The following is a 576,716-nucleotide window of genomic DNA, read 5'->3' as shown; positions in this document are numbered from 1 at the left end:
TATAAGTTTATAGATTTAAACATATTTGTGTTTCAGTTGATTGTAATTGTTATCATTACTGATGTTCTAACTGACCCACCTTTAGCCAAAGGGAGCTTATCCAGGTTGGATTCTAAATCCTCTTGACATGACCTTTGTGGCCTTTGATAACTTTCTACTTTCTAGTATGACAAGGATCCTCATCTTGTACATTTTCTGCCCTTTACCTGGAATCAGCGACTTGTCCAGGGAACCCTGATTCTTTTTAGTGGGAAATACACATAGGGATCACAGTCTTGGTGGTAGGGATGTTCTTTGCTACTGAGTTGGTGATTATTTCCAGACCTTGTTAGTGACAAGAGCTAGAAAGTGTTTTTTATAATAAATTCATCATGAGTTTATAATGACACTTTGAAGTTAAAATTTAAATACTTAACTGGTTTCAAAATCAAAACTAAAAAAATATATATATTAAAGGAAATAAAGCCAGTATATAACTATATTCCTTATAATCATTATTTAACCTTAATTTTACAGATAAATAGATATTGTCCAAAGTCTGATGTCTTTTCATATAAGTGACTTGGCCTTTTTGCTTGGATGCCCAGATAGCTTTTTCATTCTCTTTTTCTGCCTGTCTGTCTGGCTGACTTTCTGATATGTCTTGATGTTGGCCATTCTAGGCCAATCTTCAAAGACATATGGTAGCTCTTTAAGATATGGTTTCAAGTCATCTTATATTTCAGAAAACTTTTCTTGAATTAGTTTTAGTGTTAGTTTTAGTTTTTGGAGACTCTTATCATATGTATGTTAGCTTTTTTTTAACCATAGCCCAAATCCACCCATTTCTTTCAACTCCTATTGATCTCTCTCATCATATCTTTTAGGTTTAAAGAATTTCTTCTTTTCCATCTATTTCTCTTAAGACATTATCTGTTATGTTCACTAGCTCTTATGTTCTTTCTAGTTTATTCTTCATTTTAGATATGATTTAAAGAAATTTAAAAAATTCTTTTGTGAATTATGTCACCTCTTCGCAACAGTATTTTCCTTAATATCTTCATTGCTGAGTTTTTTTTTTTTTCTAATTTGGATTTATATTGTTCTTTCATAGTGTCTGACATAGCTTGTGCTAAAATATGAGGTTACAGTTTTATCTGTAAGGCTTGTCTTTCTGATATGTTTGCATTGCTTATTAAGGTATTATCCTGTCCTTTTCTTCCTTTTGCTTATGGTAACTTTCTATGGCGTTTGACTGATTCTTTTCTGTTCCTCATTTATTATATAAATTATTTTAAGATTCACAGCTCTGGAAATCTTGTCTTCTTAAAAAATGGTGAGAAAAATTGCCTCATGTTTTCCAAGATCTGCTTTCACTGCTTTCCTTCCCAGCTTTTTATAGACCTTCACCTTCTTTTGTTTTGAATATCCTTGCCCGGCTCAGTTTGGATTTTACTTCCAGCTATTTCTCTTCAGTGTAAGGCTTCGTCTTGGAATGGAGCTTTGATTTACTAGTTTTAAGGTCGAAATGGTCCCAACACCATCAGACCTTTGGCGACATGGGACATAGTCCTTTGCACACACTGTGAATTGGATCCTGCAGATCACCTTCTGTTTTCTGCTGCTGTTCTCAGGTTGCCACCTGTGTACCTTTACAGTGAGTGTTTCCTGGCTTTGGGGGTCTGTGAGAAGCCTGGTCATGTTTACACTGCTCCCTCCTGCACAGATGCATTTGTAGTCTCTCAGCTGTCAGTATTTTGTCCCTATCACTTGAATTTGGGGGATTCATAGGTTAACTTATCACCCAGCTTTGTGCATCTTTGGTTTTGCTCTGTTTTCATGGTGGTTTTGAGAGATCAAAAAACCCCAAAAAAACAAACCAACTCCCATTATCATATCTTCCATCCAGATCTGGGCTTTATTGATCAATTTTTTTCTATATCATAACGTTTTATTTTTAATAATTCATTCACACATGATTAATAACTTGTCTGGTGTAGATTCCTGGGTTCTAAGTTATTTTTCCTAAGAGTTTGAAGATATTGTTCCCTTGTTTTCTTACATTGCTGGTGAGAAGACATTGTTAATCTGATTTAAAAATTTTTTATCTTTCTTAAAGTATTTAAGGTTTTCTGTTCATTTGTAATAACCTGAAATTCAATAATGATATGTCTAGGGTATGTGCATGTGTGTGTGTTCTTAAATTCTACTCAAGCCTAGAGGAACTACTTTAATCTGAGGATTTTTTCCTTCAGTTCTGGGAAAAATTTTTCCATTATTTCTTAGAATTTTAATCCTCCATTCTTTCTATTCCTCCCTTTCAAAAATCCTATGAAATAGGTTGCAGAACTTCTGGACCCTATTTTCCATGTCCCTTGCCTCATACTTTATAATTTTAATCTTTTAATCCTTTTATTTGGCATTCTGAAATAACTTGCTGGCCTTGTCTTCCAACTCAATTATTTTTCTCTTTAACTGATCATTTAACTATTTAGCCTAATTGAGTTTTCTTTTCATGATAAATTTTAAATTTAACTCTACTTGATTTTTAAATAAATATTCTGACAGATACTAGGCTCTTTAGTATACTTGTTCTAAAGAACTGTTTGCCTTACAAAATGTTTTCTTAGGCGTACTTTTTCATCTTCTTGAAATCGATATCTTCTGTAATGGAGCTGGTTTTTATAAACTGTTCGGTGATTCTTGCTACTTGCTCATCTTTTAGTTGGAGATTCCCTGTCAGACGCTTGCTTCATCTGTTTCACACACTGCTGGGTAGGCAGGGCAGTCTGTTTGACTGAGGCTTGCTGAAACACCTTCAGAAAGAGGGAGAAAATATGCCTTGCTGGGTGTCTTGATGGCTAGTCTCCTGGATAGGAGTGATCTGTTTCTTCCAGATGTCACCACCATTGAGGACACTGTCTCTCCAACTTTAGCTCCTGGATCACAGGCAAAGGACTTACTATTCACAGCACAGTAAGCAGCATGGGCTTTCTGTGCTCCTCAGTTCTCCATTCTCCTCAAGTCCCACAGGGGAGACCTGGATTGGCCCACGTGGATGCTGTACACAGTGAGTTCGTATCACAGCTGAGCAAGGCTGAACTTAGGGAACTCAAATTTTGATAATGAGCAGCAAGCAAACCTACTTGACCTTTGCTCTGGAGAGAGATATTATTTTTATTTTATTGGACAGTAAGCAAACCTGCTCTCTGCGCCCAAGAAATACCATCTCTGTCTTCCAAGGCTCGTTGCTATACACCCATCCTTGAAAAGATAGTCTGGAACAAGAGCTGTCAGAGCCTCTATTTGCAAGACATGCGAAAACATGAGACCCATGAAGACCTATCTCCCAATATCACCTTATTAACCATATCATTAATAGTAATAGATTTTGAGTCTTAGCTTTTCTATAGTCCTAGCTGCAAATACTGATTCTTTCCTCTAGCTTTACTATATTTATAGGACTTTTTTTCTCTCATCTTATTAGCTGGACCCCTAAACAATGTTAAATAATAATATCGCTTAATGGGTATCCCTGTTCTGATTTCTGATATCACAGCAATGTATTTCTTTTAATACATTTGCTATTAGTTTCTGGAAAATATTCCTTATTGTGTTTAGAAACTATTCTTTGACTTTTATTTTACTTTTTTTTTTTTATTAAGAAGGGGCTGTTGAGTTTTATCTAACACATTCTTCATGAGGTTATAATCACATGAGTTTTTCTTTTTAAGTTTTAAATGCAATAAACAACATCAAATGCCGATGTTGAATCATCTGGAATAAATCCTTTTTAGTTATAGTATATTATTACTATGTAATTCTGGATTTAATTTTTTAATACTTTATTTTAAATTTGTATCTATATTCATAATTGAAATTTTCTATAATTTTCTTTTGGAGGTTTGCTATCAGGATGAATTAGAAAGCTTACTGTATTTTCTTACCATATTTGAAATAGTTCAAATAATGTAGCTGAAATAGTTCAAATAACAAAAGGCTTTGTTCCAATTGAATTTGTATAACTCACCAATAAAACCATTTGGTAAAGCCCTCTTTACTCCTTTCAAAACTTAGTTTTCACTTTTTCATTTGTATTTTTATCTTCTGATAACTATTATTATTATTTTTAATAAATTTATTTATTTATTTATTTTTGGCTGCGTTGGGTCTTCGTTGCTGCGCGCGGGCTTTCTCTAGTTGCGGTGAGTGGGGACTACTCTTGGTTGCGGTGCGCGGGCGTCTCATTGTAGTGGCTTCTCTTGTTGCGGAGCACAGGCTCTACGCATGTAGACTTCAGTAGTTGTGGCACATGGGCTCAGTAGTTGTGGCTCGTGGGCTCTAGAACACAGGCTCAGTAGTTGTGGCGCACGGGCTTAGTTGCTCTGTGGCATGTGGGATCTTCCCGGACCAGGGCTTGAACCTGTGTCCCCTGCATTGGCAGGCGGACTCCTAACCACTGCACCACCGGGAAGTCCACACAACTAAGTATTATATTAACATATTTTAAGAGTCAAATAATGTTTAAAGCCCAATAAGCAAAAACAACAATACTTTCCCACATTTCTTTAACCATGTTCCCCAAGGCAACTTTCAAGTTTTACTTTCAAGTTTTCAAGTTTTCAAGTTTTCAAGTTTTTACTTTCAAGTTTTCTGTTTTTATCTTAATATTTCAAAATAGTGTGTTTAAACTGCCACTTTTTCTCATTTATTTAATTACTACCAATTGATTGTCCATAATCAATGGGTAGATGCGGATTTAATTACACTTACCCTCATTTTCTCATTGCTTACTATACCAGTGTATTGATAGTTATCTTTTTTCATTTAAATCAATGTTTAATATTTATATTATGACTATTTAATATTTTTCACTCTTGATCCAGGTTGTATACTATATTTTTCCTTTCTTCTTTCCTAGTTCTTTTTGTAAGGAGGAAAGAGGAATATTATTGCCTCATTAAAACTTTTTTTTTTTTTTTGCTTAGTTACCTAGTGCCAATTATTCTCCAATACTCCATGATCAACAAATCAGGAAAATTCTCTCTTCCATATCCTTTCTCTGGCTACTTCTCCTAGCCTCCCATTCCAATCAGCACAACAGCATATCCCAGACCTGTGACACAACTATCATTCTGATACTTCATTTTTCTATCATTTGGGGAAACTCCTTAACTTTCTCCTATGTTGATATTGTTTCTTGGATCTTGAGTCTTTCTCTTTTTTGATTAATTACTAAATTTTTGTGAAGCATGTCCTCTGGAATTTTCCTAAGTGAAAGTACATGGGAAGTATCAATAATATTTGAGGATTTCCATGTTTTATATTAATCGATAGTTTTGATGGGTATAGAATTCTAAATTGAAAATTTCTTTCTCTCAGGATTTTGAATACACTAGTCTACCTTCTAGTTTTCAGTGATATGTTAAAGTTTAATGCCATTCTTATTTTTTGTTCAATTTTAAAAAACAAGTTTGTTCGTTTTTTTAAAAAACAAGTTTATGGAGGTATGTACTATATGAAGTACACTCATCTTAAATATAGAACTTGATGGAGTTTTAATATGGAAAGAGCCATCTTTTGAGATCAAGGTTACAGAGAACACTTCCAGCCACCCCAGAAGGCTCCCTGTGTCCTTCACAGTAAATCATTCTTGACTCCTGAACCTAAATGCTGTTGTGACTTTGCCTGTTCTTAAACATCACATAAATGGAATCATATAGCACATAATCTTCTGTGTTTGGCTTATTGTGCACAACATTATGTTTCTGATATCCATCTATGCTGTGACATGTAGCAGTAGCTCAATTTTTTATTTGCTGAATTTAGTGCTATTGCTGGTGGACATCATGGAAATCTGGATTATTCCACTTTTTTACTTTTATGAATAAAGATGCTATGAAGATTCTCGTGCAGACTTTTAAAGTTCTTGGTTCTTTGTGTATCTTTTGTTTCTCTCTAGAAACTGAAAGAAAATATTCTGAAAGCGTTATAAAATTTTATTATGTACCTTTAGTGTGGGCTTCTTTTTTCTTTATATTGGGAAGTTATTTCAATTGTACAGGAAAATTTCTTGTATTTTCTTTAACAATTTCTTCCCCTGCATTTTTCTCTATTTATTTCTAGAATTTCCACCAATCATATTTTGGACTCCTTGGTGTGATCATCTAATTTTCACTTTTTCTATCTTATTGTCTACATATGTCTTTTTGTTTTCCTTTGTGGCAGATTTCCAAGACTTTTCCCTACTATTGAAAATTTATTTTCAGTATATTTTCAGTCTCTACGTGCTCTTTCTTTTTGTCTTATTCCATTTCTTAGAGCAGTGTGGGAGATAAGGATTAAGTTCTACTGTCTCATATTCAGAATTTCACTTAGTCCTTCTATTTTGCTCTCCATTCCTCAATACTGTTCTTTGCCATGCCTGGTATACAGGAGTCTGTTTCCCTCTGATTTTGTTTAATTGAATTTTAATTTCCTCTGTTCCCTTGTGCATATGGGGAAAAGGGGCTGTCCCTGAATGTGCAGGATGAGGGGTTACTTAGGGGTCTAACGACCCGTATACATACTTTTAACTAGTACCCCAGTTTTAACAGAGAGGCATCATCTTTACCCTGCACATTTTCTGGTTCTTCCATACCCTGAGCTTTTCAGGTTCCTGTTGGGTATATTGGCACACTTCTCATTGATATTCTATTCTGTAAGCTCTTAGGTTATAGATTCCTAGATTTTACTAAGTCATCTACTTTTTGTCTTCCAAATGATAGTTTTATTTACTGTTGTGTCTTTTCTTCTCTTGGTTCTTATAGTTTTACAGGGTTTTATGCCTTTAACTGTCATTTTATTGAGTTTCTATGAGGGAGAAGAGATGAAAGTATGTGGTCCCAGACATATTTCAAAATATGTGTGTGTTTCTCTAGCCTATGATCAATTGCTTTGATAGCATCAGTTTTTCTATTTTCAAATTTATTTTTGTGAATTTATACATTGTATTATTTTGTGGTTTCTTGTAATCTTTTTGGTTGGTGGTTATATATGAGCAAGATTTTACATTCAGAGTAAAGGGATTAATTGTGAGAACCTGGACAAGGAAATAATGATCTCTAATAACCAGCATGCACTTACTAAATACAACTTCTATCTAACAAAGTTAATTTTATTCTTTTGACAGGTTTATACCTATGTCAAAATTTTCTTTTTCTGATAAAATTGTACTGCTCCTTTTATTAAAAATGTTGAAACTAAAAATTGGGAACTCAGTTTTAACTTTGAATTCTATGCATTTAGCACAAAAATTATTTCGAATCAGATGAACAGATTAGTTCTTATTATTGTGAAAAGAAGAGAGCATTCTTGAATATGGGACATTTATACCTCATCAACACAAATAGTTCAGGACCCATTTATATAAGAGATTTTGCAATAAATATATTCCTACAAAGTTGAGTTTTGTCATAATCAATTTGATAATTAGAGAAAAATCTCAGTGTAAGACAGTAGGGTTGGCATTCATTAAAACAGCTCATAGTAATAGGTCTTCTTAAGAATTCACACAAAGGCTGAGAGTTTTTCTTTTTGTATTCTTTCCACATAAGTATCCTTTTACTGTTCAAGAATTACAGTTGAGTCTCCAGAGATTTCAAAGAAAATGTTGAAAAACTATTCTGAATGAGTAGTGGACCAAATACCTAAGTGAACTTCTGCAGACCATATCAAATTTGAACATCATGGAATTTCCTGATGTGCAGAGGAGCTGGATAGTGTTTTATAACTATAACAAACTTCCCTTTTAGTTCTGTAGTGTTTTTCTGTTTTAACTGATATTAAATAAACTTTAGAATTATCTTTGTCCAACATTTATTTCACAACCGAATCAATGTTAGTAAAATGTTTCAAAGAGACTAGGTTATATGTGTCTTTTTAAATTCCTTTTTTTTCCTAAGATAAAAAAATGTATAATTCTCTTATAAAACAATTTGGGAGAAAACTCTAGTTACACTGGGTTTATGAGGCTTTAAAAAAATTGATTGATTAGCTGTTTTAATAACTCATAACTTTTCACATAGATAGACCTGGGTTATATTTTTAGGACCTGGAATTAGTTACTCTAAATCTAAACCTTGGGTTCTCATCTGAAAAACTGGAAGGTATGAGGTTGAAATGAAATACTGTAAGCAGATTATTTAGCTCAGTATTTAGAACCCAGTGATGTTATTATTTTTCTAATTATTATAACTTTCTAAGACCTAATAAAACTTAGAAGTATGCATTGCTTATAGGATGGGAACAACACTCTGCTCCTAATAAAGAAAATGAGAAATAATACTTAGAGGTATAGAATGATTAACTCAGAATACTTTGGGTTAAGACAACTTTCATGGCATTATACAGATTTTATTAGCTACCAATATACAGTATATTATAAAGTTGCCAATGTAAAATGATTTTTATACCATTCATTATTTACTTTTCAGGAACATTAAAAATCATACATAAGTATCTTACAGTTTTATTATCTAATGGATATTTAAATAGATTAACAAATTATGGCCTGATAGATAACATGGGGGAATTGCTAGAAAAAAATTGTTTTATGAGTCATAAAATTTTCAGTCTAGAATATATTAAGCAAGTTTATTTTCACTCGTTCTTATACATTTCTTTCATCAAGTTACTGACAAGTCACTCTCTTTCGGTTATGTTGCCTTTGGCTGCAAATAATAGGAAACCTGAGTAAAAATGAAAAACAGAAAGAAATTCTTTTCTCACATAAGAAATCCTGATGGTAGGGTGGTTCCAGGGTCAGTGAATTTTTCCTTAGATCTGTCAACGTCCAAGCGATGTTTAGACAAGAAGGGGTGAGTCCTGTGTTAAGCGTTTCTTTATTAACCATTTGTTCAGGAGCCATGGTTCTGGCACATGCTCATGCCTATGTCTAAACTAGTCAGGAAGAAAAAAATATAATTACAGCAATGGGCTTAGACTCATCATTTCCTGTGTCAGTCTTGGGAGTGGCCCATGAAATGCAGGGCTACCAGATGCATGAACAGAATGGGGCTCCGTTGGGAAGAGAAGGGAATACCTTGGATTCTGCCATAGAATCATATAAATACTTAGTAGTGAACTTGGGTGTCTGGTTCTTAAATTGTTTCCAGTTCCTGGTCCCTCTATTTCTTAAGGTGCCCAGACTCCCTTCCCTCATATCCTTGACTTATCCTCCTCCTCCTCTCTCCACTCCTTCTCCACCATCCCCTCCCAGAAGCATAAGTAATCTCTGTTTTCATGTAAAGCAGTCTACCCATAATGCCTTGTTGCCTTGGTATTTTCCAATAGGTTCTCACTTTCTCCTTTTAGAAATTCATCAAGATGTTCTCCCAAACAAAAACAGAATGTTTCCTAGAAGTATACTCAGTATGAGCTGGTATAGTAATTCACTTTTCTCATTCTTTTTTTTTTAATTCTATTTTTTCTTCCAGCTTTATTAAGATGTAATTGACATACAACACTGTATAAGTTTAAGGTGTACAGCATAATGATTTGACTTACACACGTCATGAAATGATGACCACAATAAGTTTAGTGAGCATCCATCATCTCATATAGATACAAAATTAAAGAAATAGAAAAAAATTTTTTCTCATTCTTTACACAGTGGGTTAACATAAAAACAGAATGAGAAACTGCATTAGAAAAATTTGTTAGAAATCTTTATAATTGTATTATTCAGCATTCTCCATAGAAATAGAACCATATACTGCATGTATAAGGAATTGGCTCACATGATTATGGAGGCTGGCAAGTTCCAAGATCTACAGGGTGAGTTGGCCCATTGGGAACCCAGGGGAGCTGATGATGTAAGGTCCAGTCTGAGTCTAAAGCCCTGAGAACCAGGAGAGCTGATGATGTAGTTCTGGTCCCAAGGCCAGCAGCCTTGAGACACAGGAAGAGCTCGTGTTTCACTTCCAGTCTGATTCTAAAGCCCTGAGAACCAGGAGAGCTGATGATGTAGTTCTGGTCCCAAGGCCAGCAGCCTTGAGACACAGGAAGAGCTCGTGTTTCACTTCCAGTCTGAAGGCAAGAAAAATCGGATGTCCCAGTTTGAAGGCTGTCAGGAATGTCAGGAAGAATTCTTTTACTGGGGTGGGGGGGGTCAACATTTTTGTTCAATTCAGCTCTTTAACTAATTAAATGAGGCTGACCCACATTAGGGAGGGCAATGTGCTTTACTCTGTCTACTGATTTAAAGTGGAATATTATTTTATTTTATTTTTTTGGCTGCGCCACGCCATGTGGGATATTAGTTCCCCAACCAGGGATCAAACCCACGCCCCCTGCATTGGAAGCGCAGAGGCTTAATCACTGGACTGCCAGGGAAGTCCTGCTGATTTAAATGTTAATCTCACATAATAATGTTTGACCAAATATCTGTGTACTCCATGGCCCAGTCAAGTTGACACATAATAATAGCCATCACAATAACCTATTGGTTGTAAGAATTCAGAGAACTGAAAGAAAAAGTGAAGGAATATTCTAATCTTCTTACCTTGAATGTTACTGTCTGAGGAGCAGTTATTCCTTGAGTCATGGTTAGGGTTTCTGGGGGTATGGGAAGCCAGCCTACCAGACTCTACTTTTCCTTCAGTTTTCGTCTCCCAGGAATGCCTTCCCTGAGTTTCTGGATTAAGTCAATCTCCTAATTATTCTAACAGCATCACATACATATCCTTTATTATATACCTCACAGATATAGGCTTTTATCTATTTTTAATCAAATAATCACAAAGAAATGATGAAAAGGATCGCGCCCGGTATGTTTAACATTGTAACTTCAATGCTTGGAATATCTGGTGCATGGTAAACACTGCATAGGTATCTGCTAAATAAATAAATGAATAAAGCAAGGAGTTGTCTGAAGTTGCTGAGCTTGAAAAAGTCATGTCTATTTGGGAAAACAGTGGTGAGCAAAGCCAGCATCTACTGGTTGGAGAAAAAAGTCATCCATGGGAACTACTAGATTAAATAGAAGTATTAGCAAGGCAGAAGTTAAATGAGGTATGTTGCTTTCGTATCAAATTTGAGGGTTGGTAGAATATTTAGATGCAGATGGGTGTGCAGCCAGCAGTTAGTAATGAAGAAATTGAGTAATGAAGGCACAGAATGGATTTGGGGAAGCTTGTGGTCATCTAGAAGAGACTAGAAGATGATCTGTATAGGACCTAGGAAGAAATGTCTATATTCAGAGAATGAGGAGATGAAGTGATATCAGTGGAAGAGGGTGAGAAAGTATAATCAGAGACCTATTGAGAGAACCAGGAATTTTAAAACCAGGAAAGGAAAGAGGAAGAAGGTACAAATGAAGTGGAGTAGAGCTACAGCATACAATCCTGGAAAAAAGTCAAGGAGAGGGTGTATTGAGAAAAGGCTGTTGGGATGGCAACTGTCTTTGTGGTCCCTGAGAGCAGAGTGGTAGTAAAGGTTGGACTGCAAAGGGTTAAGGAGGAGTTAGGTGAGGTGCAAGTGAAAATTGCAAGTGTGACCATTTCATTTGCAAATGATGGTAATAAACAGGAAGTGAGAGACTGAAAGCCAAGGGAATCTCCTTGAAGAGGGAAGAAATATGTATGTATGTATTTTTTGGCTGTGCGACACAGCCTGCAGGATCTTAGTTCCCCAACCAGGGATTGAACGCATGCCCTTGGCAGTGAAAGTGTGGAGTCCTAACCACTGGACCACCAGGGAATTCTCTGGAAGAAATTTTTAGAATAGAAAAGATGAACATGACAGTCCACAGAACAGGAGGGGGCAGGACATAGAGAGAAACTAAAGATAGTTCTTATAAATAAAACCAGTTTGATGTATTCAGAATTTTGCTTTTTCAGTCCCTATTTGTGTCTTATGGAAAATGAGAATACCTGAACAAGTCTCACTTTTATCTCTGCTGTCTTCGTTGTAACAAGTCAACCCATGTTGGTTCAGCTTGTAAAATGGTTTTCCCTCTTGCCCGAAATCAATGACCTTGAGATAAAATTTCAGTTGATATTTCCTTTCGCCTCATGTTGTTTTTTTGTAGTAGGGTTATCCTGGGTTCATTCTCAAACTAATTTCTTGTTCCACAAATTCTAGGAACTAAGAAGTATCATAGAAAGGATGGCAAAATAAGTTACTGTGCTCAGAAAGGGAGATTTCTCAGAGTTCTCGCCACTTCCCATGTTCCCTCTCATTCCACTGGGGTCCAGCTCTAAGGCTGGTGGTGTCCCTCCATCACGTTGTCCTTTCCACTCTTCTAACCCAATTCAGAGTGACCGTCGTGTTAACCAACCCAGATCTTTGATCAAGAGAGACTAATTAGTCATCGCCTTGATGTATTAATAGTTAATTTACTCTTAAGAAATTTGTGGAACAAAGAGATAATTTTGGAACTTGTGCCTTTATAACCTCAAGGTCTAAATTTAGCAAGTTCTAATCTGTGTGGGTTCTCCGACCTCCTTTCTAGAAATAAGTAAGGTGATTGTTTTTCTCCTTTTCTTTCTTCACCATGTTTCTCATTGTAAATAAAACTCTTTTTGCCTTTCTTCCCGAACCATTGATTCCAGTCCTTCGCAAAATTTAAACTTGAAACCATCCTTGGGGTATTCAGTGAATGGCCTTTGAAGTAGTTTGGTAATTCTGAGTTTTGTGGGAGTAGATTTTATTCAAATAAAAATGGTTTGCTGTTCTTTTACTGTGCTTCTGAAAAAGTTATTAGACTTAAAATGCAATGGATCCATGCAAATAGCCTGCCTAAGGCCTGAATTTTCTTCACTTGGTCTTTTCTAAAGTGAATTTTCAGAATAAGTTGTGTGTTAGCCTCTTCTTTGGTGTGCCGGTAGGTAAAGCAGTTATCTGAGCTCTTCCGATTTTTGTTATATGTTAAGATAAAGACAAAATAAAGCTTTTTGGGGAGTATTAAATGTTTCAAATATGAACATTTAAACAATGAACTACCTCAAAACTAAATAGATTGCAAGGAAATCAGTCTCCTGGAGAAAAAAGTTGGCTCTAAAGTTATTGGTGGGAGCAAGAGAGATGAAGTGAACAAACATATGTGCCTTATGCTCCAGAAACTTTCTTTTTCGTCTTACAATGTGTGTAGGATATGACACATGGCATGGATACAAGAGTGTTCAATGCCATTTAGAACTGTGGTCTCCTTGATTTTGAGCGATTATGTTGGTCATATTTTACCCATTCTAATACTTATGACTTGAAGTGATTTTATTAAAACTGTATTACTTTGTTATTATTTGTATATAGAAATTGCTAGTTGTCTGACTTTTTCTGTAACAGATATAAAAGGCAATCCTAATTATTGTTATAAAAATATTTCCTGAACTACTTCTCAAAGCCTTATTCATAATTCTTTGATATTGGAGCGACTGATAAATGCCAGACCCATATCATACCTAAAGGCTTATAGGATTATGTATATATGGATAGTGAAGAGAAATCTATGGTTATGTATTAACATGCAGAATAAAATATAGCCGAATAGTGACTTTGCTGGGAAAGCAGCTAATTTAACATAATGAGATTTTCTCTAGTTTAACAATAACCAGGGTAGAATATGATAGGTTTAATTTCTGGCATCTCACATTCTGCAGATTTGAAGAATTAGGTGTAAGTGAGAATGTGAAGTTAGCAATTTGTATTAGTGCTATGGGGGGAATTGTGTCTCCCAGAAAAGAAAGGTTAGAGCCCTAAGCCCCAGGACCTCAGAATGGAACCTTATTTGGAGATAGTCTTAACAGAGGTAATCAAGTTAAAATGAGATCATGAGGATGGGCCCTAATCCAATATGATTAGTGTCCTTATAAAAGGAGAAACTTTGGATACAAACACACAATCTTCACGTGGCATTATGAAACTAGGAGTTCATGTGACGATCAGAAGCCAAAGCCAAGGAACTTCCAGAAGTTCGGAGACATGCCTGGAGCAGACCCTTCCGTAGGTTCTTCAGAGGGAGCATGGCCCTGCTGGCAACTTGAGCTCAGACTTCTAGCCTCCAGAACTGTAAGAAAATAGACTTGTTGTTAAGCCACTCAGTTGTGGGACTTTGTTGCAGCAGTCCTAGCTATCTCATACAATTAGGGTGGGTAATGTCAGATGATATAATAGACAAGCCTCCAAATCTCAGTGCACAGACACCGTGAAAAGTTGTTTTTTGCTCATGCAGATGCTAATGACTTTGACTGAAGGGCAGCCTACCACACATTCAGAGGCCCCGGTTCTTCCTATGTTACGGCCTCACCAGTCCCAGAGCCTTGAGTCTTTTGCTGGGTCCTCTGTATCCACACAGCTGTGGTGGGGATGGAGGGGTCTAGAAGGGAGGAAAGTTATCTTTGATCAAGGACAGAAGAACAGGATCCTATGAGTTTCCCTAGGAGCTCAGAAATGTATTGGTAATTCAATATCATTATCATCAAATAATGTTGACATATTTTAAAGCACTATATACCAGATACTTCTAAAGTGCTTTACATGTAACAGCGTATTTGTCTTATTTAGTTGTAAATAGTTGGTACTGTTATTAACCTCATTTGCAATGAAAACCAAGGATCAGAGAGCTCACCCGGGTATACATGGCGGAGCCATGATTCAGACCCTGTCAGTCTGACTGCAGAATCTGTTTTTACTCCTACACCATGGTGGCTCCACAACATACACAAATACCCTTATGAGTATTTAAAGGGCCCACGGTCATGCCTGCCTGTGGTCATCATTCAAACTAAACTGAATGAATTCAACCTTGGCAGTAACAGCCTGAATACAGCCTCATGGGGAAGGTGACACTTAAAGACCCTCAGGAGAGAAGGCAGGGGCACAAGAAAGGACCTTTGTTCATAGCCACTCTTTGTCTCAAAATACGTTAAAGAAATTGGTCTTTAGAGTTTTTACCTTTTCTTTTACACTCCTCCTTTTCTCTCCTTGTCATTTCCAATTTTTTATTAAAGTGTCCAAAGCTCTTCTTCTCCTGCCCTTTACCACCTGAAAGAGTAAAAATATCGACAGTGCTGTTTTGTGAAACTCATACCTACCAGTCTATTAACCCCTTCGAGTAATTGCGCTTCTAGGATTTTTGCTATTTAGAATTCGATTTGGCTGCAAATAAGAGTAATCCCCCGAATAAGCTCCTATCTTATTTAAGTTTCTTTGATTTCTCTTTTGCTATAAAGACTAGATGTAGGCACATAGGTCCGCTTCGAAGCCTCCACTCCATGAAAGCCTCAGGCACCCCGGTTCCTTTTCTCTCCTTCTTCTGCTGTGTGTGGCCATTTCCAAGGGCACGTCCTGTGTCCTGTGCAAGACAGCTGCTCCATCTCCAGCTGTTACATATGCATTCCAGCCAGCAGGAAAGAGGAAAGGGAAGGAGAAGTACAAACCTCTCTTTTAGGAGCTTCTTGTAGTTACCCACTTCACGTGTGTCCCATTGTCCAGAACTTCGTCAAATGGCCACACCTAAAGGGAGGCTCCCAGCTAAAAACCAGGGATTCCATTATGGCAGAATAATGAAGAAAATCAAATCGATATTGGGGGATAAATAACTGTCTCTGCCACATGCATTAAAATTCTAACTGTGGAATAAAAACTTATTGTTCTGCTAAAGAAATTCCAGGCATCACTTTGGAAGAATGCATTTTCTGTAAGTTGCCTTATTCTTGGTTCTGAATCATTGCTACACTTAAAGCTGGACCTTAGGATTCATCTTCTCAGGCTGTTTAGGGCTGGGGTTTAGGTTCAGTTAATAGGACCAATTGTTTTTTCTTTCCTTCTCTTTACTTTCACATATTCTTACATCAGTGCAAAGATTCTCAGGTTTGGAGGTTGTAAGGGCCTTTCCTATTTGGCTTCTCCGCGCCTGTGCCACCACCTCAGGCTTGCATAAACTCACCTCCCCTCACTGCCCGGGGTGTCTGGTGCTTGGACTTCATTTCCTCCATTCCTGTAATGCAGTGTTTACTCAAATTACAAAGTCAGATTAAAACATCTAAGCCATACCTGGGAGGTCCATGGTGGCTATTAGAGGTAGGAAAGCAGCTCACAGCCTTAGATCCACAATGATATATTCTACGTCATGCTTGCTGTCACAATATCTTTACACTTTTTTCTGTTCTCTTCATTAACAAGATTTATATATCACCCTAAGTGTGAGTAATATGCACTAAGGACTTAATTAGCATATCAATATAAGGTAATTTGTTTGTCTGACCAGTGAATACTAAATCTTAACTGATATGGAAATGAGAAAATGTTTTTTCTGCCTTTTCCAGAAGAATACAAATTAAAATAAATTTCAAGTTGCATGATCCTTGGCCACTGTTTTCTCGGGAGACCCATTATCTTTATTAATACGAGTTATAACATTTGCATAAATGTATTCTGTTTATACAAACAATTCTGTATATCTGTGAAGCAAAAAGAAAAAGAAAATTTTTAATTCTTTAAAAAAACCCAAAGCGAGCCGGAATTCAACATTGAAAATTTTACTTTATTATAGGGTTTTGATACATTTAATTGTCTGGTTGTGAGTATAAAATAGGTCATTTATTAGAGCCGAAGTACTGCCCACAAAATGTGAAGGGGGAGGAGAATGTTTTCAGTTTAATAAAGTTAACATCTGGACACTAAATAGAAGTGCAGTTTCTATCAGGGATTTTTTTTTTTTCCTGCAGGAAAATGATGCCAAGTTCTTTAGCTTTGCTACACTCACATTGAAGATTCTAATTGCAAAATGAGTCATGGTTGCAGTGATCCTGTTGGAGATATAAACTGAATGGACCTTCTGAGTAAAAGCTGAGCCAAGACAGTAAACCACTGATGTGAATGTTTTAGCCATGTGGCTTTATTTTGTTTGCATAACTGAGCAAAATTAGAATATTTCCCTTTTATGATGATTTGTTTTGGTTATTTTAATCAGACTCTTTAATATATATTTTTGTTATCTAGGTTATGCTTGATTCTTTTTCGTTAAGGACAAGGTAGAGTACAGGTGTTTTCCAACTTGAGTGGAGGGTAATTTACATGCAATGAACTACATACATTTTAATTGTGTGAGTTCCAGTTGCTCCCTCTGCCTGCCTTCACTCTGTGTTGTCAGCCTTTTAGTTTTATGTGGTATCATATTTTGATTTGAATCTATATTTCCCAGCTGACTAATAATGTTGAATATCTTTTCATGTGTTTCTTGGCTATTCCTATATTGCCTTTGGGGACGTGTCTTTTTCAAAGCTTTTGCTCATTTTTTTAAACTGGGTTGTTTTATTATTGAATGTAAGTGTTCTTTATATATAGTGTTCTAAATACATGTCCTTTGATCTACATGTTTTCTAAATATTTTCTCCAAGACTGTGGCTTGCCTGTTTGTTCAATAGTGTCATTTATTCAAAGATCAAAAGCTTTTAATTTTGATGAGGTCAAATTTTTCAAAAATCTTTTATGTACTGTGGGTTTCGTGACCTAAGAAATTTTTACCTATCCCAAGGTCACAAAGATCTTCTCCCATGTTTATTGTAGAAGTTTCATACTATTAGGTTTTACATTTAGGTCTGTGATCTATGTTGAATTGATTTTTATGCATTGTGGGAAGTAAAGTTCAATGTTAATTTTAAAGATATGGATTATCCAATCGTTCAAGTACCATTTAATGAAAAGACTCTCCTTTCTCCATTGAATTACCTTGGCACCTTTACCAAAAATAATTGACTATATGTGTGGATATACTTTTGCATTCTTTATTGCATTTTATTATCTGTTTATATGTTCTTACTAATTCTAAGCTGTCTTGGTTATTGTAACGTTGTAAAAAGCTTTTTTATCATAGTAAGTCCTCCAACATTGTTCTTCCTTTAAATAATTTCCTGGGCTATTCTAAGTTCTTTTATTTTCATATGTATTTTTAAAATTAGCTTGACAATTTCTACAAAAATAAAGCATTAATTGAAATTGTGTTCAATTCATAAATCAGTTTTGTTATAACCAACATCTTAGTGACATTGGGTTTTCTAATCCATGAACATGTTCTGTTTATTCACTTAGGTCTACAAGTGATTTGTAGATTCATTGGGATTTTTGTATATAGGAACAGTTTTATTTTTCCCTTTCTGATTGGTATGCCTTGTATTTCTGTTTCTTGCCTTACCGCAATGGCTAAGACTTCAATTATAATGTTAACTAGAAGTGGTGAATATGAGCATTCTTGCCTTAATGATTTTAGGGAGATTTTTTTGGCCCTTAATTATGATATTAACTATGTATGCTTTTTTTAATGTCAGATTGATGAATACCTTCCTATTTCCAGTTTGCTAAAAATTTTAATGTGAATATGTGTTGAATTCTATCAGCTGCTTTTTCTGCATCTACTGGAATTATATGAAGTTTCCCTTTTGTTATTTTAATAGAGTAAATTACATATTTTTAATGTTCAACCAGCCTTGAATCTCTGTGATAAAGCGTACTTAGTAATAATGTATTATATATTTTTAAATATATTGTTGGATTCTGTTTGCTAATGTTTTGCAAAGGATTTTTACACCTATGTTCTATAAAATTTGGGGTTTATAGCCCCGGAAAGTGAGTTTGTCAGTATTTCTTCCTTTTGTTTTTTAAAATGTATAAGGTGGGTATTATTTTTTTCCTGAATGTTTAATAGAGTTCACCAATAAAACTATTTTAGGTGTTTTGTCATTGTTGAAATTTTTTTTATAACAAATTCAATTTCTTAATTGATATAGGTATATTCAATTTCTCTGTTTTGTTTTTTGTCATTCTTAGAATGGTATTTTTCAAGGTATTTGTCCTTTTTACCTAAATTGTCAAATTTATTGACATTAAAAAATTCCCTTTTTAGTATTTGTAAGATCTGAATTGATAATCCCTTTTTTTATTTCTGATATTAGTAATTAGATTTTCTCTTTTTGAACTGTGTTTTCATATCTAAAATGTATCTCTTATAGGAAGTGTTTTATGGTGGTTTTGCTTTTTAATCCACTGTGACAACCTCTGACTTGTAATGAAAGTGTTTATATCATTACCATTTAATGTAATTTTTTATATGCTTGGATTTTGTCATCCATTTAATTTTTTTCTTCTTGTTTCCTTTGCTTTTATTGTTTTTATGTTCCCCCTTTCCTTTCCTAAATTTTTAAAGTTATTAGAATATTTTTTAGCATTCTATTTTAATTTATATATTGCTATACCTCATTGCCATTCTATCTATATCTTATTGCAGATTTTTAAATGGTTGCTTGGCAGACAACAATGTGTATCCTTAATCTTTCTCAGATTACTTAAAATTAGTTTGTATCATTTAATGTAGCATTAGAAAACTTGCAATCATATCGATCTCTTTAATACTTGTACAATGACAATGTATATAAATATAAAATATTACAACTGCAAACATTGAAAACATCACAAAACAATGTTTTAGTTTTTATTTTAAACAGTCATAGGTATTTTATGGAAATTGAGAAAAAATAGATATTTACCATTTCCAGTGCTTTTCAGTTTTTCCTGAAGATCCAAATTTTTCTCTGGAAACATTTCTTTTAGCCTAAAGAAATGTATTAAGCATTTCTTATAGTGAAGGTTTGCTGGTGACATATTTTGTTGGCTTTTCTTTATCTTAAAATTTCTTTGTTTCACCTTCATTTCTAAAGATATTTTTCACTTGGCATAGAATTTTGCATTGACAACTTTTTTTTTTTTTAATTTCAGTACTTTAAATATATTATTCCACTGTCTCTAGTTTCCCTGGTTTCTACTGAGAAATTTCTGATTATTCGCACTGTGATTCCACTGTATGTACTGCATCTTTTCTTCTTCTTCTGACTACTTTCAAGTTTTTCTCCTTACCTTTGGTGTTTTGCAGTTTGAACTTTAATATGAATAGGCATTTTTTCTTTGAATTTTCCTTTTTGGGGAATTTTCTGACCTTCTGGAATATATAAATTTAAAACATTCATATAACCTGGGAAGTGTTTGGCCACATTAAATTTAAACACTTTTTCCTGCCTTGTTTTCTCTTTCTTCTTTTCTCCTGAAATGGAACTGGTATGTAGAGCTACCCTCCCCTGCTGTTCGTGGTGGGTGGAATAGGCCAATGAAGCAAATTTCTTTTGTTGCATAATTTGGCCTAGGGTGGGTTTTGTCAGAGGGTATTATTTCATTCTGCATTGGTCAGATCTTTACATTTTCCATGTAGAAGTTCTGGAAATAAAGGAAAATTTTAAGAGAATTTAAGATAACAAGTGACAACTGAAAAAGGAAGAAAAAGAAGGTGCTGCTTATAAGTTAGAAGCAGTGGGCTATTTAGCCTGGACGGGGAATAGTCCCTGGGGAAATGAAACAATACTGGCTGACCCAGAGGATGGGCTCCAGGTGTGTTCTCAGGCTACTCTGAAGATGGCAACTAAATGGTGTATTGGAAGGATATTTTTCATGCTACGTACATTCATCTCTGGATTAGATCATGAAAAGACCTTGTAAACAACAACAAACATTTTTTTTACTAAGATTTGAAAAATAGGGTAGTTTTCCTTGGGTTTAGAATAGTTTATATGTGGTCCCTACAGAGGATGTAGGTGCTGACTCAGTCTCTCAAGGTCCCTTTCAACCCACCATTCTATAATTCTATAATTAATCACTGAATGAGAGGATCATTTAATTAGTGTTACAGTTAAATCTGCGCTAGGAACACTTATATCCCTGGCATTCCTGAAAAAGCCCATAGATGTGGTTTTCTTGAAAAGACCCTTTTGGGAAGTAGTTAGAGGTAGTGTTGCTGAGTTATCAAAGAATCTTCTGCCTTTTGGCATCATTGATGGGCCATTTTGTTTATCATAGGACAATGCTTGATAGAAAATTAGTAATCATATACCATAGCATGGCAAGAGATCAACTGCTTTGCTTTTGGCAAGAGCTAATGATTCCTTTTTTGCAAGACCAGCATAATGCATGACTTTGCCTTTCATTTTTCACAAAATGAAAACATTTGCATACATTTCTGCAAGAGTCAGTCATAGTATTAAAGAAAAACTAAGAATCATCTAAAACAATAGCTTAGCATAAATAAAAAAGATTGGATATAACACAGCACCACAAAAAAATACTAGACCTGCCTCATTGCACTGCATTTCTGCAGAGCATAACACTTTCATCAGAAAACAAAACAGTGGAAATAATAACTGGATACTATAAATTAAAACTGGTGCAATTACAAGGAGGCATCCCACAAATAATTCTTTGTACAGTGTGTTCCAGTTGTATTAAAAGATCTCTTTTTTGTTTTGCAAAACAAATTTTACTCTCCAGATTAAAGAAAATATTTTTGATGTGCATGATTATAATGGGCTGTTGAATTAAGATTCTAAGTCTTCTGCAAAATAGAGAACCTGAATATTCCTAATATGACACAATCTAATACAATAAAGCTGAATTTCTCTTATCGTATAAAGCTCTCTTTCTCTACATTGAAATGATTTCCCAGAGATGCACTTAAACCCAGACTCATTATAACATTCATATTATTCCTATTATTGTGGTTAGAAAGCATAGTTGTACTTCATGAAAGGGAAGGATGTAATAGCCATTGTTAAAAAGAAGTCAGAGGGGTGTGAAACAGCTGTTTTAGCTCTCCAAAGAAGAAAGTATAAGTTCATTTAATCTAAATACATTTGTATGCCTTTTGGCCGATACTTTTAACCCATGGTGATTTATTCTAATTTTCATGGATGACTAATATGGCACACCTTCTTCCAGTGATGAAAACTGACCTTTTCTGAAGTTTTCTGCTGAATTATTCATCCACAGGGGAATTTGCTTAAGGAGTGTTAGAAACTCTCTCTTGGGGAACAGAACCAAACTTTTACAATCAGTTAAAAAAAAGAGTAAATAAGCATATTGACATTTCATATTATCAATTTCTGCTTTCCAATATAAATTTTCTATTGACTCTGTTGGAATGTGAATGCAAAAAAAATATTTCCCTTCTACTGACAAAGAAATTATTTGGCGTGTGTGATGGGCAATTCAATGATGACTTCAGTTTTTCATCTATAAGTTGGAGTGTTGACTCGTTTGGGCCAGCATTGCTATACGATCTTTAAAACAGATGATTATGTGGTACTGGGCCAGTAGCACTGCCACACACATATTTCTGGATCATCAGCTTCCATTGTGGCAGCTTCCCTTTCAGTCACCCTTTATTGGCTTAATAAAATTGTTAGGATTGCCATTGACTCAAAAAGAGAAACCAGGAAGAAAATAAAGAATAAAGAATAGTTTCAGCATGGATCTTTATTTTTTGCTAAATATTCCTCTCACACCTAGCCTTCACCATAGACTTCTGCATGGTGGATAATTTGCCTGGTTCTAGTTTATATTCGAAAGAACTAGTTAAAATAATTCCAATTTTTGTTCTATATTTGGAACAGTGGGAACTTAGTTACTTGGAAACCCAACATAAATTTCTGTGACCCATGGTGACTTTTTTTTTTTTAATAGAAAAAAAGGTAAGAAAAGCAAATAAAAGTATTTGTAAAATCATTGTATACGGTATATTATGGGGAAAGTAAATATTTAGGCTGATTTTGTCTACTTAGCTTTTTCACAAATTTGGTTATGATGTAGCAGATCTGGACATCTATTGTTTCACCTTCCAGGTGACTTTCACGCCTACCTCGTCAGGTCCCGGCATACAGCTGATAGTTGGAATGTGATGTCACACCTGGAAGAAGGTAAGGTGTCTACACTTTCACTGCCTGTAACTCCAGAGTCAGCCTAAGAGGGGAATACATGGACGATGAACCTTGGGAGAAATAAAATTTGCTCGTCTTTGGAAAATGTTGGGAACCTTGTCTTAAATTTTCTACATGGAGCTATAATAAGATGACGACCTTGAGATACTGTAAGATAGCTATTACATTTTTGCACTTCACAAGGGAATGTCCTTTTTCAAAGTAGAATATAAAGACTTTCAGAGGTTGTATTAGTCTGAATTTCATCAAACGCAGATCCTGAAAGAAAGCTTCGGGGGTAAATACTTTGGAAGGTGATCCCAAAGGTGCTGTTTTGTGGTAGAGAAGTAAGGCAGGGATGGAATGGGGCCAATCAAATATATTGTAAAGAGCACATCATGGCCATGGGCAATGGGGGCTTAAGTGCAATGGGGACCCTTATAAAAACTGTGGAACACACCTCAGAATTCCCCTGTGGTAGGATAAGGAACCTGGAAGGCTTACCCACCAATTCCTGTCTCTCTTTGTTTGAGGGTTACTTCTGTGGTGCTAACGTCTTATTTCTGGCCTCCCCCAGGTGTGAGCCAAGTGCATTCCTGTCACCAGCAAAATCATTCTGGGAAGTAGATGCATGGGGCCACGGTGTATAAAAGAGCTGTGTGCAGGTTAGCACTGGCTTGGAGTAAAGGGATGTGGGTAGGGCACCAACAGGTGTGTATTGCTATCTATTAAGGAGAGAGAATACCTATGAATTCATAATCCTATACATCCATTGTATAGATTAGGGCTCAATCAGGAAGACAGAACCACTATGCATTATATGGAACATGGCACTGCTGATGTGAGGACAAACGGGAACCTGTCATCACTTGCGATCTCTGCAGCAAAGGTGGCTCACAGAGGAAGCTGGTGCTCTTTGCCTAAGAGCAGCACACAAGTCTGGCTCCAGACCAGAGACGCTAAAGGAGGAGGTGAAGCGGCAGTTCAGGTTGCTGTGGGCACAACTGCTGGATCCCACCAATGATGTGGCCAGAAGATCAGCAACCGTGTGCACACAGTGCAACCGTGCCCGGTGCCCTGTATCAACCTGAAGAAGAGAGTGACTACTGCTTGTCTTCTGACTTCCAAATCTCACAAAAATCTCTCTTCTTACCCCAAACAATAAAGAGAAGAGATTTCTTAGCATTCCACCAAGTTCACAGGCTGCAAAGCCACCACATCCATGTTCTATTGGTTAAATTCTATTTTCTGGGAAGGCCAAGGGAAATGTACACATACATTCATAACATCTAGGGGACAAAGAAACTTGACAGTTCCTGATTTTTTCTTAGCTCTAAAATGTTAAAGCTTTTAGAAGCTTAGAGATACTTGACTAAAATAATCCTCTGAATTAATCTTTATTTTAACAAAGAGAGTTCTTTAATTTCTCATGGTGTTGAATAATCAAGGTTTTATTTGATTATGTGTAGTGTGTGTGAAGGGCAAGGGGATGTCTATTTGTGTGATTCATCAAGGCATGAACTTCACATTTCCTTTGAATTCCACCCCCCACCCAACACACCCTCAAAAAATCAGGTGCTCTCATTGTGTGAGCTTGAACTAGTCACCACAGAAAGTAAGTGGAAGCGTTTCATGAACCATGTTGGACCTTTTAGGGTAGGTACTTGTTTATTTTCTAATTCTTTAGTAGAACTGTACTTTTAATGATTTTTATAGGTTTAACATGACTTTAAGTGATGGTCTAAAGATGTTCTTGATTAAAAAACCTTTTTTTTGGAATTTACCATCAGGATGTCAATGGACCCAGAGCAAATGCATGGTTTTCTTCTAACTCAGGCTGGAAAAACACTGTGGAATTCTTGTGCCCACAAGAAATCTATAGATGAGGCATAGTTGTTTTGGATTCTTTAATATTAGATTTACAGAGGACCTGGGGGAGTACTGAAAGCAGCTGAAGGTAAGATGTAAGTCACAGTGTAAAGGTGATGATACAGTGGTGACAGAGGACAGAGGGAAAGCTCAGGATAAAAATAGTGGTATATCGGAACTGGCTTGAACTTGCTTATATGAGCTGATCGTGGGCAACGTTTCCCAAATCTCAGTTTAGCGATGCCACATTGGTAACTTGGAAACGTCCACGGTGAAAGTATCTGTACTACAGAATTTGGAAGACCCTGCAAACCAGGGCTTCCTCCACCTTTCGCCCCTACCAGCCTGAGAGCTGATTGTTCAACTTTTACCAGCACATGACTGGGTAAGTATGAAGTCACCTAGTTGCTGTTCTTCTTTCATATTTTGGACAGACCTTTCTATGCCCAGGGTACTGAATGGGGGTTGATGAATGTGTGATTTGGTCTATGATTTTATTTAACTGTTTGTAACTCTCACCCTGAGATTTGAATTCAGGCAGTCTGCAGACCTTTGTTTTGCACTACTATTCATTCCATATTTCCTGCACACCCACCATGTGCCAGGTGCAGTGCTTGGTGCCAGGGATACCATAGTGATGACCGACATGGCTCTTGTCTTCATAGGGTTTACGTCTCCAGAGGTTCTCAGCCTTGCCACTCTTGACATTTTAGACTGGATGATTCTCTGTTGTGGGATGTTAAGCAGTGTCCTGGCCTCTATCCACTAGATGTCAGTAGCAACTCCCCCCAGCTGTGAAAATCAAAAATGTCTCCATGTTGCCAGATGTCCCCTTTGGCACAAAATTGCCCTGGTTGAGAACCCCTACGATAAACAACTATAATGCAAGAGAAGCTAGTTCTGAGAGACGCTGGCACTTGAACAGATGTTTACAGTTGTCATCTCTGTTTTACAGGTGGACAAACTGAGGCACTCAGAGTAAGAAGTCACTTGGGTAAAACACCTTTTTAAGTAGTCAGAGTAGGATTATAACTCTTGTCTTCTTGATTTTACAAATAATTCTGAAATTGGACAAACAGGAAAAAACTGGTGAGGTAGCTAGAAATGATACAAACTTAGAAAAAATTGTTAATGGCCAAGAATAGCAACACTGGTCATAGATTTTAGGAAAGGAATTTTAAATATTTATTAAAAATATGAGTATTCATATTATGGTCAGAGACCATATGTAAGTAAATAAAGCGCAGTTTTTCTATAAATAAAATTCTAAAAATGTAATTGCATAGGTGAAATTGAAAAGTGAGGGGGGAATTGTTGAAACCTCATGTGACTGTGTGACTCCTTAGGGGCTTCCAGATGAGCTCATGTTGGATGAGGACATGCCCAAGACACGACGGGAGTTGATCCTGAATCATGATGAATGACGCGCATTTATAAAAAGGATTTCTAGAGGTGATGCTCAATAATTGGTGTATTCCACGGACTATTGTTTTGCTTTTACCTCATGCTAAAATAAATTTTGTATTAGTGTTTTGTACACATTTTTAAAAGAACATGTTACCTTTTGTCATAGACCCTTCGAAGTATTAGAATTAAAATTAAATTAAAATTAAACATTTTTTTAATTAAAAAAAAATTTTTTTTTTCCGTCGCGCCACATGGCTTGCGGATCTTAGTTCCCCGACCAGGGATCGAACCTGTACTCCCTGAGGTGGAAGTACGGAGTCCTAACCACTTGTCGACTTAAAAAAAATGCACAATGTGAGGGTTGCGAGTTAAGTTTTATTTGGGGCAAAATGAGGACTGCAGCCCAGGAGACAGCGTTTCAGACAGCTCTGAGGAATTGTTCGAAAGAGGTGGGGGGAAGGTCAGTATATATGTGATTTTGGTGAAGGGGGAGTGCATGCAATCGAGCACATATTTTTTTGCAGAAGGTTTCTGCTAGTCACGAGGAGCAGTCATCACCATGAAGGATTTTAGTGCTTTTCCAGATAAGAGGAGATACAACCATTTGGCTCATAAAATCGGCTCCTGAAAATATCTAACTATCTGAAGACCTGTTCTGCCAGTTCCTCCCAGAGCACAGAGTGTCTCATTTCTGCTCTCCACCCTGAACTCCTTTCAGAGGGTGTTGAAAATCAGCAGCTGCAGCAACACATGATTTAATCCTTGTAGAGGTAGATGGCACGTGCCAGTGACAAGTGCCAATTTGTAGTTGACACACTGGACCGCCAGGGAATAAACTGAGGCTTGCAAAAAAAAAAAAATGCCAAAGACAGCAAAAAGACTCTTTAAAGCTATGTTTGGAGTAAGAGAGAAACAGAGAGGCCCTCTGCCTGGAGCAAATGGTATGATGCTACAGATGACAGAGGGAAAGCACAGCCTTGCAGCTTTATTTCTGCTCAGCCTGTTCTATCAAGGAAAATCGTGTTCCCATGGGGAAGATATTTGAGAACAAATATTTTGAAAGAAATCAAAGCCTGAGAAATTGAAGAAGTCATAAAACGCCTGTTTTAAATGTATTAAAATTCAGTTTCATCTTTGTTCATTCATTCATCAAATGTTAACTAACATTCGTCCACTGGGCTGAGCAAGGGAGAAATGGTCATTCTCAGTTCCTGAATGTTAGTGGAAGTAAGCAAATGAAATTCACTGGGATACCTTGTACATCTGGTGTTCCATGTACCATGTTAGGGCACGTATAGAATTCAATGGGGGCCAAACCTGGTGTGAAGAAGGGAGGATGTTAGGTCATGGTCTTCTCAGAGTCCTCCCCACCCCCCCCGCCCCCGCAAATGAGAAGGATTTAACAAGGTGGAAAAGTGAAGGGTAGGGATGGAAAAGGATGCTGCTGATATGGATAATGTATGCTCATGGGCCAAAAATTATATTATGGGCTCCTGAGGGAACCTGCCCATGTGACCACACAACCACTCCCAGCAAGTTTTAAGAAACCATGGTGAATGGAGTATTACTCAGCCATAAAAAGAAACGAGATTGAGTTATTTGTAGTGAGGTGGATGGACCTAGAGTCTGTCATACAGAGTGAAATAAGTCAGAAAGAGAAAAACAAATGCTGTATGCTAGCACATATATATGGAATCTAAAAACAAATGGTCATGAAGAACCTAGGGGCAAGACGGGAATAAAGACACAGACCTACTAGAGAATGGACTTGAGGATACAGGGATAGGGAAGGGTAAGCTGGGACGAAGTGAGAGACTGGCATGGACATATATACACTACCAAACGTAAAATAGATAGCTAGTGGGAAGCAGCCGCATAGCACAGGGAAATCAGCTCGGTGCTTTGTGACCACCTAGAGCGGTGGGATAGGGAGGGTGGGAGGGAGGGAGACGCAATAGGAAAGAGATATGGGAACATATGTATATGTACAACTGATTCACTTTGTTATAAAGCAGAAACTAACACACCATTGTAAAGCAATTATACTCCAATAAAGATGTTAAAAAATAAATGAAAATTAAAAAATTAAAAAAAGAAAAAAGAAACCATGGTGACTGTAAGTGGTTCTGGAAGACTGGAGATGATTAAAAACTTGATTTTCAAAAATAGGGTCACATAGAAGAACTGGTCCTCTTGTTCAAATCTTAACAGTTTGACTCATACATTTAATACTCTTTGTACCAGACACTTACAAAGTAAAAGAGAGGCCTATTTCACACGTGGTTTTGTTCATGAAGGCGGAAGAGGTTCCGGTGATGCCTCCCCTCCTCCTCCCACGTCTGGCTCTAGGTGGGATATTTCTAGGTTCAGATAGTTTGTCTCTCTGGCTAGAATCACCTTATGGCGTTTACTGATTCTGGTGGGAAACGCTTGGAGGATTGTGATCTGGGCGATCAGGGCCACCACCTATGGTCATGCAGGGTGTGCACAACCCCATAGGGTACCAGTCACGGGGCCCCACAGGGGGAATGATTAGGTGCAGAGACAATCTGCTGGTAGAACAATTTAAATTGATGTTTATAAATGTATTTCCACTTCCGAGCAGGAAATCTCTAGTGAAGGAATGCAGGACTCTTTGGTTCTGTCTCAGCAGCACTATTTTAGCATCGAAATGCGGTGACCAAAATCACAGATGATAAATAACCAGGAGAGATAGATTGTAAGTTGAATCAAAGAGTCAAAATTAAACAACTGCCGGTTTTGCAATGAAAGACCAGAGCATGGAATGTGAAACTATCACCGATTAAATATAAGGCTCTGAATTTTGTTTGAAAAATCAATTTTATGAGTACAGGTTTGAGGAGATGAAACGATTTATGTAAAAGAAGGCTTGTAAAGTTTAATTAATCATGAGCTCAATATAAACCAGTAATGCGAGAAAACAAAGGTGATCTTTTTCTCTTGAAATTTTCCTTCCTTGATGCTTTGCAAATTACAAAACTAAGAAATGCGTGTTTTAAAAAGTGAAATCAAAATAAAATTCTAAAAGGCTGTAAAAAGGAAATGCTAATTCTCTCCTTCTTTCTAGTTCTTGGTCCCTCGAAACAAAAGATTATCCACCCAAAATGTCAACAGTGACGAGGTTAAGAAATCCCTGCGTCATACTAACGTATTCAGCCTATTTCTCTGCATACCGTGAGTCCTGGAAATTACCACCAAGTAAATTTTTCCTGCCAGAGTTTCTCCTTCTATAAAATGGGGATAGTAATAGCACCCACCTCGAGAGTTGTTATGAAAATTAGATTAAATAAAACATGTAGGGGCTTCCCTGGTGGCGCAGTGGTTGAGAATCTGCCTGCCAATGCAGGGGACACGGGTTCGAGCCCTGGTCTGGGAAGATCCCACGTGCCGCGGAGCGACTGGGCCCGTGAGCCACAACTACTGAGCCTGCGCGTCTGGAGCCTGTGCTCCGCAACAAGAGAGGCCGCGACAGTGAGAGGCCCGCGCACCGCGATGAAGAGTGGGCCCCGGTTGCCGCAACTAGAGAAAGCCCTCGCACAGAAACGAAGACCCAACACAGCCAAAAAAAAATAAATTAATTTAAAAAATAATAATAATAAAATAAAATAAAACATGTAAAGCATTTAGACTAGTGTGGAAGAAAATCTAGCAGAGCACTGTGAAAAGCCTTTATTCAAAATGCCACGGCCAGAGAAGGCGCTGAAGGAATGTTCTGCCTTGGGAGAGAAGGGTGGAATTTTTATAGAGCGAAGAGAGGTCAGTAGAAGAAGTTCAGCTAGTCTGGGGACTAGGTGCTGAAAAAGGGTCCTCAGGTGGGGAGGAGCTGCTCTTTCGGACTGGCCACTGTTGGCTGGGCAATTCGGGTTTTATCAAGAGGAAGAGGGAGGGAGAGCTGTGGAGCTAAGGTCACTGGAGGGCAGGATGGATATTAGTTAGTCCTTTAGGGTCTCTTATACTGGCAGGTAGAACGTGCTGAAAAATGTTGTAGGTGTTATTCTGATCTCCCCGCATCCTGGGCGCACTCTCTGTAAAGCGTCTCACCTCTGGGAGCCACTGGGAAACGAGGCAGAAGTTCTCCCCGCTCTTGGGATTCACAACGGACCTAGAGGTTGGACTGCAGCCCTCCAAGGAGGAAGTGGCTCCCCTTGGGCACCCTGGCTCCCTTTTCTGGAAATAAACAAAGACCACCTAAACGAGGAAAGCCAAGGCTATCAATTCAGAGCTTGCTATGCAAGGGAGTCAGCCACCGTCACTTGAATTTTGGCTGAGACCCAATGACAGACAGAGGGGTGGGAGGGTTGGCATGTGCCCTGATGGAGGCTGTGGGCACCAGGATGCTGGAGGCGGCTGACGAGGAGCAGGAGATCCATGTGATGGGTTAGCGGCATGCATTTGGCTTTCGGTAGTGGGTCCCAAGTTGGAAATGGAGACAAAAATTAGGGAAACTCTCAGTTATCAATCAAGTCCTGGCCATTTGGAGCCAATAGTTACAGATGTTTTTGTTTGGCTTCCTGGATTGTTACTAAAGATGGTTACATGGTTTTCTGCAAGTCTGCCTTATAGCCGACTGGCTTCTTGGGTGATGTATTGTAGATAAGGGGTTGATTTCCTGGGCAGGTAGCTACAAGTTGTGGGTCAGAGTTCTCTTTTTATATAGGGTCCAGACTTCATCCATTTGTATCTTCAGATTCAGCCTCTTACTTTGCTTTCCTCTCATTATCTTTTCCTTTCTAAGCTCCAGTTGTTTTTGCTGGTCTGGGGACAGGAAAAAAAAAAAACCAGAACAAAACTGTCTTTAATTGATCATGTATTCATTCAGGTTTATTGTTTCTAACATAAATTTATGATATAAAGGGCTAAAGACTTTGGTGCTCAGATCCTTGAGACTTGACTCTTAACATTCAAAAGCTAAGACTTGCATGTTTTGGATTCTTATTCTGACTTCCCAGAGACAATGACAAGGAACTGGGAAAGGGCAACATGTGGAAGGATATTAAAAAACTAAAAGCCCATAATAAACACATATGACATAAGACTTACTATATCTGCATTATGTAATAGCAAGTTGTTCTCCATAGAACTTCCAAACAAACCCAGAATGATTGAAAGGATTGTTGAAGAACAAACTTTTAGAGCCAGGATATTGGATAAGAGTCTAGAACGAAATATGGTGGTAAGTGGGGTTAGAGAAGATTGACTTTTTAAAAAATGCTGTACATTAATTGCTGACTTGAGCTTATTGAACTTAGTTTTCTATCTTCTTTCTAGGCATACTTGTCAGTATGTAGAGGTCAGTTTTCTTATAGCTTGTGGTATTTGTTATAGATCTTTGAGTGCATACATTGATGAAGGCTACTGCCTGTATCCTAAACTTGAAAGGCAGTTCAAGCGAGTCCCTTGAATGTTGGCACATGCGCCCTCTGTAATTTCTCATCGGGGTGATTAGTCTAAAGTTAATTTCTACTTGGAATTCTCACAGGTCACTGGCATTTTCATTTTATCATCAGGTTCACTTTCTGTAATGCAAGTGCCGGAGCATGGTTATAGCATATTTCCTCGATTGTTCTAAGATTATTACTGAATAAAATACAGATTACCAGGTAAATGATAGTCCCAATAAGTTGGAACTTTACTCATGTTTATTCCATTTGATTTTTTTTAAAATTCATTAATTAATTAATTTTTTTTTGGCTGTGCTGAGTCTTCGTTTCTGTGTGAGGGCATTCTCTAATTGTGGCGAGCGGGGGCCACTCTTCATCGCGGTGCGCGGGCCTCTCACTGTCGCGGCCTCTCTTGTTGCGGAGCACAGGCTCCAGACGCGCAGGCTCAGTAGCTGTGGCTCACGGGCCCAGTTGCTCCACGGCATATGGGATCTTCCCAGACCGGGGCTCGAACCCGTGTCCCCTGCATTGGCAGGCAGATTCTCAACCACTGCGCCACCAGGGAAGCCCCTCCATTTGATTTTAAATTAACAATATTTCCTAAAATATTTGTAAGCTAACTTTTGCTTTAAAAATTTTTTTAAAAATTATTATTATTTTTTGGCCGTGCTGTGTGGCATGCAGGATCTTAGTTCCCTGACCAGGCATGGAACCCGCGCCCCCTGCAGTGGAAGTGCAGAGTCTTAACCACTGGACCAGCAGGGAAGTCCCTATAAGCTAACTTTTGGATGGTCCAAATGATGACATTTGAAGGTAAGGATATCAATATTATAGAACTACATGATAAAAATAAACCACAGGGAGTAGCTTTTCAAATATCCCTATCACACCAGCACTAATGAGAGATTTTTGCAATAAATACGTTTTGCATATGACATTTAAAGCAGTTGATTAAAGGAAAGGAAAGATTGAAAGTGAGCGGAAGCAGAGATAAGATTTGTATTTGGTATCTTCTCTCTTTTCTCTTTATGATTGCATTAGTGAGCTACTGATGGACGGTGGTTCATGAAGCCTTGGTTGTAACCTGCTGGGATGCTTACAGGTAAAAGATAGCTGAGTTCTGTTTCCTTGGTCCTAATGTCACTTCTTATAAAGCTTGGGGTATATGAGAGGTGTTTTTATTGTTTTGTATGAGTGCAGCTGCTTTCAGAAGACTTATAATTTGACTAAAGGGGGTATCTGTGAAAAAGGTATGGTCAGGTATGTCCCGCTGCACTGAATACTAATATACCTTCGGTAGAGGCACATTATGCTTTTATTTCTGACTGTACTTTGAATTATTTACACCTTCAAGGCAGCTGATTGAACTGTAGCATCAGTCAATTAGCAAATCAAAAATTTATATGATTCCAATTTAGCATGGAGTCCTTCTCTCTCTCCTTTTTTCTTTTTAGATTTTCACCCTGACAGTGACAAATTACTCCTCTGCTGGCTGAGATTGGAAATTAAAAGCATTTAGAGTTGCTCATGCATTTATGCTAATGAGAACTTCTGATATGATTTGCATGCAAAAGAGGACAATCTGAAAGCTCATCAGTTTTTCATGCTTCCGCATTTTGAAGTAGCAGAATTTTTTTCTGTTTTTCCGCGGAGCAAAATTTTTTCTCTAGGAAACAATACCGAGTGTGAACAAAAAGAGTTCTTTTAAGTCAGAAAGTTCTTCTTCGTTTTTTTACCCTCCAGATTCTTGTCAAATCGTTTGCTTGCGCCTTCAGAGCTGCAGCCCACGTTCATTAGCATTTTAGATGTTTATCAAAGGAAGGATCCAGTATCTGCCACACAAGATTATAGCTCAGCTTCATTTTCAATTCAGCAAGGAAAAAAAGAAGACCCGAGGACAGACAGGAAGTGGGACATGCACCCTGACAATCTTTTTCTTACATCCACCCGAATTAATCCCATTTAGAGAAAATTTGATTAATCATCAAAGGTGGCAGTTTTACCTTTCAGAGATGGCACTGACAAGTTTTAAGCAGAGTCTTAGTATAAAAGTCTTACCCTGATATTTATATAAAAGAGAGCAACATTAAAAATGAATCCAGAGGGGCTTCCCTGGTGGCGCAGTGGTTGAGAGTCTGCCTGCCAGTGCAGGGGACACGGGTTCGAGCTCTGGTCTGGGAAGATCCCACATGCCGCGGAGCAACTAGGCCCGTGAGCCACAATTACTGAGCCTGCGCGTCTGGAGCTTGTGCTCCCCAACAGGAGAGGCCGCGACAGTGAATGGCCCGCGCACCGCGATGAAGAGTGGTCCCCGCTTGCCGCAACTGGAGAAGGCCCTCGCACAGAAACGAAGACCTAACACAGCCATAAATAAAATAAATAAATAATTAAAATACTCAATTTGTTTAAAAAAAAAAAAATGAATCCAGAAAACTGGAGGGAAAAAATGAATGGGGAAGAAATGTACTATCCAAAATTTTTGAAATGGATTTTATTGCATCCATAAGTATGCATTTATTACACCATTAAGATGACAAAGGGGGAGTTGAAAGGATGGGATATTCTTTTTAATTTTGATTTTTCTTAGAAATGAGTCCCTCTCTTGGGATTCTTACGATTTGGTGAAAGTTAAAGGCCATCTTATCAGAATGTAATTAATGCTGTGGGAATTTTATCTTGCCAAAATAAATATGCTTTATTATTGCTTTCAACAGTTATCATTTTGTTTACATTTAATGCAGTGCAGAAATATGTTGCACCAACTATGTGAAGGGTAACATGTGTTACCCCATAAATATACTGTCCACTCAAACAGAGACATCAGGAGGTCTCTTCTGTTTTAAATGCATATGATCTTCTTATTTACCTAAGATGTTTCAAGGATGATTGGTACCAGAGTTTAATGACGGAAACGTGGCTGTCTATTTACCTGCTTGCATCTGGTGCCCTTAAGCTGCTCTAACATAGAAAAACATGTGCAGTTCTACCTGAGGGCCTTGCCTGGTCTTTAGAATCCATTCAGATCACTTTCTATTTTATCTGTTAGGCTTGTACAATTCCCTATTGTCACCCCCACCCCAATACCTCTTTCAGGAGCCTTGGACTTCTGTTCTACATTCTGACTTGACTGAATATGTGTATTTTCAGAAATCCAGTGTCCCTGGATTTCTCCAAGCATAATGGACACCTAAGCCAGGCATTTCATTTTGGGTACCATCTAATATTGACTGGCTAGCACTTTAACATCAAGTGAGAGACTCCTAGCTCTGGATGCTCCAGACTTTTCTTGCTATAACTGATTGACTGACTGGGTCAACTCATAGTTTAGCTGGCCTACATACTTACCATGAAAGGGGATCAAACCCAATGTGGTCATTGTCTATTTTGAGTTAGGGAGTGCTATGGATGGAATTGTGTCCCCCCAAAATTCCTATGTTGAAGCTTTAAGCTTCTATGTGAGTGTATTTGGAGGTAGGGCCTATAAGGAGGTAATTAAGTTTAAATGAGGTCATAAGGATGGGGCCCTGGTCCAAAAGGATTAGTATACTTACAAGAAGAGACACCAGAGCACTTGCACTCTTAGTTCTCTTTCCTTTCTTTCTTTCTCTGTCTTTCCCTCCCTCCCCCTCCCTCTTCCTCCCCCCCACCCCACCTCCCTCTTCCCCAACCCCATCAAATGAGGGCATAGCCAGAAGGTGGCTGTCTGCAAGCCAGGAAGAGGGCTCTCACTAGGAAGCAAATCAGCTGGCACCTTGATCTTAGACTTTCCAGCCTCCAGAACTGTAAGAAAATAAGTATCTGTTGTTTAAGCCACTCAGTCTATGACATTTTGTTATAAAAGCAGACTAACAATACAGGGAGAAGAGATAAGAAATATATTATTTCTAGACTTGGAACTTAATCATTTGTTGTGATTTATCTTATGCTTCCTGAGCATGGTCTAACATGACTGATCTTATGAAATAAACTTTTGATGTAGTATCTTCTGTGACAATTTAATTAATCTATCATCTTTGTATGAAATTATATGAATGAATATTCAATGACAGAAAATTCTGTTCACTGTGGATAGAGGTATGTGCAATATAAAAGTAATCATTGAGTAGAATTTTGGCAGTAAGATTACTTCTAGAATCTATCAGATATCTATAAACCCTCCCACCTATTCAGCACATATGGAGGGAAGACTTTGCCACACAGATATAATAGGCTTATTTGTCATCTGGTAGAGAGTTATATAATCTTAAGCTCAGGAGTTGTAGGTCTTCATTCAATGGCTAAAAGGCAAGAACAAGCCAGAATCAGCTATTATTACATGAAGGCTGTAGACTCTAAAGCTTGAGTTTCGAGAAGTTATATTAAAAAAAGACTGAGAATTCTCTATAGTCAGAATGTCAGCCCAACTATAAAAATTATATTGAAATTTTCCTGGTAGAATTCCTGATTTCCTTTTTTTTGTAGGCTGTATATACAAGGGAAACCATTGACATCTTTTTATTTACACAAGGTGAATTGTTTTTATTGCAAACTTTCTAAGAAAAACAAAATGATATTTTGGTGCTAACTTCTTGGTCTTGCTGATTCATTTATCTTTTGATGTTTAGAGAAGTATTAATGGCAAAACACTGTGAAGCTGCAATACTGCTGGAATGGGAGGGGCAACAGCTAAAAACGGAGGAGTGGTGGGGATGTCTCGGCAGCCCTGTGGCTGAACAACGCTCCTGTCCTATCATAAGGTACACGAGTCCCAAATTATTTATCCCACTTGGCTTTGCCCTTGGCTGTCAGGAACTATCTTTTTACTACATTTCTGGTATAATTATTTCCTCTTCTGTCTTATAAGTTTTTTTTGTATTCCTTTGCTTTTATTATATATTTGTTTTTCATTACAAATGATCTCCAATTCTTTCAAGGGATGTCAATAAATCTAACAATCACTAACACTTATTAAAATTATACTAAGTGTTTACGTGTTAAATGTTGACGTGTGTTACAGTTCTATGAGGAAGATAATAGTTCACAGTTGGGGGGATATAGACTTAGAAAGGATACATGGCTTGCCCAAGGCTCAGAGTTTCTGTAAGTGGCTGAGCCAGGACTAACATCTGGGTTCATCTGTCACTGAAGTTGACAGTGCTGTTAGTGGCAGAGGATTGCTACCTGGAACTTCCTCAGATATTATCTCCTGAAGTATCCATTGAAAATACTCAACTTCAAAAAGAGATAAACAACCTATCTCTTTGGAAAGAGGTCAACTTGCTGGATTCTATCAGCTGCATGGAAATGTGCAGAGCAGTGTTTTACTTCCACACACTGAGTTACAGTTATTTGGCTGTTCCTTTTAAGTTATTATTACAAAGAAAAGGTTCAAATTAATGATGCAGATCATGTTCCTTGACCCTTTCTTTATCAGCATAGATTTCCATCCCGAGTTAAGACAATCCTCTAGCACCTGCACTAATGTTAATTCGTGGAACATGCCTCTTGCGTAGCAAAAGCCCCATCCATTTTCCATTCTAATGGATCCTCCTACAATATAACAGCATAAGCTCATATTTACCCCAAGCCATTGTCTGTGTCCAGCTGATCATTCATTTACTGAAGGCTTTTGAATGTGCTTATGCAAGAGAAGGCAGGCAGACAATACTCTCTATTTCTTTAGAACACGTGCTTTTGTGGGCACAATTCTTACTTTGATAAATTACAATGATGGTTTTGCCAGATGGAATATGGACTCCCCAAGGAAATGTGAGGACTGCTGAGGACTCTGCAAAGGCAGCAAAACTTGTTCTACTTGGAACTGGAGGTGATAGTCAAAAGTCAAATAGAGGTTGTACCAACAACCATTTACACTTATAAAGCCCCCTTTACAAAGGAGTCCCAAGACACAGTGCATTTAGACTTTTTAAAATGTCAGTGGTTAAGGACAACAGAGAGCAGCAGCAAACATAACCTTTAGTGTAGCCCTCAGTGCTGACAGGGAGGAAGAGGTTGCGTTCTTTTTATAGGAAGCGCATTACACTCTCTGCCTTGTCTTAAACCCACCATTGTTCCACATGTGAAACTTCCATCAGATGCCAATGAGTTTTGTGCTGCTGTGTGATGGCGGGATGTGATCCTAACTCCGAACTTCCAAGCATTTGGCTACATAAAATAAAAGTACTATAAGGCAGGTCTACTTTTTTGGGACTAAGAATTATGGCTGGTCACTCACTGTTCTTTTAAAACAAGATACAGCATAGGTATTTTACATTCATACTATAGCAATCTTTCTAATACTTAAGCATGCATTTCTATTTTGATTCTTTGTCAAACAAATTGTTGCGCTTTTTGATTCCAAGTGAATGATACTGATAATTAACAATGCCCATGTGGGTGTCAAGGAGTTTTCCTGTACTATATATGTATAAAAATTTGCCTTTTTTAGACACAATATTACAGTACATTGAAGATCAGTGTAGTTACATTCTAAAATTTCAGATACATAACCTACTTTATGGTTTCTTTAGGAAAAAGCTGCCGTTTTCTAAACAATGCAGCCCACAAAATTTATTAAATAAAATCTATAGTTTTATATCACATTTTTATTCAGCTGACTGGTTCTACTAAGTCACTGTAGGATACAAATATTTTCTGTCTGTATTTTTCTAATCTCCCAAAGGTTGAGATGAGGAAATAGTTGGCAAATCAAGCAGGGATCAGCAAGCAGTTCAAGTAAGTTTTCATTGCTTCATATGATCAATTCCTTCACAAATATTACTTCCCCACCCCTTTCTGTGGTTATGACAGGTGAATGAAAAAATAAGATACTTTTGGGGTGAATTTATTAACTGTCATAATTAATCTTATAGGGTTTCCTTTGATTTATCATTATAATTTATTTTTTAGCCTCTAGAATTGTGAAAGTGGATGAGTTTTCTCTCTAAATATAAATGAGAACTAATTGACAATAGTTTCTAAATTACTCCAAATCCATCATGAACCTGACTCTTGAAACATGAACATTCTTTTCATGGATTACGGATCTTAAAATTTTATCGTGAAATACATAAATTTTAGCGATGGGGAAGGTATGCTATATTCTATATCTCAAGTATGGATTTTTGTGGGTAAGGACCTAAAATAGTAGAAATTCACATTTTATCTTTTTCTCTCAGTTGGCTGGGGACTCTGTTTTAGGCTTGCAAGTCTGCAAGTCGGCTAGGGAAGTGTCATGCTATAAGCCTGATTTGGATATTCTTTACCTTGAAGCTCAGGCAGAAAGAATGTTGGCTACCTGATGTATGTTCTCATAGAAATGGCAGAAGCCCAATAGAGAAACCCATATGTATAACCGCATTCCAAGCCTCTGTTTCTGTCATGTCACTAACTTTTCATTTACCAAAGCAAGTCAAATGGCTAAGCCCAAAGTCATGGGGCAGAAGAGTATATACTGCTTTTCATGAGAACATGGCAAATGTGTGGATATATCATACTAGTACAAGGGAGTGGCAGTTGTGGCCACTTGATCCATTTCTGCTTAAACCAGCTATAGTGGATTTTGTTATCTACAAGTAGTAATATCACAACCTCAATGAGGTACACAGTATTATTACCATTATTTTATAAAGGAATATGCTGTGGTAGAGAAAGAATCAGTAAGTCGCCTAAGGTCACATGGCTAATAAATGGCAGAGCTAGAATTCAAACCATGTAGTCTGGATACAGAGTCCTGAATAACCTCCTGTATGGATATGGCACCTTGACACAACAGTTTCTGTCATGAATATTACACAAAAACAAAAGATAGTAATAAAGATAATAAAACTTCTCCATCTTCACCATAACTAGGAGATGGAATATCGTATTATGTTATATTTTACTATATTATGCTATAATATACAATATTAAAATGCACAAGTTTACCAAAAGTAATCAAAGTTAGTACAGAAATTACAGGAGTGAAGTGCTTCTGAAATCATGTTAGAATTAGTAAAATTGAGATGATCCAATGATGGCAGACTTCAAGAAAAATCAGGAAAAATATATTTCCTATAAGTGAGAGGAAGCATCACTCTCAAGTGATAAGCCAATATCAATTGCATACAGCAAAATCTGCACAACCTGCAGAGAATCACAAGGAAATGGACCAGAAGGTACACGGGGGAGAAAGCTCAGAGAATAATGAGATGGCAGGCCTAAGAAAATACTAGCATTAAACTGGGTCTAGATTTATAAAAAGATGTCATAGCGTTGATTCACAGATACCTGAGAATGTAGGTGGGAAAGGACAGCACAACTTTCCCCTAAGGAACACCCACTACAAAAGGTTGCTGTGGTCAGATTAAAAGACTAAGATTTTGCCATTTAACAAGAAAACCTTTAAAAGGGGGCTAAAAAATAAAGAAACACTACAAAGCAGAAACACAATAACTCAAAGAAAAGATGGTGAGAAAATAGGGAGAGTTGAAACATGACCTGGCAGAACTTAGGAAAAATGCAATAGAATAAAAATTACTGGTAGAGATACAGACAGGAAATAGTGAGAAGCCCAAAAAAGCACATACAGGGTAGTAGGTACAGACAGAGACCTAAAGGCTCACCCAAGAATAGTGATCAAAATAAAATGGAAAATTATAAAAAAATGATTAGGGCTAATACTCAAAATGCGGTTTAAGTCAAAGGAGGTGCAACATATACACAGCTGGAGTCTGAAAAAGAAAAACAAGAACAATGGAGTGGAACAAATATTTAAAGATATAATTAAAACAGATTTAAAAAAATACAAGTCTCCCTCTATATATATTTAAAGACACACTGCATGCCAAAGGAAAGAACACCAGACTAATCAATACTGAGATGTAGCCTAACAAAGTTTTGATCTTTAAAGGAGAGGAAAGAAACCTCTGTACAACCAGATTATAGGGGAAGATATTACCCTGGTTTCAAATTTTTCTACAGTAACATTTGATGCTAGACTTGAGAAAAAGTACAAAATCATAAAAATATATTATAATGTCTCAGTAATTAGTATAAAGTAGAAAGAGGAATAAAATAGAATGTCTAGAAATAGACACCAAATACATAGTGAATGTAAGACATAAGACAAAATGGCATCACAAACCAATGGGCACGAATAGATTCTTCAACATAAGATGTTGTGACCTCTGAGTGGTCACCTGAAAAAAATAAAATTGAACCTATACTTTATACTTTTCACTAGGATAAATTTTAAATAAACTAAAATTTGTGAGAAATAAAACCATAAAAGTTATAGAAGAAAACATGGAATAAGTCCTTGAAAATGAAGTGAAAAAGTCTTTCTAACCATAACTCATAATTCAGAAGCTATAACAGAAAAGATTGATAAAGTTGCATAAAAATAAAAGATGTTGTGCATGGTTAAAAAGGAATATAAGGAGAGCCAAAAGACCAATGACCAACAGGAAAAATATATTTTCAACTTATATAATAGACAAAGAGCATATATAAAAACCTCTCATTAGTCAACAGAAAAAAGGAAAATATATAGAAGACAGTTTACAAAAAAACCTTATCAACATATGACAAGAAATCAGTCTCAGCTCTAGTAAGGAAATGCAAATCAAACTACATTAAAATGTTCTTTTTTTCCCCTATTGGAAAAAATATCTAAGTTTGATAACCTACTACTGAGACTAAGGAATCTGACATTCATTGCTGATGAGAGTACTGATTCATAATACTGCAGAAGGGCATTCATACCACCTTAAAATATTTACAATTTTATCCTTTTTTCTTCTTTAGACTTTATTTCTGAGTATGGGTTTTATTCTTATTTCATCACTATCAAATATTAAATTTTGTCAAATCCTTCTTCAGCCTCTGTTAAGATCATGATGGTTTACTCCTATACTCAGTTAGCAAATAAATTAATAGAGATGACCTGATTAAACCATTCTTTTTTCTATCAGTCAGGGTAGAGTCAGGAAAATGGATATTACTCTGGGTAGTTCAAAAGCACGAATTGAGGGCTTCCCCGGTGGCGCAGTGGTTGAGAGTCTGCCTGCCGGTGCAGGGGACGCGGGTTCGGGCACTGGTCTGGGAGGATCCCACATGCCGCGGAGCGAGTGGGCCCGTGGGCCACAATTGCTGAGCCTGCGCGTCTGGAGCCTGTGCTCCGCAACAAGAGAGGCCGCGATAGTGGGGGGCCCGCGCACCGTGATGAGGAGTGGCCCCCGCTTGCCGCAACTGGAGAGGGCCCTCGCGCAGAAACGAGGACCCAACACAGCCATAAATAAATAATTAAAAAAAAAAAAAAAGTACGAATTGAACTTGGGGAACTAGTTATTTACAAAGGTATTGGGAGAGCTGAAAGGGATCCATCCCTGAGACTGGAGAGCCAAGCAGAGGGGGTCTTCTTCCAAGGCCTCAGGAGCTCAGGCCAGCAGGAGCTGGGACCTCAGAAGGACAGCAACTGCTCGAGATGCCATCAGAAGTGGTGGGTTTGGAGAACTAACCATAGATTTTCTGCAACTTCTGCCCCCCAATTTTCTGCCAATAACTTCCATAGGCCAAACCTAATCAGAAACCAGTACAGCATGAAATCAAGGAAATGGAGTTTGCATGGTTTAGAACCCTTTCAAACAGCAGAACAGGAAAGGGTAGGAAGGTATATGAGAGTAAAATGGCAGTTGATCTGTACCTTCATATCTGGAGATCAACTGTCCTGCTTTTAATACATTGCTGAATATATTTTGTGTACGTTTTACTTAGGATTTTGATTTCTGTATTCTATAAAGCCAAATGAGATTGGCTTTATGCTTGTGTGTGTATGTGTGAGTTGTGATAATAGGGTTATAATCTATGATCTATAGGCCTTATAGAACATACGATGATATTGTACATTTTTATGCTCTGGAAATGTGGGAATTGACTTTCTCTTGATGCAATTTTATTATTTTACAACTGATCTGTGTAAAGTTGTTTAATGAACCTTAAATTTAAAAAAATCTCCCCCAAATCCTTCATGATATCTCCTTTCTCACTTCTATTGTTTCTTTTTCTTTTTTAAGTTCGGATATTTATTCTTTTTCTCCTGATTAAATTTGCCAGAGTTTGGCTTTTGTATTGTTATCTTGAAGTTTAAAAATAATTTTGTTAGTTTTGTTAGTAAGTCTGCTGTTTGTTCTTTGCCTTTCCACATAATTTTCTGCTTTTATGGTTATTTAATTCCTTTGAATTTAAAGTATTGTTCATTTTCTATCATCTTGAGTTGAATGTTTATTTCATTTATTATCGGTAAATTTAATTTTGTCAATTTAGTATGCATTAAGACTTCATTTTTCTCTGAATACTGCTTAGTCAATATCCCACGGATTCTGATAGGTAAAACTTTCATTGTCATTTATTTCTAAATAAAAAAATCTTATTTTGTTTTCTTCTCTTTATAATGTAAATTTTTTAAGTTTTGAAATGTTTACGTGTATGGAAAAATAGTGAAAATGGTATTATTATCTGATGTTCACAATAAAGATTAAGTACTAGTAGATCTCAGAATTCTGTCATATTTTTATTTCATTTTTAATTTTTTAAAGAAATGAAACAGTAGATAAGGGCAAAGCTTACCAGTTATTCTCACCTTTCTCTTGCTAATAGGATAGATGTGCACCATTCTATGTATTTTTAATAATTTTTTGTATCAAAAATCAATATGAACTGTTGTTTTGTGTCTTAAATTTCTAAAATTTTCTCATATAGTGAACTTAATTATGCATAGTTTTTTCACCTAATATTACCATTTTAGGTTTATTATATGTGTTGATATTCATGTATCTAGTTTTTTCATTTAAACTTCCAAATGGTACTTAATTGTATGAGTAAACCATTGAATGTTTTACTACAAGACAATTTGTTTCTAAATTTGTTTTTACAAATTGTGTGACAATAACCGTCCTTTTGTATGTTTTCTTTTGCAGATAAACATTCTTTAAGATAGTTATTTAGAAATAAAATTGCTTGATAATAGGATATTTCTAAATTAAGCTATACTCAATATTGCTAAATTTTCTTCAAAAAGGTTTTATCGGTTTACACTTCCACCAGCAACTCCCGCTGTCTTACACTCTCACCAGCATTTAGTGTTGTCACTTTAAACTTTGCTAATGTATTTTTAATTTCCATCCAGATTTTTAGCTCTGGGGGTTGCTTGTTGATATCCTTTGTTAATTTTCCTGTAGGTTCTTTGCATTTTTATTATTGATTTGTAGGTATTCTTTTATCCTCTGTATTCAAATGCTTTACTAGTTACAAATATCTTTTCTCATAAATGACTTTCCCTTCCATTGGTGTCTTTTACCAAAATCAAGGTTTTAATTTCAATGAAGTCCTATTTAATGAATTTTTCTTCATTGGATATGCTTTTGTGTCTTTCTTAAGAAATCATTTCCTATTGTAATGCCATCAAACTATGATGAATATTTCATAGTTTTACTTTTTAATAAAAGTATTTGTTATTAAAGTGTGTACTTATTAAAAACACAATGCATCCTTCGGTCTTAATCCTTCTGAGATAAAATTCAGTATATGGTGTGAGGTAGAGATCAAATTTTGTTCTTTTCTGTATGAACAATTAATTGCCTCATTGACATTTATTGAATGTGGCTTTCTCCACTGATTTATAATGCCATCTCTGCCACATATAAAAGATCTCAGTTATATGTGGATTGGTTTCTACGCTGTGTTTTTTGTACCAATGGAATATTTGTTTATCTTTGTACTAATTTCTCCCTGTTTTAATTACTATAGCTTTATAGTAGGTCTTGACATCTAGTATAGAAAATCCTCCATTTTTGTTCTTGAAAATTGTCCTGGATATTCTTCACCTTTTATTTATTTATACAAATTTTAAGATCAGTTTATCAATTTTTATGACAAATATTAGTGCTTTGATTGGAATTAATTTAATTTAGAGGTTAATCTTGGGAGAATTTTACAATCTTGATGCTTCCCACATTTTTCTTTTTATTTATATTTTCTACTGTGACTTTCTAGAAAGTTTCATAACTTTCACCATGAAGGTCTTGTTTGTCTTTTGTTACATTTATCCCTAAATATGTTATTGTTGCTGTATATGTTATCTGTTAGAAAATTACAGTGTTTAACTCTCCACTGTGGGAAAGAGGAGAGCAAAGCAAGCCAGTACAGGAGGAAACGCAGAGTGAAACGAGATGAAACCTTTTCAAGTAAGATGACTACAGAGACATTGCTGTGTCTAAATCAGGGGAGGGATGATGAGACATACTTGCCAGCATATATTTGACTCCAGACAACCAGTACCTAATCAGAGAGCTGGAATACCTTGCAAATATCCAGAAGAGCAGTCAGTATTTGTCATCTCATCTGAAGCTTGCTGGCCTCAGTGTTTAGAGCAATAGCAATAACTAAAATGAGGAATACAGTGGCCAACCTATGACAGGGGAGTAACACTGACACTTATAATACAAATAGCAATGGCTCGCATTTTCTAAGATGGCTAGAGATTGACTTTTGTGTGGACCATACATATGGCCTTGGGCATCAAATCTCAAAGCCAATCTCCATACTAAAGTACTAAGCTCCTACAGAAAGTGAGGAGGCTTAGTGGGAAGATTTGGGGAAGACGAGACAGAATTTTGACAGTCTTGATATTACATATTTCATTGCTTCTCAGATGCATAGGAAGTACCTGAACTTCTGTAGTTCAAAGGAGTTTCACAAATTTGCTTTCACGCTCCTTTCTTCCAATTTAAAGTAAAATCCCTAGAGTTTACACTGTTGACTCAGGCTTTATTAATATTTTTCTTGATGCAACATTATTCCACTGTAGCATACCTACAAAATTACAAAACTAGAAGTGTGTTCAAGTAACTGCAGCACAATTGACTATGAAATGAAGGAAATTCTGATACCGAATAATCCAAGCTCATTCACACACACACACACACACACACACACTCACACCCCTCCTCCCAAACCATTCATATCAGTCTTTCTTTTTTAAAAATACTCATATAGAAATTTTAATATTCCATTACAGGGTCCTTTAGAGAGCCATTTTTATGAATATATATGGGAAATATTTGCCAGTTTATCTAGTATTTTCTTTAGATTACCAATTCCCAGAGGGACAAAAATCTACCTTTCCTATGGTATGGAAATCCACATCATACCTAATGTAGTGTAATGTATGAAATAGATTCTTAATGCCACTTGCTGCTCAAAGTCTATAATCAGTAGAAAAGTTCTACTCTTTATAAAAGCTTCCCATAGCAATAGTTTTATATTGCATTCTTGCTTCCTACTTATTCTGCATTAGGCAACAGACAGACTGAAATACAGGATTGGAATGAACTCATTGCTGAGCTTGTGAAAATTCAAACACAGATGTTAAATCAAAAGCAAAATTCCAAAGAACTGCAGTTTCCTTCATCATCGAAATGTTTACATAATTTTAATTTCCCTACCTTTAACAAATGCCACTGTCATGTTTGTGATATAGATTTTTTTTCCTCCAAAGAAGTGTTTGGGGAACTCTATAATGCAAGTAAGACCCAATGAGTCAGAAGGTGAACATCAAAGTCTAGAGCAGGCAATGGAATGAAGAAGATATGAATGGAATGGAATTCAATGGAATGTATTCAATGGAATGAAGCAAAAAAAAAAAAAAAAAATGCATAAGCAGTTATGGAGAGCAAGGAACCAAAGAAAGAATGGAGGAAAAAGTGTCATCACCTAATAAAAACTCAATAAACAGACACTAATGGAGAGAAACTGGGTGTATACAAGCAACGGCAATCAGATTCAGAAAATTCTTTGAAAGGGAATGACAAATGTTATTCAAATGTCAAACTGGTTCTCCCGATTTTAAAATTTAATTTATTTTTAAATTTACGTACAGTAAAATTCATTCTTTGTAGTATGACTCTCCTCAATTTCAATATATGTCAATAGCATCTACAGATCACTCTAGTCACCTGTCTAAATAAAATCAGCAGTGAATGAACACAAACACACGCACACACCCTGCAACCTTCACAAAATGTCATGGGATTTTCTGGCCCCTACACACAAAAGACCAGAACATTCATTGAAAAGAGGACAATAGTGATCTTGTTAACATTCTAGTGATCTCCAAGGGCACAGTAAGATTGTCCTGCCCCAGAGACCTTTCCTATTGTCCCAGTGACAGCAATTTATATGCCTGCAGTGCAGAAACTCTGCACCCTGCTTCGTTGGAATCATTGTTTTCAACTTGTCACAAAGATTTGTACCACTGAGATAAATATTAGTGAGTTAAAATTCTCTATCTTTTTGATTAACTCTCTTATCACAAAAGAATATCCTGGAAAAGGGTTATTTCCAAGAACCTTTGGAGAGGGTTTTTGCAGTGATATTGGATTGAAAACTTGCATCATGTCATTATTTTTTTATATAACACTGCACAATCATAAGCAAAAATATTGTGATGGTCTCATCAGAAATTCCACAGTTAAATTATTTCCAGATAAATAATATAAAAGATGACAAACTCCCTTTTCATCCAGGAGAATATGATCTCCCCAGAAATAGAATTAAAAGACTTTGCAAGGTATAGGGGAAAATTCTGTCCATTTATACTCAGAATAAGGCTCTTACACACTGTATAATGTACAAATGAAAAAGAAAGATACCTCATTGGTATTTATCCACTTTGTTCCTGATAAAATGAGAATTTTACATGACTTGAAAAGGTATATATATTAGTATTTCATCCCCTTCTAACACCAAGACACAATAAAGTGGAGCGTGAGTGGAACTTCTTATAACAATTAATACGGCAATTGACTTTTTACTAGAAGTTTGGTAAGATGCTGCTCTTTTACCTATGTAGTACTGAAAACACTCTGGCTGGGTCAATACATATTAAATAATTTCAACAGCATCACGATTTGACTTTGAGATGTGGTATTATTCTACTAAGTGCTCCCTAGACATTTTTTGAAGAGACGCATTATTTTTATTTTCCAAATAACATTTTAACTTGGCTTATTAGTATATAGAATGGGATTTCCTACCCTTCCGTGCTGGCTACCATGTCTTAAAATTCAGCTGGGATCACCTAAGGGGATGAGGTCTGTCTTCCAGATCTCTACACCCTACAGGAATAAGAAGATTCACTTATGGCAACATCTCCAGGAAGATTTTTTCTTTTTCTTTTTCTTTTTTTGAGTGAAACTTCCAATTTTCCTGGTGAAGGCCCCTGCCTTCCTTGTAACACTACCAACAACTTATATTTGCATGGCAAGAAGCTGATTTTCCCTGTATTGGGAAAAAGAGGCTCAAGCGGTCTGGATTCACCAGCTGTTAAACATATAGATTAGAATTAGACCTGAGTGAAGATTCTTGTGCAAGCCAACATTTTTCATACAGCTCTAATGAGCCTCAATTGTACTGGTAAGCCTTGAGCTCTAAAACTCTCAAGTTTGCCATGGTGGAGGAGACATACAGGAAATTGTGAATTCAGGTTAATATTCCTGTAAACTCTAAGAGCAGCCCCAGCTAAATCTGGGAAAGTGACTAGATAATTCTGTGGTTGTACTGTCTTGTATCAGACGATAACTCAGAGATGGTTTCTGAGAATGCATTTAATCAATCTTGTGTCCTTTCTTATATGAATGCGTTCTATGCTAAGATCCTGATGGCTAGCTTTCCTGAGGGGACAATACAGTCATGTTATACTTTGTATGCATCAATAAATGCTTAAGTTTTATACCAAAATAATCAAATACATGATTAATAGCTCATAAAAATCCACTGAGCACAGAGTGGTAGTTTTCAAGAGAGTGTCTATTCTTCATTAAGAATTGAGTTTAGACCAGACATCACTGAACATAGCCAGGAGACTATAATCTCGAACTATCAATGAATGTTTGACAACAAACCTATTCTGAATTTCCTCTGCTGCTTTAGAAATTTTATCTTCATTCACATGAAAATGTCTGTTAGTGACTGACAAGACATCCTTTATGTCTCTCAGATGTCTCTCAGACATCCTTTATGTCTCTCTTAGCTCCATGAAGTTAGTTTTATCTGAAGCACATAGACTGCCAAAGGCCTGATGAGTAAATGAATGAATAAATTACCAATGCTCAAATTTCTTATAAATATTATCAGGTTTCAGACTAAATCTACGTTTGCTGGTAGATGAACATTTGATGAGAGTTGAAGGACAGGCCAAAAAGTTCCCCAAAAAGTCATTGAAAATAAACGGTGTGCCTCTCAGGCCACAGTGGGCTTATTTGGCTTGCAGGATGCTTTAGTTTCTGAAATGAACATTTGAGATTCAGATATGGACTTGGCAAATAAGTGTGAGATCATGGTTCCAGGTAAGAGTCATTATTTCTCTTTTCTATTCCTTTTCAAAGAAGGATATCACTGATCAATTAAATTTTTCAAAGTCCAGTTTTGACCCATGAGTTGCAATCAAAGGTCTATAAGTCTGGACTCCACATGGATGTGGCAACCTCATAACCAAGGCAGTAAATGTGCAGGAAGATGAAGCTATTTGATTTGTTTTAATGTAGAAAGAAAAGCTAACAGAATACTACTTTAATACTCAAAAAGTAATACAGAATACTACTTTAATACTCAAAGAAGACTTTCAAACATTTTTCTTTTTTCATTCAATCCAATTAGCAGATTAGCTACAATCTCCACTGCCTGAAAATGCAAAAATTAATGGACTTTTATAAAGATTCCACATGTAATGTAGAATTATCGAAGAACATTAGAGTGGCTTAGCAGTAGCTTTGTTTCTGAAGCATCCCCGAAGGCATCTAAGAAAAAATTTGAAATGCCACCTACATTTCTTTTAAAGGTAAGATGCACTATTCAATAAAAATACCCCAGCAGGACATTTCTGCCTAAGGCTGAGACTAGAAGATTTCATGTTCAAACCAAAAGTCAAAGACCACCAACAGCAAGACCCCAAACTGCAAGTTAACATTAAAACCACTGTAAATGTAGGGCTAAGAATTAGCAGTTTGGAGAACAACAAAAATTATATGGCTAAAGATAACTGATTAATAAGAAAATCAACACAAGAACACCAGACTGAGAATCCAGAAACACGAATTACATTCATGTTTGACTGAAAGAAAGCCACTCTGCTTGGGTGGAAAGTATGCTCTTGTCCTAAATTCTATGATTCAATGAAGCGGCTAACAAAAATAAGCTTGTTTAGACATCTTCAATGGCAAAGGTAGATGGCCACCTTGGGAGACTGAAAGTGGTAGTATATTAGTCAGGGTTCCTCAGAGAAACAAAATCAATTTTTATATCTACATCTATATCTTTATATCAATTGATCAACAGGAGAAAGAGAGATTTTAAGGAATTGGCTCATGTGGTTATGAGGGCTGGCAAGTCTGAAATATGTAGGGCAGCTGGCAGGCTGGAAATTCAGGTAAGAATTGATGTTGCAGTGTAGAAGCCAAATTCCTCCTTCTTCAGGAAACTCTGATCTTTGCTCTTAAGGCCTTCAGCTGATTGGATGATGCCCACTCACATTATCAAGGGTAATCTGCTTTACTCAGTCTACTGCTTTAAATGTTAATCACATCTAAAAAATATTACCTTCTTAGCAACATCTAGACTAGTGTTTGACCAAATATCTGGACACCATAGCTTAGCTATATTGACAGATAAAATTAACCATCATAGTAGGCTTCTAGAGTTCTGCCAAAAGACAATTTCAGTAGACAATCTTGGTGAATTCAACTCCAGGCTATGGTCTCATCTTCAACATAGGAGACTTAGAAAACTGATTTTGTCAACACCTTGACAGGTATCTGCCTTTCAAGATAAGACCCATAGTAAAAAAGCTCATAAGACTGATAGTTAAATGGGAAAGCCAGTTTGTGAACTTGAAGCACACCTGTTATGGGAATTGAATACTTGCATTGGAATGACCAGCACATTCCCTTTGTGTAGGCACATATACTTAAGAGGCCAAATTGTAATCAAAAGTTAGCTTAGTGAACAAGAAATCAGGACAAAGAATTAGACAATTCGAATGTTTAATAGCACAAGATTAGGACAGGTTGACATATTTATCTCCACAATAGGAATATTATCACCAGTGAGGTTGGAATTATGCATGTTTTGGCCAAGCACCCCCTTTCTTGGATGGGACTCAGATATGCTGAGAGCACTTTCCTAGACTTACGTTACAGATACCTCCTTTTTTGATTGACACCTTCCTTATCTATGTTAATATATTCAATCATGTTAAGTTTTACAGGTCTGGTATTCATTCTATTTCTTTAAGATGACTCTACCTATTTTTTTCTGATGTATTTTTTAATCTTCATGAGTGAATATTGTTCTCTATTATGATTTCAGTGCTGGCATCATTTACCAATGATAATTAAATTTACCAAAGAATAGAGGAAGGGATAGATGAACAACATTTCAACTCTAAACTTAAAGTCAAGTCTAGAATCTAGAAGGTAGATAATTAACATGAGTGTTGGACAGGTCTTGTCTCAGAACCCTGTTACAAGTGCCCTTCTCTATAAAATGAAAGTAATAAACTTAAAACATGGAATTATTTTGAAGATTAAAATGAGATAATGCAGGTAAAACAACAAATACTTACGGCATAGAGGAGGTGATTAATAACCAATAATTGTCAGAAATTGTCTGAATTTGCACATTTATTCCCTTCCCTGCCCTGGAATTTGTACATATTTGCAGGTGCAGAATGAGGGGAGATATTTATCTTTTATCTAGAGTCAGGTTGCTAATATTTGGCAGAGCTGGAGCCATAGTGCTTGATAAGAAGACTTATGAGACCTCCCCCTCAGTTCTTGTAAATTCTAGACAAATAGGTAATGAACAAATAAATGACAATCTCAAGTCATGCTCTGAGATAAGGTATATCTGACCAGTTGATGACAAAAGCTGAGCAGGTCTAGGTCTAAAATAGATGACTGATCTAATGAAGGATGTTGAAGCAGATGGTCGAAGATGAAGGATGTCATAAAATAAAGTATTCGCTCTTCTAACATAGTAGGGAACAAGGAGAATTACTGCTTCCCATACTTTTCTCTGATCTTTGCCTTCCACATTTTAGGTTATGAACTATTAATAAAGCTGCTGGAAGATGAATATATATTTTAAAGTAATTTCTATAAATGGCACAATACGACATGATCTAAGAAGCCCAGGTTGGGGGTCTGATGATTTGGTTTATGTTCTGATTTAGGCAAGTATTAGCTGTACAACTTTTGGCACTTTACTTGAATGCCCTAAACTTCAATTTCCTCATGTTAATAACTCCCTTTAGGGCTGTATTGAGAATTAAGTAATAAGAAAGGCCTTTTGTAAGATGCTACTCAAATTGTTCATCATTCAGATATTCAAGTATCAGTTATTACCATAATTAAATAACTTTGCAATTGAAAAATTTTATGTACCATATTTGTTACATTTCTGTAATACCTTCCATTTGGGATCATAAATTCCTGTTGAGCCTGAATAATATATGTGTTATATATGCAATATATTTTAAAAATTGATTTTAAAATAAGCCTGGTTGCACTAAATGCAAGTTACCTTAATTTGAGAGGCGTCATCACATTTCATATTTAAGGGTACAAATATTTTTACACAAGTTTCATAGTTTTGCATTTAATGTGTTTAGATGATATTAGATCCAAAATCACAAGGAATAAGATTTCACTGTAAACAGAGGGACAAAGAAAAGTTAGCATGATAGATGTGATCTCTTAATTGACCTGGAAACTGGTCTCTATTCTCAGCTTTTAGCCGGCAGGGACATGTGGGTGGAACATATCCGAAAATGTCGTTATTGTATCCATCAAAAGCACAAATTGTTGGACCAGAGCAATGGTCACATCACAGACAGAAGGCTGATGAGGCAGATGAGGACATCTGAAGGAAAGTCAGAGCAATGGGCTTCTGTATCCCAGGTCTTTCTGATAATGTTCTATTCACCTGGAATTCTCTCTTCTGCCCTGAATTTGTTCTCAAATTTTATTCATCCTTTAAGAATCAACTCAAATTCTGCCTTCACTGTCCCTCCTCTGGGATTTCATGACATATATTGTGTGACATTCCTATTCCATCTTTTTTTTTTCTTTTTCTTTTCTTTTTTTTTTTTTTTTTTTTTCCTGTGGGATCCTAGTTCCCAGACCAAGGATCGAACCCAGGGTCCCTTGCAGTGAAAGTGCTGAGTCCTAACACTGGACCTCCAGGGAATTCCCCTGTTCCATCTTGTATCATAATTAAAATTACTTGTTTCTATAGAATTTTACAGCTTATACAGTACTTACAGGTTCATTATCTTCATTGATGGTCAAAACTAACCTGTAAGGGAAATATCCTTGTGATCCTTGTTGGGCAGAAGAGGAAGAACATTTCAGGGAGGCTCACAGTTGGAACTGAGGCCCCAGAAGTAGCACCTTGGTCTTCTGCCTGAGTTGGGATCATCTCCAGTCTAAGCTGCTGCCTTCTTGCTCTCACTGCCATCTCTGACTATAATGAATCTGAGGATGAAGGTGTGTCTGAATCTCTGTCTCCACCCTCTCCTCTGAGCTTTCTGGACTGGACCCTCCTGGACCTCCACCCAGACCCCTGGACTAGATCCTATTTGCTTCTAACAACCCCCTATGAATGCTCTTCTTCTTTCTTCTTTCTTCTTTCCAATAGCCTTAAGCTACTGCAGCAGCTTTGCTCCAAAGAGAGAAGGCGAGAAGAGGTGCCAGGGAGTTTAAGTTTCCTGTGGGTAATTGCCAACACTCTTGCCTCAGATTGGAAGGAATTTTTACCTTCCAGAGTCTTTTGAAGAGTCAGGCTGCACCCACTGCTCTGAGACTGCTGGAGATGTGCATTTGCTTGCTCCTTCAGATCCGTGTTCCCCCAACCTCTCACTGTTGTAGTTTTATTTTTCTAGGAGTATTTTCTTAATAAATCATTTGCACATGAATCCTCTTCTGAGAAACTGATCTTCCCCACCCCCAGACCTGAAACATCTGACCCAAACTCCTTCCCCACCCTCAGGGTCTAGCATAATGTGTTCAACACAGTAGACTGTGTTGGCCATGGACCAATCTTACAGAGGATAAGCAATATACTGATGTACATTATCGTTTATGTAACAAACATTACTATGGGGCTGCCTTCCATTTATCTATCATTCTATCACATTCATAAAAATAAGCATGACTCCTCTTTTATCAGTTACAAGAGGGTGAGTCTACTCTTAACCAAGTATTTGTTACCTCAGTGTTGGTTTTTTTCCCCCTATAGTATAAGTAGTAAAAATATGTTAGATTTCTCAGAGCCACCAAGCCTGATTAGGACATTTAATTATTATATGATTTTTATAGTTAACATGCCAAAATATTGCATATAATATTTTTAACTTCAGCAATCTCTATTGCTGTCGAAGTAGAAGGCAGGTTTTTTCAAGGTAAAAAGTTTCGTTTTGGCTATCAGTTTTTAAAAATGCAGAGTTCTGATGGAAGGATTAATTTAAAATGAAGTAATCTAGATATACGGAATGAGGCCCATAAATAATGGAAAGGACACTCTTTGGTATCATTATTTAGTTTTTCCAAGAAACCTCATTCCCTATTTGAGTAAAAAGACACACTCATGCACAAACACAGACGTGCACATACAAAGCACAGACTGTGTTAAAGCATATGTTTTTCCAACTATATATGCTATATGCTTAAATGTCTACAACGCAGTCTTCCCGCCCCATCTTCAGCCTCCTCAACCAGATGAGAGTTTTCTCTTTTCCCAAGATTTCCACATGTGCCTCTCTTGTGGCATGTGGTATGTTTATCCTGAAACTGTGAATGTTCTCAACTAGTATTATCCTTAAATCTAGCTTGTGGGCTTCTTGAGATAGTCTGATACATATTCATAGCCATCACCACATTTTAAAAAACCTTTGAACATTGGAATCACTCATAAAACTTTAAAACTCAGTAAATTAATTTTTTCCTGATTAAAAAAATAATACCCGCTTTTGTAAAAAAAAGGAAAATTACAGTAATTTTGAGAGAACAATAATAAAATTATCTAAGATCTAATCCCCTAGAGGTAATTATTGCTAGTATTTTATGATAGATATTTCCTTTCATCATTTATCTATGTACATCTAATATATACAAGCACATTTAAGTATTGAAGAATTATTTTTTAATTATATGTTGTTGCAAAATAGTTTGGTATCTGACTTTTCTAATGTAATATATCAGTAGAATTTGCCATTGTTTTATTCTACAAATTTATGACTTTTATATGTTATCCATTATTCCATCGCATTGCTATATCATAATTTTTTTAATCCTCCCCATATTTTTGGACTTTTACATCGTTTCCAATACTTTACTCTTACAAATGTTATACATAATGCTGTAATAAACATTCCTGTAGATATAAATATAGTCTTAGAAGTAAATGAATATAACCATAGAAATATATTATTTTTGGAAAGTTTGCACCAATTAATTTCCCATGAATAGTGCAAGAAACTATTGCATAATCTCCCTCAACAACCATAGGCAGTTTCATTAAAAAAATAAAACTTTAATTTCATAGATGAAAAATGCTACCTCATTATTTGTTTTAATTTGCATTTTAGAAGAGTAGTAAAGATGAATTATTTTCACCTTTTTCTGGGGCAATTTAGAGATTTTCTTAGTAATTTGTATGGTTCAATATAGTGAAGATATTAAAAATTTGTTATATACATTACAAATGTTATTTATTATGTATATTATACTTAAAACTGCATATATATGTATATATTATATATGTATATTATATATATATATATATATATATATATGCAGTTTAAAGAAAAGTAATACAGTGAATACCCATGATTCCCAAACTCAGCCTTAAGAAATAGAGTTACCAGTACATTAGGGCCCTGTTTATATCCCTTTGTCATGACTTACCCCTCTCCTTACCGCAAAGGTAACCATTAACTTGAAATTTGTATAAATTGTTCCCTTGCTGTTTCATAGCTTAGAAATATCTGCATACTAACCATTGATTGTTTAATTTTGCATTTGTGCTTTATACGCGTGAGATAATACTGTATGTATTGTATTGTGGCTTGTTATTTATTTATTTTTGTACAACCCTTTTTCTTTTTCTGAGTTTCATCCATGCTAATGCATGAAGCCATAGTTCATTCACTTCCATTATTTTATATTATTTCATTGACACATTTTTGGAATACTTAACATTGTTATGTTCTTATAAACAGTGCTGTCAACACACGCCATCCCAGTGTTTTTCATCTGATGAAAAAATCAGTGATTTTTCTAGGGATATAACTAAAAATGGAATTGCTGGGGCTTCCTTATGTGCTCAGGTACAGTTTTATTTGGTTATATCAAGTTGCTTTTCAAACTAATTGTACTGATTTATATTCCCTTCCACAATGTATAAGAATTTCGGCTGTTCCACGTCTTTGCTATATAGTTATTATCCAACTGTTTAACTTTTGCCAGTGTAGTGTGTTTGGTATTTTCTTGTGATTTCAATTTGTGTATTTTGGTCATTCATGTTTCCTCTTCTGTGTTCATGTCCTTTGAATAGTGTCCTACTATGTAGGAATTAATTAATTCATATAAGATCTTTACATATTCTGAATGATCATTATTTCTTTGATAAGGTTTGGCAAAAATCTTCCACTTTATGGCTGGTTTTTTTATTTTATATGTCTTTTTTTTGTCTTTATGTGCCTTCTCTGACCAGAAAAAATCTTAATTTTAATATAGTTGGGACTTTCCATCTTTGCTCTTATGGTTGCTAAGGTTTGTATTGGTTGTGATTGTCTTAAGGATTCTTTCTTTACTCCAAATTTGTAAATATATCTTCCATATCATCTTATAAAAATATTATAGTTTTGATCTTCACATTTAAGTCTTTAATCCACCTAGAACTAGTTTTGTGTATGGTTTGAAGAAGGGATCTATTAAAAAATTTTCCATGTGATGAACATTTGCTCCAACACAAATTATTAAGTAGCCTCTCCACTGATCTATGTTTCCACCTCTGCCCTATTTTGTGTTTCTATATATATATGTCTCTACTTCCAGGTGCTGTGTTCTGTTCCTGTTGTCTATTTGTCCCTCCTTCCAAAACAATATGGTTTACTACTATGTTGTAGGACAAATTGCATTTTCTTGGCTTGGCCTTTTTTACTCTTCCATATAAATTTATAAATCATCTTGTCAAGTTTTGAAAACTAAACCAAAAAAACAAAAAACGAAAAAGCCCAAAACCCATAGGAATTTTAATTAGAATTGCTTGAGTCTTTAGCTCAATTTAGGAAAAATTGACTCTTAACAATAATAACTCTTCCTATCCATGAACAATGTATTTCTTTCCATTTATTTATGTTTTCTTGAAATTTCCTATTTTCTGCATAAGGGTCTTGTTAGATTTATACCTAGGTGGCTTATATTACTTTGTTGCTACTATAAATTTTACCACCTTTAGATGTCCTTTACAGTTTGTTGCTTCTGTCTATTGATCTTCGAGCAAACTTACCAAACTTTCTTTCTTTTTTTTTTTTTTAAACATCTTTTATTTTACATTTTTATTATTAAAAATAATATACAAACTATGAAAACAAAAATACTGATTTGGGGTGTTTTTTTTTTTTTCTTCATGAGAAGATTTTTTTTTTAAAAACATCTTTATTGAAGTATAATTGCTTTACAATGGTGTGTTAGTTTCTGCTTTATAACAAAGTGGATCAGTTATACATATACATATGTTCCCATATCTCTTCCCTCTTGCATCTTCCTCCCTCCCACCCTCCCTATCCCACCCCTCTAGGTGGTCACAAAGCACTGAGCTGATCTCCCTGTGCTATGCGGCTGCTTCCCACTAGCTATCTATTTTACATTTGGTAGTGTATATATGTCCATGACACTCTCTCACCCTGTCACATCTCACCCCTCCCCCTCCACATATCCTCAAGTCCATTCTCTAGTAGGTCTGTGTCTTTATTCCCGTCTTGCCACTAGGTTCTTCATGGCCTTTTTTTTTTTTTTCCCTTAGATTCCATATATATGTGTTAGCATACTGTATTTGTTTTTCTCTTTCTGACTTACTTCACTCTGTATGACAGACTCTAACTCCATCCACCTCATTACAAATACCTCCATTTCATTTCTTCTTATGGCTGAGTAATATTCCATTGTATATATGTGCCACATCTTCTTTATCCATTCATCTGTCGATGGACACTTAGGTTGCTTCCATGTCCTGGCTATTGTAAATAGAGCTGCAATGAACATTTTGGTACATGACTCTTTTTGAATTATGGTTTTCTCAGGGTATATGCCCAGTAGTGGGATTGCTGGGTCGTATGGTAGTTCTATTTTTAGTTTTTTAAGGAACCTCCATACTGTTCTCCATAGTGGCTGTATCAATTTACATTCCCACCAAAAGTGCAAGAGTGTTCCCTTTCCTCCACACCCTCTCCAGCATTTATTGTTTCTAGATTTTTTGATGATGGCCATTCTGACCGGTGTGAGATGATATCTCATTGTAGTTTTGATTTGCATTTCTCTAATGATTAATGATGTTGAGCATTCTTTCATGTGTCTGTTGGCAACCTGTATATCTTCTTTGGAGAACTGTCTATTTAGGTCTTCTGCCCATTTTTGGATTGGGTTGTTCGTTTTTTTGTTATTGAGCTGCATGAGCTGCTTGTAAATCTTGGAGATTAATCCTTTGTCAGTTGCTTCATTTGCAAATATTTTCTCCCATTCTGAGGGTTGTCTTTTTGTCTTGTTTATGGTTTCCTTTGCTGTGCAAAAGCTTTTCAGTTCCATTAGGTCCCATTTGTTTATTTGTGTTCTTATTTCCATTTCTATAGGAGCTGGGTCAAAAAGAATCTTGCTCTGATGTATGTCATAGAGTGTTCTGCCTATGTTTTCCTCTAAGAGTTTGATAGTGTCTGCCCTTACACTTAGGTCTTTAATCCATTTTGAGTTTATTTTTGTGCATGGTGTCAGGGAGTGTTCTAATTTCATACTTTTACATGTATCTGTCCAATTTTCCCAGCACCACTTATTGAAGAGGCTGTCTTTTCTCCGCTGTATATGCTTGCCTCCTTTATCAAAGATAAGGTGACCATATGTGTGTGGGTTTATCTCTGGGCTTTCTATCCTGTTCCATTGATCTATATTTCTGTTTTTGTGCCAGTACCAAACTGTCTTGATTACTGTAGCTTTGTAATATACTCTGAAGTCAGGGAGCCTGATTTCCCCCAGCTCCATTTTTCGTTCTCAAGATTGCTTTGGCTATTCGGGGACTTTTGTGTTTCCATACAAATTGTGAAATTTTTTGTTCTAGTTCTGTGAAAAATGCCAGTGGTAGTTTGATAGGGATTGCATTGAATCTGTAGATTGCTTTGGGTAGTAGAGTCATTTTCACAATGTTGATTCTTCCAATCCAAGAACATGGTATATCTCTCCATCTATTTGTATCATCTTTAATTTCTTTCATCAGTGTCTTATAATTTTCTGCATACAGGTCTTTTGTCTCCTTAGGTAGGTTTATTCCTAGATAATGGTAAACGGGAGTGTTTTGTTGCAATGGTAAACGGGAGTGTTTTCTTAATTTCACTTTCAGATTTTTCATCATTAGTGTATAGAAATGCAAGAGATTTCTGTGCATTAATTTTGTATCCTGCTACTTTACCAAATTCATTGATTAGCTCTAGGAGTTTTCTGGTAGCATCTTTAGGATTCTCTATGTATAGTATCATGTTATCTGCAAACAGTGACAGCTTTACTTCTTCTTTTCTGAGTTGGATTCCTTTTATTTCTTTTTCTTCTCTGATTGCTGTGGCTAACACTTCCAAAACTATGTTGAATAATAGTGGTGAGAGTGGGCAACCTTGTCTTGTTCCTGATCTTAGTGGAAATGGTTTCAGTTTTTCACCATTGAGGACAATGTTGGCTGTGGGTTTGTCATATATGGCCTTTATTATGTTGAGGAAAGTTCCCTCTATGCCTACTTTCTGCAGGGCTTTTATCATAAGTGGGTGTTGAATTTTGTCGAAAGCTTTCTCTGCATCTATTGAGATGATCATATGGTTTTTCTCCTTCAATTTGTTAATATGGTGTATCACGTTGATTGATTTGTGTATATTGAAGAATCCTTGCATTCCTGGGATAAACCCCACTTGATCATGGTGTATGATCCTTTTAATGTGCTGCTGGATTTTGTTTGCTAGTATTTTGTTGAGGATCTTTGCATCTATGTTCATCAATGATATTGGCCTGTAGTTTTCTTTCTTTGTGACATCTTTGTCTGGTTTTGGTATCAGGGTGATGGTGGCCTCGTAGAATGAGTTGGGGAGTGTTCCTCCCTCTACAATATTTTGGAAGAGTTTGAGAAGGATGGGTGTTAGCTCTTCTCTAAATGTTTGATAGAATTCACCTGTGAAGCCATCTGGTCCTGGGCTTTTGTTTGTTGGAAGGTTTTTAATCACAGTTTCAATTTCAGTGCTTGTGATTGGTCTGTTCATATTTTCTATTTCTTCCTGGTTCAGTCTCGGCAGGTTGTGCATTTCTAAGAATCTGTCCATTTCTTCCAGGTTGTCCATTTTATTGGCATAGAGTTGCTTGTAGTAATCTCTCATGATCCTTTGTATTTCTGCAGTGTCAGTGGTTACTTCTCCTTTTTCATTTCTAATTCTATTGATTTGAGTCTTCTCCCTTTTTCTCTTGATGAGTCTGGCTAATGGTTTATCAATTTTGTTTATCTTCTCAAAGGACCAGCTTTTAGTTTCATTGATTTTTGCTATTGTTTCCTTCATTTCTTTTTCATTTATTTCTGATCTGATCTTTATGATTTCTTTCCTTCTGCTAGCTTTGGGGTTTTTTTGTTCTTCTTTCTCTAATTGCTTCAGGTGCAAGGTTAGGTTGTTTATTCGAGATGTTTCCTGTTTCTTGAGGTACGCTTGTATTGCTATAAACTTCCCTCTTAGCACTACTTTTGCTGCGTCCCATAGGTTTTGGGTCGTCGTATCTCCATTGTCATTTGTTTCTAGGTATTTTTTGATTTCCCCTTTGATTTCTTCAGTGATCACTTCGTTATTAAGTAGTGTATTGTGTAGCCTCCATGTGTTTGTATTTTTTACAGATCTTTTCCTGTAATTGATATCTAGTCTCATAGCGTTGTGGTCGGAAAAGATACTTGATACGATTTCAATTTTCTTAAATTTACCAAGGCTTGATTTGTGACCCAAGATATGATCTATCCTGGAGAATGTTCCATGAGCACTTGAGAAAAATGTGTATTCTGTTGTTTTTGGGTGGAATGTCTTATAAATATCAATTAAGTCCATCTTGTTTAATGTATCATTTAAAGCTTGTGTTTCCTTATTTATTTTCATTTTGGATGATCTGTCCATTGGTGAAAGTGGGGTGTTAAAGTCCCCTACTATGATTGTGTTGCTGTCGATTTCCCCTTTTATGGCTGTTAGTATTTGCCTTATGTATTGAGGTGCTCCTATGTTGGGTGCATAAATATTTACAATTGTTATACCTTCCTCTTGGATCGATCCCTTGATCATTATATAGTGTCCTTCTTTGTCTCTTGTAATAGTCTTTATTTTAAAGTCTATTTTGTCTGATATGAGAATTGCTACTCCAGCTTTCTTTTGATTTCCATTTGCATGGAATATCTTTTTCCATCCCCTCACTTTCAGTCTGTATGTGTCTCTAGGTCTGAAGTGGGTTTCTTGTAGACAGCATATATATGGGTCTTGTTTTTGTATCCATTCAGCCAGTCTGTGTCTTTTGGTGGGAGCATTTAATCCATTTACATTCAAGGTAATTATCGATATGTATGTTCCTATTCCCATTTTCTTAAATGTTTTGGGTTTGTTATTGTAGGTGTTTTCCTTCTCTTGTGTTTCTTGCCTAGAGAAGTTCCTTTAGCATTTGTTGTAAAGCTGGTTTGGTGGTGCTGAACTCTCTCAGCTTTTGCTTGTCTGTAAAGATTTTAATTTCTCCATCAAATCTGAATGAGATCCTTGCTGGGTAGAGTAATCTTGGTTGTACGTTTTTCTCCTTCATCACTTTAAGTATATCCTGCCACTCCCTTTTGGCTTTCAGAGTTTCTGCTGAAAGATCATCTGTTAACCTTATGGGGATTCCCTTGTGTGTTATTTGTTGTTTTTCCCTTGCTGCTTTTAATATGTTTTCTTTATATTTAATTTTTGATAGTTTGATTAATATGTGTCTTGGCGTGTTTCTCCTTGGATTTATCCTGTATGGGACTCTCTGTGCTTCCAGGACTTGATTAACTATTTCCTTTCCCATATTAGGGAAGTTTTCAACTATAATCACTTCAAATATTTTCTCAGTCCCTTTCTTTTTCTCTTCTTCTTCTGGGACCCCTATAATTCGAATGTTGGTGCGTTTAATGTTGTCCCAGAGGTCTCTGAGACTGTCCTCAGTTCTTTTCATTCTTTTTTCTTTATCCTGCTCTGCAGTAGTTATTTCCACCATTTTATCTTCCAGGTCACTTATCCATTCTTCTGCCTCAGTTATTCTGCTATTGATCCCATCTAGAGTATTTTTAATTTCATTTATTGTGTTTTTCATCGTTGCTTGGTTCCTCTTTAGTTCTTCTACGTCCTTGTTAAATGTTTCTTGCATTTTGTCTATTCTATTTCCAAGATTTTGCATCATCCTTACTATCATTATTCTGAATTCTTTTTCAGGTAGACTACCTATTTCCTCTTCATTTGTTAGGTCTGGTGTGTTTTGACCCTGCTCCTTCATCTGTGTGTTTTTCTGGCGTCTCATTTTGCTTATCTTACTGTGTTTGGGGTCTCCTTTTCACAGGCTGCAGGTTCGTAGTTCCCGTTGTTTTTGGTATCTGTCCCCAGTGGCTAAGGTTGGTTCAGTGGGTTGTGTAGGCTTCCTGGTGGAGGGAACTAGTGCCTGAGTTCTGGTGGATGAGGCTGGATCTTGTCTTTCTGGTGGGCACGTCCACGTCTGGTGGTGTATTTTGGGGTGTCTGTGACCTTATTATGATTTTAGGCAGCCTCTCTGCTAATGGATGGGGCTGTGTTCCTGTCTTGCTAGTTGTTTGGCATAGGGTGTCCAGCACTGTAGCTTGCTGGTTGTTGAGTGAAGCTGGGTCTTGATGTTGAGATGGAGATCTCTGAGAGATTTTTGTCGTTTGGTATTACGTGGAACTGGGAGGTCTCTTGTGGACCAGTGTCCTGAAGTTGGCTCTCACACCTCAGAGGCACAGCCCTGATGCCTGGCTGGAGCACCAAGGGCCTTTTGTCCACACGGCTCAGAGTAAAAGGGAGAAAAAATAGAAAGAAAGAAAGAAAGAGGATATAATATAGTGAAGTAAAATAAAGCTATTATAAAGCAAAGCTATACAGACAAAATCTCACCCAGAAGCATATACATATACACTCACAAAAAAAGGAAAAGAGGAAAAATTAATATATCCTGCTCCCAAAGTCCACCTCTTGAATTTGGGATGATTCGTTGTCTATTCAGGTATTCAACAGATGCAGGCACATCAAGTTGTTTGTGGAGTCTTAATCCGCTGCTTCTGAGGCTGCTGGGAGAGATTTCCCTTTCTCTTCTTTGTTCGCACAGCTCCCGGGGTTCAGCTTTGGATTTGGACCCGCCTCTGCGTGTAGGTCGCCTGAAGGCGTCTGTTCCCGCCCAGACAGGACGGGGTTAAAGGAGCAGCTGATTCGGGGGCTCTGGCTCTCTCAGGCCGGGGGAGGGAGCGGTACGGAGGAGGCGGGGCGAGCCTGCGGCGTCAGAGGCGTCGTGACGTTGCACCAGCCCGAGGCGCTCCGTGCGTTCTCCCGGGAAAGTTGTCCCCGGATCAGGGGAGCCTGGCCGTGGCGGGCTGCACAGGCTCCCGGGAGGGGCGGTGTGGAGAGTGACCTGTGCTCGCACACAGGCTTCTTGGTGGCGGCAGCAGCAGCCTTAGCGTCTCAGGCCCGTCTCTGGGGTCCGTGCTGATCGCCTCGGCTCGCGCCCGTCTCTGGAGCTCGTTTAGGCGGCGCTCTGAATCCCCTCTCCTCGCGTGCGGCGAAACAAAGAGGTAAGAAAAAGTCTCTTGACTCTTAGGCAGCTCCAGACCTTTTCCTTGACTCCCTCCCGGCTAGCTGTGGCGCACTAACCCCTTCAGGCTGTGTTCACGCCGCCAACCCCAGTCCTCTCCCTGGGATCCGACCGAAGCCCGAGCCTCAGCTCCCAGCCCCGACTGCCCCGGCGTGTGAGCAGACAAGCCTCTCGGGCTGGTGAGTGCTACTCGGCACCGATCCTCCGTCCGGGAATCTCTCCGCTTTGCCCTCCGCACCCCTGTGGCTGCGCTCTCCTCCGTGGCTCCGAAGCTTCCCCCCTCTGCCGCCCGCAGTCTCTGCCCGCAAAGGGGCTTCTTAGTGTGTGGAAACCTTTCCTCCTTCACGGCTCCCTCCCACTGGTGCAGGTCCCGTCCCTATTCTTTTGTCTCTGTTATTTCTTTTTTCTTTTGCCCTACCCAAGTATGTGGGGAGTTTCTTGCCTTTTGGGAGGTCTGACGTTTTCTGCCAGTGTTCAATGGGTGTTCTGTAGGAGCAGTTCCACGTGTAGATGTATTTCTACTGTATCTGTGGGAAGGAAGGTGATCTCTGCGTCTTACTCTTCCGCCATCTTCTCTCCCGAGCCTGGCACCAAACTTTCTTATTAATTATATTATGTGGGTTATTTTGGAGCTTTTTCATAGGTAATCATACTGTCTACAAATAATGCTTTCAATTTTTCAGAATTGCTTTTAAATTTAATTTTTGTTTTATAATTGTTTAAAACATATACCTGGGCCCAAGGTCAAGTCTCCAAAACAAGAAATATTTAGAGAAATCAATATCCTTCTTCTGTTCATATATAAGGCTTTCAATTTATCTTTAGTTTTAAGAATGCTTCTTACATTCTTAGATAAATGATAACAAACTATACTCATTTTTGACACTTTGCTTTTTTTTTTTTTTAAATAAAATATCCTGGAGACCGCTTTATGGTCACACATAGAGATATTCCTCATTCTGTTAAACAGCTATACCACATTCCATTGTGTGTACGTACCGTAGTTTATACAATTAGTTTTCTATTAGTAGGTATTTGAATTGTCTCTTTTTTTCTATTAATTGATTTTTAAATGAATAGCCTGTGTAAAACTTTCTAACATTTTTACAAGTGTATCTTTGAGGGCTGTCCCTTAGAGTAGGGTTGCTAGATCAAGGAACATGTGCATATATAATTTTATTTGATATGGCCAAATCCCTTCCACAAGGTCATTTTATTTTGCATCTTACCAGCAATATATGAGGCCAGACTCTTCAACAGAGTATGTTGTCAAACATTTGGGTTTTGCTAATCTGATACATGAGAAATGGTATCTCAAGGTAATTGTAGTTCTTTTGCATTGAGTAATAGTTTAATATTTTTCTCTTTGTCTCTGGAGTTCTGTTGTTTCATGAAAATATTTCTAGGTGTGGTTATTTTTAAAAATTTATTTTGTTTGTGTTTCATTGAGATTTCTGAATTTGAGAGTTGTAGTCTTTTACCAATTCTGGAATATATTTGACCACCTATATCTCCTTGAATTTTGTGTTGTCATTATTTTATTTATTTTTTCCTCTTGGAAAGAATAAAGTGTTTTTGACTTTTTTGTTCCACCCATATTGCATAAGCTATTTTCTAACACTGTGACTCTGTGCTGCATTCTAGATATTTATTCTTCTTCTAGTTCATCAGTTCTCTCATCATCTGAATCTAATGTGCCATTTAATTCATTCATTGAGTTTCTAATTTCAATAATCATATTTTTTATTCCTGGACATTCTCTTTCTTTCTTTCTATTTCCCTAGTCAAGTTCGGTGATCTCTTCTTCCTTAACTATACTGTCAAGCCCCTCTTTTATTTCTTTGAATGTGTTAATATACTCACACTCTGTTTCGTATAATTCCAATTTCATCTCTGTGTGGATCTGATTCTGTAGGATTTTTTTTCTCTTGATTTTAAATCATGGTCATTTGTGGTGCATTAGAAATGATTGACGTTTGCTCTGTCCGGTGCCTGGAGACCACTTGAAAATAAATTTTTGATTTGGACTTTTCAGGCCACAAAGGTAGTGTGAATTCTAGCCCCAAACACAGCTTATAGTCAGGAATTCTTGGGGACATGCATCCTTTTCTTTCCCTTTATCCTGAGCTAAAGTTGAAATTGGCAAACTTACTTCCAGGGTTGGTTTTTTTCCCTGGTTCATCCATTGAAGGTGTCACTTTGCAGAGGTGCTAGATTTATAGTTTCTGACCCAGACCTCACACTCAACTCGGGCCCCAGGCTTTGTCTCTTGCCCCCTGTGCTAATGTAACCTTTTCAAATCCAGGCTCTAGGCCACCAGGGATTGGCAGATTTCTTAGGGCATCTCCAGATCCTGGAGGAATTTTTCTTATTCATCATTTCTAGCTTCTGGTTATCTATTTTACTTTATTACAGCTTAACCTTGCTTTCAAGGAGTTCTTTTTGAAGTTTACTTTTTTTATCTTGCTATTGTAACATTTATACAAAAAAGTACACAAGTTATAAGTGTACATCATGATGCAGTTTTACAATGTGAACATATCATTGTCAGCACAGACCATTCCCTGGCCTCCAGAGGCTCCCCTTCTACCTCCTCCCAGTCACCCTGCGATGTGACACAGCAGAAGTGACTACAATGGTCCACAACCACACAGATGCTCTCACAGATATAATGCTGTGCAAAAGAGGCCCCAGGTAGGAGATGTGCCCTGCATCATTCCATTTATGCAAAGCTCAAAACCAGAATGAGCCAGAAGAGTTACTTCTGGAAGTCGACTCCTGGTGTTACAATTTGAGACACAAACGCTTCAAATTTTTCATAACAAAGTCTAGTAATTTTTCTCCCTATGTTATTTATCCCATTTTCTTTTGAACAAGATCAAATAGCAGTTTCTCTATAAGGTCTTCTAGGTTTTTGGGGTTTTTTTTTTTGAATTTTTGCATTTTATTTTATTTACATCTGTGTATCCATGTCAATCCCAATCTCCCAATTCATCACACCACCACCCCCACCTCCCGCCGCTTTCCCCCCTTTATGTCCATACGTTTGTTCTCTACATCTGTGTCTCAATTTCTGCCAAACAGTGGGATGAACCGATTCATCTGTACCATTTTTCTAGGTTTCACATATATGCATTAATATACGATATTTGTTTTTCTCTTTCTGACTTACTTCACTCTGTATGACAGTCTCTAGTCTAGATCCATCCATGTCTCTACAAAAGACCCAATTTCGTTCCTTTTTATGGCTGAGTAATATTCCATTGTATATATGTACCACATCTTCTTTAACCATTCATCTGTCGATGGACATTTAGGTTGCTTCCATGACCTGGCTATTGTAAATAGTGCTGCAATGAACATTGGGGTGGATGTGTCTTTTTTTTTTTTTTTTTTAAACATCTTTATTGAAGTATAATTGCCTTACAATGGTGTGTTAGCTTCTGCTTTATAACAAAGTGAATCAGTTATACATATACAATATGTTCCCATTTCTCTTTCCTCTTGCATCTCCCTCCCTCCCACCCTCCCCATCCCACCCCTCTAGGTGGTCACAAAGCACCGAGCTGATCTCCCTGTGCTATGCGGCTGCTTCCCACTAGTTATCTATTTTACATTTGGTAGTGTATATATGTCCATGACACTCTCTTACCCTGTCACATCTCACCCCACCCCCTCCCCATATCCTCAAGTCCATTCTCTAGTAGGTCTGTGTCTTTATTCCCGTCTTGCCACTAGGTTCTTCATGGCCTTTTTTTTTTTTTCCCTTAGATTCCGTATATATGTGTTAGCATACTGTATTTGTTTTTCTCTTTCTGACTTACTTCACTCTGTATGACAGACTCTAACTCCATCCACCTCATTACAAATACCTCCATTTCATTTCTTTTTATGGCTGAGTAATATTCCATTGTATATATGTGCCACATCTTCTTTATCCATTCATCTGTCGATGGACATTTAGGTTGCTTCCATGTCCTGGCTATTGTAAATAGAGCTGCAATGAACATTTTGGTACATGACTCTTTTTGACCTATGGTTTTCTCAGGGTATATGCCCAGTATTGGGATTGCTGGGTCGTATGGTAGTTCTATTTGTAGTTTTTTAAGGAACCTCCATACTGTTCTCCATAGTGGCTGTATCAATTGACATTCCCACCAACAGTGCAAGAGTGTTCCCTTTCCTCCACACCCTCTCCAGCATTTATTGTTTCTAGATTTTTTGATGATGGCCATTCTGACCGGTGTGAGATGATATCTCATTGTAGTTTTGATTTGCATTTCTCTAATGATTAATGATGTTGAGCATTCTTTCATGTGTCTGTTGGCAACCTGTATATCTTCTTTGGAGAACTGTCTATTTAGGTCTTCTGCCCATTTTTGGATTGGGTTGTTCGTTTTTTTGTTATTGAGCTGCATGAGCTGCTTGTAAATCTTGGAGATTAATCCTTTGTCAGTTGCTTCATTTGCAAATATTTTCTCCCATTCTGAGGGTTGTCTTTTGGTCTTGTTTATGGTTTCCTTTGCTGTGCAAAAGCTTTTAAGTTTCATTAGGTCCCATTTGTTTATTTGTGTTCTTATTTCCATTTCTCTGGGAGCTGGGTCAAAAAGAATCTTGCTCTGATGTATGTCATAGAGTGTTCTGCCTATGTTTTCCTCTAAGAGTTTGATAGTGTCTGCCCTTACACTTAGGTCTTTAATCCATTTTGAGTTTATTTTTGTGCATGGTGTCAGGGAGTGTTCTAATTTCATACTTTTACATGTAGCTGTCCAATTTTCCCAGCACCACTTATTGAAGAGGCTGTCTTTTCTCCACTGTATATGCTTGCCTCCTTTATCAAAGATAAGGTGACCATATGTGTGTGGGTTTATCTCTGGGCTTTCTATCCTGTTCCATTGATCTATATTTCTGTTTTTGTGCCAGTACCAAACTGTCTTGATTACTGTAGCTTTGTAATATACTCTGAAGTCAGGGAGCCTGATTCCCCCAGCTCCATTTTTCGTTCTCAAGATTGCTTTGGCTATTCCGGGACTTTTGTGAAATTTTTTGTTCTAGTTCTGTGAAAAATGCCAGTGGTAGTTTGATAGGGATTGCATTGAATCTGTAGATTGCTTTGGGTAGTAGAGTCATTTTCACAATGTTGATTCTTCCAATCCAAGAACATGGTATATCTCTCCATCTATTTGTATCATCTTTAATTTCTTTCATCAGTGTCTTATAATTTTCTGCATACAGGTCTTTTGTCTCCTTAGGTAGGTTTATTCCTAGATATTTTATTCTTTTTGTTGCAATGGTAAATGGGAGTGTTTTCTTAATTTCACTTTCAGATTTTTCGTCATTAGTGTATAGAAATGCAAGGGGATGTGTCTTTTTGAATTATGGGTTTCTCTGGGTATATGCCCAGTAGTGGGATTGCTGGGTCATATGGTAATTCTATTTATAGTTTTTTAAGGAACCTCCATACTGTTCTCCATAGTGGCTGTATCAATTTACATTCCCACCAACAGTGCAAGAGGGTTCCGTTTTCTCCACACCCTCTCCAGCATTTGTTGTTTGTAGATTGTCTTATGATGGCCATTCTAACTGGTGTGAAGTGATACCTCATTGTAGTTTTGATTTGCATTTTTCTAATGATTAGTGACGTTGAGCAGCTTTTCATGTGCTTCTTGGCCATCTGTATGTCTTCTTTAGAGAAATGTCTATTTAGGTCTTCTGCGCATTTTTGGATTGGGTTCTTTACTTTTAATATTGAGCTGCATGAGCTGTTTATATATTTTGGATATTAATCCTTTGTTGATTCATTTGCAAATATTTTCTCCCATTCTGAGGGGTGTCCTTTCATCTTGTTAATGGTTTTCTTTGTTGTGCAAAAGTTTTGAAGTTTCATTAGGTCCCATTTGTATATTTTTGTTTTTATTTCCATTACTCTAGGAGGTGGATCAAAAAAGATCTTGCTGTGATTTATGTCAAAGAGTGTTCTTCCTATGTTTTCCTCAAAGAGTTTTATAGTGTCCGGTCTTACGTTTAGGTCTCTAAGCCATTTTGAGTTTATTTTTGTGTATTGTGTTAGGGAGTATTCTAATTTCATTCTTTTACATGTAGCTGTCCAGTTTTCCCAGCACCACTTATTGAAGAGACTGCCTTTTCTCCATTGTATATCCTTGCCTCCTTTCTCATAGATCAGTTGACCAGAGGTGCATCGGTTAATCTCTGAGATTTCTATCCTGTTCCATTGATCTATATTTCTGTTTTTGTGCCAGTACCATATTGTCTTGGTTACTGTACCTTTGTAGTATAGTCTGAAGTCAGGGAGTCTGATTCCTCCAGCTCCGCTTTTTTCCCTCAAGACTTCTTTGGCTATTCGGGTCTTTTTTGTCTCCATACAAATTTTAAGATTTTTTTTTTCTAGTTCTGACAAAAATGCCATTGGTAATTTGATAGGGATTGCATTGAATCTGTAGATTGCTTTGGGTAGTATAGTCATTTTCACAGTATTGATTCATCCAATCCAAGAACATGGTATATCGCTCCATCTGTTTGTATCATCTTTAATTTCTTTCATCAGTGTCTTATAGTGTTCTGCATACAGGTCTTTTGTCTCCCTAGGTAGGTTTATTCCTAGGTATTTTATTCTTTTTGTTGCAATGGTAAATGGGAGTGTTTCCTTAATTTCTCTTTCAGATTTTTCATCATTAGTATATAGCAATGCAAGAGATTTCTGTGCATTAATTTTGTATCTTGCAACTTTACCAAATTCATTAATTAGCTCTAGTAGTTTTCTGGTGGAATCTTTAGGATTCTCTATGTATAGTATCATGTCATGTGCAAACAGTGACAGTTTTACTTCTTCTTTTCCAATTTGTATTCCTTTTATTTCTTTTTCTTCTCTGATTGCTGTGGCTAAGACTTCCAAAACTATGTTGAATAATAGTGGTGAGAGTGGACATCCTTTTCTTGTTCTTGATCTTAGAGGAGATGCTTTCAGTTTTTCACCACTGAGAATGATGTTTGCTGTGGGTTTGTCATATATGGCGTTTATTATATTGAGGTAAGTTCCCTCTATGCTCACTTTCTGGAGAGTTTTTATCATAAATGGGTGTTGAATTTTGTCAAAAGCTTTTTCTGCATCTATTGTGATGATCATATGGTTTTTATTCTTCAGTTTGTTAATATGGTGTATCACATTGATTGATTTGCATATATTGAAGAATCCCTGCATCCCTGGGATAAATCCCACGTGATCATGATGTATGATCCTTTTAATGTGTTGTTGGATTCTGTTTGCTAGTATTTTGTTGATGATTTTTGCATCCATATTCATCAGTGATATTGGTCTGTAATTTTCTCTTTTTGTAGTATCTTTGTCTGGCTTTGGTATCAGGGTGATGGTGGCCTCATAGAATGAGTTTGGGAGTGTTCCTTCCTCTGCAATTTTTTGGAAGAGTTTGAGAAAGATGGGTGTTAGCTCTTCTCTAAGTGTTTGATAGAATTCACCTGTGAAGCCATCTGATCCTGGACTTTTGTTTGTTGGAAGATTTTTAATCACAGTTTCAATTTCATTACTTGTGATTGGTCTGTTCATATTTTCTATTTCTTCCTGGTACAGTCTTGTGAGGTTATACCTTTCTAAGAATTTGTCCATTTCTTCCAGGTTGTCCATTTTATTGGCATAGAGTTGCTTGTAGTAGTCTCTTAGGATGGTTTGTATTTCTGTGGTGTCTGTTGTAACTTCTCCTTTTTCATTTCTAATTTTATTGATTTGAGTCCTCTCCCTCTTTTTCTTGATGAGTCTGTCTAATGGTTTTTCAATTTGTTTATCCTCTCAAAGAACCAGCTTTTAGTTTTATTGGTCTTGGCTATTGTTTTCTTTGTTTCTATTTCATTTATTTCTGCTCTGATCTTTATGATTTCCTTCCTTCTGCTTACTTTGGGTTTTGTTTGTTCTTCTTTCTCTAGTTCCTTTAGGTGTAAGGTTAGACTGTTTATTTAAGATTTTTCTTGTTTCTTGAGGTAGGCTTGCATAGCTATAAACTTCCCTCTTAGAACTGCTGTTGCTGCATCCCATAAGTTTTGGATCGTCGTGTTTTCATTGTCATTGTCACAATCCAAGTATTCTTTGATTCCCTCTTTGATTTCTTCAGTGATCTCTTTGTTATTTAGTAACGTATTGTTTAGCTTCCATGTGTGTGTGGTTTTTACGTTTTTTTCCCTGTAATTCATTTCTAAGTTCATAGTGTTATGTTCAGAAAAGATGCTTGATATGATTTCAATTTTCTTAAATTTACTGAGGCTTGATTTGTGATCCAAGATGTGATCTATCCTGGAGAATGTTCTGTGCACACTTGAGAAGAAAGTGTAACCTGCTCTTTCTGGATGGAATGTCCTATAAATATCATTTAAATCTATCTGGTCTATTGTGTCATTTAAAGCTTGTGTTTCCTTATTAATTTTCTGTTTGGATGATCTGTCCATTGGTGTAAGTGACGTGTTAAAGTCCTCCGCTATTATTGCGTTACTGTTGATTTCCCCTTTTATAGCTGTTAGCAGTTTCCTTATGTATTGAGGTGCTCCTATGTTGGGTGCATATATAGTTATAATTGTTCTATCTTCTTCTTGGGTTGATCCCTTGATCATTATGCAGTGTCCTTCCTTGTCTCTTGTAACATTCTTTATTTTAAAGTCTATTTTATCTGATATGAGTATTGCTACTCCAGCTTTCTTTTGATTTCCATTTGCATGGAATATCTTTTTCCATCCACTTTCAATTTGTATGTGTCCCTAGGTCTGAAGTGGGTCCCTTGTAGACAGCATATATATGGGTCTTGTTTTTGTATCCATTCAGCCAGTCTGTGTCTTTTGGTTGGAGCATTTAATCCATTCACGTTTAAGGTAATTATCGATATGTATGTTCCTATGACCATTTTCTTAATTGTTTTGGGTTTGTTTTTGTAGGTCCTTCTCTTCTCTTGTGTTTCCCACTTAGAGAAGTTCCTTTAGCATTTGTTGTAGAGCTGGTTTGGAGGTGCTGAATTCTCTTAGCTTTTGCTTGTCTGTAAAGCTTTTGATTTCTCCATCTAATCTGAATGAGATCCTTGCTGGGTAGAGTAATCTTGGTTGTAGGTTCTTCCCTTTCATCACTTTAAGTATATCATGCCACTCCCTTCCGGTTGTAGAGTTTCTGCTGAGAAATCAGCTGTTAACCTTATGGGAGTTCCCTTGTATGTTATTTGTTGTTTTTCCCTTGCTGCTTTCAATAATTTTTCTTTGTCTTTAATTTTTGCCAATTTGATTACTATGTGTCTTGGCGTGTTTCTCCTTGGGTTTATCCTGAATGGGACTCTCTGCGCTTCCTGGACTTGGGTGGCTATTTCCTTTCCCATGTTAAGGAAGTTTTCGACTATAATCTCTTCAAAGATTTTCTCAGGTCCTTTCTCTCTCTCTTCTTCTTCTGAGACCCCTATAATGCGAATGCTGTTGCATTTAATGTTGTCCCAGAGGTCTTGTAGGCTGCCTTTATTTCTTTTCATTTTTTTTTCTTCATTCTGTTCCGCAGCAGTGAATTCCACCATTCTGTCTTCCAGGTCACTTATCCGTTCTTGTACCTCAGTTATTCTGCTATTGATTCCTTCTAGTGTAGTTTTCATTTCAGTTATTGTATTGTTCATCTCTATTTGTTTGTTGATTAATTCTTCTAGTTCTTTGTTAAACATTCCTTGTATCTTCTTGATCTTTGCCTCCATTCTTTTTCCAAGGTCCTGGATCATCTTCATTATCATTATTTTGAATTTTTTTTATGGAAGGTTGCCTATCTCCACTTTATTTAGTTGTTTTTCTGAGGTTTTATCTTGTTTCTTCATCTGGTACATAGCCCACTGCCTTTTCTTCTATCTTTCTGTGCCTGTGGTTTTTGTTCCACAGGCTGCAGGATTGTCGTTCTTCTTGCTTCTGCTGTCTGCCCGCTGGTGGATAAGGCTATCTAAGAGGCTTGTCTAGGTTTTTTATTATAAATAAACTTTCTGAAGTTTATTTTGCTTTAGTTCATGTCTTGTGATTTGCAGTTAATTGATTGTTCCAGAATAGTGTATTGATATGATATTTCTAGGTTGTATTATCATGTCCATTTTATTATTTGTTCAAGCATCAATATATTACTCTGTCTATTCCTGTCCTATTTTGATTATCACAGCTTTATATTATGTAGTTTTTATTGGGTTGACCAAAAATTACCTTTGGTTTTTAAGTAAAAATAAAAGACACATTTTTCATTTTCACCAAGATCTTTACTGAACAACATATTCATCTTTTTGTTCCACTACCTTCTGCCATTTTTTAGGTAACTTCATAATTCCATCTTCCCAAAACTTTTTATCTTTTTGAGCAAAGAACTGTTCCAAGTGCCTTTTACAGTCTTCCAGGGAACTGAATTTTTTTCCCCTAAGAGAATTTTGTAAAAACATAAATAAATGGAAATCTGAAGGTGCAATGTCTGGTGAATACAGTAGATGAATCAGAACTTCCCAGCCAAGGTGTAACAGTTTTTGCCTGGTCATCAAAGAAACATGCAGGCTTGCATTATCCTGATGGAAGATTATGCACTTTCTGTAGACTCATTCTGGATGCTTTTCATCGTGTGCTGCTTTCAGATGGTCTAATTGGGAGCAGTACTTATTGGAATTAATCATTTGGTTTTCAGGAAGGAGCTCATAATAGAGGACTCCCTTCCAATCCCACCATATACACAACATCACCTTCTTTGGATGAAGACCGGCCTTTGGTGTGGTTGGTGGTGGTTTATTTCAACAGAACTCTTCTGTTCCACATTATTGTACAGTATCCACTTTTCATTGCCCGTCAGAATTTGTTTCAAAAATGGAGCATTTTCATTATGCTTAAGTAGAAAATCGCATGCATAAATATAGTCAAGAAGGTTTTTTTCACTTAACTTCTGTGGAACCCAGACATCAAAGCAATGAACATAACCAAGCTTGAGCAAATGATTTTCAATGCTTGATTTGGATATTTTGAGTATGCCGACTATCTCCTGGGTAGTATAACGTTGATTGTTCTCACTTAATGTCTCGATTTGATCTCTGTCAACTTCCACTGGTTTACCCGACCGTGCAGCATCGTCCAGCGAGAAATCTCCAGCACGAAACTTCGCAAACCACGTTTGACATGTTCGATCAGTCACAGCACCTTCTCCATACACTGCACAAATCATTTTTTTGCATTTAAGTTGCATTTTTACCTTTCTTGAGATAATAAAGCATAATATGCCAAAAATGTTTCTTTTTCTTCCATCTTCAATATTAAAATGACTACACAAAAAGTCACCAATTTAGGTGTCCTTTTTTAAAATGCACGCTGATATGACAGCTGTCACAATCTAACAAAATTGTTTCAAATGAAGTTAAAGACAACTAAGTGCTACTAGAGTCATCTTATGGAAAAAAACCAAACAAACCTTTGGCCAACACAATAATATATCTTAAGGCACAGTCTACAGTATTCTCTGTTTTTCTTTCAAACATTTCTTCAGTTATTCTTAACATTCAGATTTTTTAGGTGAACATTAGAACTATCACCCCTCCCTCAATATTCTACTAGGATACTAATCAGAAAAGCAAAAATTCTATAAATATATTTGAATAGATTTAAAATATTCAGCTATCCAATAAAAGAATAAGGATCATTTTCCCATTTATTTAAGTATTATTCTCTTATGTCCATCAGTAATGTTGACACACCTCATTATAGTGTGTGTTTTCTGTGTATTTACTGTTGTAAATGAGCTCTATTTTAACATTATGTTTTCTAATATGTTAACATATAGGACAATTACTGACTTGTTACTGACAATTATTGAACAAAGTATATTTGTTTTGTTCTCACTGCCCAGCTGAAAGTGGAAGCATGGAGTCTTAACTATTGGACCACCAGGGAAGTCCTTATGTTAGTTCTAATAGTTTTCATTTGTTTCTTTTGCATTTTCTAAGTAAATATATATGTATATATATATATATATATATAATGTATAAATAATGATTCCTCCCTTTAATCTTTTTCTGATGGGGTATCTCCTATTTTTATCTTATGTCCAATTGCACTGGTTTGACAGATAAAAAATAATCACAATGCTAGTAAATGTCTTTGTTTTTCCTCTTGTTTTAAGAGAATGTATCCAGTGTTCCTACCATTAGGTGCAATGCTGGCTGTTGGTTAGAATTATTTTTGACCATGTTAAGAGGACTTTCTGAGAAGTCTGTTTTCCTTTTTTTATTTGACTTAAATTAGGAATGGATACTAATTTAATCTAAACACATTTTAAGATGATCTTTTTTTAAGTCATTTCATTCATTGGGTATAATTAATTACACTATGTTCCAACTATGAAGTAAGCCATGAATGAATAAGCCATGAGTTTCTATGTATATATCTATAAATACAGATTATATACATATCTCTCTATTTATCTATCTATAAAAGAGATGTATGTCTATAGGTATATGTGGAAAGGAGATGTGTATACATCCTTTAGATACTTTCTAAATAGTCTGTAATTACAGTTTTTTTTTCCCCCTTCATTTACAAAGTCATTTTTGGAGATGTAAAAAAAGAAAACCACAAATGTTTATTTATAATCCTTTGATTCATTGTACTGTGTCAGAGGCTAATGTGGTTTCTCCTTTTTTTCTCTGATGTGCATTATACAATCTATGCTATACCTATACCTATATCTATATCTATTGATATATCTGTATCTATATTTAGACATTTTAAAAGATATATGCTCTGTAAGGTGTATATTTTAATATCCATCTCTTAATTCAAGTTTATTAATAGAACTATTTAATTTCTTTAGCGTCTTATTAAATTTGTTTTCTGTTTTGCTTCTGTTAGTTTCTCCTTATACTTCAAAGAATTTTTGCTTCAAATAGAGTAATAAAATGCTATTTGGTACATAATGTTCACTATTATATCCTCATTGTATATTTTATACTTTATCAATATGAATTTATTATCTTTTACACACTTATCTTTTAAACTTGAGTTTCATCTAGTCTGAAAATAATATCGTCAACTCTTCTTACCTCATGTTTACATTTTGCTTATAAATAGTCATACAATCATATTATTAATGATTTACTCTCCTGCCTTTAGAATTTTCTAAAATTTTAGAATTTAGAATATTTTGGAAAATATGGATAATATGGTTGTATTCTGTTATAGTCTAATCTGAGTCTTTGCTGTTTAACAAGGAGCTTAAAGAATTTACTTTCTCAAAACTTAAGTCCTCTGTCATTTTGTTTCCTACTTTCTGTTTTTTATACTTCCTTAATGCTAGTTTTGTCTTCTATGTTTTGATGTACAAACTTTTATTTTTAAGCTGTTATCTTTTTCAGCTTTTAATTCTACTAGGAGTTACCTTCTTACTTTTCCACATACTATTTTTTTGTATGTAACTCAAGAATAAATTAGAATTTTTGGACTTGCTTCTCTGTATAGGAATTTTGCATCTATGTGTAAAAGCTCCTATAAGGTCCTTCCCAAATTTTTGCACTTTTTTACTTTATTTATAAACCTAGTTTTACAATTTTTTTCCTAAATTATTTCTCCTCAAATATAATTCTTGTCATGTAATTCAGTTTTACAAGTAATTTGCTACAATTTCTTAAACATAAATCTGTATTTAACTGGTTATCAACCTATTTCTGACAATCTTTGTATACAACAAATTTCCCCTTTTTCTATGTTGAATCTTGGTCAGATGGAAAACATTTTTAAGTACCTTTTTTTCCTAGAGGGATAAGTGAATGGTATATTTTATGAGCCATACATACCTGAAATGTATTTCTATTGCTTTCACATACAAACACACACACAAAATCAAAATCTTGACTGGCCATAGCATTCCTGAGTCTTCATATTTTTCTTTCAAAGTTCTCTAATTATTCTTCTATTTTTTCTAAAATGTAGTATTGCAGATGTGATTGAAACATGCTTAACTTTAGATAATCTGTGCATAATGTATAACCTTTCTGAATTTTATCTAATGGCTGAATAGGATATTCAGTAGGATATTTTTCTTAATTAAAAATTTTTTAAAAATTAATTTAAAAAATTAAAAATTTTTTCCAGTTTGCCTTCAGGATTGGGATACATTGATTCTGTCTTTAATACAGTGAATTTTTAAAAATCTATGTGCAAATGTGTTCACTGGGCTAATGAAAAAAATATTTTAATTATATCTTTGAATTTCTTGAATTTCTCTTCTATTCTGATTATTCTGTATTCCTCAGAAACAACTCTCATTCTAAAATTTAATTTTGATCCTATCTAATTTTGTCCATTAATGTTTCAATCATCTTTTCTCTCCTTGGTCTTGTTTCTTTGTCTTTTTCCTCTGATTCAAATCTGAGAGAGTTTGGAACTATTCAACATCATTAATCCAGTTTTCTGTAGATTGATCTTTCTATTTAATGCCTCTAATTTGAATATAAACACTGTAAATCCCACAATAATTTACTCCATAATAATGCTAATTTTCATATCACAATTGACCTCCTCGGTATAGCCAAATTTTCAATCAAGAACAGTTAAAGTTCTTATTTTCTTGGGACAACGGGAAGGCGAGGCAAACAAAGAAACAGTGGGCTGCTTCTTGGGAAGCTTGGGAGCAGAGATGGTACCCTGTTCTCAGGATTATTTCAGTTCAATTTTGCTGAATTGGGCAGATAAAAAAGTATCATCCACCTAGGAGACTCCTGGAATTGCTGCCACTGTATTGGAAAACAGCCAACTACAGGACCCAGACTGGTCCCTATCGTTGTCCAAGTGGAGTAGAGAGCCTTTACCAGGTGGTGCCAATCAGTGGCCAGGAGTAGCATTGATTTGGATTGTGCCGTTTGATCTCCTTGTCGTAACGTAACCGTACATTGTATGCAATTGAATTGTGGGGGTCTTACTGTATTCCTACTCATCGTTTAGTTTCAAGGAATCCCTCCTCAGCTCCACCCTTCTTTGTTTTCTTCATGATCTCCCCTCTCTTTAGGTGTTCTGCTTCCAGTGCCTCAAAGCCGTGTCCTTTCACATGTCTGCATTGCTCTATGAGCCGGACTGAAGAAACCTAGGCAAACCCACAGCATACTGCATGTTCTTCTCACAGAGCTCCTCCTAGCTCTTTATTCTTTTGCCATTTACCCAATTCATATACTTTTCGGGCCCGAATAACCTAACCTGCAATAACTCACAATTTACTCCCCTCCACCATCCCCTCTTATTCTGTTGTTTTTGGGAGTAGCTGAAAGGTGTAGACAGATGGTTGTAGCTGAGCGGGAAGGAAGCCTCAAAGGTACAAAAGCCTATAAGTTCACACTATACAGTTGATATACAGCTACTCTTTTACTGATACTTGTTGATTACAATTAAAGTATTTGGATAGGAATAATAATAGTTTCTTGAAGATAAGTTGCACCAATAATTAATATTTTAATTGCTGGTTGTAGCTTTGTCCACAGCACCTCAGTAGTCAGCAGTGCAGGACAATGGTATTTTTCTTATAGAAATCTGACCTCGAAAAGAATAACTCCTTTTGCAATTTGAAGGACATCGAAATTTCTCTCTTGGCATGGATTCTCAGTCAGCTCAAATCCATGCCATTTCTCCATAACCTCCAGAATTTGCCTGTCATCTCTGTGAAGTCTAGTTTCTCTTTTTTTCACCAGGGCTCTAGTATTTGTGGATGTCATGACAAGTGTGGCAACTCTTTGACCTGAGGTTTGTGGATGAGTCTGCATCATAAATACTTCTAAAGAGGAGCCAACAGGTCATGGTCAACACTTACCAAGAAGTGGCTCTGTGACAGGTCATGGCTAAGCACTCATTATTCTATCTTATTCTTATACCCACATGATGAGAAAGGCATGAATCTTAGCCTCATTTGACACCTTCAAGGATTAGGGCAGACAGTTCACTTCTCCAAGATGACGCAACTAGTAAATGGCACTAGTAAGCTTCAAAACCAACTCTACCTGAGATTTGAGCCCATGGTTAAGACCATGTTCTCCAAAGACCATCTCCAGCCTTGCTTGATCCTTAGGAATGGGGCTAATTTGTGGGAGAAAACGTCTAGGCACCGGGTCAGAATAAACTTCTTAAAATCATGCAGTTGGAATGGCATTGCTGGACCTCATTTGTAGTTATATTGGTTGAGGACATAGTCAAATATATACTGATAAACTTCCATGGTCAAATAAAATAAAATATTTATCAACATGTCACATCTGCTTGTATAATAAATCATCATATTTTCTACAGAAAATTCTCACTTCTCTAGACTCTACTGAACTCATTTTTCTTTAATTGGACAGACTATAAGAGAGAGGAACATAAAGAATTTGATAGAGTGTTATTGATATGTTATACTGTCTTGCTAACTGGCAGCTCAACCATACTACGACCGCTCACATTTTCCCTGGTTTGATGTTATAGAGGCGTCTACACTCTGACAGTATCTACCCATCCTTTCTGACTAACACCAAATATATTTGTTGGACTTTGATATCAGAAAGGAGAGAACAAGGCAGTTAAGGTGTAGAGTTTTGCGTGACATTCTTTTTAAATGACAAAACATATATATCTCCTAAAAATTAGCTTAAATGTTTTTTTGTAATCTTACGAGCATATATTATTATTCATTTAAAAGCTACTAGTTTATTTGCTTTTGAAAGTAATCATCAAATCTCTAATATATTAAATTTAAGTAATTAAACCTAATAGGAGTTAAGAGGAATTCTGGAGAGGCTGTGTGGCAAGTGAGGAGAGGCTTCCACAAGCTTTCTCAGAAATAAAAAGTGCACGGCTGAGATGTAAAGGGCTACAGATAAAAGCGGATTTCAGTGCTTACTAAATGTCTTCTCTCTCTTGAGCTCCACCCAGGGTGTCGTTGATCTTTTAGGAAGTTCCTTGACATGGTAGAGGCATGAGAGAAAGGAGGGAAACACAGTGAAGCAATTTAACAGGAGGAGAAAGAGCCCAAAGAAGATCTGCTTAGGAAACCAGTTTCAAACTCTACACTTCTTCGATTAAAAGCCCTAAGTCCTCACACCTTGTTTTCCTGAAGTACTAGTGACACACATCAGACCTACCATTTCTTGGAGGTGAAGAGCTGACTTGTAAAGGATGGAGTGGAGCATGGTGGAGAAGTGAGACGTCATAGAGCTCTCCTTAGAGGACAACATGTGGTTAATGCAAAAACAGGGACCTGGGTATCAGAGTCAACAGCAAAGAGGGGCAAATGTATTTTTTCTTTCTTCATGTGGTGAAACGTAAGTCACTGATCAGTTTTCTTAATCCAGCCCCATTGGTCTTACTGTCATTGGAAATTCCTCCAGATTCTGGCAGTAGGTTTTTCTTTGGGCTTGATGCTCTATGAGTCCACGAAATTTCAGCATAGAGGTTAGAGAAAGTTCCTAGGCAGATGACTTTTTTTTCCACTTCAAAGAGTAAACATTATGGCTGAATAAATAAATGAATGAGAAAGTTTTAGGAAAACACTTCTAACTTCTTTACCTAAAGCCCATCTCTAATAGGATATATTGAATTCATTATTATCCAATAAGAATAGCAATTGACTGATTTTAAGTCACATTAGATTATCTGTGTTTCTCAAAATAAACACACGTTTTTAGGTACTTTATGTAGAAGTAGAAATGTCAAGTTGTGAGTGTGTGTGTGTGTGTGTGTGTGGTTGTGATTGTTCTTGGAGCCTCTAACTCCAAGGCTCATAATAAATGATTCTATTCTCCTTCCATAATTTGGTCAGTTTAGTCGCTTTGGCCTCCCTCTACAATATTTTTGCTGATAATTTTTTTTTCAGTTTCTTATTACTCTACAGATTTCAACTCCTGAAATTTTATACCTGAAGCCTTGCTATGAAATATTCAAAAGATGCTATATTTCATACTGCTGAATAAGCAGTTTTAAAATTCTCCCTTGGCAAGTATGCTGCATAACATTGTTTCTAGGAAAGGAGTTTATGTGGGATGATTAAAAATTCCATTTTCATAACCTGTCTCTGATAGACTGCCCATCCAGCCCCCAATATTTGTAGAAAACTATTAAATTGTAGATTATAACAAAACACTTCAGCAAATGGCTTTCATTTCCATTTTACTCAGATGATGACTTTTACTCAGAGCTGCCCCACTATCCTTTAAACTGACTCTTTTTATATATCTACCTTTTTTTGCTTTTCTACTTTTTTCAGTCAGAAAGAACAAATATTTCTCCTTTCCGACGCCAACCACTCTTATCTGTGACTCAGGTCCCAGCATCCACTATCTCTTCTGAGCCCTCACTCTCTTTCTTTTTCAGTTTCCTTTTAATAGTTTAATCTCTCTTTCTTCACTGCTTGTTTCTTCTCTTCCTTCAAATATACACTGGCCTCCATTTAGGAATTTTTTTTTTACTTGACTCTTCTGTTTTACTGTAGTTGATCCAAACAAGCTATTTTAGCTTTTTTGAATCATCAAATTCTGACCTTAATCCCACAAAATTTAGTCTAACGTTTCTGATGATATTGAATACACAGTCGAATTTGCCAGTAACCTCCTAATTGCCAACTATGATATTTTTCTCATTCCTCTTTTTCTTCACTATTGGCAACTATCGACCATTCCTTCTAAAACTCTCTACCCTTGAATTTCATAATACTTTACATTGATTTCCTTCTCAATTCTTAGTCTGCTTATTTTCTTTTCCCTTTTCCTTTTCTGGCCCCCTCTATGTGGCCCCTTATACCACTAATATCTTAACACAAATATCTCTGCCTTTTTCTCTTCTTTAAGTTCTTTCCTGAGAGGTTTCACCCCTTTCCAGGGCTTCATTTTTTTATGACTCACTCACCATTCTGGGTATCAGTACAATTATGTATTTACAATATCTCCTGATCCCCAATCCAAATTTGCTTCCTCTTGTTGAACTGTTTTACCTGAAGGACCAACCTTTATTCCCAAAGCTAATCAAAAACAAAAACAGAATAAACAAGCAAACAAAAGCCCAAGGCAGAGCAAAATAAAAACAAACAAAACAATCCCCCCAAACTCTACAGAACTTATTACCCTTCCTTCAAAATGAATCTCTCCACTTTGGGCTAACATATTTTTGATATTGTTGTCAATAATTCCTTCAGGCCCTTTAGCTTAATGGGGGTAGTGATTTTTGGGTCCACTTCCCCCTTCCTGGTTCTGGTCAAACAGCCTCTGAGGTCACATGGGAACGCAGGATAATCATGGATTAGAGGTCAGGCTAGCTGGGTAGAGATCTCACAATGAACGCTTTGTGTATGACGGCCACCACACTTTTGATCAGGAAGAGCTATTTGATTGCTGGGATCCAGAGTAAAATGAAGACGCAGGGCTCCTTTTTCAAAAATTATTAAGAATTTTAAGGTGGCAACAGCAGAACATTAAACCAAATGTGGGGTCCATCTAAGCATGGGGCCCTGTGTGGCTTCACAAATCAAAAGCCCATGATGCCAACCTTGTTATTTATCTTCCTGGGTGGAAGAATTCCTATCAGCTAAATTGAAGAGGTTGACTTACATGATCTCGAAGGTGACATCCCATTTTCCTTTAAAATTCAGTAATTCTAAGCTGCCTTTCTCTGCAATAGCTCCTGGATCCCTGCCTTTCTTCCTTTCTCAACTTGATGGTACAGCAATCCCCAAATACTTGATGGTAATTTTTTTCTTACCTACTTTAGTCCATCCTACCTAGATTATTAGCTCCAAAACTTATTCATAAATTAAAGGTTCAAGTTCAAACTTGACTTAGGCATCAACTTTGCTTTCCAACAAAGCGTATTTGTTAAGCGTATTAATTAATACTTTAACTGTATTAATTTCCTAGGGCTGCCATAACAAAATACACAGACTGGGTGGCTTAAACCACAGAAACGTATGTTCTCACAGCTGTAGAGGCTACAAGTCCAAGGTCAAGATCAAGGTGTCAGTAGAGATGGTTTCCAGATGGCCACCTTCTCACCCTGTCCTCACATGGCCTTTTTTCTGTACTCACACATCCCTGGTATCTCTCCCTGGTCCTATAAAGACACCAGTCATGTTGGATTAGGGCCCCACCCTTATGTCCTCATTTGACCTTAATTACCTCTTTAAAGGCCCAGTGTCTAAATACAGTCATATTGGGAGTTAGGGTGTCAACATGTGAATTTTGGGGAGACACAATTCAATCCATAACATCTACTCTTTATTTACATGATTCTAAGTGTATTGAGATAAGCTCTGTACAATCCCAACACATTGAAGACATTACAGGGACTCCGAAATGTGAATGAGAGAGTGAACGCTCCCTTCTGTCAGATGTGCAGCTCCCTGGTCAGGTCTTACCTGTTCCCCTCTGTGCCTTTCCTTCATGTATAAAGCCAGCTTAATTTTCTCTTTCAATGTCCTCTCCCCTTTACCTCTGGTCTGTCATATCTCCTTCCCTTCCACATTAAGCCTCACCTCTGTAGACATTTGCAATGTCTTGTCCTTGACTGTGATCTCCCTTTCCTCTGAATCTCAAAAATACTTAAGGTCTTCACCACTCCTTTGAGATCTTGTGTCATCCTCTAACTTTAACCTTGTATACATCTCAATCCCAATGAGTCTCTGAGCTCCTCTAGCGAAGACACTGGGTCCTCAGTCAGTGCTTCTTAAATTTAACATGTATAAGCTTCTCCTGGGGCTCTTGTTAAATTCAGATTCTGAGTTAGTAGCTGGTGGGATCTGGGATTCTGCATTTTGAACAAACTCCTAGGTGATGCTGGCACTGCTGTTCCATGGGTTTCGTTTCAGCAGCAAGGTGTTAGACTTGGTGGAAAATGTACCCTTTTCTCACTCACCTTTCCCTTACAAACAAGCAGCATGCAGATATTTTCATAATGGATTATACTCTATTGATTAACCTCCTCTTAACCTTCACGTATTAATTCAGCTTAGATCCAGGATGCTGGGCAGGGTGGAAAGCTGTGATCTCTGGAGTTAAAGTCTGGGAAAGGTAACATTTACTTAGACATTTACGTGGCTATGTATTCTTTGTTAGGGGAACACAAGGTAAAGTGGGTAATAAAGCAGAAATTCCAATCAGTTAAAGTTTCCCCCACAACGTAAAACTTTGTAAGACTCTATTTCCAAGAGGAGGCTAAACATACACTGCTGTGGGTTGGATAGAGCAAGAATGAAACACATTGTGTTTATTCTTTGAACACGCAGTACATTTACTTCATGTGAAATTATTTATCTTAGTATTTACTTTATTCTGGAAGAAAAATATAAATGTCTTTAGGGGCTTTAGTTTTGTGAAGCCTATTCTTTTACTCTTGTCCTTCTCACTTTAGACATAAAATAACTTTTGATGCATTAAATTCGAATGAATAAGGACACATTTTAAGGGCCTTTCTTTGTATTTTATTCAGTAGCTGACTTTAGTTGCCTACAACATACTCTCTAAATTCAGTTTCTTATCATGGGTTCCAACCAGAATAAAATATATACGGTCCCTGGAGCACACAGCTCTTTATGTACCAGGCCAATATGTCTCAGGGAGAGGTCTGTAGGATGCATAGGCTATAATTTAAAAAATAAAAATAAAATCCCAACTCCACATCAAGTATTTAGAGCTGCTCAGTGGGAAGACAAGGCAGAAAAGGAGAAAAGAAGGCAGCTTATTAATTAGCTCCTTTTGCCTTGAACAGCACATTTCTATGCTGTTTTCAAGCCATCTATTTTCACATATAATACTTCAGAGCATATTCTAGCATGCTTTAAAGTCAAATGGAGGAAAGAGAGAGTCTGAAAGATGAAACGATTTTTTAAAAATTAAATTCTCTTACAAAATTTTCAGTAACAGTTTCTTGGAGGTGAAGAAGAGCATGTGTCTAAGTTACCACATTTTCAAAGACTGCACAGAGGGTGGAATCGTGTGGAACAACCCACAAGCCTTTGTTTGGAAAAGGGGATGCTTTCTAGTGGTGCTGCCACCAGGGAATTCTTGTAGGTGAAGTTTTCAGCCTGCCTTTAGCAAAGCGCAGTTCTTGTGAAAAGCACAAACCTCAGAGCAGTTCCTAGGATTGCTGTCTGCCATCTTGACAGCCATCCAATCAAGTACTTCCCCACCCCCCCAAAAAAAAGAAACCTGGTCCCACATCTGCTAGATGGTGCGAGTCCAAGGACAAAGGGCTCTGACCCTGCCGAGAGCCTCATGTCAAGCAGCTTAAAGACACTGATGACGTAGTCAAGTGTGACATGCTACGCCGACCTGTGGGTCAAGGCCACAATGAAGACAAGACATCACCACCAGACAGCAACTCTTTCTTGAGCTAGGCCGCCTTAGCCGTGCTCTCTCTGCCAGGCTCCTGAAGGACATGATGGGCTTGTTTATCCAGTTCTCAACCTTGTCAGTTGCTGGAAAGTCAATTCTGTTCATTATTGGCAGGAACGGAGTCCAGTGACAGCTTTCCAATTCTCATTGCCAATGAAGATAGTTGGCTCAGGATAAAGTGTCCCTGGGGCATGATGTTATGCAATGATATAAGTCTTCTTTGAGATTGTTATTAGTTTCTTATACTATATTTTGATTGATTTCAAATGTCTTGGGGGCTCAGTTCTCAGCATATGGAAGTGCCTATTTAGAAACCTGGTGATTGATTGATTGCTTTATCCATCCATGGACCCATGCTTCATCCATCCATGGACCCATTTTTTCATCCATCCATCTGTCAAAATGATTATTGAATGCTTACTGTATGATAGAGCCATGCATCATACTTGTACTCAAGAGGCTCACAGTTGAAGGAGGAAGATAGACCAGTAAGATGCGGACTACCATTCAGTGTAACAGATGGAGAGAGAAAATAGCTAACAGGGAGCTGGAGACCCCTGAGGAGAGACTCTTATATCAGTGCAAAAACAGTGTAGAGCCACACTGCTCACCACCAGGGGGCACCATTCACGTTGCAGGGTGAGTGAATGATGCTTCCCAAGGATGTTCAGAGCACAGTCTACTCAGTCTGCTGAGGGCTAAGGGAAACTGGGTTTGCGGGAGAAGTTGGTATTTGCTATGCCCCCAGAGGGGTCAATATGGAGCCAGGAAGATTGTGTCTGTGAGCTGTACATGGGGTGTTGGAGTGGTAGTAGGAAAAAAAAAGATTAATAAGGTGTAGGAACCAGATTCTATGGGGTCTTGTCAGCAAGGTCAAAGGCATTTGGACTTCATCGCTGTAGAAAAATAAGTGACAGATATTCAGCAGGGGAGAGCCCTGTTACTGATGTGGCACAGAGGTGGAGTGGTAAGGCATTGTGTCCCTAATGTCATTTGAAGGAGACTTCAAAGCAACCCTAAAGCTGTGCTGCCCATTCCTGGTCCTGTGAGAACACAGGATAAGGCTGGTATAGTCGTAGAGAGGGAAACACTGACCTCTCTTCTGACACTTCACTGTTTCACTTGTGGCTGGCCCTTGTCAGTAGCTTGAGTGGCTTTTAGTGATGTTCATAGCCTGTGAAGTTGGAATTTTCTCAAAGGAGTCCAAGAGAGCTCTCTCACCAGCAGTAGGGTCTCTTGCTGTGTCCTTAAATAGAGTTGCATAAAACTCTGACCTAACCAGCCTCACCATCAGAGTGTAGCTTTGCTACGGTTCTCTGGGCAGCTAACCTTGCTTCACAGCTTCAAGAGCCCAAACTACTGATGATATAAAATGATACTGAAGGGCTGATGAATACAAGAATGGGTTCTCAATGATTTTCCTGTGCTTCTACTATATGTGGAATGCAGCAGAGTTGTAGCCAGGGTCTTATAGCACTGTAAGAAAGAGCTTGCTCTGTAGGTCATCCTAATGTGAGCAATCCCAGTACTACTGTAGCCCAGTACCTACACCCTGATGATGATCTCTAGTGAATGAGAAATCTCACTTAGGATCAGTACTCACTTCACTGGTGATTTTCAAATCATGGTCAGACCACCTGCATCAGGGTACCTTTTAAGATACAGATTCATGGTTCTTGTCCGTAACCTACTGGACCAGAATATCTATTGGGAAGCCTAGGAATCTGTATTTTAACAAGCTTTGTTGCCTAGGTGATTTGTATGGTCATGAAAATTTGAGTACCACTGCACAGACTGTTCCTACTGATGTTGATATGTAGTCTTGTGTAAAAATATCTTTCTGGTTAGATATTTTTGTGATGTTGAGAGCTTTGTGAAGTTCTTTATTCACAAAATAAAGAACTTTTCAGGTGGAATCATATCATTAAAATTTTTGTATTACATCAAAAGATACTACATGCAAAAATGATTACTTATCTTTTATTTGATTATTAATTAATTAATTGTTGGAATCCACTGTTAAAAGTCATCCTGTGTATTTCATTGACAACTCTGTTGTCCAGGTATGTGTGGTTATGTAATTTCCTGATTCAAATTTGGTAACCACTAAGCATGTATAGAATAAGAAATTGAAGGTTCTTTTAAACTGAAATATCAGGGAGGGTTCTGTGAAGCCCCACTGATGACAGACCTGGTCTGGTGATGTGGCCACAATCCAAGGAATGCCAGAAGTCACAAAAAAGCTGGAAGAAGTAAGAATGCATTCTTCATTAGAGACTCCAGAGAGAGTGCAGTCTTGTCAATAACTTGATTTCAACCCAATGAAACTGATTTGGGACTTTTATCTCCAAAAAATGAGAACAATAAGAATAAATTTCTGTTGATTTAAGCCAAAAGATTTGTGGTAATTTGTTATAGCAGCCACAGGAAACTGATACATTGGGGAAATAGTAATCATTTTCTAATTACCCATGTTTCTAGGGAAGATATCTTCATTAAAAGTGGAAAGATATACTCAAATACAACAGTGACTTTTTGAACATGATGACACAAAACCTATGGGATGCAGCAAAAGCAGTTCTAAGAGGGAAGTTTATAGCAGTAAAATCTTACCTCAAGAAACAAGAAAAATCTCAAATAAACAACCTAACCTTATACCTAAATCAATTAGAGAAAGAAGAACAAAAACCCACCAAAGTTAGCAGAAGGAAAGAAATCATAAAGATCAGATCAGAAATAAATGAAAAAGAAATGAAGAAAACAATAGCAAAAATCAATAAAACTAAAAGCTGGTTCTTTGAGAAGATAAACAAAATTGATAAACCATTAGCCAGACTCATCAAGAAAAAAAGGGAGAAGACTCAAATCAACAGAATTAGAAATGAAAAAGGAGAAGCAACAACTGACACTGCAGAAATACAAAGGATCATGAGAGATTTCTACATTTGTAACAATGACTTAATACTGTTATTTGACCACCTCAGAGATATATAGGAGAGTAGTCTCTTGCCATTCTAATTGAGGGAATAAAGCAATTCACTACTTAGGAGCTAACCCTTATCTGATTATCTCCATGTGAGGGAACTCCTGAAGTAGTCATCTCTAGTCGTAATGGACCCTAACATTGCTGCTCCAGGCTTGACAATACTTTGCTCTACAATAGTGTTTTTGAAGCAGGGCACAGTAGAAGCCAGAACTTACTGGTATTTAACTATTCTATAATTAAGTCTAAACCATGTAGACTCAAACCATACAATGGTAGACTTTATAGGAAAATATACCCAGGTGTTAGAGTGAAAACAGTAAATGTTAATTCAGAGACAAAGTTTCACTTCCTCTGTGTTGGGAAACAGTTCTCCATGGTGCATGTAATGAGAGCAGCTTCATGAGGCACTGACTGCTTTTGTTAGGGACTATCTTTTCAATGATGTTGGTATAGCAAACAGTCTCAGAAGATAGAGCCAGTGTCTCACGCTGGAGCAGGGTAGGTTTATTTATAACCTTAGAGGATACACAGTGTATTTCTCTTAGAATAAAGGGCAAGCATGCTTATTGTCCATTGGAGAAGATTTGGGTTCTTCTGGAATGCAACCGTGGGTTCTTTTGTAATGGGAAAAGCTCTGGGTTCTTCTGGAATGCAACCAATGGTGTGCAAGCATCACCTGGACTTCACCACCTCACCCTGTGGGAATTAGGATTCTGGGAAGTGATGCAAAGGCTGATACTCTGGCTACTACTCTCGCTGTGAGGAACAAAGCCCGTTGCCTGTGACCCAGGATTATTTTTGTCTTCTGCCATCATCCTGAGACTGTGGCAGGATAACTTGTTAACTTGAAAATAAGATAAAATCTCAGACCCTTCAAGGTTCTTGATAGTGTGGCTTTAGGAAGAGAAATTATGAAGACACACATCCCATTGCTAGAGCCCTGTCTTCTGACTTTGTAGTTAAGCAATGTTCATCCTGTTTACACAACCCAGAATTCAATCTTGCTGGGACCAAATGACCCCTCTAATAACAGACATCTATTAACCTACCTTTTTTATAAAAAAGATATATTTATGCTGGAAACTTTAAAAAGTTACAGGCAACAATTCTGAAAAGAATGACTCTCACTTTCAGCTATTGTTCTCTGATTACTGAATCAGCACATACAATGCCATGTTTACCAAAGGGGTAACCCTCCATCTCTCCTCAAACACTGCAGTTTATTGTTAGTTGTGTTTCTGATCAAGAATCCAGCCTCAAAGAAATTATAGAAATTAGTTAAAAACATAAAAGTCAATGTGTGAGAACCAGGGACTTCAATTTATTTGCAATTATTAGCAAAATTGTTCTCTAAGCACTATAACATTGACATACAGATGTTATACATTTCATAGAAACTTAACTTACTAGGAAATGACAATATAGCATATAGCATATCCTTAAATCACAGTCTCTTTTGCCGTGTTAGATAACATTCACAAGTTATAGGGATTAGGGCATGGGAAATTTCGTGGGGTTATTATTTTACCTACCACAGCCCTCCACTCTACCTCCAAAGATTCACGTGCATCCCAAATGGAAAATGCATTAACTTTACCCCAAGTTCCCTGAAAGTCTCAACACATTACCGCATTGATGAAAGTCTAAAAATCTCATCTGAGTGTCATCATTTTAAAACTCTCAAGTCTCGTCATCTAAATCACCTAAATTTAATGTAGGTAAGGTTCTAGCTGCAATCCATTCTGGGGCACAACTCTTCTCTATCTGTGGATCTGTAAAACTAAAATAGAAAACTTATCTGCTCCCAAAATACAACGCTGGAATGGGTGTAGGATAATAGTTATAGATATTCTGGTTCAGTGAAGGAGAAAATGGAAGGAAATTCAAGTCATCGGTCCCAAGCAATTTAGAAATCCAACTGGGCAAACTTCATGAGGTTTCAATGTTGGAAATAATCCTCTGAGGATTAGGACTCCGCTTTCTGGAATCATTGCTCTGCCCTCTGGGTTCTCAGCTCTCCCCTCAGAGACATGAATGTTGGTTAATTTTCTCCTATTTGTATATTTCCAAAAAAAAAATTTCATTTTAGTATTTATTTCTAAATTCATTTCAATGTGGTTGGAAAACATACAGATAAGTATTGCTCTATTACTACTTATTTTGCGTTAATGAGATATTTTATGTACCATTTTAATTTCCTTTTGTTTCTTTTACTATATTGTCTTCAGTTATTTTCTAAGTTGTTATTCAGAGGATTACAATTAACCTCTTAATTTAAAACAATCTAATTTGAATTGACAAAAGGTTTGTTTCAATAGTATACAGAAACTTTGTTCTGTTCCCTCCCCCCACTTTGTACACTTATTGTCGTAAGGATTACATCTTTATACATTGTGTACCTATCAACACAGTTTTTGGATTACTGCTTTATTAAATCAGATAGGTGGAAAGCATTACAGACAAAAATACATTTTTACTGTCTTTATATTCACTGTGTAGTTACTTTATTGGTGCTCTCTATTTCTTTGTGTGGGTTATAATTTCTGTCCAGTTTTTTCTTCCATTTCAGCCTGAAAGGCTGCATTTCTTGTATTGTAGGTCTGCTAGATGAATTCTCTCCATTTTTATTAACTTGAAAATATTTTAATTTCTCCTTCATTTTTAAAAGACAGTGTTGCTTGGTTAACAGTCAGCACTTTGAACATTTCCTCACCACTGCCTTCTGGCCACCATTATTTTGATGAGACATCACTTGAATGTGATGGACCTTTTTTCTCTTGCTGCTTTCAAGATTTCATCTTTGTTTTTTGACAATTTTACTATAAGAGATACAAGTATGGATCTCTTTCACTTTATTCGGCTTTGTGTAAAGTTTTTCATCAAATTTGGGAAGCTGAAACCTTCAAGATGGCGGAGGAGTAAGACGTGGAGATCACCTTCCTCCCCACAAATACATCAGAAATACATCTACACGTGGAACAACTCCTACAGACACCTACTGAATGCTGGCGGGAGACGTCAGACCTCCCAAAAGGCAAGAAACTCCCCACATACCCGGGTAGGGCAAAAGAAAAAAGAAAAAACAGAGATAAAAGAATAGGGGCGGGACCTGCACCTCGGGGAGAGATCTGTGAAGGAGGAAAGGTTTCCACACACTAGGAAGGCCCTTCACTGGCAGAGACAGGGGGTGGCAGTGGGGGGAAGCTTCGGAGCCACAGAGGAGACCGCAGCAAAAGGGGTGCAGAGGGCAAAGTGGAGAGATGCCGGCACAGAGGATAGGTGCCGACCAGCACTCACCAGCACGAGAGGCTTGTCTGCTCCCCCGCCGGGGCGGGCGGGGGCTGGGAGCAGAGGCTCGGGCTTCAGTCGGATCGCAGGGAGAGGACTGGGGTTGGCGGCATGAACACAGCCTGAAGGGGCTAGTGCACCACAGCTAGACGGGAGAGAGTCCGGGAAAAAGTCTGGAGCTGCCGAAGAGGCAAGAGACCATTGTTTCAAGTGGGCGAGGAGAGGGGATTAAGAGCACCAATTAAAAGAGCTCCAGAGACGGGCGTGAGCCGCGGCTATCAGCGTGGACCACAGAGACAGGCATGAGATGCTAAGGATGCTGCTGCCTCCACCAAGAAGCCTGTGTGCGAGCACAGGTCACTCTCCACACCGCCCCTCCCGGGAGCCTGTGCAGCCCGCCACGGCCAGGGTCCCATGATCCAGGGACAACGTCCCCAGGAGAATGCACGGTGCGCCTCAGGCTGGTGCAACGTCACGCCGGCCTCTGCCGCCGCAGGCTCACCCCGCATCCAGTACCCTTCCTTCCCCTGGCCTGAGTGAGCCAGAGCCCCCGAAGCAGCTGCTACTTTAATCCCGTCCTGTCTAGGTGGGAACAGACGCCCTCAGGTGACCTACACGCAGAGGCGGGGCCAAATCCAAAGCTGAACCCCAGGAGCTGTGCGAACAAAGAAGAGAAAGGGAAATCTGCCCCAGCAGCCTCAGGAGCAGCGGATTAAATCTCCACAATCAACTTGATGTACCCTGCGTCTGTAGAATACCTGAATAGACAATGAATCATCCCAGAATTGAGGCGGTGGACTTTGGGAGCAACTGTAGACTTGGGGTTTGCTTTCTGCATCTAATTTTTTCTGGTTTTATGTTTATCTTAGTTGAGTATTTACAGTTTATTATCATTGGTAGATTTGTTCATTGATTTGGTTGCTCTCTTCCTTTTTTAAATATATAGATATATATATATATTTTTCCTTTTTCTAAGTGTGTATGTGTATGCTTCTTTGTTTAATTTTGTCTGTATAGCTTTGCTTTTACCATTTGTCCTAGGGTTCTGTCTGTCGGTTTTTGTTTGGTTTGGTTTGGTTTTATATTTTTAGTATAGTTTTCAGCACTTGTTATCATTGGTGGATTTCTTTTTTTGTTTGGTTGCTCTCTACTTTCTTTCTTCTTTTTTTATTACTTTTAAATTTTTAAATTTTAAATTTTTTATTTTTTATAATAATAACTTTATTTTATTTTATGGTATTCTTTCCTTTCGTTCGTTCTTTCTTTTTTTCTCCCTTTCCTTCTGAGACATGAGGCTGACAGGGTCTTGGTGCCCTGGCCGGGTGTCAGGCCTGTGCCTCTGAGGTAGGAGAGCTGAGTTCAATACAATGATCCACCAGAGACCTCCCCACTCCATGTAATATCAAACAGCAAAAGCTCTCCCAGAGATCACCATCTCAACACTAAGACCCAGCTCCACTCAACGACCAGCAAGCTCTAGTGCTGGACACCCTATGCCAAACAACTAGCAAGACAGGAACACAACCCCACCCATTAGCAGGGAGGCTGCCCAAAATAATAATAAGGTCACAGACACCCCAAAACACACCACCGGACACAGTCCTGCCCACCAGAAAAACAAGATCCAGTCTCACCCACCAGAACACAGGTACTAGTCCACCAAGAAACCTACACAGCCCACTGAACCAACCTTAGCCACTGGGGGCAGACACCAAAAACAACGGGAACTATGAACCTGCAGCCTGTGAAAAGGATACCGCAAACACAGTAAGTTAAGCAGAATGAGAAGACAGAGAAACACACAGCAGATGAAGGAGCAAGGTAAAAATCCACCAGACCAAACAAATGAAGAGGAAATAGGCAGTTTACCTGAAAAAGGATTCAGAGTAGTGATAGTAAAGATGATACAAAATCTTGGAAATAGAATGGAGAAAATACAAGAAACGTTTAACAAGGACTAAAGAGCAAACAAACAATGATGAACAACACAATAAATGAAATTAAAAATTCTCTGGAAGGAATCAGTAACAGAATAACTGAGGCAGAAGAATGGATAAGTGATCTGGAAGATAAAACAGTGGAAAAACCTACTGCAGAGCAGAATAAAGAAAAAAGAATGAAAAGGATTGAGGACAGTCTTACAGACCTCTGGGACAACATTAAATGTACCAAGTTTCGAATTATAGGGGTCCCAGAAGAAGAAGAGAAAAAGAAAGGGACTGACAAAATATTTGACGAGATTATAGTTGAAAACTTCCCTAATATGGGAAAGGAAATAGTCATTCAACTCCAGGAAACACAGAGAGTCCCATACAAGATAAATCCAAGGAGAAACATGCCAAGACACATATTAATATAACTATCAAAAATTAAATACAAGGAAAAAATATTAAAAGCAGCAAGGGAAAAACAACAAATAACATACAAGGGAATCCCCATAAGGTTAACAGCTGATCTTTCAGCAGAAACTCTGCAAGCCAGAAGGAAGTGGCAGGAAATATTTAAAGTGATGAAAGGGAGAAACCTACAACTAAGATAACTCTACCAAGCAAGGATCTCATTCAGATTCGATGGAGAAATTAAAACCTTTACAGACAGGCAAAAGCTGAGAGAATTCAGCACCACCAAACCAGCTTTACAACAAATACTATAGGAACTTCTCTAGGCAGGAAACACAAGAGAAGGAAGAGATCTACAATAACAAACCCAAAACAATTAAGAAAATGATAATAGGAACATACATATCAATAATTACCTTAAACATGACTGGATTAAATGCTTCAACCAAAATACACAGACTGGCTGAATGGATACAAAAACAAGACCCATATATATATATGCTGTCTACAAGAGACCCACTTCAAACCTAGGGACGCATACAGACTGAAAGTGATGGGATGGAAAAAGATATTCCATGCAAATGGAAATCAAAAGAAAGCTGGAGTAGCAATTCTCATATCAGACAAAATAGACTTTAAAATAAAGACTATTACAAGAGACAGACAAGGACACTACATAATGATCAAGGGATCAATCCAAGAAGAAGATATAACAATGGTAAATATTTATGCACCCAACATAGGAGCACTTCAATACGTAAGGCAAATGCTAACAGCCATAAAAGGGGAAATCAACAGTAACAATCATAGTAGGGGACTTTAACACCCCACTTTCACCAATGGACAGATCATCCAAAATGAAAATAAATACGGAAACACAAGCTTTAAATGATACATTAAACAAGATGGACTTAATTGATATTTATAGGACATTCCATCCAAAAACAACAGAATACACTTTCTTCTTAAGTGCTCATGGAACATTCTCCATGATAGATCATATCTTGGGTCAGAAATCAAGCCTTGGTAAATTTAATAAAATTGAAATCGTATCAAGTATCTTTTCTGACCACAACGCTATGAGACTAGATATCAATTACAGGAAAAAATCTGTAAAAAATACAAACACGTGGAGGCTAAATAATACACTACTTAATAACCGAGAGAGCACTGAAGAAATCAAAAAATACCTAGAAATAAATGAAAATGAAAACACGAAAACCCAAAACCTATGAGATGCAGCAAAAGCTGTTCTAAGAGGGAAGTTTATAGCAATACAATGCTACCTCAAGAAACAAGAAATATCTCAAATAAACAACCTAACTTCGCACCTAAAGCAATTAGAGAAAGAAGAACAAAAAACCACCAAAGTTAGCAGAAGGAAAGAAATCATAAAGATCAGATCAGAAATAAATGAAAAAGAAATGAAGGAAACAATAGCAAAGATCAATAAAACTAAAAGCTGTTTCTTTGAAAAGATAACCAAATTGATAAACCATTAGCCAGACTCATCAAGAAAAAGATGGAGAAGACTCAAATCAATAGAATTAGAAATGGAAAAGGAGCAGTAACAACTGACACTGCAGAAATACGAAGGATCATGAGAGATTACTACAAACAGCTATGTGCCAAAAAAATGGACAACCTGGAAGAAATGGGCAAATTCTTAGAAAAGCACAACATTCTGAGACTGACTCAGGAAGAAACAGAAAATACAAACAGACCAATCACAAGCACTGAAACTGAGACTGTGATTCAAAATCTTCCAAAAAACAAAAGCCCTGGACCAGATGGCTTCACAGGCGAATTCTATCAAACATTTAGAGAAGAGCTAACACCTATCCTTCTCAAATTCTTCCAAAATATAGCAGAGGGAGGAACACTACCAAACTCATTCTACGAGGCCACCATCACCCTGATACCAAAACCAGGCAAAGATGTCACATAGAAAGAAAACTACAGGCCAATATCACTGACGAACATAGATGCAAAAATCCTCAATGAAATACTAGCAAACAGAGTCCAACAGCACATTAAAAGGATCATACACCATGATCAAGTGGGGTTTATCCCAGGAATGCAAGGATTCTTCAATATATGCAAATCAATCAATGTGATACACCATATTAACAAATTGAAGGAGAAAAACCAAATGATCATCTCAATAGATGCAGAAAAAGCTTTTAGCAAAATTCAACACATACTTATGATAAAACCCTCCAGAAAGTAGCTATAGAGGGGACTTACCTCAACATAATAAAGGCCATATATGACAAACCCACAGCCAACATCATTCTCAATTGTGAAAAACTGAAACCATTTCTTCTAAGATCAGGAATAAGACAAGGTCGTCCACACTCACCACTATTATTCAACATAGTTTTGGAAGTTTTAGCCACAGCAATCAGAGAAGAAAAAGAAATAAAAGGAATCCAAATCAGAAAAGGAGAGGTATAGCTGTCACTGTTTGCAGATGACATGATACCATACATAGAGAATACTAAAGATGCTACCAGAAAACTACTAGAGCTAATCAATGAATCTGGTAAAGTAGCAGGACACAAAATTAATGCACAGAAATCTCTTGCATTCCTATAGACAAATGATGAAAAATCTGAAGGAGAAATTAAGGAAACACTCCCATTTACCATTGCAACAAAAAGAGTAAAATACCTAGGAATAAACCTACCTAAGGAGACAAAAGACCTGTATGCAGAAAACTATAAGACACTGATGAAAAAAGTTAAAGATGATACAAACAGATGGAGAGATATACCATGTTCTTGGATTGGAAGAATCAGCATTGTGAAAATGACTCTACTACCCAAAGCAATCTACAGATTCAATGCAATCCCTATCAAACTACCAATGGCATTTTTCACACAACTAGAACAAAAAATTTCACAATTTGTATGGAAACACAAAAGACCCCGAATAGCCAAAGCAATCTTGAGAAAGAAAAACGGAGCTGGAGGTATTAGGCTCCCTGACTTCAGACTATACTACAAAGCTACAGTAATCAAGACAGTATGGTACTGGCACAAAAACAGAAATATAGATCAATGGAACAGGATAGAAAGCCCAGAGATAAACCCATGCACATATGGTCACCTTATCTTTGACAAAGGAGGCAAGAATATACAATGGAGAAAAGACAGCCTCTTCAATAAGTGGTGCTGGGAAAACTGGACAGCTACATGTAAAAGAATGTAATTAGAACACTCCCTAACACCATACACAAAAATAAACTCAAAATGGATTAAAGACCTAAATGTAAGGCCAGACACTATAAAACTGTTAGAAGGAAACATAGGAAGAACACTCTATGACTTAAATCACAACAAGATCCCTTTTGACCCACCTCCTAGAGAAATGGAAATAAAAACAAAAATAAACAAATGGTACCTAATGAAACTTCAAAGCTTTTGCACAGCAAAGGAAACCATAAGCAAGATGAAAAGACAACCCTCAGAATGGGAGAAAATATTTGCAAATGAAGCAAGTGACAAAGGATTAATCTCCAAAATATACAAGCAGCTCATGCAGGTCAATATCAAAAAAAAAACCAAACAACCCAATCAAATTTTTTGATTGACCCAATCAAAAAATGGGCAGAAGACCTAAATAAATCTAAATTGACATTTCTCCAAAGAAATAGACATTTCTCCATATACAGATGGTGAACAAACACATGAAAGGATGCTCAACATCACTAATCATTAGAGAAATGCAAATCAAAACTACAATGAGGTATCACCTCACACCAGTTAGAATGGCCATCATCAAAAAATCATACAAATGATAAATGCTGGAGAGGGTGTGGAGGAAAGGCAACCCTCCTGCACTGTTGGTGGGAATATAAATTGATACAGCCACTATGGAGATCAGTATGGAGGGGTTCCTTAAAAAACTAAAAATAGAACTACCATATGACCCAGCAATCCCACTACTGGGCATATACCCTGAAAAAACCATAATTCAAAGAGTCATGTACCACAATGTTCATTGCAGCTCTATTTACAATAGCAAGGACATGAAAGCAACCTAAGTGTCCATCAACAGATGAATGGATAAAGAAGATGTGGCACATATATACAATGGAATATTATTCAGCCATAAAAAGAAATGAAATTGAGTTATTTGTAGTGAGGTGGATGGACCTAGAGTTTGTCATACAGAGTGAAGAAAGTCAGAAAGAGAAAAACAAATACCGTATTCTAACACATATATATGGAATCTAAAAAAAAAAAAAAAGTGTTCTGAAGAACCTAGGGGCAGGACAGGAATAAAGACGCAGACATAGAGAATGGACTTGAGGACACAGGGAGGGGGAAGTGTAAGCTGGGAGAAAGTGAGAGAGTGGCATGGACTTACATATACTGCCAAATGTAAAATCGGTAGCTAGTGGGAAGCAGCCGCATGGCACAGGGAGATCAGATAGGTCGTATGTGACCACCTAGAGGGGTGGGATAGGGAGGGTGGGAGGGAGATGCAAGAGGGCGGAGATATGGGGATATATGTATATGTATAGCTGATTCACTTTGTTATAAAGCAGAAACTAACACACCATTGTAAAGCACTTATACTCCAATAAAGATGCTAAAAAATTTAAAAAATAAAATTCTTTAAATAGAAAAAAAAATTAGGAAGTTATTGGTCTTTATTACTTCAAATATTCTTTCTGTCTTTTTTTCTCTCTCCTTATGGGGCTCTCATTACTCATGTATTGGTATGTTTGATATTGTCTCATAGGTCTCTGTGTTCATGTTTCTTAATTTTTTTCTTTATGTTTCTCAGATTATATAATCTTAATTGAAATATAGTCAAATTGGCTAATTCTTTTTTGTGACATTTCAAATCTGCTGTTAACATCTTTAATGATTTTTTTTCGGCTATTGTAATCTTCAACTCCAGGATCTTTACTTGGTTACTTCTATAATTTCTATCTGTTTAATGATATCCTCTATTTGGCAAGACAGAGTTCTCACACTTTCTTTTAATTTTTGCACATGGATTCCTTTAATTCTTTAACCATATTTTATATAGCTGATTTAAAAATCTTTTTTTACTATGTTCAACTTCTGGACTTCCTCAGGGACATTTTTTCATTGACTGCTTTTTTTTCTGTTTATGTGTCATATTTTCCTGTTTCTTTGCACATCCTGTAATTTTTTGTTGATAACTGAATATTTTTAATAATATAATATGGTAAGTCTGGAAATCCAATATCTATTCCTCATTCCATAAGGTGTTTTTGTTTGTTTATTGTTTGGTGACTGTTTCTTTGTTCTGTGACCTTACTGGACTAATTCCATATAATCTGTATTCTTTGTCATTTGTGGCAACTGATGTCTCTGCTTGGTTAGCCTAGTGGTCAGCTAATGAAGAGACCTAGTATGTCTCTCAGGCTTTGCAGATTGGTCCTTTGTGTGTGTTGAGGCACACCTTCAGTGCTCTTGCAGGCAGTTGACAACTCCACCTCAGCTTGCACAATGCCTCACGGTCAGTCAGAGGTGAGAGATCAGGATGGTCCCACGTCTTTCCTGAGCACATGCACAGTCCTATATGTGTGCCTGCCCTTCTAGATTTCCAGGAATATGTTGGAAGTTTTAAATGTCCTCTATGAACATCTTACTCCCCTGTTTGTTTCTTTTAAATGTTTTGGTCAGCTTCTTGTTAGCTCCAACTGGAATCACTGCCTTGGGCAGCTCTGGTGTTAAACAATTGTTGCTGATTGTTTTCTGCAAGTACTTGCACAGAGTGTGCTCTGAGCTGCAGACCCACTCAGCCCCACCTAATGGCTGCTAGGCTGCTGGCGTTCACAGCTATAGTGATTTTGAGTCTGTTGGTTTTCAAGGGTGCTCCAGAGTTGCAGAGATGGGGATGGGGTAGGCCACATTGAAACACCACGACACCTGTAGTTCTTACCAAGATTCAGCTACTTTTCCTGAATAATGCTCCTTAGATGGTTGCAAGCCTGTAGTTAATTTCCAGAGTTCTAAAAATGTAAGTTTTGACTATTTTTGCAAATGTTCCTGTTGCTTCAATGGAGGCGTGGGTTTTCAGATGTTGTTACTCTACCATTCCAGAAGTGCTTCTCTTTCTGCCTTACTAAATTTTACTCATCATTTAGGACACAGGTTAGTTGTCAATTCTATTACGATATCTATGTGCTCTTACGATTTGTGTCTCTCCTAGATCTCCCAGAATACCTTGTGCTTTTCACAAACATTTCTCAATTGCCTGTTTCCCATCTGTCTCTTTCATAAGCTTCTAAATGCAGAGATCATGTCCGGCTCACTTCTTTATCACCACCGCCTAGAAAAGTGCCTGGCACATGGACCCCACTAACTACTTACTGTTGAATAAATGAATCTATCCGAACTATTTTTTTTTAATTCGTAAGTTTAAATAACCAATTAAATATCCAATATGTATAATTTTGCTTGTTTCATTCAAAGTTTCAAGTCTTTAGGGTAATTTGTTTTGGACATATTTTGCACTATTACAGACTGAAAATGTCCTTGAGAACAGATGGATATTTGCATATATTTCCAGACTTAATAGAAACTTCACTTAACCCTAAAAATTTTCCATTTTTTTCTTCCTTCTATCCTCTTCCCTATGTCCATCCTGACACAAGAACTACCAAGATCAGACATAAAAGGGGAAAGTAATATAAGGTTAGTCTTAGTAGTGCATGTGGAAGAGAAAAAGGATAATCATACTTTTTCCCTTGGTGATGAAGGGGTGGTGTTTATAGGCTGATTACATGAATAAGAGTTTCATGATTTTTTGTTTTTAATTCTAGCACCAGCAGCAGGGTTCCTTCAGCAGAAATCCTTGATTGAGGCGCTAAAGGCAATGGGAAATAAGAGTGGCTGCTAATTAGACACTTTGAATGAGCCAAGTGGGAAAACGAGCCATATAGAACAGCAGGGACTGCCTATACCCTTTTGATATCTGACAATCCAAATTTTAAGACCGTAGAGGCAATGGATACACTGCTATTCTCTCTGGACAGTTTTGATTTGGGAGTATTGTCAAGCCAATGAACATATTGGATAAATCAAGAGAAAAATGAATCACCCAAACAGTACCCTACTCTTCAATATACTTTCCAAAAAGTATTGACAAAATATCTGGATGTCGAGTCTGGTATGTCTACTTTACTCTACTATGTTATATGTAACAAATGCATAATCTAATGGTATTGACATTTTAATTAACTGCTCTCTTTTTCTTTCATGCTTTTCTTTGTTGCTGAAATGGTTGCTGACTATTAACAGCCTAAGAACACAGAAACATATTCTGATACATCATAATACAATCACTTAGAATGCAGGGTGTGACTGATGCAGTGACCTTTGTTCTGTATTACTCTGCCACAACCTCGGCAAGCCTACATTAGTACCCGATGCACTTAAACGTCTCTGGTTTATAACATTGTCTCAGCACAAGAACATTAGTAATCAAGTCAAACATTAAAAGGTAAAAGTACATGTATATTCTCTTCTGCAAGTCATCCATCCAGAAAATAACAGGTACAAGCTGAAGAGGAACATGCTGCAAGCACGTGCAATAAGCCTGAAACAAAGATTTCAAATACAGGGTGTCAAACATTTCATAAGATTCAAAAGTGCAGTCATTTTTTCAGATTTTTAAAATAAATCTGCCTGATAAACCCTCAGATGCTTTGACTGTTTTCTTTTGTGTTTGTCTGTTTTTGGTGTGTTGCCAAAAGGTTTAGGGTGTTAGTTATGTTGGCAGAATCTTAAGAAATAGTAATTGATCCCTTTTTATTTGACATGCAAGTTAAAAATAATAATAATTACAACAACTTTCTCTTATAATGTAACTCTAATTTATAGGGTTTTTTGTTTTTTTTTTTTTTTTTTTTACACACACACACACACTGTATTTTATTTTTACAAGAGATAAATAGACTGACACCAAGCATTGTACATGTATGACCACAACAATTTTATAGGGTTTTAACTTCAGGTCAGTTTATACAATCATGTTAGGGAACTTATTTCTAAATCATCCTTTTTGGTTTTTTTCTTAATATTGATTGATTTGCTCTAAGTAATTTATTTGCTTGTTTAGGGACACACCTATTCTTGGTCTAGTAACATCATTGTTCAGACTTGCTCTAGATTTTGTATTGGGTCCAGACATATTTCCTGAAAAAATTGAAAAATGCAAATTTAGTTGTAAAGCTTCCCGTATCTTGGACATGAGGGACAACAAATTATCATTTCAAATAAATTTAAGTTCAATTTTCAATCCAGTGGAACGATGTTCCATTGTGTTTCAGTGGTGGCTTGGTGTGCATACTAGATGAACAAAACAACATGAAAATATAAGTTCTAGCTCAGCTGTCAAGTTCAGAGCATGTGCCTTGACTAACTATTTGCAACAGAAAGGCTTAGCCAAAGCAACACAATCTTCAAGTGGGCGCCATTGTAAGAGGCTTGTAGTTTCATATCCTTTTTTCCTGTGTGAATGTGCCTTTCCACCACGGTCCTGCGCAGCTATTCCAACAGTGTTGCCTTCTCAAGAGTAGTGACTGCTGAGTGACACATGAAATGTCGTTGATAAATGTGATCTGGAAGTCACAAAATGCTGACCCAGCAGTAAACTGATAGCCACTGACTTGACTTCCAGAGACCTGTTCTATGAAATCATGAAGTGGAACCGTGAAGGCTAAGTAAACTCTTGTTGAGCTCTCTGGTTGAGATATTGATTCCAATCAAAAGTTAGCTACTTCTTATTAAAAGGTAATCCAGGAACCAAAGAATTTTCCCAAGATAAAGAAGCTGTAAAGACCTTCCAAGCAGTGACACATCATTCATAAAGATGACTCTTAAACTTGAGGTCAGGGCAGAACATTCCTAATCCAAAATCCTTCTTCTGAAACAACCTCTTCCATGAGCCATGTGATCTGCTAAAGTCAAAAGACTTTCCATAAAGAGAATTCATCACTCAGAATTTAATTCACTTTCTATAATATGGATTCCAATTTTCACACACGTTGTTATCTATTTAATAAAACTGGGGCATGTGTGTTGTCTTCATTAAATGATTTAAGAATTAAAGTGACGTTTCAGTGTTTTATTTATTATTATCTTTAAAAGTTGCAAGCATTAATATTGTACAGTTTCTAATTTTGTCATGGGTTTATTAAATAAAACTCTTATAAAAGTAAATTACTCAGTTCTCATAACCATCAATTTCTTTATGTGATCAAAGCTTCTGAACTTATAAACAAGCCGTGACTACCATAACTTTTCCTGTTTTGAAAATACTGGAATTTAGAATATGAGGCTTTCTAATTTCAAAATAGGGATATGGACTCTTGAAAGTCTGCAAGAGTTTATATGCCTCCTTCAGCAACTGAATTCCAGGGCAAGACATGACTCTAGGGGATAAAATGCATTCACTGTGGAACAGAGTTACACAAGATGGAAGACTCCTCCAGCCCTCAGGTAGTCCAAGACAAACAACAACTTTAGACAAAGAGTGCTTCATCTAGAAATTTTGAAATCTTAGGCAGGGGAGAATTTTTCAAGGATGAAATATGCATGAAATTAAAAGGAGTAAGAAATCTTTTAGAATTGGAGGTGCCCTAGGAAATTTGGTGGGTGGGGATAATGGGGAGAAACTCATTTCCTGTCCTATGTGCAGGTTTCTTTATTCATCTTTCTCACCCCCATGCCCTTCTCTTTTATCCCCTCCCTGCCTTTTCTCTCTCTCTCTCTCCTCCCCCTGCCCCCATTCCACAGCCTGGCATGCCTTTGTTGTGAGGAAAGTGAAGTGTCAAATGTGTAATAAGTACATGTCGGCCACTAGGTGTAATTAAATGAAGATTGGAGTTGAAATAAGAGGAATAGTATTTAGTTCCAGCTCTGCAGCTTACAAACTGTGTGATCTCGTAAAAGTCACTCAACCTCTCTGAACTTCAGTTCTCCCTGATGTTAAATCTACTATCCAAGATTGTTGTGAAGCACAAATAAAATGATACAGGTTGGAGTATTTCATACACCATAAATGAGCATTGTCCAAATGCAACTATTGTTACATTTTATGTCTGTGTTTTGTCTTGTATTATAACTGCTTCCATAGTTTTCATACCCTTCTTATCAGAATGCTCAGATTTCTTGGGGGTAATCACTGTTTCTTAGTCATCACACACACACACACACACACACACACACACACACCCCACTTAGCACTATGGGTTTGTGCAGAACAATGATTTTTTAAATGGAAATAACTATATTTTAAAATAACAAAACAAATTCAGGTCATGTAGGCCTTTGTATAATCAAACTGTATCTTCAGAGAGGAAGCCAATGCATTCCAAGGGGCAGTTCGGGAGCCCCAGCTACGGGAGCGGCTCTCATTCCCAGCTTCAGCCCCCCTCACAATTCCCATCTCCACAGTCAGCCAATTTCAGCTTCTCCTTCTCTCTTAGAATAGCTCACACTGTCTGAATGTGCTTACATTCCTGCCGTATCCATATCTGGGTCCTATTCTAGCCAATGCTGCCTTGCTAGAACTGTACAGTACTAAGCACACAATAGGATTGATTTCTGTTCCTTTTTAAGTTCCAAACGTTACACTCTGTTCATGCCATTTTTAAGAAAAAAATATGCCACTATTTCTGATACTTCTGATTTCTTTGGAAATGAATTCACTCTTATTTTGATCCATGAAACAAAATGTATACTATCTATTTCTTGTGACCGATTTAGTGGATTATTATGTTTGCAGGCATTCTGATTTTCAAAATTGGAATTTCCATGAACAGTTTCAAAGACAAAGAAAATAGAGGGAAGAAAATCTGCTGCTGCTTTTGACCTGGGTTACCATAACAGAACGAATATATGCTACTGAAGCTTGAAACACCTCAGCCTTGAACACTCATAAAATTCTAATCTCACAGGGTACAGCAACTTATGTGCACAGAGCAGTCAAGGGGTTAAGCAAGCTTTCTATTTTATGGGCCCTTAAATCCTAAGTGATGTTCTGTGTTGCACATTACGAGGGAAGCCATGAAAGGATATATATATAACTTTTTTTTTTTAATTCTTCACATCACCTAAGATTTTGAAAGCTTGGTAACATCCCAGGAGCAAGAAAAGCATAAAAGCATTCACCAGACACAGAAGGCAGAGTAGATGCATTAAGATTAGTCACCACTTTGGAAAATATATGTGCATGCACACACACATGCACACACAAAGGAAACAATTTCAGAAAGGTTTCAGGTTTGCTTTTATTAAAAAAAAAAATGTGAGCTCTAGAACACTTGAAAGAAATTTTTTAAATGCCAAGGTTTCTCTGTAACCTGGGAACATGATCAAATATGGAAATACCTATTTAAGTTTTATTTCTAAAAATACAGTGTGGTCATTGTTTCTTGGTTCACATTACTTTTTATGGATATGAAACATCCTTATAGTGTAGTTTTAAAATAAAATCTTTTATTTCCAACATCGATAAACTCCTCAAGGTCTTATATTCTCTAAATGTTATGGATATTAGTTTTATTTCTTATCTTTTGTAATTCATATTAAGATATCATTGTTGAAGGAATAATCTATGTAAAATACTTTTATATTCTGCATTTGAAAGCATTCACTTTATGGACTGAAAGATTATAATAGGATACAAGTGTAGGGAGATGAAATTCATACTTATGTTTTTGCAAAATTCTAAGTGTCTCCTTTTTTTTATAAAAGGAAATCAATAACCTGCTATGCAGAAATACTTAAAAGAGAAAAAGAATAGCAAAAAACCTCCATCTTTTAACTATAAGACAGTATACACACGTACGACAAATATACATGTTCAGCCTTTCTTCATAATTAGAAACAGTTTTAAATTAGACCCATGGCTAATGAAAAAATCTTGGTGTTCATCGCTCTGTATTAGGTATAACTGAAGCAAACTATTTTAATTAAGTGATTCTAACTGGGCAGGGAAAGTACAAGAACAATATTGTTTCAAACTCAAGCTGGTGAAAATTGAGTGCAAAAATAACAGGGTTATAAAATACAGATAATAGTGCATAGCTTTTAGGATCGTTATTAGAGATAAAATAATAGTTGCAAATTACTTAGTGTAAAACAAGCACTTGATAAAGTTGGCTGTTTTTATTATTACTTATTATTGATTTACTTATTGACAAAATATGAGGATAATATCTATCTTTCATGGGTTTTAGTAGGATTAGTGGTATAAGTGATATGTTTTTTCCTGCACTTATTTAAATGCTATGTTTTTTCACCTTTAATCTATTAATGTGGTGGATTACACTAATCAATCGATTTGCTCATAGTAAATCAAACCTTCATTCCTAGTATAAATTCAGTTTGGGTATGCTGAATTATCTTTTTATACATTGGTAGATTTGTTTTGCTTATATTTTGTTTAGAATCTTTGCAGTTCTATTTATGAATTAATTTAGCTTTTAGTTTTTCTTTCTCATATTGTTTTATTTTGCTATTTAATACAAAGTATTGGGGGGTTTCTATTTTTGTTTATTATATAGAAGAGTTTATTGAAAACTGGAATGACTTGCTTCTTTGATTATATGATTGATAGATGAATTTTAACTAATTATTCAACTTACTTGTTATATAATATTTTAAGATTTTTTTCATTTCCTCTTGAGACAGTGTTGCTAAATTATCTTTTTCTAGGGATTTACTAATTTTGTCTTGGTTTTAAAATTTATTGGCAAAAATCTACTTTCAAAAGATGGCTGTAATAAAATACCCACTTGGAGGAATTGCCACAAGTATTAAATGAAGTAATAAATATGCACAGCACTTAGAGCAAGCCTAATACATAACAGATATTCAATAAATGTTAGCTACTTGTCATTACTATTATTATTATCTTTTATATATCTGCTCTATTTGTAGTTATATCCCATTCTTTATTTCTAGTACTTACTTGTCCCATCTTTTTTTTACTTGTTCAAACTTTCCAGAGCTTTGTTAATTTCACCAGTCTTTTAAAAGAACCATCTTTTTTTTTTAACTTGATTTTCTTGCTATGTATTCTTTTTCTGGTTCATTAATTTTTGCTTTGATTTTTTAAAAGCTCTTCTTTCTACTTTGCCTTTTGTTCCCCGCTTTTTTCCATCCTCTTATGTAGTATGCTTAGCTCATTAAATTTTAGCTTTTGTCTTTTCTAAATGTAATGTTTCTGAGGATTTATACATTCCTCTAAGACCTCCATTAGTTACAGCCAACAAGTTTTTTTTTTCTTTTTATTGAGAACAAAAACACATATAGTGAAATGAATAAAATGCACTGATCTTAACCATACATTTAGAAGAATTTATATGTTTATATAGCTGTGACTACACCAAGATCAAGGAATGAAACATTTCAAGTACTCAGAAGTCCCCTCATATCTCAACCCAGTCAATAACGTCCCACACTGAGATAACCACTTATATTGACATCTATCTCCATGGATTAGTTTCGCTCTTTCTTCACTGTCTTATGGAATGATACAATGTGTTCTCTTTTGTGTTTGGCTTCTTTGGCCCCAAACAATGCTCCTGATTTTTATCCTTGCTGTAGTATCAGAGATTCACCATTTTTTACTGGTACGAATGTATCATATTTCATTTAACATTCTAGTTTAACATTCTAATGTTAGTGGGCATTTGTTTTTTTTCTAGAATTTGTCAATCATGAATAAAACTGGTAAGAAATTCTGATACATGTCGTTTGATGGACCTATGCATCCCACAAGTTTTGCTATGCGTGCTATGTAGCATTTTCATTATAATTTAGCTATCAGTGTCTTAAAATGTCCGTTAGAATATATATACATCGTTTTCAAACACTTGTTTTTAGTTATCTGTTTTGTCATTCATTTCAAAACTAATTGTAATACAATGGAATATTACTCAGCCATAAAAATAAACGAAATGGAGTTATTTGTAGTGAGGTGGATGGAGTTAGAGCCTGTCATACAGAGTGAAGTAAGTCAGAAAGAGAAAAACAAATACAGTATGCTAACACATATATATGGAATCTAAGGGGGGAAAAAAAAAAGGTCATGAAGAACCTAGTGGCAAGATGGGAATAAAGACACAGACCTACTAGAGAATGGACTTGAGGATATGCAGAGGGGGAAGGGTAAGATGTGACAAAGTGAGAGAGTGGCATGGACATATATACACTACCAAACATAAAATAGATAGCTAGTGGGAAGCAACCGCATAGCACAGGGAGATCAGCTCTGTGCTTTGTGACCACCTAGAGGGGTGGGCCATGGAGGGTGGGAGGGAGGGAGATGCAAGAGGGAAGAGATATGGGAACATATGTATATGTATATATATAACTGATTCACTTTGTTATAAAGCAGAAACTAACACACCATTGTAAGGCAATTATACTCCAATAAAGATGTTTAAAAAAAAAAAACTAATTGTAATGTGGACAGAAAATATAATTTGAAAAATATCACTTCTTTGAAATTTGTGGAAATTTGATCTATGATTAATTTATATAAATGGTTAAAGTATACTTGAAAAGAATGTCCATTCATAACTTGTTTAAATATGATATTTGACTTGTATCCTTTATATCAAGTTTGGCTTTTATATCATTCAAATCTTTTTTATTTGTTTCAGTGTAATAACAATGAGAGAGGTATATTAAAATCTCACAATAATGGTGACCTTTTCAATTTCTCCTAATTTTGTTAATTTTGCTTACTGTAATTTTAAACTCTTCTATTAGGTTTCTGCGAGTCCAAAATTATTATATTTCTTCAATAAATTGAACTTTCATTGAACATTTTTTGTGTCCCAGTCTCCTCATCTGCAAAATGGAGATAATGATGTACTTCACCAAGTTCTAATGAGAACTTGTAGATTCTTTTGTATATCACACCTTCCTTCTGGAATCTTTTTCCTACTTCCTTTAGAAGCTTCTATAGAGAATGCTTTTACTTTGTTGTCTAAACTTGTTTTTATTTCAACCTTGATCTTTAAGGGAAGTTTTGCAATCTAAGTTGACAGTCATTTTTCTGTTATACTCTGATGGTATTATTCTGTTGCCTTATGGTTTCCATTGTTTCTATTTAGAAACAGGACATTTGTCATTTTTTTATACGCAATCTAATCTTTCTGACTACTCTTCAGAACTTCTTTTTGCCTTTTGTCTTCTTCCACTTTATTTTAGCATAGCTAGATTTATTTTTATTTATCCTGCTTGATATTTATTGAGCTTAATGAATAATACATTTTAGTCTTCTATCAATTATAGAAAATTCTCAGCTATTTTTCTTTGAATATTGCCTTTCTTTATGTCTCTGTCCTTTTTCTCTAAATATGAGTATACATTTTAGACTCCCTCATTCTTTATGACTCTTATTCTTTCTTTCCTATTTTCCATCAGGATTGTCTATGGTGCAATATGTTGAATAATTCCTTCAGATCTATCTTCCAGCTCACTATTTATCTTTTCAGCAGGATCTAGAATAGTTTAAAAATTAGTGGATGTTTTAATTTCAATTTTTATATCTATAAAATTGAAAAGTGTACATAAATTATACTTTTTATTATGTTATTTTAATGTTGTATTTTCATTTATATTTCTACTTTATTATATTATTTTTATTTATATTTTATTTCTAAAAATGTTATTTGGTTATTTTTCAGATCTCACTAGTTAAGTTTATAGTTTCTTCTTTTGTCACATTTTAAATTCTGTCTTATATTTCTTAAAACACGTTATATATGTGTTTTATGTTCCATGTCTGATAATTCCAATATCTGATGTCTCTTCGGGTTTTAATCTGCTGTTGAGTTGTTTCTCCTGACTCTTGGTTATGTGCCTTTGTCTTTCATGTGTGTTGCAATTTTTAAAATAATATTCTGTTTTCATTAGAACTGTATTCGTGGGAATTATTTGAGGCTTGGATGGAGGGGGCATTCCTTCCAACAGGCTTTGTGTTTGTTTTTGCAAGGTGTCTGGGCCATCATAAGCCCTGGGCATCTTAAGCTACTTTAAAGTTCCAGGTTTTTATCTCATTAACCAGTTCAACTTGGTTAATACCTTCTGGAGCAGTGGACCAGCTTGGAGATGAAGAGATTTGGGGAAGGGGACTGCTGGGTGTTTATCAAAACCCTAGTTATGCTTTATCCAAATAGTTTACAGAAAGCATTGGGATTTAAAATATTCTTTTTTCACTGCAACAGTTATAATTTTATTCCAAAATCTTCCATCATTATCTTCTTTTATTTTTCTTTCTTTCCACTCCCAACATTAATCTGTACCCTAAGATAATATCACATCAGGATATTGTAGAAAAGCATCTTGCAAGATATTTAGGGCCACCTTCCTTATACATATGTGGGAAATCTCCTTCATCATCTCAGACTGTGGGACACTCTCTCCTCTTCCAATGCCAATATTACTTATTGCTCTTACCACTATGATGCCCTTCCTCCAGCTCTATTGGAATGAATACACATATTCTTTCTTTACAACTAAACTGTAAGGTTCTGTAGTCAGGGACAATGTCTTTATAGTTGTATATCCTTCATCATCTTTACAATATACTGGATAAAGTAAGTATTTAGAGAAAATTTGCTAACTGAGTGGTGGTTTGTCTCTGCCAAACTTTGGATCATGCTGTGAGTGTGCCTTACACTACATTGTTCTCATGTTTGGCTTGCTAACTTGATCTTTCTTCCTGGAGGCTGCCTCTGCTTCTTCCCTTTCCCAATTCCTATTTTTCTAACCCTCGTCTACTCTGTTTTCAATTTCAACCCTTTTAGAACAACAAGGTCTTTGGGGCAGCAATTATCTCACTCATAAATATCCATGAAATTTAACCTAAAAGCAGACTAAATGTCTTTTATTCCAAATGTCTGGCTTTCATTAGTCTTGACTTTGTTCCTTGGGATCAGACAGGTGAACCAGTGCTTTTCTTCTAACACTAAATCGTTAAAGGAAAAGAGGAAGAAGAGCCTTCATAATACCAGGTACCCATCTGCTATGCTAACGACTTGTCTGCCTTTCTATTCCTGCAGCCTTTAGGATCACCTCACTCCCAACTGCATGTGTTACACTTTGCCAAACTTAAGGATCAATCCTGAACTTCAATGTCAGCATACATGGAGTTCGAAGCAGTGTTCCGCCGGCATAGCATCAAGAACACCCTCTATCTCAGTCTCTTTAATTGTGTGGCTTTGCATCCTAATTTGAGCAACTGAAGTATTTTCTTTCTTTCTTTTCTTCTCATGCCTCTGGCTCTGACTCAATACTTAGATGGCCTGCTACCCCTCATTTACCTTAGGTTGGGTCTTGTCCATATGGAGTCCTATTGTTGCTGGCCCCTGATGCTGCCTGTGTTCCTTACCTTTTGCTAAGACTTTGCATCTCCCGAAAGCTTATTTCACATCTCAATATTCATCTGTTGTCTGAGTTTACTTGTTTCTTTGGTTTGCAGAGTATTCATATGAGCTGTTGCTTATGGAAGACCACTTATCACCAAGCTGGTTACTAAAACTTTTACAATAGTCAAGGAAAGGAAATAAAGATGCAGCAGTTACAATAATTGGAAACAGATAACTCTTATCTCTGCTTCTAAATCTTGAGTTGACAGAGTCAATATTCCAGTGCTTTGGGCAGTAGATGTGAATGCATCTGGTAATGGGTAATATGATTGTGTTAAAGGTATGGTTATAATTAGAAACATCAATTTTTAGGGAACATATATTTTAGACACATAATAGTGGCATTAAACAAAAAAATCAAATAATGCCCACCATCTCCCTAAGCCTAATATATCTCCACTATGTTAACTCATTTTATTTGCCTAAGTTGTTTGTAGGATACAACAAACTGTACAATGTAAGAAAAGTTATAATAAAGCCATTAAAATTGATTTTCATGTTGTCACGATTGTACAGTAAGTCATCAAAATCATATTTTAATACTCAAATCTCTAAAAAAAAATCCTTACGACCTAGTTTTTACGTCTTCTCGGACTTGAGGGATTTCTGGAAACACCATCTCTGAATTCTTACTGTTTAATAGGATAGGGTCAGTGGAGAGGGAGCAAAAATTGATAGAAATATACTTTCTACAGATAGTATTTGGCAGGAGTGGGGCACAATCAATATGAAACCTGTGGTTTCCTACTATTACACAGAAAAACACAATCTCAAACTTTTTTAGCAGTAAAGAAACATATTAAAATCAATATTAAGCACAAGAACATATGGGTCCAAAGAAAATGCCAGATGAAAACCCTGTGGAGATCAATATAGGGACAAAAAATGTCACATATTTTCTTTGTGAGGTTGCTGCTAAATGAAGAAATTCATATTCGTGACATTGACAATGTGCAAGATTCTTTCATTAAATAACATCCAGCTTTATGTGCCTATTATAATGCTGGGCTTGTTCCAAACTCTCTTCATCCATTTTTGGCATTTGCTCATGGCGGATGTTCAGACACACCTGGTGAGAATGACTTGTGTTACTTTCAGCCTGGGTGTAGGAACAGTACAAGGCGTGAGCTGGCAGTGGTGGCAGCCTTAAGAGACAGAGTATGGAGGGTGACAGGCTTGGGTACATATATTTATGGGTGACATTTCTAATGTGTCACTGAGGGAAACAAAAGTTGAGAAACATAATTTTATTTATCCTACAGGATTTACTTCTCCCCTGAATAATAAAATTAATACTTTTTTCCACAGTGTCTTTCAGAAATGTCACCTAGTCTCCCCATCTCCTACTCAGAAGTGGCCTTGTGTAACTGAACATTAAGTTAGATAACAAATTCAGTTTAGGTCCATTTATTTGGGGTGTGCTTCCATCAGAGAACAATTTTGCATTGAGATATGTTTGCAAATTTCAGCAAAATTTTGTCTGTCACTACACAGAGAATTTTCAACACCTCTTTGCATGAAGATTAGGCTCCTGAAGTAGGCACTCCATCAGATCAGGGACCTCTCTTTCTTGGCTTTGTTGCTTTGGCAAAATGTTAATGTCAACAAAGTCATGCTGACATCTCCTTTATGTAATTATCCATCTTTCTAGAGGTGTTGGAGAGGTATCTCTACCACTTATTAGCCATAAGATCAAGGCAGGTCACTCAATCTCATTGACTCTGTTTCCTAATTTGTCAGATGTATATAATATCTGAACTGCCTGCTTCACAGGCTGTAACAATCAAATAAAATGATAGGTATAAAAGTGCTTTTGAAAACTGCTAAGCACTATACGAATGTGAGGTGTCATTCAACCTGGAATGTGAAATTCCATGAGTATAACTGTAGTGTTTGGGGTGGAGTCAACAAGGCAAATTTTGCATCAAGATCCAGATCTTATTCAGGGGCTACAAAGCAACAGTGAGGTTTAAGCCCCAGTGTAGACAGCCGGCCAAGGTGAGTTTTATCAGTACTAGATCTGCTTTGTTCTTTCAGTGTATTTTTTGAGTCCTTGACCTCATGTACCTAAAAGCTGTCCTTACCAGGAGTGGTTAAAAAGATGTTGTGGCCCTTTGACTCTCAGCATTGTTTGATGAATGAATCCAGAATAACCACTTTAATCTACCAAGAGATAAATGTGATTGTCATTTAAATATGCAAAATTCGAAAAAATTGTTAAACACATTTTCGAATCATGTTGAAAGATATTCATAATTTTGACAAGGATGTGTGAATGTAGGTTCTGATGTTCAGAAGTATAAATAAAGCAATTTGCAGCCCACATTGTAAAAACTAGAGCTGTGCATCCCCCCACTAGAAAACCGTCCTTTGTCTTTCCCCATCACCATAATTAACTAGTTCCTATTCATTAAACAATGAAACAGACAATTAAATAGTAATAATAGTACTTTAATTATGAAGGTATTGTTATCTGCATAGAATGTGGAAAGGGAGATCACTTTAGCTGCTTTTAAAACGTTTGCTTCTCTGCTTTTTACATACTGGAGAAGAAAGTGTTCATATTTTCAGAGACTCTAACAAGAAAAAGGGTAGAATCTATATCCTCATAAGGCCATTTCTGATAAACAGGCGTCTCATTTATTAATGGAGTAAGCATTGATTAAGACATGTGAATTCTTAATAAGCATCCTTAGTATTCTTTCAAGAGACATCTTTAACAGTCCTAAGAATCATCCTCAAGTATTTTTAGACACAAGGATGCATGATTAAGATGAAAGTCGGTACATGATGACTTTCAGAGTTTGTTAAGCACCACGATACTGGGGTTAAATCCAACTTAAACTACTCTTTCACTTGCCTTCTCTTTTCTCCTTTGGGTTGAGAGTGATTTTAAGAGTATTGTTATTTTATGTTTCTATAAACTGAATAAATTATCATATCTCCTGTTATACAAAAAACAAGCTGAATCTCCAAAATTTGTTTTGTGCTTAAAATTGGTTAACAATTCCCTACTTTTGGTATTTTATTTCTCCGGAAAATATAGCTTCGGGTATGAACAATTTTCTCTTTTATCACAGTCACCTTTCATCCTGTAAAATCTTAGGTCATGGACAGTTTTGGTAATTAGAAAAGAGTGTTTCCTGTCTATTTCACAATCAAATATAAACTTGTGCTTACTAAATGTTATGTATTCACTTACAAGAAAGGTGATATTGCATGACCATTACATCTAGATGTGAATTTATGCTTTGCCATTTAGAAGCTCTGCAACCTTAGGCAAATAATTCCTCTGAGCCTCTGTTGCATCACCTGTAAAATGGAGCTACATTATAGGCTATGCGGATTAAATGATCATTATATATAAAATACTTAGCCTGGAGCCAGGCTTAGTGAGTGCTTAATAACCTCACTTTTCATTGTTGTAGTACATTTCTTAGCCTTTTGGCATACTTCTTGGGACAATGAACCACTGAAACTTCCTAGAAAATATAAAAAATCAGTGATTCTTGTGTTGTTTTTTTTAATCAGGTGCCCTTTGGCTTTTAAATCCTCCTGACACCCTCCTACATGGTTGGTGGGAATGTAAACTGGTGCAGCCACTATGGAGAACCATATGGAAGTTCCTTTAAAAACTAAAAATAGAGTTACTGTATGATCCAGTGATCCCACTCGTGGGCGTATATCTGGAGAAAACTGTAATTCGAAAAGATACATGCAAACCAATGTTCATAACAGCACTATTTACAATAGCCAAGACATGGAGGCAACCTAAGTGTCCATCGAAAGATGAATGGATAAAGAAAATGTGGTACATATATACACAAAGGAATATTACTCAGCCATAAAAGAAAATGAAAAAAATGCCATTTGCAGCAACGTGGATGGACCTAGAAATTATCATACTAAGTGAGGTAAGCCAGAAAGAGAAAAACGTATATCATATGATATTGCTTGTATGTGGAATCTTAAAAAATGATAGCAATGAACTTCCTTAAAAAACAGAGATAGACTCACAGACATAGAAACCAAACTTATGGTTACCAAAGGGGAAAGTGAGGGGAAGGGATAAATAAGGAGTTTGGGATTAACATATACACACTATATCTATAAAATAGTTAAACAACAAGGACATACTGTATAGCACAGGGAACTCTACTCAATATCTTGTAATAACCTATAATGGAAAAGAATCTAAAAAAGGATAGTTATATATATTTAACTGAATCACTTTGCTGTACACCTGAAACTAACACAACATTGTAAAACAACTGTATTTCAATAAAAATTTTTAAAAAAGAAATCCTCCTGAAAACAATGACATTTTCTCCCACACAATCTAAGCAGTCTCCAAGGGACATAGCAGGACCTTCCTTGCAGTCTCAGAGTTGACTGTTCACCCAGCTGTCCTGACTCCTGCTCTTATTATGTCCAAAACACAGCATTGCTTCTTTCCTAAACTGAGAGACATTAACTTTTCCCGGTTAGACATTAAAAGAGCACTTAAGGCTAAGATCTTAAAAGTTTAAGCAATTCCAGATTCCCTTGGGAGTTCCCATCCATTTCAGATTTTCTAACGGGTACTAATGTATTCTCTTCAGGCTCCTTGTGTTTCCTGATCAACAGTAAGCTAATGGCAGGATATTAGCAGGTGACGAGTTAAAAACTTGGACAAAGGAATATTCAGTGTAAACATAAATATCAGGATGTGTGAAACTTGGATGTGTGAAATTTTAATCTACAAGGTCAACCGTGAGAAAGGTACAGTCACACAACTGAATGTATATTCAGGACTCTGGATTATATGTTTTGCTCTTTGAGTACCCAATGCCTCAGTATTTAGACAACCCCTCAGGCTAATGTTGGGTGTGAGGCTCTTATGTAATCCTGAGTAAATAAATAATTCTCTGTCTTTTTAATTAAAAACAATGTTTCTTAATAAGTCTGTGTCAAGTTCTCCAATCAGTCTCACTGTCTTCTGGCAAGGAGGAGAGTAAGCCCAAGAAAACATGCCAGCTGTGACCCCAGCGTTGTACGAGGAGCCCCTTTAGGCTGAGGAATATGATTCTTTGCGCCTGGCGGTATCCGTCAAGATCCCCATTGGACCTGAGAAACACATTGATCTTAAAAGTGCCACACGATCATTTGAAACTCAACCATCTACTTGCATCCTAACAAGGAAGAACAGTTTTGATCAATTTAATCAATTTTTTGCCAAGGTCATATTGTATTTCATTAATTTACTGTCTAGTATCTTCCTTTATTAATTAGGGAGCTCATGAAATCAGAAAGAATTAATACCTTACCTTTAGTCACACAGTACTCCTGAGTGATTTTCAATGTTCCATATCCACAGCTATTCAATTTTATTTTCAATTTATACTTCAGAGTTCATGTAAACACCATTTTGTATTTGATTATAATCTCACTGTTACACCAGTTCCTTAGAACAAATTTTTTGAGTTTTTTGAGTATCTACTTTAAGGCCATTTTCAGGGAAGATTCCACCATGAATAAAACATAAGCCTGCCCTCAGTTGCTTGAATCTCCAGTCAGTGAAGTAAAGACACATTATCTTTTAAGAAAGATGGAATAAAAATAGAATTAAAAAGGTAGACTATAAAAATAGCCACCAAGCAGATCGTGTGCCAAGTGCCTAATATGTACTACCTTATTTAATCCCCTCAATGTCCTATGTGCTCGGAGTGACTATCCCCATTTCACAGGTAGGGAAACTGAGGTGAGAGATGTTAAATAATTTGCCTAGGGTCTTACTACTGTGGAGTGGCAGGAATGAGATTGAAGTCACTCTGACTTACTGTAATATATTGCTCTCATCTATACATAAAACATGCAGACACAGGGTTATATCCCAAGAAAAAAGATAATAAATGCCATGAGAGGATTCAATCAATTATGATGGGACTTCAGAGGAGGGAAAGATTTACTTGTGGCTCCAAATAATCAGGGAAATTTCACTGAAGTGGTGGCATTTAATCAAAAATTTAAAGTACAGGTAGATTTAAACCATGTTGGAGTAAAGATCATAAGAGGTGGATGGGATAGCTTAAGTGAGGAAAAGACATTGAGGGGAAGGGAAAGACACATTCTAGAAAAGTGAATAATCAAATGTGACTGGAGTATGGTCCGTATTAAGGAGAGTAGTAGGAGATGAGTTTGAAAAAGTAGGTTGGGTATAGTTGTTGGGAGCGTTTCATTTCTGGCTAAGTAAATTGTACTTAATTTGAGATACAATAGAGAGTTCTAGGAAGTTTTCAAGTAGGAAATTGGGTTAGCGGACATTTGATGCTGTCCAAAATGTCCATAAGACATTTCGTCCATGCCAAAATTTCTTGATATTTGGTCTTGTCCAAAATGTCCATGAACATACTTGGTACACTTGGTATCAAGGACTAAATATCAGAGAATTTTTGCCATGGACCAAATGTCTCCATGGACATTTTGGATAGGAACAAATATGACCAAATATCAAGGACTTTTTGGTGTGGACCAAATGTATTATGGATGTTTTGGACAGGAACTAATGTCCTGCAAGCAGAGAATGACGTGATCACAGCTGTGCTTTAGCCAGCTTAATCTAGGAATGCTGTGATGGTCTAGAGGAGCCAACTTGGTCAGGAGCATATTGGTTATTCCAAAGGAGTAAAGCCGGAAAGGTGAGGGTTGATGTGCAATAGGACAGGGCAGAGAGAGGAGTGAAATGTGTCTTCAAGATTCTTGAACCTGAATGACTGTAAGAATTTAATGACAGATAAATAATGACATCAGTAGGACAAGATCTTAGCTTTCTATGTTTACTTAGTTTCAGAGGGGGAGGAGATGTTTATCTGCTTTGGTGCGAGATGAAGTTGAGGTGTCCATAGGGCATTGTCTTAGTCCACTGGAGCTGCCATAATTGGATACCATAGACTAAGGGGCTTAAAAACAACACAGATTTATTTCTCACAGTTCTGGAGGCTAGAAGTCCAAAATCAGGGTGCCAGCTGACTTGGTGTCTGGTGAGAACCCACTTCCTGGTCTTCTTGCCCTGTCCTCACATGATGGAAAAGGCGAGGGAGCTCTCTGGGGTCTCTTTTATAAGGACACTAATCCTATTTATTAGAGCATCATCCTCATGACCTAATCACCTCCCAAAGGTCCCACCTCCAAGTATCACCACATTGAGGGTTAGGATTTAACATATGAATTTTGGGGCAGGGGTGCAAACATTCAGTCTATAGCAGACACCTAAGCAGAGATATCCTGAGGGCAGTGGGAAAATTCTGCTCAGAACTTACAGAAGTGGAACTAGAATATCGATATGGGAGTTGTCTGCCTCAATGAAGAGTTACAAGTGAGAAAAATGAGAAAAAACCTGAGGGAACAATCATAGGCAGAGTGTTATGACAGAAGTTTAAGGAATGCTTAATTTTGAGAATAGGAAGAAGGAATTCACCTGGAGGAGGAGAGGGCAATAGGAGGAAATGCTTAATGCCTTTCTTGAGAACCTACTGTGGACCAGAGCCAGAGCTGCATGCGTCAGGTTCAATAAACAGCAAACCTATGAAGCAGTACCTATCACGTTCAGTTTACAGATTAGGAAACCGAGACTCAGAGAGGCTAATTTGCTTAAGATCAGACAACAGCATAGTAAGTGAGGGAGCTGGAAATGGAATCTGATGCTCCTGATTCTACAGCCTGTGTTTTTTTTCTAGGTAAGGATTTGCCAAACGTTCTGGAAAGGACCAGATAGTAAATATTTTAGACATTGTGGGCCATATGGTATCTGTCACAACTACTTCATTCTGCTGCTGCCATGCAAACTCAGTCATAGACAATAGTAAATGGATCTGGCTGTGTTCCAGTAAAACTAGATTTATGGACACTGAAATTTGAATTTTATATAATTTTCATGAGTCACAAAATATTATTCTTGTTTTGATTTTTTTCCAATCATTTAAAAATATAAAAACTCTTCTTCACTCTCAAGGAGTGCAAAACCATGGCAGGCTGGATTTGACCCATGAGCTGTAGACCTTTGGAAAAGGTGTGATGGAGAAAGATAGAAATATATCAAACCACAGAAGTTTGCAGGACTGCGCCCTGATTATTGACTCAAGTCTTTGTCTGGTTATTTGCACTGACACAGATTTTGTTTGAAGCCTTCTCCTTGAGCCTTTAACAGTAAATTAGCTTAATTACAAACTTCTTAGCGTGATGGCTCTTCTGGAACTGGGGAGTCTCCTCAGGCATAAGTTGATCAGCTCTGTTTTCTCACTTCACTCAGCATATTTTCCTCTCCTTTTTGTCATTCTGTGATGAAGCCTGACCCCACACTTCAAGCCTTTTCTCTAGGGACCTGAGCTGCATTTTAACTCTGGTTCTTGTAGCAGAATCAATCTGCTTGTTAAGGATGATACAGTCTATCTACCTCCATAGTAATGAACTTCCACCATGAGAAGCAAAACAAAGATACTCACTCTCTTCTCATTCTTCAGTCAAAATCACTATTTCAGATTTTGTTCTTCTTGTTTCAAAGCCAAGTATGAGAATTTTGGGTCATTCTGCCTTTTACCTCCTATTCACTTCTTTGTGTAGTTACATTTTTATTTGTTTGAATGCCAATTCTTGGGACCTAGTTCTTCTCTCATACACACATACTCAGGCCTGAAGAAACTCTTTATTTCTGCACATGTGTGCTTTCCTTGGCTTATGTTTTTCTCAAGACTAACTTATCCTTTTCCTCCCTACTTCTAGCAATGCAATTCTTCTTAGCTTTACTAATTTGGGGGAGATTATGTTTACTAGAAAAGACATGACTGAGAAAGAAATGAGATTCCTTGGTTAACTGGAAGAATATTTGGCAAGGGTAGAAGTTACATTTTACCATCTCCATTTATCCAGTTCTTCAATATTCTTCAAACTGGACCATGCATTTTGAAAAGTTCACAAAGACGTTTCAAGGGCAGGGTCAACCATAATCCACAATTTCTTGTGAGAAATCAGGCAAGAGTGTGTTGGAAGATCCACAGTCTTTCTTTTCAGGCTTACACTCTCCACTTGAGTCATCTTCCAGGGGATATCTTTTCTTTGTTCCATTCCTTGCTGACTGCAGGACAATGATACCCCAGCTGTAGAGACAAATAAGCAGTGACTAGATGGTAGATGTAGATGGAATTGGCATATCCTTTGCCAGAAAATAATAAATGAAGGACAGAATGGCTCAACTTGCCTCACTGGCCACTAAGTTTACACTTTTTCTCAAGTTACCTCTTTCTCTTGCTTGGCTCAAAAGAGGGGGCCATATTAATCTCATTCTTTGTTGATAAACAGAATCAAGTGATGATATGGGCCATTTAGAAATCAAAGAAATCCAAAGAGAAGGTTCTGATTGAACAGTCTCAAATCATTGCTTTGAAAAGAGAGTATGAATATGAGTATGATACAAATATATACTCTCATGTAATGAGCACTAGTTATGTACCAGGCCCTTCACTGGTCCTTCACAGACTTGGTTTTATTTAATCCCCATTCTTTACATGAATTACTATTGTCCTTTTATGTAGATGAAGAAACTGAGATGCAGGGGAGGTTATTTACCTGGCTAGGATTTGAAGCAGGTATGACGGGGCTCCCAAATGTTACAGTAGATGACAAGTGCCATTTATATTGATAACCTTGACTTCATATTGAATTCATTTTTTTTGAGCTCTGGGACATCTGTAAACCTTCACGCAGGTGTAACTGGGAGAGAAAAGCAGCTTTCTCCCAGGGTATACAAAATAAAGCTAAATGGGTGCTACCAATCTCCTTGCCAGTTAGAATGGTGGCATTTGGGATCAGAACTGAGGTGGGCTCAGAGGTGTTATTGTTCCCATAAATGAACAGAGTTGCCCCTGGATGAAAGGGCTGCGGGTTTGTGGGCCTACACAGAAGGGCACCCCGGTCAACTAGGAAAGAGTAAACGCTTACTACCAGGGAACATTTAAATAAGAGACGAACAGACTTCAACATTTAACGGGCTGGAAGATGACGTGTTGTGTAATATTTTCAAAGTGGGATTCTTACATACATAATTTATCCCTGTAATTAAAAAGCCTAATTTAAAAAATAATACAGATGCAGCACATCATGGTGTGATTTCTTGCCACAAAAACAAATTATTATCTTGATAATGCAAAACTATAATTTACATTGTGGCAAAATACAGTAGTTTCACCCACTGCATGATAAATATTGCCTAATTATTTTCCTCCTGATTCTCTCCTTATTCACTTGTTTTGTTCATTAGAGTCCAGTTGTCAGTGGTGGGCCGAGACCTCTCCATCAGCATCTGTGGGGTGAGGACAAAATTCAGGAAGGTCCCTTGGCTTTGTCCCATTGGATAAGCAAAGCAAATGCCATCCTATGCTTCAACATGAACAGGTATGTCACAGAAGGTCTCCAGGGGGGCTGTGTTTGGTGTGTGCATGCATTTCATTGCAAATTCCTCAAGTCTGCTGCAGACGAGAGCTAGGGGCCTACTGTTATGGGGGTACCTTAGCCATAAACGTCCATTATATTTCTGAGTAGCCCATTCAATTCCCCTTGCTTTCCTCCTGGTTACAGCACCATAATTCTCTGCCGAGAAGGGACTGTAAATAGCTCTCCCACCGCTGATGCCACTTAGCGGGCTGCAGATTGATGTGGATGGCTCTTTAGCTTTGGAGACTCTGTGTTTCACCTTCACAGTGCACGTGGCTTTCATCGGCCTGGGGCTTCGGCGCCTGAGATAAATCCTTAACTAGAGCTGGGCTCTCTCATGGCAACACATCAGAACCAGTGGACAGAAATCTCAAACATTTTAGAAATTTACAACTTGTCACTCTCTGAGGGCAATGATTTTAAGAAATGATGCCATCTCTACCCACCTTTGCATACTAAGTCTAAAAACCCCGCGCCATCTCTAACTCCAGCTAAAGCGCTGAAGGTCAGAGAGGTTAAGACAAGCCGAAGCTTTGTGCCTGTTTCCCATTATTATGCTAATCATATGCATGGTCTTTCTGCACTTACACAGTCATTTTCATGGCCCCCCAAAATACATCAGTGTTTCGAATAATGCTAATATTTAAAACAGTGACAAATGACTGAAAATTTCAAGTAAAGACTCACATTTTGCCCTTGGCTTGTAATGTTTGGGAGAATGGAGGAAAGATAGGACCTAAAATGTGGTTTTTACATTCTGTTAACTCTTTCTTGTTTGTTTTATTGTTTTTGTTTCCTGCCTTTGGTGTTCATACCATAAGATTCCTAACAAGCTGTTTTTCTACTGTGAGCTTTCTCGTGCTTTTGGTGGATGGTTGAAAATAAATTTTAGGATATGTATTAGCATATTTTCTATAAAATTATCTTGGTTTTCTAAGAGTGGCATTCTCCATGAAGAATCTGCTGGTTTTGTGAGAGATTCCAAACCAATCATGATTTTTCCACTTGACATTCTGAAGACAGTTATTAGTAAATTAGTTAACCTTCTCTTCTCTGGATGAAAATGTTCCAACTAATGTAACCCCTTCTCATCTTTTTCATTGTGTAACACATTCATTATTTTTTTTTTATTTTCTTTGCTAAAGTCTGTAGATTAATTTCATCAAACAATTTTAATTAAGCCTGGTGCTATCCAAGGCATTTAGTACATGAAAAGCATAAGAAAAGGAGGAGTCACGTAGACAACAAAGGGTAATAGCATGTAATGCCTGTAACAGCTACATTCCTGAGATGAAAAACCATACTAAAATACTACTCTGGAGCCCAGAGTGGTTAGTTTAGCCACATTGGAGGGGAGGTGACCAGAGACCTTCCCAGAAGAGGACCAGTGACTGTGGGCGTGAAGGAAGAGCAAAATCTCCCTGGTGGCGAACAGAGAGTGCTTTGCGCGCAGAAGGAAGGGAATGAACAAAGTCATGGATGATCCAGGTGGGAACTGGGGAGAGGGGAGGAGCCCGAGTAGCTGATGCAGTGGGCACCGTAGGGTATTTTAAGAAATGAGGTTAGTTAAGGGGGGTTGGGAACATCTGGAGAAAGGCTTTTAGTGATTCACCATGAATTAAAAAAAAAAATAAATTAAGTATCATTCTAATTTTCTTCTAACTATCCCTCAAATGCGGTAGCCCTCATTATCCATGTCAGTAATGCTATCCCTTAAATCGTAATATCCAATTAGTGTGCCTGACATCTCCCAAAAGGAAGAGAATGTCCTAAGCTTTATATTTCTTTCCTTTTCTCCACTCAACCCTGGACTGTGCTGAGTGTAGCCTCTTCCTTCAGCAGGTAGTACAAGCATTGACTCTGAAGTGTCCACTGTCACTAGAACAGTGGATGCAGCTACAGGGCCTTTGCACGGCTCTCTGCACCATATCTTGTGGTGGATATACTGAGTCCCCACCTGTCCTCAGGTTTGCCACATGAAGCATATTTCCTGCTTCTAGAATCAGATTTCTGGATTAAAGCATTGTTTTTAGAAAGTCACAGGGAAAACACCCTCCCTAGTGAAAAGGGAGAACATGGAGCTGTCCCAAACACAGGATTCTCTAGCATGGGACTATTTGCCAGCTGGATTGGCTGTCTCTGAATACGGACCACAGGACATGTTGGGTTAACACCCAGTGGTCCTGCAGGTGGAATGCTAAGGCACTAAAGGGCAGGGAGGGAGCAGAGTCGCCATGAGATAACAGGAAGAGGTATGGTCTGAGTACCTCAGTGAAGCAAACTAGGCATCCAGGAGCTGGCCTCACCATACCTCCAGCCCCATCCGCCCCTGCCGTCCTGTTGCACAGGCTCCCCTCTGACGGTACCACCCTGCTGGTGCTTCCCCGAGCATAGCAGGATATTCCGCCTTATATTGCCATGGTTTGCTCATTCCCTTCCACCCGCCGTGCCATCGTACCATGTATGTGCTGGGCTAACCCTTCCTCACTCGCTAACAATCCCGAGTTATCACTTTCTCCTCGAATCCTGATGGACCAGGCGCCCTGAGCACCTGTAGCATACCCAGGATGCCTCCCGTAAGAAGATTTCGTTTTAATAAATTCCATTTACTTTCAGGTGTCCATCCTGCTCCCAACTTCACTGTGAGAGTCTCATGAGATGGACCAGGCCTGGGTTGAGGCAAGTGAGGCAATATCCTGCGGTACAACATTTAAGGGGCATCAAAAACCCCTCCATAGGGGCTTCCCTGGTGGCGCAGTGGTTGAGAATCTGCCTGCCAATGCAGAGGACACGGGTTCGAGCCCTGGTCTGGGAGGATCCCACATGTCGCGGAGCAACTGGGCCCGTGAGCCACAACTACTGAGCCTGCGCGTCTGGAGCCTGTGCTCCGCAACAAGAGAGGCCGCGACAGTGAGAGGCCCGTGCACCGCGATGAAGAGTGGCCCCCCGCTCGCCGCAACTAGAGAAAGCCCTCGCACAGAAACGAAGACCCAACACACCCAATAAATAAATAAATAAATAAATTTATTAAAAAAAAAAAAATCCTCCATAATCAAAAGAAAGAATATTTTAGTGCAATATTTTAAAAAATCAAAACTAATGCGAAAAATTATGATGAGCAAAATATCGGCAATTTAAAAGAAACGCAGGATTTTCATCACTGAATTTGTCTTTTTGCCTCAGGCTCCAATATAGCTTGGTACAACCCTGTTACTGATTCTGTCTTTATTAGAAAAGGTTGATGTTTTGTTCCTCATGGATTTTTGCATTAATTTTGATTTTTTAAAAACACTGCATTTGACTCTGACTTACCTTGACTATTAGAGAGCTTTTGGTAGCCCCTTAAACTGTGTGCCAAGGATACAGTTTGTCGCTTGCCTCATCCAGAGCTGATGTGGGGTGGGGACAAGGTCTTACTCTTCTTTGATACTTAAAGCTTGGCACAAGGCCTTCCCTGGAGTAGCTGCTTATTTTTTTTTTTCATTTTTATTTATTTTTTTATCTAAATATAGTTGATTTACAATGTTGTGTTAATTTCTGCTGTACAGCAAAGTGACTCAGTTATACATATATACATTCCTTTTCATATTCTTTTCCATTATGTTTTATCCCAGGATATTGAATATAGTTCCCTGTGCTATACAGTAGGACCTTGTTGTTTATCCATCCTATATGCAATCGCCAGAAAGTCCCTCTTGGACTTAAACATCATGTGGCATAGCTGCTTATTAAATGCTGCTTCATCTCCTTCCAGATTCAGTTTAGCATGAACTCCAGAATCCAGGCATGTGAATTTTACTCTAAGCTTCAGACTTGTTATCAACACTCCCAGTTCCATATATACACAATGGAATATTACTCGGCCATAAAAAAGAAGCAAATAATGCCATTTGCAGCAACATGGATAGACCTAGAGATTATCATACCTAAGTGAAGTAAGTCAGACAGAGAAAGACAAATAGCATATGATATCACTTATATGTGGAATTTTAAAAAATGATGTAAGTGAACTTATTAACAAAACAGAAATAGACTCACAGACATAGAAAACAAACTTATGGCTACCAGGGGGAATGGGGGGGGGGGAGCGTGGGGGAAGAGATAAATTAGGAGTTTAGGATTAACAGATACACATTAATATATATAAAACTGATAAACCACAAGGACCTACCATACAGCACAGGGAATTATATTCAATATCATGTAATAACCTATAATGGAAAAGAATCTGAAAAAGAATAGAAAAAATATATATAAACAGAATCACTTTGCTGTACACCTGAAACTAACACAACATTGTAAACTAACTATACTTCAATTTTAAAAAATGGTAAAAAAAAAAAGGCTCTCCCAATTCAATGTTTCCCCTAATATAATCTCAGGGGCTGAGAAAACTCTTTATTAATCTAAAGTAACACTGAACCCCTAGGCCTGCTCTTCAGGCTGATCCTGAGTAACTGACACTTATTTAAGGATGTATCCAGATCCATCAGTTTCCCTTCAGGTGTGCATTAAGTACCTACTCTATGCCAGGGGCTTCCCTGGGCATCATTCCTGTTCCCATAATGCTTAATAAAATGTGGAAGGGGAGTAGATAAGTGAACTGATGATGCATGAAATCATAGAAATATATACAAGATAAAGAAGGAATCCAGATAAGTGAATGATCATAACATAAATAAAAGTCTTTCCCCAGCTTGCTTTCTACTCCACTGGCCAAAGATCATAAAATAAAGATGTTTTCTTTCCTACTTGCCCATTGAAAATTGTTACTTACTTTGGGTGAAAAGATATTTGCCAGGCTGCTTTTATGATATACAGCTCTTTTCACCCCAAGTCAAAGCATTTAGAGATCAATTTTCACAGCACCAGCAGAAGACAGGTGATATATATCTGTTAGTTGCCCTGAATTTCACTTCTGACATTGATTGAAATGGCTAAGACCACCTCTGCCTCCACACATCCCCACTCAACATCAGTTACCTGCAAAATGACTGTAGATGATCAAAGCAAAGAGCAGCTTCCAGGAATGCCCAAAGCTAGGCAATTTGGCATCTGTCACCCTGGGATGAAGTCTGGACCATACTTTGATAGCATATGCATGAGACTGTCATAAAGGAGAAAAGGAAAAGTTGTACTGAGAATTAAATACATAATAACTATTTCATCTTTCATATGTATATCTCACTCTTTGCTTGAGTCTAGGGACTTTGTTTTCCATTTAATTCAAGAAATGTTTATCAAGCACCTACTATGACCTAGCACTGTTTCATAGGTGCTACAGATACAAAGATATATTAGACATAGTCTCTGCCCTAAAGGAGTTTCTCGTAATATGGAGGGAGAGAGTGAGCAGGAGAGTCACATAATCATAGAGACTCAGGGTGCATGTATGCATGTGTTTTCTGTAGCCTGGCCATTAACAGGGTGGGCTCCAGGTCAAGCTGCCTATGTGGCCTTAGGTAAGTTCCTTAAATTTTTTATACCTCAGTTTCCTCTTCTCTAAAATGAGAATATTATTTCCTTGAATGAGTTAACATATGTAAAGCACTTAGAACAGTGTCTAGCACATAATAAACCTTCAATAAATATTAGCTACAATGAGAGGATTGTGTGTAGATTTCTGTGGGAGTACAAAGTAGAGTCACTTTTCCCAAACTGGATGGAGTCCCTGGAGAAGATGACAGCATCTCAGTTGAGTCTTGAAGACTTCAGCGGTTTTATCCAGAGGAGGAGGAAGGGGAGGGACGCTCAGAGGAAACAGCCTGGGCAAGTGGAAGGAGGTGGGGAGGAGGGGACCTATAGGATGCACTTTACTTCCTAGCATCCAAAGGAGTGCAGACTTGCAACCACCAGAACCTCAGGTCTGAGGATGTCAGGGACAGGAAACAAGACCAAAAACGGGGACAGAGGCCAGGCCCTGGAGGACCATATGGTTACAGAGGATTTAATCCTGCAAATAATCAGGAACCTTGAAGGGTTTACCTGGTGAATTAAAACTTCAGATTGATCACTTGGTTGGCTCTGTGAAGGGTGGAAGATCAAGGAAGAAGAGAAACTCTTGCAATGATCCAAATGAGAGAAGATACATTAAGACATTTGCAGTAGAAATATAGAGCATGCATCAGTTTTAATTCACTTGTCATTCACATAAAAATATTTATTGAGCATCTACTTTGTGCCACACTCTCTGGATATAGAGGAGAGGTTAAGACTAACACCATGTTTACTTTTGTGAAGTTTACAATACAGTAGTGGAGGAAGCTATTATCCAAATAATTTGAGAGTGTGGCATTGTGGCTGGGGGGAGATTAAGCATTCATATGTTTATAAAGGTAAAAATTGAAGCCATAATTTAAGGCATGTGAGACAGGTGAAGAGCAAGGAATGAAAGACAAAATTCTGAAATGAGAAAATCTGAAGAGGAATTCTTAAAGTAGTCCACGAATGAGTGGATGGGATGAGTCAGATGGGATGACCCAAGAGTGAGTCAGAGGGATGTCTCAGAAGCAAAAGGCTGAGCTAAGATGCCTCATTGAGGTCCTATAACCTAAGGATTAAGAAACGTGCATTAGAGTTGTCAATTAGAAGGACAACAATGGAATCTGTCACAGTGGTCCAGGGTGGTGTTGAGGATGGAAGCCAAACTGTAGTTGAAGAATAAAGTGATGGGGAAGTAGAAGAGGAGAAAAGCTCACGGAGGTTGACTGGGGGCCAGAGACGATGGGTTTCTTGGTTTATTTTCATCTTTCTGGGAGTACTTCATCATGTTGATGGGCAGAGGCAAAGGAACCAAAGTGAGCAAACAGTGTAAATGGGAGGGCTGTGTGGCTGGCTGGCAGAGGAGATCAACTTAGTTGAGTCAGGGAGGTCAGAGAAATTCCAGGCTATGGTGTTGAGTCATTCACGTGCCTGCAGACATCACCTGGAAAGGCAGTAAGACTTCAAGATAGATGGAAAAAGTAATCTCTGTATAGTCACGGCATTTAAAACAGTGCCATGCACTTAATAAATATTGTATTATTTGATATGGCAATCCATGGATTATCGCTTCTGGGTTATTTATCTGGTCTGCCACTTTAATACAGAAGAAATGTTGGCTTCATTGAAGTTTTAGTGCAATTGTTCATTTGGGACAAGTTCTCCCACAATTCTCATACTTAATTCCTAATTAATTTCCGTTCCACGACTCCACATCTTTGTTATTGAAATGATTATCTTGGGACACTGCCAATTTAGTTCTTCTAAGAAAAATCATTTCTAGAAATTCATTAGTAGGTTTAGCTCAAAAATAAAAATTAAGGTAAATCTCCGGTCCAAAGGAAGGATAGAGCAGGGGAAGTAAAGGACCATTTGGTGGGTGACGCCAACACCTGGGCTCCTGGACTGGATAACTTAGACTCATTTCTTTTCCAAATAAAATGCACCTTCCGTATTTTCCTATTGCATTTGTCAAACACATTCAGGACACCTTTTCTACAAATTGCTACCTTAGTTTCCAATTAAATAGTTTCAATCAGCTTTCTTTCTGTCCACAATGTCTAAGCAATACCAAATTTGGGGAATAGCATTTTAATAATGCCATAATTATTAAGGCAGCAGGTGGCTTGTAATGAGATCTTGAAACAGAACTGTTTCCTCTTTGTCCAATCAAAATCCACACTTTGCTGCACTGACGGGAAACACTGAACTGTTTTTCTCAGTTCTGGGGAGATGAATCAATGAAGATTCTGATTATTCTAAAACTTCAGGTTTCTGATTGAACCTGTTTTTGTGTTTTATGTGATGGCGAGATATTTTTAGGAAATGAACTATAACTACACTGGCCCCAAATTAGAAGAAATTCACGCAAATTTTTCCAAACCTAGTGTGAACAATTAATTCTGAACTACAACGAAGAAGTTCTATTTTTCAATTCTCAAGGAGTTTTATGGAGAGAAACCTGAAAATCTGTGAAAATGCATGCACTTATTCAGCATGAGAGTTCTAGCAATCAGGACTTTTAACAGTTTAGAAAGAGTAATTATTACCTTTTTAAACCCAAATAGATCTGTCAGGTTTTTGTTTTGTTTTGTTTTGTTTTGTTTTTGCATGTAGCTCAGAAAGTTCATCAAAATTTCTCAGAACTTACGTTCTCTCTGTTTCTGAAAATCTTGTCGATTCAGAAATAAACAGAAACAAGGTCCTCCACCAAAGAAGCAAATGCTTATATTGTAATTTATTGTTTTCTTAAAGTTCACCCTCATAACCTCTACATATGGGTGTGGAGTAAACAGATGACCATTGAGCACAAATATAGAAATACTTCTTATACTGCCAAAATATTAAGAGCTTTTGCTTGGTGGAATCTAGGTATTTTACTTCTTTTATTTCCTACATACCTGTTTGTTTGCAGATAGGAGTAAAAGATTTACAGAATGAGGTAATCTAGACGTCTATGCTTCTAAGGTAGTACCATAAATGAGGTTTAAACTCTTTAATATAACGGATCTTACCTTGTCCACTCCTTTATCCCCTACAACATCTAAGACTCTTGCTCAACTGCTGATTCGACTTGCTACATAAAGAAAAGTCACAGGTAGGTGGCATGTGGGCCCCAATAATAAATCATGTTAATTTAGGTTCTGGGATTTAAGGGAATCAGTAGCACCTCATCAAGCACCCAGAAGTGGGGACTTTGCGATCCTCAAATCAATTCCAACAGTGTAGTGCCAAATGAGTGATGGAACTGAAAGTAGTCAACTGAACTCATCTTGTGCACAAATTCCTTGAATCCAAAGAGTTTGACTAATTGCTTTTTCTTGTCTTGTCACAGAATCTATTGCAACCCATTCCCATCCCATAAAAATCAACAAGGAAAGCACTCACAGGAACCAGTGTCAAGAATGAGTGTTGGAAGCTCTGGAAAGGACTTCAGTGGGTCCTGAGTAGGAAGTAGGCTTTGGAGGTGAGGACAGTATAGAAGAGGGCATCTAGGCAACTTGGACCTGACACTAAGGGCACTCAACCCCGCTGAGGTATTTAAAACAGAAAAATGACATAAGAAAAATTGTATTTGAGAATAAACTTGAGAGAACAAAATTGAAAACAAGGAAATAATGCAGCAGGGCAGGGAGAGATGCCGGGAGCATGAACTAGGAAAGAATGGTGGAAAAATGAAAGTTTTAAGAAATACAAAACTAAGCCAAATTGGTAACAGAGTGCTTAGTAGTGGGGACAGAGTGAAATCTAGGATTTGAGCAACTTTGTGTGGACAATGGTATCCAATCTCTTTATATGGGGCACAATGAAATTTTACAGCAAAAGTAGAATTTCATCACACTGAAAGAGGCAAAAAAAAAAAAATCTCAGAAGGGTAAGTTCTTAAAGTATAGGGAACCGTACCCGTCTTATGCGGTGTCCCCTATGGAGATGTGGTGGGTAGTCAGTAAAATTCTGATATTCTCTCTATGTTCTGTTCATTCCTTTCCCGTTGGGTATTGTCAGTTTTCCTATCATTTTCTCTCTCTCTCTCTCTCTCTCTCTCTCTCTTTCTTTCTTTTGCATCTTAACTTACATCTGTTCTCTTGAACAAGTTTTTAGCACACAGTAGAAATTCTATTAAGTGAATTGGTACATAAGTACCTCACATATTAAGATGCAATTTTCTTTCTGATACCGTACATTCTACATATTGAAATCACACCTCACTTGTTAGACAGTGATTTGAGAAGAATTGCTAGTTCCTTATACGACATAGACACCATTTTTTCTTCTGTAACTCTTATACCCAGGGATCACAATCAGGATAAGAAAATGATTTAAGACATTTGAGCAATAAAGAAATGTAAAGATGTTAAAAGATGTGATTCTCCATAAGTATAATTTTAATAATAGCATTACCAATAAATGCCAGTTCTCATTTTACCATCATTATTTTAAAACGAGATGAAGAATATTAGCTCACTTTATTTGAATGTGATGGAAAAACATAATTCCTAACATTGTGAGTGATATTATTAACATTTTAAACAAAAGTTGTAGTCTTTCTTTTAAATATATTATTATTATAAATCTGTTTCACTTTTAACATATCCAGGAATCAGTATCATAAGCTGTCCATTTTCCCTGATTTTATAATGAAAGTAAATTAGAAGATAGAGTTTGCTTGGCATACATTTGCTTTACTGAAAACTATTGGAATGCCTCTGCACCAACGGCAAGACATAACTGAAATAATATGATTGCCATTATCTGACTTACATTGGAAAGAAATAGAAGGAAATAATTCTATGTCTTCTTCATGACCATTCATTCATTCTCTCACCTGCTCATTTATTCTTTCTTTTCTTCAGGAAATAGTTATTGGATGTCTATTATGTGTGGACGTTTCTGGCCACCCAACCACCATTCCCCCTTTTAAGAGCCCCCGGAATTTTGGGGGGGACATTAACTTCCCTCCACTGTTTGAAACCTAGGTTGGCTGGTAAATCAAAGCATCCCTGTTCCACCACAGAAGCCCAAGGACTCCATGGAGGAGCCTCTGTCCATGTCTTTCCTTTCACTATCCTGGTGGGTCCAATATGCTGACATGTGACCTAAACTTAGCTGCTTACACACTCTCTCCTGGAATGATAAACTTTGAGGAGCGTAACATATTAACAGAAATTTGATTAGAACAGGTCCCTTCATTCTAGTGTTGGTGGCAGGAAAAAAAGAGGGGGCAGTCTTTGCATATTTCCTGTCTCTGAAAGCTTCCAGTTCTTCTTGTTTCCTGCCTATTATCAAACCTGCTCTTTCTGCCTTCTGTTTTGTCCTTTCTGCGAGTACCTTATTTTTCCAGTGACTTCCTTTCTCCCCTTAATTTAGTCAGAATTAATTTCTGATGCTTGCAGTCAAAGAATCCATGTTAATGAAGACACAAACCCTAAATCTAGGGAGTTTATAGGCCAGTAAGCACACGCTAGATCTTTAGATCAGAATACTTTTGAATGACAGTGGATATTGTGTCCCCTTCAGCACTCTATTTTTCAAGCCACCAGGATTCCAGACTTGTCAGATACCATGAGCACACACAGTCCCCATTTACACAGTAAGTGCCCAGCAGTGTTTCTCTGAGTTGCTCTGCTGCTTAAGGGGAGTTGACTTATCACAGATAAAACATGAAGCAAGGATGGTTTCATCCACATAGCAATGGTCAGGGCTAGCACTAAAGTGACTTAGATCTCCTTGAGTTCTAAGTAATTGATGGCGGATGTAATCTGCTACCACAAAGACCGAATCTAACCACTCAACAAGTTAATGTGAGGATAAGTTTAATTTTCTTATCAAAAAAAGCCTACTTTACATTATTTTTGGCATTTGATTCCCTTAAAAGATAATTTAAGTCAAAGGAACCAAAGCATTCAATCCAATTTAATGAGAAATAAATGTATTAGAGTCTATAGTTGTATTGGCTTGAGGAGGTAAAGGAGAGTAAGTTTAACTTTTTTCTAAATGGATATTACTGGGCTACTTTCTCATGCAGCCTCTGCACTCAAGTTGAAAGAGATTTTTGCACTAATGCCAATAATGGTTTTAAATAGTATAAATACTAGCTTGAAGGTGGATACTAATGCCCTCTTTGGAAGTATTATGGTCTATCAGGTCAATAATATTCATTTTAAAAAACTCTTCAAAAGTGTTTACATACAATAGTCCCTGAAGATAATGAAAGGCCCATTATGGTCTCCCAAGTCAATCATCTATGTTTTTAACACATATTCCAAAATTCATTTCTTTTCCTGTGTCAGTGTCTGCTTAAATGATTTCAATTAATTATTGTTAAGAAGAGGAGATGTAATCAGTTTGAACTTTATCTTTACCTGGAATTTATCGTACAGTTCTCAGGTTACTTCTCCTGATATCTTAGGTAGATCATTACCCATAGTTTAGAGCAATGGAAGATGGTAAAAATCATGTGTTGGGGTGAAGCAAGAGGAAACTTTTGTGGAAATAAAAAATAAAACAACCTAGAAAAATTGGACAAAACAAGTTTGTGTGCTCATTTGGCCAGATTGTTGCAGATAATTTCAAGTTTTCTGGATATTTTTTTTTTAAACTTAGCTTTAGAAAACGGTTATATCAGAGATGTTAAATGTGGCCAAACAACACAAGCATGACCAATGGGCTCAAAATAGCCTGTTTTGAGCTATAATTTCACATTTATTTGATTTGTGAGAGTAAGAAACACTATACTGTTTAAAATATAGACATTTTAAACGCAGTTTATATATTTAGCATCTGACAATTGAGACTAAAATTGCTTATACTTTTATAGAAACTCTGCCAAGTTTTTAAGGACTAAATTGTTAAATTTATTCTGGAGGGAAGTGCTGATGATTTGAACAAGGTTACATTTATTTTTCAAACATCTTGTTTGTATGTATGTATGCAGGATTTAAAGCGTTGGTATTCTGTAATTTAACTGTATGATTTTATGCCGACTGCACTTTTGATGCTCGTGCAAATGAGATGCCTGCTCTCCTTGCTTCTCTGCTGAACAATATTTCAATAAATATTTTCTTCCCCTTCTTCTCTATTGTGGTTTTATTTTTAAAAACTTTTAGCTTAGTTATTTCACCTTGGTTTCTTTGGCTGGGTGGGAAGAGGCTAGCATTTCTGCTTAAGCCCTGTTATTTGAATCTGACAAGGGTCACAATTTCAATTAAGCTGGATTTTCTAATCTGTTGGTTATCCTCTGCTGTTAGATCTTAAGAACAGAGCAGCCCTCGGGAACTGTGAGAGCTCACACAGCCACGTAATGAAAAAGGATGGATGAATCCTGGATCCTGGATCCTGGAGTGACCTGAATCTATAGCATGAGGGGAAGTGATGTGGCCATGGGGGTGCTGGGAGTCCTGCTTTAGTAGGAAGATTCACATTCTTTGAACCGGGCACAGAAGCCATTAGTTGTGGCTAGTTCTGGACCTGTGGTGTACCAAGATCAATGATGTTAGAAAATAATGACCAGTGAAACTTTCAAGCCCAGGGCAAATTCAGACTTCATAACCGCCATGCCCTGGTTGGTACCACCCCACTTATCTTACAAGATCTGTGTCCGAGTTAGCAAGACCAATCACAGAAATCAGAGCTTTTGATACAATTTATTCATTCATTCAAGAAAGATTTATTGAGGGCTGACCATGTACCGTGACCTAACAGTTCGGGAGCAAATGGAGAGCAAAGACTGGCCCTACACCCTGCCTTCATGGACCATCATGAGAGAGACATTCATCAAAGTTTCATAGGCAGAAATGTAGACTCACAACCCGGAGGAGGAGACATAGTAGGTAAGAAATGTGGACATGGTCAGTAGAAGCTGCCCCAGGAAATAAGGAGTTTGGATGAGAGCTGAAGCATTATTCAAAGTTAACAATAATGATAGTACTAATGCTAATATTTCGAGTGATAATAAGTAATCTCTTTATTCTATGTTTTGGGGCACGGTTTAAATGTAATCATTCATTAAATCCTCATAGCAGCTCTTTTAGGTAGATATTGTAGTTAGTGTCATTTAACACAAGGGGAAACTGAGGCGCAGAGAGGTTAAGTAGCTTCCCCAAGGCCACATAGCTCATAAGGGAAGAAGTGACATTTGAATGAACACAGTCTAGCTCCAGCGTTCTTGTTCTTCATAGTTACATGTGATCTGGAATTGTACTTGCACCTGGAATTGTAGGCCCTTTACCACTAGAAAATAATTACAGTAGTGAATACTTATAAATTTGCAGGACTCCACTCTAAAACTTCTGATTCTGTTAACTCATTTAATCGTTGAAATAGGACTCCCAGACGGGTTCTGTACAACCTCTATTGTACCAGTGAGGAAATTGCAAAGCACCTTCAGAGTTCTTGCTCTGAGTCACTTTGCTATGCAGCTTTTCACTAAGTAAGTAGTAGACAGAAGTAAAGGACCTTTCCAACCAGGACACAGAGGGTGCCAGCTGTATCCTCGTGGACAAAGGATGTCCGGAAGCGCTGTTTATAAGCAACTTGAGAGACCTCCTAAGGATAGATTAGGTTATACTGAAAATTTTTGCTTCAATATTATAAATATGTATATACTCTTATCTGAATAATAGGAATTCATGATAAAGAAGAGGCTATAGAAGACAGCCATGGATCAAAAATGTAGCTCTATAAACCAGCCTGTTGAGTAGATGTGTTAGGAGTAAACATATACAGATTAAACCAAAGGGGTCCACTGACTGTAATAATCTAATATCTCTGAATCTAGAAAGGCTTTTTAAATAATTCTCTGAAAAATCAAATGATTTTTAAAATATTGGACTTTTTGTATATCTCAAGACATTTACAGACAAATTTAGCTGACATGTAGTATTGTATTAATCAAGAGCATTAGTTACAGGCATGATGGCCATTTGGTTTTTTTAAAATTAAATCTGCAATTTGAGAATGTAAAACAAATACTTTATTAGTTAATATTTGTGTTTATAATTTCACATTGCTGTACACAATTTCAAAGCAAGTTCCCAGAGACAACATACATAATACCATATTTTCTTCTAATATTGGATTCATATGCTTTAAAAAAAAGTTTCATGTTAAAAAGAAAACACTACAGTCATGTTAAAGCTTGCTTCTTTGTTTTGAACTGATATTCAGAGAGAACAAAATGGTAGCAAAAATTTACTCTATGACATCCGCAAGTTCAGCATAACTGAGAAAAATTGGATATTATTCAGAGATTAAATGGAACCTCATTTGCCACAGTTAGTCTAGATTGGTCTTTACACACCTAAGAATGAGAAGTTACACTTCTAGTGATTTAAAATTCATTATTCATAATCCATTATGCTAAACCTTTTAGTAAGAGCAGGTTCTTACCTCCTGTCAGGCCAAACAGAGCCATGAAATAGAAAACTCTTTTCTGTGAATTCAAACCTTCTGTTGGTGTAAATCTATTTATAGGTGTCCTCATCAAGTGGGAAGAAAATTCGCATCTCTCTCTATTAATCTGTGGCCAGGGCTGGGGCTGGGGAGCACACAGAAACTGAGATACAGACCCTCATATATGGCTGTGGGTGATCCTAGACCCCCAAGCACCCCTGAGGGTGAAGAGGGGTGAGTTTCTTCTAACTGCACAAAGGAAGATGCAGCTCTATCTACAGAAAATCAAATCTAAATTTTCAGTGGTGAAATTTCTCACTAGGGTGATTATTTTATTCTTAGACTTTTATTACTCAGAAGAATAGGAAAATCAAGAAGTTAGGAAACTATGATTCCAAATTAAGAAGTTAGGAAAATCTGATTACAGACACACATACAAGTGCATGTCTGGGGTCCCATGAGACACACATTACGTTCTCTTTAAATACTTAAATCTGGAGATGTGTTCCTACACAGTTGATAGGCATGTTCTTAAAAGACATAAAAATTCCGTAAGATTTTTGAGGGAATTTCAGCCCCTTTGTTGTAAGAAGGTCATAATCCCAGACTAAATCCCAGGTTTGTTGTCCCTTGATCCTGGTCCCTCACAGATCACAGGGAGCTCTTGGTACACACTTGAGGAGTGAGTGCAAATATATTTGAACCTGACATCTCTTAGTCTTCCCATAGAGAAATAAAGATGCACAGAGGTGAAAACTATTCACGGAAAAAGGTAATTTTTTAACGTGTGTATTAGTAGGAAGCCTCATCAATATTTTCTCTGTGAATAGCATGTAAATTGATTTCCCCATCATTATTAGATTATTTCTAGCTTTTAAAAAAGTCATTTAAAAATCATTTTAAAACCAACTGCAAAAAAGTTATAAAGACCTGTCTTCTTTTCATCTTATCGGCTAGAATTTATGAAGACATCTCCTTCTTCCTCTAAGTGACTGATCTCAGAAATTCACAGACCTTTACTTAAACCATGTGAAAATAAAAACCAGGCACAGCATTTCTATCACGAGGGTCATCTTTCTTTCTATTTCTTTCACTATATTTGATCATGGACAATGAGATATATAGATGTATAGAGACATGTACATTTGCCTTTCCACAGAGTTCTCAATAATATATTGTCCATCATTCATTGTGACAATTTCAGTTTTCTCCAGGTTGATTTTCTCCATCTCATTTCTTTCTCTCATGTCGACTCTGAAGGCTTCTGCCTAGACTACAAATTTTTTCCTCCTTTTTAAAAATCAGTTCTGACAAAAGGCTATGGATTTCTATAGAGCTGGCCTTTTTTGAGGGAGTATTTCTTCTTCAAAACACTGAGGACTGCCCATTTATATTTTGATTAGGAAAGGATATTTCTTCTTCAATAGAATTGCCTCATCCATTAAGAGAAGAAAAACATAGCTCCTTCTCTTCCCATAGATCTATTGACAGACAGTTGAATCTCTTTAAGCCACACATTTGCCAAAAGAATTCATGGGATTTACTGAGTCAGTGATTCTTATTTTACCCAGTATTCTGAAAAGTAAGGACTAAAAGCAGAGCGTTGAGCTTTGTTTTATAATAATGATACCAGGGTTGTTTATGAGGGTCATGTTTGAATTACATATTCTTTTATGCTTATAAATCAGAGGGGAATAGGAGCTACCGTCGACTCATCAACTTTTTTAATTCTGTGAAGCAAATTTCTCTGGAAAAACGAATATAAATAATTAGACAATATCCAATTAAGGTCCAGAGGCCAGAGCTAAGGCCTCAACTCAAAAATCCACAAAGCACATGTGATAGTAGAAACTTTAGTTAACATACCCTATTACCATAAAATTAATGAGAATAGTATAGTGTAGGAGATTTCAGCCCCCTCCAACTAAGAGCCTTTTGACATAACTTCTTTTCTTTTTCTCAGGAATTTATTTTTATCATAAGACTTTATTTTTGTCTTAAGACATAAGGAGCACTTCTCAAATTGAGAACACATTTCGTTTGTATTTGTCTTTATTTGAACAGAGAAATTACTGTGTTTCCAACAATTAAGTGAGGAAGTGCTCCACTCTTGACTGATATAGAGGTGCTAGATGTCTCATAATAATTTATAGTTTTATTAGTATGTTAAATTGCTAAAGACTTGTATGTCCATTATCTCAGTAGTGGTCTTTACATGGTAGTTATGAAGTCCATTTTACAGAGAAGGCAGTGGGGGCTCTGACTAGTTAAATGAGTTGCAGAAGGTCACAAGTAGATATCAGTTGAATGAAATCTGGGTGGCAGAATGAGTCTTGAGCTGACATGGTCTCTCCTGTGCTCATCACCTCCATAACTTTATCTTCTGCCAATTATCCAGGGACCTGCTGGAAATTCCCATGGTTTTTGTCCCTCATCCTGACCCTTGGCTTGGCCAACGGGAAGGAAAACAAAATATGAGGCAAGAGAAGTAATGGAAATAAAGTCTGTTTCCTGTGATCCATGACAATGTTCCCTTTGGATCTAGTCTAGAGATTTTCTCTACTCTTTTACAATAAAATAATATATTTTAATATCACTCTCCTTCATCTTGCTAGAAACTCTGCATCAGGGACAGATCTGAAAAATATTTATGTGTCTTTCTATACATAAAACTGGAAACTAACCCTCTATGTATCAGTTTTTGCATACAAATAAAATTGACCAAATGCTACTGGGAGGAAGGTATTTACCAGCTTCTGAACAATAAAAGAAAAAGGGCTCCAAATATATTAAAGCCTAAATTATACAGCACCCACAAGTAGACACAGGCAAGAATAGTCTACAAACTGTGCCCTTTATGTATAATTCAGTACACAGATGATTTTTATCTCACTAAATCAGAATTCAGTAAAAAGTGCTGAAGCTTCATTATTAACCAAATCTCCCCAACTCCCTATTAAATGCTGATGCTACTTTTCACTTCCACAATTTAGAAATTACTTTCACGGATACATATTGAGTATGCTTAATTTTTTTTTCTTAAAAGTTTCTTGCAGTCAAATTTATATGGGAGGCAAGTGTCGTACTTGTAGTCTGGTTCTTTTCAAAATGAGAATATCTGTTCATTTGGTTGCCAAAGGTCCTCAGATCTTCCAAACTAGAGACAAAAAGAGAGAAGAAATAATTTTATCTTTTATCCATTCCATCCACATTCCAATGAAGTTTTAAAAAATGTTTATTTTAGCCAATATGAAAATTCAACTTTAATAGTTTTTAAAATGCAGATTTAAAACAACAAAGAAACACAAGTTTTAGCCCATCAGATTGGCAAAGTTTATGAAGAACGATAATGCTCTGTGTCGGCTAGGTTGTGGAAAAATGGGCATAATTACACACAGCTGGCAGGAATTTAGAATTGGTACAGCATGTCTTTAGCAACATCTGTCAAGATATATTAAAATGTACCTAGCTTCTGACCATTTCTTGGAATTCCTAAGGAAAGTATCAAGATGTGTATAAAGATATTCGTTCAGAGATTTTTCTTGTGCAGTTATTTATAGTAAGGAAACTTACAAAAATACCCAATAATCTTGGATTAGTTAAGCAAACTGTAGTACACCTGTATTATGTTAAAATCATATTGTACAAGAGTATTGGACCTAAGAAGATATTCACCGTATTTATGTAGTATCTTGAACTGAAAGAAGGAGTCCATAAAACAGTACATAGTATGATGCTGTGCAACTCATCATACTATGATGTGAGATATATTTCTGGAAAAAAAATACACCAAAATGTTACAGTGGTTTTATCTGTGTAGTAGATTTCAGATGGGTTTTCTTTTTTAATTTCTTTATTTCTCTTCTTTCTCTCCTCTTTATATCCTTCCTTCCTTCCCTTCTTTTGACTCCTTTTTTGTAATCTGTATTGTAAGGAAATTTGAAATAAACAGAATACCCAATGGCATTGGGTATCTACAATGCAAAATGATGCATTGTTTAGAGCACACTTTTATGTGTTACCTGATTTTTAGCCTTTAATTGGCTTTGAGTTATTTTACAACTCTGTTAATTGTGGATAACTGAGAACAATGCAAAAAAACCTTTTTCTTTAGGCATAAAAATAATTCTGTCGGAGGTTCAATTGTCATCCCTTCTTTCTGTTGGTAAGAACAATTTGGTATCTAGTTGAAATTCATTTCAATGTTCCTCTAGATTAATTTCTGCTTCTTTAACTTTTCCTCTGAACTGGTTGTAACATCTTTCCTGGTTCTCTCATTTAATTAATAGGTTAAATAGAATATCTGCCAAGTGTTCATTTTATTCGTATGAGAATCATGATTTTACCTTTTCAGAAAATTACCCTTTAGCCTAGTTTCCCTACTCTGATAGGTTGAGCATGTATTTTTTATTAGAACAACAAAATAACAGCAAATGTGATTTAAAAGAATAGTGTGCCACAGTCCACTATTACAATGTCGATCTATTATTTTTATAAAACATCTCACATTGAAATTTCTTAACATCTCCACAAATCAATTTAATGAACATTTATTGGCTGTATAGTCTTTTTAGGTCAATATACTAAATTGGAGAGCATATAAAGATGAATCAGACTATGGCTATAATATTCAATATCTTATAATACCTACTTTTTTCATACAAAATAGCAAAATATCTTCTATTTTGTTATTAAATATCTTAAAATATCAACTATTTCAATATCTGATTATTCCAAATGGTTTTGGCCATTTTTGGCTTAATCTTTAAGTGACAGAAATAATGTAATGCTGAGAAGCACAGAAGCTACTTAGACACGGCGGCTGTTGATTTATAGAATCAGTACCAGCAGGTTCCTATAATCTTATATATTCACAAATTGCTATTTGCCTTCAGAGTCTGGCCATTAACATATAGTCTGTAATAGAGCAAAGAGTTAGATATGGTGAAAATAAAAAAAGAATAAGACACATGATTTGGGGCAGAGGAGGCAATTCAACTGAGATTATGCATAAAATATATTACATACTAGGTTGGAGAAAATACTGGTTGTGGTCATCCCAGAATTTGTTTCAATAATACGTGATCTTTTGTGTGTACGAAGTGAATCTTTAAAATTTTTTCTTGTTCAAAGTCCATAACACAGAATGAGAAAAAATATGGAGGGAAATGTTTCTGATGGGTGTTTGGGAGACCTGCTCCACCCCGTTGCCCTAAATTCTTCTCCCTTCTTCCTCCTCCCTTCCTCTTTCCCTTGGAGACAGGGAGGGGGGCGGATGTGGATTGGCCAGGAGCATTAAACTGGTAGCTCTTCCTGCACAGGAGGGAAACATCAGAAAGGGGATGAAGGGCTCTTTCCCTTTCTCAGGATGACTGGCTGGACTTCACAGCAGCTCTGGGGAGCTTTTGGGTGTGGAAACTCTGCTTTATAGGGAAAGTGCTGCTTCTCTTCCTTGGTCACAGCTGGTTGGGTGCAGATTGCTGCCATCTGACTTCCAGGCACAAGGCATCCCATCCTAAGGGCAAAAGCAAGAATCCAGCAAGACGTCACCTTGCACTCACAGTTAATAGAACACATCATCCTAGAACTCTCATGGCATCCCAGGGAGGGAGACAACATTAAACAAAGGTGGGGTCATAATATTTGCATATTATTAGATTAGTTAATATCAACAGCTTCACTCTTTCTACAGCACATAAGTTAACAATCTCTGATTTATTCTGCAAGATCTAGAAATAAACAATTGACTTCAGTATTCATCACACTGTATTTGGTGTCCCAGATGCAATCCAGCTGGTGTGAAGCATAAACTCTACCAAGAAGCTACTTCTCTATTGGAATCGCCTTTGGTTTTGATAATTGTATCATATTGTAGTTCTTACTCTTTGGTGACATCTGGTAGAAACAAATTTCTTTTAATTTCCCCAGCTTCAGCAGCAAGCATTTTAAACACAGAGGTCTCCAAAATAAATATAAAATGTACTCCACAGCAGGCAGAAAGCCATCATCAAGATTTCCAGAAGTGCCTCTCAATGCTCTTTGAACATCTTGAAGTCTTCCACCATGAGAAGTGAAAGCATGTTAACCTTCAATTAAAAAAAATTTTTTAAACGCCTTTATTGGAGTATAATTGCTTTACATTGTTGTCTTAGTTGCTGCTGTATAACAAAATGAATCAGCTATACATATACATATATCCCCATATCCCCGCCTGCTTGCATCTCCCTCCCACCCTCCCGATCCCACCCCTCTAGGTGGTCACAAAGCAAGAGCTGACTTCCCTGTCAGCTAACTATTTCACATTTGGTAGTGTATATAAGTCAGTGGTATTCTCTCACTTCATCTCAGCTTACCCTTCCCCCTCCCCGTGTCTTCAAGTCCATTCTCTACGTTTACGTCTTTATTCCTGTCCTGCCCCTAGGTTCTTCAGAACACTTTTTTTTTTTTTTAGATTCCATATATATGTGTTAGCATACGGTATTTGTTTTCCTCTTTCTGACTTACTTCAATCTCTATGACAGACTCTAGGTCCATACACCTCACTACAAATAACTCAATTTCATTTCTTTTTATGGCTGAGTAATATTCCATTGTATATATGTGCCACATCTTCTTTATCCATTCATCTGTCGATGGACACTTACGTTGTTTCCATGTCTTGGCTATTGTAAATAATGCTACAGTGAACATTGTGGTACATGACTCTTTCTGAATTATGGTTTTCTCAGGGTATATGCCCAGCAGTGGGATTGCTGGGTCATATGGTAGTTCTATTTTTAGTTTTTTAAGGAACCTCCATACTGTTCTCCATAGTGGCTGTATCAATTTACATTCCCACCAACAGTGCAAGAGGGTTCCCTTTTCGCCACACCCTCTCCAGCATTTATTGTTTGTAGAGTTTTTGATGATGGCCATTCTGACCAGTGTGAGGTTACACCTCATTGTAGTTTTGATTTGCATTTCTCTAATGATTAGTGATGTTGAGTTTCCTTTCATGTGTTTGTTGGCAATCTGTATATCTTCTTTGGAGAAATGTCTATTTATGTCTTCTGCCCATTTTTGGATTGGATTGTCTTTTTGATATTGAGCTGCTTGTATATTTTGGAGATTAACCCTTTGTCAGTTGCTTCATTTGCAAATATTTTCCCCCATTCTGAGGGTTATCTTTTCGTCTTATTTATGGTGTCCTTGCTGTGCAAAAGCTTTTAAGTTTCATTAGGTCCCATTTGTTTATTTTTGTTTTTATTTCCATTTCTCTAGGAGGTGGGTCAAAAAGGCATTAATTTGTAATCTGTGCATTAATTTTGTATCCTGCTACTTTACCAAATTCATTGATTAGCTCTAGTAGTTTTCTGGTAGCATCTTAGGATTCTCTATGTATGGTATCATGTCATCTGCAAACTGTGACAGTTTTACTTCTTTTCTGATTTGGATTCCTTTTATTTCTTTTTAGTCTCTGAGTGCTGTGGCTAAACTTCCAAAACTATGTTGAATAATAGCAGTGAGAGTGGGCGGCCTTGTCTTGTTCCTGATCTTAGTGGAAATGGTTTCAGTTTTTCACCATTGAGAACGATGTTGGCTGTGGGTTTGTCATATATGGCTTTATTATGTTGAGGTATTCCCTCTATGCCTACTTTCTGGAGAGTTTTTATCATAAATGGGTGTTGAATTTTGCTGAAAGCTTTTTCTGCATCTATTGAGATTATCATATTTTTTTTTTAAGAACTTTATTGGAGTATAATTGCTTTACAATGGTGTGTTAGTTTCTGCTGTACATCAGAGTGAGTCAGCTATACATATATCCCCATATCTCCTCCCTCTTATGTCTTCCTCCCACCCTCCCTATCCCACCCCTTTAGGTGGACACAAAGAACAGAGCAATCATATGGTTTTTATCCTTCAATTTGTTAATATGGTGTATCACATTGATTTGCATATATTGAAGAATCCTTGCATTCCTGGGATAAACCCCACTTGATCATGGTGTATGATTCTTTTAATGTGCTGCTGGATTCTGTTTGCTACTATTTTGTTGAGGATTTTTGCATCTATATTCATCCGTGATATTGGCCTGTAGTTTTCTTTTTTTGTGACATCTTTGTCTGGTTTTGCTATCAGGGTGATGGTGGCCTCGTAGAATGAGTTTGGAAGTGTTCATCCCTCTGCTATATTTTGGAAGAACTTGAGAAGGATAGGTGTTAGCTCTTCTCTAAATGTTTGATAGAATTCGCCTGTGAAGCCATCTGGTCCAGGGCTTTTGTTTTTTGGAAGATTTTGAATCACAGTCTCAGTTTCAGTGCTTGTGATTGGTCTGTTTGTATTTTCTATTTCTCCCGAGTTCAGTCTTGGAAGGTTGTGCTTTTCTAAGAATTTGTCCATTTCTTCCAGGTTGTCCACATATTTGCTTGTAGTAATCTCTCATGATCCTTTGTACTTCTGCAGTGTCAGTTGTTACTTCTCCTTTTTCATTTCTAATGCTATTGATTTGAGTCTTCTCCCTTTTTTCTTGATGAGGCTGGCTAACGGTTTATCAATCTTGTTTATGTTCTCAAAGAACCAGCTTTTAGTTTTATTGATCTTTGCTATTGTTTCCTTCATTTCTTTTTCATTTATTTCTGATCTGATCTTTATGATTTCTTTCCTTCTGCTAACTTTGGGGATTTTTTGTTCTTCTTTCTCTAATTGCTTTAGGTGTAAAGTGAGGTTGCTTATTTGAGATGTTTCTTGTTTCTTGAGGTAGGATTGTATTGCTATAAACTTCCCTCTTAGAACTGCTTTTGCTGCATCCCATAGTTTTTGGGCCGTCGTGTTTTCATTGTCACTTGTTTCTAAGTATTTTTGATTTCCTCTTTGATTTCTTCAGTGATCTCTTGGTTATTGAGTAGCATATTGTTTAGCCTCCATGTGTTTGACTTTTCTACAGATTTTTTCCTGTAATTGATATCTAGTCTCATAGCGTTGTGGTTGGAAAAGATACTTGATACAATTTCAATTTTCTTAAATTTACCAAGGCTTCATTTGTGACCCAAGATATGGTCTATTCTGGAGAATGTTCCATGAGCACTTGAGAAGAAAGTATATTCTGTTGTTTTTGGATGGAATGCCCTATAAATATCAATTAAGTCCATCTTGTTTAATGTATCATTTAAAGCTTGTGTTTCCATGTTCATTTTCATTTTGGATGATCTGTCCATTGGTGAAAGTGAGGTGTTAAAGTCCGCTACTATGATTGTGTTATTGTCGATTTCCCCTTTTATGGCTGTTAGCATTTGCCTTATGTACTGAGATGCTCCTATGTTGGGTGCATAAATATTTACCATTGTTATATCTTCTTCTTGGATTGATCCCTTGATCATTATGTAGTGTCCTTCTTTGTCTCTTGTAATGGTCTTTATTTTAAAGTCTATTTTGGCTGATATGAGAATTGCTACTCCAGCTTTCTTTTGATTTCCATTTGCATAGAATATCTTTTTCTATCCCCTCATTTTCAGTCTGTATGTGTCCCTAGGTCTGAAGTGGGTCTCTTGTAGCCAGCATATATATGGGTCTTGTTTTGGTATCCATTCAGCTAGTCTGTGTCTTTTGGTTGGAGCATTTAACCCATTTACATTTAAGGTAATTATCGATATGTATGTTCCTATTACCATTTTCTTAATTGTTTGGGGTTTGTTATTGTAGATCTTTTCCTTCTCTTGTGTTTCCTGCCTAGAGAAGTTCCTTTAGCATTTTCTGTACAGCTGGTTTGGTGGTGCTGAATTTTCTTAGCTTTTGCTTGTCTGTAAAGCTTTCAATTTCTCTGTCAAATCTGAATGAGATCCTTGCTGGCTAGAGTAATCTTGGTTGTAGGTTTTTCCCTTTCATCACTTTAAATATATCCTGCCACTCCCTTGTGGCTTGCAGAGTTTCTGCTGAAAGATCAGCTGTTAACCTTATGGGGATTCCCTTGTATATTATTTTTTGCTACTTCCTTGCTGCTTTTAATATTTTTTCTCTGTATTTAATTTTTGATAGTTTGATCAATATGTGTCCTGTTGTGTGTCTCCTTGGATTTATCTGGTATGGGACTCTCCGCGCTTCCTGGACTTGACTGACTATTTCCTTTCCCATATTAGGGAAGTTTTCAACTATAATCTCTTCAAATATTTTCTCAGTCCCTTTCTTTGTCTCTTCTTCTGTGACCCCTATGATTTGAATGTTGGTACATTTAATGTTGACCCAGAGGTCTCTGAGACTGTCCTCAATTCTTTTCATTCTTTTTTCTTTATTCTGCTCTATGGTCGTTATTTCCACTATTTTACCTTCCAGGTCACTTATCCGTTCTTCTGCCTCAGTTTTTCTGCTATTGATTCCTTCTAGATAATTTTTAATTTCATTTATTGTGTTGTTCATCATTGTTTATTTGCTCTTTAGTTCTTCTAGGTCCTTGTTAAATGTTTCTTGTATTTTTTCATTCTATTTCCAAGATTTTGGATTATCTTTACTATCATTACTCTGAATTCTTTTTCAGGTAGACTGCCTATTTCCTCTTCATTTGTTTGTTCTGTTGGGTTTTTACCTTTCTCCTTCATCTGCTGTGTATTTCTCTGTCTTCCATTTTGCTTAACTTACTGTGTTTGGGGTCTCCTTTTCACAGGCTCCAGGTTTGTAGTTTCCTTTCTTTTCAGTGTCTGCCCCCAGTAGCTAAGGTTGATTCAGTGGGTTGTGTAGACTTCCTGGTGGAGGAGACTGGTGCCTGTGTTCTGGTGAATGAGGCTGGATCTCTTCTTTCTGGTGGGCAGTACTGCGTTTGGTGGTGTGTTTTTGGGTGTCTGTGAGTTTATTATGGTTTTAGGCAGCCTCTCTGCTAATGGGTGGGGTTGTGTTCCTGTCTTGCTAGTTGTTTGGCATGGGGCATCCAGCACTGGAGCTTGCTGGCTGTTAAGTGGAGCTGTGTCTTAGTGTTGAGAAGGAGATCTCTGGGAGAGCTCTTGCCAATTGTTATTACATGGGGCCAGGAGGTCTCTGGTGGTCCAGTGTTCTGAACTCAGCTCTCCCACCTTAGAGGCTCAGACCTGACACTGGGCCAGAGCACCAAGACCCTGTCAGCCACATGGCTGGAGTGCCTCCAGAGTTGAGGAAGCTGGCCTGCAGTGGCTCTCCTTCTGCGCTCCACATTAGAATCACCTGCTTCTTCCTTGTTTTGCCCCAAAGGCAGTGTTTCACAGAGAAAAACAGTAGCCTTGAAAATAGTCACAGCTCTGAGATGGATTTTTTTTTTTCCTTTGTGCTTAGTCGGGTTTCCCTTGCTCACAGGGAGCCACGTGCAGAGGCCTCGCACCTGGCTCTTCTGACCAGAGTTCCTAGTGCGGAAATCCAATTAAAGTTTTTAGACTGTGCCTTCTACTTTGTTTTTCTCCTTTGTTTATCAATCGTGCTCTCTACTTAGCATTTCCTATCAAATCTGAATTGTGGCATTTTGGTTACTTCTTTTCATTAATTCTCTGTGTGCATTTAAAATTTTTTTCTAGAATTTTCAAATTAACATCCCATTTCAGAACTAAAATTTGATTGATTTTCCAATGCTTATATTTTTTCCTATGGAAAAGTAGTATTTTTTAAACTATAGAAAATCTGAAAATACTGAAAAGCATTGAGGGAGGGAAAGAGGGAAGAAACATTTGTATTTCTTAACTGCTATCAACATTTTTGGATATATTCTTATGAGTTTTCCTCCTAAACTGATAATATTCAAAATATTTTTTCTCTAATAGTGCTATGTATAGATTTATGTTACAAAAATAGAACAAAAAGGGTCAAATTTGCTGCTTCTTAACTGGTCCTCCAGCTCTGTGATTACTCTGCCCTCTTCTGCATTTATTCCATATCCATCCACCAAAGACCCATGAGAGAAAAGGGACACTGAAAAAAATAGCAAATAACATTTAAAGCTTATGCATGGCTAGAGGTTTTTGTTATGTTTGCTTGTCAGTTTGTTATTTTCTGGCCAGGATGGAGGGTGTTCCTAGTTGTCTATGCCTTTAAATATGCCAAGGAGATGAAATTAGAGCTGAATAAAATCTGGCATTCTAAGTGATCTGAATTTCTTAAAATATTTTTTTTATTTTAAAAATACATGCACATTATGGAAAAATTAAAAACACAAAGAAGCATATCTATATCTATCTATCTATTATCTACCTATATACGTACAGTAACAAACACTAAACAGGATATCATCTATCACCCATCTCCTCAGAAACAATCAGTGTTACTCCAGTATATTTATGTGTTCAATCCATAAATATTTTTTAAAATGTGTACTTTATGTCGGACTACCTTCTAGGCATGGCAGTAAATAAGAGAAAAATTCTCTCTCACAAGTCACTTACATTCTGATGGAGAGAAACAGACTTGAAACAGAAATCAAATTATGAGCAAAATCATTTTACCTTGTAATTAGATTGCTATGAAGATAATAAGCAGGGCGTATATAACAGCAGGGTATCTATCTATCAGTCTATCTATCTATCTATGTCATCTATCTATCTATCTATATCTGGGAGTATTTTCTGATTCATAACTACTTTGAAATTCTTGTTCTTCCATTAAAGGAACTATATTCCCTTCTATGGGGAGAAGTAGGGCCAATTTCAGAAATATCTTACAATAGGTGGGTGATGTCAAGTTTTCAGCTTCGTTCCTTGTCTGTTCAGAAGTGACACAAGGTTAGTTTCTCTTAATCTCTGACCCATGGAAGGATTTGAGGGTTCCTTGTACCTTCTAAAATAGTGTGCAAACTTTTATATTTGCAGAGTCTAAGGGGGTGGTCTAGACATCTTTTTAATCCAACATTCTATGCATCATTGTTACAGGAATAGCCTGACAATATCAGGGTGCATCAATATGTATACTAACATCACATCTGGTACATTTGGATCAGTTCAGGTTTGGAGCAGTATTTTAGAGTTTCAAGTAAATTTTGTTCCTAGTTCTCTTGGAAATCTGCGTCTCTTCTCTGTGTTGGGGTCTTCTAATCTCGGCAGATTTTTATTTCTGCTCTTGCAGAGTGGCTTTTTTTTTGTACAGTTGCTGTGCATATGAATCAAAAATCACATACACACACAATCTAAGTTCTGATGAATTCAAAAAGCAGAACTAAAAATGGCTACACAATCATATGCTGTGGTCTGGAATATAATAATTTTAATTACTGATCATAAACCAAATAAAGTATGTGTGTGTTGAAAGCTATGAAAATGAGAAGCAGCTGCCTTAAATCCTTATGAGAACAGAGTTTGTGTAAACAAACAAACAAACAACAAACAAACAATGATGAAAGTGGCCTTGTTTTCAGTGTAGTGCAGCAGACCCTTTTTGATTCCTTTAGGTACATATTTTTTCATTATGAAAAATAAATGAAATCATCTCCTTGTAACTCATTCTTCCCAATGGAAAACGTAATCAATGGTAACTCTACTTATGTATGCAGAATTTTATACCTCATTGACATTCTCAAAATGAGATCTCCAGAAGGGAAATTCTCCAATTCATGTCAAGGAATTTAAAGTACCTTCCTACTGACATGTATTACACACTGAAACCAACACTGTGTGCAAAAAAAAGTTTGTGTTTCCTCACTGCCATGTCATGCACGCCCACTCATTTGTTTTTCTAATAGTGAGTGTTGGCATCAGTTCCCTGTTCCTCAAATTAAAAAGAAGAGAGTTTCAGATTTTAGATTAAGAGAAGAAAATTCATTGGTGTAGGAATAGTGACGAGGAAGAAAAGCCTTATGATCTCAAGCTGGAAGCCTGCTGACTAATTATATGATCTATCCCATTATGTAACTATTATTCTGTGCATGGACAGGCACAACTCACCCTATACTCTATGTGCATATCAAATTTCTGTATGTCAATTCACATTTAAAACCTACTTTAAATGCTCACTTGCCCAGGCTCAGTGAGGGCAGGTAACTGGTCTACCCTATTCACTGTTGAGTTCCAAGTATTAGCACAGTGCCTGGCATCTACAGAGACCTTAAGAGTACTTATTTGAATGAATAAACAAATGAATAGATTAATAAATGAGTTAAATAATGAAGATACTAGGAGATATTTCCAGTTAAGACTTTCAATGACTTCTTTAATTTCTATATTGTGTAAATGTATACTTTCATGATATCAAGTTCTCAAAACTCACTTATATACTCTAACAATTAGAGACCTCCTTTTTCTCGGTTTTGTCTGTAACTGCAGTCAACTGAGGCTTTTGTGCAATATCTCTATAAGAATTCATTTTCTATTTAGATGTGGAATGACTGGGAAAAGTTGAAGTTTCTAGCTGCTGACCATGGCTGACCTCATAGGATGGTGTTGGCAAGCAGTATACAGTCTGTACAATTATTCTAGAAGCTCTTTAATTATACTCCAGCATGATTTAAGGGTGGCTGAGGATGCCAGAATCAGGAAGGGACAAGGGTCTGGGGAAACCTACCTGCTTCTGGAGCTGACCATCAGAAGTCAATGGATTTGTGCAAAGGCAGTTAAGGAGCTTAGGCTTGATTTGGACACAAATGGAAACTAGTGATATAAACTAGTGGTTGTAGCGGAATGCTGGCAATCAAAGATGCTCAAAATTAAGCAGGTGATGGTTATGTGATTTCAGGCCCAGGGCCTAGGGAGGATCCTGCAAGACAAAGGCTGACTTCATAATAAGACATCAATCCCGGAGCCTGTATTTCGACCTGACTCAATATGACACAGTCTAGGGGCAGGCCACCATTTAGAGGAGGGGGCATATAGGCACCAAGTGGAAATTCAAGATCTGCCCTATACCAGCTCTGTGGTGCTGAGCCTAATTCCAGATGGCACGGCTAATTTCATACTTCACGTGGAGGAGCTGTGAGTCTCAGCCTGCCTCCTGCTCAATTCTAGAAGGGCTCAGGGACCAGGAAGGACTCACCTGCAGGGGAAGGGCACTGGGCACTACAGCTGTGGTTCAAGAAAGGTAAGGACCAACGAAGTCAATCCATCAAGAAGTTAGCACTGGGTCTTTGTTCCGAGAATTCTCATCCATTCGTAAAGAAGGTCTAAATATGTGGCGATCTGTCAGTTTACAGCCCAACGTTATCCCTCCCACAAAAACCATGTTTCTCTTCCCAGCTTAGTGTTCAGGTAGGAGCTTGTCAAAGAAAATAAATAAATAAATAAATAAATCTGGACTTAGTGAGGAGAGACTTTGTTCAAAAGGATTATTGCAAGAGGAGGAAAGAGACTATTGCAATAGGGTGAAGGCTGGGACTTAATGTGACCTAATGGTCTGCAGGTGTCTCATAAGTTAAGCAAAAGGAGTTTTTGCTGTCGTTGTTGTTTTATAGAGATGAGTAGACAAAGCTAGAGAGAACTGAGTGTGAGGAAGTGGGATGGATGAAAGGGTCGCATGGCCGAGTAGAAGATCAGAGAATGTTTTACCCCGAGGCCAGCCTGTTCTCAGGAGAGACTGTTTGCTGGATCCAGTCGAGGTTGGGCTAAAGTTCAGGTACCTGGGGGAAGGAGAGACATTTACCCAAAATTTGGTCAATAAGTATTTTGTTTAGAATAATTAGCAGTTCAGCTAATCACTAGGTAAAGAAAGAATTTTGAGTGTCTGTTTCTAGCCTCTTCATAGATAAACAGGCATCTATCAGTCTTACCTATATTACACGGAGAAGGGTGCTTCTTTGCAGGAAGCTTGCTAGAACACGAAATGGTGGAGGGATTTCTTTAATCTTCGCTGATCCCAAGGTTCAGGTGAGATTCCACACTGTCAAGCTTAACTTCGGGGTGGGTTTCTCTTTAGCTGGGTCTCACTCCACCCCAAAGGGCCATGGGAGCTGCTACCTCTCCTGGCCTCTGCTTCAGGGGTCCTTACGTCTCAGGTCCACGCCGTTCCGGTTGCCCAATGAAAAGGGGAGAAAGGATGATTTCCTTGAAGTTACTGCTGAAAGGCTTTTTTATTAGCCTGGTCCCTGGGCACCAACGTGGCCAAATCTCTAGCCATTCAGATCACTGCAGGTAAACTGCTGAACTTCCATGAATTTATAAAATTCCCTCTCTACTGCATACATTTCCATTAGTGAAATCCATTTATTGGGCTAAGTATATTGAGGGAATTCAGAATTTTCATACCATGAATACTACATTTCTGAATAACTGACTGAATGTTTTCTCTCTTCATGTTAGTACAAGGGGTTGACTCGGCCAAGGTCATAAGAAATTATCCTTACAGTGATCTAATGATGGATGAGAGAAAGGATGGGATATTTGTGTGCAGATGCAACCATCAAGGGGTGCAGTAGTTTTTTTTCTTTTTCCCCCGAATACATTTAAAAAATAAAGATCCGTAGGGTGTCAGGCCACTGGCCTGGGAGGCAAGAAAGGCTAGCTCTAATCCAAATATACCGTTCTGATTAAAAAACCATTTTTTTATTCATATAAAGTATTTATTAGGTATTGGATTTTATAAACTGTTTGGTCCCGGAGTCTTTATTTTAAAAAGGTTATTCTGAATGCATTACCAAGTATCCTGTGGAATATTTCACATAAAAGGAAGCAGAAATGTATAAATGTAAACAGGCTAATTGTATGCAGATATAAATTATGGATGTTGGTCTTATGAAAAAGCGTCGCTGACTTGCAGGGGTCTTACTAAGCAGCTCTGCATCTTGTCTAAGGGGATATTTAGTATGGCTGTGATGTGCAGAATTTAAAACAAAACTTTAAATCCTGGAGAATAAAATATAGCCCAGTTGTGCTAAGACCACACTGTTGCGAGAGTGAGCTTTTTCGTTTGTTTTCTTGCTGTCGACGTTGACTCATCAGCTCTGTTATCCCCCGCGTGCTCTTGTCTCCAGATGCTGTGCAAAAGTGAAGGTTTGGTAAGGGTGGTTTATGGTTATGTGATGCTTCTTGATGGTCACTGCAGGTAACCCTGTTTCCAATACTCTGTGGTTTTCTTCACTCAAGCGGGTGTGTGGTCCTCACAAGTAAAGATAAGACAGGGAGACCTCTGGAGTCTCAGGTGACATAGGTTCCTAAAGCTTCTTTTTTCCCCCATTCACAAAACAAGTACAAATATAAAACTTACGAAGTACGCCAAGTTGAGTGGTGCAGATGGAAAGAACTATGACAGGACTATACCCCTTATGGGGGATAATTTGCCGTGCCACCGCCAATTTTTATCTAAGTTACACCAACAGGTTTAGCCTTGACTTAAAGACACTGCCCCATCCCATTCCAAAGCACTGAGAAAATATGGAAAATGAACGATTTCATACTTGTAAAATAATTGGCCTAATATTTTATGGTATATGACACAAAATATTAGAGAGATTTCTGTGGACAGCATAAACCTTTAGCTGACATGTGATGTAAATGCTTCATAGTAAATAATTGATGAGCACAGGCTTACTCTCCAGGCATCATCTATCTACCTGTTAGTCCAAGGAAAAAGTATAGACTGGAAATACGAGCAAAGACCTTTTATTCTTATTCTAAATCGTGAGTAGTAAACTTGGTGTTTAAAGTCAACAGGAGTTTCCAGGATATACAAAAATAAAACATGTTTTAAAATAATTTTTAATGTAGTCTAAACAAGGCAGCCTAGGTATTAACTCTCTGGAGGGAAGGAAACATTGGATAGCAGAGTTTTCCCACGTGATAGAATCAAAAACACAAAGTTTACAGCTGTGCACAGGATTTGCTCTTTCCCATGGGTTGTAATGTTTGTCACCAAGGCACTCATCAAGAGGAGGATTTGTTCTGTGGCTCAGACTATAGACCAGATTATCTGGAAGATGTTTGGGCTCAGTCTTTCAGTTTTGTAAAATTTGCTCTCTCTCCATATTGCTTCTCTTTATCTACCCCAGTTGAAGGGCTCCTCTTAATGAATTTCTCTTCTCAGCAACTTCAAATTTTCTTAGCCGGGATACAATATCCAGGGCATACCCAGCCAATTTAGCGGGTTATGTAATTTGAGTAAACAAGTTTGTGTCAAAGAGTTCACATATGTGTCTTCCTAAACCAATATATTTAGGCTTCCGTTAGGAGCTTCAAAAATATCCTTTGAGCTAGCACTGTGAGGTCGTCTACTTGGCAAACATTCAATGAGTGCTAACTGCAAGCCAAAATGTTATGAAAATATTCTCTTAATAGCCCTGCAAGTTAGGCATTAGCCCACTTTTAAAAATAGAAATTAGGGTCAAATTAGGGTCAGAGATTAAAGATAGAAATTAGGGTCAGAGATTAAAGATTTGCTGCTGCACTGTGCTGCCCTTTATCATTCTTTAATGCTAAGTTTACAAAGCACTCAATCAAGTAGAGCCCAGAAAATGATTTGGTTAATTTAAGATGTGTGGACAGCCAAATCTCATTCCAGGCTGGAGGCCTGATAATCAGGTTTGATCATCTCTCCTGCCTAAATTGTCCAGACAATCACCAAAGAGACCCTTCCTTTAGGGCTATATAGAGTCAGCTCTGTTTGAAGTTTTGAAAGCTGCATGTGGCCATTCTTTTCACAGCAAATAGAATGATTCCTCAAAATGTTGTGATATATTAGGTCCGTATATTTAAAATCTTATTTTGTAGTATTTATTCAGTACTCACCAGTTCCGGTCTGAAGGAGGGTTCTGAAAGTGTTGGAGGATGGCCTTACTTTTTGTTGAGCTGGCCAGGGTTTATTTCCCCTCCCCCATCCCATCCCAGCAGGCCCAGTAAGAGACCCCCTGAGGTAAGGATTCACTCTGTGGGATAATAAGACTGATGAGTACATGATGGATTATAGGGCACAACTAAACCCCTACTTGGTTAGACAAATTATCTCAGCTCAGAAAAGTGGGCTCATTTACTGAAATCCAAAGTTTAAAATACATTTTTACTACTATGAAGATAGCTCTGTAAATATAACCAAAAAACCTGTTAATAAAGATGATTCTATCTGAAAATTATTGCTATAATAACTAGAACTCTCAATAAAATTTCCAAGAAGCTTGATGGCTTTTTCTCCCTGGATAGAAATTATACTTGTGTATATAAATTTTTTGATGTTGTAAAAATACTATAATAGGATTCTGGAAGGCACTTCCTGTGGGGCACATAGGAGCTGAATTATCAAAGGGAACCCCAGAAAAGTGGGGGGAATTCATATGAACTTGGAAAGACTTAATGAGCTCATCCCTGACCTTTCATCTACCTATAGTCTGCAAATCAGCTGAGAGCAAGAGTCATTTCAGGCTGAAACCTGGACTTTGGTGGGCAGCCATAAAAGGGGATGTAACCTTTGATTCAGGAAAAGATGAAAAACTATTTCTGGTTATTGGAGGTGCTAAAGTAATGCAGACATCCCCCAGGCAAGCAACAGCCCTGAACTCAAGTTAACCTAAGCATCTGTGACAGCAGGCTTAGGTATGAGTTTAGACTAGTAAGTGACAAAGGAAGTTTTATCAAGGCATCAACAGCATTCTTACTCCTCATGTGACTTAATTCTCAAATTGAGTTTGGACCATGAATTTAGACTCTGCTTTATCATCAAATAAATTAAATATGGTAATTTGGGGATGGAGTCCATTCCATTTTTTTTTTTCAGATATACTGCCCTCTTTGGTTCCATCTCAAAATCAAAAGACTTGACTGCCCATACTTAGATGTCAAAACCACATGATTCTACCATCCTTATTTCCAGAGTCAGGTGACTTAAAATTTCAGATCCTAAACATGAATTGTGAGTTATTTGACACCCCCCAAACACACTTATTTACATGTATTATATATATGTTATATAATATTCTGTAACACTTCACATTCAAATGATGAATACATTTAGTAATAAGCTAAATAAAAAGAGGGCATTTTGTTGAAAAAAAATTCAGTACTTCTGTGCTTGGTCAAGAACCCAATAGAGATAGTTACAAAATGAAGGTCAGAAGTCAGCTGACTCAAAAATGCAAAATATGTGTATGCAAATGATGTGAAAAGAAGGCTGTGCTTGTCTTGTGAAGAATACGTCTGCGCCTTATGGCCGAGAGAAACTATTTGGGATCAGTTATTTCTCTGCATGAACAAGGAAGCTTAGAGTGTGTGTAAACTCATGGTTTCTGTTGATTTATGTGATTTGTGCTTAATTTATTCATCAGTGAGTACTGAATAAATACATATGAAACAAGATATTTAAAATATGTGGGCACAATTTATAAAAATTTTGATTACTCATCCTAACATTCATAACCTCAAAACTTAGAATGTGTCATTCAGAATTCAAAGATTTCAACCCTTCTGTTATTATGTCACCATCCTGGACAGGAGAGGGAATACAAACGAGTACTTGTGAATTGATTGACATTTCAGGAGTATAGCTCAAACTACTCTTTTTTTTGAAGTACAGTTGATTTACAATATTGTATTGGTTTCAGGTGTACAGAAAAGTGATTCAGTTATATGTATTTTTTCAGATTATTTTCCATTATAGTTTATTACAGGATTTGAATATAGTTCCCTGTGTTATAGAGTAAATCCTTGTTATGTATCTATTTTCTGTATAGTAGTTTGTATCTGTTAATTCTATACTCCTCATTTATCCCTACCACCCTCCCTTTCCCCTTTGGTAACTATAAGTTTGTTTTCTATGTCTGTGAGTCTGTTTCTGTTTCGTATATAGATTCATTTGTATTATTTTTTAGATTCCACATATAAGTGATATCGTATAATGTTTGTCTTTCTCCGCCTGGCTTACTTCACTTAGTAGGATAATCTCTAGGTCCCTCCATGTTGCTGCAAGTAGCATTGTTTCATTCTTTTTTATGGCTGTAGCTCAGACCACTCTTAATAACTAAACATATTCATTCTTAAAGTCTCTCTGGTATGTTTTTCCCACATATTTATTGGCACGATCCTATTTGCTATTTTTTTTTTAGCCACAAAAGTGTTCCCTAATCTTTATAGGAGTGCCCCTAGATTTCTTCAGCCTCCAATTTCCCTAATAATACAAGGAGAAATCAGATGCTGTAACTAGGAACTGTGCCATCCCTCTGGGCTTTCAACCCAGGTTCTACCAATGACAGTTTTAAGATGAACGCTCTTACACCTCGTTATTCCAATCTCCACCACCTCTTCTTGAGAATGAGAACACAGGGATGTGAAGAAAAGTATAAACTCTTATTAGATAGGATATTCTTTCTTTCACAATACAGCCAATTTTAGATAATGATAACCTCTAATTGTGTTATTAATAAACACGTAAGAATTTAGTTGTGATTCGATCAAATATCTATTTACCTATTGTGACTCACTGTCGGTGCACGGCTTTTTTTCTCATCCCTTGATCTTTTTACTTACAACGTTATTATGTAAATTTCTGTTTGAGTCAGCCCAAAGCAAAGCAAATTGAACTGCAATAATGCTTCTTACTTATGTATTATTTTATAGTTTATAAAGCATTTGGAGAATGTTTATACATTTGTTGTCACCATAAGTTTGCAAAGTGGGGTAGATGAATGTTATTAGGCCTATTTTACAGATTAGGAAAATCAGAGAGGTGAGTAATTTGCCCAAGGTCACAAGGCTAGTAAGCGGCAGAGCAAGTAGTCATGTCCAAGGGCTCCAAACTGTGGGAAGAGTGTGCATGGGGTCCACCTTAGTGCACAGGGAAACGAAAGTCACTGTATAAACATGTGTATCTCCTTGAGCATTAAATTCACTCAATTATGTTCTGTTTATTTCCCACTTCCTTCCTTCCTCCCTCCCTCTTTCCTTCCCTCCTTTCCTTCATTCTTTCCATCCTTCCTTTCTTTAAACAAATATTAATGAGGATTTACAATGTCCCAGACGCTCCTCCAAATATTGAAGGTACAATGATGAAGAAAAAAAAAAATCAGGCTAGGCTATGGTATACTGTGGAATCAAGCTGAGCTCTCAATCACACAACAAAAGTTTATTTCTCATTTATGGAAGTCAGAAGAGGCTGGAGGGCCTCCTTCTCCTTGTGGCCATGAAATCAGGGAAAGGTAGCATTCAAGCAGTCATGACGGCAGGGGAAGATGGGAACAGAGGAGGCATCTTGGCTGTTAACTCTTGAATCCAGAAAAGTCACCAGTGACTTCCACTCATGGTCCGCTGGCCAGTGTAGTCCTATGTCTCCCACCTAATTGAAAGGGAGGCTGGTGGGCACACTCTGTGCCATAGTTCTGTCCTCCTGTAGCTTTTAGTCTGTGGGTGGGGGAGACACAGATAATTAACAAGTAAACAAATTAATAATTGCAAACAGTGATAAGTACAAAGAAGAAAATAAGCCTTAACAGGTAATAACAGATAGAGCCCTCCAAAAACTGGCAGGTCAAGAAGGTCTTCTCTGGGACTGCAGCCTTGTGAGAAGGGACCAGCTGAGATGTGCCCGGACTCCTGACCCATAGTATAGAAAGTAGAATAATAATTCAAATACTTCCCAACTTAAGAGAGACTCTTCACTAATCCCCACAGAACTCTTACACGCATCTCGACAACCCCCCATCTGCCAAGGGTAAATAACATCTGGGATTTTTTTGTCTATCACTATTTTGCTTGCCTTCATAGATTTGCCACACACGTGCGTATCCCTTAAACAAGGTGTCAATGTGTTTTGCATCTCTTTGTACTTTGTATGGATGAATCATGCTGAAGGTGCTCTGAAAATTGCTTTCCTTGTTCAATATCGTGTTTTGAACAACAATATCATGGTGATGTGTGTCACCTTTAGTTCATTATTTTTTTCCATTGCTGGAGAGTATTTTCTCTTGTGTCAATAGACATTTGGGTTATTTGTTTCAAGGTTTTGCTTTTCTATTATTATAAACATTGCTAGAATGTACGTTCTTGTCCATGCCTGCAAGTAGAGGAGCTGGATCATAGGTTACGCACATTTTCAACTTTCCTAGAAAATGTCAAATTATTTACTGAAGTGATTGTATCAAATTACACTCACACCATTCGTTTATGAGGTTGCCCACTATTCTGCACACTTGCCAAAATTTGTTAGCATTAAGCGTTTAATTTTTGCCAATCTAGTGGGTGTGAAATGATAACCCTTTGGTTTTATTTGGCGTTTTCATCATGAATAATGCTGTTGAGCGTCTTTTCGTGTGATTATGGGCCGTTTGAATTTCCTCTAATGTGAGGGGTCTCCAGAAGTCATTGACTGAATCAGTCAGGGTTCCAGAAGGAAGCAGATGGCACACCCATCCTGGGCAATTCAAGAAAATTTTAATAAAAGGATGATTTACAAATATGTGGGCAGGACCCCAAAGCAGGTGACAGTGTTGTTACTAGTTACACTCTTAGGCCTGAAGATGGATGGGAGGAGTCAATCAGAGACAGGAATGTGACCTTCTGTGGAGGGTGAAGGCCTCTGGTGGTCTCAGGTGGAAAGAGGTTGGGGGAGGGGAGATAAATTGGCTGATGTAAGTCTCTTCGCTCCTCCCATCTCCTGCCAGGACTTCCATGTTTGAGCCCTGCAGTGAGCACGGGAAGCTGGGAGCCTATTGCTGTGGTTATAGGGGCCCAGGGCAGGGAGGAGACCTTGGAGAACAGGCCTGGAGGGGCAACATGGAAAGTCTCCAGTCAATTTCTCTACTGAATTGGTTGAGCTTATCTTAGGGATTTGTAGGTGTTTTACATACACAGATGATTCTTTAGCCTCTGCCTGACCCATTTCTGTGTGAGAATCTCACTGATTTACAAATACCCACTTCATATTTAGTGTGAAGTTTCTCTTTGCATTGAGTCAAAATTCACCTTCCTGAAACCTCTCATGACCTCTTTCTTTCCTCAGTGCTCCTCCCCCTCCCTTTTTTGCCACCCATATCAGATCGATGGTCCCCATGGAGTCTGTAGCCCACTAACCACTACTGTCCACCCCCATTTCACATGAATTGCTATCAAGCCAGGTCGCCCCCATCCTATTCATACACAAATGACTTGCAAACCTAAATTCTCACTCTACAATTCTACTTGCTATATTTTATCTTGTTTGATTCAAATCTTAGACATGCCTTCCTGTTGGAAACTGTGTGAATTTGATTCTTTGCTTAAATGTAGCAGTCTCCTTTCCTGGCCTTGTGTCACATACAATCTTTATTAATGTGGATTTTGATTCAAATAAAGTCACATTCAAATTTGACTTACCATGTGACTTTGTACAAATTTCTTATCTTTTTCAAGATTCGTCTTCTCATTAACAGAAAAGCAATCATATCGGTCCTGTAGGGCTATTGTTCATTATTTTCAAAAAACTTTAAGCATAGAGAGAATTAATTAAGATAACATATGTGAAAACACCTTAACAATAGAAACTCTGTAGTGTAACGGAGACATAGTTTTAAACATCGAATGTGCTTTCCTTTTGTGTCTTACTGAGTGTGAGACCTTTGCCCTAGCTCACCTCAGCACCCATCTGCCTAAAGTGATGCTGGGATTTGTTACAGCTGAAAGGCAGAGAAAAAAAGCCAGTCAAAATAAGATTCTGCAGCCAGACACTTTCCCAGTCATTTGGCCTAGAGAAAATGATTTGTTCTCCCACGTTCCTTTTTCTCCTTCTTTAGCTAGCTAGAAGACTCAGTCCACAGCATTCTCCTGTAGTTTAGGAGAGAGACCTTGTCCACCATCAGGCTTACCTGGAATTAAAGGGAAAATATGACCTAGGTAAAGTTTAAACAAACAAAAGCCTGCCTGCTTTCCAGCCCTAGGGTTTATGGGAAGACGTGAAAACAGTGCTACTGTCAGTTACATAATTCCTTGTTTTCCTCTTGGAGCTTGGTCCCAGAGGGGAGCAGGTGGTTTAAATAAAATAAGGGAGCCCAGAAGGCAGGGGATCTTGACCGTCTTCTCATTTGGGATGCTGGGAGGAGGCTATCATGCAGATTGTCCTACACCAATGTGGAGCAGAGTTACAGCAACGCAGATTTGTGCGTTCAGGCAAAAGAAGGCCCTTGTGTGTAGCATCCCCACGTTGTCCTTGCTTCTGGATGGGCTTGGACATGACCCAGCAGTCACCCTGAAAGTCTGGCTGGGGAGCTTCTCCATTGGGGTTGCCAGAGCTGAGGCATGCATAGCGGCTGTCACTCGGGCTCCAGAATAGACCACTCAGGCTGGGAGTGAATGGGTGGCCAGGTGGCCCTGAGCTGACCAGTCCAAGCGTGGCCAACACAAAAGTCATTTCAGCTTCCTATTTAAACTCCCAATATCAGTCCAGAGAAGACAGAAGTCACTTCCTCTGAGAGATCGACTCTATTCTGTCACTGTGAGGGCGGCAAAAGCCCTCCACACCCTCTACACTCAGAGCTTAGGGAGAGAAGAACGAGGGACTGTTTCAAAATGGAAGAGCATTTCCTTAAGAAGGGTTTGCTTATATGAACATAATAGACTGGGTTCAGACAGAATTAGACTCCTAGTTAAATTTTCCCCTACTTACCAGTAGATGGAATCTCATAAGAGAACAGCTACAAATAAGATAAACTTTTTATCTTCGTACAACCATGGTGTAGTTTTTTTTTTTAATCCCTATTCAGCAGACATTTAGTAAATGTTAATTTCCCACGTTTCCATCTTTCTTCATAAACAAATTTTTAAAAAAATGTTGAACAGACGTGGCCTAAATGCAAAATGCTAGGTTTTTGTTAAGTATAGATGAAAAGCTCACCCTTAATAATTTCCATTTTTACCTCTTATTTTCAATTTACTTCTCTTTTATTTTGTTGCTTTACTTAAGCTAGAAACACAACTCAAACTGGCTTAAACAAACAGAAATAAAAATGTAATTTTTGGATTCTAGGGATTTATGTCAGATATAGTTGGATCTATAGTGTATAAATGCTCGGTATTTATTCATTCTGTCTTTTAGCTTTACTTTACCTCTATGAGCCTCAAGCCCAGACTGGCTGTCTCTATGTGGGAACCTCTAGAAATTCTAGGTCAATCATATTCTATCAGCTTGAAGGCCAGTGCAAAAAGGATGTTTTTATGCCAATAACTAAAAAAATGTCCCAGAAGTGAGTTTTGTTGTCATGTCTGGGATCACTTGCCCACCTCTGACACAACTGCTCTGGTTAGTGGGATGGAAGACCTTTGCTTGGCCAGGCCTGGGCCAAGGGTCCACCCCTAGAGGCTCGATGTCAAGGCAGCTTCATCTGAACCATATGGATTAGAGATGAGAGGGGATGGTTTCCCAAGGAAGATCAGGGCGCTGTTATGAGAAAAGGGGACTGAATGCTGACAAGGAAACCCTTACAAATGTCCACCATTCCCTTTCACCACCACTCTTCTGTGCATATCTCACTCTCTGATTCTAATATGTTTCCCACAGTAAGTTTCCCTTAAAAATTTTCCCAAAGGAGGCTCCTCTTGGAAGTTTCCCCTCGAAGATTCCCAAGAACTTTCCCCCAGAAGGTAACCCTCAGAAGATTCCCTCAGAAGTTTCCCCCGCATGGTTCCCTTCAGAAGGTTCAACTTGAAAAGTTCCTATAGGAAGTTTCCTCTCAGAAGGTTTCTCACAGAAGGACTCCCTTGAAAGTTTCCCCCCAGAGGCTGTATGATTGTAGCTGGCACTTCTTTACGTAGCATGCGGTGTAATTTATCAGGCCTGTAGCCCTGAGCTTCCCGTATTCTTGACTGGAGAATGATCTTCCCCTCCCTGTAAAAGGCCTCCTCCTTGACTGAACATTCCATGGTAGAAGTGGTAAAGTAGAGCAGCGAGGTCCAAGGGAGCACCCCTTAGCTATCCAGTCCAGAAGAATCAACCATAGGTTGCCAACAGGTAGCAGAGACCACAGTCAGATCCTCCCTACCTCATGCTTTCTGGTCTCTTAATCTAGGTCTTACCTCCCTGGTATATGTACTTATTTTACCTTTTCTGGATGCAAAGCACTCTTGATGAAAGAGAATGCCAACTAATATTGAACAAATAAAGAAATATTGGCATGAAAGAAGCAAATTATGTGTTGAATCAATCTGCCTTCCCTTTATTAACATTATCATGTTTACCTCAGCAGTGGAGACAGTCATTGACTGGACTGCTAGGAAAAGCTCTAAAAGACATCTTTGTAAAATGCTTTTTACCCCATCAAAAGCCCAGCTCCTTTTGGACTGAGGCTTCTTGCATTTATTACGGGCTTTAACATAGGCCTGTGGGATAAGCACCATCTACACCAGAAATGATGAGGTCTGAGAACAGGACAGTGCAACCTGACTCCAGTCAGCCTGTCCTTGCAAGACTCGGCATCCGCATTATCAAACACGCAGGTGCACTAGAATATCTCAAAGGTCCCTCAGCAGTAAAATTCCATATTTCTGAGACTATGGCACTCCTACCTTCTAGCTCTTCTGAGAAATCATCGTGAATCCACCCTGGTGTCAGTGCTCTCCTCGGGCTGTCTCATCGGAATCCCACCCTTTAAGAGGCGAGAAAGAAAAAGCAGCTCTGACAGACAGTTGTCTGCTGGTCCCTGACCTGCTGCTGCTACAACATGGCATTCTCCACTTCACTAATTTCACAAACACCACAATCAGACCCCAACAGGCTAAGGCAAAAACGAGACCCTCTACAATCATGCCTGAGCACAGATCAAGAATAAGAACACTGTGCAAATCACCAAAATGACCAAGGATCCCCTCTTTTGGCTAACATGGGCGTCTTTTGCTTCTTTATCAATTGTGGCTTTAGTCTTGCTGCATTCTTCCCACCTCCTGGTTAGAAATTGTGAAAATACCCAATCGTAGAATTAACCGCACTTCCTGACACTACCCATTCCAGAGCAAACTCCTATTTCCTTGAGCCCTAAAACCTCCTAAAACAAGCCCAAATCCTAAAGAGAACATCTCGAAATGCCCCCCGGCTCCCCATGGTGTTGGTATATAAACCAAATTTTGTTGGACTATAGATGTGTTCTGGATGGTCTTTGGTTGGTGGGTTTGACAGAGGTTTCCAGCTCTCTTATGTCATCTTGCATGTTTGTCTCTTAGTTTGGTATCACAGCCTCTCTTTGGAAGCACACGTTCAGAATGCCAGAGTAGGAGTTTGACAAGGTTCAGTTTTCTTTTCCTTTTTTCAGGAACTACACAGCTACTGGTCACTTTGTCACCAGGCCTTAAGTTCCTTCCACATAATTAACTGGCTTTTCTTACTTGAGATGAACCACTCAAAAGAGTGGTTTCTCTCCTTAATTTTGTTATCTTTCACCTCTAACTTCAATATAGGAACTTCTGGGGTGTTTTAATACATGTCAGTGCCCAGATTTCACCCTCAGAGTTTCTGATTTAAGTGGCCTTGGTGGGGGGTCAGTCATCACTATTATTTTTAAACTTGCCAAATGATTCTGACATGCAGCCACTGTTTGTTGCTGATCATTGTTCTAAGAAAGGAAATTGTCAGTATGTCAGATGTCTGCTTTAAGTTAATTACGTCAGGTACTACCTCGCTTCTCCTTCTCTGATGTTTCCAGCCTCCCATCCTGAGCCAAGACCCTCCACATCCAGTCCTAGACCTCCAACACCTAAGGCAGCTTGGCTCTCTGCCTCCCCACTGGCTACCCTGGGGTTGGGTGCCTTTCCCCCAAACACCTGCGCTGAGACTTTGACTCCAATTCAACGTTCCTCCTTCGGTCCCACTGATGGGACTGAAAACCTGTCTTTTGGTAATGTTTCCACTTCTTGAATTTTAGGCCAGTGCCAGGATCCCTGATCTCCAGGGTAATCTCACTACTCTAGTTCTAATGTGTTCATCCCTGCTTTTCATCTTTTAAATTCACAGATTGCCTGGGTCCCTGTACCAGAGGTTTGCTGGAACAGCAACTCAAGATTGCTGAAACGCTTGGAGCCCACCCCTTGGCTGCTCAGCTCAGCCCCAGAAGCTGGCTGGGCTCCCCTCCCAGGGATTCGTGTGGTGGCGATGAACATAGGAAGGTTCAACTTTGGCTCCAGTTTGTTGGGTGCAGCCCAGTTTATGCCTGCTTTTCCAGCAGGATTATTAAGCACCTCCTCCCATGATCCAGAGTGTCTTGGTTTGGATGACAGGTTCACCCTTACTACAAGGCCAGTTATGATCTGCTGTGAATTGCAGCCTTGATTCAACAAGTATGACACAATGAGTTTTCCACCAGTTGTTCCCTAGCCCAGTCTCCCATCACCAGGATATTTTTGTCTCTTGCATGTCTTGGAAAAAGATAAAGGAGCTCTGTCTCCATTTTTCATGTGACTAGATTTTCAGCATGTTTCGGGCAAGATTAGGTTTTCTGCTTTTTGTGTGTGTCTGCTTTGGTCAGCAGGGCAGTGCGAGACCCACAACAAATGATCAAAGAATATGCGCACCCCCATGGTTAGTTTCTCAAAATTCAGTAACTGCAGCATTAAAATTGTCTTCTGTGGTGTGAAACATCTCCAGATCTTTAGTTCCCATCTCTAGTCTCTGCTTCCTCTTCCACTGTTACTCTACTTTCTGCTTTAGAGTTCAACATCATCTTCAAGTCTCAGTTCTAATATCTCGTGTGGGTTGGTACTTATTTCAGCCTTTAAAAATTTTTTTCAGGTTTTCTTTCACACTGGTCCTCTTTAACCTTCAGCTTTTAACTTAATTTAATTAACCAGTTAACTAAATCTAGTCAACGTGGGACATTGGGTGATCAAGTTTTGGCCCACTCCTTTCACAAACATTATTATAATATTTTTAGATTTTATTATGAATTTTTTTTTTTTACTTTAATGAGTAGCCTGTTATATATGTTCTCATTTTTATGGTCTGATGAATTCTTTGTGCTGCCCTGCTACAGTGATTGGCTTATATCAGACAAAATATTTTTAGTTACTAATGTAATTTTTTTGGTTTCTCCGTGAATTGCTGGGGTGATTCGCTATTGGATAATAGTGCTACATTGGCAGACTTTCATTTCATTTTATGGTGTGTCCTTCCCTCCATGTTTGCTTCAGATGGCCTGCAACATATTCATAGGATATATGGAGCCCTGAATATTTGGCTACATTACTTCCTGCCTCAAACATTGTCACCCAGCATGACAGAATGACAGAGCTCCCCTGGGATAGTAAAAGCAGAGAAGCAATATTAACATTAAGAAGTAATATTATTATTTACTCAGCATCATCATTTGAAGATGCATGTGGTTCAGTAACCTCAGTAATCTCAAAAGGCTTAAAAGCACAATGACAGAATCTGTAATGTTTGTTAACAGACAAAGATAAATGATAATTTAGTGGTTGGAATGCTGGGGTAGAACAGAATCAATTTGGTTTAGATGTATATTACCAAATTGAATACCTTTTATTTCTGCATAATGTTGGATCATGAATCAGATTTTTATTTACAATGCTAGACTATAGAAGCAACTGAAATTCTGAGTTGCTCTAAATTACTATTAACAGAAGAAGTACAACAGGTTTTCATATTTCAAAGAGAACTAGCTTACTTAGGGTAACTATTTAATCACAGTTTTAAGAAATTTGGACAATGAATCTATTTTCATCTGGGGATAATGTTTTACAGTGTCAGAGGGAGAATTGCCTTATATCATACTGGAACTATGACAATTCACTTTTTTGTATATGGATAAAGGAAGCTAGAATGGACTGTACACCACCTAGCAAAAAGGAAAGCATATCAGAATACACATGATTGCTGAAGACAGTTGGAATTAACTAGGTCTAACTTGAAAAGAGAAGGTTTTGAAATATTCAGTGATAATGATACCTGGCATAAGCCAGAAAGAAATAAAACTTTCCTCAGGCCTCCCATGAGGGAAGTTGCTGGTGGGGACTTGGGGATTTGAGGGATATTCATGAATGTGTTTAGGGAGTGAGTGTTATATCAGGTGGGAACTGTCAGTTCAGAAAGAAGACTAGCCCATGGAGCTGATGTGTCTGATCTCCAGTGGAACTGAGGGCCCTGAATTAAGTATGTTTTCTGATAAACTAAATATTTTAAGATTTTTTTAATTGAAAGTAATATTTAAGTCATTATGACATATTTTTCTCTACTATTTCCACTTGATATAGTCTATCATACAGGTATCTGAGAAGAGCTATTAATACTGAAATACTATTTAAAGCAAATGTACATGAAGCATCAAACAATTACTCACCACCACTATCCCCCCTCCATTATAATTATTGAAAGCATTTGCACACGATACATTGCAAAGTGCAGCTCAAAGGCAGTGAAATGGCTTCAAGGAATATGCTTTTAAAGGAATATCTACAGAGACTGAAACAAATTAAGTGTATCCATTAAAGAAACCCCACCCTTACACAAATAAAGAGATTTATAGCATTTCAAAGGCTATAAATAGTATTGTTTACTAAAGGAATTTTTTCTTTAAAATCCTTTTCATTAAAAAGAAATATATGAACCATAAAGTAGGTTGGGGCAGTATAAAAATATTTAAATTCATACTATAATTGATTTTTCTCTTTATTACTTGACGATTAACTATTTTTATTTTAAAGCATATTTAGTTAATTTTTATAAGATGAAATTTCTGTAAGGTAAAATGTAGTTATAATAACAAATATTTCTATTTTAGCATCTTCTATACTTTCTATCAAATTTATTTTATTAAATGATTTCCTGATTAGTTTAATACCTTGTTTCATGATCTCAAAATTCACTATTTTAATGTTTTAGCGATTCTTCAGTGTCCAGGAAATTGTTCCTATTCATCCAGTTTTTATAAACAAGACCTCTAATATATAGTTTCCCTGTGTTATAGCAATTTCCTAAGGATTTTGCTGTGAAGTAACTAGCATTTGGTTTGGCCTATTGGTCATTTAGTTTCTTCCACTAGTCTTGGCTCATGATTGACCCTTTATTCTTCCTTCCAATGCCCCACTCAAAGAATTAATGTTTTCTTTACCTGAACTTTCTTATGTTAAGTGAATCTGAGATAACTCTGATACTCCCCGGATTCAATTATTTTCCATAAATATTCAGTATCTGTTTCCCCCTATCTCTCAAACTTCATACATCATCATTTATTTGAGGCATTCAACCTCTCCCACCCATTTTATATGTAATCATGCATCTCCATCATTAAGATCTTTTCAATTCTCTTTTACACATGTAGTATCTTTTCTTTATAAGATACTATGCGTAAATGTCATGGGGAAGGATAGAGCATAAAATGTTTTGCCAAATATGAAAACAGAAGTGAACAGGGTATTGGACATGGGGGAAGGAATAGAATTTGAGAGTTTTTTGTTTTTGTTTTTTAATACCTACAACCACCCATTTTGGACACAAATGATTATTCCTCATATTATAGATATTTTTTTAAAGGCTCAGAAAGGTAAAAGAGCTTGATAAAATCATACAACTAATAAATGACAGCATAGAGATATAAAATGAAATTTTCTAAAATATGGTCCTTCTAGAGTGCATCACCTTTTTCTGTGGACAAATAGATTCCATATCTCCTGGTTGCTGGTTCTTAAAAGCACACTGTAGCTCAATTACACTTAGTTCCAAAGGTCATAAATAGGCTGAAGCTTGATTGCCTTTGAGATAAGGTCAGGTACCTTTCAAAGGACAAGCTGTGTGCTAGCAGGATATCAGACAGTTATCATGTTTTGACCGGCTCTACATGTAACCCTGAATTCTGAGGTAATTCTAACAGAATCCTTATGTTCTACTAGGGGATAAAGTTAAAATACAGTTCTGATAGAAGCCCCTCCGTATGTCTGATTTTAAGGGAGAATGGCATCAAAAGTTCCAGGGTTCATAACTTAAGATGACTGTTAAGGAATTTAGGGTGTTTTTGATTTTAAGAGACTACCAAAAAATGCTTGTGGCTCCTCTGAGCCTGGTTTAGCACAAATCACCATGAGAAATTCCATGATTGTCTTTCTATATATGAATCAAAATCCCCCAATATTAACAAGTTTTGCTACATTAAAAGAAAAAATCTGCATGGTAAGAAAAATAATGTCAAAAGACAAATGACAAACTAAGAAAAACACTGCATTTCATATCAAAAACAAAAGATTAAATCCTTAATATACAAATAACTTCCATAAAAATGGGCAAAAACATGAACAGAGTTTACAGCAAAATGAATACAGATAGCCTTCAAACATATGGAAGGAGGTTCAACTTCAATGATAAGAAAACAAAAATTAAAACTACCTTGATTTCCTGGCTGGGGTGTTTCAAGAATTTCAAATATGAAAGAATAAGATATGGGCTAACACAAGTTTGTTGGATTTGGTAATTGGGTGGTCACTGCTGGCTTCAGTTACAGCAGCTTCTGAGCTATGATGGCTGGAAAAGCACAGAGGGTCAAAGGGAGAGTGAAAAATAAAGATGTGGACAGAGAGTTGCAACCTCTTTGAGGAATCTGGCTGTGAAGAGAAGGTAAGCAATAGAACAGGTTTAAAGAAAGTACAGAGACAAAGGAGTGATTTTTTTTCCTTTGAAAATTTAAGACTAGAGAGATGCAAACATGTTTGTAGACTAAGATCCAAGAGCTAGGAGAGGGAATTTCAGCTTTTGGTAATGGAGGTAATTTGGATCGACCTCTCTATAAGGATTAGAAAAGTTGAACCCAAAGTAATCTGCTTAAAGAGCTAACAAAACAAGGAAGAATTATGAGGCCAAGATCTGATAGAAGATGGAAACCCAGAAAGATGATCATAGCTTTTCCACTACGGATGTCCATTGATTCTAGGAGATTGAGAGGTTGAGAAGCTGAGCAGGCATTTGCTAGACTTTAACAAGTAGGGTGACATAAAATAGAGTCCAGGTACTACTGAAGTCCAGGGTATCTGGTAACTCCTGAGGCTTAGGGTAGGGAACTAGAAGGACAGCATCTTAGGAGTAAGAGATATTCCACCCTCACTATATGAAGTTATCCCCAATTGCTAATGCTCAAAACTACCTTCCAGAAATAAATTTTCTCTGGAGAAGCATCATCATAGGCCTTAAGTTATTTCTATTAATTTTAGAATAAAATGTCAAGCATTCAGTCAAAATAAGTAGACAACCAAGGAGACATGACAATATGAACAAAATCCAAGAGAAACAGGCAAGGGAAAGAGATTAAATGAAAATCAGATAATGGAATAATCAGAAATAGACTTTTAGATAACTTTCTCAATATTTTCAAGGAGATAACAAATAAGGAAGATAATTGGGATTGAGAATTATGGCAGAAAACAGGAAATCAAAAATAAAAATTTTGAAGCTGAAAAATACAATAATAATAGTTAAGACCTTAGTGAATGGTTTAGCAGCATTTCAGACACAGCTGAAGAGAAAATGAGCAAATTAGAAGATAGGTATAAGAAAATATCCAAAATGAAGCATGGAGAAACAAAGGGATCAGAAATACAGAGAAGAGGCAAAAAACATCTAAGATATAAACAAGAAAGTTTAATATAAATGGCGCTGAAGTCCCAGAAATAAAAGAGAAAATGGCTTAGAAGCATTATTTGAGAATTTTCCAAAATTAACATAAGCTATCAAGCCATAGAGTCAAGAATTCTTACAAATCTTGAGGAGAATAAATACAAAAATACCACATCTACGCACATCAGAGTAAAATTAAAGACCAAAAAATTATTACAGTTAGAAGGGAAAATATCAAATAATCTTGAAAGGATCAATTATTCAATTGAGAAATGATTTTTCAACAGAAACAATTCAAGCCAAAGACTATTTTCAGATAGTACCTAAAATTCTACCACCAGTGAAAATATCCTTGAAGAATGAATGTTAAATATAAACAGTTTCAGATAACAAAAACAGAGGTATTAACCATCAGCAGATTTACACTAAAGTAAACACCAAAAGATGTTTTTCAGACAGAACGTAAATGATTACAGATGGAAACTCAAGGATGAGGGAAAGAATGAAGAGGGTAAATATGTGACTGAATAAAAATCATAATTAACAAAACTACAATGTATAAGTTGGGAAGGGAGAAAATGAACACTTTGTCTGGAAAGCTGGTAAAAATACCAAGTACCACTAGATTTTTATATGTCAATGTTTTTATCTCTAGCTTAACTCCCTAAATAATAATAAAAGTATATATAATGACTAAACAAAATAATAAAAAGAAATCTCCCAAAATATAAGAAAGAGGAAAAAACTTACAATTGATGATGCAAATAGAAAGCAAATAGTAAGGTGGTAGATTTAAATAAAAATATCAACCATCACATTAAATATAAATGGAGACTAAATGATGCAGTTAAAATACAAAGATGAACGACTAAATTAACCAAATAAAACAAGCACATGCTTAAAAAAAGAGATATACAATATATTAGGATACAGAAATAATGAAAGTAAAAAGATAGGAAATGATAGCCTGTGCAAACGCTGACTAAAATATAGCAGATTTAGAAACACTAATATCAATGTAGACTTTAAGGAAAAGATCATTAGTATAGATGAAGGGGGAAATTTAATAATAAAATATTTAATTCACCAAGAAGTTTTAACAATCCTAAGTTTTGGGTGTACATACAGTGCATGTATAAAAGAAGCCACAAAACATATAAAGCAAAAATTAACAGAATTAAAGGAGAAACAAATCAATTCCCCATCACAGTGAGAGATTTTTAACAGGTCTTTTTGAGTAAATGATAGAATAAGCATGTAAAAAATACTATATTGACAAATGTATTCTTTTCAAAAACCAGAGAGAGGTTGAAACTATATGAGAGCAGGAGAGAGCCCTTCACATGACAGCCCATGACTCAGCCACATGGAACTACTTGGGTCTCCTAAATATGCCAGTTTTTCACATTTCCACGTTTTTCACTTTTTGTTCTCTATTACTTGAATGTCATACTCTTTTTCAATTGGTGAATTCTTACTGATTTTTAAATTTAAATTCTCAGTTTAAGTGTAATTTCCCTTGTTATTTTCCTCTTCTGGGCTTTTTCAGAAACTGGATTATATTATGGCACATGTTGCGTTGCAATACAGGATTTATTTAGACCTTGCCCATGCACGCTTTGAAGGAAGGCACTGTGGCTTACAGGTAGATACATGTAGCACAGTTCTTGATATTTACAGATGCTCTCCAAGTGTTTACTGAATTATTTGTTAGATCACAATCCTCACCCATTCTCCCTTTTTTACCTCTATTTTGAAAGTAAACATTTCCTTCAAAAAATGTTGCATACATTGCTTTGTTTAAAGTATTTTAGACTATTGAAAGTGTACCTACAGCTAAGTTTATAGAAGTTTTAGAAATATTTAGAAACATGGAAACACTGTGAGTCGCTGGAGCGTGTAGGAAATCCTTGGCTGCGTTATAAATTTCAACGTTAAAGCCTGAAGACCAGTCAATATGGAAAGTAAAGGATGAATAATTAGGAAATTAGTTAACTGTACCATTATCAAGGGTTAATATTTAAGTAAGGCCTCCTGCTTTTGGCAGAAAGCAATTAATTAGGATTGATGGTGCTTGAGGTCTGAAAGAATGATATGAAATGTGCCATAGTTTGTCAGCTGACCTGTATACACCTTGGTCTTTGCAATTTCAGCCCATGGAGAGGAGAGTTCTCTTTTCTGGTTACCTCACCCAGGAGTATTCCAGGCCACTACTAGACTAGGCAGCAAATGAACTACTTTGCTCTGAGAAGATGATGGTGGTTCTATCTTCTTTGGGAATAGTCAAGGGAAACAAAACAAATAAAATAGGAGGTTATAAAATAGCACCTTCATTTTTTTTAAACAACACTACCTCATTTGTGATTATTAAATGTTTGTGTGATTTTAAAAACACGTTTTCTCCCTACCGTATTTCCTCACTGTATCCTCAAGTTAGTACATTATCAGGTTCATAGTCTGTGCTCAATAAATGTTTGACTGAATACATGAGGAAATGAATTTCTCACTCTGAACTACCATTAAAGATCTTGATTTTAAACCATAAAAATGGAAAGATGTTTTCCAAAAAACAAAAAACCAAAAAAAATTATAATCTCTTTAAATGGAACATGAACTTTTGTTCCCAATTTTATTTTTGAATCCTTTTCATTTTCTCTAGTCCAAATTTGGAACATGACAAGTTTCAAAGTCGAATCTTAACTACTCACCCCCAAAGTGGCTGACTTTCTTTGTCTGATAATTTGGTACAGATTTTCTTCTTTCAGACATCTCTGAGCCTTTCCATAGCCTCTCCTTTCTCTAGAAGTTTCCTCAACACAACTCTTTCTTAATAGCCTGACACGTCTTTATCAATCATAGTCATAAATCTCCATTAAAATTTTATTTTTCTTTGTGAAGAGCTTGTCTTTCCTTCCTTGTCGATCATTAAAGTTTTAAATATCCAAAGGAAGACATTAATTTTTCAAAAGTAAAAAAATCTAAGAAGTAGAAAAAATAGACTTCAATTTGGGTTTATTATCTGAAGACACGACATTCAATCCCAATTACAAAATGAAAAGCTTTTTCACACCTTATACTGTCCAGCCATAAAGGTATAATCTTTTAGTAAAATAAATAGAAAATTAATTCTCCTGATTGGTGTGTAAACATTAGTCTACATTTCTTTTTGTGCTGCAGGAGATATTCCAAGCTATTTGTCTTTTTAAGCTTTGCAAATGTAAAATAATTAATGTAGGTTACCTTAGTCTATTAGAAATTCACCTTACTGTCTATTAACATATCTCAACTCTAACTCAATGGCACTTCTACCTGTATTATTCAGTTTTCATTATCCCATAATCCAGGGCTCTCTCCCAGCACGCGATAAAACACAACTATTAGGTCCAAACTCAGGGATATCTATCATCTGGGACATGGATTAGATCATCAAGTTATTTCAGCAGGCTAAACCAACTGCCACTCAATCAGGGCGTGAGGCTCTCACCAGTGCCTCTTCTAGCTACAGTCCATGATTTAAAATTTCTGTATTTGTTTCCTATTGCCTCTAACACCAACTCAAATTAACTTTCCAAGGTACTGTGCATTTTTAGTTAGTCAATAAACTAGCAGTCTAGGTCTTCTCCTGTATATTTTCATCCAAATGAGGTTTTACAAAACTCTATTTCCCCAAAGGGGGTTCATACTGAGTTGAAGACAAAAATTTCACGTTTTATCAACCTCAGGTCAAAACATTTGTCAAAATCAATTGTCTTTCTTGTAACCTTTCTCCTTATTAAGGATTCCTGCAAAAAATACATGAAACCACAGAATAAACATGGTAGCCTAGAAAATTTTAGAGTTTTAAAGCCACCTTGGCAAAAAACAATGGACTATGGGTTTGAGTTACTGGGGTTTATCAGAGCACTTCTTAAAATGTCAACAAATTGGAAAAACCTAACTGTCCAGCAACGGGGGATGAGTTAAATAGATCATAATGTATCCATTCACTGGAATGCTGTGATCATTAAAACTGATGATAAAAACCTATTTTTATTGACTTGAAAAGCAAATCAGAGAATATTTTGTTTGCTGTGTATTTATAAAAATTAAGGGAAATTATTAATGGTGATTATTTATAGGTTAAACAATTTCAAGTAATTTTATTTTTATTTTTCTGAATTATTGATTTTTATTTTTTATTAAAAATGAACACATATTCTTCTGCTTCCAGCCATGGTGGAGATGGAGAAACAGGGGCCAGAATTACCCTCCCACTTCAGAGAGCTGAAAAACTAGATAAAATATACGAAACAGTTGTTTCAGACATTCAACAATAGGCAGTGCAGTACAGCAATCCTTGAGAAGGGGAAAACACATGAAGTGAGTTTGACAAAGTCTCAGCTGAATGCCTGGAGTGGGTTTCTAGACTGCAGAACAGGGAAAGGGAACCCAAACTGAGGCTATACCCTTGAGTTGAGGAGACACAGTTGAGAATTTGGGGAGGGCAGGGTGGCTAGAACAAGCAGGGAAGAGTACTGAGACAAGAGAGTAGCATAGAATGCGAGCTCCAGAAATCTGCAGGAGATTCTTCTGGAGTCTTCAGCTCAGTACTAGTAAGCACATGCTGTGAGGAAACTACTTGAAGTCAGGAAAAGGATCACAAGAAAGGAGAAAAGTCACACCAAGATGGAGATTGTTCTTGTTCTCAACAACTATAGGGGGGAAATCCCATAATGTACAGGTATTGGTTTTAGTACTCAAAAGGATATTGTCTCAGTAGTGGGGCCAGATTAACCCCAGATTAAAGACTGCGCTTGTCCTGCCTATCAAAACATAAAAGCAAGATTCAGAAAGATCAATCTGCTTCTAGGTAACTACACCCCAAAACAAAGCTCAAAAGTATTTAAAAGAATTCAGTATTCAGTAGAGTAAATCACAATGTCTAGCATTTCTTCAGAAATGACAAAGTTATCAAAGAAGCAGAAAAGATAAAAGATCTGTAATGAGGATAAAACTCAACTATTAGAAAAGACACAGAAAGGAAAAAGATGGTAGGATTAGTACACAAAGACATTTTTAAAAATTGTAAATATGTTCAATAACATTCACAAAAATAGAGGAAAGTATAGGCACGTTAGGGAGAAATGTAAGATAAAAAGAGATCCAAATTGAACTTCTAAAGTAGAAAATACAATGTCCGAGATGAAAAATACATTGGCTGGGGTTAATAGCTAACAACAGTGATAAAATGGAATCATTAAAGATATTCATTTGAAAGAAGGCAGAAGGAAAAAACGGAACAAATAATTGATAGAATAAATAGAAACTAGCAGGATGGTGGATGAATACTCAAATTAATGTTCACATTCAAGGTGTATACTTTAAACACCTCAATTAAAAGGTAGAGATTAACAGATTGGATTTTAAAAAGCATGTCTGTAAGATTCCCATTTTAATTATAAAGAAATAAATAGATTAAAAGCAATGGATAGAAATTGATATACCATACTAATACTAACAACAACAACAAAAAAGCTGAAGTAGCTATGCTAATATCAGGGAAAGTAAATTTCAGAGCAAAGAATACTGCCAAAGACAAAGACGATCATTTCATGGTGAGAAAGAGATTGATTCATTAAGACATACATGTTTATGTACCTAGTATCAGAGCTTCCAAGTATGTGAAGCAAAACTGATGGGATTGAAAGGAGAAATAAATGAATCTGCAATTATAGCCAAAGATTTCAGCATTTTTCCTCAATAATTCATTAGCCAAGTGGACAGAAAAACAAGGATATAGAAGACTTTAGCAATATTAGCAAACAACTTGACCCAATTGATATTTATAGAACTCTATCACCACCAATAGCAGAATACACATTATTATCAAGTATACACAGAACATTACCAAGATAGGCCATATTCTGAACCATAAAAGCTCCCAATAAATTTTAAAGTATTGAAATTATAAAAAGGATGTTTTCTGACCAAAATGGAATTAAATTAAAAATTAGTAACAGGAAAATATTTGGAAATTTCTCCAAAATTTGCAAAATAAACAACACACTCCTAAATAATCCAGGGGTCAAAGGAAATTAGAAAGTATTTTAATTAAATGAATATTGAAATGTTACCACAAAATTATGAAGGATGAAGTTATATAGTGCTTAAGGAATTTTATAACATTAAATGCTTATATTAGAAATGAAGAAACATCTTAAATCAATGTCCTCTATATCTCCTGTGAACATAAAACATATACTTTTTTAAGATTTTAATGAAAAAATTGCAACAATATACAGCATAATATATCATGACCATGTAGATTATTCCAGGAATGCAAGGTTGATTTAACATGTAATACATCACAATAACAATCTAAAACTATGTAACTCACCATATCAAGAGTTGAAGGAAGAAAAAAATCATATGGTCATCACGATAGATGTAGAAAAAGCATTTGATGAAATCCAGTGTTGATTTATGATCTGAAAAAAAAAACCTTCAGCAAAAAAGAAATGGGAATTTACTCAGTCTGATAAAGGACATCTAGGAAAAATCTACAGCTACATTACACTTAATGATGAAAGCCTAGGTGCTTTCCCTATAAGATTGGGAATCAGTTAATGATGTGTGTTCTGACCATTTCTATTCCATAATGTACAGCTGAGCCTATCCAGTGCAGTAAGGCAAGAAAAAGAAATGAAAGGTATCCATATTGGAAAGTAAGAAGTAAAGCTTTCTTTTCAGATAATATGATTATTTATGTAGAAAATCTTAAGAAATCTACAAAAAGGCTTCTGGAACTAATAAGTGACTTTAACAAAGTTGCATTCTATAGAGTCAACACACAAGTATCAACTGAATTGCCATATAGTATCAACTATATTTTTGTACTTCAATAAAGCTGTAACAAAATGAAGACAGATATTATCTGTAAAATAAAATACAATAAGTTCATGGTTTCCTGTTCCATTTCTAGCTGTTTCTGACTAGTTATGTGAGCTTAGGCAAGTAATATCAATATTATATGTTGAGTCAATATACTTTTCTGTAAAATGGGTTGGTAGGATGAGCTGATATTTAAGGATCTTTCCTATGACTTTGTAATAACATCAGCTACCTTTTGCTGTATGTTTATTAAATACCAAGCACTGTACTTAGTTTACGTCATGAGACATGACTTAGAGAAATTAATGACTTTTCCAAGATTACAATGTGTAAGTGGAGGATCCAGGGTCAAACAGTTCTGCCTGACTCTACAGCCTGTGCTTTCAGTCAATCTGCTCTACACCTATAAATGCAATAGTTTGACCAGTGTTCCCTTCCTAGTAACCTTCCTAGCAGTTTCGCTTCAATCTGTTCCATTACCTACGAGTTGACCTATCCAGTCCCCTCCGATTTTCTATCTTTTCCCAGGGTTTAACATCCAGTGTAGGTTATTTGTCATGTGATTTGTGGAATTCAGCAGCTCAGCTCTTATTAATGTTAATGTGAGTCATGGAGCAGAACTCAATCCATTGCGCTGAAGATATATACTGATACAATTTCATCACTAACATAACAGCTTACGTTACACAAGTTTAATATAATTCTGAACCTTACTCTTTATTTTCTATCATTGCCTTTTCACTCGAGAAGAAAAATGGAAGGAAAAAACCATTGGATATAGGAGAATGCATAATTTCTTCCCTTATGGAATTCAACTTCACTTAAAAGAAAATGTGATATAAATCCCTGAAGAGATTTCTCATAGGACAGATCAGTTATAAGCTTTCTCTGTCTTTTGCTTGTGTATATTTCTCAAGAGACAGCATATATGTATTATAGATAATCAAGTGAAAAAATACCATGCTAATTAATTAATTAATTACTTGAGTTCATGAAAGAGATGAAATAGGTTCATCAGAAAATTTAACCACCACAAATCAGCCCTGGACCCTCTTCCTGTCTTAAGTAGGCATATCGCTGCTGAATTTGTAAAAGCCTGGAGAGTGAGCTGATTAACAATAATCTCTTTGTCTTTAGAGCAACACTCATTCTTTATTCACATCATGGCTTACAATTTTTTTTTAATGGGCCCAAAATAAAGATTTCAACAGGTCTGTAGAAGAACCTATTGCCAAACAAATTCCACAGAAACAGCACAGCCTGCGGAACCAACCAGATCTGACTGTACCTTTTCCTTGCACTTGCCTCCCACTGTCCCCCTACCTACTTCTATCTTGCATGGTTCTCTTAGTTCTTCATTTCTTAGAAATGAGATACTAAAGAAACTCAGAGGTTGCGGGCCAGGCATGTCTTTTACTCCCTTTGTTTCCTTCATTCTAAGTTGCTCTTGGAATGAGAAGTCCCAGGCATTTGCTGGCAAAAGTCTCTGGCTTACTGCTTGGTGTTCCTCTTACCCTGAGTTATCTTGTATCAGGTACTCGAAGCAAGCGGTGTTGGAAAGACTTTATAAGTAGGAAACACATTTATTTTGATTTTACTATTTTTGTGATGTTGGAAGGCACGTTTCATTTTTTTTAACTTTTAAAAATAGCTTCATCAAGGCACAGTTGACATACAATATAGTATATACATTTAAAGTATACAGTAGGTTTTGACATACGTATAGATGGTGACACTATCACCACAATCAAGATAATGAATATCTCCATCACCTACAAAAGCTAAATACATATGTGACTTATTTTTCCCTTTACGCCCCGTCCCCAATCCACCTTCTTAGCCTTGTCACCTGTGTGATAGAATTCTTTTTTTTTTTTTTTTTTTTTTTTTTGGTGATAGGATTCGTATCCTGGACAGCTGCAGAGCAAACTTAACCCACAATGTGTTTTGTTTGACTATTACATTGTATTCAAATTTATAAATCAGTTTTTAGTATTAAAAATTGGTAGATTTCATATAAAAGTCCAGATTTCTGTTTTTGTTTCTTAAATTCAAGCTCTGGCAATTCTGGGTCAGCCATTCAGATTGCAACCCCGCGGTTGTCGTCCTCTCTAGAAAAAGCTCATACTCTCCTGCTCCTTCAGTCTCCACAAGGCTTGCTTTACGTGTTGATGTTGTTTGTCTGGCCTTTGAATTTATGATTCCTGCCACTTAACTTGCCTTCTATCCTAAGCACTGGCTTATTTTTTTTCAATCCAATTCTCTTTTAAAAGCATTTTGTGAATGCTGACCATGTTCAAAAAGCTCTATAAGCACTGTGGAGAATAAAGAAACGAATAATAACTAGTGCAACTCCTCGAGAATCTCACAGTGCAATGCGAGCAACTGAAAAATATATGAACATTTTGGGTAATGAAAACAGCTCAAATAAAACCCCAGAGATTGGGACGTCAGCCAGTGTATTCATAGAACAGTTAAATATACTACTCCTGCCTGAAACACAGTTTTTGTGGAGCTGGGCATTGGAAAGTTAAATATGACATTGTAGAAAGTTTAAATATTGGAACTGAGGAGTTTGGGTTTGTATTGCATAGAGGTTATAGGGAGCCATTAAATATTGTAAAGCGATTATTCAAATCAGTGATGAATTTGGGCATCTGCTGTGTGTCAGGGTATTGGCTCAGCACTTACACATAGAATTTTAAGGTTAAGGTAAATTTTGGCTTCTCTCTTTCTCTCTCTCTCTCTCTCTCTTTCTCTCAAACAGATATTTGTTAAAGATCCCAAGGGTAGTTTTAAATTAGTAACAGGATACTGAAGACCCACGGAAAATGAGCCATCTCTACAACCCAGAAAATTCAGTCCCCAAGGGTAATTTTGTGGTATATTTGGGATTCATGTGGCCGTATAATGCTGAGCACATTGTATTATTTAAACAAATTTTGTTACATGTGTTTTGATCTTATATAAAAAGCAACTTCAACCTGGTGACCTCTGGACCACTGAAGATGTAGACCATTATATTGACTACTCCAGTGAATCAGGTTGTATTTAAAAGCCAGGCCTGTAAATCAGTATCTAGCAAGAGAAGACAGGGCTAAGACCCACAGGGTGACTGTATTAAGAATCTTTTCCTGTCTTCTTCGCCACTCTGATGGATGATAATAATTTTCTTTTTCCCTGCTGATAATAAATTTATGCTTTCTTCTATCAGTGTGAAAAGGTTTCCAGAGTTTTTCTCAGTTCACCCTTGATAAAATTATCCTTTGGAGGAAGGTGATAGAGCTCTCTGCCCTGGCCCTTCAGGGATGGACCCTCGGGACTGAGTTCTGCCCTACTCACAATGTAAGGCAAAGAACAAGCCTTGAGACACTCTTAGCAAAGCTGAGCATTCCCTACATAAGGCAAAGAGCCCAAGGTCATAGTCAAGGACCAAGAGGGTAAGCAGATGACAGCATTCCCTGTTGAGGAAGCTCTGGGGTGGCTCAGGAAGCCAACAACATAGCAGCCTGATGGCCCATGCAGGTGGAGACACTGGGCAGTCTGATTTGCCATTCTGCTTCCAGCAGGGAACCAATGCTGACCAAGGAATCTTCCTGGGTGCAATCTCTCCAAGAGCAGCCAGGCCACCTCTCAAGTCTGCGATGCTGGCACTGTACAGATGGCCCTGCGCATGCTCATTTTGTCCCTGTGTTCTGTGGTTGGGAGGGGATGTGTGAAGCTGGGGGTCGCAAAGGAATGGAAGTCAAATATGACATCGTAGGAGGTTTACATACCAGATCTGAGGAGTCTGGGTTTTTATTGCATATAGGTAATAGGGAACCATTAAATATTGTAGAGTGAGGGTCCACCTCCCCCCCACCTCTCACCCTGTGGATGTTTCGTGACACTAAACTGTTTCATTTTGAATCAAAGGGAGTTTTGTGACTTAGTCTTAGATGGATACATATTAAATAAGGGGTCATTTTTAAGTTCTTGGCTGGGTCATGTCGGTGTGTGATGGTGCAGGGTGGGTAGGGGACCAGGAGCGACAGCAGCAAACAAAGAATCAAGACATTTTGAGATGATTTAAAGAGAGCTCTGCTCTCCTGCCAGTTGGCCATCTCTGGTCCTCACAGCTGACAAGGAGAATATCCCTGACAGTTTGCAATGGAGAGATTCCTGCCTGGATACACTGGCAATCTCACTCTGCATGAAAAAACTTTCAAGAAAACTGTTAGGGAGAACTCCTAGCTGGAGAAGTTAAAATACTTAAGAATACAATTTCATAACTGAAGAAACCATGAGCTGAACATGCTCACAATGATAATTTGAGGTTTAATTAATTAATGACTAAGGTACTTTGGAAACACAAAGGACTATATAAATGCTAAATATTATTAAATGTTAATAGCCTTGTTCTCAAATAACACTGATATTAATTTAAATTCCTAAACCTTATTATCAGAATGAAATGCATGCTAATGAGGCTTTCCTAATAAATATTTTGTTTATGATGTATTTGGAATGGTATTACTTATCTTGCTAGAGCAAGTATAAATTACAGCACATGGCAAACGGGTTGCTGCCTTTTCTTCATGATAATTAAAATGGAAATGTAGAGAAATATAATGAATACATTAGGCAAAAAATTTGTGTTAGAGCCACTGAGTTTCACGTTATGACCCAGCCAGTGATTTCATTTCTTCTTCAGGTAGTGGTTTCGGGGTCTTGTTTGTCCACTTTTGCCTTCTTAAATTCTCTTAACAGAACTTAATGAAACATATTCAAATTTTAAAGAAATTGGGTAAAAATCAAAATTTTCAAAGAATTTTCTGAAAATCTCATGTCATCCTTTGAGGTCACTGGAGATATCCCGACTGCTTTCAATCAAACTTGGGGATTTTGTTTTTATACTGCCTCTTGCCTGGGACAACTGACAAGTCCCTATCATTGCTACACAGAGGTAAGGCTGGTTTGCCTTGTTTTGCATTACATGCATTGACTGAGTTATAACACTAGAGCTTGCTTCTTGGGGCATTGAATCATTTTCAATTAGTGAAGATCTGAGTGAAATCCTCAGGTAGTACGTATTCATACATTTATTTATACATGGTTTTTTCAAACTGCAGTGGTTGCTTCTGTTTAGGATATAGTTGGTTTAGCCTGAACTCTCTTGAAGTTTAGAAGTCTGAAATTATACATACTCTGGGATCATAGGAAAGAGAAAAATTTTCTTTTAATCCTCGTCTTAGTAGTAGTGTGCTATACGGTACATGCCTTATTTAATTAAATCCTCACAAAAACTATAAAGCAGGTAATAATATTATCCCATTAAAAAAAAGCCTACTATACACATTTATTTAGTGTGGTGGCTCTCTAGCGAAGTTTAACAGCCTGATTTTGAAAATAAATACATATTTATATTCTTTAGCTTTGGCTTAGAATTATCCATTTATAATTTAGAATAATATAAATTCATTATTGTATAAAGACATTTTATAAATTAAGGATAGTAAACCTTCTTTGTTATTTTGGGGCAAATATTTTTCTAATTTCTCTTCTAAATTTTAAAATGTTCAAAGTATTAATGTTAAACAAACATATTATGTTTACTCATATCTTAGCGATCTCTTCCCTTGTTTCTGAATTCAGAAAGTCTTTCCCCAACGAAAGATCAGAAAACTATTCACAAATAAGTTTTTTCTAGCTCTTTAATGATTTGAAATTGCATAAAGATATTTTTTCTCTTGTCTTACATTTAACCTATTAATCTATTTGAATTTTATTACGATATAGAGTGTATGGCCAAGCTCCAAATAGAACTTTTTCCTTCAAAGGATTAACCATTAGTTCTAAAATTTTTATTAGGTACGATTAGAGTTTGGAGAAGAAATGAGGTCCAGCTGTGTACCAATAATTGTGTGAAGTATCTCTCTGCTGCATTTAACAAACATTTTTGCAGCACAGAGTAGATAATACTAAAATGAAGTAATGCTTTAAACGGCTGCCCAGCTTGGGAGGTTTTGGCTGAATCCTCAGAAGGGGCAGAACTATGTTCTCAAGTCATTAGCGTGAATGTTTGAATCCCTTGGGTATGAACAGCAGATATGGCTGCCCTAAAGGACCAAGAACCTTGGCTTTGTTGATGCTCCCATCATTTTTTTCAAAGACCAAGACTTAAAGTCGCATACTGAGACAGAAAGCTGGGGAAAGTCTCCAGACAATATGTCAGCAATACATCAGCCTGGGGGGGGTGGGCTGCAGGATAGATGATCTTTATGTCAAATGCCACTTCATACAGCCAGAATACTGGCTACAATCTAGTCATATAGGAAATGGACTTGTGTTGCCTAATTGATTTTTTTCCAAACAGTGTCAATTTTCAAGCCTCTAGGTAATTGCTTTGCTGTTGAACTGAAGCAGAAAAAAAAAAATGCTGATTTCTGGAATTATTACTCAGAGGATGAAAAAGAAATTAATGTGCATCACATCAGGCATCTAGCAACACTCACAACAGCTAACATGCTCTGAAGTGCGCTAGTGTAAGTGTGTGCATGGCACATTTTATATGTATTTCCCCATTCAACCTTCACAATAGTTCTATGAAGTAGTGACTATTATCACCTGGAATAATTTATCTTCATTTTTACAGACACCTACCTATGAAGTGGAGGACCGGGGTTTGAACTTGATTCCAGACTCTATGCTGTCACTATACGGTCTATTTGAATTATGTACAATAAGTAATTACTAATACCTAGAATAAATGAATAAGTTAATTATTGAGGAAGTGTGTAAAATAACATTAGTTATCAATTTTTAAGAGCCACAAAATTATTATAATTACCATAGAAGAATTTACTCATTTAATACAATTTATAAAATCTATTTCAACAACTTTAAAAAGTAAAAATACTGTAGTATTTAGTAAAAATACATCTTTGGCTAATAGAATAACTGAATAAACAATAAGTAAATCTCCCAGAAGAGACCATATCCAATTGTCATAGCTTAGTAAAATCAATTCTGAAGAAAATAATTTAATTCAATCTGCCCATTTAAAGATTTTTTTAATATAGATTATGAAAAACTACATGACAGTGAAGCAACTGAGACTATCTTAATGAATGGCCAGTGAAATTTAGCTCCTTGAAACAGCTGATCATTTTTGCTGGGTTTTCTCTTATTACATTTATGTACACATTAAAAAGAGTAAATGATGCCTAAGAGAAATACAAACCAAAAAGTCTTCATGGAAATGGATTATCTGTCACCATTCAAATGTAAGTGGGAAACTAATCAAAAAGCAGACGACTGAAAATCTTAAAGAAATATGTAGAGTTCTACGTAATATAAATATTTTTAGACTCCATTTGCAAAAATATAATATGTAAACAATAATTATATAAACAAATAATTAATAAATTCCACAGGTAACTATTGAAGAAGCATCACCTCTATTCATGTAATCTTAAAAAAATCATCCAGTGAAAAGAATATAAAATTATGATACATAATACAATGTCACTATAAGGTTATAAATTCAAATATTTAAAAAGCATGTTGATTTAGAAATATTACTTAAAAAACTAAAAGATATAAAAGGAAATGAGGAGTCATTATTCTACTCTTTATTATTTGTCTAAGCTGTAAACAGAAATTTGTGGATCAGGGATAAGGAAATAAAGAACATAAATAAATCTGCCAAGGTCCCTAGCATGGTAGGTGATGGTAGACGTAGAGATACAGATACAGGAAAAATATTAAAGATTGAAAGCATCATGATAATAATGACAGGCAATCCCAAAAGGATGGTGATCTGTTATCGATGCCACCATCTGATTATCAAGAAAGTAAATGTCACAGCATCCTGACTAAAGTCTTTAAGCAGGGCATAAGCGAAGTGCTTTTCCATATTAGCCTAGTATTTTTATCCAAATACGGCTCATTGAAGAAATCACAACACTTTAAAGAGGCTACATGGAAAGAAAGATGAATAATGTGTCTAAGGCAATGGTCATGTTATTAAAATCTTGGGCAGATTCTTCTTTGTGCTTTTCTGTATTGTATAAAATGTATGTAGTGAAAATGTGGTTTTGGTAATCATTTAAAAAAATAAGTATGTCCTTTCATATAAATGACTAGCCTTTTACCTCATTATAAAGAAAATTACATAGTTGAACTCTAAAATTAAAGTTTAAAAAAATTCCAAACCCAAATCTTTCTAATCAATTATATATTTCATTCATGCACTCATTCATCCAAAAATTTCTGCTAAGGATACACAAGTTGCCAGTTTCTTTTGTCCTCTTGGGGCAGAAAGTCCCATAAGACAGAGTTCCTGCTACCCAGGAATTCAGAGTTTACTAGGAGAGATACATAAAGTGATCAGAAAAGAGTAAATGAAATATAATGAAAGATGCTGCATTGAAACTAACTGTAGCAAAAAATAAAAAAGGGTGTGGACAATTCCATTTGGGTGCCCCAGGGAAGGGTCTGCAGCGGGGGGAGACTGCTAAGCTGGATAGGAATGAGGTGTCAGTCACTGGTGGACCAGGGGTGAGAGATTCCCAACCGAACAAAAGGCACTTCCTGAGGGTCGAGAAGTCACGCTAGAGAGACAACCTGTTAAGAATTTCTCATTGTTCCCACTCTCACCCCTCTTCGCCCACCCCAAAGAAAAAGATGAATTGAAATTAGATGCATAGAAATGTTAGGGGGTATCAGTTCCAGATGCTGGAGTTCTTTCAGTTCTGGCTCTTAGGAGCCAGGCAGGGCGAGAATGGCTGTTGCCATCCACTCTTGGAAGAAGGCCTGCTATCTTTCCTCCACTAGGCTCCTCCATTGCTCTCTTCCCTCCTAGCACTTGGCATACGCTTCTTTACATATAGCCAGAGTGCCAAGGGTTTGGGAACTGCTCATCCTTGGCAGGAGGCTGGCCTTCTGCATCTCCATGGGCTCCCTTTTCATAGGATTAGAGGTCTTGATGGATCCAGGGCCGTTCCTCTTATAAAGAAATGCACCCCTTGACCCTCTCCTTTCAGCATCCTTCATCCTTGCAGAAACGCAAGCAGGAGATAGAGGAGACTTGGGAGAGGAGGTCAGCCTACCTAACCCAGGCAAAACAATCTAACTGGCTCCCTACAGTCTAGCCCCAAGTTCACCAATTTTCATATTAGTGTTGGGGCCAGAGACCCTGCTAGTAGTAAAATGCACTTTTGCATTATGTTGATCCTTATTCCTGTATTTCTCCCTGGGAAGCTCTCAGAGAGTGTTTGCTGTGATTTCAGAACTTGGACGTTCCCAAGTTTCCTAATCATACAATGTCTGTCTGTCTGTCTTTTTCTCTTTGCAGGTGCATCAGCAAGGATGATGTCATAAGGGGGCCTTATATGTCATTCTGGGGGATTTAGGTAGGTGCCTAGGTGCCCACTGAAGGGTTTTAAGCCAACTTATCAAATAAGCATTTTTATAAGATCATTTGGGCAGCTGTAATGAGACTAGATTGTGGGGAGTGACAGGGTTGGGTAGTGATACAAGAGGCAGAGGATGAAATGAAAGGTGGTAAGGACTCCAGCAAGGGAGAGGAGGACAGTGGGGAGTCATAATGACCACAGTGGGGAATCTGATTGGGAAACTGGAGAATACGACTCACCAGCTAGAGAAATTGTTCAATACAGGAAAGACACTGTGTTATATTTTGAATATGGACAGTTCAGGATGCCTCTGGGAAATAAACGTGCTGACCTCCAGTTAGGAGATTTGATACATGGCTCTGGCCCTTGTGAGAGAGATAAAAGCACATGAGTGGTCACTGAAGCTGTGCATTTAGGTGAAATCAACCAGGGAGGGTATTTGGAGCACTAAGGCCAGATAGTTAAGAATGGAAATGTTGGGAACATATGTTTGTAAGGTAAGTGGAGAAGAGGAAGAGAGAGAGAATAAAGAAGACTGAAAAGCAATTTTCCAAGACATAAAATTCTTCTAGAATTTCTCTGTGGCTTTAGACCAGGGATCCGAAAACTATGGACTCTGGACCAAATCCAGCCTGTCAATTGTTTAGGATAAAAAAAAAAGAGTTTTGTTGGAACCCAGCCACGTTCTTTCATTTACATATTGTCTATGGCACTTTCATGCTTCAAGGGCAGAGTTGAATAGTTGTGTAGTTGTGATAGAGACCGTGTGACCTACAAAGCCCCAAATGTTTACAGCCCTTTACAGAAAGCTTGCTGCTTCCTACTTTAGACATGACATAGTCACTGTTTTTCTTAAATGTCAGCTATAGAAAGAATGGAGAGGACAACTTTAAGATCTTATCTGTCACTGTTGATCTTTGCAGCCATTAGGAGAACAGAACTCTGATAGCTATAAAATAAGTTCATCAATTCCATGGTAGACTGGAAACAAAAACTGGGGAAAAAAAGCACAAGATATTTTATCAAGGTGGACGGTGACCTCATAATCAATGTCTAATTATAAGGAGAATTAAACAGAATCTAATCTTTGGTTTGGTGGCTTTCACTCAGTTTTGGGCAACTATGCTTAAAGATGTTAAAACATTGAGGGTGATATCAGAAGACACTGAATGTCTTGGGAAATGTCAGAACAAAAAACTAAGAACATTTTTTAAATGCCTATGTATAGAAATCCAGGAACTGAAAAAATCTAGCTGCGAAGTTAATATATGTGTGTACAAAGGCACAAGACAAGAAATTGATTAGCAGATTGAAGGTGGTTGCTGTGTACAGAGGCCTAAATTAGGTTAGCAGCTAAAGGCTGCAGGAAACTCTCACAGTCATCTTCTCCACCATGGCCCCGGGCTTCCTAGTGAGGCATTTTGACAACTAGGTACCAGTACTTTTTTTTTTTAATCATGAATGCTGTTAGGAGAAACTGATTTTTGCACATCACTGACATAATACCTAAAATTTCCTATTTAAAGTATCTAAAAGTATTTGGAGCAACATTTGTGAATTTAAGAGAAACAAAATAATCTATCTTCTGGGAAAGACTCAAAGAATTCAAGAGAACTCGATGAGCTGGCCTTGAACTTTTAACCCCTCTTTTCCCACGTCTGCTATGAATATCTACACTTAGAAGCTGGTGCTTATTGGCTGGAAAGAAGGAATACTAATAAATTCATTCTATTGAAAGCTTTATATAATCACATCCTTTATCATACCATAAAGGAATAAGTAGATGGTTACTTACTATTTCTTTTCGACAAGGCTGTTTATAGAATTTTTGAGATTTACTACAAAATGAAAATGCAGGACATCTTGTTCAAAATGCAGGAAAAAATACCACTTAAGATACTGAAATATACTCTTTTTCCTTTCTTCCATGATCTTGCTCTCAATTGATCTTGGTGTTTTAATTTGTTATTTAATATTTTTCTGAATAAAGAAAAATTAAATTTTTAAATCATTACCATGTACTATTTATCTTTACATTGTACATTACCAGCTTAACATGTAAATATGAGCATTTAATTAGTATGTAGAATCACCGAAATTACAAAAATAGTACAGGCATATGTATTTTGTTCTTACCAGAACAGTAGAAATTCTGCACAAAACTAAAGCAACTGGTTTTATTTTCACTTTTTGATATGTGCACATTCTAATGACATTCTACTTTCAGCTCAATGGTGAGTAAGGAAAGACTGAAAGGGAAGGGAGCTATGGATTTCCCTATCTTTCCTTGTCCTCCTACGTCATCATACATGGTTGGCTAATAGGGAATTAACATGTGTAATAAAGAATACGATAGAGTTCCTTGGTCGTTCGGGTTTCTTAGGAACCACCACAACTTTCTTTCGGCATCTGAAGCAAGCGCTGGTTCAAACGAGTGGCCCTCAGGACTGTCAGCGTCCCCAGTCAGTCATGGTCATAACAGCTGACCTTACTCCCATTGAGTCTCCCCCAACTCCCACCCATCATGGGTCCACTGGAACTCTGTGCTCAGGGGGCACTGTGAGTGCTCTATGTCAACGGCAGGCATGAATATCCTACTGTGTGTCCCCTGCTCATACACATGCTGAGCTGTGCCATTGGACCTCCCAAAACACAAGTTCAAAGGTAAAATTAAGAATTTTGGAAGAGTGACAGCAGAGCATTAATCCACGTGGAGTTCTTCTAAGTGGGGGCCCTGTGCGACGGTACAGGTCCTATGTCCCAAGAAATCAGCTGGGCTTCAGGTTTCAGTGAGAATCCTACTCAGACCAGCCAGTGTCCCATCATCTCTAGAGCCGTCAGCAGCAGCTAGGAGCTGATGTTGCCTAGACTTCAGACCGATTCTCAGCCCCTCGCTCTGTGTCTGCCTTCTCCACATCCTGCTGCAGCCAAGATAGTACACAGGCACCCACAGCCTCACAGCTGGCTCACTGCTCAGTCCTCGCAGATCTTTCAGATACACCGAACAGACCTCCCTAAATATGATTTGTTTCTTGCTCGAGTGGCTCTGATGAGGCTGAGACTGGGTATTATGAACATCCAGCTGTCAAGAATCAACTAGAGGTTTCTGGTCCTTAGGCACTCAGTTCCTCCAAAGAGAGGCCCAGCCCCATGCCTGCCCAAGCAGAGCAGAACCCCACTGGTACTTTGTCACTCCTGTCCCAGCTGGCTTTCACTCTACCAGGATGTCGTGCTGCTTTTGTAAACTCACCCATGCTCAGGCAGACACAAGGATCCAGCACTCAGATGACATCACCTGCAAATGTGGGTACCCCCCCCCCATCAGTTTTGTGGTCCTGTTGCCCTGTAGTGAAATAATGTGACTGTGTAGCCTTGTCCTTGAGTCTCCCACAAACAACCACGTTTGGTTCATTTTGTATTAGGTACATCACAGACCTTGAACCCACTCTGAACTTACAACATCTCATCTCCTGGGTTCTAAGTGTCTAGGATTTATCCATATTGTCACTTCACTCTTATAGGGGACCAGAATGTGCCATCTCAAAATACGCCACTTTGGCATAAAGATTATTTTGAGCTGGAGGCAAATGGAAATCAGTAGATGCAGAGAGATGCCTTCCCAGAGCCTCCTCTATCTGACTAAAAAGCAGAAACTTGTGAAAAATGGAGACTGCCATAAATCTCCTCTCCCAGGGAAATGTTATGGCAATGGGAAGGAAAAAGGAAACTTGACACCGAGATGGACCTGCACAAACCAACCTTGCTCCCTTTGTTTCCCCCATGGATTTACCTTTCTACAGTTTGCCATCCTTGGAAGCCTAGAACCCTTTTCCTTTGTCTTGTCACTTCTCTACAAATTTATTGTTCCAAGATACTGTATAATCCCAAACTCTAACCACTGCTTTGAGTTAGTCATCATGGGGTTTCCCCCCCCGGGTGATGCATTCTACACTCACTAATAAACTGTCTCTTATTAACCTGTCATTTGTCAGTCTAACTTTATAGGGCTCCAGCTGGAGAACCTAGGAGAGTACAAGGAAAAATAACCCTTTTCTTCCCCTATACTAGCTTCCAAATCACCTAACTTAGTGCCTTTCAGTACTCCCGTGTGTGTGTGTGTGTGTGTGTGTCTGTGTGTGTGCACGTGTGTACGCCGGTGCCAGGGCACAAAATAAGCAAGACAGGGTCTCCACTCTGAAACGTCGGTGGAATGATCAAATGCTTGTCCTGATGACCGTAACTCCATCTTCCTTGAGTCTTATACCTTAGGTCTTATACAGTATTCATCTACTCTGTGATTCACATATTTTTGCCTGAAGATCCTCTTGTGATGAGGAAGAGAACTGAGGGCAATGCTAGAAGCAGCTGCCTGGTGAAATTGCTTTGAAGTCTCGAGTTTTAATCTTACAAATTCATGTGAATTTTGCATTCTATCCATAAATAATCCAAATTTGTTTTAATATAGATCTGCTTTAATTAAGTCTGTTAAATTACTTAACTTTCCTTTCAAACTTTTCAGGAAAGTTGATCCTCAAGGAAGGTAATTACTCTGTGGCTTTATATAGCACACCCCAAAATTTGTGAACCGTACATTCACTTTATGCTTTCAATTTTTGATTTGTTCAACAAATATTAATTGAGCACTGACTCTATAAAGGTAACATGCCAGGCATTGAGGATACTGGGTTGAGAAAACACAGACCCTCTTCCCAAGCTCCCAAAGCACAGAGTCCAGCATCACCTAAGATGGGGAACTGAGGTAAGGCTAAGGCTATTTCACTGGATTCACAAAATATGTTACCATTTTGTATTTTCAATAACTGAAGCTCATGAAAAGCAGGAACTCAGGTCTTCTGAAACCATTTGTTCAGTGGTCTTTCCAATCCTTAATACTGACTTTATCATTCTTCCAATAAAATATGTCTACATGGGTGCGGTTGGGGGAGTGGGTACCAAGATTGAAGAAAATAAAAAATACGTTTATTTTTAGAACGTTTATTGCTCTAACCAGAGTTTCCATGTGGATTCCCGAGTACAGATGAACTCCTTCTCTGGTCAGCTGAACTGAGTTTAATGGCTATGAAATAATTCAGTGCCAGCAGGCAGGATGGGCCAATTGACCTTGCTCCTTGTATTCCATTTCAGGATTTTTATGAGACTTTTCCACCTCACTGGAAAGTCGTCTTAGTCAATCAACTTTACTTATTTGGTTTGGATCACTTTCCTTAGGTAGATTAAGATCCAAGTGTGCTTTTGTGTTTTTAACTGTATTAATTGCTTGATCAACTTCCATTTCAGCAAGGCTCAGCGAAGTGCTTCCTGCTTGCATCTCTGCTTCTCTAAAAGCTGCTTCTCTGCTTTTTCCTTTTCTTTGATTAACCCTGCACTTGCCATGCAAATCCTACAAATTTTGCACTCTGGCAAGTAAATTACATTTATATTTGAATTCCGTTAGAAACTTTCATGCGTGATTGAACTTGTTTATGTTCCTCCTTTCTGATCGAATGTGTCAGATCTAAAATCTGTCCCTGACTCAATGGTATGGCAAAGAAGTCTTATCCTTGCAAAATAATTTCTAAGTAATTCAAAATGGGGAAAGAGGAGGGAAAAAAAGTGTTAAAAATTCACTTTTTTTCATTTCAGAAGCAAATGAATTCCTAGAACTGAAAAAGGTTTAATCAAGCATTTTGAAATAATCAAAAATAACCCAATGAAAAAGTAATATATATAAAACCATTTGTATATTTCCAATCCTTGTACTGAGGTAGCAATGTTAACACTTTAAAAGTATGTATCTTTGAAGGGCAAAACAACAATCAAATAGTTCCAGATGGATTTGGATAGTCAAGAGGTCCATGTAATCAATAAGAATTTACCTCAATCTTACCTCAAATAAAATATTGTTCCTGGTATCTATATAGACTTTTTTAAGCAGATAACAAAGCATGGCATTAGGTGAAAATGGATAAATTCTTTCTGGAGAATTATAAATAACGTGATTGTATGAATAAACAATCCATCTTTCATTTTAGTATAATATTACTAGGTATGTTAAATATATTTTTAATATTCTAAAATAGCACATAATTAAGAATTAATCGATTTACTAAAGCATTTAAAATTTTTATATTCTCTTACCAAAGAAATACAAATTACTTTGGAGATCTCTCCCTACAGAAATGACTGTTCACTTGAGAAGAAAAATGAAGAACATTAAAAACATAATTAGCAACAGATGATAATTCGACCTTTCTCCAAACTCCAGTTACGTAAGGCTGAATTTTTATTATTTTTCATGTCCTACCCCTAATTTCTCAAATTCTCAACAAATGAACTCAACACATCATATATTAAAAACTACCCATTGTCTTTCCTTTGGTCCTATCCAGCTTTTCCAGTCCACTACACTCTGATCAAACTATTGGTCCCCAAACATCTCTACACTTCTAACCTCATGCTGTAGCCCATATATTTCTAACTGCCCTAAAGTAGATTCCCCAGGATCTACACCTACTACCGTCCAGCCTACCCTTCATTTCTCAACACCAGTACCAGCTTCTCTGTGAAGTGGTCCCTGAAAGTTCTCTCCCATCTTTGAAACACTGTATGTGGAATATTCTGAAATGCAACATTAACAAAAAGTATAAACACATGGGCTTTGGTGTCAGACTTAGATTTTCACTGTAGCTGAGCACTGACTGTATGTCCTTGGGCAAACTACCTGACCTCTCAGACTCCGTGTTTTCTCATCTGTAAGATAGGAACAGCAATACACATTTTATTGTGGTGAGGAGCAAATGAGAAAACTAACATAGGACTTTTGGTCCAGTGTCTGTGCAATAGGAAGGGCTCAAGATTAGTAGCTGTTATTATATTATTACTATCCCTCACATTTCATCCATGACAAATTGTATTCGTTGGGAGAGGACAAGTCTATTTCTTTAACTAGATGGTTTTGGTAAGCAAATGTCTTATGTTTCTTTGCTATTATCCATCACAATGTCTAATACAATATCATGGCACTTAATAAAAATTTCTTAAGTGATAATTTCTTCTGTGAATACGTTAAATGGCTATTCATAAGAAAGAAAGAAAGAAAGAAAGAAAGAAAGAAAGGGAGAAAAAAGAAAGAAAGAGAGAGAGGGAGGGAGGAAGGAAGGAAGGAAGAAAGAAAGGAAGGAAGGAAGGAAGGAAGGATGGAAGGAAGAAAGAAAAAGGAAGAAGGAAAGAAAGAAAGAAAGAAAGAAAGAAAGAAAGAAAGAAAGAAAGAAAGAAAGAAAGAAAGAAAGAAAGGAAAAGAAACTCAGCTATTCTCCTTTCTCACACAAGTGTGTGTGTGTGTGTGTGTGTGTGTGTGTGTGTGTGTCTGGCAACTTCTGGAACGGAATGTCAGCTATTTTTGTATTCCCATAGGAAACATATCAGTGCTTCTAAAGATTGGTCATTCTCACCAATAAACAAAATGTAATTAAAAGTGCCAATACTTTTACACTATTACCAGATAGAAAATAACTCAAAACAAATTTTCCTAATAATAAATTCTTAACAATTTAATCTAGTCAATGATATTTAGCTCGGTATCAAGTTTTCAAGCTTTTTTTAGCTTTAGAAAAATTATAATTTCTGAGTAACTAAAACTTGAGAAATAAAAGACATCTTGCTAGCATAATTTGTAAAGCATTCAGTGGTTAAAATAAGAAAAATTAGCCTTTGAGTGAAACTTAAAACACATTTGTCAAAAGCTAGCAGCCAAAACACAGGAAAGCAATTTCTCCAAAATTAGATTGCATTGAAATCCTAAGGTTAATGGAATCAAGAGAGGGAAAAGGTGGTGAGATAATTTGGCATCGTTAAAACCTTCAACGTAGATGGGGGATAATCTAAGTTAACTACATGAACATTAACTGACATCTTAAAATGCTCCAAACAACTGGGAGCTGTTAGAAGAAGAGGAACATAGAGTGATTTTTGTACCTGTCTTTTAGAAAGATAATGTGAAGCCCATTGAAATCTCTTTTTCTAGTAAAGGTTTTTTAACTTATGAATAACTGGACTGAAAATCCAAGTCTACAAAGAGAACACGAGTTTATCTTAATAGGAACACAAGTCCAATTTGTAGAATCACTTGAAAAAAAGTGAATTTTTAATTTGAGTCCTTGAAATATATCTCTGGGTATTATTGGGGGCTTTTGGAGTGACAGAGGGAAATGATGAAGAAATAGAACTATGGTGTTTGGCCATAAGGCTGCCTCATAGAACCTGCATCATTTACTTATATTAACGTCATTCATCATTTTATTTATACTCATTCCTTCATTCATTCATATTCAAATGTTTAAATGTGTCCTAAGAAGTATGACCATTGCAACAACTACAATAACAACAAAATGGAATCACGGATTCTGCTTTCCTTAAATGGAGATGAATAATAACCATGTTTACAGGTTTATGTTTATGTTCCCTTGGATTGTACTTAGTATTTAATATTTTTAAGTCAAATAATTCTGTTAAAGTGTCTTTTCTCCCCTGGGACCCCTAAGAAACCAGAAAAGTATAAATTAAATGTACCAGTATCCAAAGATATAGCATTTATATTTTTTGAAAAGAGTAATATTATTTGTTAGAGATCTTGTTCGGTCATTTATAAATAGTCGCCTTTGTAAAGCAAGAAATAACCTTGTTTAAAAAACCACTGACATTGTTGTTCTATTGTCACCTACTGGTAATTGAAAATGTGTTTTTGTCAGTTCTAGCTAAGATGGAATGTAATTCCTTCTAAGATCTTGATCTTAAATTGGTAGCAAGAAAGCCAAAGAGGAGAAGCAAGAAGTCTTTCCTTGTTCTTTGCACAAGTAATTTTGTACTGCCCTTTCTGATAATGTGAGTTATTATTCTTACTGACTCTTGGAAGGCAGCAATAGGCTTCTATTTTTTTGTTTGTTTTTTACAGCTCTCAGCTCTGTTTTACTCAATTGATATGGAAGTGGGTCTCTGCCTGGCTTTGGAACACACATTTGTAATGTTTATTTTAAAATAAAATCCAGATTGCTTTGTTAGAACAAGCATCTACACACAGTAAATAGCTAAATCCTTGCCACAATCCCTTCAGCTTTGTTTTTTTTCTGCGAGACCACAGACTTGTTCTCGAACATGTGTAACCTTACAGCCTAAAGTATAACAATGATTGCAGAGAATTAGTCTTAGTCTCAAAATCATGGATCCAGAATAATTCAGACCGTTACCAGCCTCAACTGGAAAACTACCCGAATCTGATGTTTCAGAATGATCACACCCTGCAATGCTTATCTATATCTCAAAGAGTGCAAACAGAATTTTAATTACACTTGTAACACTGCCTGAGGTAATCATATCACAGAAAATACTGAAGAGCTGTCCTGAAATTCTTTTTTTTTTTTTTTTTTCTATTTGAGGGAGGACAGAGGACAGCTAGAAATGAGTAAAATTCTTTCTTCATCACCAGAGAATCTGAAAAATAAACAAGCTGATTTGGAAGAGATTATACCTGCTCATCAGTTAAGGAGTCACTTAATCTTGGAATTGGGATGAATTTATGAGGTCACATAAGCAAATCTTTGCAAGAGAGCAACAATTCTATCTTTATTATTCTGGGTAGAGGTCACCCTGACTCTGTTTAAACACGGCTAGAAACTGGGAGTTTCCTAGTTAGCAAAGCGGTCCAGCCCAACACTTCTATAAAGAGTTCTAAATGTTCAAGAGTTCCCTGTATCAAGGCAAAAAAATTCACCTCCCCTAGAACTTCTTTTTATTGTTCTTCATGCTGTCCTGTGGAGTTAACAGAGTGAATCTAATTAACTCTTGTTTCACCCGACCGTCTTTCAAATATTTGAAGATACCTACCATGACCAGTGTTTGTGGTGCAGTGGTTCAGTGCTGTTCATTTTATTTCTTTTGATTTCCTGCACGCTGCAGGGATCCACGGATGGGGTGAGCTCCCACCTCCTTTGTCTTTTTAACCACAATAAAGGTGTCTTTTAAAAAGCCTACTCTTCTGTTGCCTTTGTGTAAGCCCTTTCCCAAGCTAAGTATCACACCTACTTCAGCCCTTCAACATATATGATATTTTATATCTAAGTATATATGGACTTTAATGTTTAAAATGTGTAATCATGAGGCATATAAGCATTTGGACTTTTAAACAAAAGACCATATTGATGATACCATGTATGAAATAAGTACACATACAGTGTAGGTTAAAAATTAGAATCTTAAATGCCATAGTTTGTTGACATTTAAAAATTGGTTCTTGTGGCATATGGCTGTTGGAAATATAAATCTGAAGCTGAACTATCACATGTTCAACTTCTTCAAGGTAATATGATAAATAAGAAGCAGCACTGATCTGCATACTCATTTATCTAGTTGTTAGTAGAAGGAAATCAGGTAGATATACGTGTAGGTGGGGGTCAGATCTGCAGTACGTCATTCTCAAAAATGCAAATAAACATATAGTGCATGTTTGGGAAGGTTTCTTGGTAAATTTATTTGCTGAGGTGTTCTGTCATCAACATGGCTACATGAATTATCTGAGCCTGCAGATACTCTTCTGAAACCTGAAACTCCTTTGTGCTATGGACCTAAGAGACATGGGGGGAAAGGGGAGCAGTGGTGGTATGAACTTGGAAAGGTCAAGAGGAAACTTTCTAAATTCTAGACTGTGAGATTTCCCCTGCGGTCCAGTGGTTAAGACTCCTCACTTCCAATGCAGGGGGCACAAGTTCAATCCCTGGTAGGGGAACTAAGATCCCATATGCCACATGGCACAGCCAAAATAAATAAATAAATAAATAAATAAATAAATAAATAAATTCTAGATGGTGACTGGTGGGTGGGCATTCATCAAACTAATTGATCAGTGAATTTCACTGTATATAAACCAGACTTTGACTGGAAAATAAAATTTAAAAAAGCAAATGAATTTTGAAGGAAACTTTCTGAGACCACGTTAGAATATCTGGACATGGCTTTGTTTCCTTGCAAGTGAACCATCACCACATGGTTTTCCAAAAGTTAATATCTGAGGAGTGAAATACTCAGGATTGTAGGAGCCGGGGAAGGAGGAAACATTATTTATTAGGGACCTTCGACATATTCAGAGGATGAAACTTGATCCTGTGGCTGCGGTGGTACATAAATCCCATAAAGCTAGTCAGCCATTGGCTAATGTTCTAAAATCCCTAAAGCATTAGTTAGAGCCAGAGAAAGAAATCCCATTTAACTGAGCATCTAAGATGCTTTACTGATAAAGCAGGACCAACAGCTCTGTCTGAGGCATTGCAGCATGGAATTCCCCGAAACTAATGGGATTGCCATACTTTTATTAGCCTTTCTTACAAAGCGTCCATTTAATGAAGATTTGGATAGGAATTAACTTTTTTTTTCCCCTTTGGTGCCCAAAGAACTTCTATCTAGTTAAGGTCACTCCACTTGAAAGTATTTTCCTCACTACTCCTCAAATGCATCAACGAAACAGAGATCTCGATTTCTTGCCTCAATAAAATGATGCAAATCCCAAATGGGAGAGCTTGATAAACAATGCATGAAGAACACAGAAAATATGCAGAACCCAGTTTCCTGCACCAACTGTAAATACAGTCTCATAAAGATTAATGATTATAGAAAATGTTCCATCAGATAAGACAGGAAGAGCAAGGGCGACAATTTTCTTTTACATAAGATTGTCACAAAAAAAATCCTGGAAGGTACCTACATCTATCATTTTCTCTTTCTTAAGTGTTATTTAAAATACAGAGTCAAAAACATACTAATATTTAGTATTTTCAAAGGGTTGCCTCAAACAAAATTTTAGAGAACAAAATGTTAATATTAATTTAGAATCATTATAAGAATATGGCTTAAAACGTTTTACTCTTATATGGTATCCACTTCCATTTTGGAGCCAAAGTTTAGGAAATTAAGAAATATCAATTATCAACCATCAAAGTATGGATTTAAATGTGCAAAACAGAAGAGCAATATATGACAAGATCCTTACTTCAAAGATATTATCTGCTTAGGAGAATAAAATTAACACACATAATCAATATTGAAATGATAATGAGATAAACTGTTAAATAATCTGGTATGAAATGTAAATGTAAGAGGACATAAATTCTAAGGAAGTAAGGGTCGGTATGGCCTACAGTTGTCATACACAATGTCACGGAGAACTTAGGCTCTAAACGGCCTGGAAGGATGGCAAGATCTGAATTGGCACGGATGAGGAAAAAGAGCAGTTATCTGGGTAGCTTTGGGGTTGTAAGGAAGGGATGGGGCTAATACATGCTGAAGAAAGGAGGAAGATGTGACTATTTTAAAGAAGAAACGTTAGGAGGATCTTCAATGCCGTAGATCCGATTTGATGTGAGAACTAACCGACAATTTGGGAAGATTTCTGAGTAAGGTAGAAATAGGATGGCAGTTGGAGGAGAAGGCAAAGCAGAGTAGAACAAGTCTTGGACTTAAATCCCAATATCTGGGTAAAACTTATGTTTGCATCTCAGTGTTGAGCAAGGTGAATGAAGGATGTCGAAGACTATAAATCACTACAAGCACACAAGGTAGTAATGTTTTACTACCACTCTGAGAGTAGTGTTGGCGGGAACAAAGAGGGTCCAGAGGCAGTTGAGCGTTCGTGAGTGAGGGGACCTGATCAAGTTGATTCATGATTCAATGTGGAACTGAGGACTTAAATATAGGAACGGAAATTATTTAATTTTGTATATTCTAACATCTGGTTTCTATCTAATGAGGTAAATATCTTTCCTGCTTTAATAGTCTCAAAATATATTTCAGGTCATAAACTTGTAACTCTGCAGTAGCTGGTATTTTCTGTACAAATACTATTTGTCATAATTTGCTCAATTATTGCCTATCAAAACCCCACACAACTAACACTCAACAAAAAGTTAATTGATGACAACTGTGTCTAACAAAAATATGTATTCTAACAAAACAAAACAACAAAACAAATATATATATTCTAACAAAAGTATATATTCTAACAAGGTTCTTACAACTAAAAGCAGCTAAAACCAACAAAAACATATATTCTAACAAAAGTATATATTCTAACAAGGTTCTTACAACTAAAAGCGGCTAAAATGCCCACCAAATAGCAGTAAGTTGATAATGCTCTAGTTTTTTAATTTTCATCAGAGCGGGGAAAGTGAGAGAATTTCCAAATCTAGGGTGCTCATCAGATGTGACATGGGAGAAGATGGAGCACATTTAAGGTTCTTCTATCTGACCATCCAAGAGAATGGAGACTATTATGATAAGATCTTATACAAAGAAAGCCAACATTTTATCCCTAAAAGAAAACTAGCAAAGCCTACTTAAAAATGAAATTCCGTTAGGAAAGAGAAATAAGGTCCTGTTTTAAATCCATATAAACTGCAGAGGCTGATAGTTGGGAATATAATCTGATGGCCTCTGTATATTTGCACACACACTGTTAGTGGCAAAAAAATATCAGGTGTGTGTATTTTCTCTTTATTTCAGAGAATCCTATGAATTTAAGGCAGGCAAAGTCTATCACAAAAGCTTGCAATAGCAATAAGAGATAAGAACACTAGTAAAGGAAGGCCTTCCTGTAAAAAGCGCCTTAGAAATTTCTCATCACGCAGAACTGATAAAACCTCAACACTCACAGGATGCCACGAATGCCAAGGGCTGAAATGAGATTGCTCCCCAAACAGGATGGTGTCCGGGAGAGTCAGCTTGTATTGAAGGATAAGGTAGGCTGAGCGAGCAGGGTAACAGAGAAGCGTACTTAGTGGGAAAAAAAAAACACACACAGAGAACAAATACGTCGCAGATTTCAGCAGTGAGGCCAACTCCTAAGCAACGGTGAGATGCAAACCAATTAGAAGGGCTCCTCGCTAAGGCCCAGCTTCTCTCTCAAGGACGTTTCCAATTGTCTGTTCTACACTTCTTGGTGCTTATTCGTATGCCAACCGTGTGGTTTGAATTGCATCCCTTAAAAGGTATGTTAAAGTTCTAGTCTCTGGTAACTGGGAATGTGACCTTATTTGGAAATAGCCTCTGATGATGCAACTAATATATAAGGAAAAATCAGGTCCTACTGGAATAGGGAGGGCCCTTAATCCAATATGACTGCTGTCTTTGTAATAAGAGAAGAAACAGTCAGACACACAGAGAGACACAGAGAGAACTCCATGTGATGATGAAGGCAGAGATTGTAGTGATGAGCTAATAAACCAAAGAATGCCAAGGATTGCTGGAAAATCCAAGAGCTAAGAGAAAGGCACAGAAGAGATGCTTCCCTAGAAACTTCAAAGAGACCATGACCCTACAGACACCTTAACTTTAGACTTCTGGCCCCCAGAACTGTGAGAGAGCACATTTCTATTGTTTTAAGCCACCAAGTTTGTGGCTTTTTGTGGCAGCAGCCCTAAAAAACGAATATACGGACCACGACTGATTATTAGTTGTTTCCTGTGTCTTGCTTTTTTCAATGAGATGGCAAACTCCATGAAGGCAGGGTCCTTATACTATACTCTCCTCATCTGTCCCCCAACCGCAAGAGCCTAGCTCACTTTTACAGCAGAAACAAAGCCCTTCAATGGAACCACCATTGCCTAGCTGTGTTCCAGAGCACAAAGTCTACTGAACAGGTGGTAAATGGGTGCTAAAACCTGTCGACTGCTAATTGCCAAATGGATGAAGCCTCCGGAGTGTATTTGTCCTAAAGCAAATCACTGTGTATTTTACTACATAATTGTTTTCTAATGATCTCTATGTTGCCTGCTTCCATAAAATATTTTACTTGAGTGACACAACTAACAAGCATAAAAACAGGACAATTAAAACAAAATGAAAAATGCTGGAGAAAAAAGAAGGATAAGAAAAGATCTACTTTCAGCCATGAGTTATTACAATTGATCAATACCCCTCTGAGCTTACTGACAGCCAAGGAAAAAATGGTTTTATGGTAGGTGCTGGAGAAAAGAGAATACATTTATCTTCACCTGAAGAGTAGAATTTTTTCTTAACGTAAAACTACAGTAAGTCCCCTACATCCGAATCAGTTCTGTTCCCAGAGTGTGTCCATAAGTCCAATTCGTTTGTAAGTCCAGCAAAGTTAGCCTAGGTACCCAACTACTAACACAATCGGCTACACAGTACTGTAATGTAATAGGTTTAGAATACTTTTCACACAAACAATACATAAAAAACAAACACAAAAAATAAAGATTTTTAATCTTACAGTACAGTACCTTGACAAGTACAGTAGTACAGTCCAACAGCTGGCATACAGGGGCTGGCATCGAGTGATCAGGCAAGAAGAGTTACTGACTGGAGGAGGGAGAGGAGGTGGGAGATGGTAGAGCTGAAGGATCGTCAGCAATAGGAGACGGAGGCCAAGCTGCAATTTCACTCGTGCCGGACGTTGATGGAACGCACGTTCGCAACTTGAAGGTTCATATGTAAAGGACTTTATTAGAATTTTTATGAGACTTCTCAATGCGACCTTTTATGTGAACTCAGTATATATTCAGGAAACTAAATTGTTAGTTTCTTTGATAACTATTTTGCAGAAGATGTTGACATGTTTTGCTAATGGACATTTCCTAAGTAACTCCTAAGAGGACATGGAGGATCTTTATGGATTTAGTCATTCATTCATTCATTCATCCCACAAGAATTTTTTAACTGCCTAAAATGTGTCAGGCACTGTCAAGGTGCTGAGATCTAGATACAGTCCCTGTCCTTAAACAACTCTCTGATTAGTGAGAAGACAATTCATATGATAGATACTGTAGTAAAACGTGGTAGGCACAAAAACAACAACAACAAATGAATAGAACATTGAGAAACATGGAACTTAGCCCAGGACATACAGGAAGATGTGATTTCAAATAAGATTCAATAGGAGCTAAACTTCCAATGTCCAGTTCTTCCTGGTAAGCTGGCAGTACTGAGGCAATCTAGAGAGCAAAGCAGAGGTTGAAAATGAATGACCTATGGGCCACATCTGACCAGTAGACGTGTTTTGTTTTGTCACATAATGATTTAGCATTTTTTGGTACATTTAAACATTTAAAAATTATTTAAAAATTGGATCTCTGGCTTCTTTGAAAATTGGAAGACCTGGTCCACACAGCAACAATTGACTACATGTGTTGATGGTCTAGGTTTGGAAAAGCACTGCATTGGATTTTCTCCAGCAATAATCGAGAATCTTCAACCAACTCATGGGGTTTGTGGAGCAGATTCATATCATGGGTAAATTCTCTAATGAGCTCCAAGTGTTAACACTCTGGCTTTTCTAAAGTAACTTATGTTTATAGATCAGAGACACGCACCTTGCACAGTTGTCATTCTGTTGTAAAAAACTTAAGCTCTGCTTTTGTTAGTACCTGAGTGGAATGTCAAGCTACTGTCAACCAAAATGAGTTGCACGGGTACCTGCAAAATATACATATGTTGTTTTTCCCTCAAAGGAGAGGTTCAATCTGTCCCAGCAACTGAATGAACAAGTGCTCCAAACTCCAGAGTTACACAGCACCTAATACAGCAAGTGGATTTGGATCACAAAGGATGGTAATAACAAAAGCCACTATTTTCAGAGCATTTAATCATGTGTCAGACATTGTGTTTCAGGCTTTATCTACCTTTCCTCATTTAATCTTTACAACAAACATATGTGGTCTAAGTTATTATCTTCATTCTACTGGCAAGGAGCCTGAGGCTCAGACAGAGATTCAGCAACTTTCCCAAGGTCACAGAGCTGGTACATGGCAAAGCTGGAATTCAAATCTAGGTCTGTCTAACACCCAAATCTGAGCTCTCAAATCCTTGACTGTATACTATCTATCTCCAACATCAAAGATCAACACAAAACTACAATGTGCATAAACTCTGCATATGTGCGTGTACACACATCTATATGCACATACTTAAAATAAATACTATGTGTGCCCAATATTTTAACAGTTATGACAGACACATCTTGTCTGAAAAAGCTTTCAGAATTATGTATTTGATGAGATTTTGTGAAGTAAATGGATTTACCACATTCCATTTACAAAGAGCTTGGTAATCTGGAGATTCATAAATCCAAGGGGAAAGGTCAAATGGTTTAGAAGACGATACTGGAAAAACTGGTTTATTGTATTGAAAATAATAAAGTTACCTAAGATTAAATGCAGATTCAAATCATAATCAGACCACACTTAGCATCTATTACATTGGCAAAATTAGAAAGCTGGAAAAAGTCAAGTGTTAGTGAGGACGTGGAAATAAGAGCAGATATTCTCAACCTTACTTGCATATTGGAATCACCTGGGAAGCTTCAAGTACTACTGCTGCCTCAGTTCTACCCCCCGAGATTCTGATTTAATTAATCTGGGTTACGGCCTAGGTGGCTGCAGCTCAAAATCCTCCCATGTCTTTACAGTCTGGGTGCCTGAGCACCACTGGGATAGAAGAACTGTCGTCGGGTGCCGATGCCCGGGTAGCCAATCTGGAGAGCAATCAGCGCTACTTACGTTACATGTACATAAGCCACACGATCCAGCAATCCGGCTCCTGGAATATACATCCCAGAGAAGGTTTTACAACAGCTTAGAGGACATACACACAACTGCGTCCATCCCAGTGTGGCTATACGACTGGAGACAATCCGATTTGTTCACCCATCTCAGGGATGAACGAATACTCAGGGGAAACATTAAGCAGTGTCTGGCAGGCAGGGGAGATGTCTGGGTGTGATACAGAGAGTCATCAACGTATAGATGGCATTTAAAGCCACAGGGCTTACTGAGATCCCTTCGGACTAGACTGTACACCCTTGAGAGAGGCGAAGGCCAAACCTTAGCTATTCCTACATTTAGGGAAATGGCACCGAAAAAGGAGCCAACAAAGGAGAATGAAATGAAGTGGTTGGTGAAGAGGAGGCATAGGGGGAATGCGGGCTCAGGGGAGCCTGGAGAAGCAGGGAGTGACCTCCACGTCACCTGCTGCCGACGAGTCCAGCAGGCGAGACTCTGGCAAGTTGCAGGTTATCTTCCATGACCTTGCTAAGAGCGATCTCTGTTCTGTGGGAGAAGCAAAGCACCAATTAAGATGCATGGGAGAGAATGGGAGTTAAGGAAGAGAAGCCAGTGAGTCAGTTGACCCTTCTGAGGAATTTTGCTAGGAAACTTAAAGAAAAACAGTATGGTCTCTAACTATCTAGTGGGAGATGTGGAACAAGGTGAAACTTGTTTTAAAAGATGGTTATTATTACGACATGATTGACAGTCCTGGGGAAGGAGCTAGTCAAGATGATTTGATTGATGTTGCAGGAGAGGAAGGGAACAAGGTTCTTGAGAAGAGGTGAGGGGATGGATTCCAATGCATACATTCAGGACAGGCTTTGTGGCTACTGGTGCAGGTTGGTTGGTGGAATGGGGAATGAAAGGAACAGTTGCTTGTTTCTCTTTTCTCTGTGAATGTGAAACGTAGCCATCAGCCAAAAGTGAGAGGGGCGGGGAATGTGGGAGATCTGAAAAGAGAGAATCTGTGGAAGAGTCACCTCGTTTATGAGAGAAATACTGCTGTTGGCTGGATCATTCCTGCCGTGATAGAGGTCACAGTGTACATGCTATTTTCCTAAAAAGCCTCTTCTTAGCTGCTTTAATACTTATAGCCCTTACCACGTTATGTTGTCATTATGTTTATTTGCCCCCAGGTTCCCTCTTAGCACTGCCTCGGTCAGGGTCTGGGTTCAGAATTAGAACCCAGTGCCTGGCTCGGTATTCTCCCCAGACATTTTAAATGAGTTGTTACGTGTGTATGGAAAGGCCCTCCATCAACAGAGCTGATACCTGCTTTAAGTAGATTTTGAGGCATAAGTGATTAATTTCAACCAAGTCTAAAAGTGCCCTCTCAAGGACAGAAATAAATAAAAGCTAATTATCAAACAATCAATAATACTGTCACCTTGATTAAAGATTTAAGCATATAATTCCTTCTGAAACAATCCCACAAGTTGTTTTAAAATAATTGTAGCAATAATTGCATATAAATAGATATTCACATTTAACTTTCAGAGAGTTAGTAATGGAGAAATGACTCATAAGGATGCACTCTTCCCAGTCCAGACTTTGTAGGGATAAAGTCTTAGCAAAACCAGTGTCTCTTACCATTTAAGTCAATGAGATAATGTTTAGAGTGAAATCAGTTTAGAAATACATTACCTTATTCTAGACATTTATGGGTTCCATATACTCTTGATAGACTGCAACTTTTTTCCAAGCTATATCCGGATTTGGAGGAATAAATTCTCATTACATGTTCCAAGTAATCCTTTAAAAACTGACATCAGTGTGGGTAGCTGACACTTAGATGCCCTTAAAATTACTTTGCTTGAATGTTGGCTGTGAAACTATAGCTATATGCATGAGATATGCATGAAAAAATTTTTTAAGCTGGATCTGTCATAAAGACTCTCTTTAGGCCCCATTCTTTTCACACCAGGAAGAATTTTTTTAGCTATTGAAAAATATGTCCCAATCACTTTCTAGATGAGGAAGAAAAAAATAAATAAAACATTTGTCTTTTGGGGCTTAGAATTCTATGATTATAGTTAAAAAGGCCTGACTTGTGTTAAAGTATAGATTTCTTTCCTTCCTTCCCTCCCTCCCTCCCTCCCTCCCTTCCTCCCTCCCTCCCTTCCTTCCTTCCTTCCTTCCTCCATTCCTTCCTTCCTCCCTTCCTCCATTCCTTCCTTCCTCCCTATCTTTCTTTTAAACAAACATTTATCAAGGGCCTACTAGGCACCAGGAACTGGAGATATAAAAACAAGATACATGAAACTCATACTCTGTTGGAACAGAAATATACACCAATGAATAAGACAGAGTAATATGTATCATAGGAGAGAAATAAAATTCTCTGAGAGGACAGCAAGTGAGGGAATTCATATTTTTTAGAATAAGGGTAAAGAGCTGGAGTTGTGTCAGAAAAGTCTTCAGGGAGAGGGTGACATCTGAATTGGACCAGTTGACAGATACATAGAAGAATAGATTAAGGTAACTGATAAGTCAGTTTAAAGAATCATAAAGGAAATTTTGATGGGATACAGTTGATTATTTTAAAATGTGTTAATTCTCAAATATGTGATGTTTTTGAAAATATTTTACTGTTACCAATTTCCAATACAATTTCATTATGGTTAGAGATTTTGAAATTTATTAAAACTTACTTAGTGGCCCAGCACATGGTCTATTTTGGTGAGTACATTCTCACTTATAGATGCAATGTAGTACGATGTAGTTGAATGTACTGTTCTATGTGGAATCTAAAATAGTAGAATACATAGAAGCAGAGAGTAGAACGGTGGTTACCAGGGGCAAAGAGGTGGGGGAAGTGGGAAGATGTTGGTCAAAGGGTACAAGACTGCAGTTATGTAGGATGAATAACTATAGAGATCTAATGTACAGCATGAGAACTATAGCTAATAGTACTGTATTGAATACTGGAAATTGCTAAGTAGATTTTAGGTGCTCGTGTCACAGACACACACACACACAGATGGTAGCTATGTGAGGTGATAATTCGTTTGACTGTAGCAATCATTTCACTATATATATATGTATACATCAAATCATCATGTTGTACATCTTAAATATAACACAATTTTTATTTTAAAAAAATAAAAACAAAATAAAATAAAAAGGTTTAGAGGAAAAAAAGTCAATTAGGTCATTGTGGTTGACAGTGACTTTCAGGCCTTCAGTGTCATTCCTGATATTTTTTGCTCAGTTCTCAATTGCTTAGAGAGGTGATATTTAAAATCTTCATCCATAATTTTTATCTATTTCTTCCTCTAATTGTCAATTTTACTTCATGTATTTTGAAGCTTTTTTATTAGTCACATATACTTATAATTGTTATATCTTCCTGATGTGTTGACCCTTTCGTCATTTCAAAATATCTCTCTTACCCTGTACTCTTTGTCTTGAAATCTACTTTATCTCACATTAATATGTCCATGGAATACTTCTCATGCTCAGTGTTTGCATAGGGTATGTTTTTCACCCTTTTACCCTCAAGCTATTTGTGTCTTTATATTTAAAGTGTATCTGTTATAGATAGCATACGGTAAGGTATTGCTTTTCCATTCTGTTAGTCTCTGCTATGTAAGTGCTTAGTCAATTAACATTTACTATAATGCCTGATATGTTTAGATTTATGGTTACCATTTTACTGTTGTTTTTGGTTTCCATCTACTTTTTGTTCCTCTTTTCTTCCTTTCTTGATACCTTTGCGGTTAAATAATGTTTTTTTAGAAATTAAATTTGTCTACTAGCTTTTTATAATGCTATACCTCTTTGCATTATTTTTAGCAATTGCAATAGAGATTACAATAAACATTTTTTAATTTTCACAGGATTTTAGAATCAATATTGTACTACTTAATGCCAAATGTAAGTACCTTGAAATGATGTAAGTCCGTATATCCCCATCACCACCCTTTTTGCTATGTTTGTCATACTTATTACATTTATGTATATTATAAATACAATTAAATGTTATTTTTTAAGTAACTCATATTTTAAAGGTATTAAGAAGAAAATTTTTCTTTAATATTTACCCGTATGTTTATTATTTCTAGTGCTCTTTATTTTTCCTGAGAATGTAATTTTCCTTCATTTCACTTCAGCCTGAAAAACTTCCTTTTACAATGCTTTGTAGTACAGGTCTGAGGATGATGAATTCTCTTAGGCCTGGTTTATGTGCAAATTTCTATATTTTTCTTTTGTTTATAATGGACATTTTTGCTGTGCATCTAATTTTGGGTTTTGCTTTCTCTTCCACTCCCTCTAGCACCTTGAAGGTATCATTCCACTGTGTTTTGACCTTCTTTATTCTAATGAGAAGACTAATCATTTCTATAATTTCCTATATTGTTGTTTTTCTAGATGTTTTCAAGATTTTTTTCTTTATCTTTGGTTTTCAGCAGTTTGACTCATGTGTCTAGGATGTAATGTAGTTTTCTTTATATTTATGCATCTAGTCTGCTTGGATTCACTCAGCTTCTTGAATCTGTAATTTTTGTATTTCATCATATTTAGAAAATTATGGCTATTATTTTTTCAAATATTTCCCTCTTTTTGCTCTCCTCTATTTCTGGGAATCCAACTGTACTTCTGATATTAACCCACAGGTACTGAGGCTCTGTTAATTTTTTTCTTTTTCTTTTCCTGTTGTTAAATAACCTCTATTGATGTATCTCTGAGCTCACTGATTCTTTTGCCATCACCAATACATTATTTTTTTAAATTGTATTTTCAGTTCTAGAACTTACATTTAAATCTTTTTAAAATACCTTTATTGAGGTATAGTTTACATCCAATAAAATTTATTCATTTTAACTCTATACAAGGAAATGAATTTTAATGTTTACAGAGTTGTGCAACTATCACCACAAACTAACTTTAGAACATTTTCATCATCCCCAAGGGCAATCTGAATTCTCAATTTTCTTCCATTCATCTAGATGTTTATTCACATGCCAGTATCCTACTCTCTTGATTGTAGTAAGTTCTGAAATCAGGAGCTGTTAGTCTTCCAAGTTTGTTCTTCATTTTTCATTCTTGTTAATAGTTAAGAATAGTTTCTATCTCTCTGCTGAGATTTTCTAATTGTTTATCATGAGTATGTCTTTATATATGTTCTTAATAATTGTATTAGCTGCTTTACAACTCTTACCTGTAATTCCAGCATCTCAGGGTTGGTCTCCACGCTTTCCTTTTCTCTTGAGTCTGTGTCATATTTTGTTTTTTTGTATGTCAACTAATTCCCAGCTGTGGTCTGGGCATTGTTCATGCTGCATTATAGAGACCCTGAAATCTGTTATATCCTTCAATGTTATCATCCAATAAATGTAAAAATTATGATAAAAGTAGAAACTCACTCTGAAACTCCTAATAAATAATTGATTCAGATACCAATCATCAATGGATAAAATATCAATTACAGTAGGATAGTTGCATAGGATCTATATACAGACTCACAGATTACTTGCTAATTACAAAGTGAAAAATGTAGTTTACAGTAAAGTGATCTTAATCCCTAACTCAAGTGATCAAACTAGGGTCACTAGCAATAAGGGGCAATGTTACTTTATATGCTTCCTGATATGAAGTACACAGCTTCATGTCTGAAATATTCTGTTAAACATATTTAACATGAATCTAATTAAACCTTTAGCCAGCTGATAGGAAATATAATGGAAAGAAACAAGGTAAAACATCAGGAAGAAACAATAAGACAAATCTGAAATGTGTTAACACTTCAAGACAACAGGTCAGGACTCACTGGAAAGTTAATTTCATTAGGTTAAAAAAAAATGCAGGGGCTTTTTTCAGATCAAAGTAGACTAAAGAGGGCTTCCCTGGTGGCACAGTGGTTAGGAATCTGCCTGCCAATGCAGGGGACACGGGTTCGAGCCCTGGCCTGGGAAGATCCCACATGCCGTGGAGCAACTAAGCCCGTGAGCCACAACTACTGAGCCTGCGCGTCTGGAGCCTGTGCTCCGCAAGGGGAGAGGCCGCGACAGTGAGAGGCCCGCGCACGGCGATGAAGAGTGGCCCCCGCTCGCCGCAACTGGAGAAAGCCCTCGCACAGAAACAAAGACCCAACACAGCCAAAAATAAATATAAATAAATAAATAAATTTATTTAAAAAAAACAAGTAGACGAAAGAGATATAACCAAATGCAGTGTAAGGACTTTGATTGGATCTTGATTTCAAAAGGCCAGTTTTAAAAGACATTTTTTTTTTTAAAGCAAAACAACTGATGAAATTTGCATAGGGAAGAAGATTATATGATCTTAGGGTTTTTTTGTTAATTTTATCAAGTATGATAATGGGCATTTGTTTGTACAGGGAGGTGTGTTTTTTTGGAGATGCATACCGAAGAATTTAGAGGTGAAATGTCATGATATCTGTTAACTCATTTTCAAATGATTCAGAAAAACATAGAAAGATTGAATATCTATGAAAGTAAATCATGTATGATAATACTAAACAATTGTTGAATCTAGGTTATGGGTGTATCAGTGCTCACTGTATTATTCTCTCAACTTTATTATATGTTTGAAATTTTTCATAATAAAATATCAAAGGAAAAATGTCTTTTCAGCACTTGCCCACCCAACAGCTATCAGACTTCTAGGTAAGAACTGATCCCAACACACTTTTGCTGATCTGACTCCTACCAAGGCTTTGTCATTTATTTCCATGCCAGCACTGCCTGTTTCTGTCTTACCTGGGAATTCTGTCTTTATCCAGATATAACATCAGGCGGAGAAAAAAATTTGAGACTGAGAGAGAAGCTTCCACTGTCTCTGGGGCCTTCCGTTATGGTGGATTATAAAGACCTGATCTTATCTCCCAGATCTGGATATAAGCATCCCATCCCATCCCAGCTGCCTGCTGCATCCTTGACCTGATAGTGCAGAGCTCAAGCCTATGCTGACCCCAGACCGTGACAACATTATTCCAACTCAGCAGTTTGAAGAGAACTCCTTTTGAGCATATTCTATCAATGATTCCATCTTTCCACTGCCCAGGAAGGTCCTCCCCAACCCCCAACCCCTTCATCCCTGAAATAAAAGCCGTTGAATAGTTCAATCAGCTTCATTAGGTGTCTGGTGTCAAGTGCTATTATAATCTCTGCTGTGATTTGAAGATATTCCATCACTTTGTTATTTTTCAGCTCCTAATTGCACCCTATACTTTTGACATCTCTATTGGACTGATGTTAATGTCAAGTTGTCCTGATTCATGTGCTCTATTGAAATCTGGTACTGAGGCAGCTAAAAAAATGAATCGGTTGAGGACTTTTTGAAGTGCTCTGCCTACGAGCCTTTTTTTTTTTTTTTTTTTTGACCTCTGTAACACCTAGAAGTAGTTTTATTTTTGAGAAAAGAATAAAGGCTTATGAGTTTGAAATTTTTCATGATGTTAGAAGTGCTGATACTAATGTTCAAATTAGAAAGGGAGAAGTCATGAGAAGTAGTACAATAATACTTAATAGTAAGTTTTTGGACAAGTTAAAATGACTCAAAAAATTTTACACACACAGACATCCTGAAAATGGAAAGAAGTTCAAAAGAAGAAAATAAAAACTTACTATAAATAATCCCCCCCCCCCGTTTGTTATCTTATTTTGGACAACTTTAGAGATGTTTTTTGCATACAAGTATCTACTTTTTCATTTTTTATAAAGAAAAGGCAATGAGACAGTATACATTTATTTTATAATCTACTTTATATATATCATGTACCACTGGCTTCTTTTCATGATAGTAAATATAGAAGTTTATGATTTTTGTGGTTTTGGAGTGTTCCCTTCTTTAATAATTAATTTAAATAATTTCCTACTTCTGAACATTTGCACTGTTTGAAAAATGTTCCTTAATGGCTTCATGTGTCCAAAAACCCACTCTTCCCCATCTAAGCCAACCACTCCAACAGTCATCTCTCTAGCCTTACCTTGTAAAATTCCAGCCTATTGCCTCCCAAGGTGAATTCTATGACAAACAAATTCTTTGACATGTAAATTTGAGAAACTTGAATAACAAAGGAAAGTGGTCTTTATTACTCATAGATTCTTGGGACTCTTACTAAGGTAATAATTCTTGGGTATCTATAAGAGAGGGATGTGGCAATCATCTTTTCCCAATCTCATTTCCTCACAGAACGTTTCAAGGACCGAATGCTCCACGGAAAGCACTTGAAGGCACAGTGCTCTGATCCCATGCAATCACTGACTTTCATTCATGTCTATTTGGGTATTTTGCTACCAGTGTAAGGTCAGACTTTTTTCCCAAGAGATTTAGCATTTTTATAGTTATTAATTAATGAAAAAATTCAAGTTCACTTCAGTGAAGGAGACATTTATTGGGTATTTACTATGCGCCAGGTATTGTGTAAAGATAAAAATACTCATAAAAACCAAGTCTTTGAGCTCCTTTATCATTGGACCCAAAGAATAATTAATAACTTTAGTGGATGTTTAGTATTTTGCTGTCCCAGTTCTGGCCAATCCAAAAGTCATAATCTCCTAGGCACAGACACTCCATTGAAGCCAATCAGGTGTAATCTGGGGCTATTGCGATTGCTGAGAAAGAAGTACCCACTCCGTCCTCTGGATTTGAACTTGGGAGAAGCGGGTTATGGGGCTGCTGGCAACTGTTTTTGTCACAACTCAAGGTCTGAGGATCAAGTCGAATGGATAAATGTGAGCCAAAAGGTGGAGCGCAAGTCCCGATGAGCTGGACCCAACTGTTCTTGATCCACGTGGGGTTTAGGTACATGAACCAGTCTGGGCTGGGTTTTCTGCGATTTACATACAAAAGGGTCCTCACTAATATGACATTGTGCTTCTTCCCTTGTGGAAAATCACTCAAAATATGTTAGGAAACTTTGTTGGCTGAGGATGAATGTAATTTGGTATTAAATGAATTCCTTTTTGATGATTTAGAAAAACGTAGAGTGAATTCTAAAAATTGTTTTTTAACTAAACCTTTCATCTCAGCTTGTTTTCTTATGACTTGACCTATTTTTCCTAAAAGTGGAAGCACAATGAACTACGATTAATTGAGGGTTTCATTTGGGTTTAGTTTTAGTTGATAAAGTCCTCCCTGTGTATAACCATCTCAGCAAATGACCAGATAGCCTACATAAGTTTAAGCAATCCTTACTGTTTCTCTGAAATGGGGGGCATTATTGTTACATGATTCTCCATGAGTTGTATTTCGCTGAAGCCTGAAGGAGTCCACTTGAAAAATGGGTTACACCAGATAAATCTCCGATTCTGAGACTCCCTGTATTCTAGATAAACTAGAGAGTCCCCCAGTAACCCTATCTTAATAGTATTTTTATTGGTTATTTATTCTACTCATCCCATCCTGAGGTTCTGAGTTAGAACACTTCCACCCAGGTGGAATCGGCCAAATTTCCATTTTGGTAATTGATCGTATTTTTAATCTTAGATCCTTGGGCTGTTTCTCCCCAAAGTTCAAACCCAGTATCTCTAGCAACAACATACCATTTGTCCACTTAGGCTTAGACTGGCTCTTGCAGACAGACTGGTCTAGAAAATTTACAATAATAAAAAATGGTAAGTTGTGGTATTTGTCAGCTCAGATGAAATAGGCCTACAAGTTTTAATGGTCTTATTTAAACAGCTGTGATAAATATATAATTGTATTACATGAGTTTATAATACTAGCTAGATAGGTCAAATTATGGCATCCTTCTAGATATAACAGACAAGCTGGAATATGCCTCCTGATGTTGAAGGTGTGCCAGGAGAAGACTCAGAATGCAAAGTACCTTTTCCATTATTTTATTTAGGCTATAAGGTTTGCCTTCAAGAGATATAGATTTTAAATAAAATAAAATTCCTCCCACTCCATATCCTTTTATCCTTTTCATTTCCTGATTCATGAGGAAAACATGCTAAACTTCCATGCAAGGACAAAGTATCTCTGAGCCTTTACATTCACAAAGCCATCTTGATTTGATTTCCCAGAGTTGAAAAACATGCTTTAATCTTTTTGCGCCATTCACCAAGTTGCAGAAGAATTTGTATAGGTTTCTGGTCTGAATTTGACTGTCTTCACAACAGCTACGTAACTTCACATGCTCAATGGCTATATGAGATCCACATACCAGAATTGGCAATGATGTGGCCTGTGGCATCTCTGGAACAATATGGAAGGAAAAATTAGTTTCTTTCTTTTTTTTTAATTTTAAAAAAACTTTCTCGTTATTTATTTTTGGCTGCACTGGGTCTTCATTGCTGCGCGTGGGCTTTCTCTAGTTGCGGTGAACGGGGGCTACTCTTCGTTGCAGTGCGCATGCTTCTCATTGCGGTGGCTTCTCTTGTTGGGGAGCACAGGCTCTAGGTGTGCAGGCTTCAGTAGTTGTGGCATGCAGGCTCAGTAGTTGTGGCTCGCAGGCTCTAGAGCGCAGGCTCAGCAGTTGTGGTTCACGGACTTAGTTGCTCCGCGGCATGTGGGATCTTCCTGAACCAGGGCTCGAACCTGTGTCCCCTGTATTGGCAGGCGGATTCTTAACCACTGCACCACCAGGGAAGTCCTGAGAAATTAGTTTCTTTTTTTTTTTTTTTTAATTTTACTTATTTATTTATGGCTGTGTTGGGTCTTCGCCTCTGTGCGAGGGCTCTCTCTAGTTGTGGCAAGCGGGGGCCACTCCTCATCGCGGTGCGCGGGCCCCTCACCATCGCGGCATCTCCTGTTGCGGAGCACAGGCTCCAGACGCGCAGGCGCAGCAATTGTGGCTCACGGGCCCACTCGCTCCGCGGCATGCGGGATCCTCCCAGACCAGGGCTCGAATCTGTGTCCCCTGCATTGGCAGGCAGACTCTCAACCACTGTGCCACCAAGGAAGCCCGAGAAATTAGTTTCTTGATGGGCTATCCCTCTAAGACAGAATTTTCCAAGGTATACCCTATGGAATGTTAGCTTTTGGCTTGATCAAGAGTCAAGGGGAACTACAACACCAATAATTTAGAGGACAAATTGTAACTTGCAGTAAAAGCATGACAGCATAGCAAATGGAATACAGAAGTGCAAAAAGGAAATGCTCAGTTGCCACTTAGGAAATTTTAACACTATCTTTTTTTTTCCTCTAGAAGTTTGACAGAGCACTACTGAGCCTGATAAGAAGCTATAGCTTTATTGTTCCATTAAAGTTATATTTGAGGACAGAGCTGGATATGGTATGATTTCAAAAGGTTGTAGAAACACGGTCCTCATCAACATTGGGAGGCTAATTTTTCCAACAACATTGTTCCTATTTCCATTTTGTTAACATAAAAAGTCGTGCCTTATATATGTAGGCTGAAATTCTTTGGGAAAAAAGGAGTGTAAATAAATTTGTAAGTGTGATATTGTATGTTTGTTTAAGCAGATATTAAAGTAATATTACATATTTATATTGTTACCAATTAACACTTTAATTTGCTCGTTTGCAATGTCTGAGATACTATTCACTGAAATCAAAGGCTGACAAAGAGCAGAACTAATACACAGTAGGTCCAGCCACTGACAAATCTAAATTAATACAGATCAATTCAATCAATACATGGGAACCTGAAATTAAATTAAATTTAATTGCATTAGCAAATGCCTACTTGGATTGGTTTATACAAATGGGTGGGTTTATTTGGAATTCATCAATATCCTGTTTCTCATGCAAACCATCAGCTTATTTTCAGTGTCTGTCCTTAGACCACTTAAGAGATGGAAGTGGCCAGGCGGATCATTAAGAACACTTGGAGTGCATGCATGGCCAAGCAATTAGAAAAAACCGTCTCCTCACTTCAGAAGGGAAACACTTCAAGTGTTCATCATGCTTCATGAGCCATTGCACCTACAGTGGTGGAAGATGCTGGTGTCGGGGTTATAATTTCAGGCTCATGCTTGATTGGCCCTAATCCAATAAGCCTACTCAGTCATTCAGTGTGCTTGACCCTAGACAGATGACTTCACAGTGCATTGGGAAAGTGTAAACACAGTTGTGCTTCCAAAAGTAAATAATGTTGAACGGAAGCTTTTCTTGAAGTTTCATTTTATACCACTTCCCTCTTAAGCATTAACAATCTCTCTCTTACCCTTGTGCTTAAAACCTCCTGCTTCTGGTATGGATAAGACACTTCCTAGCAAGACTGCTAGCTTTTGCCTAGTTACTGAGAAAATCAGTGTCGTAGTAGAAAAGGCATGGGATTTGTCATTGTAAGACGTGAGCATACAAAGATTTCTTTTTTTTTTCTTTTTTTAAAATTGAAATATAGTTAATTTACAATGTTGCGTTAGTTTCTGATGTACAACAAAGTGATTCGGTTACACATACATATACACGTATATTCTTTTTCATATTCTCTACTATTATAGTTTATTACAAGATATTGAATATAGTTCCCTGTGCTATATAGCAGGATCTTGCTGCTGATCTAGTTTATATACAGTAGTTTTGAACATGCAAACTTTTCAACTTGGGCAAGTCACTTAACTTGAACTTCAGATTTCTTGTGGGAAATATTAGGCTAATAGTAACATCTTTCCAGGTTTTATGGGTCAGATTAAGTCACGCACTTGAAATTTCTTTGTGAACTGGGAAGTAAGTAGTGAATTTTTGTTATTGTCAAAGAACTTTAACTTGCTTACCACTCACTGGCATTTACATATTGCATGTTTCACAATAAAATAAGTTGCTGAAAATCAACTAATATAATACTAAAATTATATTTAAGTTTAATCCTCAAGATCTCAAGTACCTGAAATACATTATTGAATTACATGCTATAGAAGCAAGAAAAAGCATGAGCATATTGCTGAGGTGTGAGATGCAGGGCTAGAATTCCTTCTACATCTCAAAATTAAAATAGTTGCAGAATACAGGAAGGCCAAATGGGAGGAGTTTTCTGGCTGTGAGCACATTTTTGGAAAAGGCACAAAGTGCTCAGTATTTACAGTTTTATAAAAGTATAATTATTTAGAACTTTGCCATAGCTGAAAAACTGCCATATTTATAGGCTACTCCTCTGGCATTAAACCTATTTCCTCTTTCCTCCCCCAGCAAAAGAAGATATTTAGTGGTTTTTAAGAGGTTCCCCTGGTTGAAATCTTCTGTATAATACTTGCTTAATGAGCTGATTAACAACTGTTACTGAGAATAAATGAATCAAATCACAGTGGTAATCTCCATATTGCAAATCACTGTGTTGTATTAGGTTATGATGGAGCCATACATTTTACAGTGATGGCTTTTTTGTATAATGAAAGTATCTGAACAGATTGTATCCCAGGTCTCATTTAAGGAACTCCAATAATGTTTTGGATACAGTAAAGTCTTTTGGAATTCTCTAAACAGTAAGCAACAAAAAGGCTCTATTAGTAGAACATTATTCCATTAAGCACAAAAAGCATTTTGATTTTAAATCATTATTCAGAGTGCTTTTGAAACCAATTTTAGTCTTTATATACTTATCGTTAGTACAAACACGTAGAAATCTTGCCATCTGATTAGGCATCTGCTTTAACATGGTTTGCAGTGCAATGGCAAATAAAACATAAATGGCTACTGCAAAGGGATTTTAGTTTTGACAATTTGCTGCATTGCCAGATAGTTTTCATTTCAGCATATTTAATAAAATCATTTTTTGCATTTAAGATAGCTCTCAAAAATCTCTTAATATTGAGTTTTTAATTCCATTAGAGAATGCTTTAATAATGAATAGTAATCTCAATAAAGCTGTTATAAACATAACAGAGAGATAACTATGACTGTTACCTAAGCAACAAATAATGTATTGCCATGTACTAATATGAAATTAGTTATACCTAATTGATTTTTGTGTAGATGGTTTTCTAAATATTTAGTTAAAAACAGAATTATGCATTAGCCTTACATAAGTTACATTTCCCTTTTGCATTTAAGCATTTAAGCAAGTAATTCAAAATGACTTATCACTATCACATTGGGGGGAAAATGGCTGATTGAATTAAAATATCTTTTCTTAATTAATATACCCAAACTAGGTTTGCAGGTTAAATAGAGTTATATAAAGGAAATTTATCAAATTGAGAATATTTTAAACAAATTCAGCATTTATAATTTATTCTAATACATACAAAAGATTATTTAATAAAAATTGCAAAGAAGGCTGAATCCCAGCTTGGATTTCCTGGGGAAGATCCACGTATAAAACAAATTTTCCAGTTGAAGGCCAATTTATTTCAGCTGGCTAAAAGTCCCACGTATACAGATTTTTAAACAACTGTACTTTTCAATTTTATACAGACATTGCTTCTAAGAAGATCTCAATCCTGTATTATTATTCAATTTAATGTATTTTGAATATATGCTACATTTTCTCCAACTTTAGCCCAACACAAACCACTTATCAATCAAATTAACATACTCGCTGCCTTCTAAACACACTATGGAAATTCCCCTTCAGAGTGTAGAAGGTGAGCGTAGACTCTGGGGCCACATTACCTAGATTCAAATGCCAGCTCCATCATTTAGCAGCTGTGTGACCTGAGGCAAGTTACGTAACTTCTCTATGCCTCATTTCTTCATTTATAAAGAATTAGTATCTATTTCAATAAACTGTATGTAGATGGAGTGAGCCAGTACAGATTTAGTGCTTGGACACACCCAATCTTGAGTAAGCATAAGCTATAACAAAAGGAATGAGAAGTTAATATATGGCTTATTACATTATTTCTAATTCCTACAAGACATCTATAATCTAGGAAGTTATTTCATTTTACAGATATAGAAACTGAGTTTCACTGAAGAAAAATTTTATGAGTATAATTGATATGGTTAGGAGAACATAAAATAGAAGCATGGAAAATGCTCAATCAAAACCAAAGAAAGCAGAAGAAGACAGAAAAAAAAAAAAAAGAACAAATGAAGAGAAAAGTTACAAGCATGATAGATATTAATCCAACTATCCTGCCATCACTTTAAATGTGAATGGTTTAAATACACTAACTAAAAGAGAGAGATTATTAGAGAGTGGATAACAAAACAAGATCCAACTGTATGTTGTTAACAAGAAACCAGAAACAAGTTTCTCAGACATGCCTTTACTTTGGGTCACTGTGACGATTTTGAGAAGTACTAGTCAGACATTTTGTAGAGTGCCTCTCATTTTGGATTCGTCTGATGTTTTTCTCATGATTAGACCAGGCTAATCATGGGCTTTAGGGAGGAGGACCAAAGAAGTAAAGTGATATTTTCATCACAGCTGTTGCTGTATGCTGATTGGTAATTCTCATGATTATGAGATTATGATTCAGTTAGTCTCAAAGGAAGACCTGGGAATCTGCGTTTTGGCAAGTGGTTCAGGTAATTCTCATGGTGAGGAAAGGTTTCGGAAACACTGTAGTAAAAACAAGCTTTAGTGAGAGAACCTTTCTTGCCAGAACATGATAGGCTTGCTTGCTTTCTCGGGGGTCACCAGGTAGGGGTGGGCTTCTCAGATCCCCAAGCCTCTCTGCACTCACCTTGCTGCTCTCTCTGCTGCCACGATCGCTGGCCACGGCATTCTCATGTGTTAGCAGGCACATAATTATCCTGAAATCGACCACACTGCTACACCGTTCTAATCTCCTGGCACGTCCACAGTTAACTCACGTCTGACCCTAGTGCTGTTTCATTTTCTTCGAATACAGTCAAATACTGCCTTTTCTCAACATTACTAGATTTTTTTTTTTCCTAGAGCCTCCATGGGGCCTATGGGCTTATGGTTTGAAATTTTGCCCTGGCCTGTCCTAGCCTCTCTCATCTGGCTTTCGTTAATGGGGTTATACAGTCTGGGGCCCAATATTTATCATATGTAACTTGAAATAAATACATTTGCATCAATGTCAGTATTCTTTTTTTCACTGTAGATCTATAGTATTTCAGTTCTACCACGTGGCCTTTTTATAGGCTGCCTAGAGGACTTAACCAACATCTTATTCCTTTGTTTCTAGAGGAAAATTTTCTCAAAGTTCCAACAGATTTACAAGTTAACTTTGCAACACAGCCCCGATATAAACTAGGAACTCTCTGCATTTGCTAATCCAAAATTATACGGGGAGAAAGCAGGAGGCAAGTAACACGGCCCCACAATCAATAACGCGTAGAAGTGGCTGAACCCGAGTCTCTGGAGTCCACGACACAAGCGCTGTGGCTGGAGAGAGTCTCTCGAGGACACAGGGAGGCCGTCTGGAGATGCTGGCATAGCTGTCATTAACTGAGAGACAGCAGAGCTGATAGGAGGTGCCGGCACCCAGCAGTCAGCCATAGGGTGGCTTGGTTTCCACAGTAAACCTCACGCCGATCATGCAGCAAGCATGAGGAACCACGAGTGGCTGGGAGTGGCAATAGCCCTTAACCAAAGGCCGATAATGCCTGCATCCATGCCATGTGAGGGGTGTCGGGTCTCTCAGCAATAATCTTTTCAGAAACCATTCCTCATGTAGGAAGAAATAACATCAGCCATTTCTGGCTTCTCAGCCTAAGAGATGACTTTATGCGCTGTGATTTCAACAAGAAAAAAAAAAAAAAAGGATAATTTAGGATCCACTGCCCCCTTCGTAGCTATGCAAGTTATAAATTACAGTGTTACAAAGTGGAGCCGTTTTTGTTCCCAGTGGGTCTGGTTCTTTGTGTGTATATTTATCCAGTTGTCTGATTCACTTAAGTTTGTAACTACAGGGTCTTGCTCTGGATTTTAGAAATGAATAGCTCTAAAAAGTCAAAGCAACAATCAATTCTTTAAAACCCAGATTTGCCCTGCTTGGAGTCATATAAGGATAGCTCCATGATTATCAGAAACAGCCCTGACCTAGAGACAAGAGATCTTGGTAACTCCCAATGGCAAAATGAATTGCGATTTTGCTCTTTGCTTTCTGTGGGTCTCAGTCAGCAAACACCTGCCCCAGGTGGCACTGATCTCCTAGCCCTTGTTCAAAAGTGAGATGACTGCGGTCTCTTTTGGATGATAAGTAGATAAAGACTATGACTTCTCCTTGAGAATAAATAAAAATAGCTCATCTGAACTTTTATTTATTTCCCTCCCAATAAGAGGAAGTTAATGTGAAAGAATCATCTTTCCTGCTCAGGCATTATAATGGCTTACAAACCCCCCCAAACCTGCTTTTTATCGACTTTTAATAATTTTTACACCACTGAAAGAATCATAGATCTTATCTTTCTCTTAGTATCTGCCTCAGTCCTTTCTAAGAATCATTACTGCAAATTTCTAAGAGGAGACCATACAGGCTTTGCCACTGGCACCCAGCTTGATATTTACAATAACCCCCCCCCCCAGCCCCGCACCATCCAAATTCCTGAACATGTTTCATCTTTTCATTTGTGAATTTCAAGCTACTGACATAAATTCAGTCTAATTTTACAGACTGCATCTACAGCATGCTTGCAAATCTGGACTGTAATAAAACAAGAATATTAAAAAACAGTATGATTTTGATCATCCCTTGGCCTCGCTGTATAGCCGGCTAGTTGGGTTACCTGCTTGCTTGTGGCCGCACATGTTCACCGAGTATCCGCTTTGTGCCAGGAATTTACCAGAGTCTTGAAATTGTCTGAGAAAGAACAGACACATTCCCTCTTCCCACACAGGTCATGCACGAGTGATAAGAGAGAAGCAAGCAAGCAATTGTGGTGCCATCTGTGGGATTCTTTGACAAGGTGAGTTCAGGGTGCTCTAGAAGCACAGAGAAAGGGCACCACTATGTGCTGGTCAGGGGAGGCCTCCTGAGCCTGATATCTGTGGGAACTAAAACCAATTCACTGGATCTCAGGTGCCCTAAACTCAGCAGCAAGGATGATCATTCCCTTAGCTGCTGTCTTTTACAAAACACTATTAAAAAACAAATAAGGTGAAGATTACCGGGAGACCTCTTTATCCTATTTTTGCAAGTTCTTATGAATCTATATTTCCCAAAAACAGTTAAAAAAAAAACAACAACAAATAACATCAAATGTAACACATAAGGAATCTTGAAACTGCCTATTGTCCAGGTCTGACTTTGTGAAGGTGTGACCTCTGTAGTCACACAGGGTCCCAGTCAGAAGGGCCCTATAATAAAGAAAGAATTCAGAAAGGGTTGACACTAGGTATCCACAGGCACACATTTATTTCTGCTTACTTTGACTGTGTCTAGGGTTGGCTCTTTCAACACAGAAATATTTTAAAAATAGAATAGGAGAAACTATATATTATTCCTCATAATGATACCTGTGGCTTGTCTTTGTAATATACATTTTACTTTCATAAGTATATGAAATGTTACATGATAATTGGGTTGTTAGTTAGCCAGTAAGTACTGTATACTATTGCCTTAGTCATGGCCATAAAACTTCTTATGTATCTTGTGTATTGTGAAATGCTTACTGTAAACTTAGAAGTTTCCTTTTAGAAGTGAAAGTGATTTTGTATGAAGAGGGGATGCGTGGCAAATGTGGAATGACGGCAGGAAAAGACGGAGGTGAGGGAGGAGAAGAGAAAGAGGAGAGATAGGGAGGGGGATGAAGTAGGAGACAAGGTAGTTAGAGACGGCTTCTCAGTGGAGGTGGCATTTGAGCAGAGGCCTCACTGAGATGAGGAAGCAAGTTCTAAGTCCCTGAGAATGGAAGAGCAGGGAGGCTGGTGTGTCTGGAGCCCAGTGGACACGTGGGAGATGGTGGGGAAGGGGGTCAGAGAGGTATCACAAGAGACCTGGTGGACTCAAGTAATTCTAATTATTCTAATTTGAGTGTTGAGACATGAGGCTGTAGATAAGTGCTTTTGAATGATCAGCTCTAGTAAGCTGAAAAATGCCCCCCCAAAGATGTCAGGTCCTAATCCCTGGAACCAGTAAATATCACCATCTAAAGAAAAGGGGTCTTGGTAGATGTTATCAAGCATCTTGAGATGGAGGGCTTCTCTTGGATTATCTAAGTGAGCCCTAAATGGCATTACAGGTGTTAGAGAGGCAGAGGGAGATTTCACACTCACAGAAGAGGAGGAGGCAATGTGACCAGGGAGGCAGAGATTGTAGTGATGCAGCCACAATCCAAAGGATGCCTGCAGCCACAGAAACTGGGAGAGGCAAGGAATGGGTTCTCCCCGGATGTGACTTCAGCGGGAGCCCAGTCCTGAGGACTCCTCCATTTCAACTCAGCGATACTGATATTGAACTTCTGGCTTCCAGAACTGTAAGAGAACAAACTTCTGTTGTTTTAAGCCACTAAATTGGTGGTAATTTGTTACAGCAGCCCTAGGACACTAATTCATCAGCCTATGGTTGATATTTAAGGACACGTGCTAGACGAGATGAAAAGGAAGGAATGTAGATAAACAAGAGGTCAGAAGGTGAGATCTGGGCCCTCCAACACTTAGAAATAGGAGAGAAAGAACTGAGATGAATGGGCACATGACTTTGATATGCGTGTGACACCATACGTGTGAATGGGAAAATGCTCAAACAGAACTAAACCACCAAAACAGAGGTGATCATAAAATTCTAATTTTCCTAGGAATTTGCAGAGTTCTTAGGAAATGTGCAGACTTTTCACAAACTATGGAAGATAAAATGTAATCAATCTCATGTACATCCTAAAGGGCCGGTCATTCTAGCTAACATCTGAGTGACGTGTGGTGACTATTTGATTTCTTTTTGTAATGTACGTGTGTGTATGTGTATAAATGCATTTAATACAACACATTTATATCAAGTTTGAAAAAAAGCATAAGTAAAATGATTCATTATGCTTTGATTCTATTTCAAGAATTAATTCGAGTCTATAGAATATGTTTTAAAATATTGGGTTTCAGTCATAGCTTGAAATGAATTAGCATGATGTTATCAATCTGACAGCCTTGTGCATGGCATCATCTGATTCATAATTGAACAGACAGTAGTCTCTGACAAATTTAATCTTCACCACAAAAATATAGGTCTTTTTGCTTGAGTCAATGGAGACTTCTTTAAACTTGGATGATGCATCATGTCATTTTCAGTAATTTGGGTTGATATTTTTTTTTGAGCAAAGCAAAATTAAATGATGAAATATGCAGTCCTTATATAAAAGAATGCGCTTAGGAACAAAATACCATGAATAAAAATTAAATGAATAGAAATCTCCTATATAAAATTCCAATTACTTTCACTGAAGTAAAAGGGATGGAGTGATTGGGGTTTGGGGTATGTCCATATGAGCAAAACTGAATTTATTCTTTAAGGTAATCAGTAAATTATGACACATGAAACCCATACAGATTCATGGTACCAAAAAGTCTAAGCAAAACAGAGACACCATGAGAAATGTCCTGCTGGATCTCTGTAACAATTTCAAATTATTATTTTTTCCTTTCCCCTCATTTCCTCCATCCCCACTCCTTCCTTCTTTCTCTTTCTCTAAAAAGATCCTGTTATCACAGACAAATGAAGCAAGTCAATAACATTCACCCAAACAGACAGGATATATTGAGCCAATTCAAAGCTGGGTGAACAGCAGCTGTGGTCTTGCCTGTGAAATTAGTTCAGAGGTGGCGTCTGCGCAGTGAAGCATCAGAACTCTTTCATTTACACTTTCCTATAAGCACTGAAAAATGTGGACTTATGTAAAAACCTATTTGCCATGATTTTAACATCTAAGTCTGTGAGTATATGTGCGCAAGAGAGAGGAAATCACGAGAAAAGGAGAGAGAAGATAATTTTCAGTCTATTCTAAAGATTTTTAAGTCAGGCAGCAATGAAACAGATTGACCTCTTATTACTTCTGAATTGAGGACAGCTTCCTCCCTTTAAAGGTTCAATTATATTGCAGGTTTTTATGATTTTGGAAGATGCCATGGTAACTTAGGCAATGAACCCAAACCAGGCTGTTTGATGTGTTGAACTGTGTAGCATAAACCTCTGCAGTTTTACCAATCTGGCACTGGAAATTACCCAATTAAAATGTTTTTAGCTCAGTTTTCCACATTCAATTAGAATACATGGCTTATAAAAAATACTAAATCGAATGAGCAGAAAACAATGAATAAAACAGGTATATGTAAATTCTAGATTAATTCACTTGAAATGTTTTCATTTAAATTTTGAAGAAAAACTGTAGAATTGTATCAGACACTAAATTGTTTATAATTCTGTTGGTACTGTTTGCATTTCAGAAAGGATTTAATAGTCTAAAATTAAGTTCTGCTGTTTGTTGTGGAAAATTATTTCATGACATGAAAAAGTGTTCATAATAAAGTTGCAGTGAAAAAACAGGTTATAAAAGCAGTAGAATACTATGTAAACTCAATTTTATTTATATATACTTGTATGCAAATATATTCATACATATATACTAAAAAGACAGAAATATAAAAGGGTTACAATAGTTATCTCAGAATGTCGGAATTACCAATGTTTTTTTTGTTTTGTTTCTCTGTTTGTTTTTCTAAATTTTATAATGTGACCATTTTATCTGGCTATAGGAAGTCTAAAATACATACAAATACACCAACTCATTTTAAAAGAAAATAATTTCAAGTTTCAGCTATATCCGAAAAATGGTTATAGGACTTACCATTTTTTAAAAAGCTATACAATTGAACAACATATATGAAACAATTGTTTTCTCGCAAATCGAGGCTGTGATCTTTGAAAGAATGGAAACACATAAGGTGTGTTCAACATTAACTTCTACTTTCCATCTAGGAGCTCTTTGAAAATCCAGCACTGGCACTTGAAGCTCAAACAGAGGGCAATGGTCTCTTTGGGTGGAGGAAACAGAGACTGGAACTGAGGTAGATGAGGTAGCTTTTGAGGAGCAGGTTCCCAGAGAGGAGGAAGCTGTATAGAGAAGAAACCCTAGAAAACTGCATGGGGTCCCTTGACTCTTTGGCCACATACTAAGCTGAGCATGTGTGGAATGATGAGATCTAGTACAGAATAGCTACTTGGAGGCTATGAACAGAAAGAAAAAAAAAAAGATATAGCATTTGGACAGAGCTGAGAGATATAAGCTTTCAAGTAGCCAGAGCGAAGGGTGAGTTCTCAAAAAGGCTGTCCCTTATGAGTAGGGCTATGGTAGTCTTAGATACAACATATCAAACCTCAAACCAAAACTCAACAGGATAAAGCATTCCAGAACAAAGGACAACATTCCTTAAAGAAAGACAACATAATACTCAATGTGTAATACAAATAGTATTGAAGATCAAATATGTAATCCAAATAATATTGAGCATATAAATTAAAATTTTTAGACATACATAAGGAAAAAAAGAAAAAGATATACACAATGAAAAACCAAATAGCAAATCCCAACCAAGAAATAAAAACCACAGCAATTGAAGTGTTAGCATTTCAAAATAAAATGAAATGAAATGATAATTTATTGTATGGATTTAACAGCAAATTGAACACCAGTGAAAAAAGATCAATAAATCTGAAAACAGGTATATCAGTGTGAGTCTAGTAAAGAGAGAGAAATCACAGAGTGATTTAAACAAGGGAAGATATATATAAAGAATTAAGCTATGATAGAAGATCATAAGATGTAGAATAATTCTAAAGGGTAACCTGGGACTAATAAATGGTAGACAAAGAAGGACAAACTTGGAAGAGTCCCCTCCTGAGGACTGAGGTTCAGAACTTGTTGGAGAAGGTATGGTTGCAGCCAACTGGATGGTAGAGGAACTTGCTGAATTTTGCAGGCCAAAGCTTGTCAATAGTCACCAAGCGATCAGGAAATAACTGTGGTATAAGTAAGCCACAGATGGTGAACAAGTGTTCAGAGCAAGGCAGGTCTGCACTGGGAGGGCTGTGAAAAACACATCTTTAGGGAATAAGTGAGCTGCAGCCTGTGAGCTGGTGCACAGAAAGAGTTAGGATGTTGCTGAAGGTGGGTGCCTGTGAATGTGTAGTGTCTGCAGCAAGAGGTCCACAGAAGACAAACCTCCAGGGTGATGGGGTAAAGGGGCAAGTACACAGAAGGAGACAGGTTGATGCTGCGTTTGGAAATCTTAGAGCATGTTGGGAGGGCTATGAGAAAGTGATCACCAGGCTGGCCCAGGGTTGCAAGGTCACTAAGAGATTGCACATGTGGGGCATATGGCTAGGGCAGAGCAGCACCAAATGTCCACATATCTGCACCGCTAACCATCTATGCAGCCATCAGACCAACAAGAGAAGTCCTCTTCCTTTTCAGTGTCCCTCAGTGCTATCTACTGAGAAGTTAATATCATCCTCAGTGTACAGGAGAAATGATACAGGAATCCCATCCTTTATTATAAAGAGGGTATTGAAAGGTAAATTTGGAGCTGGGAAGCAATAAATGAATAACTGTCACAACAGGGCAACAGAGATTATACAAATTGAAATGCAGAGAGAAAAAGAAGATTTTAAACAATGAACATAGGCTCAGTGGCCTGTAGAATAATATTAAGTGGTCTAACTTGTGTGAAACTGAAATTTCAGAAAGAACAATTGGAATGGAAAAATATGGAAAGAAGTAATGACCAAACTTTATCAAATTAAAGGAAAATCAGAAAACTCTATGATCCAGGAAACTCAATGAACCCTAAACAGTAACTATACAAAGAAAATCACACTAAGTCACATCAAAATAAAAATTTTGAAACCAAAGATAAGAGAAAAATTTAAAAGCTCTCAGAGTAAAAGACAATCTGCATATAGGAAAACAACAATAAGAATAATGGTTCACCGCTCACAAAAAAACTAACACAAAATAGATTATAGATTAAATATAAGACCTAAAATCAAGAAACTCCTAGAAGAAAACAGAGGAATAAATTTCCCTGAACTGGGTCTTGGTAATGATTTTTTGGATGTACATCTAACGCACAAGCAACAAAATAAAAAAAATAAAAAGTGGGACCACATCAAACTCAAAAACTTCTGCACAGAAAAAGAAACCATCAGCAAAGTGAAAAGACAATATATGGATTGGGAAAAGAATATCTGTAAACAATATATGTGATAAGAGCTTAATATTCAAAATGTATAAAGAACTCATACAACTCAGTAGCAAAAACAAAATAATCCAATTTAAAAAATGGGCAAACAATCTGAACAGATATTTTTCCAAAGCAGATATATGAAAAGTTAACAGATACATCATCACTGATCACTAGGGAAATGCAAATTAAAACCACAATGAAATATCACCTCACGCCTATTATGTTGGCCATAATCCAAAAGGCAAGAGATAACAAATGCTGGATGTGGAGAAAAAGGAATCCTGTGCAATGTTGGTGGGATCTTGAATTGGTGCAGCCACTATGGAAAACAGTACAGAGGATACTCAAAATTTTAAAATAGAACTACCATATGATCCAGCAATTACACTTCTGGGAATATACTCAAAAACACTAACTTGAAAAGATATCCCTATCCCCATGTTCATAGCAGCGTTACTTACAATAGCCAAGACACGGAAGCAAGCTAAGTGTCCATCAATAGATGAATGGATAAAAAAGTTGTGGGATATATATCTATACACACACACACATCATATATATATATATATATATATATATATATATATATATATATATATATATATATACACATATATAAATTTAGCCATAAAAAATGAGGAAATCCTACCATTTGCAACAACATGGATTGACATTGATGGGATTTTGCTACGTGAAATAAGTCAGATAGAGAAAGGCAAATACGACATGATCTCACATGTTAAATCTAAAACAAAAGCAAAATTAAAAACTCATTGGAAAAGATATCGGACTTGTGGCTAACAGAGTCAAAGTTGGTGAGAATTGGAGGAAGGTGATCCAAAGGTATGAACTTCAGTTGTAAGATAAATAAGCACTAGGGATGTCATGTACAACATGATGACTACAGTTAACACTGCTGTGTGGTATATAGAAAAGTTAAGAGTAAATCTGAAAATTTCTCATCAAAAGGAGAAATATTTTTTCTTCCTTTTCTTTCCATTGTATTTATATGAGAAGCTGGATGTTAGTTGAGCTTACTGTGGCAATCATTTCACAATGTATGTAAATCAAACCATCATGCTAAACGCCTTAAACTTATACAGTGACATATGTCAATTATTTTTCAATAACACTTGAGAAAAAAATGGTAATGGTTCATTTCACATCAGAAGCAATGGAGGACAGAAGACAATGTTTAAAGAGCAGGAAAAAATAAATACCATCAATGAGAATTCCATATGCAGCAAAAATATTTTTTAAAAATTGAAAATGAAATAAGGATTCTTTCAGACAGAAAAAAGTTGTGAATTAATAACAAATAGACCTGCACTATGAGACATACTGAAGAAAAGTTTTCAGACCAAAAGGATATGATGTTAATGGAAGCCCAGAATACAGAAATAAGTTAAAACACCAGAAAATGGTAAATATCATGATAAATATAATATAACCTTTAATTACTTTTACTGTTTGTCATAACTTTGAAAGACTGTCTCAATAGAAACAATAACATATATTATAGGGTTTATAATATATGTAGAAGTAAAATATTAATATATGTGATAATGAGAGCACACCAGAGGGCAGTGATGTTCAATAAAATTACAGTTATAAGGTTCTTACATAGGGATGAAGGAAATATCTTATATAATACATGAAAAAATATATTATTTGAAAATAAAGCATGTAAGTTAAAGATGCATGTTGTAATTTCTAGAGGAGTTATTAAAATGATTTAAAAAAACAAAGAGAAAGGTATAGATAAAAAGTCAAAGGAAGAGGTTAAATTCAATAATAAAAATATATGAATTATGCCAAAGAAGGTAAGAAAGGAGCAACGAAAAGCAAAGAACAGATGGAATAAGTGAAAAACAAATAGTAATATGGAGGAGTTAAACATGAATATGTCAATAATTACATTAAATGTAAATGTAATAAACACACCAACATAAAGGTACAGATAGTGAGACTGGATAAAAAATGAAAACCCAAACGCATGCTGTTTATAAGAGAAATATTTTAACGTGAAGATGGGTTAAAGTAAATGGATAGAAAAGGAACACCAATCACAAAAATTTTGGAGTAATATAGGAAATGCTTATATTAATAACAGATGAATTATACACCAATTAATATCATAGACAAATAGAAATATTTCATAGATAGCAGAGATAATACAGTAGAGAAATATTCTATAAACATTGACAATAAGGAGGAATATTTGATAATGATAAAAGGGTCAATTCATCACGAAGGCATAACAATCTTAAGATGTGTATGCATTTAACAACACAGCTTTAAAACACATGAAGAAAAGACTTAATTAAGAAAGGTGGGGAGATTGGTTCAAGATGGCAGAGTAGAAGGACATGCTCTCACTCCCTCTTGCGAGAACACCAGAATCACAATTAACTGCTGAACGTTCATCGACAGGAAGACACTGGAACTCACAGAGAAGAAACCCCACATCCGAAGACAAAGGAGAAACCACAATGAGATGGTAGGAGGGGCACAATCACAATAAAATCAAATCCCATAACTGCTGGGTGGGTGACTCACAAACTGGAGAACACTTATACCACAGAAGTCCACCCACTGGAGTGAAGGTTCTGAGCCCCACGTCAGGTTTCCCAATCTGGGGGTCTGGCAATGGGAGGAGGAATTCCTAGAGAATCAGACTTTGAAGCCTAGCGGGATTTGATTGCAGGATTTCGACAGGACTGGGGGAAACAGAGACTCCACTCTTGGAGGGCACAAACAAAGTAGTGTGTGCATCAGGACCCAGGGGAAGGAGCAGCGACCCCATAGGAGACTGGACCAGACCTAGTGCTAGTGTTGGAGGGTCTCCTGCAGAGGAGGCGGTGGCTGTGGCTCACCGTGGGGACAAGGACACTGGCAGCAGAACTTCTAGGAAGTACTCTTTGGCGTAAGCCTTCCCAGAGTCAACTATTAGCTCCACCAAACAGCCCATGTAGGCTCCAGTGTTGGGTCGCCTCAGGCCAAACAACCAACAGGGAGGGAACCCAGCCCCACCCATCAGCAGACAAGCAGATTAAAGTTTTACTGACCACTGCCCACCAAAGCAACAGCCAGCTCTACCCACCACCAGTCCCTCTCATCAGGAAACTTGCACAAGCCTCTTAGATAGCCTCATCCACCAGAGAGCAGAGAGCAGAAGCAAGAAGAACAACAATCCTGCAGCCTGTGGAACAAAAACCACATTCACAGAAAGATAGACAAGATGAAAAGGCAGAGGGCTATGTACCAGATGAAGGAACAAGATAAAACCCCAGAAAAACAACTAAATGAAGTGGAGATGGCAACCTTCCAGAAAAAGAATTCAGAATAATGATAGTGAAGATGATCCAGGACCTCGGAAAAAGAATGGAGGCAAAGATCGAGAAGATGAAAGAAATGTTTAACAAAGATCTAGAAGAATTAAAGAACAAACAAACAGAGATAAGCAACACAATAACTGAAATGAAAACTACACTAGAAGGAATCACTAGCAGAATAACTGAGGCAGAAGAACGGATAAGTGACCTGGAAGACAGAATGGTGGAATTCACTGCTGCAGAACAAAATAAAGAAAAAAGAATGAAAAGAAATGAAGACAGCCTAAGAGACCTCTGGGACAACATTAAACACAACAACATTCACATTATAGGGGTCCCAGAAGGAGAAGAGAGAGAGAAAGGACCCGAGAAAATATTTGAAGAGATTATAGTCAAAAACTTCCCTAACATGGGAAAGGAAATAGCCACCCAAGTCCAGGAAGCGCAGAGAGTCCCATTCAGGATAAACCCAAGGAGAAACATGCCGAGACACATAGTAATCAAATTGGCAAAAATTAAAGACAAGGAAAAATTATTGAAAGCAGCAAGGGAATAACGACAAATAACATACAAGGGAACTCGCATAAGGTTAACAGCTGATTTCTCAGCAGAAACTCTACAACTGGAAGGGAGTGGCATGATATACTTAAAGTGATGAAAGGAAAGAACCTACAACCAAGATTACTCTACCCGGCAAGGATCTCATTCAGATTAGATGGAGAAATCAAAAGCTTTACAGACAAGCAAAAGCTATTACAGACAAGCAAAAGTTAAGAGAATTCAGCACCTCCAAACCAGCTCTACAACAAATGCTAAAGGAACTTCTCTAAGTGGGAAACACAGAGAAGAAAAGGACCTACAAAAACAAACCCAAAACAATTAAGAAAATGGTCATAGGAACATACATATCGATAATTACCTCAAACATGAATGGATTAAATGCTCCAACCAAAAGACACAGGCTTGCTGAATGGATACAAAAACAAGACCCATGTATATGCTGTCTACAAGAGACCCACTTCAGACCTAGGGACACATTCAGGCAGAAAGTGAGGGGATGGAAAAAGATATTCCATGCAAATGGAAATCAAAAGAAAGCTGGAGTAACAATACTCATAGTAGATAAAATAGACTTTAAAATAAAGAATGTTACAAGAGACAAGGAAGGACACTACATAATGATCAAGGGATCAATCCAAGAAGAAGATATAACAGTTATAAATATATATGCACCAAACACAGGAGCGCCTCAATACATAAGGCAACTGCTAACAGCTATAAAAGAGGAAATCGACAGTAACACAATAATAGTGGGGGACTTTAACACCTCACTTACACCAATGGACAGATCATCCAAACAGAAAAATAATAAGGAAACACAAGCTTTAAATGACTCAATAAACCAGATAGATTTAATATATATATATAGGACATTCCATGCAAAAACAGCAGATTACACTTTCTTCTCAAGTGCGCACGGAACATTCTCCAGGATAGATCATATCTTGGGTCACAAATCAAGGCTCAGTAAATTTAAGAAAATTGAAATCATATCAAGCATCTTTTCTGACCACAACGCTATGTGATTAGAAATCAATTATGGGGGAAAAAAAGTAAAAAACACAAACACATGGAGGCTAAACAATACGTTACTAAATAGCCAAGAGATCACTGAAGAAATCAAAGAGGGAATCAAAAAATACCTAGAGACAGATGACAATGAAAACACGATGATCCAAAACCTATGGGATGCAGTAAAAGCAGTTCTGAGGGGGAACTTTATAGCAATACAATCCTACATTAAGAAACAAGAAACATGTCAAATAAACAATCTAACCTTACACAGAAAGGAACTAGAGAAAGAAGAGCAAACAAAACCCAAAGTTAGCAGAAGGAAAGAAATCATAAAGATCAGAGCAGAAATAAATGAAATAGAAACAAAGAAAACAATAGCAAACATCAATAAAATTAAAGCTGGTTCTTTGAGAAGATAAACACAATTGATAAACCATTAGCCAGACTCATCAAGAAAAAGAGGGAGAGGACTCAAATCAATAAAATTAGAAATGAAAAAGGAGAAGTTACCACAGACGACGCAGAAATACAAAGCACCCTAAGAGACGACTACAAGCAACTCTATGCCAATAAAATGGAAAATCTGGAAGAAATGGACAAATTCTTAGAAAGGTGTAACCTTCCAAGACTGAACCAGGAAGAAATAGAAAATATGAACAGAACAATCACAAGTAATGAAATTGAAACTGTGATTTAAAATCTTCCAACAAACAAAAGTCCAGGACCAGATGGCTTCACAGGTGAATTCTATCAAACATTTAGAGAAGAGCTAACAGCCATCCTTCTCAAACTCTTCCAAAAAACTGTGGAGAAAGGAACACTCCCAAACTCATTCTATGAGGCCACCATCACCCTGATACCAAAACCGGACAAAGATACTACAAAAAAAGAAAATTACAGACCAGTATCACTGATGCATATAGATGCAAAAATCCTCAACAATACTAGCAAACAGAATCTAACAACACATTAAAAAGATCATACACCATGATCAAGTGGAATTTATCCCAGGGATGCAAGGATTCTTCAATATATGCAAATCAATCAATGTGATATACCATATTAAGAAATTGAAGAATAAAAACCATATGATCATCTCAATAGATGCAGAAAAAGCTTTTGGCAAAATTCAACACCCATTTACGATAAAAACTCTCCAGAAAGTGGGCATAGAGGGAACCTACCTCAACATAATAAAGGCCATATATGACAAACCCACAGCAACATCATTCTCAATGGTGAAAAACGGAAAGCATTTCCTCTAAGATCAGGAACAAGACAAGCATGTCCACTCTCACCACTATTATTCAACATAGTTTTGGAAGTTCTAGCCATGGCAATCAGAGAAGAAAGAGAAATAAAAGGAATATAAATTGGAAAAGAAGAAGTAATACTGTCAGTGTTTGGAGATAACATGATACTATACACAGAGAATCCTAAAGATGCCACCAGAAAACTACTAGAGCTAATCAATGAATTTGGTAAAGTTGCGGGATACAAAATTAATGCACAGAAATCTCTTGCATTCCTATACACTAATGATGAAAACTCTGAAAGAGAAATTAAGGAAACAGTCCCATTTACCTTGCAACCAAGAGAATAAAATACCTAGGAATAAACCTACCTAGGGAGACAAAAGGCCTGTATGCAGAAAACTATAAGACACTGTTTAAATTAAAGGTGATACCAACAGATGGAGAGATATACCATGTTCTTGGATTGCAAGAATCAATATTGTGAAAATGACTATACTACCCAAAGCAATCTACAGATTCCATGCAATCCCTATCAAATTACCAATGGCATTTTTTACAGAAGTAGAACAAAAAATCTTAAAATTTGTGTGGAGACACAATAGACCCCAAATAGCCAAAGGAGTCTTGAGGGAAAAAAGTGGAGCTGGAGGAATCAGACTCCCTGGCTTCAGACTATACTACAAAGCTACAGTAATCAAGACAATATGGTACTGGCAGAAAAACAGAAGTATAGATCAATGGAAAAGGATAGAAAGCTCAGAGATAAACCTACCCACCTATGGTCAACTAATCTATTACAAAAGAGATAAGGATATACAATGGAGAAAAGACAGTCTCTTCAATAAGTGGGGCTGGGAAAACGGGACAGCTACATGTAAAAGAATGAAATTAGAACACTCCCTAACACCATACACAAAAATAAACTCAAAATGGATTAGAGACCTAAATGTAAGACCAGACACTCTAAAACTCTTAGAGGAAAACATAAGAAGAACACTCTCTGACATAAATCACAGCAAGATCTTTTTTGATCCACCTCCTAGGGTAATGGAAATAAAAACAAAAATAAACAAATGGGACCTAACGAAACTTCAAAGCTTTTGCACAGCAAAGGAAACCATAAACAAGATGAAAAGGCAACCCTCAGAATGGGAGAAATTATTTGCAAACGAATCAACGGACAAAGGATTAATCTCCAAAATATATAAACAGCTCATGCAGCTCAATATTAAAATAAGACAACCCAATCAAAAAATGGGCAGAAGGCCTAAATAGACATTTCTGCAACGAGGACATACAGATGGCCAAGAAGCACATGAAAAGCTGCTCAACATCACTAATTATTAGAGAAATGCAAATCAAAACTACAATGAGGTATCACCTCACACCAGTTAGAATGGGCATCATCAGAAAATCTACAAACAACAAATGCTGGACAGGGTCTGGTGAAAAGGGAACCCTCTTGCACTGTTGGTGGGAATGTAAATTGATACAGCCACTATGGAGAACAGTATGGAGGTTCCTTAAAAAACTAAAAATAGAACTACCATATGACCCAGCAATCCCACTACTGAGCATATACCCAGAGAGAACCATAATTCAAAAAGACACATGCACCCCAATGTTCATTGCAGCACTATTTACAATAGCCAGGTCATGGAAGCAACCTAAATGTCCATCGACAGATGAATGGATAAAGAAGATGTGGTACATATATACAATGCAATATTACTCAGCCATAAAAAGGAACGAAATTGGGTCATTTGTAGAGACGTGAATGAATCTAGAGACTGTCATGCAGAGTGAAGTAAGTCAGAAAGAGAAAAACAAATATCCCATATTAACGCATATTTGTGAAACCTAGAAAAATGGTACAGATGAACCACTTTGCAGGGGAGAAATTGAGACACAGATGTAGAGAACAAACGTATGGGCACCAAGGGCGGGTGGCGGCACAGTGGCGGGTGGTGGTGGTGTGATGAATTGGTAGATTGGGATTGACATATATATACTGATGTGTATAAAATGGATGACAGAAGAACCTGCTGTATAAAAAAATAAATAAAATTAAATTCAAAATAAAAAAAAAAGAAATGTGGAAACAGGGAATTGTCTGGCAGTCCAGCGGTTAAGACTCTGCACTTCCACTGTCGGGGGTGTGGGTTCAATCCCCAGTTGGAGAACTAAGATCCTGTGAGCCGCGTGGTGCAGCCAAAATAATAAAATGAATAATTGAGAAAATATTTTTTAGAAAGGTGGGAATAGACAAATCTATAATTATAGCTAAAGAGTTTAATACTCCTCTCTCGGTTACTGATAGAACAAAAAACTAAATTTTGAAACAATATAAAAGACCTGAATAGCATTATAAACTAATTAACATAATTGCCATATTTAGGATAATACATGAAACAATTGCAGAATGCACATTTTTTCCAAGTACAAATTCACTAAGTTAAATTAAATCATAATCCATAAAATGTCTCAATAAATTTCAAAGGATTGCAGTGTTACTAAGTGTGTTTTCTAATCAGGTCATAATTAAATTAGAAATTAATAACAAAAAATCTAGAAAAATCACCAATATCTGGAAATTAAGGAACACATTTTTTAAATAACTCATGACATTAAGGATAAATCACAACTGAATTCAGAAAATTTACACTGAATTATAATGAAAACATAGCGTATTAAAATTTGTGGGACACAGCTGAAGCAATGATTAGACAGGTCTTGATAGCTTTAAAGGCTTATATCCCTAAAGAGTAAAAGTTTAAAGTAAATGATCTAAGTTATAAACTTCATAAATTAGAAAAAAAAGAACAAATTAAAATTAAAGTAAGCAGAGGAAGGATAGGATTCAGATAAGAGCAAAAATCAGTAAAACAGAAAATGGACAAACAGTAGAGAAAATCAACAAATACAAAAGTTGGTTCTTGGAAGAGATTTAAAAAAAGAATAATAAGCCCATAGCAAGACTGATCAAGAGAGAAAGAGGAGAGAGAAAAAGGAGAGGATATGGAGAGAGAGAGACAACCATAAATTACAATATCAGGCATAAAAGGTATATCTCTGCAGATTGTACAGATATTAAGAGGATATTAAGGAGAATATGAAGAACTTTATACCAATAAATTTTACAACTTATTAAAATTGACAAATACCTCGAGAATCACAAATTTCCAAAACTGACACAAGAAGAAATAGAATAGTTGAAAATTTTACATATTTGTTAAAATGTTGAATACATAATTAATAACCTTCTCACATAGAATATTCTATGTGGGCCAAACACTTAAGGAAAAAATAATTACAATCTTATACAAACTCTTTCATAAGGGAATAGAAAATAGAAAATGAAGAGTGAGATAAGTATTAACCCTAATAATAAAAACAAACATAAGACAAGAGAAGACCAAAATCCATCGTAAACATGGATACAAAAGTCCTGAAAAAAATGTGAGCATATCAAATCCAGTTATACGAAAAGGACAATATATCATTATCTATCTATATTTCTCCCAGGAAAGCAAAGCTAGTTTAACTTTCAAAAATCAATTCATATCCTTCACCACATTAGCAGAATAAAAAAGAAAAGTCATCACACCATCTCAGATGACAAAGAAGCATTTTGATAATGTTTAACACACATTCATAATAAAAAACAAATCAAAACAAACAAACAAAAAACACCTCTTAGCACACTGGAAAAGAAGGGAACTTCCTCAATCTGATTTTAAAAATCTATGAAAAACTTACAGCTGACATCATACATATTTCAAACATTGAATGCTTTCCCTGAGACTGGAAAGAATGCAGGGATGTACATTATCGCCAATTCTATCCAACACTGAACTGGTGGTTCTAAACAGTGCAATGAAGCAGAAAATAAATAAATAAATAAATAAATAAATAAATAAATAAAATCCATATTGGAAAGAAAGAAGCAGAACTCTCTGTTCACACACCATCTGATTGTGTGAGGAGAAAATCCTAAGAAATGTGCAAAACAATCACTTGGAGTAAGGAGTGAATTTAATAATGCTACAGGATACAAAGCCTAAACACGAATTCTAATGATTTTCTATAGAACAGCTAAGCAATTAGAAAATGAAATAAAGAATACCATTTAAAATAGAATGAAAAATATAAAAGAAATAGAAATATGTTTAATGTGAAGTGTGCAACACCTCTACAATAAAATTTACCAAAATAATGCTGAGAGATGTAAATATGTGAAAAGCTATTTCATGTTCCCGGATAGGAAAATTCAATGTTAATAAGTTTCTTTGCAATTTGATTTATAGATTCAACACAATCCCAACCATAATTTCACAAGATTTTTTTGGCAAAAATAGAAAATTTGATTCTAAAACTAGTATGGAAATGCAATCAAGAATAGCCAAAGCTATGCTGAAGAAGAATAACAAGGTTGTACAATTTACACTACCTAATTTCAAAACTTGCTATAAAGTAACAGTATACAGACAGTGTGAGTTTGATGAGTGGATAGAAAAATCAATTATTGGATCAGAATAGGGTCTAAAGTAGTCATAGAGGAATATTTAATTTTGAACTAAGGGGCAAATGTAATTTAATAGAAAAAAGCTTTTTCAACAAATGGTGCTGGACAAACTAGATACTGATGTTCAAAAAAAAAAAAAGAATTTCAATTACTACCTCATTCCATATACAAAATGTCATTCTAGATGAAGTTCGAAAATGTAAAAACTTCTAAAGGGAGACATCAGAGCATTTGTTTGCAAAGTAGGGTTAGGCAATAACTTCTGAGAGAACAGGGAAAACAATTCATAAAAGAAAAAAATGGTAAGTTAGACTTCTCCACAAATAAAAGCTGATTATCACAGGCACTGTTAAGGATAATAAACACGATCTCAACAAAATATTTGACTGTGACTAAATTTGCAAAGAATATATCTTTAAAAAGACACATACCACAAAATATAAAAACTTTAATAGCTCAATATTAAAGAAACCAAAACATCATTAGAATGGGCAAAAGATTTAAACAGGTATTTCAAGGAGAAAGATATACAAATGGCTGGTAAACACATAAAAATGTGATCAAAATTATTAGCTTTCAGAGAAATACAAATTAAAACCATAACCAGATACCACTACAAACACATCTGAATGACTAAAATTACCTTTTTTTTTTTTGGCTGTAGCGCACAGCATGCAGGATCTTAGTTCCCCAACCAGGGATTGAACCCATGCCCCCTGCAGCTGAAGCACGGAATGTTAACCACTGGACCGCCTGGGAAGTCCCAAGAATGACTAAAATTAAAAGACTACATGTTGGCGAGGATGTAGAATTGGAACACTGCTACACTGATGGTAAGAAGTACAGTGGTATGATTATTTTGGAAAACATTTTGATAGTTTCTTACGAAGGGAAAAATACATGTACACTATGATCCAGCAATTCTACTCCTAGACATTTTCTCAAAAGAAATGAAAATAAATGTCTATAAAAAATTCTTGTCCAACAATGTTCATAGATGCTTTCTTCTTAATAGCCCCAAACCCCAAAGTCTATCAACAGAAGAATGGATAAACATTTGTGGTATATTCACAGAATAGAACGTTTATTATTAATAAAAAGGAACAAACTACTGATATATACAATAACATGGATGATTCTCAAAAATATTATGCTCAGCAAAAGAAGCAAGACACAAAAGTGTACATACTGTGTGATTCCATTTACGTTAATCCAAACCAGCAAAATGAACATAGTGAAAAAAGTCAGAAATGTGGTTGCTTCTGAGAGGGAAGGATTGATTGGGAAGGAGCATGAGTTAATTTTAGGAGGCGCTGAATGTTTTCTGTATTGTTTACCCAGGTGTATGCATGTAGGAAAACAAACTGAATTATACTCATAGTTGTGCACTTCACTGTGTAAATATGTATGTTACCTTTTAAAAAGAACTGTAAAAAAATTGAATACTCATTAGTAGATTTCTATTTCGTTGTATTATGGGTTAGCAATTTTGAAACTACTTTTTGTATTTTCTAGACTTGAACAAATGAGTGCATATATTAAAAATAATGAGAGACAGTTTTCTCATCGTAGGAGTACAGATTTTTAAATATGAAAGTATACAACACATCCAGTGGTGTCAAATTGGAACCTGAGATATCAGTCTGAACACACGATTTTCAAGAGATGAATATAGGTAAGTGTATGTGCATGTGCCTGTATTGCCTAAATTGCCTAAATTGCGTGCATTTCCTAAATTGCGTGCATTTCCTAAATCTTTCTAATGAGAGGACCTGGAAGCAATGAGTTGCCCATGGCAATGAGCATACCTAATGCTGAGATACTGGTTTCCAAATACTGTCCTCTTCTGAAAAGGACCAGGGTTCCTTTAATGAAAGGTGACCCCTAAGGATGGAGCAGGGAAAGTACATGAAGCTTCTGGAACTTCTTTTGTGCCACAAAGTTAAGAAGGAGCTCAAAGAATTGACAATCTGGCACAAATTAAGAATCTAAATATAGCAATGGGTTACAATCCACTGGATAAAAAAATTCACAAGTCCATTCTGATACAAATAATAAATGAACAAAGAAACAAGCTAACAGATACGGCAAAGGAAACCTCTTCCCTATAGCAGATTGCCAATTTATAAATATCAAAGGAATGATAGATTTAGAGAATCATCAGTTCATGCTAAAACTATTAAGTGAAGATTTTATGAGGAAGGGGATATTTATATAGTCTGAAGGTGTCCCCACAAATTATTTATTATTTACCGAAAGAAAATAGTACCTTTACAGGGTGGAAGTCTGTCAATTACCACTTCAACTAAGCAATCTACGTTACTGTCACCAATACTGGGACAAACTGACATCATATGTCTCCTCATGTTATTCACTAAGAAAGGCACAACACTTCAGTGGTGTTCCTGACAAAAAACACATTATTATAATCTAATAATGAGGAAATATCAGACAAACTCAAATTGAGATACTCTGTACAATATCTGGATGATAGTCTTCAAAATATTAAAGTCATGACAGAGGCTGAGGAACCATCCATATTGAGGAGGTTTTAGACACACAACTAAATAGAATACATGTTCCTCAATAAGATCCTGGACTGAGAAGTGTGTAAATATAATGCATAATGTGTAAACATGGGTGTATGTATGTTTATATACATACACATATGCATATAGAAAATATATATATGTGTGTGCATATATATATACACATGAGAGATAATGTTAGAATGACTGACAAATTTAGGTATTCATATGCACTGAAGGTTATAAAATACATTGTAACAGTATTAAATCAGTATTAAATTAAATTTCCTGATTTTGATAATTATACTTTTGTTATAATCTTTTAATTGAAGTGTAGCTGATTTACAATGTTGTGTTAATTACTGCTGTACAGCAAAGTGATTCAGTCATACACATATATATATATATATATATATATATATATATATATATATATATACACTCTTTTTTTTAATATTCTTTTCCATTACGGTTTAGCACAGGATATTGAACATAGCTCTCTCTGCCATACGTACACTTTTTTTTTAAAGAATTATAAGTCATTACAACAGTCGCCTCTTTTTTCTTTAATTAATTAATTAATTAATTTTATTTTTGGCTGTGTTGGGTCTTCGTTTCTGTGCGAGGGCTCTCTCTAGTTGCGGCAAGCGGGGGCCACTCTTCATCGCGGTGCGCGGGCCTCTCACTATCGCGGCCTCTCTTGTTGCGGAGCACAGGCTCCAGACGCGCAGGCTCAGCAGTTGTGGCTCACGGGCCTAGTTGCTCCGCGGCACGTGGGATCTTCCCAGACCAGGGCCCGAACCCGTGTCCCCTGCATTAGCAGGCAGATTCTCAACCACTGCGCCACCAGGGAAGCCCTACACTTTTGTTATATAAGAGAATGTCCTTTTCCTTAGGAAGTCAATATTAAAGGATTGAGGGTGAGAGTAAAAAAATTCCCAAATTCCAATTTCCAATGGAGAGAGGGAGGGAGAAGGGGAGAGGAAAATGGGGCAGATCATACAGGATTGTTAAATTTGGGTAAAGGTTATATGGCAGTTCCATGTATCATTCTTGCAACTTTCTTATAAGTTTGAAATTATAGAAAATTTAAACTTTAAAGAAAAAAATGGGGAAAATCCTTGAATAGAGATTTCATGAAGGATTCATATGAATACGCAGGTTCGTTTCCTGGAGGACTGCTGGGGTGTTTGGCGGGGGTTGTGGCAGTGCAGACAGGCAGCGGCACCCAGGGCAGCTCTGTGATGGACTTCAGGGCTGTGCAGGGCTCTGGACCACCTGGCTTGTGCTCAGCATCTCCCAGAGAAACCATACACGGTTGTGGCTGCGTGTCCTGATATCTGTGCATTTTTTGGAGAAATGTTAGCAGGGATGGCAATTACTGGAAATTGTATCAACCTCTTGTTTTTTTGGAACAGAAATTTTTACTCAGTTAATACCAATTACATCAAGAAAGTAAAAAAAAAACACTATACAACTTAAACTAATTGGAAGGAAAATGCATCATTCTTAAAATGTTTAACCATGTTAAAAGAGATATACGGTGTTCTAGAACCATCTTTAGAAGAGGCCAGATTTTATAAAGAGTCAGCAGGAATAACAAGGTCACCAGTGAAGAGCTAAACGCTTCCAACTGTGTTCTTCACAGGAAACAGATTTTAGAGCAGAAAAGAATTGAAAGAAGAAACCTAAATGAGAGAACTGGATGAACGAATTGATTTCTCACATTACAAGAAGGATAAAGTCCCTAGAACAAAACTGGATATTCATCAAACTGCCAGTGGCTTTTTCAAACAGAGCATCTGGTAGCTTGTCCTAAGGGCTGGCCTTTGTCTGAGAGGAGAACTTTAGCTCTTCCCCACTCAGATTCCTTCACTTCTTCCTCCAACTCAAGGTCCTTCATTGCTGGTGGAATCATGGAAACATGTCTTGAGATGAGGACTTTTCTTTCTTCCTACTCCTACAGAAAACGGGGATGGATCACCTCTGGAGTACTTTCTGCCGAGGGATCGCTGTGGCTTACTACAGTATTCAGTGATGATAAAAATTCTCTCTACTCCAAAGTGTTCCTGACTCTCCCCTCCCCCATATACTGGCTTTCACCCCCAAACCCAAATAAACGCAAATAACAGTGAGTAACCTACAGGGCTGATCCAGTTTGAAACAATCTGCTACTGAAGCCAGAAAACTTGAGACATTTGTCTTCCTTTTAAAATAATTTTAAATTTCTCATGTTTTTAGCTTAGGGAAATGCCATTTCTTGAAAGATTATGCTTTTGCCCGAACGAAAGCTTTACAGAACTATAACGCTTGAGATAGTGTTTTATAGATAAAATGTATATAAATATTTTTTAAAGGAAATAATGATAGCATGTGGAAGAGTGAGTAGGGTCTTATGTGATTTTTTTTTTTTTTTTTTTGGCTGTGTTCTGTCTTCGTTGCTGCGCTCAGGCTTTCTCTAGTTGCGGCGAGCAGGGGCTACTCTTCATTGCAGTGCGCGGGCTTCTCATTGTCGTGGTTTCTCTTGTTGCAGATCATGGGCTCTAGACACGCGGGCTTCAGTAGTTGCGCCTCACGGGCTTCAGTAGTTGTGGCGCACGGGCTTAGCTGCTCCGCGTCATGTGGGATCTTCCCGGACCAGGGCTCGAACCTGTGTCCCCTGCGTTGGCAGGCGGATTCTTAACCACTGTGCCACCAGGGAAGTCCTCTTATGTGATTTTTATAGGAGTTTTTCAAGCCAACATGCAAATGCTACTCTGGCCAAGCCCAGCGTTTGGATGTGAATGAAGAGGAAGTGACTACAGCATGTGACTGGTATGAGTACGTGGTGTTTGGTACCCGCAGGAGTTCCTCTTGCTGTTTGTGATTGCTGCCTGGAACTAGGGCTCCTGCTTGTTTGCTGTGCCGATTCCACATATATGCTCTATTTGTGATTCATTTACAAACACTTGTCAACTGAGATTTGAATCCTGTGGTGCTGGCTCTGAGGAATAAAAAAGGACAAACTAGCAGAGCTGAGTCACTCATGTGAAGAAGGAGTCTATTAACTTGTTTATTCCTAAGACTGAAGACAGTAGTCTTTCAAATTACGTCTCTACAGTAGGCATTTCTCTGTGTGTGTGTGTGTATATCATAGTATAATTTAGTTTTACTTCATAAATCATTTTACTTATCTTTGTTTCCCCCCAAAATTTTTCATAAATTCAAATGGAATATCAACCCATATGTAAACTTTGGGGGGAGGAGAACATGAATTATATAAGGTGCTCATTTAATTCATTCATTCATTTAAATGGGTTAAATTAAGATATTTAAAGTGCAAGAAAATCTAGCACTTAATTCATGGAAAGTATTTTATTATTATTAAAAAGGGGGGGGGGACGATTTAAATAACTTAGAGCCTCTTCAAGAAAAAGAAATGCTCCATGAATACAATTGTTTTATTTCTCGGGATTTTTAAATTTTCCCCCTGGTTCTGAGTTGGGGGGAGGGAAGGGTAACAACTGTGAATAAGAAAGAGCTTAGAAAAAATACTGGAGCATGTGAAGAAAAAGAATCCTTGCAGGAGGAAAGCAGCAGATGGTGGGGAATACAATGGATAAGATAATTTCCTGATCAAGCCTTCAGGTGGCGCTATAATCCCTTCAGAACTCAGTTCCTGTCCAGCTGGTAGTGGCTCTGAGCTGGAGGAGAGTGTGAGAATAAGAAAGGAATAGGTGTGGTTAAAGGACAGGAAAGGTAGGAAGTATTCATTTGGCAGGAGGTATTAAACAAATTGTCTGAAACTTGGGGGAGTGTCTGTAAACCAAAAGAGGAAATGTGTACCTCCCAGGAGAGAGAAGGGTTCTATAAACTGTATTGCTAAAATCAAGTTTTTCTGATTAAAGCAAAATAGGTTGAGTTTTTTGGAAAGAAGATTCCGATGTTGTTTTTCTGATGTTTCACGTGTTTGATCTGGTGGCTAGAACTCTGTGAGCAAAATAATGTACAATTGAATTTTTAAGCTGACACATCTAAGTAACACTGGCTAGCACACCTCTCTCTGGCCAGAATTGTATGCAAGCCAATATTAAAACAAATTAATATATAACTGGATGAACAGATCCTTATTTCTCTATTGTTTTGGTGCCCATTTTCCTGTCCTGAAAGAAGGAATGGATCAGCCATTTTTAAAATCCATTTCAAGAGAGATTATAACAATTACCTATCCAGTTGGTCTGTGTCATTAAGTATAAATGAGTTTGTGATGAGAAAAGTCAAACCTCGGTTTTATTTGTCTTAATTTTAGTTTTTATTTTTAGATACCTAATTTGCTTTCACATTTGATACTTAAACAAAAAAGCAAAGTCAACTGCTGATCTCTTTGTTTTCCCTGCAGTGAGCGTAATTGGACACTCTTTAGCAGTGTTGCAACTGTTTGCACAGATACCACAAAGCAATGAAGGCTGCTAGATTAAAAAGAAATCTTTTAATATATTTGTGATTAACTGGCAACTACAATAAGAAATTGCAGGGGAACAGAAATAAACAGAAAAGGTTAACAAGGTAGGACACAGGATGATTATCTGCACTGGAGGAAGAAAGGCAAAACAACACTCAAGCTCTCCATCTGACACCAACCTGTTTGATAAATAAGTAATAGGGCAAAAGAACTTCCACCCTCAGATTTATATGTTTTGGACTCTTCTAGCCCTGACCTTTGTGCATAGCCACAAATCTGATGCTAAAGAGCAAGTCTATGAATTATGGAAAACGAGAGATGATTTGGAGGATTTGTGTTAGAAGGATGTAGCTCTGCTTTCTTTATCTCTATTGAGGACACAGAGTCCTTCGGTAGTGTCTTCTTTTCCTTAGAGCTTTGAGGAGGTATATTTTAATTTTCTTGAGAACTTTGTTTACTCACTTATTCTCCAAAAGGTTGCCCAAAAGACTGACCAAAAGAAAGTCGTTCTGCCTAAAGGATAGCAGAGACAATTGTTAGAATAAAAACTATTGTCACTGATATCTATCATGGTTAATATCATAAGCTAACATTTAGGTTTGTATCTTTGAGAGACTGTGCTGGATAAATGACAGTCTAAAACAACAATATGTTGGCCTGTTTCCAAAGGTATATTTCAGGAAAGTTAGCACCTGGAGGACAATATTCTTGACCAGGTGTTTCATATCAGCAATTGACCGTAACTCTAGAATCTGGGTGACAGCCACAAAGTGATTCCTGGTAGCTGATTTCAATCACCTTAAGAAAGAAGAAAGAAAGATGTAGCCAAACCTGCTAAAGGGGGAATAAAAGACAAGAAAAGAAGAAAATTATTAAGACTAAAAAAACAGACATTAATCCTGTGAAATATAAGCCTCAAACAATCCCACAAACCACCTTAAAGAGGTTAATTACTCCTACTTTTGAGGAAGTTACGTACATGAAGAAAGTGAGTCTTCTTAAGCTTAACCCTCTGTTTCCTTAACTGTAATAATATTGCCCCCCTTTTTTAGCATTTAATGGGTCAAATGCTAAATTTTATACACATAATCTTTTTAAAACTTTAATGAATTTTTTTTTCCAGGGGGAAATATGGCCATATGCCATTTTTATTTATTTTTATTTTTTTTAACATCTTTATTGGAGTATAATTGCTTTACAATGGTGTGTTAGTTTCTGCTTTATAACAAAGTGAATCAGCTATACACATACATATATCCCCATATCTCCTCCCTCTTGCATCTCCCTCCCGCCCTCCCTATCCCACCCCTCTAGATGGTCACAAAGCACCGAGCTGATCTCCCTGTGCCATGCGGCTGCTTCCCACTAGCTATCTATTTTACATTTGGTAGTGTATATATGTCCATGCCACTCTCGCACTTCATCCCAGCTTACCCTTCCCCCTCCCTGTGTCTTCAAGTCCATTCTCTATGTCTGCGTCTTTATTCCTGTCCTGACCCTAGGTTCTTCAGAACCTTTTTTTTTTTTTTTAGATTCCATATATATGTGTTAGCATAGGGTATTTGTTTTTCTCTTTCTGATTTACTTCACTCTGTATGGCAGACTCTAGGTCCATCCACCTCACTACAAATAACTCAATTTCGTTTCTTTGTATGGCTGAGTAATATTCCACTGTATATATGTGCCACATCTTCTTTATCCATTCATCTGTCGATGGACACTTAGGTTGCTTTCATGTCCTGGCTATTGTAAATAGAGCTGCAGCGAACATTGTGGTACATGACTCTTTTTGAATTATGGTTTTCTCAGGGTATATGCCCAATAGTGGGATTGCTGGGTTGTATGGTAGGTCTATTTTTAGTTTTTTAAGGAACCTCTGTACTGGTCTCCATAGTGGCTGTATCAATTTACATTTCCACCAACAGTGCAAGAGGGTTCCCTTTTCTCCACACCCTCTCCAGCGTCTATTGTTTGTAGGTTTTTTGATGATGGCCATTCTGACCGGTGTGAGGTGATACCTCATTGTAGTTTTGATTTGCATTTCTCTAATGATTAGTGATGTTGAGCATCCTTTCATGTGTTTGTTGACCATCTGTATATCTTCTTTGGAGAAATGTCTATTTAGGTCTTCTGCCCATTTTTGGATTGGGTTGTTTGTTTTTTTGATATTGAGGTGAATGAGCTGCTTGTAAATTTTGGAGATTAATCCTTTGTCAGTTGCTTCATTTGCAAATATTTTCTCCCATTCTGAGGGTTGTCTTCTTATCTTGCTTATGTTTTCCTTTGCTGTGCAAAAGCTTTTAAGTTTCACTAGGTCTTATTTGTTTATTTTTGTTTTTATTTCCATTTCTGTAGGAGGTAGGTCAAAAAGGATCTTGCTGTGATTTATGTCATAAACTTTAATGAATTTATTCACCTTTATTGAGATATAATTGACAAATAAAATTATAAGATATTTAAAGTGTACAACATGATGATTTGATATATGTACACATTGTAAAAGGATTCCCCCCCCCCATCAAGTTAACTAACATACCCATAATCTCACATATTTACAGAGTTCATCTTTTTTTTTTTGTTTCCACATATAAGTGATAAGTGATACTATGCAGTATTTATCTTTCTCTGCCTGGTTTACTTCACTTACCAAAACGCCCTCCAGCTTCATCCATGTTGTCACAAATGACAGGACTTCTTTTTTATTTTAAGGCTGAATAATACATACATACATATTTTCTTTAGGCTTTCATCTGTGGATGGACACTTAGGTTGTTTCCATACCTTGACTGTTGTGAATAATGCTGCATTGAATATGGGAGTACAGATACCTTTTTGAGATGATGATTTTGTTTTCCTTTCCTTTGGATATAAACCCAGAAGTGAGATTGCTGAGTCAAATCGTAGTTTTACCTTTAATTTCTTGAGGAGACTCCATACTGTTTCCCATAATAGTTATACCAGTTTACAAGTTTGCATTCCCACCAACAGTGCACAAGGATTTCCTTTCCTCCACATCCTTGCCAGTAATTGTCGTCTCTTGTCTTTTTGATAATAGACATCCTAACAGGTGTGAGGTGATACCTCATTGTGGTGTACACAGGATCTTATACAATCTTTCTGGTAAAGCTGTGAGGGACTTACAGATAAGGAAACTGCACCACAAAGAATTGAAGTTACTTCCTCAAAGTCAATTAGATAGAATTAGTGTTCACACCCAGGCCAAAACCAGAGCCAGTCATCAGTGTGCTCCCGTGACCTTCATGCCTTGTTTTCCAAGATAGCTTAACCTCACAGGATGGGTCCCACACCTGCTTTTCCAGTATGTAGTCAGCCATGGTTCCGTTCAGGAGGACCAGCTTTTTAGCATCCCAGGACTGTTTTACTTTCCAGAATAATCCTATCAATTGTCATCTTTTGTCACTGCAAGGTGATCGCTGTTTCTTCTCTTTCTTTGGTTTCTTTCCCTGAGACTTTTGTTATCAGCATATTTACACAAGACTAGCTGGTTTTCAGATCCTCTGTACATCAGGCTTTTATTATGTCTGTGATGCCTCATTGCCTCAGGCCCTCAGTGGGTTAAAAACACCTCCTTGCCTGAAAAGATACATGGATTTACACTCATTAATCCCATGGCACTTTCAATGACCTGCCCATTTCTATGGACTTTGAAACATGGCTCCATTAGGTTTGTGCAGGGGCCAAGCTTTGATTATGTACCTTGAAAAAGTCAAAATCTATAATTAGACCAAAATAAAACCTGGGGGTTTCTAAGTCTCTATGGAAAAAACCACAAATCTATTCACCTGTTCCACTTAGTTTTGATTCAGCCAGTAATATTTATAGAGCGGTCATTATGCTCACAAAACTGTCTACCAGGGGCCTGAATGATGATACCTAATCAAGATGGGTTTCAAATACTCTAAGACCTATGAGAACAACCAGGGGATTTTAAAACTTTAAGAATCATTTATTAGAACAACAAAAAATAACGTTTGGGGGATCTTGAGAATTTTTTTTCTGTATATTAACATCAAGGTCTTATAGCACAGCCAAAATAATCAATGTAAATTATATTATACTGAACTTTCTTTTTGCTTATATAATTATGAATCACTTGGCAACACATAAATCAGAAATACTCCCATTTGTGCACAGGTTGTGAAACTGCAGGACAGACAGACTCAGCATGGGTCCCTAGGCTTTAGTTCCAAAGTTGCAAACAGGTGGTCTTTTGGTCTACCTGGGTTTCAGTGTTTCTACTTTAGTCCTGAATGAAGTTCTTTTTTTTTTTTTAACACGGGGTCTTATAAACAAAAGATTGAGCGCTAAGGTAATAATACAAGGAAAATATTTTGGAGTTTTCCACTCACATCTATGACTATGTTATGTATATTAAGGTATGACTCATTTGGTCCCTGGCATGACTCCACCAAAGGATTGGTAAATGCATACCATCACGATGTCCAGAAACAAGTTCTCTGTTCTGTTTCTGGTATTCCTCATCCTCTCCTTGGATGATATGACCAAATTGGTCATTGTCTTTCTTATGGTAATGATTCCAAAATGAACAACATAACATTAATGAGCTTTAACTACTAAATGGGGTTAATAACTATCATTCAGACTGTTGTTATGTTATGTTATATTATGTTATGCCCAAACTGATGCTCAGAGGAGTGAAAAGACTTGCTTACAGACACAAAGATACTGCACACCTGTATTAGGTTTTAAGCTCAGTCTATATGTCTCTGAAGCTCATAGTGTTCCCTCCACTAAATCAAATGCTTCAGGGTAGTCCTGTGATTTTTAAAAACATTGTTTAAAACATATGTATCCATTGCTGCATTTGAGCTTTTAAAAAAATAGTACTAAACAGTATGGAAACTTAAACAACTTGATTTATTTCCCTCAATATTTTGTTTCTAAGAATCTCCCAGGTTGTTAGCCTAGAGCTACCACTCCTGTTTAATATTCCACTGAATGCATATTCCACAATTTCATATTCTTATATTCTTGCTGATGTTTTCCCCCTGTTGCTGCTGTGAAGAGCCATGCTTCTAGAACATTCTTATAAATATCTACTTGAGTCATGTGTGCAAGTGTTATTTTACGTTACATACCTAAGAATGAAATTACTGGATCAAAGAGTATACATCTGTGTAAGTTTAAAAGGATAATACTAAATGGCTTTCCAAAATGGCTACAACAATTTACACTCATATGTGTATGAGCACTCCAAATGCTCCACATCCTTGCCAACACAGTATTTTTAAGACCTCTTAATTTTCTTTTTCTATGGTAAAAGATGATTTCTTCTTCCGTGAAAAGCCTGTTCATATGATTGGCCTATTTTTCTATTGGGTTGTCTTTTTCATAGTGTTTTAAAAGGAATTCTTTATGTATTAGGGCACAAATTCTTGAATACTTGTCCTGAAGAATATCTTCTCCTGGTCTGTGGCTTGTCTCACATGCTTGTTCTTACAGGTGTGTTGTGTGACGTTGCCCTATGTTCACTGCAACTTCTCCACCTTATCTCCTATTTTCCTCTTTGTTTTTATACCTCAAGGCCATAATTTCATTAGCTACCTGGCCTGCAGAGACCAGTCTCAGTCTCCCTTCTGTTCTAGGATTCTACCACTGCCTTTATATCAACTCATGTGATAGCCTTCTCTCTGATCACATCCTTCTTTGGCCCTCTCTGTCCCACGAGCTACACAAAGCAACATGGCAGTCCAGTCACCTTCTCTGACATATATATCTCTATATCTGTATATAGATATTTTTGCTGATGAGCCAAAATAATATGAAACTGTCCTTCTAAAAACGAGGTGGCTGAAGTCAATAAGCAAAAGCTGCGTCAAACTTAAAACTGCTGCCTTCCTCTGCAAAATGTGCTCTTCAGCACTTTTACATCATTTACTCCTTACTGCCTCATTGCATGTGAGTTACATTTGTGCCTGAGCTCGTTTGCCTTTGCTTCCATACATACTTATTCTGCTGCTTGAATGTCCTTTGAGCTAGTTCATTTCAAAATTTGCTCCGAGTGCCTGGAATGTATCCGGGTGACTCACTTCACACACAAGACCTGAGAAAGCACTGCGGGTAGTTAAACTCGTAATCGATACTTCTTCCTAGCTATGAAAAGACACAGAAATATTATCAGCATTGAGTTTTCATAGGTTCCAAAAATCCTTTATGCATCATGAATAAAAGAAAACCAATAATTAGGTCAAAAGAAATACTAGCCTTTTATAAGATTGTGGTCAAATGAACAAATCTGCATGCTCTTCTGCCAATCTGCAATTTGCTATTACCCAACAGGAATACAGCTACAAATGAAGTCAATGTTGACTGCAGGTTCCAGGCCTCCAAGCTGAGGTCTCTGTGATTCTTTTGTCTCCCAGTGGGACCATTCTGACTGCAGACTCCAGTCTGCAGGTGACCCGCAGCCATGATGGGCAGCTCTCCCTGTGCATCACTGGCAATCTGCCACCCACTCTGGGTTGTACCATTTGAGGTTGCACCTGCATAGGTGAAAGGGCTGGGAGGCTAAGAGAGGAAGGGGTTCCTGCTCTCTGGTCCTGGCGTGAGAAGAGACATGAGAGGGAAAGACTGGTAGCGGGGCTCCTCCACATCCAGAGAAAGGAACAGGCGAGTCTGTCACAGCCCAGGTCTGTCCCACTTCCCTGATATTATTCCTGTTAGAATTTAGACATGTACTTTGGAGGCAACATCAAAATTCTGGCAAAAGGATTAACCCTAAAAGTAGGCCCGCTGAGGTGGTGAGGTAAGTGGGTCTCAATTACTTGCTCCCCTCCACGGGAGGGGGGAAGGGAAGAGGGAGGGAGAGTGGGAGGGAAGGGCCAAGAGGGGCATGGAAGGAAGGCAGGAAGGAAGGAAGGAAAGGAAAGGAGGGAGGGAGGAAGAGAGGAGACAAAGAAAGAGCAAGTCTCTCCTAATGAAAGCACGTGGATGCCTGGAATTGCAATGAATGCTTAATCCCTTTAGTCCGAGGTCCTGACATTTACGAATGAAAATGTCACATGCTGGTTGGTTGAATAACTCTTTACTTTGTTGTCCTGTTGTTTACACTTTAATATGACAGAGGAATCAGAAAGACCATTTGGGTAGAGGACGAGAAAGGATTGGGGGCACCGGACAGCTGAAAGCTGAGCAGAGGAGGGACAGAATGACGCGGGCAGGCTGAAGTCGCCAAGGCCCCGCCCTCCTTCCACACATTGGCCACGCGCTCCAACCCAGCACCCCCCGGCAGACCGTCCTCCTCCTCCTTCTCTAGGGCTGCCCCCACCACCACCTTGGATTACTGATGCACGTAAAGTGCTTAGCACAATGCTTGGCACGTAGAAAGACCCCAGTAAAGTTAGTTAGTAAATGTTAGTAAATTTGTATAGTGCGGAAGCAAAAAATAAAATTAAAATAGTGAATTAAAGAGGACTTAATTGCCAGTTATCTGAACTGGATACTACCCTGGGATCTGCGATCTCTCTAGGTCACTAGTATATTCTGAGCCTGACAATTTTTTTTTCTCTCCATGTGCCTCCTCCGATTCCTCATGTATAAAGTGAAGTGATTTTATTCTACAGGTCTGGCCCACCTCTGATCCCACTTACTTGTCTCTCCTACACACACACATTCACTTCCAAATGACAAACTGAAGCTGAAAAACGGTGGTGCAATATGATAGAATTGTCAATATCCTTTCCACATTAAACCTCTTGGAATATAGACTCGTGCTTGAACGTAAGCTTCACGAGGGCAGGGATTTTTGTTTTTTTTGTTCACTAATATAGTTCCACCTAGAATAATTTGTGAAACATAGTAGATGCTCAGAAACTATTTGTGGAACGAAAAATATTAGTACCCTATATAAAAAATAATCATCTCAAAAAGAAGGAAAATGACTGACAAATAATCATTTTCAAAGACATTTTAGTAATCGAAGAAACCCAGTTAAGATAATGACGTATGATTTGTCACCTGTTAAACTGGCAGATATTAAAGAAACAGCAATATTCACATCACTGGTAAATGATAAAGAAATTATCACTTTTACCTTGTTTCTGGAATTCAGTGTGGCACTACTTATCAAAAAGCTTAAAAATGTACATATGTTTTGACCCAGCGATTCCACACATCCAGAAATGTATTTTAAGGAAGTGGTTAAGGTTATGCAAAGATTTAGCTACAAGAATGTTGTTTATACCACCAAAATTTGGAAATGACCAAAATGTCAATCTATAGGCAATTTGTTAAATACAAGATAATACAGCCCTAATGAAATACTAATTAGACATTAAACATATCGCAAATGAAAATTTATTATCAAAAATACCCATAATAAATGCAGTGAAAAAGTTTATGAGATAGCATGTATAGTATAATTCCACATAAAAACCTATATAGGTCTATAGAAAAGATTCCCTTGGCTTATATCCACAAAATTAACCTTGGTCATATCCGGTTTTCATTTTCTCCTTTTTTCCTATTTTCTCATTTTTTTTCTACAATGGCCATAAGTTGCTTTTATACTGAAATAATAAATCATATTAATTATAAATTTGCCTTTTAGCTTTAATAGATGCAGACTTTCAGAGAGTTTTTTTTTTTTTTTGTATCTGAACTGTGTTCTTTGCCAACCCAGACTTTCTTATGCTATCATTAGCATGGCTAAATTAATCAGATTTTAAGCTCCTTAAGGGCAGGGTTTACATCTTTTCTTTACCCTTTATAGTATCTTGCACCCCTTCTGGCTACTTAATAAAAACTCACTGCTCTGAATTGAGTCAAGTGTAATTTCAATTCCTATTCTCATTAAATGTCCTCTATAAATCAGTTTAAACAGTTCTAGTAATCAGAGTATCCCTCAGGGTTTCCTTTTTATGTAAGCCACTTTCTCACACTCTCTGACACTCGGGAACTGAGCCTTGTACACGTGAGCCCTTAGAAGCAGGAAGATATTTACTTTGCGTTGCTCCAGGGTGGCTGAACTAAGTAACAGGAAGGTGGATTCCGCTCATCTAAACAAGAACTTTCTGATAATTGAAGATGGGCGTCAATAGGAAATGGCTGTGTAATGAGTTTATAAACTCCCTTTCACTAGAGATACCCATGCTAAAGAGAGAAACAGCCCTTGCACGTGGGGTCAACACACTTACAGTTTGGACTAGGTGGCCTTTGACAGTTTTTCCAAATCTAAATATGCCTTACATCTCATCTGCTATGAAATCAAGGGCCAGGGAGAGGGAAAGGGTACAGATGACTGTTTTGTTTGGCTCAATGCTGCGTCTGGCTTACCTCTGGATTCCAGATGCAGGAACCCTTTCCCAAGCATATCTCCACCCCATTCCTGGACACTTTTCCATCTTGCTATGCACCAGTGAAGAGCACGTCTCTTCCTTCCTCCAGCATCTGAGATGAACGTGAGCTACCATTTATGGAATGATTTTTTTAATGATTATTTTTTGGCTGAGCATTATGATAAGCAAGTAAGCACTTGATGTGAATGACTTCAATTATACTCCCCAAACTACCCAAGGAGGTAGGATTATACAGATAAGGAAACTGAGGCCATTGAAGGTTCAATAATGTACCTAAAGTCACCCCACTTGCAGAAGCAAAAACAGAATTTAAACCCAGTTTGGTCTGACTTTAGAACAATGTACCTAACAGTATCCCACGGTGGCTGATGAAATGCTATCCAGGTTCTCCAGAGCTGCTCTGCAAACCACCTCTACTCCTGCTCTCTGCCCCATCCAGCCCCTTCCTCTCCTCCTCTCCCCCCAGCCCAGCACTGACTCTCCTCTCCATGGCCGGCACTCTTCTTGCTCCAGTCTTCAGGGGACTCCAAGAGCTGGACTCTGTCCACTGTGTCCCTTCTCATTCCCGGCCACTGGAGCAATCCACAGTTTGGACAATCCGTAGTCGTCCAAATCACAGCATCTTTCTGAGAGGCACTGGAAGCTGGGGCTCATGAGCACGGACGCTGCACCATTGTCCCTTCTCCCAGAGCAGCTTCTCTATTGCAGAAGTTTCAACAAACTTCTAGACAAAGCTAACCTTCAGCGGCATCTTCTTCCACAAACCCTCCCTAGAGGACTGTGACGTCATCCCAGCAGTCCTTCGCCATGAAGACACTTTGGGGATTCACTTCCTTTTGAAGAGACAGGCAGCTGTGGGTAGAGCTCCCTTTGGGTCCACGTAGTTCCCCCAGCTACACACATTTTGGCCATTCCTTACTTCCTCTCACCTTCACAGCTGCACCTTGCATTGCTGTCTGGAAATTCACACAGTGCTATGTGTTCATCTGATCACATTTTTTCCCAGTGGGATTGCCCAGCTCTATTCTGCTGTGACCTTCTGCCCCTTTTTTACTCTGTATGCAGTCTCAGAATCCAGGGCCACAGCCCAAAAAGATATGCTTGGTTTATCTACCACAGCCAGAGGAGCCTGAGGGATACTTATTTCATAGCTAATGTTGGATGGCTAAACTTCTTTATAAATATTGATAGATACTGGTGTCTTATTACTGGGTACTCTAAAGGAAACTGCATAACTTCCCTCCAGGTTTCTTTTGATAGTGATGTCATGAAATTAATGCCACAAATTTCCTTTAATACTGCTTATACCCATGCTGTAAACTATAAAGAAAAATGTCCAAAGAACACCTTTAAGATGCATGAAGCCAAAAAGTAACATAAGGAATTCTAATTCACTTTGGCTGCCATTTTTCGTAGAGAATGCACAAAGCTTCCCACTCTTAGGTTCTCAGTTGCTGTGTTTTTGCAGTGTTGTTCCTCTGTGTTCTTTATGCTTGTCCATACTTGCAGTGGTCCAGGAGATCAGGTATGTCATATGCAACAATTTCTAGCACAATGTCATGTTCATATTCATGTGCAACATTTATTTTTATAATCTCAGTTGCTTAGCAGATATCTTCTTGGTTTTGCGGGAAACGGAGTGGTTAATACGTATATCTTTCCCTGAATACCAGTGCCTGATACTGCATAATACATCCAGATGTTCATTTGTTTATCATTTTCTCTTCCCAACTCACACTGGAATGTAAGTCCATGAAGCAAGGACTTCGTGGTATTCACTGCTATAAACTTATTGTCCAGAAAAGTCGAATATCATGAACAAGTCATATTTATCAAAACAGCATAAGGGTTGTTTCACAGTAGAATATATATTAATGTAATTTACCACATTAACAAATAAAAGAGAAAAAACATATGATTATCACTTTAGATGCAGAAAGAACATTAGGTAAAGTTTAATGTTCATCATGATAAAAAAATTTTCTAGCAAACTAGGATAGAAAGCAAGCTTCTTAACCTGACATGGGTATCTAGAAGAAAAAGAAAACATAGCAACATTAGAAAATCTTTACCTAAAGACAATCAATAAGACATAAATAAATGGAGAGATAATCTTTGTTCAAACATAGAACGACTCAGTACTGTTAAGATGTTAATTGCCTTCAACTGATATCTAGATTTCATGTAATTGCAGTCAAAATCCCAACAAGGATTTTTTGTGCTTCAAAAGCAGATTTTAAAGTTTATGGAGAGGAGTAAAAAGACCAATAATAGCAAAAACATTCTTTAAGAAGAAAAACATAAGGGGATCTGTCTTAACAGATACCAAAACTATATACATAGTTATGGTAATTAAAACCACATATATAAGGAAACTTAACATAGTAGAGAAGTGGCATTGCAGATGAGTGGGAAAAGATAGATCATTCCGTACACCGTGCTGGGGAAACTGATTATTCATATGAAAACCAACAAAAAATTTGATCCTTCTTTACAACATGCATACAGTTAAATTTCACAGTTTAAATATCTATATATTTAAAACACAAGATTAAACGTTTAATTAAGTATTAAAAGGGATGTGTTTTAAAAAGTTTAAAATATAATACAGGAACATATCTTTATATTGTTGAGGTATTCTTAAATAAAATGTATTTTGTTTTGTATATTCTTAAACAAAAAGTAAAAAAGCAGTACCCATAAAAGATTGGTAAGTTCAACTTTGTTAAAATTAAGAACTTCTTTACACACATATAACTGTCAAGCTTAGTATCCAAAATATATAAAGAATTTCAAAAAATTATATATAGATATATATGGCAATTGTTTGAAATGAATGAAGGTCATAAAGAGGCATTTGGGGGAAAGAAAATACAAACATTTAATTAGTTTGTATAATGCTCGGTCTCATCAGCAATCAAAGAAATAAAATAGTTCCTTTTAAAAACACCATGTGCCATAAGATACCCACTAGATTGGCAAAAGTTTAAAACTCTGACAATACAATGGAGTTGAGCAAGGGGGCCTAGCACCCTGGGCTGGTGGGAATTTATGCTGGTACCAGGGATCTAGGTGGTGCTTTCATTGTCTTGCAAAGTTTAACTTGTCTTGTAGTCAAGTACCCTCCCCTCCCCCCTTGGCCAACCCTGGAGGTGAACAGCAGCTCAGATAAATGGACTCCATACATGCTGGTGGCTTTGCAAGCATCTGCTGGAAGCTGTGCTTGGATCAGGTTGGAAGTGCCAAGGTGTCCATTCCCCCCAGAGCAACCCTGGGCGAGAAGGGAAGGGAAGTGGTGGATAAAGAGCTCAACATTCTTCCTCCTTGGAGGGGCAATTCTGAGGTAGGCTTAACAGTCTCTTGACTCTTCAGTTGCCTACAGCAGTGACCACTCATTAATACACCACTTATTGGCATTCCTTCTTTTTTCCCCACTTCCTCATTTCCTCACTCCCTCATTGTGCCTTCTGGAATAACCACTCAAATAAATTCATGCACTCAAATCCTTGTCTCAGGATCTGGATTTCATGGAATGCAAACTAAAGCACCCTACTATCTAGCTGATCCACTCCTAGATAAATACCCTAGAAAAATGCTTGCATGCCTGCACCAAGAGATATTTATAACAGTCTACCAGTATGGTGTGTGGTAAGAAAAATATATAGTAACAAATAAATTCCCATCAATGGAAGACTGGATAAATAAATTTTGCTATAGTCATTGAATGAAATACCATTCGTAAGTAAAAAGTAGTGGACTGTAGTCTAACTGATCTCAATAAATTTTAGAAACATAATGTTGAGTGGAAAAAGATGCCAACAGTACGTACAGTATTTTTATTAAATTCAAAGTAAATTGAAGAACATTCTGGCAATGGTTGCAAATATATATAGTGAAATTTTAAAGAAAAGCAGAATGATAATAACCCAAAATTCAGGTTGGCAGTTACCTCTAAGAAGGAAGCAAAGGAGTGAGCTGAGGAAAGAGCCCCTGAAACCTACCATCCATCGCGTAGGTCATATTTCTTAGGTTAGGTGGTAAGTTCATGCATGGGTGCTTGCTTTAATATCATGCTTCATGGTTTATACATTCATTAATAAAACTGAAAAAAGAACTGGCAAATCTCAGATACAATAAAAACATTTATTAAATCTCATGTTTTATTTTGTGGAAAGCATGTGATACAATATACTATAATACATCAATTAGTTGAGAGATATAATTATTATACCCAAAGGCTTTATATATTTTCATGGGTTTTCTAGTTCATGTTTTATATACTGCAAACTCTGTAAGATTTATGAAGACTCTTTCATAGGGAAAATCTACTTTTAACATTTCCACTGTTTCCTAGGTTTCTTTGAGTAGAATTTCAATATGATAACTTGATTCTCCAAATTGATAGCTGAAATATCCTATAGATGTTCTAATAAGTGATAATACTTTCAAATTAGTGATATATCTTGTATTTCGTAGTCCTACATGATTCCAATTTACCTTTGCTATGTTTGGGATTTGTGTGACATTACACACTCTGAGTGTTACTAAAATCATGCAGGGCTAGATAACTTACACATAAAAGGTGTGCCTTTGCACTGAATTTTTTTTGACTTAAAAGTATATGGTGTTAGAATAAATATTTATATACCTTATACAGATACAAATCTCTATTCATTTATCATGGCTATAAATTACTGAACCATATTTAATGAAAAAACATCTGGTCTAACTTTCTAAACTTAAGACAGTGTTAAAAATCTGCAATTCTATATGATGAGAATAAAGCCCAATCCCTTATCCAAAGCAAGTGGCTGAAGTTACAAGGTGATTAAGTGGAAAGGATAGAGAAGATATAATGAAAGGAAAGAATACATGTTCTCCTAAAATACCATCACCATTTATAAAAAAACTTTCATCAAGCCAATGAAATAAATTAAAATACCTGTTTTGAAAGTGTGTATCTTACAATGATACGATAAAAAGTTTATGAAATAAAAAGAGTTATAGCTACCCAGAAAATTTACCTAGATACTTCCTTGTTTCTCTAACTAGATATACAAATGATAAATTTGAAATGATTCAGCATGGATCCTGGATTTGTGATTTTAATAGTGGTGGTAGAACCAAGTTACTTAGGAAGCATGGATACCCCACACTGACTTTGTAGAAGGTAATCACTGAAGACTTGTCCTAATTCCTATAAGGATGGAAAATGAACATATGACCAGCAGTGGCAAACATAGAGATGCATGTCCACTTGGAGAAGTGCACATGTGGGGCTAAGGATCCCACTGGCTGGATCAGAACACCTTTTCATCATTTGCTCTGATTTCTGATGCATACTGTTGATTTTTGTCTAAGAAAGAGAGAGGGAAGCTTTAGATTTAGTATTTCTTCTCTACCATATTTATGACCCTTCAAAAGGATATTTTTGATGTTTGCTAAGAAAGACAAAACAAAGAAACATTTCTTTGATGTAGGAAAATCCTTTGTTTGACATACCACTTCTGGGCTAAAAAGTGCCAAAAAGTTTGGAAAATGGTGAGAAAGATGACTTCTATTGTGTACTTATATTATGCCAGGCATTGTAAGACAGTAACTAAATTTCTTTTCCCTTTCTAAAACTCTTTTGTAAGAACCTGAATCCGGAAGCAACACAATATTAATAAAAATGACTTGTATTCATATAAAGCTTTTATAGTTTATTAGCAGTCCTTCTTACTTAGGGAGAAGGAAACCAACATTTATTACATGCTGACTATGTGCAGTTCAGAAGCATGGAGGTTTTATGCATTAAAAATTTATTCCTTGTGATACATTTAAGAGATGGATCTTATTTCTCCCATATTTCAGATGAGAAAACAGAGATATCAGAAGATGTGAGTAGATTGTCCAAAGCCACATTCAGAAAGTGTTGAAGCTGAGTTTCCAGTTCATTTTTCTGGATCGCCTCTATTCTGCGTGGCCTCAGTCAGGAGGTAGCTATTAAGAAACTCAACATCTGTAACTTATAAAAGGCAATACTGCAGGGTTTTGTTGTCCAAGTCTCCGTGCTCGGCATCAGAAGCACCCAAGAACCTTGATTCACTCCATCTATGCATGCCTATGGCAAAGGAGTTCATAAAAATTACAACTGTGATTTTTAAGAAGGAAATGTCCCTTTTTTTCAATTATTTTGCAGATGAGATTCCTGTCTCCTTGGGTAATGATGCTGTCTCATCATAAAGTGACTCTAACCAGCTAAAAGCCCACAATGGTGGAAACAATAAGAGACTTGGCCCAAAAGAGAAAAACCCAAAATAAAAGAGAAATAAACGACCAGAATCTATTACCAAAAACACTGAAGAATTTGAGACAAAGGGAATTCATTACGTTCCTTTTAAAATAACAAATGAAAACTCATGCATCTAGAAAAACAAAGGACAAGGCTTTGAGATTTCAGGAATTGTGCTCCCATCTTGGTGGTGATTCTTTTACAAACTCACAGTGCAGCTCATAGACCCTCCAATATTAATTAGAATGAGTTTTGAGAAGACTTTACCCTCCTGCCCAACTAGTGTCCATACGCTACTTAATTTGGCACAATTCAAATTCCTGTGCAAAAATAGAAAACAGGAAAAATATCCCTTTTCATAAGACTTTACCACTAAAATGACATGGAGAAATCCTGCCACAACCTCTGTTTGTTCCTGGAATGCACTTAGTTTTCCCAGTTAGAAATACTGATTCTTTTCTCTCTATCCACTTGGCTTTTCCTAATGCGGCAGTTTCTAGGAAGTAAATGGATGGTGATTCTAAAAATACTCCCTTTCACATCTCCCTGAGTTTAACCTCAGGGTACCCAGGACTACACTATAAAAGTCAAGTTCACGTAAGTACTTAAATGTTATCTGCTCTGCCAAGTACGCACCACATTTTGAGAGAAACAACTGGTACATTTTTCATTGCTCATATGTTTGATGAACCGTACATTGACTGAAGAAGATGGAGTGGGGTGAAATTATGAAAGGCAGGAACCACAGAGGCTGAAAAGTGACCTAGAAATCTTAATTTTAGCAATCATAGCTATGGCTGAATTCAAGTTTACAGCAGCAGGGGAGAAATTATAGTACAAATTACCATGCTAGGCCAGAGAAATTATTCTCTGCTGCATGGTTATTAAGTGATAGATAAATAAATACCACTGTAGGACTGATTGACAAAATACAAGCGACCTAAAAGCTAAAAGGGGCACCATGCAAATAGTACTGTGTAATCACCAGGCATTTTAAAACTGAAATGAGATTTGTCACAGTAAAGAAATCTTAAAACGGTGGCTGCTCCAGCCATTGCTGGAGTCATTGAACAGGAGTCCTTAATCCCAAGGGATTTGCAACTCAAATGACCATGAATTGGTGTTTATTTTAATTTTTGAGGAAGGCCACTAACGACCTATGGTGAGCAGAGCCACGTGCCAGAATTGTTCTTCAAATACTGTATTTCAGCAATTTTACAGCATCTCCCCACCCCCCTTACATTTTAGCATCTCTGAGATCTGCAATATGTAATGTATCAAATCAACATGCTGTATATTTTAAACTTACACAATGTTCTATGTCCAATGATTTCTTAGATTTGATGAAATAGGGTAGTAATGACAATGTACGTGGGTTCTTCCATCTCTTCTCTTTCGCCAGTTAGAAGTATGGGCAAACTAGAAGGTAAAATTGACTGCCGCCAAAGACAATGTGTCCACTCATTGCACCTGGCATTGAAACTTCACGGGCTCTGTTAGCTGACAGAGCTCTCTGGCCCCAGACAACCTCAGAATGCAAAGACCTGACCAACTGTACTGTGAAATGGGACCAACGTTCACTTTTAGAAATGCCACTCCACTGGGTTGTGAGCATAACCATTTAAGAAAGCACCCAGTTGATGCTGTTGAACAGTGTGTTTCCTTTTGAAATTGGCCAAGTCCCAATACTGTCCAATAATCCTAAAGCTTCTTCATAGAAGATATTGCCTCTGAATTTAACCAATGTATCTTTGATTTATCTTACTGATAAACAAGTGTTTGGGTACTCAGAAGGTATAATATATCCTTAATATATCCTATTATCTCTGTTCTCCCAAAGCTAAAGTCAAATAGGGACACAAAACAGACTCATAAGTATTCAGAATTGTACAACATTTCCAAAAGTACAGTTAAGAAGTAATGGATCAAAGATTAGTCCTCTGGGCTATAGAATGGGTACATTTAATAAAGCAAAGCATCTGTAATGGCTTTTTCTGGGAGCTAAAACTTTCACTTCTGATGGAAGTGTTGAGGCTTATGGCTTATGGCTTTGCCCCTCCAGAATCAGGAGCAGTAGAAATATTTCATTAATTTGTCAAAATGTGGCAGCTCCAAAAACTCAAAATTATCAGTTGTTCCAACCACAATAAAATATTAACTTTGGATTAAAATAAACAAATATTTGAAGGACTCGTGGGATAAAACTATATTTTTTGAATCGTCTCCATTAACTACAGATTATGTTCCACACCTAGTCTTGTTTTCTTGTCTCTGCCCCCCAAATACAAACACCTTTGAAAGGTGAGGATATGTGTGTCTTGACTAAATGATATGCCCAAAGTCACGCAGCGGCAGTATCTGGAGAGCAGGGGGAAGATGAAGGCAGGACTCCTGACTTTTTGATTTTTTATTACAATATCAAAATCTGGGGTCGGAAATGCATATCAGTTTTATCCACATACAAAAATGGAATCTTTAAGCAACTTGTGCATTTGCTCTCTTTTTGCTGCTTCTAGTAGCATCAAGAAGAGACTTTAATAATTCATAACTTTTAACCTCACTTTAAATCCATTTTTATCATTTTTTATTATTTACCAACAAATTGTCTTCCCAACAAAATGTTTAAATGTATTTTCTCAAGAAATTATAGCTTATTATTAGCATCAACTTCTCTCCCTCTTCTGGAAAATGTTTAACTTGCTACTGGGAATGACACAATTTACTGCAAGTTCAGGAAATCCATAATGATGACTAATGCTTCTGAGGATAGCCTTGGAGAAGCATCTTGCTCCTTGTGGTCTATGTATCTGATATTTGACACAGGCTGGGTTGGGCACATTTTTGGGTTTGGAACCCTGTACTCAACTTGCTTATTTAGTGCAAAAATCTAGACTTCTGAAAAATTAATTTTGAAGCAGCTGTTGAGAGCAAGTCTAAGTAGAAATTAAAAGCTAGTCGAAGGTTGTCTTGGGTTCTATCTGCTTCTGCTTCTGTATTTGAGTTCCCTTCCTCTTTGCTTTTCAATCACCACATTCCTCTCAATGCCAAAGCCTTCATTCCTTCTGTGATTAATCCAATTTCCTACTGATTTACCAGGATCTCAGCCCCCCACCGCCAATTTCAATGTCTAGAAATCCTTTGTCTTATTCTCTCCAAGTTCTGACTTCCTACTAGCTAATTGTACAAATTCTTCAGTTGTAATAGCATAGTATCTACTAACACATGCTTTTCATATTATATTTAAATAGAGTCTACTTGTCCATTTTATGTTTGAGTCCACAGAGCTGATACTTAGAGGACTGTTGAGTTGTGTCAAGTGCAAACTGCTTCCCTGCAGAGGACGCATTAGGACCAGGGATTTCCCTTAAGACGTGGCTTTAATGTAAAACCTTCATGGGGTGTTATAAGTATAAGCACAATGACAGGAGGCCATGGAACATTTTGGAATCTTTCATCCCACCACGTAAGCAGCTGAATGACCATGAGACTGCCAAGTAAGATCAAAGAGGATGTTGTTGCAGAAGCGCCACAAAGATTCTCACTGTACGAGACTCAGTTTATAGGTTTCAGTAACTCTATTTTCTATACTTCCCAAACGTTTTCTTTTCAAATATCTTCAAAATCTCTACAGGCATTAAGTGTCCCAGATAATAGAGCATTTTAAGTATCCATCTACCAGTTCCAGACTGGCCCTTATACCTGGAGGTTTGTTTATTAATTTGTTTATGTGTGTATCAAAGCAACACATGCATATAGTTTAAAAAGGAAGACAGAAAGAACACAAATAGCATTAAAATATTATAACAAAGGGTGAAGCTCAGCCTCACGCTTTCCCGATCTCAAAGCCTCCTCCTTAGAAGCATGTTTCTAATATTGTTTCTATTTTATATTTATTTTAGGTATTACTATTGACTTCCTGTTTTATAGGAAATGAGGAAAAAAATCTCCCCTCTCCAATTACCTACCTTCTTCATCTAAAAAGTTACATCACAATTTTTGATTGAAACATTGTTAAAGATTTAGCTTACTTTGACCTTGAATTATTGTAAGCTAAGTAATGTACTACTTTCCTTTCTGGTATGACTATTAGTACTTGTTCTCTTTCTCCTGTTCCTTTTGTCCCCTCCCCCTCTCCCTATTCTTCCTTCTCACCTTCCTTTTCCTCTTCTTTCTACTTCTTCTCCTGGAGTTAGCAATTACTTTTTTATTTTCTTAGTTTCTATATGCATATTGGAATGTTTTCCCAATATATCTATTGACTGTTAACAATTTTTCTCTGTTTCTTTAATCGCCTTTTTTCCCTCATTTATTGAATTAATATTCTCTTTTTTCTACTCCTGTACCAGTGAGTATATCTGAGGTTTTCTTCTGCTCCCTGGATTATCTTTGTTTCTTGGGTCCTTTTATAGTGTTTGTTTATTTTATTTTCTGCTTTTCATATTGAAGCCTTTCCTATAATCTATGATGATACTGGCTGCCATTCATATTAAAGAATAGGCCCTAAAAAAAAATAACTGGAAGAGACTACTTTCCTGGACAGAGCTTGTTATCAGTGAGCTGTGCTCTAGAGTGATTAAAAAAAAAAGCTGGCATTTTCATGGAGGCATGCAAATGTCAATTTCTGTGGGTCTCCTCTGGAGCAATTCAGTTTCTGCAAAGAAGAGTCCTTGCTACCCATTTTGAAAATTCCAACCACCATGGAACTGGATGTCCCCAAATCCAGGCTCTCACTAGATCATTTTTTCCAGAGCATAAAGTTATGGTCTACTGCAGTGTTTAGGGCATGTTTCTTACCGGCTGTGTGGAGGGCGAGGAGGCATCCGGGTATCTAACTATTCCTTACCTAGATGTCCAGTCAGTCCCTCTAGATCCATCCTTGAGTCTTACGCCACTTTCCAGTTCACCTGTTTCTTGCTACACAGGAGGCTTTCTGTGACTGTAAGGGGGATTGAGTGATTTTGTTCTCTGCAGAAATGTAGGGTGTTATGTGTTTTGTTCTGATATGAAAATTTTTAATGTTCAGTACCTTCTCAAAATTTGGTGATATCTCTCAATGGCTCCTTACCCATGCTCTTTGTCCTTGAGAGTTTTATTATTTTTTTTATACTCTCCATTTATTATTTTAGTGGAGTTCTATGAAAGAGTAGATACATAAACATGAAAGAGTATATATAAAGACATGTGCTTAACTGACCATCTTTTACTGGCAGTCCCAGCATGTATTTTTAATTGCCAAGAGAGGCTTGATTGATATCTATTTATTGCATGATCTTATAGTAACTTGATCATGATAGTAACTTGTATTAACATTTATATACCGAGTTGCCCATATATGACTTCTTATAGTAAGCAACTGATAACTTACAGTTTCAAGATAACATCAAATGATACATGATTATAAGCTGTGCTATATAAGTTTCTAATGTTTTCTGTCTGACTTTTATATTTATAATAAGTCGCATTTATTATAGTCAATAACACTTATTATATAAGTAGCACTTTAAAGTAGCACTTACAGATATTTAGTCATTCAACTTTAAAATAAAGTTTTTTAGTTACTAATATTTTAGATTTTACAATCATTTTAATTTAGGGATACTCTGAAATCACAAGGTAGTCTATGTAAAAGAACAAAAATATTACTAGCTACAAGTACTAACTGGTATGAATGACAATTATTTCTAGTACTGTGCAACTAAAAGCACTAACAGAAATAAATGGGAAATAGGAAATAAAATGTATTCACAAATTAAGGAAGTAAAGGAGGATTTCATGGAAAATATAATATGCCTACTGACACTAATAACAATTTCAAATTTTGGATTTGTCAAAGCGGTTTCATTGTTCTCACATTGATTTTATAAATAGACAATGTTATAAATTTGAATTGAAAAGTAAATAAAATATCACTTTAATCTGTTTTATAATATGAGTTTCTACATGAACATTGTGGTGAGAAAAAAAATATTCTTGGCCAACAAAAGAAAGGAGAAAAGGAGAAAAAAAATAATCTTTCTTAGCCAACAATAAAAAGGAGAAATTTGAGAATTACGTGATGATCTCTAAATTCCATTCTCACCTTACAATTTTATCATTGTAAGTCTCTTAAATTACTCTGTTTCACCTAGCCTGTAAAATTGCAATAATAATACCTGCTCTTACAGAATTATGAGTACCAAATTAGGTACTGTATGAGGAACTATAAATTCCTTTAGATTTGTAATTTTTATTACTAATCACATCTGTGGAAATGATAAGAAAAGTAAAAAGTCCATGACATGATCAGACAACTTGCAATTTTCTCCTTCCTCTATTAATATTTATATACCAAGTTGTCCCTATATGACTTCTTATAGTTTTTAATCCTGGCTCAAATAGTAGTGTAGCTCTAGTCACATGGTCAAATCACATTTGCTGTCCGAAGCTGCCTCCATAGAAGAAGTTCATGAGATATAATTATGCAGTTGTTAAGTTTTAACAGTAGTGCCCTTGCTTTGTCAGAAGATTTCAGAGGAAACTGAATCCAGAAGCTGGAAGTCGTCTGCTGTCTCAACTGAGCTCCTTCATATCATATATGTAGGGGACCGCTAAGAATATAGTCATGCAATTCTGTCAAAATGTTTATGAAATACAGCTTCCAATTTCACTCCAACCTGTAACCTCAAAACTCCCCTTATAAAAGTATGGGGATCAGAGGTATTCATTCAATTGAGGTTTTTTTTAATGGCTTCTAATGAATCTGCCAGAACTTCTGTGCACCTATGGACTCATTTCATATTTTTTGTTAGTTTCTTTTGCAAGGGAAAGTGGTGACAGAACTTCTTTTGGTTCTAAAGATGAATTGCTAGAGTAAGAAGATTCTCTAGGGACACTCTTACTTTCACTACTTGAAGTCTATTAAAATCTCATACAAATACATGTGAGTTATTGTCTTTGTACTATAAACAGATGCACTATATAACAACAACAAAAATAACGAAACCCAGCACCGAAAGCCTCCCACACCTGCCATCCAGCAAGAGAAAGTGCCCCACGTGGTGTCTGTATTATTGGTTGCAGATGCTCAAATTAAGGGGCAGATCTGTCATGGTAACATTTCACCTAGATCTGATTCTAGCCAAACACCATTTTGCTCTTCCTTCCTGCCCTGGGTTTTGAGGTATGTTTACCCTGTGATGACTAACGACAGGCAGATTGGATCTTAATTGCTGGTGACATGTCAAGTACGAGAATGAGTGAGCAGTCTTCATTGAACTGTAACACTTAGGAGCCCATGAAACTATCTGATTATAATGGAAATATATAAACACAGTAACTGTGAATTTCTGAGCTGCCTTCTTTTCTGAAAACTAGGTAGAAGGAATCCCAGCACGTGTGACATGTGTCACTGAATAAGAATACTATAATCCATGAGTAGTCTCTTAATGTCTGTTTTACACGACAAGTCTGCACTGACTTCAGAAGTCCAATATTTAATTTTAAAGACATTCCTGAAAAGAATTTCATTACTGAACCCAGAACAGAAAAAAAGATTCTGAGAAGCAGTTTGATATTTAGAAAAAGCATCTACTCTTCATACACAAAACCAAATTATCAACGACCATGACTAGGTCTTAACTCTGACATGTAATCCTATAAATTCTATTTTATTTCACACAGCAGTTGAGGAAGGACACTCAGGTTAATATCAATTTTCTGTATCACCATTTTAAAATTAAATATATTATTAAAATGTACTTGAAACTACACTAGGTATTTTATTTGGGGTTTTTTTTTTTTTTTTTTGGTTTTGTGATTTGAAAGGTATATTCGGTTCTTTCAGGGCTTATTACAGGCATCATTATGATATACGAAAGTGTGTGAAGGTACCTATCACTAAGACTAGATAAACTTAAGTCTAGAAGATTAAATAACACTTATGTATCATATTTCCCACACACAGGAAATCGTTAGAAAAAGCGATAGAGTTCATTTAATATAATTTTAAGCTTCCTGAAAGGGAGTCTCAGCCTTAATTGATGGGCATGTGGACATATATTCTCTACCCAAGGTTTAAACCTTACTTAAAACTCATCTGAAAATTGGCCACATGGCTTCTGTTGTAGGGATGGATGCCCCGCTAACCCAGAACACACCTCTTTCCAGTTTGGATATTCTAGTTATTCAAAACATATTCTTACTATTAAGAGGCTTTCTTATAAGGCTTATGAATATATCCTTTCCCTTTCTTCTTCCCTTATTTCTATCCTAGCTTTCTTTATCCAAATATAATTTGAAGTGTTTTTTTAAAAAATAACTACTGGGAGTTAGGTGGCTAAATAAGGGTAAGAAGAAAATAGAAGGAGGGAAAATAAGATGAAGCCTGTGGTCAGGTTAGTAAGAAAAAAGCAGGGCATGTGTCTTCTACACTTAGTACAGGGAAGCTGCAGTTGGGCTCTGAGCTTCTGTGTTTCTGAAACTAACAGGAAAATTTGATCAAATACCTGTTTCATAGAATGTTTGGATAAATAAAATATTTGCTCAGAAAAGGTGTAATTATTTAGTTACTGAGCCCTGAGAAAATTCACCCATAAACATCACTCTAAAGCATCTAGTATAGCAAGCTTAAATTAAATGGGAGGGGACAATACTGGTGGCTGCAGCATCATGAATGTCACCAACTGTGACCCTGAAGCTTAACAACTGCTTTTTCCCTTCTCCTTTTATCTGCAGTTCCAGTAGAATGGTCTGAACTCAATAAATGCCACAGAGTGACTGGTCAGTTGCCAGGTCCCAATTCTACACTGAGCTCCAACTCAAATATAATTAGTGATTAAGAGGGTCAGGCAAGCATGCTGGGTTTGTATGCTTACCAGAAAAGCTGTTGCTAAGCAGCTAGCTCTTAGATCCCAAACATTATTAGAACATCAAAACAGGAAAAATCAGTGACTTACAGACAAATGAATTTGTGAGCCTTACTGATAGATTTTGAGAAATAAAGTGGTATCTCAGTTGTTCTCTATAGGTTGTTAGAAGAGATAGTTCAGGGGGCTATTTGTCTTTTGTTTTACTGTCATGAAAATCTTCAGATTAAGAATTGTCAGAGTATCATCAAAAGAGGTGATAAATATAATCATTACATTTGCATGTATTTGTTAAAAACCTTAACTAATTAAATATAGACATTTAAAATATACCAAAATTCTTGCAAATCTCTTGGCTCTTGGCAAATATCTTACTATTTTGTAAGCTTCAAGGAAATAGACTGGACTTTTCTCAACTACTGAGAGACCTTAGATAAATGCGAAGGTTTACATCTACTCTACATGGTTTCCGCCAGTTGCATGAGTACCAGGATTACAGCTAAAAGTAATAAGCTAGTCATAAATAAACTGACTTGACTGGAATGGGAATGTTCATATCAGGTTAGAGAACGTTGTACTATGGACCTAGCAATGATGTGGTAGTCAGCCTCAGAAGGGTCCCTAATGATTTTTGTAGTCTCCCTCAAACATTACTAAGGCTGATCTGTATGACAAATATCATATGGATGAAGTAAAAAAGAAATGGTTGGTCACTTCTAAGAATACATTATAAAAAATTGCAGCTTCTCCCTTCGTCTGTCTCTCTGTCCCTCTCATCACTCAATCTGGGAAAAGCAAGCTAACATACTGTGAGCAGCCCAATGGATAGTCCCACATAATAAGAAACTGAGACCTTCTCTCTAACAATCCATAGTGAATTGAGGTCTGCCAATAATCACATTTAATGAGTATGAAAGCAGATCTTTCTACCTCAACTGAGTCATGGGGTGACTGTGGTCTTATAAGTGATCCTGAGTCAGAATACCCCAGCTAAGTTGGCACACCATTAAAATATCTATACTAAATGATATGATAAAAAACACAATAGATCAATTAAAATGTTATCTTAAAAATGTTCACACTAAACAGAAAGAAGGTAGGAAAAAGGGGAAAAGGGAAGCAGAAACCATAATGAACAAACATAAAACAAATAATAAAATGTTACAATTGAACCTAAACATACAAGTACTTATATTAAATGTGAATGGTCTAAAAACTAATTAAAATACATATTATCAAAATGGATAAAAACAATGACCCAACTCTATGTTTTCTGCAAGAAACTAACATGAAATATAACGATATAGGTAGGTAAAAAGTAAAAGGATGGGAAAAGGTATACCGTGCAAATACTATTCAAAAGGAAGTTTGAGTGGTCACATTAATATCAGACAAAGTAGACTTTAGAGCAAAGAAAATTACCAGAGACAGAAAAGGATATTGCATAATGATAAAGTATTACTTTACTAGTAAGACATAACAATCCTCCATATGTATACACCTAACAACAGAGCCCAGAACATGTGAAACAAAAACTGACAGAATTAAAAGGAGAACTAGGCAAATCCATGATTATTGTTAGAGACTTTAACATTTCTTTCACAGTAATCTATAGAAGTAAGAGATAGAAAATAATCAAGCATACAGAAGAAATGAACATCACCATTTGCCAAATGGGATCCTATTGACATTTATAGAATATTCCACTCAACAACAGCAGAATATACATTCTTCTCAAGTGCACTTGGAACATTCACCATGATAGACCACACCTTAGGAGGGAAAAAGATTTTAACATGTAAAACAATTTAAATTATAAAAGTAGGTTATCAGACCTTAAAGAAAGTAAATTGAAATCTGTAACAAAAAGATAACAGGAAAATCTCTAAATACTAGTAAATTAAAAACCCATGTCTAAAAAATCCATGGATTAAATAGAAAGTCTTAGTGGAAATTAGAAAATATCTTCAGTTGAAATAAAATAAAAATACAGCATATCAAAATTTGTGTGATAGGGCTAAGGCAGTGCTTAGAGGAAAATTCATAGCAATATTGCTTATATTTGAAAAGAATAAAAGGTCTTAAATCAATAATCTAAATTTCCATCTTAAGAAAGCAGAAAAATAAGAGCAAATAAACCCAAAGCAAGTGGGAGGAAAGAGATAATAAAGATTAGAACAGAAATGAATGAAACAAACACAAAACCAATCAGGAAAATCAATAAAAATAAAAGTTGGTTCTTCGAATAGATCATTAAAATTGATTAAAATTTTATCGATTAATGATACTGACAAAGAGAAGACACAAATCACCAAAATCAGGAATGAAAGAAAGGTTACCACTACCCTTGGCAGCCATTAAAATGATATAAGAAAATATCACAAATCTGGGCACATAAAGTCACAAATTTAGTGAAATAGACCAGTTCCTTGAAAACGACTAACTACCAAAACTCACCTAAGTTGAAAGAGATAACCTGAATAGTGTTATAACGATTTAAAAAAATTGAGTTCATAGTTGAAAAAATACTTCCCCCAGAGGAATTTCCAGATCTAGATGGTTTTACTGGTTCACTCTATCAAACATTTAATAAAGAAATAAAACCAATTCTGCATAATCTTTTCAAGATATTAGAAGAGGAGGAAATAATAATTCTTTTCATGTGGATAGCATTATCTTGATAACAAATCATGCAAAGACATTACAAGAAAAAAATTATGGACCAACATCCTCATGGACATAGATGCAAATATTATTAACAAAATTTTAGCTAAGTGAGTTCAGCATCATACAAAAATTATACATCATGACTAACTAAGATTCATCACAGAGATGCAGAAGTGGTTTAATATTTGAAAAATCATTGCTCTTCACCATATTAGTAGCCTAAAAAAGCAAAACCTCCTGAGCATATTAATTGATGTGGAAAAACATTTGACAAAATTCAACTCTATTCATGATTTTTTTTAAAAATTCAGCAAACCAGGAATAGAAGGAAAATCCCTCAATCAACCCACAGCTTACCTTATACTTCCTGGTGAAAGACTGAATATTTTCCTCCTATAGTCAAGAATATTGTAAGGATATACACTCTCACAACTTCTGTTAATCATTGCAGTTAAAGTTCAAGCCAGTGCAATAATACAGGAACAAGAAATAAAAGATATCCACACTGAAGTGCAACAAATAAAATGTCCCTATTCGCAGACAACATGATTATCTATATAGAAATTCCCAAGGGAATTTCTGCACAAAAACATCTAGAACTAAGTTGATTTAGTAAGGACACAGGCCACAAGATCAACACAAAAAAATCAATGATATCTCTATGTAGTAGCAATGAACAACTGGAAACCAATATTTTAAAATAATTCCCAAGAAATGAAAGACTTTGGTGTACAAATCTAAGAAAACACATATAGGATCTGCATGCTGAAAACATGGTGCTTATGAAAGCAATCAGAAAAGACGTAATAAATGAGAGGCATAGATTTTTAATGGATTGGAAGACTGAACATAGCAAAGATGTTCATTCTTCCCAAACTGATCTACAGATTTGATGTAATCCACTGCAGAATTTTTTTGTAATATAGAAATACTGATTCTAAAATTTATGTATAACAGAAAGAAACTAGAATAGCCAAAGCAATTCTGGAAAAAGAGAATAAAGTTGGAGGAATCAGATTATTCTTTTAAGACTTACTATAAAGCTAAGTAAATAAGACAGTGAGATATTGGCAAAGGAATAGACCCATAGATCAATGGAACAAAATTATAGTCTAGATATAGACCCACACCAGTATGACCAGTTGATTTTTGTTAAAAGTGCAAAAGTTATTCAATGCAGAAAAATAGTCTTTTCAACAAATCATATTGGAAATCAAAATTAGTATGCAAATTAGTATGCAAATTTAAACTCACACTTCATGTAAAATTTAACTTAAAATAGGTAATAGGTAGAAGTATAAAGCCTAGTATTACAAAATGTTCAGAAGAAAACATAAGAGAAAATTTTTGTGATCTAGACTTAGGCCAAGAGTCCTTAGAAATGAAACAAAAAACACAAACCATGATATAATTTATAAATTATACTTCATCAAAATTAAACATTTTTCTGTGTGGAAGCAACTACTGGGGAAATTTTTAAAAATCTACAGACTGGGAGAAAATATTTGCAAATCATATATCTGACAAAGAACTCATACCCAGAAAGCATACAGAATTCTCAAAACTCAATAGGAAGCAGACAACGCAATTAAAAAGTAGGCAAGAGACTTGAACACATTACACATAGGAAGATAGGAAGATATAAGCTGTGGAGGTCAGTAAATATCCATTATCAGGCTTATAAAAATGTGGTCAGCATCATTGGCTATTAAGGAAATGCAAAGCTAAATCATGATAAAATGCCACTACATACCTATGAGGATGGTTAAAATAATAATAAAAAAATAATGATAATACCAAGTGCTGATAATTAAGCTGAGCAGCTGAACTCTCATACATTGACGGTGGGAATGCAAAATAGCACACTGAAATGGGGAAAATACATCTGGCAGTGCCTCATAAAGTTAAACATATTTCTGTATGACTCAGCAATCCCATTCCTGGGCATTTATCCTAAAGAAATGAAAATAATGGTCATGCAAAACCCTGTACATGAATGTTTGTGGCAGCTCCATTCAGAACTGAAAACAAAAACAAATGTCCTTCAATAGATGAATGGATAAACAAAATGTGTTAGTGCAGTGGAATATTACAAAGTAATAAAAAGGAACAAACAATGGATACCAGAAAAATCTTGAATTAACATCAAAGGCATTGGCTGAGTGAAAGAAGCCAGACTCAAAATGCTACACCCTGTATGCTTCTATTATGTGGTGTACTTGAAAAGACAAAACGGTAGGGGTGGAGAAGAGATTGGTGGTTGCCAAGGTTTAGGGGCTGACAAAGGATGTGCTGACAAAGAAGTAGCAGAGGGACACAAAAGGAAATTTGGAGGGTGACGGAACTGTTCTGTGTTCTGATTTTGTGGTGAATCTATGCGTGTGTTAAAAATATACAGAACTGTATGCTCAAATAAAATTTTCACTGCAACTTAGTTTTTAAAATAAAATTAAAATAGAGAAAAAGCTATTATAAAAAGTGAGATAACGTATATCTTTAGAAGAAATACATATCAGCTATAGGTGACAAATAAAATATAATGACATTCAGAAACATTGAAAATAAATCTTTGTTGAAAACTGGAAAATTTGAGAATCTTTAGTGACTAAACACTGTTGAATCCCAATCTTGATTTCAGATTTACCTGAAGCTGTGGGCATTCCCACTGTCTTTCCTGCTGGCAGGAGGGCAATGACAGGCTGAGTGGTACAGCTGACAGAATGGAGTCAAGTCTTAAGCAAAGCCAGGCGTGTGCCTGACAAGGCAGCTGATGTGAAGGAGACAGGCTGCCTGCCCAGGATGTCTGCCTCTGCGGGGCACAAATGACCACCATGGAGATAGGATGCACTCAGCTTTGCCTGGAGGCAGATCTGATCAGGATCAACTGGCTTGTGGCTGTTCACTTTAAAATTAAAAAGCACCTGTAGAAAATGTCCCGCTTACCTACTCTATCAATGGGGAAGAGATAGAAAAACAACCTAAAGCTTTTACTAGGACTTCTGCATTTTTATAAATAGCTAATAAAATGAGAGCAACTCTCAATTATATTATTAGCTGAAAGAAAAAAGATTCCAAATGGCGTAGTTAGCATGATTTAAAAGAACATTTAATAAAAAAACAAACAAAAAGCAAAATAAACATATTTTTATATAAAGCGTATAATGCAGAGGCACACCTTTGTATTTAAATATATATACTATTCAGCCATTAAAACAAGAGTGACAGCTCTTTCAGTACTGGCATGATTTTGCCAAAGAGCTTTATAGTGCTTGAAGAGTGTGTTGTTCTGAATGAATCACTTTCTGTTAAAAAAAATTGTGTGAATTTATATGTAACATATGAAATATAGACATAGAGATAATATAGATACAGGTGTGTGTATTTAAATATAGGAAAAACAAGAACTGTTAATGGGGCTATCTCAAGGGTAGGTATACATGTAGGGGACAGGTAAAGGGGAAAAGGGAGACCTTTTTTTTTTTTTATAATTTGTGAAAATGCTTCCCATCCAAATCTAAACATGCACACTTATCTTTTCTATAAACATGGACGCAAAGACAAAAGTATGTAAATCAAATGTTAACATTGGCTCTCTTGGTCTGGTAAAATGAGAAGCAAACCTTATCTTCTTCTTTGTGCTTTTCTGTGTTACCCAAATTCCTACAGTAAATAAATATAACTTTAGAAAACTTCATTAAAATCACCATTGAATAGAAAAAATATTTATGCCATAATACCTTTAATATAGAACACTCCACTATTATTAAGAACTGTTTATTTTGCAAGTTCCACTCTACACATAGTCTCATCCCATTTTTACTTTAATTAGGTAAACCTAATCTCCTAGAATATCAAAAGGGCTTATAGAATGTTAGATCATTTTTTCGAACTTATGAACAGAGTAGAAATGTCTTCCTAACATTTAAGAAAATCGCTTTTATCTTTCTATTCTCTCACTGATACATATGACTCCACCCTCCTCCCCAACATTCCAGTTATTTGTTGTTCACAGTTACACGTGGTCAGGACGTGCTCAGCTAGGGTTTTATAATGAGTAATCCCCAATCTCAGTAGCTTAAAGAAACACACATGTGTTTCCTGATCATGCTACGGATTGGTTATAAGCCCATCAATGGTCTCCTGGGTCTTTGCTCTAACTCATCTCAACTCAGGTACCCAGGCTGGGGGAGTCTCCTCTGTGCTTCCACATTTGCTGGTAAAAGGCAGCATGATGAACCACATTATTGGATTTTAAATACTCCCCACCAAAGTGAGGTGAGTCACTTCCTTTCACATTTCATGAGCCAAAGGAAGTCTGATGACCATGCCTCACCACAAAGGCGTGGAAAAATGAAATCCTACCACTTGCTCTGAAGAAGAAAGGCCAAAAAGTTTGATGAACAGAACGAATGTCAACTGTAGAATCCTAGGACAAGCAATAACTGACATCAGTAAGAGTCCAGTGGATTTAACCCATTAAACTTATGTTTTTCACATAACAGGTTTGTTTTAAGTTGCATGGTAAAAAATTTTTACACTTCTTCTAGTCCCCCAAAACTGTTGTGCTTAAAAAGGAAATTGACAGATATTATTTCATTTTTTTCAAAGAAAAAAGTTTAAGCTGATTGGCCATTTTCAGATATCAGCCACTACCAAAGAAAGGTAGAAAAATATTAGAAAAAAATTTTTACTAGTTTTAACCAGAGTACTGCCATTAGTAAGTTTTTTTAGAGTATTTTTATTTATCTGGTTTGTTTATCTAGCTGTAGTTATTCACTTTACCAGAATATTTCTCAATGCCTACTAAGAGCTGAGGATTTTGCTGGGCACAGACTATATCAATCCTTTGAACCCTTGTGATCAATGCTAACTAATATTTAAGCATCACCAGTAAAATGTAATCTAAATCTGCCTGGAAATCTGCATAAGCCAGCTTCTGAGTTACTTTAGGATCGATTCCATGCCTGGCAAATATGGAATATGAGCATAGTTCAGTGAGGTTATCATTGGCACTTGCCTCAGAAACTTAAAATTCAGAACCAATATTTATGAAAATGTGTGTGCTCACAGAAGTTAAGAAACTACGGTTTTTGACCTTGAGAGTAAGTTCTATCTTTTCATAAAATATTGATGGTAAGTCATTATGCATTCCTTCCTTCCTGCCCACCCCACTACTCACCACCACTTTAGACTCTCCCTGTCTATACATCGTCCTCCTGGTCACACCTGACTGTCTCTGGAAAAAGACCTCTGGTTTCAGATGTGAGGAAACTGTTTTCTAACCTCCAAGGAATTAGCAAAGATCAGAGCTCTTTACTTACATTAAAAAAATAGATGTGCTGCATATTCACTAACATCAGAGCTCAAGGTGTTCAAGTTTTCGAGAGTTGACACTATGGCCATTCACAGCCGGCATATTTTAGGTTTAATTTAACCACTTCTGAACATGCTGCATGGTCCAGTTTTGAAATTGATCATTAATACAGTAGTTAAATCCTGGCATTTGGGGGATAACTTTTATTTCAAAAAAGATCATCCATTGAATTAAAAAAAGATATAATGGGGAATAATGTGTATCTAATTATTAATGTACTATAGAAATTAGCTTTCATATTGCAATTTATATTGCAATTACCTTCTTTGTGTTATAAGGCAGAACAATACAGAAGAAGAACTTCTTTATTAATGCCTAATAGCATGGTAATCTAAAATATTCAAGTTTCTTTAATAAGGTAGTGTATGAAATGTTACTTAATTTGACAAGATTAATTATACAATTAATCTAAGACTGCTCTCAATTAAATTAGTAAAAATTCTTAAGCTTGCTGCTTTTGAAAAGAGTGCAGGAACCTAGCATGAAGTGAGATATCTATTAAACATAATATTAATTAGACTGAGATGGAATAATGCATGTTTGGTTAATATAAAGGGCATTGTCAGAGAGTTGGTAAAGAGGCATTGTTTCATTACTTTAATATTAATGATACCCCGGCCCTCTAAACAATTTAGAAGGGTCTCCAACATCACTGGAAAATACAGTAGCTTGGAACAGGGACGATGCTCAAAGTACTCAAGACAACACAACAGTCAAACTCCTGCGTTGGCAGTCCTGACTCTGCATATTTTGGGGTTCTGTTCAGATAGAGTTATTACTAAGGGAGATAACAGGCCGTCAAAAAATACCTCCAGGGTAAAATAATCTTGGTAAATTCACCATGGTCCAGGGGTTAATCCTCAGCTTTTCAGGTCCAAGACTTAAGCTTGTCAGAGTGCCAAGGTCATGAGATCCAAGTCAACTGAGAAGTATTAATTAAAGTCATAATTCACTGACGTATAATCACAGAATCTTCACTTATATGTTTACAATGGAAAAATCTACCTTTTAGGGGAACAGAGGGCCCAATTTCTGTATTTACAGTGAACACTTGCATGATAACAGAGTACCTGAAAAATCATTTCAGTTGATGTAAATGTTGTTTGGTATACAAAGAAGTGTTGAGTGTAAATCATCCAGGCTATGGTTAGAGCCAAAAGCATCCTTCCTTTGGCACAGAAAACACCTCCCTAGTGACTAGAAGGTTCTTGTTGCTCAGGTTTTCTATATCTCTCTCTCTGTATCCCCAAATCCCCTCCCCTCTCCATGGGGCTAGATTCTGGCTGAAGGACAAAAGGATGGAGGTTAAGGTACCAATTATATACAGTGTTTGGTTAGGCATACTGTACAAGCTGAGTAGGAAAACGGGCTAAGAAACTGGGAGAAAATCCATTGATCTGTGTACAATTAAGTCTCGTTCTGGGCTGAGAATCATTCAGAATATTTCATGTAACTTTGCATGCTTTGCACGGTAAGTGTTGATTTTCTTAATGCAACTCTCATTCTGGGGGAACCAGAATCACCTAGCATATTGAACCCCATCGTTACCTGAATTGAGGTTGGGGTTGGTGTTGCGGGAGAACAGGGTCTCTATTAGCTTTTACAGAGGGAGGAGGAACCCTTTCCTGTGGGGTGATGCAGGACCGCATCAGGACTGTGGCTTGGGAGGAGAGGACGGTCTGGAGGTGGCCCCTCCTTCTGCTAAATTTCAGCTCTCCTTTGGCCCTAAGTAGGGGCGCTATTGAACAGTGCACAAAACGCACCCAGAGAAATAACTTTTCCTAAACTCATCATTTTCAGATGAGAAAAGGAAGTGCCATGCAAGTTAAGCTCACACGATTAGTGGTAAGGCTGGAGGTCAAGCCTAGTTTTTCTGACACTCAATCCAGTGTATCTTATATTATACCTTGTCATTAGGTGAATATTATAAAGCTGCATACAATATAAATAACCATACATGGAAAATCTCCCAAATTGCAAAACTACTGCCAAATGTGCTTTTAATTCATATAATGCATACTCAATGAGTAGTTGTCCCAAGGTGACGGTCATTATGGAAACAATAGCTTGCATTTATTGAATGCTTGCTATGTGCCTGGCATCATTCTAAAGAAAGATTTTCTGTTGACTTCCACTATGAATCGGGAGCTCTGTTTCCTCTGAAACAAGTGATAGCTCTAAGACACTTAAAATTAAAATTCTTACCATAGAGTAGAAAGAGCATCATGTTAGTATTCATAGTCTACATTCATTTAACTCTTCCATCCAGCCACTTCACAGGGATTGAAAAGTGAACTGATTAAAATGCACCCCACATGCATTAAAATTTCCATCTTACAGGGAGTTCTTGCTGACTCCATCTGAGTGGAATGCTTAAGTAAAAACTATATAACCATTCCTAATTAGAATTTAATAGAAAATAATAAAGCTCCTTTAAATGGAATTGCTCTGTTGTCTGTCTATCTATCTACCCATCTATCATCTATCTCCAGAAATGTTTGTTGAAATTAATCAGTATTTTACATGCACACACATGCACACTCACACACACACACACTCACACACACACTCACTCACACACACACTCACACTTCTGCTCAAACCGGTCATGATCCTCTCAGGTCTCCAGTGGACCGTCCTTTCTGAGAATAATGGGTTACCTACAGGGACATTAAGTATTTAGCAGCAACCCACCAAGCTACTGCTGCCTGGAGATGTTTAATGGAGTTAAACAGGAAGTGCCATGATGTTACACAAGTGCAGAATTTGTTTACAGGAAAGACGCTAAGCAGGAAGTTATTCTTTCTAGCAAAAGCCATGTAAAGAGTCTTCACATTGTCACAAGGTAGAGAAGGGCACTGCTCACCTAGGAGCATGCAGTCCCCAAGGAAAGGAAGAATTGGTGTCTAATATCAGACTCAATGTATATCTTTCTTAATTTAATATGCATATTTATTGTGTGCATAAGACTCTTACATTTATAATAGATGCCTCTTTGCAAGCTTAGAAAATCTTCCAAGTTTCAAACACCACTGAAAAATTGTCTTTTAATTCCTATAATACATAATTAATGGGTGGTTGTTCCAAAGTGACAGCCATTATGGAAATAATAGTATGCATTTCCTTACTGTGTGCCTGGCATCATTCATTCTAAGCACATTTGTGTATTTCATTTAATTCCCACAAGGACCTTGTATGGTAAGTACTATGATTATCCCCATTTTATAGAAGAGGAAATTCTACAGAAGTTAAGTAATATGCCCAAGATCGTACAACTAAAAACTGGTGGAGCCAGTTTCAAATCCAGATAACCTAACTCAGATCCTACACTCTTGATTACTACACAAAATGCTAGCAGAAAGCCACCCACAGACCCATGCAGAGAACACAAATTCCTTTAATATAAGGAAAGGATAGGAGAACCTATTTGGGCACAAAGAGCCACAGAGAGCAAGGCATCCAGAGGCATACTCCCAGGTTCAGGAGCAAGCTCCTTTCACCTTTAAGTTCCCACAAGGAGCCCACAGGGGGAGTGATCCCTTCTGGTCCTTTAATAAGCTCCAGTCTACACACTCTCTCCATGATCTTCACACCCAACTCAACTGGCAACTCTTTTGGAGATTCTGGCTAACAGCTTGCCTGTCCACTAGGTACAATTAGCTGGTAACAACCCCCGCATATTCTTGAGATTAATCAAAGCTTGATTTCACAGATAAAGTACCTCCTAGAGTTCCAGGATTCAGGACCCTTGAGGTCTGTTCTTGGATCCTACAACAAGTAAACTATGATATGTGTCTGTAAGACAGTCTGACTAGACTAATTTATTTGCCCAGAAACTTACTTCCACACATAAACCTAAATGTTTGCATCGTTCAATTTTGGGCTGAATCAAAATAAAAAATGATCACATCCCACTCTTTCAAACTTGTCCCAAAATAGTTAAAATCAAGAATGGCAAGTTTGGGAATACCAATAATTTAGAAAATGTACCTAAACATTTACCTCTTAACCTATCATGACTCCTTCTAGGAATCTACCTCAAATTTGGATGAACTGTCAAAAATACAGTGATTTATGGGTAAGATTATTCATAGTGGTATTATTTGTAATAATGAAATAAAGGAAACAACACAAATGTTCCTCAGTAAAGGATTGGTAAAATAAGCTCTGGTAGAACCATGCAAAGGAATTCTATGCAGATGTAAAAATGAATGATACGAATCTCTGTTACACCAATATGATGTCACCTCTAGGGATATATTATTAGGTAGGAAAGATAAAATGCATAAAAGTATAGGTAGATGGTATTTAGGGGAGAATATGGTTAAATACACCCACAGATTTACTTATATTTGTGCAAAAGAGCACTCGAATGGCATATAAAAAAGTAATACAGGGCTTCCCTGGTGGCGCAGTGGTTAAGAATCCGCCTGCCAATGCAGGGGACACAGGTTCGAGCCCTGGTCCGGGAAGATCCCACAAGCCGCAGAGCAACTAAGTCCACGCGCCAAAACTACTGAGCCTGCATTTTAGAGCCCACGAGCCACAACTACTGAAGCCCATGTGCCACAACTACTGAAGTCCAGGCGCCTAGAGCCTGTGCTCTGCAACAAGAGAAGCCACCACAATGAGAAGCCCGCTCACCGCAGCAAAGAGTAGTCCCTGATCTCAGCAACTAGAGAAAACCCGTGTGCAGCAGCGAAGACCCAGTGCAGCCAAAAATTAAATAAATGAATAAAATAAAATAAATATTTTTTAAAAAGTAATAAATGAATAAAATAAAATAAATTTTTTAAAAAAGTAATACAAATTACTACTTATACAAAAAGTAATACAAATTACTAAAAAAGTGATACAAATTACAAAAAAGTAATACAAAATACAAAAAAGTAATACAAATTATTACTTATAGGATGAGGCAGGGAACAAAGTAGAGTGGACTTGGATGGAAGACAGACTTTTCTGAAAATAACTTACATTTTTTTGGCTTAAAAAAGCTTTATTGGGGCTCTCATTAACACACAATAAGCAGCATCTATTTAAAGGCACAATTTGGTAAGTTCGGACTAAGATATATGCCCAGGAAACCAGCACCATAATAGACATGATAACCTATCTATTAACCGGCAGAGTTGTCTCTGCCCTCTGTAATACCTGCCCCCAGCTTCCCCTCTTGCTGGCCTTTCCTCCTTTACCCACCACCCAGGCAACCACTGGTCTGCTTTCTACAGATCCGTTTACATTTTCTACAATTGCACCTAAATGAAATCCTACAACATGTGATCCTTTTCGTTGGTCTTCTTTCACTCGGCAGAATTATTTTGAGACTCACTCACTTTGCTGCATGTATTAATAGTTCATTCTTTCTTACTGCAGGGTAGTATTCCATTATGTAGATAAACCACAATTTGTTTATATTTTCTCTGGCTGCTGGGTATTCGGTTTGTTTATTTTTTTTCTCCCAAGTTTTGGCTATTGAAAATAAAGCTGCCATGAACATTCATATGTAAGTTTTGTGTGGATATATGTTTTCATTTCTCTTCGGTAAATACCAGGGATAGAATCACTGGATCATATATTAGGTGTATATTGAACTTTTTAAGAAATTGCCAAATGTCTACAAAGTGATTTATGATTTTACCTGAACAACAGTGTGTGAGAGTTCTGGTTCTTTTACATCCTTCCAATACTTGGATGGTTGGTCACTCTTCTTAGTTTTAGATGTTCTAATAGGTGTTTAAGATTATCTCATGTGGCTCTAATTTGCATTTCCCAAATGACTAATGATATTGATAATGTTTTCTTGTGCTTAGTTGGCAAATGTTTCCTTTTTGGTAAAGTATCTGTTCCAATCTTTTTCCCATTATTTAATTGGGTTGTTTGATCTCTTATTATTGAGTTATTTGGAGATTCTGAGTAGATCTATACTTTTTGCCATATGTTTAGAGCACAGGTAGCTCCAGCCAGGGGGTGGTAACCAAAAAACATGACTGTGTGTGCATTTGCCATAAGTAGAATAAAAATGAGAGAATAAAGAGGAAAAATATCGTTTGAACATAGTTCAGTCATAGTTTGAGAAATTGTAGTAGCAAAGTTCTATATGAAATAAAAATCGACATGAAAAAAATTAATGACAAAATTTTTAAAAGACTAGGAAGAGATAAACAGCAAACACAGAACCTTTTTCCAGAAATTTCCTTGAGATAAGGCAATATAATATTAGTGTTTCCAGCACAAGAATTTTGGGAGGTCAAGTGGACTACATGTGTGACTCGCTTGGGCAAGTTACTTAACTTTTCTGAGCCTCAGTTCTCTCCTCTAAGATATAAGGCTGTTAATTGCACCTAAAACATAGGGTTGTTAAGATGATTAAATGAGTTGTTATATATAAGTACTTAAAGACTCTGCCATATCAACTTTGAAAAATGTTACCTGTGATTATTCTTTTAAGGTTCTGCATAAGTCTAACAACTTACAGATATATCTGAGTGAAATTGTACACTACCAATTCACACCTCATGGGCTGGAGTATTAAACAAACAAACTGAGTCCCTGAGGGTCAGGGGAAGGGTCATTGGGGAGGAAAAGGATGGGGAAAGGGGTAGAAATGGGAAAGGTGAAATCGGAGGTGCTGCAAATATGGGTGGTGTTTTAGTGTTAAAGACAAAAATGACCTTTCTGTAATTTTGCTGATGGCCAGCCTAGTTTTCAGTTTTATGAGATACTATCTTCAGTAGCGACATCTGTGAAGAAGCAGGAGAAGCAGTTCCTGGTTATAGCTGTTTATTGCTCAGATAATTTGAATAAAAAAGAACTCTTTCTGCCTTATCAGTGGGTCTTATGGTTCTCTGTGTTTCAGAATTATTCTCTTGCATGCCTTTCCTTTTCTGAGTTAAAGGTCAAGTCACCTTTAATGCTGCATTTCCTATTTAATTTACTGCTGGCTCCCCTCCTCCCTTATTTGTTTCCTAGCCTATAACTGAAGGCAAGATTTTATTCTTTGATGTTTTCATGTTAATCAATAGGAATCATGGAATTTCCTCAAGAAATCGCTGCTGATGCATGGTAGGCGTCACTGATCTTAATAACGATCTTAATAGAGAGTTTGATTGTTCTGAACAAAATATTATTGGCCTAAAATGATAGTTTGTAGACTGAGGGGCAGGAAAACATGTTAGTCTAGATAAGAACAGACTGTAGATTACTTAGGTAAGCACGCTTTATTCCACCTGCAGTCCCTGATGGTTGGCCATGAAGGAACTCTAAGAATTGGTGAAAGTCATCATAAGCCTAATAGTTGTCATTCTTAAGAATTCCTAGTGAGATGTCTTATGCCAAGAAGGAAATACTATACTCTATATTGCTTCTTTTTTTTAAAGCAAGGGAAAGAGAACTCAATGAATTATTGGCTAATAATTTCTAGACTGAAAAGACTGTCTAATTAATCATCCAAAAATCAATTTTAAAACATCTACAGAAGAACAGGTCACCGGTATTGTTATGAACAGGTCTAGACCGATCTAATCACCTTTAATGACAGAATGACAGGGCCCCTGGACTGAGAAGAAATAATGGACATAATCTATCTTGACTTCAGCAAGGTGTAGATCCTGGCTCATATGACACACTCATTAATAATCTCGGCATGATATTCACCACCGGTGTTCTCCTCGCTGTGCTTCGACACAGATTTCTGTCGGTCCCTGTTGCTCCTCTAGGTGGTTTATTCCTATGTTCATGAGGTCAGACATTGGGTCCTAAGTGTCTTACATTTGGCCAAGCTGTGCCCTCTGCAGGGAGGTCCTGCTCTATCTCACTTTCTCAATGACATTTTACTCTTACTTCCAAGCTTCAACACAAAAGTCAATAAGTATCCTTGTTCTGAATCATCCGTTCCTTCCCGTGTGCTCCTCCAGCTTTGTTTAGACTTCTCTACTCAATTAGAGACCCACATGCTCTTGACTGTTTAAAAATCATGCCATCTGTAGGGAGATAATTAATGTGTCAGTTTTGGTTACTGGCTCTGTATTGGTGGATGAATTCTGTGGATATGGCTTAATGAGAAGACTCCAAGATATTTTAGATGGTGTAGAAGCAAATTTACAAGTGATGAAAACACTTATAAAGGCACATTGAATTATATCAAGTAGAGGCAGCACAGATTCATAATGGTTAAGAATATAGACTCTGGAACCTACTTCTTTGAGTTTGAATCGTTATACTACCAGACTAGCTGTGTATCTTTGAATAACTTACTTAACCTCTCTGTGTCACAGTCTCCTTATCCACACCCTGTTTTCATTGGCATTCCTTTTCTCTTTGTTTACTCCACAGGCCGCTTGAATGGGTACTATGTCAGTTTCAGCCAATAAATTTTGAATGAATGAAAGGATGGACGGATAAATGAACAAAAGAAAACTATAAGCATTAGTCTCACCTGGGCCATCCCATTACAAAATGTTTAAATTGGTTGAGTTTGACAGTCCTTCTAGTATATTATGACATGATCAAGGTTTATACATTAATGTTGGAAATTAACAGCATTGTAAAATTATTTCAATACATTTTTTCTTCTAGTTTTATTGAGATATAGTTGACAAACAGCATTATATAAGTTTAAGGTATACAACATAATGATTTGAATTATATACATCATGAGATGATTGCCACAATAAGTTTAGGGAACATCCAACATCTCATGTAGATACAAAATAAAAAGTATTTTTTCCTTGTGATGAGATAAACATTTTTTGAAGAAACTTTTAGAACTTTTTTCCCTAAGTTTGAGTCTGCCCTTGTAATGTACAGCTAATTCTCAATGAGGTTATAGGGCCACATCGGGCCGAGACACACACCCCCAGGGAAATCTGGTTTGGCTTTTTTTTTCTTTAATTTACAATTAAAAGCAGTTTTCACTGAGTAAGCTGTCCCAGTAATGCTTATTTTTAAGCCTCTCCTTTCTTTTTTCTTTCTGGTAGGCAAGAGGTACTGCTTTAATAAATGTGAATCTTATCTGGTGGCTGATTAGCTCAGTTGGTTAGAGCGTGGTGCTAATAAATGTGAAAAAAGGTGCACTCCTGTAGGATTGAAATTAAGAAGCCTGGGGGGATTAAAGAATATTTGTGGTTCTTCTGTCCCTGCAGGTTACAAACTTGGTAGGAGATTTTGACTTTGGACACCCCACTGTCCTACCCTGATGGGAAGGACCAGCTTATTGTAAGAACGAGTTCCTCTTACACAGTAGAATATGGCTTTATCCAGTTAGCATTGGGACCTCTACTCCCAGGAATGGGATCACCCTGATAGGAAGGTCCAGAGAGCATGATCAGAGGTGTCGTCACTCTGGTTTGGCCCCCTTTCCCCGTCCTCTCTCACATTGCTTCTAGGTGTGTTTCTTTTCCATGGATTTGCATGGGGCTATAAATAGACATTTGAAAATACCTCTCAGGAAGACTCAAGTACTTCTAGAAATCCTGTACTTCTAGAGTAATAGCTGCAGAGAGCACTAGAAGTTTCATAGAAAAGTAAGTCTTCAGGATTCTTAAGCAACTGCTTTAAGAATCAGAACAAGGGCTGATTGGAATCAGCATCTGGAAACATAAGGGGTTTTTTTTGTTTTGCTTTTTTTCTTAATCTAACTTAAACCTCTTCTTATTCAGCATTCTCTCAGGCATGGAGAAGAGAGTCCAGGCCTCTCTCGGGAAGGTCACTCTGGTAAGGGAAACACTGCATGTAGTTGAGGATCAAGAAAACCAAAAGTTAAGGAGTCATGGTCAAGGGCTTGTGGGTTACCTGTCTGTGGTAAGGTCCTAGCCCAAAGCAGAGGCAGCAGCAGGAAACAAGGCTGGGACATAGTGAATTTGGGTGGAATTACTAAGCTAGGTCAGGAAGGGTAGAGACAGAGAGAGTTAGAGGATTCTGGGATGCATTTCAAGGGCTGGAGGGCGAGAGGGGCAGTCCTCCAGCAAGAGCCTATACCCAAAGATCTTAAATATTTGTGTGCCCATCCGGCCCACCTCTGTACTTAGTACAGGGCTTTCTAATATTATCAAGCATATTCCTTTTTAATTCTGAGAACTAATCTATAAGATTGAGAAAAACTAATATTTTCCAAATATGTTAGCAGGAAGTGGAATATGTGAAATTCTGATGAATCTGGTCTTTCAACTACAACTTAATACAGTAATGAGAATGCCAAGCATACAAATGCACCCTATGGTATGCTTTAACAGGCTGACCAATAGGTCAGCATAGAATTCAGCTACACTCTGCTAGTCAACTGTAAACCAGAGCATATCTGCTGCTGTTTAGCATGGGCGATACACACACAAGGTTTGAGGTATGGGAGCATTTCAGATACACCCCACTGTGTTCTTTAGCATCCTCCGTGGGCTCCCATGAAGCCAGGGAGATTCACCAGGAGACCAGGGGAAAATAATATAATAATTTTCAAAACTATAATAATTTTTAAAGCAGTCACCTAAGAGTAGGAAGCAGAGTGCAATGGTTATAATGGAAAGGCTCCACTAACTGACTAGCTATGTGGCATTGGGAAGACGCTTAACCTCTCAACACCTCAGGTACAACAAAAGTACAATGGGAATAAGACAACACCTCCTTCAGAGAGTGGCTGTGGGGATTAAATGAGATAAGCCCTGTCAAGTGCTTAGCACAGTGTTGGCACTTAGTAAATTCTCAGTAAACATTACTGTTATTCAGAGTTGAGGATCATTGGAGCACTGAATGTGATATATATGTGCATATATACACACATATGAGCAATTTAATATATATGTATTAAATATATATAAGCAACTTAAAACTTGTAATGTTTACAAAATAGCATATAATAGAGGAAGATGGAGGGGAAGAAATAAATGTTTCTTCTGAGAACTTCTAATACCTGTACCTTCAAAAAGAGAGAAATTGAAGACTGTGATTTTGGTCCTAATCAGAACAAAAATATCCTGAGGTCTGTGGATATAAAAATATACATACATTTTAAACTAAGCAGATTAGCTTGTTTCTATATTTTCTCTAACTTTCAAGAGATTTTTGTGAGACATGTTGAAGTGGAGAGGAAAGCAGAAGATTTTCTAAGTAACCCAACTAGTGAGGGTTTTGTAATTTCTTCAAACTCTGAAAAAGAAATATGATATATCATTAAAACTTTCCATCTATCAAGAACTACTATTTTTCAGGAAAAAAGAATAGGTAAACTGTATTTATATTAGTCAATTAAAAATAGAAAAAAATAGTTGAAATATCTAACCTTTCTTTTTGAAGTCTTTCATTTTTGCAGCATATATTGGAATGATGGAAGGTATTTCCTGTTTCAGGAGGTTCTTACTGCAGAAGATTATTGCAAACCAGCTTTCTTCTTTTGAGAGCACTTGCTTTTCTTCCATTGATGCTTGTAGTTGAATATTAGCATGCTTTAGAAGTTTTGATTTATGTATTTTTTAAACATTTTTATTTTGAAATAATTATAGGTTCACATGAAGTTGCATATATAGTAGAGGAAGTCCAATTTCCCACTCTATCCCAATATTTAAATAGCAAATAGCAACACAAAAACAATAGTTTTATTTGTAATGAAACTTTCCTAGAGAAATCTCAGAATGCCTCCCATCTGCACACATATGGGCATTCACACACACATACACACACACACACACAGAGCGAACAGCTATTTCACCTAAGAGCTTCAGCCTGGAGACAACTTCAATCAATAGCAGCCTACTCGCCAGAAGGGAAAGAGGCTGGGAAGCCTCTAAGAGTGGCAGGAGTCCTGCTTGAAACCAGGTCAAGCCCAGGAGGCTTGACACAAATGGAAGAATCATCTGGAGTTGCAACCAAGAGCCCTGCATCAAAGCCTCCACTATCAATGACCAGACAAAACAACCTGACAGATTGGAAGAACATTTATATGATACATTGATTTTTATCCATTATCCCTTTTCAGTCTCTCAGAGAAAAAGGCATAATACTAAGCACTTACAGCTCTTAAGAGGTTTGGTCCTTAAATTCCATCAGAACGAAAGTACACATACAGTGCTTCCCAGTCTACTTGTTTTATGTCTGTACTATCTTAAATACAGGTACTCTGTGAGGAGGAAATATTTTTCAGGTCATGTCATGCTTTTGAAAGTGTAATGCATTAATAAAAGTAATCAAGCTATGGTTGGCTTGAGGGAATGGGGTGACACACAGCACAGATCATAGGTATGTTTCCTGACACTTCTCCCACCAGGGGCCTTGCCAGGCATCACTCATCAAGTATGGCATCATTTCCCATTGAGTCAAGGTACCAATTTCACATGGGGCTTCAAGCAGCCACTACCAGCTGGTTATACTTGGCATTATAAATGCCACATTAGCTACAGTTGATTCACTTCATTGTACAGCAGAAACTAACACAACATTGTAAAGCAACTATACTCCAATTTAAAAACAAAGGGTGTTCATTGATAGCTTCTATTTGTCAGGCACAGAGCGAGGCACTGGAAATACAACAAACAAGCAGCCACTGACGGTGCCTTCACAAAGCTGATACTTTTGGTGGGAGAAAATTAAGGAAGGAGCGAAATTTGTGGCCCTGAACCAAGATGGCAGAGTAGAAGGACATGCTCTCACTGCCTCTTGCAAGAACACCAGAATCACATCTAGCTGCTGGACAATCATCGACAGGAAGACACTGGAACTCACCAAAAAAGATACCCCACATCCAAAGACAAAGGAGAAGCCACAATGAGACAGCAGGAGGGGTGCAATCACAGTAAAATCAAACCCCATAACTGCTGGGTGGGTGACTCACAGACTGGAGAACACTTATACCGCAGAAGTCCAGCCACTGGAGTGAACGTTCTGAGCCCCATGTCAGGCTTCTCAACCTCGGGGTCTGGCAACGGGAGGAGGAATTCCTAGAGAATCAGACTTTGAAGCCTAGTGGGATTTAATTGCAGAACTTTGACAGGACTGGGGGAAACAGAGACTCCACTCTTGGAGGGTACGCACAAAGTATTGCACACATGGGGACCCAGGGGAAGGAGCAGTGACCCCAGGGGAGACTGAACCAGACCTACCTGCTAGTGTTGAAGGGCCTCCTGCAGAGGAGGGGCGAGGCTGTGGCTCACCATGGGGACAAGGACACTGGCAGCAGAAGTTCTGGGAAGTACTCCTTGGTGTGAACCCTCCCAGAGTCTGCCATTAGCCCCACCAAACAGCCCAGGTAGGCTCCAGTGTTCGGTTTCCTCAGGCCAAACAACCAACAGGGAGGGAACCCAGCCCCACCCATCAGCAGTCAAGCAGATTAAAGTTTTACTGAGCTTTGCCCACCAGAGCAACAGTCAGCTCTACCCACCACCAGTCCCTCCCATCAGGAAACTTTCACAACCCGCTTAGATAGCCTCATCCAGCAGAGGGCAGACAGCAGAAGCAAGAAGAACTACAATCCTTCAGCCTGTGGAACAAAACCCACATTCACAGAAAGACAGACAAGATGAAAAGGCAGAGGGCTATGTACCAGATGAAGTAACAAGATAAAACCCCAGAAAAGCAACTAAATGAAGTGGAGATGGCAACCTTCCAGAAAAAGAATTCAGAATAATGATAGTGAAGATGATCCAGAACCTCGGAAAAAGAATGGAGGCAAAGATCGAGAAGATGCAAGAAATGTTTAACAAAGATCTAGAAGAATTAAAGAACAAACAAACAGAGATGAGCAACACAATAATTGAAATGAAAAATACACTAGAAGGAATCAATAGCAGAATAACTGAGGCAGAAGAACGGATAAGTGACCTGGAAGACAGAATGGTGGAATTCACTGCTGCAGAATAAAATAAAGAAAAAAGAATGAAAAGAAATGAAGACAGCCTAAGAGTCCTCTGGGACAACATTAAACACAACAATGTTCGCATTATAGGGGTCCCGGAAGGAGAAGAGAGAGAGAGAAAGGACCCGAGAAAATATTTGAAGAGATTATGGTCAAAAACTTCCCTAACATGGGACAGGAAATAGCCACCCAAGTCCAGGAAGCACAGAGAGTCCCATACAGGATAAACCCAAAGAGAAACATGCTGAGACACATAGTAATCAAATCGGCAAAAATTAAAGACAAAAAAAAATTATTGAAAGCAACAAGGGAATAACGACAAATAACATACAAGGGAACTCCCATAAGGTTAACAACTGATTTCTCAGCAGAAACTCTACAAGCCAGAAGGGAGTGGCATGATATACTTAAAGTGATGAAAAGGGAGAACCTACAACCACAATTACTCTACCAGGCAAGGATCTCATTCAGATTCTATGGAGAAATCAAAAGCTTTACAGACAAGCAAAAGCTAAGAGAATTCAGCACCTCCAAACCAGCTCTAAAACAAATGCTAAAGGAACTTCTCTAAGTGGGAAACACAAGAGAATAAAAGGATCTACAAAAACAAACCGAAAACAATTAAGAAAATGGTCATAGGAACATACATATCGATAATTACCTTATACGTGAATGGATTAAATGCTCCAACCAAAAGACACAGGCTTGCTGAATGGATACAAAAACAAGACCCATGTATGTATATGCTGTCTACAAGAGACCCACTTCAGACCTAGGGACACATACAGACTGAAACTGAGGGGATGGAAAAAGATATTCCTTGCAAATGGAAATCAAAAGAAAGCTGGAGTAGCAATACTCATAGCAGATAAAATAGACTTTAAAATAAAGAATGTTACAAGACACAAGGAAGGACACTATATAATGATCAAGGGATCAATCCAAGAAGAAGATATAATAATTATAAATATATATGCACCCAACATAGGAGCACCTCAATACATAAGGCAACTGCTAACAGCTATAAAAGAGGAAATCAACAGTAACACAACAGTAGTGGGGGACTTTAACACCTCACTTACACCAATGGACAGATCATCCAAAATGAAAATAAATAAGGAAACAGAAGCTTTAAATGACACAATAGACCAGAGAGATTTAATTGATATTTATAGGACATTCCATCCAAAAACAGCAGATTACACTTTCTTCTCAAGTGTGCATGGAACATTCTCCAGGATAAATCACATCTTGGGTCACAAATCAAGCCTCAGTAAATTTAAGAAAACTGAAATCATATCAAGCGTCTTTCCTGACCACAACACTATGAGATTAGATAGGAATTACAGGGAATAAAACATAAAAAACACAAACACATGGAGGCTAAACAATACGTTACTAAATAGCCAAGAGATCACTGAAGAAATCAAAGAGGGAATCAAAAAATACCTAGAGACAGATGACAATGAAAACACGATGATCCAAAACCTATGGGATGCAGCAAAATCAGTTCTAAGGGGGAATTTTATAGCAATACAATCCTACATTAAGAAACAAGAAACATGTCAAATAAAAAATCTAACCTTACACAGAAAGGAACTAGAGAAAGAAGAACAAACAAAACCCAAAGTTAGCAGAAGGAAAGAAATCATAAAGATCAGAGCAGAAATAAATGAAATAGAAACAAAGAAAACAATAGCAAACATCAATAAAACTAAAAGCTGGTTCTTTGAGAAGATAAACAAAATTGATAAACCATTAGCCAGGCTCATCAAGAAAAAGAGGGAGAGGACTCAAATCAATAAAATTAGAAATGAAAAAGGAGAAGTTACAACAGACACCGCAGAAATACAAAGCATCCTAAGAGACTACTACAAGCAACTCTATGCCAATAAAATGGAAAATCTGGAAGAAATGGACAAATTCTTAGAAATGTATAACCTTCTAAGACTGAACCAGGAAGAAATAGAAAATATGAACAGACCAATCACAAGAAATGAAATTGAAACTCTGATTAAAAATCTTCCAACAAGCAAAAGTCCAGGACCAGATGGCTTCACAGGTGAATTCTATCAAACATTTAGAGAAGAGGTAACACCCATCCTTCTCAAACTCTTCCAAAAAACTGTGGAGGAAGGAACACTCCCAAACTCATTCTATGAGGCCGCCATCACCCTGATACCAAAACCAGACAAGATACTACAAAAAAAGAAAATTACAGACCAATATCACTGATGAATACTGATGCAAAAATCCTCAACAAAATACAAGCAAACAGAATCCAACAACACATTAAAAGGATCATACACCATGATCACGTGGGATTTATCCCAGGGATGCAAGGATTCTTCAATATATGCAAATCGATCAATGTGATACACCACATTAACAAATTGAAGAATAAAAACCGTATGATCATCTCAATAGATGGAGAAAAAGCTTTTGACAAAATTCAACACCGATTTATGATAAAAAACTCTCCAGAAAGTGGGCATAGAGGGAACCTACCTCAACATAATAAAGGCCATATACGACAAACCCACAGCAAACATCATTCTCAATAGTGAAAAACTGAAAGCATTTCCTCTAAGATCAGGAACAAGAAAAGGATATCCACTCTCACCACTATTATTCAACATAGTTTTGGAAGTCCTAGCCATGGCAATCAGAGAAGAAAAAGGAATAAAAAGAATGCAAATTGGAAAAGAAGTAAAACTGTCACTGTTTGCAGATGACATGATACTATACATAGAGAATCCTAAAGATGCCACCAGAAAACTATTAGAGATAATTAATGAATTTGGTAAAGTAGCAGGATACAAAATTAATACACAGAAATCTCTTGCACTCCTATACACTAATGATGAAAAATCTGAAAGAGAAATTAAGGAAACACTCCCATTTACCATTGCAACAAAAAGAATAAAATACCTAGTAATAAACCGACCTAAGGAGACAAAAGACCTGTATGCAGAAAAGTATAAGATACTGATGAAAGAAATTAAAGATGATACCAACAGATAGAGAGATATACCATGTACTTGGATTGGAAGAATCAATATTGTGAAAATGACTATACTACCCAAAGCAATCTACAGATTCAATGCAATCCCTGTCAAATTACCAATGGCATTTTTTATGGAACTAGAACAAAAAATCTTAAAATTTGTATGGAGACACAAAAGACCCCCCTATAGCCACAGCAGTCTTGAGGGAAAAAAAGGGGCTGGGAAAACGGGACAGCTACATGTAAAAGAATGAAATTAGAACACTCCTTAACACCATACACAAAAATAAACCCAAAATGGATTAGAGACCTAAATGTAAGACCAGACACTATAAGCCTCTTAGAGGAAAACATAGGAAGAACACTCTTTGACATAAAATCACAGCAAGATCTTTTTTGATCCACCTCCTAGGGTAATGGAAATAAAAACAAAAATAAACAAATGGGACCTAATGAAACTTCAAAGCTTTTGTACAGCAAAGGAAACCATAAACAAGATGAAAAGACAACCCTCAGAATGGGAGAATATATTTGCAAACGAATCAATGGACAAAGGATTAATCTCCAAAATATATAAACAGCTCATGCAGCTCAATATTAAAAAAACAAACAACCCAATCCAAAAATGGGCAGAAGACCTAAATAGACATTTCTCCAAAGAAGACACACAGATGGCCAAGAAGCACATGAAAAGCTGCTCAACATCACTAATTATTAGAGAAGTGCAAATCAAAACTACAATGAGGCATCACCTCACATCAGTTAGAATGGGCATCATCAGAAAATCTACAAACAACAAATATTGGAGAGGGTGTGGAGAAAAGGGAGCTCTCTTGCACTGTTGGTGGGAATGTAAATTGATACAGCCAGTATGGAGAACAGTATGGAGGTTCCTTAAAAAACTAAAAATAGAATTACCATATGATCCAGCAATCCCACTACTGCGCATATACCCAGAGAAAACCATAATTCAAAAAGACACATGCACCCCAATGTTCACTGCAGCACTATTTACAATAGCCAGGTCATGGAAGCAACGTAAATGCCCATCAACAGATGAATGGATAAAGAAAAAGTGGTACATATATACAATGGAATATTACTCAGCCATAAAAAGGAACGAAATTGGGTCATTGTTTGAGACGTGGATGAATCTAGAGACTGTCATACAGAGTGAAGTCAAAAAGAGAAAAACAAATATCGTATATTAATGCATATATGTGGAACCTAGAAAAAAGGTACAGATGCACCAGTTTGCAGGGCAGAAATTGAGGCACAGATGTAGAGAACAAAGGTATGTACACCAAAGGGGGAAAGCTGTGGGGGGGGGGGGCGGGGAGGGAGGTGTGATGAATTGGGCGATTGGGATTGACATGTATACACTGATTTGTATAAAATTGGTGACTAATAAGAACCTGCTGTATAAAAAAATAAATAAAATAAAATTCAAAGCTTAAAAAAAAAAGAAATGTCACATTAGAACCTAATGTGGAGTTATTGGTGATTAGGGATTAGGGAAGTTTCCCCCAGGGAGTCAGATTTGAAAGCAGTTTGATAGAACTGAAGGAAGAGTGGACAAGAGAGAAGAGTCAAACATTCCATGGGTAGATTATTAGTAATCTTAGAATATTTGTTCATAGATATAGCCCTAGCACCTAACAGCATGTGTCATATAGTTGATGCTCAATGCATTTTCTGCTGAATTAATGGATGAATGATTTGTTTTGTTTTTCCTTTTTTAGCCATCAAAGAATGATAACAGAGAGAGAAGCCTGCCGGCTCTTTGAAGCAGATTTTCATAGGAGAGTAGCCCCTTCAGGGGTAAGGTATAGCATGAGTTTGGTTCATAGCTCTATATTTCCAGAAATATAATTCTATAGTTTGCAGTTTCTAGTATCCTTGTTCTCCCAGTCAGAAAACTTTGGAATCTTTTTGTTTTTCTTCCTCCCTTACATAATCAATCAGATACTAGATCTTCCTTCACAATATTTCTTATTTTCATCATTTCAAATTTAGTACATGTGCACCGAAATTGTGTCACATAATGTCTTAATTGCTACATTAGCTTCTTAAATTTTCAATGGGCTTGATTTTCTCTTTGCTTAAAACTATTCTGTGTTCTATCAAAAGATGAACACTATAAAAACAAATTTGTTTTCTTTTATTATTACAAAAGAATTTTAGGTATTGTAGAAATTTTTAAATAAATAATTCTGTAAAAGGAAAACAATAAAAATCATTCCTTATCCCATCAAACAGAAATGATTAATGTTAGCATGTTGATTCATATTCTAATAGCACTTTTCTTTGCTAATATAATGTTTTTATTTCACAATAATGTGTTCATATTCTGCATATTCCTTTTAACATGCTTTACCCTACTTAAAATATATTAAATATTTTTCCATAATATTTTGTTCAGTAACATTATTTCTGAATGGTATTTTATCTCATGGATAGTGAGTAACTTATTAACCATTCCCTTGCTGATTTTGTGCAATTAGAAACACTAAAATAAATACTGTTGTCATAATATTACAGTGAGTAAATTATTCAATGAGTTCCTTAGAATAATTCCTAAAAAATGAAAACATTTAAGTTTTTCAATATATATTGCCACATTGCCTGGCAGAGAAATCATATCAACTTAAAGTCTCACTAGAAAAATGTAAACAATTGGCAATTCAGTAGATAAGTTAAACAACAGATTAGATACAACTGAAGAAGGAATTGGCAGACATAAGATGGCAATTACCCAGAATACAGAACACAAGGAAAACTATAGAAAATATTGAAGGGGGGTTAAAGGATATGGAAGAGAGAATTAAAAGTTTATAATCTATCTAATAAGAGTTTATAAGGAGACAATAATGAAAATTTGGGAGGGGTAATATTCAAAGATATAGTGCAGAAAATTTTCCAGAATCAATGAAAGATATGACTCATCAGATTAAAAAATCACAATAACTCCTGAACAGGATTAATAAAAATAAATCTCAAAACAAGTGAAAGAAAAATTATTAAAAATAACTAGAGATAAGGGAATTCACTTCCAATGGAATAGAAAATAGAATAACTGTAGACTTGTCAACAAAACAATGTAGGTTAAAAAAAATGGAATCATATACTTAAAGTTTTGAGGGAAATTGGATTCTATACTAACAAAACAATTATTCAAATGTTATTTTTTTCAGACAAAAAGTGAGAGATTTTACTGCCTGAAGTTCTTCACCAAAAGTAAAGAAACAATGATTAAAGAGTAGTATTCCAGAAAAAATATTGAACTTAGAAAATTGGTAGGCATGTGGTTAAACATAAACAAATATTGAGTGACTAAAACAGTAATCATGATAATGATGATTACCTTTGAAAAGCAGGATAGAACTGAAATACCAGATAATAACATTTTAAAAGGGAGAAAGAATATTTGCAATTAAACCTTTCAGAAGGATAGTAGACATATTGCTTAAATTAAACTTTGTTAATTCAATTTAACAGATTAAAACTTTCAGCATAACTCCTACAGTAAATGAAATAGATGGTAACTTAGAAAGTAAAGGGAAAAAGAATATAAATAAAACAAGATGAGTCCTATAAATTAAAACTTTTCATATTTTCGGACCAAACTAATGATTTTCTTTTTCTTTTTCTGTTTTTAATGTTTTCTTTTTCTCTAGAAAACAGATACTAACATACATACATACATGCATACATACATACCCAAGCTATAAAAGATTTTCATTACAAGATGGTAGTAAAGAAAACACTGAAAATTAAGTGGATAAATAAAGTTTCATTTATTCATGAAATGAAATACTATACATGATTAAAATAAATAAAGTATATCTGCATATATAAACATAGCTAAATACCCAGAATACTGAGTGAAAAAGTAAGTTGTAAAGAAAAGCTAGCATATGACACTATTTTTGTAAAATTTTCAGACAGAATAGTACTATATCCTATGTAAGCTACACAAAAAGTAAAGTACAAACTATGAGAGAGAATGCATTTCCAACTTCAGGATATAAGCAGAGTAATTCAATGGAGATTTAGCTACATAAAACACTTTCTTTAAAAAATATCAATTTGAAGGAAACATGGTACTATTTATTAAATCTGGTTTGTTAGATCCATGGATGTCTTATTTATTATTTTCTGTATCTTGCTGTGCGTTTGAATCAATTCAGAGTTAAAAATAACATTTAAAAGGAAGCCTTTTCATATCCAAATTACACAAATTAGATAAATGTTTTAAAACAGGTTTCTTTAAACAGCTTGCTGCTCAAAAACTACTTAGCCAAACTTACACGTCAAAAGCAAATGACATCCTTTTAAAAGTAGTTTGGCTAAAGACTGAACACTTCTTCCGATGATACTCCAATTGTTCAAAAACAATTTTAGAATCCATCTTTTGTAATTTCTTAAAGCACTTTGTTGTGATGAGTTACCATGAAAACAATATTATTTTATGTTCAGATCTTGTGTATTACTTCATGAGCACTTATTCATCCAATCACTATTTCTGAGGTGTGCTTTATGGCCAGGCACTGTACATACATGCAGCACTCAATGCTGAGCACCATGTGGTCCCTGCCCTCATGGGGGCCTATAGTCTAGGCATCTCCAAATAACATTAGACTCTTCTGAACATGAAACTCATTTTAAAAGCCATCAGGGGGATGGTGTAGTTTCATGTATGAGGGAAGGAAAAAAAAAGATATAAAACATGAAATAGTCCAAAAGTCCAAAAATAATAGGAAAGACTTTTCAAGGTATAGAAAGATAATAAGAGTAGAATGAAACAAAACAAAAATAAACACAATCTATGATGTGAAAGGCTTGGGATTCAGAAAGTAACGTGGAGAGAGGCAGAGCAAAGAGAAAGACATACGGAAGATTATAATACAGAAAGACACTAAGTGGTAGTGGTAACTGAGGCTCAGGGCAGAATAAGACAAAATGTAAATGCTTTTAAAGGCCATCTCTAAGAAACATGGCAGGAAGAACGAGAAAGACCAAAAAGCTCTCTACCATGATAGCTTTCGAATTCCACCTCAATGAAACAGCAGATATATAACCCAGTAACTGTAAATGCCATTTTTGTACTATATCCAGCCTTCTAATTCCAATTAAGTATGCTGAATTCTTTGATGTATGCAGAGCTCAAAAGGACACATTTCCAACACTCTCTTAAAAGAATTCGTTAGAACTTATCTTTTGGATCTGGCTGCAAGAAACCCTGACTGCCTAGCACATGATGGAGTGTCCTTCATAAGGAAGACAACCATTTTTAATTTGGTGTTTGGGAGTCTGTTCCAAAAGAAGATGGAAATCACCTCCTGAAAGCTTCAGTTAAAATAGTGTAACGAATGTTACAGCAGATCTCAAATATTGTAATTTGTCACGTGTTTATCCTCCAGAGAAATCCCAGAGTGTGTGCAACAGAAATACAGAGCACAGAGCACTGCTCTACAGCACACAGAGCAGTGATTAAGAGTGTTGGGGTCCCCACTCAGACAGATCTGGGCTTAAATCCTGCCTGGGCAGTTTAGCAGGGGTGTGGCTCTGAGCTGACTTTCCACTCTGAGCTTCAGGGTCCCCATCTGTTACATATGGCAAACACCACCTACTTGTACAGATTCGTTCTGGGGAAAAAAGATGTTGGATAGGTAAACTACTTGGCACTGTCCAGCTAGAGTCAGCGCTGTCACTACTTGCAGGGGTCTCGTTAACAGCAGGCGTGGTGGTGTAGCAATGCTACATAGGCAGTAATGATCACCGTCACCGTTACCCCAAAAGCTTAACTTGGCTGCAACAGTCCGGCTGCACGCAGATCATTTCCACAGGGAACGCTTCCCTGACCGTCAGCATGCATCTGGCCCCTCTGCCACAGCTCCCCTCTAAGCTTTATTTGATATTTGCATTTGGCTCTTGTTGCCTCCTCTCTATGGCTGAGCACCCTTGCACTTAGCTCCTAGAGCTGAGGCTGGCAAAATTATCCTGCAAGAGGAGCTTTCAGGAAGGCACTGAATTACAGATTACTGAAAGGTAAATGAATGATAATTCTTAACAATGACTGAATTTATAATTGGATCCAAAAACCTTGGGCATCTGTTTCTGCAACAGGGACATGCCCGGCAGTGGAAAAAAGGGCACCCTCTCCTTCGTATTTGAATTAAGTTATAGCTAAGTCATTCATTGTGCTCTGGAAGGTGGATATCTCTGATTTCATCCAGTATGTGTTTATCTCGCAGAAAGCAGTCTTATTTCCCTAATGAAAAGAGAATTGTTGGGAGAACGAACTGGAGCATGTAGCAAAGAGACCATTTGAGAAAGACAGAAAGAGAATGAGAACTTATTCATTCATCCAGATGCCAGCCATCTGCACACCTACAGCTGAACCTTATATTTTATGTCACAGTTGTATTCCTTAAAATAAGGTGGCAATTTACTGTTACTACAGCAACTGTGAGAAAGAACAGGGTGTAGGATATACTGTGAAGGCAAAAATGTCCGATTGTGACCATAGATTACACAGGGAGTAAATAACAGCCATGAATCATCTAAACAGAATAAGTACATACCTTCCTCACCACCCACCCCTCACTTTCTAGTTGCCTGAATTTTATCAATTGGAGTGAAAATCTGAATACTAAATGCTATACTGTGATAAAGAAATCACTCAATACTAAGTGAAAATGCAGAAGGTCGACGCTGTTTGGCGGAGGATCTCAACCCTGGCTGCAATTAGAACTAACCCAGCGTGCTTCTGAAAAACGCTCTATATCTGAGGTTCGCCCCCAAAGTTTCTGACCCATGTGATTCCAGGGTGTCTTGAGGGTTGAGAACCATGGTCTTAATTCATCTTATGATAAACCATTAATTGGTATCAATGAACTGATTCATGAGGAAATATATACTTTTCTCAGTGGGGTATAAAAAGAAATATTCCTGTTTTAATACATTAATGTTCTAAGTAACAAGGAAAAACAGATTATACACTCCCCAATCAAGAGAGACAGAGAACTTTAAAGGACAAATTTCACCTCCAAAAGTCTTTTTTTGGTTTATAAAAGAGTGTCTGGAAGTGAGGGAGAGGGTTGGAGTTGTCATATTAGAACCACCCACATAGACTTTTCAAAAATGCAAATTTGTAGTATTGTCCTCTTCCCCAAAAGGCCAAATCAAAAGTTCCTGGCAGGCCCAGCATGTATATGGTTCCGAACCCCAGCCATTCCACTAGCTCTAGCTCCACCTGTACTCCTGGCCCCTGAATGGGGTCTTGTGTAGATCTTCCCTAGGATTCTGCAGCCCTTGCGTAAGATGAGAGAAACCAGGTGTTTGCTGCCACCCTAGCAGACAGCCTGTGCCTCATGCCATTTGTTCTCAGACTCAACACACTCACTGGGACCCTGGGATGGCTAGCCCTACCCTCACTGGGTACCCTGGGATGGCTAGCCCTACCCTACTTGCAACCCTTGGATTCTTGACTGGACGTCCAGAGGGCTGTTGGTCCCTGAAATTTCAGAAATGCTGTGTCTAAGCTAAGAAAACACTGTTTAATATAAATTTATCTTTCACCAATATTCCCTGGGCTCTAGGGCAATGTCATTTGCACCCAAAAATATTTTATTAAACTCTTAGATGGGTTATGAGGCAACCGGATGATTCACAAATTGAACTTTGCTCTTGCCATAGTGGAGTTTAAGAGAATTCTAAGTCATTCTTATGGTAGGTTTATCTGTAAGAAGAGATAAAGCCTGGTCTTTCCATACCCTCTGCAGACCTCCTGAGATCCTCTTTCCTAAATTTTTGTCAGGATCTTCAACTTTTCTGTGGAAGGGTGTGTGATGGCTTTCCTGTACTCAAAATTGCTGTAGACTGATTGGCCATTTGCCTATGAAGAAGAGAGTCTGTTTTCTTCATCATTAGCAACACGTGTATTTTTCTAATTCCTATTTGAGTGTTCACAGAGATGAGCTGAATACGTGCAAGCATATCTTTAACAAAATGTCTCACAAACTCTCCATTGGTCGAGTTCTTATGTGATCAGCTAGGGAAATATGATGCCTATGTTAGGTTTTTAATCTATCAACATGCTACAGCTTTATTTGATGAAAGACTGTTCCATGCTGGGTTACCAATAAAATATGAATTATAGGTAATCATCTCTTCAGAGTTAAGTTCTTTATGTTTTAAAAATATGAATCCTACTTTAGGGGAAGCTTCAATTTTCAAAGAGGAGTCTTTTCTGATTACTCTTGAAACTACAGTTATTCTCAAATGCCTTAGAGAAAGCAAACAGCTGTTGAATCTTACGCAGAACTCTGGGTTCAAAAATCAGTGCTTAGACTTTGCATTTTAGCCCAGCAGGGCCACCCAAGTGACATTTCCAGGGAATAGAATCAACTTCCAGTAAATTAGCAAACTTCCACCGCAAATGGAAATATTCAATTGAATATTTATAAGAAATAAAAAATTGAAGGTATATTGAAAAGAAAATGGCATTTTATTGTTGAAATGCCTCATGCTTCAAGCTAACAGTTTAAACTAAAAATCAGGATGTTGTTGGGTGGGGAGAGTAATGAACATTTTATGAGTAACTGAGCAATCAAGTTTGTTATTATTGAAGGAAAAAAGAGAAGGAAACACTGCCCAGAGCACAGCGTTCATTTCGATTTCCAATGACAGAGACAGTCGTGGCGTTTGGTGGCAGAGTGGAAAGAGCGTTGATCCAGGGGTCAGGAAACCTGAATTTGGCCACTGTCCCCTTGGTCTGGGTTTCTTCCCCTTTAAAATGAGAAAGAAGGCTCCAGGTTTCTGGTCACATGCCAAGCCTCTTCCTCAAAGATTCTGTAGGTTGGGAGATCCCCTCTAAGCGTCCTGGGATTAGATCTCACAGGGGCAGCATTTGGCTCAGGTAAAACTAATGCAGGGGTCAAAACGCCAAAGGACTAGCAGTGCCGAGTACAAGGAAGGAAAGCAGGGAGGGTTGCTGGAAATGGTGAAAACAGACATCGTATTCAGAGAGGCAGTGGGGAGCACCACTGAGCCTGAGACACCAAAAATACAGGTGTCTTTATCGCATATTTCTGAAAGAGAGATATACCCAGCATAGTTTGAAGGTCTCTGCCATGATTCAGGGATCCCCACAGGCAACTGGGGCTCTGATTTTCCTTTTCAACCAGAGCATCTCTGCTCAATTTTATTTTTTAATTAATTTATTTTTAACGTCTTTATTGAAGTATAATTGCTTTACAGTGGTGTGTTAGTTTCTGCTGTATAACAAAGTGAATCAGCTATACATATACATATATCTCCCCATATGTCCTCCCTCTTGACTCTCCCTCCCACACTCCCTATCCCACCTCTCTAGGTGGACACAAAGCACCGAGCTGATTTCCCTGTGCTATGTGGCTGCTTCCCACTAGCTATCTATTTGGTAGTGTATATATGTCCATGCCTCTCTCTCACTTTGTCCCAGCTTACCCTTCTCCCTCCCGTGTCCTCAAGTCCATTCTCTATGTCTGCATTTTTACTCCTGTCCTGCCACTAGGCATTTTTTTTTATTCCATATATATGTGTTAGCATACAGTATTTGTTTTTCTCTTTCTGACTTACTTCACTCTGTATGACAGACTCTAGGTCCATCCACCTCACTACAAATAACTCAATTTTGTTTCTTTTTATGGCTGAGTAATATTCCATTGTATATATGTGCCACATTTTCTTTATCCATTCATCTGTTCATGGACCCTTAGGTTGCTTCCATGTCCTGGCTATTGTAAATAGAGCTGCAATGAACACTGTGGTACATGACTCTTTTTGAATTATGGTTTTCTCAGGGTATATGCCCAGTAGTGGGGTTGCTGGGTCATATGGCAGTTCTATTTTTAGTTTTTTGAGGAAGCTTCATACTGTTCTCCATAATGGCTGTATCAATTTACATTCCCACCAACAGTGCAAGAGGGTTCCCTTTTCGCCACATCCTCTCCAGCATTTATGATTTGTAGATTTTTTTGTTTGTTGGTTGGTTTTTTTTTTTTTAATTCTTTATTTTTTATTTATTTATTTTTGGCTGTGTTGGGTCTTTGTTTCTGTGCGAGGGCTTTCTCCAGTTGCGGCGAGCAGGGGCCACTCTTCATCGCGGTGCGTGGGCCTCTCACTATCGTGGGCTCTCTCGTTGCGGAGCACAGGATCCAGACACTCAGGCTCAGTAATTGTGGCTAGTTGCTCCACGGCATGTGGGATCTTCCCAGACCAGGGCTCGAACCCGTGTCCCCTGCATTGGCAGGCAGATTCTCAACCACTGTGCCACTAGGGAAGCCCCATTTGTAGATTTTTTGGTGATGGCCATTCTGACTGGTGTGAGGTGATACCTCATTATAGTTTTGATTTACATTTCTCCAATGATTAGTGATGTTGAGCATCCTTTCATGTGTTTGTTGACCATCTGTATATGGAGGAATGTCTATTTCTGTGGAGAAATGTCTGTTTAGGTCTATTTAGGTCTTCTGCCCATTTTTTGATTGGGTCAATCAAAAAATTTGATTGGGTTGTTTGTTGTTTTGATATTGAGCTGTATGAGCTGCTTGTATATTTTGGAAATTAATCCTTTGTCAGTTGCTTCGTTGGCAAACATTTTCTCCCATTCTGAGGGGTGTCTTTTCGTCTTGTTTATGGTTTCCTTTGCTGTGCAAAAGCTTTGAAGTTTCATTAGGTCCCACTTGTTTCCTTTTATTTTTATTTCCATTTCTCTAGCAGGTGGGTCAAAAAGGATCTTGCTATGATTTATGTCATGGAGTGTTCTGCCTATGTTTTCCTCTAAGAGTTTTATAGTGTCTGGCCTTACATTCAGGTCTTTAATCCATTTTGAGTTTATTTTTGTGTATGGTGTTAGGGAGTGTTCTAATTTCATTCTTTTACATGTAGCTGTCCAGTTTTCCCAGCATCACTTATTGAAGAGGCTGTCTTTTCTCCATTGTATATTCTTGCATCCTTTATCAAACATAAGGTGACCATATGTACGTGGGTTTATCTCTGGGCTTTCTATCCTGTTCCATTGATCTATATTTCTGTTTTTGTGCCAGTACCATACTGTCTTGATGACTGTAGCTTTGTGGTATAGGCTGAAGTCCGGGAGCCTGATTCCTCCAGCTCCGTTTTTCTTTCTCAAGATTGCTTTGGCTATTCGAGGTCTTTTGTGTTTCCATACAAATTGTGAAATTTTTTGTTCTAGTTCTGTGAAAAATGCCACTGGTAGTTTGAAAGGGATTGCACTGAATCTGTAGATTGCTTTGGGTAGTATAGTCATTATCACAATGTTGATTCTTCCAATCCAAGAACATGGTATATCTCTCCATCTGTTTGTATCATCTTTAATTTCTTTCATCAGTGTCTTATAGTTTTCTGCATACAGTTCTTTTGTCTCCTTAGGTAGGTTTATTCCTAGGTATTTTATTCTTTTTGTTGCAATGGTAAATGGGAGTGTTTCTTTAATTCCTCTTTCAGATTTTTCATCATTAGTGTATACGAATGCAAGAGATTTCTGTGCATTAATTTTGTATCCTGCTACTTTACCAAATTCATTGATTAGCTCTAGTAGTTTTCTGGTAGCATCTTTAGGATTCTCTATGTATACTATCATGTCATCTGAAAACTGTGACAGTTTTACTTCTTTTCCAATTTGGATTCCTTTTATTTCTTTTTTGTCTCTGATTGCTGTGGCTAAAACTTCCAAAACTATGTTGAATAATAGCAATGAGAGTGGGTAACCTTGTCTTGTTCCTGATCTTAGTGGAAATGGTTTCAGTTTTTCACCATTGAGAACAATGTTGGCTGTGGTTTTGTCATATATGGCCTTTATTATGTTGACGTAAGTTCCCTCTATGTCTACTCTCTGGAGAGTTTTTATGATAAATGGGTGTTGAATTTTGTCGAAAGCTTTTTCTGCATCTATTGAGATGATAATATGGTTTTTCTCCTTCAATTAGTTAATGTGGTGTATCTCATTGATTGATTTGCATATATTGAAGAATCCTTGCGTTCCTGGGATAAACCCCACTTGATCATGTTGTATGATCCTTTTAATGTGCTGCTGGATTCTGTTTGCTAGTATTTTGTTGAGGATTTTTGCATCTATGTTCATCAGTGATATTGAACTGTAGTTTTCTTTTTTTGTGGCATCTTTGTCTGGTTTTGGTATCAGGGTGATTGTGGCCTCATAGAATGAGTTTGGAAGTGTTCCTCCCTCTGCTATATTTTGGAAGAGTTTGAGAAGGATAGATGTTAGCTTTTCCCTAAATGTTTGATAGAATTCACCTGTGAAGCCATCTGGTCCTGGGCTTTTGTTTGTTGGAAGATTTTTAGTCACAGTTTCAATTTCAGTGCTTGTGATTGGTCTGTTTATATTTTCTATTTCTTCCTGGTTCAGTCTCAGAAGGTTGTGCTTTTCTAAGAATTTGTCCATCTCTTCCAAGTTGTCCATTTTACTGGCACATAGTAGATTGTAGTAATCTCCCATGATCCTTTGTATTTCTGCAGTGTCAGTTGTTACTTCTCCTTTTTCATTTCTAATTCTATTGATTTGAGTTTTCTCCCTTTTTTGCTTGATGAGTCTGGCTAATGGTTTATCAATTTTGTTTATCTTCTCAAAGAACCAGCTTTCAGTTTTATTGATCTTTGCTATTGTTTCCTTCGTTTCTTTTCCATTTATTTCTGATCTGATCTTTATGATTTCTTTCCTTCTGTTAACTTTGTGTTTTTTAAATTCTTCCTTCTCTAACTGCTTTACGTGTAAGGTTAGGTTGTTTATTTGAGTTGTTTCTTGTTTCTTGAGGTAGGATTGTATTGCTATAAACTTCCCTCTTAGAACTTCTTTTGCTGCATCCCATAGGTTTTGGGTTGTTGTGTTTTCATTGTCATTTGTTTCTAGGTATTTTTTGATTTCCTCTTTGATTTCTTCAGTGATCTATCAGTTATTTAGTAGTGTATTGTTTAGCCTCCATGTGTTTGTATTTTTTACAGATTTTTTTCCCTGTAATTGATATCTAGTCTCATACCATTGTGGTCAGAAAAGATACTTGAAATAATTTCACTTTTCTTAAATTTACCAAGGCTTGATTTGTGACCCAAGGTATGATCTATCCTGGAGAATGTTCCATGAGCACTTGAGAAGCAAGTGTAATCTGCTGTTTTTGGATAGAATGTCCTATAAATATCAATTAAGTCCATCTTGTTTAATGTATCATTTAAAGCTTGTGTTTCCTTATTTATTTTCATTTTGAATGATCTGTCCATTGGTGAAAGTGGGGTGTTGAAGTCCCCTACTATGATTGTGTTACTGTCGATTTCCCCGTTTATGGCAGTTAGCATTTGCCTTAGGTATTGACGTGCTCCTATGTTGGGTGCATAAATATTTACCATGTTATATCTTCTTCTTGGATTGATCCCTTGATCATTATGTAGTGTCCTTCTTTGTCTCTTGTAATAGTCTTTGTTTTAAAGTCTATTTTGTCTGATATGAGAATTGCTACTCCAGCTTTCTTTTGATTTCCGTTTGCATGGACTACCTTTTTCCATTCCCTCAGTTTCAGTCTGTATGTGTCCCTAGGTCTGAAGTGGGTCTCTTGTAGACAGCATATATATGGGTCTTGTTTTTGTATACCTTCAGCCAGTCTATGTCTTTTGGATGGAGCATCTAATCCATTTACATTTAAGGTAATTATCGATCTGTATGTTCCTATTACCGTTTTCTTAATTGTTTTGGGTTTGTTATTGTAAGTCTTTTCCTTCTCTTGTGTTTCCTGCCTAGAGAAGTTCCTTTAGCATTTGTTGTAGAGTGGGTTTGGTGGTGCTGAATTCTCTTAGCTTTTGCTTGTCTGTAAAGGTTTTAATTTCACTATCGAATCTGAATGAGATCCTTGCTGGCTGGAGTAATCTTGGTTGTAGGTTTTTCCCTTTCATCACTTTAAATATGTCCTGCGACTCCCTTCTGGCTTGCAGAGTTTCTGCTGAAAGACCAGCTGTTAACCTTACAGGGATTCCCTTGTATATTAATTGTTGCTTTTCCCTTGTTTCTTTTAATATTTTTTCTTTGTATTTAATTTTTGATAGTTTGATTAATATGTGTCTTGGTGTGTTTCTCTTTGGATTTATCCTGTATGGGACTCTCTGCACTTCCTCGACTTGACTGACTATTTCCTTAGCCTTTATTAAGGAAGCTTTCAAGTCTAATCTCTTCAAAGATTTTCTCCATCCCTTTTTTTTTCTCTTCTTCTTCTGGGACCCCTATAATTCGGATGTTGGTGCATTTAATGTTGTCCCAGAAGTCTCTGAGATTGTCCTCAATTCTTTTCATTCTTTTTTCTTTATTCTGCTCTGCAGTCGTTATTTCCACTATTTTCTCTTCCAGGTCACTTATCCATTCTTCTGCCTCAGTTATTATGCTATTGATTCCTTCTAGAGAATTTTTCATTTCATTTATTGTGTTGTTCATCATTGTTTGTTTGCTCTTTAATTCTTCTAGGTCCTTGTTAAACGTTTCTTTTATTTTCTCCATTCTATTTCCAAGATTTTGGATGATTTTTACTATCATTACTCTGAACTCTTTTTCAGGTAGACTGCCTATTTCCTCTTCATTTGTTTGTTCTGTTGGGTTTTTACCTTGTTCCTTCATCTGCTGTGTATTTCTCTGTCTTCTCATTTTGCTTAACTTACTGTGTTTTGGGTTCTCCTTTTTGCAGGCTGCAGGTTCATTTTTCCCGTTGTTTTTGGTATCTGCCCCCAGTGGGTAAGGTTGGTTCAGTGGGTTGTGTAGGCTTCCTGGTGGAGGGGACTGGTGTCTGTGTTCTGGTGGATGAGGCTGGATCTTGTCTTTCTGGTGGGAAGGACCACGTCCGGTGGTGTGTTTTGGGATGTCTGTGAACTTATTATGATTTTAGGCAGCCTCTCTGCTAATGGGTGGGGTTGTGTTCCTGTCTTGCTAGTTGTTTGGCATAGGGTGTCCAGCACTGTAGCTTGCTGGTCGTTGAGTGGAGTTGGGTCTTAGCGTTGAGATGGAGATCTCTGAGATCTCTGGGAGAGCTTTTGCCGTGTGATATTACATGAGACTGGGAGGTCTCTGGTGGACCAATGTCCTGAACTTGGCTCTCCCACCTGTCAGCCACACGGCTCAGAAGAAAAGGGAGAAAAAGAAAGAAAGAAAGAAAAATAAATGAATAAATAAAATAAAATAAAGTTATTAAAATGGAAAAAAATATTAAAAATAAAGAAGTAATTTAAAAAAAGAAAGAGAGAAGGAAAGCAGAGAGCAACCAAACCAAAAAACAAATCCACCAGTGGTAACAAGCGCTAAAAACTATACTAAAAAAAAAAAAAAAAAATGGACAGTCAGAACCCTAGGACAAATGGCAAAAGCAAAAGTATGGAGACAAAAATCACACAAAGAAGCATCCACATACACACTGCCAAAAAGAGAAAAAGGAAAAAATATATATATATATATTTAAAAAAAGGAAGAGAGCAACCAAATCAATAAACAAACCTACCAATGATAATAAGCTCTAAATACTAAACTAAGATAAACATAAAAACAGAAACAAATTAGATGCAGAAAGCAAACCACAAGTCTACAGTTGCTCCCAAAGTCCACTGCCTCAATTTTAGGATTATTCATTGTCTATTCAGGTATTCCACAGATGCACGGTACATCAAATTGATTGTGGAGATTTAATCCGCTGCTTCTGAGGCTGCTGGGAGAGATTTCCCTTTCTCTTCTTTGTTTGCACAGCTCCTGGGGTTCAGCTTTGGATTTGGCCCCGCCTCTGCACGTAGGTCGCCTGAGGCCATCTGTTCCCTTCCAGACAGGGCAGGGTTAAAGGAGTGGCTAATTAGGGGGCTCTGGCTCACTCAGGCTGGGGGGAGGGAGGGGTATGGAATGCAGGCGAGCCTGCAGCAGTAGAGGCTGACATGATGTTGCACCAGCCTGAGGCACGCCCTGTGTTCTCCCGGGGAAGTTGTCCCTGGATCACGGGACCCTGGCAGTGGCAGGCTGCACAGGCTCCCAGGGGGAGGTGTGGATACTGACCTGTGCTTGCACACAGGCTTCTTGGTGGCTGCACTAGCAGCCTTAGCGTCTCATGCCCATCTCCGGGGTCCAGGCTGATAACCGCAGCTCTCACCCATCTCTGGAGCTCGTTTAGGTGGTGCTCTGAATCCCTTCTCCTCACACACCCCGAAACAATGGTCTCTTGCCTCTTAGGTAGGTCCAGACTTTTTCCCCGACTCCCTCCTGGCTAGCTGTGGCACACTAGCTCCCTTCAGGCTGTGTTCACGCAGCCAACCCCAGTCCTCTCCCTGGGATTCGACCTCCAAAGCCGAAGCCTCAGCTCCCAGCCCCCACCCATCCCAGGGGTGAGCAGACAAGCCTCTCAGGCTGGTGAGTGCTGGTCAGCACTGATCCTCTGTGCTGGAATCTCTCCGCTTTGCCCTCTGCACCCCTGTTTCTGCACTTTCCTCTGTGGCTCCAAAGCTTTCCCCCTGCCCACCACCCATCTCTGCCAGTGAAGGGGCTTCCTAGAGTGTGGAAACTTTTCCTCCTTCACAGCTCCCTCCCAGAGGTGCAGGTCCCATCCCTATTCTTTTGTCTCTTTTGTTTTCTTTTTTCTTTTGCCCTACCCACGTACGTGGGGAGTTTCTTGCCTTTTGGGAAGTCTGAGGTCTTCTGCCAGCGTTCAGTAGGTGTTCTGTAGGAGTTGTTCCACATGTAGAGGTGATCAATCTCCACTTCTTACTCCTCCGCCATCTTGAAGGCGCCCCTCAGTCAATTTTAAATTTCACAGTTCGCTGGCTAAACCATATTTGAAAACATATTTTAATTATGTATTCTAACACTATGTATTAGTACCTGGTGAATCTGTATTTGCTCCCTATGTCTACATCTGTTCATGCCACTGCCATTCTCCCTGTCACCCAGTTTCAAGAGCCCATGTCCAGCCATGACCTCACCTTTATCTCAGTCCTTCACCTCCCACATCCAAGTCCTGATGACAGCCGTCTAAACTATTGCAACAGCCTTTTCTCTAGTCTCCTAGCCTCCAGTTTCTTTCTTCTCCAATTCAAATTAACCTTTCGGGTTCACAATTCTCATGCTGTTATTTGCTTTCACAAAGTCATACTTTTGATTAATTACTTCTAGGCAATGACGTCAAAACTCCTTAGCCAGAGTTGGAAGGCTCTCAATAGCATTACAAATTATCTTATTCTATTTGTCTGTTCATAGCCTATGACTGAGCCAGACTAGGATGTTTCCTATATCATGTATGTGAGCCGATGCTTCTTTTACTCTTTCCCATATGCTATTGACTCTCCACCCTTTTTCATTTATTAAAAAAAAATAAAAGAAACAAAACTACATAATGCTATTTTCCTAACACAATTATTTCAATTTTTACATAGTCCTTTCTTTTTTATTTTTATACATGCATATGTATTTTCATCACTAGAGTTGATTTTACATATATTTTTGCATTCCAGTTACAATCCCTTTCCATTTGGCCACATAATCGTCATAATTTTCATTTTAATAGTTGAATAATGTTCCAACCAGCAGATGTGCTATAATTCAGTTAACCATTCTTCTAGCTATAGTTAGACATTTTGGTTTTTTCTAAATTTTAGCTATTATAAATAATGGTGCAATTTTAGCTATTATAAATAATGGTGAAATTAATAGCTCCATGTATAACATTCTCCCATGGGTTTATTACCTTTGGATAACTTTCCAGCAGTGAATTAGGCCAAAGATATAAAATTTTTTATCGTTTTTTGATGGACATTGACAAATTGTTTTCCAAAAAGGTTATACCAATTCATACAGCCACCAATAATATAGCTGAGTATACTATTTTTACTACAAACTTGCTGGCTCAAAAGAAAAGCAACTCTACCTTATTAATATATTAATTTTCATATGTTTAATACTAAGAAATGTAAATTTTGTTTATTGCATTTTCTTCTTATGTCTGTTTGTGTTATTTTCTGGCTAAATTTATAAATTTCAAAAGGTCATGGGTTATGTCAGCCTTATTTTCCACCCTATAGTAGATCTCAGCACTGTTCCTGATGCATAAATAACACTAAGGATATCTCTGTGCTGTAAATAAGCACATTTATTTTTTGAGGTCTTATATGTTTTTACCAATTCATAAGAGCTTTTTATATACTATGGTATTAGCCTTTTGTCACAAAGTAAACACTTTTCCTTTTATTTTAGTTTCATATTGTTTTTAAAGACAAAAACTTGTGGTGGAAACAATTGCTATTTTCTTTGTGCATCCTTTTATTGCCTTCAAAGCTAAAAGTTGTACTCTACAGAGATGAGAACATGTAAGTTGAAATTTTTGTTTATTTTTCTATTTTTTGTTAAAGTTTCCTTTTGGGGATAAACTCTCACTATTCTTCAAGGCTTATCCTGAATGCACCCTTTCCAAGGTTCCTCCTGGGTTTTAGGAAGTGGTTGTTTACTCACAACCATAGGCACCAAAGGCTTATCACAGAAGCCTTTGGTTTGGAGCCCACTGGGAGCCTCAGCTTTTCTCCTGGGTGTAGACCCTTTTTACCTAGGCAGGAGGGATTTAAATTAATCCAGCTAACACTTTGAGATTCTGGATTAAGCCAACATTGCTGCTATTTTAGCCATAAACCTTTATTCCAACTATAATAACAGAGGCTTTTCTTTGTTCCCATGCCTGACATTTTAATATGATTATGTTGATAGAGGGACATTTTGATAGGGATATTTTGATACGGCCTAGAAAAACAAATTTTAGGTACATTTCAATTACCAAGAAAGAGTGCACCAGCTATTCTCAGCCCATCTGTAAACCCTGCTATACCTGTCACCTCCCTGATTCCTTATGTTCTTCCTCCCTGGGCATAACAGCAAAATCAAAATAGTTATTAGATCAAACATCCAGCTTTGTCATTGTCTATCCTAATCTTAGTAATTAAATTTCTGGTTTGTGTCTCCATCTTTGAAGTCTTTTCAGTATCATAACCCACTTGGGCCTAGAAAATCCTAAGTGTCTGTCCCAGGGATCTGACCAATACAGTACTCGATCACTGTGTCTTGGATATTTCCACCTGACACTTCAGCCTCTCTGCTGGAACCTCCCCGATACTTCTTCCCTTGTGTAAGTCCATTATCATGTCTCATTTTTTCTGATCTTCCAGGATTGCTATGTTTTAGCCAATCCCATCCTGAAATCTGGCTGCCTCTTCCTTGAAGCTTTCCTTGTAACTTTCCATTACATGATTTCACCCCTATCTTGCCCTCCAGGGAGACCCAAATCATTGTATAATTCCCATTCTTCTTAACCTTCATGGCAATGACCCAACTAATGTTATATTAAAGTTAGTTTTATTATGGCTTAGCTCATTTCCAATAAATTGCAAAGTCCTAGAAAGCAAGAGCCATGCTATTTCATATTTATGTTTTCCTAAATCCCATTGATTTACATATGCTTTCACACAGAAAAATGTATCTTGAAATACAGTTGCCATATGATCCAGCAATCCCTCTCCTAGGTATATATCTGGATAAAACTATAATTCAAAAACATACATGCACCCCTGTGTTCATAACAGCTCTATTTACAATAGTCAAGACATGGAAAGAACCTATATGTCCATTGACAGGTGAATGGATAAAGAAGATATCGTATGTGTATATATATATATATATATATATATATATATATATATATACACAGTGGAATATTACTCAGCCATAAAAAAGAATGAAATAATACCATTTGCAACTACATGGATGGACCTAGAGATGATCATACTAAGTGAAGTAAGTCAGAAAAAGAAAGACAAATACCATATGATATCATTTATATGTGGAATCTAAAATATGACACAAATGAACATACCTACGAAAGAGAAACAGACTCACAGATATAGAAAGCAGACTTGTGGTTGCCAAATGGGAAGGGGGCGGGGGAGGGATGGATTGGGAGTTTGGGACTAGCAGATGCAAACTATTATATATATATAATGGAGATATATATATATATATATATATATATATATATATATATATATATATATATCCCTATTGTATTACACAGGGAACTATAGTCAATATCTTGTAATAAACCATAATGGAAAAGAATATGAAAAGGAATACATATATATATACATATATATATATCACTGAATCACTTTGCTGTACATCAGAAACTAACAAAACATTGTAAATCAACTATACTTCAATTCAAAAAAAAGAAAAAAGTTTTAAAAAATAATAGTTTAATTTTGTCTCACCATCCTTCTCTTATCTTTCTCCTTGTACCTCAAAACCCCTCTGCTTCAGGCAAACCAGGATATTAAGTACTACTGAGTCTTAGTTTATATTGCTTCTCCAATAGGGAAAGAAACACCAAAACAACAACAGCAAAAGCTTCCTTTTTGTTTCTGTAAATCATACAATTCTTCCCAGCTATCTTACGTATTACATCTCCGTGAGGCATTCTCCCACCTAACTTACAGCTGCTTCCCAGTTTGGCATCTCCTTTTCTACTCAAACTGTTAGGCTTTATGTATCAGCCGAGTCCTCCTTTTATCCCTTTGCTCTCTAAACAGAGTAAGGGCAGGTAGATGAAAGTAAAAAAAATTCACAAATGTAGCACTGATGAGCTAGGTTTTTGGTTATTTGGGGGTGTTTTGAATTTTTTGTTTTGTTTTGCTTTGTTTTTAGTGGTGGTGATAAATTTGCATTGATCTATTCACACTGCTTCATACTGCTACTCTAGTTAGTGAATTTGAAAAATGGCTAGGTGGAACTCGGGTTACATGGTTCGCTCATAGGATAGGGAAAGTCAACTGACCCATGGGAAAACAAAAAATAAATAATGTTGCTTCATTATAAGTTGGCAAACTACCCTGTCTACCAAGAAAAATTCTCATCCATTAGCATAACATCTATTTTGTGTATTTCAGAGAAGCCTCAGTTGCAAACAATGGAACCCATTCAGTTTTATTTCTGTGCATGTAGTTATCAGGGAATCAGATATATAATAATCTTTGATTTGTTGTGTTCACACCATGCGCACAAAAGTATTAGATAGTATTATCTATCCTTCATAAACATTAGTGCTGCTGATTTGGTTACTATCAGTGATATTACCAAGGCTACACAGGTCAAAACAAACACTGAAATTTTTCTCTTCGTGCTCGGCACATGGTCCACACAGGCAAGGAGGTGGAGGGACCCTCCAAAATGTAGACATATTGTTCTGTAACCTCTACCCATGTCAGACAAATGTTCATGAAAATCCTTGAAAAATGACAGGATCACACTCGCAGAGTTATCAACAAGAGATAATGCCTTCATAGTGAAACAAAAATTCAGATAAATAAAAAAAGCAAAAACTGAGCTTCCGAGTTGAAATAGAGATTTATTTTGACTAAAATATTCACCCTTGGTCTCAAGTGACGGGTTTCAAGGGGAACAGAATTCTGTACTGTCCTCCTACTCCTGAAATGGCTGTGTGGTCTTGAACTGTTTATTGTGTTTTGCCGAGAAGGAAGGTTTATTGTGTTTTGCCGAGAAGGAAGGTTTATTGTGTTTTGCAGAGAAGGCAATGTCAATAGGAAGGCTAGCAATACCCCAGGGAGGGAGTGCCAATTGCAAAGGCCAACTCTGAACAAAGAACTAGGTACCAAATCTTTATACACATCAAATTTTTCCTTAGAAATAAAATGTTCATCCACTTGATATGGTGTTTTTAAATTCTCTTAAGTGGTGTGCTGTTTATTGTGTCCTATTATGTGTTTGTTATGCAGCTCATAGTTTATTATAAATACTTTTAAACTATTTTTACCTCATCTGATTTCCCAAATACACTATAAAATAAGCTGGTAGCATCATCAGTCTTACCTGAAGAGAGAGGAAACAAAATATGGGTATTGGAGCAACAGGGCAAGGACACATCAATGGAAACTGGCAGACCTGGAAGACAAATTCACATCCCTGACACACTGGCTCTTTTGGGTGATACTGCACTGCTTTCTGGTGAATAAATGCAAAACCAGTTTGCCTCGGAAAACTGAATGCAACATGGAGGTTTTGACACATTTCCCATCTTAGAGCAATGGCGTCTTCTTTTGCTGAAAGAGTTTCCTTAGGAATTAACATTTATATTCTCCCGATAAGATACCACTTATCTTATAATACCACTCCAGAGTGCGTATTACAGACAAGCAATAATATGCCTTTGCAGTTAATGGCACTCAGTCAAAATTACCAGGGCATGTCATTATTAGGTCATAATACCCACCCTGGAGTGTCTTACAGCTTAATTGTTCCCTCTTCCATTCCAGAAACCAGCAAAAGACATATTTTACTAATGTCTCTGCTTTGTTAATAGTTCAGAATGGATGAACACATGTGTTCTGTCTGCTCTGTGAATCAAACATGCATCCAGAAATAAATGCAGGTCTCATAATCCCCAATTCCAGTTTGCATATTTTGCTACAAAATGTTTGGCATGGCTCTGATACTTCTGAAAGTGAAGATTTAGTATGCAATGTCTGTCTAAATAGTCAGACTCTGAAAACTCATGAGACTTCCCCTTCTGCCAATGTCCTCAGCATTTATCTCATGATCATCATCTGTTTTTCTGCTGAAAGTTTCCATCAAGAGAGTTGTATTTTAATCTGGACTAGAATCCACAATCGACTATCCCTAATCTTTTGAATATACAGCTAGTTATGTCTCAATGAGTATTTAAGCTTAGATTTTTTTCTTATCCACATTCAGCAAAAGTCTTCAATCAGAATAGGAAATTCATCATGCATCTTTAGATTCTTATTTGTCTACCATAAAGTCATATTCTTCCTACAACAACATGTTAAATAACAAGCAAATGGCTGAGAAATTACAGGAAGAAGTAGCTGACCCAGGTGCGTGTGGTTCTAATGTATGGCTGCTTAGAAATAGAGGGAATTGGCTATTCAAATAAGCATGACATCAGAACCCACTACAAGGCATTGATCTTCAGGTGGCCTCGTGATTGTATGTATATAGCAGTGGCCCATGGGGTTGAATACCTCCCACTGCTTAGGAAGTGCTTAGTGAATGCAGTAGAAATTTGAGAAATTTGATCAATGAAACAAATGAAGCTGGGGAGCTATCTATGGGAAATGTCTCTTGGAAAGTGTGTGGTGAAGAGAAATTGATTTTGGTTAGAGTTGTGTAATTTAGGTCCTTACCTTCAGAATAATAAGTAACATATAACAAGGAAAGAGATTGACCTAATAATTTTAAAACTTCCCATAAAACCCAGTTCCCAGATGGCTTCTCTGGTGAATTCTATCAAACATTTAAAGAAGAATGAATACCAATTCTTCACAAGCTCTTCCAAAATTCAGAAATGAGGAGGAATACTTTTCAACTCATTCTATGATGCATGTATTACCCTGACGCTAAACCAGACAAAGACATCACTAGAAAAGAAAATTACAGACAAATATCCTTTATGAATATTGACACAAAAATCCTCATCAAAGTACTACCAAACCAAGTCCAGACATACAAAAAGGATAATGCATGACGACCAAATGAGATTTATCCAGAATAAGTTGCAAAGTAGGATTACCATCTGAAAAACAACTATGTAACATATCATATTAAAAAAATAAAGGACAATATCTGCATTATCATATTGATAGACATAGGAAAGTTATGTGACAAAATTCAACGTTCTTTCATGATAAAACCATTCAAGAAACTAGGAATTGAAGGGCATTTACTGAATCTGATAAAAGCCATCTACAAAAAAACTGATAGCTAATATTACACATAATGACAAAAGAATGAATGATTTCCCCATAAGATCAAGAACAAGACAAGGACATCTGCTCTCACTATTTCTATTCAACATTATACTAGGAGTTCTAACCAGGGCAATTAGGCAAGAAAAAGAAGTTTAAGGTATCTAGATTGAAAAGGAGGATATTAAAATACCTCTGTGTACAAATGACATAATCATATATAGAATATCCTAAGGAATACACTAAGAACTTATTGGGCTGGCCAAAAAGTTCATTCAGTTAGTGAATACATTGTTCAGTAAAGTTCTTGGTGAAAAATGAAAAATGTGTCTTATTTTTACTTAAAACTGAATGAACTTTTTAGCCAAACCAATATTAGAAGTAATAAGTTCAGCAGGGTTGCAAAATTCAATGAGTACAAAAATTAATTGTACTTCTATACATTGGCAATGCATGATCCAAAAATAAAATTAAGAAAATAATTTATTTATAATAGCACCAAAAAGAATAAAATATTTAAGAATAAATTTAACAAAAAATGCAATACTTATAGTTTTGAAAACTACAAAACATTGTTGAAAGAAATTGAAGAAGATCTAAATAAAATATGTCTCATATTTATGGGTTGAAAGACAATATCAAATTAATCTACAGTTTTAACACAATTTATATCAAAATACCAGCTGGCTTTTATCTTGCGGAAATTGACAAGCTAATCCTAAAATGCATATGGAAAGGCAAGGGAGTCAAGCTCTCCAAAACAATCTTGAAAAGAAGAACAAAGTTGGGGGAACCATATTTTCCACTCTCAAAACTTACTAGAAAGCTGCAATAATCAAGACACTGTAGCACTGGCATAAGGATAGGCATATAAAAATGAGAAATAGAATCTGGAGTCCAGAAAGAAACATTTACATTTATGGTTAATTTTCAACAAATGTGCAAAGATAATTCAATAGAGGAAAAATAATCTTTCCAGCAAATTACCTTGAGAAAACTGGATATCCAGATGCAAAAAAATGTAGTTGTACCTCTACCTCACACCATACACAAAAATTACTTCAAAATGGATTATATACCTAAATGTAAAAACTAAAACTATAAAACTCTTAGAAGAAAGAAAACAAATCAATCTTTGTGATCTTGGGTGAGGTAATAGCTTCTTAGCTGTAACACAGAAAGCACAACAGATAAAAGAAAAAAATAGATATATTGGACTTCATTAAAATTTAAAATCTTTGTGCTTTAAATGTCACTATGGAGAAAGTAAAAAGACAGTCCAAAGAGTTGGGAGGAAATTATAAAATATGGGCAAAAAATATGAATAGACTTTTTTGCAAAGAAAATATACAATTGATCAGTAAGCACATGGAAAGGTGATCAACATGATTAGACATTAGGAAAATACAAATCAAAACCACAAGAGATACTGCTTCACACCTACTGGGATGGCTAAAATAAAAAAGACAGACAATAACAATTGTTAGTGAGGATGTGGAGAAATTGGAACCATATATTGAGGATGGGAAGGTAGAATGGTGCAGGCACTTTAGGAAACAGTTTGGCAGTTCCTCAAAATGTTAAACAGAGAGTTGCCATTTGACTCAGCAATTCCAATCCTAGGTACATACCCCAAAAATGTGAAAAGATATGTCCACACAAAAACTTGTATATGAATATTCAAAACAGCACTATTCATAATAGCCAAAAAGTAGAAAAAACCAAATGTCTATCAACTGATGAATGGTGCTAATATCCATATAATGGTGTATAATTCAACGATAAAAAGAAGTGAAGTACTACTACAACACAGGTGAACCTTGAAAACATCTGCTAAGTGAAAGACTCCAGTCACAAAAAGTCATGTATTATATGATTCCATTTATATGAAATGTCCAGAACTGGCAAACCTATAGAGACAGAAAATAGGCTAGAGATCGCCTAAGTCTAGAGAGGGCAGGATATGGGAGTGTCTGCTAATGGAAAAAGAGCTTATTTTGTGGGTGATGAAAATATTCTAACATTGGATTTTGGTGATGATATAGTGATGGTATATATCTGAGAATACACAAAAAACTACTGAATTGTACACTTTAAATGGATAAATATTAATGGTATATGAATTATATCTTGGTAAAATTATTTTTAAAAACAGAAACAGTAAAACTGAGGCATGCTCTGAAATGAAATCACAGACTATCAGCAGTATAGAAGTTTAGAAATAATCAGGTCAAGTGAGAACAAAAAGCAATAACTTATACAGGAAGAAGAATGGGAAGAATTGTTTGCAACAGAATAAAATCTGAAATATCTTTGTGGTTTGGCAAAAAAGCATATCTTTCCTTTGTAAACTGGGGAAAAAAAGAAAGACAGGTAAAAACCCTATGGAAACAAATAGCTGTAGATAAAAGATAATGATCAAATATGTAGAAAACTAAGATATGTCATAACTTTAAGTAATGAACAAATATCAATATAAGCAAGGACAATCCATTTAACCTTGAAACTTGGAATATTTTTATCCAAAAGGCTAAGCCTAGTAACCTAGGATTTTAGTATTTTCCTAAAGGTAACCTAACATGGATCTACAATAAATTATATATTTTTTAATTGTGTTATTAACACTTTGTAAATTATATTGGTTTCCAGTCTCTAGAATTAATCCATAGACAAGGCACAGAAGACTTACTTACAGTACAGACTAAATGTGAATGTATAAAATTTGACAATTTAGGCATTACTTTCCTCTTTGTCCTACATAGTAGAAAATCAAGAGCCTCTGTATTAAGTTTAGAGGTGAGGCAACAGGAGAATAATTATATTATTTAAAAATTCAAAAGTAAGCAAAAGAAGAACTGAAGCTGGTTGTTTTTTAATTTATAAAATTTAAGAAGGGGATTGGGGAGGATATTTATTTGCCGCCTAAAGCTAATAAAACAAGAAATATAGGTTAAAACATATAATTTTGAAATTATAAAGTTAAAAGAATATAAACAAAACTTTAAAATGGTTGCCTCTGAGAACTGTGGCTTTAGTAAGGGGTAAGTAATCACACTTTTCATTTACTGAGTTGAGGTAATAATAGAAAATTGAAGGTTCATGGACACGTGCCACTTTTAGGAAACTAAAAGTATTAGCAACAATCCTAAATTGAAGTCTTCCCAAAAAAACCCCAAACAAACTAAAAAAAAACAAACTAGAAAACCATAAGGAATTATTTTAAAACAAGCAAAAGCAAAAACAGACCTCATTAGAAAACTACAGCTGACGAGGTTCTCAGTTGGTTTTCCACACTTTGCTTTTATGAGTTCTGAAGATTTCAGTCCCTCAGTAGGAACTCCAGGGAAAAAAATATAGTCTCCGGTGGCCAAGGGGTTCATTAGAGCATTTGCTCAGGACTGATCCATGCAGCAGTGAGGTCCCAAAGCCTGGGGCTGTGGGGAATCCTGGCTGCAGGCAGAGTAACAAGCAACTGAAGAAGCTGGGCAAGGAGGGGCCCAGGCTTTCTCTGCATTCAGCCCACAGAGAATTCCTCTTTCACGGAGATTCTCCTCTCATCAAGGTTACTAGACCAGTAGTCAATAGCACTGAACCCTTTTATCAGCCCCACTTGGTAATTATAAAATATTTGCAATTATACAATATGCTAATTCTTAGACATCTACAAACAGCTTAATCAATTGAGTGCATTTTATTATTTCTCGTCTAAACATTATGGGCTCACATGAAGTCTCTGAGATCAGTAAATTATTCTAGATTGTTAAACTGCTGACAAACCAATCAAAAGCTTTATTTGAATTTATTAGGTGTGCTACATTATTTAGCCAGCAAGAGTGAGGAAAACAACAGAACTGAAGAGGCATCCTGGAGTCACACTGTGAAGTTTGATGGGTTCCCATGAATTACAGAAAAGGGGATCCATCTAAATTCATGGGGAACTGGATTCACCTAAAACCTTCACTGTCCAGTTGAAATTATCATTAAACCAGGTTCTTGAGGCATCTGGAAGCGTTAGTTCCTCTGTCACACATGTTTGGGTGTGTGTGTGTGTGTGTGTGTGTGTGTGTGTGTGTGTGTGGTGGTTGACTAGACATCTACACTGTATAGGTGTGTATATGCACATGTGGTGTATGTGTCTCCAGCAACTCTATTGAGAAAGAAAGAAATATTTTTTCATGCCCATCAGGACCTCCAAGGATATACCATATTTGAACATCCCAAAATAGAGCAAGAGATGAAGTGCTCTGTCAATATTTACATTTAAATGCATTCAGCAAGAAACATATATTCCCAAACATGAGGCAAGGCTTTTACTCACCTCCAAATTAATCCTCCCTGTATTCAAATTTTTACAAAGCCTTTGATACCACTGGGTTATACTCTTCCAGTGAGCTGATTTTTTTTTAACAACTGAGTGGTCTTTGGAGAAAACATATCCCCTCTAAAACCTCCTCAGACAATGCTGGTTTTAGATGCTTATGAAGATCATCTGATTAAATAGGTTTAAAACATATTTTTAGAAGTTAAGTTTAGTAGAGATTTAGCCATTATTCTTGGAGGCAGAATCTCCTGGTTTCTAGGCGTAGATGTTGTTTAATAGGTCAATTAAGCTGATACACCCAGTGGTTATGTTGTATGGATCATGAAATGTTCTTATAGCACAAAGTGCAAAATTTTTCCTAATGTTCAAGTGAAGGTGTTTGTAACCTGAGATGAAACTTCTGTCAGCACATACCCAGATGAAGGGAATACTCTATTTTAAAAAATTCACTTAGAAGTAAAAATGATGTGTCCTATGGCAATACTTCTCAAACTTTAACCTTCATGCTCATCATCTGGGGATCTTGTTAAAAATGGAGATCCTGATTCAGGCCCTGGGATGGGGTCTCAGGACCCCACTCTGAATAGGAAGACCCCAGAACACTTTGTTAGGTGACTCAAAAATCAGCACTAAGAAGATGAAGATGGTGATCACTGATGTCAACCGGGCAGGTGAAAGCTGGGTAAATTGTTTTCAGGTAATGTGGAAGTGGAAAGAACAGCACACACACACACACACACACACACACACACACTCACAAACACACACACCTAACGTGAATTAACTATGTACATATGATTTACTATAAATTAAACAATGTAGGAAGGCATTTGACTATTCAATCCACATTTTAAATATGTGTGTGTATATATATATATATGTTTAAGTTGTCTGGAATATTTTTGTGTGGGATATAGACTACTTTCTATTCATGGTCACATGTATGGCATTTCTCCCAAAAGTTTCCTGCTCTGCTTAACAGCTCTGAGAGACATAGCCAAATTAGAAATTTTTTTGAAGATCAGTTATTTGAACTGGAATAAAATGGGAATGTTTAGATTTCTTCTGGTCAATGATTAAATAGGATATTATGCTGAATCTACTCATTTCTGCCACATAAAGAAAGTACAATTTAAAAAAAAATAAGATGCCTAAGTAATATATGGTAGGCCAGACTTTCAAAACAATTGTACATGATAGAAGAGACAGAAACCACTCCTACTGCTGAGTTGTATAGACTCTAGGACCAGAGCCCAAACAGGAAATGGGTATGTGCCTTGGAAGAGAAGACTTTCATAACAAAGGCATTTTTTAAAGGAGCCAAGTAAATATGAAAATATCAGACCAGTTAAAGCCAAATAAAAATTAGGCCTTCCAAGCATATTTTCAGTTAACTTCAGAAGTTTTTAGAAAAAAAAAAATTCATTTCCACACTTCTCCAACTACATACACAAAGTTAGGCTGCCCTCAGAAGTTTCTTTCTACAATGGGTCTCTATTTTGTTGAAGGGAGGTGTTTCCAAGAAAAAATTATTGCCATATTTTCTAAAAATTTTCACATGATATAGTAGAATACACCATTGCTATAGTAACTACCCTAGAATTTAACTTTGCATTTACATGCAAAAAGTAAGAAAGATGTGTGAATGTCATTAGTTAAAATTATTTTTGCCTCAATTGTAAATCAGGTTAATCGGCCTTGTGTAGAAATGAAAATATTAATGCAGCTTTACAATACTGTATTTTGTTTCACCAATGAAACCATTCTTCTGCTACAGAAAGGATCAAAAGCCCCATAATTTTGGCTTTGTATTTTTGTTAACACTCAAAAAATGCTTCTATAAAAATGTTAAGTATCTAGAATGCTTAAATTGGAGTAAAGTTGCCTAAAAAATTGTACTGCTTGAGAAAAAAAAAGCAAAATGACAAAAAACCAATTAGATGTGGGGAAGGGGTGGAGAAATGAATATTAATGTCATGAAAATGGCCTTTAAAAAATAGTGCTACCACAGTTGGTATTGTAAGAGATCTTTGGTTACAATCACTCCATTTTTGTTCTTAATATGATCTTGAAAAAATGTGTTAATTCTAGAGACATAGTCATTTGACCTTAAATAACTGTGCTATGTAGCCCACAAATAAATGAGCCTAAAATGGTTAAACAACAAAACACTAGGTGTCTTTGTTCAGATTTTATGTGGATCCTGCCATATTCTATTATATTATTTGTGGTTAATTGTTTAGAAAATCATATTTATGTATACAGTTTTTATTCTACAGTGTAGGATGAGTTCTTGATCTTTCTATTATCATTTATAAATCACTAAATTTAAATGCTTATCAATGCACATGCACCTAATTGACTCTAAGAGATAATTAGTAACATCCTAGTGTCCAAAAGGATATAAACAGATCATTATTAGAAGAGAAAACACAAAGAACCAGTAAATCTGAAAACATTCATCTTCACTATTGATGAAGAGCAATATTAAAAACAAAAATGAATAGTTTGCAAATTGGACCCCTTCATATAAAATTGGTAGGTGTATAAATTGGTTTAGAACCATTTGGCAATATGTATAGAGTCTTAAGGATGGATGTACCCTTTGGCTTAAAAAATGTTGCTCCCAGGAATCTATTTTAACAAAATAATTAGATATGTAAATAAAATTAATGAACAAATTTACTTAACGCAAGATTATTTTCAATAGCGAAAAATTGGAAATAACTCAAATGTTCAACAATAAGTAACGGGTTAAATAATTATGGTACATCTATAAAGTAAGTTGTTTTATATTTATTGTGCTTTTGAAAAATTTTAATGACATAAGAAAGAGACAAAAGAAAACTATGCACTTATGCTAAATACTGTATTTATGAATATATGTTAATAATTATACTTATATAGAAAAGAAAGTATTATGTATAGAAAAAATGCTGAATGGTAGCTCATCCATTTTTTTTCTTTTTTTTTCCTTCTTCATTTTATTTTGTAGTTTGCCAGTCCCCGCTCTGATATCACTTAAAGGATATAGTGCTTTTAGACTAAAAAGAAGACCCAACAAAAAAATTTAAGTGTATATTATAGTTTCCAGAGAAGGCAAAAGAATTAAAGTACACCCATTATAGGTCAGGCCCTAAATTATACCAGTTTGTATGTGCCCCACAAGAAGCTACCGCCCCGACATTTTTCAATAATAAGGCTTTTTACTGGGCTTTCTTTTTCAGTAAATTTCAGAACCTAGCTCTCAAAATTCCTGCAGCTGTTCAGTAGCAGATACTGAATTTATAGGTGAACCATTTATACTTCATTACCAACAACATTAAGATCACTGGTCCATGATGGGGGAGGGCCCTATAAGAAAAAATTTGGTTTGTGTAATTCTACTTATATTTTTTGCATCCTGATTTCGTCACAGCCCCTGTAATACTGCCCAGGAGTCACCATTCCTTCAGGTCTGGCGCTATGGCTGATTGCTTTCAAAAGCCCTGCAGCTAAAGAAGAGACCCTAGAGAAACATTCCGGTCTATATGGCAACCTATATGGCACCATAACTTAAAACCACTTTTAAGGACTTGGCTTCAAACCTCACTTCCTGGCTTGGCTTCTAACAAGATGCTTGCAATGTAATACCATTGGTTTCATGAAAGATGGCAAAGGAACTATTAATGACACTAATTAAGATGTGTGAATATCATTTAGAGACTCCTCCTTGCTGCTTTCCAAGTACAAGCTATGTTACCTAACACATTATTGGTAACGATACAAGTGCATATCTTTCAACTGCAAGGTCAGTTTTTAATGTGGGGCTTTTATTATTAATGCGTTTTAAGTTCTTACACAGTCCACATAGAGATTCCATTAACAAACCTTAACTGTGCTCCTCTTTAACCCTATTACAGCTCTATCACTTCTCACCCACCCGAACATTATGGTATTGTGGGTTGGAGAATTTAGAACCTTTATCTGGTCCTAAATATAACTTCCAAAGCATTTTATATACACCCAGAACCTATTTGTTTAATTGTTTGCATTTTCAAGTAGGCTCATTCCCTGATCTTTTTGACCAGACTTACAAAATACAAAATCAAAATGCTATTTATTTGAAACCCACTACTTGCCTATTCAGTATGTCTGCCTGAAGTAAGCGTTATCTCTGAAGTCAAACCTAGCATCGAAAACAAAGGAATATTAAAATATAGCGTCCAAACAATGTCGCATGCTCAGAGTGAAAAGACTCTGGTTTAATATGTCCCTGTCTCAGATTCAACAAAGATTAAGGACAGCTAACAATGTGCGAGATCCCTCATGTGCCTGCTCCAATGTAGACTTAGTAAAAGACTAGGATTGTCACTCAGGCAACTGGAACCTACATTTATGCAGTACCTGGTAGCAATCAAGTATTCTCCCATTTATGACTTCCTATAATTCTCACAACGGTTCTGTGAAGTATGTATTATTACCCCTAATCTATAATTCGGTATGTAAGAAGTTCCTTTTGTTGTGATTATATAAGAAAGACTACATGCTTAAGTATATAACTCTTGGGTATGTTTTTCTCCCCTCCCAAATCTCTATAGTAATTCTTTCATTGTTCTCCAGCATTTGGAATCGCAGAAGAGAAATCTGAGGCCTGACTGATGTATTTCATTTTTTTCTTTTTTTTTTAAATTGAGGCATAGTTGGTTTACAATGTTGGGTCAACTTCTGCTGTACAGCAAAGTGATTCAGTTATACATATATATACATTCTTTTTTTTTAGTATACTTTTCCATTATGGTTTATCATAGAGTATTGAATATAGTTCCCTGTGCTATACAGTAGGACCTTGTTGCTTATCCATTCTATATATAATAGTTTACATCTGCTAACCCCAAACTCCCACTCCTTCCCTCCCCCAACCCTCTCTCCCTTGGCAACGACAAGTCTGCTCTCTATCTGAATGATGTATTCCTTTAGCGGTGACCTTCCTTTTCCCCATGTGAGATGCAGTGTAAGACATTTTGTTTGTTTTCACATTTAAATATTGTCTCCATATGTCTATAGGCAAATCTATTTTTATTCACCGTTACTTGAGTTCATTGGCTCTAAGGACATAAGTCTTCAATCCAAGAAAGCTCTCATTGCCAAAAGTTTATTATTGCTTTGGTTAGGTTTTGTCTTGCCTTTTCTTCAAGCATGTTAGTCACACCCAGGTTAGCTCCTTTTTCTCTGTATTCCATTTCAACCATCTCCTCTCACTGTTTTGTTTCTATTAATCTTTTTTCTTCTGCATTCTGGGAAAGCTTCTCAAAATAAAGGTCCATATTAGTGTCTCCATTTTCCACAGCATCAGTTCTGTTCTTTACTGTTCCCAATGCTCAGTTCAGTTTTATGATTGCTACCTTTTCTTACCTAATCCAGTTCCTTCTGGTCTCGACACTCTCCTCTTTCCCTTGCAGTGCCTAATTCATGGAGCTTATTAATTTTTCTATCATATTGAAAATACAGAGCAATTTGCTACATTTAAAAAATTCTTGTGAAGTCCCTTCCAGAGATATTTTTCAGGATGATCCACCAACTACCCCACATTGTAATCTTTCTCTTTCCTTTTCTAAAATGAGAGGATGTGTCTGCAGTCCTTGTGTTTGGCACTGGACAGAGCATCTAATTTATCCTTGCTCTTCCTACTTATTTTCCAGGAAAAATTAATAGGAGGATAACAGTGTAAGTCCAAAGAGGCTAATAGAATTCTCCTTGTCTCAGATTTAAACCTAGAGAACAGATTGACAAGGTCGGTGTTCAGCCCAGTTTGCAGTGTCGAACTCTGTGTTTCTTATTTGCACGGTAAGAATGGGGTCAGATGCATATGGTGTTTTGGAGGGGATGCGTTGCTTTAAAAAAAAAAAAAAAAAAGCATGTTTCATGTGATTGTTGCGTTTTATACCCAAAACTAAATTCTGTAAAGCTTGACAAAATCATGGCTAGGAGGAGATACACAGAAATTGAGTCAGGATACATTTAAGGTGATATAAACTAAATCATATTGAAAAACACTGGGATAATAGTTGCTGAACTAAAGAACATGGAAAAATGGAATGACTTTTCAGACTCCTCTCCATCTGATCTGCTTAATTAATTGTAACTAAGCTTCCCTGGATGCCAATATCACTGCCCATCTTCTTCTTCTCCTATTTTTTTTTCTCCTGAAGTCTAATACATGGCTTAAAGGAAAATTTTTAATGGAGGGTGGGCACAGATAGAATTCAGATCACCTTAAAAAGTGCCACCTCAGAGAGAGAGAGAGAGACCGATAATTCTCATGTTGGTGCTTCAGATTCAGAACAAAGAGCCAAGATGCAGGTGGGCGTGTGTGGAGGGGTGGCAGGGGGAGAGGAATGAAGCTCCAGCTTATCTTCTTATGGGGACAGATTTGTTCCTCCAAGCAGCAAAATCTGCGTGTGCTTCTGATTATAATTCTCTATTCCTCTCCATAGGTTTTGTGGTTGGTGGAATTTTCTCCAAAATTCTAGCAGCTAGTGGAATGTCAGGTCTTGGTGTTCCATTTTCTTGGAGAATTTTCACCCTTTCTGATCCTTCAGAAGTATTTTGGAAGGAGTGAGAAGAAGCTGCCTCAGGAGCTGTGAGCCATGTGCCATGTTGATTCTAATTTTAGTCCCAAATCACTCAATTCGGTTGTGCAGATAAATGAATTGTCACAAATTATTTACAGAACCAAATTGAGAACAGTCCGCGCTTATCCTCACCTTACTGTTTTGAATCAAATCTGCTCGGGAACAAATCTGGTATGAGTTGTTTCTTCTTTAGTAGGAAATCACGTCAATATGCTAACTTTCCACATGTATTAATCTAAAGCTTACTTCTAATTAAGCAATAACTGCAAATTAAAGGAATTCAAAGCATCACTGCACAGGCAGGGTTTTCTTCTAAGCTGAAGACCCTGGGGGAATCATAATCCAAACTCTGCAGCTTTCCTGTAATAAAACTTGCCCTGTTATTTGAATGGATTTGTTCCTCTGTCCACACATATGCATTTAAACTCTATTTTATTCTGACCACATATAACAAAAGAAATATAAAGCAAATCCATAAACCATATTGATAAAATTACAAGTGTTTTTTATTTCAACAAGCACGTGGCCAAGCTATCTTGCAAGCTATTTTAGGTACCGCTAGATGAATTTTTGCTGAGGCCCTCACCCATAAGCAAGTTTGCAGTCAGCCTGGCCGAGGACATCAGTAGCAGCCGTAAGATCCCTGGGATGACGGCACAGGAGGCATGAATTTCCAAACTGATGGATGCCTTGCCATTGAGAGGAATGGGAAATATTGAATTATAGAGTTGAACTTTCACATCTTCACAGATGAAATCCAAACAGATGAATGTCAACTACTTGCACATTGTATGATTGCACATTGCACTACTTGTATGATGTAGAAGGGACACAATGGCACAGCATCATGTGCTCAAGTAGTTGGGGTTGACTTGTTGCTCTCACTAGATGTTAATGCTGTTGAGGGATTGCAACACAGGTCGGATAATAGACTTCTATGGTCTCTAACATAAAGAAGATGGTAGACTTGGTCTACTGTTCACAGCTCAGATCTCAGCAGCAACAATGAACCACGGCTTCACCCTGGGAGCTATTCAGAAGAACAGTAAGGAATTAGAATGTGTCCAGGTGAGGGTCATCAGAAAGTGAGACCCTAGAAACTGGCATGGTGAGGAACAGGTGAAGGTCCAGTCATATTTGTTTAGCCATTTATAGAGGATGTAACTGAGCAGACCCGTCTTTGTAGAGGGTTGAACTAAATGACCTGTATGATTCCTTTAAACTCTAAAATTCTTAGACTTTAGAATCATCTAACTGATTCAGTAGTTTTTCTTCACTCTGCTTTCTACCAAGTAGGTTTTTCTGAAGAGAAGACATAGCAGTAAAAATGTCCAAATAGTATTTCTCAAAGTTTAGTAATTCCCACAAAGTTGTCAAACTAGGGAGTAGGATAAGAAAAACATAACAAATGTTTCAGAATTTCCTGGCTACAAAACTGCTAACTGTGGAGAACTATATTTATTTGTTTGTTTGTTTTCTAGGAAGGAAGTTTTTATGTGTTCACACCATTTCATAAATAGAAAGAACAATATATCACTCAACTTCTCTCCTCCTTTTTCCCTGTCAAAACAATAAAGAAATTACCCCAAATCCAAAGGGTATTTTGTAAGTGATGAGCATTTTCAATATCCCACAGTCCAAAGAGCTGGTGCTACCAACATTTTAAATGCAAAAAGCTGAGAACTGCCAAAAAGAAACCACCCCTCCATGGCATCTTTCTTTTAAATTGGAAAACACTTGGTATATCTATTATACAAGAATTGCTTCTGATAATATGGTACCTGGAACTCTGATTGTGTCCATTTTTTTTTTCCACAGAGGTAATAATAATCATGTAATATTTCTAGGTCTCTGGAGATCTCAAAATATCATCTATGCTGTCTTTATCTTTAATCTTGCACATCTCAGGCCAATAAGAATCTGTCACTGTGGATGTTCAATGGTGCTCCATTACACTCCAATACTGGGGAAATTCTTATTAATGACTAAGCCAAGTCATCTATGCTTCCTTTGATGCTGTTTTCTACTTTTCATCCTCATTGAATATAGTGAACTACAAATAATGAATCTCTTTGCAAACAGATCTTCACACTTGACTGGAGAAAAGGGCCCTTGCCTGGGAAAAGCAGGGGACAGGAGTAATTCTCTGCCACAGATGTTCAGGTCTGAACTCATCTTTAAGACTGCAGGAGCCAATTTCATTTTACTCATGTGGTAGGCAGAATGGATAATGCTACCCTAAAGATGTCCACGTCCTAATCCCCAGAACCTGTGAATATGTTACCTTACATGGCAAAAGAGACTTTGCAGATGTGATTAAGGGTACTGCCTTGAGATAAAGAAATTCTCCTTCGTTATTCAGATAGGCCCCATCTAGTCACATCAATCCTTAAACTTAGAAAGATTGTCCTGGCTGTGGTCAGAGAAGGAGATGTGACAACAGAGGCAGGGTTAGAGAAATGCTACATTTGGGGCTTTGAAGATAGAAGAAGGGGGGCAGAAGCCAAACAAATGTGAGCAACACCTAGAAGCTGGATGAGGCCTCCAGAAAGAATGCAGCCCTGTTGCCGTTTTGATTTTAGCCCAGTGAGACCCACATCAGACTTCAGACCAGTACAACTGTAAGATAATAGATTAGCATTGGTTTAAACAACTCAGTTTTTCATAATTTGTTATGGCAACAATAGAACCCACCCATTAAAAACAGTAAAAACCCATACATTAAAAGATATGGAGCCTAAGTTATTTTCCCCAATAGTGCCAACCTGGAGCTTAACCCAGACTTTCTAACTCTCACTCCGGTTGTGCTTTCCACTTAGCAATTCTGTTTCTCATTTTTTTAGTATTTGGAAGAAGAGAATAATCAGCTTTTACTTCTCCATATTTAATTATCCTAACTGAAATTGATCTTCAAGGCACAATTTTATACAAAATTTCCTTCTGCTGACAAAAAATTGAATACATAGTTGCAGAATAAAATATTACTCTAAATTAACCACGGCTTTCCTTACTCTGAACAAATCTAGCTTACTACTGGTTACTCTTCACTTTGTCTGCTCCTTAGCACTTTTTTTTTTTACCTGTTCTATCTATTCTTAGGCTCTCATCTCCACTCTGCATGCATTCTCAAAGGAAGTATCAACACATTAACTTTTCTATTACCAAGGTCTGACATATCAAACTACTTAATAAATGTTTTTTTAAAAAATAAATCAGCAAGTATAATACATATTTATTTAGCCAACACTTATTTCATGGTCCCCCATATGCTGGGCATAGAGAATATAAAAATAAGAAACACTCACTGCTCATCAAGAGTGCACAACTCAGTGGGTGGATACATACTTTATCAAATAATCAAAGTGCAGCATGATTAAGCAGTTGTGGGGATCAGAAAACAAAAAGGTGGGAAATGTACATTTCCTGGGCATTAAGGGTCCCTTTATGATCAGGGACATCCTTGGAATAAGCAGCTAACTTTAAAATACCATTTCACCAACACTGCCCCAAAATCATTTGTTCATTTATTTGATTGCTGTTAATTTGGTCAGTCAGAGTCCTAATTAATATTGATCATGGAAAACTGTTCAAGTTGTCTCCTAGGGACTTCACAGAGTTATGGGTGGGAACCATCAAAGGAGCCATGGAAATGCTGTTCCCTACTGTCGGGACATCTCTTCCAGGTACTTCAAACAGCTGCTGGGAAACAGCGGGACAAAATATATCTCACTATATTTCCAATTGAGAATTTGCTTTTGCTCTGCTTTTTTTTTTTTTTTTTTTTTAATCATCTTACAATGAACTTAACTTCAAAGAGTATTGTTCCCAACCAGAGGGGACTGGGAGGAGGCTTGGGCAGAAGTGTGTGTGTGTATGTAGATCTTGCCCCCCATGGGACATTTGGCAATATCTAGAGACCTTTTTGACTGTCACAACGTGGGGAGTGCTACTGGCATCTAGTGGCATTTAGTGGATGGAGGCCAGAGATGCCACCAAACATCCTGCATCCATAGGGCAGCCCCACATAACGAGGAATTATCCACCCCAAATGTAGGTATCACTGAGGCTAAGAAACCCTTTCCTAAGGTTTGCACACTACTTTAGAAACAGAATGTTAGCATTTTGGTTATATGCAAATTTACTTAATAATATTTATTTACAAAACTAACATTGTAATTTAAAGGAAATTGACTTTCAGCTTAATCTATGGGTTTTTCAACTAATGACGGAGGTATTAGAAAGGCATGTATTTTGTGCTATTCTAATGTCACCTGGTGTGGGAGACACTACTAGGATCCTAAACTCTCAAGGTGCCAAAGACTAAGTACAGGACAATTTAGCCACGCGCTCTGCAAAGTGGTTATAGAGTCCCCATAGGCAAGAGGCTTATTGACTTCAAACCTTAATTCCTCTTCACAGTATTCAACTTGTGACATTTTGCCAACTTCTGGAGCTTTGGGGAAAATATTCTGCTAAAGGAAAATTTGTATTACTAGCTCTGAATGGAGCACTCAGCTAATGAGAGGGGAGGGAGAGGTACGAAGTGTCTCTCTTTTCTTTATGACACACACTTAGTAATGAGGGAGCTTCATTCCAGAATAAAATGTCAAACCCAACGTGAAATACTATCTATAATAAATGAGGCTTCTCATGATTATTATGTAGCACATTTTCCCAGGTAATAAAGTCATTGTGTTTTGCATAGCTTTATTCTTTTAGGCAGAGGAAAAAGGAGGGGGCGATTGTTGGTATGTTGTGCTTGGCTTTTTTTTTTTTTTTTATGGGTTTCATTCTATTCTTCTTGTGCCAATTGTAATGTTTTATGATTATTCATGACTTAGACAATGGTGCTTTAGGCAGTCAATAGCAATTATTCCTGTTGAGAAGAACATATAATTCAAATTAGACCGATATAGATTTTTTTCCCCTTTACTTTAATGTTTAGTTACCCAGTTAGATTTAAACTGAGTATACAACGTTTAATAAATGATTTTCACTAAAACCTAACTGACATTTAGAGTAGTTTTTTTTTTTTTAATACAGAGGAATAAGACAAAATACTACTTCACTTGAAAGGTATACCATATCCGTTAAAATTAAATACTTCAAGTTTTTCACTATGTGATGTGTTTATACCTGTGCTCTGATAATGCAATTTTGTACACTAGCCAGCAAGCATGCAAAGAACAGCAAGTGGAAGGCATCTAAATAATCCGTTTTAATGAACAATAAGTTCATGCATGTTTAGGTTTGTAGCTGTTAAATTTAACAGTATTCGGAGTGCAGTTTGGAATATGTATTATCTATTATTCAGGAATTAAAAACTAGAATAAGTAATACCACAAAGATCAAATGAGAGACTATGGTAGGTGGTAAGGACTGAACTGTGTCCCCCCAAAATTCATATGTTGAAGCCCTAACCCTCAATGTGACTATATTTGGGGGTGGGGCCTTTAAAGAGGTAATTAAGGTTAAATGATATCATAAAAGTGAGGCCCTAATCCCGTCGAACTGCTGTCCTTATAAGAAAAAGAAGAAACGCCAGAGATCTCTCCTACATGTGCTCACAGAGGAAAGACCATGTGAGGACACAGTGAGAGGACGGCCGTCTGCAAACCAGGAAGAGTCCTCACCAGAAACCAGCTCTTGGTCTTGGACTCTGAGCCTCCAAAACTGTGAGAAATTAAATTTCTGCTGTTGAAGCCAGCCAGTCTGCGGTATTCTGTTATGGCAGCTTGAACAGACTAACTGGCCATCACTAGGATCAAACAAATTGACCTTTTCACCAAGTTTCAGACTTGTTTGTTCATTTGTTTTTTTGTTTTCAGCCTCAGAATACATTTTTCTCTCAGACATGTGGCTCAGACCAGGATGGTCAAGTGATGACAAATGGTTGGATCCTGGATTTATTTGGAAAGCAAATTCAGCTGGATTTGCAGGCAGACTAGATATGAGATGAAAAAAAAAAAAGTGGTTGAGGATGACTCCACACTTTTTGGCCAGAGCAAGTGGAAAGACAAAGTTATCATAAACTGAGATGGGGAGAGTAGATCTTAAATAAACTCTTAAGTATTCTCAAAAAAAAAGGGAAATTATGTGAGGTGACAGATGTGTTATTTTGATGGTGGGAATCATTTCACAAGGTATATGCATATTAAATGATATGCATGTGCATCTTTTTTTTTTAAATTAGTTTTTAATTTTTGGCTGTGTTGGGTCTTTATTGCTGTGCGCAGGCTTTCTCTAGTTGCGGCGAGTGGGGGCTACTCTTCATTGCGGTGCGTGGGCTTCTCATTGCGGTGGCTTCTCTTGTTGCGGAGCACGGACTCTAGGCACGCGGGCTTCAGTAGTTGTGGCTCGCGGGCTCCAGAGCACAGGCTCAGTAGTTGTGGCGCACGGGCTTAGTTGCTCAGCGGCATGTGGGATCTTCCCAGACCAGGGCTCGAACCTGTGTCCCTTGCGTTGTCAGGCAGATTCTTAACCACTGCCCCACCACGGAAGTCCTGCATGTGCATCTTTAAAAATCACATTGTACAACCTAAATATAAACAATTTTTGTCAATTATACCTCAGTAAAATTGGAAAAAAATAAAACCGAGCTGGGGAAGTTTTGGGGAGGACTATCTTGGTTTCAGCTTTGGACATGGTAAGTTAAAGTCACATTGTCTAAAAATTACAAATGATCTGGAATTGCCACAACTGAGTATGAACAGAGGCAAAAAGGACAGGCTGAGGAGACAAGGAAGTAAAGCCACTGGCCTACAAGTCATGTTGAGGAACTTGGACATGACCCGGTAGCAATGGCAAAGGAAATGGAGGCTTGTAATAAGGCAGAACAAGCTGCTTAGGGGGTTAATTTACACTAATATTTTCTTTGAGACCAGACCATTAGCTTCTTGATGGCTTATATGATTTTTATTGTTTTTGTGGTTGTTTGTTTCATTTTGTTTGATAATCCCTAGGGAAGAGCTTTGCCCACTGTTCTGACTTCACAATTTCTATAAGAAAATCACTTTACTGACATATTTTTTTTTTTCCTGGTCAACTACCTGACTCTACGTTTTTTCACTCAAAGTATATCACAAATGATCTCAGAGGGATATGGCAAGAACTACATTTCTCAATTTTATAACCTCACCTAATATTGTGAATGCATTCTTAAAACTAAATGACAATAATTCCACCAAGATACCTGACCTAGTTATAGATTGGGATCATGTGAAACTGTGAGAGAAATTGAGGACTTGTAGAGGTGGGCAATGGGGTCGGGATGAAGAGAATTAAATGGATCAGGACAGACCGGGGTACAGATGTCACCTCTCCTAATCCCGCATTCCAGATACATTTGATGAGTTCTCACTCCCCTTGAGATAATGGTGGGACTCCCTAAGAAATTCTGATAATATTTTCTCACTTACTTGGAGAGATTCTAATGCATTTTGAATAAATCAAATAATCATATTTTGTTATTTCAATAACAGTCATGCCCTTGCTGATCACATGCCTAGATCTTGGTCCTAGATTATACGTCTCTTTTCCACCTGTTGAGAAAATATAAATTTTAGAACCGTTAGTGAGAAATTGAGCAGCAGTATATTTATGAATAGAAATCATCTACATTTGCATCTTATTAGGTATTTTTACATATACACACTACAAGGGGTAATAAATTACTGTTATTAGCAGTATAGTATCACATCATAAAAATAAGGATAGGACATTGAGGAAATTTGAAGAATTAATGAAATTAGTGGTATTGTTCAGCTGACAAAATAAAAGATGCCAAGGATTCATCTTTATCTCTTTCCTCTCTTTCTGACCTCTGAGGAGTTATCAAATTCTTTCCGTTCTAATTTATCATTTCTCTTCTGTCTATAAAAATTGAATCATAAAATCCTCTCATGTGAGTAAAGGTTCTCCAGAGAAACAGAACCAGTAGGTTAAATGTCTGTCTACTTATACATCTATATCTATATCTAAAGAAATCTATTTTAAGAAATTGGCTCAGACAATTGTGGGGACTGGCAAGTCCAAAACTTAGAGAGCCGACCAGCAAGCTGGAAACTCAGGCAGGATTTCTATACTGAAGTCTTATTTTTTTAATTGAAGTATAGCAGATGTACAATAGTATATTATTTTCAGGTGTACAACATATTTTTATGGATTATGCACCATACAAAGTTTTAATATTATTGGCTGTATTCCTTGTACACTACATCACTGTGACTTTTTTATTTTATAACTGGTAGTGTCTATCTCTTAATCCTCTTCACCTATTTTGCCCATTCCTCCACCCTTCCTACCTTCTGGCAACCACTAATTTGTTCTCTGCATCTGTGAATCTATTTCTGTTTTGTTATATTTGTTCATTTGTTTTTTAGATTCCACATATAAGTGAAAATATACAGTATTTTTCTTTCTCTGTCTGGCTTATTCACTTACCATAATACCCTCTTGGTCCATCCACATTGTTGCAAACGGCAAGAAGACTTCATTCTTTTCTATAGCTGAGAAATATTTGTGTGTGTGTGTGTGTGTGTGTGTGTACCACATCTTCTTTATCTATTCATGTGCAGACAGACACTTGGTTGCTTCCTTATCTTGGCTATTGTAAATAGAGTTTCTATTGAATACATATGAAGTGCCAGGCACTTTATGGACATTACTTACGGAATACCTGCCATATTCCAACAACCCTATTTTTATGTATGAGAAAACTGACACTTTAGAGAGTTTAAATTATTTTTCTGTGGTCACTCTTCTAGAAAGCAGTAGATTAGGAATTAAACCCTGGTGTGCCTCATTCCAGAGCTCAAACTTGAACCATGCTGCTTTCCTAAAGAGAAGATCTGGAGAGATCTCTTTGAGCACTAAACTTTCCACGCTGTAATTCCTCTCAATAGAAAGCTTGCCTTAACCAAGGTATTCACCAAAGTATCAAAAGGTGTTTCCCCTGCCCTAATCATTTTACTTGAGGGTGGGACACGGAAGACATAGGCCCCGGCATCGTGTCCACAAAAAAGCAACTCTATTGAGACAGAAAGTAGATTAGTGGTTGCCTGGGGCTGGGCATGGGAATGGAAATAACTGTAAATAGGCATAAGGGATCTTTGGGGGGTAACGAAAATGTTATAAAATTGGATTGTGGTGATGGTACAAAACTCCAGAAATTTACTAAAAACCATTGGACTGTATACTTAAAAATGGTAAATTTTATTATATGTAAGTCATATCACCATAGAGCTGGTAGAAAAAAATACACTAACACATATTAGATGAGACTGTATATATATATGTGCATGTGTGTATATATATACACATATATATATGTGTATGTGTATATATATATATACACATATTATATATATATCTGAATACACACATCAATAAGCAAAGATTACATGCTCTTTTTCCAAATACCATTTAAGCAGCAGCCTTTTTGTTTTAATAATAAATATGATAATCACAAATTATTTGTATTCATTTCAAGTTGTACCACCACACGTCTCCCCTGTCCTACCGCGTAGTTAATAAAGCCGACTTTTTCTAAATGTTCTCCTTCAGACTTTTTGCCAGCTCAAACTGAGTTTCTCTAATTTAAGACAGGGAATAAGTTTATTTTTCTACATTACAGAATCGCGAATGCTGTTTCAGTTATCTATGCTTTTGGAAGTTGCGAGCAAACTGAGCGTTTCATACCCAGGCCGAATTTCCAACTCCCATTTTAGACAGTAAAAGTGCTGCCCCACAGAGAATGTTCCTATAGAGAATCCATCCTACTTTTGCCTTGTTCTCAACTGTCTGCTACACACAATACTGGTCAAATCTCATGACCAGGGAAATGCTCTGTGCTTCACTAGTTGACATTCCACCTATATTTTCCAGTGACAACATTTTTTAAAAACACTTTGCATAGCAATGCACTAAAAAACAAACAAACAAACAAACAAACCTCTGTCTCTAACCAAGGCCAGTATGAGCCATATGGGAGTCATAGGCAAGCAATTAATTGAGTGCTTCTTACGTTATCTTCTTTAAATATTTTTTTCAACAGTTATTTAGAGGAAAAGGTGAGAGCTGCATAGGAAGAATAAAAAGAATAAGGAACTCCTTTGCCTCACCATCATTTTCTTGGATCTTGGGTCAGACTTACCCCGTTCAGCATAAAAATATATTTAATATTTTGAAGGTCTTTGCAACTAATCTAACCAGACCCTTGGTTCTTTAAATGCAGTCAACTACTGTCATGGAGCCTGCCGGTGGGGAAGTCACATCCAGCCACCAGTGGCTCAGTAATGTCTTGCTTCCTCCACTAGGCCCTGGGAGGATTTCTGCTACATGTTTCTCTCACCTTCCTCCATTTCTCAGCACAGCACTCCTTGTGGGTGGGTACCCCTGTTAGCTGTCCCACAGATCTTTATCTCAGCTTTAAATCTTTTCATTGAAAATTTTTTTTCCAGTTTTATTGAGATATAGCTGACATATAACATGATATTAGTTTCAGGTGTCCAACAAAATGATTTGCTATGTGTACCTATTGTGAAGTGATTACCACGGTAAGTTTAGTTAACATTCACCCCAGTTAACAATTTCTTCTTGTGGTGAGAACTTTTAAGATCTACTCTCTTAGCGACTTTCAAATATACCATGCAATATTGTTAACTGTAATCACCATGATGGACATTACATCCCCAGGGCTTATTTATCTTATAACTGGAAATTTGTACCTTTTGACCACTTTCACTCATTTCTCCCACTCACCACCTTCCACCTCTGGTAACCATCAATTTGTTCTCTGTTTCTAAGGTTTGGTTTCTTTTGGATTTCACTTATGAAATCATACAGTACTTATCTTTCTTTGAGTTATTTCATGTAACATAATGCCTTCCAGGTCCATTCATGTTGTTGCGAATGGCAGGATTTCCTTCTTCTTGTGGTTGAATAATATTCCACATACACACACACACACACACACACACACACACATTTTATTTGTCCATTCATCTGTTCATGGGCACTTAGGTTGTTTCTATACCTCCACTATTGTAAATAATGCTGCAGTGTACATGGAGGTACGGATATCTCTTCCAGATACTGGTTTTGTTTCCTTCAGGTATATGCCCAGAATAGGGATTGCTGAATAATACGATAGTTCTATTTTTTATTCTTTAAGGAATTTCCATGCTGTTCTCTATAGTGACTGCACCAATTTACATTCCCACTAACAATGTAAAAGTGTTTCCTAGTCTCCAGCGCTCCTTGCAGACAGAGAGTCCTGTTAGCTGTCGCACAGATCTGGCCTTTATCTCTGCTCCAGTTCTGTTAGATTTTAGTTTCCTTACAAATAAAATACCATGTACGTCAAGTCAAAAGAAAATAAAAAGGTACTGTGAAATATAATAACAACCCATTGCCAAATTTCAATAAATCTTGCCTTGTTTTGTTATCTCCATGACTTTGCTGAGCAGTGAAATTGCCAAAAGGCAAGTAAAAGTAAGGGAAAGAAAAGCAAAGGATCTGGGAAGAAAATTCTGCCCTCCGGCGATTAAATTTTCTTTGAGTAGTAATACAATGTTTTTTTGCTGCAAGTATTTTGTGTTTTTACATCTATTGGTATTATGTCATTTCCTATAGGAGGCAGTCCAAGTGTATGTGCTGAAGACGGGACTACATACCTGACGATTGTGATTGAAAATGACTTTTGAAGAAAACTGATGAAATAAATGATTAGATTGCCTGTCACATTTTGATATATTTATTTTCTCTGTACACAAATATGACATCAGCTGGTTTGTTTTAAATATTACCCACTTGTGACAAAATCCAAAAGGTTTGTATTTTGTAGTGTTTTTCTTTCCTTGCATTCCTTCAAGTGCCATGTGGAGTTTGATGTTGAATAAAATGTTGTAACAGATGTCAATATGCTCCAGAACTGAAATGATACTTGGTTCCAAATCATTTCACCTGCCTTGTCGGTTTCAGGTTGACCTAATGGAACAGATTCTGCGGGTCAACTTGACTGCTTCGTAGCCTCTGAAAAGCTGACTCATTTCTGTGAAAGGGAAAGTTTCAAACCTGAGAACATGAAATACTCTACTAAGTGAAATTAGAAAGAGCTGGTTTTCTAGAATAGTGGCTGCAAAACAAATGTCGTATATTAACGCATATATGTGGAATCTAGAAAAATGGTACAGATGAACCTGTTTGCAAGGCAGAAATAGAGACACAGACGTAGAGAACAAACGTATGGACACCAAGGGAGGAAAGGAGGGGGGTGAGATGAATTGGGAGATTGGGACTGACATATATACACTAATATGTATAAAATAGATAACTAATGAGAACCTGCTGTAGAGCACAGGGAACTCTACTCAGTGCTCTGTGGTGACCTAAATGGGAAGGAAATCCAAAAAAGAGGGCATATAGGTATACATACGGCTGATTCACTTCGCTGTACAGTAGAAACTAACACAACATTGTAAAACAACTATACCCCAATTTAAAAAACTAGTGGATGCCTATGAAGTCTTTCCACTGGTTTAACATTTCAGGTTGTAATTCTGAGTTTTCACGCATCACTACTGAGCCAGTTTCTGTCAGCTGTCTATCCAACATTTAGCTACGTGGAAAAGCTGTATAAAGGATAAATTTTGAGTCATTAAGTTTGTTTTATCTCCCCTCTTTTTTATTTTAAGGGAGGATGAGGGAAACAAACAAATTCTAGAAGTAATTTATTTTTTGGGGGGGGGTAACATGTTTATTTATTTGAAAAAATGTTCTTTACTCTTTTACATAATATTTTTGATTCTCTACTTCAAAAGACTACCAAAATAGTGAGAAAAGTTGTGCAACAACTTTTCTATGTGTCAAATTTTAAAGAATATGGTTTTATAATAAAATTCCCATTAGTATCAATCTAAATAAGAAATGTCATTTTTTAAGAAAAAATCATGATTTAAAAAATCTAGTAATCCATATATATAGGAAAAGGCAATTAATAGCATAAAGGAGGAAACTCAGTGCCAGAGCTAATAAGAGCTATCCACTCAAACATTTCAGTAAACACATCTGTTCGTGTATTTCTCGACTTATAAAACTCTGAACTTTTTCCGCAATATAATGGGAGAGAAGGAAGTACAGGAAGTACATATATCAGGATTCCTAGGTCTTTTAAACATGCAATTTAAAGCATTTCATTCTAGCAATCATTTTCTTTCATTGCCTGCTGAGCCTCACTTTGCTTAGATACTGTTTTTATATCTTTAGATAACAAAGATCTCTTCTCTCAGTGTATTTTAGAATGCCCTAAGTAGGGTTGTATAAGTTTAAGTACTTCTTATGTATCCGACTCAGAGAAAGGGATTAGATGCTTATATTTTCGAAACACAGGTCAATTCAGTATTTAAAAAGAAACATTTTCCAAAAGGAAGAAAGAAACCTCTGTAACACTGACAAATAGTGTAGTGAGTTTAGAGAATTCAGGTGAGTCAGCACTGTCTCCATTACTTAGCGCTAATGTAAAACGATAAACAGATTTCCTTTTAAAAATTGAATATCACATGTTAATATTCTCCAAAGAGCTGATGGTACACCATAGACCCCAAAAGTAGCATAAGGAAAATAAAAGTCATCAAATACTAAATTGGGCTCTCAACACACAAAAAATTAAATTAAATTAAATTTTAAAACAAATTCATAAATAAACTCAAAATGGGGGGAAATATTTGCAAAACATATCATTTCTCACTAACCAAGTATTCCTTTCACTTCTGTATTTGTTTCAAGACTTCTGTAATAAAACATTTTTTAATGACAAAAGAATAAAATCAATAACATACAAATATATCACATAAACCAATAAAACAACTATTCCAAGAGAAAAATGGCAATAAAAGGCATGAAAAGATAATTCTAGAGAACGAGAAATTGAAATAATCAATAAACATATAAATATTAAGCCTCACTAGTAATCAAAATACCATAAATTGCATAAGTTTTTTTCTCTTGATTGGCAAACAAAAAAAGTAAATTTTACATAATATGTATTGTTATGCATGTGGGAAAATATAAATTTGCATGCATTGCTATAGGAATACAAACCTTAAATTTGTTTCAGAGGAATTTTGCAATATTAATCAAACCAATTTTTGTTTATTTCTTCTATCCCAGCAAGTTGGCTTCTAGGTATTTATTCTAAGAATAGTTGTTTAATTGTGCAAATATACATGAAGAAGTGTGTTCATCACAACTTTTTTGTATTAAAGATAAGTCACAACAGTCTAAATGTCCTGCAGTGTTACATAAAGTTATAATAAAAACTTGATCTGAAAGACTATGACATATCAATAAGTGAGAGTAACAGGTTATAGCACTGTATGTAGAGTATTATTATATTTCTCTTAAATATGTGTGTGCAAATTACATAATATACACATATGTATGTGTCTACATATGTGTGTCTCTGTGTGGAGAGAGAGAGAGAGGATATGTATAAATGGTAAAATGGTAATAATGGATGGATATCTTTGGCTAGTCGGCTTGTGGTTCTTATTCATATTTTCAAATAATCCTACAATAGCCCATGTTATGTGTGTAACAAATTACAATAATGAATAAAATTGAAAGCTTCTTACATGGAAAATTTGATGATCTACTCTATGAATACTGATGGCACACTGAGACATCTCTAACATACCCTGAAGTATTTTGCAGTATGGCAGACACAAGAAGACCTGGTACCAATTGCCTACTTCAAAGGAAGGTGATACAAAAAAGGTAGTACTTATTTTCTGATTTTAGAACATATATACTCTTTTAGTTCCTTTTTTCACCCGATAGAGTTGATATCTATCTTTATGTCACCTGCACATTATTTAGAATTATCCAATTCTACTTGTGATGGGCCGTGTGCTCAGTATAGTTTAAGAGGTTATAGTAGATTTTCTTCATTTAATTAGTTTACTAGTGATAAACAAATAGTGTTTGAGGTTTCATTTGTATGTACTGTTGAATGGCACAAACTCATAGGAAATAATTGTCTTTAACCAGTGAGAAAAAAAAAGTCACTGGTTCTTCTATTAAGAGGCCAATAGGAAATGAATGTCTGTGTCTCCCCCAAATCTGTATGTTGAAGCCCTAAGTCCTAATGTGATGGTATTTGGGGATGGGAACTGTGGGAAGAAATTAGGGTTAGATGAGGTCACAGGGGGTGCTATTCTGATGGGATTGGTGCCCTTATAAGAAGAAACACCAGAGAACCAGAGAGCTTGCCTCCCCCACACACACCTGCCTGGTGCACATGCACAAAGGAGCAGTCATGTGGTCACACAGTGAGGTGGCAGCAGCCTGCCAGCCAAGAGAAGAGACTTCAGAATGAAACCCACCTTGCCAGCACCTTGATCTTGGACTTCCCACTCTCCAAAACTCTGAGAAACAAATTGCTGTTGGTGAAGCCACCAGCCTATGGTACATTGTTATGGTAGCCCAAGCTAAGACAGAGGTAGACTCACCTTCAGAAAGTGGGGTAGGGGAGCAGGAACCATGAGAGCTGTAGGGGAAAGGAGTGAGGGAAACTGAGGGAGAAGGTCACCCAACCTTGTTCTTTTTTTCCCACAGGAGACAACTGTACATGATGTAGTTCTTTTTCTGACCTGAAGAAGCAACAAAAAAAGAAAGTTTCCTTATCATTTTGATCCTTTGTAGACCTGACGCAAAATTTGACTTCCTTCTAATTGAGTCATGGCTCAGCAATAGAGAAAATATTGGTCAAAGCAAGAAATTAAGACTTAAGTCAATATACTTCAAATATTAAAGCCGACTTGGCCTGACCATCTGATAGAGAGACTGTTGCAAGGTGTCAGATATGCCACATTCTGATATATTTGACTTGTAGAAATGGACCTAATAACAGCTTCTTGTGGTTTGGAGAGCAGGACCACACTTAGAAATATTGTAGATACTCATTCACAGAAATATTGTAGATACTCATTCACAAAGATTCTTTGGGGTATATTCTAAAACAATGAACTAACTTGAAAACATGATTTTTAAAAATATGAACCAAAAATATTAATGAAAAGACTACGATTGTAAGGACCGTAGTAGAGCTATACGGACCATCTGAGAAACCCACAGTGGTACTTACAGGGAAGCCTTGAGATCTACACCAAAGTGCTAACGCTATGTTCACGGTCTGCTTGTTGCTGCAAAGAAAGTTACTGCCTGGGTCTATGTCTTGAGAGTGGGCTTTAACTGTTGAGTCTTGCTCGACTCCGCTTCACAGCATTTCTCCAGCATCCTGTACCTGACTGACCGCTACAAACTGTATGCGCTTAACTGCCATCTTGGCATCTACCCATCCGCAGCCAATAAAAGGCTGAAGAGGTGAGAATATGCTAAAGAGAGTCAGGAGGCAGATGACGCTGCAGCATTTAAAATAGTCTGTTGAAAGGATACAGCAGAGGGGTACACTAGTGTGCTTGTCCTGTGGAGCAGCCCTGTGCAAACTTCTCCCTATGCCTCTAGGTTTGCCTCTATCAAGACTCCATCTAAGAGCTCTCCATCCTTTACAGACTGTTCTGTGGGAATGGGATTTTGCTCATGTCTCTTTGTTTCCTTCTTCCCTTTCTGGTCAAACGGCTGCAGGGAACACAGGTTCTCCTGCTACCCACGTTGATTCATTTCTCAATGGAAGAGCGGCAACCCGGCTCTACCGATTTTGTGAACCAGTTTTAGTTTACTCTTAAGGTGATTACTTTTTGCCATTGGGAGAGGGGATTAAATGCCAAAAACCCATGTATTCACTACATAATACTTAATCAAATGCCTGTAGATATTGGCAATATATTTCCACTGGAATTAAGCAAATTTTGAACATGCTTTTTAAATTAAATAAAAGTGAGCCCTTTTTCATGGCATGAAATGCTTGACTGATGTCAGTTAAGGCTGGATGAATCTATCCCTCTTCAGAAATGGCAGTGGGAGGAGGTCAGAGAGAACTGGTTTGCCTTGTGGGTCTGATGTCTAGATAGTATGTCTGTTTTAAATGTTTTGCTTTTTAAAAATATTGTCACAATGCTTAAAAGACAGCTGATTTCATTGCATCTTGTTTCTTATATACTTAGTGGAAATATACAAAACAGCGTTTGATCAGGAATTAAATGATTTATCAACAGACCTGGATATCAAGGCAATACTTTTAATAACATTTCTATAATGAAGTTTCAAATAGCAAATTTTCCCAAAGGCTTTTACTTTGTACTCTAGCAATTCAAAGGGTGACCACAGACTTTGTTTAAATCTTACATAATCTATGTATGTATATATTTTGTTTTCTCCAACTCTTTCAGAACAGGAACCCTTTGCTACAATTCTATGTATAACCCACAACATCTCAGAACTACATATAGGAATGTGTAACATGTATAAGTGTCCAAACATTCACCGCAGTGTATCAATTACTTTTCTCCTCTATTTTTGCACCCTTCCTCAAAATCAGTAACTGATTTAAAAAAAAAAAAAAAAAAAAAAGGAGGCTTTCATTTTCAGCCAACTTTCTGTACTAGGTTACAAAACTAGAGTGAAAAGCATATATTCACAATAGTGATAAAAGGCTGAAGAAGTAAACTCCTACTTTCTTTTCTATAGTAATATGGTTTATTTTTTACGTTTCAGTTTAAATTCTTTCTTGGATTTATCCAATTCAGTCTCTTTGTTCTTGATCTTTTTTATGATCAGCTGAGTCTATAGCCCTGAGCTGTGTCTTCCTGAGCTCCCATCCACGAAAAAAGCATTATCTGCTGAGAGGTACAGGTGCTCAGCTGGGACTTGGCTGAACCAGAAAGAAAGTGAGCTCCATGGGGTGGGCTCAGCCCACCCTTCAGCCGAATTACCTACTATGGAAAAATGTGTGTAACTCCTCCAATTTGGACATGCCTCAAATGACCCATAGAGAGGTAGGTGGGGATGAAGGAAGTTTTCTCAAAAGGAATTAGAGCATAAACAATGTAATGATAATGATGATTTTCCCTGCCTTTTTGCACAAATCACCCTAAAGGGAGAAATGAGAAAGTAGCTGCAAAGGAGTATGGCTTTAAAATCAAATGTCCATGGTCTATATCTGAGTTGAATCATAACTGCTGGCTTTTATTCCAGAGTGGTTAGGTTAATTTCAAAACCTTCAACCCTCACTGACTAAATCACCTATGCATTCCAAGGTATGAAAAATTTAAGAATATAATGTGTTCCTTTAAAAACATATGTCTTTCTCCTTAAGAAAAAGGAGGGGGGGAGGAAATAATATACAGAATTATAAAAATGACTCTAAAGGAAACCAGTGATTTAAAGCAGTGGACTGGAAAATGTTGAGATTCTATTTTTAACTTAGAATGCTACTTTTGGCAAATCCCCTAAATCCTCCACCTCAGTTTTCTTATTTAAAACATGAAGATAATGATCTTTCTCACAAGGTGATAGATGATGTATCCAGTATTAACTAGTATTAGTCAAGCACTTCATGGCAAAGAAGTCATTATTATTTAACAGTAAAGTGTGCCTTAAGTTGCTGAAATCTATTGGAAATATTCTACTGGAATCTATAGGCATTCAGCCAAATATTATTTAAGGCCCATAGAGCAAGTGCACAACTTTTAGCTCTTAACCCCACTAGAGATGTCAAAAACAAATACTTTAAGACTAAACTAAAACTTAACACACACTGGAAACTTTAGATCAAATTAGGAGTCAGAGAGGAGGGACCATTGATTTCCATAACTAAGATTTTTGTGTAAACTTTAGATGACATAAAAATAGCAGGAAAGAGGAGTATTTTGGCCCTCAGGCCATTCACTGGTGTCCTTTAGATAGGGTTTACTCTGCTATCCTTTAAAAAGAGAAAGGAAAAAAATAAAGGGAAGGGTCTATGAAACTGATCTAACCCCAGACATTTCCCTTTAAGTCTCAAGTCTACTTTTCCCAAAAAGGATACTGCTGTGGTCTGAATGTTTTTGTTCCCCCAAAATTTATATGTTGAAATTTACATGCCCAGTGTGATAGTATTTGGAGGTAGGGGCTTTGGGAAGTACTTAAGTCATGAGGGTGGGGCCCACATGTATGGGATTAGTACCTTTATAAAGGGTCCCCAGAGAGCTCCCTAGATCCTTCTGCCATGTGAGGACACAGAGAGAAGTCACGAGTTTGCAACCCGGAAGAGGGCCCTCACCTGACCTTGCTGGCACCCTGATCTGAGACTTCCAGCTCCAGAACTGTGAGAAATAAATTTCAGTTGTTTATAAACTACTCAGTCTGTGGCATTTTGTTATAGCAGCTTGAACAGACTAAGACAGGTATTTACAGGAAACAGGACATTTCAGCACAAATCAATTGCTAATAATCTCTCCTGGTCTATAAAATCAGCAACTTTGACAGTATCTGTAACCACATAGCTTTGGCTAAACAAGAACCAGTGAACAATCTTTATTGTCAAATTTCTCTCCGGACCAGAATCCTTTCTTAAGAAAAGCCATTTTATGGTTTTAGGCAGCCATGACGGCAGTTCCCATATATGATCATAAGAGTGCAGTTTTTTTTCATTGATATAACTTTTGGAGCATGAAGCTGTTATCACAGAGCTCAGAAATATACCAGCAACAAATACTGAAGCATCTACCAGCCCATGCTGTGTCATTTTTAAAAAGTGTCAAACCATGAAAAACAATCATATTTAACAATTCCTTTGAGAGTCTGTTGAAGAGGTAGTGGGTAACTAGAAAGTACATCTTGTGTGGGGTTCCAAATAAGACTGCAGCTGTATCACTACGGGGGTTTTATTTTATGTCCTCTCTCTGGAATCGCAATGGAGAAAGTTAATTCTTGTTATCAATTATAACTTGAAAAAGCCCATGGCAGTTTTTAAATGTTTTCAAAATTTTTGTAGCTTTGGTAATGTATAAATTGAGTCAAACCCTTATTATTTTTCAGAGTTCTGATCTCCAAAGTAAGAGGTACAAAATAATAAATCGGCATAGAGAAAGAAAAATGAGAATTTCTATTCATATTTGTTTTGTATCATTCTTTTAAAACTCTATTTTTTGTACATTTATTATGTTTCGAAGGAAATAATATAGTTAAAGTTTTTAATGTAGGGAATACACTGTTTGAAACTTACAGGTATATGATTGAAATATAAACATTCAGAGACCATAGATTTTTTAAAATGAGACTGTTTCTGCCTCAGTTTTGGCTGATATTTCAAAAGATTTTTTTTAAAGAAATAAAGAAACCCAAACCAAAATATATATATATATATATATATATATATAGGGATAGAGAGAGGGCAAATATTCTCATATTCACATATGCAGAATTGCCAAGTAGTTATGCAATCCTTAGACTCAAGGTTATTAAAAGGTTAAAGGCAAAGAAAAGTTTTGGGGCTGCTGTGTTATTTTTTCTCCCTACCTCCATGGGGAAGATATAGGACTTGCTTCCCTCTCACTTGAAGCTGAATGAGAGAGGTTTCAAGAAGATCACTTTGCAGGCTGGATTTTTATTTTATCCTCTGTGTTTTGAAAGACACAGTGGATTGGTGTCTCAATCGTGCCTACAAAAGATGTTTAAGCGTTTGATATTTGACCAATATGATGGACCAAGTATTCTGAAACTCCATAAAAAATAATCAGTAATATCTAATGAAAGAATGTATGCTATACATGGATAAAGATGTGATTTATCCTGGGAACCTTCTGAGCTTCTAGTTCTCAGGTGCCTCCACACACCAGGCACATAAGCTTTGGTTTAAGGGATCCTGTTATACTGCCCTGCTATGTTTTTACTTCCCTAGCTTCCCACAAGGGTACGAGATGGATCTTTCAGCCCAATATGGGATTTATATGTCTATCAGACTGAAACAAGCACTTCTTCCTTGTGTCTGCCCATGCATTTGCTAAAGTTCACAGACTTTCCCAGAGGACTCTTGAGTCCAGCAGCCTTGTCTCTAAATTAGATTTTCCATGTCGTATGGCCTCCTTGTCCAAGTTTGGAAGTTTCCAGAGACAGCCTTCTCTAGGCAGCTCAACCAGGAATCACACAAAGGCCAGAGACAATGTGAGGCAGGCTAAGGGGACTGGGAGTTTCCAGTGCAATGTGTGCCATTGTTTATAAAGTTGTGCTGATGCAAGGGGAAAAATGACTGGGTGAGTATCCACAGGGACAGTAATAGTAACTATAAAATAGATGCTCTTAAAACTGATAGGGACACTAAGAAAAGAAACTATTAGAATTAAAAAATGCATAAGCATTAAACAATAAAATCCAGAGGAAAGGTTTAATAGCAGATTGCATAGAGCTGAAGAGAATTAGTTAATTATATTAACATGTATGAAGAAATTATCCAGAATGCAGCAGAGAGACAGAGATGGAAAGCATGAAAAAAGAGTTTAAGAGACCTGGAAGGTAAAAACGTCCAGCAATCACTTAATGGGCATTTCCAAAGAAAAAGAGAATTTGAAAGAATGGGAGGGAGAAATAATGTTAAAATGTATCATAGCTAATAGTTTTCAAAAATTATTCAAAGATAAATCCTCAACTTCAGGAAATTTAATGAATTTCAAACAGGATAAATACAAAGAAATAGATCTCTCCATGTATACTAAAGTGAAAATATAGACTACCAAAGATAAAGAGATGATATTGAAAGCAGCTATATTTTTTGAAAATTCACACTCAAAAATGTAATTATTAAACTGAAAAACAGGTGACTTAACAGTAACACTGGAAGTTAATAGAGGAAATCAATACCTTCAAAGTGCAGACAGACAATAACTATCAGTCTAGAATTTTATATTCAGAAAAACTTTTTAACAGCAAGGATGAGATACATTTTCAGATCAGCAAGAACAGAAAGTTCACCACCAAAACACCTTTACCAAAGAAACTTTTAAAGGACATACTTCAAGAAGAGGCAAAATGAAAGCAGAGAGCAGACCAGAGATAAAAGATGGCACTGTGAATGAAATTAATGAAAACATACCTGTAAATGTAAACACTGATGCCATGAAACAAAAAATAGTAACTTAAATAGGTGCGGTTTAAAAATCGGATAAAATATAGCATTAAAACACCAAACAATTTCATACATATCTTCAGGACAGGACTAGTGATAAACATTCTAAGAACTGTTCATTTCTAGAGAAGGAGGATATTGTGCAGTTTTACTTTAGCATTTAGTTAACTAAATACGTTAAAATTAAATAGAGTGTATCATCGTATTTGGGAGAGAAAAAAATAGAATGAGGAAAAAAACAAAGCAAAATCTCAAAAGAGAAGTAAAAGAGGGTAGGAAAAGGAAAAAAACTAAATAAGTAGGGTAAACAGATGGTAAAAATAAATACAAATAAATCATATTTATTTTTATTAGAAAAGGCAGGCGATCAGCATGGATAAAAGGGAGCAAGGAAGGATTAGAAAAACTCAGAAAACAGAGAAAGAGGAACACTCCCTAACGTTCTATGAGGACACCGTATTCTTTTCTTTTATTCTAAAAGGGCTTTATTGAGCTACAATGCACATATCATACAGTTCACCCATTTCAAATACACGATTTGATGGGGTTTCGAACATTTACAGACATGTGTGCTCATCATCATGGTCAATCTTAGAATATTTTTTCATTATCTCGAAAACAAGCCACCATAGATAGAGAGAACAGATTGGTGGTTGCCAGAGATGGGGGCGGGGATGGGACAAAATGGGTGAAGCTGATTGAAAGATACAAACTTCCAGTTATAAAATAAACAAGTCCTGGGGATATAATGTACAGCATGGTGACTATAATTGATAATACTGTATAGTATATGTGAAATTGTGTCTCACTTATATATATAGTTATATAGCTATTTGTTTTTTTATGTGGATTTTAATTACCACCTGGGATCACTTGCTTTTACTCTGAAGAACTTCCTTTAGTGTTTCTTTTTTTTTTTTAATAAGGGAGTAATCAACAACGCTTTCTTTCTTTCTTTTTTATTTATTTATTTATTTATTTTTTTAAACTTATTTATTTATTTATGGCTGTGTTGGGTCTTCGTTTCTGTGTGAGGGCTTTCTCTAGTTGCGGCAAGTGGGGGCCACTCTTCATCGCGGTGCGCGGGCCTCTCACTATCGTGGCCTCTCTTGTTGCGGAGCACAGGCTCCAGACGTGCAGGCTCAGTAGTTGTGGCTCACGGGCCTAGTTGCTCCGTGGCATGTGGGATCTTCCCAGACCAGGGCTCAAACCCGTGTCCCCTGCATTGGCAGGTGGATTCTCAACCACTGCACCACCAGGGAAGCCCACCTTTAGTGTTTCTTGTAAGGCGGGTCAGCTAGCCACAAATTCTCTCAGTTTTTGTTTATTTATGAAAGTCCTTGTTTCACCTTCATTTTTGAAAGAGAGCTTTAGTGGGTATAAGATTCTCAGTGACAGTTTTTCTTTGAGCATTTGAAGATGTTACCCACTACATTCTAGTCTCCATTGTTTATTCTGAGAAGCCAGATGTTAATTTAATGGGGTTCCTTTACTTTTGTTTATCCAAGAGTGCCTTTATTTCTCTTTCAGTTTTGAAAGGTAATTTCACTAGATACAGAATTTTAGGTTGGTGAGTTTTTTTCTTTCAGTACTTTAATATTTTACTCCATTTTCTTCTTCTTACATGATTTCTAAAAAGATGCCCAATATAACTTTTATCCTTGCTCTCTATAGGTAAGGTGTTCTTTTCTCACCCTCAGTCTTCTTTCAAACTTTTCTTTCTGTTTTTGATATCTTCAGTTTGAATATGATATAACTAAGTGTAGAATTTGGGGTATTTAACTTGCTTGGTATTATCTGAGCTTCCTGCATAAGTGATTTTGTGTCTGCCATTAATTTTGCAAAATTATCAGTCATTATTACTTTAAATATTTTTACTCTGTTCCTTTCTTTCTTCTCCTTCTGGTACTCCCATTATATGTATGTCACACCTTTTTAATTGTCTTACAGTTCTTGGTATTCTGTTCCATATTTTTCTTTTCTTCTCTTTGCATTTCAGTTTTTGAAGTTTCTATTGACATACCTTCAAAGTTCACTATTTTTTTTATTACCCTGTGTCCAGGCTATTCATAAGCCCATCAAAGTCAATCCTTATTTCTGTTACAGTTTTTTTTTTCTTTTTGGTTTTTAACATTTTCCTTTGATTATTTTTTAGAGTTTGCGTTTCTCTGCCTACATTACTCATTTCTGCTTGCACGTTCTTTGCACTTTTTCCATTAAAGTTTTTAGTATATTAATCATAGGTATTTTAAATTCCGGTTTTGATCATTCCTAAATATCTGCCATATCCTAATGTGGTTCTAAGATTTGCTCTGTCTCTCCAAGCTGTGTTTTTGTCTTTTAGAATGCCTTGTAATTTTTTTGTTGAAAGCTAGATATGATGTATACTACTGGCTCTAGCTGTAGGCTAGTCTTCTGCTCCAGTAAGCTGTGACTCTGTATTTGCCTGTTTCTCCATGTTGAGGCAGTAGTTTTCCCTGTGACCTCAATTCTCTGATGGATCTAAAAACCAAAATAAGAATTAGAAAAATAGAGAAATTCAATGGAACCAAAAATCTGGTTCTTTGAAAAAATTAACAAAATTGACAAACCTTTAGCTAGCTTGACCAAGAAAAAAGAGAGAAGACTCAAATCACTAGGATCAGAAAAGAAATAGGAAGCATTACTACCCACCTTACATAAATTAAAAATGTTATAAAAATACTTTTAAAATAATGTCTTGAAGTCAATGAATATGAGTTTTTCAATATTATTGTTCCTTTTCAAGAATGTTTTAGCTGTTTTGGAATGTTTGGTTCCTTTGAGATCCATATAAATGTTAGAATTAGCTTTGCAATTTCTTTGAAATATTCAGATAAGCTTTGATTGGGATTATGACAAATCTATAGATCAATTTGGAGAACAGTTACCTTAAAAATATTGAATCTTCCAATCAGTGATGTGCTGGTAAATGTTTAACAATGGACTCTGTGAGAGGGAGTAGGCCACTGATTCAGAGTATTTGCTAATTTATAGAGTGTAAATATTTCCATCATGGTTGATATCAACCTGCTAACATGATGTCATTGAATGGGCAATCAGGAATTCATGTTCAACTGTTTGTCATGAGCCATTCTAAATATTCTCCAGGTCAACATTACTTTTAATCCATGAACATGGTATCTCTCTTCATTTATTTAGACCTGTGATTTCTCTAAAAAATACTCTGTAGTTTTCATTGTAGTTGTTTTGCAAGTCTTTCACTCGTTTTATTCATAAGTAACTGATATTTTTATGCTACTGTAAATGGTATTATTATTAGTATTTAATTTATTTTCCATTTTTTGATGGTATACAGAAATATAATTAACTTTTTTAGATGTTGAGGATGTGGAGCAACTGGAACTTTGATACATTGCTCATGGTTGTGTACAATGACATAATCGCTTTGGAGAAAAACTGACAGTTTCTTATAAAGTTAAATATATATTACCCTATAAAAGAGCACTTCCACCTTAAATATTATCCAAGAAAAATGAAACCATATTTTTCACAAGAAACAGCTCTACAAAAAAGAAATAGCTCTACAAAAATACTTATTGATTTTACCGTAACAGCCAAACTGGATGCAATCTAAATATCAATCAATAAGAAAGTGGATAAACAATTTATGATTTATCCATCCAGTGGAATCCTTCTAAACAATGAAAGCAATGAACTACTGATACACTACTGATACTGATAAACAATATGACTTAATCTCAAAAACAGAAGACACAAAAGATGCTATGTGAATTTATTTACTTTCAACCCAAAAACAGGCAAAATGAATCTATGTTGCTATTAATCAGAAATGTTTGCCTTTGGATAGTGGGTTGGATTTGACTAGAAAAAAGCAAATGGGAACTTCCTCTATTGGAAATGATTTATATCTTATTTTGTGTGAAGGTTGCATGGAGGTACACATTTGTCAAAACTAATCAAATAGAGCGTTTTATTTCTGTGCAATTTTATTGTGTATAAAATATACCTCAAAAGAACAATACTAGATGACTTATTTTTAAAAAGTAGTTTCTTAATGTAATGAGGAACTGGGAAGCAAATGGTGAATATACAAACAAACAACTTCAAAAGCAATTGTGATGGTTAATTTTAAATGGCAAATTGGTAAGGCCAGGGTATCCAGATATTTGGTGAAAGATTATTCTACATGTTTCTGTGAAGGTATTTTTCAGATGAGATTAACATTTTAAAAAGTAGAATTTGAGTAAAGCAGATTACTCTCTATAATGTGGGTGGGCCTCATCCAATCAGTTGAAGGTCTTAATAGAAAAAGATAGACCTCCCTTAAAGAAGAGGTAATGCTGCTAGCAGAAAGCCATTGGACTGGAACAGCAACTCTTTTCTGAGTCTCCAGCCTGATGGCTTACCCTGCAGATTTGGGACTTGAAAAGCCTCCATAATGATGGGAGCCAATTCTTTAAAATAAATCTCACTCCCTATACATACACATCCTGTTGGTTCTGTTTCTCTGGAGAACCCTGACAAACATACCAAGTGATAACAAGAATCAGGAAAGGTAAGTGAACACTAAATCCTGCTTTTGTTTTAGGGCACTTGTTGAAGGAACTATGTTTATATGGTCCCTTTGGTTTCTATGGCTCAGGAGAGAAGAGTTAAAGTCCAGGACCTGCCTAAAGTGAGGCATCTATTAGGAATCTTCCAACCTAAATCTGTGCCTCCAGAAGTCAATATCCTTAATGTTAATATACATTAGAAATAAACTGACCTCCATACCATTAGAACTTTCAGGAAAATTGACTCAAACATTGTATTTAGAATTGAGGGGGAGAATATCTGCCCTGAGAATTTGTAAACAGCTAGCCCTGTGGGAGTTTGCAACATGAATTCGTAATACTTGGATGATCTGAATGAAACCCTCAAGCTAAGAATTTAGTATAAAGTGATTCCAGGCTAGTAGGATTCCCAGGTTGTCTGACAAAAATACAAATCATTTTGGAGGAACTCATTTCAACACAAACCTCAAAGAAATTGTATTATTAAAGTCCAGATATTTGGGCACAGAGTAAAAAATAAAAATAAGCAACAAAAACTGAAGGAAACATATGACACAAAACAAGGCACCAAAAGAGAAAATCAGGAAAAACAGAAATTAGAGTCAAACACAAAAATATTAAGAATAATGGAATTATCAGACACAGAACATAATATGGACATGTTCAATATTCTTAAAGAAATAAGAAATTGAAAATGTGAGTAAAGCACAAGAGACTATAAAAAGATCAGATTTAAGAATAAACTTATAGAAAAATAATAATAATTTAAACTTAAAATATTAAAGAAAAAGGAGTAAATTGGGGGAATTGATATATGTTATGGGCAATGTCTATGTCTCCCCTAAAAGCATATGTTGAAGCCCTACCCTCCAAAGTGAGGGTATTAGGAGGTGGGGCCTTTGGGTAGTGATTAGGATTTGACAATGTAGAGCCCCTATGAATGGGGTTAGTGCCCTTATAAGGGTCTGGAGAGAGCTTGCTTCCTCTCTGCTTTTTGCCACATGACGATAGAGAAGAAAACAGTCATCTGCAATGAGTTTTTACTTACCACATCTTTATTTTTTAAATTTGTTAATGAAATGTTTAAAATAGTCTCAGGAGTGCAAATAACATTAAATATATATTCTGAAATTTCAATTTCCTGAATTTGTAAAACCCTAGGCTTCCTTTAAGAAATTTACATTCAAATAGATTTCTTTCCTTTATGATGGGTAACTTTCTCATTAAAATTATAAAGGTTCAGATTCATAGGAAAAGCCTATTTTATATATATATATCAGACACTTAAATTTGGAGTCCTGTATCCTGTCAATCCTTTTCTTCCTCAGCCTAAATGTCTTATTTACATGGAAAAACTATGAAATGAAGCAATGATGACAATAAATGACACTAGCATGTGACTAGAGAACATTCCTCTTATGCATACAAAAGGATTAGACTTTTACAAGTGTCTTCATGCTCCAAATCAGTAAAAGGCTTTATTTGAGAAGAACTAGTGCAAGATAGTTCAATTAATAACTAAAGATCACAGAATGCCTCAGACAGTTTTAGAGTCACTTCTTTTACCATCCTGCATGGAAATTATCAATACATACTATGTTTTGAACCAATGAAGCATAGGAAATAGAAAAGGTGTCATTATTGAATTTACCGTTATAGGTTCATTGTCAACATACTATATAACTTGGGACAACTTTGATCCAGAAAATTATAAAAGCAAAATGGCTTTATTGCAGATGGATGAATCTGCAGATGTTATTAAGTGTGCTCAGTTAATAGTACTAATTAGAAGTCCTCAAGAGAAACGCTTTACAGAACAGTATTAGTTCCGCAAAGACATACCAAAACAAACTATTGAGTGTGAAATATTGAAAATGATAAATGAATTCTCTGAAACAAGGTATTAAACAAATACTGTGTATATTTTGTATTGATGGTACAGCTGAAAAACAGGAAAACACAAGGGCTTTGTTTCAAAATATTCTGGAAACCCTGAGAGCCAATGTTTCTTCACTGAATGTTTCTACCTATAAAGATTAGCGTTATCAAAATGGTGAATTGAAAAATTAATATACTCTAGACTAGCTCCATATGAAAAAAATTGAGTAGCAAGTTTCTGGATGTCCTTTGAAGAATGCTTGGTGTTGTCTAGCAGACACTTTTGGGTTGTCTGATTCTATGGGAGTCTGTACCTTTTATAACTCTGTAGAGATAAAACTTACCTTGTAGGGGGCTGATGGTGATGAAGATGTTCCTGGTTCAAGGTAATGCAAATGGTCCTATTCATAGGGATGCAAATGAGCTTTGTTTCTTGGAGTGTAATTGATTTCTTCCTACGTGGAAGAAATGATTCCAAACATTACATGTTATTGTGCTAGGCTCTTGAATCAGTTTGCTTCTATTAGTAAATTCATTTCAGCATTACTGATTGCCTATGTATGAGTCTATTCTTTGGATTCTCTTTTGAACTTGCTTTAACATCTTACTGAATCCCTCATTAATTAATAAATTGGATAAAATCTTTGACACGTATTCATTTTATAATTTCATGGGGGTCACAATTTTACCTTTTATAGAAATGAAATCCTTTAACAATGTGAATATGTTCCAGTTCCTCATTAATATTTTTAAAATTATTTTACATGTATTCTGTTAAAGTAATTAAACAAGGAGGCCATTAGACTGAGGTGGTTTTAATGCCTTAGCCTCCCATATAAACTACCAAACCTAAGCCTGTAAATGCCTCAAGGTCAAGAAGCCAAAACCTAAAGACAGCCAATCACAAACGGCCAACCAGGTTTTCCCAAATATGCAACTGCTTAAGCTACAGCCAATCAAACAATTGCTTTGCTTTGCTTCCCCTTCTTCTCTATAAAAGTCTTCCCTTGGCTCCTGTGGATAGAGAGCTCCTAAGCACTTGGTGCTGCCTGATTAGAAGTGAATTTTCCCCAAATAAACTCTTAATTTTTAAAAATATGTCTAAGTTTATCTTTTAACAGTTCAATATTTAATATTTAAAGACTTCCATAATATTTGTATTTTATCTTTATCACGTTTATAAGATAAAATGAAAATATAATGGAGTTTGTTTCACTAAGCCCCATAAACAAAGGGTGACCATATAACTTTTGATCAAATTAGAATATTTTGAAAGTGCAACGGGTACTATTAACAATTGCACTGGCACAATAGATTGAACTGGGAGAGTCCTGGAAAAAACAGTATTGTCCTGGACAAACCAGGAGGCATGGTCATATTACATGTAAGTGACCCTAAATCCCCTCTAGGTATACCAGCATGCCATACAAATGTTATTTCCTATGTGTGCCATGATGTGAAAAATGTTGGGAAGTATTGCTGTATAACTTTACAGTATATGAACATTCTAAAATTCATTTATTTTTCTGTTGGTGAGTATGTAAGTTGTTCTCAAAGTTTTACATTACAAACCATCCTACTAGGAGCATTTTTGCCCACACCTCCTTGTAGGCACGTGGGAGAGTTTCCCTAGGGTATACATCCAGGAGTCTGACCATGTTGTACTTTTCAAGAAGTCTCCTGTTTGTTTTCCAAGGTGGTTGCCTTCATTTATACCCACACATCAGTGTTAGAAATGTTCCTTTCTCCATATCTTTGCCAATACCTTTGCCAATATTAATTTTAGACATATTAATCTTTGTTAATTTGATGAGTTGGAAATTGCATCTCAGGGTTTTCATGTGCCTTTCCCTAACCATAGTGAGTTTAAACATTTTTCAAGTATGTTTTGCCTATCCCCGTTGCTTATGTGAAATACCTATTTATTTGTTTGGCTTATTTCCTTCTAACTTACTTTGCTTTTCTATTTCTTATCACTTTGTGGAATTTGTTTTACTCTCAGCAGTAAAATTTTTGTCACATTTGCTGCAGATATCTTATCCCAGTTTATAATCCTCCTCTATTTATGGATCTTTGGATACAAAGAAGTTTTTAGATTTGATGTTGTCAAATTTACCAGTTTCCTTCTTTATGGTTTGTGCTTTTGGTATCTTGTTAAGAAATGCTCTCACAGACTTCCCTGGTGGTGCAGTGGTTAAGAATCCACCTGCCGATGCAGAGGACACGGGTTCAATCCGTGGTCCGGGAAGATCCCACATGCCACGGAGCAACTAAGCCTGTGCGCCACAGCTACTGAGCCTGCACTCTAGAGCCCACGAGCCAAAACTACTGAGCCCACGTGCCTTAACTACTGAAGCCCGCACGCCTAGAGCCTGTGCTCTGCAACAAGAGAAGCCACCTCACTGAGAAGCCCATGAACAGCAACGAAGAGTAGCTCCCATTCGCCACAACTAGAGAAAGCCTGCGTGCAGCAACAGAGATCCAACGTAGCCAAAAAAAAATAAAAATAAATAAATAAGAAATGCTCTCACACCTGGAGTAATACTGTCCTATATTTTCTTTCAAAACTTTCAGAATTTGCTTTTCACATTTAAGCATTTATGCAACCTGGAATTGATTCTTGTTCAGGAGTAATATGTGATACTCATTTTAGTGATTTTTTTCATCACATTAAAAACCAGTAATCCCAGATCCACCTATTTCATTGCTCATCCTTTCCCCACTCATCTTGAGCCTCAATTCTGCCACAAATCAAGTTTCTATGTATATGTATTTATATCTATGTTCTCTGTTCCATTGGTTGATGTATTTGTCTCTCCTTATGGCTATAGCTCATGGTCTTACAATAGTTTTATAATGTATTTTGATATCTGGTAGAGAAAGCCCCTCTACCTGGTTCTTCTTCAACATTTTTGGAGTATTCTCAAACCTTTGATTTTTCCATATAAATTTTAGAATAATTCTGTCAAATTCTCTGCAAAATAGTTCTGAGAGTCTACATGGAATTCTATCAAATTTATAGAAAAATATGGGATAAAAAGATATATTTAGGATATTAACACTTGCTATTAATGAACATGGCATATTGCTCCATTTATTTTGGCATGTTTATTATATCTTTTTAAATTGCTATCCTTTCCTCCAAAAAGGCTATGCGTGCATTTTATAGGATTCATTCCCAGTTACTCTCTATTCTTTATGCCATTGTACATGCTATCACTTTTGTAAAATTACATTTTCTAATTCCCATTGCTATTGTTAGAATTACAATTGACCTTTGCATGTTGATCATATGTCTAGTAATCTTGCTGAACTCTTGTTAATTAAGTACAAAGGCAAGAATGATAGAAACTGCATTTTCTCCCTTGTAGTGAGGACCCTGGATGTGACGTGCACACATTAGATTTAAAATGTGGAATCAATATTTTTGCCATTTCGGCAGATGAACAGTTATGAAGGCATTAGGCTTTTCTACAGCAGCTACAACTGAGGTGTTAGGTCTGAACCATGGCTTCAAAAGTTGTAGAAAGTCTTTTTTGCTGGTGCAGATCACGGTAAAAGTAGTACGATTCTGAAACCAGCAAATGTCAGTGCAGTTTTTAGACTCAACAAGTGACTTCCTGATTGCTGAAAGATATTACCCATCAAACATGTCTCAAGAAAAAAAAAATAGTATGCATCCCACGCTTTTTCTGCTTTTAAAACAAAACAAAAAACAACAAACAAACAGAATTGGCAAAGCCTTCAGGGTGTCTGTGGCTTTCAAATTCACTTAACAGTTTGTGTTTGTGGTCCTTGAGGATTTCATTTTAAAAAAACAACAAAAAATCCAGATTCCTAAGCTCTGCTCAAAACCAATTAAATATCTTGGAGTGGGCCCAGCATTCATATATTTTTAAAACCTCACCAGGGTATTTTAATGCGCAACCAGAGTTGAGCATAGACTGTACACTTAGAGCTAACAAATTCCAGGAGAAACACTGCTTCTCTGGACATTACGCCATCAAAAACAGGAACCAAACAGAAAATTAAAAAGCTGGTGTTTTAGCAATAAATAAACAAACAAACAAATAAATAAAAGTTCAGCAATGTGGAGGAAGCATGAGTCAAATGACCACATCACCCTATGATTTATAATGGTCAAGATAAAAATAAAAGCAACAACAAAAAGCCTCATTCCAAGTCAACCTAATTGGAACATGGAGGGGCGGGGGGCGGGAGATTTAGCAAAAGCTTCTCAGGTGATTCTAATGTGCAGCACAGAGTTAACAAAGGCAACTCAGGAATATTGGTGGCTAGGATTTTTTTAAGTGTATTTCAACCAATGGGATCAAAATCTTCTTGGGTCTAGAGTCTCTAGAGGGTGGGGCTTACCCTTGAGGGGAAGGAGTGTAGCTACATTCAATCAACATTGGAATAAGTTCATCCGGAACAAGAAAGGATGACTTAAGGAGGCAAACCTTGGCCTAAAGCAAGATTTTCCTCCTGTCTTTGAGAGCCATGAGAGTCAACCTCAACTCCTAGGCATGGAGATGCCTGAACATCCCAACATGGATAGTGAACTGTCAGGAGAACAATATGGTAGAGAAACCCTGCAGTTAGATTTGGGCTGTGGATTCTGAAAGTAGCCTCCTGGGTAGCATGAAAAGTACTCACACTCTGTTCTTCCCATCTCTTATCCAAAGAAGAAGGTTTTAATCAGGACTAGCCACCTGCTTTTCCATAGAGACAATTGTAAATAATCTCAGCTTGCTTTAGATCACCATTTACCTCCTTACCCCAAGGCCAGAGAGTTGCCAAAGTGTAAATAGGAGTCAGTGGCCAAGAATGAACACAACCCTTGCCCTGCAATACGACTGACTTCTAAATTAACCTTTCCTCAAAACACTCCATTCTGACCTTAACTTTTCCATGTTCCTTTCTCCAAACATATTTTTCCCTTTTCAGATTTTTTTTTTTTTCCCTTCCTTTCTTTTTAATCCTCCAATGGGCCAAAGAAATAACTGGCCTAGTGGTGACTTCAGTGGGACAAAGTTTGCTGATGGTATGACTGGATGTGAGTTCATTCAAAGGCAGTTTGAAGTTTACTTTGGCTTTTGTGCCTTCTCAAAAATAAATACATTTGATTCAATAAATTTGGAAATGTGAATTTTCTGCAGCACCCTGACGGAGGCAGGTCCGGCAGGGTCAGGTCTATTTGGAGATCAATAATTGGGGCTAATTCTGGCTTGCCTCAGCACAACCAGGGCCCTAGAGTGTTCAGAAATGCTCCACGTTTCTATTTAGGGGTCAGAGTTAAAAGAAAACATGTGCCCAGCTTGACCTCTGCATTTTAGAATCACAACATCACAACAACCAAGCTAAAAACTATAAACCTCTATGGAAAAAATAGAGGCAGGAGTGAGGGGAAGAGAGAGATTGAATTTGAAAGGCAGTTAAAAAGAGGTTGGGATCTAAGATTAGCTTTGCATTAAAAAGGAGTTGAGTTGCTTAAGATCAGTACTCAAAATTTGATATTTTGGCATCTTTATTCTTAGGAATGAATCGTTTTCAGCATGCCACCAGAGTAAGTTCCATTGATTTATTTGTTTGGTTTATTCATGTACTCTTTCACTCTTATTTATGGAGTACGTACTACGCAGCAGACATTGTGATAGGCATTCCAAGAGCTAATAACCCTGTCTTGCATCTTAGTGGCCAACCATTCACTATGCAAGCCTGCTGTGCTCATGGCAGTCTTCTTAAACCCGGCTCCTTGCTCTCACTTTCTGACTACCTTTGAATCTAAACTTGAGGCAGTTCTCAAATATCAGCCCGATCTAGATGCTGACTTCAGCGGGGGCTTGGTGCTTTCCTTTCTGGCCTTCTCACTCTCCCTAAGTAATTAAGTTCCCTAATGATAACAGAGCATCATTACAATAATATTGATACCTGCTGTAATCACTGGCATTCTGGCTTTTCAATTTCCAGTATTTGCCTTGGATCAAGTAGCTCTGTGCTAATGCGACAGAAGGTCACCCGATGAAGGGGCTGATAGCGAAGAAGACAGCTCTACTTAGCATGCATGGAGGATTAGGCTTTTTGGCTTGTAGAGCTAATCTTTCAAGTTGTCCTTTTTTGACTTTCTCAGTTTAATCAGTTTAATCTCATCTTCCCTGTTTTCTGATTACAAGGATTTTCTGTAGAAACCTTGCCTCCGCAATAAAGACCATGGGGCAATTTATTCTCATATTGATTTCAACATTTCCGTTCCTCTACCAATGAGTCAATAATGGGGGGAGGGAGAAGAAGGGTGCCAGGAGGTTGGAGGAAGAAGAGCCAGAAGAAGGAGGATGAGAGGGGAATAGAAAGTGAAAGCCCTTCGATACTTTCATTAGTAGAAAAGCCACACACTCCATTTATCTGGGAAACCTAAATACATCTTAAACGCGCTGGAAGCAGAAATGACAGCCAAATGGGAACGTCTCTATAATGATTAAAGTTAGTTGAAGACAGCTATAACAAGGGATTCTTTCCCTTGCCACAATAAAGAGATAGACAGAAAGACACACACACACACACACACACACACACACACACACGCACACCCCTTCTGCAATCAGAGACATTGCACGTATCTAAGAAGATGAATCACACAGTGACAACCTTCCTCACGGATTTAGTCGATTCTGCTTTCATCCCTCCTCCCCGTCCACACAGAAGGGTGGGCAGTGTCTTCCTGAGAGCAGACAAAGAGCCATTTGCCAAGAGAGGGGAAAGACAAAAAAATGGGGTTGGGAGGTGGTGAGTTCACTTTTGAATGTTATCTTTGAACTGATACTCCTGGCGGAGATGTCCAGCTGGGGCGGGGTGCGGTTCTGGATTGCAGTAGGGTGGACTGAGGTGGAAAACTCTGAAATAGAGGAGAGTTTGGTGAGTGGATGCATTTAAAAAGCAGTTGTGCTCTTTAGATAAAATTTAAATATTGCTTATCAAACTAATACAATCGGTTGTGTCATTTTTAAAGATTTGGGAAACTGATCAACTTGAGGGTTGGATCAACCTTTTGTTTAACTCCATCGAGCCCACTGGAAAAATGACACAGAATGAAAATAGAACCCTTTTTCCTTAACAAGAAAGAACCAAATGTCTTTTTAGGCATCAAATTTTTTGTGGTTGGCTAAAACGATCAAAAAGATAAAAAAGAAGAAAGAAAGAAACAAGAAAGAAGGAAAAGGAATTTTCCACAGGAATTCAGGCATGCTGGAGGACAGAAATAAATTACTCCTTTTTAAATTCTCAACCTCTTTCCATTTGTTCTATATGAACTACAATCATGAAATGTTTAGTGAGTGCCAAAACCAGTTTTATTTTGCAATGATTACACTAGGTTCTACAAATCATAAGCCTGTAAATTTAAAATGCCCCAGATATTTGTCTCCTAAAATGGGCAAGAGTGGGTGGGGTGGGTAGAGGGGTACAGAGCCAAGTATTTTGCACAGTAAATACACTGCATTTCCACTATCTCTAGTGAATCTTTGTACTTTCTCTTCAGGGTTCCCGGAGATAATGATATACTATAGCCAGCTGAAAAGAACATCTGTTTTAAGCACTGTGAACTTACAGGTGCCATTTGTCTGTCTGATCCGTTCCCATTACTTCCCTTCCCATTTTGCAACTTTATATTTCTGCATTGATCAAATCTATGCAAAATAAAGGGACTGAGAAAAACACTAAACAGCCATAATTTCTTCTCCCTTCAAAAGGTTATCCACCACCTTTCCTGTTAAATAATTCTGCTTGCTATAAACACCCAACTTCTTTTTTTGTAAGCATGTGTTTCCCTTTCCCTTTAAATCGAAGTCTTTGGTTCACTAGGGCTTACTGCTTAATGACAATGTGGTGGAGTTAGCCCAGGAGAACAATGCTTCCATTAATCTGCCTCATGCTTAATTGGTAACTACTGTATGGGCTGGCATTTCAAACATAGATTGCAAATGTACTTGAATTAGTTACTGTTTAATTGATACAACTGGCACTCAGCCTAGAACCAACATGCAGCTACTGTAAAAAGAGCAAGGCTTGAAAGGAGAGAGAAAAAAATGCAAGGTATGATTGTAATTCATTCTTTATATCAATTATTCGTGGAATATAATTACATAGTTTTTCATATTGCTTTAACAAGCAATAGACCAAAACAGGCTGCTAAAAAATGCCTGTAATGCTTGCTGACATAAAGACTAACAGCAGTGATTCCCAACTCCCTCTCTTTCTTGATTCTACCCTTCTCCCTGCAAGAATAGTTATGTATGTACAACTGAGTTTGGGAACTGCAATATTTACAAAAGAATGAAATGCCTAAGAGGATAATTTTGACAATGTCTCCAGAATAGCAGGAATTCAAGGAAATAGAATGCTATCATGTCAATAATTCAACTTTATTACCATTCACACCAGTGTTACTATGAACATATTTTCAATAGAAAAAAAACTAATATCTTGAGATTAATCCCCAAATAATTCCACTTAGGCACATCATGCAGGAACCATTAGATTCTACAACTTGCCTTTGACTAGAGAACATTTTAATTCCAGAAATATTGTAATGATACTGATGGTGATCATTTCATGAGCATCTTCTGCACACCCAGAATCACACTAGGTGATTCAATATAAAATTTCCCATGTAACCCTCCAACGTCCATGCTTCCCTCCCCAGTTTGAATCTTCATTTCATTGTTTAAGTCTATGTAAAATAATTGGACTGAGAAAAACATTGAACTGAACTTTTTTACCCTATTTTAAAAGTTAACCCACTTTTAGGCTTAAATGGTTTGCTTGATGTAAAACACCCAACGGCCATCTTGATTTTACAGGTATATGCTAATCATATGAGAATTTATGCATTTTTCTTACCCAGAATTCCTATAAAACACCCCAAACTCTCTTTGCTAACCTGAAGCGAAAATCCCCTCATTGGTTCAGTAAGCAGTATTGACAATCTACTGTATATCCAGTTTGGTCCTTGCATTGTGTGAGATATTACATAAAACTGATCTTAATAATATTATCAATGAGTTTCTAATTGCCAAAATAAAAGGGACAGTTTCTATTCTATTTTTAAAAATTATTTGTCATTGACCTTTGTTTTGTAATACACTTTTCTTTGGTTGAATTTTTGTAATAGTTAACAATGTTGTTCTTGGTTTCTCTGACATAAAGCCCTCTGGTTTTCTTCCTGCCCCTCTGACTGCTTCTTCTCAATTTCTTTTGGGGGTGTCTTTCTCCATCCAACATTTAAACACGGGGAGGGGATGTCAATATTTCAGATCTCTTTCACTCTATACACTTTCTCTGTGCAGTTTCATCTTATGCTACAGACTACCTACACACCACAGGGCCCTAAACAAATATCACAGTTCTGGAGATTTTTTTTTTTTCCTGCAAAATAATATATGCAAGTTTTCAAAAATTACTGAGAGTAATCGCTTGTAAAAATTCCTAATTCTTATCTTACCCTGCAGATCACTCCATGGCAATCCAGTACCAGACACACAAAGCTAATTGGATATCTCTACTAGAACATCTAATAACAGCACATAAGTATGTTCAACAATGGACTTCCTTGCAGACTCACTTTTTTTTGCCACTTCTCCTTTCTTGTGAAGTGGTGCCGCTAATACACAGTCACCCAAGCTGCCAGCCTGAGAGTCAGGATGTTTCCCCCCGTCCTTCATTGCTCTCCTCCACACCCCGCCAACCTGATTGGATCACAAGGCCTGCAGAGTTTCATATCCATTTACTACTTTTCAAAAGTATTTTTTCTTCCCTGTCCTCAGTGCCACCGTGTTGTTCAGATCCTTCTTACTTTTCACCTGAATGTTCACAATCACCTGCTGACCAGTTTTCCTGCCCTTACTATCACCTCTTCTCCAATCCATTCTGTAGAGATTACTCCAAAGCAAGAACATGGACCCTTTCTTGCAGAAGATCCTCAAGAACTGCCGTATGCTTCAGGAAGAGGCTTGGTTGTGTTCTAATTCCTGCTTATTTTTGTTTTCTTTTTCCCATCTTTCCAAATGTCTCCAGCCTTCTCCATCTGGTTAATTCCCACTTTCTTCTTAAGGCTCAGTTCAATGGTCATTCATCCATGAAGCTGTCTCTGGCCTTTCTTGCCTAAGCTAGGTGTCCATCCTCTGTCTTCCCTTATTTCCCCATGCATCCTTCTGTTACAGACTTGACCATACTCCTGTGGCTTCCTTGTTAGACTCTAACTACATTCTGCTTTTGCTGAAATAAAGTGAAAATCAAATTTTAATTTTTAGACTATTGATTAGCCTTATATACTAAAAAATTAGTCTTATTTCTTAGTATATTAGAAGAGATGTAAAACATAATATTGGAGAGGGGAGGGATAAATTAGGAGTTTGGGATTAACAGATACACACTATTATATATAAAACAGATAACCAACAAGGGCCTACTGCATAGCACAGGGAACTATATTCAATATCTTGTAATAACCTATAGTGGAAAAGAATTTGAAAAAGAAGATATATATGTATTCTTATATTCATATATATATGCATGTATGTATAACTGAATCACTTTACTGTATACCTGAAACTGAACAGCATACATAATACAACATTGTAAATCAACCATATTTGAATTTTAAAAACCATAATATTGGACTCAGTTTTATGTACTGAGTATATAAATAATGCTTGTTCTCTAGTTTCTTTTCTTTGCCGCTAACCAGCTGAGTAACACAAGGCAAACCATTTAGCCTCCTGAAGCATTAGCATCGTCATCTGCAAAATTATTTCTAAGATCTTCGTAACCCTAATCTTCATACTTATGTGGGGTTTTTTTTCCATGTTATGTTGTGTAATTAGTCATTTAATAAAGGTTTTAGTGGTTTACTGTTGTTGAACGAAAATGATCTCAAAGGTTCCGGTTCAAAGTGTTTTTAGACATTGATTTTTGTCCCTACACTCAATGTACAATTGTGGGAATTAGTTTATTTGTATCTAACATGATTAAACAATGGATTTGAGGTGGTTTACAACAAGAATATATCCCCAGAATGGTAAAGAAGAAGTAAAAGGAGAAGGAAAGGGAGAGGGAGAAGAAGGAGTGCTTGGGGGGAAAATATGATGATACAGAATTGTGTCCAAGAGAAAAATAAATAAAGGGAGGAGTCAAACCTAGAAGCAAGTGAAAATAGATGCCTCCGCCATAATGGTTATACATAACTGTAATAGATCATTTTCTAACTTGATTCTAAGCTCCCTGGCATCCAAAATGAAGAGAGCAACAGTCTCAAATACAAAAATTATCATAGGAGAAGCAAAGTTTCTCCAGCACAAATTTCTAAAGTAATTTTTTCACAATGAGCTCCAGGTAACAGGCACCAAATAGTATACTAGACAATGCCTCAACAACATTCTTAAACAAAATATAAGAAGAGACTGAACTTGCAATACCGTTCAAGAAAGGCAAAGCCATGATCTTGAAAGTCTGTAAAGACAGTACCATGAGTGGTCATGGTATATTTCAATTGTGTAGCTTTCTGCTGATCAAGTCTGGTTAAAACGAAAATCAAGAATAACTGAGTGAATAGCAAAATAACACATTCTTTAAATTATCTTCTGCAAATATCACATTTGCCCAGATTCTGATGGGGGTCACTGTGGTATATTTTGAATAAAATTCTACTACAGGAAGTGGTAGTTGATCCCTCCTTCAGATTTTACGAGCAGTTTTCTGTCAACACTATTCCCCCAGCTTATGCTGGCTCCGTCATTAACAAACTGTGAACTTGAACAAATGACTCGATCTCTGTCATTTAGTTTCCTCATCTGTAAAATGGGGATGATAAAAACACTTTGTTCATTGGGTTGTTACAAGGATAAAATGTAATAAAACATGTAAAATGTTTATAACAAAGCCCAGCATATAGAAAATACTATTATATTATGTTATATTGCTTCATACATTTATATGTGCTTTACTGATTAGCATCAGCACTAAAAAAAAAAAGTTTTTCTTTGTGAGAGCACAATGGATCACATATCTGCAGATTGTTTAAGCTATCAGTAAACTGTGCTTTTGGTTAGTTTGGTGATGCAATTCTTCACTTATCAGAGACACAGAACCTGTTTTTAAAACTTATATATATCTAGGTTCATTCATGGCCTTTCATTATCATTTTTAAACAAAGTTGCTCTCTTGCAAGACGTAGTCATCCACTGTAATAGTGAAAAAAGACTCTGCATGTGAGCCTGGAAACTTGGATTTAGTCTAGCTTAGTGATGTCTGTGTTTCAGCCTCCTTATCTACCATGTGAGAGGATCAGGATAGTTGTTAAATGTTCATTCTAGTTTCAAATTTCTGATTCCAAAAATTCCATTTTCATTTGAGGTTAAATATACTTTTAAATAAAGGAAAACAAATGAGTTTTAAAAAATCTGTATGTAAAATATTTCTTCTTTCTGATGTATAGTTCTTATTTCCCTAAATTTCTTAACTCTAAGGAGAATTGATGTTTTCCCAGTTAACTTTCAGTTTCCTTTGATGTTCTTGAAAATTTCAGGCTAATCAATCCCCAGATGGCTCTATTTCAAGTGTTACCCTTTTGCAGCAAAGAGCATCTCTCTGAGCTTTAGACCTAATTTTGCTGAGTATTCTCGCCTCATTTAAGATGAGAGCAAAGCTTCCTCTTTATTGGCCTGTTCCTCTTATGCCATCTTTATCTCTCATCAAAATGGCGAGCATTGACCTCCAGAAGAAGCTCATTGAGCATCTCTGCTTTCTTCTCCATACCCCTACTCACCCATCCCCAAGAATGAATCAGGGTCATATGCCTAACCCCGAGGAAAAACAGTTGTGATCTGAATGGCTGAAACCCTAGGACTTTGTACTGGCACATCTATCAGAGAGATGAAGGTGACAGCACCTGAATGTGAATTTTTCCTCTCTGGTCTCTGTTTCTTACATGGCAGATAGAATGGTAATGAGGACCAAAGCTGTTTCCCCTCAGAGAAATCCCAAGCATCTCTCTTTATCTTTAGCTCTCTCTGTCTCCCACTTTGGACTCTCTCCTGTATCAAAGAGCAGCTCTAGGTTCAAGGGTCCAGGTTTGATAAAGCTTGGAGCAGGAGACTTTGCATTGAGACAGACACCTTCCCCCTTCCCTCCCTTTCTCTCTATCTCTCTTTACTTATATTTCCTCCCAGCTTGGGAGGTCTACTTTAGCTCTGCCAACAAGATTGGTAACTTTAATGAATAAGGATTGGGTTTAGGGTATAAGCCACGTGGCTCAGAGAGGAAGAATGGTCCAGGAACAGCTGACTGGCTGGAGTCTGTTAAGGATGAAGGCCAGAGTTGAAGCAAAAAAATGGGCAGTTTTGTCAGTCTTGGTCAGTCTTTCTCTCGTGATTATATTTCCCTAGAAAGCTCACCCCAAGAGGTATCTATGACAGGGCAGAACTCAGTTATTTCTGAGTTCCTTTGCCAAATAACACATGACATCCCTTTGATTGCAATCCAATGAACATAGCACCAAGTGGTATAGCTGATTTTAACTCATTCCATTATTTCCAGTAGGAATTAGACAGGTTGTAGCTAGCTCCTTTCTGTACCATTCCTTTTTTATGATCAGTGGGAGTGGAAAGATTCCTCTTTTAAAATCTCTGCTTCTTTCTCATCCACTATGCAGATGTAGCAAAATCAATTAGGAAACAGTGGATGTATTTTTTAAATCTGTGTGTCTCAGAAACTGAACCTTGCTGAATTAGGACTTTATGCAGATGCTTTCCAAACTTGCTTTTTTAAAATTTTTGAATATTTTTTCCTTAATTATTTCTCAGTGAGGTCATTTTCTAAATTTTTCTCATACTTATTATTCCCCATATGATATACTCTTTTCACTGACTAAATAAAATTCTGGGGTGTAGAGACCATAGATTTTAATTATTATCTTTACCTCCTATTTTGCAAAGCATGTAATGGGGGGGTGCAATAAATATTGGTTAGGAAAATTAATAAAAATAATAGAAAGATTATCACAGATGAAATGCAAATAGCTAATAAATGTAAAAAAAAAAAACAAAAAACAAAAACACATTCATTCTTCCCAGTAATTGTAGGTATGCACATTGGAACTGTCTGTCAAATTAGTAACAATATTAAGATATTAGTGATTGATTGATGTTAGAAAAGAATTATCATAAACTGTTGCTGAAATTTAAAAATCTTTCTGGAATCAATTTGGCAATATGTATTAATAATCCTTAAAATTTATATTGTCAAAGAATAACGTCATGGAACAATTCTTGGTATATGATGCTAATTTTACTATTATTCAACAAATATCAAGGCCCACCATGTGCCAGGCAATTCTCCAAGTAAGCAAATTTCTTTTTTTCAAGGAACTTTCATAGACAGCAAAGTCAACTAGTGATATGTGCTGTGAATAGATGACCATATGCCCCTTTGTCTGGGACAGTTCCAGTTTAAGACTCTCATCCCAACATAATTATTAGGAGGAGAGTACTACAGTAGAGTGATGGGAAGGGTGTTATTTTAGGCAGGTAGTCAGGGGAGCTCTCTCAGAAAATGTGACTTTTGGGCAAAGGCCTGAATGTAAGAAGAAGGAGTAAGCCCATTATTATGGGGACATTATGCAGGCAGAGGACAGAGCATGTTTGAAGAGTGGCATCAGGTGAGTGTGGGTGGAGTGGCCGTGAAACAAGGGTGAAAGTGAAAGGACAAAGACTCAGGTGAGACTGAGTCACTCACATGCAAACATTACTTAAACATTCATCTCAGTCTTCTGGAAATGTTGAAACACCTTTAAGGTGGGCTTAACATTTTTTCTTTTTCTGACAAAGTTGTTAATAATACTCCCTGGTTGGCAGAATTTGTTACCAAAATTAAATAGAGAATGCCATGATCAGGTCACTTCTGCTCAAAATGAGATGATATGTCCTTTACTACAAAGAGTAAAGTTGGGTCTTCACAACTGTAAAAGTGTGGGGCTGTGAGCCACAAGTGAGCCTGAACTCCCTGGCTAATATGCAATGTCAAAGCCTGTCTCTCTGGTACAACCTCAGTTACTTTTGTTCTAGTTACTAAATTTGAAAATATTTTAAAGTCAATGTAAGCTTCCAATATAGAGATTAATTGGCCAATGTGGTTATTTATAGTCAAGAAGATGATAAATTTTGAGGGAATTTATTTTCATATTTTTAAATTAAACCCAGAGAAGCATATGAGCCATGCAGGAGGTGAAAACTGGGCCATCACTTTTGTTCTCTTCACCATGACCAGGGGACCAAACTCTTTACTGGGAGGAAATTAGCCAAGAATTACACTCCATCTGTACAGGATTTTGAAAAGATAACATAAGTGTTTTATACCTTCTATTAATTATTGCTTTAGATTTAATCCATCTCAAACATTTATTGAGCACCAGTGAAGTGCAAAGCACTCTGTCTTATAGGGCAAATTATTTTTGACTATCTCTGCTCAAGTCCCCCCAAAGAATTTTGAAAACCCAGGTATACTCTCACACATTTTTGGGTCAATATCTGAATTTTTATCACAAATTCAAATTGTTGAAAAGGGTTTAATTTCTGGTTATTGCAACTATTGACATTTTAAAATAAAATTATTACATCCCTCTTGTAAGTGCATCAAGTTGAGTATAAATACCAGAGCACTCACCTATGGTCAATTCATCTATGACAAAGGAGGCAAGAATATACAATGGAGAAAAGACAGTCTCTTCAATAAGTGGTGCTGGGAAAACTGGACAGCTACATGTAAAAGAATGAAATTAGAACATTCTCTAACACCATACACAAGAATAAACTCAAAAGGAATTAAAGATCTAAATGTAAAGCCGGATACTGTAAAACTCTTAGAGGAAAGCATAGGCAGAACACTCTGACATAAATTGCAGCAAGATCTTTTTTGATCCACCTCCTAGAGTAATGAAAACAAAAACAAAAATAAACAAATGGGACCTAATTAAACTTAAAAACTTTTACACAGCAAAGGAAACCATAAACAAAACAAAATGACAACCTACAGAATGGGAGAAAATATTTGCAAACGATGCTACTGACAACGGATTAATCTCCAAAGTATATAAACAGCTCATGCAGCTCAATATCAAAAAAAAAACAACCTAATCAAAAAATGGGCAGAAGATCTAAAAAGACATTTCTGCAAAGAAGACATATAGATGGCCAAAAAGCACATGAAAAGATGCTCAACACCACGAATTATTAGAGAAATGCAAATTAAATCTACAGTGAGCTATCACCTCACACCAGTCAGAATGGCCATCATTAAAAAGTCTGCAAATAACAAATGGTTGGAGAGGATTTGAAGAAAGGGAACCCTCCTGCACTGATGGTGGGAATGTAAACTGGTGCAGCCACTATGGAAAACTATATGGAGGTTCCTCAAAGAACTAAAAATAGACTTGCCAAATGATCCTGCAATCCCACTCCTGGGCAATATATCCAGAGAAAACTATAATTTGAAAAGACACATGCACCCCAGGGTTCATTGCAGAACTATTTACGATAGCCAAGACAAGGAAGCAACCTAAATGTCCATCAACAGAGGAATGGATAAAGAAGATGGGGTACATATATACAATAGAAAATTACTCAGCCATAAAAAAAAGAATGAAATGATACCATTTGCAGCAACATGGGTGGACCTAGAGATTATCATATTAAGTGAATTGTCAGACAGAGAATGACAAATATATGATATCACTTATATGTGGAATCTAAAAAAATGATACAAATGAACTTATTTTCAAAAGAGAAACAGACTCACAGACTTAGAAAACAAACTTATGGTTACCAAAGGGGAAAGTTGTGGGAGGAGGAATAAATAAGGAGGTTGTGATTAACATATACACACTACTACAGATAAAACAGATAGTTAACAAGGACCTACTGTATAGCACAGGCATCTCTACTCAGTACTCTTTAATAACCTATATGAGAAAATAATCTGAATAAGAATAAATAAATAAATAAATACCAGAGCAATTTGTTATCCACCACCATCAATTAAAAAATATTAACGGGCTTCCCTGGTGGCGCAGTGGTTGAGAATCTGCCTGCCAATGCAGGGGACACGGGTTCGAGCCCTGGTCTGGAAAGATCCCACACGCCGCGGAGCAACTAGGCCCGTGAGCCACAACTATTGAGCCTGCGCGTCTGGAGTCTGTGCTCCGCAACAAGAGAGGCCACGATAGTGAGAAGCCTGCGCGCCGCGATGAAGAGTGGCCCCCGCTTGCCACAACTAGAGAAAGCCCTAGCACAGAAACGAAGACCCAATATAGCAATCAATCAATCAATCAATCTTTAAAAAAAAAAAAAACTATTAACAAGCTCTTCAAGAGTCAGTAGTTTTATATTGTTCCTTTTTCTTCTTGAACTGATGTTTTCCTTATACTTAATCATTCACTTCTGCCACTAAAATAGGTATATAAATTAAAATGCATTTACTTATTTCACTTGGCCATCAGGGTCTAGGTACTAAAATATTCTTCCACATTGACTCATCATTATCATTATAAGTCTTGACGAGTCATTATTAAAAAGTAAAAGTTAAATTTTATAAATGCTTCATTATTGCTAGAATTATATAGGATTGGCATTAAATCCATCTTCAATGTCATTTTCATAGTTGCAGTGCTGAAAACATTTGTTGACATAAATAAGCAGATAAGAATGAAAATTTTGCTATAGCACTGTCACTCAAATCCACAAACTCTAAGTTATATGCAAATACCACTAAGTGATCTATGATCAAACATTTTCACGATGAGGTGAAAACTTGTTGAGGATCTCCTTCAATTTTGTGGAAAGCAAAATATTAGAAATCACATGACTTGCAAAAGGATTTTTTTTTTTTTTTTACCTTTACCCAGATACTGAACACATTCTTCTTCAGTTTCCAGGAAAGAAACTTAAAGGATTTACCAAGACATATCAAATGACTATTAATTATATCTGTTACTCTTTTACTTGGAGGTATGTTGCACTAAGCATGCTAATATTTTATACACAATGTGTTAAGAAAGATTTATTTAAAACAAAGTGTTTCATTTCAAAAGTTCTTTGCTAATACAATAAAATATTTTTATCTCATTTCATGCTTTAAATATATTTTTGTCAGCATTCGAAGATTCAGGCTTAGCTCATTGAATTGAAAAGAATGTCCACCATATAAACTAAATGGCAAACAATTCCTCTTTGTCAAATCTACCAGGCCAGTTGGACTCCCCCTCTGCCTGAAAATGTATGATTTTACTTTTCGGTTCAAAGGACTGTCTTAACATGTATTCCATGACAACCCTCCCCTATTGTATTCTAATTGTAAAATAGATAAAGATAAAATCATTGATAGATAGGTAGATAGATAGAGCCAAGAGCCTAGCTAAGAATCTGTCACTTGGATGGAATAAGAAGCCACGACTCTCATGGAACTTTGTAGGTGATGGGGATGGAAAAAATGATGTGATTGCATGAAAAAATTCCAACTGTTCTTTACTTTGGTGCCCAGGAAACATTTATATATTAGGGCAATGTTTACTTGTTTAGTAAAGTGGGAGAAGGTGATTAAAAAAAGGAGATGGTACAGGAGCACCAGAATGGCACCTCAATCCCAAGCCTGCATTCTCAGTTTGGGGACTGAGTACACGTGGAAGCTGAAGATCTAGACTTAGATTCCTTGTAAGTTTTCATGCCTGTATTCATGCTCAAGAATGGTGCCCCGTGTGAATACTGGTGTAGAAGACTCAATGAAGAATAAGATTCCCTGCCCTGAAGGAATGTATAATCTAGAGAGGGAGGCATGCGTTTGTCAATTTGTTCAGTGAGCACCCTTTTGGGAATAAAGAAAAGACTATGGGCTCTGCTTTCAAAGATCGTGAAGTCTGGTCATGGGAGGAAGAGAGACAGAGATGCTATGAGAGACCAGAGACAGGGGAATATGTGAGATGAGGCAGATTGCTTCCTGCTGGGCGCCTACAAAGGAGGTTATATAGGATTTGGCCATGACAAGATGGAGCAAGAATGTCCCATGTGACAGATATAATGAGAAAGTCAGGGGACAGATAAAACAAACAGAAATATACAGTAGATGTCAAGTGGACAGACTTATGGAAAGTAGGGCTGGAAGAAGAAGTATGACTAGGACATTGAAGAGTCTGATGTTTATTCAAAAGAAATTGGTATTTACAAAATTGTAGAGTTACTGTAGAAATAGTACATAGTACATATACATAGTACATATACATTGTAGAAAACCTAAAAATTATTTTACCACCTAGAAACCTTCACTATCATTAATATTTTGTGTATATTCTTCCAAACTTGCTATACATACTCATATTCCCAGCACCTAGAATAGTACCCTGGAACAGAGCAGGTACTCAATAAATAGTTCCTGAGTAAATATTTCTGAAACTAAAAGTTTTTTACATGCCGTTTAAAAAAATTTTTTTGCATAATATATATTATAAAATATTTTCATGTCAATAAATGTATTTGTACACAATCTTTTTAGTGGCTGCCTAGTATTTTATTGTAGGGGTATGTGCTTTCCACTGTCACGTAATTGTTACCAAGTTTTAGCTATTATAAACAATAATGCAATAAGAAATTACTATAGCTTATAGAATTTAATTGGTTGAAATTATGCATGTGTGATTTATGAGGATTTCTGAAAGACTGTACCAATTTACACTGAAACCACTGTTCCTAAAATGTGTTTTTTTAGCCCTAAGTTCAATTATTTTGGATATTTTTTTTAACTTTATCAATAACAAAGGTGAAAAAATGGATCAAACTATAAGATATTTTTCTTTACTTTCTAGTTAAGGTTGAGTATTTTTCACATGTTTATTGGCCATTTTTTGTTTCTTTTTTGAGAATTCCTGTTCTTTTGTAGACAAAGGTTTTCTGTGAGGGAGGGAAGTAACAGAACTGCATTTGAAAAAGAAGTAGTTAGCGGAGGAATTTAGGATGAATTGGAGAAAGAGCAATCAAGCAAAGAGAAGGCTTAGCTGCAGAAATGGCAAAGAAACGTTTCTTTAGAGGACTGTGGGTATGAGGGCCTGATTTAAGGGTGGAAAAGTGAGGAGGAGAGGAAATTAAGGCAGCATTGCACTCTGCTTTTTCATAACCTTGACCGGGAAAGGAAGGCAATGGGAACTTGTGTTAGGGTTGGGGACATCTAGGCATGTTTGTGGGCTCAGGACATGAGCTCCATTGAGAAGAAGGAAAGGAAAGGGAGCCCACATGATTGAGTAACTACTCAGAGGAGATGAGAAAGGACAGTACTGGAGGCAAACATAGTGGGTTTAGTTCTCGGAACCAGGAGGAAAAGAGGCGTAGGTGAAAATCCAGAGAAGAACGGTAATGATACGTAAGGTAAATAGGTTGGTGTTGTATGTGATAATATAAAACAAGGCAGCATGTGGTAAGTCTAATAAACAGAATGAACAATGCCTTGGGAGCCAGCCGAGCAAACTCTCCTACTGGCAGAGAGCATGGGTGACGGACTTATGGAAGTTGCAGCGTTGCAGCCGGGCCTTGATGGGTGAGTTTCTGGGGATGGGGCGTTCTGGTACCGGAACAAATGTCAATAGAGGCCCTGAGACAGTAAATCACTGCAGGGAAGGTCCAAAGAATGGAAAATAGAGGGCTCTGGAAGGTGGAGAGGGCCCCGGGAGGTAGAGGGGGAGACACCCCAAGGCTTTCATCGTCATACCTAACAACCAGGCCTGCACTTAGGACTCTCAGACGTATTTTCACAGACACTATGGCCTGCAAACCTCTCTCCGACCCCGTGATGATTATTCTTACGTCACAGATGAGGAAATTGACGTCCAGAAGGCTGCACATCTTGTCCAAGATTACCAAGGGTAAAGAGAGGAGCCAGAACCGGAGCGTGGGTCTTCTGATTCCTGGCACAAGGGTTTATTTTTTAGCTTACCCTAATGTCTTTTATTTGACTCTGACGCAGTGAGAAACCTCTGAAGATTTCAGGGTGGTAAAATCAGAGCTTGCAGATGATATTATAAAGCCAAATATATTAGTCACTTTCAGTCCTTTGAAAGTTCTCAAAGAATAGAGTAGAACTTTGCCATGACTGGCATATTTTTATCTAGTTCAAAGGTTCATCAAAGTCTGTTACAGATTAATTAGTTAACGTTTGCTTGCGACTGTGTAGGTAAACGGAGCAACCTAATTATGTCCTCAGCATATCAAATACTGCAGCTCACTTTGCCTAAATCTAATTTAGCTATTTATACACTTTCTAAAAATAGAAAATTGAGAATTATCCATTATCCAGAACTAGTCATTCAATTAACAAGGAGATAAATACTAAAGAGCCTGATCCCAATCATCAGAAAATGAGGGCACCGTGAGATCAAGGACATGAAAGCCATGTACTGTCACAGCACACCTTGGCAGGAAAGAACTCTGCTCCCCTGGGGTAACTGGCATTTTTTCCACTGTAATCTCTGTACTGGGTGCATTACACTCTTAATCTTTGCCCACTCTCTGGGGGCATTATCACCGTTCTTTTACAGATAAGAAACTGAGGCTATCAACAGATCCATAACCTGCACAAAGAGGTCAGGATGTGATTCTAACCCAGACCTGTCACAACCCTATGTGCATATTCATTGCACTTGAGTACCCGTCCCAGTCCCCTTAAAAAAGAAAAAGGGTTCCATTTAGTGTGGCGTGGCCCTAGTTCATACTACTTGAGCATATACCAAAAGCATAGCCTATTTCTGGCCATCCACGTTTGTTGACTAACACAGACAAAATGAGAGTTTTGTTACTCACAAAATGTAAATATGTAACCCCACAGAATTCAAGGTAAGAAATAAATGACTTTGTCTTTTTTGCAAATCAAGAGAGGATTTGGTTATGTTAAAAGAAATCGGGTGAATTCTTTTATGTCTTCATCTCTTCTTAGGTGTTTTCTATACTTGCCACCTGATTGGGTAGAGGCTGGAATTGACAGGTGAGGAAATGTAAATGTAATCAGTTGCTATGTAAATGTGATACTTACGTTAAGTGCGTGCTAACACCCTCTGATTTCTCCCCAGGGTTCCCTGCACACTTGGAGCCTGAGGAGACCTAACACCAAGTGTTTCAATGCCAATATATTGAGGGATAAGAACTCCAGCTGGGGAATGATAAGTAAAGATCCTACTTACTTAACCAACTTGCGGAAACTAAAGACTTTCATAAAGTTAACCCAACTCTTGGGGAATATAGAAGAAGTAAGACACAGAAAAAAGACATGAAGGCAGATTTTGGAGCCAGACAACCCGGATTCCAATGCCAGCTCTGCTATGTACTAAGTTGCATGATTTGAGGTCCATTATTGAACTGGTCTGAGGTTCAGTCTTTTCATCAGCAAAACAGGCAATAGATCTGCTTTACACAGAAGTGGTAGAATTTACATGGAGTAATTTATAAAAGCCCTTAGTTCATTGCCGGATATCCCTTCGGGCAAATCCAAAATCAATCCTTGAAGAAATCAAGTTAGAAAAGGAATTTTAGCAGATTTACAGTTAACTCTGAAAATATTCTTATATCTCACAAGGCGGTGGGAATATAAGGTGGTGACCTGCTGATATAACTCATGTCAATAACACATAATACAAAGAAAACATATAAATATTTTTACTGTCAAATAACTCATAAAGTTCCAGTTATAGATTATGTAGGTAACAGTAAAACAAGCACAGTGGTTTATCTGAAAAACTTACTATTTTGTATTCCAAATTGATTTGAAAGTACAGTATTTTGTAACAGTATAGTTCCTTCAAAATGTAACTATTCTCAGCAGCAACCATTTCCTCACCTAACAAAATCTTCAGTTTCAGTAAATACTTCCCATTACACCTTAAATTCTACCTCCTACTGAAAAAGCAAGGATGCTAGGCGACTTTCATCACCTGTAATATCAGAAGATCAAAAAATATTCTGGAAAGGCACGAAGACCTAAATTTCCACTTCCTGTTTCTCAGGTTACAGCCCCAATGACAGCATCAATTGGAAATAAATCTGGAAATCAATTAATATAATAGAAAGATTAAACTTGGGCTGTAATCCTAAATTAAGGTAAATTACTAGTTATAAAGAACCTTATAGAAGGTGATAACAGATTTCTCAAAATTACCTCTGTGGTGTTTTAAAATTTCTCACTTTAAACTGGATTATCATTACCTATATCCTTTCAGTAGAGAATAAGTTCTTGTTTTTCTTTTGATCCTAATTTTTTAATAAAGGGATAGTTTGTTAGGAAAATACACATTTCTGAAGTTTCTCTTTCTTACCCTTTAGAAGAGACTTAGATCAAGATTCTTAAGGACATAGAAAGAAGAGAATAACAACATCATCACTGTACATGCAGAAGACTAAAGGCCCTGATAAATTACATCAGCGTTAATCTGGGTGAGTCAACCCATTTTAGTGACAGCAGAAGATATATTGCATAGTCTATATTTATATATATATATATATTTATAATATTATATAATTTATATGTATATTTATAATATTGTATTGTATTATAATATAATTTATATAATTATAAATATATATTCAAATTTATCACATATCTATATATTCTACATACAGGACGAAGGGAAGAAAATTGTGGTGACAGAACTAGGTATTTTTTAAGTTATTTTTTAAACCCTTTAGCATCATACCAAACTTTGAGGTAAATGTACTCTTGTAGGGCCCCACTCTATAAATTTAAGAACTGATTCATCCTATTTATTCTTCTGACTTAACAATTTAGATAGAAAAAATCAAAATGTATTAATACAGCAATTAATGTGCTATTTTTCTGCAAAGAGTGAATTTGTGGGTAGATGTGCTCAGTGCAGTTCAAAAGTAACACTTGTGAGAAAAAAATATAAATTTATTCTGTAGACACTAATTATATAAACTTATTGACTCTTTTTTTAAGAGGAGAATGAGACTTGGAACCTAAAGTGAATAAAGTGTGTGATCTCTTCAATGAAAGACCATGACTCTTCCAACATACACAAAACAGCTCACAACCTTGACCCCAAACTGTAGCCCACTGACATTCTTGTTCTTTTAGGCAGGTCAAGTGCTTGCCCTGGCAGTCTCCAGGTTTGGAGAAGGCTCTCAGACATGGATTTCTGCCACTTACCAGTTGGGTTACCCGAGAAAAATAACTAAGTCATTCTGGGTCTCAGTGACCTCATATGTAAAAATGAACACAATGATGCCTAAATGTTAAAGGTCATTATGGAGGTTCAACATAATGCATTAAGTAAATACACGTTGTAAACTGTAAAGCACTCTAACAATTTCTTTTTTTAAGAACATTTATAGCTGAGCCCCACTAGGCACCATCTAGTCAGTAACTCTTGGTGATCCTGAATGAGAAAGAAGGATTAACAACATGAGGCAATGTAAATCTCAAGTTTTATTTCAAATTGAATAAGTTTGAATACCACAGCATCTAACAGAGACACGTAGGTCTTCAAAGTTATCAGCTCTGCCTGACTCTTCTTGTGGGTTCTAAACCTATCACGGTAGTGGTTCTTTTGTTTCTATCTCCTTTTTTTTTAAGATTTTAATTTTATTTTATGACTTACAGATATCAAAATAATAAACCTTAAAGAGAAGATATATAATGTAAAAATGTATCAGCAATTAACTCTAATACTTCAGATTATGTCAGAAAAAAAGTTTTCTGAATTTATCATCCTACAGGGGGAGTCACAAGAGATTCTCTTTCATTCTTAACATTAATGACTTAAGGGTCAGTCCCAGTCAGAGGGAGAACAGAATATACAGCTAGTAAATAGCCAGGGGTAAATATGTAAAGAAAAAAGTCTGGAAGGAAATGGACCAACACGTTAAAGCTGTAGGAGGGATTGTTTCTGAGCAGTTGAATAGTTTTGTCACTTGGTTTTTCTGTACTTCCTGAGTTTTCTGTAATGTGTACATTTCACTTTCATGGAAAGAAAAAAAAAAAATCTACAAACACTTAAAGTACTTTATGAGGGACCATGTATACGTTCAGTTCTGCAGACTGCACGTTGCACAATTTTAGAAGGAACCCTTCACATCCAAGTCTATGTGAAGGGCCCACTCTAGTTGTAAAGGGCGCACCTGTGGCAACCCAGCTCAGAGACAGCATTGGAAAGTAGCATAGTGCCTGGCCGAGCATGGCAGACAATATAAAGTTCTCTACCTCAGGAAGTGGCCTGCAGACGTTTGAAGCCACTCCTCCTTGAAAAGTCCTCCTATTCGCTAGTTCCTACGCGGCTTAATGTCAGGTGTGGATAAGGTGCCTTCTGTTTATCAATCTCCTGCAGTGGAGAGAAGGGTTGTCCTGGGAAATTAATGTGTTCTATTTCATTGAATTGTCATGATAACTCTGGGAAGTAGATGCCATCTTTTATTTTACGCGTGTGGATCTCAGATGACGTGGTTAGGCAGCTGGCCTAAGGAGGAAGAGTTATGAAGGAGCCCCAGCAACCCCTGAGAGCAGAAAGCAGACCCGCCCCGGGAGGCCTTCGTTTCTCTCATGAGAACCCTTCTTCTCTGCCTCCTCCCCCGAGTTGCATTTTTCTATTCACCCAACCTCTAGATTTTTATCCCCTTGATCTAGTGAGACCCTCTATCTTATACGTATAATTTCTCCAAAGTATCCTGCAGAAAAGAGTCATTTTATATTCGAGTTCTTACAAAATCAGTCATGTCATAGGGTTCCCTCTCAGTGACTTTGCACTGAACAGAAAGGTAATTTAAACAACTGCCCTAATGTAGCCCAAATATTCATCTCTTCCTTCTCTTCTATGTACCATTCCTCTTACCTTGGGTTAGAAATTGGCCATCAAACCTATAGTGTCTCTTTAACGGAGGCAGCTTGAGGCCTGTGCCATGAATCCAACTGGAAACCAGTGCAGGTACACAGAACTTACCTGCAAGTGTTTCTGGAATACATCCAGGTTCACTAAGACTCAAAGTGTATGACTTTTTTATGCCCAACTCCATGGAAACTGCCTGCTTCTGGACTATATCTGCTCCTTAGAAATGCTGTTTGGATACTTAATTAGGTCTACCCTCCCCTTCCGGCTAACTTGACAGCCTGCTGCCAGAGTTAATAATTAACAAGGTGTCACAATACCTTTAACAGTCGCTCAATTCTTTGCTCACCTGCCTCCCTGTCTCTTCCCGCTGCTTCTGAATTGCTTAAATTCCCCTGGGATACAAGCTCCCTATAATAAATCATGACACAAAGGCACAGACTTTTGTGGCTCTAACTGAAATTCACAATTGGGCAAGCCCAGGAGGCAATCACCTGGCCATTGCCCTAACCCATGTGCATCCTCGGTGCTGCTTAAGCACAGGTGAGCATGAAGTTTTAATGAGGCCTTAGCTGCAAATGCACTGTGCAATTACTGTTAAGATGGGCGAACATTTGGCCCAGAAAGAATTGCATTTTAAGCAATAGGGTTTCCCTATTAGCTGTTCCCAGCTATTAATTCAACCAGTTTGTTTATACACTTTGACAATTGTTCATGTGAAAGAGACCTGGGGATTTTATTTGACCACAATTTCATTATAAGCTAACAGTATGGTATGGTTGCTAATAAAAGTTAATGTAAGTTTAGGCTACATTAAGTGAATAGTCCAAATAAAGGCAATATCCCCACTGTACTTTACTCTTATAGGTACATGGATCTTATTTTTCCAAACCAAAATTTGGCAAGTGCGATTATGCCTGTAGAGACTCTGGCATGGAACATTTGAAAACATAACTATCCTTAAAAATTCAGGATGTGTGGCTGGTATATATGAAGAACGTCATTTATTTATTCATTTATTTCTTTGTTGCAGCAAATATCTATTCAATACACACTCTACGCTGGCTTTGTTCTAGATTCAAGTGTAAGGAAGAATCATTCTCTGATTCTAAGAATTTTTGTTCCCCTATGAGGTGCAGACAAGCAAAGAGGTGAAATAAGAACTGGCTTTGGGGGTAAGCAGAGTCACTGTGAAAGAAGTACGCAAACGGAGCATCTACTACAGCCTTGCAGAGTCAGGAAAGGCTGTCCTGAGGAAGCGATGTCTATGGGGGGAACTAACAGTTGAATAGAGGTGTGAAAAATGGAATTGCGGAGGAAGGGTGGTGGAAGGATGAGCATGGAAGAGTGACCCAGGAAGAGTGAACAGGATTCAATGTGGGTACAGCAGCCAGAGTGTGAGAGCAAAACTAAGGCCAGAGAGGTAAGTGGGGACCAGACCACTCAATCTCTATGTTCAATTGGAAAAACAAATTGATAGACAAATACATAACCAAACCAAATGTAAACAAGCATGTCGCGGACAATAAAGAAGATGCGTGTACTAAGTGCTATAGCAACATAGAGGAGTCAGTGGCTAACTGCCTGGAGAAAGTAACAAAGGAGGTGATATTTGAACACAGTTTTGAAGGGTGACAGCCTGACCACATGGGAAAGAAGAAGACGGTCCTCCATGCAGAGGACACAGCTTGTGCAACGGTACAAAGAAAGATGGGAGATGAGAGTGCAAATCAGGTTATGTCCTGATTTGACAGGCTGACAAGACATGGAAATGAATTTTAACGTCACCCACAGGAAATTAGAAACCAACAGAGGATTTTAAGCTCACGTGTGGTGTTTCAGCTTTCTATTACTGCATAACAAACACTTCAAAATTTAGTGGGTAAAAGTAATAGAAATTTATCATTTGTAATGATTCCATGGGTCAGCGGGGCAGTTCTCCATGTAGGTTCAGCTGGAGTTTCTCATGCAGCTGCATTCAGCTGGGAACTCAGCTGAGGCTGAAAATCCAAGACACCTCACTCATGTCTGGGGGCCTGGTGCTGACTGTCGGCTGCAGCACCTCGTTGCCCACAACATGGCCACTCTTCCTCCAACAGCCAGTTCTAGACCATCCTCCTCACTGCATGGTGACTGGATTCCAAGAGGGACGATTTCTAAAGGACAAGCTCTGATGTGCCAGCACTTAAGCCTGCAATTGCATTGTGTGTGATGATATATGATCGGTCAAAGCAAGTCACATGGCCAATCCCAGAGCCAGTAGAGGTCATGACTACTCAAGGGCATGGATACCGGGAGATGTATTTGTTGAGAACCCACCATTGTGACGGTTTGCTACACATGTGAGAAAGATACCTTCCCACAGTATAGAGGATGGTATGAGAGGGTTAAAAAAAAAAAAAAAGGACATGATTTAAAGCGATTATTATATTCCAGGAAGATGATAAAGAGGAACTATACTCAAGCATAAAGAATAAAATTAAGACAAGAACCGTCACTGGAGTAGCATAAATAAAACCTGGTGATGTATTTGATGTGAGGGGTTGGGAGGGGGAGAAAGAGATTGAGAATAAATAGTTTAGTTGTAGACATTTAGTAGAGAGTTATACATAATCAGTCTGGGGGCATTTTTTAAAATATTGACAGTGTTTTGGGAATGATAGCTAAAGCCTAGGAAATACATCAGATCATGAAAAAAAAAAAGAATAGAGAAGAAACCATTAAAAGAGATTAAGGTGTATGGTTAGAAACCAAAAGAGAATAGTGTCACTGGGGAACTCAGGATAAAAATCAAGAAAGAGAGAGATCAATGTCAAATTTGAGATCAAGTAAAATAAAGATGAAAATTTGTCATTGTGATTGGTAATTAGGAGGCCAACGATACCCTTTAGAGTTGGTGGTTGGGTACTTGGGGATAGAAATAAGGCATAGGAATAAATGGGATATAAAGAAGTAGAGGCACCAATTCAGCTTAAACTTTTTCTAAGATCCTCTGACCCCTACAGCCTCTAGTGGCTAAGTTAGTCCTGCCCTCATGGCTCTGCGAGCATCAAGATAGACCTACCCGCTTGTCCATCCACCAGATGTCAGGCTGCTTGGGATGCAGTACAAAGGTCATGTGCCCATAGGCATCCCATAGCTGGAGGATTAAGCTCCCACACTGGTTATATCCCTGTCACAGAATATCACTGGGAATAATCTAAGCAACTGTAGTTTAATGAGAGAGAGGAGGGAAAGAGACAGAGAAGCTTCTCCAAGAGAAAAGCAAGGACTATTTCAAAGTCAGAGGGATTAAATAAGTTACTAGTGGGTTGATCTGCTTGTCATTTACAGCTGGAATCCATGGTGACTATTATATACAATAATCAGTTTAGAAACTCATTAAATGTCAGGTTGGGGACATATGGAAGCCATATTGCTGGGTACCAGCATCTTTTATAAAGCAAAATTCCAATTACCTAAAAAATCATTCCAACTGTGACCAAAATTCTGCTCATGAGTGCTCTGTTTTATTTTATACAAAAGTCTTAATATCCTACAAAGTTAAACTCCAGGCCATGGGATAAAGAAGGAATCTTTATTCCTTCTTGATCCCATGTTTAATGTAAAAAGTTGCAAAGACCCAATCAAAGTGTGTTTATAAATGTATTCAAATATCACATGGGCCTCCCTGACCCTTGAGTTCTAGGTGCTTTCAGTTCACAGTCCCCGACCCTTGTACATACTTTGGTTTTAGGACCTAAGGTCTCCCTCATACTTCTAAGAATCCCCAAGCAAGGAGAGAGGGAAGTTGAACTCTGTTCATGGATCCCTTTACCTTCTGGGCCTCTGCTTTTTCATGTCTGTTCTCTGTTTTGCTGCAACTGATGCCAGTGTTTCATTCAGCCACTATGAGTTTTTCGAATATCTCAAACCACACACAACCTGTAAGAATATAGACTTTATTAAGATTCCCAGGCAATGAAAGATGGAGGATGGATTTTTACACAGCAGCAGTCTCAGAATCTCTTTGTCTTTGTGGCTTCTCTATCTTCTTCCCTTATTCTCATGACTAGTCCTCATATTCTTCCCTCTGTTTGAGATGAAAAATTAATCTGCATCTTCTCTGGTCTCATGCAGGGAGCCCACCTCTGATGTCTCCACTTGTTCTCACTTCCCCAAGCAGGTTTCATCTAGGTAGTTTCCCAACCAAGATACTCTCTAAGAGGAAGTCTGACGCCAGCTACTGGTATATCCCCCAACCCTCTTACATAATGAATCATAGCTGTTCAAAGTCTGGTGATCATATGCTTGAGTTTTTTCAGTATAATTTGAAATTTCGTGCAGTGTTATTTTCAATAAAGGATTCATTCTATGTATGAAAAAAATAATTGTTACACCCTTCTATAACATTCTATAATTATAAACATGTATTACATAAATTCAAAAACTTGAAAAAAATAATTTATCAGATCATGTGTTTAGTTATTATTTGAAAAGCATGGTCATTGAATTGGTGGTAACCATGGCTTGAAAAGATGGGGAAAATTGAAGTAATTGAAGTAATGGAAGCCTATTCCATTACTTATACCCGTGTTAATTTTTGCAGAAGGAAGCTAGCAAGATCTGGATATGGTGTTTCTACAGCCTGAAACCATTGCCTGCTTAGTGCCTAACCGCCCACCCATCTAAGAGCTACAAAGAGCTAATGGCACTTCAAATGCTCACGCAACCTTCACAGTTCTTAAGTCAACATTAGTGTACTTGTTTCACATGTGAAGATACAGAATCTCAGAAAAATTTTCAAAGGCTATTCTCATTGGAAACTATTTCTAGAATGATGGAGGAATACATGGGCTTGGAAGGGAAAGATAAAGGCTTGAATTTGTACTCCAGCATTTATATATTAGCTGTCTAAGTTTCGGCAAATTACTTACCTTCCTTACTTACCCCAGTGTGTGTGTCTGAGGCACAACAACAGCGTTTACCTCCTAGCCTCATTGTAAGTGTTGAGTTAATGTATGTGAAGCTCTTGGAAGAACACCTGACATAATAAGCATTTACTAAAAAATGCGGCTATTTTACTTATTTTCATACTAAGATTAAAGCGACTTTCTGCCAGGTAACATCTAAAAAAATTTTTTTGGTCTCTCACAGTAGAAGGTTAGATAAGATTCGATGTAGTAACATATATGTGATTAAATTGTATCATTCCTTTGATGTTTCATTTATTATTTACTGCCAGCAGTGCAAGGAGTTGCAGGATTCCCAAGTGCCTCATCTTCACATGGCCCCTGAGGTCCCTGCTTCAACTTGCCCAGCCCCTTCTCAGGCCCCATCACCCCAAGGAGGATGGATCACCTGCAGCTTCAGCACAATTGGGTCCCCTCTGCAAGACACACTGGTCACATGATCATCCAAGGTTAAATCAGGTTTGAGGGTCTTGCTGAAATTTCTACTTGGAACCCCAGAATTTAAACTCATTTGACAAGTTATCACCTCTGAGCAATTCTCCAGCAGCTTTTTTTTCCCTAACCAATAAAACACCATATTCAGAATAAACCAATCCTTTACTGACTTTTACAACAGATAACCGATACAGTCCAATAAAATGAATTCTTCTTTCCTAAGCTCTTGTACTAGTGGTTGGGATTATAGTTTCTCTGTGATCTTCTTTTTAATTCATTTTACATAGTACTTGGTATTCATTATAAAATATAAATTACTATATTCAGCAAAACTTCAAAAAGATAAAAATGACCAAACCACTGGGAGATAATCACAAAGTTTGGTGTAAATGTCCAGACTTAATTCTTGCAGCATACATGCTCAGAAATATATACTTTCACAAAGTATGGAATTATATAAAAATATGATTTTGTAACTGGATTTCTTACCATCTTTCCATGCTCACAAATGGGGCTCTATGTTATTATTTTTTGCTACATATTCCGATTTATAAAACAAACCCCTAATTACTATACGTTTAGATTTTTCCATGTAGGTTATAAAAACTGCTAACTTATTTCTATAAGTTTAGTTACCAAAATAAATATAGGGAAAGAAAAGGACACACAAAGGAAGAGACTGAAAAAATATAAGCATCTGTGTTGTGTTTAGGTTTGCCCCTAAAATTATATATGTGGGTGTCTATCGCTAAAAGTGTGAATTTACACTGGAGTCAGAAGTGGGCTCCTCATTAAGTCACACATTTTATTTAAGCCCTCAGTGCTCGTCAGGCCCTTAAGCTCTGTAAACCCTGTAGTTAGGCTGTTCCTTTTAAGAATTTAATAATTTAGCACTTGGGAAGTTTCACTGAAGTCTATAGCTACTGTCTCCATGACTCCCTCACCAAAATGTTAAAGCATCTTCAGTAATAAATTTTGGCTCTAAATCAAACCACCTGAAAGGTGCCCAGCTCGGGTACCACCCCCAGTACCCCCATTTCACTGGCCATATCAGCATGGGAGACTGTTAATCAATAACAAACAACAATGATCCAATAGGTCGCCTGGGACATTTATGAAGAAAAAGTGTCGCATGTGAAAAAAACTTATTTTTAGCTCTGCCATGATATATATATATCCTGAACTCCTAACAATCCTTAACTTGTAGCAATCTTCCCCACTCTTTTGATAATTGTTTGTTGGGAGCTTTAACTAAAATTTATCAAAAGAATATAGGCTAGAACAACAATTTCTTTTTTTGGAGACTCAACTAATAATAGCTCATGCTTACTGCAGCAGCTTGCCCCAGAAGGATCCCCAAGCACTCAGCAGAATACATACATAGAATTAGCATCACTCACACAGCAGAGGGAGGCATGCGGAATCCAATAGCCATTCTTCACCTGCCATGTTACAAAGCCCAGCGCGGTTGGATTTAAGAACATGATCAAAGAGTAACTTTTCTAACTGAATCTCCAGGGGAGTGTAAGGTGATAGAATAATTACCCCAGTTAGAATTTAGCCAGCCACAGAATTAATACTACCACTACTCTTATAGGAAACAAAGAGACAGGAGAGGTCTTTAATGGCCAAAAGAGGTCAAGCCCTTAGTTTTCTATCTCACCCCAGAGACACATGAGATATTTCCCCCCTGACCAGTATGCCATCCAAGGCTGTCCCTTCTATTTTTTAACTAGACTGAAAAAAATAGTCATTATTTTAATAGTGCATTGCACTTACGTTGCCAAGGATACCTAGGGACCCCAAGGCCTACAGTCTCGGCAGGTAATCACAGTGGAAAAGACAGCTTGGTCTCCCTTGCCACAGTCATGGATAGAGAAATGACTTTGTCTGCAGGGGGGCCTTCATGTTTGAAGGAAGAAGACACAAGGATAAAATAGAGCCCTTTAAAGGTGAAGACTTTAGTTATCTGTCTGTACTGACATGAATTAAAAACCCGTGACAATGGGAGCCTTGGCATATTACAAAGTGGAAGAGTCCCCGAGATTTTCTTTATCACCCCCAATAGCAGAAGTAACTAGAGGCCGGGCCAGGAACTTCTCTCTCCTCCTTACACATTTGTCTTTTATGTGCACCCCGCCAACCCAGGGTCCCTCAAGGTCAGTGTGAAGGTCTGAAGGCCAGAGAAGCTGTGGAGGCAACCCCATGTCTCCCCTAGAATGGCAGCTCTGCGCTCACACAAAGAGTTTTTCTAGAAGTCTTTTGTAGGCTGTTTTATGAAAGTTGATCAGAAGTTTTCAAGTGTTCTCACACCCTTAATTAGCAGCATCTTGGCTACTTCCCCCAAGATGCAGGAGGCACACATGCCCTCAAGAAAAGCGGGTTAGATCTGGGCATTTTCTTCCTTTATACTAGGAAGGTTTGAAGAATAATTTTACAATTAGATAACATTAAGAATGATGAAAGCTAGAGAGCGGAAAGCAGCCAGAATTAATTACTTACTTGAGGGTCTGCGCAGGCCTCTTTGGCAATGCTCTTGCTGATTTTATTATGGCGAATTAACCCTTGGTATCCGAGTTGAGCTGGCTTAGTACAGCCACAGACTCTCTAGAATGGATAGATAAGCCTCTGAATAAGCGAAAGACCGGTGTACAGAACTAGAATGGATAGATAAGCCTCTGAATAAGCGAAAGACCGGTGTACAGAAGTCAGTCGTTACTGCTACTCCTTTATCTAATGCTTGTTTAACAAATATTTATTAGGTACTTTATGCACAGGGAGTTCTTTTAGGGTTATGAGAAATATAAAGATGTTTAATAAGATACAGTTCCTGACACGAAAACCTTATCTATAAGGAAAGATATAAATTCAAAAAGAAAAAGTTTATGTACTCTGTTTTAGAAAACAATGTCATACTTTCATCACATAGCCTAAAAGCTATATATCATATTTAGAAATGCTGCTCTACATATAAATCATTGTATATATTCAAGATAAAATGTAACTATTTAGAGAAACACAGGAAAATAATTACTTGGGTGCCCGTGTTTTGTATAAAGGCCATTTTGGACTATATCAGTCCAAGAAGACCAAAAACAATGTCAGGGCACTAATGAAAATTTTTGGCATTCCCTTGTGTTGGATCAGAAGTAGCATTATTCATATTCAAATATGATGAAAGTGAGATAGTGAGATACTTTCAAAAGAAATTTGGAGCTGCTTAATTAAAAGTTTGTACACAATAAAACCATAAACACTTAATAGAAAAATAGATCATGTGGGAGGGTGATCACTTATATCAAAAACCTAGAATAACATAATACCCATGATTAAGCGTTAAATTCAGCACTGAAATTCCTCTGTCCAAAGCAAAACTGGAAATATTATGAGAATACAATTCCCATTTCATGATGAAAAAGCTCACACTAGCTATGTGGAAGAGGTAAATTTTCCTTATACAAGAAACCATGTTTGAAGAATGTAAGAAATATAATTTCAACAGCAATTTTATGAAATGTGCAGGAATGCTTTTTATGTCATTGTTCTTACAGTAAGTCTTAATAAACATTGAGAATAAGAAGACAAACAACTCGATAAAAATGGGCAAAAAAATGAGCAGACATTTCATAAAGAATATAAATAGTCAATAAGTACATGAAGAGATGCTCAACATCATTAATCATCAAAGAAATGCAAATCAAAATCACAATGAAATACTGCTACACATCTATTATAATGGTTAAAATTAAGAGGTCTGAAATTCCAAGGGTTGGCAAGGATGTGGAGCAAGTTGAACTTTTGTACATTGCTAGTGGGTTTGCAAAATAGTAGCATAATTTGAAAAACAGTTTGGTAGTTTCTTATAAATTTAAGTAGTCTTACTATATGACAGAACAATTTCATTCTTGGGTATTTACCCAAAAGAAATATAAACATGTATCTACACAAAGACCTGTATATAAGTGTTCCTAGCAGTTTTTTGGGGTTTTTTTTTTAACATTTTTATTGGAGTATAATTGCTTTACAATGGTGTGTTAGTTTCTGTTGTATAACAAAGTGAATCAGCTATACATATACATATATCCCCATATCCCCTCCCTCTTGCATCTCCTTCCCACCCTCCCTATCCCACTCCTCTAGGTGGTCACAAAGCACTGAGCTGATCTCCCTGTTCCTAGCAGTTTTGTAACAGAACCCCAAACTAGATTAACTCAAATAACTGTTCACTGTTGAATGGATAAATATATGGTAATATATTTATACAATGGAATATAACTCATAAACAGTCAAAGAAAATGTGTCCCTATCATCATGGACTTTAAAGTCTCATGAGGGAGATAAATTAGTAAGCAAATAAATATATACGAAGAGCAACCAACTGTAAACAGTATTAGAAAGAAAAATGGAGATAACCATAAAATGGAATGTAAAAGGATATGAGTAGATGAGAGTTGCTATTTTCCAGCCTTTTAGGGCAGATGGTCAGGGAGGACCACCTGAGTAAGCGTTATTGGCACAAAAATATGAAGGAAGGGAAGGAGTAAGCTGTGAAAATATCTGGGTGTATCTGGGCAGAGGAAATAGAAAGTTTAAAGACACCAAGAGGGCGAAGCAATATCAGAAAGACATCCCATGTATGGGGACGACAAGAAGCCAAGGCAAGAGAGCACCATGTTGATAGACACAAAGTCATTTTTTATTTAGTATATTACAAATCTTGCCTAGAACTTACAACAGGAATTTACATTTGCAATATGGGTCTATGTAAATGGCCAAGTGCCATTTACAAAGTTCAAAAGCAGTTTTAGCACTCTATGCATAGTTTGTTATTAAGCATAAGGAATTGGTTAAGCAAAATTAGCAGGCAGCATATATTTTTGAATCCCCAAGAAAACTTTTAAAGCGGCTACCACATCTGTAGCAAGCTGGAGATTTTACATAAGATGTACTGTTGCTGTGGTAACATTAACACCACTCACTCTAGCAACTGTAAGAGCAAGGTGTCGACATAACAGGCTTTAGTGATTTTACCATCTTCGAATATAGGGAGGAATCCGGGGAGATGTTATCTCAAGTAATTGTCACTTATTCTTGGGAAAACATCCTCAGAGGAATTGCAGCTCCTAAATCAGTCCTTCATTTTCTCTTAAGGAGCTCTATGAGTATTTCCAGTCCCTACCAGAGATCTGTGACCCTCCTTCTTTGCCTCCTTCCTTTCTTCCAATGATTCATTTCATAATTATTTCTTGACCACCTACCATGTGTTAGACACGTTCTAAATGACGGAGATATCATGATAGTTGAAGTAGACAAAATCCCTCATCCATGGAATTTACATTCCAGTAAGGAAGACAGATAATCAATGTAAGTGAAAAAAGATATATAAATGTAAGTAGTGATAAGTGCTGTGAAAAAATAATATTGTATAACCAGAGAGGGTATAGGTCAGTGTGGTATTTTAGAAGGACGTCTAAAGGAAGTCTATCTAAGGATCTATATTTTTAAGTACAGACCTGCAGGAACTGAGAGAGTAGAGATTCCAATATTTGGGAAGAGGGAACAAGTGCAAAGAAGCTGGTGTTAGAATACATGTAGATCTTACACGGAATGTGGGGAGTGAGGAGAGTGCTGGGGGGGTGACATAAGCAAGACTCAGTTTATAGAGGGCATTGTCATACTTACAAAGGATGTTGGGTTTTAGTTTAAGCATGATCATGAGAAGTTATTGAGGGATTGGATTGCTGACTGGAGAATGTCAAGGTCTTGTATATATTTTTAAAGTATCACTCTGGATGCAGAGTAGATAATGTATAGTAGTAGAAATGTTGGTGAGAAGAGTGGAAGCAAGAGAGATTAAGAGGTTGCTTCTCAATTCCATGTTAGAGATGGTCACGATTTAGACTCGGGTGTTTGCCTTCAGAAATGATGTAGCATTTGAATTTAGCTTCGAAGGATGGTGTGTCAAGATTGTATTCATCTGAATGTAGAAACCCCATTGCAATGATTTAACCACATAGGGAATTCAATTATTTTTCTTAATGAAATAAAAAGTCTGAAGATACACAGTCTAGAACAAATGCATCTGCTCAAGGAAGTCACCAAAATACAGCCTCCTTTATGTTTCCTATTTCACTATCCTTAATGCGTGCCTCTCATCCTCCTGGCTGCAAGATGGTGGCCTTGCCTCCAGGCATGGCAGTCACATTCCAGGCAGGAAGAGGGGAACAACCAGGAGGAAGGAGCAGTAACTATTATATCAGGAAAGCAAAACTGTCACAAATGTCCCTCAAAAGCTTTTGCTCCTATTATACTGGCCTGAACTGGATGACATGACCAACCCAGGAGGCACAGGACTCAGGATGAAAATATTTTTGACAAGGTCCATTTCTACCACAGGGTTGGGGCTTTATTGGTTAAAAAAAAAAAGAAGAAGACGAGAAAATGATTATTTGTTGAGCAACTAGCACTGTCTACCAAGGGATGAGCAGGATTTACACAGTGAGGATGGAACGGCTGAAGAAAAGAGTGAAAGGTTAAGAAAAAAAAAAAACATAGGTATTCCAAAGGAAAGGAAGGATAGAGTAGCCAGAAGAGTCTCTGTCATTCAGATGGCTCAGTACTAGGGGTAGTAACTGTTAGATAAATCTAGAAAGTTGGTTGATGTCAGACCATGGGGGTGTTGAAGGTATTTTGGCTTTATGGGTAAATTAACACCAATGCAAATTCAAGAGAATTAAAAGAAAGTCAATAGGTTATCTGCACAATAACAATCCTTCACCCTCAGGGCACTAGTAAAGACACACTGAGATAATTTGCGCAAAATGCTTAGTCCCGTTCCTGGCACGTAGGAGCTAAGACCGTCATTATATGGCGAAATGGAGAAGGACCACAGATAGGGAGCCCAGTGAGGAGGCTTTTTTTTTTTTTAATTTTACACTTTATTTATTTATTTTTGGCTGTGTTGGGGCTTCGTTTCTGTGCCAGGGCTTTCTCTAGTTGCGGCAAGTGGGGGCCCCTCTTCATCGCGGTGCACGGGCCTCTCACTATCGCGGCCTCTCTTGTTGCGGAGCACAGGCTCCAGACGCGCAGGCTCAGTAGTTGTGGCTCATGGGCCCAGCTGCTCCGCGGCATGTGGGATCTTCCCAGACCAGGGCTCGAACCCGTGTCCCCTGCATTGGCAGTCAGATTCTCAACCACTGCGCCGCCAGGGAAGCCCGAGGAGGCTTTTGCCAGAGCACAAGGAGAGGAAAAGAGAGCGAGAAGCAGGCTGGGTGGAAGGAAGTTTTTACCATCTTACAGCAAACATATAGGAGCCATGGAAAAGCAAAAGAACGAACGTGGCTGTTTCTCATGTGTTGGAAGAGAAGAGGAAGAAAGAGTCAAGGATGTTTGATCATGCAATAGAGAAACACTGGCATCAGTATAGAAAAAAAATTATTAATATATTAAACTGTGCAGAAATAAATGAGACGCATTTCCCCCACTCCCATACCAAGAATTTTTGCGTGTTCTAAGGCTGGGCTCTCTCAACTCAGGAGGTAGTGAACAGCTTTTTGTCATGGGGCTAAAAACATAGATTGAAAATACCGTCAGACAATTTCCCACTCAGGCTGCGATTTGGGGAGCTTGGCTCTATTGAGGAAAGCTTGGTCTGGAGTGGAAGGGAATACAAGGCCAAGGAGAGGTGAGAGAAGGGGTTCCTCTCCCCAGGACTAGCAAGGTGCTGCTAGGGCCAAAGCTGCTGGTTCTAGGAAGAATGGACACCTGTGTTCTCCTCCCAGAACTCAAAATCAGAAGGGTTTCCTTTCGGGGTTGACACAAAATTGGGGAAACGGGTGTTGCCAAAACCAGCAGGTGGGATGTGAGCAGAGAGAGGCAAGGCAGCAGGCAGAAAGGAGTGCTGATGGGGCAGAGGGGCCCCGGATGGCAGAGCATAAGGGATGGGCTTGTCCAATCCATGGTTCCCATGAGAGCCCCAGGCTGGGCTGGGGGCAGGTCCCACCACCCGTGGCAGCTGCAAAGTCCCAAGCGTCAGCACATCTGCCCAGCCAGACGCCAGGAGGGCTCACTTCCCTGAAGGGCTTGCCTGTTCATCTCATTTAATCTAAAGGTGGAGAAACTGTCTTCTGCAAGAAACTTTGGGTGCTTAGGAGAACCATTTTGCCTTATGCATTGTCTGAAGGGTGTAGGAGTCTAACAGAATGGAATGCTGCATTTTAAAGGTTTGGTGATTTCTCACCTCCAGAAAAATGGAGAAATTAACCATTCTAACCCCTCACCTTGTGACCCCTCCAAACTTTAAAGAGGACAAGTGTGAATGGCCACACGACTTTAGGGAGTTTGCAGGTCAGATCTGCTTCAATCAACTAAAACGGATCCATGTTAGTTAGGGAGTCCAGATTTAAAATGTCATTTTAAGGTTTTATGGTCAGACCATAAAACAAAACAGATTTATGATATAAATAAAATACAGCTCCTTTTCTTAGAGCTTGGTCACAAAAGCCCTCTTTTTTTTTTTTTTTTTTTATCTTGGATACTATACTCTTTGGGGCCGTGCCCTTTGTCTGAAAGGAAAACATGTCCACCTCCTACCCTATGGGAGAAGAACAGTAGATTGCCTGCCTGCTCCTCTTTTTTCTACTGGGGTCATCTTAATTGGTCCCAAGCTGATTTGGAGAGAAAAAGGCTGGGATTCTCACCTGGAGAACTGACTTCCATTATGATTAAAGAGCTGGGAAATGCTTTGGGGAGGGGAGATGCCGCCTCTCACTGCGGGGGCAGAGCTCTCCTTTAACACGTTCCCCCAGTACAAGCAACACATGCTGGAGAAGGGCAGTCCTCGTGCAAATCAAAGCATAGAAGCTGCTACCAGCTGCCCCTTCACTTTGCTCCATCCGTTTTTGGTTAACTAATTGAATCTCTCTTTTTTGTTCTCCATCCTCGTGTCAGGCTGGCAGACAGCAATGCCATTGGCGGCACAGTTCCACGTATGAAGCGGCTGCCAGACCTGCTGTAGTCAACTCCTTCTTGAACTCTCCGTGTGCTAGTTCAGACAGCACTGCTCTCCCATCATCCCACCACGGCACTTCCAAATAGCTGGATATAATTGGGTTCAGAGGAGTTCAAAGCCATGCTCCAGCATCCTTGTATCAAAGCTCATTGAACAACAGGGGAACCGTGCACTGAAATGCAGGCATGGGGTGAGGAGAGTTATTAGTGGAATACATTCAAATCTGTCACGCTAGATTCCTGGGTACACAACTGGGTTTTGGTTCAGCTTTTAAAGAGTTCAGGTGTGGTCCCCAGGAGATGGCTCCTATAATCACTGTAAAAATATCTCATTTGTACTAATGCACTTTGCCTATTTCACAGCAGATCCTTGTGAGACTAATTTACATTTTTTTAAAATGTCAAGGCTTTCTCCAGAGATTGTTCATTCATTATATTTATTTTCTTGGACATGATTTTAACAAACCTTCCCCCGAAGAGCTTGTGGCTATTAACTTTACTGAACAGTTGCTCAAGAGAGAGTTAAAAGCGAATGGTTTAAGGGAAGGATTGGGCCACAGCCCCTCGTGGGTATTCATCTGCCCCCAAACTCATTTCATTGATTCTTTATTCACAGACCATGAGCAAGGGGAACAAGATGAAAAGCCTTCTATCATTCGACGGGATGGTGGGTTCCAACCACTGCTAAACGTTCAATTCTGCCACATTCTGTTTTTTGTGGGCTGTACTTTGGGACCTCAAGAATAGAAATCATGTTAAGAGAGTGACATCAAGGGATTCAGGAAAAGAACTCACAAGGGGGAGCATGAATTCCATGGGTGTCAGATGGCTGCCTGATGTCCCTCATTTAATTAGAGTATCCTCTCAACTCTGCCATGGTAATGTCCCCAGACACAGTCTTGGGAAATTTCACACTTTCCAGAATACATATTGCCCATCTCCCACATCTAGGATCAGGGACTTGTATAGTTAAAATGATCCTAAGTGTCTCCTGAAAAACTTCCTGTTCAATGGAGGAATATTCTCCAGGACACAACGAGCAGAGGTCAACCATCCTCCATTTGAATACTTTCAGTGCCTGGAATTTCACCTTCTCCTGTGTCCTCTGTTTAACAATCTGAATTATTATAAAATTATCTTTTCATAGCACAGCATCTACTCCCAGGATTATCATTGTTTCCGTGTATCTTTCAGAACAACAGACAATTATTTACTCCTATTCTCACAAAAATACTTCTGCCACTTAGAAAAATACATTTTCATTGCTATTCACCATTCATGCATTCAACAAATATTTATTGGGCACCTACAACAGGCCAGGTCTGGGCTGGGTGCTGGAGATATGATGGTGCCCCTGTCTTCATAGGACTCAACATCCAGTGAGGAGAATTACAACTGTGCTAAGTGCTCTCTTTCCCTGAATTGACTTTTCTCTACATAAAACATTTCACATTACTCATTCCTTTCTAAATAAAGACAGCATCCACTATTCACCCTCTGGGTACCTCTTTTCATGATGCCATGGACATGTGCCACCTAGAAATAAGCACAGATGTTCACATTCTGTCCCAGTGTTGTTTCTTCTGGTTCTTCACCCTAATGTGGCATTCATAGGACACACTAGTGGCTAAGATTTGGTTTATGTTAACGAAAACCCATTCTATCTTGTTCTGAAATAGGAAGGGAAGAGGGAGTTGGAACAGGGGTGCGGGGATAGCTAGACTTAACTGATACAATCAATCCCCTTTTAATAATATTAGTGAAGGGAGTCTAAACTCAGACCCCAAACAATTTTGGTGAGAGTCCTTTCAGAATATCGCTCCCAGCATGCCTCAGACACAGCCCCCTTTGATCTCCCAGGGAATACTGAGGATGCTTGGATATCATGACAATTGTGGGGTTTTTCCATACACAATGGAGAACACATTTATATTAATAATTAATAGTTCTTGACGCATTGCTAAGCAGGCTTAGCAAAATGGAAATAATGCAAGTCACAGAATTGTCTGGCGCTCTCATCCTGCTCTTCCTTCTCCTGGGGTCACTGTCTTTGAGCCACTCAGTTAAGGTTATAAGGCCAAATTCTCCATCACTCCTGATGTTTTTCAGCACTTGTTCATTTTCACCTCAGAGTGACCTTCCCTGACCACTTCATTTAAAATAGTGTGCACCATCAGCACCAAGTCCCTTACCTTGCTTTATTTTTTCTAGCACTTACAACGAACTAAAATTAGACTATTTTGTATTTTTGTCCATTTTTCATCTCCTCCAACAGAGCATAAGCTCCAGGAGGCCAACAACTTCGTTTTGTTCACTGCTAAATCCTCAATACCTAAAACAATGTCTTGTATTGAATATTAGGTACTACAGAGATGTTTGACAAATGACTGAATGAGTGGATGGATGAATGCTAAGTAGACGAAGAAATACCTGCACTGTCTCATCCCAGAACACAGGGCTCTCTGCCTGATGACCTCTCACTGTCCTGCCCAGCTCTATGTTTTATATGTAACTGGAGTACTATTTTGTTACAGCAGTGCCTCCTAAGACCAGGGAAAATTGCAACAAACTTTCACTGTAAATTTGTGGAGAAAAACAATGCCCATCTGAAGATGCCACAGACCCCTGGGTCCATCTCTAGCCCTGAGCTCCTTCTTCCACTGAATCAGTGTCGTGCATAGAAAAATCACAGCCCTGGAATTCAATTTTCCCAAATTTTCCCAGAAAGCTACACACACTGAGCACTGTGGGGAGGTCTGAGAAGACAAACCAACCAAAAAGAAAAATCTCAAATATAATATGAACTACCGTATGAGTTCATTTGTATCATTTTTTTAGATTCCACATATAAGGGATATCATATGATATTTGTCTTTGTCTGACTTACTTCACTTAATACTATAATCTCTAGGTCCATCCATGTTGCTGCAGATGGCATTATTTCATTCTTTTTTATTGGTAAGTAATATTAATGAACTTATTTACAAAAGATAAATAGACTCAGACATAGAAAACAAATTTACGGTTCCCAAAGGGGATAGCAGGGGTAGGGCGGAGAGATAAATTAGGAGTTCGGGATTAACATATACACACTACTATATATAAAATAGATAACCAACAAGGACATACTGTATAGTACAGGGAACTCAATTCAATATCGTGTAATAGCCTATAATGGAAAAGAATCTGAAAAAGAATATATAAATATATATATTTCTGTATGTATAACTAAATCACTTTGCTGTACATCTGAAACTAACACAACATTGTAAATTAATTATACTTCAATAAACATAGTTATACAAAATAATAATAAAGGCAAGTACAATGCTTGGCAAAATATAAAAATAAAAATAAAAATAAATACCATATGAAATACCCTGATTCTTAAAGCTCCTCAGTTTCACTGCCATGTGGCTTAACTCCTCTCTCTCCTCTCCATCCAGTTCTCATTTTACAATCTCCTCTGCTCTCTCAGGAGCAAAGAAATGAATTCTGCTTCCTGATTCAGAACAGTTAGGCAGTTTCTACCATCTGCCTCCAAACTGAGCTTCAATGTTCCCTTTGAATAAGAAGGAGTAGTCAAAAGGTTGAGTCATCAGTTGACATTGCCCTCAGCATCACCAGGACAGGTGGAATTCTAAAGATGTCCTCCCCAAGATTCCTGTCCTTTGGTTTTCCAATCAAGCATGGAGCAAGGTACTGCTTGGAAGAGATATTGCAGATAGTTGAAACTCTCAGTCAGTTGACCTTAAAATACGGAGATGGTCTGGGTGGGCCTGACCCAATCAGGTGAGCTCTTTAAAAGCAGAGTGTTTTCTCTGGCTAGTAGCAGGAGAAGAAGTGAGAGAGATTCAAAGCACAGGGAGATTTGACACATTGTTGCTGGCGTGAAGATGAAGTCACTCACGTGAGAAGGAATGTACGTGGTCTTGAGCTCAGAGAGGCGTCCAACTGACAGCAGGCAAGCAAACAGAGGACCTCTCCCCTTCAACCACAGGGAACTAAATTTGACCAGCAACCTGAATGAGCTTGAAAGCAGATTCTTCCCTAGATAATCCAGAAAAGAACTCAGCCCAGCTAATACCTTGATTTCAGCCTGGTGAAACTTTAAGCGGAGACCCCATCTGAGCCAAGCCAGATTTATGACCCACAGAGCTGTGAACAATAAAAGTGTTTTGCTTTAAGCTGTTACCTTTGCGGTCAGCTGTTACTCAGCAATAGAAAACTAATACCATCCCCATGATTTTCATCACTTCTTATGTTCCAGGCCTTTTGCTGAGCACTTTACATAATTATCTCACCTAATTCTGGCACCAGCCACTGCTTGGACAATACAAATATCCTTCCTTTACAGGCTACAAAGCCCTTTAGAGGGGTGGAGTCTAGACATATGTATAATAAATGGCAGAACCATAACTCAAATCCAGGCAGCCAGGGCTCTTAACCAGTAGGGGTTTCTGCCTCAAATTATTACTTGTCGGGTTCCATGTAGTGACTTCTGCACAAAGCCCTTCCTCCTTCCCGGATCCTAACTGGAGGTGTGGGGGGTATTCTTTGTTTTTTCCAATTACCTAACTGGATCACGACCTTTTTCAGATGAATTCTTGCCTAGTTGCTCAATCCCCGAGAACTTTGTCAACAATGAACTAGAAAAGAAGTAAAAACTTCTTGGTGAGGGCAACATCTCTTGAGAAGTGATGGATATTTCCATGCATCACTCAAAGGCCAGCTTTCATCTTCTGCTGTCTTGCAGGAGGACCTCATCACAACAATTTAGACATCCTCGCTCATTTCAGCGATAAGCAGATTGTGGGCTCAAATGCCTGAGGAGCCACTAGAAACTTGGCCTTCAAAGTACAGACTGGACCTCAGGATGACTTGCCCACATGATAACCCAGAATACTAGCTCTGGAGAACATGCGTGCATGCATGCATGTGTGTGTGTGTGTGTGTGTGTGTGTTTACACATGCACATGTGTGTGTTTAGTAGGCAGATACTATTGCTTCCTAAAAGCTTTCTGCATCTTGGGTTTCACAAATCACACATGCTCTTCATGTTGGTCTTTGAAGTCTCAATCTGAAGCTAACCAGAAAAGCCAAGTCCAGGGACTTCCCTGGTGGTCCAATGGTAAAGAATACACCTTCCAATGCAGGGGACATGGATTCAATCCCTGGTGGGGAACTAAGATCCCACATTCTGCGGGGCAACTAAGCCCGCGCGCAGCAACTACCGAGCTCTCGCGCCTCAACAAGAGAGGCCGCGTGCCTCATACTACAGACCCCACATGCTCTGGAGCCTGTGCACCACAACTAAAGAGAGAAAACCCACACATCACAACTAGAGAGAAGCCTGCGTGCCACAATGAAGAGCCCGCTCACTGCAATGACAGATCCCACGTGACTCAACGAAGATCCCGCGTGCCACAACTAAGACCTGACGCAGCAAAAAAATAAAGAAAATAAACAAATAATAAATAATTATTTAAAAAAAGACCTCGTGACCATTAAAAAAAAAAATAGAAAAGCCAAGTCCAAAGGTGATTTAAAAGGTCCATGTTGCACTGTCCCATGAGAACATAAGTCCCTCAGCTTTTAGAGTGAGAGACCCAGAGAGGAAGGTATTCTATGGAAACTGTGTGAGATCTTAAGACTATAATAGTAGTTTTCACTGAGAAATTTTTAATAGTAAAAATAAAACACCCTTGTGACTTTAGATGTTTCTCACTCTTCTTTGATTCAAGCAAAGTCAACAAATGACACTGCTTCTTGGAAGCAGGATGACCCTCCAGCAGAGGCAGAGAAAATGCAAAAAGATTTGGGTTTGGGCGATAATACAGTAAATGGAACTCTAGCCCACCCCTGCCATCATGCTCTCTACCAGGGTAGATCTGGGGTCAATTTCTTCCATAAGCAGTGCTTGTGAAAAGGAAAAAAGTATTTTCCTTTGAACCATGGTAAAAATACAGCAGAATCTTATTACTTCAGGAACATTCCAGACTTCAGTGAACTGTCTCAACAGGCTCACTGCTCCAAATTTAGATCTGATCCTCAAGAATCTTGTAAATCCTGTAGGTGGGGAAAAAAATATTTTTTTGGAGGGGAAGGAGGGGGCCCATTTCAGTTGCACACGATAAAAAATATCCACCAATGATGGAGACAGTGGTTGACACTGTCAAAGGGAGAGACTCTGGGAAGGGTGCTGGGTCAAGACCACGGAGTGGAAAAGTACAGCAGGGAAAGGTTTGTGGCAGAAATCGAGGCACAGGAGACCTCACGGAAGACTATGAGTCTCTCTAGCCTGGATTTCCAAACCCAAATTATAGTTGATTCTTTTATAAGCTCGAAGGACTATTGCAAATAGCTTGAATAGTAGACAATTCTTATTGCTCTTAGAACTGAGTATAAGTCACATGGAGGGAAGTACAGCATAATGTTAAAGCAGGACTGTGATACCAGAGTTGGATTCAAATTTTGGCTTCACCCAATAATGTAAATTAGCACCAGTTATTTTAACTTCTATGCATCTGCTTTTCTGTGTCATCAGAATGGTAGTGATATGAAACTGAAATGAGGTCATGGATATAATATAATGCTTGGCACGGTGGTTGCACTTAGAAGATACTGAGTAAATGTTGGCTATTATTAAGTAAAAACAGAATGGTCTTTGACAGTAAGAAAATATTTAGAGAATTAGCAAGTCTTGGATGGATCACACACACGTGTCACGCTGAAAGTGAACAAAAAGAATGAAATGGTAACTAGGCTGTGATGAAATGAAGGAACTATGAAAGACAGGAAGGGTCAGGGGAATGAGAAAAAGAAGAAAAGAGTCATCTTCAAGATCTTGAAAAAGATCTTCCACTGATGTCCACGTTCTCCTTTTCTGATTCCCAAGGAATCAGGAATAGAACTGAAGGTTGGGTATCCCTGTTTCTATTTACAACCACCGCTGGTCAGGAGCGGCCATAACTAATGCAGAATAAGTGCTAGGCCATTGCAGCTCAGTCCCTTTTGCAACCTGACTGCCTCTCCTAACCTCCTCCTATTTTTTTTCCAGGACTAGGAACCAAGTAGGAATCATAGGGAGAACACACCAGAGCACCCTAGTGTATTTTGGAGACTGTGATGAAATTGGAGGCAGGAATCTAGAACAATTTCCGCTCCAGGCAATACTGGTTAGAGAAATGATGGATTAAAGCCAAAATGGGCAATAAGAACCAGAAAGATGCAAGTTGAAAGACTAGAAACATAGAAAGGTAAAAACTTTTGGTAGACACAGCTATGAAAAGGCAACTCAAATCATCAGAAGGCTAGGGTAACTTTGACAATCAAAAATCAGAGATTAACAGAAACCAAAGGTGCAAAGCAAGATCATCCAGAGTTACCAGATTCAGCAAACAAAAATACAGGGGGCCCAGTTAAATCTAAATTTCTGATAAACCAAAAATTATTGTTTACTATAAATATGTCCAGTGCAATGTTTAGGAATTACTGTATTTATATTAAAAGGTAAGTTTGTTTTATCCAGAATTCAAATTTAATTAGGTGTCCTGTATTTTACCGTCAACCTTATGCAGAGAACTTGTGAATTCACTAGCCGTTAGGTAGCTTGTGGTGAAACCAGATCAGTACCAATGAAATGTTTGAAAGGGCAGTGGACTGAGAGGGAATTGCAGAGAGAAAGGGGCAGAGTAAGAGCAGTTATGGTTGGAAACGCCTAGAGCAGGAAGGAGCAGATATCGGTGTCAGAGCTGTGAACTGAGCAACAATCGAGTGCCAGTGAAGGAACAGAGAGAGCAGAAAATGCTTATCAAAAAGTGAGAAGCTGGGCTTCCCTGGTGGCGCAGTGGTTGAGAGTCCGCCTGCCAGTGCAGGGGACACGGGTTCGAGCCCTGGTCTGGGAAGATCCCACATGCCGCGGAGCAACTGGGCCCGTGAGCCACAACTACTGAGCCTGCGCGTCTGGAGCCTGTGCTCTGCAACAAGAGAGGCCGCGATAGTGAGAGGCCCGCGCACCGCGATGACGAGTGGCCCCCGCTCGCCACAACTAGAGAAAGCCCTCGCACAGAGACGAAGACCCAACACAGCCAAAAATAAATTAATTAATTAAAAAAAACAAAACAAAAAAGTGAGAAGCTGTGGTTCAGCCCAAAGCCAGCCAGAAGGGTCTTGTTGTCATGGAATTGTAAAGTTCCAGGGCTTCCTACCCCGATTCTTAACTATTTCTCACTTTCCCTCTCCTGCTACCAGGAAATTGACACCTTAATTTCCGATAGAGAGCTCCCCCAACCAGTAAGCTTCTATACATCCCACAGGGCAAGCAGCCTCTCTTGATGTGGATAGGCTAGGCCACCACTTCTGCATTCATTCAACAAATATTATTGAATGCCTACTACATGTCAGATGCTGTTCTGGGTGCCAGGTAGGTTTATCAAGTGTAGTTTAGTCTCAGCCCAACTGCATTAAATGCGCCAGGGTTGCTTCTTAAAATGCAGGTTCTTGGGCCTCACACGAGCTATAAGCACCTCTAAGGGAATCTGGGAATCCGAACTTTCATAAGTGCTTGAGGTGATTCCTAAATTTTCAAATCACTGACCTACCAACTGTTTAATACAAATGGCTATGTTAATGCCTTTGACTTGTGAGAAACGTTTAGGAAAAAAGCAAAACGCAAATAATGCTATCTGGAAAATTAAATATGATTAGTTGGTACTGGGTGAAGTTAGGGAACTTGCCCGAGCCACACGGATGGGAAGTGTCTGAGATGCGACATACACGGAAGTTTTCTATTTCAAAGGGAAGCTTTTTCTCCACGGTGACCTGCTACATTCTAGACCCTGGGTCTCAAAACAGGAGTTGATCTGTTACACTTTTAGACCAACGTGTTGATGCAGGATAACAATGGGTTGAGACAGGAGAAAGGGGTGGATATTCATCTTCTTGGTTTATTAAGGTCAATTAGTACTTATTCTTTATTCTCCATTTTAAGTTTGCTTCAATGCTGAAATGCACCTTTATTTTTAAGGCTCATGAGACTTAGTTGCCCTGAGAAGGTGCTCTTGATTCACAGAGAGAAGCACTGCGCTGAAGAGTGAGTGTCAGAGCCTCTCTGTACACCTCTCTGCAATTCACAGAAACAAACCATGTTCCATTCACTCACACCTGCACCTGGGGACTCTCAAAGCTCTTAACAAGCAAGACTTGCTTATTCCCACCGTACCTTGTTGAAATAAAATGGGGGAAGAAGGTTTTATTCCCATTTTACAGGTTGAAAAATTGGAGTTGAGAAACCAATAATAAATTCCTTTCCTAGGCACTGGAGGTAAAAATTAGACAACAATTGAGGACAAATCCCCACCTATTGCTTCCTCCAACAGAATACATAGAATCCTTTCCTCATTTCCATCTGTCTCCTTCTGACGTGGAATTCATTGCACCCTCTTTCCTATCTTTCCCACCACAGCTCCCAAACCAAGGATGGCAGTAGAATAGAAGCCTACCACTAAAAGATTCATAATGAAATTAGAATGAAGAATGTGCTAATATGTACTTAGAGCTCTGCAGCTTTCAATGACCAAGTAGAAACACAAACTATGATTCAACTAATCTCTGCAATTACCTTACAGAAATAGCTCAGAAATAGCTCTCTGGTCCCATCTCATAAAGAAGAAATAGAGACTCAGAGGGGTTAGGGACGTGCTTGAGATCCAGTGAGGGTAAGTGGCAGGACCAAGAGGACAAAACCCCCTCCCTGATCCCAGGCCCAGAGCTCCTGCCACTTCAATGAACTTTACAGGTGGGTCTGCTGACAGTTCAAATTTGAAGGTCTTTGTCTATTTCACTCTCTGTTATACAGATAGGATGCTTCTTTTATAAAAGAGCATTTGCCCCCAATGCCCCTGAAATCTTTGCAGGACCCAATTTTTTCCTGTTTAAAATCCAAAATTCACCATATCTGACAGGTACAAAAAAGTAAAAGTACAAGGGTCATAGCTGAAAGGGAAAACGAAAAATAGCATACCAGATAAGCTTAAGATTATTATAAACTTAGATTATTATAGCTTCCTCAGGTTTTTTATAAGTAGAGTCTTTTTTAACTCATAAAAATATTCATATATATATATATATAGACACACCCTTATAATAAACACAGAAGCACACTGTTCCCAGAATCTTTGGCTTGGCTAAAATATGATGATATTCTTAGTTCTTAGTATGGGGGAAAAAGCCTCCGAACACTCCAGGCTTTTTATAGCTCTGGCTCTGGGGCAGCATTTGCTGCAGTAGCAACCCTGGATAGCAAAGGAGCCAAATAATGCTAATGGGGCAAACAGAATGTAATTGCTTATGTGTGCTGGTTATATCCTGAAACAAATTGTTTCTTAATGCTGAGGTCAGACAGGGTTTAATTAGGAGAAATACAATTGGTGTAAAATTTTGCAGCAGGCTGCTTGTTTGGTGTCATGCCAAGTCAACATCTAGTCTCTCCAAATGGAAATTTTCATTAGAGGCCATTGGCAGCCCCAGTTAGGCTGAGTTTCAACTTTTCCAAGTCTCCTGGTAATGGAAACCTGAAACTCAGCATATCTCTTGCCTAATAAAGGGCTGTCCCCCTTGCAGTTAACAAACTCCTGAACACGTGTGCACTATCTTTCTCTGTCTTTCACATACCCAGCTGCCCCAGTTTCCCCACCAGTAAAACACATATTTCCCATGGGAGCTGGATAAACTAAAGCAGTCTTCCTCTTGTCTTGACCATTTTTCTTCCTTCCATAATTCCCACATTAATAATCTTCGATCAGCATATTACTACTTGAAAAATATTTTCATATGCATCAACTTATCTAATCTGACCAATAAACCTGAGAGGTGAGCAGTTTTTATATTTCTAGGAAGGAGATGAAAGGAAGGTCACATCTATGATTGGCTAAGAATAGAACTCAGACCTCCTGATTGTGGATCCACCGAATTCTGCACACACACACAGAATAGAAGATACACTGACAAGTCCAAATTTGTTCATGTAAATGAGGCACGTGCAAAACCATCCCTTTGTTATTTTCTTTTTATTTCATTTTATATAATACCTATGAAAAATAAGAGTGAAAGGTGTTATAATTCAAAGCTGCACAAATTTCTCCAAGATTTTGCAAACACTCTTTATTGGACGTGACCCCTTCTTTTGTTGCCCCTCGTTTTTATACATAGCTTTTCATACACTCAAAGATCTCCATTGATGCCTGAGGCAATAATAACTGCTATTTACATTAATTTTAAGAGCCTGGATCTTCACACCTTCAAGGATAAGGTTGTATCAGTGTTTCTAATATAAATCCTGTGTCTCAAAAGTGCTTAATTTATTTGGAAAATTCTGCTTCTAGGCTGCTATTGTTTCTCTCTCTTCCTTTCTTTTTTCCTTCTAGCTAAAGGCAGTTTTCATTACAGTGACAAAGACCCCACTATGTTAAAGAAAATTGCACAGAAAGACCCCCCAAATCCATCTACCCAACAAAAATCTAAGTCATTTTCCCCTGCAGTATCATATCAGCAGTAACCGTCATGGGTTTAAAGACATATGGGACCAAGTTTTCATTTTTATACGTGGTTCTTATTTGCTGAGACTTGGGCTCCTTGTGAGTTGAGCTACATTTCATTTAGGTGCTGGGCCTCTGGGCTTGAGCTAATGTGCCCGGTTAAGGTCAAGGTAAAGCTCTGCACAGGGCAAGCAATTACTAAGCATTCCTTACTTTCAGCTCTGCTGGGGCCGGAAGGCCATGGGAGATCCCACTGGGAGGGAGGTTTCTGAGCTGGCCGGGGGACCCAATCCCAGAGCAGGTTAGAGACTGGGAGTTATTGAAACCCTTCCACCATGTGAGGTCTGGTGCAGACTTCCCAACAAATTTCTCTCCATAAACTGAAGTCCCATTTGACTTTAGACCACGAAGGCCCCTCTTCTATATCAAGTCGACACCAGAGATGAAAAGCACTCTTACATTTGTTTTCTACACAATTTAAAATTCTAGTATTTTAAAATTTTCCTGTGTTAGTATTAGTTCTTCCATAACACTTGTTCTGAAATTGTATATTTGTTCCAGTGCAATTGATAAACAGATCTACTAGGGAACAATTTGAGCATAGCATGAATTTTGTATTTGCTGATGCTTGATTTTGTCCCTGAGAAGCAGAGAACTGCATCCAGCTGAACTGAGCTGCATGGGAATACACGGGACCACACCTCAAACTGTTACCAAATGCAAGTTCGTGTGCCCAACACACAATGAGGCCAAACAATACCAAAACGTCAGAGCTTGGAGCAGAGAACGGTTTATTGCAGGGCCATGCAAGGAGACAGGTGGCTTGTACCCAAAAAACCCTGAGCTCCCCTAAGTTTTGCAGCAAAGCATTTTTAAAGGCAAGGTGAGGGAGGGGCACGGTTTGTTGTTGCAAACTTCTTGGTGTCGGAATCCTTTGTTCTTGCAGCTGTCCACCTGGGAAGGTCAGGCCATGATGTTCTTGTAAATCTCCCACAAGACAGATGTTATTCTTTGTCCTGCAGCTTTTTATCTCTATGTGAATGAAAAAGTGTTATACCCTTAAAGGTCAGAGCCCTGAGAATGGACTATCCTGTATATTTCAGGCTATAGGCAACTTTCTTAACTGGAAGCAAAAGCAACAGAACACAAAGGTTAAAGCAAAAGAAACAGATCCAACATGGAGTCAGACTTGTTCTTCTCTATTACAAAACATCTACCAGCCACACTGGTTCACACTGTGTTATTTCACAAGGCAATGTTTTGTTACCCTTCTGTATTTTTGAACTTTTCTATTAACACAAGAGACAAAAACCAAACACACACACGCACATGCACACGTACACGAATACACACACATGCACACACAGTAATGAAACATCCCAAACTTGTCTATCTGTCCTGGTTTAAAATGCCAAGTAGTTCATGCAGGAAAATTAAAAAAAAAAAAAAGACTGTATTCAAAGACTTTCAGTGCAAATCACTAAATCCTGAAGAAGTGGCTCCTTTTGAGGTTAGTAGTGGCCAGTTTAGTGATTTCAAACATTGCTACAGTTTCAAATCCATAAAAGAGTTTCCAGGTTATACAGAAGTTAATTAAAGAAGGATATATAGTGCATCAAATTTTCAGTTTTGATGGAACAGGCATCTGCTATAAATGTATGCCTTGAAGGACCTTCATCTCAAAAAATATGCCCAGAATTTAAGGCTGGGAAAGATCACTTAACTGTGATGTTTAATGCCAATGCTGAACCAAGAACAATAAGCCACACCCATCTCCACTCTGGTACTTTCCATGGCATTTCAGATACTCCACCTTTCACCACTTCACAATAACTCACATGCTACAACCCTTCTAAAGCCCATTTTCCCAAGTGAACTAGTTTTTTCAGGGCAAAGTGCCATTTTTTATCTTAGTGTTTATGTATTCCATAAGCATTTAACAGATGTGAAACTGTGCTGTTGTTTTTTTTTTTTTTTTTTTGATGTGTCTCTGAAAAAGTTTAATGTGATGCCCCCTCCTTATTTTTCCCCATAAGCCCTATAGGTTTTATTGTGCAAATTTGCATGGCATGATGATTATTTACAGACACATATGTCCATTACAGCAGAACAGACTATATTTGATTAGCATGGGCATGACAAGTGTCTTTAAACATTAGGAATATCACGGGTTAGGGATTTCAAATCTAACATACCCAGAACTAAACTCCTGATTGTTTCTCCATATTCTGTTTTACCCACTGTCACTCTCATCTGAATTAAGAGATGGCTCCGTCCTTTCATTGGCCCAGTCTAAAAACCCAAGAGTTATCCTTGAATCTTCTCTTCATCTTACCCCACATTCTGATGGCATTATCTTCAGAATGTATCGCTTGTCAACAGCCTCACTGCTTCCAAGTCACTGGGTGACTGTAATAGCCTCTAAATTTATCTCCTTTCTCCACTTTGCCTGACTCACAACCCTCACCCAAGTCTAGTCTAAACCCAAGAGCCAAAGTGCTCCTTTCACAGTCCGATCACATCACTTCTCCATGACCTCCGGTGGCTTCCCATGTCACTCTGAGTAGGAGCTAGAGGCGCACAGAACTCTAGCTGCACTGCCCACCTGCCCTAGCTGAGTTTCCTCCCCAGCATCTTCTCCTACTGCTCTTCCTCCAGCTCATGCTGCCCCAGCTGTACTGCCAGGACAATAGCCATTCCTTCAGGACATGCCAGGTACACTTTCCTCACTGCGCACCCTGCCTGAAATGTGATTCACCCAGGTATTTGGGTGGCCAGCTCATCCATTCACCTCTTTCAGTTCTGTGATCAAATGTCACCTTCTCAGCACATTGTTTAAACTGAACCCCGCTCCCCTAATACTGCCAATGCCCTCCCCGTTATTTTTCTCAATGGCATTATCAGATCTATCCCCCTACATAAGTTTCTTGTTTTGCTTCCCATCTTCTTCCACTGGAATATAAGTCCCCTGAACACGGGGATTTTGGTCTGTTTTATACACTGCTCTCTCCCTAGCTCCTAGAATGACACCTGGCATACAGTGGATGCTCACTAAATATCTGCTGAATAAATGAAATAAGGGATTGGCCTCTCCTTGTGTGGTAAACAGAGGAACATTATGGATCAGTGGGCAAAAATTACAAGAAATCTCAATCTCAGAAATTGTATTTCAATGATCCAGTGTGTTTTCGAGACTAGAGAGTCCCCTGCCTCCAGAAGTGTCTGTGGGGGGGTCTGACGCTCCACAAATGTGCGATGCAACAAGGAGACTGGTGATCATGTTGCACCTGAGAATGAACAATACCTGCGGTCCCTTCCTGTGATGAGTGCCTATGATTCCTGCTATTTGTGTTGAATTTCTCACCATTTGCATTCATTCCTCAGAAAGGGCTGGTACAAGATCCATTTTCTCATAACTATTTAGTAGTAGAGGATAGAAGCTATGTTATAATGAAAAATGCACTCCACCACATATAAGTTCCTAATAATTGGCTTATCACCTTGCCTGTCCCACTTTCCTCAATGGGCTACGGTAATCATCAAATAAGATATTTATGGAGGCACTTTGGAAAAATAACGCATTCAGTAGACATGGCAACAAAAAGGCATCTATATAATGTGCTCAGAGTCTAACATCTTTTGAAATGTACAGCTTCTGTACAATAATACCACAGAATGAGCTTTCCACCTTACAAGGTATTAAAGTATAATTATGAATGTTTTCCATACCAAAGCTATGCTGGGAAAGAGAAACTCATTATTTGTTGAGAGAGAAAGCTTGTTGTGTTCCCAGGAATGAGGAAAGTTTGCGATGGTAATTTGTGGCTCTTATCACAAACAATATCTTAGTAGACATAATGGCCCTCCATATAAGATCAATACCAATAAAATATCAGTATCATTCTTGATAAACTTTATCAAGATGTATAAACTTAACTCCATCCCAAGGAAAAATACACATATTTTCCCCATAGAAATAAACTTTGTGGAGGCATAATAGATAAAATTCTGAGAGGCACATGCAACCAAATGCAAACAACTCAGGAAGGCCCCGCGCCCCAAGAAAGCCAGAAATTGATTAATCGCCTGCAAGGTAATTAAGGAGAAACCTGCTTGCAACTTTACATTGTCTTTGCTGTTTTCATGGCCTTTCCTGTCCACTGCCAGCTCTCCCAGGGACTACACCTGGCCCAGGCAGAGGCACAGAAAAACCCCCAAACCCTTTGGCTACTTCCAAGTGATTTCACGGGGGTGGGTTTCTATCAGGGAAGGGGCACAAAGAACGGAACTAAATAAAATGGATACTTGGGACTGGTGGGAATTTTCAACCTCCCTTTCCTGAGATACAGACAACCCACCCTATGTTAGTCTGCAAGTTGTTCAATGGTCAGCACGTGGCGGGGGGAGGGGCCAGCCACACGCACTCTTTCCTGGAAGGGAAAGTGCACTTCCTCCTTAGAGATGGCACTGAGCTAATGAGCTAAGGTGTCGTCATGATACTATTCGTTATCGCCCAGCACGGACAAGCTAGCTGCCTCTGCACAGTTGAACCTGGAGAAAGGAGGGAGAGCCTTTCCCCTGCAAGAAGCAGAAGATGGAGGCCGGCAAAGGCCCTGGGAGCAGGGCTCTGAGGACAGCTTGGTGGTCACCAGTGGACCAGTGTCTGAGAGATGAGTGCCCTTCTAAAGGCTTTTCCAAAGTGATGGTTTTCCAGGGCCGAGATGACCCCCCAGGAGCCTGAGGGAGCGGGGGGGGGGGGCTCTGAGAGCCCTCCTATTTGCATGCAGTTCAGGGAAGTGCGCTGTTTAAAGGTAAAGATTTTAGCTGCACAGGGAGCTTTGGCCTTTTCAGTGAAGAGGCCCAGGAGACTGCCTGTCAAAACAGAAGTCTCTTGCTAAAACTACCTTAGCCGAGAAAGCACGGGTATTCAGGAGGGGCTGGAGGCAGCAGAGGCGGAGGCGGAGGGAGGGTCAGCTCGCCACCACCGGAGTCTGGGTAATGTGCAGAAGGAAGGAAAGGGGCTTAGGGCGCACGGGGAAGGAATAAAAGAAGAGATGAGTGGCTTTGCGTGTCTCCAAATGTATTTCCCCCTGGGCAGCGCGTTGTGGCAACGAATGTTTTTAAAAATTCATTAATTCAGTTTCACAAATAAGAAAGTGGGTTTCTTTGCCTTTCCCCTGATTACATCTTCTCTGTTCCCTGTTCTACCTGATTCTCTCCATCGTGACTCCCACTGAGAGATTGACATGGAGGCGCAGAGCTGAGAAACAGTACGGTATTCTGCTAGTTCTTTGCTCTCTTTCCTTTTTAAAAATCGTGTCAAAGCCCCTTTCCTCAGTAATCCTTGATATTCCCTCAGGAGCTGAGTTAAGATTTAATTGTGAAATTTGCATAGTAACTCAGCAAATAAATTCTGCCGTCTCTCATAGACCTTTCACTGCAGAGGGCCATTTTGGTTATAAATCACTTATTTCGAGATCTCAACTGCATCAGCATTTTATACCCCCAAGGAAAGTGATAAGGGGGGAAAAAAACCCAGTGGCATGCAGAGTTAGTGTTTGGCTTTTATGTCTCTGTGTAGTGCAGGGTGGAGGGAGAGGCTGGATTGGGAGTGACAACAAGTGCTCTTTTTACCTACTGCTTCTCCAAGGAAAAGCTTTGTGGTGATAGCCTGGCGCTCCGACCACTCCCAGGAAACCTCACACGTCTCTTCCCCTTTCAGCACATGTGTTAAGAAATCCAAAAGAGTAAGCAGAACCTGAATGTAGGTGTGACGATTCACACGGAAATTCCCAATAACTAGATGCTCATAGTAAAACATGTGGGGAAGGAATCTGGCAAACAATGGTGCAAGGAGAGTTGTATTCCTGTGGAAATATTAAGGACCCAAAAGATGATGTGTCCCCAGCCTAGATCAAGTCCACCTAGAGGTCTTGGGCTCCATTTGGGACTCAACTCAGAAAAAAAGGTTTGTTTTGTTTTGTTTTCTTCCCTCCTTCCCCAGGCTGAAAACACTCTTAAATCTGGGCCATCCCAGAATGTTGTAAATATGGTTGTTTGGTTAAACCAAATAAAAATGTTTTCACCAGAGCCCAGAGAACTAAGCTTCTTCTTCTATAATATCTTTACATGTTTTATTTAAGCATCACCACTATCTTCCCTTTTCTAGATTGGGTCCAATATGAGCATGATTTAGACCATAAAGGCAGTCAGAATGTGTTGCATGGCTATGATGACAGAAGAAAGAAAGAATATCATCATAGGATACCAAGGAAGAACACAAGAAAGTCTAAAGAAAGGGAGGGAAAAGTATATTTGATTATTTACCCTAGGTAGCCAATATCTCTGTATCCAATATCTCTGTCTGGAAATACCAAAATGTAAGAAGGCTGTGTTTGACCTGCAGAACATCTCCGTCTCTTAAACTTTTCTGGTCTCCAGGAAGGAAACCCTAGTAACCCCTTGAAACAACTCATTTATCTGGATAATCAGAGGTTAAACTACTAATGAACCAAGGCTTGAGAATTAGTTTTAAAGAATATTGTCACTCTTTAAGAAAAAATTTACAAAGAACAAACAAGGAATTTTATGCAGATACCTTGCATTCAGCTAAAAATTTGAAGATGGATGATCAAACGCAAGCCCTGTAGTCATATTTCTTTCAAACAACTGATTTCAGTTCCTTATTTATTCTGAAGCTGATCAAAACATGGTGCCCTAATTTTCAAGTTATGCTTTTCAGCCCCAGGAGATCAGTGAAAATTTGAATTCCACAGATGAATCAACAAGTCAGCATGTCTCTACCAGATGCTTATTTCCCCACTGATATATGCCAAGTGGTCCTTCAATACAAGAGTTTCCTTTTCTCCTCTTTTCCAAATCTTCCATTTGAGTCAATGTAAGTTTCTAGACTTCAATTTGAGCTTTTTTTCTCCCGACTCTATAACTAAATCAATAGTAATTTTTCCTCAAGAAAATGTTTTCTCAAGAACTCATTATGAGTACAATATAGATACTAGCTAAAAAAACAATACTTGCTTGAAATCAACATTAGGCCTGTAAGTGAAGCACTAGTAATAGTTAAATTTAAATCAGGAATAAGAAAATGTGTCTACTCTAATCTACTAGTCATTATTGTTTTGGAAATTCTGGCTAAAGTAATGAAACAAACAAACAAAAATACCAAATATGTAGAAGCTTGAATAGTGGGGGATATTATTTATAAGTTATATAATTGTATATCTAGAAACTCAAAAGATTTTGTCAAAGATCAATAAGGATTAGTACCAAATGAGAAAGTGAGACTTTTTTTAAAAGCATTCCATTCACTTTAGTACTAAAAGTAAATTTCCAGGAAAATAAGAAGAAACAGAAGTAGGCTAGAGTAGCAGAGAGAGCTTCCTTGCAAAAACCTGGAGAGTCTCAGCATTCCAAATCCCAGGAACAGAAGTTGGGAATCGGACATGACGGCTGAACACAGGAAGATGAGTTGAGAGTCAGAATACCCAACAATGAGTTTTCTTACCCTTCACTCCTATTCTGGCAAGTAGCATGCCTGGTAGCCAGGCACTGAAAGCCACTGCCCCTTGATAAAATTATGACTCTTCATTAAATTTAAAAAAAAAGGAAACACATGGATGTTGGTTGCAAAGCACAATTCACTCATTTCGATGGTCTCAAAGGTTTATCGTCTCCTCCCTATTTCATGTAAAACTGCTGGTCCATGTACAGGACAAGACTTGCAGTAAACTTTGTAGCTGCTCAATATAATACGTGAACAGGTAACTTAGGAAAGAATGGAGCATTTAAGAGAAAGACAAGGTAAGCCCCACAGAACAAAACATGAAGGGATTTTAAAGGAACAATAGCCTCTCATTAATATCCTCAAAGAAATTAAGAAGAATGGATTTAAAAAACAAGAACAGGATGGCATTACAGAAAAAAAAGATAATAGGAAAACAAGAATGATTTCTTGGCAAGAAAAATAGTTTGATCAAACAAAGAATCTCACAGACTATCTAGAAGATAAAACAGTTCTCTCACAAAGAAAATTCAAAGAGAAATGAAAAATATATGAAATAAAAGGTAAGTGACAGAGTTGATTACTTCAGGAGGTAAAGTATCTGACTAGAGGAATTTCAGAGGCAGAACACAGAGAGCAGAAGGGAGGATAATAAAGAAATGATATAATAAAGATTTCTCAGAGCTGCGGAAAGACAAGAGTTGAAAAGATCCACAGAGGAATACCGAACATAATGAACGTCAATACATTCGACACAGGGTCTCATTACAACACCAGAAATGAAGAGACCATTCCAAGAGCTTCCAGGGGAGAAAAGCAGGTCACAGACAGGGGAATTAGATCAGTATCTGTTGTCCCACCCGGAACACTGTGTACAAGAATGTAATGAAGCTTAGCTGATAATGTGCTAAAAGGAATTATATTTAACATCAAATTCTATGCCCAGGCAGTCACCCCTCTACCCTGACAAAGGGCTGAAGAGATGCTCTTAGAAAAGGTCAAAGCAGAGGGTTCTCTAGACTCAGGGACTCCAGGCACCTCTTGGGCCAGGGTTAGGGGCCATCTCAGAAATGAGGTTTGATACGTATATACAATGGAATATTACTCAGCCATTAAAAAGAATGAAATAATGCCATTTGCAGCAACATGGATGGACCTAGAGATGATCATACTAAGTGAAGTAAGTCAGACAGAGAAAGACAAATACCACATTATATCACTCATATGTGGAATCTTAAAAAATGATACAAATGAACTTATTTACAAAACAGAAACAGACCCACAGACTTCAAAAACCAACTTATGGTTACCAGAGGGGAAAGGTGGTGGGGGATAAATTAGGAGTTTGGGAGTAACATACACACACTACTGTATATAAAGTAGATAATCAACAAGGACCTACTGTATAGCACAGGGAACTCTACTCAATATTCTGTAATTACCTATATGGGAAAAGAATCTGAAAAAGAATGGATATATGTTTATGTATAACTGAGTCACTTTGCTGTACACCTGAAACTAATACAACATTGTAAATCAAATATACTCCAATATAAAATAAAAACTAAGTTAAAAAAAAAAAAGAGAAGTGGGGTTTGAGTGAGAACCTGCACATCAACAGTGAGGTCCCAGTCCCTTCCCCGACGGTTCCAAGGATACTGATGAAGAAGCTTATATTCCATGGGCAGAAAAGTGGAGGATTCCTCTCCAAGGAACCTGATGAGCCCAGGGGAAGGGACAGAAACTAACATTTAAGTCACTCGTAACAGAAAGGCTGGTTCTCTACCTTGTCTCTGGACAGTGAAGACCACTAGTTAGCAATCCCATATTTTCAGTGCTTTGTCTTTACATATGAACGGACACACCAGGTTCACCAGACGTGTGAGGCACGCTGCACCATGAGAGAAAGACAAAAAGACGAAAACAAGCAAGTTGGAAGGGGATTTTGCACAAGTAGACACAACGAATGCAGCCAGGAGTGGGAAAAATACTTCAAAAATATTCTCAGTGAGATAAGCAGAGACATTAATCCATAAAATAAGAACAGTAAGTTATAAAAATAATACTCAGCGAATAAGAAAGAGGCCTTAGAAATTAAAGTATGATGGTAGAAATTTAGAAAACATATTGATAGGCGGTATGAAAAACAAGCTTAGAAAATCTCCCAGAAAGTAGAATAAAAAGTCAAAGAGATGGCCAACATAAAAGGATATAAAATTACAAGATCCATGTAGAGGGTCCAGTATCCAAACCTGAGGAATTTCAGAAAGGATAAAGAAAAAACAGGGGAGACATAATAAAATTTCTTGGATATTAGTTTCTATCTTGAGAAATACTATAAAGTGTCCAGCCCTTTAAATAAAGATATCCTTACCAATTCAAATCATTCTGACATTATTTAAAAGTATACACCAGGAAAAAAAAAAAGATACTAGAAATTTCCAGAACACAAAAAGAAAAAGCAGTCCTCATACAAAGGGATCAGGAGTATGAATAGTAACTGACTTCTAAAAAGTAACACTGGAAGCTGGCAGACATTGAAGACATTCCTTCAAAGTCCCATGGAAAATTATTTCTAACCTAGAATTATAATTGAGCCAAATTGATAATTGAGTGTGAGTACAGAATAATAATACTTTCAGATGGTACAAATACATCCATAGGATCTCAGAAGGCTACTAGAAGCTGTGCTTCTTCGAACCTAGAAATAAGCCAAAAGAGAAGAAGAAATAGATTTCAGTGGACAGTGGGGGAAGCAGAAGGAACTTCTTGGATGAAGGTCCAAGGACCCCTGGAGGGGCAGCTGCACATCAGGCCCAGCAAACCATCAGTCTGCACAGGGACAGGAAAACATTCTGAGATAAATAATTGAACAGAGAGATTCCCTGAGGTATTAAGAGCTTATCATTGTGTGATTAATTAATAAGAAATTTACAGAAAAATAAGTGGAACAAATGTAAAATTAGAGGGAATAAGTAAATCCAAGGGAAGCAGAAACTTACCAGGAATGTTGACTTCCTGCGACTGAATGGTGAACAAGGTTTTATGTGAACTCCGGTCTCTTCTAGGGCCCAGACCTAAGTTGTAAATATGTGAGAATTCTGTGAAAGGTACAGATTTGGGGACAAAGGGAGTAGATTCCCAGGAACGGCACAGACTTCAAGTAAAGGAAGATGACTTCAGCATTCAGGAGCATGGGGAGGCACCGAGGGGAGGGACCTGGTTGGTCCTTTGGTAAAAACGGAAAGGAGGGCCACTTATGCTGATGAAGTGGTAGGAGCTGCTAAACATTTGTCCTTAATTTACAAGCTGAGTGACAATAAATCAAGAATGTTGAACAGGTAAATATTTGGAAAATGCTAAGGCTTTACTCAAAATTACAAATTTCTACTGTGAATGGGAGTCATTGAATAAATGATGTCAAAGGGCAAAAAAGAAAAATTTAAGAACAAGAATTATTCATATCTTCTTATGTCAGATTTGTATGTTAAACATTATTTATTGAATTTATGAGGCCCCAGCTTTTTCCTTAAAGACCAAACTAAGAAAACAAACAAATGCATTTTGACAGAAAGCACCTTGGACTGATGTTGGGAAAAAGAAAACACCCCAAATAATACAAATCTGCTCAGCTAACTAATGTGGCACCAGGCCTACTTGCATATTTCTTGAGGAGGACAATTCTTTTTGAAGGAATTTTCACCCCAGACCCTGGAATAAATTAAGAGTAGAAAGGCTGGATCAGAATGCATGCAAATTCAGGGTGCACATTTGATTATGAAAGTAAGATTGGTTGACTTAAGCAATTCTGCTTTAATATTTCACTAATTAGGTAGGGGACAGCTCTGATTGTGATGAGATTGTCCCACTCTATCTCAGATTTCCTGGGAGACACATTAATTAAAGCAATTCTCCTTCCTCATGAACTGAAACTTTATGGAGGCCAAGTGAACCTCCCCCACCTTCATCCTGTCACACACCCAACTCTGTACCTTCCCCTGGAGAAAAAAAGAGTGACAGCAAAAAAATAAAAGGCAGAAATAGCATCACAACCCTGGTAAGGTTGTCTGAACATTTTTAGAAAATTCCAAACAGTACAGACACAGTAAATCACCAATGGCTTAGAAAGACATGACATGACAGATCTTGCTATAACCACGGGGAGAGAAATACCATCAAATAAAAACTTTCTAAATGTAAATGTATAAAGCCCTACACCAATGCATGAGCTAAAGTACCATATGACAGACAAGGAGAAGAATTAAAACTAGATATACATTATTGCTTACATGTCTACTCAGACCATCGTTCATGAAGAAGCACCTTAACAGATATTAAAGATATCCCTGTTATGATTGGTGGGGAGTGTAGTGTAGACAAGGACACAGCACACTTAATGAGCTTCATGTCAACTCCCCTCCATCTCGGGCCACATCATGGGAAAACCATGAAATCGGAGTATGGCAGGAAGAACTATTCCCTCTTCTCTTTCACCACTATCATCAACACACTCACCGATGTTGAGATTTGACAAACAGAGAGCATGCAACAAAGTAGGAAGAGCTCAGACTCTGGGATGAGATCAATCTAGACTGAATTTCATTTCTGTGACCTCTAATCTGTAATTTCTTAAGCAGTTTCTGACCATGCTTCCTCATATTTAAAATGTAAATAATAACATAAACTTTGCAATTTTTGACCCAATGAAATAATGTAAAGTCCTTTACAATAATTTTATTGCCCTTAAGACAGTCCTCACTATAAGGTAGCCTTCCTACCATCAGCATAAATCAAAAGAGCATACTTCCACTGGTCCACTTAGGACATTTTAGGCATGGGAAGGTATAGAGAATAAGCAGAAAAGAGGAGATCAGAAAGTTCCAAATATGCTTATTAAGCGATCTAAAATGAATGTTTTTTTTTTATTAAGCTAAAAAACATTTATTGTCAACTATATGACAGAAATCATCTCTATTTTTCAAATTCCTAAGCTTACCTAACAAAACTGTCATAACAGAGGGGAGATACTTTACAGGATTAGTCATAATTGGAATTAATTTAATGTACTTATTAACTATATACACTGTATTGATGTCCATTTAGTTGCAGAGAGAGAGAAAGAGAGATCAACCTTTTTATCTAGGGATCTTGAAGCCAAGGCAACAACAGTTACTAATCTCTGATATGTATCCCCGAGTCCCTAAGGACATATCTGATTATTAAAAATGGACATGCACAGCCCATGATATAATCATAAGGGAGTTATGAATTGTTAAGGCTCAAATAAGGACTTCTAAAAACATCTTTTTCTTGCAAGTTGTACACAAAAGAATAGAAATAAAGTACATACTAGCACCTTACCACCTACTTTCCAGAAATGAAATTTGTACAGATTTCACTAAAGGTCTCTGTCTTAGCTTAGGCTGCTATTTTTAAAAAATACCACAGATTGGGTGGCTTAAATAACAAACATTTAGATCTCACAGTTCTGGAGGCTGCGAAGTCCAAGATCAAGGTACTGGCACATCTGGTGTCTCATGAGAGCCCACTTCCTGGCTTGCAGACAGCTGTGTTCTCATTGTATTTTCACATGGCAGAGGGAGAGAGCTCTGGTCTCTTAACCCCCTTATAAGGGCACTAATCCCACTGATGAGGGCTCCGCCTCCATGACCTAATGACCTCTCATACGCCCCACTTCCATCACATTGGGGATTTAGACTTCAACATATGAATTTTGAGGAGACACAAACCTTCAGTCCATAGCAATTTTCATTAGTCTTCTAGTAACTTCTCTGAAACCTCAGTACCATGTAATGGATTTTGGATCATTCCAGGTCTAGAACCGTCATGGAATAGGGCACACAGCAGAGAGCTTTTGAGGAACCCCAGGAGACCCATGTGACAGATGATGGACCTCAATTCAGAATCATGGTCCTACTCTTCACTACATTTCTGCCGTGATTTGTAGGATAAATCTCTCAATCTTCCTAAACCTGCTTTATTTTCTTAATAAAGTAAAAGGAATGGTTCTCATAGTCTTGCCTCAGAGAAAGTCATGAGCACATACAGAGCAATTTTAGAGGGAGATTCTAATAGATCAGAGGAATGAAGATGGATGAGGGGAGCTTTGGTTGTTCTTGCTGTGCCTTCTGCTAAGACTGGAGTACTGTGTGCTCAAGCCCCGCACAGCCCCTAAACCTGCAGGTTCTGAAAACCTGCCCCTAAACGTCTGCTCTCTAAAGCTCTGTAGTGAAACCAGGGTAAGACTTCAGGTCCACGACACTCAGCTGACAAATAAGAAGATAACTGGTTTTATAAGCAATGTTGTCAGGCTCCGTGGGTTGGAGAAAATGGGAATCAGGATGGGTGGGTTTTCTTGGCAGGCTCCTAAATAAGAGGTGTGGAGAGCTCCTGTTGTTCAATTCTTTCCAAAACTAGGGAGAAGCAGGATTCAAGGGAACACCTTGAGAGAATGTCTGAGGGGTTTCCTATTTCATCTGGACCCATGTTCCCATCCCTGCAGTTTACCAGGATCTACAATCCACACGTTTGTGTCTGTCCCTGTGCTGATCTCTCACTGGAAATGTATTTTTGGCTCCAATTCAAATTCATTGGGTGCCTAGAAAGAGATATGACTTGTTATAAAGCCATGCCAAGATTGCTTCCAGCCTAAACGCTTCTTTTTCTAAACCCAGGGACCCGTGTTTAGGATGTCTTCAGATAAAAAGTGACAAAGATTAAAGAAATACAGACCTGATGCTGCATAATTTAAAATTATATTGATACAATTGTTTCAGAAACCCTTTTTTAAGATATCCAAAGTTTCTAAATCCAAGTTTCTAAATGCATTAGGCTGAGTTTATCTCTCAATATCTTTGGGGAAAGTGTGATGTCTGTTAATCCCCTCTTCTGCTTCCCTAGCTCAGCGCTTAGAAATACGTAAACTACCCCCTTGGAAGCCCATTACAAGATAGGCCTTCCCTCTGCCTCACTTCTTCAGCGACTGGGGAGGAGCTAAGAATGTAGGGCTAATAACTGTGATATAGTAATGCACCTGCAAGAGGAAGTTTTCTATAATAAAGACATACTTATTTCTGTACAGGGGAGAGTGTTACTATTTAGCTTAGAGGATGTTCTGAAAGGTCTTATTTTAAATGTAGATAAAGGAAAAATGAGTGCACAAAACAAATTCAGGCTTCCAAAGATTTCAGTGACTTTTTTGGGGAAACCTGGTGAACACATAACGCAAGATGTGAAATCCCATTATGGGTTTTTAGAACTGGTTAAAAGACAGAAACTAAAGGACAGAAATCAATGGTCATTTCTCAGGCTCAGACAAAGTTAATAGCTACTGCCTTAAGAATCTGATTATAGTTAATCCTCCGGTGCTAATTTTCTTCGATATATTTATTAACAACCTGGAAGTGCAAAATGTGCTGATAAAAAATAATTACACAGTCTGTCAAGGCTAGCAGAAATTGTGGGGCAGGCAGAAATAAGTCACAAAGATGGCCAAGGAAAGAAATTCAGCTTAGATAAGGAAAAGTAATGCTACACTGGAAATCATTTTCAATAATCTTTCCAAAAATCCCTTAAAGTGAATATGAGAACGTTAGAGGGATGTCATTACATGGAGCAAAAGCACAGGTCCCCCTTTATTCTAAGAACCAAGTTCAGTTTTAGCCAGATCAGTTTAAACAAGACACAGCAGAATTCAGGAAGAGCCTGAAAAGGATGACCCAAGTAATAACCAGAAAAAAAAAAAAAAGCCTGAACATGCTGTTCTGGGGAGAGATGTTAACACATAATAAGTTCAACATGGTCTGCCTTGACTCCAAGAACTGGAGTGAATAATTGGAAACAATTGCTATACCTTAGCTGTACCGTGGATGATTCATGATTCATTGTAAAAATAGCTATTCTGAAATATTATCTCCCTAACCTGTGCCTTCAAAATGGGTCAATTAATTCAAAGCTCCTCAATTAGCAAACTTAAAAGACTTATCTATTAATAAGTACAAGTCATCAGCAGAAGGGGGAAAGGGTTCAAAGCTAGGCAATGGAAACTTCGCCCTGTGTTTTCATCTCATTCTTCCTCCATTCCCACACTTCTGGGGACTTATGGGATCCGTCATAAAGGACCAGGATCAAGTGCTCTGCTTTCCTACCTGCCAAATATTATTTAACTTCTTTCAAATTTAGTTTTTGACCCTCTGACTTTCCAATTTAGAGGACTGGGCCATGGTTCTGTTTTTAGAACAGAGAGAGAAAACAGAGAAACTATAGATGTGTGAGTAGAACTATAAGCACTTTGCACTTAAAAATCTGTCATGGGGAGGCAATTATAAGATGACAAAATAAATATAACACTGCCTCTTTCTTTTCCTTTCTATAAGCCAAAAACAAGGGTGTGTGTGTGGCGGGGGGTGCGGGGGAACCAAAAGAAATACTGTGTTTTCCATGAAAATAGAACTTAGAACCCAAGCCAAAATATATAGTTTTTAAAAATACCTGCCAAGTGCAGGGAAGATTGCACTGGAGTGAAGGGGGACACCAAGAGAGGATGCCTGCTCCCATCCATCTAAAAGGAATTCTCCAAAGTAGTCTGCAAAACAGCTGTGCAGAGCCTGCCAAGGTGGGAGCCCTGGTAAGTGGCCACACACGTAAGGTTGGGGCCTGATGGGCTGTAGCTGGAGTGTGGAGGGACCATGGGAAGCCAGCTCTTGCATGGTCTCAAAATCACCGCGCAGCATGGGATGTCCCAACCTTTGAAATTTTTTGGAGTAACGTGACTGTATTCATTTTCTCGGGCTGCTATAACAAAGCACCACAGATTGGGTGGCATGAACAACAGAAACATATTGTCTCATGGTTCTGGAGGCTCAGAGTCCAAGATGAAGGTGTCATCAGAATGGGTTCCCTCTGAAAGTACCTGGGGAGGCTCTGTTCCCTGCCTCGCTCATACCTTCTGGTGGTTGCTGGTCATCCCTGGAGTTCCTTGGCTTGTAGAAGCATCACTCCAGCCTCTGCCTCTGTCTTCACATGGTTTCTCCTCTACGTGTGTTTGTCTCTGTGTCTCTTCTCTTCTTACAAGGACACTAGTCATATTGGATTAAGGGTCTACTCTACTCCAGTATGACCTCATCTTAACTCATTACATCTGCAATGACCTTACTTCCTAATAAGGTCACATTCGGAGGTTCCAGGAAGTACATGAATTTGGGGGAACATTGTTCATCCTAATACCATGACCCAGGATAGCTGGTACCATCAGGCCTCTGGCAGAAGCCACAGAAAAATGGACGAAAATGATATCATCCCATGCCTTATATTATCACTCATATTGAAAGGAGAACCTTCACCCAGTAACAATTGATACAGATCAAAATTATTGAGTTCCTAGGCTTCAAATAAAAGAAAAAGAGAAAAGAATCTTTCTTTAGTGTACTCAAGCTAAATAACTACATAAATACATAAAATAATCAAGCACCCATAAGTGTTAAAAAATAAGAATAAAAATTAGCTTCAGACCTCTCTACTGAAGCATTCAGAACAAGGCATACAAGTCCACAGGGAGAGAAAGCATGATTCAAGAATTTATGCCTCACGATAATATTACTTAAAAAGAAAAGCAATTCGCACAGAATATAATACTAATAACACTTTGAAAAGAGTTAACAGAGGATTGGAGTACAATTCAGCAAAAATGAGTAGAGTTTAAAATGTTCCTACTCTTCAACCCCTTTGAATCCACTCCTAAGCATGTAATGTTACACATGTAACAGTGAGCAGCTTAACAAATGTTCAAGGAAGCATTGTTTATACAGACCCCATACTGGAAACAACCTAAATATTCGTCAACAGGAGATTGTGTTGTATTTCTGGAGTTGGCAAACTGTGTTTATAAAGGGCCAGACAGTAAATATTTTCAGCTTTGCAGGTCATATTGGTCTCTACCTCCACTACTCAACTCTGCTGTTCTAAAAAGCAGCCATAAACCATTCATAAACAAACAGTCATGGCTATGTACCAATAAAACTTTATTTACAACATCAGCTGATAGGCTAGATTTGGGGAACCCCTCATACATAAGGATACAACAAAAAATAAATTGAAGAATGTACAAAATACAAATTGGAAGGATGCACACTAAAACTGGAAGACACCTTTAAGAAAAAAAAAAGATGAATAAAGAAGTTGTAGTTAAAGGATGGTCAGAAAAAATACTTAAGCCAGTGAATTTCTTTCAAATTCAGATACAGGTATTCAGTACAAACAATTGGCTACTTGCAAAAGCACATACGGTCATGAACTTTCCTATAGATTGAACCCAAAGACAATACCCACATTATTGATGAAAATGTCAAAATAATACTTAACGCCCTATACCCAGCAGAAAGATATTTTAATTTTCCAATATTCCACATTCTCCATAACAATACATTCTTTTTTTAAAAAAAAGAACAACTTTTCACCTGAGAAAATAATTTTAAACTAAAATAATTTATTTTTCTCAAAATGTTTTCATAAATTTGAAAACAAATACTGAAGGGGACTGGAATTCTAGTTGCAACAAGTCAGAAATTTCCCTATTATATTAAAAAATAAGCTTCTCAATATTTTTTCTCCATAGCCCCACCACACAGTCAAACTCCTGTTAATTCTCTAACACAGGGGTCCCCAACCCCCGGGCCGTGGACCAGTACCGGTCTGTGGCCTGTTAGGAACCGGGCCACACGGCCAGAGGTGAGCGGTGGGCGAGTGAGCGAAGCTTCATTTGCCGCTCCCCATCACTTCCCGTCACTCGCATTACCGCCTGAACCATCCCCCCGGTGGAAAAATTGTCTTCAACAAAACGGGTCCCTGGTGCCAAAAGGGTTGGGGACCGCTGCCCTAACAGACCTTTCACTTGCTCCATTTCTGGCCGCTGAAACCACCCACATGTGCGAAGGAGATGGGGAGGAATCCCATATTTATCAACTTCTGGAAAGTTAGATTCAAAACTTGATGCATGAATAATTATCTACTGAGTACCTGTCTGGTGCCTTGCCCATTCATGGCTGAGGATGAGGAATATCTAACTCTACACATGGCAAACGAAGTATGTGGAGAAGTGTTTGGTGATCAGAAATGTAGAGGGAGGTGAAGGAATTACCAGAGGTAGTGGTATAAAAACAACAGTAACAGGAACTGAGCCATGATAGGTGTACAAACTGATACCCAGAGGTGCCAAATAATTTGTCCATAGGTCACACCCAAAAATGTGGTAGATCCAGGATTCATATCCTAGTTGGCAAACCCCAAGATGAGTGTTTATACATAAGTAGAGTTTGCCATATTGTAGAAGGCTGGAGCACGGTCTTTATGAGAATCCTGCTTTAGGACAAGGAAATACCATGACTGTGTATTTTCTGGACTGTGAAGGAAGGGGCTGATGATTCAAGAACAATCAACCATCACTTAATGATTATCCACTATGAGTGTAGCACTTTACCATAAAGTCCTGGACAGAAACAGCAAATCCAAGTGAAAAGAGCTGATAATCAAGCACATTGCACACGTAACAGGTGTCATCACTAAATAGCTGTTGAAGTAATGGAGAGATGAATGACTGAATGCCAAGGTCAATCTTGTGACCCTGGGTTGGACACTAAGTTTACTAGAATAGTCACGTATCTATATGAAGGAATCACACCCACCATTTGGAAGAAGAAAGCTCCAAAGTGTTTATTGAAGGCTCTCTCCTCCCTCTCTCTCTCTCTCTCTCTCACACACACACACACACACACACACACATACACACACACACACACACCAGGGAGATGCTTCTTGACTCCCTTAGACACAAGTCCTGCCCTAGACTTGGCAAACTGCCTCTTCTGCCCACCCCACAGGATTGAGCATCTGAAGTGAAGTGGAAAATAAAGGCTGAAATGAAGCCATATTTGGGCACAAACCGTGAGAGATGAAAAGAAAAAGAGGCATGCAAGCCCAATTAGGGAGTCTTAAATATAAAGTGTTATCATACAGAGTGGAGAAGATGGGTGAGCTACAACCCATCAGCTCTGTGAACAAACTCCAGGTGTTCAGCATTTCTCCCCTCTTCCTCCTCCCTTTCTCCCTTGGCTAGACTAAGAAGAGGAGACCCCCTGCAAGTCTTTTCAGTGTGTTTGGGTGGCATTACTTCCTGTCACTGACAGACACACATTGTACTGATGCTCCCGCACGGACAGGAGAAAGATGGGGAATCCTCAGCTTCATTCTTCACCACTTTGATGGCCGGGGCTGCAATCACATTTTCCTACAAAGTAACCTCAACTAAGAGATCAAGAGAACGATGTTTCCCATTCAGAGCAAGAAAGATGCTCTAGGAATAAACTGGAAGGGTTCATGTTTGTTGTACTCATCCTGGAAAGGCATTCCGTTGTCAAATGTTGGCCAGGAAGGAGAGAAATAAGAAGAGATAGAAAGAGAGTTGAGGAAATGCAGATATTCATTATGGTGAAGGCTCTGGAAGACAAAGTGAATGTGCCTTCCACTCACCAGAAGATTCAGGAGGAAAGGCTTCTTATAGTTCTACAGCCCAGTGCTGACAGCCCTTGGCATATTTTCAGCATGAGGTACATTAACAAATAAGGAAAAGCATCCCCCTGAGCCTCTAATAACATTTATTTCATGCATCATTTCCTCCGAGGAATAGTAGGCCATGTATTTTTTATTCCTAGTGTGTCCTGTCTAAGAAATAATGGCCAAACTCACCTGTTTACTTCTGTGTATTTTACAACCCTCCTTGAGATTTGTCTTTCTCCAGCTCTTCTTCTTCTTTCTCTGCACTCTACACCATGCAAGTCTAAATAAAAGGGATACAGATATTAATAACAAGCCAGATTTACTGAATCTGTATGTCTTGGGCAAGACATCTCAAATCTTTTATGGAAGAAGGCAGAGTAAGAATCCAGAATAAATAAATCCAATGGCCTATGCGGCCTAAACTGGAATTAGTATAAAGAAGCAACAATTTGAGTGATTCCCAAGCTTTATCAGTGCTATCAGTCCTAAGCACCCACCAGGTCCTCTAGACTTTCTACTGACCAGAGTTAGCCTGAGTCTAAACATGCTCCTGTGCCCAGCTGCACAGAATATCCAGCAGAGAAAACGTTCTTCTTGGCCCTAGGATGAGGATACTATACTACCAAGGCCCATGCTGGGTGATTAACAGAGTAAGTCCAAATTCTGACTTCCCTTTTCTTCACTTCATCACCAAACCCATGGGCCTTAATTCCTCCAACTCCTACCAGGGCCTTTTCTGGAAAGAAAATGGAAAAGTTGATCTTTGCACACAATCTCAAAATTCCTCTTCCCCCAACCCTTAGCCTCATAATACAATAAGCCACCACCAAGCTCCCAGCCAGAACAGGCAGTGGAAGGGCCTGCCTAGTCCCAGAACAGACCTCACCCAGCTCTATCTGAACCTCCTCCAGGGAAATGACAAAGCTGGGTGCCCCATATGCTCCAGGCTACAAAGCTTTGAACTGCAATAATGACATAGAAAAATGGTTGTGATAAAATGTTAAATGTAAAACAGAATATGGAACTGTGTCTACATTACAGTTATAACCACATAAAAATGTGTTCATTTGGTAAGAGAACACAGAACACGAAGAGATGAAAACGGTCATTTACTGCAGTGGTGAATCACAGGTAAAGATTTTCTTTCATTTCAATTTTCATTAACATATTATGTTATTTGTGTGACAAGGAAAATAAATGAAATGTCTGATCATGTCAAGTTGCATGCTACAGTTAGCACCGTAAGCTGAACTTGCAGTTCAGTTTTCTCAAACCTACAAATACACTGACAATACAACAAGCTCACCACAGCATCAGTCCTGCAAACATGGCTACAGAGATAACTGACCAAACCTTTTTACCTGGGTCATTCCTTCATACTGTCTCACCTGGCAGCTCTCAAGGAATTTGTAAGCTTTTGAGCAGTTGAGGAATAAGATAACCATATTACCTTAGCCCCAAATTTATACCAGAACAAAGGTATTTGTCTTCTGCTGCCTTTTCAACCCACCAGAAAAATGTCAAGTCTTTCACGAGTGGGTGCCATACCCTCATCATTTATTAATTTTGCCCAGATTTAGTTAACGGTATGTGAAGTTCTAAACTACTGACAACTTGAAATCAGTTTAAGAAATTTTTGAATATTTTATTATCACGTGTTCAGAATGGCACCCAAAACTGCAAGGGACCTGAAAGAAATAAAAGGAAAAAGGTCCCTGTTCTTGGCAATATCAACCAGGGAGACTCAAGTTGGGTGTGGGGACCGTAGTCACAGAAGAGTCAAAGGAGGTGAGCTGTGTTGTACAAGATCCGTTGTTTCCCACATTATGCCTGTGTAAGGCTGGGTCACTTTTGTCACTTATGAACCCATTCTCTTCATGTCATCATTTTTAAGAAAGAACACAGAACAATGCTGTAAGTCTGTTGCTGGGCACATAGGGTAAGGAAGGAAAGACAGGGAAGGAATAGATAGCAGAATAATCTTTATGAAGGGAGAAAAAATAAGTAAAACAGAAAGTCAGTAGTTAGGTTGAGGAAGAATTTGCTTAAAGACAGTCCAGGAAAGATTTACAGCAGTAATCCCCAATTTCTTTCACCACCAAGGGCCACCTTTCTTACTTTCCTCAGTAAGGTACACATTTTACAAATTTTTGTCTACTAACCACACAACCTTTATGGCTTGCTGATTAATTTGCTTCATCATTTGTGTTCACTGACAACATGCAGAATTGCCATTGGAGCTTTTAATCATCACAAACTAGCTTATATGAGTATATCAGATTTACAATGATTCCCTCCTGCCCAAAATGGTGACTTTGTGGTTAGTCATCGGAGCCTTACTGCAGAGAATCACTCATTTTTGATAGATTAAAAATAGCTCAAGGGTCCAATTAGCTCAGAGTGCCAAGAGGTGCAGGAATCCCAGGGTCGAAACCATGGCGGTCAGGTCCGGAGCACTCAAGGATACCAGCAAGAAGGGAGAACATGCTCAGCCAGGAGGCAGCTGGGCTTGAAGGTGGTAAATGTGCTCAGGAGAAGATGCTCAAGATTCCCCTGAAAAGCCCCACACTCACAGGGTGGGGGGCACCAGCCAATGGCTGGGGGGCTGAGGAAGTCTTGGGAGAGGCAGATGGCCTTCCTACGTGTTCTTGATTTCCATTTCCCAATTTCACCTCAAATCTCTCTTTCATTACCTTTCCCAGCATTCTTTGAATAATCACCTTTTTAAGAATTGTTTGTGTTTTAAAGAAACAGTGACTTATCAGTATTTTTCTAGGGACCTAAGGTATATTAAGATCGCCGTTATTACTTTCAAATTTGGACCTTCTGTGATCCTACTCTGGACTCAGTTGTATCCTGTATGCTACAAAGGGCAAAAAAGAAAGAAGAAAATTTTGTATGCCTTTACCCACAAGGAGCTTTACAAATTGGATTCTAGTTGAAGTTCAGAGTTTGGCATGAAGAAGAAAGAAAACTGTACCCAGCAGGGGACTGTGCTGGGCCAGCAGTGTTTGTGGGCAGCGCCGTTAGGAAAGGAGCTGCTCTAGCAGAAGGAGAAGGGCAGCCCTTCTCTAGGCAAAGCCTGTGGGTACAGAAGCTTTCAGTACAGGAATTAGGGTTTAATCTATAATTAAATCACCACTCCAGCAGCCATTTCCCAAAGAGTACCCCATAACACGTTAAAAGAGAAAACCTCTAGTAAAGGACTAGCATTCTTTCACTTTGTTTAACCCAGCAAGTCCCTAGGTAATTAAACTGTAGAAATCCTCTTCTGTGCAATATGTACTAAGACCCCTCACATCCTATTAACTCAATGAGAAGAGCAAGCAGAAGGTTTAGAATGTGGAAAAGCCTCACACTGGCTAAGTAGCAACTGGAAAGCTGAGAGCAGAGATGCTGATTTAGGAAGTCACAGGATTGACAGAGGAGATACAAAGACTCAAGAAGGGAATTTAAAAGGGAAGTTGGATGATATCAGGAGACCCTCCTTCATTTTCTCTTTCCAACTGAATGATCATAATCCATAACTAAATTATAATTCATGAATGTACCTATGCTTGTATATTAGGTTTTCATATAGCTCTTTTTTAACAGTAAAAGAAAATGACACACTGGAGTTAGTTTTCTGCTTCTTTTTACTTGTGCATATTCCCTGAATAATATTTTCCCAATGCCTACTGTCCTCAATAGGTAAGAAAGTTTTTCATGTCCTATAATTTGTGCTCTGTTTTTCTCAGTCTGCAATTGCCCTACCCCACTCCTTTTTTCCTTCTTCCATCCTGTTCTCTGTTCTCCCACCAGACCTGGCCCTCTTCACCCATCTCCTAATAAGGAACCCGAATGTCCAGCCAATCATCTACATACAGCTGAGAAAGAAGCGTCATGGAAATAGCAGAAAGGAGGGAACATGCAAGAATAAGAAAGATACTATTATATTTTTGATGGAAGGACTAAAATCAGTGAGAAGCAGGAAGGCACCAATCACAGATATACATGCAAAATCAAGTATGTAAAACATGACAGAATTAGCAAAAAATAATAATGATGATAATCAAAATAATATGTTTACAGGCCTTCTCAAGAACTCATGTTTTTGTTTTCTACAGCATGGCTAGGATATTTATTCTTAGAGAAAATAAGTACCCAGTGATGTCAGGTGCCCAGTTTATCTCATCTCAGAAATACCTTATGATATCTTGGTGGTTAAGGGCTTTGGAAGCCCAAATCTTTTGGAATAGAGAAAAGGAGAGTTTATAGGAACATCTAAAGGTGTGTGTCTTTATATGTTTATATCAGCTTTATTTGTAATAGCCCAAACTGGGAACAACCTAAATGTCCATCAACTGCTGGACAGATAAACAAGTTGTGGTGCATCCATGCAATGCAACACTACTCGTTAATAAAGAGGAATGAACCACTGATACACAGACAACGTGGTTAGATCACAAAACACTAAGCCTGACTCAAAAGCATGCATTCTGTATAATTTCACTTATAGAATGGATAGGAGAAATTAATGGAATCCACGCTGACAGAAAGTATACCAGTGGTTGCCTGTGGCCAGGAGGTTTGGGGACATTGACTAGGAAAAGCACAGGAAACTTTTTAAGAGTGATTAAAAAGTTATTCTATATCTTGATGTACTCACGGTTACATGCATGTATGTTTGTCAAAGCACATTAAGTACACTTAAAACGAGTGCACTTTATTATGTGGCAATTATTATATCTCAATAAAGTTGATTTTAAAAGTGTGCACTCTGGGAATTCCCTGGTGGTCCAGTGTTTAGGACTCGGTGCTTTCACTGCAGGGACCCAGGTTCGATCCCTCGTCAGGGAGCTAAGATCTCGCAAGCCGCGTGGTGTGGCCAAAAAAAAAAGTCTGTGTGTTCCATCTTTGGGTACTAATATTCCTTAGAAAAATATTGATGGTGTTTTCTCTGCTTTGAAAAAGTTGAGGAAGGTTGACTATCCAGATTCTAACTGGGTTAAGGGGGAAAATACTCCAGTCCCAGGGACCTGGGGAAGGAAGTGCAGTCCCCATACCGCACCTTCTGGACCGGAAGAGCTTTGCTGACTGAGGGGCTGATGCATCCAAAAACAACCCACAAAAAGGCAATAGATAGAGGCAAGGATTTAAAACATCTACGAAATACGGAAAGAGAGAATCTGCAAATTACTATTTTCACAGAAAGAACAATGATCATTAATGGCACAAAAACAACTTTATTGAGCAGTCCCATCTGAAACCCTTGTGCCAATCTACTGTCCCGACATTGTGGTGATCTATATGACTTTTTAAAAAACCTGTTGCTACAAAGCCTGTAGCAATAATGAATTCAACATAAAAACATTCCTTTAGAGGGCTTCCCTGGTGGCGCAGTGGTTGAGAATCTGCCTGCCAATGCAGGGGACACGGGTTTGAGCCCTGGTCTGGGAAGATCCCACATGCCGCGAAGCAACTAGGCCCATGAGCCACAATTACTGAGCTTGCGCATCTGGAGCCTGTGCTCCGCAACAAGAGAGGCCGCGATATTAAGAGGCCCGCTCACCACAATGAAGAGTGGCCCCCGCTTGCCGCAACTAGAGAAAGCCCTCGCACAGAAACGAAGACCCAACACAGCCATAAATAAATAAATAAATTTTTAAAAAATAACAAAAAAAACACATTCTTTTAATGCAAAGTTGAATTTACAAAACAATAAGGAAATTTCCCAGGGGAAAATAAGAAGTGGAAAATGAGTGGTTATTAGTCTTGGTGTGACAGGAGTTTTATTGGTTAAGCCAGGGGAGAAGATGAGGACTTGTGGCTGCATGATGTGGGTAGCGTTACCAGAGACACCTGTATTAATCCAGGACCCCAAATGAATGCATGGTCGTGGAAGAGGGCTGGCCTGTTGTCACTGGTTGCTCTCTCTGGGAATCAGACTACAAGACAGAGCTTAGCATGCAGGGTGGTTTACTAGGAATCAATGCCACTGGGAGGAGAGACAGAATCAGGATTGGGCAGAAAGAGAAGCTGAACTGCCATGTACTCACAACAAGGCTTTAGGTAGCCCCACAGAGAGTTCAGAAGCTATATGGCTCTTCAGACTTGTCTTTAGTTGGAATAACGGGGACCCAGATTTTGTACCTCAGTGGATCCAGGCTGACCCTGGGAAAGGAGCATGACCTTTAGCTGGTAACAATTCCCTGGCCTCAGTTGTCAGCAGATAGAATCCCAGCTGGGGAAACAAGTCCTTCCACCCAAAAGGGGTGGTATAAGTAGAGAAATCTGATAAATTCTGGTTTGTATTACTGCCAATATCCTGGGAATGTAGACCACATCACAGCATATATTATAGTGTTTTAGTCTATCTCTCTTAGCCTGAGTAGACCAAAAAATTTTTTTCTAGAATTAATAAAATGTCTGCCCTCACATGGGTTTCAGGTTTGAATTCATGCTACTTAATTGGTCTGGGAAATCCCAAGCAAAAGAATCAATCTAGAAGCAGTCCCAGACTAGTAATGGCCTGGGTATCTGGCTTAAAGAAACAGAAGAACTCTCTGGAAGGATACATCTTCAACCCAGGCAGCAAAAGATTCCCATAGGTAAAGCCCCCCCAAAAGCATGAGCTCAAATGCAAAATAACAACGAAATGAAAAAGTAATCCCCCATAAGCAAAAATAACAAGTAGAAGAATTAGATGCTTAAGAAATTCAGGTAAAATATTTATCAGAAACAAATATTAAAAGAAGGATATTTATATTAAGAATTTACAAAATTAAAAACACGAGAAAGCAACAAAAACTATTAAAGGGATCATCAGTTATGAAAAATAAATTTTAAATATAATTAAAGGATTAAACACTAATTTGGATACAGAGAAAGAGAAAATTGGTAAACTAGGAAAATATAACCAAAGAAATAAACCAGAATAAAGAGATGAAAAATGTGAAGAGGGATTAAAAGACATGGGAAATTGAATGAGGAAGCTCAAACTTTGTCAATTAGAAGAGAATAAAAGAAATGGGGAAAAGCAAAATTGGAAGAGCTAATGACAGGATTTTCCAAAAAGGATGAAATATATGAATCCTGTGATTCGTAGAATTAAAAGATTCCAAGCAGAAAAAGTGTGTCTGGAGACCACCAAAGCAAAAATAAGATCTTAAAAGCAGCCAGGTGAGGGGGAGCACGGAGAATCAACTTAAAGCAGAAAAGTAACTAAAAGAAAAGTGACAGTGAAGTCAGAACACAGAAAGAATTTAAATTTTACAAGCAGCTAAACTATATTTAAAAAAAACTGAGGGTGAATATGACCCAGCAGTTGCACTTGTGGGCATTTGTCCCAGAGAAATTTATGTCCATGTGGAAACATACACAAATGTCCAGAGCCATTCACGATAGCCTGAAACTGGAAACTACACAAATGTTCTTCAATGTGTGAATGGTTAAACAGACTGGCATACTTATGCCACAGAACACTACTCAGCAACAAAAGGAAATGTACTATTGATACACACAATTGATAAACACAACCTGGATGAATCTCCAGAGAATCACGCTGAATAAAGAAAAGCCAATCCCAGAAAGTTACATAGTCCATGATTCCATTTATATAACATTGTTGAAAAGCGAAATTATAGAGATGGAGAACAGATCAATGGCTGCTCGGGGTTACAAATGGAGGGAGTAAGGGGTGAGCGTCTATAAAGGGTACCTAGAGGGAAACTGTGGTAATGGTTCACCGCGAATCTTGACTATGGTATCCTTACACAAAGATATACACTTGATAAAAACTGAGAGAGAGTGAGAAATGAGTGCATGCAGAAGTGGAGAAATCTGAATAAGCTCTGTGGTTTGTATCACTAGCCAATTCCCTGGCATGGATACTATATTATAGCTCTGCAAGATGTTCTCTTTACGGAGGTGGGGGGAGGTAAAGAGAGTGCACAGCACACATTGCAACTTCCTGTAAATCTGTAATTATTTCAAAACACAAACAGCATAACAAATCAAAAGTGGAATAAAAGAATGTTTAGAAAAAAAAAATTCATTTACCCCTAACACACCCTCACTGAAGGACCCTCTGGTGGATATGTTTCAAGAAAGAGAAAAATTGTCTCATAGGGGAAAAAAAGCAATTGTTAACAAGGAAACTTCACAATTCAAGTTCAACAAAAATTGACCATTTAAAAAGATAACAATAATGCTACCCGTTTTTGAGTGGTATAATAACAAAGTAGAAATAAACCACTATAATAACATGTAAGATGGAAAAAGGTTTACCCAAGATAAAATGTTTAAGGTCCATATGTCACTCAGGAGGAAGATAGAGATATTAATTGATTTTAGACTTTCTATCATACATGTTAATATTTTAGAGGTAACTACTGGAAAAAAAAAATGAGCAAATCAAAAGAAGATAGGAAAGGAGGGAGAAAGGAGTAGTAAAAAGAGCAAAGTAAGTTGGTAGAAATAAACCCCTAAATTCACAATGATTGTAAATAGAATAAATTTTCCAGTTAAAGATTAGAGATCATTAGATCAGATTATTGTAAAAATAAGAAAATAAACGCCAGCTATATTCTCTTTATAGAAATTTCAACTGAAACATAAAGACATAGAAAGTTTGAAAGGAAAAGGAAAATAGTAACCAAAATAAAGCTGGTGCAGCCATATTAAATTAAACAATGGAGATTTCAAGACAAATCTTAAAACAATCAGTATTGTTTTTATCCCTGAAAATCATGAAACAATCTAAATGTTCATCAATAAGACAAATCATGGTAGAGTTATTTAATGGAATACTATATAATCACTAAAGTCAGTGAACTAGAACAACATAAGCAATGGTATGGAAGAAAAAAATCAAATTGCATTAAAATAAGTAAACTCTGACACTTTTAATATAAAGGTTAAAAACAAGTAACAATAATTTTTTCAGCTTGGTACATTCCTGGTGATATTTAGCTTCCCTGGTAGCTTACTGCTCACGGAAACTGCAAAACCAAGACTCATCCCCCTATCCGGATCTCTACCAGAATGGATGGCAAAAGTCTTTGACTAGCCCAAGCCTGGGTCATTGGCACTAAATGAAGAGTTAAGGGCTATGAACCCCAAATGGTCAGGGCAGAGAGGGCTGAAACATCAAAGGACTGAACAAAACTGCCTGCGTTTTAAGTGGACGGTGAATGTTGCAAGTAAGGGTTCCCTTGGAGCAATTGCAGCAAGCGTTTGTGCCTGAAGGGAAACAGTTAGGATAAAAGTAATTCTTTGGGGAAAGACATGGTGTCTAAAAAGTAAGGTCAGAAACAGCAAACTCAGCAAATAATAGAAAATTCATGTTGGAGTTTTCAGTGAACTATTTCACCAGCACTGAACCATCCACTTCCACCTCCACGGATAAAATCACTATACAGCTTATCAAGTAGTCTATGAATTTAAAAAATAGACGTCTTATATAAAATATAGATGTAAGGTTTTTTGTTTTTTTCTTTAATTAGGGAATGAGTATAGAACCCTGGCTGAGAGGGGTGCATGTCCTAGGTTACTTCTAAATGCTAAAGCATCTTCCTTGCAACCCACTGGTCTGGTGCACTGTGGCATTTCCTCAGCTTTGCTGAATCAACACCCTCGTGTCCAAAACAGTCATTCATATTTCACTGAGAAGTGCTGGGAACAGTGGCCACACAGACATACGGCCAGTTTAAAGCAAATGGGAAAGCAAGACCGTAAATCTCCTGACTATTACAGAAAGAAACAGAATCCTGGTTCCTAGGATCTGGAGAAATAGCTCTTCTCTATTCAGGACCCGCGCATGGCAGCCGGGAGCTCCTCATTTGAGTGCATGTGCCAGGAGACCTTCTTGCCATCAGAGGTGATCTCGCCCTCGCCTGAGAGGCTGACGGCTGCGTTTGATCAACTGCACAGGGGACCTCAGATCTTCCAGGATGATTCATATTTTGGGGGATTATTATTTGCCGTGGGTAATTCCAGCCTGTTTCACATTTGAATATGACAACTCCATTCCGTAATTAGAAGGAGAGATTAGAGTGAATCAAGTAGTTATGATTAATAATAACTTTATTGTGGCTATTAGGTCAGTATTTTCTTTGGCTGTTACTAAAATACATTTAAGTGGAGAACAATCTGGTTGCAATTTTTTGTCCCCTCCCCCTGCAACCCTACACTTCCCTCTACACATTCTCTATCCTGCTTTAAATATTACTATGGAAATGAAATGCTATACAAGAGTATTTTTTAAACTGTAGGTTAAACAAGGAATCTCTCCTAATTCCTGTCTTTCAGGAAATATTAAGTAATTGCTTTATTTAACCAGTAGCCTGATGGACAGAGGATCCTGGGAATCAACAAGCGCCAGACAGATTCATTTATTTCCACCCTCCTCCTTCTGTACTCCTGCTTTCCGTTAAAGCCTCTACCACCCACTCAGTCTCTCAGATCCGGAGTCTGGCTGCCGCCTGGACCATTCTCTCTCCCTCCTACCCCATCATCAGTCAAGCTCCAAGTGCCAAATATCTCTTCCACTTGCATCTTCTGCCCCATCCCTCTTCCCCAGCCCTCCTTCGTTGCCTCATCTCATTTCTGAGCTATTACAAAAGCCTGCTCAGCATTTTCTCCCTTCTAGAGTTCTCTTAAATCCTAATTCTAAATGACTAAGAGTAAACCATCTGTGATGAAAGTCTTCCCATGCCACTTCCCTTGTAAAATCCTTCAGAGGCTTCTACTGCCCACACTTTAGAGTATAAACGTTTTAGATGGACAGGGATGGGCCTTTATAAACGGCCCTGCCAACTTCTCCAGATCCTTCCTCCAGACCTTTCGTTTTCTACTTCATCAAAACCAAATCTTTCCAAATATTACCAATGTAACTGGGACTTTGCTCCCTCTGGGGCCCTCTCCCTGGAACTTCTACCTCACACTGGTAGTTCTTCAGACTTTCTCTCATCTTTCAAGATAAGTCTAAGGCCTCCTGTCCTCCAAGAATGCTCCGATGGCCATCTAAGCTTTCAAAGCATCCACCTCCCATCCCCATAGCAGGTAGGAGAATGTACGTGTAGCACTTGCATGATTCTCCCTCAGCAAAGCGATATTACTGTTACCAAGTCCAAGCTCATACTGCTCCCCACACGATAGGCCAATAAGTCAAGAGACAAGTTGCTGGGACAAGGAATAGTGCCTTTATTCAGAAAGCCAGCAGACAGAGAAGATGGTGGACTAGTGTCCCAAAGAACCGTCTTACCTGAGTTAGAATTACAGCTTCTTTTTTTACTAAAAGGGGAGGGAGTGTGGTTGGTTGTTGCAGACTTCTTGGTGTCAGAGTCCTTTGTTCTTGCAGCTATCCACTTAGGTCAGGTCATGATGTTCCTGTAAACCTCCAACCAGACAAATATTATTCTCTGTTCTGCAACTTTTTATCTCTGTATGAATGAGAAAATGTTATACCTTTAAAGATCAGAGCCTTGAGTATGGGCTATCCTGTATATTTCTGGCTATAGGCAACATTCTTAACTTGTAGCAAAAGCAATAAAACACAAAGGTTAAAGTAAAAGAAAGATGCAATATGGAGTCAGATTCATTCTTCCCTGTTACATGGAAACGATCAGTCTACTGAAATGATTTCCTGCCGTGTTAAGTTCCTCATCTTGTTCAAGCCAGTGACTAGCATGATTAGGGAGAATGACAGGCTGTGAATAAATATATGCCCAGCGCTCTTCTAGGCCTTTTCATGTATGATTTCTTATTTGCTTAAAAGGCTAATTACCTGCGGATCCGGTTCTCCCATCCCATGCGTGGGAAGCACTTAACAGGAATCGGGTATTTCCCACGGAAGGCAACATGGGTCCTCGGCCTCCCCAGTGCCTCTCACATTCCAGTATCTCAAAGCGGGTTGAGGTGGAGAAGGGAAGAAAACAGCCGAAATGAAAATGGTTAAGTTAATTAATTGCGAGCTTGCTTGTAGGACCAGCACGTTTATTTAATCAGTTGCCTAGTAACCCTGCCTGCCTATGATGTGAATCGGATCAGCCTGCCTCAGAGCAAGTGATGGGCCATTCTGTCTACCAGCCACCAGTGCCCCTGTCCTGCCTTCACGTGCGTGGGTTGGAAACGCCAAATCCCCTGCTCCTGCCCACGAGCAGGGAGCTTGTGAGGTGGAAACAATATTTCTCCTCTTCTTTGTGTTCTGTCTCCATAGACTCCACAGCTGAGGGAGGAAGGCCGTTGCGTGAACGTGACCTTCCAGCTGGTGAATCAGAGGACAAGAAAAATGATTCGCATCCGCCTTCCTTCTCGAGTGACCTACACACCAGGCGCCGAGAAGCGCTGCCCAGCTCCCGGAACTGTTACCTATTCTGTTCCCACATCGATAAACAAGTAACGTTTCCATACAACACCGCAGGTTAGGGCCTCTGCCCGGAGCAGAGCAGAGAGGCCCAAACAAAGAGGGGGCTTTGGGCTGTTGTTTTTGTGTATGTGAGCTTTATTAAGTGACCTTAAATGGGAAGAGAGAATAGGTGCTGAGTTTAATCACGTAAGATCAACTCAAGACAAACTGTGCAGTTTTCTTTCCTGACGGGAAAAAAATCAAACAAAAAAAACCTCACATACTGACAGGCAAACGAGTTCCGAGGACTCCTTTGGTGCTAGATTTATTGGAGGATTTGACGACAAGAATTTGTTCGTAGTTTTTCACCTCCCTTACGCTATTCTCTTAGCTGGTTGTTTTGAATGCCCCTCCCCCATCTTTATCCCAAACTATCCTCGTTCTTCAGCTGTGACACACCATGACCACATTTTTACACTATTATGAGGTGGGGTTTTTTTTCTTCTATGTGTCAGTCTCTGTAGATAAAAGACTCCATCTTCCATAAAGAATTCCCACCAGAAATCTTTATAAACCTTCCATCAGAGAGACACTCTGCCGTCGTGCTGTGCAAAAGCTAATCTAATTAAGACAGGATCTGCTAAATTTAATAGCCTCCTATGAATTTTTACAGACATCTGGTAGCTGGAAGTTGGAGCAGCTCTAACATATGAAATTCACATTGTCCGGATGACCAATATCAGGGTCAAATATTTCCCTTCTTTTGGGAGCTCATACTGTTTTGGTATGGATGCTGTTTTCAAACCATGATGTCCTACAGGTAAATGCACTGGAAAGGACATCGAGGAGTCAGACTTCTAAGTCTCGGCTTTCCATGTGCAAAATGAGGGCAGTGATATTTCCATCTGGGGTTCTTTCTTTCTGGATAAATTTGAAATGTATACACAGGGCCAGCTTCATGGGCACCCAACACAGCACCTCATGTTAGCAGACTCCTGGCTTGGTGTAATGCTCTCCTGTCCTCTCTTGAAATGCTTCATTTTTTATTGTACGCTGAGCCCCACAAATTATGTAGTTGACCCCATGTGTATAAAATTCTCTGCATGATGCCTATTACATAAGAACCACAAAATACTTATTTCAAGCCTCTCCTCTCCATACTATCCTCCTGACCAAATTATGAAATTCAAGCTAGTAGGTTTTCTCCTGCTTTCAAGTGGGACAACTTCTTGACCAGTGCTCCTGTCTAAGAACCCCTACCACCACCTCCCCCAACAAGGTCTGTATCTATTTGTAGGAAATGAAAACATTCTAATATATAAAGATTAAATTTCATATATGCCTACATGCTTGTATGTGCAAAAGTTACCAATTACACAAAACTCATAACTGGTAACAGCGATTTTCTCTGAGCTAGAAAACTGATATCAGGGATTGGTTTCTAGAGGGTAACCTAATTTCCACTTCATTTTGTCCTTCTTGATTTTGTTTTGTTTTGTTTTACCATGTGTGTGTTTTGCCCTAAAAAAACTAAAACCTACTTTTGTTTTACTTAGATCACAATAACCCTATCTATACACATATATGAATATACATTCACTCCTAACTTTTTGTTTGTTGTCTGAAAAGATAGAGCTGGGTAAGGCATAGCTTGCTCAAAATCCCACCAATTGCCCAGAATTCTAGAAGCATGTGTTCCATTCCAGACCCAAAGCCAGTAGTTGATAACTAATGGCGTTGATGGGTGTTCCCTCTACTTCCCTTGCATTCCATAGCCCACTCCCAGGGGGAAAGGAGGAAGGGGCAGTGTTCTTTCACTGGAGACTCCACCCACCAAGTCTCCTGGGCCCCAGAAGGCATGTGCACTCACAAGCAACTCTCTGTACCACTGGAAAACAAGGAGAAGTACAGCAACCCATTAAAAACGTATGTTCTGACAATATTTTGCTCCGGGGCTACTGAGAAACATAGTATCAAATAGGCTTTGAAGTGAGAGGTGGAATCCCTGTGAAATGAGATTTTTCCAAAGTATCCAAATGAAGCAGTTGTGTGGCCACACTCCACCCCACCCCCGCAACAGAGCGCAGGATGAATGACCCTGGGCAATGACCAACAAAATACCACACGCACAGTCAGCCTGGTTAAATACTATGTTAATAATTAAACATGTACTCAGCATTTTTGTTGAATTCCGTGGATTACCCAGGGGGGCTTGTGGGCAAAGGTCAAGCTGACTAGCCAGTTCTCAAAATACTAGTGAAAGACATTCCCTACCTCTTTCTGCCCAGAGTTCTAGTCTCCCATGATAAAACCAAGATATCATAAATGGAGGAAGAAAATTCCTCCAGAAACATTATACTCCATTCCTCTGGGGCAACTAGCTTTTAAAGCAAACAAACCACGAGAAAACAAACGAAAGAGAACAAGAGAAAGTCTGCTCACCCTGTTGTGTAAGTGTCATGAATTACCTGCCTTTTCTGACAAAAATGCTACATCCAATATTGGACCCTTTTCCTGCTCTGGCCTCTTGGTACTTTTCTGCTCTGGTCTGTGGGGGACAAACACACAAAGTGTGTGCCCTAGAAAACAGCTGCACGAGGGTGGTGAAGTACCTTGAACAACGGTGCACCACTGACAGTCAATGGATATTAGAAAATGAAGGTGGAGATCATCTCCTGCTTTTCCCAATCCCTCCCGGCTGTAGTCCAGGACTTTTGCAATTCCCATGTCCCCAAAAATCCTGTCCAGGGCATAAAATATATCTGTTGTTCTAACTGGCAGTTCCTGGAATTAAGCTGAGCTCTCATAAAACTTGATTGTTTGTGTGTCTGAAGTGACACCTGGCATCTGTAACTGTTTTGTGCTTCACTTGGCGTCATGTTTGCTTTCCTTTCCAGCAGTGCTTGGAACATAGAAAGGGCAGAATAGGTATTTGTTAAGTGAATAAATCCAGAGGAGCAGTGGTATTGCTCCCTTGTGTTCTAAGAGGCACAAGGCACTTTTAAGGCCATGCCCCATCTGTTTCAGTCTGTCCCTTACTGCTGCTTGTCAGAAAAGAGATAACTACTTTCTTAGATTCTTCCTAAAGAGACACATGTTGGCTGGTTTAGGTCATGGAGGCGGCAGCATAGTGTAACAGTGAAAAGCATGGACACTGAGCCAGATTCCCTGGAGTGGAATCTACACACACCACTGACTAACCGTACAACTTTGCGTAAGTTACTTAACCTTTCTGTGCCTCATTTTCCTCATCTGTAAAGTGGAGACGATACAAGCTCCAACATCATATGATTGTAATAGGACAAGATAGTTAATATTTTAAAGTGCTTAGAATGATGCTAGCACATAATAAGTGCCATATAAATGTTTACTAAATTAAGAAAATAAAATGCTATTTCTAAGAAAGGATAATACCAATTCATGGATGGCAAATAAACTTCAGCCTAAGAGAGAACTTTTATTTATTGGTAAGCGATATCTGAAATCATGTTAGGAAGGAGTTCAAAGCCACATTTGGGCTCAGATGAAAAGTAGAACCCCTGGTGATTGATGATACCCACATGGGCTCTGATATGGGAAGTGGCAAGATGTGCCCCATTTCTGCCATCCCTATATGCATGTGGTTTTTGCTACCTAACCTGTTCCAAGAACCCGAGGAAATGAATCACAAGGATAGAAAGCTTGAATAAATATTTTTTGAGAATCATTTCTGTGTAGATATTATGCTGGATGTTAAAACACAAAGATGAGTAAGATAACCATCACTTTCAAGCTATTTAGAGACCAGAAGGAGAGAAGGGCTCATGACTTTTAAGTCAAAACACAGTGTGCAATGGTAGAGTGTAAACACAGAGCTTTGAGAGCACAAAGAGATGGCAACTAACATACCCCAACATGGGAGGGAGACACAAGAATCTTCAGGGGAATCCACGTCCTGTGAAAGATCACATGCCACTTGACCTCTTGTCATAAACAACTATACTAATGGACGAAATATGTGAAACCACAGTCTTCAGACAATAGACAACAATCAGAACTGGATTGTGACCCCAGGGAGAAGGAAAACAAGGTGACCCTTATGACTGCTCTAGCCTACTGACTGGAGGCAGATTCAGGTCAAAGTACTGGGCGGACCAACCCAAACAGAGCTCGGCGGTATGACTGGTATGGCCGCATGGGGGAGATAAAGATTGAGACCAAGAAGGCCAAGGCAGCTAGAATTGTGTGATGGAGTACCAGAAAGCAGGCAGCCTCACAGAGAGAAAGCTGCAGAAATCTGTCAAGGGCAATCTTGAGTCTTTGGCTCAGTATCACTCTGCTCACAAATTGTAAAATATGTTCAAAGATGGAAAAGAAAACATGAACATGAGGAGGCGAAAAATGGACACTATATTTTAAAAATACAAAAAAATTGAAATTCTAGAAATAACATAAAATATCTGAACTAAAATTACTCAGGATTGATTTACAACAAACATCTTTAACTTATTAAAGTTTACCTTCAAATTACATTACCACCTTTCACATACAGTGTAAGAATCTTACAACAATATACTTTTATCCCCTGTCTTTGTGCATTGTTATTATATGCTTCACCTCTGCATAGTTTATAAATCCCACAATAAATACAGAGTTATTGTTTTTTTTCTTTTGACAATAAATTGTCTTTTAAAGAAATTTAAAAATAAGGAAAGAAATGTCTTTCGTATTTACACACAGGTTTACCATTTGGAGCTCTAGTCATTCTTTTTTTCTAGGTCCATATAGCCACTGGACATAATTTCCCTCTTGCTTGGATAAGCTCTTTTAACACTCCTTTTAATGTATGTCTTCAGTGATGAATTCTGTTAGCTTTTGTTGATCCTAAAGTCTTTATTTTGCCTGAATTTTAAAAGGTACTTTTTCTGGATATAAAATTCTGGGTTGACAGATTTTTTTCCCCCAACACTTCAAATATGTCATTCCACTGTCTAATGGCTGTCATGGCTTCTGATGAAAAATATGCTGCCATGCTTTTCTTTGTTTCTCTGTGCAAAATGTGTCTTTTATCTCTGGCTGCTTTAAAGTTGGCTCTTTATCACGTTTTTTCAGAAAATTTGATTATAATGTGTCTTTTTGTGGTTTTTTTCTTATGGTTCTTCTGTTTAGGATCCACTGAACTTCTTGGACCTGTGGGTTTTTAGTTTTCATCAGTTGGAAACTATTTCAGGCATTATGATTTCAAATGCTTTTTCTTTGCCCCTACATTTCTCCCATGTTTTTTTGGTATTTTTTTCTCTGTGTATTCATTTTTAATAGTTTCTGTTGCTATGCCTTCAAAGTCTCTCATCTTTTTTTCTTCAGTATCTAATTTGCTTAGTAATTGATAGAACAATTAAACAAAAAACTAATAAAGGTATAAAATATTTGACTTTTAAAAAGTTTTCTACGATACTCCACCCAACAACAGCAGAAAACACATTCTTTTCAACTGCATATGAAACACTCACCAGGATAGACCACATTCTGAACCATAAAACAAAACTCAATGAAGTTTAAAGGATTAAAACATAACCATATTGAAAGTAAACTAGAAATCAATAAAAAAGACATATTTCTGAAAAATTACCAAATCTAAGAAAATATTTTTAAAACACCTAAAGAAAATTAAAGCACTATTTTTTAACTAAATGAAAATGAAAACACGACATATCAAAATATGTGGGAAGTAGGTAAAGAAGTGTTTAGAGTGAAAATTTATTTTCTTACTATTTTCTACTAGAAACTTAAAAATCTGTGAACTCAATTATATAAGCTTATATATATAAAATTAGAAAAAAGGGGGCAAATGAAACCCAGAATAAGTGGAAGAAAAGAAATAACAAAGATAAGAGTGGAAGGTAATCAGAAAACAGAAAAACTACAGGGAAAATTATCAATAAAATTTTTTAAAACTGTTTTTTTTTTTGAAAGATCAATAAAATTGATAAACTTCCAAGTGATTAAGAAAAAAAGGACAAAAATTATTAATATAAAATAAAAGAAAGAATAATGCTACAGTTTCTGTATGCTCTGAAAGCATAATTAGGGAATATCATGAACAATTTAACACCAATGAATTTGACAACTTGGATGAAACAGACAAATTCCTGAAAGACACAAACTACAAAAGTTCATTAAAAAAGAAATACATAAACTGAATAACCCTTTACCTATTGAAGAAATTGAATTTGTGGTTAAAATTCCCATAAAGAATACTCCAGGTCCAGATGACTTCATTGGTGAATTCTACCGAACATTTAAAGAAGCAAAAAAGCAACTCTACACACCTCTTCTGGAAAATAGAAGAGGCAAAAGAAACCTTCCAGCCCATTTTATGAAGCCAGCACAGCCTTGGTATCAGAACTAGATGAAGATATTATAAGAAAAGAAAACTATAGACCAAATTTTAAACACAGTGGTAAAAATATTTAACAAATTTCTAGAAAATTGGATTAAGCAATTAATGAAAAATTGGGGTTTATTTGAGGACTCAACAGTTGGACTAACATTAGAAAAAAAATCATCTTTATTAACCATATTTACAGGAGAAGAAATATATGAACTCATCAATAGATGAGCAAAAGAATTTGATAAAATTTGATATCCATTCAGAATTTTTTTAAAAGCTCTCAGCAAACTTGAAACAGAAGGGAATTTCCTCATAAAAAATTTATGACCATTCTACACTTAGCATCATACTTGATATTGAAAGACTAAATGAGTTCCCCTTACGGTTAGGAGCAATGTAAGACTGCTTTTCCCACTTGTATTTAACACTTCATTAGAGAACCTAGTCAGTGCAATAAGACAAGAAACAGAAAAGGCATACAAATTGGAAAGGAAGAAGTAAAATTGTCTTTACTCACAGACACTATGATTAAATTTGTACAAAATCTTAAAGAATCTAAGGGAAAAAAATAATCTACAAAGAAGCTAGGAGAACTAAGAAGTGAATTTACTAAGGTTGTAAGATAAGACGTCAATATAAAAATTTACATTTCCATATACTGGCAACACAGAATTGGAAGTTGAAATGAAAAAATGTCTACAATAGTGCCAAAAACATAAAATACTAAGGCGTAAAGAAAGTATGAGCAAAGATCTTGACTTGTAAATTACAAAGCATTGCTATGAGACATAATAAAATATCTAAACAAATGTAGAAATGTATTATGTTTATAGATCAAAAGTCTCAGTAATGTTAACATGTGTGTTCTTCCCAAATTGATCTATAGGTGCAACACAATCTCAATCAAAATCCCAATAGGCTTTTTCATTGTTGAAATTTACAAGCTGATTCTAAAATGTATATGGAAATTCAAAGGACCCAAACTAACCCCCAAAATGAGAACAAAGTTGTAGGCCTTACATTACCTTATTTCATAAATTTCTTTAAGACAGCATGGGGTTGGCACAATTTAGACATATAAATTCATGTTATGGAATAGAAAGTCCAGTAATAAACCTACACATATATGGTTAATTAATTTTTATTAGAGTGACAGTGTGATTCAATCGGAGAAACCTAGTTTTCTTCAACAAACGGTGTTAGAACAATTAAATATCCATGGGTAAGCCAGCCTCCAAGATGACCCCAATAATCTTTGTCCCTTAGTCCCTTTTAATAGTACCTTCCCATTGAATCAGATCTGGCTAATATGACCAATAGAGTATACCAGAAGTGAGAGAATGACTATGACTTCCAGACAGGAGTGATCTTCACAGTATGGAAATCAGATCATTTTTCTCTCACTCAGAATAAAATCCAAAGTCCTTACCTGACTACTTGCATAAAATAACCCAGCTTTCACAACCCTGAGCACTCTATCCCTTACTCTGCTTATCTTTGTAGCATGAATCACCAAGTGACATACTTGATATTCGCATCTTTGCTTGTTTATTGCCTGCTCCCTCCTCCTTCCTCTCTCCCCCATACACATTGGAATGTAAGCTCCATGAAAGTGGGGACTTAGTTCTATTCAATACTGAATGTGGTAGGTGTTCATTAAATACGTTGAATGAAAAAATAAACCTCTGTACTTCAACAGACTGGGAAAATTGTGGACCACAAGAAGTTAAAATTAGGCAGAAGTTCAAAAGAGAAGAAATAACAGAACAATGGGGGCAAAAAAATGGATGTTTATCACAAGATCATACCACCTCCAAAGAGGGTGCAAAAGCTCATAGTCTGGGTCAGCTAAGGGGTGAGAAATAAAGAAATATTCCGGGAGTTAAGCCAAACTGGTAAGTTTGGAGTCATCCAAGCCCAGCTTGCAGGTGTGTAGCCCTGTTGACAAGACCCCAAAAGAGAACAAATAAAGTAGACAGCTTTGGTACTACTTTCTAGAACAATAATTACTCTGAAACTGAGCAATTTCTGGGTTATTATGAAAGTAGGTGAGTAATGTGAAAGAGAAAGTTATTTTGGCTGAAAAGGGAATTTGGAGGCAGATTATGTTCAGATTCTGACAAACATAAAAAACAGAACTTTAAAATCCAGGATTTTAGGAACTACTTTGAGCTATGCTTTCTTCATCACCTTTTTTCCTAAAGCCCCAGCTATTCCCATCCTGATTTTCCCATGAGTGTGGAGGGTAGAGGCACTATAGAGGTACCTTGGTTGAGGCAGAGACAGTTGTTTCCCAATATCCATTTTCCCTTTCACTAGAGAAGCCCCTGGGTTTCACCTTGGCACCTGGCCACTCAGCCATAGACTAAATACCCAGCATGCACTGGTGCTACGGAGTTTCAGGCTGGTGGGATTCCAGTGGAACTGACATGTGCAAATCCTCAGTGATCTTCTTAGGCACACTTGCCATGGACTTGCTCCTTCCAACTGGCTGGAGCAAGGCAAAGCCACCTGGCCAGCCTGGGACCCCAGATGACTTGAGGTCTTTTTTTTTTTTTTTTTTTTTTTTTTTTTTTAATGAGAGAAGTGAACTTCCTTCTTACATCTCTTTGTTACAGCTACAAAGCCAGTATCCTAAATACTGTGATAGTGTGATGGTGCAACATGCAGTGGAAAAGCTATAGAATCTGGAATCAGAAAAACCCAAGTTCAGAGCCCACACTTACCACCCACCAAGCATGTGTTCCTGAATGTTCTTTCCTCAAAGTAAAACAGTGATAATAAAACCCTTGCAAAGGGTTACATGGTTACAGCTTTAAAAGTATGTGTAGTGTCTGATCCTTGGTATTTACTACTTATTATTACCTTTATTGGACATACACAAATGCCCACCAGAAGCCCTAACACTTGGGCCCTCACCTTTCTTCCTTAGTTCTCGGGAAGAACCATCACGAATTTCATGCCAAAAGCTGAGGACAGTCCTCACAGTCAGGGTGGGAAGTCTTCATGGGTCCAGCTTTCTTAATCTTACTTAAGTAATGGTATTTCCCATCCTTCAATCCATTACTTCACAGAAACCTCGGTGACAATACATTCTGTCCTGCTCTCAAATCATGTGCTTTCCCTGAGCTCAAAAAGCTAAAACCTGAAGACAAAGCAATACCCCTTCATGATCCCCCAAATAGAATTTCTGTGGTTTTAAAACCCTCGATGAAGAAATGCCTGAAAATAACTTCTCAGCTGGATCAAGACCAGCGCTGTGCAAGTCCTCCAAAAACCCCTGGGGATGGTCCCCCTCTCCAGACACTCCCCTCGAAAGAAATCTGTGCTCTGGAAATGCAAATTTCACATCCACGGCAGAAATCTCAGACAAACACTCGGCAAAAACATCTTTCCAGATATGACGTACTGTAATGTTTACCATTTTAAAGGAGTCACTTCTTAGTCTGCTACACAATAAATAACCCATTTGTTTCACTCAAATCACTTCACATAATAAAGGACTTCTGTAAATTCAGCAGGAGTTCTGTCATCCTGAGGTGACGAGTTGGCATTGGAGAATTTATCTCTACCATCCACCGTATGAAAAGCTGGGGCTGCGCTTTTTCACACGGCAAAAACAGTGAGAAGGTTGCAGTCCTGGCTTGTGAATTCATCAAGAGCTGACTTCATGAAATCTTAATGAACAGATTCAAGCCAGGGCTGGGAATAACTCATTCAGGCAAACAAAAATGCATTAATGCAACATTAAGCCCAAGAAAATATAAACCTATAGGGCCTGAAAATTTAGTCATTGCAGGTAAAATAAATAGTATCCTTTTGTGCATGTATATTTATACACACGTATATGTGTGTGCATGTATAAATATAAGCATATATACACATATATACATACATATGTGTGTATAAAGAGACAGACAGAGACAGAGAGACAACATATCTATTAAATAACCATAATTCAGGATACTACGATCTAAGACTATGTACACTATGTAATGAAACTTTCGGTAATGATGGATTAATAACCTTAGGTCAAAAGCTGCCCTTAGACTTGCCCTGAAAATTGCCGCCAGCAAGGGAAAATTTGACCTGGCATTTTAGAGAGAATCCCTGAAAACATAATTTAATATATGGAAGTATAGATGCATAAGAGGTTGGAGGTGCCCAATTTGTGTTTTTCTCATGGACAAAGATGCTTTGTCTCTGCTAGTAAACCAGACTCCTCCTCCTTCCTCTGGTGGTGTCTCTGAGCCGGGCTCTGTAGACACTCAGGTCTTCAAGGTCCCCAGGTGGCCCCCCACTTATTTGAAATATGCAGCCAGGATAGGCTGAGATCTGGATGAGGTTTCCAGCAAAAAAAGGGGTGGGGAGAAGGGGAAGCATTATGGGGAGGCTATTTATCCTGAATGCCAATAACAGAGTGAAATTATGGCAGACTCTGAGGTTCAACACATATTCCTGGGATGCTTTCTTACATGGCAGTCACCCCCTCACCGCAGCATAGCTGGGGGAAGGGGCAGTTTCACACTCTCCTTAGAGGTGAGGTTTTGCTCCTACTTGTCTAGTTAGATGGTGAGCCCGGACATAAACATACATTTTCTACTTCTGGATCTCCTGCTTTTTCACCAGTGCATTATGCCTCAACGAGCTTCTGGTCCAAACTTGTCAGGGACATGTGGCTCCTTCCTCTCCGTATCACCTGCAAAGTGGCAAAGGTCAGAGCTGAGAGTGAAATGGAAAGGCGCTGTCCCCAAGGAATTCATCTGAACTACAAGCGAGATTGGACTAGGGCAGGTTTCTTTCCTGCATCCATATGCATCCGGCTGGCACGGCTCCTTTCTTAATGCTGCTCACATACCAAATCGAGATCAGTCGAAGCAGCTAGCTAGCACAGCCTTCTTCTTAAATAAAAGTGCTTTACACCCAGAACATCTCAGACTGGTAGAAAAGAGATACAGAACCGCAGAGATACCAATTGGATTATTTGAGCTAATGGCATTTTATCTCCCTATAAACATTTCATTATTAATTCTTTAAGTGGTTAACGTGAAACCCTTTACAATACTTTCATTTGGGAGGGCTTGGTAAAATCATCCACTTGTCAGTTATAGAACTGGAAGAATTTGTAAGACAAATAGAAGGGATCATATTTTGGCCACATGTGGTTAATTTTTCTTAGATAAAACACTGAGGAACCCAATATGGAAATGTCACAATTGCCTCAGAGTGAAAAACTCAATTTGAATATTTATGTCCATGAGGCAATCCAAAAAACTGTTTAATAAAGACAAAAGGATTGAGCTGTTGGTGCATTTTAATTTACAAAACAAAGAACATCCCATAAATGTGATTTAGTTATATTATTGCACACTTTAATTTCTTATTCATGCATCTTATTTTCTATAACCCCAACAACAAGACATGTGTTGCAAAATGTCAGCATCATCACAATTCGTATCCTTTACAGTAAAACTTTGGTTATCTTGGGCACAGTCAAGCTGGGAGTCCATCAGTAATGAGGGTGTGTGTATATTCATGTCCATGTGTGTGAAAGAGAGAGGATATTTTTATCAGTTGAGGTAAAAATAAATGAAATGGATTAAACTGTAGAAAATATTGAACTTTCCCAGCACAGTGCCACTACCCACTATTTTCTTGTTTAATGTACTTCTTTATTATCTCTAACCCTAACTAGAATGTACGCTCTGTGAAAATAAAAGCCTTGGGTCTCTCATTCACTATTTCCCATCACCTAGATCAGTACCTACTTCTTCACAGGTGCTCAGTCAACCAGAAGCATGAAAGAATGGGTGAGCCATCTCTGCAACTCAGTGTGTACAGACACTTGGGAGAAAATCACAAGACTTCAGGTCCCAAATGGCCCATACAGACACATTTGTGGGTTTTTTAGTTAAGTAATCACTTACTTACTTAATTAATTAAGCTTAATTATGGCAAAATACACATACGATTTACTACTATAGCCATTTTTAAGTGTACACTTCAGGGCCATTAAGTACATTCACATTGTTGTATAACCATCACTACCATCCACCTCCAGAACTTTTTCATGTTGCAAAACTGAAACTCTGTACCCATTAAACAACTCCCTATTCCTCCTCCCCCAAGCCCCTGGCAATCCCCATTCTACTTTCTGTCTCTGTGAGTTTGACTCTTCTAGGTGCCTCATATAAGTGCAATCGTACAGTATTGTCTTTTTTCACTGGCTTTCTTCACTTACCATGATATTCTCAGGGTTCATCAATATCGTAGCATGTGTCAGAATGTCTTCCCTTTGTAAGGCTGAATAATATTCCATTTTTGTGCCAATAATATATTTTGTTTATACATTCATCTGTCAATGGACACGAGTTATATTTGGTTCTGATGGGCTGTTCTGTCTGTTTTATCTTGTTTGTTTAGGATTTTGCTGCTTTATTTTGTTTTATTTGTTTTGAATGTATTTAGATAGGGCAATTCTTCTCCAAGTCTTCACTCTCACCCCTCTCTCTTCTCTTGATTCCTATACCCAGTGTTACCATTTACTCCATCTGTCCACGCCTTTCAATGAAAACTAAACGATGCTGATTATATTCCATTTGCTAAAAGGGGAATAGGAATCATCCATATTATAAATCAGTAATTAAACCAGAGAAGACATTTCTAACTAACCTCTTGTTAATTTTGGTAAGAAGGTAAGAAATAGGTCCACTCCTTAAGCTGTCCAAGTTTTAACAGATAGTTTGAGGGGCCTTCCTCTCTGATTGTTACATCCTGAATTAATGCATACAATTCTGATAACTGACATACCTATACACAGGGGATTCTCTGGCAGGAATTAGGTAGGCCTTTCCCTCACTCATTCAGTACATATTTATTGAGTGCCTATCATTTGTGAGACTTTGTACTAGCTTTGTAGATACAAGCATTAGCAAAACCAATATAGATTTGGCCCTTGTGATGCTCACCATCTCTAGAGAACCCAATGTTAAGCAAATAGTACTCAAAGTACTGTAATATTTCAACATGAAAAAGTGCCGGGTGAAATCAAAACAGTGAAAGGAGGGCGATGGTACAATGGCAAAGAGCAGGGTAATCTGACATGGTCCTACATGTGGGTGTGTGTTGCGGGGATAAACAAGAGAGTGAGTACTCTTCTCAAACAAAGACGATTAGAATGACGTGTCTGACAATGAACATGAAGTGTCACGGCAGGGGACTTTTGTTCATTCATTCATTCATTCCATTTATTCAGACACTCAGAATCTGTCACTCAGAACTTTACTGGGCACCTAGTACGTGTCTGTGCCAGCACTAGGGCTAGAATGATGAACAAGACAAGCATCTTACCTGTACGGTTTGCATCTCATTGGGGAAACATACAAAAACACAAATAAAGAAACATACAAAATAATGATAAATGCTGTTGGCGCTAGGAAGGAAACCAAACAAGGGTAAAATAGAGAATGACGTGGTGGGGGAACCACTTCAAATAAGGTAGTCAGATAAGGCTTCTTTGAGATGGTAACATTTCAGTGGAGTCTGAAAATATGAGAAAGAGCTGGCTGTACAATGAAATGAAGCGAAGAACATTGTGGCCAAAAGCAACAGCGTAAGTAAAACCAGGCTTCTAGGCAATAAGTTTAGGAATTTCTTTCTTTCTTCCTTCCTTCCTTCCTTCTTGCTTTCTTCCTTTCTTTCTTTTTTTGACATAATCAGAGAAGTGACAAGATCTGATTTCTGTCTTAGGAAGATGCTCTTGTTGCTGTGTGAAGTATAGATTAGGGATGCCATAGAAGCAGCCCAAGAAAGAACGGCTGTGTCCTGGACTCTGCATTTTCATTGTTTTCTTTGGATGTCCTCTTCCACTAGAATGTAAGCTCCACAAGGGAAGTACTTCTTTTTTTGTTCACTGCTGCACCCCCAGCGCCTGACAATGCCTGCAACAGTTGGTATTCTAAAAAAAATGTGTTGTTATTGTTAAGTAAGATAATCAACCTTCTGAATAATGCTCTTGAAATACTTACTTTAACACAGCAAGGTAATGATCAGGGTAGATTTACGGAAACAATATCCATGGTGGGGATACTTAACCGTTTTCGCCTGCCCTAAGAATTCTCAGTGAACATGCCAACAGCCTCACTCTACTTTCAAGCAAAGATTTAATATCTAGAAGCAGCAGTAAGATTGCAGATCACTAAGGCTTCATTACCTTTATAAAACAGACTACAGGGCATTTACTTGTGTGCTCTGAAATATTACCATAAAACTAAACCTCACTTGTCAAAACAAACAAGCAAAGTAAATTCTGTGAGGCATTATAGCCTCGATAGCAATTGCATTACTTTTACAAGCTAATTCATAAAACCAGATAATTCATAATGGCACACCCCTTCATAGATGTGAATGTGTGAGCCTCTATAGCATTAATACATCAACACAGATGTGTAAATAACTAGACTGATCCCTCAATAAAAGTGTTTTATTCGCATCATTATTGAATAAATATGCCATCTGAATAATTTACTTCTTCTTTCCTCTCTTGAAATAATATTTCTAAAGGTGAAAATTTAGATTCTGAAAATTAAGAAAAACTACATTCGATTACAGTCTGCCAGACTTCAAAAGAGGAATATGAATTGCAGCTAATAATCCTAATAGTAATAAGAATAAAGCACTTGGTATGGAAGACTCACTACTTCAAATACTTCAGCCAATTAGTCACCCAAACATTTCCGATTATTCAAGTATTTTGGCATTGTGCAAGTAAACCATATGAATAAATTGACTGCATTTTTCTTTTCTCATTCAAATGTTTTTACTCAAAGTTATTGCAACTTTTAGAGCAGAGACATTGCTTTTAAAGGCTACTTAAGCACAACGTGCTTTGATGTGATTTATTGTCACAGTAAAAAAAACCATTATCAGTCATTTAACTAATCTCTCTCCTACCCTATATGTGCATAGGATAAGTAAATCCCACAGATACTAACATAAAATAACACTTAATATGCAAATGATCATTTCTGTTCCAAATCTCTTTCATATTCCAACTTGAGTAAATATAGAAAGAGCCAAGCTGCTTTGAGATCCAGCTGGAGTCTTCTAGAGAATCATACTTTTTATTCATATATATATCTGAGTATATATATATATATATATATATATATATGTATATAGAGTGGAAAAGTAAACTCATTATAAAATGTAAAAATATACATCTTGATCATTATTAAGGGCCCAATGGATCATATTTCCAGTTTCAGTTGATCAGAAGTCCTTACCTGAGATCATGCACTGGAAATAAAAGAGCTTCTAAAATTAGAGTTTCTACTTTATACTAATAGCAGCTTTGTTTCCAAGAGTTAATCACAACCGTAGGTCTGTATCCAGTAGGTGTAATGGACCTTATTTCTTGATCCCTGGGCAACATCTGCATCATTTGGAATGTAAATTGGTATTTGCATTTGAAATGATCATCTGCTTCTAAAGAGCCATTTTCAAACTAGTATTTAGTAGGAAATATCTGACTAGCCTAAAATACAGTGTAATGTGTACTGAGGTGTGGGGTGGGAGGAGTGCTTGAAAAGGTGACAGATTACTGAACTGTGAAGAGAAGAAACAGGATTTAAAATAAATGAAATTGGAAAGAAATGAACAATATCTGCAAGCACTCTTGAAATAAGTAAGACTCTATAATATAATATGAATTTGCTCTTGGAAATACCTTGACTTGAAAGCTTTTGAAATTCTTTGATGGAAATTGCTACATGAGTACGAAGCATTAACATTATTAGCAATTATTGTTATAAAACATTAGTTGAAAATAGCAACACAGAAATATGCAGCCAGTTTCACAAGTGTAAATATCACATATCCTGCTAACGTTTTGGCAAAAAAAAGTGAATGAACATATATACCAATTATTATTTTTACTTTCTGCACCTGGAAAACAAACATTACAACCAGATGAGTAAAACTATCAAATGTATCAAGTGGCATTCGACTGCCTAGAAATAGGATTCTTAAAAAAATGAATGGTTTCATTGCCTAATGTGATTGCATTTAATCCATCTCATGTGTTCAACAATCTCATCTGGAGCACTGACTACCTTCCAGGCATCATGCAAGAACACTGGTCAACAGAGCACCTGAAAGAGTCTCTGTTTTCAAGGAGCTAAGAGCTCAGTGGAATATTTACACAAGTTTAACTGGCTTTATTATTAATTGTTGTAGTAGGAACAGTATCGTTATTAACGTTTGATTGAGTCTCAACTCAAAGAGTAACAACATGAAATGTTTAATTTCTGTGCTTCTTGACATGCAGCCAAAGAAACTTCTGGAGTCCTTTGGATGGTCAGGCAGGCATTGAGCATGATTCTCCACCTTCTTTTCAAATACAATGCATCTACTTATCATTAAGTCTTGATGGAACAGGCTACTTCAAAGGGCCTCTTGCCTTTAACCATCTCTACTCTAGACCAAAATCTGGCCTCAGTGCATTTTTTTAAGTGAGCCCCAAACCCCAGGAGAAGTAAATACAGTAAAGAGTCAATTAAGATTCAGCACTTAAGGCCCAAGACAGAGTGGAAATCCACAGGAGAGGTTCCTAACCCAACCCCAGGGACTTAGGAGAGGTTGAGGGTCTGAACCAACTCACAGGATCATGTATCCACAATGAAAAATAGTATTTAGCTTAACATTCCTCAAGTCTATCACATGTATGGTTCAAATCAGGGAATTTCCCTCTAATCTGAATCATTATCCTGGGCCTCTCTCAAATTTTACTTCCCACTTCTGTCATGTCGGAGTTTTAAAGGAGTGAAGGATAATTTATCTTATTTCTGCCAGGGGAGTCAATTATCCTATGGACAGAGGAAGAACTCTCATTTCTGAACTTTCCTTACAAACGCAATATAGGAATAGCCGGTGGAATCAAATGCCGCTGTGTGGGGGAGAAAAAAAACCAAACAACCAAAAACACAAAGTGAGGAAAATGCCATCATGTCTAAACCAGGGCAGAGACTATAAGAACCACAAGTTAATCTTGCAAGTCCACTAATTAGATGCTGGGGCTTTGCACTAAAACGAGGTGTGGAAAACTTGGGAAGGGCCCATCAGAACGGAATGCAAACCTGTACCGGAAAGTCTAGAGGAGCTGGAAATATTTACTCTGCCAGAAGAAAGCTAAGAGGCAGTTTTAAGTCCGTGTGTCAGCATATAAAGAGGAGCGAAGGCAGGGACAACTGGACAAGTTGAAAGGGTCAGACGGCAGCAGGGGGATTAAGGTTACGTGGGTTCCAGGAATAATCACTTGTTCACATGCTTGAAGGAGGCCAGCAACCAGATATCGGTGATTTGATTACTGCCCGGGCAGAGGAGGTCGAGAGCCCTGAAACTGGAGAGAGCTGCCCCACCCCCTGGGGAGCCACTTGTCAATGAGTCACGGTCCCACAAGACAGGAACCTCATTCCTGCTCCCCTACCTCTCCCACCCAGCTCCAAACTTCGCCCAGTCACCCACATGGATAGCAATGATCCAAAGCTCAGAAGGAAGCAGCAGCTGGACTTCCAGTAAATGACGGGCACATAGCAGGCGATATTCGGGAGTTTCCATTTTTCCTTTCTTTCTCTTTTGCTTTTCTCCTTAGGAATAGTTTAAAGGTTCTGATTCTTTGTATTTTTAAAATAATGTTTAAAAACACAAAAATACAATCACAAAAAACTCAAAACAAGGCAGAAGTACATAAAATATAGAACTGCACTATGCAGTATGGTGGCCGATAGCCACATGTGGCTCTTGAGCACATGAAATGTGGCAGCTCCAAATGGAGATGGGCTGTTTGTCAGCCTGAAATACACCTGGATTTCAAAGACTCTGGATGAAAACAAGATGGTAAAACATGACATTAGTAATAATTTTATACGGATTATATGTTGAAGTGATAATATTTTGGATGTATCAGATTAAAAATACATACTATTAAAATTAATGCCATCTGTTTCTTTTTTACTTCTTAAAATGTGACGACTAGAAATTTTAAATTTAATTATGTGGTTCACTTACATGCCTCTCATTATATTTCTGCCGAGCCGTGCCAAAATGGAAGATGAAATGAAAGTTTCCCTTCACTCTCAGCGTTCTTCTCCCCAGAAAAATCACTTGTAACATTTTATGCATTTTTAAAGACTTTTTTGATACTCAGGCAGTTAAAAATGAAATGAAACCATTTTATATGTATTTTCCTGAAACTGTCATTGTTTTGCACCCAACAGTATGCCTAAGAGGTTGTTCAATGTTGGTACGAATGCGTCTCCCTCGTTCTTTGTTTTTGCTGTGTGCATGCTGTGTGAATGTCCCCCAAATTCACCTGCTGTTCTCTTCTTTATAGAAGTTCAGTTTTTTCACATTCTACTTTCGCAATAACATTGCTGCTATATGTATACTTGGACTTGCTGGGTTAAAGGGAATAAGAAGTTTTCATTTTGATGGGGACTCTCAAACTGCCTTCCAAAAAATATCCACCAAATTATATTACCACCTAGTACAAAAATATCAATTTTCCCACACCCTTGCTAAACGTTTAAAATTTTGTCCAATTTGGTGGATGAATATATATATATACACGTATGTTTTATATATATATATAAATATATATATAATTTTACTTTAGTTTTCCTTGGTTACCGCCGAATTTGGGTATTTTTCCACATGTTTATACCCAGTACATTGACTAAGCAAAAAAACAACTTTATTCATTCTCACAACTTCCTATTCAAAACCAGGACTCAGACTTTTTCACTTTTTCTTCCTCTTCCTCACTTTTTGTATGAAATCTCAGACAAATCCCTTTGTGTTTCCAATGACTAACAGAAAGTAAAAGTCTTTCTATCTCTTTCAATCACAGGAGCAATCTTGTTTCAGGAACTGAAATGTCCAGTCCAGCCTCATAAGCACATAATTCGTCATTCAGCTTAAAGCTGCTCTGTCCTCCAGCTCCTCCTCTTCGGGCTGGGACACGCCCCTCCCTCCAGCACCTCCAGGGAGGCAGGGGCATGTGCCTTGCAGTTCTCACTTTGTCCTCACCGCCCTCCCCTCCAATACGCACTGTAACTTATCAATTGTGTGTGTGTTTTCTTGATGTTTGTAGCAGCTCTCTGCATATTCTGGATATTGATTCTTCGTCTGATATATATGCTGCAACTATTTTCTCCCAGCCTGTCACTTCTTTTTTTTTTTTTTTTTTAACTTTACCGTATCTTTTGCCAAATATAGATTTTGAATGTTGATTTATCAATCTGTTCTTTTAACTTCTGCAGTTTGTGTGCTTAGCAAGGCCTTATATACTTCAAGATTACAGAAATACTCTTATTTTTGTAAAAAACCATTGAGATATAATTCACATACACTACAACTAGCCCATTAAAGTGTACAATTCAGAGGTTTTTATTATATTTGCAGAGTTGTACGATCGTCAACACAATCGATTTTAGAACTTTCATCACCTTAAAAAGAAGCCCCATATGCTTTAGCTGTCATCCCCCAATCCTCCTATCCCCACCAGCCCAAGACAACCACTTTTTGTCTCTATGGATTTGTCTATCGTGGGCATTTCATACAAATGGAATTATACAACATGTGGTCTTTTGTAACTGGCTTCTTTCACTTAGCATAATGTTTTTAAAGTTCATCCATGTTGTAGCATGTATAAATTCTTTATATTCTTTTATGGCTGAATAATATTCCATTGTATGGATAGACCACATTTACTTGGACATTTACCAGTTGATGGACATTAGGGTTGTTCCTACCTTTTGTTATGATCAATAATGCTGCTATGGGCTTCCCTGGTGGCGCACTGGTTGAGAATCTGCCTGCTAATGCAGGGGACACGGGTTCAAGCCCTGGTCTGGGACGATTCCACATGCCGCGGAGCAACTAGGCCCGTGAGCCACAACTACTGAGCCTGCGCGTCTGGAGCCTGTGCTCCGCAACAAGAGAGGCCACGATAGTGAGAGGCCCGCGCACCGCGATGAAGAGTGGTCCCCGCTTGCCGCAACTGGAGAAAGCCCTCGCACAGAAACGAAGACCCAAAACAGCCAAAAATAATAAATAAATAAATAAAATTAAAATAAACAATGCTGTTAAACTAAAATTAAAAAAAAATAATGCTGCTATGAACATCCGTGTATAAGTTTTTGCATGGACGTATTTTTTAAAATATTTTTGGGTCTTAACCTAGGAATGGAATTTTTGAGTCAAATGATAACTCTATGTTTAACTTTAGGAGAAACTGCCAGGCTGTTTTCCAAAGTGGTGCTCCACTTTGTGTCCCCACCGGCAGTTTATGAGGGTTCCAGTTTCTCCACATCCTCTCCAATACTTGCTATTATCTGACTTTTTGATCCTAGTGGGTGTGAAGTAGTATCTCATTGTAGTTTTGATTTGCCTTTCCACAATGACTAATTGTGTTAAGTATTTTTTTCACGTGATTATTGGTCATTTAGGTATCTTCTTTGAAGAAATATCTATTGAATCCTTTGCCCATTTTAAACTGGGTTATTTGGTTTTTTATTATTGAGTTGTGAGAGTTCTTTACATATTCTAGATATAAGTTCCTTATCAGACATATGATTTGCAAGTATTTTCTGCTATTCACTGGGTTGTCTTTTTACTTTCTTGATAGTGCTCTTTGATGCACAAAAGTTTTTAATTTTCATGAAAAACAAGTTATCTATTTTTTTTCCTGTTTGCTTGTGCTTTTAGCATCATGTCTAAGACGCCATCACTAGATCCAAGATTACAAACATTTGCTCCTATGTTTTCCTTTAAGAGTTCTATAGTTTTAGCTCTTACATTTAGGTCTTTGACCCATTTTGAGTTAATTTTTGCACACGCTTTGAAATAAGGGCCCACATTCATTCTTTTGCATGTAGATATCCAGTTGTCCCAGCAGCATTTGCTGAAAAGATTATTTTTTCCCCACAGAATTGTTTTCATACCATCGTTGAAGTCAGTTGATGGTAAATGTGAGGCAAAACTCCTATAATTTTACCCTCTTGTGTTTATAGATGTTTTAAAGTTTTTAATTTAAATATTTATTTCATCTGCAACTTATTTTGAGGTTTGGTGTGAGACAGAGGTCTGGCTATTATTTTCTAAATCGATGGGTAATCATGACAATATCGTGTTCAAATAACAGGTTTTCTATCCTTACTAACGCGAAAATTCACTTTAACTTGTGCCATATTTTCCCATGTACATAGGCGTGTTTAAGAACTTTCCATTGTGAAAGCTCCATGTTCAGATGTTTGTCTTTGTAACATTATCCTTCTTAGCCCTTGGTAGGACATTTCAGTCTAAGAACTTGCTTCTTTTTTCAGCAATACCATTTTCTTATCTTGCTTTGTGTGTAATTTTTCTCCCACATTATCTCTATTCCCTTTTTCTAGAAGAAATGGATATTTTGGATCCATCCTTTATGCTTTAACTTTTGTTTCATGTTTTCTAAGTCTTTGTGCATTTCCAATATTTTCTGGAAAAATGCTTCAATTTAATCATTACACTAATTTACTCTTCATTTATTTGTGTGTGTGTGTTATTCCTTTATTTCCAAATTCTCTACTTGATTTTTTTTTTTTTACTAGTGAATGCAATTTCTTCTCACATCTTTCTGAGGATATTAATTTATTGTAAAAGTCATCTGTATCCCTCTGTAGTAGGCTCTGTCTCAGTGCCTAGGTATATCTCCTCATTCTTAACATAGACGTGCACGCAAGCCAATTGCCAACACTGTATTTCTTTGCCTAATGGCTTTCTCTTGCCTCTGAAGCCCACACTGTTGCCAAAATTGTAGGCTGAAGGAATTGAGGAATTAACTCTGGGAGCAGCTTGCAACCAATCACTGGTGGGAGTTGGTCAGTTGGTGTGCAATTACCCCGAGTTCCCTCACCCTCAGGTTGGGTCACTCTGACTCATGTGTTTGACACTGGATCCAGTTTCCACAGTGGAACTAAGTTCCAGTTACCACAGTGCTTGATGGCTTGATGTCATTCCCTTTATTGACCACCTTCCTGTGCCTGTTTCACTTCTCTCTCCTCTTGCTCTTTCCTTCATCTCACAGTGAATTACTTGCATTTGAATCCTTGTCTCTGGCTCTGCTTCTGGGGAAATCCAAACTAAGACACACTCTCACTATTCACTCTATTTCTCTAGGCTTTAGTTCTTCTAGACTTTGTTTTATGCCCCTACTTTTGGTGGTTGGTGGTTCTTGTTTATTTGATTGTCTTTGAATTTGAGATTCCCTGTTACTTTATCTGCTTAGGCTGGGAAGCTTGCCTTAGAGGAAAAGAGGTATTGTAAGCATTTCTTTCCTAAACTCATCTCTTCTGCCCTCACACCCCAGGTTCCTAGCCTCAGTTTCTGACGCATCCCCGGTTAGAAGTGGGGGAGGTGGGGACAGAGAGTAAAGATAAGAAACAAAAGCAATATTATTTGATCAGCACAAATGTAATCCAGTGATGGTGACTTGAATGTGAGCTTGTAACACATGGGACACATTGCTGGGTTCCTCTGAGCGTTCCCAAGGGAAACCTCTAGCTGCAATTCCTTTGATGCAGAGTGATAGCTGAAAACTCCAACCCCCAGACCTGGGGCATCCACACAAGCTTTCTTTACTGGGGAACATTGCTTGCTCTTAATGCAGTCACGTCTTCCCACTCTTGCCATAGCCTTTTTAAATATTTTAATTTCATAGACATAAATCAAACACCAGTCCATTGTTCCCATCAAATTCAATAGGAAACACATCAGATTATCCAAGTGGTCCCCTTAGCTCTCCCCGACCAAAGATACCCCATTTGACTTGGAGTGAGAAGGAAGCATCCCTGATAGGGGTCATAAAGCAGTGAACTGATACCTCTCTCCAAGGACAGCTTCTCTTCCTGTGTCCCACCTCCTACCTCAATCTGTTTATAATATCAAGGTTTCCTTTTTGTTATGGTTTGGGGGATCTTATTTAAGCAATCTTTTCCTACCCCATTATCACAACAATATTCTTTTTTTATTTTCCTCTAAAAGTTTTAAAGTTTTGTTTTTGAAATTTAGATCTTTAAAAAAGGATTGCATTCTTTGCTCCCCTCAAAAATCCTAATGCCCTGGGGTTTCCCAGGCTTTCTACTGCTATATTTCCTGTTTCAGGAAATGGGTGGACCCTGGAAATGGGCAACTCCAGCTAGAACAAGGCAGCCATTGCTAAGCTTTAGTTTCAAATGAGACGTTTCTTTAGGGTATAACAGGATACATAGTGTCTTGGGAACTAGAGTTTGTTAACAGAGAAATGGTTTCTAGGCTCCAAAATATCTCTTTTGCATATCAAGGGGATACCTAACCCACTTGGATGATAGAGATTGGCGAAAGGAAGTTTCCGTCTCACCTTGGAAAGAATGAAGAGTTTTTCTAGCCTTGAACATAGGGAAAGGAGAGAAGAGGAAGAGCTACAGAAGAGGTTAGAGACCAGCGTGGAGCTTCTTCCTTCAGCTACAGCCCTGGCTGGTGATGGGGGGAAGGGGGGGAGTTGGTTGCAGGTGTGGGGGAATCCCAGAGTTGTGGGCTTCTATATCATTTTATCTAATACTTTCACAGGTAGCAAAAATATTAAATGTCATCATGTAAGTGCCATATCCAACATGGCACTGAACACACAGTAGGTCCAAAATGACAAAGGGAAAAATCTTATCATAGACAGGACTGGAGATGGTGTCCTGTGTCTCTCCCCAATTCCCCTGTAGAATAGAATGTTCTGTTTCTCTAAGCCAAAGACACTTGTCATGTTTTGCCATGGATGCCCTAGTAATTCCAAAGTGCCCCACGGATGTGGGGCACACACCGTGGACTCTAAGTGCTTCTCAGACCTCCAGAATGCAGCTCCAAATGGGCACATTCTAAGACATTTATGTGTCTCTAAGAAAGGTTCCTTGTTTGAAATACTCGTTCTGGATTTAATGTTTCAGTTCAAAATTCTCATCATCATTCATTCTCTAACTCTACTGCCAATTTTAGTGAAATTCCTGAGGGTTTCCAGGGGGAGAGAAGACAGTTTGCGGAGTTGAGGAGCAGTGGACCTGCCAGGGCAAGCCTGATGGACAGTGAAGTGTCCTCGGAGCAGGTGCTGCAGGGAGGTCGGCTCATCTAGGACTTGCATGGAAGATGTGGCTCTGAGATTCAGAGGAGAGCCATCTAGTGCCAAGGGCAAGGGTTTTGGTCACACCGAGGGAAAGGTTGTGTTCCCCCCCGTGAAGACGCCAGTGTGGACCCTTGCCTCTGTGGCAAGGTCAGAAAGACACTGGTTGCCTCTGTGGCAAGGTCAGAAAGACACTGCCCTCTGGCCAATGAGAAGCAGAGGAGGACACTGTGATATGAGGTCATGGAGTCTTCTCTGTACACCCAGATACCACCCTGGCAAGGAGAAGGAAAAGAGAAACCCTAAAAGCCTGAACATTTACCTGGGAGAAACTGAATTAACCCCAACATATTCTTTTATAGGAAAGAAATCCATTTACCTCTCATGGGCAGTTTTTCCTCTATCCACAGAAGGATGGGGGCCCCAAGCAGAAGATGAGATAAATTATAGAAAGTTAAAGAAAGCTACATTTCCTTTTAAGATGAAAACTCATCTCAGTGTAGCATCACCTCCACTGCGCAGGACAGATCTTTGACAAGTACCTTTAGACAGTGCATGGCTCTGGTCTGAAAGTTTTTAAAGAGAAGTTTAAATGCTAGATTTCATTAATAATAGTGACAATGAAACATTCCATATCTTTCATGTCACACCTGTCAGAAAATTGAGAAGTGCTCTGCTTTGCACGTATTTTCAATGTCTGCTGCAGTCACTAGACCATCGGGTGGAAATGCAGTTGAAAGGAGAAAGCCCACGGCTTCTGTAAACAATCAGTGACTTGACTTAGCTGCAGTTAGAGTGGGAGAACAAAGGATTTAGCCTTCTCTTAGCTCCCCTGTGCGCTTCTTCCTCGGGAGGCACTTTTAGATGCCGCTGTAGATGGTCTGTCTACGGTAAAAGGCTATTAGTGGGATTGCAAGATGCCAACATGGCAGCCAAGTGCACCTTCAATTGTGTGAAGGATGTGGAGGCTTCTAAAGGAACGGCCGACTCTGTAGCACTGTGAGTGCCCGACAATATCAAAACGAAAGCCCCTCAACTGTTCTGGACCCTGGTTCTCTGGGTCAAGGAGGGCTGAGGGCACTGTTCGGCCTGTAGCTGAAGGGACAGCTTGGGCCAATTAAGGGAAACAAAGCAAAGCTGAAACGACAGAAAAAGATAATCGTGGTTAGAACTTGGAATCTTAAAAGCAGGTGAAGGAAAGAGAAATGGTAGGAATATAGGAGAAAACACTCTTAGGGAAAATATTCTGTTTCCAAAGAGCCAAGCAATAAAAGCAACAGAAAATAAAACCGAAAAGGCCTCTTCCCTCCTCCTTCACTTGTAGGACTATTGCCTGCAGCCACTTCAAAGAGTCAGCAATGGAGTTCCACCCCCAGAGAGGGTTCCTCTTCTCTAACACCCCATCTCTATGCTCCCCGAGTTCCAGCAGCTTCTAGAAAGTTCATCCTTCCTCATGCAGACTTAATGAGGTGTTGAGGATTAAAGGCCATATTCCTATTTATTGTTTTCCCAGTTGCTAAAAGTCATGAATGAACTCTCTTTGAAACCCCAAACCCTCGGAAGAAGGCCACGGGATTCAATACTGAGCTACAGAGAAAAGCCAGGGAAGGCACAATTCTATCAGCCTTCTAGAAATAATGTTCTCCTAATCAGGTGTTTCCTGGCAGTTAATGACCAGCTGTGCTGACTTCTACATCTAGTCATTAAGTTCACAGTGACCTTCCCAGTTGCTATGAATGCTTAAGTACTTTAAAAGAGAATAAGAATAAATAGCACATGCGCTCTAAAATTGGCAGTGGAGTTAAACAAAGATGCAACTGAATTTTGGTATATTAAACAGGAACATTAAGTCCAGAACAAGTATCTCAAACCAGGAACCCTTCCTAGAGAGACATAAATGTCTTAGAATTCAGCTGACTATAGCTTCTGACATAGCGGCAGCTTTGTACCAGATTGCACTTAGAGTTCTTGGTTTGCACCCTGAGTCCTCAAGAAAGTTTGGGATTAGCGGGACCTGTATTGAATGCAAAATACAGCAAGTGTCTTTGGCCTAGAGAAACAGAAGGGAAAGGAGAGTTCAGACTCTGCAGAAACCAGCCCAAAGGGGGGCCTCTAGCATTGCCCTGGGTAGAGTCCAACTTTCCAGACCCTCAACTCATGTGTGATTGAGCACTAATTTTGTGCCTGGAACCATGGTGAATATTTCTGATGTATTATCTGATTTAATATCTCATCAATGTTGTGATGTAATTATTATTTTCATTTTTCAGAAAAAGAAAGTGAAGCTCAGAGAGGTAAAGTAACTTATGTGTGATCACAGAGGCAGCAATGGTTAGAGTGGTGTTTCAAATTCAGCCTGTCTGGCTCCAGAGCCCATGCCTGGGACACTTACCTGGGAGCCTCTGGACACGTGCTGGCTCCCACTCCTGGGTCTGAAGATGGCCTGACACACAGCCTGTTATCGACCGAGCCCTTAGGGTAACCTAAGATGAAGAGACCCCTACCCTTGGTATAAGGAAACCTAAACTTCCCCCAGAAACATTACACTGCCTGAGGCTAAAATAAAAAAACAAAAAGAATCAAGTACTAAGCTTTAGTCTTTCATAAAGGTTTCTTATATCTCTTCTAAATTACAGTATATACTCACAGGCAACATTCACATTTTATGAATATTAGTTTTTGTCAGATCAGCATGCATCTCCTGCTGATGGTCACTAAAGCTGTTTGTGGAGGATGGTTCCCTATGACCAGCTGACAAATATCACTTATGCTCTTCTGTGGTCTAATTTCATTATCGCTTAAAGGACCATGACTTCAGCATCATGGCTCATTCCTGGGGTTTGCCTGCCCGGCTGTTTGGAAAACCTCCCCTTTCTTGGACAAGAAGGAAGTGCAAATGTTTGCTCTCCTTTTACTTCTGAATAAGCACGGCTGCATCTGGCCACCAAGGGTGCCAAGGGCTGCTGTTGCTAACAGCAGAGGCAAACTTGCTCTGAGCTGAGAGTGCCTGCTTTGCACTCGATGGGGACAGATATTCTCAAGGAAAGGAAAAGATAGTACACATGGCCCTCTGTGGACCCTTCGTCTGGAAGACAGGGAATCTTTTAAGACTTTTAGTACAAAAGTTGGCAACCTTTTAGATTCGTGATTTTTAAAATAAGAACATCTCTGGACATTTCTCTTACCTAAAAGACACATTCTTTCAGAAAAGTAAGGGGACTCTGTAATGGAATAAGGAATAACGATGATGATAAGAAAAATTACCACCCCAAAACCTCTTAGGTAAAAGGTCAGATCACACTGACTTAATGGACACTGAGATGTGAAACGTGTTATTAATAGACTATGAATTAATCCAGTGTGACACTGTATCAGTCGGTGTCTAACCAGCAAACCAGAAAGCACTCTAGGTGTGTCAAACAGAGAATTTAGTACAGGGAATGAGCTACAAAGATAATGGGTGAACTGAAAATCCAAACAAGGGACACTGAGACAACTCAGACATTTTCAATAGCAGGAAGTCATGATCATTCCCAGAGCCTTGGGGCCAAAGACAACACTCCCAGCCTGCCTCCACAGGGAGAGGCTGTCTGAGGAAGCCAGACCTGGAAGGAAGCAGGGCTGTTGCTAAAGGCACCACCCAAAGCAGAGAGAAATAGGAAGAGATATCCCGGCTTTTCCCTGCTCCCACCCTCCAATCTTCTGCTGGTGCCTCCCATTGGTTGAACCTTACCAGCAACCAGAAAGTTGGGGACCCAAGAGATACAGGTGCCCACAATCCAGAGCCGATCAGGAAGTGCCAGGGGAGGATGTGAGAAGAAATAGACAAACGACCGGCACGGAACCTGATGATTTTCTTCACTTATTAGGAAAAATTTGTAATTGATATTTACTCATAAGAAATGAAATGAAAATTTTTTAAAGTAACAGATTTAGATTTTCAGGCAGAAGAGTGTTGGTGGTATAATAGCTGCTATTTACTTTAGTAAAAATGTGACTAAGTAGTAATATATACCTTAAAGATACGGATACTAAACAGTGATATAGACAGTCTTACCTCTTTCAAGCGAACACAAGAACTTTTGCCATTGTGCTTCATTTTAGGTTAAGTTATATTCATAGATTCAGCTCTACACTCTATTACTATTTCGCTGGAATCTGACTCTACCCTGTGCTCAGTGTTCATTTTGTGAAGGGGTCATTATACTGTCATTTTGGTTTCTCAGAGACTCCCTTGGATTAGGGCTAACATGAAGCCATCCTCAGTGAATTTTACGCTCTGGGATTGTTTTTGTGAGAGACAAATTTATTTTAAAGTAAAAAAATTAATGAATGATCTTTTAAAAATTGGGAAGAGTGTTGTCCTGTTAGATGTCTCCCCAAACTTACTTTGTTGGGGACCAACAGGTGCATTGACAGGTGCATTCAATCTAAGTAGCTGATGGTTCTTTAGCCTGGATTATTAACTCTCAGAAAGGAAGAGGAATTTATTGGCCAAACACATGCTTTCTTTGACTAATTGGTCACCAGCTCTTTCTGGGTTTCTCTCCTTGACCTGCACCCTTTAGGTTCATAGAAAAATATCTTTCTGTAAGAAAGTGATAATGGGAATGCTTTTATTACCTTTTTTCTGGAAGTGTAAGTGATTCTTATAATGAACACTTTTTGAGCTTTATTAGTGATGAAAAATGGGAATTATTACTGATCAGTAAATCTTAAACTTATTTTTAATTATCAGGTAGCATTCAATGTGAAATCAACTGCTTCGTTGGCTCTTAGTTAAATCCTTTGATAAGCTCAACTGAAATACATCAGAAAAAAACTTTAATGTGAATTTCCTGGGACCCCATGTCTACTCAGCGTTTCCTTTGATTCTGATTGTTCTGGGTCACCTGCTGCTTCAGCAGTGAGTTCCTCACGCCTTTGATCATACACTGATGGGGCTTTTATAACACTTGATATTTATAATCAGAGAGCGGCAGGCAGGTTATTGTTACGTATTCAGAATGTGCTTTTCCTTTCAATGAGAATGATTCCCCTTATAACAACAGGAGTGGTGGAGGCATTCAATGGAAAAACGTGAGACTCCAGTAGGACCACCTGGAATTTAGGTACATGGGACAGGATCCCGCTTTGCCCGGAATGATGGACGTTGGTTGGTTATCTACTGAAGAGAAAAATGAAATGAGATCACATGAAATGAAGGCAAACTTTTATCTACTACAGAGAAAGAACCTCCTGGGAAAATATGGGCCTGCTAGGAAATAGTACTGGGTAGCAAAGGTGATTTATGCTTCCTGTAGTCAGTTCTGAACTAATTCCCAGAATGGCATGAAGGGATGCCAATTTGAACAGAAGACAAACTGTGCTCTCTGTCCATTTGAAATCACATCACCTACAAGAGTAATACAAATGGCTTGGACTTTTTATAGTCACTTACTTCTAAGGAGGTCCAAGGGCTTTCTACCCATGATCTCATTTACTAGCACGCTGTGAATTCTATTCCCCCATGTGCAAGAGCAGTGCTACTTCCCTGGAGGAGAGAGGAACTTCCTCTATACTATTCCTCTCTCTCTATTTAACCCTCTGCACAAGCAAAGAGGAAAATTGGTCGGCTGTGCTCAAAACGGTGGCCCCCAAAGAGCAGGAACCTTTGAGCCAGAGGACATAGACCTAGATCTGGGTTCTGTCTGCCACTTTCCATCAGGATGAACTTGGCCAAGTCAATTATCTCTCTGGGCCTCAGTTTCTTTGTCTGTAAAATAGACCCAATGATTTCTACCTTGAGAGATTGTCATGAGGAATAGAACTAATAAAGGTGAAATGCCTCGAAGAGTGTTTGGCAAATGCTTGGTATTCAATAAATAGCGTCATTTGTTAATATTATATATTTACTTGACCCTAACCCCAGTACCAGCCTGCTTCCTCTCTCCCATGCCCACCCTGCACTTCCTCTCTTTCAAGCTCACTTTGTGGTATGAATTCAGAAAAATGGCAGAGCAGAGGCACGGACAAGCAGAAGAGAAGCCCAGGCTAGGAGTTTTTCCCGCCCCCATCATAAATGGGCACAGGCAGTGAGGTCCCTCCTCTTTATCCTTCTGCTTTCACAGAGAGTGGGGAGAAGGTTGCATTCATCCACTGAAATCATTCAACCAACAATCTCATACCCATAGCTGTCAGGGAGGTACAGAATTTTCCAGAAAGAGAAAAGTCAGTTCTTAAAGGCCCCCTAATGCTAGGGAATCTAGAAAATTAGTTATCTAAAATTGGCGTGGCTTGCTAAACAGATCTCAGACATACTAACTTCTCTGATGTCTCATTTCATGGTGCCTGCAGTATGCAATACACAAGGCCCTGTCCTGGACCGTAGGAGTCAGAGCCCTACCCTTGAGAACGTGACAGTATCACGGGGGAAATGACACGTTTTCACATACGGAAAGTAGAGTAAGCTCCACAGTGGTGCCAGCGTATCTTCTTTTCTCTCCTAGCCAACTCCCACTTGCTACAGAATTGAGCTGGGGGAGGTAAGCAATGGTACCCAGAGTCCTGTTTTGTCATTCAACATTTCCAGTTACGTCCTAAGACAGTAACTATTAGCTTTGGAAGAAATAAATTACACAGAAATCATCACTCTTTTGTTTTTTTCAGACTCCCCCCTTGGCATTACAAATTAGTTCCCACATTACTTAGAAAAGCAGTCTGAACTTTATAAACACAGTACAACTTAATTATCCCTTCCTAAAGTGTTTTCCACAGTTTAAGAAGTCTTTGAATGAAAGTATATTTCCAGGGTTATACATTCACATACAAAACTAGCTATTATTATTAATCTAAGTTTCATTGGAATGTTTTTTTGGTACCCCAAATATTTATTTTCTAGAGAATAAAAATTAAAACCGAGTTGTTTTCATGTGCCGATTGAACATCGGTATTGCAAATCAGTTTGTCAAGAATGTGTTCCTAATAGGCACACCCCTTTCTAGAAGTCGTTTGGGAGCATCCCAAACCCTGCTGGAAAATTCCATAATAAACTAAACATCAATGACCTCCAAACCCCCTTCTCTTGTTTGGCTGCCTCTCTGCAGGATTTACCCCGACACTTTCTAAACAGACTGTGTGAAAGAGATGCCTTGTCTGGTTTTACTGGTTATCATTCTTTTTTCAGAACAATTTCAGAAAAGACAACAAACTTGTGACAGAGTGAATTTGTGATCTTATCCAATCATCTGGGCTGTTTGCAAACCTTCAGTAGGTGGCAGCGTTTTGTTGATAAATGTTTTGTTAGCCAAGTGATCTCATTTAGTGCAACTGTTGCAATATTAATAAACTGAACTTATGATGGTGTTTGCCAGGACTGAAAATATTGCCATTCTATCCAGCGGGTGCTCTTATCTGAACTGAGAGCAGCATTCACTGTATTAGAGATGGGGAGGGGGGACTCCGTGCAATTGTATGTGTGCTGTTACGAAGAGAAACGGATAGAGGCAGACAAAGGGGTTGGGAAATGAGGCTTGAGGTGAAGAAAGAGAGCATAAAGGAACCAAGGTAAGATGTTACGCCCACTACCTGGCTGGTTCTAACAAAACAACGGGCTGGCCCAAGTGTTCACTCCTTCCCAGGTGCCCCACTGTGGTCCACAATGACTATAAACGTGATCCCTCAGGTCCCAAAGAAACTGGGTGAGGGCCACTGGCTAAGCAAGCAGCTCAGATCCCCTGCAGCAAACACGAGAAGGCTCACGGGGGCTGAGTCACCCTGTCACCCACTTTAAGAGGCCACTCTGTGCTCCAGATGTCTCCCCCAGCTTCCCAGGGCTGGGTAATGAGTTCCATTACCTCTCCAAATTACCACAACTTCTGCCAGACCTATCTTGACCAACAGAAGGAGTCCCAGAGTGGCTTCTAGAAAGAGCTGACGGCACCTCCTTTACCAAAAGCCTCAGCCTGTCACTCAAGGCTCTGCGATCTGACCCCAATCCATCGATCATCTCATCTTTCTTCATTCCCTCATCTAAACAAACCTTCCTTTGCAGTTCGCAAAGACCTGTCTGGCAAACAGAACCCTGGGGACTCTTGGAAAAGTGCCCACTTTTGCAGCGGACCTGCAGAATCTACCATCACACTAGAAAGTTTTCAGAGTCACCTAGACCAGCACTTCAGGGCGGTTCCTTATGGGAACCCTAGACACTGAGCCCAGAATATGCCTTACGCTTTCCCAATTCCAGAACTTTACTGCCACCAACTCCTTCACCCGCTTGAGATGCCCCTCATTCTGTCACCTTCATCTGTCAAAAAAGATACATTTCGTGAGTAGACTCAAACCCTTCCTCAGTGATAAAGCCTTCTCTGATCACCCCAGCTGGAATGGACATCTTTCTTTTATGAATACTCTCTGCGATTATCACTATGCCAGCTGCCTCATCCTGCTTTAGATGGGTAAAATGATATCATTGCTGCAACTGGGTGGTGCTTTTTGAAAGCATGAGGACCATGTCCTATACGTACCCATAGGCACTCAAGGAAAACTTGGCTAGTGCCTCATTTGCATTGCTTTCCATGTACACCTTTTAGGTCACTTATTTTTGCCTTACGTTAAAATTCTAAAAATTCCCTATGTGCAATGCCCGCTTTCTTCTCTGGACTGTAAGCTCCATGCATGCAAAGACCTATCATTATGATCTTTGTGTAGCCCTAACACCTCGCACAATGGCTTAACAAAAATATCTTTCAAATTAATTAGTGATGAAATGATGCCTTGATACTCAAACCAACACGCTACTCAGTCTCACTGCAATCTGAGAAAGATTCCTTCAATCCTCTTTGTCGAGAAGTCACTTCTTTGCGATCCCATGATTAAATTCCTCAGCAAGACCCACATATTCCATCCCAGCCACTGAAGCACAAGACCCAGGCCTCTGAACAGTTGCCCTAATAACTAACTGAACAGATTGAAAATTATGGAGTGCCTTTGTCTCCGAAACAGCATAAAGCCTTTTTCTTAACATCAGTTAGTCATCTTTGTTATTTCTATTCATAATTTCTTATTTCTATTTATAGTTTCTTATTTCTAATTTCTAAGGCAAAACAATCACTATTTCCATGAAGATGTTCACCTCTTCCTTCCTTTCTAAGTCCTCCTATTAAAGTCAATCAGGAATTTTGGAAGATACTGGAACTAATTATAGAATATATTAACTTATCCCGTGTGACCCAGAAGAGCATGCCCTCTTCCCTAAGGGTATCCCAAGTCACTACTTGGTATAAGTTAGAACAGAAGCCCATTTCCTTGCACAATGTCTATTGCCCAATATAAAATGCTTTAGCAACACCGTTTTATTAGTTAGTTCAACATGTCAGAGGGAGTTAGGTAAATTTAAGAGTACGTGACCTCCCACATACAGGAGGCATGATCAGCACATCCAAATATCTTCTGAGAACCCCCAGTGAGCACAGTGACGTCTTGCCAAAGCTCTTACACAGAGAGAGAAAAGACGGCATGGTTCAGAGAATGGATTGGAATGTCTGAGCAACAAGCGTTTATAAAGAAACCATTCTTTCTGGCCTTCTCCTAGGCGTATAGTATGAGGCAGGAAGGAAAAGTAAAGGGCTCTGGTGGGTTTAAGTCCCTCCAATATGTCTTCCAGGTACTTCAGAGATCTTTTGTGATAAAACCTTCTCAGAGGTTTGGGTGGGAGAACAGCCATCCTTCAATTCCCGTCCCATAATCTATAAGGTTGCATTCCTTCATGTAATATTGTAGTTCAAATGACTGCCTTTCCTCCACCCTTATCCCTCCCCACAAAACCAACCAACTCCCATGTGGGTGCATGTATGCCTATACACACATGCACACACACACACACACACACACACACACGGGTATCCCTGGATCTGTAGATGTTTCTAACGAGAACCACATGTTCATGGTGAAGCTGAAAATAGAGCTTTGCTTTAACAAAGACGCCCCAGATGTGCACACCATAGTAACAAAATTGGGCGGGTGCTCCTTCCCAAGGTTTAGATTCACAGCCAGACTCACTTGAGACCAAATCACCATCAAATGTCTACACTAGCCAATTAAACCATGCTCACTCATTCTATTTAAGCTTCTAAGCTGCACTCCCCTGGAAACTTTGCACTTCAGTTGACCTGCCTGTGGTTCACTTCAGAGTGTTCATTAATGGAGTCAAGTCCCATCAGATAATTGGTCATTACACTCAGGGAACAACTCATGGCTCCATTCTCCCACACTTCAGGCCACACAAATCCCAACTTGTTGAAGCAAGTAAAGAACTCCACTCTGGGCTGAAGAAAATAGTATATCACAGGAAATGCTAATCCTTTCATAGTGACAACAAAAATTAACTGCATAATTATAGGATACTAAGCAGAAGTGTTTTTCATAACTTACCCTCATAATTGTTTCTCCCTCATATTGTTATCTCCCATGTAGTTGTACCATTATTGCTGGGGAATTAAAATTATTATATAGTGGAGAGTATGCTACTCTCCTACTTTTCACATTTAACAATAATCGGTCTAATGGAAGGTCTAGAATTCACATTGCCAGTCTTATGTGAGTGGCCACCGGGCACATTAGAAGTACAGTTCTTAACTTTAGGGGGTAGCCTTATAACATGTCATGTCATAAAAAGGAAAAGGGGTCTGATTGTGATTGACAACTCGAAAACTTTCACTATTGTCCGGATTGTCCTGATTAGTCATGAAATCTTAAACCTGACATTTCAGATAGTTCTCTCAAGGTGTCATTATTTAAATCCCTCCTTATTTGAGCATTGGCAAGCAAAGGAAATCGATTTCGTATCAGCATGGCTTATTTGGCATGAAGAAACATTGCAAAATTCATCACAAGAGCCACTTCTTACTTCACAGTTGAGAGAAGTTGTGCAGTTGTCTTGAATCCAAGGAACCAGCTGAGAGATGTGCCAGGAGGAGCAGTGGGCAGAAGTTTCAAATCTGGGTACCAGCCTCACTTCTATCCTAAATTAGATAGCTTTATGCAAATCACTTTTCTTCTCTGGGCTTCTGTTGTCTTACTGGCAAGGAGAGGCCAGACATTTGCTAAGGCTCCTCCAGTTTTTGGGGGGTTTTTCAACATCTTTATTGGAATATAATTGCTTTACATTGTTGTGTTAGTTGCTGCTGTATAACAAAGTGAATCAGCTATACGTATACTTATATCCCCATATCTCCTCCCTTTTGCCTTTCCCTCCCACCCTCCCTATCCCACCCCTCTAGGTGGTCACAAGGCACGGAGTTGATCTCCCTGTGCTATGCAACTGCTTCCCACTAGCTATCTATTTTACATTTGGTAGTGTATATATGTCAATGCCACTCTCTCACTTCGTCCCAGCTTACCCTTCCCCCTCCCCTTGTCCTTAAGTCCATACTCTACGTCTTTATTCCCGTCCTGCCCCTAGGTGCTTCAGAACCTTTTTTTTTTTTTTTTAGATTCCATATATATGTGTTAGCATATGGTATTTGTTTTTCTCTTTCTGACTTACTTCACTCTGTATGACAGACTCTAGGTCCATCCATCTCACTACAAATAACTCAAGTTTCGTTTCTTTTTATGGCTGAGTAATATTCCATTTTATATATGTGCCACATCTTCTTTATGCATTCATCTGTCGATGGACACTTAGGTTGCTTCCATGTGCTGGCTATTGTAAATAGTACTACAATGAACATTGTGGTACATGACTTTTTTTTTTAATTATGGTTTTCTCTGGGTATATGCCCAGTAGTGGGATTGATGGGTCGTATGGTAGTTCTATTTTTAGTTTTTTAAAGAACCTCCTTACTGCTCTCCATAGTGGCTGTATCAATTTACATTCCCACCAACACTGTAGGAGGGTTCCCTTTTCTCCACACCCTCTCCAGGATTTATTGTTTGTAGATTTTTTGATTATGGCCATTCTGACTGGTATGAGGTGATACCTCATTGTAGTTTTGACTTGCATTTCTCTAATGATTAGTGAGGTTGAGCATCCTTTCATGTGTTTGTTGGTAATCCGCATATCTTCTTTGGAGAAATGTCTACTTAGGTCTTCTGCCATTTTTGGATTGGGTTGTTTGTTTTTTTTGATATTGAGCTGCATGAGCTGCTTGTATATTTTGGAAATTAATCCTTTGTCAGTTGCTTCATTGGCAAATATTTTCTCCCATCCTGAGGGTTGTCTTTTCATCTTGTTTACGGTTTCCTTTGTTGTGCAAAAGCTTTTAAGTTTCATTAGGTCCCATTTGTTTATTTTTGTTTTTATTTCCATTTCTCTAGGAGATGGGTCAAAAAAGATCTTGCCGTCATTTATGTCATAGAGTGTTCTTCGTATGTTTTCCTCTAAGAGTTTTATAATGTCTGGCCTTACATTTAGGTCTTTAATCCATTCTGAGTTTATTTTTGTGTACAGTGTTAGGGAGTGTTCTAATTTCATTCTTTTACATGTAGCTGTCCAGTTTTCCCAGCACCACTTATTGAAGAGGCTGTCTTTTCTCCATTGTATATTCTTGCCTCCTTTATCGAAGATAAGGTGACCATATGTGTGTGGGTTTATTTCTGGGCTTTCTATCCTGTTCCATTGATATATATTTCTGTTTTTGTGCCCGTACCATACTGTCTTGATGACTGTAGCTTTGTAGTATAGTCTGAAGTCAGGGAGCCTGATTCCTTCAGCTCCTTTTTTTTTCTCAAGGTTGCTTTGGCTATTCGGGGGCTTTTGTGTTTCCATACAAATTGTGAAATTTTTTGTTCTAGTTCTGTGAAAAATGCCATTGGTAGTTTGATAGGGATTGCATTGTATCTGTAGATTGTTTTTGGTAGGACAGTCATTTTCACAATTTTGATTCTTCCAATTCAAGAGCATGGTATATCTCTCCATCTGTTTGTATCATCTTTAATTTCTTTCATCAGTGTCTTATAGTTTTCTGCATACAGGTCTTTTGTCTCCTTAGGTAGGTTTATTCTAGGTATTTTATTCCTTTTGTTGCAGTGCTAAATGGGAGTGTTTCCTTAATTTCTCTTTCAGATTTTTCATCATAGTGTATAGGAATGCAAGAGATTTCTGTGCATTAATTTTGTGTCCTGCTACTTTACCAAATTCATTGAGTAGCTCTACTGGTTTTCTGGTAGCATCTTTAGGATTCTCTATGTATAGTATCATGTCATCTGCAAACAGTGACAGCTTTACTTCACCTTTTCCAATTTGGATTCCTTTTATTTCTTTTTCTTCTCTGATTGCTGTAGCTAAAACTTCCAAAACTATGTTGAATAATAGTGGTGAGACTGGAAAACCTTGTCTTGTTCCTGATCTTAGTGGAAATGCTTTCAATTTTTCACCATTGAGAACGATGTTGGCTGTGGGTTTGTCATATATGGCCTTTATTATGTTGAGGTAAGTTCCCTCTATGCCTACTTTCTGGAGGGCTTTTATCATAAATGGGTGTTGAATTTTGTCGAAAGCTTTTTCTGCATGTATTGAGATGATCATATGGTTTTTCTCCTTCAGTTTGTTAATATGTTGTATCACATTGATTGATTTGCATATATTGAAGAATCCCTGCATTCCTGCAATAAACCCCACTTGATCATGGTGTATCCTTTTAATGTGCTGTTGGATTCTGTTTGCTGGTATTTTGTTGAGGATTTTTGCATCTATGTTCATCAGTGATATTGGCCTGTAGTTTTCTTTTTTTTGTAGTATCTTTGTCTGGTTTTGGTAGCAGGGTGATGGTGACCTCGTAGAATGAGTTTGGGAGTGTTCCTCCCTCTGCTATATTTTGGAAGAGTTTGAGAAGGATAGGTGTTAGCTCTTCTCTAAATGTTTGATAGAATTTGCCTGTGAAGCCATCTGGTCCTGGGCTTTTGTTTGTTGGAAGATTTTTTAACCACTGTTTCAATTTCAATGCTTGTGATTGGTCTGTGTATATTTTCTATTTCTTCCTGGTTCAGTCTCAGAAGGTTGTGCTTTTCTAAGAATTTGTCCATTTCTTCCAGGTTGTCCATTTTATTGGCATAGAGTTGCTTGTAGTAATCTCTCATGATCCTTTGTATTTCTTCAGTGTCAGTTGTTACTTCTCCTTTTTCATTTCTAATTCTGTTGATTTGAGTCTTCTCCGTTTTTTCTTGATGAGTCTGGCTAATGGTTTATCAATTTTGCTTATCTTCTCAAAGACCCAGCTTTTAGTTTTATTGATCTTTGCTATCATTTCCTTCATTTCTTTTTCATTTATTTCTGATCTAATCTTTATGATTTCTTTCCTTCTACTAACTTTGGGGGGTTTTTGTTCTTCTTTCTCTAATTGCTTTAGGTGTAAGGTTAGGTTGTTTATTTGAGATGTTTCTTGTTTCTTGAGGTAGGGTTGTATTGCTATTAACTTCCCTCTTAGAACTGCTTTTGCTGCATCCCATAGGTTTTGGCTTGTCATGTTTTCATTGTCATTTGTTTCTAGGTACTTTTTGATTTCCTCTTTGATTTCTTCAGTGATCTCTTGGTTATTTAGTAGTGCGTTGTTTAGTTGCTATGTGTTTGTATTTTTTACAGACTTTTTCCTGTAATTGATATCTAGTCTCATAGCGTTATGGTCAGAAAAGATACTTGATAAGATTTCAATTTTCTTAAATTTACCAAGGCTTGATCTGTGACCCAAGATATAATCTATTGTGGAGAATGTTCCATGAGCACTTGAGAAGAAAGTGTATTCTGTTGTTTTTGGATGGAATGCCCTATAAATATCAATTAAGTCCATCTTGTTTAATGTATCATTTAAAGCTTGTGTTTCCTTATTTATTTTCATTTTGGATGATCTGTCCATTGGTGAAAGTGGGGTGTTAAAAGTCCCCTACTATGATGGTGTTACTGTCGATTTCCCCTTTCATGGCTGTTAGCATTTGCCTTATGTATTGTGGTGCTCCTATGTTGGGTGCATAAATATTTACCATTGTTATATCTTCTTCTCGGATTGATCCCTTGATCATTATGTAGTGTCCTTCTTTGTCTCTTGTAATAGTCTTTATTTTAAAGTCTATTTTGTCTGATATGAGAATTGCTACTCCAGCTTTCTTTTGATTTTCATTTACATGGAATATCTTTTTCCATCTTCTCCCTTTCAGTCTGTATGTGTCCCTAGCTCTGAAGTGGGTCTCTTGTAGTCAGCATATATATGGGTCTCATTTTTGTATCCATTCAGTCAGTCTATGTCTTTTGGTTGGAGCATTTAATCCATTTACATTTAAGGTAATTATCGATCTGTATGTTCCTATTACTGTTTTCTTAATTGTTTTGGGTTTGTTTTTGTAGGTGTTTTCCTTTTCCTGTGTTTCCTTCCTAGAGAAGTTCCTTTAGCATTTGTTGTAAAGCTGGTTTGTTGGTGTTGAATTCTCTTAGCTTTTGCTTGTCTGTAAAGGTTTTAATTTCACCATCGAATCTGAATGAGATCCTTTCTGGCTAGAGTAATCTTGGTTGTAGGTTTTTCCCTTTCATCACTTTAAATATGTCCTGCCACTCCTTTCTGGCTTGCAGAGTTTCTGCTGAAAGATCAGATGTTAACCTTATGGGGATTCCCTGGTATGTTATTTGTTGCTTTTCCCTTGCTGCTTTCAATATTTTTTCCTTGTATTTAATTCTTGATAGTTTGATTAATATGTGTCTTGGCATGTTTCTCCTTAGATTTATCCTGTATGGGACTCTCTGCACTTCCTGGTCTTGATTGACTATTTCCTTTCCCATATTAGGGAAGTTTTCAACTATAATCTCTTCAAATATTTTCTCAATCCCTTTCTTTTTCTCTTCCTCTTCTGGGACCCCTGTAATTCGAATGTTGGTGCATTTAATGTTGTCCCAGAGGTCTCTGAGGCTAGCCTCAATTCTTTTCATTCCTTTTTCTTTATTCTGCTCTGCGGTAGTTATTTCCACTATTTTATCTTCCAGGTCACTTATCCGTTCTTCTGCCTCAGTTATTCTGCTAATGATTCCTTCCAGAGAATTTTTAATTTCATTTATTGTGTTGTTCATCATTGTTTGTTTGCTCTTTAGTTCTTCTAGGTCCTTGTTAAACGTTTCTTGTATTTTCTCCATTCTATTTCCAAGATTTTGGATTACCTTTACTATCATTTCTCTGAATTCTTTTTCAGGTAGACTGCCTATTTCCTCTTCATTTGTCTGGTCTGGTGGGTTTTTACCTTGCTCCTTCATCTGCTGTGTATTTGTCTGTCTTGTCATTTTGCTTAACTTACTGTGTTTGGGGTCTCCTTTTTGCAGGCTGGATGTTCATAGTTCCCATTGTTTTTGGTGTCTGCCCCCAGTGGGTAAGGTTGGTTCAGTGGGTTGTGTGGGCTTCCTGGTGGAGGGGACTGGTGCCTGTGTTCTGGTGGATGAGGCTGGACCTGGTCTTTCTGGTGGGCAGGACCACGTCCGGTGGTGTGTTTTCGGGTGTCTGTGAACTTCTTATAATTTTAGGCAGCCTCTCTGCTAATGGGTGGGCTTGTGTTCCTGTCTTGCTAGTTGTTTGGCATGGGATTTCCAACACTGGAGGTTGCTGGTCGTTGAGTGGATCTGGGTCTTAGCGTTGAGAAGGAGATCTCTGGGAGAGCTCTTGCCGATTGATATTATGTGGGGCCGGGAGGTCTCTGGTGGTCCAATGTCCTGAACTCGGCTCTCCCACCTCAGAGGCTCAGGCCTGACACCCGGCTTTTGGGAAGTTTGAGGTCTTATGCCAGCGTTTAGTAGGTGTTCTGTAGGAGTTGTTCACATGTAGATGTATTTCTGATGTATTTGTGGGAAGGAAGGTGATCTCCATGTCTTACTCCTCCGCCATCTTGAAGGTCCTCTGTGAAATTATTTTGCATCCTGGAGTGCCTTCAGAGTTGGAGAAGCTGGCCTGCAGTGGCTCTCCTTCTGCGCTGCACATTAGAATCGCTCCTCCAGTTTTAACCTTCAGTGGTGGTTTTAGCATTCTATGATGCTAATACCAGAAGTCACAAAGATTGTGGTTGACCAGCAAAGCCCACAGAATTTTTGGAAACCTTTCCAAACAAAGTCAAAGTTGACCAGTTAACCAGAGTAATAACAGGGGCCACTGGAATCACACCCACAAAGGACATAATAGGTAAGTGATATGATGAAGAATAAACATTCTATTATTTCTACCATCTTGAAAAAAAAACAAAAAAAACCACTTTCCTCTCTATGTGCTACTTCTCGGCTCTCCTTCACAGCAAAAACCCTTGAAAGACCTGTCTATACTTACTGTGTCCAATTCCTCCTCTCTCATTCTCTCTTAAAATCACAGCAGGTAGCTTTCACCTATGGCACTCCACTCCACTTGGGTTGCTCTTGTCAGTGTCAACAAAGACTTCCACATAGCTAAATCCAATCGTCAATTCTCAGTTTCCATCTTATTTGACCTTTCTGTACCTCCTCCTCCTTGAAATAATTTCCTCCCTTAGCTTCCATGATACCAGACTGTCTTGGTTTATCTAATACCCCACTGGTCTTTGCTTTTTTTCTCCACATCTCTCCAAACATCTCTCTAACCTCTCATTTTTGGTGTAGTCCAAGATTCAATTCTTGAATTTCTTATCAATAACTTTACTTTAAATACTGTATATATGCTAATGAACCCCAAACTGTTTTTATCACTAGCTGAGATAGTTCCCTTGAACTTCAGACTCAGATATTTACCTGTCTATTAATATTTGGATATCTAAGAGTATCACAGATTTTACATGTCAAAAGCTAAACTCCTGACGTCCCTATTTAAATCCTCACCATCTCAGTAAGGACTACTTCATTCTTCCAGATGTTCAGCCCAAAAATCATGGGGTTAACCTTGACTCCTCTCTTTCTCTCACCTTCCACATGCAGTCAGCTAACGATGCCATTAGTTTTACCTTAAAAGTATATAAAGAATAAAATCACTTGCCCCTATCTCCACCACTAACACCTTTTCTGAGCTAATATCACGTCTCCTCTGAGTTACTGCAGTCTCCTTCTGACAGATTTTTGTGCTTCCATCTTTCCTCTCCACAGACTCCGGTCAATAGAGCAAATGAGTAATTCTATTATAAGGTAACTCAGACCAAGTCATTCCTCTGTTTAAAATCCAGCAATGATTTCCCATCTTATTCAGATTAGAAACCAAAATCTTCTCTAAGGACCTACAAGCAACAAGTAATTTTCCCCATTCACCATTAATTCACTGACCTCATCTTCATATTATCTCTTCCCTGTTGCTCAGTCACTCAGCTCTAACTGCCTGGCACACTGGCCTCCTTGTTCCTGGAACACACCTGGTAAAATACTGTCTCTAGGCCTTGTAGCAGCTATTTCCTTCGCCTGGAACTCTCTGCCCATATCTCGTTCCTACATATTCTTCACATATTTGCTCAACTGTCACCTTCTAGTAAAGGCTACATGGCTTCTGACTCCTAATTTAGAATTACAATCCACCCATCCTCCTTGCTTCATTTCCCATCCATGATTTATGTTTTTCCTAGCACTAATAACCTTCAAACACACCATCTAAAATTACTTACCCCGACTAAAATAGAAGAGACTTGAAATCTTTGTTTCATTGACTGCTATAACCCCAGCAACTAGAAAAGTTCCTGACACATAGTAGGCACTCAGTATTATTGAATGATTGAATCTCTCCATCCCCTATTCCCCAAGAGTATTCAGGTATTATAGTTTATGATAGTCTGCCCTAATGTAAATTTCAGGGAATAGATGTATGAAGGGATTAATATTTTTATCTAAGTATTTTATATGTAGTGATTGTAGTTTTATTTCACTTTGTATATGGAAAGGCTTTAAATCTGAAGCCAGGTTAGACTGACTTCAAATTCAGGTCATGTTGCTTGTCAACTAAATAACCTTCAGAAAATTTTTGAGCCAACTGTGGAATTGATGTAATGAGGCAGCCTGCTACCTAGGGTTTTTGAGAAAATGATATGTATTGACCTATACGAAGCACATGGCACAGTGTCAGGTACACAATAGCTGCTCAGTAAAAATGGTCTCAAATATTTGAAATTGCATGAATTAATCAGGTAGTCTTGGGTTCACATAAGGTTTAGAATATAATCCTGCTCTGCCCTAGAGAGTACTTTGATCCAAAGGAGGAAATCTTACAGGAGAAATTTCTAGTATCAGCAATAATGGAGAATACTTTTATTGGTGATGGAAGGAAAGACAAAAACAAGAAGGGTGGGTGGGGTGGGCAGATCACCCTCCCAGGCCTCCTCACATTCCGTGGGAAATTGCTCTCATTGGAACCCTCGTGTCTATGCATCTCTGTGTCTTAATGGAGTGAGAGACTGATTCACGAGCACATCCGTGACTTCTGTGGCACAGAGATGGACTGCCTTTGAAGATTAAAATCCTACTGGAATGTCCCCCACAGAGATTAAATGCAGGAAGAGAGAAAAGACAAGCATGTGGGGAAAGGGTAGGATGAAGAGAGAGATGAAACAAAAACTAGGAATAATTTCTTGGGTAATAATTGCTGCATTAACACCTGAAGGGCTAGCATGCAAGCCCTGTGGCATGTTAAATGAGAAACTTCAAAGGCTGTAAACATAAGAAAAATGAGAATGCTTGACCCTAACAGTTGGTATTCACAGGCAGGCAGCAGTTGGCATATACAGACTCATATTCTCCGGCCCACTCATGTGGAGAGACACTTGTTTCCAACACCCCCTTTCCTTTAATAAGCCAATAAATATTGATTCTGACCTGGTTGCCACTTGTTCTCCTAACATCTTCTTTCATTGCAAGGTTTCTCGAAACTATAAAAAGTTAATTTCCAGATTCCTGGTCTGGCCAGAAGGACTCAGTTTTTTGATCAGATCTCCCAGAGGTCTGACAGCAATCATATGAATGAGAAAAGGCATTTGGTATTCTTCTCAGCTTGGTGGCAGATAGAGGGAGCAGGGCCGACAGAGGCAATGATGACATTAAAACCCTAGTACCTACTCCTCGCCCTGGAAGATCACAGAAGATCTGGGGCAACAGCCTCACGCCCAAAAATGGGGTAAGCTGTCACTGAAAAGTACAGCTTTCCGACTAAAATCATGATCAAAAAGTTAAAAATGATCTTTATTTTTCACTGCCAGGATTTTATCTCAGGTGCTACAGTTCTGAAGAACATGATTTTGAGCAACACACATGAAGATTAAATTTGAGTTTTAGAAAAACATCTTACTTCTGGAGCCTCTTGACCGACAGTTCGAGGCAAATGTTTTCATTTCTCAGAGTCTCTCAGCCATCAGTAAGAATATGCTGAGAACCTACTATTTGCTCAGCCCTGTTGGAGTAGGTCATCTAAGCAACGGAAGAGAATTATAAGACAGTTCCTTAACTCAGAGATTTCACTAATTGGAGAGACAAGACAAGCATCTGACTTGTACTGGTGGAGAACTGCTTCATGCAGTTATTGTGGGAGAGCAATTCTTAGTGCCTCCATCTCATGCCACTTCCGATACAGAATATGTGGGGGGCAAATCCATTGTTTTTGTCTTTGTGGTACACCTGGGGAAGACCTATGACCTGAGTTCCTACTATTTCTGAGTGGATGCAATTCACCCCAGAGAAAAATGTCCACCATCTTCTCTCCTATATTCCTCCCCACCTCTGACACTGGGAGAGTGTGTGTGATGGTGAAGGATGAACCAGGATTTGGGGAATGGGGTCAAGTTGATAGGAGGTAGAGGAAACCTTACACTGCTTCCTTTTTCCCATTTTCCAGGCTTATCCCCTTGATATAAAAAAAAACAGGAAGCCATATGACTGACCAAAGCAAAGACTTTGAATAGTTCTTCTCATATTCATCAGAGACCAACACACTGAATATCAAACTGCAACGGCAACCATCTTCATAACTGCATATTATTTACTGCCAAGAAGCAATTACAAAGTTTTCATACCTTCTTAAAAGGCTCTTGTACAGTCAAACCTGGCATACTGACTCCAAGATACTTTGCTGAAAGGAGCACCCACCCAATATATAAAGTGAGAACACCCACCTTATTATTTATGGTGACTAAAGACTAACAAAAGACTTAGGCCCACAATGTGTGTTGATAATGATTTTCTGTCATCTCAAACTGCCTGTATACAGCCTTTTCTAAATCAGCAAAGATGGACACTATCAAAAACATATGGAATGCCAACCAAGGCATAATCAGCAAACCAAGGGATATTCTGAATGTACAAGGCTGATGATCACTCACAAAGATGTTGATGTCCTTATGTCTATTCATTTATCTGCTTAAATCAAAGAGTTAGTGGAGGAGGAGGGGGGAAGGAGGAGGGAAGCCTGGGCATGATTAACAATAGGTGCAAGACAGGATGAGCTAGATTAAACTGCTCCGTATGCAAATTACACAAGTCTGATTGCATCAAACCATGCACAGTTTAATGAGGATAGTAAGATGCCTTTATCTCTGCTTGGATATGTTCCTAAAAGGAAGACTGTTCCCAGATAAAGCACGGTTTAATAAGGAGATTTTTCATTACAGAGTCGATGAGCATTTGCATTTCTCTCCCTCGGCTTCAGGCCTCTCTCTGTTTTGCACTCAGTCTCTTTCAATCTCTCGTTCCTGTTTTTCTCTCCCTCTGTCAAATTCCCTCCCTTGCACCCACCAGCCTGTCTCTAATCCACACGGCTATTCTGATTCCTCTCTTTTTTTGGTTATTGAAGTCAGTAAACATTTGCATGTTGTTGGCATATATTTTAGGAGTGTGTATACTCGGTGCAAATTAAAGAGAGTCCTACACAGATGAGATTAAAATCTTTAAAATGTGATTTGAGAAGTTATTTATCTCGGAGGATTTTCAATTTGTTTAACATTGCCATGTTTTAAAAATTCTTTAATTGGTTATTTAACTATGTCCTGGTAATTTACTCTTTCTATTTTTTAGTTTTGTTTTTTATTTTCATCTTATTGGATTGCTGTGTAGGTTTCATAGCACATGCTACCAGCACAGGCTTTGGGGTTTGAAGCCCTTTTACCTCTTACTAACACCTAATCTTGGACGAGTCACTTGACCTCTCTGCCTTTTCCTAATATATGAAATGGTGACAATAATCCTATTCACAGAAGCATTTAAGGATAAAAGTATATAATGTATGCAAAGCAATCAGCACAGAGCTTGCACACTGTGCGTGCTCATTAATGGTCATTGTTCTTCCTAGCACAGCTTCTCCAATAGTAGTAAATGTGTAACTACATATCTGGTATATACATGCAAAATGGCCTCTTGTGGGCCAGGAAGGAAATTCTAGGGCATGCAGTTCAGTTAATCTATCCTGACACAATCCAAATCAGATACACACATAGGTAAGTACATGTATATTTTTGTATATGTACATATGTGTGTGTGTGTGTGTGTGTGTGTGCTGGCTCTTGCACTGACACAGAAACAATAGCCCTGTATGCACTGTGAGCTGCTCCCAAAATTGCAGGTAATGTCGAATTCCCATTTTATTTTATTTTTTAATTTTTATTTATTTGTTTTTGGCTGTGTTGGGTCTTCGTTTCTGTGTGAGGGCTTTCTCTAGTTGTGGCAAGCGGGGGCCACTCTTCATTGCGGTGCGCGGGCCTCTCACTATCGCGGCCCCTCCCGTTGCGGAGCACAGGCTCCAGACGCGCAGGCTCAGTAGTTGTGGCTCACGGGCCTAGTTGCTCCGCGGCATGTGGGATCTTCCCAGACCAGGGCTCGAACCCGTGTCCCCTGCACTGGCAGGCAGATTCTCAACCACTGCACCACCAGGGAAGCCCCGCATTTTATTTTTATTTACGTATCCCTTTGAAACATAATTAACGCCTTAGATTAAACATAATCACTCTCAAATGAGATAATGTCATAAAAAAACAATATTTTATAGATTAAGAAGCCCTGCATAGAAGTCGCTTCTTTATGATTTTTCCAAAACTGAAAGCTCACTGAAGGCTAATCCAGGTTTGATTTGTTTCAATTTCCTGCTCCTAACACTGAGCCTAGTGTTATACCTTCTAAGTTTTTGATAAATGGGAGAGAAAATTACAATTGCCATGTTAGGAAGATGGCAGTGATAGAATTTTTTGTGCTGAGACGGGTGGTTAGGTACAATTGACAAATAATAAACTGCACATATTTAAAGTGTAAAATTTTATGCATTTTACATATGTATTCAACCATGAAACCATCAACAAAATCAAGACAGTGAACATATCCATCACCTGCAACCTCCCCCTCCCAGTGCCCCTTGGTAATCCCTTCCTTCTCTCTCTTTCCCTCTGGTCCTCACAGAACCATGATCTGCTTTCTGTCGCTGAAGATGACTTTGCTATTTCTAGCATTTTGTATAAATGGAATCATACAGTTTGGGTTTTTTTGGTCTGGCTTTTTTCATTCAGCATATTTATTTTGACATTTACCTATGTTGTTGTGTGTATCAGTAATTCATTGTTTTTTATTGCTAAGTAATATTCCATAATATGAATATGCTAGAATTTGTTTATCCATTCACCAGTCTATAACATTTTTGGTTGTTTACAAAAAAGCTGCTGTGAACATTCCTGTGCAATTATTTCTATGGATATATGCTTATTGTTCTCTCAGGTAGAATGATTGGATCATCTTGTAAGCGTGTGGTTAAAATTTTAAGAAACCGCCAGAGTGGTTACACCATTTCATATTTTCGCCAGCAATTCATGAGAGCTCCAGTTCCTCCACATACTCACCAACATGATATTGTTCTTCTTTCAAAATCTGGCTATCCTAATATATGTGTAGTGGTTCTTCTTTCTCTCCTCTTTTAAACTGGAAGCTGAGGCTATTGATTTGAGACCATTTGTCTTTTCTAATATATGTGTTTAATGCTGTAACTTTTGCCATAGTTCTACTTTGTATCCCACAAATATTGACATGTTGTATTTCGTTTTTTTTCAGATCTCACTTCTGATTTTTTTCTTTGATTCATGGGTTATTTAGAAGTATGTTATGTAGTTTAGAAATATTTGGGCACTTTCCAGAGATTTTTCTGTTACTAGTTTCTAATTGAATTCAGTTGCAATCAGAGAATCTACTTTGTATTACTTACATCATTTTAAATGTATTGAGACTTGTTTTACAGCCCAGAATATGGTCTCTCTTGGTAAATGCTCTGTGCACAGTTGGAAATAATGAAGTTAGTGCTGTTATAAAGTGGAGTTCTATAAATATCAGTTAGATAGGGGTGGTTGATGTTGTTGTTCAAGTTTTCTATTTCCTTACTGATTTTCTACCTGCTTGTTCTGTCAGTTATTGAGAGGGGAGTATTGAAATGTCTGGCTATAACTGTGGATTTGTCTATTTTTCCTTGTAGTTTTACTAGCTTTTGCTTCATATATTCTGTAGTTTTGTTATTGGGTGCATCAACATTTAAGACTTTATGTCCTCTTGATAAATTGACTCCTTTGTTATTATGAAATGATCTTCTTTGTCCCTGGTAATATTCTTTGTTCTGAAATATACTTTATCTGATAATAATATAATTATTCCAGATTTCCTTTGATTAGTGTTAGTATAGTATATTGTTTTCCATCTTTTTGCTTTTAATCTATTTTTGTCCTCATATTTAAAGTGTGTTTCTCGCAATCAGCAAATGGTTGGGTCTTACTTTTGTATTCAATCTGACCATCTCTGTGTGGTGTTTGGACCACTAATATTTAATGTGATTATCAATATGCTTAGGTTTAAGTCTATCATCTTGAACTTTGTTTTCCGTTAGTTCCATCTGTTCTTTTCTCTTTTTTTTTATTTTTTTATTTTTGGCTGTGTTGGGTCTTCGTTTCTGTGTGAGGGCTTTCTCTAGTTGTGGCAAGCGGGGGCCGCTCTTCATCGCGGTGCGCGGGCCTCTCACTGTCGTGGCCTCTCTTGTTGCGGAGCACAGGCTCCAGACGCTCAGGCTCAGTAGTTGTGGCTCACGGGCCTAGTTGCTCCGCGGCATGTGGGATCTTCCCAGCCAGGGCTCGAACCCGTGTCCCCTGCATTAGCAGGCAGATTCTCAACCACTGCGCCACCAGGGAAGCCCCCATCTGTTCTTTGTACTACCTTTCTTTCATTGATTATTTTTACAATTTTACTTTGCTTCCTCTGTTGGCTCACTAGCTGTAAATATGTTGTTATTGTAGTGGTGGTTGTAGAGTTTGCAGAATACATTTTTAACTTATCACAATCTACCTTAAAGTTATATTATACTAATTTCATATATAGTATGAAAACTTTGCAATAGTACATTCTCTTTTATCCCATCACGATCATTATGCCAGCGTTGTCAAACATTTTACTTTTATATGCGTTGGTATTACTTCGTTTAAACATTCAATTATATTTTAAAGAGGTTTAAGTAATAAGAAAAGATCTGATATATTTACCCATATAGTTACTATTTCTGGTGCTCTTCATTCCTTTGTGTCCATCATATACCCATCTGTTATTATTCTTCTGCCTAAAAGACTGCATTTAACATTTTTTTATGTTGCTCTGCTGGCTAGGAATTCTTTCAGCTTTTGCATGTGTGTAGAGCCTTTATTTTCCTTTTGTTTTTGAAAGATGTTTCTAACGGGTATAGAATTTTATGTCGACATTCTTTTTTTCAGTTTTGAAATATGGTGCCCAGCCATCGTCTAACAAGTTTTCAGGGTCCCACCAACCAGGGCCTGAATTCAAAACAAGCATTCCATGTCAGGAAAGAACACAAGCAGTGGTCAAGGGAACTAAGCACAAGCCCAACTTAGCAAACACAGTGAGGATTCAGGCTACAGGAACATCCTGGGCAGCCCCAGCATATGACTCACCAAATCTGTTGACAGAAAGACTAATTGAAGATCCAGTCACATGATGGGGATTGGGGTACTACTTCTGCCCTGACTGACTCAATACTGGGTCTCTGAATGGGAATGATCCATTGGTGGGTGGCCTCTGGGGGACTAGAGAAAACACAGGTAGGGGATACCCTGAGACTAGAATAAATGTTTTAAGACATGATATTATTTAAATTTAATAGAATATGAATGACTCATTCAGTGCATTTCTAGCCTTCTGTGGTATACTATATGAACTGAAGATGAATTTGCCTCATACAGTTTGTCATTGAGACCTCAGCAGACTCAGGGAGTAAATAACAGAATACACTGCACTCCCTGGTGCTGTTTATCTGAGTTATGCATAAGCTTAGCTTGACTGTTACACGGGCAACTGTACCTACAATGACAGCAGCTAGTATATGGATTAGCAAACCTGGCATACCATTGTGATTACTGAACATGTTGATCAAAATCTTTTTACATCCAAGATGGTAAGCACTGAATAGACATCTGTAGAGGGGTAAGAGTTGCATGCATTTGCAAAGTATTTGATTATTCAAAACCATTCTTTGCTCCTATTGGTGAGGATCTTGGTGATAATTTGATTGCTGCCTGAGGTTTGAAAGAACTGAGAAAATCAATTTCATTCCTTTGGATGTTGTCCTTGAGTTATTAAATTATTTTAAAATGTAATTGCATTCCAAAGTGTTATTTGGGGGCTGTGATCCTATCAGAATTCACAAACATGTGAATGGTGTCAGTCACAGTGAAGAAACTTACAAGGAAGAAACCACATGACTTAGCAAGAGCAGCTGTATGTTCTGGGTGGATCCTAAACCACACATTTGGGCACGGGACAGAGGGGCTATTGCATTCATTCATTCATTCAACACATGTTTATTATCTTTCTGCATTTCAAATAAAGTTTCTAATGGAAGTTTTGACAGTTGCTCTAAACAGCTGTATGGTACCTTGTATATCTGAAGATATTTATATTTATGACCCAGGATGTTATGTTGTCCTCATTCTTAGGTTACTCTCTCTTCTCTGCTTTTTTTGTGTTATCTGAACTAAGTAGACAGTAAGCCCTCACTGGATAAGAATCATGTGTTATAATTCTTCTGAGTCCGTGCACATAAATAGATAAAATTCTTAATTTGCAAAGTGGCAATTGCTTTTTAAAATTAATTATTTTCTTAATGCTGTTCTTTGGTCTATTAGAGAGCACATTACTCAAATGAGGAATCCAACTTGGATTGCCACCTGTGAACCAAAACAAAGGCTCAAACCTCCTTCTTAGGAGAAGCAAAAGCAGTGAGCGATCCTTCCCACCAAAGCCCAAAGCTAAAATTCTCATTAACCTATTTTTTGGCAACGATAAGCCCTGTGAGTGTTGTATACTCTTTGTCAAAGTCCTTGAAATATTTAGTAATTCTAAGGTATCCAGAAAAGAGTAAGTAAAAATAAAATACATTGCTTTGTGCGTGTGATGTTATTCTCTTTATGGTACTTTAGAGAGCAATACAACTAATAAATCCTGGGACCTCACGTGGCCTGGTCTCTGTATGGAATCTTAACGAAGACATATAGCCCAGTGGCCAAAAATTAACTTGAAAAGAGAACTCTAATATTTACTTATGTCTCTAGAAAAACATCAAAAGGGAACCAAGGAATAATATACAACACTACTCAAATTTCTTTCCTTCTTCCCTCAGTTCTCTTCTTCACAGCTTCTCACATCGCAAAATCCAAAACTGACCCCAGGTTCCAGCCATAATGATATTCCCCATCTTCTGACACCCTCCAGTCTTTACCTAGGAAGTCAGCCTAGCTTCTCTGGCTTTGTCCTTCCTTTGCTCCCTGCGTCTCTGTGGCCTTCTCTTTCTCCTAATTCAACCCCAGAGAAGATCTGGAACCAGGTTACTAAAGATTCTCTTTTAGTGGAGGAAGGGGTAGGGAGAGAAGTAAGGTATAAAAGACTTAACCACACACACACACACAAAAATCACATCCTATCACGTGGAACTAGAATCTAAGAGAAGGAGACAGTTTGGCAGATTTTGACTGCATATGGCAGAAAATCAAGGTCCTAACAATACAGCAATGCAATTATCTGATAATTCAGTGATACTGATATTATTACCTTAAGGCCCCAACTCAAATCAGTAATGTGACGTATCTCCAAATAGCATAATTCAGCTACTGATGCCACATAAGCCATCAGCAAAAGGGGTCAGCAAATAACAGTGGACATCATGTTTTATACAGCTCACAAGCTAGGAGTATGTTTTTCACCTCTAAGTGGTTGGAAAAAATCAGTAGAAGGACATTTTGTGACACACAAAAATTACGTGTAATTCAAATTTCAGTGTCCACAATAAAAGCTGTATTGGAACTCAGGCACCCCATTCATCTACATGTCTCTGGCTGCTTTCCCACTACAACTGCAAAGTTAATTATTTGTCAGGGAGATGGTTTGATCCACTAAGCCTAAAATACTTACTGTCTGGCTTTTTATAGGAAAAGCTTGCTGACCCCTGTTTATCTCAGAACACTCCAGTCCTACTTGGTTCATGAAATTACGTTAGTATCTGCTTAATATTTAGACAACAGAATATCACTGTATGTGCCTTAGATTCTATAAAAAATAGGGCACCACAGAATTATTTGTTCTGAAAAACTTCAAGCCTCAAGATGTCTAGGTCTACAAAGAAAGCACATGTTTATAGGAGAAATACAGCCCTTGATGCTCTGAATACTATTTTCGTTTTTGTTAAAATAGGGCCAAGGAATTTTTTTATTATTATTATTTTAAAAAAAAGTTAGTTAATAACTAGGCCAGAATTCATTTGCGTGAATGACTGCCTTTACTATTTCAATTGGATCCCAAGTTTCTTTCTTTCTGCTTATCATTGAAGAAGGTATCCAATTATTTTCCATGAAATAGTGGTTCTGTTCTACCCTAGAGATGGCTGTGCTGCACGCAGAGGTGGTACTTGTTGGAAAACAGGAAACACACGTGAAGTCATCTTTACTCCTTCCAGAAGAGAAGCACCATGTAGCTACTGAATACATGAGAAAAATAAGTTCAGTTCATATTACAGTATCGAAATGCTACATTATGTACATCTTAAATTATAAAATTATTCCACTCTGGTCTTTTTCTCACTTCTTCCTTCTCCTTACTTCTTTTCATTTGAGTTTGGAACATCTCAAGTCTTGTTCTTGTTTCATGTAAAAGCCAAGTTCACTCCCTCTGAACCACATCCCCACCCCTTCCTTGTCTACTCAAGTCACTTGAAAACATTCACTTACCCAGCCTTGGAGGGAAAAGTATTCTGAGAACTTCAAGGTTACCAAATGCAAAAGCTGTCTTTTATTTATTTCACAGTCAGTATACTTGAGAGCACAGAATGGAAATTTCAATTGTGCAGATGTGCCTGTGCTTAGAAGTAGTGTTAAAAAAAAAAAAAAAGCAAAAGGACTTCTTAAGACATTTTTTAAAAACAATATTATTCAGTTAATAGCCTTGTTTATACTAGCATAGTATAGCAAGCAGAAATGCACAGTTAAAACTGATAAAAAAGAAGATAAACACAAAAATATATTATTGTTAATGTGTTTGAAAAGCGAAACTACTGGTGAGCATTAAGTGGTTGGCGTAGAGGGGGAAACATTTGAAGTTATCAAAGGAAAAGTCTTGATGTCAAAGAGAAAGAAACCCCAGCTTAAAGAAGAGTTGAAGCTACTACTTTTAAATGGTGTGAATTTTGAAGTCATTGAATGAGGTTTAGAAGAAACCAAAATGTTCAAGAGCTGACAGCTGAAGGGGAAAGAATAATTGGTGAGATCTAAGAATGAATCAGAAAGTTCTGGGGAGCACAGCTTGGAGAGAGCAATTTCTCTAAACTGAAGTTTCTCCTTTGTGTAAGTAGTTTGGTCATAAGGACACACACACACACACACACACACACACACACACACACACACACTCACTCACTCCCCTGGCATCCCACAGCAATGTTTCAGGTCTTAATCTGGTAGGTAACAGTCAGAGAGCATGTTCTAGGTTCTGATAATAGGTCAGAAAAGCAGAGATAAATCCGTCTCTGCTACCTACCACCTGTGTGATGTATTAGGCAGGTGTTATGGCCTGAATCACGTCCCACCCCAAATTCATATGTTGAAGTCCTAACCTCCCAGTACTATAAATATAACTGCACTTGAAGAGAGGCCTTAAGATGAAATGAGGACCTCAGGGTGGGGCTTAACCCAATCTGACTGGTGTCCTTATAAAAAGAGGGAATTCAAAAAAAACACCAGACACACAAAAAACCACCAGACATGACAGGCATAGAGAAAAGACCATGTGTGGACACAGCAAGAAGCCAGCCATCTATGAGCCGAGGAGACCAGGCCTCAGGAGAAACCAACCCTGACGACACCTTGATCTTGGACTTCCAGCATCCAGATTTTGAGAAAATAAATTTCTGTTGTTTAAGCCACCAAGTCTGCATTTTCATATGGGAGCCTGAGCTGACTAATGTAGAAGGCAACCAGGTAACCAGAATATAAGCTTCATGAGGGCAGATATTTTTGTCCCTTTGGTCAGCGGCTATATTCTCAGCATCTTGGCTAGTCTCTGGCATGTAGTGGGCTCTCACTAAGCAGTTATTGAACGAGTGAATAAATGAGTGAATGAACCCAAGGTTCCTGAGCCTCTAAGTCCCCATTTCTGAAGACAGAACCATCATAATCCTTCCACACAAGGTCCTGATCAGTACAGAAGATAATACACATGTGTGTGTTTCTTTTATCCACAGAGGACCGCATGGAACGTATCCTTCATTACCATCCCCATCATCACAGAGGTATATGGCTCTGGATTATTCCAAATATCAGATGCACTCTAAAATGAATAGAACTGTTTGTCTCAGAGGGGTGGTGGAAACAATGAATTATCAGCTATTATGTGGAAAGAATGTAAGACTTGTTAGATGACAGACATTTTAGAATCATTATTATTATGATTTTGTGTATTCTGGGGCTGAAAAGACACACGAGTTCAGGATATATAGTTGTCAACACACCTCAAAGCAGTGGCAAGTGCTTCGTGCAATTAGCATCTGAATACACAATTATGGAACAGAGGCAATTGGAAATCTCCATACAATAGGGGTCATTTTCACAAATATTACAGTACTAATTGTACCCATGTGTACTTTTGTATAACTCTTGTAATATTGCAAAATTGCTCTCTGTTTTATAGAAAATGCTACTCAGTAATGCTAAGGGGAAAGAAGTATCAACTTTGCAAGTTAGGCATTTTTTCAGCATTCAAAATATGACCGCAAGAGATTGATGACAATTTAATTGCTTCAGAATCATAGTTTTAGACGTACTGTTCATAATTTTAAAGCAATTCATCCGTGTTCAACCTCCGAATTACTAGCCCACAACTTCTTGGATTCTGTCTTATTTTCACCACTTAAAATTATGAAGGTTAATTTGATTTTAGGAAAGTGCAATTCGGAGACAGACATTTTGAGTTTCATTCCCCTCTCTACCACTCTGGATTTCTAGTGACAGACAAATTGCTTTAAGCCCTCAGAGCTTTAGCTTCCTTATCTGTAAAAGCCAAGGTGATGATGTCAACCACATGCATTTACAAACACAGACTCTAAAGTTAAACTACCAGGATATGAACTCCGGCTGTCCCCTGGCTAGCTGTGTACGGGGGCAAACGTGTTGGTGAACATTTCAGGGCCTCGAGGTCCTCATCTGAAAGCTTGTCGCACAGACTGTAGGAGTTGGCACTATACAAAAGCACCCAGTGAGGGAGAGCTGAGCCCTCTGCTTGTTGAGCCATGTGACCTGGCACAGCTCTCTACCTCCCCAGAGGGAGGAGGTACATCTCTACCCACTCTGATGCCATCTTCTCCCCAAACCCTATACCTGCCATTACGAGGCACTGTTTCCTAATTCACGCAATGTATGATGTAGCCTAACTGCCCCCTGTATCCCATTTTGTACATTTAATCCTACTTTGAAGATTAAATGAGATATCTATGTAGAGGGCTAGCCAATGCTGGTATGCTCCATGCCAGCTGTCGGCTGTGATACCAAATTCCTCTTGGCCAATCCCCTCTTTTGCATACTCCCTGCCAGTGCCCAGAGTGGTCCAGCTTCTCATCATTTCTTGCCACAGCTGCCTCTGTAGCCTCCCAACAGGCCTCCGGCCTCCACTGTCATCCTAATTCATTCTAATCCACTGTGCAAGTGTAAAGGTGATGTGTCATGCCTGCTGGGAATCCTGCAATGACTTCACCCAGATCTCTGAGCATGGCGTACAGGGTCCTTTTCCATTGCTGCCTGGCCAGCACCACTAGCTCTAGCCCTCTGCTTGCGGCCAACTGGTTGACCCACCCTCCTGCCTCTGAGCCTGTGAACCTGTGAGCATCTGAAATGTCTTTCCACCCATTTCCTCTGCTGACCAGCCGCTACTCACTCTTCAAGATTCATCTTGCACCATGCTTTTCCAGGTGCTCATCCTAAAGCAGCTCCCTGACCCCTGCCTTCATGTGGCTAGGGGAGCACAGTTGAAAGGCGGTGGGCCAGGGCACCCCTGGATGTGCACCCAGAGAGGGAAGCCTCTTGAGAGAGGCAGCACAGGGAGGCCCGGGCTGCTTGAAAAGGCACTGGCAGTGCAGATATCTCTTCGAGATACTGATTTCATTTCCTTCACATAAATACCCAGTAGTGAGATTTCTGGATCATATGGTAGTTCTATTTTTAATTTTTGGAGGAAACACTATACTGTTTTCCATATGCCTGCACCAATTTACATTCCTACCAATAGTGCACAAAAGTTCCCTTTGCTCCACTTCTTCACCAGCACTTGTCATCTCTTGTCTTTTTAATGGTAGCCCTTCTAACAAGTGTGAAGTAATATCTTGTGGCTTTGATTTGCATTTCCCTGATGATTAGTGATGTTGAGCACCTTTTCATGTACCTGCTGGCCATCTGTATATCTTCTTTGGAGAAATATCTATTCAGGTCCTTTGTCCATCTTTCAATTGGGTTATTTGTCTTTTTGTTATTGACCTGTATGAGCTCCCTATATATTTTGGATATCAACCCCTTATCAGATTTATGGTTTGCAAATATTTTCTCCCATTCCATAGGTTGCCTTTTCATTTTGTTGATTGCTTTCTTTGCTATGCAGTCCCACGTGTTTATTTTTGCTTTTGTTGCCTGTGCTTTTGGTGTCATATCCAAAAAATTGCCATGACCAATTTCACGGAGATTCTCCCCTATGTTCTCTTCTAGAAATTTTATGGCTGCAGGTCTTATGTTTAAATACTTAATCCATTTTTAGTTTAGTTTGCATATGGTGTAAGAAAGGGGTCCAATTTCATTCTTTTGCATGTTCATATCCAGTTTTCCCAACATCATTTATTGAAGAGACTATCTTTTTCCCATTTTATTCACAGTAGCTAAGATATGGAAACAACTTAAGTGTCTGTTGACAGATGAAGAAATGTGATAGAAATATACATACAATAAAATACTATTCAGTCATAAAAAAGAAGGAAATCCTGCCATTTGCAACAACATGGATAAACCCAGAGGACGTTATGCAAAGTGAAATAAGCCAGGCAGAGAAAGACAAATACTGTATGATCTCACTTACATGTGAAATCTAAAAAAATTAAGCTCATGGAACCACATAGAAGAATGGTGGTTACCAGGGGGCAGGGAAAATGGGGAGATGTTGGTCAAAGAATACAAAATTTCAGTTATAAGATGAATAAGTTCCGGGAATCTAATGTATAGCATGGTGACTATAATTAATAATACAGTATTGTATACTTGAAATTTTTTGAGAGTAGATCTTGTATTCTCATCACACTCCCCAAAAATGTGATGGATGTGTTATTTTACTTGATCGTGGTAATCATTTCACAATGTATATGTACATCAAACTACCACGTTGTACACCTTAAATATATACAATTTCTATTTGTCAATTATACCTCAAAAAAACTGGAGGGGAAAAAAAGGAAAGGCCCTGGGAACCTTAAGCCAGGAGAGAGATCACAGATTCAGGGCATCAGAGCTGCTGTGTTGTGTCAGGGTGGTGTTTCCCTGCCTGTTCTAGTCTCCATGAATGAATTGCAGGAAAATTAAGTCACTTGGGGTGAGGTTTTCAGAATCTGCTTAGGCTGAGTAACATTCTCAGCTCCAATTTCTCAGAAATGAACTAAGCCACTTCCACTGATCGGAAGCTTCCCTGTAGGAGCCTGGCCTAATCTAGCATTTGACATGGACTCCTGTCATGACCCAGGACTGGCACACCAAGAGTCCCCAAGAGGATGCCAGTGTGTGAAAACCAAGAACATTTGAAAGTCTTTCTCTGATAGTACAGGGAGAAGGTGAAGGAGGAAGAGAACTTGACAGCTGTTAAAAAATTTACCCTCACTACAATCCTCCGTAGCAAGTCTTTTCATCACCATTACACAAACAAAGAAGCTAATATTCAGGGAGGTTGATTAATTTGTCCAAAGCCACACAGCTAAAAACGGTTGAAGTCTAGATTTGAACCTCAAGCTACCTGCCTCCATTTTCACCTTTCTTTCCATTTCATTCCAAACTAGATTCTGATTAGTTTAATGGTGCCTCTGATTCCAGTCAATTAGAGCTGAGGCTAAACTGGGCCCAAAGTGTACCTCCATGGTTAATTTACCATCTGTTGGTAATAACAGTCAGTGTTTAAAGATGAACAAAGATCCACTGTCTTTGTGGAATCTACCATTCCCTTCACTCCTGTGTTGGCAGATCTTTCATTTGGTCTTTAACCAGGGCTGCATATGGCGTTTCTCCTCAAGCCTATTAAATGTACCTGTTTCATCTTCAGACTTCAGAAACATTCAAGAAAGCTCGTGAGCTGGAATGTGAGTAAGATTGATTGCCTTTCTTCTCTTTCCAGGTCACAGTAACTATCACAACAGCAATAACGACAGCATTTTCTGACATGAATCCTTTTTATCTGTAAGTATTCAAAATCGCTTTAAGTGGTGGAGGAAAACTCTGTAGAGTTGCCATGGTTTAAATAAAATTGAGTGGAAAAAAATAGCAGAAGAAACCATCTTAATTTAACATACAAAGAGCTATATTTCAGTTCTATCCAATTAGCAGTGTTCAATATTATTAAAATCTGTTGACAGAAAAGTAACAGATGCTCCATTTTCCTTGATGTTAATTAATGAAGTTTTTACCTCTGAAAAAATTGGAGAAACCAGATCTTTTATAATCAAATAGCTTTCGCCTACACAAAATCTACGTCTGGAGAAACATGTAAGTGTGTCGATATTCAAAAAGGATAATTATCCCTTGAGTTCTCTAGATCATTTCTCTTTCTTAGTGTTCCAGCTCCAAATATGCACCAATTTCCATTGAGATAAATAGTGATAATAGTTGCATGGTGGAAATTATTAGATATTTCTGGCTGACTCTTTTATGGTAGGGATGGCTCATTGGCAATGCTATAAAATTAGAAGATTGTTATAATTCTAACAAAGAACTCCATGAATTTCAACCTATAGAGAATAGTTTTGGTGAATGTTGATTTTCTAACTTTATTGTAGAAAATTTCAAACGTCAACAAAAGTAAAATAATATGGTGAACACCTAATTTTCCATTACCCACCTTCAAGGATTATGAATCCCTGAATATTCTTACTTCACTTATAACTCCACCCACTTCCCTGACCTCACATTGGATCACTTTATGCAAGAGTATTTCAGTGTGGATCACTAAAGGTAAGGATTCTTTATTTAAACACAAGCAAAATAGTTCTATTACATCTGTAAAAAATGACACCAACTTCTTAATGTCAGCATACAAATTTCTCTGATTATCTCATATATTTTTTTGGTTGTTTGGTTTCTTTGAATCAGGAGCTAAATAAGGTTTATATGTTGCATTTAGTTGTAATCAACTACACTAAAATCTCTCTGGTTTTCAATCACAAATGTTTATTTCTTGCTCAGGTTACATGAGGACTGAGCTGGGCTTGGCTGGGCTTTGCTCCATGAATCTTCTGGTCCTGCAGCCCTGGCTGCAGAAGCAGCTGCTATCTGGACTCACTACTCTCAGGGCGGAGGGAAGAGCCAGGAGATAGGGCCAAACTATACAAGTACCTTGAAGGCTTCTGCCAGGACTCAATGTCTGTCACTTCCATTCACATTTCAATGACCAGACCAGTGTCCAGGCCCAAATTCCATTTGTGGCCCAAGACAATACCAAAGTTTTTTGTTCTGCTGAAGGTGGGGGAAAGGAGGTTTCTGAGGCCTGTGGAAGCTTCTATGACCTAGTAAATGAAGACATCACAGAACAAAGGGTCAAAGCACCCTGATTCATTCACGTTGATAGAGGCCCATCTCCATCCTCCTATCACATCCCCATCATTTATAATTGGACCATCTAAACTGGGATTCCGAGGTCTAGGTCCCTCGACTACTTAATATACTGGGTTGGCCAAAAAATGGTTCTGGTTTTCCATGAGAGCTTATGGAAAAATCTGAACGAACTTTTTGGCCAACCTAATATAATGGAGAAGAGCCTTAGCCACAGGCCACCCCTGCACAGGGCTCCAGCCCCCGTCCTCCTCCCCGGACTCACTGCCTCTGGAGCTCCATAGGATGCTAGTAGGCGCCATGACAATAAAGAGTGGCTTCCATAGAAAAAACCTGGATTAAACCAAGTTACATTTTTCTTGGTCACAGGCCTTCTCAGAGACACTGATACGTACATGCATGTAAGTCTCAAAGATGGGGGCGTGCAGGAGGTGGCATTTCTCAAGCGTGTTTGATCACAGGATCCTGTCTTCAGAGTATCTTGAGGACGCAGCACCCTGAGCAAAGTCTATGGAAAATGCTAGTCTGTCTGAATGATGTACTGTCCTTCCAGCACAGGATGATTTCTGAAGAGCCTAGGATTCTGACCTTCACTGTGCCATTAATCCCACCACAGATTAATCTGTCTGCTTTTCTACGAATCCTGAGGGCTGAACCCTGCTCCAACTTAAGTCTCTGATGTAACTGACAGGTGCGGGCCCTGGGGCACAGGTATTATACAAAAGCTCCTCCAGGTTATTCTAATTGAGCCTGTTATTGATTTTTAAAAAAAAGTCTATTTCATGTTCATTTGCTTCATGCTACTGATGTGACTATAGGGGGCTGTTTATTTTATCCTCTCTGGGGTCCCCATGTCCACACACGTCACAGGATCGCTTTTATGTATTTTCAGTCACCACTTAAACCAAACCATTTTAAGCCACTTCAAGGACTATAACATAACTGCTTCCAAAACTGATGATCATCAAAATTAACTTAAAGCAACTTGAACAATGTATATTCCTGGGCCTCTGCTCCAAACATTCTGCCCCAGTGGTGGTAGAATACCTGGAAACCTGCTTTTTTTTCACAGTTTTTCAGGTGCTTCTCACGGTCAGCAGCCTTGGGAACCTCTGGCTTATTCAGCGTGGTTGCATCTGTCTCCCTGAGATAACCAGAAGGCTAAATAACTCTAATCCTGTCAAGTTCCCCCATGGAAGCATCACAGTTTTGATCCTACAGTTTTTAACATGACATTTTAAACATGCTAAGTAGCATTCTTTTCCCCAGCAATATTGTATCATTCATCAACATTTGTCAATGGTGCTTCATGATAACCATATAAAGTTGAAGGCCTGATATTTTGGAAAACAAGGGAAAAAACCATGGCCAAAAAAAATGCTACAATTTCCATCATCTTTTTCTTGCTACTAATTATATAAATGTTAAACTAGTCCTGGGTCAGTAAGCAGACAGTTCACTCAGGGAACTAATTTATCTTGGGGGTTGAGAGTCCCTACCCATAAGGAAGTAACAGACACAACACCAATGATTCCAGTAGCATAGAGTATCTAATTCAGACTGGAGCACGAGGTCAGAAAGGGCTTCCCCAAGCAACTGATGTTTGAGATGAATTTTTAGCATAGGCAGCAGGGATTAACTTCATGAGGAGGAAAAGGCTAGCATTGTGGACACCCCGTGTGCAAAGGTTTGGAGACAAGAAAAGATAACGGCACAGTTAAGGAACTGCTTGAGCTTGGCCGTTCTATGCCTTGATATTTCCATCCATAAAACGGGGTTAAAATGGTACCTACATGATTATGACATTGTGAAGCTTAAACTACGTCCTTAACACGGGGCAAGAAGATGTGGTCTGTACAGTTTTTTAAAAAATGAACTTTATTTTTTTTAAGAGTGCCATGTTTGCGTGAGAGTTCAGATCTGATTCGTGGCATGAAAATGACATATGGTGCGCCTGTGCTCTCCACCACCTAAGGAAGGCGAGTTAGTATCAGAAGGGGCAGCTGCCTCTTTCCTCCCCGCCAACACAGGGCGGGAAGCTGGGGGAGAGGCCAGGGCTATTTGTGCACAGGCAGCGATTATACACTGAAACCCAGAACCTGACAGTCGCCGCTCCCGGGCAATCGACACGGCTTCCTGCCGCTGGCTGCTTAATGCTGCAGAGGTGATGGGGCCTGAAGGCAGCGAGCAAACAGGTGGAAATTCTGACTGACACAGTGACGGCCTGTGCAGACATGTAACCGCGGAGCAAAACACCGCAGTTAGCTAACGAGAGAGCCGTGGAAGGATTGTGTGCTGGCACTGTGTCTCCCTCTGACACCTCTGAAATGGGAGGGAGGGAGGGGGAAGCATGGTCAGCCTGGGTATTCAGAGGTATAATAGGCCAGCTGAGCTGAAGGGAGATGCTTAACATTTGTTCCTTTCGCTGTGATTATATCAGCCCCTGTTTTCATGTTGATGGTCCACAGTGCTCTTTGCTGGCAATTTTTCCTTTTGAAAATGTGTCCTTTGGATGCTTTCTTTGATACAGTACAGCTTTCTCACACCCAGCGTTCTGAGCAATTTTCAAACTGTTCTTGGATTTCTTGATATCTCATAATATATACAAAAGAGCCTTTTATGATATAGACATCTTTTTCTCCCTCTGCCTTGAGGTTCCATGGTTATACTTTGTCCCTTTATGAAGATAAGGAAAAAAATATTGGGGAGTATTCTCCCATCGGCATTTCTATTGAATCTTTCAAAGTTAGTGGACATCATCTAGGGGTATATTGACCCCCGAGTCAGAAAAGGAAAAAAGGAACAAATTCTATAATATCCAATAAATGCATTTTTAGGTTATCTTATCAGATTTCTTCCCCGTACTAGTTTTCCTTCAAAAGTTTTTGGTCGTCCTACCCCTGAGCTAGTTCATCCGGTTCCGCCAAGCCTGAGCCCTCACTTGCCCTCTTGCAGTTGCATCCCTGAATCCCTGGTCATATGCCAGGGTCCTATCCACATGGTAACTGCTGAAGAAAATGATTTTTGTTTGTTCTGAAAGAACTAGACTTAGTTCCGTCTGCCTGACAACGTGACATCATACAGATGTTTGGAGGAAGAACAAATGTGTCTTCGGGTGCGGACCAGAGTTTATTAACCCCTTTATCTCCTGTTTTCCTGCTCCAAGAATAATCCATGAAAAATCTAGCTGAAATAATTAGCATGTCTTTTGTCCCAAGAATTGCAAATGTGAAAACATCATTTACTTGTTTTCCAATTCAGTTGGGAACTTTCTGTCCTGTGGGTACGTAACATTACGGTAAAAACACAATGTTGACAGCTCTTTGTGGGACAGTGGTGGTGAAAGAGGTCACACTAATCCCTGAGGATTGGTGAGAAGTTTGTAGAACCATTCAAGTCAAGCTTCATTTTCTTACCTTGAACTGTAAGTACCAAAAATGTTTGGCTTTTGCAGAAAAACTTCCTTGAGTTATTTCTCTCCTTAGGTTTCTATGGGACAGTGCTTCCGTGACTCTCCTCCCATCCTTGAGAGCCCTATCCTTTTAGAAGGATTCTTCCCTTTTCTAACTACCAACACTCAGTCTACCCTCAACTGTGTCCTGGCTACTTTAAAGCAACTTGATTATCAACCTTCTATCACTTGTATAAGGAGAATCCCCAAATTTCCAAATTAAACCTGATATACAGACTGGTCTGTAACTAGATATGGTCCCTTTATCTCAGATAAACGTTTCCAAAAAGTTCTTCCCAGTGTCCCAATTATCTTTCTGAACTTAGTTCTGAAATTAGTTCAGTCTATTGGTACCACTTTCTTCCCATACTCTTTCAAGCTGACAACCATTGGCATCATCTTTAATTCTTTCTGTTATTTGATTCTTCTTTTCTTACATTTACTGCATTGGAGATTTGTGGTTTGAAAGAAACTTACAAATTGAAACCAATCCTTCTACAACTGAGAAAACTGCAGCCCAAATAAAGTAAATTGTCAAAGAAGGTCCCAACCTTCACAGGCAGAACTGAGGCTCATTCATTCTCACAACAAGCATTCCTAGAACACAAACGTGGGCTAGGAGCTGTCCTAGGTGCTGTGAATGCAAATCGGAATATGAGTCCCTGACATTTTCACGCTGAGGGTCTAATTCAGGAGGTAAGTCATAGTCAGATAATTAAGAATAATTTTTATAAGTGCAACAATAGAGTAGGCAGGGGCTTATTATGAGAGCTCCACGCCAGGATGTCTGATGGTGGGAGACGTAAAGGGAAAGGCCGAGAGAAGCAGGAATTCTCTTGTCTAGCTCCCCTGACCTATCTCTCATGCCACTGCGGACAAATCTTTCTAGTACAGTACAATTAGTGGGACAGCTGCAAAACTCCTTAGGGACCGTTGATTTAGATAAAGCCAGGGGAGCTACAAAATTAACCATGCCTTTACTTTTATTGTACCTTTATTCGGGAATGACTTGAAATTGCATTCTTATAACCATTTTATTGAAGCACCACTCTGTAGGATGATAACAGACACCAACTTTGTATTTTCTATTACATTCCTTTCAAATAACTACCCTGGGCTTACTCTTTCCTGACCCTGAATGAAATGTCCATCCCTCCTTGGGGTTAAATTGGCCCTTCCGGTGGCCTTCCTGGGCAAAACCCCTCTAAGTCAACTCCAGATTGGCTCCGTCTGTCAGGCCCTTGACTGGCCTGGAAGACAAGCCCCCTTCGCCCTGCCCGGGGGGGTATGCCCCTTGCTGGGAACTCAGACCTCTCTTTCTCTACCAGCTCCGGCCAGCGTGCACCTTTCCAGAGTGCCTGTGTTCCCCAAACTCCAGAAGACACGGCAGACTGGCTGCTGGCTTTTCTGAAGCTCCCTCCTTCGGTTGGCTTCGTGAAGGAGATGAATGTCCCCTCACTGCTGGGGGTGGTAGAGAACGTACCGCACACTGACCACTCTCCCTAAGCGGTCCTCAAGACCTCACCTCTTTGGAAAGACTGAAGGTGGATGGCTGATGCTGACAGCCTGGACTCAGCCTCCTTGTGTGCAGGAGGTGGTCGTGCACACAGCTTCAGGGAGGGAGATACTTGACAGCTATCATGTGGTCCTCTGCTGGGGAGGCCTCAGCTGAGCGAAACAGATGGATTTCAGGACAAGTCACATTTAACATCCCGTTGTATAGGAGGGAAATCTAGTCTGACCAGAAGGGACACAGGGGACTCAGAGAGCAAGTGTACTGTTTTCATCTGTTATCTGGAGTAACTTTGGAGCGGGACTGAGTTATGCTGAGGGCAGCCAAAGCGCCCTCTCCCGCTACAACCACTAGGCAGCCCGCAGCACGACTCAGACTCATTTCGGTAACACCTGATGAGAAAACGTGCTATGCCCTTTCTTATCAAGAACAAAATTTGGAAAGAAAACTATTTTGCCTAATTGTCTGAGTTCACCTAATTCAACCAGACCTAACCATCCAACCTTCTTTTCTACTTGTGGATAAGACTGCCTACAATCTGGAGTCTTCTCTTTTTTCGTTGACTTGAATCTAGTATAAATTGGCCAAACCTCCATACTAGTATCTTTCAAACATCCTACGTCCCTGTCAGGTCCTCAGATCCATAACAAAATCCACTTGTTAATAAGTTAATAAAAGATGGGTTAAATGCCTTTATTTGAACCAGTAGTCACCAGATTTCAGAAACGTGTGACATGGATTTGAACAGGGTTATTATTGGATTTTTTTTTTTTTTTAGAGCCAGGCATTCAAAAATAGAAGTTTGCAAGAAAGTATTTCAGGGCTAAGGTTCTCAGCAGTGGGATTCCAAGGTCACACTCATGGCCTAAATGGCAGGAATAACATATAATTGGTTTAATTAGGTAGATCTACTTACACTATTAATGTTAAAGGAGAAATTGAGGACAATTGAAATCAATGAGAGACCCAAATTCCTGTTTTACTTTGTTTAATCATTTTGAATAACATGAAAAGTGGGCCAGGAAAACACTATAAGTGAAATATTGGAACGTAATTTTAATTCTTACCATCAAATAGACATAATCTAGACTTAGAACTAGTGAGCGGAAGAGAATAAGTTGAAATAGATAAGGGTTTAAGTCACTTCAGTTCTGAGATTCAAATCACACGTTAAATATCCTAAATTCCAGAAGAGAGAAAATCACAAAAGACCTTTAGACAAACATTTTAATCCAGGAGAACTCATAATAAAAATATGTGAGAATGTTGAACAGTAGTTCCCAGTGAGTCAATAGCCCTCTGCCCTTGACCCTGACCACACAGAATGTGAGAACTGCACAGAATGATGGCCTGCAGGGCCTCCCTCCACCAGGATACCAGAATCCATAGCACACCCTGCTGCCAATGGTCCTGTGCTCCTGCAAACCATGTGACTTGCAAGTTCTAAGAAAGGGAAATTTAAACACCTAAGTCAAGGCTAGAAAAGTGTCTCAGACATCACACGGACATTTCTTTCAACTCAGAGAATCAAATATAAATGATGACCCAGAAGAAGTTCCCTTTAAAACAGAAAAGTAAGAGGCAACAGCCTGTCTTAATCATCTTGTTTTTACCAACCCCCAAACATTCGGAAAAGTATCTAGATTCTCCATGGAAAGGAGCCACTGACTACATTTTCTTATTATTAATGAAATTTGTGTCTGTTGGGCTTCCCTGGTGGTTAAGAATCCGCCTGCCAATGCAGGGGACACGGGTTCGAGCCCTGGTCCGGGAAGATCCCACATGCCACGGAGCAACTAAGCCTGTGTGCCACAACTACTGAGCCTGCGCTCTAGAGCCCGCGAGCCACAACTACTGAGCCCATGTGCCACAACTACTGAGCCCACGCGCCTAGAGCCCATGCTCCGCAACAAGAGAAGCCCGCGTGCCGCAAGAAGAGTAGACCCCACTTGCCACAACTAAAGAAAGCCTGGGCGCAGCAACGAAGACCCAACGCAGCCAAAAATAAATAAATAAATAGATAAATAAATTTATTTTTAAAAAATTGCGTTTGTTTTTCTTCTAAAGTGAGGAAATTGTATTCAGTCCAACACGTGAGTAAGGGAGCTCGTGCCCAGTTTCAGTGGAAGGGACATTTGAGTTAGAGTTAAGTAAGACAGCTCAGACAAGATAATACAGTAGAAAGAGGGGGTCTTGGAGTTAGTTGCTTCACATGCAACTTAGTATCTGCTGTTGATTCAGTACCACTGAAGCTGGTGGACCAACTTGACCTTCCTGCCTTTCGACTATTCTGCGAAACAGCAGTGATATCCGCTCACAGGGTTATAAGGATTAAATAATCTTCTTGAAAGTGTCTGCCTCACAGTTGTAGATGCCCTATTAGTATTAGTATTCTTTTCTTTTTCCCTTTGCCAGGCGTCTTAGTCCACTTGGGCTGCTATAACAAGAAAACATAAACTGGGGGGCTTGTAACCGACAGGAATTTATTTCATCCAATTTTGGAGGCTGAAAGTCCAAGATTATGGCACCAGCATGGTCGCATTCTGGTGAAGGTTCTCTGGGCTGCAGACTGCTTCCTCGCTGTGTCCTCCTGTGATAGAAGGGGCTAGGAAGCTCTGGGCCATACCTTTCACGAGAACACGAATCTCATTCGTGGGGCTCTGACCTCATGACCTGAACACTCTCCAAAGGCCCCGCCTCCTAATACCATCAACTTTGTGGGTTTCGACATGTGAATTCTGGGGGGGGACACAATCATTTAGACCAGATCACCAAGGAAACATGGAGGTGGATCACAGGTGTACAGGTGAATCCTAAATTCAGTTGTGTTTCCATTGGCCCCAGTGATTCTTACCCAGGCTGCATATTAGAGTCACTTGGGGGAGATTTTTTAAAATACTGGTGCCTACACCCAACCCCAGACCAACTGAATGAGATTTTTTCTGGAACTGGACCTGAGGCATTAGTAGATTTTAAAAGTTCTCCCATGTGATTCTGATGTACAGCGAGAGCTTAAAAAAAAAAAAAAAAAAATCACTTTTGACCTCTCTAAGCTCTGTATTTGCAATGAAATTTATGAGAATAGTCACTCTTCACTTTCTAAGACAATAGCCAGTGGCCACACGTGACTCCTAAGCACTTGGAATGTGGCTAGTCTGAAATCCGAGGTGCTGTAAGCGTAAAATACACACCAGATCTTCAGGAGTTAATACCGAAAGAAGAATGCAAAATATCTCATTAATCACTTTTATATTGACTATGTTGGAATGATAATATTTTGGATATTTTACGTTAAATAAGATACATTGCTATAATTAATTTCACCTGTTCCTTTTAACTTTTTAATGAGGATGCTGGAATGTTTAAAATTCCGTACATGGTTCACATTATAAATCTATTAGACAGCCCTACACCAGATCAGTGGCTCTTAAAGGAGGGTGTGTCAGCATCACCTGGTAACTTCTTAGAAATGCAAACTCTCAGGCCCCACCCCAAACTTACCATATCTGACTCTGGCGGGGGCCCAGCCACCTGCTTTAATAAGCCCTCCTGACCATCATATATTCCTTTTGAACTGAGTCTCCCTATTCTCCTCCAGGTGGTCTACAATCTGGGATCAAAACACCACGTGATTTTCTTTAGGGACCTTCTGTGTGACGTTGGAGACAAGAGTTCATTGATCCTAAGAGCAGCATCTTTGTTATGGATATAGGAAAAACACTGATCTAACTAAAAAATAAAAGAGGTACAATTGTATTTTAAATAAGATATCAGACCCTTGACATTCTTGAGTCTCTTCATGTTTTTTTTTATATTACCTATGTATAACTTGTTTAGAATCTGTTAAATATCAAGAAGTTGAATACAGAAAACCACTTAAAATACATACCACGAAATTCGTTTGGCACTAGATATAATCATCAAAAAGGTGTGTTGTTTCTGTTTTGGAGATGATGCCACCAGTCTCTGACATATTTACTCGCTCCTTGATCTGTATATTTATGCTCATAAGCTCTCTCTGGCTTCTCCAGAACGTGTTTAATCTCATCTGTCAGCCCCTTTGTCAACTTTCCTTCGAAAAAGAAAAAGAAAATGACTCAAGGTCAAGCAGCTCCCTCACCAAGAGCAGCTTAACCTAATTTGTCTGAAAGGAGATTTGAATTCTCAAAAATCAGCCTAAATTGGAAGCTGACAAATTAAACATTGACATTCAGTGAAAACTAAGAGTTGCGTCCTTCTAACCCAAAAGAACAGGTGTTCTCAGCATCTCTGGAAGCTCTCTGGGGTCGCAGGCAGTCACCGAGCAGCAAGGACCAGTCACTCTGCCGAGCCCACCATGGGTTAGGCTCCCTCCCCATGGGCACTCCGATGGGAATGTAAGCAGCTGGACTTAACAACTGATGGAGGCAGAGGGCGCAACAGACCCAAAGTGAAATCCCCCCAAGTGAAGGGAGACAAAAGATAAAACTCGCTAATCCATAATTTTGTCTAGATCATATTGCCTGGAATATTTCACCCTGCATACGAATAACCTGAGGACAGTAAATACATATTTTTGGTTCTCTACCATAAGCAAGACATAAAAGTGGCAGAAACAGACCTAATAGGAGACTAAAACCCATAGCAACAGCAAGGAGTCCCGGGTCCAATGCTTACCTATCAAAATCTATGGGAGTTGTGATTACAAAAAGATGGCAGGTCATGAAAATTTAACCATGCAAAAGAAAAAGCTCTCACCTGAGTGAAATGAAAAGGAGAGCATCATCTACGCTCAGTATAAAACACCGTTGCTTTAGTTCTTTTAAAGAATCTTCTAGAATATTAGCTAAGCATTATAGAGTAAGTTTAAAATCAGACTCTGGAATCAGCCTGCCCTGGGTCTGAAATCCAGTTCTGCCACTGACAACTTTTAGGACCTTCAAGAAGTTAACTTCTTTAATAGTCAGTTTCCTCTCTTGTGAAATGGTCTTGCTGCCATATATCCCATGGAATTGTTGGTAGGATTAAAAGAGATGTATTTTAAATGTTAAATCTAGTACCCAACACATAGGAAGCACTCAATAATTGGTAGATATGACTTTAATAGCTATTGCCATTGTCAATAAAATCCCCATCATCATTTCCAAAATGCACAGGCTCACAAATATCAAAGAGGAAATCAAGATTTTTAAATGTCTACTGCAAGCAAAGCATTCTGTTGATGTTATTTCCCCTTTATAAATTACCTAAACATAGGTATTACTCTATGCCTTTTCCTAGTGGGAAAAGAAGACTCAAAGATGTTAAATAACTTGCCCAGGATCACACAAGTAGAAAGAGAGCCAGAATTTATACCCAAATCTAGTTGGCTCTAAAATCCAATCTTTCCAATAGTACCATGCAGTCCACATGAAACTCTTATCTTTGAGAAAAGGAAAAAGAATCCTACTATAGCTTTTCGCAGGTAGGGGATAATTTTTAATTTTTATAGATTCAAAGTTAAATTTTAACCAGAATAAATAGGAGTGCATTACGTGCAGGAATTAGTAACGTTTTTTCCGTTTTTATTTGAGTACTCTGAGCCTTTAGGCCCTTAAACTCTGGGCTAATACTGGGTTCCATCCAATGGCAACAGGAAAACCAGTTCTCAAGAGATCGGATATATCAGAACAGATGCCCAGTTGCATATATGTTTAATTTTAACAAATAGTTTTTCATAACTATAAGGGTTTTCTATATTTATTAAAAAAAAAATCTGGCACATGAGAAAATATCAAATTGTGCTATTCCACCTCCATATGTGCCAGTTATCTATAAATATAGAAATGCAATGATTATCACTAAAACTGTTACTTGTTAAATTTTTGAAAACAGATAAATTATGAACATGAATTTGAAAAATAGTTTAAGGAGTTAAGAAATGGATAAGGATCTAGAATCACTAATTCTCTGAATCAGATGGGACCCCGAAAGCCACCTAGTCCAATACCCAGAGAAGGGGTTTGAATTCACTGTATCAAGTGGTTTTCAAGCCTCTGCTTAAATACCGCCAGTGACAGCAAGCTCACTTCCTGAGATCGCTCTTATTTGCTGTGGGATCACCCTATGTGCTGAAATGCCTTCCTTATGTTTATGCAAGTTCTGTTAACACTAATGCTACCGTAAATGAAGCCACCGCTGGATGTCAGCCATCTATTAGCAGTAGTAGATTCATTATGTCATAGAATCTTTAAGACAACCTTATGAGATACTCATGTGTTCACATCAGACACCAAACAGGACATGGCTAGTAAGTGGCCGGTCTGTGTGGCTCCAAGTCCCTTTCTCTTCCCACAGCACAGCAGGACTTAACAGGTGACAGGTTCCAGGTGGTGTTGGTACCAAAACTGAATGAGTCCATCAGTCAGCAGTATTTCCATGGCTTAGCTGTTCCATGGCTTAGCTGGGTCCAAGTTCTTGGGTTGATGCTTCTACAGTTAGTCTACAGTGCAAGCTCCCAGCCCCCAAACACAATTTTTCTTCTCTATGACTCAGCGTTCCCATCCCTGAAGTACCTTCCAGGATTGTAAAGCAAAACAGAAACAAATGGCAATGTAATTTACAAAAGAAAAGAAACAGCATTGCATTGAATTAAAAGAGAGAAAAGAAATTTAAGAGTTGGAGAGATCCAGTTCACATTTTATAGATGAAGAATCTGAGGTCAAGGGACTTGGCTGTTGTCGTTCAGTTTGCTAAGGGTTAGAGTTGTTTTTTTTAAACAATGAATGTGAAGAATTAAAATGCTTTTCAGCATCTATTGAAATAATCGTATGGTGTTTCTTATCCAGCTATGGGCTTGTTCAATAAAAGAAAATGATTCCTCTTTAATGATGCTAGAACCAAGGCTGACTCAGACGATAGATTCCCTGGGGATGCAGGAGCGGGTACTGAAAGTGGGAAGATGTTAAAAGTGTAAGGAATAACCAAAGATAAACTTTATACATTTCAAAATTGGACAGTGTCCGCTTTCTCTGGGCTTTGTCTTATGCACAGCAAAGTAGTGGAAAATGAATGAACTTTGTGGTCCAACATGCTTGGGTACAAATCGCTTCACTTTCTTCATCTGAATATTGATGTGATAACGCCCACTTCATGGTGCTGTTGTGAGACAGGAATGGTTACAGTGTATAAAGAATGTTGCCGGGTGCCAAGCACATAAGAGTTTCTCAACAAACGTTCATTACCTTCTCTCCCTACTTTATTTCTTCTTCTGATAATATGTTAAAAAATATAAAAATATCCACATTCACTTTGGAGAAGTGGAAACAGTAAAATTAAACTTTATGAATGAATAAACAGAATGTGGTGTATACATATAATGGAATATTACTCAATCTTAAAAAGGAAGGAAATTTTGACACAAGCTACAATATGGATAAACCTGGAAGACATTATTAAGTGAAATAAGCCAGTCATGAAAAGACAAATACTCATTGATTATACTTTTACGAGGCACCGAGAATAATAGACGTCATAGAGACAAGAAGGGTGGTTGCCAGGGACTCGGGGGAGAGGCAAAAGAGGACGAGTTGTTTCACAGGGACAGAGTTTCAGTTTGGGAAGATGAAAAATTTCTGGAGCCGGATGGTGGTGATGGTGGCACAATGGTGTGAGTGTACATAAGACCACAAATCTGTACACTTTAAAATGGTTAAAATGGTAAATTGTGTGTTATGTATCTTTTACTGCAATAAAAAAAAAAATCTTACCACTTTTTAAAAAAATTAAAGTTTGTGAGATTTTCTGAGTGTTATCAATTCTGAATTAAAATTGTAACCTGAGGATTTCCAAGCCAGGCATCCCCCCATCTATAAATCCCCAGAAAGCCGAGGTCAGGGTTGTCAGGGTCCCACAGCACATTCTCTTGGCTGGAACCGAGCCCAGCAGAAGCACAGAGGCAGGGCCCAGGGCACACAGGGGCTGAGTCACCCACACCCAAAAGCCTGCAGTTTGCAGCAGCTACAGAGCCGCTGCTGTTCCAAGCTCAGCGGTGCTGATCCTTGCGGCTCTGGAAGCTTTCACCACTCTCTCCCCAGTGCTGATACTGAGGCTGAGAGATAGGAAAAAGAGCAGGCTTCATCTTTTATATTTTCTCATTCAACTCACTCTAGCCCCACATTGGTAATAATATTTCTATCATCATAATAAAATAAAATAAAAAAACGCATGTCAGCTAACATCATAGTATTAGGGGAAAACTTCACTGTGAAATCCTGATCTTGGTGGCTCATCATAATCGCTAGCTCCGCTGAACTCTCAGCTCTGACTGTCTGTACCATTCAGTTGGCATTTGTCATTTGGGGCTTGGTGACATATCCTTTTTTGTTGTCTTGTACTGTCATCTATCACAGACTCAGAGCCGGTAAATTCTCTAACAAAATTTGACATCATCATTGCCTTGGGGTAGATTGTGCATCCCTCGGCTGTAGAAGAAAAACACAGGCAGACCTTTTCTGTTATTGTTCAGCATATTTTCTCTGCCTTTGCTATCTAAACCAGTGTGATCTAAATTGCCACTTAACATTTGAGGCCTGTAGCCTCTCTCTCTCTCTCCGTACTGTCACCAAAATTATCTACTTAAAATGCAGATCTGGTCATGTCCCTTCTATGCTTAAAATCATCCCATTCATCTATTTGCTTTGAACGCGGTACTTGAGCAACAGCTAAGCGGACTTTGTGCCCGGCTCCCGGTAGGTTGCTGAGGTTGCGGGGATGAGATGAGATGTTCTGGGTCTCCAGGAGCTCAGAGTCCAGTGAAGAGACTGACATGACACCCACTGCAATGTGATATGGATGCTAGTAGACATGCGTACAAGGCATCCCAATACAGGAAAGAACATAGCGTGGGGGGTTAGGGACAGCTTCACAGAAAATGCACCTTCCCACTGGATAAGCCCCGATATGGGAATCTCCATTCCACCCTGGGGAAGTCCTTGTTTCCTTTGCACTTCAGTACTGGAAGGCTGGAATTAGGCATAATCATCAACAAGAGAGAACTCTGGAGAGACAGTACTTTTGAGGCAACTGACCTAGGAGAAGATATTTGCCATATATGTATACTTGACAAATAGTCTTAGAATATACATGGAATTGCTATAAATCCACAGGAAAAACCAAACAACCCAGTTTTTCAAAATGAGCAAAACACTTGGACAGATGCTGCAAAAATGGGCTATCCAAATGACCAATAAGCACATGAAGTGATGCTCAAGGCAAAATGGTATATTCATCAGAAAAATTCAAATTAAAACAACAATGAGATATCACTACACACTTGCCAGGATGGCTAAAATGTAAAAGATTAAAAATACTAAGTATTGCTGAAAATGTAGAACTTCTGGATTTCTCCTCCACTGATGGTAGAAATGTAAATTATTATAACCATTTTGGGAAACTTTTTGGCAATGTATACAACGGTAGAAGAATAGTCACAGGGCTTCCCTGGTGGCCCAGTGGTTGAGAATCTGCCTGCCAATGCAGGGGACACGGGTTCGAGCCCTGGTCTGGGAAGATCCCACATGCCGCGGAGCAACTAGGCCCGTGAGCCACAATTACTGAGCCTGCACGTCTGGAGCCTGTGCTCCGAAATAAGAGAGGCTGAGATAGTGAGAAGCCTGCGCACCGCGATGAAGAGTGGCCCCCCGCTTGCTGCAGCTAGAGAAAGCCCTCGCACAGAAACAAAGACCCAACACAGCCAAAAATAAATAAATTGATTAAACTTATAAAAAAAAAAAAAAAAAGAATACTCACAGCAGTGTTTTTCATGAGCCACGAATTGGAAACAATTCAAATGTCCATCAACAACAGAATGAGTAAATAGACTTTAGTACATCCATAGAGTGGCATACTAAGCAGTAATAAAAAGGAACAAACTTACACTACAAACAGCATTATAGCGAATCTCACCAACATAATGCTGAGCAAAAAAAAAGCAAAATACAAAAGAATTCAAAAATAGCCAAAACTCATCTATGGGGAATAAGATTCAAAGTAATGGTAAGCTTTAGTGGGTATGTACTGGGAGAGGATAGGATGGAACTTTCTGGAATACTGGCAGTATTCTATAACTTGATTTAGGTATGTGGGGTTGGGAGGATTCGTCAAGCTTTACATGTACTAGTTGAGTACTTTACTGTATATATACTATTCCTTAATAGGATTAGTTGTTTAAATGACTACTACCTTTGAGCCCTGGTATCTTAGCTGCTCCTGTCTTCCACCTGCCAAAGTCTCCACATCAGGTGCAATGCCCATTTATGGTTAGAGACCCCTCTGTCCATAGTAGGTTGAGAGAGTTTATATCAAACAACCAAAGTCAGTAAGTCAAATGTTTTCTATATACAGATTAAACCCTTTATGCTTCTCTAAGGGATGGCACAGCTTTGGTGATCCCCTCTCCTTGGTTGTAGAGAGAAGATGCAAGCTGTTAAGAGACATCCTCAGTGGACAGCTTTTTCCCTTCTGCAAGCAAAGTTGTCAAAAGGAGAGCTTGGGTGAGGTAAACTGGAAGGACATTCTGTTCTGCATCATGTACAGTTCCTTTGAATATGTAAAACACTGGGCGTCAAGTCAGGGGCCAAGACCCAAATTTTCTCTTCTAAAGGAATTCTGCAGCCAAATTTAGCTGGGTAGAAGTTTGTTACAGGAAGTCTAGGTCTCTGACGAGCAGGGGTTGAATGGTCTCCATCTTCTTAATTGAATGAGAAAATATCTGTAAATCTGCAATGCTGCAGCAGTGTCTCCAAGAATGGTTCCTCACTTAAGAGTTGTCCTTATTGATTGGGCTGTGTCAATTCCAATGCCTGACAGAGCAGATGCAATTAGAACAATAAGAGCTGAGGACAGAGTCTTTTTGGTGACATGACTGCCTCACAGGACCTTCTCATCCGCATCAGCTGAGGCGGTGTAAGATGAAAGCATCGAGTTCGGAAGATCTGAGAGCATCCAGACTGAAACACCATGGGAGGATTAAACAAGGCTCCACGTGCCCCCCCTAGAAAGTGCCTTCCAGTGGTTAGCCATGCCGCCCTCCTGCGCACGCAGACTTCCTTCCCCACTCTTCACCTCTGTGCTCAGCCCGCACCGAGCAGCGTCTGGCATCTGTTTCCCATAGACCTCCTTAAACACACTGTCAAATGTGGGTCCAGATAAAAATAGTAAAGACAGAAAGGAATTATGTAATCAATAATTCGTATATTTTATCCTTGTTTGAATTGCCTTCCCATCAAGGCAATGAAGTCTCTGCATTCTTAGAACGACTCCAACATCCATCTCCAGCCATAGGTGAACCTCTCATAGGTGGGTGCTGACTTCCAGTACAAAACCTTGACAGCCTGATGTGAGCCTGATCCACGTATGTTTTTATCCTTATTAGACCTGGTGCTGCACAAATCCAAAAAGAGAACACTGCTCCCGTGGGGAACAATGACTCCTCCATCCCCCGATGCTCTCTTAGCTGTTTATGCCAGAAATCTTGGGGTAGTTTTGCTGACCCCAAGAAAAATAGTGCAGTAGGGTTTGTCTTTGTGTCCTAAATGCCTCCTATTCTTGATTTTCTTTTCTTTTTTTTTTTGTTACTGCTCCAAGACTCCCTTTCTTTTTTAGGTACCATTCTACCCCGAAAAAACCTATGGAATGCTTCAAGTGGCCCCAACAAACCACTGCTAATGTTAAGTTTTGTTATAAATAGGTAATAGCTTAAGATGTGACCGCGGATAGGGATGTTTTGTATTTTAAAAGAGTTTGGGGAGAGCCCCCAGGGCTTTTGCCCTAAACACTTTTCTATTGCTCTGTTCTCTGGGTCTCAAGAGACAGGCATTCAGACGAACCACCTTTCATCTGATGAGATCTGAGATTGATGGTAGCACCTGCTGACAGAGTGTCCCTCTCTGCCTCCCAAAATCCTGGGTGAAGCCTGACTTGTCAGTCTCTACCAGAAGGGATAATGAACCTCGACTAAAATAACTTGGTTAATAAATGTTGTACCAGGAGAATAGCAGAGCTGAACCTTGACACGTAACAGGGCCTCGGTGGAGTACATCCATAGCAGAATTCCAGAGCTAGAATTTCCAGGACGTGCTGATTATCTCTTTACAGGGAAGTAACAAGAAATGATTAAGGCATACAGAGATAATACTGAAGCTTCTAGCAATTCTATACTGGCCCAGAAGTCAGGCTGTTCAAGGCCTTCTGGTCCTACCACAAAGCTGGTCAACACATCAGTTTATAGAAGAGTTTGAATTCATTGTTTTCCGTAATTACAGAATTGGTGGAGATTCTGAAGATAAGTCAGGATGGGGATTACCAGCTTGTATCTGCCTGATTTTAAACTCTCCAGGGAAAAGGAGAAGGCAGATGTGACCAGCTTGGAAACTCTCCTCTTCTGCTTCAGCAAGGCTGTCGCATGCCAAGCACCATGCTAGATTCTGGGGATAATGACTTCAGTTTTTGACAGCTTGAATTTGAATTATCAGAAGACAACTGGAAATACTAGAGGGGAGTTCAGGCAGGAGGTCAGGACTGGAGACATGATTTTAAAGTCATCCACAGGGAAGACATGGTTGAAAACAAGGGAGCAATAAAACTGCCCAGAGAAAGCTTGTAGAATGAGGAGAGAAGCAGGTGAAGGTGGTACCAAGGGGAGAGTCAACATTTAGGTAGAGGATAAAGGGAAAGGCACCAGGGAGGATTAAAGGAATGAGTATTCAAAAGTGGGAGGAAAATCAGAAAAAAAGAATTTCAAAGAAGAAAAATAAATACTGGTGTCAGGCTACTGAGAGGCCAGGTAAAAGGAAGACAACAGTAGATGATTGGATTTGACAATTAGGAGCTGATTTGACCTTTCCCAGAGCAGTTTCAGTGAAAAGGGGTGGGGCAGCAGCAGAATCAAATTGTGTTCATGAGTCAAGTGTAGGTCAAGAAAGAGAGGCATTCCTTTTAAAGGGAGTTTGAAAAGGATAATAGTTGAGGGAGAACTGAAGTTTTTTTGTAGGATATGTTTTTCTCCTAAAATGAAGGAGATCTAAGTATGTTTGTAGCCAGAGGGGGAAGAAGCCAGTGTAGAGAAAGAGTAATTGAAGATTTAAGAAAAAGAGGGAATAATTGATGTAGCAGAGACTTTGGGGAAACAAAAGGAGATAAAATCGAGTCCACAAGTGCCAGGGTTAGCCTGCAAAAAAAGGAAAGAAAGGGAGGGAAAGAAAAACCCAAGCTGGTAAATCAGAGGGCAAGAACTAGACAGAATTCATCCCCATGGTTTCAGGGTAACAGGGAAGGAAAGCAAGGAGAGAGCTGACAGGTTGCATTACTCAGAACTTTCCTATTCTTCCAGTTTGAGTGAGATCCTGGAGCAAGTAAGGTGGGAGGCAGAAAGTGGAGGGGAGGCACAAGGAGGGACCCATAATCAGAAAGCAGTACTTCTGAGATGATTACAGGGGTAATCATTGACACATGTCCCGGTGTAGTCATGGCTATGGGCAATCCAGCGCCATGATGGACAATGAGGGAAGGAAATCAAATGTTTTGAATCAAGATTTGAAAACAAGAAGGGCATTGATTGGACATCAATATATAGATGAGCACAGCCCACAGCCCAGTTCTGTGTTTCCAGCGCTCGGATCAACACCAAGGTGAATCTAGAGAGCAGCCCAGAGCTGGGCTTGGAGGATGGAATACAACAGAACACAGATCAGACCTTACATAAAATCACTATGTGTTACTCATCCGGATTTCTTGTCTGGTACCTTTAGAGTTTTCCCATTTCTGAGAGTGCCCTTTCTATCCTTTCCTTTTTATTTTATTGATATTTTTATCCCATTCTAATATTTTTTTTCTCATTTAAGTATGTTTCTTAAATAACTTTTTATTTACCATCTCTCTGCAAAGCCATACACTCTCGGTTGGTTGTTGAGAATTAATAGGCTTGGGGAGAAAAGAGAAAAGGGAGGACAGAAAAATTCGTCTTAGCTCAGTTCTCCCATCCTTGGTTCATTTTAACCCTTGATACCTCTCCATTTCCCACTGGTTTCCCCTAACACTCCAGGGGATGAGGGAAATGGTGAATAATGGTTTTATGGGAAAATACTATTCCAACTCATCCTTTCTCACCACCTTTGTCTTCCATGTTTGAATTCATCTGCCATTATTTAAAGATGATATCAATTCCATGAACTCTCTAGGGAATGCAATGTAACACAGACGTTTAGGAGAGGACCACCCTGATCTCCAGGTGAATAATCCCCCAAATCAACCCAGTAACACTTTGGGATGCCATGAGGCTCCAGAAACTGAGACTGGGTGGTGAAAACTTGCTTTTCTTCCCTCTAGAAGCCAACAGGACTGCAGCTGTATCATTTAACTCCCCATAATCTGTCCCCAGTGCGGGGAGTCACCCCCGGAAGGCCAGCTCTGACGAGGTAAGTGCAGGCCTCCCAGCCCTGGTGCTCTCAGGCAAGAGCTGACATCCTGTCTCCCAGACGTGCACAATTTCCTCTGCGGGGTTGTCAATCTAGCGCCTTTTGTGACAACTAAATTTACTGGCAAAAAATTCAAAATTATTTCAGCGGCAGCCAGCTTCTGAAAGTTTCCAAATATACTTTTTTAGCTCTCTATTTCCCTTAAGCCATATGATGTCATTTGCCTCTCAAACCCTGAGTGCCAAAAATTCTGCTTTCATATCTTTGAAATTTGCCAAACGAGAAAAACCACAGATCTTAGTTTGGGTTCTTATCTGCCCCGCCCGCCCCCCCCCAAGCAAAGGCCAAAATTACTTTCTATAGTTTTCAAAGTAAAAATATCAACAACAAAAAAAAATCAGAGCTCACAAATCCGTTAAATCTTTTACCATGTTTCCCCCTGTTTGGGCTCATGGGCTGTCCTAATTTTATTCAGAATTTTCATTTCAATAGCTTGTCAGCTGCCTTTTCAGGATACACCTAAACCTGAAGCCCCGGACTTGACAAGTAACCGAGAGACTGATTTTCACATGCAGTACTTTGCTTTAGCATGTATTCATTAGTGATTTTTGAAGTCAGAACATTTCCCCACTGATTTGGAAGTTTCGTAGGTTCTTGTTGTGTATTTACGGAAGCTTTTTAGTTCACCTAAAAGAGGGGAGGGGGGGAAAGCCTTCATTCTGCTTCCCTTTCTAATTACAGTCCCATTTCCTTAGCAAGTCCTTGAAAAAAGAATTCCCCAAGTCTCTAATCATCTCTGTAGTCGTAATCTCCATAATTGTGTCCCTTCCAGATCCCTTCCTGGCACAGCCCAGAAAATGATTTGCTCCATGTGGTTAAAAACCTTTTATTTGACGCCAGTGAGGACTTGTTTTCACGGCTTGCCTTCTTGGGCCTTAATGCTACCTTGGATGTGACTGATCGCTACAGGCGCCTTTCCGATCCCCAATGAGCGATTGTAGCCCTTGTTCCATTATCTTATCTTAGGGGCAGGCTAAACTCTGCCTGACAGGATTATAACTCTGGTGTTCCACCACGTTACTACCTCCTCTCCATTTTCTTTTACCCATTTAGTTGGTCAGTTCAAGATAAAAGCGTCATGAAGAGAATTACCTCTCCCCTAACTCCACGTCACATACAAAAATCAGGGTTCGCTGATTTTAATATATTCTTAGACTAGTGATTCTCAAACACGGGCAATTGTGTCCCCAGCCCCACCTCCAGCCCCCAGGGGACACTGAGCAACGTCTGAAGACATTTTTGGTGGTGACGACTTGGGGGAGGGGCTGCTACTAGCATCTAGTGGGTACAGACCAGAGTTGCTGCTTACCATCCTGAAGTGTGCAGAACCGCCTCCAACTACAAAAAGTGATCTGGTCCCAGATGTCAATACTGAGGAGGGTGAGAAACCTTCCTGTAGCAGAACCATTACCCCAACCACAATAAGCCCACAGAGATTATTTCTTAGATGTCTCTGAATGCCCAGCCCCTAGAGGATGGGCATAGAAGAATTAGTTGTTGGTGAGTCTATTCACTTTTAAAAGCATATCTCTCACAGGAATGCTAATGATTAGCTATCTTCAGTAGCAGAAAATTGTTATTGACAGTCTAACTAGAATCTTTTGCTGCAGGTTACACCCTTTCTTCCTTGCTTTGTCCTTACTGAAGAGGGAAACAGATGCACACCCTCTCCTATGTGACATGTCAGCGGTCCAGACAGCCACCATTTGAACCCTGGGAAACGGAGTCAGGTCGTGAGAGGGGAGTACTTATTTTCCTGGGGATTCTATTCTATTTCCTATCTCTGTTGGGGGATTCTACCGAAGATACTCTAGGACTGACAATCAGGCTCTCTTATGCCTAGATTAAGGCCCTCTTAAATGAGAGGAAAAATCTATCCTGATAAAGTGCTGAGAAGGGTCTCTGGGGAGACGGGAGCATCTCCAGGTATGAGAAAGTCAAGGGGCCGTGTTATGGACAAAGTCCCTAAAAGCCTTCCCAACCAGCTCCTGGGACGTATGCTCCTGAAAGAGGGGATTCTAAGTGAAAGCATGAGTTCAAGGGCACAAGTGGCAAGATCCAGGCAGCAGGGAACAGAATGGGTGACCACCATAGCCGGGGCTGCAGGTGGGAGATGGCGGTGAAGCGGAAATGAGGTCAGCATCGGGGAGAAGCAGCCAGAGAGAAGTGCGCAGAGCGTCCCGCAGGGGCACGACTCAGAGGGACCGTGTTCTACTACCATCGGGTGGCTCCCTAGAAGCACTTTTTTTCATTGACTTTTTATGTTGTGAGTTCAAACTGAGCCCCATTACGCAATTACCCTAGGGGCACTCTGAGGAATCGGAATCCGGCCGAATCCCGAGGGGGTACTGCCCTTGGGTGTCATGGTACTTCTGCACAAACACTCGTGTTGGGACCTCTGACTTTTTAAAAAGTTGTTAAATCACCAAGTATCTCATAATGTAGGAACCTGAGTGTCTTTTTGACATATGTGTCATATGATATGTGTCATATGATCACTAAGTTTGTAGAATAATCTCCTTTGCTACCTACTTTTGATTATTTCCCAAACAGGAGATAAGGCTTACAAAGGTTTATTTTAATTAATCTATATAAAAAATATATAATTTAATTATACAGAAAATTATACATAGCCATGTCAAGTTAACAGTTGTTGCACCAAACACTTCACAAGACTAGCCATTAGAAAACTAGATTAGCTGGTTTGGGTGCCATGCCCTTTTACACACACTGATCATTCCCTAAAGAAGTTGTAGTGAATAATGAAAATGACTAATGCTGAGCTGCTTACTGGACTTCCCTCTCCTTCCACTGCAACAATTCGTCTGGAATGAACCCATGCCTTGACTGACGATTTTACTGGGTCTTTCTTTGCATTAGATTTCCTCATGTGTTTAGGAATTTTGAGTGAGAAGTTACCTATTATTTTCTCTCATTCTCTCTCTCTACCTATCTTTTTTCTATCTCTCTTTCTCTCTCCTCCCCATTTATTGACCATCGCTCCACTCCTGTCTGGAACTTTTGTGGTCACTTCTCCATGCCTCCCTCTCACCACACCTGCCACCACTGAAGTAGCTCTAAAAATGACATTTCTGGGCTCCTAATCTATGATGATACTGTGGCTATCCCAGATCCAACCTCCCGTCCAACTGGCCACTCAATTCCTTCCTTAGACATACGGTAGTGCTTTTGTCCTGCTCCATCCCTGCTCCTAGTACTAGGCAGTGGGTCCTAGTAGGTCCTAGGCTGATCAGGTGCCATCTGTCCAGCCTCCTCTCTCGGGCCTGGGGCCTGGGGGATGGGCGGTGCCCTAGGCTTTAATCAATGAGTGTGGTTCGCACGGCTTGTCTTATAAGGAACATGTTTAGATGTTACTTCCCACGGAAGTTAAACCCTCAGCCATGGATCTCCTCTTCTGGCTTCTAGACCTGTAGGCCAACTCCACTCAGCACTTTAAATTGCTATTGTTTTTTAAGCCCAGCTATTTCTTTGCTATGATCCTTTAAAAAAAAAAAAAAGTTTAAACTTGCATTGCTGTTTGTTTGGAAAGGCGGGGTGCTCTGAAGCATGAACCTCTATGCCATCTGGAGAGGGAGGCTTCCAATGAGTGCTTAATTTTTTATTAATATTTATTTTTTCCTAATTAGAGGAGTAATGGATATTCATTGCAGAAAATTTGGGAAATGCTGAAACTTATAAATCCCATAGCTCTGAGATAACCACTATTAATACTTTAGCATAGTTCTTTCAAACCTTTGTCTCTATAAATTTACATACATGCACACACACACATACACACACACTGAAAAAGTTCATGCTGTACATTCAGTTTGGTTTTCTGCTTTTATGACCGATTACTGTTTTTCATGTATCCCAAATATAGTACCTACTCACTGGTAGAAAATTCATAAAACACAGAAGTGCATAAGTTATATTTCGTCTAATTTCACAAAAGGTAGCCACTGTGAAAACTGTACTATTTCATTCTTCACATTTAAAAAATTTGGATAATAAAGTACATAATTTTGAACTATGCTTTTTTTCACAACATTATATTTTCATAATATTAGCAGCATTTTCCAGATCATCAATATATGGTTTGCAGTGCTACACAGCTCAAGTTTTGTGCTTTTCCCTTGAATAAAGGTCAGAGTATATAGCCTATGAATTTTGTACATTTTTGTAATTTTTACTTTTGAAAATGCACTCAACCCTCAAAAAGAATACACATTCTCAGCTTAATATATAATCATTATTTCAATCTCAAGTGTATTAAATTTTCTATGCCATTATTTATTTTTTATCTCCAAGATCTTTGAAGATTATGTTAAATAGATTCACAAAAGTTTTCAATTTGTTTTTTCTTCTAATAAATTTTGATTAATGTGTTTAGGTAAATGTCTCTTAAAAAAACATTTTCATAATTAATGTATCTTTTATCAAAATAAAGGAACTTCTTTGGCTTAATGTTTTTGCCTTAATTTCTGTTTGTCTGATGTTAATTCTGCCACCACGTATGCTTTTTTGCTGTTGTTTCCCTGATAAATATTTGAAAAACATTTTATTTTAACTTTTTTGTTCGTTCTTTACTGAGAAGTGACTCTTGTAAGCAGGTTATAGTGAGATTTTATTTTACTTTAATCTTTGTTCTCTAGTTACCATCATACATGATATATGTGGACTTACTTTTATCATTTTATCATTTTTAAGTTCTTTGGATATTATTTTTGTTCTTTTGCTGTTTAGAGAACATTTTCCTGCCTTTATCTTCTTTAGTAGTGTGTAAGTATATGTTTTATTTATGAGTCTCTTAGTGGTTAGATTTATGCTTTCAAAAACATTTTTCGTTGGGGATTGAGTTCAGTTACCTGAAATAGAAAATCATCCAGACCTGGACTTACTGTTCTCACGAAACAGGAAGTCAGAACAGTCAGAACTTGTGCAGCTGCTCCCCAGGGCCCCCCATATTTCAGGGTCCTCCTCTCTCTCTCTGCTCCATCATCCTAAGCATAAGCTTTCATCCCATGAAGCCGTCAATGTCCCAAAGGATGGTTATATCTTCGACCTCCCATCCACATTCCAAATGGAAAGAAAAAGGAGGGAAGGGGCAAGGGAAGAAGGAGGAGGAGGAGAAAACAGAGAAGGAAAGAATAGGAAGGAAGCTGCAGTTGTCTGTATGTGTGTAGTAAAACCCAGAACCTCAGTCAACTTTCCCTTCTGTCTCACTGGCTAGAACTGTGTCACACAGCTACCTCTAGCTGCAAGGAGGCTGGGAAAGAGGATCTTATCTGGATAGTTTGCCACTCTGAACAAAACTGGGTTTTTCTTAGTAAGGAAGAAGGGAGAATATATTTTAGGCAAACAGAAATTGCTTACCCATTATTTCTGAGGTTGTTAAAGTCAAGAGTGAAACAATGTTTCATCTGCTTGCTTCTGCTCACCCCCAGTCCCACCCACAGCTCCACTCCCGCAGGACCACATTTTAATTCTGGGTATTCATGAATTTAAACATAAATTTTAAACCTTTTTTCCCCCGCTAAATTATAATTTTTTATTATGTAACTTTTCTTTCAAAGGTTTTAAAAACACGCTAAAGTTTTGAACACTTTCAAACGTTATAAATCCTTAAATTTAAAAGTATTGAGTTTCACTCTGCAGATTCTTTTAAACCAAGAAATTGCCTGTCTTATATTTTGGATTTTGGTTCTTTTCCTGATTGTCTAAGATATGTGTTGAAGTGATTTTTGAAAATATGTGTATGTAGGCGGTGTACTCTGTGTTCTTCTATGTAGGAAACTCATCAAACTCAACATTCCAGAGCCTAACTTGTGCATCACATTTGAAAACAGTTGACATTAAAAAGGGCCTCAACTCATTTAGGCCCCTGATTACTTTATAGCCGATAATTAACTTGCTCTTCTCTTAAGGCCAGGCTCAAAATTGTTTAATTCCAAAAGCAAGAAAAAAATGTAATTCCAAAAGCACTGATGAAAACAGCACACATCTTAACTGAAGTTTTCTTGTAATACGGAGGCAGAAAACATATTTCATACCATTAACAAGACTTCTAAAAAGGTATTTCTTCCACTACTCTCTTTCCTTAAAGTTCCATCCTTTATAGCAGGCCCCATCTCACTGCATCTGTGATCCTCCTTGAACATCTGCCTTTCTATACCCTCCAAACTCTGTCCATATGCTTTTTATTTTATTTTTATTTTATTGAGATATAATTGACATACAACATTATATTAGTTTCAGATGCACAACATAAGATTTGATAGTTGTATATATTGCAAAAACTCACCAAAATAAGTCTAATTAACATCCAGATATACTTTTTATTTTCAATCTATTTTTTTAATTTACTCTTTTTGGTATACAGTGTATGGATTTTAACAAATACATAGAGTCGTGTCATGTTCACCCCAACCAGGAAACAGGAAACATCACCGCAAATGTTTCCTCATGCTGCCCCTTCGCGATCAAACCCTCCCTCTTCCTCTAACCTATGACAACTACTGACCTATTCTCCCTCTCTATGGTTTTACATTTTCCAGAATATTATATAAATGGAATTATACAATAAGTAGCTATTTGAATCTGGCTTTTTTTCATTAGCGCAATGCATTTCAGATTCATTCATGTTGTCGCATGTATAAATAGTTTGTTCATTTTTATTTCTGAGTACTATTCCATTGAACGGATATACCACAGTGTGTATATCCCATCACCAGTTTAGCAGGTGGACTTATGTCTCCAAAAGAGATGTGTTCCAGTCCTAACTCTCATTACCCATGAATGTGACCTTACTTGGAACTACAGTCTTGGCAGATGAACCAAGTTAAAATGAGACTGGACACATTAGGGTGGACCCTAAATCCAATGACTCACATCTTTATAAGAATAGGGAAAGATTACTCAGCCATAAAAAGAAACGAAATTGAGTTATTTGTAGTGAGGTGGATGGACCTAGAGTCTGTCATACAGAGTGAAGTAAGTCAGAAAGCGAAAAACAAATACCATATGCTAACACATATATATGGAATCTAAAAAATATTTTAAAAATAGTCATGAAGAACCTAGGGGCAAGATGGGAATAAAGACACAGACCTACTAGAGAATGGACTTGAGGATATGGGGAGGGGGAAGGGTAAGCTGGGACAAAGTGAGAGACTGGCATGGACATATATACACTACCAAACGTAAAATAGATAGCTAGTGGGAAGCAGCCGCATAGCACAGGGAGATCAGCTCGGTGCTTTGTGACCACCTAGAGGGGTGGCATAGGGAGGGTGGGAGGGAGGGAGGGAGACGCAAGAGGGAAGAGGTATGGGGACATATGTATATGTATAACTGATTCACTTTGTTATAAAGCAGACACTAACACACCATTGTAAAGCAATTATACTCTAATAAAGACGTTAAAAAAAAAAAAAGAATAGGGGAAGAAAGATTTGAATACAGAGACATGGAAGAGACATGGGGAAGAAGGCCATGTGACAATGGAGACAGACTTTGGGGTGATGCATCTACAAGCCAAGAAACATCGAGGATTGCTGCTGGGTGCCACCAGAAGCTGGGAAGAGACAAGTAAGGATTTTTCCCTAGAGCCTTCAAAGGGAGTATGACCCTGCCAACACCTTGATTTTGGACTTCTAGCTTCCAGAACCATCAGAAAATACATTTATGTTGTTTTAAGCCACCCAGTTTACAGTACTTTGTTACGACTGGCCCGGGAAACTAATGAAACCAGTTTAAGGATATTTGGGCTATCCACAGTTTGGAGACTAAATTATGAATGAAGCTGTATAAAAATTCATCTATAAGTTTTTGTGTGAAAATAACTTTTTATTTCTCTTTAGTAAATTAGGAGTCAGATTGCTAGGTCATATGTTAAATGTATGTTTAGTTCATAAAAATAGCCATAATGTTCACCAAAGAATCCCTAACATTTTGTATTTCTACAAGCAATGTATGAGAATTCTAGTTGCTCTTTAACCTCACCAGCACTTTGTTTTTATCAGGTTATTTTTTGTTTGTTTTTCTTTCTTTTTTTTAATTTTAGTCATTTCAATAATTGTATGGTGGTATCTCACTGCAGTTTAATATGAATTACCTTAATGACTAACAAAGTTGAATGATCTTTTCAGGTCCTTAAATGTCACCCATATATCTTCTTTGGTCAAATATCTTTTCAAATCTTTTGCCCATTTCTTACTAAAGTATTGGCTTTCTTATTGCCAAGTTTTGAGAAATGGTTATATATTTGCTTACACGTACTTCATCAGATATATGCTTTGCAAATATTTTCTCTTAATCTATGGCTAGTCTTTTCATTTCTTTATTAGTGTCTTTTGAAAAACAAAAGTTATTAATTTCAAAGAAGTCCAATTTATCAATTTTTAGTTTTATGGACCAAGTTTTTGGTGTCATCTAAGAACTCTTTGTATAACCCAGTGTCACAAAGATTTTCTCTTTATTAATAACTGTATTATTAACTTACTATATTTTTGATTGCTCCCCCCCTTTTATTCCTGATTTTGATCATTTGTGGTATCTTTCTTTTTTCCTTAGTCAGTCTGGCTAAAGGTTTATCACTACTTTTTGCTTTTCAATTTTCTTTCATTTTCTCTATTATTGTTATATTTTTAATTTATTCTTTTAATTTTGTTGATTATTTTATTATGTTTAATTTTGGTTTAACTTACTCTTCTTTTTCTAGTTTCTAAAAGTAGAAGTTTAGATTATTTCAGATCTTTTTTCTTTTCTAATACAAGCATTTTAACACTATGAATTTTCCTGTAAGCACTACTTAGCTGCATTGCACACATTTTGATATGTTGTAGCTTCATTTTTGTTCGGTTCAACATGTCTCCTAATTTCTCTTAAGATTCTGTCTTTGACCTGTGGGTTATTTACAAATGTGCTGTATTATCTCCAAATACTTGGGGAAATGCCAGATACCTTTCTCCTTTTTTATCTACTTTAATTCCATCACAACCAGAAAACACATTTTGTATGATCTTGATTCCTTTGCATTTTTTAAGGTGTGTTTTATTGCCCTGAACATGATTTATTTTGATGAATGTTCCAGGTGTACTTGAAAAAATGTGGATTATATGATTGTTGGGTAGAGTGTTTTATGAATATGATTTGCTAAAGTTGATAACAGTGTTTTTCAGGTTTATTTAATCTTGCTGATTTTATATCTAATTGTTTGATCAGTTACAAAAAAGACTGTTGAAGTCTTCAACTATAATTGCGCATTTGTATATTGCTCTTTTCAGCTCTATCAGTTTTTGCTTCATGCATATGGAAACTCTGTTGTTAGGTGCATACGCATTTAGAAACATTATGTCTTTTTGATGAATTGACTCTTTTATCATTGCGTAATGCATGTCTTTATTTTTGGTAAGTTTTCTTTCATTTGAACTCTGCTTAGTCTGACATTAATATAGCACCTCCACCTTTCTTTTGATTAGATTTTAGCTGGCATATAATTTTCCATATTTTAAATTTGTTATCTACCTATAAAATTGTATTTATTATGAGTTTATTGTAGACATCAGATACTGAAAACTTGAATTTGTCTCCAATTGAACAATCACTGTTTTCTATTTGGTTTATTTAAACAATTTACATTTACTGAAATTACTGATATGTTTAAATTTAAATCTATATTTTATTATTTATCTCTCTCTAGTGTTCTTTGGTTTTTTGCTTGGCTCACCTCTTTTCAGTCTTCTTTTGGATTATTTTAATATTTTTAAATATTTCTTTTTAATTTATCTATTGGGTTTTGGGATATATATATATATATATATATATATATTTACTGTTTCTTTAATGGTTGCTTTTTCACAGTTCACTTAGAGTTAATATTTAATTTTAGGACCCTTTTCTCTCCTTCCTCTATGTTATCTTTGTATGTATTACATTTACACACATTTAAAATCACATCATAAATATTGTAGTTTTTGCTCTTAACATTCACATATATTTTTAAAACTCAAAATAAGAATAATAGTCTATTATATTTACCTAGATATTTACCAGTTCTGTTGCTCTCTTCATCCACTTTTGATGTGTCAATCTTTCCTGTAATGTCATTTCCTTTCACCCTAAACAAATTCCTTTAGCTGCTGAAAATATCTTTATTTCACCTTTAGTCCTGAAGGAGTTTTTTCCTGAATATAAAATTCCAGGTTGAAAGGGTATTTTCTGTTTATTTGTTTTGCTTACACTTTAAAGATGTTGTTCCACTGCCTTCTGGTCTCCAAGGTTTCTGATGAGAAATCTGCAATCAAATTATCTCCTATATGCAATGTGTCTTTTTTTTTTTTTCTGGCTGCTTTCAAGATTATTTTTTATCTTTGGTATTCAGCAGTTTGAGCATGATATGTCTAGGCCTGCATTTCATTGAGTTTATCTCATTTCTTGTGTATTAAGATACCTTAATCTGTTAATTTCTATCTTTCACCAAATTTGGAAGTTTTCAATCATAACTTTTTTTAAATACTTTTTTCCTGCACTTTTATTGCACTCTTTTCTCTCAGGGACTTCAATGATATAAATATTAAAGGTTTTGATACCATCCTACATATCTCTGAGCCTCTTTTCAATTTTTTTCTTCTCTGTTTTTCAGTTGGATAATTTCATTCTATTGTCATGTTCACTGATTCTTTTTCTGACATTTCCGTCATTCTTTTGAGGCCATAAAATACTTTTGTTTCAGATATTATATATTTTTATCCTGAAATTTTCATTTGATTACTTTTTAATTATTTCTCTTTTTCTGCTGAGAACGTCTACTTTTCCATTCATTTCAGAAGTGTTGGCCTTTACCTCATGATGCATAGTTATAAAAGCTGTTTTAAATATTTTATTTGACAATTCCAACACAAGAGTCTTTTCAAAATTGAGTCTATTGATTGTCTATTCTCATGAGAACTGATCAAATTTTCTTGGTTCTTTGTATGTCAAGTGATTTTGTATTGTTTTCTGGACATATTGGATATAATGTTATGAGACTCTGGATCCTGTTAAAATCCTCCAGAGAATGTTGTGCGGTTTTTTGGGGGGTTTTTTTGTAGTTTGTTTCTGATGTTAATCAATTCAGTTAAGTTCAGATTGCAAGTTCAGTATCATCTGCTGTGGGTGACAGTCCCAATGTCAGTTTAGTTTGCAAAGTGTTTTCTCTGCTTCTTTGTTGTTGTTGTTTTTTCTGCATATACAACTCAGGTATGATTCCAGGACTTGAGTTGTTTCATTCCCTATAATTAGAGTATACTCTTCTCTAAATGTCTTTCAAAGAGTCGTCAACCCTCTGGTTCCCAGAGGCCCATTATACCAGATCCTCCAGCCAGAAAGATGAGTTTCTTTGTGAGTTTTAAGTCTCATGGTGTTGCACTGTTTTGTGCAATGGGGATCACCCTTGGGATGAAGGAATAAGAGTAAGGAGAAAGAACGAATAGAAGATTCTAACCTACACACTATCCAGGCCACTGGGGCCCCTTTTTCTAGTTCCTCTGACCATGGAGATGAGTTATCTCTTGGGGTTTAGATACTCCACCAGCACCACTTCTAATAGTGCAGTGCCATGCCTGGGGCTGGCCCCACACATGGCCAGGAAATAAAGAAGAAAAACAACAAAACAGAGATCTCATCCCACATTCTCTTTCAGAGCCCTCTTTTCCTGTTCTTCTGACCAGGGGGTTCTGCTCTTCATACCTGTTGCATAGTTCCACCTCTCAGACAGCTAGCCTTTCATGAATCACAACTGAGACATAGGGGGGCGGGGGGGTGGAAATAGGAAACTTATCAGTACTGGCTGTTCAAGTTTTGACTCCCCTCCCCTGCCTGACTGCTATTACTTTTCTGAGTCTTCAAGCAGTTGCCTTTTGTATTCTGTCCAGAGGTTTGAGTTTGTCTAAGTGGGATAGAGGAGAAGTAGTAGGCTGACTCCACCTTGTTCGATACTAGAAGTCTGTCATATGCTCATTATGTAGAACAATTTGTCTATTGACTTCTTCCATTTTTATTTTTTACTCATCACCTAACTGACATTTTTTTATTCTGTCACAACATTTGTTATACTGAAGTTAAGAGAAAGTAATGTTCCTTCAAGAATTATACCTACCTACCCACCGTGGGCTTTTGATTTTTCAGTTTGTTAATGGAGTTTTATATTAAAATGCTTGTAAAGTTAAATTAACGCAGTCTTTATGATACGTGTCCATCATTCAACCTCCTGGTAAAGGACGTTCAATAGCCCACCAGAATAACACTGAAACTACAAAACTTTAAACCAGCTATCTGCTCTTAAGTTAGAATTGTTTCACACAGCTAAAGGATCAGTATTCTATAATAATATGTCTCTTCCTGTCCTGTGAGTGTGTGATTAGAAAGGCACCATATGGTAGCAGTCTGTGTTTTATATATAAATGGGGCAGGGGAAGGAGGAGTGAGAGAGAAGGAGATAAGGGTAGTTTTGATTGTTAATCAAGAATGGTAAGAAAAATCAAGATGAGTTCGATTTCTCTAACAAACAAAATACCTACTAGGCAAGGAAGGCTGTGTGCTGCATGCTGGAGGAGATTCAAAAAATGTGTAAGACAGGTTTCCCTATTTCCTAGGAGTTTGGTAGGACAGATACTTGTGCACAATTGTTTTAAAATACGTTGGAGTGTGATAATGCCAAGTGATCAGTATTAACCATAATGGGTGCTCTGAAATGGAAGGGAGAATGGGATAATCAACACAGACGTCATGAAAGAGATGGAATCCTTCAAGGCAAGGTGAGGCTGTGGAATGCAATGATTGGGAGAAATGCAGAAAGACTAGAGAGTAGAGTAACGGTAGCAGAAAAATATAAAGCATAGAAAGGAAATATCACACATTTCAGTTTTTAGCCGAGTGGTAGGAAGTAAAACTGAAAAAGTAGACTGGGACCAGTTCATCAAGGGTACTAAAAGCTAAGGCAAATTTTAAACTTGAGAGTTAATGAAGAGCCATCATTGAAGGTCGTGGAGCAGGAAGAGTAGCATAACCAGAGCTATCCTTTTGGAAGACCCATGTGCAGTGTGTGAACTATGGTGATGCTTGAGTAGGGAGGGACATGGAGGAAAGGACATCAGCTTCATTACTACAACGATCTGGACAGGAGGTATCAAGTGCCTGATTAGGGTAATGAAAATGGGAATGGAATGGAAAGAAAGTAGATTAAAGGTATGATCAAGGATGGTCCTGAGTGCCTTGGAAAGAGGGAACACAGAGGAGTGATAGGTTGGGGAGAAAAGTAGGCAAGTTCAGTTAGAAATATGAGTTTCAGTTGCTCAGAAGACAACTTTTTAGAGATGCTCATGAGGCAGGTAGGAAGAAGGCTCTGAAGCATGGGAGAGGTGTCAGCTCTGGAGATGGGGAGGTAAATGGCGAGATCATAGTGTAGATGGAATTGCCAAGGGGGAGAGAAAAAAGGAAAAAGATAAAGGCATGGGAGATAACCAGCTTTCTAAGGCAGGCGGTAGAGAAGAGAGAGAAGCTTTGAAAAGGGGGAAAGGACAGTTTTTGGGAGGAGTGACAGTGTTGCAGGGAGTTAAGGAAGACAGACATTGAAACAGTTTGCAATTAAAAGACCAGTGGTGGGGGACTTCTCTGGTGGCGCAGTGGTTAAGAATCCTCCTGCTAATGCAGGGGACATGGGTTCGAGCCCTGGTCCGGGAAGATCCCACATGCCGCGGAGCAACTAAGCCCGCGCGCCACAACTACTTAAGCCCACGCGCCTAGAGCCCGTGCTCTGCAACAAGAGAAGCCACCGCAATGAAAAGCCCGTGGACCACAACGAAGAGTAGCCCCCGCTCCCTGCAACTAGAGAAAGCCCGCGAGCAGCAACGAAGACCCAACTCAGCCTAATTAATTAATTTTTTTTTTTTTTTTTAAAAAGAGACCAGTGGTGATCTGTACAGCAGCAGTTTCAATAGAGTAGGGAAGGCAGAAGCCAAGCGTTAAGAAGCGAGGGGCTGTGGCTGTAAGGGGGCACAGAGGATGTTATCTTTTTTGAAGGAGTCTAGTACTGAGTTCCACGTACCAACTAGAAAGTAATTTGACCTCTAATGGGTAGACCTAATCAGGAAGAAAATTAGGCACGAACAATTTGAGGGAGGCAATTGTCCAGCGTTGTCAGATGTTTTTGATAACTAAGACCAAAAATGATGTGAAAAACAAGAAATGATGGAGTCAGGCAAAAGAAGTCTTCCTTGTACAGAGTGATATGAATTTTCTTTTCTTCAAAAGTCTCTCTCCTCTCCTTTCAGAAAAGCATTTGTTCCCCCGCCCCCTGTCTCTGTTGAGTTGATGTTGCCACAGAAGGCAAGAGAATGATGTCACATTCCAAGGATGCAGACTACAAGGAAAGAACATGCTCTTTCCTAGCAGCTGGAGGGCAAAAAAGAAAAAGAAAAAGAAAAAGAAAAGCAATGATCTGGGAAGCTTTGATGGCAAGCAGATGTACCGCTCTGGCCTAACGTTCAGACTTGATGCCAAACTGTTGCTACAGCGGCTTGTCTGCGTGGGAATTTCCAGCGGGAAGTTAGCTCTCTCCTTCTTCTCCACTCTGCTCCCCTCCCCGGTTCATTCTGCTCTCAGCACCTCCTCCGCAGCAGAAAGCGCAAGGGCACTGCAGAGAGATGAGTGACAGGCGACTCTTCCTGCCTCAGACATTAACTGGGGAACACGGACCTCAGGACCCCACTCTGACACCGAGGAGTGAGAACGTACCTACATCACTTGTTGCCCTAAGGCTTTATCAAGTTGTGAAAGGCGGACTGGGGGAAAGTTGGAAGTTCTACAGCACATTGTTTCCAGGACCCTCCCCCGAGCTTTCACTCTGGAATGGACTGCATCGAAATTTTAGGGAGGTACTACAGTGCCCTGTTGTAAAACAGCCCTGAAGTTACTTAACACCTATCTGTAAAAACTTCAATGAAATGGGAAGTAAATAAATGGTGACATCGGCCTCACCCAGTCTTCTCAGAAGCTTTCTCCAGGACACAGCAGGGCTCACGTGCAAATACATCCCCTCTGAGACTGACAAGTGGTACTTTCTGTAGGACCTTCTAAATCTAGGAATCGTTAAGGGGTAAGTTCTCATGGGAAACGCTGGACTGGTGAAGTGGCCCTTTAACCTCTCTCCCTCTTTCTTTCTCTCTCTCTCTCTCTCCTCCTTTTATAGGGACATTTTAGATGATGAGATTTTGGACCAGAAATGCCTTTGACTGCGGAGGGGTGCAGAGAGCTGGGGGAAGAGGAGGGGGGACCGGGTCAGTGTGGAGAGGAATAAAGGCTAGTGGGTCACGACCTGCTCTTCCTAAGCTTAAAGTGAGAGGCTCCATTCACTAGACTGGACCAAAAAGGTAAGGGATTGGAGACAAATTGTTTGACCGAAGCACGCCTTTCTTCCCTTGTATGAACACCTCTCAGCAACCCAAGGAAGGGGTCAGCCGCTAGACAGGGCGCCCTCACAGCCAAGGACAAAGCCCGCCCCTACTGCCCCGCAGTGCATGGACCCCTCAAAGGCCTTCATGTGGTCATCAGGAGGGAGTCGGGGATGCAGGCAACACCGGGAGTTAGCGGTGTGCCAGGGCTCCCCGTTAAGGGAAGCGCAGGAACGGGGCAATGAATTCTGTAACCCGTAGGCTCCACCGTAGATGAGGGAGCCGAACTGTGTTCTTCCAGGCTTGGGCCACAGGAGGAGCTCGCAGGGGACGACTTGCTGTGCTGTGCGCCGGCGCCAGCGGCTGAGCTGCGATGGGAGACCCAGCCCTGCTGCCCTGGGCCCCGTGCAGGGTGCTGAGGAGGCCCGATTGCCCACAGTTGCACTCAGACAAGCCTCAAAGGACATACAAATCTGTTATTAAACATCCCTATGCTAACAGCACGAGCCTGTATTTATCCAGCACTCTGCCAAGAGCACAAGCCTTTATCCAGGGGACCAGAACAGTTGATCTGAACACCTTTGAACAGAGGGAAACTGCACCAATGGGAGAAACAGGAATAAAAAAGCAAACTATGCCTCTCACGTGCTAACCTTGGCCCAGAAAGGACGTAATGTGTAAAGGGGAATTGTCAAGAGAAACATTGCAATCTCTTCAGCAGTCAATGTACCTTTAATTTCAAAAGTACAACTGAGTACCATTTTCTAGACAGATGATTCCCCCCTCCGTATCTCTTGCTGTTCTTTGGAAAGCTTCTGTTATTTCTCTTCCATCTGTTATTTTCATTTATTTCAGCTAGATTTTTCCAAATTGGAGGATCTTATTTTGGGAATGATATATTCCAGAGATGTTACCCCATTTAAAAAGAAAGATTGTTTTTCTCAACTTGGAAGAGTATATTCTGGGTCCAGGGGCAGGTATGTTTTCTAGGTTCAGAGATTAACAGTCTTCTCTTCAGATACGTGCTGCTGGAGCTCCTAACAGAGCACCAGGGAAGGGGGGCTGGGGGGTAGTGCTCCAACTTTATGCTGCCCCTGGGTAAGGGTCTCTCCCAGAGCATCAAGCCCCCTTGAGGAAGGCCTTCCATCAGGCTCAATGCTCCCTCCTAGGTTTTCGCACCCAAAGGAACTGAAATAGAAATAAGAGCGTATCTGTGCTATATCCAAGGAGCCAGCTTTCTCTGAAGGACCGGAACTTTCATGAGAGAAGCAGGGAAGAGGAAAAGGTGGGGAAAAGCATGTATCTACTTGGAGCATGATGGTCAGAGGTGGAAAAGGATGTGAGAGCAAAGGAGGGGATGGAAATAAGAGATTCCTCAAATTCACTTCACAACCCAAGGAGAAGGAAGAAGATACCAAGATTTCCTACCTATAAGTGACATTTGCACTTTGAGTCTTCTCCATGATGTCAAAATGTGAAATATGTGAAATTTATCACAGGACACTTCTCTCAGATTACCTTCTGACGCCTCATCCCCCATCCACGCATAACCTACTTTGGGCTCTAACCACGATGGATTACCACTGATTCCCAATGTGCCACGCCCTTCCCTGGAAACGTGCTTTTGTGTGTGATGAGTTTGCCTGTGTGCCATTTGCTCTTCTCTGTGCCTGGCAGATTCCTGCTCGTCTCCTCCAAACCAACAGAAATGTCATCTTCTCTGTGAAACCTTCTCAGTCTCCCAATCCACGGCTGTTACAGGTTCCCCCAGCTGTTTTCCGTATACACAACTCACATCTCACTTGTGGCACTTATGACATTTTATCTTAACTGCTTTCCCCTCTGGACTGTGTTACATCTGGGTGTTCCGTCCGTGTTTGCAGGTGGTGGGATGAATGGAGGTAAACCACGGTGGGTGAATGTGCATTGCAGTAAGGAATAACACAGCCTAGAGTCAAGGAGGGCCAAAAGCAAGTTGACTTGATCAGCTTTCTCACAGGGTGTTATTTTAGTGACAGTGTCTGCAGACATTCTCATTAAATGTCTCTGTGGTTCTCACTGCAGCTTGGTAGAAAAACCATTAAGACTCAGACCCAAGAGACATCAGTTCTAATATCACTTCTGCTGTTAACTAGTTGAGTGTTGTCCTAAAATCTACTTACTGTCAGTTTCCTCAGCTGTCAAAGTCATTGGTGTTATTTTTTCTTTTCCCTTATCTCACATGTTTTGAGGTTTAAAAAAAAAAAAAAGAACTAATAGATGTGACGGTGTCTAATGGTTGTGTAGGGAAATGATAGTCTCATTGAATTTCCTTAAATTTTGCTTCCTTTTCTCAGCGCACCAAGCTTCTCCTACAAATGTGCCAACAATAAGATAATAATAATACTACTAATAAAATGTAAAACATTTCATTGTAGCTCAAAAGCTCTTGCTTTTGTTTTTCACTTGTATGTTGTAAGTATAAAGAACTTTCACAGTACATTGTTTAGAAAAGGGCATATTAGCATATGAAATAAAATGCTATCACTTTAAGGTGTGCTTTTAAAAGAACAATGAACTTCATAGTTGGGAAGGGGAGGAGCTGGAAACCTACTAGCCCAACCTTCTGTTCTATGATGAGGAAATCTGGGCCAGTAGAGGTCACATGGGGTGTGTGAATTAGAGACAAGTCTGAGATTCAAACCCAGGTTGTCCATTGCCTGTCTGTGTTCCATGGCCCACAATGGGCCAAGGGAAGTGCCCGGGAAAAGGGGCATCAGAAGTACCTCCCAAATCAGACGGGCTGGGGGCTTGCTGGGCCAGCCTGCAGCCAGGCAGGCATTGGACCGGGGCGCCACTGTCTTTGGTCCCCCTTCCTCCCTCTGACTCAGCACACTGGCCTCCATACCCGTCCTCTGCCAGGAACACCCTCCCTTCACCAGCCCATGTCCATATGATCGGCTCTTTGACGTCCTTCAGTCTTTGCTTCAATGTCACCTTCTCACTGAGAACGTCCTTGACCCTTTTTAAACTGCAGCCCCTCGCCCAGCTCTTGTTTTTCCATTACCAGCTTTACTTTTCTCTGTAGCATTTTATTTCTTTGTTTGTTAATTGTCTGCCTCTCTCCTTCACAGGTAAGCTCCACGAGGACAGAGATACTTGTCTATTTTGTTTACTACCACAACTCCAGTGCCTGGAACAGTGCCTGCACTGACTCAATAATATTTGTTGAGTGGATGAATAAATGAAGGATGACCTGCAGCAGTGAGAGTGCCTTATTCCTCCTCGGTGTCCTCTCTTTGTAGGTAAGAACTTTGTCACTGGACACCTAGAGGGCTCCCTTGTTCCCAATTGGCACTTCAACCAAAACTGAGACTTGACTTATGTGAAGCTCAGAGAACCTATCTTTGGGAAACTGCCACCATTTCCTGTTACCTGATAGGAAGGCAGCCTTTAGATTACTGAAGTTAATCAAAACAGCTTAAACTTTCCTGAACACCACATCCCAATTTAATGACTTAGATGGGGTTCCAGGATCTTATAGGCTTTAGTTCTTGCTAAGGGCAGAGAGATTGATTTGAATTTGAACCTAAAGGCATCAAAATGGAGGTGAGGAACCAGAATTTGCCTTCAGAAAGGGAAGAATGCCTCTACTTACACTTACCTAATTTAGAGTTTAATGTGCCCAATTTGCCCTCAATGTCTCTGTGTTACCCTGTGCGATAAGCATTTTGGAAGCATATTCAGTCTTCTTTAGGTCACTGCAACAACTCAGGAGATCAGTGCCTCCTAAATCTCTTTGTCCTGAAACCCTTCATACTTCCCAGCATCCCAAACTCACAAGTAAAGTATTGGAAAACAGCTTTGCTGCTAAGAACAGACGCAATAACCCATTTTCTTTGCTTTGACCCATGACGTATCGAAACTGATTAAATTAACCTGGTATATTGGGTTGGCCAAAAAGTTCATTCAGTTTTAAGTAAAAATAACAGACACACATTTCGTTATCACCAAGAACTTTATTGAACAACGTATTCGTTAACCGAACGAATGTTTTGGCCAACCCAATACTTCAAATGCCATAATACTGGTAACGTTTGTCCACACTTAATGGAACATACATTGGAGGCTATTTTTCCAGTAACGGTGATGGATTTGCCCTCCACCAGTACTTTTTAATTTATTTTATCTTCCAGCTGCAGAGCTCTTTTATTCAAACAGAAGTGTACATAGTAGTCTGATACATAAAGTACACAAATCAGATAAGATTTGGTCTACTATGAGAAAAGCAGGTAGGGGGATCAGGAACCACGTGAGGGACCCCTGTGGAATCCTGGGGCTCTGAGAGCATAGTTTGCAAACATCTGCACCGAGGCATTCAGACTCAGGCCACAACAAAACAGACCAAGGCATGCACAAGTGAGGAGTAAACTTAGGGTCATGGTAATAAGGAAAAAAACTTAATTATGCACAGACAATATACACCTCATGAGAGCCACATACTACCCATCTGAGCCCTTAGTCAAAGGAACATGTTTATAAAGCATATGCATTGGTTATAAAATAAAACTGAAAGATAAATTGGGCCTTTTCAAGAGAGAAAATATTTTGCTAAAAATACCAACAGCAATAAAACCCATCAATAAGAACAGCCAATTGCCAATACTGGCAGCTCCTGACTCAGAGCTGTTTGGAGTCCTACTGTTCCAGGCTCTGCCAACCTTGACCTTTCAAAAAAACTCTAAAGGGATTCCCACAAACCAGCCTGGAGTGAGCTGCTCAGAGCGGTCAACCCTTGCTCTATGGGCAACCAGAGTTTAGACACACATAATAGTTCTGATTTCCACGTGTGGGAAGAATCAAGCCCTAAATGAATGAGCAGGAGAAACTTCTATTTGTTTTAGAATTGCTCTTAATATTCTCCATAGTAAATGTAGTCAAGTAGGCATCTCGCCCTGACTGTTCTAAGCTGCAGGTATCTTTCGGGCACTGTTAAATCACAAAGGCTATGAGACTTAGAAAAACTGAGGCAAAACAAACTACTTGTTAAACTTACCATTAGGATGGGGGAATGGTTTCCTCCACTATGATGAGTCACTCTTGTGTAAGGTGTTTTTTAAAAAAACTGTCATGCCAAAGATAAATGAGGAAAATAAAGAGAACCCACCTCAAGCCCATAAAGGACCTACACTACTCTGAATTCTATTGTGGCGCTTTCATGTTTTCATGCATAAAATCTAATTAGCTGTACAATGCATACTAAATATAATGCACTGATATGTGGCTTTCTCTATACACAAATTGAGATATAGATTGCTCAGTAAGGTATTAAAAATCCCACCAAATCTAGGACTTCAGTTCTCCATTAGATCTGAATTATTTACGGTTAGGTGTGGTTGTACGTGACTGAAAATAAATAAATAAATAACAGTGGCTTAAAAGAGATAAATGTTCTTTTCTTCCTCATGCAAATGAAGCCCAGAGGTAAGCTGGGCAGGGCTGGTTTGACACCGATGGTCCTTTCAGCTCATGTTTCTTACTCCTCATCCTCAGAATCCAAGATGGCAGCGTCCATCTTCTAGGCAGCAGAATAGACAGGGATGAAGAAGCAGAGAGCAAGGGTGTGTGCCAGCTGTCTCTTCAGAATGTTTTCCAAAACCTGCCATGGAAACTTCTGCTTTCATGCCGTTGGCATGATCCCTGATCTGCAATTGTGAAATATCACCACTGGTCTTTAACTCCAGGGCACTGCCTGACCCTACTGGAAACGTTACAGAAATTTTAAAATCAGAAAAATTCTGAACTCTGAAACACATCTGGCATGAAGGTTTTTCAGAAAAGGGATTGTGGAGAAATAATTGACAAATTTCCATTTAAAAGTCTAGTGGGGAATAAAAATAATATCATTACTAATATGATCTATTACTTTACTATTCTCAGCGTTTCCATCCCACCTTCAAAGTATGCATGGTGGTAATACACGTGAAGTCTCAAACTTCTTTCCAGACCAGCATTTCTCAAATATAGCATCCCATCCCAGATGCGTCCCTGTCATGACAGAGGGCCATCCTGACTGATTAGTTGTAGGGTGTGCCACCCATACTATGAGTGGGTGTCCCCCAGGAAGTTTTGACAATTTGATGACTAAAAGCATATCTTCTGAAAAGGAGATTGGGGTATGGAAGCAGAATATCCCTGTGTTCCTGTGGAACTATTTAGGGATTCCCTTCAATTATATCAAAATGAAGTAAAATCTTTTCCTAGAATAGGGAGCTGAGATGTCAATAAAGACCTAAATTTTAATGATGTCAAAAAAGGCCCCATGCTGTACGTGCTTTTTATTTAGAATAAAATATTTTATTTTTTGAGCATCTCAGAGAGTTCACTGAAGCAGGTCTGAGAGGCCCTTATGAGGCAGCCATTTCCAGCATCTGGTTTTAAGGGTTTTACTTAACCTACTATTTTATTTTACTATTTTACTATGTATTTTACTTAACTTAACCTACTATTTTCTGTAGGTTACTTCCCAACCTTCAGTTAAAGGTCCCAGAAGTATGGCTCAGCCTGAGAATTCAGCTCTGAGTGTGTGGATTACTTCCCACTGACCAGCTTGGTGCTGAACCCCAGGCCAAGCTGGTCAGTGTCAACAGGGAGGTTTTCAGGAACATGAAAGTCTTCTTCAGAGAGTCCCAGAAACACCCAGAAAAGCACCTACTAAACATTAGCTGTTGTCTAGGTGATGGAGGAAAATATAAATGTACTGGGGTGTCCCTGCTGAGGTGGAAATTGGATACACGTCTTGGTGGAATTTGATAAACCAGTTGGTAAATGGCCCCTCCTGAGTGTCTGCACAGGAGTTGATTTGCAGACAAAACAATAAAGAGAATCCGGTATGTGGTGCTTGGCCTGGCCCAACAGACCAAGTCTGACCCCTGGGCAGAAAACGTCGTCCCCACTGCTACACAGAACATAGGGACCTTCCTGTGCCACGTGTGTGGCATGTGTGGCTATGGGCAGTGCAGACATTTGAGGGCCTCAAAGAGTCTGAGCTCCAATATGGCCCCCTACACAGCTTCACCGATTCCACAAAAGCACAGGCAGGGAGACATGATGGGCAGCTCCCTTCCAGAGGAGGCATTTCCAGGGGCCCAAGAACGTGAAGAAGAGACTCAGTCAGGAATGCTGCGGTCCTTCATCAGCCAGCGGAATCCACATCAAGCCGCTCGCATGGCCTCATCTGAAGCCTAGCAGGGCCCAGGGACTGTTAAGTTCACCAACGACGGAAGATTGGTCCCTAGTGGCCAGGAACGCACAGTCCAGAAGTAGAGGAAACATGTGAATGGTTGCAGAACCACATAAAGTGCTCAGCGAGGTAAACATAAAACACTGTGAGCACAGAGAGGGAGGTGCAATGGACAGCATGTAAGTTAGGAGATCAGAGGAGGCCTCAAGACAACATTTGAAAGTATGGAGAAACTACAAACAAAGGCAAGGTGTCTCTGATGGGGGAACAGTGTGTCCTCAGGGCACGAGAGGTCTGACAGAGCCTAAAAGTAGCTGGAAGGAGCTCACTGTCACCAGGACCTGGGGTGGCCGTGGACCAGCTACTGAGTGGCTGTTATCGCGATCACCATCCCAGTTTAGAAAGAGAACTCCTATAGCAGAGTAGGGGGAATACAGGAGAGAGTCCAGCAGGAGACAAGTTAGAAAACCATTTCAGGGCACAGGTAAGAGTCAAGGGCTGAACTAAGGGTGATCGCCTTCTTGTATTAAGACACAAAATAGATAAAAAACAAGGTCCTACTGTACAGCACAGGGAACTCTAGTCAGTATCCTGTGATTAATCATAACAGAAAAAATATGAAAAAGAATGTATATATATATATATATATATATATGAATAATGGAATCACTTTGCTGTACAGCACAAATTAACACAACACTATAAATCAACTATACTTCAATAAAATAAAAACATTTTTTAAAAAATGAAAAACAAAACTAAAGACACAAAATAGAGACCATTTCCTATAGGTTACATCCCCACACCTCCTTCTCCCAGGGAACTGCTAGGCTGCGCCATAAAAACATTTGTTTTCCTAAATTTGAAAAACATTATGTGAACGATCTGTCCTAACAATCTATCATTTTCATAAAGGTTTGGAGTCAGATGGGGCCAGGGGGCTCGCTGCTAACCCCAGTGGACAGATCTCCTTACAGATTAAGTTTTCTGTTGAAAGACCATTTAAAGAAACTGAAATTCTTGGTAAGGAAGAATGTTTTGCTGAACAGTTTGAAGTTTCCTATGGGCCTTCCTGAGTCATTAACTGACTCATTCCACCTGCTCAATTTTATTATTAATTCAAAAAAAAAAAAAAAAGCCTGATAACAATAGAGTCAAAATTATGCTACATGTTTTGATTTCTTTCCTCCCATTGCATAATTCTCTCGTTTTGCCCACATTTTGGCAGTTACTCTCGCTATCCATGCAGCAATGAGAAACATTCTTTTAAAAATATTTCCAACCCCCTCACATTCACATGAAATTGTTTCAATTCTAACTTTGTTTCAGTTCTTATATAAGATCCATTGCTGTCTAATATTAGATCATTGTATTATACATGACTAACTTCTACTGCATAGTGAGAGTTTGAACGCTTCCTGATTTGAGCACGTCTCTAAAGCCAAAAAATAAAAGCATTTTTAAATGTGAATAATCAACTCTGATTTAATAATTTAATTATTTGTTAGATGTTGATTTCTTTTTTTAACTTAAAATTTGGTCACCTTGAAAAGAAATAGGTTTGTTGTAATTATTCATATGAGCATGAGTGGTTGTGCATTTATGCTATAAATCTAGAAATCCGATCATCTGATTCATGCTCATCATTCAGTAAAACTGAAATAAGAAGCCCTAGTTGCCCTCACCTTTCCTTCAGGTGTGAACTTTGAGAGTAGCTAAGTAATCTAAAAACAATCACAAAGCTGCAGAGACATTCCACCTGAGTGAATGTTTTCTCTTAGCCTTCAAAATTTGGGTGGAAACTGTCTTGACACTGAACATTGACCTTGGAACCAAAAGTGTGAAATAATCTTTGTCACTAATTTTGCCAAGTCCATATCAAATTGTCATGGTGAAAATAGTCTGAAAGATTATATAGAGATTTAAAGTGAACTCTGAAGTGAGATAATTCCTTTAAGAAAATGGATCTGATTTCCTTTCACATAGGTTTAGAAGAGAGATGAAGAAGAACAGCAATGTGGAGGGCTGGGGAGAGAAGAGGAGATAGATTCTTCTTCCTCTGCTGTGTTGAGTTTGGTGTAGCTGGCAGTCCTCAGACGCTATGACTTCCTCCTGACAACGAGACTTGCCATTTGCACGTGAGGGCCCTAGACCCCCGCCTGGACTCAGCTTCCTTACCCCGTGACAGTAAACAACTGCAGTTAAGCCAAATATAACAAACCTTCAAAAATGTGAGTTTCTCTTACACAAAGTCCTAGTATAAAAATTTCAACATGGCTTTGAGGCATCTTCAACATCTCTACTCCAATTGAAAAAGATTGCATTTCAGCCTTCACTTGTGGAGTGGCTCAAGTGGGAGTGGGAGGGTGAAGGTGGCAGAAAGCAAAGAGAAACTTCGCTCTAAAATCTTGGGAAAGGTAAATAAAGATGAGGAAAAGTAAACTCATGCTTAGAACCACACTCTCGTGATAGCTATGAGAAAGAAAGATTAAAATGGGTACAGAACTAAAGCTTGTTCCAGCTTAAGCTGTATCTTGGGAGCATTTTAGAGTTTGGAAGGACCCAGGGGGCAGGACTAGGAAAACATCCCAAGAATGTCAGATAGGTGTTGAGTCTCTTGTAAAAGGACTGGATAGAAAAAAGCAAACATATCTTAATTATATACATTTTTGAAAAACAAAAAGCAAATCAAATTACAGTGATCTCCTTGAAAAATCCTGGAAAGTGTCTAGCAGACAAGAGATGGTGAAAAGGAAATGTATGAGTTGGTATTTTTGTCACTTTATGTATGAGGACACTGAAGTTTAGAAAGGTTAGGACACAGAGTCACCCATCTACTGTATGTGTGAAATGGCATTTAGGTTCTCTTTTGTAGTGTGCTGTTTTATTCAAGTAGAAACAACAAAGATTTTCATAGATATGCGACTGACCACGGTTCTTTAAATCCTACTTTCTGCCCAAGACCTAACATTCTTATCCTTCGACTTCTCTTCCCAGTAGAAATTCAGATCCTTAACCCAGGTTTGGGGAGGGACCACACTTCACTCAATTTTTAACCAAAAACAACTCTGTTAAAGGAGTATAATTATTAATAACTAGTTACTATTATCGTCATCTTGATTATTAAAAGAATTTCTGGAAGCATGTAGGGCAACAATTATTATTTCCAACATCCAGATGAGGCAACTGAAACTTCAAGGGTCTGGTGATTGCTTAAGGTCATATAATTTATAGAGAATGGACCAAAGCCCAAATCATGGTTCTTTGCTTGCTTGTTTGTTTCCAGATCTCAGGTCTCTCTCCCAAATGCCTAATGGATAATTTAGAGAGTGATTTATAAAAATGCAAACCTATAGTAGGGTCAGGTACCTCACTAATGAATTTCTATACATATTTAATTTCTGCTGAATATAACTCTGCTTATGTTTTTGTTTCTCTTTTTGTATTTTTCCTCCTGCATCTATAATTGATGCCTTTGAACTTTAAGAAAGATGCTCCAGAGGGAACTATGACAAGCTTACGGATATCAGGAAACTTTGTACAAAAGTACCTTTGGCATCTCTCCAGCCTTGAGTTTCTCTGCGAACGGGGCAGTCTTTTATTGCCTATTAGGTAAAAAGACAAATGAATACATTTAGCCTTAATAGCATTCCTTTTCAACTAGAATGCCTCTGCCATTTCTCTTCTTCCCTTTGTTTTCCCATCAGAATAAAACGTTCATCTATTTATTCAGAAAGGTACATTGAGTGCACTTTATATGCAAGGCACTAGAGGACAGTGAGGCGATGAAGCCAGTTGTACCAACTCTAAGTTCCAGCTTAGTCAGGAGGGCTGTGTCTAGGGGATTCCAGCTTGTCTGGTACGAGTCCTACTTTGTGTAATAATTAGGGCTAAGCCTCTGATAATCCTTCTATGGAAGGCTAAGACTGAAAATTTAGGGGGTATCCTTCAGCTGTGGGCAAAGGCAAAATATTTATCAAGGGAACATGAGTGGGCAACTATTATTCTACAGACAAATATGGGGGTAGATCAAAAGTATAGAGTTTAAACCAGACAAAGCAGAAAGAAGAAATATCAGATAAGTGAGAGAACAGAGTCTGAGGACCAGTCTGTCCAAGCCGGTGTCTTGGTGACCAGCAGGCTCCAAGTGGCCAGGAGCAGCCCAAATGTAAGCAAGCAGATGCTGGCATCACAGACCCTGGAAGATTCCACCTTTTGTGACAAGACTGCAATCAGTGAGGACCTGAATGTCAGTTGCTGCAATGCTTTGGGTCCTGCAGCCTCCTGGACCTGCCTTGCATGATGGATGAGCTGAGGTCGAGCCTTGCTGCTCTTAGGTGAACCATCTGGGATCAGACAAAACTATTTGGGAATAGTGTTGACCCAAACAGAGGCCTTCTTAGCTAATGCAAGAATTCTGTAATAAAGAGAGTTCAAGGGAGGGAATGATTGGTGCTTTGGTCCATAAAACCAAGGTTATTATTTCTCAAGAAGTAGAATACCTTTCCTGCCTGTTCTCCATTCACTGTCCTCATGTCGGCCCAGACGGGGAACACTGGCTCTTTCTCTGGATTCCCCAAAGACCTAGAGAGATGGAAATAGTAACACACTGAAGTAACAAGTTAAAATTACATGTTAGACATTCCTTGTCTTTTTAATTTCTTCTGGTCATCAACAGTAATAGAAATTTCTCACTGGCTAAATATCTCCTCAGATTTCCAGAAGGCCTCTCTCATTCTCACCCTTTCTCCTCCCCATCCCCCCTTTTATGTCTCACCCCCTACACAAAGGCAAGTTCATTTCTCATGAAGAGGACTTCCGCTATCTCTTGGGTTCACTGTTTCTTTCCAGTCCAATCTCCTGAGCATTCAAACGTTGTAGCAAATGTTCAACCAAGATACTTCATTTAAATAAAAGGATATCTGGTCTAAGAATAAGTTATGCTTCTCCCTTTTTGAGCTAAAGTTGGTTTTAATAGCATTCTTTTTCCTTTTCTATTACAAACATTTGGCTATCCACCCACTTAAGAACTGCAAAACAAGCCTAGAACACAAGAGAGATAAGATGGAAATGTAAATATATATATACATACACACACACATATACGCACACGGTATATATGTAATTAGCTATAAAGAAGGAAGCATGATTGCTTGGTTCTGTGGTGTGGTTCTGGGGTCAGAAGAGGACCAGAATCAAGACCTACTATATCCTGAATTCAATACATGGAGATTGAGGCCATTGTCTTATTTGCCTGTGACCAGGACTCCTTAATCGAAGGCAACTCTGAATCTATGGGTGGATGCCAACAAGGAAGCTGGCATTGGTAAGTGTAGGACTGAGTATCCAGGCTGACTCTGAGTTTGGGGCCAACTCCATGCTTGCAGTAAAACAGGAGAATTGGAAAAACATAATTAATTTGAAATAAAGTGTAATGGTATTGGTTAAATAAGATCCTCTTTTGCCAGCCAGCCCTTAGCAGAACACTCTTGGATTCAATTACAATAAATAACTGATGTAAAGTAGACATGATTTAAAACATTTATCACTGAGGATATATATATTTTTGAAATATAACGTCTCCTTTAATCATACATGCAATCTTAAATATACACATGTCAGAAATCCCACATAAAGGGAAATTCCTAATCAATGTGGATTACCATACATTTTAAAGTCATAGTGCAGTTTGATAAATTTGCAAATTAATTTAGCAGCAGTCATTTTAGAAAAGTGAGTGATAAGCTAGTAATTTTATTTACTAAAGCTTAAATAAAGCAGATACTTATGAATTCATTAAGGGGTGAATCATCTTGTTTTCAATAAGTTTATAGTGAGTATGTAGGACAAAACACCACCAAGCATAGTAGACATTAAAATAATGGTATTTAATTAAAATAAGAAGTTATATATCCTAGGTCTTTTCTCTAACAAACTTATAATTATCTTAATAAAACAAGCATATGTATTTTTAAATTTTTACCTAATTTTAGCTATGAAATTTGAAAATGTAGGCATTATGAACAAAACTTAAATTATTGCAGCCGTATCAACTCAGGAAACTTTAAATATTGGGTTATGCAACTAATTCAATCTAACTTCCTTCTCATGGGTTTTTAACAACTGTGAAAGAAAGATAAGCTGTCCTGTCTTGCAGTTTAAATTAAAATAACTAAAGGCCATTTAAAATAAAATTTTAAATGGTAAGCTTGATGATAACATTGGAGGGATTCTGCTACAATTTCTGATAGCAGTCTGTATCACACAATAAGCCATCAAGATATAACAAAAATTATAGTCTTTTAGAAATTTCTCTTCCAAAAAAAATCCAAAGCAAGAAAAAAGATATATGCACACATATTCATTGCAGTACTAAAGGAAAAGAAAAAAATGGAAACAATCTAAGTCTTAAATACGAAAACAGTTAAATTATGTATCTTTTAGTTGTTGAAATTTTATGAGGTAGATTAAATAATAACCAAAGTTTTTATGATAGTATGGAGAAGTCCTTGCAGTATAACGAGAACTGTAAGATTACTTCCAAGCTACTGTTATAACTACTATGGATGAGAAATGGAAAAGCAGGTTAGAAGAGAAAATATAAGTACTATAAAAAGTCTTGTCATGAAAACTGCTCCGCCCTGATCCCAGGTCCTTCAAGTGGGGTATTATCTGCTTCTTATTATGGGAGAAGCATCTGCTGGTAGAGTAGATGCTGTTTGTAGGAGGAAATAAAAGAATTAGGCACATGTGTTAGAGAAAAAAAGAAAGAAATTGCACGGGGAAAATATTTTTCTTGATTTATTCTCAATTAGAACATAGGACATAATACGGGTTAAGCAGATATGAATATTGCTATGAGTTGTTCACTCCAATGTTCACTGCAGCACAATTTACAATAGCCAAGACATGAAAACAACCTAAATGTCTACTGACAGATGAATGGAAAAAGAAGATGTGGTATATACATGTTTGTGTGTCTACACACACACACGCAATGGAATACTACTCAGCCATAAAAAAGAATGAGATAACGCAATTTGTAGCAACATGGATGGACCTAGAGATTGTCATACTAAGTGAAGTAAGTCAGACAGAGAAAGACAAATACCATATGATATCACTTATATGTGGAATCTAAAATATGACACAAATGAACTTATTTACAAAACAGAAACAGACTCACGGACATACAGAACAGACTTGTGGTTGCCAAGCGGAGGGGGGCAGGGGAGGGATGAATTGGGAGTTTGAAATTAGTAGATGCAAACTATTATATATAGAATAGATAAACAACAAGGTCCTACTGTATAGCACTGGTAACTATATTCAATATCCTGTGATAAACCATAATGGAAAATAATATGAAAAAGAATGTACATATAAATGTATAACTGAATCACTTTGCTGTACAGCAGAAATTAACACAGTATTGTATAAATCAACTATATTTCAATAAACTAAATTTTAAAAAAATATTGATATGAGTTGAATTGTATCCCCCCAAAAGATAAGATGAAGTCCTAACCCCCAGTCCCTGTGAATGTGATTATTTGGAAATAGAGTCTTTGCAGATGTAACCAAGTTAAGATGAGGTCATACTAGATGAGGGTGGACCTTAATCCAATGACTGGTGTCCTTAGAAGAAGAGGAAAATTTGGACACACACACAGGGAGGACACCATGTGATGATGGAGGCAGACATTGCAGGGATGCATCTAGAAGCCAAGGAACACCAAGGATTCCTGGCAGCCAGCAGAAGCTGGAAGAGGCAAGGATGGATTCCTCCCTAGAGTCTTCAGAGGGAGCAGGGCCCTGCCCACACCTTGACTTTAGTCTTCTAGCCTCCAAGGTCTGTGAAAGAATAAATTTCTGTTGTTTTAAACCACCCAGTTTGTGGTATTTTATTACAGTAGCCCTAGGAAACTAAGCAAGACAATTAATATCCAGGCATAATCTATTCTACAATATTACTTCCTGACTATTAACACTTCTGAGGCAAGACATTCAAATATCGTTCTTTATGTATGATGAGAATTGTCCTTGCAAAACTCTTTGAAAGTTAAGGGGCATTTTGGAACTGTACTAGCAGCAGGTCCCGCCCTTAAGAGCGCTGACTAGGGAGTGAAAAGACTTGGGTCCCAAGACCCAAGTCATCCACCAGCTGATGACTTTCCACACATTCCACCCTCTCAGTGCTTGTTTCTTGCTTTGTAAAATAGTGATAATAATGGTCTCATTGGGCTATTGTGAGAACTACATTAGCTAATAAGTGTAAAGCAATTAGAACAGTAGCTGGCCCATTATAAGCATTCAATAAATGTTAGCTATAATTATCATGTCTGACTAAACATTTTGGTTCCATTCCCATTTTAGAATTACAAAAATTTCACAGGCATATTTTTAGAATGCATATATCAATTTGTAAATTACTTATACATCACCATCTCAACACTTCTTTCCCAGCTCCAAGTAATTCTAACCCAAATTGACTTTTGTAACCTCAGGAGCCCTGCTCCTAGGACCACCATTAAAAGGAATGGGCAGGAAGAGGGAAGAAAGGGCATGAAAAGAAAAGATTGCCGGTTGGAGCTCCTGTGGAATTGAAATTCTATGAAGTAGCATCAGGAAGGATCAAAGGGAATGAGGAGTTTGGACGAGGCTGTTTCAGAAGCTAGGCGCTTAGACAAGCGGCATCCTCCGCTGCCAATGTAGGAAATGTGACGTTGGTCTTAGTTCTTCCCATGCGGATCCACAGTCGAGTGAGAATTCCTCAGAAATCTGTGTCACCCTCTATCCATGGTTTTGTCCTCACTATGGAGCTCTCTGTGTGACCGTGCATTCGAGAACCATCAGGGCAGCTCTAGCAGCACCGCTCAAGTGGAGGGGTGGGCTGCCTTGAGGGTAATTCAGCGGAAAGGTGGCAGATTTGTCAAGCCCACCCCTCTGTGTGCACGGCGCTCGCCAGCATCTGCTGTTGTCACTCTCCTGTTCTTCACAGCTTCCCAGATACCTTAAATATTTATTATCCCCATAACCACTTGGCTCATCTCTCTGGTAATTCTGCGGCAATTCCCAAGGCCCCTTTCTTTTATCTTACCTAATAGGATAACATGAGACTGGGCCTCCAGCTAAGAAAAGGCCGGAGGTGAACAGCTCTCACAATGGGGGGCGTAGCACAAGCCAGTGTCAGAGATTTTGAAGGAATTGCTCCTATTTCTGAAGGCCAAATCCCAAACTTACTCCCGTTGAGAAGCTAATTAGCTATTTAAATGTCCCTGACTAATCTTCTAGGCTTTCTTTTACAAATTAAGTATAAAATAAGATTGCCCTGATAACTTGCATACTGTGTAATTAAAAAAAAAAGTGCAACTATTGCAACTTGCAATAGTATCCAAATGGAATCCGAGTGGATTGTAATCTTAGTGTAATCCGAGTCCCATGTACCTACCAATCAAGGCTCATAGTCACCCAAGGAATAAATCCAGGAGGGAAGCAAGCTTGACAGATACCTGTGCTGTCAACAGAAACAAGAAAAGGGGTTTTGTAGAGCAAAGGGAGAAATGGCAACTCATATTGTGAATGGTGTCGGTGCTGACATGCAGCTGGCACCTGAAAGAAATAGCTTTTATTGGATGTCAGCTTAAGAAGAAGAAAAGAAAGGAAACCAGGGGAAAAATTAGCTGAATGAGTACAAGGGAAAAAAGATCAATAACTCTCTCTGATGTTTTTTTGGCAAATTGGCCAAGAAAGGGCTGAAGTCTTTACTGGCTGACAATTCTGGCATCTTTCCCAAATAGAAATGTTGCAGCCAGAAAATGCACTTAGCGAATTTAGTGAGACAATTAGTTTGGGAATATGTATGAAAAGGCAGAGCACAGACTGATAAAATGACTGTCATCTAAGCACTTGGGTCCACCCTGATGTTGTACATTGGTAACTGGTTGATGTCACCTGGTTGGTGAGGGTACAGGGATCCTTAATGCCCAGGTTGTGTGCTTGGCATCCAGCATAGGTGGTGTGACCAAGTAATTTATCACCCAAATCCAGAGGGGGTGTTATGAATAATCACGCTGGGCCCTAGGCACAAACCCAGACTGTCCTAGGCAACCCAGGGCATATCGACACCTTACCACGGACACTTAACTCTCCCAGAAATCCACTGTCATAGACTAGGATCCTTGACCGGGTAGCTGCTTTGATACCATGAGCCTTTACTCACAAGAAGCCATAGGTAAAAGGGGCAGATTAACTGGAGTTAACTTGTCACTGGTACTGGAAACATGACCTCCAAATCACTTGCCGTCTGCCATCAGGTCAGCAGTCCTAACCTTCTGTGGTTTTTATACTTTTCCTTTTCATCTGGTCAAGGAGATTTTCAACCCAGAGTTTTCATTCTGGATTAAATAGGGACAGGTGGGCATCCTTGTTATTAATTAAAATGTAAACATAATTGAACAAAAACAACACAGCAGTGTGTATTTCCAAGAAGCTGTGGCATCCAATAACCTAAAAAGAAGGGAGAGAACCAAGTATGGTCACAAAGTTCTAGTTTGCTTCCAAATGCAGGAATTCAGTCAGTTGTAGCATACCGTTTTCATTAGTTCAATTTCCATGGTTTTCAGCTTTGCAAAACTACTTTTTATTGCCATAGAAATGGAAGTTTTCCTCTCCCTCAAATCTATCTTTTGCTCCCACCCCAAGCCACCCGGGTAGTTCAATTTTGAATTGTAATAGATGTACATCTGTTTTTATTAAATTTTGGTATCAAGTCATGAAAATAAAACAGAGAAGAAGAGACACGTGTGGAATTTCACCCACAGTCTGGAATATGAAAAATAGTCATTTAGTCACTGGGCCCTTCTGACCAAAACTTTTAATTCACCCTGAGTGCTATCCCACAGAGGCTGAGAATTCTAACATCTTGTGATACGGCTTCCACAGAATCATAGTGGATTATATTAAGTACCGCTAGAGTAACATGTATAATATGCTTTACTTTCAAAGTGCTATCCCAAATAGGTGCCCATTTATCTTTACAAGAATTTTGTGAGGGGTCATAGAGAAAGTGCATTTGTGACCAGTTAGCAGATTATCATTATCCATTATAAGAAACAAAATCATATAGTCGTATTTTTTATGTATTCCTCAGCTGGTATTCAACCCAAAAATGTAACTCATATTTAGAACCCAAACATGAGAGTACTTGCAACTGTTATATGTACCTTACCGAATTTAAAACCTTAAAATTTCCAAAAAACAACATTTTCATAATCATATTACATCAACCACATTTAAAGAAAAACAATATGAACTCAAATGCATATGTGATTAAGAGATTCACTTTATGAAAACTTTAAGTCACTCCAAGTGTATGGTCCCACATCACCAGGATAAGGGCAGCACCAGAAATTTTGATATAAGTTATTAGAATAATGATAAACATTTTCAAAAACACTTGCCAAAGAGACTGCCATCATATAATGAGTTGTCCAAATCAGAAAACATAATGTCAGGACAAGAGGGATGAGCCAGGACCACAGAGCACAAACTGGGACTGCCCAGCTGCCACTCTGGAATGTATTCTCCCTCTAGCTGAAGTCCAAAGCAGATTGGAGGAGAGATTTGTAAAGACCACGTTGACACAGTGCAGATTTTAATAGGAGATGTTATGAAAGTCCTCATCTAACCATGACTTAACAAAACGCGAACATCGGTCTCTTTGGGTGATAAGTGATTTACGGTAAAAGAAGTTAAAAGAATGAAAAGAGTATTTTGCACATTTCTGCTAATTAAAAAAACAGTTGGAATAGGGGGTTGGGAGAGATAAACTGTCTTTCCTTTGGGCTAAAGCCAAGGACAACCTCAAAGGAGATCATCTTCAGAGACGAAAAATCGGAGGAACTACTTCAGGAATGCCACCAAAGCCCGTGTGACACGTGATGCGGTGGGCGGAGGTTTCTAATTCAAGAGGCTTGCTGAATTGGGGAGGGGGTTGGTTCTGAGGCTAAGCCCTTTGTTTTTCATTTTTGTGTGTGGGCTCTGTGTGCTTTGAAGTTCTAGCCAGCAAAGAAGAGAAAAAGTTGCACCCGTGTTTTTAGTTTGACTGAGAGCTGTTATTTAGGGAATGCCTCCCCCATATACGCACTGCACGCTGATGTTGCACGTTTAACAGAGCCTGTAATAATCCTCTAACTGCGTCTCTGAAATGAACGCACAGACTAGGATCTTGCAAGGTAACTCACGAAGCCATCATTAGTGTACAGCTACACAATTCCTGAACACAGCTAGAAAGACTATTCTGTTGCCACTTATCTGAAGAGGTTAAAACCATCCAGCACACTGCCTATTAAAACGTAAAAGCAGCATTGAGTCCTTTCATTTCACTCTAATTCCTGGCACTGGCTTCGTGATCCTGTAGGGACATTCTCGTTAGGACTTGTTGCTTCCCCATTCAGTATCATTCGTGGCAAACCGTTAGGCCAACAGTTATGCCCTGTTCTTTTGTTCTTGAAGGAAACATCTGTTCTTTTGTCAGGGAGCACATGCCAAAAACTCTGCAATTATAAGCAGAGGGTTCTACAGGGAGTAGTCAATGCATCATACAGCCTGGAGCACAGACCTTGAAAACTTCCTGCACTCCTGTCCCTGCAGCCCCCTGGATGTTAGAGAATTGCTAGCTGGTCACAGTGAGATTCCCCACCTGTAGGCCCCCCAACCATCTAGGCTGGAGGGGGGAGGAAGACGAATGGGAGGTGTGGTGGTGGAGCAGAAAGGGGGCGGGGGGGTAGTAATTGATGAGGCTGCATTAAAAACATACACTCACTTGACAAGAGTGTGTAAGCCACCCACTGGGATCTGAATCCCCTAAGCATGTGCTGGTGCTGTCCCAGCATCCTGTATCATACGGCTAAAGGAAGAAATTAGCTGGAGAAAAGAACACACTGAGAGGCGTGCAGAAAATGACTGAAGGAACCATGTAGGAGTCCTTGAGCTCTGACCTTCTAGTTCAGTCAAGGTGCAATGCCTCTCTCCCATCCTCGGCTTTCAAGGGCCCACAGGCAAGCTGAGGAGACTTGCTTCCTGGGTCTGAATTCAGGTTCCACTCACTGCAGCTCTCTAACCCTAGAGGAGTTACAAGCTCTCTGAGCCTGCTTCTCTATCTGTAAAATGGAAGCAGTAGTGGTACGTGTGGCATAAATTTGCTACCGTATGTAAAATCAGTAATCTAAGTTTCTATCTTCAGAAATCAGAAAAAGTAAATTAAACCCAGAAAAAGCAGAAGCAAAGATTGGAGTAAAAATAAATTAAGTAGAAAAAAAAATAGAGACAAAGTTGGTTCTTTGAAAATACTGATAAAATTGACAAATCTTTTGCTATACTTAAAAAAAAAAAAGAGAGAAACATAAATTACCAAAATCAGGAATTAAAGAAGAGATAGCACTAAATTCTTTCAGACATTAGAAGGTTAAAAAGTAAATATCATGAACACTACTATGCCAATAAATTTGATAACTTAAATGCAGTTAATGATTTCCTAAAAAACACAATGTAAGAAAATTGACTGTAGAAGAAATATAAAATTTAAGTAGCTCTAGATCTATTAAAGAAATTAAGTTCACAATCAAAACATTTTCACAAAGAAAACTTCAGGCCCAGTTGGTATTAACACTAAATTCTATGAAACATTTAAGAAATGAATAATACCAATCTTTAAATAAGCAAAAACATTCTCAGAAAATACAGGAAAACCAAACATTTCCCAACCCTTTTCATGAACCCAGCATTATGCTGAAACCAAACTAACAGAGACGTTCCAAGAAAAGTGAACTATAAAAATTCCTTATGAACATACATGCAAAAATCACCAACAAAATATTAGCAAATAGAATTCAGCAATGTACAAAAAGAATATTACACCGTGAGTAGGTACAATTTATCCAGGAATGCAAGGTTGGCCCGACATTTGAGAATCCATCAATGTAATTTACCACATTAACAGAAGAAAGAAAAAAATCACTTAAGTATTTCAATAGAGGCAGAAGTTGTATTTTACAAAATTCAACAGGCATTCATAAAATTCTCAGCAAACTATAGACATAGAAGAAAACCTCCTCATCCAGGTATAAGGACTCTGTGGAGACCCTACAGTAATAGCATACTTAATGGTGAAAAAAGAAATGCTTTCCCTTGAAGAGAAAAGACAAGGATATTTGCTCTCACTATGATGTAATGTTGTGCTGAAGTTCTTATATGGTGCAGTAAGGCTAGCAATAGAAATAAAAGGCACAAAGTTTGAAAGCAAAAAAATAAGGCAACTGTCTGCATAGAAAGTTCTAAGGAATCTATAAAAAGAGCTACAAAAATTAAGTGACTATAATAAGGTCGTGGGTCAGGTCAATATACAAAATCAAATGTATACTAGTAATGTGATATACCAGCAGTAAACAATTAGAATTGGAAATTTAAAAAACAATAAAATTAATGGTGGCGTCAAAAACAAAACCAAAAAAAAATGTACTCAAGAATAAATTTAACCAAATTTGTGAAAGACCTATGCACTGAAAACTACAAAACATTGCTGAGAGAAATAAAGGATATAAATAAATGGAACAATATATCATCTTCATGAATTGGAATACACAATATTAAGATAAGCATTCTCCCCAAATTGATCTCAGCTTCAAGACAATCTTGGTTAAAATCCCCTCAGGTTCTTTTACAAAAATTAACAAGCTACTCTAAAAATGTATGTGGATATGCAAAGGACATAGAATAGAGCAAAAACAATTTTGGAAAAGAATAAGATAAGAGGGCTTTCACTACCTGAGTTCAAAACTTCTAAATACATAGAAACCAAGACGTTGTGTCTTCAGTGTAAGGATAGACATAGAATAATGAAACAGAATAGATTCCAGAAATAGATCTAAACTCATATGTTCAATTAATTCTTGACAAAGGCATGGATGCATTTCAGTAAAGAAAGTATAGATTTTTCAACAAATGGTGCTGAACAACTGGACATTGGTATGGAAACAAAAGAACCTCAAGCCCTGTCTCACACCATTCACAAAAATCTATTTGAAATGTATTAAAGACTCAACATGGAAGCTAAAAGCATAAAACTTCTAGAACAATACACAGGAGAAAAATCTTTACAATCTTGGCATAGGCGAAGATTTCTTATGGCACAAAAGAAATTAAACATCAAAGGAAAAACCAACAACTACACTTGATCAAAATGAAAACTCCTGCTCTTCAAAAGATGCCACTAAGAGAATGAAAACGTAGTCCACAGTCTGGGAGAAAGAGATAGATGATAGGTGGATGGATGGATAGATAGACAGATAGATAGATAGATAGATAGATAGATAGATAGATAGATAGATAGATAGATAGACAGACAGACAGATAGATAGATAGATAGATGATGGATACAGATAGATAAGATACTCTTTTGTGAAGATATATCTTCTTTTTTTTTAACATCACCCCATCATTGCTCAATAACAAGGTCTTGAAAATTATTCCCCATTTTTAAAACATAATCATAAGACCAAGATAAAGATTCTCTGGCCACACTCCAGATAAAAGCAGAGAGGACAAGGAGAACGGAAAGGTCTATATGGACTAGGATCCCTGCAGGGTTGTGGTACAGCCAGAGACGTTCAGTTGGCCGGCCTCTGAGACGACTCCCAGAGAGGGCACCCAAATGAGGAGGCTGAAGATTCACCCTAGACAGTAAAGTTTAAAGGACAAAAGTATTTTAAATCTTAATTTTTTGTTTTGCTTTATTTCCAGCTTGATTTAGGTATAATTTACATAAAATAAAATCCACCCATTTTGAGAGTACAGTTTTATGAGTTTTGAACAACGGTAGAAGTATCAACACAATCAACACAGAGAACATTTCCATCATCTTCCCACCTCCAGTCCCAAGTACCACTAATCTACTTTTAATTGCAATATTTTAGATTTATTTGTTAAGAATGTCATATAAATGGAATAGTACAGTATGTATTACCTTGTGTTTGGTTTCTTTTGTTTAGCATAATGTTTTTGAAATTTTTCATTCCTGTGTTTGTGAGACATGCCACAATTTGTTTGATGGGCATTTGGGGTATTTCAAGTTTGGGGCTCTTATGAATAAAACAGAAGTTTTCATTTCACTTGGGTGAAAACCTAGGAATGGAATTTCTGGTTTGTATGGTAAGGAAATGTTTCATTTTGTAAGAAATGGCCAAACCTCTTCCCGAACTCGTTGTAGCATTTTACGTTCCCACCAGAAAAGTGTGAGACACCCAGTCGCGCCACATTATTGCCCACGGTTTTAATTTCAGCCATTCTAGCGGGAGAAATGGTTTATCGTCATGACTTTAATTTGCATTTCCCAAATGGCTAATGATAACTGAGCATCATTCCATGTGATTATTGGCCATTCAGATTTCTTTTGTAGAGTTTCAATTCAAAACTTTTGTCCATTTTGAAATTGTATTGTTTGTGTTTTTATTATTGAGTTGTAAGATTTCTTTGTGTGTTCTAGATATTTGTTCTCTGTAAGCTATATGCATTGTGAATATGTTTCCCAGGGATCAGACGATATATCTTCTTTGTGTCTCCCATAATTCTTGCCCCTCTTATCTATGTTAGAGGGGCAATAATAGAGATATAGATAAACCAATAAATTGAGGACCAACTAGGGATTAGCTCCAGTCAGAGAAATAGAATAAGCAGTCAAGACCCGCGCCCTCCAGGAGCAAAGAACTCACGTATTAAAATATAGCAAGGCATTTCTCTGATAGGTAGGCAAAAGCATAGCGGGACAGTGTACCATGTAGCATAATCAGACCATAGTCAGCTTTGCTAAAATAAAATTCTATCTAGCGTTTACCTGATTTGGTCCACCATTAGTAGCAGAATTCAGACATTATACAGAACAATAATTGAAAAGGTTCTGATAATCAGGCATTTAAGATTTTGTATTACCTTTTTTGAGTGCTCAGCATTGATCTGAGCATTTGAAAAGTATGAGCTCATTTAATACAATGACCATATGATATAGGTGTGATCTCAAGAAGGGCGGCATCAGCATGATCTGGGAACTGGTTACAAATGCAAATTCTCTGGTCCCACCCCAGATGGACAGAATCAGAAACTCTGAGGGTGGGTCCGAGCACTCAGATTTACCAGGGGCCACCCAAATGATTGTGATAAGATTAAAATTTGAGAAACACGGGTCAAAACTCTCTTCTTCTGGCTTAAGAGCTGTGGTCTCTCTTAGCATCTCTCAGACTTTATCAGACTTCAGTCTTTCAGCACTGAGCCTTTAACTTTCGATTAGCAGCAAAGGCTTCCTTTTTAAAAATTCTACCAAAGCTGGTCATGGCCGGTGACGCCGCAGCTGGTGGAGCTGTGCTCACTGTGGCTGAACTGATGTTCTCTCTGGCACCTGCATTCTTATCAGCATATCAGATTTTCTTTCTCTCTCTTTTTTTTTTTTTTTTCCACAATGGACAAAGAAGGGTTTCAAAGACGCTCTGGCAGGATATTCCATCTGCTGAGACGAACAACCGAAAGTAACTCTATCGTTATGCAGAAACAAGAATGCCATGTTACTTTCCATGTAACCTCCTTGAATATCTTCCTGGTAAAATGCCTCAAGTAGTCCAGTCACTTGGGGCCACGATAGCTCTTCAGCAGAGGCTGGGTTGGTCAGAGTCGGGTAGACAAGGAGGAGCAAGCAACACAAACAATGAACGCAAGGTTTCGTTTTTAACAGTAAAATATTTCAGTTCTCCCCCTCTGAGCATCAAGTGGGAAATGATCCTTGCGTTGGAACAGAAAAAACAGCTCCACATCAATAAAACAAGAACACACATCACCTTGCACCAGTGTGAACCTCGGCCGTACATCATGGCTACAGGATCCACAGAAAGCACAGAAATGAGGATGGGGTGGGGAGGAGGGATCCAAGCACCAGACCAGAGACCACAGGGCTCAAGATAAACAGTTATCCTGCATCGAGAAATGAATAGCTTTGAGCAGAAGATAGTCAAGTTGTAGAGGTGAGTGAAGAGAAGGAAAGAAGGTGTGATTAAAGTTACCCTCTCAAGGAGCTGGAGGAGATGTTAGATATCTTCTAGTGCAACTTCCTGAACTTACAGAAGGAGATCAGGTCCTTCTGGTTGGGAGCAAGTAATTTTCAAACCAAGGTCAGCTGCTCATTAGGGGCAGAGCTGTGAACTCAGACCTTGGTCTCTTGGCTTCAATTTGTTTTGAGTGGTTGAAGTCCCTATTTTTCTGAAAAGTGCAAATGATGGAACTTCAGACAAGGGGAGATCATTATGGACTAGAGGTCCTAAGAACGATTCAATTAGAGAAGTGAGCCTTAATTCCGGCTCTAAATGGTATGCATATCAGAGCAGGTGTGAGGACCTGGTCTCACACGGCGCCCTGAAGACCTCATGGAGCGCGGAAGCTGGATCTGCAGCCCCGGCAACAAGCCTGTAACAGGCTCCCTCCTAAAAAGAAATGGGCCGAATTTTCACTTGGCGAGACATCTCCAATGGTCACAAATTCTACTTTATGGTCAGCCTAACAAGAAGGCACATGTCACAAACACAACTCCAGTGCCTTTCCCCACAAGTCGTGCCCACCCCTGAGTGAAAACAGGACCTTAGCGGTGTCTACTAAGAGAGTTTTTCAAAGCAAGCTCGCACAAAAGAAAAGTGTCATTGTGAAGCTCCTAAAGGATATTTCAGTTCAGAGTTGTTTCATACAGTTCTTTAAAAATTTATAATTAGGGTTTCTGCCCCGATTTGCATTCTAAAAAGATGGTCCTTTTTAACATTATCTGCTATGGCTCCCCCAACCCAAAAATAAAACAAAACGAAAAGAACAGTTAACTTCAACATGTTTCAATTATGCCCAGATAAAGGGAAATAAGAATAAAAAGCAATAACTCTTTGTTTCAGCCTGTGAAAATCCATCTCATTATATTCCTGGGTCCTAATTTAAAGAATAACAGACGCGGTTGGAGTCCAATGAATGCTAATGCTGCTATTGTTAACATCATGAATGGTGTGGGGCTTTTTCCTTCCCAGGCACCACCTTTTGGAACAAAGGAAAGGAACACGGTGATTCTGCTATTATCCAGATTGGCCTCTGGCCTCCACTCTGGGAAGTGACTGGGGCCAGCTGCTCTTTCTCAGGTAACCTCAGGGAACACACACGTGCCATGAACCGAACTGGCCACTGGGTGTAACTGCGCTCCACACAAAAGGAAGCGGAGCGGCTCTCAGGGGCTTTCCCCAGCAGAGTTCAGACACACGCACGCACACGCGCGCACACACACATACGGGACACACCCAGGAAGCCTTCCCCCGCAGAAGGGAAAGTTTAAACTGTCAGCTCATGCTTGTGTTTAACTTCCAAATAGGTCAACTTTATTAACTTTCCTTTAACTCCAAAAAGAATATCTAATCTATCTATCAGGTCTCAATTAAAGGATGAGAAGCACACCAGGTTTGTATTCCCAACAACACGCATCAAAAGAAATCACCCTCTACCTGAACTTGTTAAAAATGAAAAGAAAAAAAAAAAAAATGAGTGAGTCCTAAGAAACTCACACTGGCTGGGTCTAAACACCCTCTGCAGCAAAATCTGTCCATCCCCAAATCCTAAGCCTCGGATGCCCTCAGCTCATGGTAACTGTGGCTGGATTGCAGACACTACTCCTCCCAGGTTTCTTTTGACTAGCAGAGCCAAATATATTTGGTGTAGTGAATTAGACCCACATCCACTGCAATTTTAAAGAAAACTGATTCAGCGTGATATGCACTTGGGTCCAAGTGACATAGAAGATAGCTATGCTCAATGGCATCTCCTGATATTATTGGCAGATTAGGCTTTTTCTTTCCTTTTCACAGAACACTCTTTAAGTGGTAGAGCAACAGAAAGAGGGATAAAATCCAGTACTGCAAAGAAACAAGAAAAGTTAAACACTCATTGTTTTTGTTTTTTTTAATTTTATTTATTTTTGGCTGCATTGGGTCTTCGTTGCTGCATGCAGGCTTTCTCTAGTTGCGTCGAGCAGGGGCTTCTCTTGTTGCGGAGCATGGGCTCTAGGTGCATGGGCTTCAGTAGTTGTGGCTCGCAGGCTCTAGAGTGCAGGCTCAGTAGTTGTGGCTCGTGGGCTCTAGAGCGCAGGCTCAGTAGTTGTGGTGTACGGGCTTAGTTGCTCCGCGGCATGTGGGATCTTCCCAGACCAGGGCTCGAACCCATGTCCCCTGCATTGGCAGGTGGATTCTTAACCACTGCACCAGCAGGGAAGTCCCCACTCACACTGTTTTTAACTCAACCTTCTAACTACCTCCATTCCCAGTCTCAAAACACACACACACACACACACACACACTCCACAGAGGATGGAGCCTATTTTCTTAAATAGTGACCTATAGTTTAAATTGTGTCATTCTCTTTGAGCCTACATAAAGGGGTATTCATTTGATTTATATCATTTTTTCCCCAAAAGGTCCAAGGTGCTTTCACAAGGCTGTATTAAAGAGTGGAAACAAACACATTTTGTCTCCATGAAGAAGCAGAGTCCAACATTGCCCTCAGGAGCACATCCTATTTTTCTAGCATCTTATTTCAAAGAAATCCTTAATGTGTACGTGCAATGTTCAGAAAATATTTGTTGATCACTAACACTGTGTCTGAAAATCAGTTGGAAGATGTTTTTCCGAGCTTGCCAATTTACCGAGATCAGCTAAGCGCCTGGAGTTCCTCCATGTTCCTTGATTGAGGACATTTTTTTTTTTTATAGAAATGTTTCTGTGGAGAGTCTAAAAACTAAACAAGAAACCACAGTCTCAGAGCTCAGACTGAAAATCTTCAATGGGCCTGGAGTCATTGCACTCTTATACCAAACACAATAACTTTTATTTTTAAATAAAGTATTGCATCCTATATAGTCTCATTGCTTAAGAAGAAACTTGGGCACAGTTCATGAAAACAAAATAAATCTCATGGTCCTTAAGATTTTCATCCATGTCATTTCTTACCTTAATTTTTTTTCAGAAAAAAAATGTGAAGTCATGCTTGTGGCCAAGAGTGTATTGATAGGTATTTTAACATCCCAGGATAGTAAAAGCGGTAGCTGCTTTTTTGTAAGAAGGAAATTTTAAATGCATATTGTCCTTGTTAAGATGAAGCTCAGAGACCAGATTCACTTTGTGCCATTTTCTGGCACTATTCTGGCCTCAAATCGGTTCTGACAGCAATGAACTAAGAAGTAACAGGGCAGGTGCTTTAAAGTTATTTTCCATGTCAAACTGCAATGGGAGTTTATGAGTGCCAAAGATAAAAATCGACTCAGAGACTACTGGTTATTAATTTTTATCAATGAATAATCAATCGGTACCATTAGAATTAGTACACTGGGATTAGGATGGTTTCTCATCAATGGGTTCAACTTTAAATGAAAGGAAGACTAAATTCTACGTGGAGAAGAGAACTTCCTTTATCTGACCACTGCTTGCTTTTTTCCAGCCTCATCTCTCAACAATCCTGCCGTGAACCCTATTCCAGCATTCCCTGAACAGGCCCACTTTCAAACATCCGTATTTTTTGCACATGTTGTGGCCTGAAGAGCTTCACCCCGGGCATCATTCTGCCTGCCCAACTTCACAAACTCTTCCTCACCGTTTTAGTCAAAGTAAAATGTTACCCCTTCTAGGAAGCCTTCTCCAAATGCTCTCCATTGAGTGGGCCCATGGGATTGGAGGCATCCTCCCCCTACAGAGCATTTAACGTTTTGTTTTTATAGTGACCGTGGGTATTCATACCTGTGTCTGACAGCAGGCTGGGAACAAGAGGCGTATTTTCATATTTGTGCCTCCACAGACGCTTGAACAGTACGTAGTACTTTGTAGGGGCTCAGCGAACATTGAATAAAGGAAGGAATGAAGAAGGCATGGGTGAAGTGAGTAAGTAAATTAATTAATAAATGGACAGGTGAATAAAATCCAGACTTGGGCAAGACACTCCAAATATACAGGCTCACTTGTAAACCAGGATGAAACGAAGGCAGGACGCAGTGCAATCTCCCACATGGTGGAAACATTCCCCTGCACATCTCGACGGGGGAGCAGCTTCTAACAGCCCCTGGAAGAGCACATCCTCTTACACAGGACCTGCTCCTCTGCCGGAAATGGGCCTCTCTGGACTAACCCTTTTCCAGTTAAGACCATGAATTTCAAGCCCTGAACAGCAATATAGGTGCCACCTGATTTGATTTTAGCTTAACAACTTCCAGACTCCTATTTCCCTATAATTTGATTTGAAAATCTTACTCTGGTCTCTTTTCCTTTTGCTTTTTCCTATGACTTTTCATTCGAGAGTATTCTACATGGCTTCTCAGCCAAAAGCTTCCGGATGGGGCTTCATAATCACAGTAGAGAGATTCCCATTTTTTTTAATAAGCTGAGTTGCGTATCTTCTTCAGTTTAAAAAAATTCACCTGATTCATATTTCCATCACTTCACGTTTAGAAAGATCTACCCTTCGTTGGCTGATCCTATCACACAAACGTATTCCGATCGGTTGCTTCTGTAACCATGGTGATGACCATGGCTCATACCGTCCCCTCCGAGAGAGTGGGTCCCGGATCAATAGTGTCGGCCCTGGACTCTTCAAACACTAATCTCACACGTCTAACAGCCTACTAGACATATCTATTGGGGTGACTTGGCAGAATAAATAGGATTCTCCCACAAACCAAAAGCATCTCTCCCTAAACAGCTCACCAGCTTTTAGCTGTTAATCATACATCAGCTTCTTTAGTCATGAAGGGTGAACATTTCTAGTTTCCTTTGCTTTCTTTCTCCACCAAAATGGGACTTGTCCTTAGGTCCTGACAACTGTGTTTTCAGTTACCTGGCAACCGACGTCCAGTTACATTGCACACACCAAATGTAGTCTTTCCCGTTCCTTCTGAACTTTATGTGACACCCACAGGATGTCAGAGTACTCGTCCCCATGCTGGTTTCCCACCAAAGGACCATACATAGGTCATTTAAATATTCCACATTTGATTCCATCCCCTAGCCTTTAACACAGTGCTAGGATGTATGTAATTCATAAAAATGTATTATCAGATAACTACTAAATCACAACCTTCTTTACATCACTATTTTCTAGGTTCACACTAAGTAGTACTTCCTGCTTGGACTATTGCATTCTCTTGTTTAACTCTTTTCTCTGCCTGTGAATCTGTTATTTTATCTAATCCATTACACACCACATTAATTTTCCTGTGTTATTTCATCTTGTCCAGAAACTCTTAATGGTTCCTCCTTGCTTAATGAAGTGAGAAAATTTCCTTTGCCTAGCATTTGGGTCTCTTTAAAATTTTAGACCCAACCTATCTTTCCATCTTTATCACCCACTACTGTCCTAATTGTTCCTTTCCTTGGTATTTCCTGACCATGGCTCTATCATTATTAGGATACTCATTTCCCATCTTCTTCTACCCTCCTGGTCCCCAGTGAAGTTCCCTCCATTTGTTTTTAGTGCTGTGTGACCAGTGTGAAATTTAAGTGAACCCTCTAGGCTTGGCATACTTCACAAAAGGTCTGTGAGAGGTCCTTCATTTGTTTATATTTATTTTTAATTTGTCTTCCTTATCCCTCATCCTCACTTCTCTTTCCTCTGCAATCATGCATTACATATCCTTCTATGATATCTACCTACCTATCCATCTCTCTCTCTATCTATCTAAAATGGGGGTATCTATCTATCTATATATATACATTTCTGTTAAAACATGGAATATTGTTTTGTGAATTTGAAACTTACATAAATGATATTATGCTATAGCATTTTTTCTGATCTCTTTAGTTCACCACTCCTCTTGAGTGTAACTCCTTGTAAATCTAGGTCATTATTTCCATCTGCTGCATTTTTACTTTTACTCACCCCCACACCCTCTTATGTGAGTACCTAAGTTGTCTCCAGTTGCTTGCCAGTAAAAACAGCACTCTGGAAAGTATCCTCATACCAGCTTAATTCTCCCATACATACAAATTCAAACCTAAATACCACCTCCAAGAGTAAACTGCCATCAGAAGTGTACTTTCTCTTTGAATCTTTCATTCATTCATTCCTTAATTAAAACAATATTTATTGAGTCCCCATTATATTATAATCCCTGTTACAGAGCTGGGGATCCAGCAGTAAACAAAAAATATAAAGCCCTAATGGAGCCATAGGTAGTCAGGACAGAGAGGCAGTAACCAAATAAATAGGCAAAATATATAGAATGTTACATACTAACAAGGGCTATGGAGAAAAATAAAACAGAGAAACAAGATAGGAGGTCCAACTTGAGAGAGGGCTATAACTTGAGGGAACAACATTTGTGGTATAGGAAATAGCATGTGCAAAGGCCCTGAGGCAGGAGCAGCTTAGGCACACATGTTTGTGGATGGCAAGTGGGCCACTCTGGCTGGAGGCAGGTAAGTAAGAGGAAAGAGAAGAAGATGAGATCAGAGAGGTAATGGGGAGCCCGATAAAGTACCATGGGACCCAAATTCTACTTATCTCAGCCTCTCTCACAGGACTTATCCCTTTAAGCCTTTATTACAGTTTTATGGATTATCATCTCCTCAAACAGATGGTCTCTTACTTACCTTTGTGCTCCTCATAGCACCCATCTCCACAAGTGGTTGTTGAAAGAATGAGACACAAAGGTCTAACCTGTTGTGTGACTCTCCAGAAGACACATTGAGAAGAAGTGAATAATGCATAAGGATGTGTGTGGCACTATATGCACAGTTTGGGGCATTCTGCAAAGCTTATAAGAGCCCTAGTCTAATACAGGCAATTATAAGAGTGATAAATACAAGAAAAAAATAAGAATGCAGTTTTGTGAAAACATGGGTAGAAACACAAATACAAGAACCAAATCCATTAAAGATATTCTTACTGCTTGTAGAAATTTAATGTCTATTGGGCTCAAATTGTGTCATGGCAGATACAATCTCTGTCTGACCATACAAGATTGAACGTCTGCCATATTAGAATTAGGTCTTGGTGCAAGTGAAAGAAAATCCAGTTAACTATGCATAAATATATCAAGTTTCATTTTCTCGTGTAGAGAGTATGAAAGCAGACAATCCAAAATTCATGAGGCCACTTCACAATCACAAGAAACCAAGGCTTCTTCTACATTATTGCCCTTCAGCCTGGGCTGTTGATTCATGATCCAATGTGGCTGCTTGAGCTCCAGTCATTGCACTCACATTCCAACAAGCAGGAAGAAAGAAAGAGAATAAGGGCATATGCCCTCCCTTTTAGCACACTTCCCCAACTTCACACACTGAAACTTCCAAAGATCCTTCTTGGTCAGCTCTGACTCCAAAACCACACCTTGCAAAGGAGATCAGAAAATATAGTCTTTATTCCAAATGGCCATGTGTTCAACTAAAAGAAGTCAAGGATTCCATGACCAAGGGAATAGGAGAGACAAGACATTGAAAGACAAGAGTAGTTTCCCATATAACTATGTCTCCCCCCACTTTGCTCCAAACAAGATTCTAGTGGCCTAGAAAGATGCATAAATTATAGCCAGAGAGCATGTTTTAAAATAAGTGACAAAGAAGAAAGCAAAACACAGGTAGGGATATTAAGGTAACCTCAAAATGAGGTTAATACAATAATGCCCATGATAGAGAGCCAGGTACTTGCTACAGGAAATTCATGAACTTGGTTCTCACCTTTCTAACAGCCAGCCCAACCAAGGAAGCCTGATAAGTTACACAGTTCAGTTACCACAAGATAAAAACAGGCTGGTCATTCAGGAAAAGCACAGCTATCCTGACAAGAAAGGAATTTCTCTCACGGGAAGAGTACCTATTAATTTTCACTTGGGAGGAAGCATTTTTTAAGGGAAGAAAGATTGGTGAAGTGGAGAGGAGGCTCACGGTAGAGGACATGGTGAGAGAAGACAGTGAATAGTATTAAAATATCTTGAGTGCAGGGACATAAGTGGATGGAGATGGAAGTTCAGTAAAGTAGAATGCAATGGGATTAAAGCTAGGCACAGGAGGCTGGGCTTGTCAAGCTAGTCAAATGACCCACATGAAGATGGCGCTATTCTACCAGCTCTGCTACTGATCTATCCCTTAGGTTACTCAGAATTCCCACCAGAAATGCAAAGTAGATGAGTATTTAACAAGGTCAGAGCCAGTAGGTGATAGGAGAGGTGACAGGGTTTCCATTTACCACCTGGGTCCACCAACCAGTGCTCTTGGCCACCATTTCAGCATCCTTGTCCTAGAAAAAGAGGACACAGGACAGGCTGACCCAGTGCATGGCTTCTGGGGCAGAGGGGTCTTAGGAGGCACCCAATGCTTGAAGTCCTGGCAAGCACCCCAGTTCCTCAGATTAGACCACCTTGAATAAGCAGCACAACTTTCTGATCCTTCATTTCTTCATCCATAAAGAGTGTAATAACCTTGCTCACAAGGTTATTTTGAGAATCGATTGTGAAAACACAAAATGTAAAGTTATTGTCACGTAATAAAAGGGACTAACTAGTCCTAGACTTACTTCTACCCTCTTAGAGCAAGTTCTCCAGGATAATATTAAATTGGAGCATTTCACTCCTTTGATTGTTTCCCTTGCTATGCAGAATCTTTTTAGTTTGATGTAGTCCCACTTGTTTATTTTGTGTTTGTTGCCTGTATTTTTGGTGTCCTATCCATGAAATCATTGTAAGACCAATATCAAAAGGCTTTTGCCCTTTTGTGTTCTAAGAATTTTACACTTTCAGGTCTTACGCTTATGTTTTTAATCCATTTTTAGTTGATTTTTGTGTCTAGTGTAAGATAAGGGTCCAATTTCATTCTTTTGATTAAAATAGTTTTTTTACTATTTGTTGAAGAGACTATCCTTTCCCCATTGTGTACTCTTGGTACCATTGTTAAAGCTTAATTGACCATATGTGCATGGATTTACTTCTGGGCTCTCTATTCTGTTCCACTGGTCTATATGTCTGACTTTATGCCTGTACCATACTATTTTGATTATTGTAGCTTTGTAATAAATTTTGAAATCAGGAAGTTGATGCCTCCAGCCTTGTTCTTCTTTCTCAAGATTATTTGGCTACCCCTAGTCTTTTACAGTTCTATATGAACTGTAGAATTGTTTCTCTATTTCTCAAAAAATGTCATTCGGATTTTGATAGGGATTGCACTGAATCTATAGATAGCTTTGGGTAGTATGGGCATTTAAACAATATTAAGTCTTCCAGTTCATGAACATGGGATGTCTCTCTATAAAAGGCAACCTATGAAATTGGAGAAAATATTTGCAAATCATATATCTTATAAGGGGTTAATCTGCAAAATATAGAAGGAACTCCTATAACTCAACAGCAACAAAACTGAAAACCCAATTTAAAAATGGGCTAAGGACCACCTAGAGGGGTGGGATAAGGAGGGTGGGAGGGAGGGAGATGCAAGAGGGAAGAGATATGGGGATATGTGTATATGTATATAGCTGACTCACTTTGTCATAAAGCAGAAACTAACACAGCATTGTAAAGCAATTATACTCCAATAAAGATGTTAAAAAAAAAAATGGGCTAAGGATTTGAATAAACATTTCTCCAAAGAAGACATACAAATGGTCATCAGATACATGAAAAAATGTTCAATGTCATAAATCATCATGGAAATGCAAATCAAAACCACAATGATATATTACCTCACACCTGTCAGTTTGGCTCTTATTAAAAAAAAAAAAAAGACAACAAATGTTGGTGAGGAAGTGGAAAATTGAAACCTTTGCACCTATCGGTGAGAATGCAAAATGGTGTAGCCACTATGAAAAAGAGCATGCAGCTTCCTCAAAAAAAGTGAAAAAGAACTACCATGTGATTCAGCAATCCCACATCTGGGTATTAATTTAAAATAATTGAAATCAGGATCTCAAAGAGATATTAGTACTTCCATGTTTGTTGCAGCATTATTCACAGTAGCCAAGGTATGGAAACAATTTAAATGTCCATCAACAGATGACTAGGTAAAGACCACGTGGTATATACATAATATTCAACCTTAAGAAAAGAAGGAAATTCTGCAGGATGTGACAACACGATGAACCTAGAAGTCATTATTCTTAGTGAAATAAGCCAGTCACAGAAAGACAAATACTGCATGATTCCACTTATATGAGGTATCAAAAATAGCCAAGTTCATAGAACCAAAGAATGGAATCATGGTTGCCAGGGGCTGTGGGAAGAGGGAAATGAGGGGTTACTGATAACAGGCATCAAGTTTCAGTTAAGTGAAATGAGTAAGTTCTAGAGCTCTGCTGTACTGACACTGTGCCTCTAGTTAACAATACTGTATTGTACACGTCAGAATTTGTTAAGAGCGTGGACATCATGTTAAGTGTTCTCACCACAATAAAACAATTTTTAAGTAAAATGGGGGGAAAAAAGATTTAGGGCAAGAGCAGTGAGCCTTAACAGGGGTAAGGGTTAATTCAGAATCCTCAAACGTCCACTTTGGTCATCTGCCATAAAGATGCACCTACCTAAAAAAGTACCCTCTTTATTGCTGCAGCTCTCGAGAGGAAGGGGCTGTTTACACTCAGTGTGTAATCTTGCTTGGACCATTTTTCTCAATATGAAGGGTCCAAGATAACTGCTAATGGAAGCTCATCAATGCATCCAAATCAGAGAAAATTCAGGCAGGGCAAATCAGTCTGTAAGCTGCAGCGGGCTGTGTATTATGTTTGTTTCTTCTTCACTGTATTCCCAGCACATCGAAAATAGTAGGCGATCAGTCAATATTTGAGGAGTGAATAAATATAGTAAAGAACTCTGGGAATTCAGATTTTATTCCACTTACATATGTAAGTGCATGTGGCAAACAAACAAACAAACCAAAGGAATATGTATATATATCTGTGTCCCCCCAAAATTCATGTGTTGAAGCACTAACCCCCAATGTGATGGGATTTGGAGATGGGGTCTTTGGGAGTACACAGATCATGAGGATGGAGCCCACATGAGGGGATTTGTGACCTTATAAGAAGAGACAGGAGAGATCTCTCTCACTCTCTCTCTGTCTCCATCATGTGGGGATACAGGAAGAAGCCAGGTAGAGAGCTCTCATCAGGATCTGAATCCCGATCTGTCAGCACCTTGATCTTGGACTTGTCAGTCTCCAAAGTACGAAAAATAAATATCTGTTGTTTAAACCACTCAGTCTATGGTATTTTGTTATAGTAGGCTGACCTGACTAAGATATATATGAATGTTATTTGGAGAAACAGTAAAACAGGCAATAGAAAGCTGGTTTTCACCAAAAGGGCCCAGGAATATGGCAAAAAAACAAACACCTTGAATTTAACCCTAAATCAATGTACTAAATGAATGCATGATAACAAATGAAAAAAAATTACTAAAATTATCCAACAGTACCATTTGTTATTTTTTTAGAACTTTCTTTTTTTTTTACATTTGTTTGCATGGCTATTATAAACTGCAAAGACCAGTAAGACATGCATTCACTTTTTTCAGTAAACAATTATTGTAGGCCAGCTAAGAGCTCAAGTCCTCTCCTAGGTAATTAATGAGAAAATTAAA

Source organism: Eschrichtius robustus, chromosome 9 (genome assembly GCF_028021215.1).
Source record: "Eschrichtius robustus isolate mEscRob2 chromosome 9, mEscRob2.pri, whole genome shotgun sequence".
Lineage (NCBI taxonomy): Eukaryota > Metazoa > Chordata > Mammalia > Artiodactyla > Eschrichtiidae > Eschrichtius > Eschrichtius robustus.
The sequence above is the reverse complement of the archived record's forward strand: the minus strand, read 5'-3'. Positions refer to the sequence as shown.